Here is a 561,379-nt window from a genome sequence, read left to right on the forward strand (position 1 = left end):
GAGCCGTGCCGAGTGGTGGGAGCTGCTTTTCTTTGTGAAGAAGCTGGAGGCGCAGGGGCAGCGAGAGGTCATGTGCATCATCCAGCAGGAGCAGGGAGAGCAGGTATGGGGAGAGCTGCACTGGGGGCCTGCGGTGCTGCAGCTTTTCTGTCCACTCTGGCTCTGACCAGCACCAGAAGCGCGGGGTCTGTGGCGAGCCTGCGAGGGTTGATGTGACGCCATCTGTGCAGCTGCCAGAGGGGGATGAAGAAGCCCTGGTCCAGCTGTCGGTACCTGTGGAGCTGGCCCAGAAGGTGCTGCAGATCTTGGAGAAGCGTTGCCAGGGCAGGGCTCAGAGTGACCTGCGGGGCTCCCACGTCTACGCCAAGTACTCCCTCAGCAGGAGGGTGCTGGCTGCAGGAGCCCTGAAGCCACCGTGGCCGAGGGAGCGAAGGAAGAGCTGCCCACAGCCGCAGAGCCGCCCCGAGCCCCCGCTGTGGTGGTGAAGTCGGATTCTCAGCTGTTCAGCGAGCTCCTGGAGAAGGAAGGGCTGTTCCTGCCGGAGGTGACAGAGGAGCAGAGCAAAGGTAATGGCCTGCTGAGCGCTGGAGCACATGCAGGGTGCTGGAGGCAGCTCCATTGCCTTTGGGGAGGAAAGCTGCGGGCAGGGCATGGCAGGCCAGGCAGCTGCAGATTGCCTGGGGAGGGGAGGGCCGTGGGTCTGGTCCGTGGCTGCGTGGCACCCTGGGAGTTGCTGGGGGTGTTACTGCTGCCCTGACACCTGCATCCATCCCTTATTCCACCAGCACTGGGCAGCTCCGAGGGGGTGAGCGAGAGGGGCTCCCTGGCCAAGATTGCAGCCGCGGTGGATGTGATCCAGAGCAGCAGCTCAGAGCTGGGGCTGCGCTTAATGGGGCTCAAGCACATCGTGAACATCCTGGAGGAGGAGCCTGAACAGCAAGGCAGCAAAGCCCAGAGTGGCCTGGGGACAAGGAGTGTTGGGTGAGCTGTGGGGTGCTGTGCACCCCTCCTGCCTGGTGGGGAGGGCTGTGTCAGCAGGGTGGGGGGCAGTGCTGGTGGTGGGAGTGGGAAGGCCGCTGAGTCCCTGCTTGCTCAGCAAGAAGAAATCTGGGTCTTGTGTCCCTTGGTCCCAGGCAGGCTCATTCCTGGGGCTGACCCAGCTGTGGTAGAGCCCTGTGGGCAGGGAGAAGGTGATGGGCAGGTCCCGAGGTGTTGGCGTGCCAGCGGCGGTGCCGGGAGGCTCCTCCTGAGGTGTCCTTTCCCATTGCAGGGAGAAGCTGGTGAAGGTGGCAGTGGAGCTGCTGGCTACGGAGGCGGCAGAGAAGGCCGTGGTGGTGGTGACGCTGCGGCTGCTGGCCCTGCTCATGGCCAAGTACGACTGGCGCGTGACGTTCGCCATGGAGGGCGGTGCGCGGGCCGTGCTGTCCTGCATGCAGCAGCACGCCTCCTCCGCCCTGGTGCAGCAGGCTGGCCTGGCAGTGAGTGTGGCAGAGGGGATGCTGCGGGTGGTGGGCAGGCTGCAGGCTCACGCCGGTGTGCCGGAGGTGGCCGCTGCCCTCCTGACTGGCGCTGTCCTTGCAGGCCCTGAAGGTGCTGGTGGGAGCTGTGGCCGCCGAGCCAGGAGGTGCCGGTGGGAAGCTCTCGCCCCTGAAGCAGGCTGACGGGCAGCTGATTCGGGAGATCTTTGCCAGCATCGGCTCTGCCGCCAACAAGGGCTCGGCAAACCTGCTGAGTGCCGTCCCTGCCGCCCTGAGCACCATGCGGAGGGTCCCCGGGTAGGGCAGAGTGAGGAGGGCGGCAGGGGTGGGATGGGCAAGGCGGGCAGGCGGGTTGGTGGGTGCCAGGGGGAGGAAGGCGCCCGCATGGCTGTGTCCCTGCAGGGGCTCGTCGGGCGTGCAGAACGGCTTGCTGGTGGTGAACGTGCTCATGGACGGCCACCGGGGCCTGGCGGAGCAGCTGGCGAGCTGCGACCTCCCTGCGGTGCTGCAGAGCTGCTGGAGGGACGGGCAGAGCCCCGGCTGCCCTCACGCGACGCTGGCCCTCGGCGCCATCAACCGCCTCGTGGAGCACGGGCTGCCCCTGGGCCCGCAGAGCGCAGGTAGCAGCTGCCCGGCCCCGCTGTGCCACGGCCCCGCTGTGCCGCGGGCAGGGCAGAGCACCCGCTGCCGCCTCGTGAGCTGGGGCCTGGGCCGGGCCCACGTGTCCTTGTCGTGGCAGGCAGAGAGGCCCCACTGGACCTGGGGGACGTGCGGAGGCTTCTGAGCGGCCCGGGGGACGGCATCTTGTCCAAGGACGTGCTGGTGGCCCTGGAGCGGCAGCTCTGCGGCCAGGGCCCCGTCCCCTCTGGCGAGGCGGCCCGGCTGCTGCAGGAGCAGAGATGCTTCCGGCCGCTGCTGCGCAGCTTCGAGCTGCTGGGGGCAGAGAAGGCCGTGAGCTTGAGCATCCTCAGGTGGGTGTAGGGGCCTCCACAGCGGGGCTGTGAGTGCTGGTGGTGATGCTGGGGGCACACGGTGCGTGTTTGGGGGTCCTGGTGGGGCTGTTCTTCACCAGGGGTGGGCACATCCCAGCACATACGTGGGTGCTGACTGGGGTGTCCCGGGGTGCAGGGCCGTATGGGGATGGAGCAGCGTGTTCCTGGGTGCTCATGAGGTGTCTGAGGCACCAGGGGAGTCAAGGCTCCCAGTCCCTGTGTGTGGGCTGTTGGCGTTCCAGAGGGGCAGGGAAGCGGGGCTGCCTCTGACACCACCCACAGCCTGTGTGCCATGGCCTGAGTGAGCCCCCTGTGTCACCCAGGATCCTGAACAAGTTGCTGGACGGTTACCAGGAGGATGTGCTGCCCTGGCACGAGTGTGTGGAGCCCTGTGTGTCCTCCCTGAGTGCGCACAGCAGCGACCGGGAGGTGAGGGGCCCACAGGGATGTGCTCGGCGCTCTGTGCTGGCTGAGCCACCGGCAGAGGGGTGGGGAGCGGCAGCTGTGGTGGAGTCCTGGCTGCTGGCATTGCCCTGGCCGTGCCTCGCCAGGCTCCAGTGGTGCTGCTGCGGTGTCAGGGTGGAGGGATGGAGTGCGGCAGCACCGCCGCCACCTGCTGCTGTTGCTGCTGCTGCTGGGCCTGGCCGGTCCTGGCTGCTCACGGCTGCTGCTCCGTAGGTGCTGCAGGAGGTCGTTGGCTTCCTGCACCGCCTGGGCACTGCCAGCAAGGACTGCGCGGTGGTGATGTGCTGTGTGGGCACACACGAGGCTCTGGCCAAAGCCCTGAACAAGCACAGCACGGCCCCGCCGCTGGCGCCAGCCCTGCTCGCCCTGGTGACCGACTGCGAGAAGCCCGCCGGCATCTCCAAGAAGCTGATGACCAGCATCTTGGCTGGCTGCATCCAGGTGGGTCTCGGGGGGCCGTGGTGCTGGGACTCTGGGTCTCGGGGCCATCCAGCGGCCCTGGCACCGAGGGGCAGCCTCCTGCTCTCTGCCTGCCGCAGCCCTGTGGCGGGTGAGGGGAGGAAGACCCAGGGCCCCCGGTCAGAGCCTCGCCCCATCCCATAGCTGGTGCTGGGGCAGATTGAGGAGCACCGCCGGAGCCACCAGCCCATCAGCATCCCCTTGTTTGATGTCTTTCTGCACAACCTGTGCCGAGGTGAGTGTGGTGAGCGGGTGCTGTACCCCTGCCTGGCACCTGCCGGCCTGGCTGCTGGAGGCTCCGTGTGCTTCTCATACAGGCTCCAGCGTGGAAGTAAAGGAGGAGAAGTGCTGGGAGAAGGTGGAGGTCTCTTCCAACCCCCACAGAGCCAGCAAGCTCACAGACAGGAACCCCATGACCTACTGGGAGTCAAACGGCAGCACCGGCTCCCACTTCATCACTGTCCACATGCAGTGTGGTGTGGTGGTCAGGTGGGGCTGGGCTGGGAGAGCTGAGAGGGTCCTTGGGTACCAGAGGGCAGGCGGCTGTGCTGGGAGGAGAGGGCTCTGGGCCCCTGTGTGAGCCCTGCCCCAGTGGTCCCTGTCCTGGGGGTTGCTGGATGTGGGCAGTGGGGTGTGGGGCTGACAGGGGCCAGGGCAGGGGAGGTGGGGGCTGCTGGGCAGCACCACGTCTGCTGTGCTGCAGGGAGATGAGCATGCTGGTGGCCAGCGAGGACTCCAGCTACATGCCGGCCCGTGTCGTGGTGCTGGGGGGAGACAGCCCTGCCGCCATCAGAACTGAGCTCAACGCAGTGAGTCCCTTGAGGGCTGCTGAGGCCATGGGGCTGCATGGGAGCTGTGGGCTGGCTTGCTGTAGTCAGTGGGTGCTGGAGGCTTGGGCATGGGCAATGCTGCAGCCTGGGCTACAGCAGCCTGGTGTGCTGGGGCGTGCGGGGTGCCTTCGGGCTGCGTAGGGGCTCCCAGCAAGGGACAGAGGCCATGGCTCTAACACGATGGTCAGAGGAACATGCAGGGTGGCTGGTGCCTGCCACTTGGCTTGCTGAGGGCTCTCTGTCTGCCTGTAGGTGACCATCCTGCCATCAGACAGCAGAGTGATCCTGCTGGAGAACATGAGCCGCTTCTGGCCCATCATCCAGATCCGGGTGAAGCGGTGCCAGCAGGTAGGGGCCTGGGAGGCTGGGGCAGGGAGCTGGCAGTGTGTGGCACTGGGGCCATGCCCAAGGAGCTGAGGGTTGCTCTGTCCCACAGGGCGGCATCGACACCCGTGTGCGTGGCATCGAGGTGCTGGGTCCCAAGCCCACTTTCTGGCCCGTTTTCAAGGAGAAGCTGTGCCAGCGGGCGTTCCTGTCCTGCACTGCTCGGGCTCATGCCTGGTGCCAGGAGATCTGCTGGGACCGGGGGCGACTGCTGCAGCTCTTTGGCAGGTGAGTTGTGTCCTCGCTGTGCCACCGCATCCCTGGTCTCTGAGGGGCCCTGGCTGTAGGGCGAGTGGGGCTTCCGCGCCGATGTGCCTGGCAAGGGGCTGCGCTGCTGTCCCGGGAGTCCCCGAGGCATCAGCAGCACCGTGTGCTGCCCGGTGGCTGTTGCAGGCTGAACCGGGCGCTGCGGCACGAGCAGGGCTTCGCCGAGCGCTTCCTCCCTGACGAGGAGGCGGCGCGGGCCTTGGGCAGGACGTGCTGGGAGGCCCTGGTGACCCCGTTGGTGCAGAGCATCACCAGCCCAGGTACCCTGTGCTCTCGCGGGCCCGTGCCCCGGGCTGAGGCAGCCGCTCTGAGCCTGGTTTCCTCGCAGACCCCGACGGCGTCAGCCCCCTGGCCTGGCTGCTGAGCGAGTACCTGGAGAGCGGGGAGCCGCTGCGCCACGCCGCGAGCCCCGGTGCTGCCTTTGGTTCCCGTGTGCGGCGCCTGACCCAGCTCCTGGTGCACGTGGACCCCGGCGGCCGGGAGCCGGAGGAGGCGGGAGGTGAGCGTGGGGCTGGGACAGTGCTGGCCTGGAGCACTGGGCTGTGGCTCTGGGGATGTGCTGGGGGGCTTGGGGAGGGCCCAGTGGCACTGGAGTGTCCAGAGCCGGGAAGGGCTTGTGGCTGTGCCCCTGCAGTGGCTGTGGCCACTTGGAATCTGCTCTGCACTGATCCCACAGGGAGAGGGGAGGCTGCTGGCAGTCAGTGTGTGGAGCCTGCCTGTGGAGCCGCGCTGAGGCTGGTGGTGTCCCTTGGCAGGTGAGAAGCAGGGGAAGAACAAGGAGGAGCCGGCCAGGCCTGCGAAGGAGATGGTGAAGAAGTCAAGCAGCCTGTGGGGCATTTCGCAGTGCTGGCGTGGTGTGGTGCAGCAGCAGGTAGCGCTTGGAGGGCTGGCTGTGGGGCCAGAGAGGGCAGGTGGGACCTCACACCGGACACGTGTAGTGCCATGCAGGGCTTGACAGTGGCCTGGGCACTGTGTGGGGAGGGTGCAGGGCAGTACCTGGCCTCTGCAAGGCCTGGAGGGGTGTGGGACAGCCCTTCTGTGTTTGCTACCTTGGCAGGGCTCAGGCCACAGGCTGAGAGACAGGTACAGTGCTGGGCTACTTATTCCAATGCTGGGCAGTGTCCTGCTGCTGCCCAGCCTTCAGGCTGCGCTCCTGTCTCTCCACAAGCTCTTGGTAGCTGACTACTGGTCTGGATCTGGGCAGTTGGTGTCAAAAGACATTGCTGCATGCAAAAGCCACATCCCGCTGTGGGGCTCACCCCTCTCCTTTCGTGTCCCACAGGTGCAGCGGTTCCTGGAGGCAGCTGGGCAGGCACCAGACCTCGTGGAGCGATACTGCGGGCTGTACCAGCGCCTGCGCAGTGCCACGGAGGAGCTCTTTGGGCAGCAGGCTGCCTTTGCGCTGGCCCTGGGCCAGGGCTTCGCGGGGGCTCTGCTGCAGCTCTCCTTCCTTAGTGCCCTGCACGTGAGTCAAGGAGCACGGCACCAGTGCCGGGGCTTTCCCAGCTGCTCCCCCCAGGGCCGCTCCCCCAGCCCAGCCCTGCAGCCACCCCGCAGGGCTGAGCCCCCTCCGCAGCCAGCCCTGTCCCTCTGCAGGTGAGTGAGCAGTTTGCCCGCTACCTGGACAGGCAGATCCAGGAGCTGCGCAGGGCTGCGGGCAGCACGGGGCCGCTGCAGCAGATCCTGGAGCCCTTTGTTGTCTTCAGTGGCCTGGAGCTCGCCCACACCTTCGAGCACTTCTACCGGTGAGGGATGCCGTGTCTGCATGGGACCAGAGGGCCTGGGGTCCGCGCTGTGGCGTGACAGGGGAGGTGCAGGCGATGCTGAGCCCGGCTGTGTGCGGCTGTGGTGCTCCCGCTTTGCTTTTCCCAGCTCTGGTGTCTGGAGGGAAGGGTTGTGAGTGGCCGCAGGTGCTCCCTGTCTGTGGAGGCACATTCCCTGCTGGCAATGGAGAGAGGAGATGGGTGCTGCCGGGCCCACGTGCCCTGGGGTGAGGCAGGAGCCAGGGCTGTCTCCTGGCACGTGGCTGATGGCGATGGGGCTGGGGCCAGCCCCTGACCTGATGCTGGTGCCTGTGGCAGGCACTACCTGGCTGACCGGCTCCTGGTGCAAGGGCCGTCGTGGCTGGAAGGAGCCATCGTGGAGCAGATCGGGCTGTGCTTCCCCAGCCGCTTCCCCCAGGCCATGCTGAGCAACCTGGCCGAGGCGGAGGAGCTCCAGCGGCAGTTTCGCCTCTACCAGCTGCAGGAGCAGGACAAGCAGCTGCTGGAGCTGGACAAGGGCCTGGACGAGGTGAGTGCTGCTGGGGTGAGGAGCCGGGGGCTGCCCGCGTTCCTCACAAGGCTCCTGAGGCCCGTCCTGAGCCGTGCTCCTGTCCCCGTGCCAGGCACCGGGGACGGCCTCAGTGGCGGATGAGCCGGAGGTGACGGTGCTGGCCCTGTCCCCGCGCTGCTGGCCCGTTTCGCCGCTCTGCCACATGGACCAGCCCCAAAGGTTGTTCTCGGCGGCGCTGAGCTCTCCTCTGGACGAGTTCGCCAATTTCTGCAGGCACAGTGAGTGTTGGGCAGCCCCCAGGCCCTGCACAGCAGCTCAGCCAGGAGGAGCCTGGAGGCAGGGGTGTGCTGGGGGACCAGGCAGGGCTGGCTCTTGTGCTGATGCTGTCCCTTGCACTGATGCTGTCCCTTGCGCTGATGCTGTCCCTTGCAGGCCAGAGCCTGCTGGGCTGGGAGTGCACAAAGCCCTGGCAGTTGCAGTGGACGTGGCTGGGCCATGCTGAGCTGCAGTTTGGAGACTGCATCCTCCACGTGTCCACGCTGCAGATGTACATCCTGCTGTGCTTCAACAGCGCTGAGGTAGGAGCTGGGGTCGTGGGGTGATGAGGCAGCAGATGCTGGGCCATGGCAAGGCCATGTCCTCCCTTCTGGTGGGATCTCCAGCACTGTTAGGGGCACAGGCTGCCCTCTCTTCACCGGGCTGTGGCTGGTGAATCTTGGCCTCTGGCAGGAGGTGGCTGTGGAGGCCCTGCTGCAGGTCACAGGGCTCCCTGCTGACCTGGTGCACCACGCACTGGCACCGCTGACCCATGGCGAGGGCGTCCTGGTGTGGAGCTGCCCAGTGGGAGGTGAGTGTGGGGCTAGGACAGCCTTGGGAGGCACTGGTCTGAGCCCTGAGCGGGTGCTGGGGTGGAGGGGAAGGGAGGGGGCTGGAGTGAGCCTGTCTGGGGGGATCAGGGCTGTGTGTGGGGGTCGGGCATAAGGCCACATGTGGGGCTGGGGCCAGGGGTGGTGTGTGGTGCTGTTGCCTGGGGCCATGTGTGGGGGACAGGGATGGGGCCTAGAGCTGTGATGGCAGCAATGGGAGGGTCTGGTCCGACAGCCACGCACGTGTCCTGGGCTCCTCCAGGTCCCAGCTGGGGGCTTGGCTGACCCTGGGCCCGGTGTAGCTTCAGGCACGCTGCGGCTGAACCAGGCAGCCCTGGCCCATGCCTCTGAGCGCCACCTGAGGCTGCTGCCCCAGCAGAGGTACCTGAGGGCGGAGAGGGCTGAGGTCAGTGCCCTGGAAAGGAAAAGGAACATCCTGTGCTGCCTCATCACCCGCATCCTCAAGGTGGAGAAGCAGCTCCACATCGACAACCTCGTGTTTAGGGTATGGAGGGCTCCAGGGGCAGAGCCGGGCTGCCTGGGTGCTGCACCACACTGCAGCCTGGGGCTCTCTTGCTGCTGTAGGTGATTGATGCCTCTCAGAAGGGCGAGCTGGGGCCAGGGCTGCAGTTCCTGAGCTTCTGCTGCCACAGCGTGGATGTGCTGTCCTGTGTCCTGCACTTGCTGAACCAGGGATACCTGCGGCGCCAGGAGGAGAGGCCTCATGTCTTGGAATACATCTCTACTGAACCCACGACACCACCTACCTCCCAGGTCCAGCCTCAGGTCACCTTCCAGACTGTTGAGATCAAGACGGCTGCAAGACCAGCCTCTGCCAAAAAGAGACAGACTTTTTCCACTTTCAGGTAAAGGAGGATTCGACGGACACGGGCTGGATCCGGTCTGTCTCTTCCTGCGCACTTGTGGGGTTTCTTGTCAATAAACAAGCCAAGTTCCACCCGCTCTCAGTTCATTATTGTGTCAGGGAGCTCAGCTTGCCCGTGGCTGGAGCATGGCCAGGTCACTCACTGGCTGCTGTGCCCAACAGCCCTGTCCTCTGTGCTTGCTGCAGTGGTAGCTGTGCCCTGTGCACACACTCTGCCAGCTGTGTCCAGCTCTGTCCTGGGGCACTGATGGACACACACGTACCCTGCCGTAATGGTACCAGCATTAATTTATTAAAATTAATCCCGAAAAGGAACCGTACAATAAATTTAAAAAAAATAGAATCTTGTAAAAAAAAAAACAAAACAAACCAACCAAAACCGGTGTCCACGTGCCCGGTGCATGGGAGCACCGCAGGGCAGCGCTGGGGGGATCGGGGTACCGCAGCCGCAGCAGCACCGTGCCGGCCGCAGCAGTGGGGCTGCAGGGGACTAGAAAAGCTGCCGCGGCTCAGCCCTGTAGGGCAGGGCCAGGCCTGGCAGCGTGGGGCTGGCGAGGGGCAGTGTGGTGCTGGGGGGCACTGCTCAGCACCTCTTCTCCCCATGAGCAATCCTGCTGGCTCCAGCACCAGGAACCTGCCTGGGCCCAGCCCAGCTGGGACCCCGGTGCGCCGGGAGCAGACTTGGGCAGAGCGGGGCCCACAGCCCTTCCTGGGTTCCTTGTCCCAGGCTGCTGTTGGGGGTCACAGGAGGCGGATGGCATGGTGCCCTGGCTGGTGTTGGAAGGTGCATGGCCCCAGTCTCACTGGCCTCACCTTCGTGGGTCTTGGCTCACAGAGAGTGGTGCAGGTTTGGGATCTTCTGCTGCAGAGCAGGCAGGGGATGGGCCGCAGAAGAGAGGGAACAAGAGTGAGTCCATCTCCCTGTCTCCTCCTGCGACACTCCACAGCTCCATCCCAGGGCTGCCCTGCCTCTCACACACTCTTCGAGTAGCCAAAGATGCCCACGGGGAGGTACTTGACGTGTGTTGGCCACTGTGCTGCCAGCTGGAAAAACTTCACATCGTTCCACTCCACCCCATCTATGGAGACTGAGACAAGAGGGTGCGGTGAGGCGCAGCCCCACCACAGCCAGCCTGTGCCACTTGCTCTGCTCCCCTCCAGCCCCCTCACCTCGCAACATGGTGTTCTGGTGCTTGGCTGTGCAGATGAGGCGTGTGATCCCTTCGATGACTTGGCTTTTGGGCTCCAGGTCCTTCTCTTTTGGCTTCTTGCTCAGGAACATCACTGGGGGCCAAGGACAGACAGGACCAATGTCAGGATGTCTCCGCTTGGCCCTGGGTGGGAGCCCTCACCCCAGGGCTGGCCAGGTCCCAGCCCTGCCCTCCTGCGGGCTCCCCCCTGCCCTTTTAGCAAGAGACTGTGGCCCTGCAGCAGGAAAGCACCCCAGGGTGGGCTTGGTTACCTTTCTTGTTCTTCTCCTTGGTGACCACGGTCATGGCCATGGTGCTAGGGGACACCAGCTCCCCCGTGCCGGGGATGCGGCTGACCTGGAGTGAGCGGAAGTTGCTCTTGAGTGTGTTCTTGATACCCGTCTCCCGCTTCTCGCCCTCCTTCTTTCTGTCCAGCCCTTGTGTTGTCCAGTAGTCCACCTGCAGGCCCATCACCTCCACACCAGGGCTCAGAGACCTGGACAAGACAGGCAGCACCATGCAGCACACCGGTGGCTGTCCTTGCTCCTCTCCCTCCCCACAGCTCTGGGAACACCCTGGCCCCGTAACTCCAGGATGTGGCAGCCTTGCCACGAACATCCCAAACCTTCCCACCCCAGCATCTCAAGGCTGCGTGGGGCTTCCTTACCCAGCACCGGAGAGGCCACTGCTGACGGACGGGGAGGGTGGTGGGGTGCTCACAGTCTCTTTGCCGTAGGGGGCTGCTCCACTGGCAGTTGGTGTTGAGCTCAGCAGGGATGGGGTGCAGACTGTGGCGTCATCTGAGTCCACTGGGAGGGAAAAGTGTGGGTTGGGAGGGGGGGAACAGGCTGGGGGACACCAACAAAGGTGAAGCAGAAGGGACCCAGGGTCTGTGGGCTCGCAGGGACTCACCAGAGGCACTGAAAGACTGCTCCACCAGGCCCACCTTTACCACCTGCAAGGGCAGATGATCCCCAGCATCAGCAGGGCAGAGCACTACCCCTCTCCCCCCAGCCCAAACTGCCCACTGGCCCCACAACACACTCACCCCCACAAAGGGTACAAACTTCTGGCAGGAGTCCTCATCGGGGCTGCATAAGGAAGAGAGGCTGGTCAGGGTTTGGGTGTGCTGAGCACCGAGTGCATTGCGGCCCAGGGACCCCCACACTAGCTCACAGCCACCAGGACTGTCTCTTCTGCCTTCCCTCCCATGGAACCCCTGTTCCCAACATGGCAGCACAGGGCACACTACACAAGGAGGCAAGGAGTCGTCCCCTCCAGTGCTGGGGGAGGGCTTGCATGCGGGAGGGCAGCTCTGCCCCATTTTGGGGGTCACAGCTCCTCTGCACAGCAAGAGGGATGGACGCACATGGGGGAGAAGGGGGGGAACCAGGCAGCGGCACAGCAAGCACAAGCCAATACCTGATATAAAAATCAAAATAGAGACTTCTCTTCCTTGGGTGCCAGAAACCAAGAGAAGGGAGAGGTGAGAGTGCAGCCGGAACACGAGCATCAACCCCCGGGCAGCACAGTGCCAGCTCGCGGCCCCCAGCCCAGCCCAGCCCAGCCCTGGCAGCCAGTCCCCACCGCTGGGGCTGTCACAGGGCCGAGCGCACCGGGGGGGTGGCAGGGGGTAGCACCACAGGCCTGTCACTGTGAACCCCACTCCCTTCAGCACAGAGGAGAGCACAGGGCCTCGCTCGCTTGTTCCCTGTCTCCCATAGCCTATCCCCAGACTGGGACCATGAGGCAGGATGGATGTGCCGGGGCAACGCTCACCTCTTCTGCTTGTAGGTCAGCATAGCCTCTGAGATGGGGAGCTGGTGAGAGAGGCTGGCTCCAGCGATGAACTGGGCAACACGGCCCGCGATGTCCACAGTGTCTGTGGGAGCAAAGAGGTATGAGGGCCTCGCTGGCAGCTGGGCTCCCCTTCAGAGCACTGCTGAGCCCAGGTCCTCACCTGCGATGGGTGGCTCAGCCCTGCTGAACAGCTCCCGCCACGCCGTGTCAAGGAAGAGAGTGCTGTACTTGTTATCCACCGAGGCCAGGTACTTGGCCAGAGGGTGAGAGCCTGTGGGTGAGAAGGGCAAGGCTGGCTCCAGGCAGGAAAGCCCAGGGTGGTAGGAGAGGACAAACCGAGGCCCGGCTCACGGGGGCTCTCACCCAGTGGCACAAGCAGGAAGCGAAGGTAGTTGAGCCAGTCGGGCGTCTTGCTGGCCAGCTGCTCCACGAAGAAACGCAGGACAACGCTCAGGTAGCTCTGGTCGCCTGCCACCACCACCTTCACTGGGGGAGGCATGTGGGAGTTACAGTTACAGCTGCCAAAGGGAGAGGAACAGACAGTGAGGGACAAGCAGTGGCTCAGCAGAGGGGTCAGCCCCCCCCAGCACCAGAAACCCCTTCCTAACCATTTCCAGGTTGCTGAGCACTGCTATGGGCAAAACCAGCACTGGGCTGCCCCTCTCTCCCCAGGGCCTACACCTGCTCCTATGTTTTGTCCACAATCCCAACGGATGCTAATGAGCCGTGGGGAAGCCAGAGCCTTTTCCAGCCCTTCTCTGAAGTCATAGGAAACAATCAGGCTGAGCCTGAGCTGTACTCACTATCGCTGGATGCGGGAGACGGTGGTGTTGAAGGCTGCCTGGATGTCTGCCACGGAGCAGGTGGACACGACCAACTGCTTGTGTGCCTGGAGCTGCTCACTCACATACTGCAATGCAGAGAGCTTGGGTTAAGGCACCCGGGGGCTGGTTGGCCAGCACCAGCCCATGCTTGCCTGACCCCTGTGTCCCCTGGGATAGATCAGGGGTCCCGGTCCCCATGCAGGGAGGCTAAAAGCACCCAGCCACCCTTGGCTACATGCCTGAGCATCCCTGCTCCTCCTGGCTCTGCTCCAGAGCAGCTGCCCAAGCCCCTCTTTGAGCACAACAGCCACCACCCTGCGATGGCAAATGCAAAACTGTCCCAAGAACCAGGCTCTGCTCCCTGAGATAAAGGGCTTGGTCCAGGGACCCTCTGATTTAAATCCTTCCATTCCAAAGCAGGGTCCAGCTCTAGGCTCAGACCCCACCTCTGTTCATTCCCTTCTCTTGCTGTTTCCCACTGAGGCACTCCAAAATCCTTCTGTGGCACTTCAGGTGTCTGCATTCAGCTGAGACTCTGGTTACAGCTTCCCCCAGGCACCCAGCTCCCATCACACAACTCACCTGGCCCTGCCACTCAGCGACATTCACCAGCACAATGCTCTCGGGCAGCTGCTCATCAGAGACAAGGATCTGGTTCAGCTGATCATAAACAGACTTTCGGGGCACCTACAACAGCATCACCACAAAGCTTAACCCCGGCTGCTGCCTGGGCTGCTCTGCCTGCGGCTGAAGGACAAGCAGGGCTCTTGAGAAGCCTCCAGGTGAGGTGGCTCCCATGGGCTCACCTGGGTGCTGTGCCACGAGTCTGGAGAGCTCTCGCTGTCCAGGCTGCTGGTGCGGCCGCCCTGTCCCTTTGAGCTCTGCCGGTCCTTCACGGAGGTGCTGCGGGGACGCCACAGCTGCTTGCTCTCGGCCTTGCTGTGAGAGAGGAACAGGAGAGGAACACCACTGAGGAAACGTCACCTCCATCAACCCCCACTTGCTCCAGGGAGCCACTGTGTGCCGTGGCACAGGGCACGGATGTGCCTTACCTGGGGGACACGGCACTGGGGAGCTCGGCTTTGGTGCCGGGGCCCAGCTGGGCCAGCCTGTCCACACTGCTCTCCCTCGTGGCAGCCTCTGGGGGGGCCAGCCGGGAACACGGCTCCTCTGTGGCCAGCTCCTGAGGGTGACACACGGTCACATCACACAAACTGCTTTCCCTGCCCTGCTTCCTGCGCCCATGGATCAAGGATGGGGGCCCTGCTGGAGAGCCAAGGCTGCAGGGCTTGAGGGGGCTGGGCTGCATCTCTTGCAGACCCTTACCCTCCTTCCACTCTTGCTGCTCTCCAGCTCAATCTACCCGTGCCCCCGCAGCCCTGGTCCCAGGCTGGTGGGCACTCCTGCTACCCCAGAAAGCAAGGTAGGGCCTGAGGGAGCTCCAGCCCTGCTCCACATCCCATAGCTTGGACTCACCACTGCAGGGACTTCCACTCCTGGCTCCTCCTGTGGCCGCAGCGTTCCTGGTTTCCGCTTGTCTGGCTCGCCCTGAGGGACAAGGACTGGGGTCAGGGAAGGATGAATCACCCCAAGCAGGGCAGCAGCCAGTGACCCATGCCTGGCTCCCACAGGGGAGCCCCGTGTCCCCCTGGGACCGGCCCCAGAGGATGCCCCCCCATCACTACCTCTCTGCCTGCACTGGGGAAAAGAAGAGGAAAGAAGGGAAGAAGCAGCCCCAGGCCGGTGCTGCCTGGAGCTGTGGTCTCGGAGGGAGCTGCAGGCACTGTGGGGATGTGGGGCTGCCTGGGGAGGGAAGGGGGCAAGAGGTGATGGTGATGGTGGTGATGTAACTCACAGGGCTGCCCGCCTCTTGATCCTGCCCTTTCTGGCTGTGCAGACTGCCGATCTCAGTCTGGGAACCAGAATGAGAGACTCCCTCAAAGAAACGCCTGCAGAGAAACAGACAGACGGACGGACGGACGGACGGACAGACAGACAGATGGGAGAGAAAAAGGCAGGAATAAGAGAGGAACAAAGTCACCATGATCCCAGCACACCCCTGCTGGCCTGTCCCAAGCACAGAGCACTGTGGAGAGGTCCCGGTGGGCCACACACCCACGTGGCCGAGCAACGCACAGCCTAGGAATGGACCTGCCAGCCCCACACAGCCCTGTCTGCTGCAGTGATGCTGGGTGCAGGGACAGGGCAGGACCATCCCAGATCAACAAGCCTAGACCTGGGACCCCAGGGAGCTGAGGTCCCTGCTTCACAGCCAGCAGTGAAACCTCTGCAGTGCAGGGTGAGGAGCCACCACCTTGCCCCGTCTCCCTGGTATATGGCATCTGTCAACACCACAGCTCCATCTTGCTGCTGAACCTCTCTGTCCCCTCTAGAGGCTCCACCACGGCCTCCACAGATGTCTGTTGCTTTTCTTTCTGCTCTCCCTTTTCCAGGCTCCTAGCCTCTTCCTGCTGCTGCTGCAGTTGAGCAGCAGCTTCCACCTTCCCTTTCTGCTTTCCCCCTTCCAGAGGCTCTGAAGGCCACAGAGCTATCCCTGCACACAGAACCACCCCTCAGTAGCACAGCAATGTCCTGTTTTGCTCCCAGCACTTAAATTTGCCTTTTAGGTCTCTGAGCTGATGTTTTGCTGGAGTTACATAGCGCAGCTCCAAGGTCCTGCTCCCAAATCCCAACACAGAAACTCTCCTGGGGGACCAGGACTGTCTTTGCCACCATGGTGTTAGCTTCTACCTTTGTTTCCGTTTTTCCACCCATTATTTCTTTGCCAAGGACTGCCTCCACATCCTATGGGCTGCCCAAAGACCCGTCTTCAGGAAGCAATCAGGCTCCATCACTGGATCTCACCTGCCAGCTTTCCCAGAACCCTTGCAGCAGCTGCAGCCCACCTGCAATGTGTGACCTCCCTGCGGCAGATCTGAGCTATTCGCTCTAAGCTAAGGATGTATTTGCTCACTAGCTCCCGGGAAAAGTTCCTCTTGCAGATGGGGATACAAGACTGCAGGTTTCCAGGGATGGCCACAGAGGTGTAGGACATAGAGCAGTTCTCCTGTTAGGACTCTGCCAGAGTTTCCATTGTTTTCTATTGACCCCATCTGGATCTATCTGCAGCTTTCTGCAGGATACCTACAGACCTTTGAACATCCTGGCTGCTCCTTTTACTTCCCTTTTCACACGTTTCCTGCCCTGTGTACAGCATGCTGTGCTGCCAGGCACAAGAGTTCCTTTGCTTTCACTGCTCCTACAAGGACATTTCACCTCGGTAAATGATGGTCCCCACCCCAGAGCACCACTTCAGCAGCAGTGTTTGGGCACTGGCTAGGAGAAGTAAGACTCAATTTTCCTCTCACTGGCTCCATGAGCAGCTGTTTCATGACACGTTCATTTACCAAAGCTCCAGGTTTACAGTCAGAATCGTGCCCGGTGGGACACTTCCTCCAGGTCACACAGGGATAAATGATGTCTCCTGTTTGTCACTAACAGATTTCAGCTCTCTCCACCCCTCCCAGTTGCTGCTCCAGGATCTCAGGCACTGTCAACCCCCTGTACAGTCTACACTTGCCTTTTCTCAGCCAGCAATTTCAATCCAGACAGACAATACCCCTTTTTGCTAGACATTGGAGTTGTATACACTTGGTCTGGCTTTCAACACCCCATTTAAATGGAGCTGTCTCCCTGTTCCTCATGGAAGCTGTGTCTTTTTCTGGCCTATTTCACTTGCAGCTCAGAAGCTTTCATGGTTCTCAGCTCTCCCTGTCCTGCAGTTTAAAGGCTGTCCTATATGAATGATTGAGTCTGAGTCTCTGCAGGTTGAGATCTAGGTAAATCCCAGTCCTTCTGAACAGCTCCCTTCTGTTTTCAATGAATGAGCCCCTTATCCCCCACCCATTCTCCCAGTCACCTATGGAGACAATTGCTCCTTCCCCTCTGATCTTCAATCAAAGACTCTGACTGACCTAACAGCCTAAGTTCCAGCTCCAGTTTCACACCAGTGCAGAGGCAGCCTCCCTGGCTGACCAAATGGATGGCTATCTGCTCCCAACACCAGTGGGCCAACCCAAGGCATTGGCTACTGCTCACCCTTAAGGACTACCTTGCTCCACAGACATTCAGTGTCTAGCAAGGCTGTCTATGAGAGTAAATAAACCCAGCATGAGGATCACATCTTGAATTTACAGGCTGGGCTGGGAGGTCATCATCAGCTGAGGTGGCTGTGCAGGGCCTTGGAACCATGCAGTCTACACTGGCCACCTTGGCAGTCAGCTCCTGCATCTCCTTTGCAAGTTTACAGAGCCAGTGATCTGAATTCAAGCGGATACACACTCAGCACTCTCAGAAACTGGGGCACTCCAGAGCAAACCAAGCTGGAAAGATGCTTAATGAACAGACTGAGAAACAGCCCAGAGCCCAAGAGGCTGTCCCACCAGAGACAGCAGCAAACACCTGAGGAAGGCTGTAAGGGCAGGTACAAGCACAAACCAGCACTGACTCTGGGATGCCCTCCCAGTGACCAGATGCTTGCAAGCAGGCACTTGCAGAACCAGGACAGGGTCTTATGTTTAAATCCTCTCAATAGACTTTTCTTACGGTTTACATGCACAAACCATTATCTGACCACAAAAAGGCCTTCCTTTTCCTCCCACAGCACCTTTGTTTCCTTTGATGAGAGACCCTGTGGAACTCCTTTTGGAGCTCCAGCAGACCACCTTGCCCACATGCCTGCTGCCTCCTTCACAACCACTTGTGGGTTTGTGGAAAACACGACTTCTGTCACATTCCTGTTTCCTCCCCACTGAAGCCAGCAGATTTAATACCAAACAATTTGCCTGTGGCTAGACCAAGTCTGGTACCCCTACCTACGTACCTTCAGCAGGGATTCCAACTAATCCAGATGATATTTAAATAGAGAACTATAGAAACATCAAGGACAAGTAAGCTTGACTTGGCTAGAAGAGACTCAGTGCACTGTGAGGCAGCTGAATAGGAAGACAGTTAAAGGCAACTTTCTCACAAGAGGACAGCGGGGAAACAGAACAGCTGTGAGCAAAGAGGCCAGGTGAACACAGAGCACATGGGAGAGAAGCCTGCTTTCACTGCACGGTCCACTGGAGGCCTCTGTGCCAAGCCAGCTGCTTCTGGCAGAGCAAGTTAAGCCACTGGGTGCCTGGGGAATGGGGTGAGGAACGCTGCTGACTGCTGATGGTCGCCACAAAGGGTGGGAATGCAGCATGCAGACTTCACAGGGACACAAGGATTGGCCCAACCAATCACAAAGTGCTCAAAAGACAGCCATGGAGGGCCCTGAGAAAGCCAAGACTGTCAGATAAAAGATATGAGAGCTGGGAAGACTGGGAGCCCAGATCAAGCAGGTACTCTTCCAGCAGGTCAGTGTCAGATGCTGGGCTGCTAGGAAATTAGATGAGATTAAATGTGCAGGCAGTCAGTTTTAATGGACAGTTTTGAGTTTGTTAAACAGGATATGCAAGTGAGGAGCTCAGTGGTGCCAACAGAAGATGGTGATGGGAGTAGAGGCAAGGCAATGCTGACATTAGCCCAAGCAACAGAGAAGTGCAGGGCATTCCTCCAGGTCCTGTAGACCTGTCAGCCTGTGACTGCCTGCAACTCTTACCTCAGGGTGGGCTTGGGTGTGCTGTGTACACTCTCATTGTCCTCAATCTCTGGGCCGCTGTCACTGTTGTTGCACTCCTCCAGGCTGTCGTAGAGCAAGCCCAAGTCCTCTTCCACCTCTTGGGTCTGGTCTACAGGGTCAGAGTCCAGGACCTGTGGGACCAAGCCCAGAGAGCAGTGAGAGATACGGAGTCACCTGCATCCCAGGCCAGACCACTCACAAGCTCCCTCCCAGCCATGAGGCACACACCACAGCACCTTTCCCACCTCAGGGAGTCAAACCCAGGCTGTGGAACAATCAGGTGACAGCACCTTTCCTCCCCTGGCCCCTCTCCCCAACAGGAAGGTGAGTTTGATTTGAGCATGAGGCTCAGAGCTGCCGTCTTGAGGCAAGATGGTTTGGAAAACACAAGGCCCAGCCAGGGCCATGTCTCACACCACCTCTGTTAACAGCCCTGGGCACCATGCACCTCATGCCTTGTACTCCCACTGAGTGGGAACCAGCCCTCTGACATCTACACATGTGCAGCAGTCTTTCTGCTTCTTACCTCCTCAGTCACTTTGAATCTCTTCAGCAAAGCCACAAATTTCTGCTTGAAGTTTGGTTGCTAAAACAAAAACAAACCCCTGTCAAACCACTTCCAAGGTGACTAACATGGAGGCCACTGCTGCTCTCTTTAACGTGCCTTCAGCTCCTTTCTGGGCCCATGGGCCCAAGGTCAGCTATGATTTCCCTTGCTCTTTAAATCTGCTGTAGGATTTGGACTAAATCTGGACTCTGCAAGAAGCTGTTGTATCCGGGCATGATGGAGGGCACAAGGACTCAGACTCTATCTGCTCCAGGCTGGAATAGCACTTTCTTGCCATTTAAATCCCCTTTCTCCCCGAACCATCTAGTTGAGGAATGCTGCCTTCAAGCAAGAAAAGATGGGGAACAAACTCAGGAAGAAGGTGCCCAGGCAACTGCAGGGCTGAAGGAGACAGGGATCAGGAAATGCTTGGAGAGCAGGGTTGCTCCCCCCTGCTGCTGACAGGCAGAGGACTTGCTGATGGTTCACCCTTTCTAGAGCCAACCTTCCTCTTCCTCAGGGAGGAAAGAGAGAAGACCATGCCACAGCAGCAAGTCAAGACTGTGCTGCACCCAGACTATCCTTGATATGAAGCCAGACTAAACCCAGTACAGATCATGAGGTGGGACAGCTCTGAGCAGCAAGCTAACTCATTAATGGGAAGAGGTTTGCTAATTCTTCTCAGAGCCAAGGACTCTCGTCCCTGCTCTGCATCAGTGCTAGCACCCCCTCCCCCCCAGAGCCCTCTCACTCCCTGCAAGGAGGGGAGGAAGAGAATCCCTTCCACTTCTTTGATCACTCAGTAAATGCTGATGTTACTCTGGTCATTGATGTGGTTCGGATCATTTTCCTCCTAGCCTTCTTGGTTTTCCTCAAGTCATCCTCTTCATCAAACAGATCCTGCAGGCAAAACATCACAGCACATGAGAGCAACGCAGAGTGCAGGGAGTGGCATCTCCCACATTTCCCATTTTGAAAAGCTTTTGTCCATTCTGCTCCCAGTCTTGTTTCTCAGTTCGGTCACCTCTCCCTATGCAGCTCCTTTTCCCTCCTTAACACTGCCCCCCAACAGACCTCCTTCTTTTGCCCCTCCAGGCCCCTCCAGAGGAACATGTTCCAGCAGTATGCAGAGGAGATACAGCAGCTTTCTGCAGCAGTTCTTGTTACAACCTAAAAATGCACTCACTAGCCTCACTGGGTTGTCCTGTTCTCTCGTCTCTAGGGTTTGCTCAGGGCTCCCAAAAAGCATCCTTCCAGGGATCAGTCTCAACAACACGCACAACTCCCAGGGACACAGCCCTGATGTGTGAACCCAGCATGATGGGACAAGGAATGCCCTGAGCAGGGTTTGTCCCTGCGCTTGACTGGCATGCTACCACAAGTCTTTTTTGGCCTTGAGTGTAGACACCACAACAAGAGGACAGCAAACAGCAGTAGCATAGCTTATCACAGGGCTGGGATAGGTCTGCCACCTCTGACCATTGTCAGACCCAGACTGTACTTCCTAAAATCTCTGCTCTCTCTCAGAGAGAGCCTGTTATCTGGCCTGTTATCACAGGGATCCAGGAGAGAACCATGGTGCGAGATAGAGGGGACTCAGCAAGGGTTTTATGCTGCAGATTAGACAGCTCCAAGAACACATGGGTGAGACCTATGGATCTCCAAAGTCCCTTGCCCCACCATGGACTTGCCAGCAGCCCACAGTCCCACCTGCTGCCAGGTATTGTGGCTCTCTGCCCCCTGAAACCATGACAACTGTTTACAAAGGAGCTGAGAGGGCTCAGGGTGATCAAGACCCTCAGCCCCTGACTCTTGCTGCAGAAACAGGAGCAGGACATGAGCCACCTTGCCAGGTTCTCCCTTACCTGACCCTGCACAGCATCGTCGCTGGCTTCCTGCTCTGAGGAGAAGCTGTCATCCTCTTCTTCAGAGTAGTTATCGATGTCTGGGGAGCGATCTGAAAGCAGACAGTGCAGATGCCACAGCTAAGCATGACACCTGCCACAGCTCCCGTGAAGTGAAGGCAGGCAGTTCCCTTCAGGTCTGTGATGAGCACTAACACACCTGAAGCTTTGATTTTAGGACCTGAAGGAACGTTCCCATCCTCATGGTCAATGGGCTGACTGGACAAAGAGTAGATGCTGATTTCAGCCACTCGGATGTTCACGTCCTTCATGTTGCTGTGGAGGCCCAGCAGCTGCCCGCCATCCGTTGGGTGCTGCATCACCTAGACAGACGGACAAGACCCCTGCCAGGGTGACACAATAGCAGCTGGTAGCCCACCCCTGTCTTACAGCTACCCAACAAGCCAGAGCACTCCCAGCTCTGAGTGCCTGCCCCTGCCCCAGCTCCCTTCCTGGTGCTGGCACAGGGAAGCCACGTTCACTCCTCTCTGCTCCCAGCACCCCATACCTCAGCCATGTTAATGATGCCCACTGCAAGGGTCTTGTAGCCCAGGATTGTGCGGTTCTTGTACCTCTTCCTCCGCTGCAGCATGATCTGTAGCTTGTTGCCATCTCTCTTGAGGAAGTGTGGGTACTGAGGAGGCACAGGGAAGACGGCAGCATGAGGGCAGGGCTCAGTGTGACACCCAGCTAAAAACCTCCTTCCTAGTGCTGATGCACAGCAGGATCTGACCTGCTGAACTTTGAGGTACCCCTCAAAGGCCACCTCCACTCCACATCGTTCTCTAAATCCCCAGCACAACCACCCCTGAAGCAATGGAGCAGCTGGCCAGCAGCAGGAATCTGTGCTGTTGTGACCTGAGCACGGGCAACCACAGGAAGCCCCTCCTTAGAGGCTGCCCCCTTCACACTGAACCCCCAAAGCTGTGCTTGCTGAGGAATGCCAGGTGAGGGGAGCATGAGGGACCCAAGTGACCAGGCAACACAAGGTACCTGCAGTGAGAAGGTCAGCTCTAGCTCGGTCTCCATCAGGCCACCAGGCGGGAGGACGTATTCATTTGATCTCAGGACTCGCTTTGAACCCTACAACAAGATAGGCAGACACACACAGCTAAGCTGGAGCATCCTGGCCAGGCACTCCAGTGCACCACACACACAAGTCACTGGTGTTCACAGTCCACAAGGAAAGAGTCAGTGTCTTGACTCTGTTCTGTTCCACGCCACTTGCCCAGCTGTGTCTAAGAAAACTCCTAGCCTTTTCCTTGGACAACAATCCTTATTGCTCCATGTATATAAATGGTTCTTTGCCCCAAGAGGGCAGTAAGAGAGGCACTCGAACCACATGCCCACTGCAACTCTTTCCTTTACTTCTCTTGAGCAGGTCCAGAGAAAGGCAACAGAGCTGGTGCAGGGCCTGGAGCACAAGTGTGATGGGGAACGGCTGAGGGACAAAGGGGAGTTTAGTGTGGAGAAGGCTCAGGGAGGACCTTATTGCTCTCTGCAACTGTCTGAAAGGAGGATGGAGCCAGGAGGGGACTGGGCTCTGCTCCCAAGGAACAAGGGATGGGACAAGAGGAAACGGCCTCCAGCTGCACCAGGGGAGGTTTAGGCTGGATATTGGGAACAACTCCTTCCCCAAAGGGCAGTCAGGCATTGGAACAGGCTGCCCAGGGCAGTGCTGGAATCACCGTCCCTGGAAGTGTTCACACACCGTGTAGACAAGGCCCTCAGTGCCATGGGTTAGTGGTGGCCTTGGCAGTGCTGGGGAATGGTTGGACTGAGTGAGCTTGAAGGGCTTTTCCAACCTGGTTGATTCTGTGATTCTGTTCTGTCTTTACTATCTGCACAGCTTGGCTGCTGACAGAGACACTGAATGACTTGGGGATGAAAAATGCTGCCTGCATGCACCAGGCTCTGTTGGTTGCAGGGTGGCACAACTCACAGACTCCCCAGAAGGCCTGTGCTTACTAGCTGTGTCACTCCAGGGCTGTGGGACCAGCTCCAAGTATAAAATAGCTCATGGTGGTTCCTCACTCTTTCCTGCCTCCTTGGGAATGGGCCAGCAAGCTGAAACATTGATTTAGGGAGGCAACAGGCTAGGCCAGCACAGCTGCTGTTGAGAATCAGTTACCATGGCTGTTGTGAGCACTCCTTCATTTACACTGTGAGCTTGTGAGCAGATGGGTCAAAGCTAAACAAATAGGCACAGCAGCACAAAGGAATTGGGTCCTTCCCAGAACCTCACTGCATCTCCATCCCTTCCCAGCATTATCTTGGCAGATGCCATGGCCAGCAGGATCCTAAGTTACCCATGGCCAGAGTCCCTTCAGCAACTCAGACAAATCCCAGATTTGGCTAAGCTGAGGTGAGGTCAGAGCCCAGAGCTCTTCATCTCAGCACTAGCCAACAAGAGGGACATGGATGTGCTCGAGTGAGTCCAGAGGAGGCCATGGAGATGCTCTGAGGGCTGGAGTAGCTCTGCTCTGGAGCCAGGCTGAGAGAGCTGGGCTGGTTCAGCCTGGAGAAGAGAAGGCTCCTTAAGGGGAGACCTTAGAGCAGCTTCCAGTGCCTAAAGGGGCTGACAAGAAAGCTGGAGAGGGGCTTTTGACAAGGGCCTGTAGGGACAGGACAAGGGGGAATGGCTTTAACCTGACAGAGGGGAGATTGAGATGGGACATTAGGAAGAAATTCTTCCCTGTGAGGGTGCTGAGACCCTGGCACAGGGTGCCCAGAGAAGCTGTGGCTGCCCCATCCCTGGCAGTGTTCAAGGCCAGGTTGGATGGTGCTTGGAGTAGCCTGGTCTATTGGAAGGTGTCCCTGTCTGTGCCAGGGGTTTGGAACTGGATGAGCTTTAAGGTCCCTTCCAACTCAAACCAGTCTGGGATTCTATGATCTCCAATGCAAATGGGACAGCAGCAGCCCCAGAAGACATGACAAGAGCATGCAGGTGCCACTGTGAAGGAGATCACAGTTACATCCCCTCTGGAATCAAAGAGAATGGCAATAACACAGGCATGTCTGAGCACCAAGGAAGCTTGCTGATAGGAAGCAGGATCCAGCAGGCCTGGCTGGTGCTGATAAAGCCCTTTTTTGCACCTCTATTGCTAGTGTTACCCATGCTAGGAAAAACAAAACGAAAGCACCTAGAGAGGGGCGGTAAGAAAAGCCTGCACATTTTGCAGTGATGCAGCATTACTGATATTCACCGATACTCAAGCAGAAACAAGCTCTTGGGAAACCCTTTTTGGTTTTCAAGAGGCCCGGTCTACACTGTCTGCAGCACTGTTCCCAGCCACCGTGCCAGGAGTGAAAGGTTTTCCTAAAGTGGAGGAGGTGGAGCTCATCCCCTTCACCATCTGTGAGCTTTCCTGGCCAAGAATGCACTTCCTTCTTGAACGTGTCTTTAGCAAGAGGTGATAGGTGGTCACTGTGACCATTTACTTCAGCACATTTACTATTTGCTATCTGTTGCAGACAGACTGTCCACCAAAGATCCGTTCTTTCATCAATACACACATACACACACGGTCATAGAATGGTTAGATCTTCACCACTCAATAGATTGAAAACCTACAGGAGCTTTCTCTCCCACCCATATGTGCATGGTGCCCAGCAATGGTTTGCAACAATCCCCAATTTCAGGGATAAACCTGTCCCGGTGGGTCTTGTTCAAAGCATGAGGCTGAGCTGGAAGAGCACATCAAACTGGAAAAGGAGAATGCAGTATGGGAAACCAGGGCAACGCAGGCAGCAAAACATCACCTGGAATTTGAGCTAAAGGTGCATTTTGGGAGAAAATAGCCTATTAGAGTATCCCCAAGAAATTTAGTTAGGGGGCAGCTGGGGTTGCTCAGGCATGAGTGGAAAATCCTACAAGTGGTTGCAAAAAGATTAGAAACAAAGCGTTGAGTGAAGTGTAGACAGAAAACTGCATGTACCTTCCATGCATAGCAAGTAGGAGCAAAAAAATCCCAGTTCCAGCAAGGAGCAGGGCCAGGGCAGCAGGCAGAGACAACGGGCTCCTGAGCTTGGCTTATTCTGTAGAACGTATTCTGGTCCTCTCTGTAGGACTCAGAGAGATTCTGTCCATCATCCCTCTCCAGCAGCACTAAGGTCTGACACCTGAGTCACCAGCCACATCCTGAGAGCAGCTGCAGGAGGATCTGCATCCCTCCCAGAGCCCCTGCCATAGGAGCTGCATGTGCTGGGAGTGCTGGGGCTTGTTTTCTTCTTTCTTGGATTGTTTCCTCAATTCACAGCTCAGGACAGGGCGTTTCTGGATTGCAGTGTGTGTCTGTGCCAAGAGGGAGCACCACGTTTCCCTTCACACTGTAATCAGTTCCAGTGCCCAGACAGAGATTTGCATTTGCATGGAGCTGAGCCAGGCACACCTGAATCTCTTAATGCCATGCTGAACAAAAAGGACACGCTCTGACATCTCTGGTCTGTTAAACCAAATAATAAGGGTTTAAAAACCACACAAGCAACAGGAGAGTAAGTCCCCTTTTTCACAGTAGTTCAGACTGGAAGCCACTGAACATTAACCATTCCAATAACCTCTGGGAAACAGGTATGTTCTGTAGACATGGATTGCTTCCTTAGTCCTTTGACAGAGGTCTTTTCAGATGAAGAAGCAGAGAACAGCACATGCCACACACAGAAGGGCACGATCACTGCAAGATCAGATATTCTAGGCAGGCTTACCCTGCTCTTTGGGTCACAAACATTCATGGAGCAGACTGTCTCCAGAGCTGGGGCTGTTGTCCTGGTGCCAGCCCCTCTCAGGCAGGGTCAGAGCTTCGTTTGTGTGCAATCTGCCTTTCAGAGCAGCAACTTCCTGATGAGTAACTTCCTTAATGCAACACAGATACTACCAAAATGAGAGAAAATCTAGCTCCCTTTCCACTCGTCCCCAGCTGTCCCCTTGGGAACTTGCAGGTCCTCCACAAATCCCATACCTCAGCTGTTTCCATCTAAAAGATGGAGATGGCAATGCTTGCTGAGCAGCCTTCAAACAGCGTCTTGCTAGCATGACTCATCTGTTACCTAGGAGAGGAGCAGGAGGGATGGATCCATCCAAGGCCACTCCGTAGGCAGGCTGCGCTGGAGCTGCCTACAGCTTCCATCTGTCTCCCAGGAAGGCTCAGCAGACCCTGGTCCTGCCTGGTGGCTGGTCAGGCAGGTGGAAGCAGCCTGGGGAGGGACACGAATCCATTCACTCCACAGGTATGTGGCCACACAGAGGGAAGGTGACCAGGTTTCAATGAAGTCCCTGAATGCAAGAGATGGAGTCCCACTGCACAGCCTCTTCCAGCCTGATGTTTGCATGAAAGAACAGGCAGATGAGGATGTAAGGAGGGCTGCACGGAAGCCAGAGGTTCCCAGCCCAGAGAAGCACAGCCAGCTTGGGCTGACAGTGCAGGAGATGAAAAGGGGAGAGGGCTCAGTCCAGCCCTCCCAGTCATGGCCCCAGCTGGCTCCCAGCCCCTGGATCCTCTGGCCCAGCCGGGACTGCCCCTGCATTTCCAGGTACAGCCAGACAACTTTCTCCTGCCCAGGTTGTTTCCATGCATGAAAGGGACACAGGTCTCAGCTCTCCTGAATGACACCATACAGACAGCGATGGAAAGGCCAGCAAAGTGGGATGCTGACCAATAAATAGCGTGTGGAACACAGCATCCTCCTACTGTCCTCCCTCTTAGCTTTCAGTTCCTCCTGTGTCAGTGAATCAGGTCTGCCATGAAGCAAACCCCGGCTCCCAGCACTCCGCTAATACTGTGGCTTCCAGCACTAATCCAGGATTTAGATCCTAATATGTACGGCACAAAGAGCAATGTGGGAGTGCAAAGCTGCTGAGCTCCCACCCCACGGTGCTGTCCATGGGACCAGCAGCTTCTCTGCCAGCTGACAAGTACGAAGGAAGGACACCAGCATCCGAGCTGCGTTAGGGGAGCTGGGGCCAGGACAGCATGCCCAAGAGGTATCTTGCTTCCACTATGTCCTTTGGCAGGCAGAAAGGATACGCCTGCACTCACAGGGACCCATCGTCCTCAGCACCAGCTGCAGAGAGGGAGGGGGGAGGACTGCTCATACCAGGAGGACGGCAAATCCCCTCTCCCTTTGGTGACAAAACCCCTTTCCCCTCTGCCTGGTTCAGAGTAGAGGCACCAGGCTGAGTGGAGAGAAAGCACAGAGAAACGGAGGGAACAGCAGAGGCAGCAGTGAGATCACAGGGGGCAAATGTCAGCAGGGGTCAAGCAGAGCTGCTGATCCTTTGTGCTCTTTCCTTCCCACCCATCACTCTCCAGGGATGGAGGGGATATGGATGGAGGGCACTGCCAGAAACCACCCAGTGCTGGTTGGGAATGGTGGGGTAGGGGACTCCAAAATCCAAACAGCAGCTGCAGAGGAGGCCCTTGGCTGAGGCAAGCAGGCAAGCAAGATACACTCTGTCCTAGTGCAGGGGTCTAACCAAATTCATCCCTGATACAGACTAGCACCAAGCTGTTTGCTGCTGCCCCTGCGGCATCATTCCCACCTGCCTGAGAGCCAAAACCTCTCCAAGGGTGCTAACCAAGACAAGAAGCAAGGGGTTGGCACAAGGCAAGGCACATGAAGATCAGCACTTCACAGAGGGCACAGGGACAGGCTTGCTGCCATCAGACAGGGTGAGAAGCCTACCTGGATCTTCACAGCGATAAGCACAGAGCTCAGCTCTTTGTCCAGCTCTTTGAGGACTGTGAGTTTCTTGAGGCGCAGACTGCAGAGCCTGTAAGACAGAGAGAATGGGACACATTCAGGCACCACCATCCCTGGGGCCCTGCCACATGGTACCTGGTGCTCGGAAGGTAGCCCCGGTGCTCGGCCCAGCCACAGGCACAAGCTCGGCTGAAGAGCACTGGCACTCATGAGCCACCGAGGCAGCCCATTGGGGGAAAAGGGAAAGAAGGAAAATTAACAGAGCTAAAGCAGGCTTAAGGGATTAGCATGCAACAGGAAGTCCAACAGCAGGCCATGTGGTAAAGAGATCCCTTCCCATGCAGGGCTGTTGCCAGCTCTGCTTAAATCTACCTTGGTGACAGTGCTGTTTATTTATAAACCAAAGCACTTAAATCCACTCTTATCCTGGACTTAGTTAAGGCAAATGTTCCCATGCAGACATCACAGCTCAGCTGCTTCGCACACGGTGCTGCGCAGAGCTAACCTGGGAGGCTTCACACAGGAAGCCTCCTGCAGCAGAGCCACCCTGACAGCCCCAACCCTGCCAGGAAAAGCCCACGGAGGAGCCTGAGGCTGAGTGAGGAGAGCCACTGGTGCTGCTCGAAGGATCAGTCAGTGCCTGTGAGATGGCAGCTACCCACAGCTCCTGCCCAGGAGCCTAAAGCAGGGCTCCACTTGTGAGGACCTATCATAGAATCAACCAGGTTGGAAAAGCCCTTCAAGATCACCCAGTCCAACCGTTCCCCAGCACTGCCAAGGCCACCACTAACCCATGGCACTGAGGGCCTCATCTACACAGTCTGTGAACACTTCCAGGGACGGTGATTCCATCACTGCCCTGGGCAGCCTGTTCCAATGCCTGACTGCCCTTTGGGGAAGGAATTGTTCCCAATATCCAGCCTAAACCTCCCCTGGTGCAGCTGGAGGCTGCAACCCGGGCACGGTGGTGGAATCGCTGTCCCTGGAATCTTTTCCTGCAGCCGAGGCACTCCCTGAGCCATCAGTGGCTGTATGCACAAGACACCACTGCTGTGTGCAGAGGGGAGGAGAGACCTACTCCACTTTCAGAAAGCAAGTCCCTGTTGCCAGCAAACAGGAGCGATGAACTGGGACAGCAGCAGGTTCTTCATCAGGCCCTGCAGCTCTGGCACCAGGATGATCAGGAGAATCACATGCTGCAAGATGAACTGGGGTGAGAAGTGACTGCTTGAGAGCCTCCCAAGGGGAAGTGTGACAGAGCACTTGCTGGCACACGCTGCCTCTCTGCCTCCAGCAACTTCAACTGCTGCAGCCTGGGAAGGGCAGGTAAAGCGAGCTGCAGTGGTGTAACACAGAAGGATGCAGAGCCAAAGGCCACAACAGCACCCTCCTGGAGTCCCTATGGAGAGACCTAGGGCCAGGGCCACCAAAGGATTGCTGTAGGTCGCATCCCCCAGTTGAGCTGTACACAGTTGTGTGCAGCACACCAGCCCTGGTGCTGACCAGGAGTCCTTTCCTAGCCGTGAAAGAGGCATTTTGGCTCTCCAGTACCCTGGCTACCAAAAGCACACATCTGCTCTGCTGCTGGATCCAGAGCACACTTCCATCACTGTAAATTGCAGTAGGTTTGGCTCATCCCAAGTAACCTTTCCAAAGCAAACCTCAAAGCACGAGGGACAAGAAGACAGAACTGGCCAGGTTACTATGCCCCTTTGTTTCCTGTAAAGGATTTCACAGCTTATGGCTCTGCCTTAGGAAATCCAGCCTGTTTTCCCCGTAAGTCTATTCCTGGTCCCTTCCATCATCCTACCTCCTCCCAGGTGCCTCTAGACAGACCAAACCCAAGGCCAAAGCTTGGGGGGAGCAGCAGGCACCCTACTTCCTTTTGTCTCTGAGGGTTATAACAGCACAGGGTGGGAGAAGGACAGAGGGCAAAATCATGCTGGGAGCAGCAAAAGATGCCAGTGCCAGCAGGGTACACATCACCATCAGCAAGGCTGTGCCCTGAGACAGGACAAAGGGAAGAAAACAGCATCCTGGAAGCAGATAAATCCACCCTGCTGCTGCTCACGGCTGCCTAGAGTCCTGCTCCCAGGCTCGTGTCCTGGGGAGCACATGTCCTTGGGCTGGCCATTCAAGCCAGGCTGTACCCTCTTTTCAAAGAGGCCAGTTCAACGCATTAAATAGGACCTCAGCACCTAATTATGCTGAATTAGAGCACCTCATTTGTTCATTTTTCCTATCCTCATAGGAGAGAAGCCCCTTCTAACAACCCCTGCTGCCCTCATCTGCCTGGGCAGTCCGCTCTCACCTGCACCAAACATCACCATCTCACTGTCCACATTTACCAGGTACGTTCTGCTCCGACCAGCGCTGGGAAGAGTGCCTAACAACTCTTTAATCTCTGGGCAGATGATCTCAGAACAGCTCTGGTTTGGGCAGCGGCTTGTCTCTGAGCTTGCAGCACCCAGCTGCTCCATTAAACACACTCAGAAGCAGCTTTCCCACGGCAGGGACCTCACACAGGTCTGTCCAGGAGCTCTGACTGCCACCCAGAGGCCTCCTGCACAGAGCCTGCTCTCCCACTGCGAGCTCTTAGCACTCCTCTGCCTTCAGATATGTATTTCATAGCATTGCAACACCCCCGGGGCAGCACAGCCACTCACTAAAGGTGCACAGGAAAGAGCAGGTGATGCCCCAAAGAGATACAACAGTTAGGACAAGGCGTAGCAGACCCCCGGGGGGGGGGGGGGGGGGGGGGAAGCAAACACACTTACAAGGTGAGGAGGCTCAGAGAAGGAACAAGAACATCAAGAGACCATGTGCATGTCTCAGTGAGCAGCAGTAGCTATGAGTGATCAGAGGTGAAAGCAGCCATGGGTGAGGGAGCATTGAGCACAGGCAGGGAATGGGTTCAGTGTCTTTTGTCTGTAAGATGTAAGACTCACTCAACATGACAGTAGAGATCTGCTGGATTTATTGGGAGGATCTCCTTCTAAATGCCTCACATGATGTGCAAAATCATTCCCTTCCCCAGGGCTTTCAGAACTGACAGCTGAGAGCTGCAGCCAAATTGTAGCCAAAGCTGCTCTTGGACCAGCCACTGTTTCCTTCACAGGGTTTTAACAGGTTATGCTTTCAGAACATCCTGGTGGAAAGAAATCAGCCAAGATGTGCTACTGAGAGCACACCAGACGCAGGGAGCCATGCGAGGAGAGGCAGACAGAGCCGCAGCACTGCTGTGCTCAGGGGGTGGAGGACTTGTCTTTCCAAAAAGCTACATCTGCTCCAGGCTTTCAGCTGCTTCTGTGCTGCCAAAACACCACCGTGCAGGCAGTGCAAACCTGAGCTGCCTGCACGTGAGCTCCTAACATGCAGAACTGCTGTAACACTGCATTCCTTCTGACAGAATGGCTGCTCAGGACAAGAGCCAACACTGAGATCCCTCTGGCTGGCTGCTGTTCATGGCATAGTCAGGAAGGGTGAGCTATTCCAAGCAGGAAGGCTGGGCTATTCCAAGCAGGAAGGCTATGAAGCATTGGCATGAGGGTACACAGCTTCTCCAGTGCCACTGCAGAGGTCATGGGACTCCATATCGGCTCAGAACAGGCCTGGCTTCAAGGGATAAACAGCTGTCACAGGAATGCTTGGCCAAGGCCATACGCCCCATCAGGAGCGTTCCCTGTTCTCCAGCATCCCCAGCTAAACACAGAGAGCAATGACACTGACCCAGCAAAGCTGCCAGGATTCCCACTGCTCCCCAGCACACGTGCTGTCCCCCTCCAGGCTGCTGAGCTGCCCTGTGCAGCCTGGAGGTGGCTGCAATGGCAAGTGCATGGCAGCATCTCTCCAAGCTCTTGCTGCTCTGCTCATTTCCAGGATGGCTCCATGTGGGACACTGTACACAGCTGACAAAAGAGAAAGATAAAGCCAACATGTAACCTGAGTGCCATCTCCTGACCTGAGGACTGCTTCCTTCTGAAAAATGCCACCTCCTGACCCAGCCCTGCTGTGGATTGGGAGCTCCCACGTGCTTTGGAGCCTGGACTGCAAATCACAGAATCAACCAGGCTGGAAAAGACCTTCAGGATCATCCAAGTCCAGCCATTCCCCAGCACTGCCAAGGCCACCACTAAACCATAGCACTGAGGGCCTTGCCTACACGGTGTATGAACACTTCCAGGGATGGTGACTGCACCTTCTGCTAATGTTCAGCTCCATCAAACAGCAGCCCCAGGTCCTTTTCCATGAGCAGCTTTCCAGCCACTCTTCCCAAGCCTGGAGCGTTGCATGGGGTTGTTGTAACCCAGCGACAGGACACGTCACTTTGCCTTGTTGAACCTCACACCACTGGCCACAGCCCATGGATCCAGCTTGTTCAGACCCCCTGCATATAAAGGCCAAAACATAAGCAACTCTTGCTGTCTTGGAACTCCAAGCAGCATTCCAGTAAGCTTATTTTTTTCTCCACAATTGCTGGTAAACTCCACAGAAAGAGGAGACAACTGTATGCTTTTATGAATCAAGTATGAAAGACATTAGTGATGCAGTTGTACAGGAAGAACTTTGCATGAACACTGCATGTGTAGCTTGTTCTGAACATAAAGTACACAGTGGTGTTAGGCACCTGACAAGAAACATGAAAACAAGACTGTTTACAGGATAGGTGATCAGATCCTGAAGAGAAGGCAAGAAAATCTCAGTTCAGATATGCATATAATACCCCATGATGCATAATAATAAGGACGTGCTTAAAATTCAATTTAAAAGAAACAAAAAGATACTCTTATCTCTCTCCAACCCTTAATTTCCCTATATTACAGCTGTGCCTACCATTTAATTAATCTGCTTCTTATCTGTTAGAAAACATCCACACAAAATGGGAAGTTTCATTTTCTCCCTGGTGATTCACATTGTCATGCTCAAAGAGATCTCCACCCCGGACCCTGTGAGCATCCTCCCGAGCAGGCGGCTGAGCTTCAGAAGCTTTAGGGATATGTGGAGCCAACAGTGCTGCATGCTGAACACACAGGAGCGAGGGGATGGTGCTGCACAGGCGGTGTGTTCCAGGGAGGACCTCAGCTAAGAGGCATCAGGTCCTAAATTAGCTTAGGAGCTTTAAAGATTCTGCCCTCAAGGGCTTACCTGTTAGAACTACACTCCACTAAAAACAACTCTAGAGGAACGAGCTCCCTTGAAGCAAGGTTTTCAAGAGCCGTGTTTTTTCCACCTAAAATGAGAACAGCCTAAGTTTTCTGATTCCTTTAAATAAGCTTGATTTAAATTGTGGTTTAGGTTACTCTGACATAAATGAATTATGCCTGGGAGAAAACAACTTGAGCTACAGCAGGAATGAGTAAGCAGAGGCAGGAGGGAGGCTGCGGAGAGGCAGTGGCTCTTGCCGATGTGCCCAGCTGGAGAGAGGGAAGACAGGGTGTACATGCTCTGTGGGAAGGGGGTGCTTCCTGCCCCTACCCCTGCAGAGGCTGCTCTGCTCGGCCAGCACTAAACTACCCCAAAGCCCAGCTCCCACTTCCCTCTCACTATCAGCTGGTTGGGAAGCCAGGAACCCGGCTGGGCCTGGGGGGAATCTATGCAGGTTGCCACAGCGACTCCACAAATCCATGCCACTGGAGACCACCATGCTCAGAAAATCCAGACATCAAAGAGCTTCTAGCAGCCTGGATGACAACCAGTTATTCTGCTTTCTGGCCTGCAAGCCTAAGCGAGATCAACCCAGCTCAGCCTTGTGCACAGACTATCTCCAAGGGACACCAGAGCAGCTGGGATGTGCATCGTGAAGCCAACTGTGGAGGTACCATAAGGCAGATCCTTGGACTGTGATTCCCCAGGTTTGTCCACTTGAGGGAACAACACATTGGAGATCTTTGCGAACTACACACAGGGGTTTCAGAGCAGCACGCGTGTCAACGTGCAACAAAGCTTGATCTCTATTAGAAAGCAGCCTGAGCTGCTTCAGCACAACAGGCAGTAAAACCCTAAAACCAGACCTGCTGTGGTGAGTAGTCCTCAGAACCACCCCATAAAGGCTGACACCAATTCAGAGCACAGCAGTCTTCAGCAGTACCCAAAATCCCAGAAATGAAACTGGGTATTTTCCCTTCCTCCTGGCTTAGCTCATCTCTCAAAGCTTGAGCTTCAGGACCTGATGTTCAACACCTGGCTTAAGCCTCAGCATCGCTCGGGCTCACAGTATTAACATGTGAGTAGGCTTAATGCAATTGCTCCTGTCAGGCCCTCCAACTGATTGGAACTGCCATGTAGAAAGCACAAATGATTCCAGAGATAACCTGGAACATGAGACTCATCTACCATTTGCATTTCTGTCAGCACTACTTCTGCCTCCCTCTGCAATACCCCAATTTGACTGTCACTTTTGGTGATGCTGCGGGATGTGAAAGCTCTGCAACTGAACACTTACAAAGCACAATAAACCCCCCGCGTGCACACGTTCCACTGGCAGAGGAAACACAAGAGATGTGCCTTAGCTCAGCTTGAAAGAAACGAGATTTAAGCCAGCAATGTGAGCAGCTATGAAATATGAAGAAAAATCCAGAAGATACAGGTGACAATGAAGCTGTTAGGAGAGACATCAGCCGGAGTACTATGGAAAGCCCCTGCACCAGTTACAGCCACCTCTCCTCCCAGGTTTGCTAGCTACATAATCATAGACTCACAGACTGGTTTGGGTTGGAAGGGACCTTAAAGCTCATCCAGTTCCAGCCCCTGCCATGGGCAAGGACACCTTCCACTAGACCAGGTTGCTCCAAGCCCCATCCAACCTGGCCTTGAACACTGCCAAGGATGGAGCAGCCACAGCTTCTCTGGGCACCCTGTGCCAGGGCCTCAGCACCCTCACAGGGAAGAATTTCTTCCTAATGTCTCATCTCAATCTCCCCTCTGTCAGGTTAAAGCCATTCCCCCTTGTCCTGTCCCTGCAGGCCCTTGTCCAAAGCCCCTCTCCAGATTTCTTGTAGCCCCTTTAGGCACTGGAAGCTGCTCTAAGGTCTCCCCTTAAGGAGCCTTCTCTTCTCCAGGCTGAACCAGCCCAGCTCTCTCAGCCTGGCTCCAGAGCAGAGCTGCTCCAGCCCTCACAGCATCTCAGTGGCCTCCTCCGGACTCACTCCAACAGCTTCACGTCCCCCTTGTGCTGTTGCCCCCAGAGCTGGACACAGGACTGCAGGGGGGGGGGTCTCACCAGAGCTGAACAGAGGGGGAGAATCCCCTCCCTTGACCTGCTGGTCACCCTCTGGGGATGCAGCCCAGCACATGGCTGGTTTCTGGGCTCAAGCACATTGACAAACTGACTCAATGTGCAAATCCAGCAAAAATGAACCTAAATTATAATGAGTCGCTTCCTTCCAGGCCAGCACTGAGATGGCTTGCCACATAGGCATGTGCTGGAAGCACTGCCAGGGAAGGGGTGCCAGTGCAAAGCTGTCAATCCATACTATCCAAGCTACCATGCTGAGTAGGTACATTGGACTTGGCATGTGGCCTGAGAAAGGAATAAAGCTCTCCCACCTTCTTTTGAAACAACCCAGTGCCTGAGTCACCCACAGGAAGCACTTCCATTGCCAACCCAGCACCCCAGCAGAGGCATGCAACTCAGCAGAGCTTCCAGTTAAGGTGAGACAGCAGCAATTTCAGGTGCCTCTCACCTTTCTCTGCTTCAGCATGCCACAGCGGTAACAGAGCTTCAGCAAGACGCTGTTATTTGCTTTATTCAAGTACTTCTACATCCCCTGTTTGGTCCTGTGCTGAGTCCTGCAGCCTGCCGCATAAGATTCCTATTGACAGCGCTGGCTGTGCTGTGATGGGAGTTCACACAACAGTGCTGGGTTATGCGCTGCTTGCACTGCAGGAGATGAAAGATGCCAAACAAAACATATTCTTTGGGGGGGGAAATTAAAAAGCTGATATTTGAGACAATGTATATTAGAAAACCATTCAGTGCAGGGACCTAATGTCACCTCCCAAGGCTCACCATGTAAGGCTTCCCATTGGGTTTTTTTTCCATGTTTTTTTAAGATTAGAGGGGACATTAGGCTTAAAGGTCTGTCTGGCCTGAGCTCCTGCAGAGCAATACAGAGACACTGTGTTTGCTGAGCAACCAGAAAGTGGCAATCCTCCAAAAACCCTGGGAAAAATGGTCCACCCTTCAACAGTAACAAAATCACCTGGGCTGGTGTCGAGCCACCTCGGAAATGTACTGCCCTTTTTGTGAGGTTTGTCAAGAGAATAAAAGACTGCTTGGCTAAAGAAGTGCCTCCCCATCAGCTATTGCGTGTAACTCCTTCCAACAGACAGACAAAGGAGGAGGCTGATCCCTGGAGTAACTCCTCCAGCAACAGTGTCCAATACTCATTCACAGGAGCTGAATTTAACATTTGCAAAGCTCAAACTCAACAACTTCACTGTTGCGTTAAACAGCACCTGAATCTCTACACTTAGAAGTAAAGCTGCAGCTTTTGAAGAGCTCCAATTCCCATCCTGAACAGGTCACCCTGGATCCAGAGATGGCTCCTCGAGTTGTTCCCTAGAAAACATTCACTTTCTCAAAACAGATTATCAGACAGGAGGAGAAAGCTTCCCTTCCCCACCATGCACTCCTGGCCTGAAAGTCTCCAACACACAGCCAGGGACCTATAGGATGTTTCTGCAGAAGTGGGGACTGTCACCACCACCCACCATCACAACTGTAGAAGGGAACACAAGCCCCCAGAGTGCAGCATGCAATGACCTGTCTGTTCTGCTGCATCTCAAGCAGATAGCAGAGCTTAACTGCACGCAAGCATCTGCACAACGTGCCCACAGGCACTTCCCATGTCAAGTGCTCAGCTGGTTGGTCATCTGGTGAGCTTTACCATTCCCTGTCTTCTCCTCCCTGGCACACACCTCACCACCGCCTTACCTGAACCCACAGACTTAATACTGTGTGACCTGCTGCAAGACATAGATAAGCCCTTAGTGACATGGTGTAGTGGTGACCTTGGCAGCGCTGGGGAACGTCTGGACTTGATGAACTTGAAGGTCTTTTCTGTCCGAGCTCACTGTATGCTTCTATGTGGAAGCACCCACTTGCAGATAAAGTGCGAGACTTTTATGCTGCCCTGTATGGAGCCAGGAGTTAGACTCAATGATCCTCATGGATCCCTTCCAGCTCAGGAGAGTCTATGATATCTGAATTGTAAATACCTCTTTTATCTGAACACATTCCCCTAACCCCTGAAGCATGTGAACCAACGGCCCTGCAATGGAGCAGATGTAGGATCTGCTTCACACCATGGCCCGCCAAGCTTTCAGGCAACTTCCAGAAGGGCTGTGGACAGCTTTGCTTTCCTTCACATGCCCAGGGAGAAGCAACTGAGAGTAAATGGCAGGACTGTGCAGAGCAGCTGGGGGAAGACCAGTATCTCTGGTGGGTACTTCATGGGCAGTTTGCATGCCCCTTCCCATCTCTTCTGGACAAGAGGAGAGAGGGCAGGGTTTCAGGTCCACTGGAAGAGGGAGGAAGAAGGCAAGGCAAGAGGTGTTCACCCCAGTAGCACAACTGCCTGGAAAGCTGGCACTGTTCCCCTCAGCCACTGAGTGGCAAATTTCCTTGGAAAACTGGAAAGTACCATGCTGACCGATCCCACCCAGGTCCACACAAGAGAAGATGGAAGTCAGCTGCTATGGGTGAAGAAATCAAAACCATAGTATCCTTCCAGCAGCCATGGTGTGGATTTCCATCAAACCCTCTTTCTGCCTCCCAGCAGAGCTGCTGCCAGCTCCAGGGAGTCCCACCAAGCAACGCTCTCCTATGAAGGAGCAGCTTCTCAGCATCCTTGCCACATTACTCCATTCTCCTTTGGGCTGGGGAGAAAACTTAAGAAGAAAGAAAACAACTCCTACCAGCTTATCCCCTGCGAGGTATGTCAGCTGGATTTGCATTCCAGTTCATTCTAACCCATCACCACAAACATAACTTTCAGGCAGACTTTTCCATCTCCGCTCCCAGGGCATGAGAGGGTATTTTGCATTACACACTGCAGTCACACCACCTTATGCTTGCTGTAGTTCTCATGCCTTACTGAACGACTCGCACTACAGGTGACTTACTAATGCAGCAAGAGCTTGGAGGTCTGCCAACAGCCATTGAGAAACAGCTTGAAATGCATCCCAAAGGACAGGGGAAGAACTCAACCACACACCTCGCAGCTCAGCTTTCTCAGATCTGCCATGAAGTAGGTGCCTGAAGAACAGCCCAGCACTCGACACGTTGGTCACACTCTGGAGCTGTGGCCCCAGGAGCTGTCTACAGTCAGGAGCAGGACTTTACATCCAGTTTTATAACTGGATGCAGTCCGGTGATTGACAGCGCAAAGACAGATATGATTCTAAAGCAAACCCTTCAGAAGAATCTCACTTATTTCATGTAGAAGCTGCAGCCACCAAGAAACACACAGCTTATCGTGATGGAAAATTCCTCCTTTTATTAGACACCTTCCTGCAGAGCAAAATCTGCATACACCTCCAAAATCAGATCTTCACTCTTAAGAAAAGCTGCTCCCCTTGATATTCCGAGATGATAGTCACCAGAAGCAGAACCTCAGTAGACAAAGTCAAAAGAAACTGAATCTTGCCATAGGAATTACACAGGTTTACATGAATCCTCCTGCTGTCACTGCAACAGAAAGTACATGACAAACCCTGGGAGGGTGGGGAAGAGAGATGAGCATGAAATAAATACCCCTGAGGGTCCTGGGCAACTGAACACACTCAGGTGTGTGTTCAGGTGTGTCCAAATGAAGGAATAATATGTTTTCCTAGTCCCTGATGTCAAGGCCTTCCATTGGCGGGGTGGAAATCAACCATATTTCGGGGGTATTTGCTGCGGACCTGCATATGTACTGTAAGACAGCTTGTGAGGTTCACTCCCCAAAGCACAGCTGGTGCAAGTCACAGGAAAGGCAGCATTCGGTGGGGGTGAATTTGCTCCAACTTTGTCCTCTGGGGGACAATTCAATATTAGTGACAGAGTGTGGTGAAACTTGCCACGAGCAATACACCCTTGTATTTCGGGCTGTAAATCTTAAGACCACAGCTGGAAGATTTGGATTCGGCAGTGGCCACAGCCTGAAAATCCATCCCTCTGCTACCCTGTTTCACTGGCCTGGTCATTTTACTCCCAGGTTCCCAGCAGTTGCACCATCACACCATCTGTCATTAGCAGACCTCCTCACCCACCAGTTTGGACAAGGGCTGCTCCTCCTCCCAAACACTGCAGGCTGGCTGTGCACAGGTTACCAGGCAGAAATCAGCCTCCTTCCCTCAACACCCCTTTTATCTAATCCCAAGCATCAAGGCTTAGCCCTTCAAAATATTTGCACCATAGCTTGAAAACAGAGAGGAAATCAGCAAGGGCAAAACCTGCCTGGCCCTCAGCCAGCCTCACCTGTCCTTTATGTAATCTCCATGTTGTAGGAAACAGGGAAAAGCTTCAGGACTGTGGGAACCAGAGGGATCCTACGCAACCACCACAGCCTTGTGCTCCTGCTGGTTTCACTTCCCCCAGTTAGTCAAGAACCGAGAGCCAGGACACTCAAAAGGTGCTTCTACAAACCCTCACATTGTCACCAACTTCCCTTTTTTTTCTTTATTCTTTTTCTTTTTGAAGAAGATTCCCCTTTTTTAGCAGTTAAGCAGTTGTTGTTCTACCTCCTGCTGCTGCTTCTGAGCAAACCCCTCATCTTGCTCTCTGCCCTGCTGCTTAGACAGGGAAACCATACCAGCTAGCAATTCACCTGCTCTGCTGACAACTCAGGGATTCTTCTAGAGGGTTGTCTGCAGCAAATGTTTGCTCTGGACAACAGGAATGGGATTCTGAAGCCTCACATGCTTTACTTCTACAATCAAACACAAGCAGTGCTGGCAGAACAACACATAACCTCACTCTTCCTTTCCATAACCTCTTCCAGGCTGCTGTGCTGCCAGGCATCACCAGGAAGATGCTCTGCAGTAGACCTGTCTCCATCTGGACAGCTGAGGGTGCAACGACCCTGGAAGACACCCACGCTGAACACCTCTAACCTCAACAGGAGGTTTGTTTGGATTGAAACCACATCTGTTCTGAAGGCAGAGACCGTGGAGCTTTTCTCACACAAAGCTACCCTGGATTTTAAACCTTGATCTACTTTGCTTTGCCTTCTTCCCAAAGAGAGTTCCAACACCCTGTGTGTCTCACAGCCAGCACATCTCCTTGAAAAGTCATTTACTCTCAGAGTATCAGGAAAAAAATAGCTTGTAATTAGGCAGAGTTACGAATCTTTTGTCACTTGGGACCTGAAACCTATTCCTATTCATGTCAACAGGAGCGTTTGTCACTATGGTCAGGAATGGACACAACACCAGTGCCTCATTTTTTGGATAAGAATATAAGACCTCTGGGGGCTAGCAACTGGCTGCTCTGCCTCCTGTGCCCAGCAGGGTTTACCCGGGATGCTGACCACTTCTGCTAGCCCATCACCAACTGTTCTGCTTTGCTGCACCTTGCCCAAAGAACACCATCCCACTGGCATGGGCACAAGCTGCCGCAGTCTATGGATCTGCTAAAAGCTTCAAAATTTCCCCAAAAGACATGTAGATCTATGAAGGCAGCATCCAGGTCACTTAAAAAGAGAGGCCAGGCACTCATTCCTCACCTGGATTTACAGATAGGACTCAAATTTTGAGGCCAATTGCTCCCATGCTCCTTGAACAAACTCCGAGTGGTCAGTGTGAAGCCTCATCACAGTTTCATCAGGGAATGGTCAAGGCACAGAGAGGATGGGTGATTTCCTTCGCAGACACCACATCCCTGCCTGCAAGGGTATGAAACCAGGATTGCTCTGTTCTGACTGGGGTCAGGATTAAAGGATGGCAGTAACTGGATTGCTTACTGCAGTCACAAACCACCATAATAAGGTTAAGAGATTTCCTTTCCCTCCTCTTGGCTAGGTTCTGAGTAGGCAGAAGTCATAAGGCAGGGGGGTGGCTGTTCAACATTTCCTCCTCCCATTGCTGAAGAGGGGTGTTCAGGGTTGTTCATTCTGCCACCTACTCAGGGCTGACACTTCTCACCTCACTGGGTTAAAGGCACACTCACCTACCAAACCCTGAGGGTGGCTGACTTACCCCCACTAATGCACCAACGCGCATCAGCCTGCAAACAGGGAGTTGGAAAGAGAGAGAGCTCTCCATCACAGGGGACAGAACAGGACCTCCAATCTCCCTCTAATCGCTGATTCCTATGAAACATGGTTCTCTGAGGCAGTTGCTCTTGACAAGCAAGGATGAAATTAGGCAAATAGATCAGAATCTGGGAGAGCTGGACAGACATTGTGACACTGTAGATTTTCTTAGTAGTTTCCTGTGTGAGGCTGTGACACAAGATTTGTTATTCACAATACCCAAACACTTGGGGAGGGGGGAAGAATACCCAGAACATTTAACTGAGGACAAACCACAGCAAACAACTGCCCACCATGTGCACAGGAGAGCTGAAGTAATACAGCCACAGCCCCCAGGCGCTGCCGCTGCCAGACTGCACTGCTTGTACAGAAGGAAGCAATTTAGAGCGAAGATCTGGTTCCAGGCAAAGAGGCAAGATTTAATCCATCTCTGCCACTTGGCAACTGCTGGATGAATCACTTCACCTCTGCTTCCCCCTAACTCATGTTTAGCCAAAGCAGAGAGCAGAACCCCCAAAGAAGAGGCAGCATTTCATTACAGCGCATCATGCAGCATCCACCACAACAGGGCACAAGACTTCCTTCGCCTGCTGGCGCCTCCTGTCACACAAGCTGATTTCCAGATAATAAGCACATTGTCAAGAAGCATCTCCTGAGGAAGCATTAGGATCTGCCCAGACAGCCTGGCCCAGCATGCTGCTCCATCACACAGCCATTATACTGCAAGCTGTGCACGCATTAATTGTTCCTAGCAGGAGCAACATTTTTCCTCAGCACAAAGAGCCCTTAAAACCTCAGCAGAAAGTCTGACAAATCCCAATTCATTCCCACATACTGCTCCCCAAACCTTCCTCCAGCCCCACCAGATCCCTCTGAGCCTGCTCAGGGGATTCCCAGCCAGCAGCATCCACATCAGACAGCAAGAAGAATGCTGCTGCTCAGCTGGCGTTCAGATGGTTTCTCTCCAGTTGCCCCTTTCTGAGCAGCCTCAGGCTTCCCAGCCCAGCTCTGCAGTCTGCGGAAGGCAGGGAAGAGCCCCCAGCCGTTTCCTCTAGCTTCAGTTTTGCCCTTCCAGCTCAAAGAGTGTATGGTCAGTCTTGTAATAATCTGTTCTTCCCCAAGGAAGACAAATTTCTTCCTCTTTGAGTGCTGGCACCACGTTGCAGGACATTGGCTTTGGGAGCAACCTTGCCACACCTCAAATCACTTCTGCATTACAATACACCTCCACAGTCACTGCAGCACACAAAGAAATGGCATCACTGCAGCATGGAAACAAACAACTGGGAACAAAATGGGGAGAACTACAACATGTTCTCCAGGACTAAGAAGTGATCATCCCCCTGAACTGGGCACTGGTGAGGCCACACCATGAATCCTGTGTTCAGTTCTGGGCCCCTCACTACAAGAGAGACATTGAGGTGCTGGAGCGGGGCCAGAGAAGGGCAACGGAGCCGGTGCAGAGCCTGGAGCGCAAGTGTGACGGGGAATGGCTGAGGGACCTGGGGGGGGGTCAGTCTGGAGAAGAGAAGGCTCAGGGGGGACCTTACTGATCTCTACAACTGCCTGAAAGGAGGATGGAGCCAGGAGGGGGCTGGGCTCTGCTCCCAAAGAACAAGAGATAGGACAAGAAGGAATGGCCTCAAGCTGCACCAGGGGAGGTTTAGGCTGGATATTGGGAACAATTCCTTCCCCAAAGGGCAGTCAGGCATTGGAACAGGCTACCCAGGGCAGTGATGGAATCACCGTCCCTGGAAGTGTTCACAAACCGTGTAGACGAGGCCTTCAGTGCCGTGGGTTAGTGGTGGCCTTGGCAGTGCTGGGGAGTGGTTGGACTGGATGAGCTTGAGGGTCTTTTCCAACCCAGCTAGTTCTGTGATTCTGAGAGTCAGAGCTGAGGCTTCAGACAGGGAAAGGGTAATTTGAACTAGAAGAAGAAGAGAAGGAGAAAAATGACTGCTACAGCTGAACCCAGGACAGCAAGTAACTTCAGATCCTGGATCTGAATCTAAGCCTGACTTCAGTGTCCAAAGCACAAGGTCATCTTTCTGCTCTATTATCAAACAAGTTACTTGTTTAACAAAAACCTTGTGACCAAATTCACTGCTGCTGCGTAACAGCCTCCCTGGAAACATTAAGAATGAGCTCACTTAACAATCCACAGGTCAATGCTGCTGCTGTTGGCAACAGAAAGGGCACATTACTTGGGAAACACCACATCTTTAACTGGCCATTGCTTTCCTTAAGGTCACTGTGTTTGAACTTCCCAGCTGTTCACTTGGGGTCTGCCCAAAAGCAACCTCAGGGCAGACAGAAAACAAGTGGAAGTCTGCAGCGGCACATCGATCTTCTCTCATTTTAGCCATGCTGAAATTAGGCATCAGATGGCTAATGTCCCAGACCTTTCTTCACAAACATAACACATCCTGAGCTTTACTGTCTACATACACAGCAGAACTGCTGCACCAGCTGTCCCCAAACCCAAGGCATGCCACACTCACTGCCAGCTTAGTGCAGAGCAGCACTCAATGGTGGGGTGAGAACGCACCACACCTCCACGGAGCCACTGCACCAGCAATCTGCCACCATGCCTGGTGCTAAACAGCTCCTTCACTGTATCTCCAGGCTAAAATAAACTATGTTAATGAATTAACCACCACAAAGCAGCAAGTGATTACAAAAACACCACTTGCAGCTTTGTCTACAGGAGGAAAAGAACAAGTGCTTAATACACAGTGAGAAGTACCTTTCAACCAAGTCTGAGAGTGCTAATGGGGATGCAGGACAGGCTACATCCTAACACTCATCACCCCAAAGAGCTCGGCTGGCATACACCTCCAAGTCCACTGGAGATATGCCAGCACAGCCACACTGGGAAAAGCAGTGAAATGAGGTCAAGGTCAGCTCATTCATCCACACCAACTTCCTTCAGCTCTCTGCTGCAGGCGTTTGTTCAAGTGCCAACAGACACTAGCCTGGCAAACCTTGCTGTAGTGGCTAAAAACACAGTGAGGACATCCTTCATCATCCAGACTATCCTGGTAGAGATCTCCATGCATGCTGACAAAAAGGAACCATGTGCCACACGGCAGCAGAGTCTAACAACTTTCCTACTTATGATGAATGCAGAGTTAAGGTTTCATTACAGCTTGCTGCTTCTGAAGTAGCAAACCCACAAAACATCCCATCTGTTTCCTCTGCTGTCATCTGGAGCAGGCAAGCACCTGAGATGTAAATACCTGCAGGCTCAGGAGCATGGTACCACCTGAAAATGCACCTGGGAAGAGAGCACAGGGGTTGTACTGAAGTGATAACAACAGCAGGGGAAGGGACAGCGTCAAACCAGCATGGGCATCCTGTATTGCAGCTTCTTCATAACTGAAAGGGAAAGAATTTACATTAAAAAAAAAGTTTAATTCTGAAGGGCTGCACAGTTGAGATTCTTCACTCAAAAGAAAGATTCTCACTAAAATGGGTAAATGTGTGTGTAGGCTTTTCACCCACGTGCAACACAAGCTGTTCATAAGCAGAGCCTGCACAATGCATTTCTCTGCTCAGCTCCCTGTGAGCGGAGCAGGTCCCTGCAATAAGGGTGACTTGTCCACACTTCACAAATCAGCATTGTGACAGATAAACTTGTCCCCAGAGTAATGGGAATGTTGTCCTTTTGTCTGACTGGAGATTAAGGGGCATAATAGGCAAAGAAAAAGCTTGAAGTCAAGGGACTTGACAACAGTCAGGGAAAAAAGGAGTAAATTATTCATACATACAGTATGCTGTGAAACCCAAATGGACATCCTACTTCTGACAAAGGAGCAGGAAGAAAGGAAGGGAGAGATGGTGCAAGCAGCCTCAAGCATAAGGTATGAGAGGACTGAAACAAATATCTGCTTCTGTGACTGCATTTCAGGGATGCGCACGTAAGAATTCAGGAAGTCTAACAAAAGAAAAAGCTGATATTCATTAACAGTGAGATAATGTGGAAGAGATTAAAAAATAACCCAAACACATGAAGAACATTGTCCAGATGAAAAATACAAGCCACTGCAGAACCAGATGTGTCTACTGCAATTTCACAGGGAATCTTCTCTTAATTCTGATGAAAAAAAGCAAACTACTTTGAAAAGAGAAAAATTCAGATTCAGAACTAAAGATTACTCACTCACAGGCATGCAAGGCAGGACAGCAGCAAGAAGGGAAACGGGAGAACAGTGACAAAATTACCAGCAGGTGTGTGCAAGGCTTGTGAGGGAAATGAGCATTGAGAAGAAAGGGGAAAGAAAGCAGATGTATTGACAGGACAGAAAATAAATGGAGTACCAGAAGATGGCTGAAGGAACGCAGGGAAAATGCAGAACAAATGCAAGGGACTTCTAAAAATACATAAATAATGTAACTCTAAAAAAGAAATCCAAACCCAACCTCATCTAAACAATATGGATTCAGAGACACTACTTGAACTGTTACTGAAAATCAGACGGCAGAAGAATCAATGAGAGCCTTTGGATGAACACAATCTTCTCCTGGAAGAGAAAAGGTATTAAAGAACAGGAACCGAGTAGCAGAACCCTTTGCAAGGGAATTACTCTTACTCCAACCCTGCTCCCATTGTAACAGCACAACAGCTAATTGCTGCTGCTTTATGTTTTGGAAAATGGAACCAAAGACCTGAGTTCTGCCACCATCCCAAATGGCCTAAACTGATGTGAATTTAGTTGTCATACGTACAGAAAAAAGTTGAAAACACACAGCTGGGCATGGAACCTGGAACTTATTTGTCCAGGAGATGGTTCCATGCTACTTAAGATAGGCTTGCACTCAGGAATAAGAAGCATGATGAGAAGGATTTACAGTGGAAATGTAAAAATCGGTACACGTAGGACAATAATAAGAAACTAGAAAAACTGGAATAGCAGCCAAAAGGCAACTGCAGTTTTATTTACCAAACAGAATCCCTCGCTGGGTTAGACCCCATGAGTCAGAAAGAGCACGAGAGACGGCAGTGGGCACTGAATGCTAAAAGAGATGGCATCGCAAAGGGCCTGCAGCAACAGCCAGTGTGTCATTTGGGGCTGCGCACACAGAGGCTGAATCACAACTGCAGGGCATGGAGTAGTCCCTGTAAACAGAGTTGCAATGTGTTCAGGTACCTGAAATACTGCATCTCTCCTTCAGGCCCACTGCAGTGAGTGTACTGAAGTATTCACACAAAGTCTCGTTGGCCTAAGAGACTTCTAACTACAAAGCTGTATCGCTTAAGCTGTCTATATCCCCGGAAGCAGCGACATGTTCCTGCTGCCACATCCCACACAGAGGAGTAAGACACTCTCACTTCTTGTTTCCCAAAACAGTATCCACCGGCTTTGATGCAGTTAAAAAAAAAACAACAAACAAACAAAACAAAACCCAACCCACAACAAGCCAGCCAGAAACACTGCTTCTGGCCCAGCAGCTGGAATGCTGACAGCTTGGACCAGATAAAAACACAAGCTGTTTGGAAAACAGCCCTGCCCAGATGCTCACCTGGCAAGGCTATAAAATGCAGTGAGCTTCTCACCTCCGGCTCTTTCATGGAAGTAACTTCTAAAGAATCATTCTCTGTTGCAAACAGATACCAAAAAGCACAGATTGATTGAGGCACTGCATCTGGTAGGAACCCTGGGAGATAGTGGTGCTCAGCAATCCAGTCTTTTGAGAGGATAAAGGTCAGGGCACCTCCATCCCAGAGGATGCATACTACATATATACGCATACTACATAGCTGTCAGTAACCATGTAAAATAACCATTACTGTTAGTCACAAGTAACTAGATATGCCGGAGGAAGCGAAATGACTGCTCATAGCATGCCAGCACGGTAAGAACAATGCAACACTTGTGATAAGCCATCAGAGAACTGAGCTAACACAGCCGAGCTAGTGAAGGAGGCACTGGAGAGCAGGGCTGGGAGGCAGTGTGGCAGGCACTTCAGACACAATCAACCCTGCGGGAAAGTCACCATGAATATTCCAAAAGGAGCACCCCTCATCAATCATACTGGCAGGGGACACTTGTCTCGAGTTCCACTAATGAGCAGAAGAAGAAATAACGAGACACCAACTCAATTATCATATGTCAGAGGAGAAATCCCCCATGTCTCCTCTGTGACAGACAAGCCACAGTGACAGGTAATGGACAACACATCGGATGTATTCCGGTGCAGGCTTGTAGCCAAGCCCATGATGGCTGTTCAGAACATTTTGTTTTCTATATAGGACTAAAAGGAAATCATAATTCAAACATGGCAAACATCATCAGTTCTAAGAGACCGCTTCCTTACAAGAAACCGTGGCCTCTCCCAAGCACTCCAGGTCTGGAGCTACTCCAGTTTGTCACGGCATCATGGTAGCTTTTGAGGGAGCAATCTGGAATCATTTAACATTCCTAGAGGTGCAACTCTGTAGCTTCCCCAAACAGAGCATGTTTTGCTGAGGCTGGAAGTTTACCGTGAAAATGCCTGATTTACCCAGGAAACCACTCAAGAACATCTCGGGCAGATAAATACGTGTTACTCCAGCTGGAATAAGGGTTTTTTAAAGGAACACTCCGTTCAGAGGCTTTTCATCATCACATCATCTTCGGGATTATAGAAAAGACAGGGAATACTCACAGAGAGGAAAGGGAGCCCTGAGCCCATAGCTGACAGAACAACCCATTCCGCAGGGCTGCAAGGTGCTGCCCACCCAGTTGACAGCAGCTCTGCTGGAGGAGAGCACATTCCTCCATGCTGCACAACATGTTCTGCTCACTGCAAGGCAAAGGAAAGCATGGAACCAGCTGCACAAATTAAGCTTATTCTGCTCTCCAGAAGGTGTCAGGTAATAGGTACTGCCTGCCCAAATAGAACAACAGGGTTACAGAGATGATAACATTGACCCCATAGCACTTTGAAGGATCACTGTAGCTGGCACTTAAGTGATATTTCCAGTTGTACTTGCAATAACTGCTCTCCTTCCAGGAAGGCATTCATTAGATTGTAACTTTCCAAAACATGCATTTGGAAGTTTTAATACTAGGGAATTCAGAGCACCTTCTGAAACATAATGTTCTGAAGGTGCTCGGCCACAGTCTCACAAAGTGAGCCCAAACCTCATGCACTTCCCTAAGTCAATGCTTTTCTAACTCCCACAAGCAGGACACTGTCCCCGAGCACACTGTGGGTGGCAGCAGGACTGGAATGGGTTTTAGCTCTTGCATCGTACCAAGATAGGAGGTACTCTGGGTGAAACGCAGTGTATTTGGATCCAGCAGTGCCATTCACAGCATAATCTTTACGGGTAGAATCTGCCTTTGCAATCGGAATCAACAGTACTGATGCATTTGCCAAAATACAACTTGTATCTCTCACCCCAACTAGAAATGGGATTACTTATCACTGAAACAACATCCACGTAACACCGAACACAACAGTTGTGTCACGGAAAAAGAGTAAGAGTGAACACAATCACACAATCTTATCTTGTTTCCTAATTGAGCTTGCATTTATGTGCTCTTAGCTATTAAAGGAAAAAAGGAAGAGCAGCCCTATTAATTGAGGTTGAAAAATACCATCGCATGCACAGAGCAAGCCCCCGAGCATGTTTGCACAAAGTCCTTTCACACATTTTTTCCAGACGTGCTGCCTGATCAGCATACAAACCACTGAGAACACACTAAGACGTTATGATGCAGACAGACATTTTACTTTGGCAAAGCTCTAGTGCGTTCCTTGCAGTCTCTGTACAGTGAAAACCTGCTACAACCCTGCAGGGTATGTGTTTGCATGGTAGCACAATGAAGACGCTTTCTCCCGCCTCAGAATAGCGCTGTGAAGATTTTCCCTGAGATAACCAGAGTGGAAGTTAAGGCTGATGGATTGACTGCCTTAGCAAAAGCATGTTTCACACCCAGGACTGCTTTCCTTCCAAGGCATTGTGATGGGAAGCCAATAATCTGTATCCCAGTGGGTAGCCTAAATGAAGATGCAGAGCATTTTGCTTGGCTTTCAGGTGTTTACTGCCTTCTGCCTCCCTGCATAATAACTCACTGCCCAGAAAATCCAGCTCTGCCTCCCATGAGAGCCACCAGAGCCAAAGGCAGCTGTGGCTGGGTTATGCTTAACTCAGCTCATAGCAAGGGCACCAAGAGTTCACAGATCAATCTCAGCTGGGCCCTGAAAAGAGAAAGCCTGCAGCAGGAGGGGTGATCCCTTCACCAAGAGTAAGGCAACTTCCAAAACTAAATGTGGACTTGGTTCAATGGCGCATTCCTGAGTCAGCAGCAAAGACTTCTATTGTGGACATCAGCTCACCTCAGAAAGCCAAGATCCTCCTACAAAGCACCAGAAGTCCTACAGCCATACTACTGAACCATTCAGTACATCAGGGCTTACACTTCATGGTGTCTGTATTTAGTGCCTCTCTGAAATCCTGATGGCCTGCATACAACCTCTCAATTGTCCTGCACTAAAAGACAAACACAGAGAACCCCCCAGAAGCTGACCTAGGCCAGCCAAGCTCCTGCAACAGCCAGAGCTGCATCTCAGAAAATGAAGCACTGAGAAGGAGCATAGGAAGAGCAAAGACTTGTGATAGAGCCTAGAAAAAGCAAGCATGTTCCATAGCACTGAAATCAGTGCAAAGTTCTCCTTCCCCTGGATATGCATAGGGCTGGAAGAATTGACACTACACAGATGAAAGAGACAGAGATGCCCGAGGGGACAGATTATTGTCCCTTACTCTGCCACTGCTACCACTGCCAAAGCACAGTCAGACCAGAGACCACCTGTGCTGGGCACTGGGACAGCACAGCAAAGTTCCTGCCCTGAAGAACAAAACATCAAGACGCAAACGTTACACAAGCAGCTCTGTAGATGAAGAACGTGGGCAAGCACTAAGCAAGCAGAGTGTGCAGCTACACCATTAACCCAGTTCAGATCTGGGGCTTGTGCTCCCTTCAGTTTCAGGGAACACAAATTCCTGCATGTGACCCGCTCACTTGGGAATGCTCAGGCTGGCTGGAAACAGGAAACACAGAAGCCCCAGTCCCACACTGGCCACTGCGTCCTGCCAGGACTTCTCAGACACCTGCTGACTCTGCAGGCATCAGCACACGCTGTTGTAGCCTCCAAAGGAAGAACCAGGCTCCGTCAGCTTCTTCCCACCATGACAAACACTGCATGGGTGAAACTTCAGATTAATTTCACACATCTGACACAAGCTGGCGGGTCAGATGGCTGCCCCCATGGCTACCAGCACACAGAACAGCCTGTCCATTAGAACAGGCTCATGGAAACCATACTTGGGAAAAGGCACAGGATTCATTGGACCAAAGAGCCGCCCTTCAAACACCTTTCAAACTGACACACAACCATTTCTGCTCACTCACTGGCATCACACCCGTGTAACCCACTTCTAAGCTCAGTCTCACTATTGCCAGCCATTCTGGCTTTGCTTTGCCCAAAGCAGTTCCTCTTCTCTCTCGCTCTTGCAGCATCTCCGTTTATGCAGACTATGTACACACACAGGTTTCACCATCGCTACGTTCTGCGCTCTGAATCTGTTAAGTTCTATTCTTTCAGCAGGAAGTCAACCTGGTAATTCTGCCTGCTCTCCAAATTCCAACCTGGGAGTATCCTATCCGCAAATAAACAACACCTCAAGTCACTTTAAAGCTATGGAATGATCACTGCTTCCTGCTCCACACAACAGCCTCAGCGTGTGTCACCAAAAGGTGTACTGGCTTTTCACCGACACATTTCAGATTCCTTCGCACTTGCTGCCTGCTCAGCCCAGGACCTCCTTGGCACTGCAATCACACAGGCTTTTTCCTGCTAGCGGGGAGTATTTTGGGACATTTTCACTCTGACACACTCAATTGCTGAGTCTCTCCCTGCAGACGTACCAACCTTCTGAAGCCCTTTCACAAAGACCAGTGTTCTCCTGCCCTACAGGAACAATTGTTTGTTCCCATATTGCATTTTAAGCCTCTAGCATTCATGGAGCACTCGCGCACATCGCGTGCATACAACGTATCACAGCCCAGAGATACGTGGATCCAGAGTGACATCCTGAACCTGCCCCTTAACTCTCAGGAGAACATCTCCTGATCAACATCTGATAAGATGAGCGAAACAAAAGACTCACGGCTCATTAACACATCCAGCACCTCCTGGCTTCAAGACAGGTCTTTGCATTCTTCCCATAAGCACATCTAACCTGGACAGACCTTTAACCATACAGCCAGCAGTAACGTTTACCCCATTCTGCTTGTTTTTCAGCTCTGCCAGAGATACGACTGAGTTCAGCTGCCAGCACAGGGAAACCCTTTTGCTGTTACCTATGGTCTGGAGCACAGGTGACAACCCCACGGGCCCACGGATGCCCGGTGGCCGCTGCCTGGCTTCAGGGGACTGGCCCGTTCATATCAGGGCAAAGAGGCATCTTTAGAAGCCGCGACGATGTCTCCCACTCTGAAATCTCCCATCTCGGCAGAGGCCGCAACATGGAGTCAGCGTAGCAGCGGTCCGGGGCTGGCAACCGGGTGCCGCCGGTCCACAGCGCTACCGCTGCCCGCACTGGAAGCACGCCCCGCGGCACGGCGGGCAAACGGCGGCCGGGACAGCCACTCGGGCGCATCCAGCCTCGGGCTGGGGCAAGGCGCAGCCGGCACCGAGGGGGCGCGGCCCGGCGGGGCAGGGATGCTGCAGGCGCCGTCGGTCCCGGAGGCCGACCGGGGACCGCCTCCTCCCCTACCCGTGCCATCCCCGGACCCGACCGGCCCTGGGCTCACCACGGCGCCCTCCCGCGGAGGGGGGCAGCCCCCGTGCGGCGCGGCTCACCTGGGCACGCAGCTCGGCGCCGAACGGTCGATCTCCCACGTCGCGAAGAGGTTCATGGGCACCGGGACCGGAGCGGGGCCGGCCATCGCTGCTGCCGCCGCCGCGGCCGTCGTCGCTACGGCCGCCGCCGCCCCGCCGGTCACCGCCGGGGGCCCCGCGGCGGGGCCCGAGCCCAACGCACCGGCCGCTGCCGCCGCCGCCATCCCGCCGCCACCCGCCTCGCGCGCGCCCGCTCGCTCGCGCGGCGGGGCGGACCCCAACGCCCAGGGGTGCGGTCGGGCGCGCGCCCGCCCGCCTGTTGCCATGGCAGCGGGGAGCAGAGCGGCGGGAACAGCCGCGATACCGCCCCCTTGCGGACGGGATGTCGGCGGGGGCCGGTACCAGGGCGGCTGCATGGGTGCAGTGGTGTGAGGTTCAGCAAGGAAAAATGCCGGGCCCTGCCCTTGGGCCACACCAACCCCAGGCAGCGCTTCAGGCCTGGGAAGGAGTGACTGGAAAGGTGCTCGGTGGAAAAGGACCTGGGGGTGCTGATTGATGGAGCTGAACAGGAGGAACTTGTGCACAAGTGGCCAAGAAGGCCAACAGCATCCTGGCACCGGTGTGGCAGCAGGGCCAGGGCAGGGATTGTGCCCCCGTGCTGGGCACTGGTGAGGTCACACCTCGAATCCTGTGTTCAGTTCTGGGCCCCTCACTACAAGAGAGACATTGAGGTGCTGGAGCAGGGCCAGAGAAGGGAACGGAGCTGGTGCAGGGCCTGGAGCACAAGTGTGATGGGGAATGGCTGAGGGACCTGGGGGTGGTTAGTCTGGAGAAGAGAAGGCTCAGGGGGGACCTTATTGCTCTCTACAACTGCCTGAAAGGAGGATGGAGCCAGGAGGGGGCTGGGCTCTGCTCCCAAGGCACAAGGGATGGGACAAGAGGAAACGGCCTCAAGCTGCACCAGGGGAGGTTTAGGCTGGATATTGGGAACAATTTCTTTGTTGAAAGAGGACCTTCAAGATCACCCAGTCCAACCGTTCCCCAGCACTGCCAAGGCCACCACTAACCCATGGCACTGAGGGCCTCGTCTACACGGTTTGTGAACACTTCCAGGGACGGTGATTCCAGCACTGCCCTGGGCAGCCTGTTCCAATGCCGGACTGCCCTTTGGGGAAGGAGTTGTTCCCAGTATCCAGTATAAGCTACCCCCTGGCCTAGGGGGCTGCGGGTGAGGCCGGGCCGAGGGGCTGTGCAGGCTGTTGGATGAAGGCGGTGCGTGTTGGGGGGTGCAGGATGTACCCCAGCGCAGAAGCCGACGGGGCCCGGGGCGGCCGAAAGAGGCTGGCAGGAGGGTCCGGAGCGGAGCGGGCGGTGCCGGCGCTCCGGTGAGGCGGAGGCCGCCGCAGTCCCCGCCCGTTCGCCCGCTCGCCGGGAGGGGCCGAGCGCCGCCGCAGCAGAGCCGCCGCCGGGGAGCGCCGGGCCCGGGGCCACGGGGAACCGCCCGAGGTAAGCGCGGCCCGCGCGGGGGCCGGAGGGGGGGCTGCGAGCCGCAGCGGGGCCGCTCCTCGGGCAGGGCCTGCCGCTCCTCCCCTCCCCGGGGGCCCAGCTGGGCCCGGCCGGAGCGGGTGGGCTGGGGGCCGCGGCTGCAGCCCGCAGCGGGCAGCACTTTGCTTGCGGCAGGGGCGGTGCGGCTCCGCACCGGGCTCCGATGGTCGGGTAGGGCCTGGGGAGGCCATGGGTGGAACGCAGGAGAAAGCGCGATGTGCGGCACACTCCAGATGTGCCACATCCGCTGTGCTAGCCTCGGATCTCCTCCCCGTTAGAGGCACCTGCATGTGGCAGGCTTGGGCTCCGCTGCCTGCCTTGGCGTGCCAGGATGCTGCTGGTGGGGATGCACGGCTGTGCAGGGACCCTGCTGCTTTGGCCAGCACGCAGGAGCTCAGGTCGCTGGTGCGCAGCCAGTGCTGTTGGTGTCCGCATCAGGAGCATCGGTTCGCAGGGGTGGCCATCAACCACGCAGTCACCATCCTGCTGCCTAGAGCTCGCTCCATTCACGTGCTGGGTGACAGGATGGTGCCCCAGGACCCCTGCATAGCCCTCGGCAGGCAGGCATCGTTCAGCGCGGTGTCAACACCATCGGAGGCAGCTGATGCCACTGGGGGCAGGCAGGGTGCTTTTGGGGACTGTGCTTTGCTCTGCCCCAGCCTGGGAAAGCGGAGCATCCTGGCTGAAACTGAGGGCCTGTTGCAGAGCTCCTTGGGTCTGGAGCTGCTTTTCCTTGCTTTCAGTTTGTCTGGGCATGGGTAAACAACTGTAAGCAGAGCTCTTGGGGAGCGTGAGGCTGAAGGAAAGCGAAGGTGTTGGACCAATTTCTTCCCTTTCATCCCACAGAACAGCCAGGCTAAAAATAACCCTTCGCCTCATGCTGTGTGGGAAAATAAAGGAGACTAGAGAGGGAGTGCTCCTGGATCAGAGCAGTTAAAGACCTGCTTGGTTTAAAAGCATAGATAAAATCTTGTGTGCCTGAGGGGGGAGAGGGAAAGAATATAACCAGTGCCACTGTCTGGGAAATCCCATGGGAAATAAAGCATGTTCCCTTTGCAGTGGCAGAGACTGAACAGCGTGGTGAGCTACTGAAGAGGCAGTGCCGCCTGCCCCACCATATCTTCATGTGCAGCCTGGGAGCTGCAGTTTAGCCAGCATGTGCCATCAGGATGGCTGGGCTGGGAGTCATGAGAGCATTTCGGCTGGGAGTCTGTGGCTTCGGAACAAGCCAGGCACATAGCATGAGAGAAGAGTCTGTGATGCTTCCCACCTTCTTTCAGCCATCTACAGCTGTTTGGGAGAGGGGCCCCCAGGAGTGGTGATGGGGAATGCCAACAACTCCCTGATGGCCCTGCCTGTTCCTCTGTGCAGGATGGTTCCCCCGCCACCTGTCAGCAAGCCCCACATCTGCCTCTCCACAGTGCTCATCATGACCAGCCTTGTCCTCATGGATGCCTACCTGGTGGAGCAGAGCCAGGGCTCCAGGAAGCTGAGCATCTGTGTCATGGTGGCAGTGGGTGATGTGTGCTTCCTGCTGGTGCTCCGCTACGTGGCCATCTGGGTTGGGGCAGAGGTGAAGACAGCTAAGAGAGGCTATGCCATGATCCTCTGGTTCCTGTATGTCTTCGTTCTGGAGATCAAGGTCTACTTTGTGTACCAGAACTATAAAGCTGACCGGAAAAGCCTGGATCTCATAGCCCGCAAAGCACTGACCTTGCTGCTCTCCATCTGCATCCCAGCCCTCTACATGTTGTTGGTCGCCACAGAGCACATGGAGTACGTCAGGACATTCAAGAAGAAGGAAGATCTCCGCAACCGCCTCTTCTGGGTCATTGTGGACATGCTGGACGTGCTGGACATCCAGGCTAACCTGTGGGAGCCCCAGAAGAAGGGGCTGCCGCTCTGGGCGGAGGGCATCATGTTCTTCTACTGCTACATCTTGCTCCTGGTCCTCCCTTGTGTGTCCCTCTGCGAAATCAGCATGCAAGGGATTGGCATCATGCCTCACCGGATGATGCTGTACCCCATGCTGAGCATGCTCACCGTCAACATCACCACCATCTTCATCCGAGGCAGCAACATGCTTTTCTTCAGGGACGCCCGTGTCTCCAGCATCTTCATGGGCAAGAACCTGCTGGCCATCGCCCTGAAGGTCTGCACGTTCGTGCAGTACCAGCGGCACCAGCACCACGTGCCCCCAGGGCTGGAACAGGCCCCGCAGCACAGCTCCCAGGCCCAGCCCTCCCCGGGGCTGCACAAGGCACGGGACCAGCCTGCCTGCCCCGAAGAGCTGGCCCAGGACAACACGTGACAAGCCAGCAGGGACCACAGCCTGGACACTGCCGTACCTGCAGGCCTGAGGCAGGCCACTGAGCTTCCTGCCTGGACAGAGGGCAGTGGCCCCGCTCCCTCCCTCCCTGGGCAAAGCTGCTCTGGTCCTCAGGGGTCGCATGGCGAGAGGCCCCCACAGCAGCTCTCTACAGCTGCAGAGCAGCTCAGGACCTCAGCACCCCACTGAACAAATGGGGTATCGGAATGGAGGAGGATGAGGCCCAGTTTGCCTGCCCCCTCCAACTGCTCCCCATGCCCTCTGGCCAAGCAGGGCTCAGACTGGGGGCTGCACAGAGGCACTGCTGTTGTGGTCCCTAGCTCAGTGCTTGGTGACAGCCTGCTCCCTGTGCTGGGGGAGCATGGCCTGGGCCTACCCCTGCCCATCACTCCTCTCAGCCAGCTACAGGCCTGGGGGGGGCCTGAGGGAGAACTGTTCTTTTTTTGTATCTCCCTCTTTGCAATAAAAGACTGAGCCCTGCAGCCTTGTCCTGTGTGTGTCCCTGCTGGCAGGCAGGTCCCCTGGCTTCTGAGGGTGCCTGTCCCTCAGGTGATGGCATGACCAGCTGCAGAGCACATCTGGGAAATGGGGCACCATTCAGGGACCTGGGGAGAGCCTCCCAGGCACCTGGGTCTGAAGCCATTCCTCTTGACCAGCAGCTGGGAGAAGAGAGGTCCTTGTGAGTCTGGTGGGCTTTCAAGGTGTCACTGGGGAGTAGGGGTAGAAGCTTTATCAGCTGCCATTATGCCTGTGCAATCATATGCAGTTACAGTAGTGATGCCAACCATGCCCAATGGCTGCTTTCCCCAGGAACCCCCAGAGCAAGTCCCCACACATTCCACCTGGGGGGACACCAGGGTAGGTTGGTAAGAGACACATGGCCAAGACACCATCAGAAATGAGTATAACAACCCAACTGACTCCTTATGCTGGGAGGCCACAGGAAAGAGCAGCTTTCCTCACGGTACAAATCGCTCTGGAGAGGTTAGAAGCATAGAATCAGCTGGGTTGGAGAAGACCTTCAGATCATCAGGTCCAACCATTCCCCAGCACTGCCAAGGCCACCACTAACCCATGGCCTACACAGTTTGTGCACACTTCCAGGGACGGTGACTCCATCACTGCCCTGGGCAGCCTGTTCCAATGCCTGACTGCCCTTTGGAGAAGCAATTGTTCCCAATATCCAGCCTAAACCTCCCCTGGTGCAGCTTGAGGTTGTTTCCTGTTGTCCCATCCCTTGTTCCTTGGGAGCAGAGCCCAGCCCCCTCCTGGTTCCATCCTCCTTTCAGGCAGTTGTAGAGAACGATAAGGTCCCCCCTGAGCCTTCTCTTCTCCAGACTGAACCCTCCCAGGTCCCTCAGCTGTTCCCCATCACACTTGTGCTCCAGGCCCTGCACCGGCTCCGTTCCCTTCTCTGGACCTGCTGCCACCTGCCCCAGTGCCACCACAGCACTGCTTGAGCTGGGCAATGCCCCAGGGCTTCCCCTGCTGCAGGTTATGGGCCCAGGAGCTGGCAGGCAGAAACAGGCCCATGGGCTCACTCCTCACCACTAATGTGCTGAACAGAAGTGGGTGACAGCCCACCTTGCAGGACAGAGGCATTTGGCTCCAGAGGAGCAGGAGGAGAAGGCAGGGCTGCTTTGGGGGTGCACTAGGTCTGTTCCCAGCTGGGCAGGGCCTACCAGCAGGGATGGGTACACATGGACTCAGGAATGCTGCTCCCACATGGTCCCTCAGCAAGGCCCTGGCAGCTGTGACACAGGGGTGAGCCACCTCCAGCCTGTCCAGGCTCCTGTCTTCTTCCCTTCTTGCACTGAAGTACAGGTGGAGGTTTGCTCACCTTTGAATTAAAACATGAGAGCAGAAACCAGAAGACCAATGCCACAAGAGTCAGGACAGCCTTGGGCTTGGTGCTGCCACCAAACTCTCCTCTGAAAGCACAAGGATGCTGCAGGCTCTGCATGCCACATCCTGAGACAAGAAGAGGAAGCAGGAGCCAGCACAGCACAAAGCAGTAAACCACACACAGGTTAAAGGCAGCTGAGGATCCCCATATGGTCTCTAGCCAAGCTGGTATGTCCTATTTCTCCTGCCTTGCCCAAGTCGCACCAAAACCCATCATCAGAGCAGATCTTGCTGCACCCACAGGAAATGCAGATGCTTAGCAGCACCCTTGGGTGGGTGTGATAGAATTGCTCATCATTCCATCTCTTGCTCATCACAAGGCCCTTCTCCAGGCTCCCCACAGCACAGCTGTGCCCAGGGGCACTGTGCCCTGCACAGCTGAGACACCCAGCACATGCACTGACCTGTCAGCTTGTCTGCGTCACATCCACACCTCCTTGTCAGCACAGCTACAGGAGATGGGGAAAATGAGTGAGGAGAAACAAGAGAGCTGGTGCTCAAATATAATGTTGGAGAGAGAGGCATTAACTCCCAGAGGTTCACTTTTGTCTGTACTGGCACTGCTGCCAGGAATAAAGGCAAACGGAGGCGTTTTACTTCGTACACTGCACTTGTGAGACCACATCCAGACACTGCATCCAGGCTGCTCCCCCAGAAGATAGATGCTGGTCCTCTGGGCTGACTCTATCTGAGGATGTGAAAGTTGTCAGAGGCAGGAGCACTGCAAGGAAAGGCTGAGGGAACAACAGGGTTTATGCACACTCAGGAAGAGGAGGCTTTGGGGAGACCTAACAGACCCCTTTTCTTCTCACACCCCAGACCTATGACAAGAGAAGATGGGGATAGGCACTTCCCTGAGAACAAGACAATACGTAGGGGCTAAAACCAGGCAGGCTTCCTAGATCAGGATTAAAAGGAGTTTGCATCTTGAGAAGCCAAAGCAGTGGAGCAGAGGCCAAGAGAGGTGGTTGCATCTGTCCTTGGATTTTCCCAGAGCCAACTGAAAAAGCCCTGGGCAACCTGCTCTGAAGCCAGTGCTAGCCCTGCTCTGAACTAGAGCCTCTCTGCCCAAGAGAGGCTGAGAGGCTTCCTATTCCCACCTCAGGTGGTGAATAGTAACAGCTGGAGTAGAGGCAGCAATGCAGGGGAGGGCTTGTGCTCTCACAGCTACAGGAAGAGATGGGCAGGTGCATGGACAGGGACAGCTCTCAGTGACAAGTGCACCTGCATGACAGACTTGTCACCACCCAGGTGTGGTGTAAACCACAGCAAAGAGGACGTTTCAGCTACAAAAAGCATTATTTTCTTTAGTTCAGACTCTGCTGCCCTACGTCAGCACTGTACAGTGACAGACAGATACCAGGAAAAGGGCCTGGCCCAGACAGAGCGAGTCCCAGTGCCAGACAAGAGCATGTCTGTCCAGCAGTCACAAGCTCTTCTGCGAGGGCAGGCGGCGCTTGTCTTTGATGGCATTCCTCTTCCTCTTCTTGTTCAGGAAGCTTTCCAGCTTCCCACTCCTCTTCAACTCTGCATACTTATCAGCTAGCTCCAGTTTCTTCATCTCAGCTGTAAAGAAGAGGGAGCAAGGTTAAAAACTTCAAAATGAAGCCTGGATCACCTCTACAGACCAGCCCTTCCTCACCTCTCCCTCCCTGGCTCCAGGCCTGACTTGTCACTTGAATACCAGCACTAGAACAATCTCTCCACAGCTCTGTGGAGTATTATAGTCAGCTCAGTTCCAGTGCTGGGATTCCTGTCAGTAGTAATAGGTCTTCCTGGAGCACGTTCATGCTGAGTACTTACATTTCTTCAGGAAGAAGGGCTTCTTTCCCTGCTTGGCCAATTCCCTCTGTTGTCTCTTCCAAGAGAGCTCCCTCTCCCTCAATTTCTGCTGCTTTTTCTGTGCCTGTTCTTGCTGTGTCTGCACAGAAAGGATGACCGATGTCAGCACCCAGGCAGATCTCAGGTCATAGTGCATTGTCTCACAGGAGAGGAGATGCTGCACTGAACTCACCATGCGGTTCAGGAGCTGCTGGAGTTTCTCCTTCTGCTCCACGTTCCGGCATTTTTTCAGCTGTTTCTGAATCATCTGAAGAAGACAGCAGAAAGCTGGATCACTGCCTGCTGCCACCTCCACTGCGAAAGGCAGAAGCTGCCCTTGCCAAAGCAAGGCTCTTCTGGCCAAGGACAGGCACACAGCATCACCTCTTTCTCCTGCTTCTTGATACTGTCCAGGAAGCTGTAAGTCTTCATAAATATTTCAGGCTTATACTCTCCAGAGAGGTCATCAAATCGAGGGTCTCTGTGGACCTGAAGGCAGGGAAGGCAAAGGTAAGACCTGTGGCCAAGATAATCCTATTAACAGCCTGCTTACTGTCCTTCCATGGATCAGACCTTGACTTTTTCGTACTAGCAATATCATGCAGCACCACTGAAAACATCTGCAGATGGCAAAGACAGAGTCCAGTAATGGGACAGCAGTCCCTCACCAAGTCAATCACACCTGCATCCAACCTGCCAAGCAACTGGCATTTCCATATGCAAGTCTACCACCCAGGAGCAGCCAATTCAAAGAACAGCAACTGAAGTGCTGCCTCCAAACACCTACAACTCCCAGACCAAGAGCTGGCTGAACGTGTGTTGTCAAGGTGATGGATTTGGGAATTCAAACCTATCTAGGTTTTCACAGATTACCCTGGTCAGGTCATACAAAAAAAACCACACAAAAAGAGATCTCTAACTGTGGAAATTAATGTATTAATATAATCCAGCAATGATAAATCAATGTTATACTCAGATTAGAGACTAGGTGGACATACGAACTTCCAGGGTGATTAGTACTGAACAATGACCACCGCTTTCAGTGCAACTGTCACTGATGGCAGCCATTACATCTTCTAGATACACTTGGGGCTCAAACATTTAAGTTACTCCTCTAGCTGTACATCCTGCAGGGCAGCAGGTTATACAGAGAGCAGCTGCTCCTGCACTCAGAGAAACACCAGCACTACCTGTGCTCACCAAGCCCTGACCCTCCAGAAACAGCCCGTGTCATCTAACAGCGTCACTGAGGGAAGTCAGCTCCCCAGCTGGGGAGAGAAGCACTCACCTTCTTTCTGACAGAGACGACCTGGCGCAGAAAAGGTACAGGCTTCTTGGCAGACATCTCCAACGGCCTGAAAAAGAGAAAAGTGTACTTAAGAGCAGCAGAGGACAGAATGAGGCGCAGGTAACGTGTCAGGAGGTCAGCCAGACCCTCATGAGAGTATTAGTGCACAGTGCCAGAGCAGCAGACTCTCCACTCAGTGCGCACCGTACCTACAGAGAGGTAGGTGCATTGGTCAAGGCTACTACAACCAAACGATCTAGAACTGATCTATACCACCACTCCATCAGTAAATGGGCCACGTATTCCTCTCCATATTTTCATTCATCATGCACCAACCCTCTTCTATTCCTGGCTTACCAACTCATCCACTCCTGACTAATACACTGTAAAATGAGAACAGAGTTGGGAATTTCTGCACTGATCTGAGAGCTATAGAGAGGCCAAAGCTGAAGCCTGCTCAGTTCCAGGGCATTTCCCTGAAGCTCTTTTTCTAAGCAGCTCACTTCCAGAACAAAACTATGAGAGAAACAGCATGTGAGATTTAGAGCAATGCACCACTTAAAGGATTAGGGGAATTCAATAAAAACAGGATTATACAAACTGTGTGGCAGAAAGAGAGACACTGTGCACTCAAAGTGCCCCCCAGACCTGGGTAAAAGACAGAGCAGAACTATTATTGTAATCAACTGTTTGCAGCAAAAGAAACATTCATCAATAGGTTAGGGAATGCCAGTGTAACAGAGGAAAACTATTCAAATCACTTAGATACAACCCTAAGGACTGAAAACCAGCTAAGTAGAGCATACAAAGGGTAATGGTATTACAGCTGTTACCAGTGAGGGCCTGTGGAGCACCGTGAAAAGATCTAAATCTGATAGTTTTTGTGGTGTTGAACACAGGGAACAGTCTGTGATGATGAATGCTGGGGGAGTGAGGAGGTGTCAACACATATGAGCATCAAGAGGAATGAAATACCAGAACAAGTCACTGTCTCTACAACTCCCCAGCCAGCAGAAGCCAGGCAGAAAATGCCACAGGGTTAGAAAGCAGCAGGTAACAATGTAGGGCCCAAGTAACATAAGTAAAGTACTATTACACAGCTTCAGAGACAAGCATAGCATGCATGGGTTAAAAGAGCCTTAACACAGAGGGTGCAAAGGAATTGAGTGCTGATTTAGCTATCAAGTTACAGGTGGGGGGTTTGAACAGGACAGGATATTAAGAGCTCTGAAACAGCAACAGAGCATTCCCAAATGAAACACTATAGTGAAACACATTATCGTGTAGCACATTCAAGGACAGCTACACCAACTCCAAGGCAATGGAAACACAGCAAAGAGCTCCCAGTATAACTTCTGCAGTGCAGAGAACACACAGGCAGTTTTCTGGTGACAGAGCCACCTCTTTACCCCTTTTTGCCTTGCTGCTGCTTCGCTGGAGCTTTGGTAGGTTTGGCAGTTTTCTTCCCCCTGGGCATTTGCTTGCACACACTTGTTCTTGAGTCATTCTGCATTTGCAGCAGCTCCTCAAAAGACATGTGAGAGAGATCTGGAAGAAAGTGAAGAGATACCTGAACTGAACAGCTTCCCAAGGCACTTCCCACCCCCTCATTCATAGAACCCCAGACTGGTTTGTGTTGGAAGGGACCTTAAAGCTCATCCAGTTCCAACCCCTGCCATGGGCAAGGACACCTTCCACTAGACCAGGTTGCTCCAAGCCCCTGTGTCCAGCCTGGCCTTGAACACTGCCAGGGATGGGGCAGCCACAGCTTCTCTGGGCACCCTGTGCCAGGGCCTCAGCACCCTCACAGGGAAGAATTTCTTCCTAATGTCTCATCTCAATCTCCCCTCTGTCAGGTTAAAGCCATTCCCCCTTGTCCTGTCCCTACAGGCCCTTGTCAGAAGTCCCTCTCCAGATTTCTTGTCAACCCCTTTAGGCACTGGAAGCTGCTTTAAGGTGTCCCTGGAGCCTTCTCTCCTCCAGGCTGAACCAGCCCAGTTCTTTCAGCCTGGCTCAAGAGCAGAGGTGCTCCTGCCCTCTAATGTTATCACAGAGATGCTACTGCCATCGCTAAAGCCCTTGACCAAGGCTGAACTAATGGGACATGAGGGAAGCTTCTGGCATCTTCTCACAGAAGCCACCCTTGCTACAACCCTTGCCATGCAAACCCAGTGTGCTGCCCTGTGACACAGCTTCCTGAGCGCTCTGCCCACATCTGCTGCCAAATTCAGGAATCAACATAAGGTCAGTCACACTGGCTCAGAGCATGGACTCATCCTCCCAGTCACTCTCATCTTGGCAATCACCAAGACTTTCTGCTTCAGAATCTACTCATATCCTCAGTACATTTACTGGATGATATCAACGTGCTGCCTCAAGCAATGTTTTCTTTTTCCTTTCTCTAAGCACCCAGGAACCCTGCTCTGTCAAAGCCCATCAGTCCTCTGGGAAGGGTTAAGGGAACACTGTCTATCCAGAAAACAAATGACTCTAGGATTTAGACAAAAGCATGTGCCACTGTGCTGCTGTTCAAATCCAAACTAATTATACAAGATACTGGGGTAACAGAGCAATTAATCACTATAGAAGGCAATATCTGAGTATCACTGGATACTCAAAGCATTGCCACACATACAAATGAAAGACTATGAGCAAGGACAGTCAAAAAGGACAAAGAAAGCATTAAAGGGAAGGAAGAATGATGTGGAAGTTATTCTGACATCCTACGGAGACAGACAAGACATGGTTACTTTCACTACAATACTCCATTTGGCTGCAATTCCAAAACAATACCCTTAAAATAGCACAGGCTTACAAGATGTCAGAGAAATGCTCCAGGCTTGGGGCAGAGTGGCTGGAAAGCTGCCTGGAGAAAAAGGACCTGTGGGTGCCGACTGATGGAGCTGAACGTGAGCCAAGAAGCAGCCAAGAGCATCCTGACCTGTATCAGCACCAGTGTGGCAGCAGGGCCAGGGCAGTGATCATCCCCCTGTACTGGGCACTGGTGAAGCCACACCTTGAATCCTGTGTTCAGTTTTGGGCCCCTCATTGTGTTGGAGCAGGTCCAGAGGATGGCAATCACAGAATGGTTTGGGTTGGAAAGTACCTTAAGATCATCCAGTTCCAATGGCAGGGGGGCCTCATACTAAACTAAGTCACCCAAGACTCCATTCAACCTGGCCCTGAACACCACCAGGGATGGAGCATTCACAACTTCCTTGAGCAACCCATTCCAGTCCCTCACCACCCTTACAGTAAAGGACTTTTTCCTTATATCTAATCTAGTAAAGGGCCTGGAGCACAAGCATGATGGGGAATGGCTGAGGGAACTGGGGGGGGGGGGGGGGTTAGTCTGGAGAAGAGAAGGCTCAGGGAGGACCTTACTGCTCTCTACAGCTATCTGACAGGAAGATGGAGCCAGGAGGTGGCTGGGCTCTGCTCCCAAGGAACAAGGCAGAGGACAAGGGAAAACAGCCTCAAGCTGCACCCCCACGTCCGTTTCCATGAGCAGCTTTCCAGCCACTCTTCCCAAGCCTGGAGCGCTGCATGGGGTTGGTGTGACCCATCACTGAGCCTGGTTGAATCTCACACTACTGGCCACAGCCAATTGGATCCAGCCTGTCCAGACTCCTCCCGCAGATCAGCGCTCCCAGCCAGCTCAGTGCCATCTATGCTCTCATCCAGATTGGACAAAAATCCACCAAAACACACTAAGCAGCACTGGAGTGAAGGAGCCGGAATGGAGGAAGGGGACCACGCCGTTGCAATTCTCGTTGCACCGCACGGGCGGCCACGCCGCGATATGTGCTGCTTCAGGGCGATGCCAAGACCCAACCCGCCCCATCGTGCTCAGCGCCCTGAGGGGTGACGGCACGTCCGGGGCTGGGACCGCCGCCCTCCCCGGTGGGCCCGCCGGAGCGAGGCGGCCCTCACCTGTCCCGCAGGCCCCCGCCACCTCCTCCTCCTCCTCCCCCAGAGGGCTCTCTCCGCCGTCACTGCTGCTGTCGTCGCTGTCGCTGTCCGCCGCCTCCAGCCCCGCGAGCGGCTCATGCTCATGCTCATGCTCATGCTCATGCTCATGCTGCTGCTGCTGCTGCTGCTGCTGCTGCTGCTCAGCAGCGGCTCCGTACCCGCCGGGCCGCGGCCGCCGCATCCCCGGTGCGGGCGGAAGCTACACGCGGAAGCGGAAGTGACGGTGCGCGAGTAACACGGAGTCACGCGGGTGGGGAAAGGCGTTTATTGGCGCAGGCAGGGTGCGTAGTGTGCGTGCGTAGCTGCGGGCCACGCCCCCTCCAACCCGTTGCCTAGGAGACAGGCCGGCGCGGCGGCGTTCGGGCCCCGGGGCCAGGCCTCGGCCTCCGGCTCGGGTTCGAACCAGGGCCAGTCCGCGGCGGCGGCGGCGGCGGGCGGCGAGAGGCTGTCGGCCAGGGCGCGGAGCTGAGCGGCCAGCAGGCTGAGCTCCCGGCACGGCGGGGCGGCGGCAGGCGGCGGGGCCGTGGAACGGGGCGTGTGGCGGTGCTGCCGGGCCCGCAAGTACGCCGCCTCCTCCTCCCTGCAGCGGACACGGGGTGAGGGGAGGCTCCGGGGGCACGGCCCCTCGCTGCCCTCCTCCCGCCCGAGCCCTCACCTGAGGCAGCGGCCGGTGCAAGTGATGGAGCGGCCCCCGCCGTCCCGCCGCGCTGACACGTGGAGCCAGGCCCAGGTGCGGTCCCTGCGCAGGACGCGCAGCACGGCGGGGTCTGCTGCGGCGCCGGTCCCGAGCGCTGCGGGCGAGGAGCTGCGTTAGCCTGAGCCAGGCACGGGGCACAGGGGCAGTGCTGCCGGGGGACCCCGCGGGTGCGTGGTGGGGACTGCAGTCAGCCGCTGCTGTGGCCCCAGCGCCACAGAAGCCACAGGTGGTGGAGCCAGGTCTGTGCCAGTCCTGCCCTCCCTTTTTAGCTGGGGCTCAAGCAGGCTTGCTCCTCCTCTCTGCACTGTGGCAAAGCAGGGCACCTGTGTTCCCAAGCTTGAAAGCTACGTGTGACCTTATAGGCAGTGTATGGAGCATGTAAGTGATTCTCTAGTTCATCCTTTTTGGAGCACGAAGCGACAGCATGCAGGACTAAGTCCCCTCTGTTTCTGTTGTCCTGGACAGGCACTTTTCCGGGGTAACCACAGGAAAATACACGTGTTCCCAGGTCTGACACTCACCCACGGCCCTGTGCTGGGAGGCTGCCAGGTCAGCATCCTCAGGGTGCAGGAGGCTGTACCACGACTGACCCATCAGTTCCTCCCTGTGGTAGCCCAGGTGGTAGGTGACACTGGGGAAGACAAGGGGAAGGGGGACTGAGGGCAGGGTCTGCACCATGTCAGCAAGGAGCAGCTGTGACAAGATGGGAGGAGAGAACAAAACAGCAGGGCTACAGCGATGCAAACAAGGGAGGCAAGAGGCTTGGGCAGTATCTGAGAGAGCCTCGCACACGCAGGGCTGCTGAAGGGAAACGTGCAGCTATGGCTGCGGTGTGAGCAGCCTCACCTCTCCGTGGCATCGGTAAATGTCATGTCTAGGCTGTGTGTGCTCTGGAACAGGTCCTCCTGGGAGCCAGCGTCCGCAGGCAGCCGCCTCACCGGGCTGCAGAGGGCCAGGAAGGCTGTGGTGGAGCGGGAGGGCGGCCAGCGCAGGGCCGTGAAGCGCCCGCGCACCACCACGGCCCGGTTCCCCTTGTGCTGCAGTTGAAAGGCCTTGGAGGTGCGCATCTCACACACAAACGTGACTTCTGCAGGGAAACAAACCGGGCAGGGCTCCCTCGCTGGCCCTGGCAGTCCTGAAGGGCTGGAGCAGGGCAGCAGCATCTGTGAGATGCCAGCCAAGGCCTCCCTTACCCCTGCCCGGCTCCTCCTGGGCGAGGAGGAGCTTCTTGCGCACGTCCTCGTGGGCTTGCTGGTCTAGGATGTCAAAGACCATGTCCCCATGGGCAAGCAGCTCCACCTGACAACAGAGGGGCTGCCGTTGTGGTCTGTGTGTGCTGCCGTGAGCCGGGCAGCTCGCTGGAGCCACAGGCACACAGGAAAGGTACGTGGGGACAGTGACCGCAGTGAGCAGGCCTTACCATGGAGAGGCCCAGGACCTGGGCCACGTTCTCTGAGATGTAGACCAGCTTGCCATCGGCAGAGAGCACCAGCAGGAACCCCGGGAGCAGGGAGAGCAGCTCCGTGCCGAGGGCTGGTCCTGCAGGAGCAGCGCAGCCTGCAGGGGGGATGGATCACAGGGTGAAGCGCTGCCGTGGTGGGGCAGGAGCAGTGCCCCACGCAGAGCGAAGCTCACGTGGGGTGCAGTGGGTACCTGGGGGGAAAAGCTGAGCCCCCCGCAGCTGGAGGCACACCAGGGCCATGGTGTGGAGGTAGGAGAGCCGCTCCTTCTCCCGTGCCGAGATGGGCAGTAGGGAGCGCAGTGCCTGCAGCTCCATGTTGATCTGGTCCCGGCGAGCCTTGGAGGCACTCTTGGTTGACCTGCAAAGCCAACCGTTGGGCAGGGAGAGGGACAGCATTCCCTAATTGCGGCCATGGGGAGAAATGTGAGCTCAGGAATGTGAATGGAGATGCTTGGTGCCCATGGCAGCTGTTTCTGGGACAGCAAACTCTTGGCAGCTGCTTTGGTGCAATGGGAGCAGGCTGCCCCCCACAGCTGCCCAGGGGGATGCCGTTGCTGGTGCCCCTCTTGCTAGGGGCCAGGTTAGACAACGACATGTGCTTTGGGAATGCTTGGGCCCTCCCCAGAGACCTCCCACCAAGGATGGAAACTGCACCCAGTGCCAGAATGCAAGCCCATCACATCTGTCTTCACATCTGGAATCCCTCTGCCCCTCCAACCTCCCACGCTGCCTCCCCATGCACCAGCAGCAACCCTGCTGTCCTAGTCTGGTGCTAGCCCCTTGCAAGGCCCATGGGACACTGCAGAAGCTGGTCTGTGCTCTCCCCAGCTAGGAGACCTCACCTCAGTGCTGCGGGAGGGAGCTCGCTCGCTCACCTGAATGGCTTGGAGGCCCTGGGCATCTCCTTGCCCCTCCTGGGCAGGCAGCTCATCTCTGCCTGCAGCGGCCTGTGGCAGTGGCTGCAGAAGATGGTCATGCTGCTGGCACTGGGATGCTGCTCCCTCCTTCGCCTCTGGCTGCGTCTGAACCTGCTGACCCTGCTGCTCCCTGCCGGCCTTCTTTTGTACCCTCCTGGGGTGTGCAGGGTTACCTCTCCTGACGCAACCCAAACAGCCCGGGGCTATTTTTAGAAGGCAGCCTGCTAAAAATAGCCCTGGCAGGCGCTGCAATCTGAGAGGGGAAGCAATAAAAGGAAGCCAGGGTCTTTAAAGCAAACCTGGCCTCTCAGGAGGGGGTGCTGATGAAGGTAGCAGGGATCTCCCAGCGGGGCACACATCCGCCCAGCTCCTGCCCCACTGCTGTTGCCGGCCCAGCAGAAGGTCCATGAGAAGCTGAGGGCTTGTGGCTGGTGCAGCAGCAGCCCTCCAGCACCACTGATGACTGAGCTGGTGCTGCGACAGGGAGCCGATACAAGGAAACGCACCAGGGACCAGTGAGCAGCGTCCATGCCCAGGTCTGCAGCAGAGTCCTGGCAGGGGGTGGTCAGGGCCACAGCCCCCCTGAACCTGAGAAAACCCTTGAAGTGGTGCCTGGGACCCTGGTGAGCCCCTTCCTTTCTTCACAGAGAAACCTCCCCACCGAAGGCTGTCTCCCCTAGAGGCGGCTGCCATGGGGCACTGAGCCTGTTGTCTCCATTCAGTGTCCCAGGATTGTGATTTTCCCCAGTGACAGCCATTCACACAGAGCCCAGAACACCCCACAGAGCCCCTGTGCTCAGTGCCACGCTGCCCAGTCCATGGGTGTTTCCAGTGCCTGGCACCCTACAAGGAGAGCAAGCTTGGTGCTTCAGTGCTGGGGAAGGGCAGAAAGCCTCCAGCATTGAGAGAAAGCCTGTGGCTGAGGTAGCTGGTTGAGCTGGTGCATTATGCATGGGAGATGCCCACCCAGCCCTCACAGGTAACCCGTGTGCTCTCAGCACACCCTGGCTCCATTCAGGGCCCCAGCCCTGCCCTTGTTGCTTGTCACCCACCACGGCAAGGTGCTGCCAGTGCATGAAGAACAACCTCTTGTCACACTTGTGGTGCGTCTGTTCTCTTGCCATGGGGCTTTCACTGCTCTCGTGCCACCCCAGGCTGCTCCATTGCACCTGCACTGGCCCCCTGCCACAGCCTGCAGTGCCCTCTGCCACCCTGTGCTGCTGGAGGAGCAGCTCCTGACCCTGGCTCCCTGCCACCCTCAGAGCAGGGGACGTGGCCTGGGCCCTCTGCCACCGGTTCCTGGCGCACAGCCACCACCTCCTCTCAGCTGCACTGTGACTTGACAGGGCAGGGAACACCCTGAGCGCTTCCCTGGCTTTAACCACATCTCCTTGTCCCAGCAGACACTGTCACGGGAAGGGACTCAGCACAGCCCTCTGTGCCCACCGCCCTCCCTGGGGCAGGATGCTGGGGGGGACCCAGCTCCTCTTTTCCCCCCCAAGGCTCACAGCAGCTCATAGCAGCTGTGTGGGAAAGCACCCGGTCCAGTCTGTCCCCTCCCAGACCTCTCCCCCTTTGCCTGCCAGGATACACAGAGCAGCAGGAGCCAAGTCTGCCTCAGCATTTATAAAACCCCCCTGGTTGCTGTTTCACAAGGGAGCTGGGCAGAGAGTCCAGCTGGGCCCAGGCCTCCACATCAGGCTCAGCGTGGGGCTGGGACCTTGCTGTCTGGTGCCAGGAAGCTGGTCAGCACTGGCGTGTGCAGGCATGAAGATCCCTGCTCTCTGGAGGCAGCACAGGAACAGTTCATAGCCCCAAGCCAACCCCAGGGCCATGGCTGGTGCTAGGAGTTGATTCAGGCCCTTGGAAAGTGGCCAGGGACCAGGCCAGTGCAGCTGCAGCTCCATAGGCAAGGTGAAGGAAGGCAGGAGGTGCTGGATCCATCAGCAAAGAGGGGAGTTCACAGTTGTGCTGCTGGGACAAGCCAGTTCCTTCCCCAGTGGCCAGCTCTGCCTGCACACTCATGCTGCCCAAAGGAAGACGAGGGCAGAGGGAGGCCTGGCTGGGGCAAGATGAACTGAGCTCACCGTTTCCTTGATCGAAAGGGCTAAAAACTCATGCAGGCAGTAGAGCAAGAGGTCAGTGTGTGGAGGGGCGAGGGCAGGGCGGTGGAGGGACGAACCGACATCAGCCCTGGGAGGAGACGATGGGGCGGCTGATGGTGCTGTTTGTCGTCATGGCCGAGAGCTCCCATCTGTAACACAGCGATGGGGTACAGTGAGAGAAAGCATCACCACAGTGCCGAGGGCTGGAGCAGGCAGCCCTCAGGCAGGGCTAGAGCACCCCAAGGAGAGGGAGCCCTCCCAGCAGGGCACACAGTACCTGATGTCGTGGGGAAGGCAGGACTGGTCCAGGCTGTACTGAATCACTGCTAACTTACACAGCGTCTTTAGGCTGGGGCCTGCAGGGAGAAGGTGGTTAGGCACAGCAGGCCTTGGCCAGACACTCTGGGGTCAGGAATTGTGCAGTCAGGACCATGGGAAACCAGGCAGAGCACCCTGGCCACCCCTGTGAGGGACAAGGCAGGGTGCACACCAGGGACAGTCTAGAGCAGTCTCCTGTGCTCCCACAACAAGCCTGTGTGTAGGAAAAGCCATGAGGCCAGGCTTAAGCCATGTACACCAGCCCGAGACAGCTGCCTGCCAACAAGAGGTAGGGACTTGGAGCCATTGAGGACATGGGATGGTGCTTCACAGCAGGGCCTGCTTGCAGGGCACCCTGTGGTGAGAGGCACAAGCCAGGCAGGGAGTGCTCACGTACTGAAGTCGAGGATGTAGAGATCCGAGTGATCCATCAGGTCGAATTCATCACCCATTCCCTCCTCTGGAGACGGGCTGCAGAAGCCAAGAAAAGCATCAGTCAGTGCCAAAACACTTGTCCATCAGTTACGGTCCCTTGCTCCCGCCCCAGGTCCTCATGGAGCTGCACAGAGCTGGGTGCAGAGACACACACCATCTCCTCTAAGCCATGGCAGGGAATGGGGGAGCTGCCCCCTTCCCACCAGCAAGCACAATGACTCCAGATGTGGGCCTGCCCCGTCCCTGTTGCTTTGCTGCACCTCCCACCCACAGGAACATGGACCAGGCTCTGGCTGGTTTCAGACTGCTCCTTCCCCTGGTGCCTCCCCCCGGGAATCACTGTGGGCTCCAGGCAGTGCTCCCTGGTTGTACCAAACTGGGGACAGCGTTTCAGACTGTAACCAAGCATGTGAGAGGCTCTGATTAGGGCTGCAGTCATTTACAACAATCCCAGTTTGCCACGTTGGTCCTGGAGTGGCAGCAAGGAGCTATGACTCCAGGCATTCCTCGGGAACAGACAGCCTCACCTATCGCTTCCTGCCTCTGCACCCTTCATGGAACAGCCACAGCACCCAGGAGACTGGGCACCCTCAGCACAGAGACCAGCCTGTGCCGGAGCAGAGGTGCCTGGACCAGCAGAAGCGCTCCCATGGCGGGTGGTGTTTGGAGCATTGGAAACAAAGGAAAGGGGTTTTAAGTCCTGCTTTGGCTTGTGACAAGGCAATTTAGTGTGTCCTCACCGCTTAGCTGGGACCTCAGGCAGTGACTTCTCACCCCAGTGTCACTTGCTTCCCCACCTATGACCCACTGAGCTTCACATCTCATGGGGCACGAGACAGAACCTGCATCCCCCTCTGTTCCTATAACCCCAGCACAGGCTGCAGAGCAGAGCTCACTGCCCACACAGACCTGCTGCTGATGGATCCCATCTGCCCGGATACAGGCAAGAGCCCCTTTAATTCCACCCCTGTGTGCTCACCACGCCACAATCTAATCTCCCATCCACGTCACAGGAAACCCTAGACCATCCCTTATCTTTCAAAGGGAAGCAGCAGGCACCTTGTTTGTGGTTTTAATCACCAAACTGCAAGCAGCTAGGGAAAGCCTGGAGTTCAAGAGCAGGAGACAGCCAGAGCCAAGCACAACTGCTCTGTCCAGCTGCACAGCAGCTCAGCAAGCTAGAGCTCTGCATCACGCCCTTGGATCAGCATCTGTTCAGCTAAACTCTGTTTTACAGCATTCCCTCTCTGTCTTGGTCTTCCCTCTGGATGGTCTCTGCATGCTCAAGGGTCTGGGAGGAAACCAGACCAGGGGCTGTGACACAGCAGGATGGGAACACTGAGCTTAGTGCTACAAGACTTCGTGGTCACCTAAATGGGACACAAGGGACAGGACTGCTGCTGGGCACAGTGGCAGACCCCAGCTGGGGAAAAGAGCAGGGTCCGGGCAGGACTATCAAAGGGGATGAAGCATTGGGAATGCCTCAGGAGGCGGCGTGCTGCAGAAGTGCCTCTTGAATGCTCTAAGGGAAGGCAGGACACAAAGGGGTTGCGTGTCCATCCTCCAGCACTGCTCCTGGAAAGCTGACCCTGGTTCACCCTCCAGGAGTCCTCCCATTCCCAATCCCCCTCCCCCTCCCTGGAGCACAGGTCAGGAGCAGACCACAGGGAGTTCTCCATTACACCCACTTCCTGGAAAACTTATCTCTCCAGGCAGCTCCAGAACACACCTGATAACTGCCACAGGAAGCCAGCGCTGGCCCCACCGCCATCCCCCCTTCCCCACAGCCTTCCTCCAGTCCAAGCAGGCTGCATTCCTGGCTACCAGCAGCTCTTCCTATCCCAGACTGGGGACCAGAGACAGAATCAGCAAGGTTGGAAAAGACCTCCAAGATCACCCAGTCCAACCATTCCCCAGCACTGCCAAGGCCACCACTAACCCATGGCACTGAGGGCCTCATCTACACGGTTTGTGAATGCTTCCAGGGACGGTGATTCCAGCACTGCCCTGGGCAGCCTGTTCCAATGCCTGACTGCCCTTTGGGGAAGGAGTTGTTCCCAGTATCCAGCCTAAACCTCCCCTGGTGCAGCTGGAGGCCATTTCCTCTTGTCCCATCCCTTGCTCCTTGGGAGCAGAGCCCAGGCCCCTCCTGGCTCCATCCTCCTTTCAGGCAGTTGTAGAGAGCAATAAGGTCCCTCCTGAGACTGAACCCCCCCAGGTCCCTCAGTGTTCCCCATCACACTTGTGCTCCAGGCCCTGCATCAGCTCCATTGCCCTTCTCTGGACCTAGGGATGAACCGGCCCACATTTAGGTTAAGGCTGGATTAAAGAACAAGTTGAATCCTGAAGTTGTTCAGTGCAGAAAACAAGGTGCTGCTGCGTTGCCTGGCAGAGGTGGACCAAAGTCCAAAAAGCTGATGTCAAATTTGTTGTGGTTTGCTAATATTTCTTTGGTGTGCCTAGGTTTAACACCAGCGGTTGTAACAAACCCACACTGCAGGACCCGAGAGCATCCAAAACGACCATCAAGCCCTACCAACCCTCCTAGAAGCACCCAGCATCCCCTGAGGAGGCTGGACAAACTCAGCACCTCTGCACACCTCACCTGCACTAGCACTGCCTCACACACATATGGACACCCTACAGCCAAACACACCCCCCAGCTCCCCAGGGGCCTCAAGGTCCTTCACTGTTATACATGGGTCAGCCCATCAGCAGAACCTGCCCTCCCTTGTTCTCTGCCCAAACCTGTCTCCAGAAGTACCCCTCAAAAGCCACTTCCAGGATCCCAAAGAAAGCCCCAAAGCTTTCTAAAGCATGTGGAGAGCTGAAAGCATTTCAGATGTCTCTGCAAGGCAGATGCTAGGAAGCAGGCCTGTGCTCCAGAGCTGCAGTTTGTCGTTACAGATAGCATAGAGCGTGTCCTGGTGATGGGCCACTTCCTTTCTTTTAGCAGCTGTTAAGGCTCTTGGCCAAATTCAGCTGTCCTGCACCCTGACGGTATCGCTTTCAGTGCTTGACAGCTAAATCCCTAACATCAGGTCCCTTTTGTGAATGGAAACTTTGCTAAGGAACCCTGGCCCAGAAGGGAACATTGCCTTGTTGTGTGTTGAGCTCTTCAAACAGCTCCCAGCTGAGCTGACATCCCATTGCATCCTGGCAGACACCACACTCCCCAGTGAAAGAAACACAGCAGTGGGAGAAGCAGGGCAGCATATAGGGGAGGATACATCAGTCTGTGGTCTGCTGTAGCAAGGCAGGTTAAGATACTGGTCCTTCTGATGACAGGATCTTCTCCCTCCTCCCCATCACCTCTTTCACAGGAAGCTTGACCACTGCACAACCCCTCCTGAACAGGATGTTACACGCTTTGGCCTCTACGTGTACAAGAAGGCTTGTCACCAGGAGATTCACATGCTTTCATCTCCCCCTTGGCCTTTTCCAGAGCAGTCCTGACCTACATGGTTTCCTTCACTTACAGGGTAGATGGGACAGTTGCCACGTGCCTCTCGAATGTATCTGCCTACACCATGGGGCAGAGCGCAGAGGCACATTGTGCTGCAGGGGATGGCAAACCCTTCCACAGAGCCACACAACTCACCTGGTGCCTCCAAAGAGAATGATTTTGTCCCCCACTCTGCAGCAGCACTGCCGGCGCCGAGGACAGGGGCCTTTCCCCTTGGGCTCAATCTTCCTCCAAGAAAGAGAAACTAAGGGGCAGAGAAGAATGCACCAGCTTGTCACGAGGGCCTGGCCAAGACTGGGAATAAGCAGGTTATGGATTTAAACAGATCACAGCAAAACTGGAGGCCCACTGCCCCACAGACACCAGCTAGCCAACACCTGCCCAGAACTGAACACAGGATTTGAGATGCAGCCTCACCAGTGCCCAGCACAGGCGGATGATCGCTGCTCTGGCCCTGCTGCCACACTATGGCTGATACAGGCCAGGATGCTGATGGCCTTCTCTCTTGCAAAGCCTGGCTACCAGGAGCAGGCTGGCCATCACAGGGAGCTGGACAAGGCAGAGCTCCAGGGGCAGGCAGGCAGGCAGGCAGGCTCCATCCCCAGCACCCTGCTGCGGTCCAGGTCTGGAGGGAGACCCAGGAACCAGCTCCATCTGGTGGCAGGCAGAGCATCACCGCAGATCGGAGGTTGCTGGGACAGCTTGGTTGTGGGAGGGGAGCAGGGGGAACTGAACCAGGTGGGGAAGAAGACAGCAGCTTTTGTCCTTGCTGCTCTCTGTGCAAGGATGCAGGGGGTGATTAATTGCTAATGCACAGCCCTGAAAGCTCCAGGAGCTCTCACACCCAAGCTCATAGATCAGCAAGTTGGCTGCTCTGAGGTGATTTCACTGTGCAAAGCAATTAGCAAACAAAATCAGTCTATTGGACTGCAGAAAGAGCCATGGGGACCTAAACCAACTCCCAGTGACTCAGGTACCAGCTGAAGAGCTACCCCTTCTGCTGCACAGCTCGATAGGGTACCAGGGGAGTGTGGTATGGTGATCCTGCAGTTCAAGATGAGTGGTTCCCCCAGCTACCATCTCTTGCTCCCCTAACTCCACTGCTTCCCCTTATTTTCTGTCAGCACTTCTGTATATTTAAGAACAGGGTTTTGCCAACCACCCTTTGATCAGCTGTGTCTTTCAGCAATACTTCCTTTTGTACGTTTTAACTAGGATTTGGAGACATCTGAGAAAGAGATCCCAAACATGGCAGCAAGTTCCTGTCAATGCTGCTGAAGAAAAGCCATTTCATAGACCAGAATCAACTGGGTTGGAAAAGACCTCTAAGAGCAACAGGTCCAGTGCAGGATGATCGCTGCCCTGGCCCTGCTGCCACACTGGTGCTGATACAGGCCAGGATGCTGTTGGCCTTCTTGGCTGCCTGGGCACAAGCTGCTCATGTTCACCTCCATCAATCAGCACCCCCAGGTCCTTTTCCATGAGCAGCTTTCCAGCCACTCTTTGCCAAGCCTGAAGTGCTGCCTGGGGTTGGTGTGGCCCAAGGGCAGGACGCAGCACTTTGCCTTGTTGAACCTCACACCACTGGCCACAGCCCTTCAATCCAGCCTATCCAGATCCCTCTGCAGAGCCTTCCTACCCTCCAGCAGATCAATGCTCGCACCCAACTTGGTGTCATCTGCAAATGTACGGAGGGTGCCCTTGATCCCCTCATCCAGATCATCAGTGAAGATATTAAATAACACTGGCCCTAACACCAAGCCCTGCGGGACACCACTAGTGACTGGTCACCAAGTAGATGTAATGCCATTTACCACCACATTTCAGGCTTGGCCATCCAGCCAGTTTCCAGCCCACTGAAGAACACACCTATCCAGGCCATGAGCAGCCAGTTTCTCTAGGAGACCACTGGGGAGACAGTGTCAAATGCTTTACTTAAGTCCAAACAGACAACGTGCACAGCCATTCTCTCATAACCAGGTGGCTCACCTTATCATAGGAGATCAGGTTGGTCAAGCAGGACCTGCCCTTCGTGAACCCATGCTGACTGGGCACGTAAAGGCAGCATTAAGTACCTCAGCCTTTTCCTCATCCTCGCTCACTAGGTTTCCCCTCATATCCAGCAGAGGATGGAGATTCTCCTTGGTCTTCCCTTTATTGCCAATACATTTGTAAAAGTACTTCTACTACCTTTTATGGCCAGATTTAGTTCCAGCTGTGCCTTCACCTTTCTAACCTTCTCTCTCCATAACCTAACAACATCCTTGCACTTCTCAAGGGGTGTCTGTCCCTTCTTCCACAGCTGATACATTCTCTTCTTTGCCCCTGAGTTCAAGCAGTATCCCTGGAGATAACTCCCCCCAGGCATGCTCCCTGCCCTTGGAGAGTACGCTCCTCTGAGCACTCACACGCTGAAGGGCCCTGAGCAACAAGCTGAAAGTATTAAATACCTGGATTGAATTTCCAAAGGTCGTGGAAGTGTCTGTTCAGGCGTGCGTTGTAGCCACCAAATACATATAGCTCCCCATTGTAGCTGACTGTGGGGAGTAAGCATAGATATCAATGTGCCACCCAAGGCAGAGCCCAGCAGATCCCCATCCCAGCATCAAACACAATGCAAAGTGGCCCTGGCTATCCACCCTCATTACATCACTTCATGTGCAGGGCTGTGTGCAAGACTCTTCGGTGAGCAACAGCTTTCCACTGAAGCCAGGCTCTGTGGACCCCTTGCTAACCCCCATCTCCACCCAGCAACCAGACTCCCATTCTGAGGCAGGCAGGAATCTCCTTCCACCGTCCTTGTCTCTCAGCAGACCCCCACTCACATGCTGAATGGCTCCGCCGGCCTTCAGGAAGCACTGGAGTTGAAGGGGAGTCCAGCCAGGAGTTTGTTTCCGTATCAAACACTTGAATGCGGTTACAGTAGATCTCATTGTTGGAGTGAAATGGCCCAAACCGATCAGCTCTGCCCCCAAACACGTACATCTTTGTTCCAATGATGGTAGCTGAATGAAAGTCTCTCCAGCGGGCTGGCGTGCCCTGCAGGGACAGCACAAAGGGACAGCACAACAGGAAGGATGCAGATTACCCATGCTGATGAGGAGCTGGGGTGGCTGCCTTCTCCTGGAGAACTTCCCCTCTTGTACATCCCAGCCACAGGGGACAGAAACTGTGAGGTAACTGTGAGGCAGCTACCCCAGGGAACAACAGGTACAAGACCCCATCTGCAAACCAGCGTGAAAAGCAGGCACTGACCTTGGCAGAGATTAAGGTCCACATCATGTTTGTGGTGTCCAATTTGTGGATATCGTTTGAAAAGCAGTCGGCCTGCAAGACAGCAAGACACAAAGGGGTCACAAAGGGACTGGGAAGCCAGGAAGGAAGCTGTCCTACAGACCTGGAGCATCCCTTCAGAGTCAGTACTTCCTTAAAGACACAGTGCTTGCGCTCCAAGATGTCAGGGTAGGCAGCACATTTACCACTTAGCAAGAGGGAGCAAAGCCTATTTCTCCTCAAAGGTGTCCTGTTTCTCCTTGCAGCTTTCCCATTTATTTGGTGCTCAGTTCCTTCCCCCAAAGGAACTGTATGTACTGTATGTACCACACAGTACACACATTAACAGCAGAAACTGGCCCCCATCCCATGCAGCAGAAAGGGGCGCTAATGGGACAGTCAAACTGGCTTTGTTAAGGCCGCCTGATGAGAGGTAGAAGCTAAGATCACTTCTAGGAAGCGAAACATCCAGCAGCAAATACACTCGTGGTTCTAAGGATCCCACAAAACTTGGGATCCAAACAGCTAGCTGCCTGGAAAAGCCTGCATTTAGACAAAGAGCAGACTCCAGGCAGGAGAGATGGCAGGGAGACAGCGACAGCCTTGTTTGGGACTGGTTAAAAACAAGCCCCATTTGAACTGCTCCTGCTGCTGTAATCACGACCATGGATTCAGCAAGCTGTTGCTCTCAGAAGAAAGGGAATCACGCTGGGACTGCCATAACAGAGCCCCAGCTTTCTTCCATAATAAACAGATGTGACGTTGCCCACCTTTTCTAGAGCCTGGCAATAGACTGAAATGATATTTACCCACTTCTTAAGATCAGAACAAAGGGATTTGCTCAAAGGAGCATCAGGCACACTGACAGACAGTGCAGGATGACCTCCAGCTCAAGGTATTCCTAACGGGAGGGCAAGAGCTTGCTAGAGGGGATGAGCAAGATGGGGTAGCAGGTACAGAACACAAGGAACATGTACCAGATTAGGACAAAACCTCACAGCAACACTGCAGAGATTGGAAAGTGATTTTTCTGGGTCGTTTCTCAGCCAAATTAAAAAGAAATATATTAAAGATGTTATACATTTCGCTACCTAAATTTGGCTGAGAAGCGAGCCAGAAAAAAATGAGATAAAACCCAACTATTTTTACCTATCTGTACGGTTTGGGGAAGGAAAAAACCCACCATTTCTTTTTACACCTACTCTCCCAAGCATCTTCTCCACAGAACAAGCAGCATAACCTGGGTAATTAACACCATAACTTGGCTGAGCTATAAAAGGAAAGCAACTATGGATATAAATGTGCCCCTGTAGCCTGCCCCTACTGATGGCCTGGGTACCCCTCTTTCCCAAGGGATTGCCAAGTAACAGTTTCCAAGAGGACTCACCAGCTGCTCATAACCTCCGAAGATGAACATGCTCTTTGCCAGGACACAAGCTGAGTGCCCATCCCGTGCTCCCGGGACCATTCCAGACACCTTTGGAGTGAACCATTTGTGCGTGTCTGAAACACAGCAGGAAGCAACGCTGAGCAAATACAGTAGGTGTTGGGATGGGACAGCTCTTTACTGCTGCTCTTCATGGTTGGGGCAGAAATCCCTCTCTCACACACAGCATCTGCTTCTCTGGGGAGCCTGCAGGCTCCTTCAGGCAAGGCTGCCTACCTGAGCCTCTGCAGAAGGACACGGTGGCAGAGGTCTCAGCTCCTGGCTCTGCCTGACCTGGCAAACAGCTCGCAGTTGAAGCGTGAGTAGTACAGCACTGCTTGAGCAATTCTGTTCTTATTGTACCTCTTGCAAAGCCTACTTGTGAGTCACTTACCAACTCTGCATTTGCAGTTGCAATTACAACGAAGCAATGATGTGGCAAAGCTGACCTCACGGCACGGAGATGCTGACTGACAGAGGAAAACCAGCCCTCAAAGCCAGGCAGAAGCCACTTAACCACAAGCTCACCATGTCAAGAGAGCTAGTGTGCACCTCTGCAGTGCAGCTCTCCCTATCTTATCTGCTCCTCTTGCTACATTCTCAGCCCCTCTTCAGGGGGAGCCTTTCTCACTCTCCACCCTTCACACTGCTCCACGGGAGCCTGCATCAGCCACATTCAGCTCTAGGGCTTGGCTTGGTTTAGGGGAGGACTTTAACTCTAGCCAGAGCTGTTCTCCATGCCAGGGCAGCAGGGAGCCAAGCCTCACTCCCTGCCAAGCACAGGCACCTGTCCCCAGAGCCCAGAGAGGCACAGATAAGCCCCGAGGCAGCTACCTGCTGTGAGCTGCCAAGAGCAGTGCTTATTTCAAGATGGGGTAACTCTGGAGCCAAAGCAACATTCTTCACAAGGATAACTTCTGTGAACTTGGCCCATGGCCACAGCTATGCATCTAGGCTCCAGCTGGAACCATACAAAGGGTCTTGCAAGGTCAACAGAATCCCTGGACAGCCTCTAGTAAGAAAGCTGCCATGGCTATCAAGTTCCTTACCTTCATGGGCTGCTTCCAAGCCCAGGCACATGGTATCAGCAAGGGTTCACCCAAGCACAACATGTCAAATTAGAGACGGTGAAGACCTTGACTCGTGATCTGCTCAATGCCCCAGGGGATACAACTGTGCTTAACCAGGACTTTAACCAGCCTGATGGCTCTCCTGCAGTGGAACTTGCCCCACAGACATGGGGCTGCAGCTGCCAGCCTCACTTTCCAGGACTGGCAGGGGACAGGCACAGTGTGTGCAGGCAGCTGCAGAGGGCTCGAACAGGACTCAAGTCTGGCCTGTTGTTAATAGTCACTTAATGCTAAAGCACTGGAGCTGGCAGGGGGAGCAGACAGATCCCAGTATAAGGCCTCTGTTTAGACAAAGGCTCACTGGTGGCTTCCCAGCTGCATGTGTCAGGGGAAGGGAGAAACCCCATGCCCAGGGAGCAGCTCCAAGCTGTGAGACATCTCCTGCCAATGAAGGGAACCCCTAACCAAGCACCAGAGCAAGCAGTTCCTTTGCAAGTCCACCAAGGCAGCTGGTGGTCAGTATTTAGATGGACTTGCCTCCAGAATCCAGACGTACTCCCTTCCTTTCCTGACACTCATGTGCACCCAGTTCCTGATGGTGCGTGTTCTCCCCAGGCGCCCCAGCACCACGATGGAGAAGCCAACCAAGAAGCTCACAGAGCTCATTTTCCAGGCTTATCTAACTCGGCTCACACCTTCCCTCATTTTTCCATCCTGGCCCTGAATGCTTCTCCGTTTTATTCCTCACCCTCCTTCATGCTTTCAGAAAGAAGGAGCACCCCGGAGAGGAACCACAATCCTTGAGAGCTCCAGCCCCTTCTCGCTGCAACCTTCAGCCATGGTTAAGGAACAGCACATCACAGAGAGCAAACACTTCAGCTGTAGTTACTATCAGAGCGAGCACACAAAGCTGATAGAAAAGTTAAACCCAGTTTGATTACTGGACAAGCTCAGCAGTCTCTGTTCAAAGGCTTTTACAGAGAGCCAAGTGTGCAGACACACCTGGCACTCTGCTCCCCTTCCAAACCTGCTGAAACAGGGAGCCACAATTCCCCATGTGCCCCATCTCCTCGGACTGTCACTTTGTGGAGATACTGAGGGCCAGAAAAACAAGCCTGGGAGCAGTGTGTGGGGCACAGAGGTCTCGGCAAGAGCAGCTGCAGCACGGAAGAGCGAGAAGCTGGAACTTACTGACATCAAAGGCATAGAGCACGTTGCAGGCTCCCTCAGTGTCGTTGCGACCGCCCCATATGTAGACGGTGTCATCTATGAGCACTGCTGAGTGCCCATACCTCATGTAGGGCACCTCCCTCACTTGATCTCGGCTGTTTGTCCACACTGGAGGCAGCTTGATCCAACGCAGAGACACTGAAAGCACAAGTTTGAGCCCATGTCAAATGCTGAGCCCGCTACAGGTGCTCACAGGTCACGAGCACCCTGTCACACATGAGACTAGAGGAAACATTGGAGGACCCAAGGACTATGGACAGAAACAGGCTCAGGACAGGACAGGACTTCAGGCTCGTGATGTTTGTGAAGAGACTCAAAGCTGGAAGAATGGGCAGCACAGGAATAATTCACTAGGAACAGGAGGGAACGCATCTGAAGGCATCCTTTAGACTCGAAGTGGTGCAGTTTAAGTAAAACAACTCAGCAGCTTTGTAGGAAGAGGGTTTATTTGCTTTTGCTTTGGTTTTTAAGCTCTAAAGGAGGCAGCTGCCTATCTCCTTTACCCCCATCCATTCTGGAGTTCTCCCTGCTAACCTTGTGTTACTAAAAGGAGTTCGTTGTGATTACAGGTTGTGCTTCCTGGTAGCCTGCGTGTCACGTTCAGCATTAGCCAGAGCAATTAACAGGTATTACAGGGTTTAATGACAGGGCAAGAGTCACAGCAAGTGTTACATGGCAAATACACCCTGGCTTTACCACACATACAGCCTCCAGTTTTGTTTTCAACACTGACACAATACAAAACATAGCAGAAAACAGTCTGCAGTTCACTTGAAATGCTCTCACAGGGAGAGAGAACAGGTCAGGTGTCTTAAAAGGAGTCTAAACCCAGAGACTTAACTGAGTGTTCTCGCTCCCACCCCTTCCACACTAGGGTCATGCTGCAAACTGGATGGGGACCTGAGCCAGCTAAACGTCACCTCTTTGCACCTACTTGCGTTAGCGTACACAGAGAACAAGCAACTGCAAAACAAGCCATGGACTACGTGGTTACTCTAGTGAGCCCTTATCCTACCAGGGTGTCCTTGTCCTAGCAGTCTGCTGAACTACAGCCCTCTGTGTCCTGCTCATGAGGCTGCAAACACAGGGCTGCCATCTACGCTAGTAACTTCTGTGGCAATCAAAGTCAGGCAGCCTGTTTCAGAGCGGAACACGTTAAGGAGCCGTGGGTAAGACAACAACCAACCAAGCCCCAGCCAGCCACGTCTCTCCACTGATGTACGCTTACCTGCGTTAAAGACATGGACGTCAATCTGCCGCAGCGTCTCATAGTCTTCTCCAGAACAGTACCCACCGAAGGAGTAGACCTTGTGCCCGACGGCCACGGCAGCGTGGTTCACCCTCCGCGGCCCACCTTCCAAGTGCACTGCCCACCGTAGCATTCCTCCCCGCGAGCCAGGCGGTCTTCAGGGCCCCCAGTGCCGCAGCCGCATGCTTCCTCAGCCAGCGCGCTGCCACCTGGCTCTGTAACACAGGCAGGACGCTAAAATAACACGACCCGTCTTGCAGGTCTCCCTTGAATGACAGCTATAAAGGTCACAGCGCTGTATCCTCACTCATCTGCCTCCTCGCTGGAGATGGTTTTACTGTCCCCTTCACGCGGCAGGTACTGTAACTGAGCAAGCAGAGATGCCCTCACATACACACCCCCCTCAGGGTGCTGTACAGGAGGCCCAAGGCAAGCACCTTTGTGAAGGCAGCAGTGCTGTGTGCCCGGCTGTGCCCTGGTCATGTACACACACCATGGGCACGCCAGAACAATCTGTCCACATGAATGAAAACGCACCGTGAGAGCCAATTCTGAAGGTGAAAAGAACAGAGCCAGAGGGAAGCGAGCACGCTCTTGGGATCAGTGGTGACAAACAGCAGAGGAAAACATTACAAACCAAAAAACACTCAACAAAAGAAACCCAAAGAGCAACCCCCACATAAAGCAACTGCCTCCCTGATACAGGGGTGGGCGACAGCACCCCTCTTCTCAGCATCACAGAATCAGCCAGGTTGGAAAAGACCTTCAAGCTCATCCAGTCCAACCGTGCCCCAGCACTGCCAAGGCCACCACGAACCCATGGCACTGAGGGCCTCATCTACACGGTTTGTGAACACTTGCCAGGATGGTGACTCCAGCACTGCCCTGGGCAGCCTGTTCCAATGCCTGACTGCCCTTTGGGGAAGACATTTTCCATCCTGCAGTCTCACTTGTAACAGAGGAGCGCAGACCAAGGAGTCCCTCCTGCGAAGCGGCTTCTCCCTGCGGCAACCCCTGTAACCTAAAGTGCAATCAGCAACCCAGAACATCTCATCAAGCTCTTCTGCAGCTGAATGGCTCCAGAAGGGCCTAGGAACAATTCCCTCTGCTACAGGCCATGTTTCACTGTGTGTCTGGGACCATCCCAGGTTCAGACCTAGCAGGTTTGGATTCTGTTCCTTAAATCACTCCAGTATTTTTAAAGCCAGGCAGCAGCTCTTGTACAAGTCCTCCGCAAAGCTACAGAAGGGATGAGTTTCCATGGAGACCACCAAAGTCACCCCTCGGACTCTGTTGAAGACTTCACATATCTAAATCTGTTTCCTGCCTAGTCATGGGTTACCACTGCAAATCTAACCAGTGTTTCCCTCTAAATCACTTCTTGGTTAAGTGATTCTATGAAAGCCCCAAGGAGCTCAGCTGGACTTAACCACCAGTGTCAACAGTTTCAACACCCTTCAGGCTGAACCTGATCCTGGAAGATTAAGAGGATTAACCTTGCTTCCAAGTTCTCCACTTGGTTCCTTCTGGGGTAGAGAAGCACAGCAGCCTGGCATGGTAGGCAGGCTTGGTGCCAAGCCTTTTTGGCCACAAAGGCTGGGAAGACTCTTCTTCACGCTTGGGAGTTTACTTGATCCATGTGCCGGGGAGCACGTTGCTGCCGGAGCAGGACACTGGTCCTTCCACCCAACAGGAGCCTGCACAGCTTCCCAATTACAATGAGTCACAGGGACACAGGAAACAAAGGCTATGCATCCTAAGAAATTAACCCAGTCACTGAGAGGCAGCAGCCCAAGGGCCAGCTGGTTACAACACTGTAGAAAAGGATGCTGATGTCGTAGCAACAGTGTCGTGCTGTCCTTTCCTACATCACAGTTACTGGGATAGGTTTTCCCAGAGATAACCATTCCCTGGGCCAGCGGTGGGCGTGATGGGGTTGAAGTTGGCCACGCTTTGCCTTAGCTTGGGACGGAGATACCCCTTCAGAGCAAACACATCAGGAAGCTTTACCAGCACAGCCTCCGGCTGCCACTCCTCAGACCCAGGGCACGCAGGAATGCTGTTTTCTTTCCATGAAAGGAATGAATCAGAAGTGTGAAGTGATCCTTACAGGATCATGTATTAAAAGGTAAAGGAAAACACAGGATTTAGCAAGCTAGCAGGGTTCTTCCAAACTTGACTGCTCTTCTCTACACTGCAGTAAAAACATCAGTCTTCCTCTTCTGCCACTGGCCACAACCCCAAAACCACCCCAAGCCAAGCACTTGCTCTCCCCTTTTCAGCCACACACAGGGTCAGCCCCATCTCCTGAGGACTCCCCACTCCCCCATCCAGCTCCAGCCTCTCTCCTCTCCTGCCTTCTTTGGAAATCCTTTCACAGGGCAAGTCTCCTGTCCCAAAGCCAATTTTCCTGCTGCCATTCCTCCCTCTGCACTATCTGCAAACATGAGTCAAACACATCTTTTAAGAAAAAAAAGAGTTATTTTCTGTCCTACAACTATGCACACTATTACATTTCATTGTAATCCAATGGTAATTCATACGACATAGATGAGGACATAAACACACCACCTTCCAACCTCATTCCAATGAGGCATTAATACATTTGGCGTTAGGCAGGATGCCTTAGGTTTCTTTAAAGATTACACAGGGCACAGCCGGGGGGGGAAAGGGGAGCAGCAAAATCGACATGAAACATTTACTAACGATCTCCCCCAACTGTTATGCAAAATACACTCTGGGATTTCTCATTTAGGACACCAGCAGCAGGGCTGTAGGGTAGAAACCATAGGAATATTGATTAGATGGAGGCAAACTGTGCCAGAGAACTGGAGGGCACTGGCTGCAGGAGGTGCTGCACGTCCCAGTTCAGGCAAACCAGGTGCTTTTTCACGTGCACTGCAAAATGAAGCTTGAATTGTTCAGACCTCAGAGGCTATTGTCACTAGGAGCTATTGCCTTCTGCATCTATGCAGACACGGAGCTCAGCGTGTGTCCCTTTGCTGGGCCCTGCTGAGCCACCCTTCTCCTCCCCAGAGCTGCTCCAGCCCCAGCTCCTCGTTCAGCCCATTGCTGGCACTGTCCATCTAGAGCTACACTCAAGCACGTAGAATGCAGAGGAACTTGGGTTGAAAGCCTGGGTAGGTCCTGTCATTAACTGCCAGGGACAGGAACGTTTCCCAAAGCCAGGTGACACTTCACCTACTGCTGAAGGACCTGATGCTGCTGCTGCTGGCAATTAAGTGACCACAGCAACGAGTTGTTCCTGTGCCACCGAGCACAGGGAAGCTAAAATTAAGAAGTGCTCAAAATAACCTGCTGTGGTCACCACCTGAAGCCCTCAATGGCCGGGCACAGCAACACAGGGGACGCGCTTCCAGAGTACGTGGTGCAACAACTGCCACGGGGTGACTGCAGAGCAGCTCTGTCGCTGTGTCAGGCGTGCTGTCACGAGTGGAAGCTCACAGGGCTGTTTGCAAAGAAGTATCTCTGGACATCCTTCAACACTGCCCTTGCTCTCTGTCAGCAGAAGCACCCAGCAAAGGGACCTGGGGCTTTTCAGTTCCCTGGTCTTCAAATACAGCACCTACAGACAACAGGTCTGGCTGTGCTGCTGTCTGAAACGCACATAATGCCTGAAGCAACTATTATCCATATGCCTCAGTGTACACCTCAGAGCACCAGAAAATCACTCAATTCCTCACTAGCAAACCTTCCAAAGCTGTTACAGTGACACCCTCTCCTCTCCCCCTCCCCTGCAGCACTCAGGATCATAGAATCCCAGACTGGTTTGGGTTGGAAGGGACCTTAAAGCTCATCCAGTTCCAACCCCCTGCCACGGGCAGGGACACCTTCCACTAGACCAGGTTGTTCAAAGCCCTGTCAAACCTGGCCTTGAACGCTGCCAGGGATGGGGCAGCCACAGCTTCTCTGGGCACCCTGTGCCAGGGCATCAGCACCCTCACAGAGAAGAATTTCTTCCTAATATCTCATCTCAATCTCCCCTCTGTCAGGTTAAAGCCATTCCCCCTTGTCCCATCCCTACAGATCCTTGTCAAAAGCCCCTATCCACCTTTCTTGTTGGCCCCTTTAGATACTGGAAGGCTGTTATCAGCTCTCCCCAGAGTCTCCTCTTCTCCAACCACGAAAACATTCCATTCGAGATAGAAAGCCACTGACCAACTCCAAGTGCAGCAGCCAGCTTACAATCTTACAACAAAAACAGACACCCTTAGCTCCACTCCTTCACACAAAGAGTCCGCTTTGCTCCTTTGCACACACACACAGAAACCTAGAGCCATTCCCGAAAGCTGCTCAGATCAACTTTGCTGCAGCCCATTCCCAAAGCAAGGAGAGAAACCCAGCAGAAAGTGGCCTGGATGTCCTGTCACCCCCAAAATTACAGCCCCCTCGCCCCCCCCCAAGTCGAGCAGCCTCCTGCCCCTGCAGAGCTGCTCCAGAGCGCAAATCCTACCGTGCGGCTGCCTCGGTCCCGTCTCCCCGAAGATGCCAGCCACACGGGTTAGTAACACCTAAAATAGCCCAGCCAGCTCGCAGCAGCCCATGCAGACCGTTCTATTTCAAGCACATCCAACTTACTGTCAGAGATAGCACAAGAACCAGCCGCTTTCTTCACTCGTGCTTGACATTTATCTGATGCTTTGCCTATTTATGCTAAGGCCGCGTGAAACTGCAAGCTTGCACATTCAGCGGCTCGGATGCTCGCAATTCCAGCACCAGCGAAGCAGACGGTGCTAGAACAGCCCCTGGGCTTAACTCGGACCGATGTGGAAGCTCACGTCAGACACGGGAACCACGGTCCACGCACCCATCCCCGTGTCCCTCCGTGCCGACCGCAGCTCCACCTCCTCGTTTATTGCCCACATACCTTGCTCACCGCTGACCGCCTTTAGCCCAAAGCCCAGCTCAGAGCCTGCTCCTACTGAGCTGGCTTCTCGCCTTCCTCCCTTTGCCGCCCCAGCCCCACTGCCGCTTCCCTACGGAGCGCCCCTGAGCTTCGGAGACATTCCTCGACCCCTTCCCCTCCGCCTGGAATTGATCTCGGCCTCTGGCCGCTGCCGAGCTGCCTGTGCTGTGCCGAAGGCAGCCCTGGCGAGGGTGAGCCGCTAACGTGGCCGGCTGTGCCTCACACGCTGCCCTGTGTTCCCTTTCTCTGTCACACCGGACCCTCCGTGCGGCGCCCGCCGGGCAGGACCAGGGAACACGGCCCCAAACCAGCCCGACCCGCGCCGAAACTGGCCAAGCCGGCGGGGATGGAGGGCGAAGGCCCGGCGGGGGGTGCAGGAGGGCAGCGCCCGACAGCCGGGGTACGAGGCCGACCCCGAGCCCCTCGGGGCCGCCCAGCGCCTCCAGCCGCCGCCCGAGGGCCTCACAGAGGGGCTCAGCGGTAGCTCCAACCCCACAGCCCCGGCAGCTCCCGCTCCCCTCAGCCCCGTACCTGGCTGCAGGAAGGCGGCCCGGTCCGGCCGGGCAGCCCCGCTCCGACAGCCGCTGCCCTCCGCTCCCTGGGACTCGTAGTCCGGCGCCGCCCCGCCCGGCTCGGCTCGGCCCGGCCCCTCGGAACCTGCGGAGCCCGGCGCGGCAGCGGAGGGCGGCGGCGGGGCCTCCCGGCCCGGGACTACGGCACCCACAGGGCCCCGCGGCGACGCTTCCGGGCGGCGGCGGGAGGGGCCGGGGCTTCCCCCGGTGCATGGCGGGGCCGCGGAGTATGGGACCGGAGCGGGTGTGTCCCGAGGAGCCGGGGCCGCCGGAGGCCCCTGACGGCGCGGCGGGATGGAGCGGAGACGAGGAAGAGGAGGAGGAGGAAGAGGAAGAGGAAGGAGGCGGCGGGTACTTGTACCAGCCGCTGAGCCAGGAGCCGGAGCAGGGCCCTGCCGACGGGCCTCCCCCCGCCGCTGAGGCGGGCCCCGGCCTGCAGGAGCGGCTGCAGGTACCGACCAGCGCCGGGCCGGGGCTGAGGGGAGCCGGCGGAGCGCGCCTGACCCCCGCTGCCCGCCTCCCGCTGCAGATGCTGAGGCTGCACCTGCCCGACCCGCCGGCGGACAGCGAGGACGAGGAGGAAGAGGAGGAGGCGGCGGCGGAAGGCGGCGCGGCTCAGAGCAGCCGCACCTCCATCCCCATGGACGCAGGTAACGGCGGCTCCGGCCGCGCCCTCCCGGTGCCCTGCCGCGGCCTCACGGCCTCTCTGTTCCCAGAGCACGTGGAGCTGGTGAAGAGGACGATGGCCGGCGTGAAGCTCCCGAGCCTGGGCATCCCGGCCTGGGCCAGCCAGATCTCGGAGGACCAGTGGAAGGACGTGGTGCGGCGCACGCTGCAGGCCCGACACGGCCTCGGCGCTCCCAGGCCCGAGTGGAAGTGATGGGCACTCTGCGGCGCAGGGGCTCCCAACCTCGGCCCTCCCTCTGCCATGCAGCACCCGCTGCTTTGGAGCTGGGCATCGACAGGACCGGCCAACATCCACCTCCCAGGTTGTCCCACTTCCCTTCGTGCTTGTCCTTCCTGGTTCTGGCTGGCACGTAAGTTGCTGTGATGTCCTTGTGTTGGTTTCCTCTGCCTCCGAGGAGCCTGGCCATGGGTTTCTGTACCTTTGAGTGTGTGTGAGGAGGGAGGGGGCCTGGCTGACTTTGCCCAGGCTTCCTTGGGACAAACACTGGATTTGGAAGCCCTCTCCACACTTAAAGCCTGACCCCCCAGGCTGGGGGCTGTGTGTTGGAATAGCAGAGGTGGAGTCCAATGTTGTCTTTCCAAGAGATCAGTTTTATTTAGTTCTGTACATACAGGGACATCTGTACAAAATCCAACACTTTCATACTATGTAATGCTCTACTGAAAATAAAGTACACCATATGTACATATGAACTGTAAGCAGCTTAATACTTGTGTCCGGGGGTGGATGCAGTAGTTAGTTTTGCTTGTTCCCTTGGGAGGAGGGCGCCAGGTGAAGTGGAAGAGGCAGCTCCAGTTCTGTCCATTTGACTGACGTGGGGAGAGGCAGAGATGAGCAGCACTAATGCTAGAACCCAAAGGTTGAGTACGGGGCAGCCGCAGCGTGGCAGACACAGGTCTGCGCAGAGCAGTACACGTGGTGGGGAGGGCGAACACGTTCCCCCCTTTCTCACATGGTCCCCTTCTTAGGTGTCCAGGACACTGGAATGAATAGGCAGGAAACTAATGGTGATAAGCAGAAGTTCCCTGACCCAGAACAAGACACACAAAGCTATGAGAACATCGAAGCTGTACAGCATGTAGCCAGGACATGGACCCGTCCTGCCACGGCCCGTTCCTCTGGCCACAGGTCAGGGGCTGTCGGCAGAGACGGACCATCGGTAGGGCAGCGACAGCCTCTGTGCACCGCAACTCTGCTCCTTCTGCAGGCAGGGAAGAGCAGCTGCTGCCTAGCAGTGCGCAGGCTCCACGGAAAAGGAGGTGGTGGCTTGTAACGCAAGGCAAAGCACACAGATCGGGAAAGCCTGTACTGCCCCGGGAGGAAACCTGCCCAGCCCGAGCCCTGTTGCAGGGGACACTGAGCAGTCCCCTGTCCCTGCGGTGCCCGCCGCTCCTGTGTGCCATCCAGCATCACCCAGAGCACGTCTACATGCTGTGCCAGGCATGAGGTAATTGATTGGCAGCTGACCATGAGCTTGAACTAATGTTCAAAATAAGTAATAACCTCCCTGAGGTGTTTGGTAAGTCTCCTGATGAACTGGCCTGTTGTGCGAAGCGGAGGGGAGGTGGTGGGGCCCTGTGTGGCTGAGAGGGTGGTCTCGCGTGTCCTTGTGCTCGCCAGCTGCTCCCAAGAGGTGATGGCATGTTTACTGTGGGGAACTGAGAGGCAAAGGGGGCACGGGGTGCAGGATGCACGGGGGAAAACCAGCTTTGGTTGGGTCGGAGGAAAGATGTGCTGCACACCAGCAGTAAGAGTAGAGGGGACGAACCTCTGACCTGGGAATGGTTTACTGGTGAGGACAGAAGATAACACCAGGACCTTCTGCAACATCCCACAGTGCTGCAGAGCAGCATCAGACCAGCACTGACCCCCTAAGCTATTGCAAGCCCACTTAAGCTGATGTGTCAAGAAAGCAGGCGCAGCAGGTAAGAAGTGAGGAAGACTCCCTTTGCTATCACAAGCTGGCCCCTTTGAGGTGGCACCTTGGCCTGGCACTGAGTCTGCATCAAAAAAAGGTAGGGAGAAAGCTGGATAACAGTAGCACCCAAGTGTGCTCTAAAGGCTAAATTAGCACAAGAAGTCCCTGATGCACCGTACGATAACTAACAAGGGCCTCTTGCCACAGCAGGTGCCAGAGTGACAGGGCAAGGTGGACTCCTCTCAGAGCACCCATGGAAGCAGTTCAGCAGTAGCACCAAGCCATTGATCACAGAGAGGAGACAACTGAATACTCAGAAACTCAGCCTGGCCCCGTGATGTGTATCCATTGCTTCCACTAGTTTGCAGAAATTATTTTAGCAGCACAAGCTTCCTAGAAACCCTGGCCACTGCAGAGCAAAGGATGAGCTATAGCAATAAAGGGAGAGCTACAGGAGTATTTTAATTGAGCAGGTAGAGGAAGAAAGCAAAGTCAGTGGCTGACATCTGCTACAAAGCAGGAAGCTAATTCTGGGCCCACAATTAACCCAAGACACCGTGATGGAGACAAGTCAGTACGGACCAACACAAACAGCTGAAGGAATTCACTTTCCCACAGGAGAGCTTCTAAGGATGCTCTAAAGGGAGGGCTGCAATAGTATGTAGTGCTTGCACCCAGCTTTACTGGGGGTGGCAAAGCACTGAACCCCCACTCCACTGACAGGGGAACAGAACAAGGGGCTTGAAGCAAAAGAAAGGTGGAAGCAGACATCTCTGGTGTATGTAAGACCCTCCAGCTGCAGAGCTGCACCCCAAGGCAGGGCAGAGACGCAGCAGAGCCTCCCCAAAACTCTGCCCCATGCTCAGCTCAACCCCTGAGCACGGCAGGGCTTGGCTGCACAGGCAGCACAGGGCAGGCACGGCAGAGCCTTGGCACTTGGGGATCGCAGCAGCACGCTGAGCCACACGCGGTCACCTCTGGCCAATGCAGAGCCAGGGCAGTGGGGTCTGGCTTCCAGGCAGAGTAAGGATCAGGTGGCAGCTGGGAATGAAGCAGCTCCTACCCGGGCTGACACGATGGCAGGGCAGGCAGGCTCCCTTCACGCACACACACCCAAGGTGGAAAAGCAGAAGAAAGGAGGAAAAGCAGAAGGACATGACAGTGGTAAGATACAAGTTATAACGTAAACCCAGCTCTACCCTGGAGGGATGCAGATGGAGTGGAGGACAGGCACAGCTCACCATGTTCATTCCTTAGTTATACATGAGAACTGAGTGTGTTTCCGTGACCCCTGGGGGAAAGGGATGGGGCAGAGCTTCCCGAGCCAGCTCCTGAGCCTGTCAGATTGCCTCCTGGCTTGAGGTGAGGAACTCTTCTGCTCTCTTGTGGGCCTCCAGGGCTTTTATAGTGTAGACGTCCTGAGGAAGCTCAGATTTCCGGCGCAGCAAAACTTTATCCTTCTTAATGTCTTTCAGCATCTGCAGACAAACCAAAGGAGTCAGGAGTCAGCAGAAAACTCCTCCTCGCCTCCAGCCCCACCATGCTCTGCCTCCAGCTGCTCTGGGATATACTGGGCGACACCACAAGATGCTGTGGAACAGGCTGAGAGCCAAACACAGACCAAAAGGAGGTGGGAAGTCCCACTTGCACTTTTTTTCCAGAGCGGGAAGGTGAGATAAACCCCACTCTTCAGAGTACGAGTTGGTATCTAAAGATCAGGGATGAGAGTTGGGGCATTTCCCCTCAGAACACTTGGAAACTGGACCCTGGACTGACTGTTCTGGTCTGAGAGTAGCTGTGGAAGGCCCCATGTCACCTACACACCTGCACAGCTTCTGTCTCCACTGTTTTCTTCAGTAGCTGTATGTCCTCCGCAGTCGGGGTCTCCGTTTCCATACAGCAGACAGGAGGCAATGGTGGAGGTGCGTAATACATGGGGTACTGCAGACAACACAGACAGCTGGAGAATCAGCATGCCACCCAACACCAAGCCTTCTCCCCCAGCATCTTAACACAGCACAGCATACTTCTCTGGCACCCACAGAGATAGCAGTAGGTACACAGACAGGAAAGGAGCATCTTCTCCTACCCAGTGCAGGAGCCATGGCACCATGTGTGTACAGCCACAGCTGAGAGAGGAGTCCATACACATATAAACATGTACCTGCTCCCTATAAGGCATTACATGACCAGCACCCCCACGACCCTGTGTTTTGGGAGGGAGGGACCACCACTGCAGTTGCGTGCACAGGACTGAGATCAGGTGCTAGAGCCTGCTTTCACAAGCTGAGAAGGTAGGTCAAGACCCCCCACATTCTTGTCTCATTCATCTTAGGCCCTGCTGTTACCCACCTGGGGGTTCAGCCGTGCCAGCTCCTCTATTTTCTGCCACATTTCTTCTCGTTCCTTCATCCTGAACCTTCCCCTGCAGAGAGAGAGATAGCACAAAGTGTGAACTCCTGGGGAAAGTGCATCTTTCACTCACAGGAAAAGCAAGAGACAGCAGGAAAGTGCAGGCGAGGGGGAAGAGCTGCTCCGTCCTTCAGAGACTCTCAGTTTGCTTTTGACATCTTACCAAATCTGGTTATCTAGGAGAGCAAAATGTATAACCCTGATAAAAACCCAACACAAGGTTTTCTGAAGCATAATTGGTCAGAGAAGCACTGGAGAGAGGAAAAAATATCATCTTAACACAAGCAGAAAACATCTTTGTGGCCTTCCTTTGGACTCGCTCAAGCAGGTCCATGTCCCTCTTGTGTTGGGAGCCCCAGAGCTGAATGCAATCACCTTGTAGTGCTCAAGAACAACTGAACGTCTCCCAGAGCTCCCCACTGACCGGAAGGGTTAGTCCTGCTCCCCCCACTGCCACCTCTGTGGCCCCCTTGGCTCATCCAGGAGTGAGCAGCACTACTTTATGTCACTAAGTCAGCAGAAAAGAGACCTAGGGAAAGAAAATAGTTTCCTTCTTGCTTACTGAACTATCTCGGCTCACAAGGCACCAAAACCAGCACAAGGAAGCAGAAAAAGTGGAGCTTTTTCCTCTTTGCAGCATCATGGTACTGGTACTTGCTGAGCTCAGATTTTTATCCCCATCATTTGCTCTTTGAAATTCCAGGTATTTTCTCACCTTTATTACTGGGAAATTGAAAATGCAGTGTGCTCACCACAGCAAAGCTCTTTACAAAAGTGCTTCTGAAGCAGCAGGATTCCTCTGGCAAGAGCACAAACATCTCTGCAAAGCTGAGTATCTTCTACACTGCCATTTATTTCCTCATGACCCAGAAAACTCAGTCACTCTCTTCCAAACTACCTGCTCCAGCAGAACTAAGAGGGTTTTTATGAGGGCACGCATTTTACCTTTTCTCATCCCTCCACAGAGTTATTGGTGAGGGACCCTACTTTTTGACAGCATGATTTGCACCACCTTTCCATCTCCCCTCTGCCTACTGGCATCTACCATCTGTTACTGTACACCAAGGAGACTCCAACATGAGCTCAAGTTACTTGGCAAGAATCTCGTACTCACTTCTGCTTCTCTGCCTTGTATTGCTGCGTGCAATCATCAAAAAGCTTTTGGTTCATCTCCATGAACAGCTTCAGTGCATTGTATATCAGCCCATGGATTGTCCTGCAAAGAAATGGGGAAAGAAGAACAAGTCATGGTGGGGTCCTCCGGGTCGTCAGCCCTGAGTTAGCACCAGTAGTGCAGACAAGAGCTAACAGCAGCAGCAATTCACGTACTACAGCAATGTGACAAAAGGTTTTCACACATTGCCAGCTCTTAGCATGGGAAAACCCCCTCCACAAACACAGAAGAGTATGGCACAGGGGAAAAGAAACACAGAATAAAGAGAATACCACTGGGGCAGGTCTGCTCTACTGTGCTCAGACTAATGAATGCAAAAATACACGTTTATTTCTTGTATTTAAAAACTGAAAAGGATGCCAGAGACCTGCACAGGGCTGTTCTCAAGAGGGCTTTACCTAACCCAGCTCTAGTGCCTCCCACAGGTCACTTTGCACATACACAGTCACTGGTTTGGGCTGCCCTGCATTCGCTCATGAGCTTTGTCACTGAGCTGCTATAAACACAAACACTCAGCAGCCCCTGCAGAGGTGGGAACCAGCACAAAGAATACCAGAGAAGAAAAGCTGACTTTTGTCAGCAGTTTATAGATAGGTCCCACTGTGCATGAGCTCCCTCTGGTACAAGGACTCTCATGGGGAATAAAAAGCTGTCTCTGAAATACCTGACCCAGAGGCAACAGGTGAGAGATTCAGTGCGTGGAGCTCTGTGCCTCACCACCTCTACAGATGGAATAAAGAAAAGAGCTACAGCCCTGCTAGTTTTACACAGGCTGTCTGACCAAGTGTTGGAGTACAGGAGCCATGAGAAGGACGAGGACAATATGAATTATTCAACCTGGCCTAAAACGTGTTACTAGGGCTAAACCAAGGAGAAATAAGAGGAAAACACCTTCAGGACTTCTAGCATATCACTGGGAATGAGATAAGAAGGAAAGACAGAAACAGCAGAATCATGAACTTTGACTGGGGCAAGAAGGAAACAGAACTGGTGAAGGGTTTCAGACAAGAACATGAAAGTCCTTTTCTGAACTCTGATCAGAAGGGCCATCAACATTGACAATGTGTCACTGTGCATCTGTCTGCACACACATATGCATATTGTGCACACACACCACATATGTCTGCATGCATGTGCCTATCTGCAACATGTCTGCAACCCTGTCTTTGGTACCAGACTATCCTCCTAAGCTCTGGAGTTGCCCAGTCTCCCTAGAATTTACTATTGTCCATTTTTTCCCACCCTCTAGAATAGGGGACGATGACTTTATTCTTATTTTTGTAGTTTCTGCTGAAAGATTTTAGGATCTCAGCTGTGGGCTGAGTATTCTCAGCTAATTCATTAAAAGGAAGGGAGTTTTACAACTTGAATTAGCCAGGTAAGCAGTCAACTGAAGCAGCAGCCAGAAGAAAAGAAGTTGATGGGAGAACCATAAAGCAGGCTAGTATTGAGGAATCAGACATAGAGGGCAATGATTTGACATGGGACATGTGCCTGGTTAGTTCTGCTGTCTCCATTCTTCCTGTACTCAGGAAGTTAAGACACTACATTAGCCAAAGTCTCTGGTCATGGAGAACATATGGGTGATCCTTTGTTAACAAGCAGCCAGAAGTCAGCTGGAAAACTTCCTGCACACCTCCAAGAGACTGGCAGCATTAGTGACATGCAGGCATCAGACTCTGGGTAGACTCAATGGCCCCAAGGTAGATCACTGCAGGTCCTGACTCCTTGCAGAAACATGTCGATGAGGTCTGTGGTGGCACTTTTCCATGCTGATACTACTGACCCCTTGGTAGTAGGTCAAGGGATCCTGTATGCATGGCAGCAAGTGCCAGGGGACGCGGAAAGACCTACTTGTTCCAGTGACTCTTGGAGTTCTTGTAGAGTGCTGGAAACATGATCGGGAGGATTTTGGCTGCGTTATCGCTGATTAGGCTCATGATATATTCGTTGTTCCAGTAGTACAGTGCTCGCTCTGCCACCTGCAGTGGGAGAGAAAGCCAAACTTGGAGAGGCTCCTTCCAGTAACACTGGCGGCGCACAGGGAGACTGTGTGGTGCTGAGACCAGAGCTTGCCACCACCCAGGCAAGGAGCACCGATGACTTCAACACCCTTTACACAAGACTTGAGGACAGTAATGTTACCCACTCCATGTCCCAGCTCAGACTAGCTCCAAGTCTCCTTCATTTCCTCAGATTGTCCTCCGTAAAGCTCCATTCCTTCCGTTCCTCTCTGGCCTTCCCCACAGCAGTCTCTCTAGGCTCTCAAGCATGCTTCAGTCACCAGGCCCACAGTTCATCCCCTCATTGTAAGGTTGAAAACATGGAAAATCTTGGGGCAGCCACCCCGCTCTTAAGAGACAAACAAGTCTAACAAGTTTCCACATGGTGATAGATTCAACCACAGCTCTTCATATTTAACCACAAATCTGGGTAATGCAGACCACCAAGCTAATTCCTGCATTTAGCACTAGCTTGAGAATGGCTTAAAAACCAGGAAGAGGTTCCAGCTTTTAGATCTTGTTAAGCCTTTGTCTGCTAGATTAACACACAATCCACTCAGAGAAAACTCTCCCCACCAAGATGTTCAGACTTACCAAGAAGCCAGCTCCTATTTCTGTTCTCAGACAAGCTGCAGACACGGAGCCTCTTCAGCCTGACCATGAGGGGCACCTTTGGGGTTAATTTTCTTAGGCTGCAAAGTCTTTGCACCTTCTCTGGGGTTTTCAATCATGTTTTTTAAAGAGTTGGCAGCAGCTGAGGGCTGCTATCAAGTACAGGATGCCTCTCCTCCAGCCTTTACCCTACTTTATTTAAGCTCCTTAGCTCCCTACTGTAAGCCCTTCCACACCCAAAGGTCACGTTTGTCCTTTGGTTCCCATCACCACACCAGTAATCCACATCCAGCTGGTTTCTGTCAGGCTCCCCAGTCCTTTCCAGGAAACAGTGATCTTTTACATACACTAGACTGACCTCATTTTTGGCTTGTAAGCACAATTCTGTATTTCTCTGTACCAAAAGACAGGCTGAAGCCAGTGTGCCTCGCTGTGCAGTCACACTCACTCCAGGAGGGGGCTATGTCACTATTTCACACCCCAGCCATACCTGGGCCAGCCCTGTGTTTCACCAGCAAGCTATCTTCTTCTTGGACACCCTTCATGGCAACCAAAACCAGTGAGCCAAGAACACCTGCTAGGAGCTACTGCTGTCCTACCACCCTTGACATTTTAAGCCTTGACTACCAGCCACAGAGATTGTTTTAGCCTGGTACTACAGCCAGTCCCCTTCAGTGTGAACAAGGAAGAAGCAGACTCTGGCATTTCTTCAGTACACCTCACCCTTTGCAACCAGCACCAGAATAATACAACATAACTTCTCTACATTGGCTCTTTGGTTGGCCTCCTTCCAAAACTGCAGCCAGCTGGGTCTTACTGCAACATGATGACACTGGGTGGATCTCCTCTATGTCTGCTAGCCAAAACAGGAGGCAGACCACCTCTACTCCAGCTCCAGCTGCTGCAGTAGATGGTGCTGAAAAGCAGAGAGCAGCAGGAAGGGCTCCACCGATCCGCTTTGTTTTCTCTTTGGATGAGCTTGCTCTGTGGTTGTGGTGAGGATTCTCACCGCTTTCCACCACATGTCACCCCAATACTCACCCTGCTTACACCTCCATGATCCACAAAGACAAGCCCAAAAGCTGTGGTGGCACCCTCGCATGCAAAGTGGGTTATAAGCCGGTGCCCTGTCCCCTCCCTGAGCTGCGACTCACCTGGAAGTGTGGGCTGGAGACACACTTGGCCAACTGCCTGAACAAGGGCTCCATGACTTTCACAAACTCAGATGGCTCAATCACATCCAAGATCTCCTCCAGCTCATTCAGGAACATCACCTCCTTGGGGCTGTGAGTTTTTGGCCAGAACTTCAGCAAGCCCACGATCACCTCAATGAAGGATACAGAGACAGTGTTAGAGGCTGACAGTTAACACCAGCTGTGAAATACAGTTTTAAGGGTCTGGTCGCAACATCAGAAGGAAGCAAATTACAGATGAGACTTTCTCAGGAAGTCATGGTGGGGTTACCAGGGAAGAAAGAAGAGAAAAACCCAAACTCTGCCATGTTAACCAGCACTGCACAGGCTGCTATGATTCTGTACTACAATCACAAAGCTTAGAACCACCTTTTTCCCCCAAAGACAGCTTAGCATGGAAGGCTCAAACCAGAGTGGGATGGCTGATGGAAGAGAGCAACTAATAAAATTGGAAACACTATGGAGAAGGTCACTGAAGAATCCTTATTCAACACACTGCAGAGTTGGGTAGGAGCTGCTCTTTCAAACTCTGTGTACTCCGGCAACCTGATCCTGAAGCCAGCACTCAAGAGGAAGTTTAGAGCAGTGGAGGGACAGCAGTGGGCAATGCAACAGCAAGATTAAACACATCTTGAGCATTACTTTGCCACCAACTCCAGGCTTCTCAGCCAACAGTTTGGTACCCTCAGAGTTTGCCATTACTCAGGTCTGCCGTTCAGACAGCTGCAGTGACTCAGACATCATTTCTCCTACAGCTAAGGCGGTGCGAGGTGTGTCGAGTCTTTCTCTGCCACTACTGAGCACATCTGAGGCCTTGCTCACCTGGCAGTCACTCAGATTGCTGTTAACCAAGAGCTACCACGTCAAGCCTTGCTGAGCAAGCTCCTGGGAGGCCCACTCAAAGCAAGCATGGACCTAGTGAGTGATCTGGCCTCTTTCCATTTATTCAAAACCTTCACAAGCAGGATGTTTCAACAGGACACAACCTGTGGCAATACAGCCTTGACACGTCTGGTTGGGACTCAACACAACACCCACTGAAACTGGGTCACCCCACTGCTTTCCACAGCATCAAACCAGGTCTGGGTCTCTAATTCAGGGGCCACTGGCCCATTACCCAGAAAGCAGTGACAACCTATGGGGCTTAATTGTTTCAATAGGCTGAAAAGTGAATCCTAGAAGTATTGACAGATTTCTCTGTCTCTCTTCTCCTTCACCCTACAGAAAGTGCTTTGGCAGGAGGCTTTGGGCTGGATGTCAGCCATAGGAAGTACTCAGCATGATCAGGAAGCTACTCTATGCAGTTTATTTCAGAGCAGGCTTCTGGGAACACAGGAAATGGAGGACTCACATTTAAAGGAAAAGCTGGGAGCTCCGCTTCAGCACTGCGCAGAGCTGAAGAGCCAGAAAGCTGGCAACAGTTGACCAGCTTCCTCCGAGCACCGCCAGGCTCACCACCAGCACGCACATTTCAGCCAGGGAACAGAACGACCTCAGCTAGTGTTACTCATGAGAAGGCTCACACTTTCTGGTGCTCCCTCATACAGTGACACAAGCATGTGTTCTTTGGCCATCTGCTGTTTTGAGGCTGTGAAGCTCAGCACTGTAGAAGACATTTCCTGGCCTGCAGTGGGTGGAGAAACACTCGTCTCCTGCTTGCACCCTCTGCCAAGCTGCCACATAGCCTGGTTAACGCTGCAGGTCTGGGCTAACTGGAATATGTGAGCTCCCCATCGACACTGCTCACACATTTTGGATCCGTCTGTTACCCAGCACTGCATCCTGAAGGCCAATGCATCTATAAGGAGTCTTAACACTGTGGAGGAAACAAACTGATGCAAGAGCAGGGAGGAGAATACTTTCATCAAGGAACGGTGGCTTGTCTGGGACCTTTGTGTCCCAGGTTCCTAACCTCATCCCCACAGTGAACTATCAGAGTGAACTATCACTGTTTCAGGGCCCCCACAAGCTCATGCTGGTTCCATCAGATACCACACGGCCATGTGTTTTGTCTCTGCAGCATCTGTCACGAGCTGAAAGCTCTGCCCTGGAAGGACAGCTTGGTATAGTGTTCCTTCTGCTACACCAAGATCCGAAGCACAAAGGAAGACTATAGCCCACCTTCCTGAAGCTTTCAGACTTGCACATAAGCAGCATGGCCCCTTCTGCTTGTACAGTACAAGGCAAACCCAGTAAACAACCCAGCTGACTCTCAGTTTCTTCAGCCTTTTTTCACCCTTGCTGTAGTCTAAAGAAGCAGAAAAGCTTTTGGGGTTTGACTGACACAGAAAGGTTAAGCGAGGTTACTCACTGGCTCTGTCAGGCTGCTGTCTTTCTCCAAGAACTGTACAACACAGTACGCCAACTGTAGGAAGCAAACATGGCAAGATTAATCTCAGGTACACTTGGGAAACTCTAAAGTGCCACCACCACCCTAGGCTGAAAGTCACATTATGTCCTTCACAGTGTGCGTGACGAGTGCAGTTGCAGCTCTGAATCCAGTTCTGATGGCAAGTGAAGGCTTTAAGCCCAAGCAGGCAGAGCCTGAGCTCAGGACATCCATGCAGCATAAAGAATAAAACTTAAGCCACCTAGAGAAGCCCCCAGCTAATACATTCAAATGTCAGCACAGCTGCAAAAAGGGGAAGGGACAAACCTGACTATCAGAAAGACCTGCTGCATAAAAACAAGGCTGGATGAGCAGACATCACTGCTCAGTACCCACACTTTTCAATTCCTAGCCTGAGTCCTGATCTTCTCTTCTATTATGTACTCCAAATTGCAATCAATTAATCTATCAGTCTTGCAGCCCAGCACATGGATTTCTGTTCATATCTCAGTGGTGACTAACAGCTGACACACCACACACTGATGACTGCAGCTCACAATTTCAACTCACGTTTCAGCGGGGCCCCAGTATTTCACAAAATTCCAGCATGGAAAGGCAAAGCAGGGCACAGCAATAAGTCAGCAGGAAATGGCAGGATACCCTTCTATCAGCCAGTGGCAAAAAGCACACGTGTGGCCAGGGCACCACAAGGCTGGGACAAACCGTCACAGACAGGAACTAATGCAGAGCCCAAAACATCTCACAGCAAGCGCTTTGTACACCAGTCATGCAGCCCAGTAAATCACAGAACCACAGAATCAACGAGGTTGGAAAAGACCTTTAGGATCATGCAGTCCAACCATTCCCCAGCACTGCCAAGGCCACCACTAACCCATGGCACTGGGGACCTCATCTACACAGTCTGTGAACACTTCAAAGGACGGTGATTCCAGCACTGCCCTGGGCAGCCTGTTCCAATGCCTGACTGCCCTTTGGGGAAGAAATTGTTCCCAATATCCAGTCTAAACCTCCCCTGGTGCAGATTGAGGCTGTTTCCTCTTGTCCTATCCTTTGCTCCTTGAGAGAAGAGACTGACCCCCATCTCACTACAACCTCAATTCAGGTAACTGCAGAGAGTGAAAAGGTCCCCCCAGAGCCTTCCCCAGCCCTGACGGACACCACTAGTGACTGGTCACCAAGTAGATGTAATGCCATTTACCACATTTCAGGCTTGGCCATCCAGCCAGTTTCCAGCCCACTGAAGAACACACCTATCCAGGCCATGAGCAGCCAGTTTCTCTAGAAGACCACTGGGAGACAGTGTCAAATACTTTACTTAATTCCAAATAGACAATGTGCACAGCCATTCTCTCATAACCAGGTGCATCACCTTATTGTAGAAGATCCGAAAATAGCTATAAGCAAGCCTGAACAACAGCTTCTGAAGGATATAACTTGAAGCACTTCTCACCTGTGGGTGGTAAACACTGAGAGACTTCACCTTGTGCAGGGGTAACAAGACTCTGATGAGGAACATCTTGTGCTCTTCCTTCAGAGGCAAAGCAAACCCATTGATTATACTGAGAAAAAACAAGAGTCTCATTAACAAACCTTACCCAGCAAAAACACAGTATCTTTAACCTCAAAAGAATCAGTGGCTTGCCCTAGCTTTCACTAGTCACTTGGAGAAACCACCCACCAGAAGCATGGTCACTGGGGCCCAAGCTGCACACCATGCTCAGCCGGAGTTTACTTTATAGAACAGTGACAAAGAATTAAACAAGCTTTTCATCGTGTATTGAGACTTAGACATGGACAAAGGATGCAAGGATTCTCAAGATAAGGAAGTCATGCAACAAGAGGACCAGATTTCTTTCTCAAACCACTGCAGGCCTTCCTCCTGTCAATAAGGTTTATTACCCGAGAAACAGACAAATGGCTGTGAAAGAAAACTGCTAGAGAAGCCTCTCAGGGTCATGAATTAGCCCAAACAAGAACATGTAGGTTACTGGCAAGACTAAACACACACTCAGTGTCCTTACCTAATGGACTTCCATAGAAGTATAAAACCAGTGAGGGTATTTCTGCCCAAATGACCACCATGACTCCCAGAGACCACTCCTCAAACCCACAGTGCCTGCACCATGGCCTTATCTTCCCAGATTACATAGGCAATGAGGAAACTGGGTGAGCATTGCATGGAATTGTGATGAATATGTCTATAATAAAGGTATAGAAGCTGTAAACTGTCTCTTCTCAGTGTGCATGAGAGGTGGAGCAATCCTCCATGCTCACAGTACTGCATCTGAGGAGAAGGCTACCACACTTCCCAACAGGCTGGAGAGTATTTCTGCTCTGTGCTGTGTCGGACTGATATCCCCTGGAAGAGGTGGCTCCTCTTCAGCAAGGGCTGCTGAAAGAAGGCACTGCCAGCTCATGCTGCACACTGGGCTGGGAGATCACTCACTGTGGGGCCTTTGGGACTTCCAGAAGCACTCTTACCTTCCCAGGATCTCCAGCAGTTCTGCAATCCCATTGTGGTGCTCTGTTTCATAGATGAACCTAAAGAACAGAGAATGAGATGTCACCGCCAAATGCTGCATACAGTTTGATGAGCAAAAGGAGAGAAAACCACAGGAGGTGGGGAGGTTCCTAGCAAATTAACAGAACTCCAGGACAACAGGGCAAGGTGTAAGGGAGAGAAGCAAATAAATTCATGGCCCCAGATCAGCTAAAGCTCACACATCCCAACACATGCTCTGTGTGCACTGAAGACAGTGATATCACATCCCTTCTGCTCTTAAAGTAGTGTGACATAACTGAGTCACTTTGCTAATCACAGTATGGATCAGAGACACACAGCCTAGTGCCCCAAATTTTCCTCCCTGATTGTCCCACTCACTCACTAGGCCAGTGACACTACAAGACATCTCACCTGTAAAATATATTGTTGATCTGCCGCCTCACATACGCTCGCAGACCCAGGAACTTCCCATAGATCCTGTGCAGAATAGTCTTTAGGAAGTCGCGTTCTCTGGGGTCTTCACTGTCAAAGAGATCCAGCAGCTGTGGAGAGAGAAATTCAGTCCATGTGTGCCTGCTGCCAGCCTGCACAAAACTAACAGCAACACAAGCTGGAATCACCAGTGGCACCGTGATGGCCTGCACACTCTACAAACCTGTGTCCCCCCAAGGTTTCCCCTGCAAGGCCCCAGCGCCCCCCTCCATCTGGACAATGAGAGATGAGTTCCAGTGACTACAGCTCAACCACACTTGCCCTGCACAGAGAATTCTGGCTGCTCGGTCAAGACTAAACAAAGGGAGAAAGAAAACCCACATCACCAAGCACCTGCTGACGAAGCTGGACTGTCTGAACACCACCTGGACCAAAACCTGCTGCGTGTCCTTCATAAAGGTGGTGCACAGGGGCAGGGGCAAGGACTACTTACAGACAGTACAAACTTCTGGTCGATGTATTTCTTGGCTACGTTTGGTTGAAAATCAGGTGATTCCAGGAACCGGAGGAAGAACTCATACACCAGCTATGGAGAGAAGGAAAGATCACTCAGAAATGCCCCCATCCTCTCACCAATGTTTACTTCAGGTTTTAAAGGTTTTCCTTCTCCTTAAGGATGTGGGAAAAGGACAGGAAGCCTGAATGGGAGCACAGAAAACACAGGAACCCATTTCCTCACTCAGTGGGATCAACTCAGCTGCCCTTGCTCTGATGGTGGCTCATAACTGCTCCAGGGCTTGGAGCAACCTGGTCTAGTGGAAGGTGGTCCTGCCCATGCAGGGTGTTGGAACTGGATGAGCTTTATGGTCCCTTTCAACCCAAACCATTCCAAGATTCTATGATTCCCTGTCTTTTCTGGTCAAATGTTTGCCCCCAGTTAACACAACTGAATTACAGAAGCATATAGGAGATGTTAGGAGGTGCAAGCACAGGCTTTGCTGTGGCACTAAGCAGTCCTCTTCCTCCATGTGCCTCCCATGGAGCTGGGCAAGGAGAGGACCATTGAAGCAGACAGGGATGCTATCTCCACTGCTACTGAAGCCCAGAAGAAGACTCTTGAGCCTTCAGGAGGGACATTGCTGTTGCTGGGAACTGCTTCTCACACAAGCAATACAGCACAGCTCCCTCCCTCTCAGGTCACTCCCAGCCTACCTCAGGGCCACGTGGAACTACAGCCATCTGCAGGTGAACGTGGCACACAGCCATCAGCCTGTTTCCAGGACACCCCTGCTGCCTGCATTGCCTACAAGCCACCTCTGACCCATGGGTGTCAGGCCTGGCCTCTCCTGGTCCCCACAGCAGGACCCCTTGCAGGCACCAGCACTACGTGTACTCTTGACTCCCTGGAGATACCATCCACCAGATGTCTACCCCCACTCCTCTTCCTCCTCACCTGCAGGTGTGGCCAGGCAGCCTCTAGTGTAGGCTCATCTTCCTCAGGGTCAAACTCCGCGCCTGTGGGATTGGATGATGGCGGGAGCGTCCGGAAGAGGTTCACTGAAAACTGAGGTGTGTGAAAAGGTGTGTCAGTAACAGCCCTGCACCCCACAGTGGTGCTTCCCATAGCTAATTCTCCACTGCAGAGCAACAGACTGTGATCTGCCATAGCTGTGCCCAAAGACAGACCCCTCTCTAGAGGCAGCAGGGTTACAGTCTGCATATGAACTCTGCAACGAGAGAGAGCTTCCACCTCCCTTGACACCAGACAGCGTCACCCTCTACCCTCTGCTTCTTCTTCTGTGGCTGGGCAGATGATAAGGAATGCGTAGAACTGGGGTCAGACTTCTCCCTGACAAATCCCTATCTCTTCCTCCCACCCAAGCTTCTGGACAGTCCCCATTTCTTTGACAGACACACACAGCAGCCCCATGTCCTACCATGATAACAGCTTCAGGATAGATGGCCTCAGTGACAACATCACGGTTGTGAGTGATGTATTCTACCATCTCGTTGAGACCTGCTCGCTTCACCTCCTTGAACTTCAGGTCACTGAGGGGGTCAGAAATGAAGTCAAAAAGCACGCAGCACTGCCGCAGCTTCTGAATGAAAAGCTCTTCTCGTTCATGTGGAGGAGCATCTGTCAGAGAGAGCAGGAATGCCTTGGAGATACGGAGAACATCTTCCTGGTTTGCCCAGGTACCAGTGTGGTTTCCTCCCTGCCCTGCATTCCCCCCTTCCCTGTCACAGTCCCCCTTGAGCTGGTGGGAGGAGGCAGAAGCAGTGTTATCCCTGCTACGGAGATGGGACAGTGGAGACAGAGGGATTGCAAGGCCTCTGGAGCAACTATCCCATAAGGCAATATCAAACATGCTAACCGTTTCTGATCTGATAAGCACTGATCCCTTTGCAGTACAAGGTGCACTGGAGAAAGAACTCAACTAGCTCCCGTCGCAGACCAGGGACACCCATGCCCTACACCTCAGGCACAAAGGGAGCAGGACAGAGCACACTGCAGGCTAACCCTCTTCCCAGAGAGCAGCCCAGAAGAGAGGGGCCAAGGTAGCAGAGGCCCTATATTAACAGCATTCTCTTTTTGATATGTTGCCATTGGGAACTACGCACTGCTAAGGCCAGTCAGGTAAACAACCTTTTGCTTGCAGAGTGGCTGCTGAGCTGTGAGGCAGCTGCTCTTCCAAAAAGGCCTGCCTGTTTCTGTGGGCAATGTCAGCAAAGGGTCTGGCTGAGTGACTGCTGAAAATGCTTTCTCCTTGTTCACACTTAAGTCATGTTTAATTGCACCATTATGTAGACTAACTGCTAATGTTGGGTAATTGCCTGAAGGTGGACAAGTTCAACAGCACTACCATAATTTGCAATGGAAACACCAGGAGGAGGAGAAGTCCTGGTCCTCTCCAGGGAACAGGTGGATGTAGAAACAAGAGACTGCACAAGGGTCTCTGCACTTCACCACCTTCCTACACAACCTGCTGAAGAACCTGAGGCAATCCTAAGCACATATTAACACAAGGGTTTAAATCAGTTCAAATGGGAAGGTAAACAGTGAAGTTCACAATGAACATTCTCCTTTCCTTTGAGGCTATCCATCATTGATCCTCAACCCACTGCCAAGCCAAGCAGCTTTCCCAGAGCATCCTGGCTGCACTGCTGGCAGGACACTGGCAAGGTCACATTGGGAAGAGCTGTCACACCACCAAACTCTGCCTGGAGCAGGTGTAGCTTGCCATGCAGGTCAACCCCACCGGGCAGCTTCCTTACCTTTAAGGGCTGGGAGCTTTTGGAGTTCCCGGTTTTTGCTCAGATTGAAGCGGGAAGAGCTGTGCCTGCGCTCCTTCTTCACAATCTGGGGTCCCCCGGAGTACTTGATCTTATTCAGCTGGGTTGGGGGGGGAGCGCTGTTACTGGGCCGCTTATTTGAAGCTGGCGGCTGCTGCTGCTGCTGCTGCTGCTGTTCCTGAGAAGAGAATAAAACAACCCATAAGCTTTCAGCTACAAGCCTCATGAGCCATCAGACACCGTCAGCATCGTGCACTGAAGAAACCAGGCACGTTTTCCGCTGCTGCACTTGCAGTTTGGGGCATCTCATCCGCTCCTGTAGGGCTCCTGACCCGCTGGTTCCATTTGTATCATACCTGCAAAGGGAACATTGGGTTTACTCATGGCTGTGAGGCATCACAAAGACACCAGAGCTTCATGGCACGGCGGCTTCTAGGGATATGGACAGCAAATCCATGCCTTGCAATGCGTGACAGGTGTTTGTTGTCACAAAATAAAAGCAGAAATAAGAACTTTCTGTGGCCCAAACAGAAAAGTCAGGGTATTGCTGACCCCGATCACAGCACTGTCCAGTCCACAGCAAGCAAGCTCTGAAAACTAGCGAGATGCTCCTTATCCTTGTGCAGGAAACCACCTGGGAAAATCAAAGGAGCATGCAGTACAGAGCAGACAGGATGGTCCTGGGAAGGCAACAGTGAATACCGCTAAAATCACTGCTGCACTCATAGATCAGGAGCCTACAAACCACACAGGCCATATCCAAAGCTTAGGCTTTCCCAACCCACCCTAGCTGCTCCCTCCATTTCCACCTTGTCTCAGCCCTGCTGCTGTCTGGACTTAGTTTGCTTTTTCCACATCAGCCCTTCAGAAACACCTTCTTGTTTCCAGCAGAAACTCAAGCTAGCGTTTGCTTAGCTTAGCTCTGTTCTGACCTCGCTGAAGCTCTGCTGGTTCCAGTTCCACCTGGCCCAAAATGGCTCAGTAACCAACACAACTCATGGAAAACTTAATGTGGAAGAGGGCAACAACCCACAAGGATGCCTATAGCAGAGGGCTTAGCTGCAGACAGCACTCAGCCTACGCTGGCTCTGCTGTGTGAGCCCAGCAGCGCTCCCTTCCTCAGCTCTGCCACATCCTTCCCACTGGTGCACAAAGCCAAGGAGCTGCAAGGTGAACCTATTTAGGACACAACAGGGACAGTGCGATGGATGGGGAGCAGAAGTGGTGAAATCCTTGGCCATCACTTTTCCCTTCCCCCATGAACTCCCAGCTGCCACATACAGCACAGCAGTACAAACACACCCCTTGAGAACACCAATTTTGAGGGAGAGCACCAGCAGTGCAGAAGCTCATTAGAGCTCTCCTCCAAATGAGATATAACCAGTCTCCTCCTGTGAGCAGCAGCTGAGCTGCAGCTTGCCCTGCACAGTCCTTACCCTGCGCTGAGGCCTGATGATTTCCAAAGACGTGAAGCACAGCACCACAGTGCAGGAGTTACTGTACCCACAGCATGCAGGGAGACAGCAAGGTAGGAATAGGGAAAGCTGCCTACAAGGAGACACTGTGCAAAGACTCCCTGTGCAAAACAGTGCCCAACACAAAACACCAATTATTTTGTCAAGCCCTTACTTTGAACCAGAAATCAGAAACATTTCTGTTCTGGTCTGGCTTTGCTTGAAGGAAATCTTAAGAAGTTCTGCTTCATACTCAGCTCCAAGCCAAGGCTGGGGGAGATAAGAAGATTTGAACTCTCTTCAGTTTAGATTTGATCTGATTTCTTTCATGGAGCAGCATTGTTCCACAATGAGGAGAGAACAAGATGAGGTTGTGATGTCAGACAAAGGAGGCCCAGGATACAAATTGGAGGCAAGATATCCTGAACAGTGGTCTCAACTCAGTTAAGCCAGGCTGAATCCTTTCTGACAACCTGCCAAGAACGAGTTGTTCATTCCTCACCCCGATGGTTGGGTATCAGGGCAATGTGAGACGCTCAGATGCTGCACACATGCTTTTTGGGAGGTTAGTCCTCTACATAGTCTCCTTCCACAGGGAATAAAAGCAAACTCTGAATGATGAGAAAAGATGGTACAGAGGGAAACAAAAGATGCACAGCAGCCTCATGGGGAACACTGATGGAACCAGGACACATGGGTGATTGAAGCTGTCAGGATATGCCTGTGCACTCCCCACACACCTAGAAAAGCCACAGGCAGAGTTCCGAGTATGGTGTGTGTATTGTGTATCTCAGGCTAACAGGCTGTGGCCACACTGCCTTCACCGGGGCTCTAGAAAAGTCCTTGCCACCAGCTTCTACAGCTTTCAACAGCTGAAGGCATGAAGAGAGACCAAGCACATCTTCAGGTTTAGCTGCTATAGAACTACTCAAGAAACAGAAATACACATGCAAAAATCACACAACTGAGTTTGCTAGAGAAAATCCAGTGATGGGGGAGGGCTGCCGTGCTCAGAGGCATTCAGGTCACTTCTATATGGACTTTCTAACATCAGGCTGAACACGTGCTTTCAAGAGGTGCCTCCTGTGGCAGGCCTGCTCTTCTGCCCTCCTACCTTAGCTTCATGAATCCAGAGAGGTTCATTTTGAGCTTCCTAACACTTTCTCCCCTGAAGTCTCCATCCCTGAGAACACAGGGTTGTTTCTAGAATGGAAAGCTTTTCTCTTAACGCACAGCTATCAACCCCACAGACTGCCTCCCTGACACCAACACCAGGTGACCACTCCATGGCTGCAGCACACCAACCTGATGAGGCTCAGCGCCCTCCCGACAGGCAGGGCTCAGGCCCACCTCCTCACAGCAAGGCTTGGGAGAACACAGTTTGCCCGTGAAGAGCTGCCCAGAGAACAGAGCAGCAGCCCCACCTCACCTGCCGCAGTGGAGCAGCGACTCCTGCCTCCAGCCCCAGTCACAACCACGTTCAAACACCCCCAAGCAGAGGCTCCCTGGCTCCACAGTGCTTCCTCCCCACTGGTCCCCACCACCTCTCCTTCCCTTGCTAGGAACTTGCCGGCACATGTCAATGAGCCCCAGGCCCTGGGCTTGCTCTGTGTCATTTCTCTTCACCCTGGGCTCCCAGGAACAGAGACTCTCTTCCCCCCCCTCAGCCACCCTGAGCTGTGCCAGCCTCTCCTCTGCTCTCCTGCCCGTGTATGACCTCACCTTTGCAGGCTCTCCTCCCACAGCTGGGTGCATCGCCACTGGGAAAGCCCTTCTGCCTCACTGGTCCCTTGAGCATCCCCCGCTTGCTGAGCTCCTCAGCCCAGATCTGCTCTCAGCTCCTCCTCCTCCTCCTCAGATGACTCTTCCCTTCCCATCCCTCAAGTCAGTACCTGCTCTCTTTGTCTGCTGTTACACAGCGCCCTATTAAAAGCCAGCTCTGCCTCACAAGTAACATCAACACACTGTAACGCCTGTCTCTGAATAATGAATTTCAGGTACCGCAGTAACAAGCCCCATGGAGATATCTGCAAAACACGTAATACAGCAGCTCAGTGAAAAGGAGCACCCTCTCCCAGAGCTGCAGATCTCATCAGCAAGGCTCCAAGCTGCCCTCCAGGCTGCAGCGCAACTCCTCTTCACTGCTGCTGCTAATCCCTGCTCCCACTTCCAGGTCATTAACTCTCCTCCCCACCCAGCTGCCTCTCCCAGGCTTTTTGGTCAGGAAGAGTAACTCTTTCTCATCCTCTCATTCAATCTGCCTTGGTCTCTGATATCATTCCTTTTCTTTCTCCTTAAACAGACACTCAGGAAATCTCTCCATTCATATTTTCATCATTTTCCAGAGGGAATGAACTAAACAAACCTTTTTATTTCCCATCCCCTGCTTTCATGATTTCCTCCCCTGCTCCTGTCTCTTCCTGAGTAAACTGCCCCCACCCACCTTCCCCTCCAAAGCCAAGCTCTGCTGGCTTTTCACCTCAGACAGCTTCACCCTAAGATGGGCATCTAAAAGAGCACTACGCTACCCCTGTACTTAGGAGGGAATTCGAACACTTGCCTTCCCTCATGGGGATGCAGCTGCTTTTGAACATATCTGCCCTTCCAGATCAGCTCCACTAAAAGCTCCTTCAGTGCAGAGAACAAAGCACTCTGCTTAAGGGTTTCTGGACTGGCTCCGAGCCTGTTCATCTCCCTCAGCCATAGGGAGATCCCCATAGGAGGTCTCTGTCTGCTCCACTTGCTCAGGTGTGTCAGACCAGAGCTGCTCTTCAACAAACGACTCATTCCACCAGCCAGACAACTTGCCTGCAAAACAAGTCACAGCTTTCTGGACCAAGATAAATTAGGGCTCCAAGGAGCAGAGAGGAAAGTGCATACTGGAAAAGGGCTGCTCAAATGCTGTTCTCCTGCTGCAAGCCCATTAAGCACCTACTGTGATCTGAAGAAAAAAGACAATTCCCTTTGGTGCACACAACTTTCACCCTAAAAGGGGCAACCAACCAACCATAACTCCATGGAGGAATTTACAGGGCACAAAACTCTCACAATGGCATCAGAGGCATCCAGGCTAGGCTCAGCCCATCAACCCCACCAGGCAACACCACTCCTGGTGCTTCATGAGTCAAACCACCTCCTGCTTCTGACACACAGAAGGAGTCTCTCTCTCAGCACACATTACCTAATTCCTCACAGTCCCCCAATGTGAAAGTCAAAATACCTTTCTGTTCTTCCTGAAGAGCAGGAAAATCGCATTCAAACTGGCATACATTTCTTCTTATCAAGCAAAGAGCTCTCTTCCATTCTGCAGCAGAGCAGTCCAGAGACAGGAAAGCACCCAGAGAAAACAAACTTCACTGCAAGCTCAAGAGGGAAAGGGAGAAGAGACCAGTGGCAGTGCACCCTGCAGAGGTGGCTCCTTTCTGCTCTGCTCTCTGTTCCTATGATCAAAGGAGACCCAGCTTTCCATCTTAAAGAAGGGCTGGATTTTCTTTGGAGTATGAGGAAGTGGCTGCATATGTTTTGTGGGAGGGAAGGTTAGACGCATCACTTCTAAGTCTCTCCTGCGCCCAGGCATGACCAGACATTACGTGCCATCTCAGGTCGCAGAAGGAAGCTTGTAGCCTGCACTACTCTTTCTTTCTTACTGCATCACTTGCAATCAGGAGAGCAGCGCCACAGCCCGGTGCTGATTTGGATGGGGTCATCACTGCTCTGCTCTCTCAAAAGCTATCCATCACCCTTGCACTGCAAGCCCTAGGCGTCCCTTCCTCTCCCCAGAGCTGTGAGCTCAGCAGCCAAAGAGTGCCAAATAAATACAAGGTAAGCCTGACCCCAGGATGCCAATGGAGGAGTCCTCTCACTTCCTCAGAGCTGGCAGACAGCTCTCCCAGCAAGCTGTTTTCAGCTGTACACACAAAATAAAATGGGCAGAGGCCAAAATCAGGACGGGATGTAAAAGCAGGATCTGCAAAACTGTTGCCTGCTCCAAGGCAAGCAAACTCAGCTTCTCATTTCTTGCTGGCCATGTGGCAGGTTTGCCAAAAGCATAGCTTAGACCCTGAAACCAAGTAGCTGGTAGCAGGGACATCTTCTGAGGCTCTGAAACACAAGCCTGTGCTTTGAAGGAGACTCTAAAATAACCATTTATTGACAACAACCACCCCACTGATCTACAGATTTAGTCTTACATGTCTCTTATCCTCAGTCCTCCACATTACAAATGCCACGTGTTGCAGACAAGACTGGAGCACAGAGGCTTGAATGGACACAGAAGTGGCATAGCTCATTTGCCAAACTGTAGTATTAATAAATGACACACACACACACGCAAGCTCCCTTGGACACACGTATAACACTCTTCAGAGCCAAGTCTCAAAAATCCACAACCACGCTGGTTTTGAGTGCTGGACATACTCAAATCTACCAGAAAAGTTCTATTTACCCACATTTTGTTAATTCTAATCACAGCATATCATGTTATCACATTCTGCTGATGCTATTCTAACACATCCAGCTTGGCAACATCAAACCGGGAGTGAGACTCTGCACAGCTGGGAATACAGACTGTGCCTTCTTGTGAGTAATGTGCTCAGCAACAAGGCTGTTCTATCAAAGAGCCATTTCATCTCCAGCAGTTTACCTCTATACTTTCACGTGTCCTACCCATTCCTTCCTAATATCACTCCCCCAGAAAACAATTCAGAAGAACATGTTCCTTTTCTATTGCTCCTCATGAACTCCCACTCTGACACAAGGTGTCAACAGTTTACTGTGCTTTGCTCTGACAGGAGCAAGGAAGATGATCCCTGTCTGTCAGGCTTCTTCCTTCTTGATAACCGTGGCTCTTTCCGCTCCGCAGCCACCTCTGTCACCCTCTGCACACCTCTGTGAGCGGTGCTCACCATCAGCTCCATGCCAAACCTCTTTGTGCAGGGCTGCAGGGCATGAGACTCATCTTGTCTTCCATAGCCATCATTTCCTTTGGGACAAGTTCCAAGGGGAACTAACTTCATCTTAACTTTAGTCTTGGCCACCGTTTTCTCTGCGTCCTTACAATCCCAGTGACACACTATGTGCTACAACAGCACGAAGCAGTTAGAACGGAAGATGTTATTCCTCCTCACGCACACTGCTGCACCCGATGAGAAAGCCTTACCTCTTCGGAATTCTCTGCCCCTCCATCCTTCCCGCCACCGCTGCTGCCGGCCTTTGTGCTGCTTTTGGTAGACTTCGGGGACTCCTGAAACGACGAGAAGACGTTCAGAGAACATTTCACCTTGTGCAGAATCACGGCGGCTCTTTGCAGAGTTCAGCGGCGCGCTGCCACAGGCCCACCCCACCCCTGCAGGCAGCCCAGCTCCGGGCCCTCCTCCCCTCAGAAGGGTAATGACTGAACCACTGCCCGCCCCGATGGCCCCCGGGTGACAGGGCCCCCGCGCCCGCCCAGCCCTTCCCCGGGGCTGCCCGCAAGGTGCACGGACACCGCCAGGGCCGCAGCGGGCGAGCGTGGCCCGGCCCGCACCGAGCGGCGGCTGCGGTAGATCCGCGGGGCCGGGGCGCGGGTGTGGCCGTACCTCGCGCACCGGGGGCATCGCCGCGCTGCGCCCGCTGGGATCACGGAAAGGAAAGGGGGGGGGGGACGGGACGGGACGGACGGGGGGACGAGTGTCACCGGTACCGACGCGCGCCCCCGCCGCCCTCCTGCACCACCCGCCCCGCCCGTCCCGCGCGCCCCCGCCCCCTGCCGGCCGCAGCCCCGCGCGCGCGCGCGTCCCCGCCCGAGGGTCCGCGCCGAGGGATATAGGCCGCGGGCAGGGAGGGCAGCGGGAGCGCGCAAGCGGGCACCGGGTCAACGCCCGACGGGAGGGACGGAGGGGGGCACACCCGCCGCCCAGCGCAGCCCTGCCCATCCCGCCCCGCCGCACCTTCTCCTTCTTCAGCTTGCAGGGCATGATGAGCGCTGGGCCCCGGCCGCTCCGCGCCCCGCCGCCGCCGCCGCCTGCGCCCGGGCCCGGCCGCAGCGCCCCGCTCCCATTGGGCCAGCCGCGCCGCTCTGCCTATCAACAGCCGCCGCTGCCGCCGTGCGGCGCTGACGCAGAGCAGCGGGTTTCTCCCATTGGCAGAGCCGCGCGCGGAACGCCCCCCGCGGGGCGGTGCAAGGCGGGGCTGCGGGCGAGCCGCTCTTCCGGGGCAGCTCGGCCTCGGCGGTGCCCCGGGGTCCCCCCATCGGGAAGCGGCTCTAAGGCCTTGCTGAGTGAGCACCGAGCTCCCTGGGGCAGGCGCCGGGAAGCTGCCCGGTGCTCCCGGATCACCGACGGAGGCCTTGCGCGGCCGCCTGGGGCTTGGGAAACAAGCATGGATCCCGAGGTGGCCGCAGGAGCTGTGTCCCACCTTGTGTCGGCACTCTGGAGGGCAGGGATAGGATCCAGAGGGACCTAGAGAGGTGGGACCATGCGAACATGATGGAGTTTACAAGGCCAAATACAAGGTCCTGTCCCCGCGTCGGGGCAGTCCCCAGCACAGACACGGGCTGGGGGAAACTGGATGGAGCAGCCCTGAGAAGGACTTGGGGTGTTGGGTGACAAGCTCCCCATGACCAAGCTTCAGTGTGCGCTTGAGCCCAGAAACCAACCGTGTCCTGGGCTGCATCCCCAGAGCGTGAGCAGCAGATGGAGGGAGGGGATTCTCCCCCTCTGCTCCGGTGAGATTCCCCCCTGCAGTCCTGTGCCCAGCTCTGAGGCAACAACACAAGAGGAACATGGAGCTGTTGGAGCAAAACCAGAGGAGGCCACAGAGATGCTCCAAGGGCTGGAGCAGCTTTGCTCTACAGACAGGCTGAAAGAGCTGGGCTGGTTCAACTTGGAGAAGGCTCCAGGGACACCTTAGAGCAGCTTCCAGTGCCTAAAGGGGTGACAAGAAACCTGGAGAGGGGCTTTTGACAAGGGCCTGTAGGGACAGGACGAGGGGGAATGGCTTTAACCTGACAGAGGGAGGTGCTGAAAATGGACCTTGGGAAGTTCCTGCTCTATCCAATGCAGGCAGGGTTAGCAGGGGCAAGTGGGGTGGTGGGCCCTGAGCACTGTAAAATGCTGAGGCAAGGGTTGGCATCAGAGGGTACCTGGGGCATCAGAGACTGAGAAGGGCAGGGGGAGCACCCTTTGAGGAGCATCATGGGCAGCAGTGCTGCTGGAAGCCTCAGTGGGTGAACAGCACTGGAGGGGTCGAAGGGGCTGGAAATGGCTGAGGTATTCCGTGGGATTAGGGGTACCGGGAAGCAATGGGCAGGGATTCAGAGGGGCAGGAATCTATTGATAGGGGGAGCCCCAGTGGGATGGCAGCCGTGGTGGGCACTTTGTGGGTAGCTGCCAGAGATTAGGGGCACATTGATGGGTAAAAGGGATAGCGGTGCAGTGGGTGCAAGGCAAAGGGGGACCAGTGGAGGGCAGGCCTGTCCCACATCAAGCCCCTGCTGCCCATAGGTCTTAAAAGGGCTTGTGCTACAAGCACCTTATTACCCTGCACCAAGGCACGGAGACCTACCTCCTCACGGAGCTGCCCCCCTCGGGGAGCGTCCTGGACACCTCGGGGTGTCCCCACATGAAGGGCTGCCCAGCATGAGCCTGACCTTCTGTGGGTCCTGTGCTTACGCCTGTCCAGAGATCCTGCTGTTCCCGTGTCAGCACAACCCCTGCCTGCCATCTCCTAGTTCCCCTAGTCGACAACAGACACAGAGCTGACAGTTTCAGTGTGTGCTAGTGCTGCCTTTCTGGGCTGCAAGTACATGCAGCCAGCAACTGCATGTGTTTCTAGGGAGAGAGCATGTACAGGAAGAGCAAGAAAATCCAGTCAGAGTAAAGGTTGGGAAAGAATTTGAGATTGCTTAGCTTAAGGCATGAGCAAAGATTATGACAGAGCAACAGCAGAAACTATCCCTGTGGGCAAGGCCATGATCTATAGCATTTCTGTATGTCTGGAAAGATCTGGAAGAGGTCAGGAGACAGGCCATGGGGCAAGCACACAGCCAGCTTAACTGCATCGATGCAATCTCCTCCCCAGCCTCTATTCTCCAGGGGTATCTCAGAGGATTTATGACATCCGAGTCCATTCTCCTTGTCTCCAAGGCTGTTGGGCAGCTTGCCATTCCCTCTCCACAGGGCTGCACCGTCACTCCCAAGAAGCCCCATCCATACAGCCTTTCAGAGCCTGCTTTTGGACTGACCACCACTCGTGACACATCACCAGGCAAAGCTCCTAACACATGGCTGACAATCTCCAGCTGAAGCTTTCAGTCTTCCCAACAAGATGTAGGAAATGAAACAAGATCAGAGATGAGAACACTTTCTTTTGCTGTTCAAAACATAAAAGAGAACAGTCTTTCCAGAAGCCTGGTTGAAAATTTTAGCAATTATAACCTGGTCAAGAGAAAATCTCTAAAAGGTCTCAAACGTTAGGAGAAGCTTCCAGAGATGTCGTAAATACATATTAGCACATTACACGGTACTTTTTTGCTACTTATCCATATCTTCCAAGATAGTTGAGGCTTGTATTTTTAACAACTTCTTCCTTCTTTTTGGTCCACTGCCTTGTCTTTGTTCCTGGGGTTAATTAATTCATGTAGTTTTCTCTTGAATCTCCATGTTGCGTCAGGTACAGGATCAGCCAGCAGTAAGTCCAACGAAATGGATGTAGGACAGTTGAGATCCCTTGTCCAAAGAGCCATTTGCCAGGAACCGCTTCACTTTTTCACTGTGCAGGAACACAGAACGTGGGTTGATAACCCAGCAGTGGGAGACACAACATATGAGCGCGGCAGCTTTCTGCAGTGCATTGCTGTCCTACTCCCAGTGGTATGGACAGGAGCTATTGCTGATACTGGTGGGGATGGTTTATTTTTCTTTATATGCCACGACTTGTTTCGAGTGCAGAATCCCCACGCTGCTGGTGTGAGTCAGAGTTTTACCTCTCTCCACATCCCTGTATCAGCTGGGCCGTTTCCCCATGCTCACACATGTGCTGTAGCCCCAAGCAGGGTCTCTCAGGCCCATGCAGACCAGGTTCTTTCATTCCAACTGCACTGTTTCTCCATGTCCTAATGGCTGTTCACACTGAAGCAGTTTATGATGCCAGGCTCACCCATCCTCCTGCTGACCCTTGCGAGCCGGGAGTCCACTTCAGGTGCTGGCGTGCCAACATTTCAGTCACCACGGGTTCCTATTCCAGCAGCGGGGACAACTTCCAGGTGCCTGCACTAGGCCACACCACCACAGCACAGGGCCCCGCACACCCTGACGTGCGCCGGCAGCCCCGCTCCCGAAGCCGGCAGGGTCCCGGCACTACCACAGCGCCCAGGCCCAGCAGAGCGCCCTGGAGCCGCGCCGCGCCGCCCCTCACCCGCGCGTCGAGGCCACAACAAGATGGCGGCGGGCGCTGTTGCCCTCAGTAAAGATGGCGCCGCGCTCCCTCCGGAAGTGCTGGCAGGCGGCGCCACCGCCCCGAGCCCGCTCTGGAGGCGGGGATTGGCCGGGGGCACCGGCGTGCCGTGGCGTGGCGCCGTGCGGCGCGAGCGCGGCGCCGCTGCTGCTCTCGCCGTGTCCGCCGCTCCGGGCCCCCGCCGCCGCCACCACCCCGGCTATGAGGAAGCGCAACGAGTCGGTTACGGTGGAGCATGAGCGCGCTGCTGCCGCCGCTGCTGCCGCCGCGCCCGCGCCGCTCGACAAGGGCTGCAGCCTGAGGCACAGCCTGCGCCTGCCCGCCGCTGCCGACGGCACGGGCATGAAGCGACCGCTGGGCAGGTGAGCGCCGGTTCCTCCGCCGGGCTTTGTTATCGCCCGGCCCTGAGGGGCTGGAGAGACCCCGCCCGCCACCGGCCCTGAGGCCGCAGCAGCCGCTCGTCAGCGGGGCAGCTCCCCAGGCTGGCAGCGGGACTGGTTGCGAGGAGAAGGAAGGGGCCTTTCCCCGCTCCCCAGCAGCGCGGCTGCCGAAGAGCCCCGGGGGCAGGCAGATCCTTTGGAACTGAGGCTCATTCCTACCTCGGTTGCACTTCCCTGGCTTCCGTGCGTAGGGTGAGCAGGTGCCGTCCCCTCGGATGCTTTCGAGTTCTCGGTGAAGCAGCGTAACTAGGGGATGGGGTGGTAGCGGGTCCTGCGGCCCCGGCTCTGACCGGGAGAGGCTGGAGGGGTTTGATTCTCATACCTGAGCGTGGCTCCATCCAGCTCCCTTCGCTATCAGGTTCGCTTGCAATAAACGGCTAGCACAAACCCGTCGCCATCAGGGAGTGTATGTGGAGGAGCAGGGGCCTGCAGGTAGGATGTCTTTGTTTATTTATGTTTTTAAGAAGCTGGTGTCTGTCAGTGTCATCTCTGTAAATGAATCCGATTTAGCATCTCCTTCCTATAGAGGAATCAGATTTAGGTGTTGGTAGATCAGATGCGTGGCTCTGCTGAAAACAGTTTATCGATGGCTTTTGCTGGCAGCGTTAACATTTTAAACACGTACTTATGTACATATTTATGGTGGGAAAATGTTCATGTTCCTCTATAAAAACAAATAAATCTGTAGCAATAGGAGATGCTTGTAAGATGGGACCACCTTCATACAGGATTTCAAGGGGATGTAATAGAGTGGAGACGACTCACAATTGCAGAGGGCTAGAGAAGAAAAGATGTGACCTTTTAGTCTCATCTCCACCAGTGTAATGCTTTTCTTTGACTGCGTTTCATAGGTGTGGGGAATACTGAATGATGAAAGAGCTGTGTGGTTTGGGTGGCTGAAGCCAAATTGCCGTGCTTCAGGAAAACGGCAGCCCGTTTAGAAAGAAAAAGTGCCCATCTAGAAAATGAGCCAGTGTGGCTGTTTCTCTGATAAACTTTCTGTGCGGTTTTTCTGTTCTCATAGACAAAATTAACATTTGAAATTAACTTCTTCCTGTTCATTGTGTGAATTTTTGTTGTGTTCAAAGGCAGAGGCTTAAAATGTTCTTTCTTTTTATTGGGTAATAGCTATTCAATTTGATGCCCTGGAGGTAATCCTTTGGGATGTTGTCAGCCCTCTGTTTCAGGTTGCGACAGGCTTTGGTACTTGGAAATGGCGCTGGGCTCATCTCTCCAGTGACTGTGCAATGGATCAGGCTCTGTCAGTGCTCCACTTCTGGAACACTTGACAATTCAGCACATTGGTTCCGTTGTCTGAGTGGATAATCTCTAAGATTGCTGGTAATCAAATGAAGGCTTATTAACTTCTTAAATGGGATGAACGGCATTCAGGTACTTTTCACTGAAGTGGAACTACTCCTTCAGTGCTGGGCATTGAGCAAGCCCTAAGAGCACATAGCACAGGCTGTTGGCTTGCTCTGACAGGCAGGTACTTTGTGGAAATCAGATGGAGCACAGCTATTAGACATGAAGCAAAGGCCTGCTGAAAGCAGGGAAAGCACAGCCCATCTGTGGAAAGGTTTCTTGCAGTTATTTCTCCATGTACGCCTTTAACAATGGTCAGCAGGCAAATTTTCCTCACTTTTCACCTAAGTGCTTTGGGCTTTCTTTGTGCGTATCAGGTGCTGTATTCCATACATCAGTGCTTCCCAAACTCTTGACGTTATAGGAAAGCCTCATTTGTTTGGAACTCACTTTCCCTTTTCCATGTGTCAAGATTATCTATTTTATTTAAAAGAGAGTCCTGTAGATCAGCTTGTGTGGTGTTGCCAGGATGGCGTATTCTTGTAACTGAGTAAAGTGCAAAGTGGAGCAGTCACTCACTTCTGTACTGATGTTGTCCTTTCTTTTCTGCTGTCCTGGGTTGGGTTCTCTGACTTTCTTACTGCCTTCCTCACTTTGTGAGCCTGCAGATGATGGTTTGCAGGCAATACCCTCTGCTTATTTTTTCTCCAAGGTAACAAATACGCTGCTGAAGCGTGAGTCTGAGTGTGCAGGAATGGGAGGTCCAGGCAGAAGAAGATACAATGCCCAGAGATAAGGATGTTGTCCAGAACAACCACCTTCAGTCAGGTCAGACAGCTTTCTAGCTCTGTGTCACTCCCACCTTTGGCAGCAGGCAGCAGTGGATGTTTAAGGAAGAACACGAGGAGGGTACATATACAGTGGGGATCTCCTTTGGTGGGTACAAGCTACTGTACAAGCCTCTAGATCCTCCTGTTTTAATGTGCACAGTCATGCTGTTATTGCAGCATTCCTTATACCACTGGAAATAAAAGTAGGGTGGCGTTTTCAGTGTGTTACATCAGTTTAACTTGTCAGCTTGCTGAAACCGTACTGAGGTAAAAACTATGCTGCAAGGTTGCTGGGATGGTGGAGATGGTGCAATAGCTGGAACTGGGGATTGGTACCACAGCAAACTGTTCTGAGCAGCTTGCTCATTGGTGAAATAGTTAACATCAGCGATTCTAGTGGCAGTGAATTTGGTGTTCAGGGGAAGCTGGGCTGCCTGCATTTCACACTGCTGTTATTTAGTCTCTCTGCAGACTTGGGAAAACAGCACGTATGTTTGACTTCAGTATGTGGCTTTCCGTCTTTTGTTTGTAAATGATACAAACCTCTGGTTAGAAAAGCAAACTGAGCCCACAGTGCCTTGAAGTGACTGCAAGTTCTGCAGCCAAGGGCTGATCGTGTGGCAGCTCCTGCAGGGCTCTGTCTGTTCGGGTCCAGTTCTTCAGCAGAGGCTAGAGAGCACCATGACTGCAGAGTGATGTTTGTAGAGGACAGGATTGGCTTAGCAGCAGGAGCAGCTTTATTCTTGCAGAAGTATTTTTGCATTTTACTAGCACTGTGTTTGTCCCTTTGTTATGGTTCAGTCCTATCATCACACTGTGCTCGTTCATCCAGGAGTTGAAACTCGCTCTGAAGAGGTGGCTATGCGTTTGAACCGCTCTGTTACTGAGCGTGTGTGTCTGTGCATTCATGTAACAGAGCAGGGTGTCCGCTAAACAAGATTCGTGTGGCTTTGGCTGATGTGTGCTGTAGTTCGTGTGGCTTTTCTTATGTGGTTTACAAACGGAAAGGAAAGGCACATATATAGATATAGGTATTGCCATTCTTCTTCCGTAGGTAATAGTAAAACACAATGCGGTGGTTATCTAAGAACTTCACTAGCAGTTCTAAAAGTGTGTGAATGATTTGGTTTTTAAAGGAACTGAGTTGCTTTGCCTGACACTATTAAATGCAGTGATGTGGTGCCACAGCAGCAGCGTGCAGCGCTTGGGTTTCCTGGTATGCATGTTTTGTGTGGATGGTCATTCTTCTAATACTTGTGTCATGATGCATTTTTCAGGTGACAGTGTTTAAGTGCCAGGGGGTTATGAAGATAACTTGTGTTTGGGTACTCACTCTGGCTCATTTTTGTGCCCAGTGGCTCTGATGTTCTGAGAAAATGCGATTACCTAGTTAGTTCCACATGTGTTTGACTTTCTCTTTTTCTGTGAATGGGAACTCAGTGGCTGTGTGGAAGTCCTGGTTTGTCCTGTGCATTGTCAGCTATTTTGGCAGCTTATGGCCAAGTGAGTGTCTCTGAATTGCTCCCAGGTTACCAGTTTGGGGCACTGGGTGTTTGGTCTCTGCATCCTCTTCCCCATTTGTTCAGTCTTTGCAGCAGTTATAATTTTCTCTCCTTGTGCTCATCTTATCCCCCTCTTCCTCAGACTTAAAATTCACTCAGCAAAAATAGCAAGACTCCTGCGATGTGGGGAGTTACAGTTTTGTTCAGTTGTCCGCCTCAATGTGTTACTGTTAAAGTCTATGTTTTTTCACCATGTTCTTCACTGGCTTTGTGTCTTGTGTTGAACAGGTCCGGTTTACTCCCCAGCATACCTTGAGACTCCTGGCATTCTTCTGCAGGCCTGTCTGTATGATCTAGGGGTTTTATTGCTGGGTCCCACGTTCCCATGAGCCTCTCTGGATTTTCTGTAGTAGGTCATAGTATTTTCCTGCTGCATCTGCGCTGTATCATCCTGCATCTCATAGTCTCTGAGCAGTTTTCTCAAGTCTCTCCATTTCTCATGGAGAGCTGTGCTCGCTTCAGGCTGAAGGCAGTTTGCCCTCCAGTTACAGAGTGTGGGTCTCCTTGAACTCCTCATCTCATTGCAGTGCCGTACTTCTGACCTCAGGCATGCCCCTGGCTTTGCGTGCTCTGCTTTGATGGCTTATGCCTGAAGTAATAGTTACTGCAGCGTTATTAATTGCTATTTGTATCAAGTCCTTTTCTACTTAGGAGCTGTGTGAATTGCCGACCTCTGTTGTTTCATACCTAAACTTCCCACTGTATGGGTGGTTTTAGGTAACTCCTGGAACCAAGAGGACTTTCTAGTCACCTCTGTACTGAAGATCTTTGTAGAGACAAAGGTCTACTCAGTGTTGTGATGATCTTTTCTGTCCTTTCTTCTTGACTGGCCTCTACCCATTCCTTTGGGCATACAGTGAGTATGATCATGGGCTGGGTGTGATGCTGCACTATAGGGTGACCAGCTAAACTGAGCTTTTAACATCAGCACAAGTCCCAGGTTCCCATATGCACTTTTCTCTGTAGATATTCTTTTTAGCTCCAGTATCCCCATGTCTATTTCCAACCTGCTTTCACTTACAAAGACCATCACTGGTCTACTTAAAACAAGCTCAATTTTGAGGATGACTTGCTTTTATGCTATAAATGGCATGTCGTTGCTGAGCCAGGAATCTAGTTCTCTGCTAATGCAGTCACAGGTAATCACCATGAGTCTGTAGTTTTCCTCCAGGATTCAATATGCATGTGTTTGTTTTTGGTGAAAACAGCATTGTAGTGTTTTCATTGCCGTCATCAGAATGCACTGCTGTTGGTACATACAGGAGGTATATCCAAGCAGGACTTCTGCTGTAGATGGAGAGTCCTGCCTGCTGAGTCCAGTTTCCTTTAAAAGGCACCACGATGTCCTCTTAGGGGGCTACAGCTAAGATATTTTATCCTTCCAAGCCTGAAGGCAGGTCGATTGTTTTGGTAATCATACCAGGGCATGAAACTAGTCAATAGGCTTCTTCCATAGCCATTCCCTTACAAACCCCTGGGTTTTGGAAACTCAGTGGGTAGCTGCGCTGTAAGTGTCATGCTGTTGGTGTTAGGGTAGTGGACAGCTTCTGACATCTAGAGTGAGTGAGTGTAAGCAAAGGGGGTTCACTGTGCCTATAATGTGGGAGCACTATTTCAATGTAGCTCTGACAGAATCAGTATCACAGGAATATTAAAAAGGAAGTACTCCTGGTATATTGGAAGAGTAACAGGAGACCTAGGAGACTTTAAAATCATAAGCCTGAGGTGGAGTCTGTGCGATTTTAATGGTAAGAGTTAGTTTGCAATTCAGTGAAGGACGATTTAGCAACTAAATATATATATGTACTAATGAAAATAGATCTGTCCTATCTTAAGAGGTCTTAGTATAAAATGTGACAGGTTTGTCAAGGTTACAGCCTGGTTGATGGATGCATCAGTGGTAGAATTGTTTCTCCAAAGCACTTAACTTCGTACTGTAGTTTGCTGAAAGGACTTGCATTGCTAATGGAGAGCATGTTATCTGCATTGAAAACTGTCTCAGTGGAGAGAGAAACAACTGGGGAGTTACCTTGGGATGGATGTTTGGCCTCAAGGGTGCATCGTTTTGTATGTTGTGTATCACCCATCGCAAGGATGAGGCAATTGCTGTTGGTAAAACTGGGAGGAGGAGGAGGGGTTGCTGAGAGCTGATGAATGAGGCAGCTGGTGAAGTAGTGAAAAGCTCACCAGAACACAGGTTAAATGTGGCTGCAGTGGGGCAGGATGGCAGGGAAGAGTTTGGAGTGGGAACTGAGGCAGAGACTGAACTTGTTCTGTTGTAGGTGATTACCTCTGCAAGCAGTTGTGGGTCCTTTCACCCTGGCCTGGCACCAGTACTGCCTGTCCAGGAGTAGGCTGTGGGCTGGGCTTTGCCCTTTTGCCTTGCTGGCAAGCAGCTCTCCAAGCAGTAAGTGCTGATAAAACAGTGCAACACTGAGCTTCAGAGATCTGCCTCTTCGTTATTGAAAGCAGTTTCAATGTGCAGGCAGAATCTCCTAATTTTAGGCTCTATTAAGTGCCTTGATCATTTAAAGTGTGCCTGAGCTAGCAGGAAGGATGTCTGTGTTTACTTTCCAAATCAAAGTGTTTGTTTAACCCAGATTTATTTCAACATTGTAACTGGTACTGAGCAGTAGAGCAGTAAGAAAGGATTGTTAGACTGGGCAATTAACTTTCAAAGTACAAACACTCCAGAGTATTTGGGCTAAGCCCCACAGCCGCCTTCTTGTTTCTGTCAGCCACAGAGAGAGAGCTCTAGAAATCAAACTAAGAGCATGAAGACCCCAGTCATTGAAGTTGTCTTCCGAATCTAGCAAATAGCTGACACAAAACCTGCCAGTGGAGAACATACAGGGTTGAGTAGTGCAAGTAGTTCAATCTTTGTGGATTTTCTTTTTAAAAGAAAGAAGAAAATCCTTCCCCTGATACCTGGTTTTTTTTTTGTACCTGCTATGTCTGAATGGATTTAAGCACAGATAACTGAATATAGAATTCCTCTTTTAATGTCTCTTAAACCCAGAATTTTTCTCTCATATCTCTTGGGAAGAGATAACAGTATTCTTTGGTTACCTCCTGCTTGTGTTTTAGATGGGGTGGTGTGTGAATAGCAAGGACTGATGTTCCTTCTCAGCCTCCAAAAGAACCAGTGGGTAGGCCAAAATGTGGGCCATTCATTTATAGTATCCTGCTTGTACTTCAGGTACAGGATGAAGAAGGGTAGCTTAAGATTTCGAATGTTCTTCCCTGTAGTACCTGTGCCTCTGTTCTGAACATGAATGGTTACATTAAAATCAGATTTGCACCCACTGAAAGTGGGGATTAATTTCTCTTGCAGAAGAGATTGGCATTGACTAGGAAGTGAAATGAGGTTGAGTGGAGCCTCGTGTCTCTCCTTACTGAAGGTGTGCAGAATAAAGGACTGTGTGTGGCAGAACTGAAAAAAGAAACCTCCTGAAGAGTACTTCTCAGTGGGATATATGCAAGCACAGAGCACAGTAAGTGCATTTACCCTGTTTGAAGGCTGATTTGCTTTTCCCTGGCAGTAAAGCTTCCCCTGGGGTGGCTTTTCTGAGACAGAGAAGCCAACACAATTGAGGGTGATGTAACTGGAGCTTTGGAGTCAGGGCTTCCAGGTTGCAGCATCCTTGCTTGTGGAGGAAAGTGTGTGCACCGTGTTCAAGACTAGATTTTAGACTTCTTGGCATTCCCAGGAGGGGAAAAGCCTGGCTGTGTTTTCTCCCCTAAACCAGCCCTATTTCACTTCTTGTAAAGTTCTGATTGGTTGCAGAGCAGCTTTAGGAAGCGGGAGTGAAGCTGACAATGTCAGCTTTATACTGCTGAGTGTGGAAACTGTGGATTGGATACAATCAGGGGAAATATGCCATTCTCTTGTCCTTGCAAATCCAGCAGAAATGCAGTGAATAACCTTTTCTTTTGGTTTCTGCTAGCTTTGTGCTCTCTCTAGTAAAGCCTTCTTTTGACTACCAGAGCAGGGACCCCATTTCACATTAAATTTTGGGACAGGCTGATATACAGGGCTGCAAAATGTTCCATTTCCATGCAGTTGAGTAGAAGCTCCAACACCCGCTTCTCACCTTTTCTGAATGTGTTTTCTAGCTTGGCTCTTCAGGGTTCTGTAGTGTTAACAAAGGCTCTGAATTTAATTGTCATTAGTTTTTCAAGCCTTTGTCCTTTTGGAGCTGTTTCCTCAACAGGATGATAGCTAAAAGCTGGAATCCCTGAATAAAGCACAGATGAAAGCAGGGATGGATTAATCTTCCTGTCTCGATGCAAAATAGCCCCCTGCTCAAGGTATGTCAGAGGCTGACAGGGATTCTGTATCTGTTCATACATCTGTTCTTTAGCCACCGCTGTTGCATTATGGCCATGCACTGCTTGTTAAGCCTCCCTTTTTAAACAGGTCACAATTACAGAGGGCACTGTGACCGCCAGCTCAATGTAGCCATGCTCAGCTGACAGTATATGTAATGTTTTGGCATTGTTGAATGTTCTTGTTTGCTTGCATGCCTCTAACGGGGAACTGTTGGTTCATTGTAATCAATGTGTATTGCTAAGGATGTGTTCTGCATCTAAAAGGTGGCAGTATGGCTGCTAACACAAAAGCAGGGTTTTTTTTTCTTCAGGCTTCCAAGGAGGAATGGCTTCTGATCACTGCTAGCAAAAGCAGAGCTGCTTCAGTTGAGCAAATGTAAAACAACCATCTTGATGCATTGAAAGGAAAAAGGTCTCCAATACACAGATGAGCCTTTCACTCAGGTGGTTTAAAAGACACCAGAGCCACAGAGCCCGAGTGGTAATTCTCAAACCCTGTGGCTTGCGGCTGTCTCCCAAAAACTGTTGTGTAAAAGGATTTCGTGTTCACACAGTTGTGCAGCTTGGAAATGCGAGCCTGTTCACATAGGGATGAAGTCTGAACCTATGGATTCCTGCTGTTGCTGCAAGGGTAACACACACATGCAAGTCTGGTGGATTTGCTGCATGTTAACAGGTTTTAAGTGGTGCTGGGGAGCTGGCTTGCCTGTACTGCGTGCTTTTTCAGTTATGGTATGCATTCAACAGACAAGTGGCTTTATGTTAAATGGCACTTAGGAACTGTGGTGGAGCATTAGATGTCTATATGGGTTGTGCTCTTGAACCTTTGCTTGTGTACCTGAATGTTCCTCCTTGTGAAGAAGAGTGTGGTAGAGAGAAACGAGCTGTGCTGCTTCAGTGGAAACCCCACTCAGCTGGGCCAAGCTCCTGTTTTGCACTTCAGTGCAGTTTCAGCCTTTTTGTGTTTATGGTTTGGGTTTTTCCCCCCCCTCTTTTTGCAGGCAGCTTTCCCTTCCCCAGTCTGTGGACTAGGGAAAGGGCTGTGCCTGTAATAGAAACCAGCTGTCAGCTGTGAAATGAGTGAAAAACTAAAGAATTCAGTCAACACAGTGGGGGGAGTGCACCACAGTAGTATCTCAATGCCAAACTTGACTGAAATGCAGCGTGGGTGACTTCAGCTTTGATCAGTGTCAGCAGCATTGCTCGGGGAGCTCTGCAGAAAGTATATTCGTGGAGTTTAAACAAGTGGTTCTGGTGCAAACTAACCAGCTGATGCAGAGCGGTCATTCAGGGCAAGTCAACAGCCTTAAAACCCTAATCCCCAAGCCTGTTCTCCTGTCCCGAAAGTCAGTGGTTCAGTTGCCTTAGGGTATAATTATTCATTGTTTGCTACATACTTAAAATAAGAGAAGCATCTGCTCCTTTCTTGGTACACCTTTCAGAGGTAGTCAGCTCAGGTGCTGGTTGTGGAGAGGCAAAGGCATGGCACTGGGAAAGGATGGGGTGCTTGAGAGGGAAAGGCTAGATGTAGCTCCCATGTCCTGTGCTGTGGGGTGTGTAAATGCTTGTGTGAGCCTTTCCCTACCTTGCTTCATTTGCTGTGTTTTAGAAACTTGTGGCATTGCCAAAGGCCCTGCATTCCCTGCAGGCTGCTCCATTATTTCTGCTCATTAATGTCCTACAATAACTTGCCTTTCCCTCACTTTATGGACTCCAGTTTTTAAACCTGCTGTGTTCCGAGTCCCTGCATGCTGCTCCCTGGCATTTCATTGCTATTGACTGCCTGCTCAGCAGTGCCTTCCTCTTCCCCTTACCCTGAGTGCTGATGCTGCTTTTCTCCCTCTTGCTGCACCGGGGTCTTGATTCTTGCAGTCCTACCCAAGATCTTTCCTATTCACAACCCCAAACGTGCCTACGAAGGTCTCAGTGGCTGGAGCTTGCTACTTCTGAAACTAACCCAGTTTATTGGGATGCTGTCCTTTGCTTTGCAGAGAGACGGACCTCAGATTTTGTACATGACTGGCTGGATGGCTTCCTTCTCACTGTTTATTGTTTTAAGTTAATGTTTAATCACTTGATATTAATCAGAAGGAGTCACAGAAGCAGTCCGAGGGAGAGTCTGGGCTGCAAGAGGGGAGCTATGTAATGAGGTGCTGGACTGGGCGAATTTGGGAGCTTAAAGTTACAAACTTCATCTCTGTTCAGAGAGTTGGAAAAACATGGCCTAGAGATCTTACTCCAGCCAAAAGGAGATGTCCTATAGGCAACAGCTTGTTTTGGGCTGAAATGGGTAAGGGAGCCTCAGGGGAGACCTTGGGAATAGACAGTTTGGAATGACGGGAGAGAAAGGACATGCTTGTATGCCCCAGCATCCTGCGTTCCTCCTAAATCCCTGGCAGTGTTCAAGGCCAGGTTGGACACAGGGGCTTGGAGCAGCCTGCTCTAGTGGAAGGTGTCCCTGTCCATGGCAGGGGTTGGAACTGGATGAGCTTTGAGGGCCCTTCCAACCCAAACAAGTCTGTGAATGTGTCTAAGGCAGCAGTTGTATGGTGTCTAAGCTGATGCCACTGCCAACAGAGACCTGGAGGCCTGTTCTTTGGACAGGCATTTCTACTACAACTGCTCAACCGTACCTACAGCCTGATCAATTTGAAGAGCTTATTTTCTATGTATTTGCATGTATCTGCTCTGATGCAGATACAGGCGCAGGTTCTTCCTACAATGAATTTTCCTTTGTGGCCACATTAACATTTGCCACCTTCATGCTGCCTAGCTATGGAAGTGAATGGGAAGTGGGATAGACTGCAGGGTATACCCATGGAAGCGCTGGTTAGCAGATAGACAAAATACTGTGGTGCTGTTTGCTGATGCACAGCGCTTCTCTGGAGCTGTGTGTGCAGCTTTCACTGTCCTGTGTTACTGCTGTGAACAGAGCAATGAGCTAGCGCTTATGGCAGCTTTCTGCTGTGCTTTAGAAGTTCAATGTGCTATTGGGAGGAAGGAAGGCAGTATTTTTTGCTATAATTGCAGCAAAGAAAAGACTAAGTTTCAGTAGCTGGCAGTGTTTTTGTGTGGTTAGAACAGCTTGACTGCCCTGCCAAATGCCAGCTCAAAAGGTTTATGGGTGTACTGACATCTCCTTGTCAACATTGGGTTTGAAGATGTGGCTGGGACACCTCTCTCCATCACTGTTGGTGCTGTGTGTGTTCTGAAGATGAGCTGTCACATATTGTGAGGAACCCGAAGGTGGAGCCTGCATGTTTGGAAACTTTCTCCAGCACTCTCAGCTTGCTTTGCTTTTCTCTCTTATTTTCTTATTGAAAACCCGTAGGCCATAAATTAGCTGCCTTTCACTGCTTTATTAAGTCCATTATTCCTGTTAATTTGTCTTTTAATTAAAAGAGACATAGTAGAACATCCTAACTGTTCGCTCCTGGGTACAGCCTTAGTAGGCTGGTGGGAACTATGGAGTGGAGCTTTTCCTGGGCCGGGTCTCTGCCAGTAAAGGCTGGAATGCCTTGCTCCATCCTAGCTTTTTAAGGCCAGTATTTAAAGAGTTTGTGTGTTATTCACTCCCCTCTCCCACTTTCTCATTGGTGATAATAGGAATGTTTAGTAGCTTAGCTGGATTTTGAGATACGGATAGCTTTTTCTCTGTCTACCTACCAGAGAAATCTTTACTTAGCTTTTTCTTGTGGTACCCTTCACTTTTCCTAGGAGAAAACACTGTTTGGGGTGAAATTGTGTGAACCTGATGAATTTTAGTCCATGTAGCTTAGCTCTGTGTTGCCAGAGGGACATTCATGTACCTTGTCAAGAGTTGGTGGGAGGAATTAAGCAGACAACTCTTCTAGGCAGTGTGTCCTTTGTAGGATGAGGGAATGGACTTGAGTGATCTATTGGCATCTCTTACAGCCTCTTTAATGTCCAGGTACCTATGATGTGACTAAAAAAGTCGCTGATTTCTGATGCTCTTCTGAAGTTGAATAATGAATATTTTGGATGTCGCAATGATGAAAGCCATAGGACTGGGTATGAATTTGCCTGTTGCATCTTCTGTACCTTTGATGGCATATAATGGAAATTTACTTTGTACTAATTGACTGACACTTCCTGGTGACAGACCTAACATCACTTACTGTTAATGCTTGGGTTTATGTGCAGATGGATTTGTACTTGAATTATTATAGAGGCTAAAGGACAAACAGAACAAATCTTCCATCGCCGGCAGTGTCCAAGGCCAGGTTGGACGGGGCTTGGAGCAGCCTGGTCTAGTGGAAGGTGTCCCTGCCCATGGCAGGGGGTTGGAACTGGATGAGCTTTAAGGTCCCTTCCAACCCAACCCAAAGCATTCTGGTATTCCACAATTCACTGTGTTGGCTCCTAAAATTGGCGAATGGGAGATGAATAATTTCATGCCTCTTGGAAATACTGATCTGTGCTTTCAGCTGCTGGCACTTCCTGACAGCAAGAGCTGGTCGCTCATTCGCCTGCAGTGTTGTTCCTCCTAGAGGCTGCCTGCTGGAAAGCAAAGGGAGTTGTGTTGCCTGGAAGATTTGCATGCATTTTAGTTCTTGATTGCAGCGATACTTGAGGGCCTCAATGTTTCTGCCCATCAAATGGGCAACTGTAATCAACTGGATTAAAAATAATCAACTAGATCATTAGAATTACACCTTATGTATATTAAATGCATGCATATGCGTATGGATGTGTACGTGGTAAGTATTCTGAGGCAATAAAGTATATATTGAGAAAAACTGAGATAACTAGCTGCTGTGTGATCCTTCACTTTTGTCTGTGGTGTTGGTTTGAGGGTTTTTTTGGTAGTTTATTCTTCCCAATTGGAATACTTTGGAGAAAACAGAAATAACATGTTGGGGCAATTGCTCTGAACTCAGTCTGGGCTCATAGGGAATGATGATGCAGACAGCAAGTTTCATAATGTCTTGTAACTTAGATCTGCTTTTCATGATGTTGAGAGCTGTGAACCGTTTTAGCTGGACCAGGCAGAATATCTGCTCCAGCCTGTACCTGCGATCAAGTGTGATTTTTTTATCAGTCTCATTACACATAGTTCCTTAAAATGTGTTAAAATCCAACTAAACAGAGTCTTGCTGATGGTGGTTTGGATGGGAAGGGCAGCCAGGCTCCTTTGTGGAGTCAGACATGTGATGTGCATTTCTAGAGATCCTGGAATATCTTAAATCAGCAGAACAAAAAGCTCTTGTTACAGAGTGGTTTAAAATGTAATCAGTGGGGAGTTTCTGTTCCCTATTCCTAAACTGTGTATCATCAGCTGACAGTTTGGGTACTTCTGCTTCCCTCAGCTGATGCTACATAAGCAAAACTAACTTTAAACAGTTTAAAGAGTCAATGACCAGGTTTTCACATGTGCCAAGCATAGAGATCCCTGTGAAAATTGCTTCCCAAAATTCCTGCTGTATTCAGCTCTTTCTCTCTTTTCCTTTCTTCTTCTTTTATACAGGCGATATGGATTATGGTTCCGACTGCGGAAGTTAATAATCTGGCTGCTGGGAATGTACATTGCCATTCCATTTCTAGTAAAACTCTGCCCTGCTATTCAGGCAAAGCTGGTCTTCCTAAACTTTGGTAAGTGATTCAGTCTGTCGGGATGGGTGAGGGGTGCAAGGGAGGAGCGTCTTTAAAACTGTGCAGTATGTTGAATACATTTGTCTGAAGGGTTCAAGGAAGTTGCATGAATACATAGCACGTGAAATTACACCCAGTGAATTGTTATCCAGGCAGTGACTCTTCACCCAAAAGCACTTTAGGAAAATATTCTGATTGGAGCAGAAGAGGACATGTTCGTGCAGTCGGACTGAGTGTTTTCCTTGTGCCTGCTTAGCCTTTGCATTTTGTCACACTGTCAGTACAGTGGGTCTGGTGAGCTGGCTCCTCACAAAGGGAGGCCTCAGTATCCACAGGATGGAACGTGTATTCATTTGTTCAGCTGGAAAAGAGAAGGCTCTGGGGAGACCTTATAACAGTCTCCAAGTACCTAAAGGGGCCTACAACAAATTGATAGAGGAACTTTTGACAAGGGCCTGTAGGGACAGGACAAGGGGGAATGGCTTTAACCTGACAGAAGGAGAGTTAAATGAGACATTGGGAAGAAATTCTTCCCCATGAGGGTCCTGAGGCCCTGGCACAGGGTGCCCAGAGAAGCTGTGGCTGCCCCATCCCTGGCAGTGTTCAAGGCCAGGTTGGTCAGGGCTTGGAGCAACCTGCTCTAGTGGAAGGTGTCCCTGGTCATGGCAAGGGGTTGGAATTGTATGAGCTTTAAGGTCCCTTCCCACCCACACCATTCTGTGATTCTTTCTTTGTATTTCAGTGAGGGTCCCATATTTCATTGACTTGAAAAGACCACAGGATCAAGGTTTAAACCACACCTGTAATTATTACCTGCAGCCAGAGGAGGATGTAACCATTGGAGTCTGGTAAGGAAGCCTGTTGTATGCAGTCTGTGCTGTGCATCTTTATCCTTCTTTTTGTTCTCAGTGGTGCTTATGGTTGCTGTGCATGTGGCAGCCCTCGCCTGCTCTGATCTGTGGACATTTGTGTTTTCCTCTGCCAATTGACTGAGTTGATGTTGAAACGTGTGTGGGTCTCTGGAACTCACCTGAGCTCAGATCAGTAATGCATGAAACGAAACTGGATACCCTGTGCGTTCAGAGAGGTATCATCATTTGGAATTGTAAAGGCTACTGGTCTGCATTGCTACAAAGACCATGCCTCCGTATCAGATGAGACCCAAGGAGTTTTGTCATTCAACTGCTGCTCATGTTTTGTTTTGCAAAAATAAATGTGGGGGAAGGTAGGCAAACAGGATCTAAGTGCTCAGAGTAGGAGGAAGACTGTTCTGTGTATAAAACATATGTAGGATTTGGAGAGTGGGTGAGAATGGAACACACGGTTTACTTTCTTAATCAGACAAGTGACAGTGTCAGACATCCCTTGTCATTCTGTCCTCTTGAAGAAGGTTTTCTGTTTCCAGGCAAGGGCAGTTCATTTTACCTCCTTGGTACCCAGGATCGGCTCAGGCGACTGGTTCTCTGTCTGAAAACCTCTGCTTTTGGTACTTCGCGTGTTATTACCTCAGCTTAAACCAGCTTCTGCCTCTGTTTCTCACGAGTGCTGTCTGTTGTGTCTCAACACCAGAAGTTTCAGAGCCACAGAGAAGTTCCTCCTAGCTTTGAAGAAAAAGTGCCTGCAATTTGAATATACATGCAAGAGCAGGAAACACCTGAAAAAGGGCCAGACACCACGTTGGGTGTGGAGGAAGGGGGCTGTTCCTTCATGCAGACAGTGATGCTGGATCTCTAAGCTGTAGAATTTGGTGGTTTCAGTTATGTGTGTTATTTGTATGTTCCCACTAGTGCAGTAGAGATTTCACTTGAGCGTGTATAACCTTTCGAATGGGATGGTGATATCCTGCTGCATAAAGATGGTTCCTTCCCTTTAAGTGGATTTTGGTGAAAGACATGTTCAGAAGCTGGAAGTTCAGGTTTTGCAGGCAGGGTAGGCTGAGAAATAACGATCTGTATCTTCACCTGGACAATTACTTCTGCCTGCTAAGCTGCTGAATAAGTTTAGGTTTCAGTGGGGAGGTTTTTGTTTCCCTTACAAGTGTACTGTGTATCGTTACTAAAAAAGAACTTCCAGCTTGTGGTGGCAATTCAGAGTCTGTGTCATTTGTCTGGATATGTATGAGGGAGGTCTTCAGGAAACTTTGGAGCCTTGCTTTAATGCCAGTGTAAGGTCTTGCATTCAGTATGCTTCTGAAACTAAGTCCTCAGCCTCCTTTGTTCATAAGCTTGCCCAAGTCTTGAGGCAGAACAGATGGAGAAGTTGAGTCCTGCAGTTACTGGGGCTTTTTTCCTACTCAGGAACTCCTTATTTGCTGCCTGCATGCATGAGAGTAGACTTTTTTCCATCGTTTCCCCCTGTGTGTCCTCTGAGCTTTACATCTATGAGGAAAGCGTGGCAGACAGTTTGTCTTCCGAGGAGAAAGGCATGTGAGTACTTCAGTTACTTCTGACAGCTGTAAGCTTGCCCCCTTCTCAACAATTTGAGATGGCTGTGGGCATGTCCACACCTTCTAGAGAAATTACCCACTTCAAATTCTGGTGTCTGAAAGCAACATACATGATCTTCTCATCTGGATCCGAGTGCCTCTTTTTCCTCAGATTGACTATGGAATCAGCTCTGCTTCTTACTGAACGCGCTTTCCAAAGCCAGCTGACTTGGATTATGCTGAACATTTGCTGACCTAGCTGTCAGTCTTGTTTATGGTGTATAAGTATGTTAATTGAAGAAATTAGATGCCTTAAAAGCTGAGGAATTGAGATTCTTTCTCCAGAACAGTGGCAAGTTCAGTAATTGTGCTTTGGGTTTGCCTGTGAAGTTGGATGCCTTGCACAGACCTGAGTTTTGAAGGCAACCGTGATGGGAGGTGAAAATGTAGACATAACCCTGGGCACTGCCTTTTAAATCTGGCCACTTGTCACTCATGACAGCTCTGTGAAGACGTGTGGGGGGTGTGTGAACTGAGGTAATAAGTTGATCAGGAAAACTCAACATTCAAATGGCAGAAATGAGTGTCTGACTGTTTATTTTCCTTCTTTCTACAGGCACACGGTCCCTGCAGCATTGTGGAAGAATGCCCGAGGGAAGGATCAGTTGTGGTTTGAAGATGCTTTAGGATCTAGTCACCCTGTAATCCTCTACTTGCATGGGAATGCGGGAACAAGGTGAGGCATTAAAAAGTGATGTCTTTGTGTCATGCTGTGTTTTCCTGGTTTGCCACAGCTTTGATACATTGATCAGAAGGATGGGGACAGACTTTTTAGAAGGGCCTGTAGTGACAGGACAAGAAGTAATGGTATCAAAGAGGGTAGATTTAGACTAGATATAAGGAAGAAGGCCTCTTATGATGAGGGTGATGAAACACTGGCACAGGTTATCCAGAGAGGTGGTAGATGCCCCATCCCTGGCAGTATGCAAGGCCAGGTTGGACAGGGCTTGGAGCAACGTGGTCTAGTTGAACGTGGTCTGATTATTACAGGGGTTGGACTAGATGACCTTTAAAGGTCCCTTCCAACTCAAACTATTCTATGATTAGAACCAAAATAAAATCTAAAAGCAGTTTGATGCTACTCCTTTCTTAAAAGGAAAGCATGTTTTAAGAGGTTGCGTCTCTCCATTTATTGAATGTGGAATAGATTTCTTGCAGTTATTGGAGACACCTGATACTGTAGTCTGCATTGTATTTTCTGCCAGGAGGCTGTGACACTTACTAGATCAGGTAGGGAGAATTCGTTCTTTGCAGTATAGTGGTCTCTGGATCAAGGGGATAGCATTAGTGCTTCTGTATATGTGATTTACACATAGTAAATAAACTTCCCAGTTCCTTTTGTGAGCTTGTTTTAGTAGTTAACGCATTCTGAGGTAGCAAAATCAGAAGGAAAGAGGAAGGCAATGGGCTGGCCTTGTTTCATTATTGCATGCATGCAGGATGTTTGTCTGGAACAGGAGCATTTCTAAACCTTGCAATTTCATAGCCGACCATGTGTATCAGCTAGAGGAGTAGGTGGGTTCTCTGTACTTTGTCGCTGGATGCTTAAGAAACGTTAGCACAGCCTCAGACTTCCTGGATGTTTCTCAGAATTGTGTCCTTACTGCCCCATCTCTGCATGATACAGTGCTTTACTTCATTGATTAGAGCATGGTCTTTTTCCTTACTAATATCTTGTCAGCCCCTTTCTGAGTTTGGAGTGCCAGTGCATGTTCTTCTGAAGCTGATGTCTGCTCATAGATACTCTGCAAGAGCAGAAGCATTGCAGAAATGCAAGTTCCATGATACAAAGCAAAGAAACTGTTTCACCTGTGCTGGTAGTGAAGGTTCACTGACCTTTACATTGCAGGAACATTGATCTTTTTCACCCAAGTTCTTGTTTTAGCAGTGCTCTTCTTTGGTAAGAGGGTATGGTGTGGAAGATGGATGTTGGGAGCCAGGAAATGCACGAGCAGATGGGCTTTTGAAAACTGACCCTAAAGGTTTAATCAAATTGTTGCATTGTTTTTCTAATACTGCTTTACTTGTTTTCCTGCCTTTATTTGGTGTAGCAAACGATACTAATGGAAGCTATTCTGCAGCTTAATGGTGGTAATCTGGGACCAGTATCTCTGTTATGTGCATATCGATTAGATTTACTTCTTGCTTCTCCAAGTGCTATTGGGATGAAGTCCTGAGCTATGGGTCGATCACGTATTTCACTTTGCACATTAGGGAGGCTGGAGGTGTATCGCCTTTGCCATTTCAGCTTTTGTACATATTGCTGTATGTTTCTTCACTGGATATTCAGTCTCTTGTCAAAGGGCTGCTTTATTGATGCAGGCTGCATTAACCATAAGTAAAGGCACTGCCTTGGCTTTCTGCTTTGCCTGAGTTTATGAACACTTCCAGGGATGGTGACTCCAGCACTGCCCTGGGCAGCCTGTTCCAATGCCTGACTGCCCTTTGGGGAAGGAATTGTTCCCAATATCCAGCCTAAACCTCCCCTGGTGCAGCTTGAGGTCGTTTCCTCTTGTCCCATCCCTTGTTCCTTGGGAGCAGAGCCCAGCCCCCTCCTGGCTCCATCCTCCTGTCAGGCAGTTGTAGAGAGCAATAAGGTCCCCCCTGAGCCTTCTCTTCTCCAGACTAAACCCTCCCAGGTCCCTCAGCCGTTCCCTATCACACTTGTGCTCCAGGCCCTGCATCAGCTCCATTGCCTTTCTCTGGACCCACTCCAGCACTCAGTGTCTCTCTTGTAGTGAGGGGAGATGTCAGGGATGTCAAAGGTGACTTCTCTAAGCAAGTATATCTTCTTCAGCCTTACATGCTTCAGAAGTCCTTACAGGCAACCCCTTGTGTTTCTGGCTGCATTAGGTATTTTGTAGAACAGTTGGAGCTGACAGCTTTTGGCTGGCAAGTTCATGTGTTCTTAGAGGCTGGACTGGGAAGTGGCATTTTGATTTAGAGGCTGTACTGACCAAACCAAAAAACCTCAAACCAAAACCAGATATTAAAGGAAATTCTTCCTCTGGACTTGCAGTGTTCAGCTCTGGTTTTCTCTGCTCAGCCTTCTGCACATGTTCTTTCTGTCCCTGTGCTTGGAGCCTGGGCCAGCAGGTTGGGTTAACATAGTGAGTCCTGCAGAGAGCATCACACCCTGTGGAGCAGCAGTTACTGATGGTATGAGCAAGGGTCTGCAAAGCCAGCAGGAGCGGTCTGCTTTGGATGTACTACAGGAAGAGGCGGGTAAGAGGGTGGGCTGAAAAATACATCTTCACCTACTGAGAGATCTGTAGGGAGAATCTGACTTCAAAACTGTGTCCTGCATAGATCAGCAAAGCCGTGGCATGTCAGTAACATTTGTGACAAAGCCGTTCTGCTATTCCTTACGTTTGGTGTGTTTCTGTTAAACTTGTGGTGATTGGGAAAGTCTGTTTCTGGAGGCTTTAATGTGCATATGTGGGTTTTCTTGTTTGTTTCTTTTGTTTTGTGGTCTTCTCTTCATGAATCCTCTTCATGTCTCCTCTTCCCTTCATGAATTGCTGCCACCAGAGGAGGGGATCACCGTGTGGAGCTTTACAAGGTAAGCGGCTGCACGTGTTGTCCAAGCAGTTGCATTAACACCTCAGATGTGCCTAGGCGTGAGGAGACTGCTCATTACAACTCGCTCCCAACAGGCAGATAGCTTAGGGCTCTGAATCTCCTCCAGGTATGAAGAGTGTAAGGGAAAGAGGGGTCTGTAAGCCAGGAGCATACTTGCCATATTAAAAGATACTTGAAACCTATTACTTGCTGTTGTTAACTGTGAGCTCCAGCTGAGCTGACCAGGTTCTTTGCCAGGAATGCTTCCACAAAAGTACAAGATGAGTTAACTGTCAACAGGTTATTTTTGGTGGCTTGGACAAGGCTGGGTTGTATGTGATGTGTTAGCAGTAAAATCACCTTGGGAAGCTAAAAACCAAACTTTGCAAGGAGCTTTGTGTTCTGCAAGCCCAGTCAGGGGCTTCAGTGTGTAAGTGGACATATAAAAATGGTACACAGTGGTTCTGGTAGAAGCAGCATCTCATTTGTTAATTAATACTTTACCTGATTATTCTGTTGTTGTTCTGTCGTGTGGTGGTGTATACACAGAACTGCCTTTCTCTCTGATGTTGGAATAGTGATTTGCAAGAGGGTGTTGAAACAGTGACTTGGGAGTGTGGATCCTAGAGTGGAAAAACTGCATTTAATACCTCTGCTGTAAATGGCTTTGCCCTTGACACAGTATGGACCTTGTCCCCTCCCAAGGGAACCCCTTTGAAGGATTTAGAGCCAAGGAAAGAGAAGCAAGTGTTGCTTGAAGAGACCTGAATAGCAGAAACCAAAGGGATTTTGAAGCTATTGCAGTTGCGTCTGCTACTATAAATTCCAAATAACTGTTAGTGGGAAAATGGTATTAAAAGAGGGATGATGATGGAGTAGCATAACCCATGGATAGTGCCAGGAAGTGACACAACCAAGTACAGCAAGGGTGAGCATGAGGTGACATGGAAACATAGGCCAGTGAGGAGAAAGAAGCCTTCAGTACGTGTCTTAAGTGTGTGAAAATTAGCCCTGAATGGATCCCAGAGGGAAGAGGGAGAAACCATCACCACCACAGTCCTCCCAACAGAGGAGCTGAATTGCCAGCTTACCTGAACACCCCTCCTTTCTGTTGTCCTCCTTTTCTCTTTTTACTGCATTCATGTGATGTGACCTAGTAACAGTCATTGTTCAGGCTGTGAAGCTTTCAGTTACACTGGAAATAAAGCGATGAGATGATTCCCTTTAGTCCATTAGGAGGTGTGGAGTGTAGCCTGATCGTAAGATCACTTCAATTAGGCCATGAAAGCAACACCACTTTGATGTTTTTGTGATTTTGTGTTGATTTTTCTCTCCTGCAGAGCTGTTGGGTTCATGCTGCACAATGCTAGTTCGGAACAGTAGCACTGTTTGTAACAAGGCACTTTCTCTGAGCAAGTTGAACTAATATTTGACTTGCTTTTAACAGATTTTGTTAGGATTAGTATTGGGTGTAACATAAATCTTAATGATACATCATTTACCTGTTTTGGATGTAAGCCTTCTGAAACCTGAAATGGGCTCCTCTGCGTTATGTTAACATTTATGCCTGTTTGAATAATATAAATGAAGCAATCGTTCCACTGGAAACCCTGGAAGTGTCTGTAGGAGAACCAGTCACGGGATATCTATCTGTGGATCTGAAGGGTAAAGCTGTTAAAGGGAGAATCGACAGCTAAGTCCAGGAAATAGATGGAGTAAACCCAGTGGGCTGAGATGATTCATATTTGAAAAGCTCTGTGCCTGCTCCACTGAAAAGCTTTTAAGTTGTTGCTTTACCACATCAGGCTGATCATGTTATAAACTAGATCCATGTGCTGAGGCAAGAGCTCAGCTGCTGTGCAAGTCTCTGTGATGGGTTTCTGCATGTCTCCCTCCTGCAGGTTCTCAGCTCGCTTGGGTACCACGTGGTGACATTTGATTATCGAGGTATGTGGGTTTCTTTTATTATGGAAAGGTTTTAGAGGTCTCTTTCTATAAAAGCAACAAAAAACTTGCTCTTTTTTCTGGTTCTCAGGGGAGCTGTTGTTTTATAAACACTCCATGCCAGCTAATCACCTGTAGTCATTGCTTCTTGTTTTCCTAAGGGGTATCCAAAAAAATTCCAGAAGTTTCTTTCCAGTGCCTTCCTGTGTAGCACCACTTCCTGATGTCCAGCTTTGTGGACTATGCCTCCTATCTGTCCTCATGCTTAGGGCTCACTGATTTGGGAGCTGAGGAGCAGAGGGTGGCCCAGGCACATCTACTGTCACAGCATCCAGTTAAGGCATCCTCCAGGTGCATATCTGGAAACTAGTGAACTTGCCTAGATGTGTTCTTTAGGTTATGAGCTAATTGACTTTCCTGAGGTCACATAGAGAATTGAACTTGCACTTAAAAGCTAGGAGAGATAAGACACAGAGTAAATGATTCACTAGCAGTTGGTAACTCCCTAGGAGGAGCCAGGACTGTTTTCCAGCCCTGTGCCACCAGCAGTCAAACTTCTGCTGCTCTTTTTTTCCCTTCTTAGTCTTTAAGCACTGGCTGCATTTAATGCCACTGGAGATACAGAAAATAAATTAATCCGTTGCATTTTAATCAAGAAGGCATCTGGGAAAGGTTTATTTGTAGGAGCTTGCCCTGTTTTTCAGTCCTGCTGCCAGCTGCTTCTCTGGCTGCTTATTAGGTATCAGGAGGGATGTGTGCTGCTTGCTGCTTAGCATAAGATTTGTAGACGTGCTGCAGCAGTGATAGAGCCAAACCAGTCAGGAGAATGGAAAATTGCTTGAGGTCATTGATCAAACAGCATGGACAAACTGATGTTGCTGCAGCTCTGTGAAGCGTGCTTGGGTTTTGACCCTTCGTATCCAATTCTTATGCTGTTAGTGACTCCCCTTACATACTGGTTACATGCATGCCGAAGCAGCTGTGGTTTGGGAGCGGGACTGTTGCAGATGAGTAGGTGCAAGAGCACAGTGTGGCAGTGTTTGAGATCCAGCTCTTCGTTTAGTTGTTGTTGGCTGGCTTTGCTGACCCCTTTGTGTGGCTCTCAGAGGGACTGTTTCTATTCCAGGCTGGGGCGATTCAGTAGGCAGCCCATCAGAGAGGGGGATGACCTATGATGCCCTTCACGTCTTCGACTGGATCAAAGCAAGAAGTGGGGACAACCCTGTCTATATATGGGGACACTCCTTGGGCACGGGGTAAGCATCTCGCCATAGGGACTGAGCAGCTTCTGAAGAACATTTAACACTGACCTTGAACAGAGGTGCTGTTTGCTGTAATCCCCAGGCTGGCTTGGCTTGGGGGTCTCTGGCATCACTGCTGCAGAGTAGCCTCTCCTTTGCACTCTACAGAGTGAGAAGGGCTACAGTGAATGACTGTGCAGGGATTGATCTGGAACCTTCATTGCCCAGGAGGTTGCACTGGAACAAAAGACACTTGGAATGATATAACGCAGATTGACTGGGGGAGAGAAAGTGGGACTGCACTGATCTCTTCCTTGGGGAACCTAGGCTGGGTGTCCTTCAGAGCAGAACATCAGGCTTCTCTTGTACTCTGAATATCTCACACCAGCTGCATGTGCATGATACCCTTTCCCCCATTGCTGTCTGGAGGTGGGTTGTGTTCAGCAAGGCAGTGTGTGTTCTTTCCCCTCTGATTTGTGGAGGAGCAGAGGGCTAATGCAAGAATTCCTTCTGAGTTGAGCTTTGTGCCTGTTAAACTTCTGGAGACCACAAAAGCCTGCCCTGCTGTCCTACAGGTGTGTGGCTGGGTCAGGGAGGTGGTTCAGGATTGTACCTCTTCATGGCTGTGATACTGAATGCTGCTTTGTTTGAGAGAAGGCAAAGGTTTTTCCTTTGGCTCTTGCCACGTTCAGGATCCCTTTTGCATCACATTGTGCTGGAGACATTTCCCAATGCACTGAAATCTAAGTGGCCTGGAACTGTGGTCCCCTGCTGAGCTCCCTGGTGACCATAGCCAGTCTGGAGTCTGAGCATGTTGAATGTGTGCCTGGAGGATTCAGCCACTTTGGAAATATCCCTGTCCCAGGAAGGAGATGCATGGGAGAGACTTGTTCCTTTCTTCCTCAGCTATGGAAACCCCTTGCAGTGTCACCCTGGGACTCTGCACTCCTGCATGGAACTCCTGCATGGAACACAGCACCCCTCTGCCCATTCCCCTCTCTCTTGCTTAGTCCTTGTTGTCTGAGGGGGAAGGACTGTGTCACACAGCAGCAGACAGGCTGGGAGCCAAGAGCCACCTCCAGGGAGGTCCTCCTGAGTGCCTACATGGTGAGCTGCTCGCTTGGACTTATTCATGTGCCTCACTGCAGGCACCTGGTGCTAGTGGAGACAGTTGAGTGTGGGAGCCCATGGGAACCCCAGACAACGTGAGTGGGTGATATTAAGGCAGTTCAGTTGTACCTCTGCCACCTGCCACCACTGGAGCCTGGTGCTTTGCAGAGGGACTACACCACATTAACTCTTTGTTGTTGTTCTCTCCAGGGTTGCAACAAACCTAGTGAGGCGCCTCTGCGAGAGAGGTAAGTCTGGGGGGTGGATGCTCTTCCCACCAGCCTACATCCTGCTGGTGGCCCAGGTTTCCACACACATCTGTGCTGTGACCGTGGTGGCAGGGGCTTTCCCAAAGCAGACCCTGACCTCACTGGCTGCCTGCACACCTGCATTGCAGCACGCTGCCTTTGGCTTTTCAGAAACTCCCCCGGATGCCCTGATCCTGGAATCTCCTTTCACCAACATACGGGAGGAGGCACGAAGTCATCCCTTTTCTGTGGCAAGTACACAGCAGCTCTCACACTAGTAACACGTAATTGTGTGCTTAGAAATTAAGCATCAGAAGTGAGGAGTAATGCAGAAGATTGGCAACTTTACAGCTTGTGGGGCAGCAGTGATATTTATAAGCATCAGGGGTAAAGAGCTGCACTTAGGGCAGCTCCTGGGAGCACTAGTGCAAGAAGCAGTACCAAAGCCCACACCAAAGTGGGCATGCTTCAAGAAAACAAACTGAGATCAGAAAGGGCAATAAATGTAGGGATGGGAGGATGGGCTCTGCTCTCAACAGTGGACAACCTGTTCTTGTAGTTTCTCTGTTGCGGGAGGCTGTTTTGTGAGCTATGAGCATAGTGATGGCAAAGCTGGGCTTCTCTTGGTCCCCGTCTTTGTGGCGCCTTTGCACTTGCATGGGTTCCCCAGTGAGTTCACTCTCATATGGCCATCTCTTCCATCTGACATGGTCACGTGTTGGTGAGGTATCCTGGGATAAAGCTGTCTCCCGAGAAGAGAGCTGTTGTCAGCAGCAGCGGGATACCTGGAGACCTTGATCGTACAAGCACCCAGAGAGCTTGCTCCTGAGCAGGCTGCTGAGATGGGCCTGAAACAGGAGTGGAAAAGTAATGCTGGTGGAAACATGGGCCATGTTACTGCTGTTTGTGTAACTGTCCTGCTGGTGCCTGCCGCTAATGCGCTTTTATATCCTCTCAGATATACAGATACTTCCCTGGGTTTGACTGGTTCTTCCTTGACCCCATCACGACAAGTGGAATTAAGTTTGCAAACGATGAGAAGTGAGTTGTGTCTCTGCTGGGGTTTGAGCTGGTGCTGCAGGGAGCTGAGGCGAGCACCAGGGGAGATAGAGATCAGCCTGCACTCTGCTTTTGATTTACTGCTTGTTGTTGCTGAAGCATTATACTTGCTGAAGGGGTTTCCGTTCCTCTCACAGCCCTGAGTGCAGCACAGTTTTGAACTGTGGAGCTCTTTCTAATTGTTCTTAATAAGGACAGATGCAGCAGAGAGTGCTTGGGGATATGCTGATTTGGGCCATGTGATTTATGCTTATCAAGTGTACGTTACACTGGGGCATTGAAGGTTTGGGGAAATTTCTCTGCTGTTCATTTGTAAGTCCCCCTATGTGTAATAACGTTGTCTCTTCGCACTGAGCATTCGACTCAAAAGCCTGTACTGAAGCCAAACCAGAGCTTGGGGGATGCTGCTTTGCAGTGGGGTGAGCCACTTTGCTCTGCTCTGCGCACTAAATAGCTTTTACAAGGATGCCTTCCACCAGTTAGGTTTTTCTGTAGATCAGATGAACGGTGCCCAGATAATAGTGCTTTCAAGATCTGAGCTGCAGGTAATGACCCACAGGACACGTTTGTCATTGCAGTTTCCTTGAATATCCAAGTGTGTTGGTCTTGGGGAATGACGGGATTGCTCTGAGCCTTTGTGACATTGGTGTCTCTCTTACAGTGTGAAATACATTTCCTGCTCCCTGCTCATCCTTCATGCTGAGGATGACCCCGTGGTACCATTTCATCTGGGAAAGAAGGTACGCATGTGCTGACTCTGCAAACTGATCTGGTAGCTGGTATGGATGGAACAGCATCCCAGCCAGGGAAAAAGTAATAGGAATATGTAGAAGTACATAGTCAGAAGGGATTGGTGCTAGAGCATGGATGGCACTAGAGCAGAGCGGTTGCAGCCAGGGCCCGTAACCCGCCCTGAGCAGGGTGCTGGTTTGACGGGGTAGCTGGGTTGGGTGACACGTGTCCCTCACCTGCCTCCCCTTGCTTTCAGCTTTACAACATCGCTGCGACGTCGCGGAGTTTCCGGGACTACAAGGTGCAGTTTGTGCCGTTCCACACAGACCTCGGCTACCGGCACAAGTACATCTACAGGAGTCCAGAGCTACCTCGAATACTGCGGTAACAGCCCAGCTAAAGAGGGGCTCCTCCGGCTGGGGGGCTTGGGGCACATTGAGATACGCATCTAGCAGCAAGAGAGATGGGCAACAAGCAGTTGGAGACCCTATGGTCTCCAGAAGGCTGGCTTAGCACAAACCCCTCCTGCAAAGCAGGGTTTGGGAAGGGGAGGCACGGAAGGCTGGAGCACTGCTCTCTGGCTCATCTCTGCTGTGAGCGGGATGCTCTGGAGGAGTTGTCTGGAGCAGCGACTCCTGCTTGGCTCTTCTACTCAGCTGGTAGCATAGGTGAGCACTGCTCAGGGCTGTTCCCTGTAGCTGCAACTGCTTGAGCCCTGGTGTTTGCCAGGGGAATGGGAAGACCTGCGGGCTGCAGCTTGTACCAGAGTGTAGGAGAGCTGAGTGTCACTGCTGTGTCCTTTCCTTTCCTAGGGAATTCCTGGGAAAATCTGAACAAGAGCATCATCACTGAACACCAGCTGCTTGGCAGCACAGAGATTTTCCTTTCTTCCTTTCCTCTCCCTCCTTTTCCTCCCCCTCCCTGTGGGTCAGTCTGCCATTCTTCCATCCCTGGCACTAGAGGAGCTCAGGGATTCCGACTCCGGTCCTGCTGTGTACCCTTGGCAACTCCAGCCCCTGGCGTCATGGAAGGAGAAAGAAGCTGTTGGTCTGTTTTCTGACGTGGATGTGGAGGGGTGATACCAGCCAGTATCAAACCACGAAGAACAGAAGCACAAGGAAGCCTGGCCAGTGAAGCTTGGTACTGCTGGGGACAGACATTCCTCAGACCTATGTGTCATGACCAAGGGTGTTTCACCTTTAAATACTGCTGCTGGTTTGAATCATGTAGAGACTCATTTGTAGCGAATGGCTTTTGCCGTGTCTCCAGACTGCAGTTGTCTTGCTTGAGTTTGAGGTGTTTTCTTTCTAGGAAATACATGTTTTGCCTTTCCTTTTTTGCTAAGTGGCTGGAATTACAAAGATGGAAGGTCCAGGTGCTGAGAAGGGGTTTATTTAGCTCCTCAGTCACGAAGTGTTGCAAGTGTTGAGCTCATTGCACACGTTTGGAAATAGAAGGGAAGATGAGGTTTTTTCTTCTTCCTTTTTAAGCATCTATTTAATGGAAAAGATTAATGCCCTTTTATCTTCTGTGCCCTCTTCCTTCTGAACACTATTTCTGCTCCCATCCCTGCTGTGGTCTCTGGAGCTCTTCTTCCTCACACGCACTTACTAGGACTGAAGCTACTTACATGGATAAATTGCAAATTTGGGAGTTTAAGCTGGCAAGCCTGAGAGAACATTTTTGCTTGATCTCCCACTTCCATGAACAACAGGAACCCAGGACGTGGGAATGGATGTCTTCTGTTCTCCCTGTTGCCACCCAGGCAGACATGTGCTTCCTCTGGGTGAGAAGGGCAGGCTTTTATTCCTCAGCTACCTTTTAACTAACTGAAGGTCAGGTATTCCTGTTCTGGTGGCTGTGCTGTTCTGCTGTGGTTCTAAGCAGGCAGTGGTACACAGCTCTTGATGCAAAAATAACAGTCTGGGTATCCCTTCCCTTCTCTCCCTTCACCTCTCTCCTGTGCTCTGGGCATCCCAGGCACTTCCTGTAGCACTTCTTAGCCCATCTCATGGCCATGGTCGGAGCATATCATCCAGGAGGCAGAAGTGGAAATGAATTTCTCCCAGAGAGAGAGGATCTGAGGGTGGCCTTGCCCTTCCTGGGGCTAGAACAGGGCCTGGTTGATGCCACTGGTCAGTCCATATAGACAATGCGAGGTTTAGTCACTTGTGCTCAGTGAATTGTGCTGCCTGAAGGGTCTGCTCAGGGGTGTTATCACCGTAGTATAAACTGCCCAGCATGCATTCAGGTTCTACCTGCAGGCTTACACTAGTCACAAGGCAGACAGTAGCTCATTCTTGTACTGAGATTCTTCTGCCATAGTGTGGTTGTCCCTGAGGTTCCTGACCCGTGATACTCAAAAGCTGCCACTTAGCCCATGTGTGATGCCCCTGTATTTATTGCACTGACAGGAGGGAAACACTGACCTGGCTCTGGACAGGGCCGTGCACATTCCAGCTCGTGCTGCTGCTGGCAGCTGGCTTGGGGCAGAGCCTGGCTGCCATCCTCCCATGTGATGGAGCTGAAGGTCCAGCATGCTCAAGTGCTGGTGGTGGCGATGCCAGTGAGATGCTTGGAAATTGACACTGAAATGTTTCTCTACAAGTGGTGTAGTTTTAATAAAGGCATTGACTGCTGATCACTTCAGCTGTGCCCCTTTGCCCTGTGGCAGGTTTGGGGTGTGTGGCAGGGCTGCGGGAGTTATGCAGGGGAGAAGAGCTGGGACTGGCCAGGTCCTTGGGGTTGCTGCCAGTGAGGGGCTCTCCTGGAGCCCAGTGGCCTTGTGCCTGCAGCCCAAGCTCTGCTTTTTCTCTGGGGATGCTGGTGGCATTTCCAGCACAGGAGCCTGGTGTGCCATTTGCAGGGCAAACCTCTGCTTCTGTCCATCTAGTCAATGCACCAGGGTACAGTTAGCTCAGTGCAGCCTCTGCTACTAGCTCCCTCTCCACGTACTGGCAAGACTGACCTTTCTGCTGTGGCCATGATGGTGCCAGCTCTGTGACAGCTGCAGGGGACCCCATCCCATGAAGCCACATCAGGGGAAGGTGACTGCGGCCTGAACCTGGTTGTGGAACAGTCACAAGTCAGCCGGAGTCAGACCAGCGGGTGTTGTGGTCGGTTTAATGAGTTGTGTCACACAGGGAGTACTGGTGCACTACACAGCTCTACCGGTGTTAAACTGGCCCCAGCACTGGGAGGACGTGGAACAGCACGACCCAGCTGTAGAGGGATGAAGAGAAGTGATACACATCCAACTCCTGACAGCACTCAGCAGTGTCTGCAGAGCTTGGAGCCTGCTTGGAGCACCCCCACAGGCATTGGCAGGTACAACCCTCTCTGTGCAGGTGGAAGCTGTAAATGGCCGGAGTGGCTTTGATACTGGGCTTTTTGGCTAACAAAGAGGTGGGGAGGAGGCTATGGCATGCTCTGGGCTGAGGAGGTCGCTGCTCTCCAAGCCATCTCTTGTGGCACTGGCACCAGCCCACCATCTCTAGGTATTAGTGGGGAAGGGGGTGATCAGAAGGGCCCCCCCCTTAGCTTTGGGGCTGTCAGACAGCCCAGCTGGAGGATGCAACAGACACAGTGTGTTGGTTAAACCTGCCTATGGGCAGGGCCAAAGAGGCCAGGTGAGGCTGCATGCAGCAGGAGGGGAGGATTGAGTTGGAAAGCCCTTGTTAAGCATGGAACACGGCTGTGGAAGACTTATCCGTGGTCATCTCGCTAGAAGCATTAGGCAGCACATGCAGGCTGGACACAGGGGTGCAGACACAGGGTCCCTTCTCCTCTCCCCCAGCTCCTGTTCCTCAGTCAGGGCTCCTCCTCAGAGCATCCTTCTACCCCCTGAGGGAAAGGCCTTGTCCCTGCAGAGCTGAGCCCCTCTGATGGGCAGTGACGTGCAGGTGAGGCCGCCTGGGCTGGGAGCTCGTCCCTCCCTCCTGCCCTTGGCATCAATCCCTTGGGAGGTTGGGTGGGGGGATCTTTGTGGCAGACGGCTCCACACCCCAGATCTCCCGGGCATACTCCGTGATGGTCCTGTCACTGGAGAACTTGCCCGAGCATGCAATGTTCCTGATGACTTTCTTAGTCCACTCCCGGGGGTCCTGGGAAGAGGAGAGGCAACGTCAGCACTTGGCCCTGCACCCAGCTATGTTCCAGCTCCTGGCCTTGCAGGGCTTTGGGTACACACACGTGGCTGGTTTAAACACTCTGGTGTGAGGCTGTCAGAGCAGTAGAACCTGCCTCAGCCATGCCCATGATGTGGTGTCTGTCAGAAGGGCTCCACAGGAGCATACTCATCCCAGTTCCCTTGGCAGTGCAGTGGGGGGGAAGCTCTTACCATGAACAGCTTGTCCACTTGACCTTGGCATTTGATGTAGGCCTCATAGTCAGCAAACACCTTGAACCTGAAACCCAAAGCAGAGTAAGGTGAGGCTTTGCCTGCTGGGGGACGCAGGCCAGCGGGGAAGGAGCAGCCCACCCCAGCACTCACCTGTCATGGTACATGAGCATGTTCACAATGTCCTTGAAGCAACCGGGATCTCGAGGTGAGAAAAACCCACTGCTGATCTGGTCCACAGCCTGGCGCAGCTCTGGCAACCGCTCATAGTATTCCCGTGCGTTGTACCTGCACCCGGCAGAGATGGGCTGTAGGGACTGATGCTCAACCCTGGAGCCCCATCCTTCATGGGCCAGGCATTGACCAGCCCAGGACAGAAGCTGCCTCTAGCCCCCCCTGCCATTTTATCCTGCTCCAGAACTGCCCAAAGAGAACAGTGTCCCTCCTGGAGATCATGGCAGGACCTGCATCCCCATCTGACAAGCCCTGGTATGCACTGGACACTCCCCAGCACCAACCCTTTCCGATCCAGAGCCTCCACATCCTCCACCCGCATGCCAAAGATGAAGAGGTTTTCTTCGCCTGCCTCCTCAGCCATCTCCACGTTAGCCCCATCCATGGTACCAATAGTGAGGGCCCCATTCACCATGAACTTCATGTTGCCGGTACCCGAGGCCTCTGTGCCAGCTGTGGAGATCTGCTGGGAGAGATCTGCTGCCGGGATCACTGTTGGGTGCAAGAGAGGTAGGAGTCAGTTGATCCTTGGTGTGCTGCAGCTCCCCATGGGCTGGGACCCTGCCCTGTCTTAAGGCCTCTCCTAAGGGGAGAGCCAGGTGAACTGCCATGACAGCCTCTTTGGGCCAGCGTGTTTCTGGGCTCTGCTGGGACATTCCCAGCTCCTGACATGTGCTTACACAAGCCCACACATACCCTTCTCAGCCAGGGATACCCGGTAGTTCTCCAGGAAGATGACCTTGAGCTTGTCCCCCACATAGGGATCATTGTTGATGACCTCGCCAACGGACGTGATGAGTTTGATGATCATCTTGGCCATGTGGTAGCCAGGGGCTGCCTGAAGAAGAGCAGCCCAGAAATGGTGAAGGCTTTTAAGGAAGGGAGAGCATGAGAGGTGCCAATGCGGGTCCTCGCCTCTGCTGTTCACATGGATCAGCAAAAACACCCTACTGAGAGGAGAAGTCCTGAGCCACAGGGAAAGAGTGATGGGGCCTTGTTCAGTCCCATTAGTCCATAAAGGCCTTCCTTGAAGAGCCCACCAGGAGACATGCTGACTAACCTACAGTGGGCCTGGCCAAGCCACAGAAGGGAACACATCCCACATCCCCACAGCCCAAGCATGCATCGAGTCTGGAATGCAAGTTACCTTTCCTCCGATCATAATAGTCCTTGGCACAAAGGATCTGGATGGATCACTTCTGACACCTGAAAGAACAGGGCGTAACAACCAGAGTGAAGGTAAAGCAGGCAGAGTTTACTGCATGCATCAGAGGTGAGCTGGGATCCCAGCCCATGTCCCATGGACCCAAAACACCTGCAGGACCCTGAATGCCAATGAGACATCTACCAGAGCTGTGCTGGGCACAGATGGGCCACAGAATCAGAATCTGCATTGGAAGGGACCTCATTTAGTTCCAGCCCCCTGTCCCTGTAGGAGTCCTTGGCCACCACCTGGCATACTTTTATATGGGACCCCTGGCACTGAAAGGACACCCCTTGCCTACCAGCCCAGGCAGGACTTACGGTTGTAGAGGGTGATGGCATGCAGGCAGTTCAGCAGCTGCCGCTTGTACTCATGGATTCGCTTGACCTGCACATCGAACATGGACGAAGGGTTGATCTTGACCTTGTACTGCTCCTCCAAGTAGGCTGCAAACTTCAGCTTGTTCTCCTGGCGAGAAAATTCCATGAGGAACAGGCATGGGTTCCGAGGCCTTGAGTCAGAAGTGAGCATTTGCTGCTGGGATGTTCCTGGAAGCATCCAGGTGTCTTTAGCTTTCTTCTCCCCCAGCCACCCCCAGTGCATGTTACCTGCTTGACTTTTGCCACATCCCTGATGAAAGTCTCATTGTTGATGAAATCCAGCAGCTTCTTCAGCTGGCTCAGGTCTGTGATAAAGCCTTCCCCAATTTTCTGGAAGAACAAACCAAGAGAGTGATGTTGTCCCACTCCTGAGACACTTCGCTGCAGCTACAACTCTGCTTCCCCAACCGAGATGCAACAGTCCTATTGGGAACTGGAAGAGGTACTCTGGCCAGGAAAAGGGGCACAGTTTCTTAGGGTGAGGCTACTTCTCTGTGCCATCGGGCAGCCCAAAGGTACAGAGGAAACGGGCCACTTGTAAAACCCAAAACAAGTTCCTCTTTCAAGGAGCTTTAGAGGGAGGATGTGCACCCGGGCCTCCTGGCAGCTGGGGGAACTGACGAGCAGATGAAGATAGATTTAATTGCAGGACATTATTCAGCTATGGCATGTCCCAGGGTGGAGCACAAACCTGTGCTAAAGGGCCTGCTAAACAAAGCAGACAGAACTGGGGCTGGAGCTCCAAGGGAGCTCTTTTGTGCCTGTGAAGCCGCCTGCTTTTGCAGACGCCCCACTTCACACACTGACAGATTGTGCGTAGTCACTGCAGGGACACGGAACCACATCCAAATCTCAGCGACATTTTTGGCCAACTCTTCCTCACCAACTATCAACACCCAGCCAAGATCACACCTACACGTGCAACAGGCGTGCTCCTCCCATCGGACACACGAAGAGGTGCCCAGGAGCGAGCGGCTCACCCTTCAGCTGCCTGCAGCTCACCTCAGCAATAACATCGGCCAGTCCCGGGTTGCACAGCAGGAGCCAGCGCCTCGGTGTGATCCCGTTTGTCTTGTTCTGAAACTTCTCCGGCTCCAGCTCATAGAAATCCTTGAACCTGGAGGAGCAGCGAGCTCTGAGCCACCCACCACCGCCCAGAGCTCCAGCTGGGCCCCTGCCGTACATGCTCCTGAAGCAGGGCAGTCTGTGGACCTCCCTGTAACACACGTGAGCTCTGTGCTGCCCTTTCAGCTCTAACGCTGAGGGTTCCACCAGCTCCAGAGTTAAACACATGAGACAGTCTCCCCAGCCTCTATGCCCATTAGGGCAACCAAAGCTGACCCTGACCCAGGCTTGCAGGCAGAGCCCAGTGAGTGAACAGGGTTGCATCCCTCGGGTGTCCCCCAACTCACACGGAGTTCTTAACAATGTCCGAGTGGATACGGGCCACGCCGTTGACTGCATGGGAGCCGATCACACAGAGATGTGCCATGTTAATGCGCTTGCAGTCTCCTTCCTCAATCACGGACATCCTCCGGAGACGGTCAATGTCCCCTGGGTAGAGAGCTGCCACCCGCTGCATGCGGAAAGAGAGGGACATTAGTGACCCAGCCATAGGACCATTCCCACCCTAAAGGCAGCCGTATCAACCCCCCTGAGCTCCCACAGCTTGTGACCAGCCCGACCCCTTACATCCAGATGCATCTGGTTGAGGGCATAGATGATCTCCAGGTGACGTGGGAGCAGCTTCTCAAACATGGAGACTGGCCAGCGCTCCAGGGCTTCGGGAAGCACCGTGTGGTTGGTGTAGGCACAGGTCCGCTTTGTGATCTCCCAGGCCTGCGGTACAGACAGCAGGTTAATACACACATGCCCAGGCAAGGAGGGGAAAGGAAACCCCACATGAGAACAGGACAGCAGCTCTTTTCCCTGTATGGTTCAGCATGGACCTCCCAGCTCTGCTTACCTTGTCCCAGTCCACTTTCTCCACATCCACCAGGATCCGCATGAGCTCTGGGATGGACAGGGCAGGGTGGGTGTCATTTAGCTGAATAGCCACCTACAACACAAGACTCGCTGGGCTCAGATCTAGCAATGATAGGACTGTGACAGTGTCCTGCACGCATGGGCTTGGGGTGAGGGTCAGCCCCAAGCCTCTTCTCATGGCACACACCCCAGAAACAGGCACCTCTCAGGAACAGAGCTACTCACTCTCTGCTCTAAACCACCTGTTTTCCAACTCACATTGCCAGGGTCATTGTATTGTATTGCTCCAACCTGGTCTTGAGCCTCCCGCTCTCCCTCACTATAGGCAGGTCTGGCTGAAACACCCGTGGGCCCTCTCTGCCACACACTCACCTTGTCTGGGAAGGTTTCAAAGCACGTTCTCACTGGATCTCGACAGCCAAATTTGGAGGACTTAAAGCGCCGTATGATGTCCTGGAGGGTGGCAGCCACCACAAAGTACTCCTGTTTCAGCCGCAGCTCCTTGCCTTCAAAGAACTGCAAGTGGAGGGACCAAAGCCATCAGTGCTGCAGCTGCCACCCCAGCTGGCAGCCAAACCCCTGGAGATGCTCCTGTCCACTCTGATGGGCCTATAGCTCCAGTACCTCATCAGGGCAAATGCGGATGTTTCTCGCCTCTGACGGGTCTAACAAGGGGCTCAGCATCCCAAACAGCTGCCTCCAGAGGGCAACAGAACCTGCCACATCCATGGTACTCCTACAGAGCAAGCACATGTCCCTCCCTCACTGCAAGACCCTTTGCAGGGGTTTTGGACCACAGATCTTGGGCTTGCTGCAATGGCCAGGAGGCAGTGTCTCTGGACACACCAACTGCCTCCCATGCACACTAGGCTTCATGCTGATCTATTAGACAAGACCAGCAGGAATGAGAGGGTTGGGGTAAAGCACAGAAGATCAGCTTTTTCAGCACAGATGCTAACCCACAACTAGATAGTTAAGGCTCTTCCCTTCTGGATACAGTGCCCAGTGGGTGACATGGCCCGGGACAATCCCTGCAGTGAGACATCCTGTCTGAATGGAGTGGAGATGGAAACGAGTCCCCCCTCATGGCAGTCTCTGAAATGACAACTGACCTTTGCAAAGGATCAGCCATGTAAGTTGGCAACTGCCTTGAATTTGAAGGAGTAACACTTCCTCCCCTCCTTGCAGCAGGAAACAGAGCATCTCTACACTACAGGCCAGACTCTCAGCTGCCCGCTGCCAGCAGAGACCCTCTGGAACCCCCAGAGCTGTGCCTGTTCACTGGGAATTACTGGGCCAACCTATTGCATTAAAACCCCCTAAACCAGAGCAATAAACACCAGGTGGCCATGACCTCCAGTGCTTGCACACAAGGCAGTACCACTACCGGGAGGGAATAGAGGCAGGAGAGGCACTCACATTGTCATTTGGGTACAGGACTCTGGATATGTTCTCTGCCAGGTTTCTGTCCAGCACTGCCTCAATGTAGTCACCCACGTTGACTGCAGCAAAAGAGAAACACACACAGCGCTGAGGCAGCTGTAGGGGTTCAGGCAGGTCCCCGACACTGGGCTTCTCCATCTTTGTCCCGTAAAGAGATTTGTAACAGGAACATTCAGGCTGGTGTTACTGAAATCTGAATGGAAATGTATACGTGTGAAGGCACCAGAGAGGCAGGAGAGAGCAGGATAAGAGAAAGGCAAATCTCCAGGCAGCTTCTCAAGACATATCGGGAAGGATAGACAGACACTGAAGACAGACAGCAGCCAGAGGTGAAAAAAGCGAGGACTAAAGAGACATGGGGCCAGGCAAAGAAGCATGAAGACCACAGTCACACTCAACTCCTAAAGGGCACAAAAGAGTCATCTGAAAGCCAGCTCGCAGTTGCCCATCAAGACTTGAGGAGACATTAGGAGGACTCAAGAGCCATCACCCCTTGTCCCACACAAGTCCTCCTGGCAGGGCTGCTTGGCCACACACATCTCTGTGCTTGCCAGCATGGAATCAGAATCATCATCTAAAACCTTGCCCTTCTGCAACAGCCTAGCACTGACATTTGGCGTGTTAGTTGCCCTGTATCTGCTCCTCGGTGCTACAACCAGAGCCTGAAAAATCCTCTAGAGAGGTCACATGTAGACCCAGTGGAAACCAGTGATAAGATGGGCTATGCTCCTTCAGCATTAAAGGAGGATGCTGCAGAGAAATGACCCTCCCTGGCATGTGTGGGTTTGCAGCTCCTTTGGTGATGTGGAGAGTGCAGTGGTGGGTGGTCTATCACTTGGGGAAGGCACAGAGCAGGTTTTGAGAGCATGATAAAGTGTGATGGAGATAGAAGGAGGGCAGATGAGCGTCCTGGTTCACGATGGCTCAGGAAGTAGTGTCACCCATGGATGTGCACATAGCATTGCATTTTGGAATTGGCCAGGAGATAGGATAAAGCAGGCCAGAGGGAGAGTGCAGTGCACACAGGCACAACCACATTCCAGCCTGGTCAGGAAAGAGACATTGGAGGGATAGCACTTACACTCTTGGAGGTTGAAGTCATTGGGGGCTTTTGCAGACCACAGCCTCATGGTGTTCACAGTGTTGTTCTTGTACCCTGGCACCGGCGTGTCGTAGGGCATAGCAAGGACAACCTGCAAAAGAACAGCATTCCCTCTGATGAGCAGCACTCTGGCCTCAGAGGAGGTGGGAAAGTGGCCGAGACCTCTGCAGGAAGAATCCAGAGGACACAGACAACTCACGGCTATGGTAAGAATCTCACCTCACTACAACACACTTGCTGAGCCTCATGAGCACTGCTATCATGAACACTTCCAGCACCCACTGGCAAAGCATTAATAGAAGCAGAGCTGTTTGGAGCTTTACTGACAAACTGGAGTTAAAAGCCCATCAATTATATGTGAAAAGAGTTGCAAGAAACCTGCTGACCTTCCTACACCAACAGGCATTCCTGGGAGTTACTCACCAGAGCACTGCAAGCATCCTGAGCCAGCCACTGCAATTCTGTCTGTGCTGGGGTAGGGCCAGGGCAACTGGGACCTTTGAGTTTCCGTCTGGGATACATTCCACATCCTGAATCTTGCCTGCTAGCCTCCTGCAGCCTGCCAGAACCAAACCCTAGTCCAGCACCATTCCTAGAGCAGTTCATCCAATGCTCAAGGTCTGTTGAGCCTGCCTGGGTAAATTCACTGAGCTCTCCAGCACCCAAAGTGAACATGAGCATGAAGCTCTTAGTGCATCAGGATGATGCTTAAGCATCAGGATGCTGCACACACAGCTACAGGGAGTAACACTGGGGCTCCCAGCTCAGATCACACTAGCCAGGCAGGCCATGGGTGTGCTACCAAGCTTGTGTGCTCCAGCTCACTCCTATGCCAACATCTGCATGTCTCCAGCCCTGCTGAGCAGCGAGGCAAGGCACCCCGATCTCAGCCTGGAACACAGAGGCTGAGGGCTTATGCCAGAAAAGCTGAATGGTGCTTACAGAGCAAGGCCCTGATCCTGCAGCACAGAGGCTGGGACACCATTCTGACACTGGCAAAAGGAACCAGCACCCTCCTTAACAAGTCAGTGTGTATTGGCATGACAGCCACAGCCAGAGGCTGCCTGCAAGGAAAGATGGGAGAGGCAGCAGGGAATGGAAGGGGCTGTGCTCGCAGGGCAGGGAAAACCCAGGCAGACCAGCACGCTGGCCCTCAACAGTCTCCTTGTGCTGGCATCAGCAACAGCTCCTCTCTGGGGAGAAGCAGCAAGAGCTCAGGCTCTCACAGCTGCCATCACCAGCTCCGAACATGGAAGCAGGCAGCAAGCCCACCCTGCCTGAGCCACGGGACTGGGGCACATCACATGAGCTGAGTGATGCTATATTGGGAGACTGCGTCTTTGGCTTTTTTGAGCCTTTCCAACTTGTTCCCTTGATGGCATTATCTGAAAATTCACCTCCCTGCAGGAAGCAGTGTTTCACTGCACCGTTTGGGAACCCTGAAATCCCGGACTACTGCTGGGGTCAGGAGATGAGCACACCGAAAGGCAATGGACTCAGTCCCCAAGTGATGTCTCTGGCAGAGTACCTCTGTGCTGCTCACAAGGCTGTGGTGTTGAACCTCTGCACTCTGTGTGTCCTGGGACTGCACAGCACTTGACAACCAGGGTCCCTGGGAAAGGATCTGGTTTGCTTCCCCTCTGAGCAGGCCTAAGCAACTCTGCAAGTGAGCTTCAGTTCTTAGTGCTGAATAAAATGGCTTGGCTTTATGACTGTGTGCTCCTGGGACAGACAGAGCTAATTCATGAGGCTGAGAGACCCCTGAACATCATGGGACAGGCTAAGTCATGTCCCTGAATCCCAGAGAAATCATTGTCCTTCCTCCCTCCATCCTGAGCAGTGCTTAGACTGGAGAGGCTGAAACATTTTCTATCCTCTTACTAAATCTGTGCCTCTCTAAAGCTTGCTTTCTCAGCTGTAAGACTGGAATGCACTTGGGACACATCAGCCTGTGCTCTGAGCAGGCACATGCTCCTGAAGCACAGCATTAACCTCCCCAGCTGTGGGAGGCTGAAGAAGCATTTGCTTTCCACACCACCACAAATCAAAGCCTCCAAGCAGACTGGAGACTTGAAACCATGCTTCCAGCACACAGTCACCTTCAGCAAGGGCAGTGGAGAGGGTTCTGCTCCGCTGGGTGAAAAGCAAAGTCTGATCCCCCAGCAGGAAGGGACAGACTGTGCCCTGTGCTCCTGGTCCATCCTCCCTAGCCCAGCACTGCAGGAGATGTTGGTACCTGGGTGTCGACCCACTTTACACCCTCGGGGGTGTGATCCACGCGGCCATAGAAGTGGACGGGGAGCATGTACTCTGGGCGCGCTTTCTCCCAGGGGTTGCCGTAGCGCAGCCAGTCATCGGCCTCCTCCACCTGCAAGGGGCAAAGAGAGTCTGAGTGATGGCTCCTGTCTTCAAGTGAAGGCTAAACAAGGCTCTCTGAAGGGAGAGCAAAGCTTTAAAAGCAAAGCTTTAGTAAGCTGACTTTAAAAATGGATGTGCAGAGGCCTCTAGAGGACAGCTGGGTTTTTCAAACCACGGATGACTACATGGCAGCTGGTATAAATACATCAGCCTTTACAGGCTGTACAGGTTTAAACCATCCAAACTGCTGCAAACACAGACTGCTGCACTCAGCCTCTCTTGAGTTCTTTACATCCAGTTTGATAGTGGAAGATGGGGGATGCGGTTCCCTAGAAGGCAATCCGTGCTGTTCCTGACAAGCCACCCCCTGTAACCCAGGTCTTGCTCTGCCCTCTGCCAGAGAGCATTTCTCCTCTCCACTCAAACAGCAGCAATGGGAGTGAGTTCAGCAGAGCCACCAAGGCTTATGTGCACCAGACCCCAAAGGGTGAGGAGAGATGCTTTGTGCCCACAGGCATTGCTGTGCCAGGCAGGGGGGCAGGTCCGAGCCACAGCCCAGCATTACCACCATCCCTGTTCTTTTTTAAGCAACATTAAGCCAATTACAGGGACGTTTTGTTCCCTGTGTTCACCATTTATAGGGCCTTGCATCGCAGCCTCTCTGTGGGGAAGGAGAAAAAAACAACCCTCAAACCTCTCACCCTCCTGACTTATGGAAAGCTATTTTAAAGGGAGAAGAGGTCCTTTATGCTCAGAAGCAAGGCAAGTCTCCTAATGGAAACCACTTCCAGATATACACTAGGGAAAACTGCCAGCGGGGGCAGGATTTTTTAGCCTATATTCACTTGCAAATGTTATGATCATTAAAGCTACAGGACAGTCCCTGTTTATGCTCTCACTGCATCTCCCACGGAACCCACAGAAGCAGCAGCACTCCAAGCACTTGCATGTGTCCCATCACGTTCAAATTCATCCTCCATCAGACACCTTCATGAAGTGTTTAGCCACGTCTCCAACAGCTAAGTCTTAAGTCCAACTTAACATTTGGATTTGATGATCTTAAAGGTCTTTTCCAACCTGGCTGATCGTATGATTTGATGATAAGCATGCGCTGCCAGGTGAGTGCCTGCCACGTGGGCACCCCGCCACCCTCAGCACTCCTCTCTGTTCAGGCAGTCAGAGCCCAAGGGTCAGCACAAGTGGTAGGAAGTGGCAGCACATTTGGCATCAGGTTTTGGGCTCATGCATCCAGCTTATGAACAGGTCAAGGCACTGCAATGTCATTTGTGTGGTGAGGCCTTGTCCACAGGCAGAGGTGACCACCACAGTGTGACACAGAAGGAGAAAGGGTGACCTGCTTGAGTAAGTCCAGAGGAAGTCACGGAGATGCTCCAAGGGCTGGAGCAGCTCTGCTCTGGAGCCAGGCTGAGAGAGCTGGGCTGGTTCAGCCTGGAGAAGAGAAGGCTCCTTAAGGGGAGACCTTAGAGCAGCTCCAGTGCCTAAAGCGGCTGACAAAAAAGCTAGAGAGGGGCTTCTGACAAGGGCCTGTAGGGACAGGACAAGGGGGAATGGCTTTAACCTGACAGAGGGGAGATTGAGATGAGACATTAGGAAGAAATTCTTCCCTGTGAGGGTGCTGAGGCCCTGGCACAGGGTGCCCAGAGAAGCTGTGGCTGCCCCATCCCTGGCAGTGTTCAAGGCCAGGTTGGATGGGGCTTGGAGCAGCCTGGTCTAGTGGAAGGTGTCCCTGCCTGTGGCATGGGGGTGGAACTGGGTGAGCTTTAAGGTCCCTTCCAAACCAGTCAGTGATTCCATGACTTGAGTTTGTTCACGTACCTGCCAGCCATCGACAATCTTCTGGTTGAAGATACCAAACTCATAGCGGATGCCATACCCATACGCCGCCAGCCCCAGCGTGGCCATGGAGTCCAGGAAACAAGCTGGAAGAGCAGAACATGGTCATGCTGCATGGAACCTCATCCCTCACTTGCTGTCCCTGCCACAGCTTGCTGCACATCGGAGTGAGAAGCTGCCACAACCAGTGCCACTGGAAACATCTATTACTCAGAGGAAATGTGCATGCAGAAGGGGCAAACCTGCTGAGCCACCAGGAACACCCCAAAGTTGTTGATGACAAGCACAGGCCACCGAAACCCCAAATCCAGCCTTGACACAGTGAGAGCACTTCTAGACTTGCCTGAGGTGCCCACAGCTTGATCTGGGCCTGCCTGCCCAGTAAAGCAGGGCTTCTGACCCCAAGTTGCTGTTCCACCAGCTACTGCACTATGACTGCTTTCAAAGCAAACCCTTCCAGCCTTCAGTCTGGGGCAGCTCTGGTAAAGATCAGCCCCAGCATTTCTCCTGCACTGGGAAGCTCCTGTCTCCAGCAGTACTGTGGGACAGGCAGACAGAAATAGCTGCCAACAATCTGCCCACATGAGAGCTGCTTGGGTGCCTGTGAGAAGTGAGAGATTTCACGGGGAGGTGAGGAGAAAGGCTCCAGACAGCCTCTTCCAGCCAGAGCCCTGTCTGCTGTGCTGCAGACTACACAACTGCACCTCCAGGGTGTCCTCCCTGGGGAGGGGGCTCATTTCTGGCCAGCCAGAAGCAGGCAGGAGGGCAGCACACTGCTGATGGGGGCTGAGGTGGTCTGCACACCGTGCTGCTGTGGTGCCTCCAGTCACACCACCTCATGCCCCCTGTGTGAGGAGGGGGCTCCCTTCTCCCCAGCTTACCTGCCAGGCGGCCCAGTCCTCCGTTCCCCAGCCCAGCATCTTCTTCTATTTCTTCCAGCTCCTCCAAGTCCAAACCCAGCTACAGGGGAAAGAGCCACAGCAGAACATGTCATCGCCCAAAGGCCATGCCCTGGGGCTGCGGAGGAGGGCACACACAGATCCCAAACCAACCCACACCATGGGAAACGAAGCCCACATGGGTCTCTGCATCTCCCTCTCCCCACAAAGCATCTCACCAGCCCCTGGTCCCTGGGAAGTCCAGTTAACTGGAAAACAATTTAGCTCATTATAAAACGTCGCTTTCCCATGGACGAGGTTTCCTTAGAGACCTCAAACAAACACTCATCTCCTGGCGGCCCAGGAGGCCCTTCCACTGAGCTCGCCCTTGGAGAAAGGACGGCGAACAGCCAAGTCATGTCCGGGTACACACACTGCCCCCCTGCTCCCAACCGCCCCGTCCTTGAGGGAGAGCACAGCCACTGGTTACAGCAGCGTTCATCATGCCCTGGGCCTTCCCACATGCAGCCCCGCCTGCTGCCCAGCTCCGTGACCGCAGGCCATGGCTGGAAGTGGCTGTTCTGCTCCATCTCATTTGTTCTCCAGCCCAGGGACTGCTGCCGGATGCAGGCTAAGTGTGCCGGCAGCAAACAGTCCTCAGGAGCCAAGAGATCTCACCTCAGTGCCAGGGAGGACAGCGGGGAGTCAGGACAACACCATGGCTGCTGCCTGAGCTGCTCCCCAGCACTTCAGTGCTCTGCAGCAACAGCCTGGGACAGCCTCATGCCCAGTGTGATGGGGTCCCAAAAACCAAGGCGGATTCCCTGTGACAGAGCCATGCTGGGTACAAGACCTTCTATCCCAGCTGGAAGCTCATCCCATGATGAGCTCCACATGTCAGAGGCTACAGCGAGTAAAGCCTCTGCTTGCATGTCGGGCCAAACCAGCATGTGGAAAGTGCCTTGTAAAGGGATTTGAAGATCCTCCCTGGAAAAAGCCAGCCTGCCCTCTGAGGCACAGTAGTTCAGAGAGGAAAGGTGTCATGTCCCTCCCTGGAAAGCCCTTCCCATCTCCTGGCAGAGAGAGTGATGGTTCACCAGCAACTGTAGCACTTCATTTGAGAGACAGTGCCAGAGCCCAGCTTCTGCTAGCAAGTGTAACATGGATCAGTGCAGTGGAAGGAGGGGAAGAGGAGATGGGGAAATAAAACTCTTGGGTAAGAAAGCCCAAAATCTCATACTCTTTCAGAAAGGTCACTGTCCTGCTGGAGAGGTGGGTGCAAACCCAACTCACCACTGCTTGTGGTTTGCTTCATGGTACTTAGCTGTGCTTTTCCCAGTTTGAACTCTGATAACATTTTAATTCAAGCAAACAATGCCCTCCCCTCGCCTTCTTCCTTCCCAGTGACTCACTTGCATCTGGCAGCACTGTTGTGTACACAGATGTGTACATGTGTGAACTGTAATTTGGTGTCCTGGGGCTCAGCTTCACCCAAGCCTCGCTCTGTTTAGTCAAAAAACTCAGGAGGAGGGAGACCTGAGAAATACAGGTAACCAGCCCTCCGCGTGGCAAAGTGGGACCAGTTCCTCATGGGAACCCCAGCACCCCCAAGACCTCACCTGGTAAATGGCTTCATCACAAGCATTCTGCAGGCCCAGGTTCACCATGGTGTTCTGCAGAGTGCGGCCCATGTAGAACTCCAGGGACAGGTAGTAAATGCGCTGGGGAGGCAAAGCGAGACACTTACCCACAGCACAGCACTTTGCTTTCACCAAAGTCACTCGAAATTAAGAGCAGAGCCAAGTGCTTGCCAGGGTCGGGACATCTTCCCAAAGCAGCTCTTGGCTCCTGCTCCCGAACACCATGCACCGCAGTTTGTTTGTCAGAAGGATCTCACGTGGGATGCGGGCCAAGCTTGGGCTGCACGTCTCCCTGCCAACAGCCTTCTATAGAGAAAACTTGTTGCCTGTTAAGTGTTTCCCTAATTAACTTAGGGCAAGAGCTCTGGAGGATGCTGAATGGTGTATTTATACACACCGAGCTCGCCCGAGGTGATGTTCAGATTGGGCTTTTGAAGTTTGCCCGTGCTGAGATGAAGCTGATGCAGAGTCTGCCCAGGACCCTGTGCACACCGTTCAGGAACGTCATTTCCCTATCCCATGGGTCCTGTTCCCTCCACTCCGGGTTTTACACACGTTTCACCCTGTGGAATAAATAAACTGTCCTGCTGGTGGCAGGGTTCCTGGCAAGACAGGCAAGGCTGCTCCGTGGGGACCTTCCAGGTTTGACGGGAGCTGTGCCTGTGCTGTGAATGGTAATGCAAACCTGTTTGTGGCATGAGGAGCAGGCTGGGCAAACCTGCCCTCACGCAGGTATTTTTAGAAATCAATGGGAATCTTTAACACAGCTCCAGCCTGACTGTAAATAATGCTTCCTCCTGAATCTCTCCATCGTAGCTGGGCTCTTTTCCTGCTAAGCAGCAGGATTACCCACTCTGCCACCTCTGCTGGGAGTCTGAAAGGGTCCATCTGCTCCCTGGGGCTCGCTGGAGAGACTGAAACCATTGCACAGCTGTGTAAATCACAGAATCACAGACTGGTTTGGGTCAGAAGGGATCTTGAAGATCATCCACTTCCAACCCCTGCCATGGGCAGGAACACCTTCTGCTACCTGTGCCAGGGCCTCAGCACCCTCACAGGGAAGAACTTCTGCCTAATGTCTCATCTCAGCCTCCCCTCTGTCAGGTTAAAGCCATTCCCCCTTGTCCTGTCCCTGCAGGCCCTTGTCAAAAGCCCCTTTGCAGGTTTCTTGTAGCCCCTTTAGGCACTGAAAGCTGCTTTAAGGTCTTCCCAGAGCTTTCTCTTCTCCAGGCTGAACCAGCCCAGCTCTCGCAGCCTGGCTCCAGAGCAGAGCTGCCCCAGCCCTGCTCCTTTCAGCCTTCCACAGAGCTGTGTTTCTTGTGTGAATCCAAGTCAGAGGGATGGCAAGCAAACCTTCTCCAGGCTCCCCTTAGCCTTTACAGGACCTGTACAAGCTCTAGTGTTAGTGCAGAAATACAGATCAGAGCACATCTGTGTGAGTAGCGAGAGCTCCATGCACTGCTGCTACCCCCCAGTATGTGTGCAGCTGTAAACTGGTGTCAGAGTGTGATTTCTTGAGTCAAGGCAATACTCATAACCCCAAGAACATAGCTGACTGGAGGAGGCAGCTGCCTGCAGGCTGGGAGGCGTGTGCCTTTCCTAGAGCACACCTGCCCTCTGGGGCTCCCCAGGTAAGTGCTGGAATGGTCTGAATTGAAAAAGGATTAAGGATGATTAACACCCTGCAGCCCCCAGCACCACCACCCTGCCTGACAAGTGGGGAGGAGAGGAGGGAGCAGGCCAAGTGCCCCAGGAACCACCAACCCACAGGGCTTGGTGACCTAAGAGAGCTTGTCTGGGGTGCATGAGGCAAGGGAGGCTCCAGCCTCAGAGCAGAGCTTCCTGAGGGCTCTGCAGGAGTGAAGCCAGGCCATGGCATGTGCTGAGCCATGGAGGTGATGTGTCCAGTGCCCACAGGGGACACTGCTGTGGTGGTCATGGCCATGGGGAAGCACGCCAAGGAGATGGCAGCAGCAAGGCCCATGAGAGGACATGCTCACAGGGGGTCACAGAGTGCTTGGAGGGGGGGGACAGGATTGCAGGGCAGCTTGGGGGGGACCCAACCACGGCAAACTGCATGAGGAATGTGGCTGTGGTGATGCTCACGGTGACACTGCCGCGGCAAAACGTGTGTGATGGGCATCGCTGGGGCAAGGTCCACAGGCACACAACCAACATGAGGTGAGGGCCATTGGCAGGATGCGTGCAATGCCCGCGGGGGGCACAGCCACCGCAGGGTGCGTGCAAAGGGTACGGCCGCGGTGATGCCCACAGGGAAGAGGCGCACAAGGGCCGCAGCCACGGCTGCGGTGATGCCCAAGCAGACACGGGCCACAGCAAGGGGATGCCCGCAAGGAAGGCACAGACGCCATGCCCCCGTCCCCGGCGCTCACCTTCGGGTCCCGCTCGTAGTAGTGCTGCTGGGTGCGGATCCAGCGCCCCACCAGATGGTCTCGCACCGTGTGGGCCAGCGCGAAGTAATAGTCCCGAGGGGTGGCGACGTTGCGGTCCTTGACGAGGGTGAAGTGGAGGTGCCGGTTGAAGCTCTTGCGCACCTCGGCCACGTCCCCGAGCCCCGCGATCCCCCGCACGCTGATCTGCTTCCGACGCTCCCCGTCGCTCAGCGGCGCCGCCATCCTGCCGCCAACACCGCCCCAGCGGCTCCGCCGCGGGACCGGGCTCTGAAGAGGGATGGGGACCGGGACCGGGATCGGGATCGCGATCGGGCTCTGCCGCAGCCGCCGCGCCTGCGCCTCCGCTGCCTTGGGACGAGGCGGGGCCCGCACGGCCGGCGCCAGGCCCGGCCCCCGGGAGGGGAGCGGCTGCCCGCCCCCGGCGGGGCTGCGGAGGGGACCGTGGTGCCGCCATGATGGCGCCGGCCGCTGGCTGGTATGTGGGGATGGGGATGGCTAAAGGGGCCCACAGGAAAGCCGGAGAGGGGCTTTTGACAAGGGCCTGTAGGGACAGGACAAGGGGGAATGGCTTTAACCTGACAGAGGGGAGATTGAGATGAGACATTAGGGAGAAATTCTTCCCTGTGAGGGTGCTGAGGTCCTGGCACAGGGTGCCCAGAGCAGCTGTGGCTGCCCCATCCCTGGCAGTGTTCAAGGCCAGGTTGGACACAGGGGCTTGGAGCAACCTGCTCTAGTGGAAGATGTCCCTGCCTGTGGCAGGGGGTTGGAACTGGGTGAGCTTTAAGGTCCGAACACAAACCAGCCTGGGGTTCTGTGACAGGGATGGACACTGTGATGCCGTGAGGGGACAGCAATGGCATCAGGGCACTCATTTCTCAACCCACCACCACCACCACCAGGTTTTCAGTTTAAATTGGGGTTTTATTGTCATACAGTGGGGTTCCAGTGTCCCCATGCAGCACCACACACCACCGTGCCACATCCCACTGCCCGACGAGGCTGTGGCCGTGAGCCCTGGAGTCGGGGCACACACTGCTGGGCTTTTCCGCACCCCAAAAGACCTCTGGGGTCTGCTCTAAACATCCACTACAAACAGAACACAACTCCACAGTTAGGTTACAAAGCGCACAGCACGTTCCCTCCTCCAGCTCCTGCGGCCTCCGAGGTGACTTCAGCCCGCGTACAGCCTGCTGCTGGAGTGGTGCATTGCAGCTACCCTGCCACGGCTCAGTGCAACCATATACATTCATTTATCAAAGTGAGATGTGTCTGCAGGAAGCAGAGCCCAAGTAAATGCATTCAGCCCAGGCCCTGCGTCAACCTGGCCAAGGCACAAATGTCTGTGAGTTCTAATAAGCCATGCTCAGGGTTTACATTTATGGTTGCATCTTGTTCATCCATCTTACCCTGACCAACTCCCGAGCTATCAAATGCATCTTGAGCCCTGTACCCAGGCCTTGCTCCTCTAGATCCAGCAAATACAGAAGATGTTCTCTTCCACCATCCATCTTCCAGCAGCCAAGGAACCAACATTAGGCTGGATGTAGGCTTTAGCACTACAGGGCATGCAGGCTCCGATTCATGCCTCCAAGTCCATATCCAGTTTCTGGAGTGCTCTTGAGCTTTTCTAGTCCAGCAAACAGAAAGCAGAATTGAGAGTTCCACAGCGTATTCCAAAGCCTGTCAGCAGCACAGCTGTGTAACTGCACTGTCTTTGCACACACACACACAGGAGTTCACCTTCAAACACGGAAGTAGTGAAATAAAAATCATCACTGAAAACTGCTGACAAACAGGAAAAACCCACCCTGGAATCAGGACGGTAAAGAGTTCCTCCCGGAGCGACCATTTCCTACAGTGACTTCAGCACAGTACAAGCACATAGTACAAGCACATTCCAAAAAGGTGGTTTTCTCATAGAGATCATAGATGTCCTGCAGAGTCCTGGTTTTCCTTCAACAGTGATCAAGTTTTACAGCAAGTTGACTGCAGATGGTGTCAAATCAAGGCTTATTCTTTAGATTGTGCACTCTACACTGTAAAAAAGAGAGCTAGTGATGGAGGGGACTTGACTTCCCATCACGTTGGGCTTCCAAAAACTGATTTTCTTCAAGGAGCTTTAGTACTGCAGTCTATTGAGTGAGTCAATGTAATGAAAAGTGGCTCCCAATGCCCAGCTCGTTTCAACATTGTCAATTTTCCGGGCAAGCTGAAAAAAACCACAGAACAACACCACCAAAGCAAGGAAGTTAAACCACAATTCTTTGGGAGAAAGGAGAAGCATGCAAGGGGAATACAGTACTGAAGGTTATCACGGCTGGTTACCACCGTTGTGAGGCCAGTGTCCCTCCACCCCCGATCACAGAGAATGTGTTGCATTAAGAAAGGAAATTGAGGAGCAAACTATTGGTGTGATGACTACTGCCTCAGCACCCTGCTGCCCACTCTCCCCAGCATCACCTCCATCCTGTGCATCACCTTGAAGACTTGGCTCTTTGGGAAGCCCAGCTCTTGCAGGAGGAAGGTGATGTACGTGAGGTCCATGCATAGAAAAGGGCTGCTTCCAGGACTGATTTCCATGGTCTTACATACTAAGGAGAAAGGAAAGGGTGTCTGAATGCACACTGTGGGCTCAGGCCTAGCATCAACACAGCTTTGAAAAACCTCAAGTGAATCCATAAAACATCTCTTGTCAATTGAGCTGCACAGTGATGGAACCTGTCACTATAGGACTGAAATGACATGCACAAAAGCTGTGGCACACTGGAAGGAAGATCAAGGCTTTCTGTGTCTCCCCTAAGACAGGTGAGTTGCTTCTATCTCTCTGGGAAAGGATGAAAAGGGCCTTCAAGTTTTCTTCTATCTACTTCAAGCCTTTAAATAGCCAAGCAACCACAGGTATGTTATGTTTCCTGTGCATAAGCACTCCATAGATGTAGACAAAACCAAAGGGAAAGAAGACAAAAGAAAAAACCAAGACAAAAGCAAAATAACCCTCACTTCCCTTCTCAGGATGAATTACACAAAAAACTGCAACAATTGTTCAGTCAATCATAAAGTTTCCCAAAAAGCTCCATGTCGGTTTGGTCAAAGCCTGAGTCTGTGGCATTAAGAAAAGGATGTTTCCATTTGTAAGTCCGCATAGGCAGTTCTCTCAGCAGCTGATGAAGCCAAAAACTATGAGCTGGCTTTACCCCTTTTCTGATTAACAATCAAGCTGAGGAACAAATCTTGAGACAAGAAGTAAAATGAAACCAGGTAAGAACAGGTTACACTAACGGGATGAGAACCCCACACCAATTCTGAAAGCATGATGTCAGGTGAGCTGTTAACTGGCAAGTTTAGTAGTAATTCTTGAGCGAGTTTTGATATCTTTATCATGTCACCTGTTTGCCACCGGGGTATGAATTCACACACAATGACTGCTGTGTGTTGGATTGTGTCTCACTCACCGTATTTAGCTGCAATTTCAAAGTCACCAACAGTTAAGCTTCCTCCTTTTTCTTTATCTAAACGAACAAACAAAGGTGGTCTTTTAAGGTATTTGTATAAAGGCAATTGTAGATTCAAGCCATAAAAGTTGGGAAAGGAAACCTTGAAGGTTCATTTCCACTGAGCCACTGAAATCATTGACAAAACTCACACTTGCTTTAAAGGTAAAAGAACCTTTAAAAGAGTTTTAATACAGATTGTAAAGCCTCATTTTATGAAGAATTTTTAGCCTCCTTTCCTACAGAAACACAGTTTACAGACTGTCACCTTGTCCAAACTAGCCTGAGATCTCATCACCTGCTTTCTACCACTGAACAGACTTTTACACACCAACATACCACTGGGAAAGAGATGGGATACGTTTTGAATACATGTGGAGTTATCTAAAAATCCTCATTCCATCTAAAGAGGTCTGCGAAGCCAAACACACAGCCCAAGATCATTTCACTGCTGTCCTGTCCAAGAGATTTGTTTATCATTATGAGGTCCTGTTTCTATTTTGGATTGTGGAGTGAATCACACAGCGATTTCTGAAATGCAGACAGTTTGTTTAAAAGCCATTACCAGAAGTTGCAGGTCGTATTTCACAGCCCCAGTCCTCTCTCTATAGAAATTAAATAGCATCCAAAATCCAGCCAAGACCAATGCTGCGCAGCAGCATAACAAAAGGCTAAGTTCCATGACAGCTTAGCAAAGCATCCTGATGTGAGCTATTTCTTCCACAGCTTGTCATTTAAATGAAACTAAACCAGGAGCAAACCTACCTATGAGACCAACCTCTGCTGCAAGGTCATAGTAGTAGGAAAACGTGTAAAAATCCAAGTCCTTCACTTCCTCAGCTTTATGCACTTTTCTGTAGAGCATCTTTGCCACTTTGTTAGAACAAGCCTCATACAGAGGCTCACCTAAAAGAAGGCAAAGAAACCCAGCATATTATGGGCAGAGAGTTAAATATGCATGCAATTTGCTTAGGATCTGCCAGGAAACAGGCTCCCTTTTGCACAATAACACGTCATAAGCTCTTCACAGAGAACTGAAATCTGCATCTTCCAGTGGGAACACCTACCATCCTCAGATTGGGACTGAGTATGTGATAGATCAGAGATGGACAATGCCATCTGAGGTGGAAGGATTCTGACAGACCTGTTCAGGGATTGCTCAACTCCACCTGTGCTACTACCACCAGCTTTACTGACCAGACAGACACCATGGTACAAGAGGGAAAAGCTGCAGAATCTCTTTAGCAGCACATCTAGAGGAGCCAGACTGAACAGTAAACAGAGAATCTACTGTCTTTGCAAGAAGCTGAGTGTATCATTTACACTGCTAATAGCATGCTGGCCTAGAGAGGAAGAGTGATAAATCACTATACCTGCCTTCTGTCCTTTAATTTTGTATACTATCTCACCATGCTGCCACTCAGATTTGAAGCCAGGAGGTAAACAGGGGCTGATCAGTTCCTCCCCTTCTCCTACTGCAGAAGTAAAACAAAGCCACGTTAGGGAAAACCATAAGGGGTTAATTTCAGACCCCTCAGCCCCACAGCCTCAGCAAGGCACCTCCAAGCCCCAGTCACGGTTCAGATATCCCATGCCTGCCTCCCCTGAGGCTGGCAAGAACCCAGGTCTCCTGGGATCTAGCAGTGTCACCTCCTGCACTTGTCTCAAATGCACCCAGCCATGGTGACAGGAGTCCACATTCCACTCAGGAACCTTCAGCCCAGTGGGAAGGGGACAGACAACTTCTCCCCTCACAACAGGACTATGTACCCTATGCTCAGAGCCATAACTTACAGGGTTTTCCCTCAACTCCTCCTAAAATGGCGAGCCTTGCTGACATCAGCCCGAGTCCCAGGTAACTGCAAAGGAATAAAAGCCTCTGTGAACAAAAAACATCCCTCCTCTGACACTCCACTGGCAACCTGGCTGGGACATGCCAGTCTCCTCTACGTAGTCCCAGCAAAATGGCTCAAGTCAGCAGCTGATGCACGCAAGGGGAACAGTGTGACAACCCACCCTCATACTACCCTCCCCCAGAAGGATAATCTGTTTGAAAAAGCACAGGCAATAGCTGTCAATGGTAATCTGGCTCTTAAAAACTGGGAATGCTGAAAGCACACAGCCTCTAGCATACAGAATTGACTCTTTGAGCCCAAACACACCCCACAGCAAATATGGGTGGGAAAAAGCTGCTTCCTTCTGCCCAGAACACTGAGAGGAGGGGAAGCCAGTGAAGAAGAAGGAATGGCAGAGACAAAGCAGTATGAACTGACTGCAAAGTCCATTGACTGTCCCCCTGTGCCACTTGGCAGTGAAGGGGGAGAAGAGTAGGGAGTGAAGCTGAGCCTGGAAAGGAGGAAGAGGCGGAGGGAGGTGTTTTTGATTTTGTTCTTATTTCTCATTATCCTACTGCTTAGTTGGCAATAAATTCTCTAAGGAAAGTCTTGTTTTGCCCATGATGGCAACTGGTAGGTGACCTCCCATGAGCTTTTTAATGTATTTTCTTCCCCCTGTCCTGTTGATGGAAGGACAGTGACAGAGCAGCTTGGGGGGCACCTGGTGGGCAGCCAAGGTTCATTACCACAGTAATAACAGGGTGGCTCAAGTTTCTCCACTTCTTCCCAATACTCATTTGTAAGGACCTCTTACAGCAAAACACCTAGGTCTCACTGGCTTCATAGAAAGCCTCTGTGTGTACAATGTGCTCTTTCCCACAACTAACCTGTATGAGTACAGCTTGTAGGTGTTGTTAAACATCTGAAATGAAGTTGTATGGCCAGCTGGTGATGTCTGGAGAGTTGCCTGGAGGCAGAAAAAGATGTCACTGCAAGGTTTCTGCCAGCAGCAGCAGCAATCAACAACAAAATCTCCCAAACCAACATGAAACAACCCAGTTCAGAGAGAAATGATGAACCTGCAAGTATATCGATTTGATACCTGGAGCTAGAACAGTGTCTTCACATGACAGGGTCTACACTGGTTACACTTCTATCTGCATCCACACTGAACTGGTGTATAAAAGAATTACTTGAATTAAAAGGGAATCCTTATTCCAGCTCTTAACTACTTTTATCAAGAGGCTACAGCAACTGCCTCTTCACATGATCCCTGCTAGGGAAAAGTGTGCAAACTAATATGAAAGCCAGGCACGCATTAACTTCCTACTCAAATGAATTCAGCTGTGAACTTCCACGAGCCAGAGGAAAAGCACCTCACTGTGCTTGCCAAGGAACAGAGTGAGGACCAGCCTGTGGCCTGGAGAAATGAAAGGGTAATTATCTACAGCACTTTGCAGACTCTTCCCCAAGTGCACCAGCACACTGGCATATTTGTGGGGAGCAAAGCTCAGGCTATGATGCTATTCATATTGCTCAGATCTTAACACCATCTCTACGTCCAGAACTTCCACATTCTGGACACTTCACATCCCCTTCTGTAAAAGCAGTATCTTGATTAGCCCAGACTGGGACACTAGATACAGCAACCCAACACTCTGCTTTTGTGCAGCTTTACTATAAACAGTATCTCTGCTCAGGCCAGAGCCTTACAACGTCACATCCACAGGACATCCAACTTACAGAGCACCTATACAAATGCCAGAACAGGAAACCAAAATGATAACCATCAGCATGTATTTTTTAATGCATAATAACAATTGTTCTTAGAAAGCATTCATTTGCAACTGAGTGAACTCAGGAAAATCAGAAACGAGGACTGAGATGGCATCTTACTGTGTTCCTAAAACCCAATACAGGCCAAATTTTGGACTGAATTCACTAACAGCATTTGAGTTCTTCATGATTATCAGCACAAACTGAAGGTGCTCAGGTGAACACTGTGTTTTCCCCCAAGAGAAAGCAGCCCTGGCAACTTCATGACATGCATCACCAACCCACAGCGCTGGAGTAAGAGGACTGACAGGGAGCTGTGAATGCCTCTGTGACTGACTGTAACAAGGTAGATGTGGCCAGGTGACACAGGTTTTTCTGTCAGAAGCGTGGCTTCATGTCACACTGACAAACTCTTGGTCTGTTTCCAAGGGAAACCAATCTGAGCAGTTACTGCACCAGCATTCCCCAGCAATGTGCATGTTCACATTACCTCGGTGCGTGGAAGGAAGGTGATCTGTGTTGATCCACCACCCAAATCCAGCATCCCTACACTTCTCTTCTGCGGATCATCTAGGCTACCTGAAACGTGTGACAGAACAAAGAAAGCCATGGGGGGCGCTGTGAGAAACTGGCTAGGGGAGCAAACCCAGAAGTACAATGGTAAAGAAACAGGACAATCAACAACATCCCTCAGCTTCCAGCCAGGACTAAATTATACTATCATCTACTGGGTGCTTATTTTGGCTTTATCAAGTGTCCTGAGAATCTCAAGTGACAGAGTTTCTCTCATTTCTCTGGGGCTGTTCATGCTCTAATTACAGCAGCTTTGGTTACTGGGTTTCTAAACATTCTTTCAGTGGATGCAAGGACCCTTTTGCTAACTCTACGCTGGCAACCTCTTCGCAGCACAGAGGAATGTGGTTTCCTTGGCCACCTCTCCCTTATCCCTTAGTGATATTCTGCAGATTCCTACAGCCAAGGGGATGACAGACTGAAAAGAAGTGGCCTCAGACTCAGCAGTCTTGGAATTCTTCCTGCTGCCAGCCCAGACCTCTCTTCTCATTTAAATCCCATCCTTCTCAGATCCTTCACATACACCTTTCCTGACAAGACTAGCTTGTGCCAAGTACCTCGGTATGCATCATGACAGCTGCTGATTGAAGATCTCTGACCTTTCTGATATATCCTGTGAGCACAAAAAGCTTTAGAGCACTTGTTGCATTGCTACACACACCATGTGTGCTGAACAGAGCGCTTGGGGGTCAGACTGCTTTACTTGGAGAGGGCTTCAGCTTAAGCTGCTTTCTTTTCCCCTTTAGCTACCCTTTTCTGACTCAGCAGTGCAAGTATTTGTGGTATCTCTAAGTTATAAATCTCTAAAGATGTAGCATAGCCCTTTCTTTCGTTCTGTGCAGCTGCCAAGAACAATCAGAATACCCACATTAAAAATTTAGCCAAAGCTGGTGGCAGACTCTAAAAAGGAATAAAATGCTCTGGTACCCTACAGGGAATTGAAAGAAAGGCAACATTAAACACCTAGGGAAAGGGATGAAACCCCTCACTGTGTCAAGTAAATGGTCCAAATCCTAATGACTTACATAGGCCAACTGCTGCCTTGTTCCCAGATACTTCTTTCTCCCACTCCACCCCAATAATGAAGCAAATCCCATGCAGGGACAGAAACCAGTACGAATTCCACATCACCGGTCACATCCTTATGCACATGCTCATGTACACATACCTGTTAAAAAATTTATTGTGATCCAGGCTGAAATACCTAACAAAGAAAAGATTTAAAAGACACCCTGTTAGATCATAGCGCTCCATTTTATCTAACAACAGTACCAAAGGTGGTGAGCCCTCTTACAAGGGCTTTCTGGTTTAGGAGCTGTTTAGATGGATTTTAAGTTTAACTGCACCATCTAAACAAAACAATCAGCAAACAAGAGCTTGTGGTCCGACAACAGAGAGAGACACCAGAGACCATCTGCCACAAGCTCCCTTGCCCCCGTTCACAAAAAGAGGACTTCTAATGCAGTCTCCAAAGGACGTCTGGCTGAGAGCTAAGCAAGAAGGGTGAAGAGGACTGGCTGTGCTGAGCTCCCCTGACCCAAGCTGCCCCAAAGCCAGTGCTTCCACAACTGCTAGTGTCTGTCACAACACAAGATTAGATGTCATGAACACAGAGAGTGACTTAAACCAGAGCTTGTGTGATGTTTGGAAGAGAAGGCCCGTATATGAAACACCTGGAGAACTCTATTTCACAGGTCAAAAACTTAGACAGGAAGTCACAAAGGCTTCAAGTGTCCTTAGCTAAAAGACATGGAAATGACTGACACGCTGTTCATTTTCTAGGAAGACATCCACTGGTAGGATTCTGTTCGATGTCAGGCTCTCAGCTTGCTTTTTGAATACTAAGAATTTTCATCTTTTCAGTGTTTTGGGTTTTCCTGCTCTGTTTCTGTCCTCTTCTTGGCTTATAAACCTTTTCTCCATAAATTAGATTAATTAGTGGGCCTCATGGTAACCAATTTAAATATTTATCCATGGGGTTAAAACTCGAGGCATGCAAGAGAACACGGTCCAGTTCAACCCCTGGCTGAACCAAGGCTGTCACTGCTGTTAATGATTTTAAAACAAAACAAGAAGAATTACAATGGCCTTTTTCCATCAAGCAGTAAAAAAGAAGCTCGTAAAGAGCTCCAAACAGCTTCTAAGCAGACTTAAAATGCACTTCAACACTTAGTTACTTAGAATTTAGAAGTTTCTTCAAATTATTAGAAATCAAGGCTGATTCTGGGTTCTGTCCTCATCATTTTTTGATGAGCATCAAGTTACTTCAGAACATATTTCCTTCTATATAACTTTTCTTCAGATTGAATTCACAATCACACTCATTAGATTAGTTATCATTAAATAATACTTCCAGAAAGCATTCCAAATATTTCCAGAAATATCTGATGAGCATTGTCAAGAGCAGGGTGTGCAAAACCAGTTGCTGTCTCAACAAGCAGATATTCAGAAACCTTTCCAGAAGTGCTGACTGCACAGTGGCTTCCTGGTGATCCCACAGGAACTGCTTGGCGCTCAAGAGCTTTGAAAATCAGGACAGAGTTCAGGACTTCGAATTGGAAAACATAGCAGCATCAAAACTGTGTCAAATCTGCTGCTTGTGGGCTCCCACCACAGTGAGCTGGGACTGGTCACAGTGAGGCTGCAATCGCCATGGTTGCAGAAGGGGTTATCCTACCTTCATCGGTTCCATTCATTATCGACACACAGTTGTCCCTCACGAAGAAAGGGGAAGCCTGAAAGATCTCCTTCACCTGCAGTTCAAACAAAAGCTAACTCAGTGAAACCCTTTTTCAACTAGAAAGCAAGTGTTCTATGTAACTACAGTTATACACAGCCACTCCTCTTCTTGGGTTAGCTCCTGACTGCTGCTCACCACTTTGGAGTTCAAGAGCCCAACAAGCATCAGCCCATGGTCTGCTATTTGCCAGAGCCAGCCCTGAAGACTGCTCAGAAATGCCATTAACAAGGGATGAACATGGGCAGGGAAGGGAACCCAGCTGACTTTGCTGCAATTGCCTACCCACAAGGTATTATATACGCATGGGAGCCACAGGAGATGGACACCCTGGCTTTCAGAAATGCTCCAGGAAATGGCATTTTTAACAGGAGCATGTTGGCTGTTAGAGGTTGTTCACACTACATCCTACATGAAGTAGCAAAGCCCCAGGGTTCCAGAGTCCTCTAAAGTAACAACTACAGCAGTTCCAGCTGACATCCAGCGTGGAAAGAACAAACTAGTTTGCAGGCAGCAGAGAACAATACAAACACTGGTTTTCCACCACACCACATTTCTTCCTTCCTATTATTGCTTAGAAAAAGAGTGCATTTAATGCATACTTAAACTTTTCCTGCAGCCATAAAGACTAGAATGTAACATTTTGTTTTTTAGAACATTTTAAAATATTAAACATATTTTACATGCCTATAAATACAATTTAAATTATATCCAATCAATATAAAGGAGCAGCCTTGCAGCAGCAGGCTGATAACAGGACCAAATAGAGTTCTTCTCAAAATAGCACCATCCTGGTCAAAACCACCAACAAATACACCCAGTAAGAACAAGCCTGTGGTGACTGTTAGGAGTATCTCATTACACTTGTTATATGTCATCTCCAGGCTTTTTCAGAGCTGTCATCATTCCTCTGTGCTTGTACTCACACAATTCCTCCCCCCAACCCCACTTGCACTCAGGGTTAAATGTCAGAAATGTCTCATGTACATGAAGATAAAGGAGTATGCACCTTACAAAGAAAGGACTAAAGTTTGCTACAGAATTTCTGGAAAGCAAACTGAAAGAAGCAGTACCTTATCCAGCAACTTCTGAGCTTTCTCTCCTGGCAGCAACCGTAGGCCAGCTGTGGCTTTCAGGACCAGAGGAGTAAACTTCCACAGCTCCATTGGAACTTCCTCCTTTGCCACCTCCAGGAGCTCTTTTATTCCCTGGCCACTCTGTGAGCACAGAAAGAACAAAACAAAAGGCATCTCAGAAACTCTTTACCTTTCTTGGAAAGGCAAAAGGGTGATCAGAGGTATTATTCACTTTAAATGTGGAGCAGAAAAAGCGAGTGTCGTGAGAAGGTGGAGAACTCGGTATTTCCTACAGCATGACACCTGGTGGATATAGTGGGCATCATCCAGCAACAGGTCACATCCAAAAGGTTTTCCAAAGAGTGACAGAGAACTCTCTGCCATTTCATGCTTTGTAGGGCACATAAAACTCAGGAGATCTGGGGGCACGTGCTTTTACAGTAACAGAAACAAGATTACCTTTTCAACATCATCAGCATAGGCAGATAGACCTGGCTTCAGGGCTTTAAACGTCTCATGGGTCAATTTGGGAGTCTCTGCTCAAAAACAGCATTCCAAAATAAGTAATGGTACAAAGAATTTTGCAGACACAAAAGTAAAACCATCTTACAAGTTACATCATGATGGAAGTCGACTAAAGCCTCTGTCTAATGAACTACCCACAGCCACCCAACCTTTAAACACTTTACACTAGCCCATTCCGCAAACCTAAGGTGCTCCCCACAGGCCAATCACACCTCACTGCTCATCCTTAAAAGCATCCTCAGATCACCTACTAAGGTGATACTAAAGCATCCACATGGGTTCTCTCATCTTGAAGAGTTTCACAGAGGAGTGGACAACACCTCAACAAATGAAGCTTGTGACTCCAGGGGAAAACTGGAGATTTTCTGTCCCTTCCCCACCGCCCCACTTCTCATCAATACCTTCACCCAAATGCAATGCACGGCAATTTGAATCAAACACTGAAGTTCTGCAATTTAAATCCAACACTAAACCCAAGGATGCAGAAAACCAGCCAATGCGGAGAGAAGCAACTCCCTGCCAGGAACTGGACACAGCCAACAAGCTCACAGTGAAAATGTGGAGGCAGTTTGAATTTATAACCCCCTCTTCCACCATGCAGTGTGATGAAAAGCTGCTCCTTTTCAGGTAGAAGAAGGTAGAGCTGCTATTTCATCACATTCTGACATTACAGCATTTCCTCCTTGTTGAATGTTTTCATAACTGCATCCAAACCTACATGCTTCAATAACAGCATACTTCCTGACGGCTCTCGAGACAGAACTGTTTGTTCAAGTAATCCCTAGAAAAGAATCATCAGTAATCTGCCCCACAGGTTATAGTTCATGTACGATTCAAAGAGCAAAACTGTACCTTTTGGCTGCTGTGTGAATTTAAATATATGGATGCGAGTTCCTGTGCTTCCTGCATCAAACATAATCCCATAGAAGACCGAGAGCTCTGTGCTCAGTGCTTGATGGTTCAGTTTGTCTCCCCTGCTCTCAGCAACTCTTTCTGTTGCTCCAACAACTTGTTTGGAATCCAAGTGCCATTTTATGTATGCAACATAAATAGCTATGCATGCCAAGATCCCAAAAGCAAAGAACCGCTTTGACATCTTCATGGCTTCCATTTATCGGATGTTTTGTTTCTTCCCTTTATCAAATGTTTTATTTCTTGTCCTTCACACAAAACAGGCGCTTCCCACATCACTCCTATATCCAACAGAGAAGGAAACAGGTGTTTTATTTTCTAAACCTGCTACAAGGAACTAAGAGTATGAACGTTATTTGATAAGGGATTTACAGGAGTAAACTTCAACTTGCACATCAGTGAAACACGTAACTACTGGTTTAGATCAGTGATAAGAAAACGGGTACGGCAGGCAAAGCAAGTAGGAAGTGACTGCAACAAACAGCCTGGTAACAAAAGCCTCACAGGGTGGGCCAGACCACTGCTGGCAAAGAGAAGACTTTATGCCTGCAGCTCCTTCAGCAGCTGGAGTAAAATCGAGATACCAGCTACTGTCTTCAGTGCTCAAATCTGTCTCAACTCACCCAGTGGAACCTGCAGTTGAAGTTGAAATGCCCACATTTATTCCAGCAGGACAATGGAGGATCTGTGAATCACTTGTAAAACTGGACCTAGCAGCAAACCCCCTCTCCCATGTTGCTTGTCCTAACCATCACACACACCCATGCCTGCTGGATACCTACGACACTGCTCACTGCTTTCCCAATGGTTCAGAAGGAAAATATCCATCCTCCTTCAGCATGTCATTGAGATCTACAGCTAATTTAAAGACATGAAGCTGCATAAATCTTTTCTTTCCCCATTGCTACTGAGGCCTAAGATGGAAGAGAGTAAGGAGAATTCAGAGTAGCGAAATACAGTGACTGAGATGGGAAGATGACCTCTTGAGATCCCTCATCCAACCAGTCAAAGAACACACTCAGGACTGTATCCAACTTCATCCTGAAAACCTCCAAGCATGGAGATCCCACAACCTCTCTGGCCAACCCGAATCACTTGCAGTTATGTTTGTTACTTCCTGGACAGTGAAGATGGTCCCAGGAGGCTGGACAAGTACAACTTAAAAACAGTGTTGAAAAGAAAAGATGGAAGAGCCAGGGAATTATACAGTACACATACCCTAAATCCAATACCTGGAAGGAAAGCACAGCAAAGCACAAGGCAAGAACAAGCAGTCACACTACACAGAACCACAGAATCCCAGGCTGGTTTGGGTTGGAAGGGACGTTAAAGCTCATCCAGTTCCAAACGCCAGCCATGGGCAGGGACACCTTCCACTAGAGCAGGTTGCCCAAGGCTCTGTCCATCAAACATCATTCACATAATTAAACAGCAGCCAGTGGTGATTTATGGGGCGCAAATCACATTATTCCTTTCCTTCTTTGAGAGTGTGATGAAGAAGAGAAAGCAAACCAATTGATGAGGTTGATTTCAGGCTTTGGCATGTATGTAAATCTGTTCACGGTATGAATTCAGAAGATGCAGAAGGCGTGAGAGGGGGGAATTTAAATTCAAGGTGATTTCAGCGTAGTGCCAACAAGGGGCACGACAAAATGGGATGAAAATGGAGGAAAGCAAAACGACAGGCACAAATACACATGAAAAACAGGGCAGTGCAGCGGCGCAGGAACACGAATGGGGGGGGGGGGGGTGGCATGGCAAGGAAATGGGGGGCAATCCCTGCGCATCTATGGGGTGACTGTGCCAAAGGCCTCAACTGCGGGTACGAGCGCTCAACGCCACGGGAGGAAAGCGGCAGGATGCGGACGATCCTCTGAGGAGACAGAAGCCTCCAACGAGGGAAAGGGGAGGCCGGCAGCGCGATGGGCGCGGAGGAGCAGCGTCCCGCCAGCATAACCCCGGTCTCGCTGAAGAGAACCGGGGCTAACTCTGCGCGATCGGCTGCACGGGAGAAGCTTCCCGGCGAGGGCGGGCGTCCGCGGGGACCGCCACACGGCAGCGGCCCGGCCCGGCCCTCAACCCCCCCACCGCCTCCCCGCCACCGCGCCGGGCCCGCAGCCGCCTTCCCCCGGTGCCCAGCACAGCTCCCGCCCGACCCCACCACCCGCACTCACACCGCCGCCGGCCCCGCCATGGCGACGCCGCTGCCCCGCCCCGGGGCGGCCGCCGCTCCCTCTGCGCAGGCGCGGTGCGGGCCGGTGCCGCACTGGACGGGGCCCGGGGCCCGGGGCTCGGTCCCGGGGCTGGGGCTGGTGGGGCCGGGAGGGGAGGCTGCGGCTGTGCGCGGGATCGGCTTTGACCTGGGAGAGGGGAGATTGGGATGGGACATGAGGGAGAAGCTGTTCCCTGTGAGGGTGCTGAGGCCCTGGCACAGGGTGCCCAGAGAAGCTGTGGCTGCCCCATCCCTGGCAGTGTTCAAGGCCAGGTTGGACACAGGGGCTTGGAGCAACCTGGTCTAGTGGAAGGTGTCCCTGCCCATGGCAGGGGTTGGAACTGGATGAGCTTTAAGGTCCCTTCCAACCCAAACCAGTCTGGGGTTCTGTGACTCTGATCAATATTGCTTTCCCTGGGAATATAATTCTTTCCAACCCTAAATGAAAGATGCGTCTGTGACCAGTTGCTAGAAGATGCAGTTGAAAAGCCAGCAAAACAAGAGAGGCTTTCTCCTCCTCTCCTTTTTCACTCCCAAAGACTGGGGGAAACGAGGCCCTCATGGAAAAGCAGGGCGTAGTTTTATCCGGCACATCGTTTCCCCAGGGACGGGGCAAAGCAGTAAAGTATTTCTTTCTCATAGGTGAAATACCTTGCATGTATGCTCCTGAACAGCGCTGCCGTGCGGATGAGATATTCCAGAGTGTAATGTGGGTTGGGTTCCTTTTTTTCTCCTGTGAAAAGCACCATTTATGTGCACGGGGAACAGTTCTCAGGCTGTTCTTCAACCCACTTGCCTCATCTGGCACCCTGGAGAGGAGTGTGGATGGTTCTAAAGGTTTTACATTTGTTCCTTTCTCACGTACAGTCACGTCCCTCTCGTGCTGGGGCCCCAGAGCTGGATGCAGAACTCAGATATGCTTGGAAATACAAAGGAAAGGTGACAGCAACGAAACAAGCACCACAAATTCCCATCCAAGATCCATTTTCTCCCTTCATCTCAAAGAACAAATTGCACTAGTGCTGACCTGTAGCAGAAAGTGTGGCCATCACTGAACATTAAGCTTGTTTCCCTACAGGTCTGAGTCCCACAACCCCTTTATCTCCCTGCAAACCCCACACGTGCAGCATTTGCTGTGATTTCAGTCGCCACATCCTCCCCACACCCTGAGCAGAACGAGGAGCTCTGCAGTCCCATCCCGTACCTAACACCCCACATGGCACCTGCTGCTCTTTTGATGCCTCCCCTGTGGCGCCTCATCGTTCCTCCCCAAAATTCCTAGCAAGGCAGGACTTGGCACATCCCGTGGCTTCTGTGGAGCTGCATCTGTCCCTGGGCAGAGGGCCATGGGCAAACCTGCTAGTGCTGAGTTGGCAGTTGCTTTCCCATGGGGAATGCATACATGTGTTCTGTCTCCTCTGGATACCTACCGTTTATTTCACAAGCTCATAAAATGAAACATGGCAGCTTGATCTAAAGCTCGTCATGACAGGACAAAGGGGAACGGCTTTAACCTGGCAAAGGGGAGGTTTAGATTAGACATCAGGAAGGTGATGAGGCCATGGCAGAGGTTGTCCAGAGAAGCTGTGGCTGCCCCATCCCTGGCAGTGTTCAAGGCCAGGTTGGACACAGGGGCTTGGAGCAACCTGCTCTAGTGGAAGGTGTCCCTGCCCATGGCAGGGGATTGGAACTGAATGAGCTTTAACGTCCCTTCCAACCCAAACCAGTCTGGGATCTTGGAGACATTTACGTTTCTGGCAATTGTGGCTGAAACTTGTAACTGGTTCAATAGGTTTGAAGAGGCAGGGGGGCAAACCAGTCCTGTAAGCCTCCTATTCCGAGGAAATCGGGATCGAAACATGCCTTTGCCATGTTCACATATAAGGCACTCCACTGACTGCTTTGCTTTTCCAGCTCTGTCTTGGCTTTTCTAATCATGCTCCACCAATTTCTGTGGTCTGAACTTTTTGCCTGCCAGGATTTATTTGTCGGTTTTGAGCTAAAGGTATTGTGTGACAATAAGTTCCAGATCTGAAGCACTCTAGAACTGGCCTATGAAGTATATTTTGCTCTTTCTCTGCAATTTAGTGGGGTGCAATAGACAATCTTAGGGGCTTTGCATTGGATTTGTCTAGTATAAATGCTGGATGGGCTGCACCATGTTCAGTGGTTGTATCGCAGTGGCTGTCTCCCGGGGGATGCCGCTGAGGGTTTCGTTGCTGTTGTTGGTGGCTGTAGTACCACAAACCAGACAACCCCAGCAGGTCTCTGCTTTCCTCGCTGCTCTTGGCAAGCTGTGTGAGCTGTAGCTTTGCAAATGCTGCCTCGAAGTGGTCTTTTTGGTGCCCTACAGGCTGAAGTTGTGTGCAAATTTATCATGACCTACATAATTGACCTATATTATGTGTCTGTTTGTTAAATGGGTTGCACTAATTAGAAACATGAATGGAGATGGCTTAGCGCTTGTGTATTTGTACTGAGGTGTGTGCCTCTTGTCTGCAGTGACGTACGGGAGGATCATTGCCAGATTTTCCCCCTCTGCTCCCTCCATATTTGACCTGTGCCTTGGGTTATTGCAATGAAGCGTGAATCGATTCTGCTTGCAGAAGAGAAAAAAGAGTAAAATTGGGTTTGTTGCTCTTCTAGGCAAGGGGATATATCCTTGTTCATGTCTGTATGCAGGAGAATTGAGTACGAGGGAGAAAAGGCATCAAAACTTTCAACCCCTTGGTTTGTAGGGCTGCGAGCAGGGACTGGGTACGCTTCTATTGGAACCTTTTACAATGGGTTTATTCCCCCCTGCCCTCGTGCCTCGCTTGCATTCTGTAGGAGCTGCTTGAACTCAAGGGTGACATTGAAACGTGACGACTTCAATGGCATTGCACCTGCTCCCAGCAAGTGTGAGTTCTGCTTTTAGTGGTTTAGACCAAGGTCTGAAGCCTGGGTGATGGGTCTCTAAGGGCAGATTTGGACCCAGCTTGATATGAGGTGTCTGCTACTCCAAACCCCAGCAGTTGTATTAAAAACACTGCCAGGCAGTTTCCACCCTTGTGTCCTTATTCATACAGACAGGGTGTGCAGAGTGGAATGTAATTAAGAAGAAGTCCCCAGATTTTCTTCATGTCTGCTATCAGTGTGGTTTTAACTTCTCCAGATTCACTGGAAACACATCCATCTGTGGGCTGTCACATAGCCCCACGCTGAATGTTACCCCTAATTCCTTCAAGAAGCTCATTTTGATGGAAAAAAAATGGGTGGGGAGGATGGGCAAAGTGCAAACAGACTTCTGCCATTTCTAACTGTTCACGATGTCAGGAATTGTTTCCCATATCTCGTATTAGGGCTGGGTTTCCAGGCAGTCAGAAATGGATGTTCTACCAGTGGGTGTGCGGACAAAGTGTTCAAATATGTGTATTATTCATTAGCTAAGCTGGTTGTCAAGTGGCATGGATTTGTTCAGCTGAATAGACAACCTGTGCCTTGTTAATAAAGATTTTTATGCTCTTGTCATCATCTTGGAGTCAATTGTGAATATTCTGAGGGAGGAGAAGGCCCTTTCTCACCATATAGTTCTGCTTCCTCTGCAGAAAATCGATCCCAGCCTCTTCCGTAGAGCTTTTTAGAGCTTGCTCTTAGAGCCTTTTTTGTCCTGTGGGAAGGGGAAGGAGCAGTGGCTGTGTGGCCAGCTGAGGATGCAGGAGCGAGCCCCCTGAGGATGAGGATGCTCGGCCTGCTCCTGCCTTTCTGTCCAGCCCATCAGAGCTGCCTGGGAAGCAAAGCTTAGGAAAACCAAGGGCTTTCCCACGTACAGTAAAAGTTGCTTGTGTTCAGGACCACAGAACAAGAGACCTGCTCACTAAAGGGACCAGCTGATCTGCAGTCAATGGGGGAAGCCCTTCTTACAGGTGATTCAGCTGTCTGAAGACCACAGCATCGCAGAGGGATGGGGAAATCAGGTGCTAAACCTTCCCTTGTGTTCCCAGTGTAAAGGGAAAGAAACGCACATTGGGTTGACCTGGCACCAGCCCGTCTGCCCACCTCCCCTGGAAACCACTTCACCTCTCGCTTGTCCTCATGAATAAGGGGGGTTTGAATTTACCAAGCTAAATGAGTGGCCCCTCCAGCCTGCTATTCATTACTCCAATTAACAGTCAGTTGTCTGAAAAATGGGCCAATCTGTTTCTTGGGGAGCCGCATGGCAAATCCACAAGGCAAGGCAATTAGCATAGCAGCCTCGCCGCCTAGGGAATTTAATTTAGCTCTCTGGTGGATCTAAGTACCCAAATATTGTTGTTTTGTTATGGAGCATATAATGTTGGTTAAATGGCTGGAAGTCCCCCGAGGCCCATATGCTGCTGATAGTCTCTGCGTCCTTCTGAGCCGGCGGCAGAGGCAATAAGGCAAAAGAACTGTTTTGTCCCGCACATGGCCCCAGTGTTTTCCTGGCAGGACACGGCAGCTGGACGCGGGCAGAACAAACCTTCACCACCCGGGGTGGGCGGGGAGCTTCCCTTCGAAAGAGTTGCACACTTGAGCAAGCCCATTGTCTGCCCAGAAAGCATTTCAACCGCCTCTTGCCAGGCATACAAAACGTAGGCAGAGGCGGTGTTGGGACAACCTGTCTGCGCAGCGCCTTGTGTGCGGGCAATTAGTTTGCAAATTGCCCTTTTGGACATCCGCGTGTGAATCGGTTACATTGCTCCCACAGGATTGAGTGTTCTTTGCTGTCAAAGGAAGGCCCATGAATAAATAAGGTGACTTGGACAAGAGCCTTTATCTCCACATGCAGGCTCTTCCTTGGAAAGCGCGGGCAATGGCTGGTGTCCCTAGGAGGAGAAGAGTGGTTGCCAAGCGGGGATGTTGCTTGTGGGTGTTTCTAAAGCTCTGTGTTGATGCTGGTGTAAGGATGATATACGCTGCATGGCGTTTTTTGCTCAAACCTCAATGTTCCTTTGCAGCGTGGTAGTTGACCAAACTCCTCTGTGCTGAGAAAGGCCGGTGTCGATCTGGGGATTTAGCGGTAAAATAGGTTGAAAACTGGTCAATATGGGCACAGCCAATATTGTATAACACTCATTTTGAACCAGAATGAAATCAGGTTCTTTTGAGAAGCCATAGTATTATTTTATCAACATGCTTACGTTCTTTGAGCTTCTAATCTGATGGAAAAGGATCACGTTTCTTTCCTGAAACCACAAAAAAGCAGACTTTCCCTGGTGCTATGTCAGCTCTCCCAAATCCTTCACAAATTAAGTCATCTGTCAGCGGTAGAGAATTTCCTCTTGGAAAGTGAAGGAGCTGGTAATTTCCTGCTGCTGTCACCAAAAGATGTGCCCACTGCTTCTTTCCTTGTTTAAAACTGGAAGAGTTTATTGACTAAAAGGAAACTATTCTGAGCCATGAATGGCAGCTCAACAAGCAGCATATTGTAGGAAAGCGAGCTCACGAGCAGGGGATATATTTGCTCTTGGTAAATGTAGAGACTTGGCTCTTATTTTCTTTGCAATGCTGTCTTTATATTCTTATATTGGTCCCCTCCATTCCCTGCCTACCAGTCAATAACCATCAGTGCAGCATTTTGACTGGAGCTAGTGCAGTTTAAAGCAGTTAATGGTGTGATCCAGTGTCTCACCCCATTGATGGTCCTAAGATTTGAGGACCTCAGGCTGTGCATGGGGTGATGAAGAAGCAGGACCCAGCTTCCCTGGTACAATTCACTGCTCTTTGGTCATATCTGTGGTCCGCATGCTCTGGGGAAGGGGTAACTGCTGCCTGTTATTGAAGACACGCAGCTGAAATAATAATCGGATAAAAGGATCATTTATTGTCAAACGATTATGGAGCTGCATTATGTGATTTCATATCTTTCCCTTCAAAATCTCTGCCTTTCAAACCAGCTTGTGGTTTTACTCTGGGCCATTAACACTTTGGTATTACACAGGAGTATATTTCATACGGCAAATTCTGTGGAATATGGATTATGTGATCAGGGAATAAATAAAAACTCCTCAAGTTGGCCTCGGCTCTGCTGGTGGTAATCAGGAAATTGTTTGTCCTTAAGCTACAGCAGAGGATTGGATTCTTAAAAACTGAATAGGGCAAAATGCTTTTAGAGTGATTTCTTTACAATAAAAACATGATAGTCTTAAGGCTAACTGTTAATCTTGGTGAGTCTATTCCACGTGAAGCAAGGGAGCAGCCAGACTCCCAGCTGGTGTAACTCCACATAGTCCCATTAGCTGACAAAGCTGGGTCAGCCCACAGCAGCTGAGGATCCAGCCCCGTGACTTTGGAAGAATCATAATCTTGGTGGAAAAAAGACTATAACAGGATTTTGTGAGGGCAAATAATATTAGAGAGCAAATAAGATGGGATGGGGACCAAATAGGACGGCTGTTTCATTTGTTGTTTATTGAGATCTTCTTTTATTGGAATGGGCACCAGTGTGCACAGGTTGTTTCACAGAGCTGCTCAGGGCTGTTAACCTGCTTTAGTACTGTTTAGTGTCTATCACTGCAGTTAGACTCACAAACAGCATAGCTTTAATAAACAAAACTCCTGAGTTAATCTCCTTTAGAGGTCTGCGTGACATTACTAGCTATAATCTAACCTTTCCAGGTTATTGTAGATACACTTATGGGCATAAAACCGTCTTTGGGAGAATTAGGTATTTTCTCATTATGCACACTAATAGCTTTTCACTGAATATCACCAAATTTCCATGAAAATCTAATTGATTTTCACTGGCAAGTTGCAGAGTTTACTCAGTCTGTAAAAAAGGGATCTTCAGAATTGTCTCCAATGAATTGTCCTCCGGATACCGCTGAACGATGCAAGTGAGATACCCTCGAGGACCTGATGGGAAATGAAAGCAGTCTGTCTTTGGAACAGGTAGATGCAGGATGTGTATGGGGAAGGAAATGCTGAAGCAGATGAGTCCGTGCTGCACGTGGAGACATTGCAGGACAACAGCATCTCCATGCCTTGCTCCATCTGCAGGACCCTGCTGCCAATCATGCTGACCACTGACCAGCTGCTCAGAAGGTGTTAGGGTCTGCAGGGTCGCACGTACACATCTAAAGCCTGAGCCCTGGGCAGCTAGAGCCTGTATTGAGTCTGGTTTTTAACCTCTGTATCCCAGCTCCTTCAGGGAAAATAATGCTCCATTTCTATTGCATGGCCAGGTTTAGCAAACTCTCTGGGAATGGGACAGTCTCTTGCTTTGCTTGTCATGCTAGTAATAAATAACTGCAGCAAGGAGACTGAAGGGGCTGTGGCAAGAGGAGCTGAGATGGCAGCTGCAGGCATCTTCTGTTGAGGAGGTGACCACTCGTTGTGCCACAGATCCCTTAATGATCCGGTCCCCATCTGGGACACCCAGAAGTGCACGAGCAGCAGAGCTGCCTGGGTGGTAGGTGTGCAGGAGCCTCTCCTCCCCCTTGGGATGCGGGCAGTGACCAGTGCCAGCATCCTTGCGCTCATCACAAGGTGGATCAGGGAAATCAGGTCACAGCAGAGATGGGTTGCAGCTTTACCATCTGTAGAAGAAGAGTTTGAGAGAGTCTGACATGGCAGGTGTCCAAGGCACTGCCTTGGAGTGTTGGAGACATGTGCCTCCTGGGTTATGAAAGACAAGAAAGACTCTGCTGGCAGGTGATGTCTCCAGGCCAGTCTGCAGGGCATCCAGCTACAGCTGCAAACCAGAATTGGTTCTGTGCTCCCCAGAAATCGTATTGCTCGGGCATTTGTATCTGTAGGAGACTTTGTTGAGACTATAGGTGAGATGTGATTATGTGCCAGACTCAGAAACACAGTAAATGGAACAAGCTGGCGCATCCCTATTACCATGGCTTGAGCATGGTCATGGAGGAGAAACAAGGCGGAAGATGATATGCTGCTTAGTACTGGGAGCTCTTTGATGGCTGCCTTATGAAAATGGTCTCTGGTCTAAGGTACAGGTACAGAGGACAGACCTGGGAGGGGGATGCCCTCCATGTCCTAGAGAGCTGAGTCTTCAGAGAGCTTGCTGAGAGCTCGTGGCCAAGCTGGAGATTGAATCGAAGCCTCTCAAGTGCTTGAGACAACTCACCTCCACCTTCCCTTTCTAACTAGCTCATCTCAGCTCCTCATGCCATTTGGCTCGAGCGACACCAGAGAAATCCCATAGTGACCTGCCATACTTCTGCCAGCTAGTTTTGCTTTGGGTTTAATTCATTGCTTTGGCTCTTCAGAGGGCCATTCGATGGGGCTTGGCTTGAAGAGGGGCTGAAATGCCATCACACACTCTGTGCCTCTTGGGAGGAAGCATAATTAATCCATCTACCTCTTAAGTGCACGGCCTGCCTTTGAATAAGCAGGGAAAGCCACCAAAAGGTTAACCACTTTATTTAGATGGCTTTGTTTGTTACGTGTGTGCTTTGCTTGTTCTGAGAATTAACGGAAGATAAGCTAAAAGTTCATTTATAAGAGTATTAAAGGATAATTATGATGGAGTAAATGCAGCGGGTCAAAAGGCATTATGAGGAACAGAATCATAATATAGGGCTTGGGGAAATAAGCTGAAGTGTACAATGCCTAACATCACTCACCGAACACCCTGGTATGTGTGCTGCTTCCGTTTTCTCTCTGCTTCTTCATCCCCAGTGTAAATGAAAGTTGTGTCCATCAGCACTCTGCTGCCCACGCACAAGCACCGAGTGATAATCAATTGCAGTAACTGAAATTAAACTTTGGAGCAGGCATAAATATGTGACCTTTTAATATCAACAAAATGATAAAAAAGATTTGGTAGGAAATCTGTTTCAATCAGATTAGAGGAGAAGTGGGTAAAGCTGATTACAAGCCCGCTAAACACAGTGTTTGGGCAGTATTTGTTCAGAAACAATAGCGTTAATTCTACTTTAACAAGTATTATCTGGAAAATCAATAATTAATGGGAACCCATTATCAACTTGTAATTTAGCACAGAGATTAAGTTGGGGGAGAAGTGAAAGCGAGTGGGCAACCTGCTTTTACTTGACCTGTCAGGCTGATGGATTAGCAAGTGACAGCAGGTTTAATATTTTTGTGAAGGGGAGGTGCTAGAAATAAGTCGGTTTGGGCCTCTTGCTGTTTGGCACCTCCTTGCCCTACCTCTTCGGGAGCAGAGCCTCCTCGCACCGCCCAGGGGACAAACTCTTTTGTGGTGCTCAGTCCTGGGATGAGGGGGACATTGCCCCCGAAGCCATGGGGTGCAGGGAGAGAATAGAGGTAGGCAGAAGAGGTGGCGTGGATGGGTGCAGGGTTCCCGTGGGGGCATCCCCCTCTTTAACATCTCCCAGCTTGCTGCAGTGCCCCACCATGTTTTCTCCTTGACTTACAGCAATGGACGTGTGTGAATGCATGTGAACATCCAGGTTTTTCCCATCCGGCTCCCCCCTTCCTTCCTGTTTTCTCAGCTCCACTTGGAGAAACAACCTGACTTGTCCTCTGTGCTGTGCCGGGGCTCGGATGTCGCAGATGTGTGGGTCAGGAGCGGTGCACACGCAGCTCGTCGCTGGAGTAAGTCACTGCGACAGATGCCAAGCAGATAACGGTTCTGCAACGCAAACATACTTGCAGAGGATACAGATGTGCTGACCAAGGATCCCTGTGTGTGTTTGCCAAGGCCAGAGCAGGCTGTTTGAAGAGGAGCATCACTGTTTGCTAAATTTCATGTGGACAGCAGTGAGCCGTTTCCACCTCTTCTCCTGGGCAGAGGCTCTTGTTTTCCTCAGATTTGAGCTACCTACCTGGTTTTTGGGCAGAGCAGCACGGGGACTGTGGGCTCTACTGGTTTAGCAGAATAAAGGAATAAAAGGAGGTGGGTTGGGAACATTGGGAAGCAAGTAAGCCAGTGCCAGAGGGCTTGTGGAGCCCCCAGTGCAGCTGGGCATGGGTAGGTAGATATCCATGCTCTTTGGCTTGCTCAAAGACAGTGCTCAAAAATGAGATCAAGGAAGCCACTGCTGACACAAGGAGTGGCCTGTGGATAGAAGAGAGGCAACTGTCCAGGAACGTGTCACCTTTTGTAGCAGAGCAGTGACAGGAATAGTGACATCTCGGTCTGGCCTCATGCTTCCCACCAAACGTGTCCTCACTAATGGTGCAGGTGAAGAACACGGCAACAGGATGAGAAGCCCAAGGGAGGTACTTGTCTCTCTGCTTCCACTGGCCACATCCCCCATCTCTGAGGTGCAGCCATGGTTGGTGTGGTCCTTACAGGGTGGCTGAAAGGCTAATGCCCAGACACTGGCCATCCCAACGCAGCCGGGGTGGTGATGGGGCTTCTTGACAGTGAGCGAGGCGGGATGCTCGCAGCGCAGGGAACAGATTGAAGGCAGATTGTGTGGGTGAAGCAGCACGGTGCTGCACAGCTAGGGAGTGGCTTCAGAAATGGCATTTAATCATTCAACATTAACACAAGACATCTGTCACCATCCTCAGCAGTGACGGGGCTGCACAGCAAAACAATATGTTCCAGTGCTCCTAATCACTGGAAAAACACTACTTTTTGCAGAGAGTTCTTTTAGTGCCCGGCACAAATCCTTCTATTTTATTATAGCAATCCCAGCCAAATCCTCCAATAAATGGAGTTTTTATTAATGTGCAGCTGTTAAATGAGAAAAAAAAATAAAACTCAGAAATAAAAATGAATCCCTGAATAATCGGGCTGATCCCAGGCAGTAAGAACAAGCAGGACAACCACATACTTACAGCTTTTTGGTATTATTTACAAATATGGCCTGGGCTTTTCTTTTCCCCCTCTGTTTTCTCACACAGGTCTGATCAGGTTTTGCTCAGGAAGATCCCAGTTACTTTTGGGGCTGGAAACACAGCAAGGAGGAGTGAGGTGCTGGGATGTTCTATCCCTGGCACTGTTCAAGGCCAGGTTGGACAGAGCCTTGGGTCTACTGTGGAGCATCCCTGCCCATGGCAAGGGGTTGGAACTGGATGATCCTAAGGTCCTTTCCAACCCTAACTATTCAAGGGGGGGTCACATCCAACACCTATGCCTGGGATTCGTATGCTGCCACAGCTGAGAATTTGCTCTGACCAGGGAGGAGAGTGGCAGGGACCAGGGCGATGAGGGATGCACTTGTTTCTGTGCAAAAGCAAATAGAAGAGAGTGTCAGAAAGAAGAGGATGGAGAGAAGTGAATGGCAGAAGTCCTTCAACCATTGCAGCTCACCTCAGAAGGACAGGGTGGTTTGCTTCAACCAGGCATGATTTGGGGATCTCTGCCTTCAACTGGCACTTGCCAGATGAAATGTGGCATTTTGTAGTTAAAAAGGAAGGAAAAGCGACCCTATGGCGATGTGGTGGGGAGGTAGATGCTGAGCTGAGAGGGAAAAGTGATGCCTGCCCTGGATTTAGCCCCATGTCCTTTCCCCATGCACAAGTCCTGGCCTGCCAAGGCATCTGCAGTCCTGTGTTGTGAGTGCAGAGACCAGCCATGCAGGCAACAAATCTCATCACTGTTGCTGCCAGGAGACCTGATCTGACTCCTCTACACCCAGGGCACAGCCATGCAACCACAGGGGTACTGGAAGCTGGGCTAAACCAGGTCCTAGGCTACAGTCCAGCTGGCAATAAAACCACCATCAGGAGCCATTTCCTGATGGCTCCAGCCCAAAGGAGAGTGCTGAGTGAGCAGAGATGTAGGAGACCTGCTGGAGCTGCCATCAGATGCACGTGTTTCCAGTACCTGTGGGGTCCCACCTAGAGCTAAGCCTACAATGGGAGGGCAAGGCCAGTCCAGGCAGCTCCCCCAGAGCCCACAGGATGAACTTGGCCATCGGGACAGTGCCCATCACCAGCAGTCAGCCCCTGGTTACCATCCTGGTGAATGCCGGGCGGGAGGGAATGCCCTGAGCTGATAGCACCCTGCCCACGAAATGGCACGGCCACTGTTCATTCTGATTAAATTAGAGCCAAAGCCCTAATTCTTCTGATTAAAGCTTAGAAGTTAAGCTCTTTGGGCAGGATGCGTGCCTTGCCCTGTGCTCTCCTAAACCACTTTGTCCACTCAACGACAAGACACTAATGATACACTCCTGTGTATTTCTTCTCAGACAAACATGATGCCTAGTCCATAGGATGTGTGGTGTTCCTGGGACGTCCCACTACTTCTGTCTGAACAGCGGCATTTATGTGGTCACCTGGCTGGTTTCGGAACTGCTCCAAGCAAAGCAGAGGTCCAGGTCTGCCAAGGTTCAGCCTTTAGATGGCTTGGGCTTTTCCCGGAGGAATTGCCCTGGAATAGACACCCCAGGCTGGAGCGTTATGCGAGTTCTCTCTTCCATTAGGTGCTCTACAAGCATGGGACCAGCCTGCAGTTACAGGCCTGCAGTGGATGGGTATAAGGTATCTAAGGCTACAGGGATGAGTTAGGGTATCAGGGACAGAAGCAGATTTCATTGTCACTGTTTTAACCTCAGTGAAAGGGTGTTTGACTCCAGGGCAGCTCTGTTATCAAGCTTTGACTGAGCGCTCTGCATACTGTTTTCCTGCTCTGCAGAACTTCCCGACGGCTGAGATTGCGCATGAGGTTTCCCTGCACTGACTTGGAGCTCCAGGCACCTACTGGGAAGAGCCTGCCCTTGGGCAAGATGTGGGCAATGGTTTCAGCAGGGACCGGAGGCACATCCTTGGTGCCCCATCCTCCACGTACACCCAGCTTCTCGCAAGGAAGCTGAGTGACTTCTGCCTCCAGCACCTTGCATGGGGAAGCTGTCCCATCCCTCCTCCTCTGCACCGTGGGCAGAGGAACAGCCTGGTGTTGTTTGTCACAGATCAATGCATTTACCCATGTGGAAAAATGTCATTACCACCAGGGCTCGGCTTTTCTTTCCCCTTGAGCCGCTCCTGCTGTGCTGGTGAGGGGCTGGCTAATCGCCTCTTTTCTCATTGCCCATGGGGATGGCTGCCCGGCAGCCTGCCCTGGACACTGCTCACCCTGGTGCTCACAGGGCTTTCCCCAGCCCCAGCATCTCCTCTGCCAAAGAAATGAGCACTCAAGGCCACGGGACTCTTCCTTACAGCTCCCCTTGATAGCTAAAGAAACGAAGCAGGGGTCATCTAGAAAGAGAGGGATAGGAGGGGAGATACAGGAATAACTTGCTCGCAAGTTCTTGGCCCCTCACTACAAGAGAGACATTGAGGTGCTGGAGCAGGTCCAGAAGAGGGCAACGGAGCTGGTGCAGGGTGTGGAGCACAAGTGTGATGGGGAATGGCTGAGGGACCTGGGGGGGTTTAGTCTGGAGAAGAGAAGGCTCAGGGGGAACCTTATCGCTCTCTACAACTGCCTGAAAGGAGGATGGAGCCAGGAGGGGGCTGGGCTCTGCTCCCAAGGAACAAGGGATGGGACAAGAGGAAACAACCTCAAGCTGCACCAGGGGAGGTTTAGGCTGGATATTGGGAACAATTCCTTCCCCAAAGGGCAGTCAGGCATTGGAACAGGCTGCCCAGGGCAGTGCTGGAGTCACTGTCCCTGAAAGTGTTCACAGACCACATAGACAAGGCCCTCAGTGCCATGGGTTAATGGTGGCAACAGCAGAGGGAAAGGTACTGCCCAGGTTTTCTGATGCTGCCTCCATGTGTTCTCCTTCCAGGAGGCTGAAGAGTGCTTTGGCTGGCTGAGCACTGCAGGAGCTGCAGAAGGGGATGCTGAAGGACTCTGATAACAAGGCAGCTCTTCCCCAGTGAAACTGGGACCTCTCTAGGTACTGAGCAAGAGGAAACAAGGACCTTTACTGCCATTTCCAAGTAGGAGGAAAATACCTTTATTCCACCTTCAAAAGCCAGCAAAACCTCAGCCCAACAGGAAGACTGCAGACAATGATCCCACAAAGGAGAAGTTTACTTCTTCCTAACCCCTTTCCTCCTTTTTTCCCTACAGTGTGACAGTTCCAATATTGAAAGTCCTTATTTGAGGCGCTTAAGTAACTGTTCCTTGTCAGCAGCATTCAATCTGTTTGGTTTGGGCACTGTGTTCCCTTTTGGCATCAAGGTCCACCTTAAGTGTGTTTGAGGAATCCTGTCAAAGCCAAGACCAGGAGCTGGTAGGAAAGCTGTGCTCAATTGTAGCTCTGTGTCCTCTGTGCTCAAATCTGTCCTTTACTATAGGAAAAACTTTAACTGTACACATTTTACCTGTATTCCTGCCTCCAGATAATGTGATGGTCTTCAAGGGTGAGGTGGCCGAGCACATAGGCTTCTACTCATGTAAGAAGGAGGATCCATGCACAGGGCTGTATTTGATGTTAGTGTTCTGTGATGTCTATTGGTCCTTTAGAATGTCTCTTTGGGACAAGATTGCTTCGGTAAAGAGGCATTTGCTTGTATAATGCCAAGTGGGCTCTGCGAGACAGCCACACATCAGTGTCCTTAACTAAAAGATCCTGATTTATATCTCTGGGAGTCTAGCCCTTGATGGGGGGACCTGCTGGGACCTGTTTGCACTCAGGAGATTCACTCTAGGAAGCACTGTTGAAGGGAAGAGTGAGAGTAGCCTCCTGCATGCGTGTTGTCCTCTGTTTTAATTAGGTTAGCTTCTTGCATGGCAAGGGCTGCCATACCGAGCTGAAAAATCAATGCCATATGGTACAGCACTCAGATAGCAAACTTGGAGATTAATTAAAGGAGAAGTAGTTCTGTCAGGTCTCATAGCACAGCGCCTGCAATTAGGCATGGCTGAACTGGTTTGGAAACGCAAAGGCTACACAACACCTTCACCCAGAGCTAAGACCCTCTGCCACTTTGGGGTCGGAATAAGTGAAATCCCCCTTTCTCTACCCCCAACAGAGATACATTAGGAATGCCAAAATCACCCCTTCACATGGTTTCCTGGGTTTCTTTTTGTTTGCAGCGCCAGCCACTTGCTTCCAGCTTGCTGCAGGGAGCAGGGGATGCCTTTGTTCTGGGACGCTTCTCCTCGGCAAGGTGCTGGGGATAAACATGGAGAAGGTGCTGGGCTGGGAGCTGGGAAAGCCAATGGGAGGCAGCATTAAAAGGAAAATGCAGAGATTCAGGCGTTGTGGCAAGCAGGCGCTTGGAGAAAGAGAGGAGTGGCTCGGAGGCTGGGTGGGTAGAGGTGTCAGGAGGGGAAAGAAGGCTGCGAGGTGGAGAAGAGTTAAAATCAACCTTCAGGTCACCAGAGGAGGAGCCAGCTCTGGCTGTTTGCAGCCTGAGTACTTCTCCATCGCTCCTTTACTTCCTGGGAGCAGTGGCTTCCATTCTGACCCAGTTGTCCCTGGGCTTTTCTAACACCCCTCGCAGGCGCAAGGTGTAGCTGTGGCTCTCAGGGGTGAGGTATGCCCCATTCTCCAGCATGCTGCCCGGGATCTGAGGTCCAGCCAAGCCTCGGTTTCCCATGGAAGCAACTGGTGTGTGTGACACAGACTGGGCTGTTCGATGATGGGACGCCAGAGTGGGCGCAGAGCAGCAGCAATGGCCATGGACCTGCGTAAGAAGCCTGCACTAGGATCCAGGAAGGTTTGGCCCTCAGCTCTGCCGCTGTCCTGCTGCCCGGCCATGGTCCCTTCCCATCACCGCTGCATCCAGGCTAAAAGCACAGCAAGCTCCCCCAAGCCTCTGCATCTCGATGGCAAATCTGACACTGTGGATGGCAGTGGAGACAGCGTGAAAGACTTGGCTGGGCTTTAACTTATCTTCACGTTGTGCCGTGATGGAAGGCCAAACATCTGAATGAAGGAACTGGCAGACAGTCTTCCCATCTGGAAGTCAGGAATCTAGGTTCAGGTCCAAATCCACTCTTCCAGGGAGGGTTCATTGTGCTTGGGTTGAGACCTTCATGGGATCAGAAATCCTCGCTCTCCCACATGTAAAAAAAACCCCAAAGGGGTGGTGAAATGCTGGTTTTCCATTGTAAAAAAAGAGAAAGAAATCTGACTGCATCACTTGGGAAGTTTCATTTCCAGGGTGCTCACCAGAGTGGGACAATGTCCACCCCTCTTTGGGGAGATGCTGATTGAATGAATGTGGCAGCTATTGTGTCTGCTTGGGAGCCTCACAGCCGTTTTTCTTCTGCTGATAGTTTCTTTTCTTTTCCGCTTTAATGAGTGTTTCTCTAATTGACTTGATGATTTCTGTTTAATTAGCACATTTTGGAGGAATGATCAAAAAATAATAAGATAAAGTAATCAGACAAGCATAGTGCGGAGGAATAATAGCTCCTTTGTGGGGCTAATTGGAGTGGACAGTCCATCGGCTAGTTTGGGGCTCCTCACAGTTGGATATTCCCAGCCGAGCCGTGCCGTGCGCCCGGGACTTCCAAGCACCCACATAGAGAGACTCAGCTCTGGTCATCGTTTCAATCAGCTTTAATGAGCTGTGAATGAGCACCAAGGAGAGCAGGGTCCCATCCCTGTTTTGTGGAAGGCTGGGGTTTGCCCAGGACCTACCAGCATCCCCAGGGAGGGCTGTGTCCTTGCTCACACACCCTGCATAGGACAGGAGGGGTGTGTGATGGGCAGGTAAACAGGGCTAGAGACCAACAACAAAGTGGAGCAGAAGGAGAAAACACCAGTGGAAGGAGCAGCTGGAAATCAGAGTTAGGGCTCTTGGGCCTGATCTGCTCGGATTTCTTTCTGAATACCCTGTCCCTCACGTTCCCATATATCACCTAAAGGCTTAAGCCTCTGGGCAAACCCCAGTCTCCTCCCTAGGAGGGTTTTCCATGGGCTACATCCCCTATAGCTCCTGGAGGTACACGGGATGAGCTCCGCTTGCTCACTGATTGCCAGCCGAGGCTGGAGGTGCAGCACCTTGCTGGTCACTTGTTTTGCCCTGTGTGTGGCTGGGCGTTACTGAGGGGCTGTGCCAGCTGGCTGCGTGCGGCACTTCCCAGCGCTTTGATTAAATCTGCAACGCTCCAGATGTGAGCGGCCAGCGCATCGATCGGCACAGGGGCTGCTCTTAAACTCCACTTAAAACGGTGACTGCTCTTCTGGGTTTAATCAAAGGCAAATGCCTTAAGACAGAAATCTGTGCGGGGGAATTAGGAGGGATGTCGCTGGGCCATGTGGATTGGGACATGGATAAGGCACACACCCCCCCCCAAGTGCCAAATTAGGGTAGCCCGTGCACTTGCAGTCAGCTCGCTGGCGATGCTACAGCACTAAGCAGTGTGTGGCCAACTGTGGCTGTGCTCACCCTGAACACCCCTTCCTTCACCCTTGTAAACTCCAGCTCGACACAAAGCCTTTCCCCATAGGCTGGCAGTACTGGGAGCACAGGTTTCCTCATTCCTTTAACCTGGCCATGCTGCTTGGCCCTGCAGATCCATCCCCCCCAAAATGGGGGGCATTTGGCCGTTGTATCTACCTCCTCCTAACTGGCCAGGAGCACACACACATAATCCAGCACTCAGCCCTGAGAAGAATCCCATTGCCTGCACTGAAAGGAAGAAATCCACCTGGAACTCAGAGGTGGGGATTTAGCCTTGCGAGACAGGGATATGCCTCACTGCATACACACACACAGAGCCCTTTGCTGCCTTCTCTAGTGATGGGCTGTTTCTCAGTTCCCTATCACCCGTGTGTCACAGGCAGCCTTTTCACGAGCCCCATCCCTCCTTGTGCTCCCAGGAGGACATGGAGGAGGCAAGAGAAAAGCCCTTTGCCTTCTGTCCATGAGGGCAGGGACCTTCCCCCTCAGGCTCCCACCCCTGGTGTGTCACTGCACCCCACTCCTGAGCCACCCTACACCCAGTGCAGGGTCCACCATGGCCACAGGCAGCTTCCCTGCAGAGCAGGCACTCAAGGGATGTGGTTTCAACATCATTCCTGGGGACCAGGCTCCAGCTTGCTCCCGTGCCAGGAGCTGATGTGGCACAAAGAAGCAGGGAGCCCTGGGCTGTGACTGCTGGTGCAGGTCCAACGGGTGGGAGCCTTTTCCACCCAGAGCTGTCTGAAACTGTCAGATGGTCCTTTATTATTGACCTGATTCATATCTAAACCAGGGAGGTGAAAGCTGTCTTATCCCATTACTAATCCCCTAAACCAGGCCCTTCTCCTTGCTACCCCCTGGTTCTTGCTACAGCAGGTGGTTGCGAGGCAAGTGTACATCCTTCTGGGGTTTTCCCAAGCTTCATATCCCTGCAAAGATGGGGTCCCAAAACCCCACCAGCCACTGATGGGCTCACAACCCCTCACTGGCTGAAGAGGATCTGCCAAAATACAGCACCTATTTGTAGACCCCCAAGGATGCACCAGGCTTGTCCCCAGTGCCTGAAGGGGACAGCCCCAGGTACCCACCCCAGCCTGTGTGCCCTCATGATGCACCCCATAGGGTGCTGCAGGGCATGGAGGTGTTTGAGGTGGCACTGGAGCAGCCATGGGGACACCTCAGGGACGGTCCCACCTCCCTGTGCCCCCAGTCCTGGCCCAGTGCAGGGGCCAGGGGTGCTCCAGCATCAACCGTGGGTTGTACCCATGCCTGGGACACCAGTGCCAGGGTGCTGTATCCTCTGATCACCATGGCTGGAGCCCTCGTGGAAGACTTGGGTGCTGTGGGGGGGGGTGAACCCCAGGGAAATTAGAGCAAGGGGCGATGTTTGATGTTCTGCTCTTTAAGCGATTAATAATCTTCCAGCGTTGGAGAATCAGCTGAAAATCTTCCCTGGAAAATAATGAGCAGAGAAACATTTACTGATTAGTCTAATCCCAGCTAATCCTATTGGATGAGCATATATCAAGATATCCTTTAACTGATTTATTGTCCAAAGGGCTGCTGGAGATGCCCCTCTCCTCCGTGGCCAGGGGAGCTGGTGGTGGCAGCAGGTATTGTCCCCTCGCCGTGTCCCACATCCCCGGTCCCCTCCAGCCCCGACCGCAGCACCGTATCCAGGCCACCTCCAGATTTAATCGCTCCTTCCATGTCTGCATCTATCGGCTTTCTCTTGGGTTTGAGTTTTTATGTTTCATAAACTGATTAGGAGCAATTATAGGCGCTTTATCCCCAAACTTTCCAAATGCCTAGGCCATATGCATATTTAAGGCTTCATCATCTCTCCCAACAGCTCAGCCCGAACGTAAACTGCTGAAATCAAGCTGATTCTGGGACAAACATCAAAAATTAGGGGTTTATCCACTAATATCTGCACGGAACAGGAAATTTGTTGTGGGTGGTGGCCGGATTATGGCTTCTAATTACTGCAGCAGCGCAGATCCTCCCTGCCCGGCAGTGAAAGTCTCCGATTCCAGCCGAACTGTGGCAAAACCACTCTGGAGGAGTGAAGGTGCCCAAGAGGATGCCGGGTGCCCTGTCCTGGGACTAAGGAACAGCCTTGGGTTGGGGCGCCCTCAGCATCCCTGCATCCCAAAGCACATGGGCGGTAGCTTTGGGAATGGTCCCCCCCCCATCCTGGTGAGTGGTGGCCCAGAGGGTCTGTGTCGTGTGTCCCCCCCCCCAGCATCCCCCAGCGCCGGCCACGGCAATTATCCTAAATGAAAGTTATTGTTCTGCTAATCCCGGGAACAGCTTGCGAGGGGAGATTTGGGTCTTCCTTTAATAACGCAAAGTTAATGCGGAGTCCCCTTGTAATTATCTTTATCAGAAGGACCCTCGCTTAATCTGACCGTCCAGTGAAGGCCCGGATCAGGCAGCCCGTGTAAGCCGGTTGTAAATCGTTTTCCATCACCAAATGAAGAGAAGGGTGGAATAAATTGCAGCCCAGGTGCAAGAATCTGGGAGCTAAAGGGAGGACAGGGGCCAAGCCACCTGGAGGTGGCCCCATCCCCATTAGCAGGACACTTGGGGTCAGGGAGGGTCCTGTCCCACAGCCCTTGGCCATCCCTGTCCCCGTCCCCATCCCCGGGGTGCTGAGTGGAGGGACAGTGGCCAGGTAGGATGCCTCTTCTGGGAGGTGGGGCTGAGAGACCATGGGGTGGGCTGGGAACCCTGGAAGAGGGGACAAGGGGACATAACGGGGGGTCCTGGGAGCAGAAATGGGACCAAGGGGTTGTGAGGGGGGGATCTGGGTGACCGGGAGCGGGGAAAGGGGGGGCTGAGGGGGACCGAAGGAAGGGACCCGGGGAGGGGATGGGCAGGACCGAGGGGCGGGGGCTGCGGGGAGCGGAGGGAGGGACGCCGCGGGGGATGTGACCGGGAGCCGTTAATCTGGGGATTGGGAGCGCTACCCCCGCTCCTCCCGCCGCCCCGGGGCGTGATTGGAGACGGGGCCGGCGGCGGGACCATAAAAAGGGCTGCGGGCGGCGGTGCCCGCTCCGGGCCGGGCCAGGAGGCGGCGGCGGCGGCGGCGGCGATGCCAGGGCGGGCGGAGCCGTCGGGGGGACGCGCGGCGGCGGCGGGGACCGTACCGGTGGCCGCACCGGCGGCTCCGGCAGCGCGACCGGGCGGCGCGGGGCTGCGGGCCAAGGGCTTCGCCATCACCGACCTGCTGGGGCTGGAGGCCGAGCTGCAGCCGCCCCCCGGGCCGCTCCCCGCCGCTGGCTACGAGGGTGGCGGGGCGCTGGGGCTGGGGCTGGGGCTGCTCTGCGGGCTGGGGGCTCCCGGAGCCCCGCGCCTGCTGCCGGCTCCGCTGCCGCTGCTGCCCGCCCGCGGCCCCCGCCCGGCCCCGGGGCCGCCGCCCGCCGCCCGTCGGCACAAGGAGAACATCTCCGGTGAGCGGGGCCGGGGGTGGCCGCGCACAGGGACCTCCCGCCCCGCCGGACGGAGCCGCTGGCCCGGGCATCCCGGGATCGGGCCCGCCGGGCTGCGCGCCCCCTCCCCGACCCCCTGCCTGGGATGCCGACATCAGTGCCGCGGTCGGGTGCTGGGGTGGGGGGGACGGGGAGCCCCGGCCCCGCTCTCTCTTCGTGTTTTGGGAGCTGGGTTCTGTCCCCCTGCTCCCGACGGGAATGTGACTCTTCCCCTCCTGCATGCTGCTGCCAGATGAGGACAGCCTGTGCGGGGACGGCAGCGAGCTGAAGATGTCCACCTCCCAGATCAAGAGGAAGAAACGCCGGCACAGGTAGGGCTGTCCCTGTTTGCACCTCTCCGCTGCTGCTGCCACCAGCCTGCTTCTGGTCCCCTGGCTGCGGCAGTGGGTGGCATAGAACCACAGAATGGATTGGGTTGGAAGGGACATGAAAGATCATCCATGTCCCCAGAGGAGGAAATATAAGGGCTGCAGCTGGGGATGGGAGGGGGGGGGATTTCAGGATGAAAATCATCTTTGTGGTGCTCCTGTGGATCTGCTTGAGCGAGTCCAGAGGAGGCCATGGAGATGCTCCAAGGGCTGGAGCAGCTCTGCTCTGGAGCCAGGCTGAGAGAGCTGGGCTGGTTCAGCCCGGAGAAGGCTCCAGGGACACCTTAGGGCAGCTTCCAGTGCCTAAAGGGGTGACAAGAAACCTGGAGAGGAGCTTCTGACAAGGGCCTGTAGGGACAGGACAAGGGGGAATGGCTTTAACCTGACAGAGGGGAGATTGAGATGAGACATTAGGAAGAAATTCTTCCCTGTGAGGGTGCTGAGGCCCTGGCACAGGGTGCCCAGAGAAGCTGTGGCTGCCCCATCCCTGGCAGTGTTCAAGGCCAGGTTGGACACAGGGGCTTGGAGCAACCTGGTCTAGTGCAAGGTGTCCCTGCCCGTGGCAGAGGGTTGGAACTGGATGAGCTTTAAGGTCCCTTCCAACCCAAAGCAGTCTGTGACTCTATAAAGCTCCAGTGGGAAGGGGGCTGCAGTCAGGGTCTGGACTGCGTCACAAGGGTCTCTCTCCTCTCGGCAGGACGGTGTTCACAGCTCACCAGCTGGAGGAGCTGGAGAAGGCTTTCAACGAAGCTCACTACCCTGACGTCTATGCCCGGGAGATGCTGGCTGTGAAGACAGAGCTACCGGAGGACAGGATACAGGTAGATGGCTGCAATGATTTTCTCTCCCACTGGGGTCCATGGGGTGTCTCTCCCCTTTGGCCAGAGAGTGCAGGTGGTGGGAACGTGGTGGCACTGAAATGCTGCAGGGCACTGGAGGGAACTCAGCTTCCACCCCCAGCACCGTGCAGGCTTCAAATGGAAATGCAGAACGAGGGGACTCGTTGGACTCAATGACCTTAAAGGTCTCTTCCGACTTGGTTGATTCAATGGTTCTATGACTGAGCTGTCCCCAGCAGCTGATCAGTGCAGCAGCTCGGCTCTGTCCTCCAGAGACCCAACTCAAGCAGGAACTGGGAGCAATTCAGGAGCCAAGCTGTGTCCCATTGGCTTCCTCATTAGCTTGTCCCTCTGGGGCACACACGGCATTTTAGGGCTTGATCCCTGGCAGTGTTTAAGGCCAGTTTGGACAGGGCTTGGAGCAACCTGGTCTAGTGGAAGGCATCCCTGCCCGTGCAGGGGATTGGAAGTAGATGAGCTTTAAGGTCTCTTCCAACCCAAACCAGTCTGGGATTCTAAGACCCTGTCCCACTGCCGAGCAGCTCGTTGGCTTAAGAATTGGGTGGATGTCTGGGCAGCAGCTAGGTTGTACCTGCATCCCTTGAGCCTTCAAATGCAGGAAGGGGGTGAGGAGAGGGACCTGAGCACCCTCTGTCATTGTCACTCGCTGCATTAGGGTCCCATTTTCTGTAGAGGATGGAAGCAGCAGAGGGGCTCTGTGGGCAGGCGGAGCGTAGGGTGGCTTTGGCTGGGATCACCCTCCTGTGCCACAATCAGCCTCGTGTAACGTGTGCTCCCTCTCCCCCCCTTCTCCCCTCTGTCACTGACACCCACGTGTGTGCCCTCCCTCAACCCCCCCCCACACACCGCTGCCACCTGCACATCCACGCTCTGCACACCCAAACCCCTCCATGCACCCCCGCGGCTGCCCCTTTGCCCTGGACACACGTCCCCCCCTCCCCTGCCCGATGGACTCTGGATGCCACGGGGCTGTGTCCTCCCAATCCCACCCCTCCGTGCTCTCCTGGCTGTTACCCCTGAAGGTTTGGTTTCAGAACCGAAGAGCCAAGTGGCGGAAGAGGGAGAAGTGCTGGGGACGGAGCAGCGTGATGGCCGAGTACGGCCTCTACGGGGCCATGGTGAGGCACTCCATCCCTCTGCCCGAGTCCATCATCAACTCTGCCAAGAGCGGGCTGGTGGGGTCCTGCGCCCCATGGCTGCTGGGTAAGTGGGAGCTTGGGGCTGGAAGGGTCATGGGGGAGCTGCAGAGTGAGCGGCCCTTCCTATTCCATATGGCCATCCTAGTCTGTTCCCAGAAACGAATGGGGTCTCAGCCATGATCTGTACACAGGGGGGATGAGAACACTGGCTTTTCTACTCCTTCCTTGCAAAGAACAGCTGGGAAAGGGAGAACCTTTTCCTGCAGGGTCAGAGAGGTGCCCGCATGTGGTGGGTATCGCTGTCTGGTGCTAACAGCCAGTGTGGGAACCATAAAACCATAGAACCATAGAGTTGGCTAGGTTAGAAAAGAACTTCAAGATCACCCAGTCCAACCATTCCCCAGCACTGCCAAGGCCACCACTAACCCATGGCACTGAGGGCATTGTCTCCACGGTTTGTGAACACTTCCAGGGACGGTGATTCCAGCACTGCCCTGGGCAGCCTGTTCCAATGCCTGACTGCCCTTTGGGGAAGGAATTGTTCCTAATATCCAACCTAAACCTCCCCTGGTGCAGCTTGAGGCCGTTTCCTCTTGTCCCATCCCTCGTTCCTTGGGAGCAGAGCCCAGCCCCCTCCTGGCTCCATCCTCCTTTCAGGCAGTTGTAGAGAGCGATAAGGTCCCCCCTGAGCCTTCTCTTCTCCACACTAACCCCCCTCCACCTCCCTCAGCCATTCCCCATCACACTTGTGGTCCAGGCCCTTCACCAGCACCGTTGCCCTTCTCTGGCCCCACTCCATCACCTCAATGTCTCTCTTGTACTGAGAGTCCCAGAAGTGGACAGATTTGAGGTGTGAATGGGAGTTGCAGGGTGCCTAGGAAGTCATCAGCCTCCCCACCAAACTGAGGAGAGTGATACCTGAGCGCTCCCCTCTGCTCATACACAGTCCTGTACTGAGGAGGCACCCGAAATCCTCTCCCTGGAAGTCTTCCCCACTGCAGGGGAGGTACGGACCAACTCTGTCACAAGCCATGCTCTTGGCCTGCAAGAGAGCAGGCTCCAGGGCTCCGGGTCAGGAAAGGCTGGTAGCTAGCATGAGTTTTCCTTTGGGATGCAAACGGGAGCTGAAGGAAGCAGCAGGAGGTGATGCTGAGCAGTCGTGGGCAGAAAGAAGCAACCAGCCCCCGTGGCTTTGCTCTCTCCTCTGCAAGGCATGCACAAGAAGTCCATGGAGGTGAGCAGGAAGGCGGAGAGCCAGGAGAAGCTGGCAGATGGCTGGCGAGCGGAGCAGCAGGAGGAGGAGGAACTCAAAGGGAAGCAGGCCAGTTCCCAGAGGGGCTCTGACAAGCTTGGCCCAGCAAAGGATTCGGAGGACACAGCCATCGACCTCTCCAGGACAGCCAAGCACGAGAAGAGGGGTGTGCTGAGGCAGTGCATCAATGGGGACCCCCCCACGGAGCTGAGCAGCAGGGACCACTGACCAGCTCCCTGCTGAGATAAGAATACTTATTGCTTTATTGCTATATATATATATTTTCCTTAAATAATTGAACTTTTCTCTGAATTCAGGGCATTTCAAAACTGGGCACACACATCCTTGTCCCCTCACATTGTTCTGGAGCCAGGGTGGAGGGTGGGAGGGGTGTCCCAGCGGGACCAGGAGCAGTGTGGAAATGAGAGCACGTTGTGGTCAGCATGGACCACTGCCAGGGACGAGCTGCCCTTCCCCTCTGGGCTCCGACCACTTCCTGGCTAGCCAGGAGCACAAGGAGCAGCAATGCAATAGGAGCGGCTTCCCTGCTCCGACACACGGGTGCAAAGTGCAGGAGGTGACAGACACCTTTTCCACGCGCTTCCACCGTGTGGAAGTTGCTCTGAACACCAGCTCTTCCCTCTCCAGGAGCAGCAGGTTTGAAACACGGCTGGGTTCATCCTCAAGCTGGTGTAACCTGGCAGGCGCTCCGGCCTGCCGATGCAGCCTTACCACTGGATTTACACTGTGTGACCTCCTTAACTCGTACCTGGGAGAAGGGGGTGAAGACATTCTTGTTTATGCAATGATTTTTGTACACTCTTGAATGTTTCCTGCCACACTATGCAGCACAGAACCGACCTTTGGAAAACCAAGCCATAGAACCCGGAGCAATTAAACAGTTTTGTGAATTGACATAAGAAGATATTTTGTAATTGTCTGTACAAGGTGTTAATGTCAGAGCTGTTTCTTGGTCGTCCTCTGTTTATGCCTAAAAGCACTTTAGTGATCTGGATTTTTGAATGTGGCTCTTCCTGTTTTGTCCACCGCTTATTTATTACACATCCATAAATAAAATCGTGGTGTCTCTTTGGTTTTCATGCTCTGCCTTGTAGTTTGTACCTTCCTTTGGCACATCTCATGCTGGCTGCCAGATCCTCCATAGGCTTGTGCATTGGGCGGGAGGGCTCTGCCGAGGCAGTGTCATTACTCCAAGGGGGCAGAGGTCTAGTCCTGTGGCCTGCACATGCCAGAAGGTGATTGATTTGTGCCAGTCGAAGAGCCAGCCCACAGCTGATGGCTCATGAGAAGGTCTGAAATGGAGCACTCAGCCAGCTTCTCAGGGAAGCCACAGGGAGAAAGTTGTTCCCTTGTCCCAGCGGTTGTGGAAGTTTGACAGGCTGAGAGAGCTGGGCTGGTTCAGCCTGGAGAAGAGAAGGCTCCAGGGAGACCTTAGAGCAGCTTCCAGTGCCTAAAGGGGCTGACAAGAAAGCCAGAGAGAGGGGCTTTTGACAAGGGCCTGTAGGGACAGGACAAGGGGGAATGGCTTTAACCTGACAGAGGGACATTGAGATGAGACATTAGGAAGAAATTCTTCCCTGTGAAGGTGCTGAGGCCCTGGCACAGGGTGCCCAGAGAAGCTGTGGCTGCCCCATCCCTGGCAGTGCTCAAGGCCAGGTTGGATACAGGGGCTTGGAGCAACCTGCTCTAGTGGAAGGTGTCCCTGCCTGTGGCAGGGGGTTGGAACTGGATGAGCTTTAAGGTCCCTTCCAACACAAACCAGTCTGGGATTCTATGAAAATCCTCCTCAATATAGCTTAAATGTGAGTTTCTTCACTGTTGTGTTGTGCCCCACCAGCAGGAAAGGTGCTCTGCCTCTTGAGTGTCTGTGCAGTGCTCTCCTACTCCTCTTCCTGCTGTTCCTGATGCTTTGAGAGGTGCAGGGTTGGGCCCTTGTGCCCTCACATCTCTTGTGGTTAATACAGCAGCTGCTCGCTCACTCAGGCTAGGTGACGGCATGGTGGGACATACTGTTGGAGGCACACCACAGCAGCTGTGTGGTCCCAACCACACAAGCACCCCCAGGGAGGCACAAGGGTGTCGTGGCCATCCAGCTTCCTGATTCCTGGCTGTGCTGAGTCCTCATCTCATGGCTGGGCTGAACTGGCCCACGCCAACACCACGACAGCTCTCCTGGAACAGCTCCAGTCTCATCTGCTGGCCAAAGCATCACGGAAAATTATCCAGAGGTTTTATTAAAATCTCAGTAATTCCCCATTTGGAAAGTTTCCTAATCCATCTCAGGGGTGTGTGGCCATGTAGGGATGCTGTCACCTGTCCCCACCTTTGCTGCTGTGCCCAGCTCCTTGCACACAGCCTGTGCTGGGCAGGGGGACAGCGGTGGGACGCTGCCTGGGGAGAGCATCTGCACATATCCTGCCTTTTCCTGCCTCTTCCCTCCTCTGTTGGGCCCTTGCTGGGCGGGAGGGAACATCTGCATGGCAAATATGAGCTTTGCAGCAAAACCATGTCTGATGGGGGGGGCACGGGGAGCGTGGTTCAGGAAAGGACCAGCCAGGGCTTATTGCAGCAGCAATTAGGCTCACCGAGAGCCGAGACTTAGCACATTGAAGGCCTAATCCTGCCTGAGCAGCATCTGCAAACCTTCTATTTGGGCTGTGCCCCGCTGGCACTGGGTGCCTGTAATCATTCATTCTTGCTGTGCCCGTGTGCAGATGGCCTGGCTCTTTGCCTTGATGCTGGGTGCAGTGCTGTGGGAGGGAGCGTGTCCCCACAACTGCTGCAAGGGGAGAAACCCCAGCCCCTGCCCCGTGCAGGGTGAGGACAACTCTCCTGGCGGGCTCCAGCTCTCACTTCATGCTGTAGAGGGAGAGCTGCTGGCCCGTGGCACTTTGTGGGTGCCAGGAGGTAACCGTGGGGTGCAGCCGGGTGCGCTGGGGCTCAGATGTGCCCCTGCCGCTCACTCACAGCGTGCACCCCGAAGGAGGTGCTGCTGGGTACCAGCGACTGCCCAAAGCTCCACAGCGCTGGTGGCAGGGTCCGGAGGGGCAATCCTCGGAGCAGGGACAGTCACTCACCTCTTGGCTGCCTGTGCTAAGCCAGGCACGGAAGTGCTCGCTGTCCTCCGCATGTCGCTGCGGTTGTGTCAGCAACAGGTGTAAGGCAGCACCTTCTTCCTGTCGTTGTTTCAGGTTTGATCCATGCTGGGGTGAGTGGTAGTCAAATCAGTGCCAGCTCAGGCCATGGACAGCCTCAATGTGACAGAAGAGACCGTGAGTTAGGGCAACGGCTGCTGCTTGTGCACATCTTCCTTGCTGCACTGGGGCTGCCCATGGGAGGCTTGAGAGTCCCTCAGGCACAAAGGCTGGGTTTGCTGAGGCAGGAAATCCCTTCAGCAGGGCTTGGGCAAGAGGAGCTGGTAACCTGAAAGCCGTTGTTCAGCAGCCTCACTTCATCTGGGCTGCCACTCACCCCAGCACATCCAGATCTTTCCATAGCGCTAGCCAGGGACTCCAAACAACCACAGAGGAAGAGGAAAGGGAAAAGGGAGTAAAATGATATTATTTTGGCATCCCTCGGCTTCTTACGGGATTGAAGGCTGACTGTCAAGCATGCACGTCTGGGGGCTGCAGGGAGGCAGTGGCATCTGCATGGTGCCATTTCTGTACTTGGCAATATCAAATGCTAACCATCATCCTGCAAATCCTCCCAAGCCAGCAGCTGGATTTTCAGACTGGGAGGTTAGGAAGTACAGTATGAGCTATATAGAAGTTATAGTGGCTGCCCCATCCCTGGCAGTGTTCAAGGCCAGGTTGGACACAGGGGCTTGGAGCCACCTGCTCTAGTGGAAGGTGTCCCTGCCCGTGGCAGGGGGTTGGAACTGGGTGAGCTTTAAGGTCCCTTCCAACCGAAACCAGTCTGGGATTCCGTGATTCTATAGTATTATCTACATAGGAGTACAAACGTTTTGGAAGTGCTCCCTCGTGTGGAGCCCTGGGTGATGGGACACCATCGGAAGCTGGAAGGTTAACTGGAACCCCAGAAGTAACCAGGAGCCTCGCTCCTTCCCCTGAGCCCAACAGACTCCTGTCTACTGCCGAATGAACCTAGACCCCCGAATGAAAGAGTCCCATGGGGGTCTGTTTTCCATTAATTGCTTCTTGGATCACCAGCAGGCACTTGGTAAAGGAGCAGCCCCTTCCCCAGAGCAAGCTGGGTTGCAGCACAGGGCACAGGCATTGATCAGAGGCTCCAGCTTGCTCCAGCCTGCTCATTTCCAAGGTTATTGTTAAAGAAGATTCTTTGCCCTGGGTTTCACACAAGAGGTTGCTAGAACAGTAATTTAATAACTGACTGGCTCAGGAATACAGGTGGGTGCGGGTGCCTATGGGATGGGACCCAGAACGCAGACATCCCTGGGGCATTATACCCTTACTCATAGGTCTTTATACCTTACTTACGCACTGGCCATCAGGCACTGCTCACACACCTTGCACATATCTCATGGTTCCATGGGGAATTTTGGTCTGGGGTCTGCTGGTCCATCACCGAGTTCTTTCAAGGGCTTGAGGTGGGCTGTAAATACCTTCTTCTCTCTCTGGTTGTTGCTCCTTGCTAAGAATGCATCTCCTCTACCTTCCAGTACGCATTAGCCTTGTGCCTTTTGTTTACAGAACCAAGTACAGGGTGTTGCAGCCTAAGGCTCCAGCAGCATCAGTTTCCCTTCAGTTTCTTATGCTCAGGGACTACAAGAGCTAGGCAGTTAAAGGAGTTCAGCTGCTGTTAGTGAGCAGTTAACAGCTCAGCACAGCACCGGCACAACCACACTCTTACAAACCAAGTACACGTGTCCAGCCCGCAAAACCTCACCGCGTTGGCACTGGCTCTGCTCTGGGTACCTGCCATTCCCCCCTTACTCCCTGTGCTGCCGGCGCGGGGCAGCAAAGGCCTCGCTCGCCTTTCTGGCTCCATCCCGACCCTCCACAGCCGTGGCACTCTCCGTGAGCCAAGAGGCACCCGTGGGGTACAGCCGGGAGTGCTGGCGCCCAGCTGCGTCGCTGCTGCTGCACTCACAGCCGCGCACCGCTCCAGAGGGCTCCCTGAAGGAGGTGCTGGTGGACGGCAGCGACTGCCCAAGGCTCCGCAGCGCCGGACGGGCAATCCCCGGAGCAGGGGCACTCGGAGCGGGCATTGCCCAGACCTGGCCCCGCGGTGCCGCTGCGGCGGGGCAGGCGCTGCCTGGCGCGGGGCGGAGCCGTGCGGCTGCCGCTCGGCGCCTGCTCCGTGTCCGTGAGGCCTCGGAGCCGCTCCGCCCCCGCGGCTCGATGGCGGTGGCGGTGCTGCGGCCGCTGGACGCGCCGCCGGCGGAGCTGGCTCCGGTGACTGCGCTGCTGCTGGCTCCGCCGGCGCTGTGCGCGGCGCTGCGCGGTCGGGGCGGCGGGCTGGTGCTGGCGGTGCGGCCGGCGGGGCGCGGCGGGGCGCAGCCCGTGCTGCTGAGCGCCGTGGCGGTGGAGGCGGGCGGGCGGCGCGGCGCCGAGCTGTGGCTGCGCGGGGCCGTGCTGCGGCGGCTGGGGCTGGCGGCCGGGCGCCCGGTGGCGGTGTGGCCGGTGCGGCACCCGCCGGCGCTGGCCTGGGTGCTGCTGGGGGGCGCGGCGGCGGCGGCGGGGCGGGCGGCGGGGCGGGGAGCGGTGCTGGCGCGGCGGGGCGAGGCGCTGCCGGGGCCGGGCCCGGGGTCGGGGCCGGGCCCGCTGGTGCTGGAGGCCCGGCCGGCGCTGCAGGGGTTGCTGGGCAACGCCACGCGCACCGCGCTCGCCCCGGCGCTGCGGGAGCCCCCCGGCGCCCCCTGCCGGTGCCCCGCCGCGCCGCCCCTCGTGTCCCGGTTCGCCGCCGCCGGGCCCGGTGGGGCTGCGGCGGTTGCGCGGCTGCGGGCGGCCCCGGGAGGCTGCGGCAACGGCGGCGGCGGCGGCGCGGAGGTGTGGGTGAGCCGGCGCGGGCTGCTGGCGCTCGGCCTCTTCCAGGGCGAGTGGGTGCGGGTGGGAGCCGAGGGCGCGGCCCGCGAGCACTTGGCGGCGCTGCTGGCCCGCCCGCCGCCATGGGAGTACCCGCGGGCCGCCCGCCGCCGGCCGGGTGACGGCGCCGCGCTGATGGCCCCCGCGCTGGCCTTCAACATGGGCTGCGACCCCAGTGCCGCCGCGCAGCTCCGCCTAAGGGTGAGCCTCTGCCGGGACACACACACGCAGGACGTGCGGGGCCGGGGCACGGCAGCGGGCTCTCACCGTGCGGCCTTTCCCCTCCGCAGAGGTACGAAAGGTGCAGCGCCCCCGACGGGGCGGGCAGCCGGTCCGTGCTGGCCGTGCCGCCCTTCGCCAAGGAGCTGCACCTGCAGATCGTCTGCTCGCCCGCGTACAGCGCCCGAGGAGGGTACGACCGCGTCCTCTACAAGCACTTCAGAACACCCCGGTGAGCTGCGGCGGGGCACGCGTGTCCTCTAGTGCCTGAAGGGGTGCGAGAAGGATGGAGAGGGGCTTTGGACAAGGGCCTGTAGGGACAGGGCAAGGGGGAATGGCTTTAACCTGACAGAGGGGAGATTGAGAGGAGACATTAGGAAGAAATTCTTCCCTGTGAGGGTGCCCAGAGAAGCTGTGGCTGCCCCATCCCTGGCAGTGTTCAAGGTCAGGTTGGACACAGGGGCTTGGAGCCACCTGCTCTAAGTGGAAGGTGTCCCTGCCCATGGCAGGGGATTGGAACTGGATGAGCTTTAAGGTCCCTTCCAACCCAAACCAGTCTGAGTCTATGAAAACTTGCTAATGCTTTAAGATTTAAAGTCTTCGCTTGCAGATAATGTAGTGGTTTTTAGCTCTGGTTACTCTACAAGCCCAGCTGCATAGTCGAGAACAGGTTAGAAAGTAAGAGACTCTGCTCAGAGAAGTTTATGGTATATGGGGTAGGAGCCTCTTTCACTGCTGAATATCCCTGTTTTTTTTGTAGGCTTGTCCAGGAGGGGGACATCCTGTGTGTTCCAACGTTTGGCTGTGCTGAGTTTCTAGAAGTAAATGCAGACAAATTCCTAAGGTAGGTGGCAACAAACTGTGGCTCTATTACATGGGTACTGCAGAAGAAAAGGCATTGTTCTGTCGTTGAGGCTCTTGAAACAAGACATTCATTCCATTCTGATCTGTCCCTGGAGTTCAGAGTTTATCTGCCCTTCACTTTAGGGGGAAGAGGGGAAGGTTTTTATTGGATTGTGGGGAGCTGCAGCCAAGAGGGAAGCCTCTGTTAGCTCACTCAGATAGTCATGGAGGGAGGAAAGGGAAAAACAGAGAAACTGATGGGGGAAAAGGAATGAAGAGGGAGGGGTGGCCTTGGGACAGCCAGTGCCACTTCAAGAAAGCCAAGAGGAAGTTGGGCTTGTCAGCGTGTGACAAACATGAAGTGTGAATATCGGCCCTCCCATTTCATGTTAGGTTAACTTGCCGTCTGGCCATCAATTCTGCCTGCCTGGGTTGGCTCAGGTGGCTTTGCAGCAGCCCTGGGCCAAACAAATGTCAGAGGAGGGCTGCTTGCAGAAGGATTTGGGTGGTGGCAATGGGAATGCTATAGCTGAGGGAACTGCCACAGGCAGCTGAGGGGTGCGATGCAAAGAACTGCCTTGAGTTGTTCCTGCAGGATACACCAGCAGCTGCTCAGCTCCACTGCGTGCTTTGAAATATAATAGTTCATAGCACTACTCCAATGAGTGTTTCCTAGGCTCTTTCTCGAAGGGAGGCAGGACCATAGGAGGCACAAGTCTTCTGTTTGTGGAAGTTTCCATTCTATGTTAGCCATGTAGCAAGCCAGAGAAACCAGCAGAGCTTATGGGACCTAAAGAGCTTGGAACTGTATGGGTGTGCAAGTGGTGCTCCATTCAGAGGATGGAGAAAACCCTGGAGGAAACCTCTGCAGATCCCTTGATCTCTCCAATGGGATAGCAGTGTGTCCAGGGCAGAATTCTTGTAAGGCTCTCGTGGTATTTGGGTGAGTCCCAGTCTGGACCCTCAAGGACTCTGCCGTTAGATTTTATACACTGCAGGTGAATGTGGAGTTGTAGTGAAGGAGAGAAAAGAGAATGTCCTGAGCTCTTAGATGCAATACAGACGTACTTGTAGGCTGAAGCCACCAGCAGGAGCTGTTGGCAGTCCTGTTGCTGTCTGGCCAGACAGCACAGCCGGGTCTGTAAAGGATCCATGTGGGTCCTGGGAGGGGGCAGAGGGGGCAAGGGTATCTTTTGTTACCTGGTCTTTTCAGCTGTCTTGCTGACAAGTGTATTGTTCCTGCCTTCGGGATGTAGAGCCAGCAATTTAGATGGCTTCATTTTTCTCTCAGGTGGCCAGAGCTTTACTTCAAAGTGAGGAAGATTTTAGGCATGGTGGAAGGCGAGCAGTCTGAGGGTTACCTGGTGGACACTCAGAACACTTCTCTCTATCTGGTAAGACGTCAGTGGAGAGCGGGGAGATCTGAGGCTGAAGTTGCACTATGGATGATAAAGGTGCCTTTGGAGGCTTGTGTCTCCTGCCATTGGAAAATGGCATTTCCAGGGCAGACTCTGTCGCTTGATACCTGTCTTTGTGCTGTCTTCCCTTCTCACAGGTGGGCTCAACAACCAGCGCTGTCCCATCTGCCCCAGCCTATAACAACCATGAGTTCTGGAGCAGTTTGTCTCCCGCCGGACTTTCCGATGTTGTGAAGCAGCTCTGTGATGCTCTTCGGCCTCACCTGGGCAATCGGTGAGTCAGAATTCCTTCTGGCAAAGCCTCAGGAGAGCTGGGACCCTGCTGGTCACTGAGAGAACTCCCTCCGTGTTACAGGGCAAGCGCACTGAGCGGGGCCAGCAGCGTTCTCCTCTCGGGGCCGAGCGGCAGTGGGAAGCTGATGGCTGTTAGAGCTGTGTGTAGCTGCCTCAACCTCCACCTCTTCAAGGTAATTTCTCCTCTGGTCAGTTAGTGAGTGGATTCACAACATACAAGGAATTGGGGAAATGTTCTGTAAGTTAGCCATGCCAACACTCCTGCTGCAGCCCTGACATGAGCCTCCCCAGAACCTGCTCCCATGTGCACATAATGCAGAAGGAGATTGAGCGTGCTGAGCTTAGCAGCTTGCTCTGGAATGGATTACGATTGATGCTGACATTGTTCTCTTTAACTGCTTTTTTCTTTCCAAGTAAAGCCAGAACAGTGGCTCAAGGGGGAAGCTTGACCAGCTGCCATGCAGCTCCTTTTCTGGGCACAATCCTTAGAAGTGCTGAGCTCTTCAGCAGATGTGCTGTAGCTCTTGGGATCTAGTACAAGCTCACAGAGCCTTCACCGTGCCTTCAGATACATGCATGGAATGTGATTGGGAGCCCTGTGGCACATGGCCTCATGTTTTAGTGTGATAAGCAAGGCTGTAGCTCTGGTTTTGGCCTTGCGTGCTGCTTCTAAAGACTAACACTCTTAGTACTGAAGCCAGAGGTATTTGCTGTCAGTCTTATTGTCCTAGCCCAGCTTTTGCACTCTCCCCTTCTTTTCTCACTTACTGCAATGCTTACATTGCCATTCCACCTTCTCTTCCCTTTGTCTGATTGCTCTGCCTGTTCTAGCACCACATTGTAATGATGATCAGCACTTTTTTGTCCTTTCACCGCCCTTCTGTACTGGCATACAGATACTGCTGCCATTTGGATCTGCTTGCTACAATCCTAACTCCTGTTTTTAGTAGGAATAGGAGTTCCTGTGCTCTGTGCCCCCATCCTTACCCTTTAGGCCAGCTCTTGAGGCGTTCTCCCTGCTCCAAGCTACCCTTTCTGAGGATAAGGCCAAGGAATCCCAGAGATGGTTTGCCTCTCCCTGCCTTGGCCTTGCAGCACCAGGAGGCAGCACTGCCTGTTTCCAGCAGGGTTCAGGCTGCTGTTCAAGGCTCACCACTCTTCTCCCTTTGGGGTGATTTCATCAACCGTTTGCTTTGCAAACAGCCTCTGGGCCTCCAGCCACCTCTAGCTTCCCCTCCCCTCCCTTCTACCTTCCTCTTGCACTTTGTGCTTGTGCAGCACTGGGTTGAACAGTGTCTCCCTCTCTGCTTTTTGCACTGTTTCTCCAAGGCACCTTGTTCTCCCTGTCTTGGCCTCTTCCATGGCTCTCCCATCCCTTCCAGCTTGGGTTGCTGATCAATGACAGCCACTGTATCACCTTCTTAGGTCCCTTGGCCTCACCTTTTTCAGACAAGACCGTCCTGCCCCCCTCAGGGACAACAAACAGCCATTTTTCAATGCTAAAAAGTCCTCAGTGTGTCTACTTTGAATACATCCTGTGTCTCTGGGAAAAATCCCCTCCGATCTCCTTTCAGCTGTGAATTGCCCATGGAAAGCTTCGTGGAAGCAAACGTCGTCCTGCATCCCCCGCTGCCTGTGTTGCAGCCGCTGCAGCCTGTGTGTTGTGTGTTGTGTCTCGCAGGTCGATTGTGTTAGTTTGTGCAGTGACACCAGTGGAGCCACAGAGGAGAAAGTTCAGCTGGCCTTCACCCAGGCCCAGCAGTATCAGCCGTGTGTGCTCCTGCTCAAAGACATCGAGGTGCTTGGCAGAGACCGGGACAGGCTAGGAGAGGATGCCAGGGTCATTGCCACGCTGAGGCAGCTGCTCCTGGACAGAGACCCAGCACTGAGGTATGCACCCTGCATGTTTGCTGTGGGTATCTGAGGTGATTGTTTGCTCCTGCCATTCCTAGGGCAGCAATCACCGCTGCAGCAAGGTAACTGATTGCTAGTGTGCCCTGTTTTGTTTTTAATCTGGTGGAGTCTTTCCCAGGTTTGCTTTGTTTGCTTCAGAGGGCCCTTGTTGCAGCTCAGTGACAGAGAGAATCGGGAAGCTCTGTTGGCTGAAGCTGGTTTCTGAGTTGTTGAATGAGGCATGGCAAGGGTCACGGGGACCTCAGAAGGGAGCTGGACCCTGGGGGAGTCTTGAGGCTGATGACAAGTACCAGGGTTCAGGGAGGGAAACATCAAGTGAAGAAATAAGATGTCACTTGAAGGGCCTTTACTTGGAGCTAGAGCTCACAAAGCAGTTCAAAGGCAAGCTAGAGGAGACTGGCTGCAAGCCAGCTTGGCCAGTATGTATGCATTTCTTGGAGGAAAGGGTAGCCAGTGGGGAGGGACTCATGTGATGGCAATGTAAGAGGGAAGCTTCCATAGAGCTGAGGCTGTCCCCCTTCTCTGAACAGCCACCCTGTCCTGGTGATTGGCACAACCTGCAAGCCCCAGGATGTTCCTGCAGATGTGCAGACTGCTTTCCTTCATGAGGTGAAAATCGAAGCCCCTTCAGAAGAGCAGAGGAGGTCGATGCTGAGCATGCTGACTGCCAGTCTGCCTCTGGGCAAGGAAGTGAGCCTGTCCAAGCTGGCCCGCAGGACTGCCGTGAGTGAAACCACAGCAGCATGTGGAGGTGGGCAGGCCAGGGGTGCTGGGCCGACCTCCCCCACCTGGCCATGGAGAAGGGGAGCAATTCCCACAGCCCTATCTGTTATCCACAGTGGATAACACTGGTCTGCAGACATCTGCAAAAAGCTGGAGCCTCTAACCAGGGCACAGAAGCTCCTGCAAGGAATCTTTCCCCCTACACCTTTTATGGCGTAGGTGGAGCTGTGGTCAGGGACTGAACTGATGCTGTTTGTTTCTGCATTCGCAGGGCTTTGTGCTGGGAGATTTCTGTGCCTTGTTGTCCCACAGCAGCCGGGCTGCTTGTACCCGCATCCAGGCCTTGAGGTAGAGCAGGCAACAGGGCAGGACGCAGGGGAGGGCAAGGCCTGCAGCCAGTCTGATAATGACAGGGGCAGAGCCTGATAACTTCGCTTCTCTTTGCTGACAGCTTTCCAGGTGGACTGAGTGAGGAAGTGGAGAGGGATTTCTGCACTGCTGGGTTCCCGGTGCTCGAGGAGGATTTCAGTGTTGCGCTGGACCAGCTGCATGATGCCCATTCCCAGGCAGTGGGAGCCCCAAAGGTAGGATGTTGAGCAGAGGAATGAGGGTTGGTTCTCCAGAGCTGTATTGTCACTGAATCCCAGACTGGTTTGGGTTGGAAGAGACCTTAAAGCTCATCCAGTTCCAGCCTCCTGCCACAGGCAGGGACACCTTCCACTAGAGGAGGGTGCTCCAGCCCCGTCCAACCTGGCCTTGAACACTGCCAGGGATGGGGCAGCCACAGCTTCTCTGGGCACCCTGTACCAGGGCCTCAGCACCCTCACAGGGAAGAATTTCTCCCTAATGTCTCATCTCAATCTCCCCTCTGTCAGGTTAAAGCCATTGCTCGAGGTACCTTTCACAGACCTCAGCAGATGATGGGGCTGTGTTCTGGCACGTTACTTCCTGCAGTGTCCTTCCATGTATTCCCCCAGCCTTGAGTGAGGAACAGTTCCACCCTGGCCTTTCCCCCAGTAGCGCTGTTCACCTTCTTGGCTTTGAATTTGGGCAGTGGTCTCTAGTTGGAGACTGCTGGATTGGCTAGTGCCATAGGGGTGCAGCTGAGTAGCTGTGGGCTGGCTGCCTCACTCAGGTCTCTCCAGCCACCTGGCACAATGGATCAGAGAGGCTGGGACACAAGCAGGTGAGGGAGCTCCCCACATGTGTGAGAAGCTTTATCCTTAATCCCTTGGCCTTGGCCACTGCTTGAGCTGGGGTGAGCTTTTCTGACAGCCAGGCAATTTGAAGAACTTCAGGGTTCTTAGGGAAAGGGACATGGAGTGTCAGAGAAAAGCAGCTTCTGGGGAGGAGCATGATCTGCCTCTGGCAGCTCAGCACGCAGGGGAAGAGCACTTGGGAAGGCTGTTTTTGCTGGGTAACGTGGTGTTGGGATCAAGCAAAATGATCACAGCTTTCCCATGCCCTTGAGTGCGAATGGCAGCACAGGGCAGGAAATGCTGGCCTTGGAGGAGTTGTTCTGGTGCCTTCCCTGACTGCCCGCTTGCAGTCCTGCCCTAGCAAGGTGTCATCATCCAGGTGCTACTCTGGGACTTCATTCATTCATCCCATTACTGAGAGACTGAAACGAGCTCTGCTTTGAGGCGTGTTTGCAAAGTTTGCTGTAAGGCCAACAGTAACCCCAGAGCACGCTGGGCAGCGAGCTCTGTGTGTAAGCGTGAGCTCATTCTGTTTGCATTTTACAGTCCTTTATCTATTCCTTAGTAACTGGCTGTGGTTCAGGAAGGCTCTTAGCAGACCTGGATGCTCTCAACGTATGTAACTCTTGATTCCCTGCTTGCATTTTCTGGTTAGTCACACATCTGTTTGCAGGCACAGCTTGAGCCTCCTGGAGAGAACCAGTTTGAGTCCTCCAGTTGCTGGCAGTGGCTGCAGCATGGCCTAGGCTTATGATGTTCCCTGAAAATGACTCTGTTGCAGTTTTCCAGCTCTTACAGGCTTTTTCTAGCAGGGCAGTATAGTCAGGAGCGCAGGGGTGAAGGCAGCTCTCCCATTCACCAGCACTGAGGAATGAGGGCCTGTGACCTTTTGCTTTCAACCCTTTTTTTCCGCTGGGAATCCTTATCTTGCCTGACCTGATTTTCCTGGTGGACTTGCTGGACAGCTGGAGGAACAGCACGAGATGGCATCACCTCAAGCAGGGAAGGAACGAGAGCCGAATTGGCTGAGGAGGGGGGAAGGAATTTTCCTCCAGCCTATTTTTAAGCTCCCCATTTGTGCTGGCGCCTGTTCCCCACCCAGCCAGCAGCTGGGGGAACAGTGCCGGGGCTTTGCTTTCTCTGCACGTTCCCGGGAGAGCTGCTGTGACTCTCATGGGATCTGTCGTGTCAGACTGTGGCATTCCTGCTATTTCTAAAGCCGGGAGCAGAGCAGCAGCATCCTCAGTTGTGCTCAGCGCAAGTGGTGGGACTCCCCCCTCTCAAGCTGGCTGTCTTTCCTCTCTTCTCAGTGATCTCCTGCATGTTTGCAGTTGACCCCATCCTATCTATTTCTTGCAAGCATTCGTGGACTTCGTTCTTGCATCCCTCCCTTTCAAAAGCAGATGGTTTTCTGTACAGCATCCTCCAGGGTGTCTGTCTCTCACATCCTCCTTCACATGACAGAGGTCCTGCTAGCCCAGGCTTTGTCACTCTGGTGTGAAGCCCTTGCAGTCTCACTGCCCTCGGGGACAAAGCGCCCTGAACACAAGTAGCTCATAATCAATAGGTCTGGGTTTCATTCCCCCCCCCCTTCTTATTTTTGCCTTCCCCCATGTGTCCCAAGGCCTGCCTGCAGCAGGGCTCTCCCCACAAGGCTGCAGGCAGCCCTGGCAGATACTTTCCCCAGGGTATTTTTGCTGACAGGCACTAAGAGGTACAACAGAGGCTTGGGGATGAGGCAGCACGCAGTGAGCACAGCTTACCTGGGACACGGGCAGTTTGTTTTCCCCATTGCCTAGCTCAGGAGAGGGGAAATGTGGGTGCTGATAGCACGAGAGGGAGTGCAGGGGGATTCCACAGCTGATGGCACAAGAAGCTGATGGCTGGTACCCTGCTGGAGCAGGGGCTCCCCAGGCACACTGACAAGAGGGCCACCCACCCCTCTCTTGGCAGATCCCCTCCGTGTCCTGGCAGGATGTTGGCGGGCTCCAGGAGGTGAAGAAGGAGATCCTGGACACTATCCAGTTGCCCCTGGAGCACCCGGAGCTGCTGTCACTGGGTCTGTGCCGCTCTGGGCTGCTGCTCTACGGGCCTCCAGGGACAGGGAAAACCTTGTTGGCAAAAGCTGTGGCAACCACGTGCACCATGACGTTCCTTAGGTGAAGAGTGGGGCGTCGCACAGCGGGACTGGCTTTCTCCTGGCAGAGGATAGGCTTCCTCTAACTGGCTCCCTCTTCTCCCTGCCCCACAGTGTGAAAGGGCCAGAGCTCATCAACATGTACGTCGGGCAGAGCGAGGAGAACGTGCGTAACGGTGAGGAGATGCATCCTGCTCCTGCGTGCGGGAGGATGGGGCTTTCCTGGGGTGCTGGAGGGGAGGAGGTAGTGCTTAAACCCCTCAGCAAGGGTGCGAACCCAGCAGTCTTCTACAGTCTGTTCCCTGCCTTGCTGCAGCTTTCCTGCTCTCTCTGCTCCTGTTGCTCTTGTCCCTGGTGTTCCTGATGGGATGGCAGCCCCGCAGAGACAGCCGAGCCTCAGGGCCCATGGTGCTGGGTGCTGCCAGTCACTGCTCCCACTGAACCCTCCAGTCAGTAGCAGTTGGGGATGGGGAGGCAGTGGGCAGCTGGTTTCCATCCACAGCTCTTCCCTGCTGGGGGCGTAGCAGGTTCTGTTGCCATTGACTGCTCCTCCAGGACTTTCTCACCTTCCCTGCTGTCTTCTCCCAGTGTTTGCCAGAGCCAGGGCAGCTGCCCCCTGCATCATCTTCTTTGATGAGCTGGATTCCCTGGCCCCCAGTCGTGGGAGGAGTGGAGATTCGGGGGGTGTCATGGACAGGTGAGTGAGCGCCGTGCATCCTTGGCAGAGTGTGTACCTGCCTCAGTTGGAGGGATACATGGGGCTGCCCTGTAAGGCAGAGTCCATCCCGAGTGTCTTTCTCCACTTTTCCCCCCTCCCTGCTCCCTTCCAACCCCTCTGCATGGCCTGTCTGCTCTCTGGACGTTAGTACTGCTGTTTGCATTGCTGGACATTCCCAATTGCCCAAGCTTGTTGTGCAAATATATGGTCAGACAAAGTCTCTTCCAGCTGCTTCTGTGGCTGCCAACTGCTCCCTTTGGCCTCTCCAAGGACATGTTCTGCACCCTGTTGTGCTCTCCTGTTTGCTGCTGTTTCCCTGCAGTGGGAAACCTTTCAGCTGCCCCTCTAGAAGCAAAGCATGTACAGTGTGCACATATCCAGAAATGGGGTTGTTTCTCCCAGGCCTCTTCTGCTGAGCCATTAGTCCCCATGCAGTCCTCCTCTCCATCCTTGAGGGGTTCTGCAGGGTTTTCCAGTGACACCATGTATCCCCAGTGTCCTGTCTTCTCACACACAAACCAGCAGCTCTGCAAGGGGCTGGGAATAGTGCTGTTGGTCACTTCAGGTGATCCCAGGACCTGGTAGAGATATCCCTGTTCCAGGAGGTGTGTGCAGCACTCAAGTACTGTCCTGCCAGACCAGCTTAAGCCCTGTGCCTGCAGAGCTGGGTCTGCTGTTCACTGCCCTGAGGACTGTTCAGCAGCATCACTGCCCTGCCAGGGTGTCCCCAGGGTGACAGTGGGTGACTTACCGAAGTTGTGTTCATCCCGTCTTGCTCCCTGCAGAGTTGTCTCGCAGCTCCTGGCTGAGCTTGATGGCCTTCATTCCACCAGAGAGGTGTTTGTCATTGGAGCTACCAACAGGCCTGACCTCCTGGACGCAGCTCTGCTCCGGCCGGGCAGGTACGGTGCATCCCATCCTGCCTCCAGGTAGCTCCCTGGAGCTTCTCAGGCAGCAATGAGCTGGACTGTGTCCCCACCATGTCCCCTCCAGAGAGACTGTTCCTAAAGCTCCCTGAGCCTGGCTTGGTGGGGGATACGAAGCCACCAAGAGGAGGCCAAGTGCCCATGGCTGTAGCAGCAGCACAAGATACCTCTGCTTGTCATCCCCCACCGCTCTGCTTACTGCCTCAGCAGCACAGCAGGGCAAGAAGGGACCTGCTGTAGCATCAAACTGGTGGGAGCAATTGGTCCCCCCCAGCCTGGTCCTCGTGCCTGTGGCTTGCCACGGCGGGACAGGACTTTGTATGTGCTGTTGCTGGACCTCATGTGGTTCCTGTCAGCCCATTTCTCCAGCTGCCTCGGTCCCTCTGAAGAGCAGCGTTGCCTTCCAGCACACCAGCTGCTGCCCCCCTCCCAGGCTTTGTATCATCCATGAACTTGAGAGCAAAAGGAGCTGCTTCAGGGCCACCTTCAGTTCCTGGTGCCCCAGGGGCAGGTTGGTCTTGGCCTCTTCTCAGCTGTCTCTCCTCTCTGCTGGCAGGTTTGACAAACTGGTCTACGTGGGCATCAGTGAAGACCGGGAGTCGCAGCTGCAGGTGCTGAGCGCCGTCACCAGGAAGTGAGTAACCCCGGGCTCTTGCAGCAGCCTCCTGCCACCCACAGTGGGTCACAGCCTGCTTTTGGGGTTCATGTGTGGTGTGCTCCAGCTTGGCTTCGTGTCTGAGCCCCGGAGAGCACCTGAGGCACTGGCCGGCAGGGAGGGGAAGAAAATGGGACAGATTCCTAAGCACAACTGGGGCTGGGTTTCCTATCAGATGTCTGAGGTGGCTGTCAGTGGAGGCGTTGGCAGGGTTCTCCAGCCACCGTGCACATGCAGAATCACAGAACCAGCTGGGTTGGAAAAGCCCTTCAAGGTCACCCAGTCCAACCGTGCCCCAGCACTGCCAAGGCCACCACTGACCCATGGCACTGAGGGCCTCGTCTACACGGTTTGTGAACACTTCCAGGGACGGTGATTCCAGCACTGCCCTGGGCAGCCTGTTCCAATGCCTGACTGCCCTTTGGGGAAGGAATTGTTCCCAATATCCAGTCTAAACCTCCCTTGGTGCAGCTTGAGGCCATTTCCTCTTGTCCCATCCCTTGTTCCTTGGGAGCAGAGCCCAGCCTCCTCCTGGCTCCATCCTCCTGTCAGGTAGTTCTTGTTGAGGACCTCAGCCAGATCCCAACAGCGTGATGATACTGCAGTGCAGCAGCATGGCAGGAAGCTCCCATTTGCTTCCTGCAAGAGCCACCCTATCACGTCTCCTACTGTTTGCAGGTGTAGGGGTGAAGGCCGCTCCGTTTATCTCATTGCCTTTCCTCCTGTGATACCCGGGGGTCTCCAGCTTGTGCTCTGTGTGCCTTTCCCAACACCGGTGGTGTGGGATCCCCCACAGCTATAGCATAGCTGTGATCACTGCTGCTTTTGAGGGTGAGCTCACAGGAGACAAGAGCTTGGGCTGGCTGTAAGCATCCCTTCACCCCAGTGCTGGCTTTCGTGCCCTGCAGCACCGTGCTGGTGCTGTAGGAGGCTGACTGTCTGCAGCGTGGCCCTGATAGGATGCTGTGGTGTTACAGTGGCTCGTACAGTCTCTCATTAACCACGTTCGTGTCCAGCCCTGGCTGTAGGCTGTTCCCAGGCATGTGGAGCACTCGGTGTCTCCTGAGTGAAAACCCAAAGTCGCCTTTGATCCTGCTTAGCAGGACACGGGACCTTGCTGCAGGGGTGTTCCATCGGGAAGTGACTGCATTTAGAAAGCAAACACAACCCCCTTTGATTTCTTTGGAGCACGCAGAGGCTGCGGGACAAGGGGCCCAGTCATGCTGGCTGCTGTATCATAGAATGGTTTGGGTTGGAAAGGACCTCAGGATCATCCAGTTCCAACCGCCCCGTGTGTCTTTCCTGGTCGGGTGTTTGTTCTGTGGCTCTTACACCTGCAGTTCTCTCTCGTGGCAGGTTTCAACTGGATCCCTCTGTGAATCTCACCACGGTCCTAGAAAGATGCCCAGCTCAGCTGACAGGAGCAGACATCTATGCCCTGTGCTCAGATGCCATGATGTGCGCTGTCAAACGCAAGGTGGAATGGATCGAGGAAGGTGGGAGCCCGGCCCCTGCCTGTCCCACATGGGGTGAAGGGACCAGTTACCACTGCTGGCAACTGGGCTGTGCCTCGATGTCTTTGGGACCGTGTCTGAATGCTTGGCTCTGGGTTACTGCAGCAGTTTAGTCACAGAATTACAGCCTCGTTTGGAAGGGACCTTAAAGCTCATCCAGTTCCAACCCCTGCCACAGGCAAGGACACCTTCCACTAGACCAGGTTGCTCCAAGCCCCATCCAACCTGGCCTTGAACACTGCCAGGGATGGGGCAGCCACAGCTTCTCTGGGCACCCTGTACCAGGGCCTCAGCACCCTCACAGGGAAGAATTTCTTCCTAATGTCTCATCTCAATCTCCCCTCTGTCAGGTTAAAGCCATTCCCCCTTGTCCTGTCCCTACAGGCCCTCGTCAGAAGCCCCTCTCCAGCTTTCTTGTTGGTCCCTTTAGGCACTGGAAGCTGCTCTAAGGTCTCCCCTTCAGGAGCCTTCTCTTCTCCAGGCTGAACCAGCCCAGCTCTCTCAGCCTGGCTCCAGAGCAGAGCTGCTCCAGCCCTCGCAGCATCTCCATGGCCTCCTCTTGTTTTGCTCCAACAGCTCCAAGTCCCTCTTGTGTTGTTGCCCCAGAGATGGACACAGGACTGCAGAGGGGGGGGGGGTCTCACCAGAGCGGAGCAGAGGGGCAGATGGATCATCATTACCTCCAGTCCTTGGCCTCAGGGGGAGGTTTTCCTTCCAGTCTGCTGGCTGGAGAGGGGGCTGTTGGATCTTGCTGTCTTACCCCCATGCCTGTCTCAGCCTCTTCCTGTCCTCTCTCCCGCAGGGCTGGATACTGAGAGTTCTGCTCTGATCCTGACCATGGATGACTTCCTGCAGGCTGCTGCAAGGTTGCAGCCGTCTGTCTCTGAGCAGGAGCTGCTCAGGTACAGACTCATCCAGCAGAAGTTTGCTGCCTGCTGATGCTCAGCAGAGCTGGGACTGGAGTGATGGGCACAGCGTGTGAAGGGGTGCTAGGGAGCGGGCACAGGCACCTGCCTGCCTTTCTCTGGTGGATCCTGGGCCCCTTCTTTGGAGCTTGATTGGAAATAGGGGCTCTGCAGCAGTCCCTTGCCTCTCAGAGCACTGTGTGGCTGCTGGGAGCACTCTAGGGCCATTCCCCCCCAGGGTGGAAGCTCAGTCTCATGGTTGTGGGCACTACAGGAGTGTCTCACGGGTGACAGCATTGGTGAGGGAGCAAAGCCCAAACTGCGCCTGGTTTGGCAGCAGGAGCGGGACTGGAGGGAGTTGCTTGTTGGGGTGTCAGCCCCCAGTGAGGGGTGCTGGCTGGAGGGCAGCAGGGCACAGGACACTGCTGCGGCAGCTGGCCTGGCCTCAGCACGGGCTCTCAATAAATACAGCGGTTTGGCACTGGGTGTTCATCGCCTGGCCTCAGGCCTTAGGTCTTTGCTTGCTGGTGGGGTCTGTGGGTCTGGGAAGGTCCCTTGAGCCCCTGGGCTTATTGGGTGTTGTAGAGGAGCCACTGTCCTGCAGGTCGAGGGGAGCACGGCTGCAAACCAGGCTGGGGCCAGCCCCCGGAATGCCTGGAGCCCACGGGAGGTGGGGAGAGGCTGAGGAAGTGGGTTTTCTAATCCAGGAGCTGAGCATCCTCTCGGGTAGCCCAGCTCTTCTCGGAGGTGCTGGGTGAGAGCAGACATGGGGGCAAACGGCAGCAAGCAAAATTCCCGCTGGGTACTAGGAAGAAACATCACTGGAGAGGGAGGGTTCTGGCCTTGGAAATACCCCTTGGCTGGAGCTGCACTGGCTTGTGCTGGGAGCCAGACCCCTTTAGCAGCCCTGTCCCACCTCCTCCCGCAGCCCGCATGTGCCACATCACTGTTCCTGTGCCGTGTGTGCAGCCACGCTGGCCAGCAGCTGCCCCTGCAGCATCCCTGCAGCTGCTGGTGGGGCTTGGGGGCAGCTCTACCTTAAACCCCGGCCCCGGGGTTGTTACAGCGAGGTTTTACCACTGCTGCATACACCAAGGCTGCAGCAGCCGCATCCCTGCGCCGAGCATGGCTGTCCAGGACCACCTCCCCACCCCGCAGGACTGGTTCTCCAGGTGTTCCGTGCATGAGGACCCAGCGCCCTGCTGCTCCGGCACCTGAGCGTGTTGAGGCAGAGCTGTCCCTGACCACAACGCGCTGCTAGACCTGGCCACCACCTCTTCCCCAGGGCGGGCAGGAGGGAGCTGCAGCCGCAGCAAAAGCAGGCTGGGGTGTGCAGAGCCTCCTCTCCCTTGGGGGGGGGGGGTGTGTGTGTGTAGTGAGAGTGTCAAGGGAATGGGTCAGAGCCTGGTTTTGGGAGTGCAAAGGGAGAAAACCAGTTGCACCCATTAGCTGTGCTCAGTGGAGATGAGCAACCACACACACCCGGGAGCCCCAAACCCCACACCACAGGCATCACTGGCCCCTGCAGCTGGGGCTTGGGCTGAAGCTGTGCCTGCACCCACCTCATGCTGCCCCAGGCTGGCTGCTTCTTCCCCTGGGGGTCCTGACGAGGCTGTGGCCGTCCCCTCACCCCGTCCCCTGACCACACAGACCACAGGCTCCAGTCGCTGTCACGAGTGTTCTTAATGAAGGGGAGGGGGCTCCCCGGTGGCTCTCGGCAGTGTCCCCGGCCCCGTGCTTGTCCCCAGAGCTGCTGGCAGCTCTCAGCCCACCACGGTCCCATCTCGGTGGCCCACTCAGGCCGTCTTCTTCACGACGTGGATGAAGTAGCAGGGGACGTGGGCCTGCCCCGGCGTGTAGGGCTGGAAGTCGCCCAGGACGCTGTGCTGGCACTTGCCCTGGAAGGCACCTTTCAGCAGGGCTGTGAAGGCCTCCAGCCGGTGCGGGTAGTACGAGAGCCGGAACTTGCTGCGGGGAGGCAGTGCCAGTGAGGTGTGGGGCCAGCAGGACACGGTGCCAGCCAGCCCACGCCACGAGCAACCCCTCTCACCTCAGCTCTGGGGATGCCCCCACCTCAGTGGGGGGGACCTGCACTGTGTAGTCCAGGGTCACCATGTGAGCCTTGTTGTTCACCAGCAGCACCGAGGTGGTGATGTCCTTAGTTAAGTCGCTCTGGGGACCGCAGGAGGATGGCTGTGTGGTGGCTCCCTGGGCACAGCCCTTCTCCTTGGCCTTGCCTCAGCGCTGGGGTTGGGTGGAGGGGAGAGGGACGGGCCAGGGTCCATCAGGCACTCACCTTGTAGTAGATGTTCTTGCCCGGTGGCGCGCAGCCTGTGGCCAGGATGTGGTCGTAGTTGCGGTGGTCAATGACCAGGACACCCCCGGGCCGCACCATGCTGGCGATGTTCCGCAGGGCCAGCTTGTGGTCGCTCTGGTCCCCTGGAGAGGAAACCGTGGCATCCTCAGGCACTGGTTGCACCCCATGGCACAGTCCATGGGGGTTCATCTTGCCCCCCTCTTCCCCTTTCCAGTCTCAGCTTGGGGCAGGCACAGCCCCACCCCATGCTATGAGCTCAGGCACGTTCTCAGCCTCACTGGGACAGAGCGTATGGGGAACCCACCACCCTGCTCGTGGCACGAGTCTGGGTGTGCCTCCAGCCTTGCCAGAGATGTGACAAGAGATGCACACAGATAGGACCCAATGGCCCCACTTGTGCCATGAACTGAGGCATGTTCTCAGCCATGACACAGCAGCTCCACTGTGCGTAACCCCCTGCCCCACTCATGGCATGAGTTAGGGCACGCTCTCAGATGTGCACAGGTCCATCCCCCCCCCCCCAAAAAAAACTCACCTTTGAAATCAGGCAGGTGAGCAAAGGAATTCCCCAGGCAGATGACTGCATCAAACCCATCCCCGGGCTTCTCTAGGTCTTTCTCCAGTGTCAGCCAGTTGGCCTCCTCAATGACTGCAGCACAGGGGAGCAGCTGAGGGGGACAGGGACACCCCCCACCTAACCGACAGCCTCCCCTGCACCCCAAACCCTACCCCAGCATCACCCACCCCTTCCTTGGGCCCTGTGGGTACTGGACCTGGCCTGGGGCCAGCGGGCAGGTGAGGGCCATGGCCTGTGCTTGCTGAGCAGGCAGCACCGGCAGGGCCCTGCCCGTCCCTGCAGGGAGGCCACCCGGGCAGCGGCACCCGGGGCAGCCGCGGGAAGGGCTCCGGGCGCCCAGCGCCGGGGTGGGTGTTGGTGTCCGCACGCCCCTCCCGGCCACCCCCCCCCGGCCCCCGCACCCCATCGGTCGAAGGGCTCCTCCTTGCGCCGCTCCCAGCGCTCCTTCAGCGCGTACTTGAGCATCTTGTCGCTGGCGTCGACGCTGGTCACCTGGAAGCCCTCCTCCAGCAGCATGATGGAGTCCACCCTGGGAACACGGCTGTCAGCGGGGGCACCGGAGGGGCCCGCGGGAGCGGGGACTTGTGCGGCGAGCGGGCGGGCGCGGAGCCTCACCCGGTGCCGCAGGCCACGTCGAGGACGGAGCGGCAGCGGTGCTGCCGGAGCAGCGCCAGGAGCCAGCTGCGGTACTCGGCCGTGCGGCCCCGCGTGTCCCCGATGTACAGCTGCCACACGCGGGCCGCCCGCCCATCCGCGTACTGGTCCGGCAGCCCCTCCGCCGCAACCCCCAGCGACCGCGTCCGGTACACGCTGTCCACCATCCCGCAACACCGAACCGGTGCCCTGCCTCTCCCCCACGCTTGCCAAGTCGCCCTTCTTGCCAGTCCACTTCTCTGCCAGGCAGCCTGGGAAGAAGAGGAGGGGGGGGCGCTGAGGGAGTAGCGGGGATCCCCGTGCCCTAGCGGGGTTCCCCTGCCCTCCCCCTAGCAGCCCTGTGCTGCCCAGGGCACCAGGCAGGACTTACTTGTGTCCTTCCCTTTCAACACGTGGTTGGCACAAAGGAACTGGGAAAGGTCCTCTGCCTGGTGGTGCCTGTACCAGTCCTCGATCACGTCTTCGTACTCCTCCACCAGCACATCGCACTAGCGCAGAGAAGAACCTGGCTCCAGCCACGTGCCACCACGGCAGGACCAAGGAAGCAGGGCCTGGTGACACCCCCATTCCCAGACCCTCAAGGCCAACGGTGGCTGCCGAGGGTCAATCCCACTGAGCCAGGTACCTGCTTTTTGAGGTCAGCCACCTCGGCGGAGGTCTCGTTCCACAGCTCATAGGGGATGTCCATCACCACCTTGACGCCCTTGTGCACCAGGTTGTGCAGGGTCTCGAAGGTCTCTGACATGCCCTGGAGGAGCAGCGGTGCTTGGTCAAACCTCGCTCCTCCCATCACTCCCTCCCGAGTAAAAGTGATGGAAACCACAGTGCTCCTTAACATCTCTGCACTCCTTACACTAACAATTATTCTCACACCAAGACTCCTCCCCCTGCTACCAAGACACTTCCAAACCTCTCCAGCTACCACCACTCTCGCTGTTAGAGCAGCCTTTCTAACCAGCCTAGTACCAATAGCACTACTTATGCACTTGGAGTCAGAAAGCATCGCCTCCCACCGAGGATGACAATTCATCATACATTTCAAAATCCCACTTAGCTTCAAAATAGACCAGTAATACTCATTATTCCTCCTCATTGCACTGTTTGCAACATGAGACACAGCATCAGAACCATACACGACAATGTCTTTTTCCTTGTAGCTGTAACTAAAATCAACCACTGTAAACAACCTATTTCTACTAACCATAGGCTGAGTCAGAATCACATCATTCCTCTCATGGGCAGATGGCAGGGCTGCGCAGAAGCTAACACAACAGCCCTTCAAGCCGTGCTTTACAACCCAATTGAAGATACTGTCCTTATCATGGCACTACTTGCCTCGACCAGAAACACCTGAGCAATACAGCAAACCTGCTCATCCACAGAAACCCCAACAATTCCCTGCAGACCTGCCAAAATCAGGGTCCTGGGGCATCAGCGTTGCCAGGAGGGAGTCCCCATCTGCAAACCCAGTCCCCAAACCAACAGGAAGACACAGGCAGGGCATGACAGCCCCTGGCTCCCCCTGTGCAGCACCCACACCTCACCTGGGGGGAGCACAGCACTGCATGCCAGGCACTGCCAGGGGATGGGAAGGAGCCCCAGTGCAGCACCCGGCAGGCAAGGGGACTACTGGGGACTGGAGCACAGCCCTCACCTTTGCAAACCTGTTGCTGCCGCTCCGCTCCTTGTGCAGGTTGTAATCCAAGAGCCGCTTGCAGATGTTCTCTGTCACCTCGATTAACCGGATGTCCCTGCATGGAGAGGAGGGAGGGCTCGGGCTCAGCACAGCCCCCCAGAACCAAGCACGGCACAGGTGATGGGGAGCTCCCCATAGCCTGGCACAGTTTAGCTTCCTCAGCCCCTCCACAGGCTGCCCAAGCCCCTGCTCTGCCTTCTGCAGCAGTGACTGCAGGAGAACCCCCATCCTGCTCTCACTTACGACTGTGTGTACTTGACGGCAGCGCCCTTCCCGTCCAGGAAGCCGTACTTGGTGTCAATCACTTCCTTGGTCTTGCCGGTCTCCTCGAAAGCAGATTTCAGCTCCACTGCCACGTACTTGCACACTGTGGGAAGGAAAGCAGGGGTTAGGAGGGGTTTGGAGTGTGACACAGCAGCAGAAACAAGCACGGGAGTCAGGCACACTGAAGCCACTATGAGCAGAAAGAAGCCTCAGCCACTGGAATAAATAACTGGGAATGGCCCAACCAATTCCACTGGAGCTCCACTGAAGCAGGAGCACCTGAATGGTGTAAGCTATGGCACAACTGGAAGGCAGAGCCCATTCTGCCTGCTGGTTGCCAAACAGCTCCACTGCTCAGCCATCAAAGCCTTTGCACTAAAAGCTGCTCCCTTCCTCCTGGAAGAGGACGGGGTCTTTTGGCAACATAAGCCTCAGCTCCTCCTCATGACACCAGGGTATCCCATCCTGTAACAGTTCTCCTAGCGCCTTGGGGTCATAAGGGCAGTGTTGGGGACCAAGCAGCAGGACAAGATGGTGGCTATGGACTGTGTCACCAAACAAAGGGCTGTCTCAGAATCCCAGACTGGTTTGGGTTGGAAGGGACCTTAAAGCTCATCCGGTTCCAAGGCCCCTGCTGTGGGAAAGGGACACCTTCCACTAGACCAGGTTGCTCCAAGCCCCATCCAACCTGACCTTGAACACTGCCAGGAATGGGACAGCCACAGCTTCTCTGGGCACCCTGTGCCAGGGCATCAGCACCCTCACAGGGAAGAGCTTCTGCCTAAGAGCTCATCTCAGTCTCCCCTCTGGCAGGTTAAAGCCATTCCCCCTTGTCCTGTCCCTACAGGCCCTTGTCAAAAGCTCCTCTCCAGATTTCTTGTCACCCCTTTAGGCACTGGAGCTGCTCTGAGGTCTCCCCTTCAGGAGCCTTCTCTTCTCCAGGCTGAACCAGCCCAGCTCTCCCAGCCTGGCTCCATAGCAGAGCTGCTCCAGCAGTTGCAGCATCTCCATGGCCTCCTCTGGACATGCTCCAACAGCTCCACATCCCTCTTGTGTTGTTGCCCCCAGAGATGGACACAGGACTGCAGGGGGGGTCAGGTCCATCCACACTGCCTGTGGCACTGCCTGCAGCTGAGACCACAGCACCAACAGCTTTGAAACATAGAGCAGATTTTCTTTTACACAACATTAAAAAGAACAAAAGTTTTATTTCTTCTGTACCAGAGTCAAACAGAGCCATAGAAACAGAAATCAGAAGAGAAATATCCTGGTGATTTACAAGTGGAAATGTGGAGGGATGGAAGCCAGGCATGTTGTGGTTCTTCGTTCCCCAAAGCTGGGCTCCCAGGAGGCTGGAGAAACCTTTGTCCTATGCTGCGGACTCCTGTTTGCCAGGAGCTGCCTCTTCTTCCAGTCCTGCTTTGGGAGAAGGCCCGAATCCCAGCAGGAACAGTCACCAGCAGCCAGCTGCCAGATCTTCTCCCAGGCCGTGATGTGAATAGAGAAGGAAGGAAGACTGCGAGGTAGCTTCTGCAGGCTGCCACCACATAATGGATGCCCTGTGTGCACCTCTTGCACTTCCCTTTCTCTGCAGGCGCTAGGGGCTGGAGGTGACTGCAGCCATTTCTGAGGTGGGACAAGTGCTCCTTCATGCAGCTCCTCTGGCCTCGAGGTCACCCCTCTTCCCATCACACCATGTGTGCCAGGAGCACTTGCTGCTGGGTCCGTCGGACCGGCCAATCCCGTCCCGCCATTCCGGGCGCCAAGCCGAGCGCGCACAGAGCGGGGCCCTCCCGGCCGCCGTAGACGCGCCGCCGGGCTCCACGTGGCTGGCGGCGGTGTCGCTACGGTCCCCGCCACCCGCAGCACCACGGCAGCCCCTTTCTCTTCCCCAGCCCCATGGTTCCCCCCCAGAACACGGGGGCCCTTCCTCCCCCGACTGGGGGTGCTCCAAAGGCCAACCCAGCACTCACCTCTCAGCTCTGGGCAAGGAGAACGGAGGTGAAGAGGGCACTGGAGAGCGCGACCTTAAGCAGCACCACCCGCACGGCCACGAGCAGGGCTGTTGAGGCGTGGAGCAGCGGCACTGCAATGGAAGGGGCAGGGTGATGCCTCCCACAGGCACACTGCTGCCCCTCAACATCCCCTCCAGGGCTGCAGTGGGGCCAGTGTCCCCAAGACTTCAGGCCCAGCAGCCTCCCCAGGGCTTGTCATGGGCTTTTGCCCACCCTCACAACTCCCTAAGACACCTTGTGACACCCTCACGCTGTCCCTCTGAGCCACTTTCTCCTTCCTCCTCACTAAGAGCTTCACCCCCTCTTCCCTAGCCCCACCACACTATGGGGACCCACCCTGACCACCCCATGATCCCAGCTGGGTCCCTGCCAATAGCCCAATGGGTTTCCTCTGTGACAACAGACATCCACACCATTACATGGACTGGAGACTCACCAGCCATGTTGCTGGGACACAGCTCTGCCACCTCTTCATTGCCTGGGGGATGAGAGAGCAGCTGGGGAGGCACCAGGTGTGAGGCAGGGCCCACCACAAACCCCTTCCTGTGCCTCTTCGCTGAAGCAGCAACGTTGGCTTGTGGGGCCTCACACCTGCTCCTGGATCCCGCATCCTTGGAGGGCACCATGGTGCTGGGCAGCAGCACCAAGGCAAGCAGATGGGGTATCGGGGGGGGGGGGGCATACCCGTGATGGGGATGGGGCTGGAGCTCTGGGCCGGGGAGGTCGTGGTGGGCCCCACATGGCAGGCGAGATCCCCCTCAGCTGGGAGGTCATCAGGGAGGAGGGAGACAGTGCAGATGGTTCCACCGTCCTCCTGGGAGGCCCCGTAGGAAAATGACTGCAGGATGCTGCCATTCCCACCGGAGATCCAGACGGCATGGCCGGAGCCAGGGGTCAGCTCGCTCACCACGCAGACCACCAGCCGCCGGTGCTGCCCGGCCACCTCCATGCTCAGCGGTGGGGCCAGGGTGGGCAGCGGCCCAGCAGCCCTGCCAGCTGTAGGGACAGGCGTCAGGGGGGCACCGTGTTCCCTGCACATCCCACCCACCACACTCGCCCTTCACTCCCTGCCTGGCTGTCCCTCCCGGGGGTACTCACAGGGCAACAGCAGGAGCAGAGCGGCAGCCACCAGCACCCAGGGCACCTCCATGGCAGCCGCAGCGGGCTGCCGAGGGCTCAGCCCCCAACCACGGCCCATCACCTGGCATCGCGGCGGGGCGGCCGCCCGGGCTGCGGGGACTGGCTGCTGTTCCCCGCCTCCCCTGCAATGGCACCGCCTGCGTCCCCTCCAGCAGCAGTGGTACCGCCGCTCCCGCCTCTCCTGCAATGGTAGCGCCCGCTTCCCCCTCCCCGGTGGTACGGTCCATCCGCACCGTCTCCACGCCATGCAGCAGGCCCCGGGTCCGGTCCCCGCCGCGCCGCCGCCCTCCCCGTCCTTCGCCGAGGTGCTGCGGCTGGTGCAGAGCGGGCAGGAGCCGCCGGGGGTGCGGCGGCCCCGGGCCTCGCCCACCGGGGACACCCCCACCGCCTCCCGCCTGCCGCCGCCCGCCAAGCCCTGGGAAGGGAGCCCCGCGGAGCCCGCCCTCACCCGCGGCCCCCAGCACGGCTCGGCACACAGGTGATTAGAAACGTACAAAAGAACTCTTTAACGGGCACACAGCTCCGGGGCCGGCGGCCGCCGGGAAAGCAGCTGCAGCAGGGGACGCGGCGAGCTCCTGTCCCACCGTGTCCATGCGTTCCAGCCAGGCTGGAAAGCCCTCTGCTTGCTGCTGCTTCAGCCAACGCACCAAAAAGCCGCCTGCGGTGCTGCACCAAGCCAGGCGCTGGGCTCAGCGACACCAAACGCTCCTCGGGTCAGGCCTGGCTTGGCCATGCTGGTCTCTTGGGGTCAAGGCTGCAGCTTCATGCGGTTAAAGTCGGTGCCTCCTTCTTCATGAGTTTCAAGGCACATGGTGTTGAAATAAAGCAAAGTAAAACATGTCTGATCACTTTAACACATACCCATCATTCAGGCATACGTTTTGCAAGGATTTTTCTCCGAAAACCAAAAGTTTATCTCTTTTTTTCCCATAATTTCCAGCATTCACTTCATGCCGTTTTATGACTTCTTCATTTTTGCAGCTGCAGCCAGCGCTCAGAGAACGAAGAACCCGCACTGCTCTCAACGCAGCAGCCTGGTGGGAGCAGTGATATTGCTTGATTTCCTTATGCCTGGTGCCCGTGATCCTTTAGGAAGTGCAAATGAACTTCAGCAGAGCTGTGTTTCCTCACCACACAGCTCAGCGACCACCCCGTCACAATACCAACACCAAATTAATCTTGCAAACATTGAAGAACCTGAGAACTGACTTAACACTTGAAACCCGCACTGGGGCAGAGGCAGGACCGACCTGTGCTTCCTCCCTGCCAGCAGCAGCATCGCCGTGCCTGGGGACAGCACTACTCCACGTTGAGCTTTGTTTTTATGTTCATGGCTGCCAGCTCTGCCACGAAGTACCGGAAGACGTGGGGCACAGGGACCACCTCGATGGAGTCCACCCCGCTGCAGACAGAGCAGGAGTACCTCCTGCTGCTTGGCATGGAGGACTGGGGCTGTTTCTCCAGCACAGGAGATGTCATGCTGCTGCAGCTCGTGCAGATGTAGGCGATGGAGCCATCGGAGCAGTTGAACAGCCGGTCTTGCAGCAAGAAGGAGGTGCCGTGAGCCAGCAAAGCGTCTCGTTCCATCTCACCGAAGCGAATCCCACCTTCCACGTTCCTCCCCTTGACAGGCTGGTTGGTGACAGCGTCTCGGGGCCCCGTTGTCCTCACCTGGAACTTGTCTGAGACCATGTGGCGCAGGCGCTGGTAGTACACCACTCCCACAAAGATCTCTGCCTCCAGCTCCAGGCCGCTGATGCCACTGTACATCTTTTCCGTCCCAAAGAAGTTATAACCAGCACTCACTAAAGTCTCACCGAAGTACTTCAGAGCAGAGTTCTTCTCCGTGAAGGTGAAGGGAGTGGCATCATAGGAGACGCCGTGCAGCGCTGCTGACTTCCCCGCCATGCTCTCGATTAGCATCCCAATGGTCATGCGGGAGGGAAAGCCGTGAGGGTTGAAGAGGATGTCTGGAACCATCCCGTTCTCCGTGAAGGGCATGTCCTCCACTGGCCAGAGCTGGCTCAGGATACCTTTCTGTCCGTGACGGCTGGCGAATTTGTCTCCAATGGTTGGATTCCGGGGAACCCTCACGGTGATGCAAGCCTTCTTGAACTTCCCAGTGCCACGGTCGTTGCTGCATAACCTGACGTTGTCCACAATGCCGACTTCCTTACTCCTGTGTAGGTGGGAAAAACAACCACAGCAAAGGGGTCAGGGAGCTGATTTACCGTTCTGGGAAAGTATGACTCAGTAGCCAGGGAAATCAGACTGCATGAGCATGAGGGCAAGGAAGCAGTTCAGTGGCATCTACACAAGTGCCATTAAATTGCTTTTTCTCATACTATAAGCACAGCTACAACTTCCAGGTGATTTAAAATAAAGCTCATTTGAACCTGGTTTATCTGTATCCTACTTTATCTGACAAACTGCATCCCAGTGCCATGTGCTTTGTGTTAAGGCAGCAGCCCTTCTCCCTGAAGGAGCTGGGGGATTTTTTTGGCAAATGGGGGACAGGAGCCAGCACTGAGAGCTGGGAACCTCATGCTTTTATAGGAATTCTAAATAATAATCAGATTTGGACCACGAATGAACAAAAGCTGCATAGCAGAAGTAAAATGTCTCTCTGGATAAGGAACCTGAACTAAGGCTGGGCTGCCACAAGACAGCTGGGAGCAGAAGCGTAGGGTGAGAAAGCTAAAGGGCTCCACAAGGGCAAGGACAAAGCTGAGCTTCCACATCCCCACTACCATGTGCTGAATTTCCTTGCTCTGCTCTACAACCAGGATGACTGAGCAGTCATCCACAGCAGTCTCCTGGGCACTTAAGGCACTGTTAGAGCAACAAACAGCTTTTCCAGTAAGACCACTCCGTGTGTTACTCAAGTTCTTCTCAAACTGATTCGCCTCCCTAACGCTACACAGCATTATCCTCACTCTATCAATGCTACAGAGACACATATAAGGCCTGAAGTTGTACAGAGCGCAGGATGCACTTAAATATATGGGTTTGTCAATGTTTTTGTTTCCCTTTCCTGAAAGAATTAAGAGAGTTTAAATGAAAGCCTCAGCAGCCTTCCCTCAGTCAGTGGAAGTTCAAGAACAATCTGACAGAGCTTATCCCTGAAATATTCCAGGGCAGAGGAAGGGATGTAGCTGATGCATTTTAATACACTAGCAGTTTGGAAGCTGCCGTGTTAATAGAAATGCTCTTTAAGCTCCTAATGCTGTAACAACTTAGAATCCTAGAATGGTTTGGGCTGGAAGGAACCTTAAAGCTCATCTGGTTCCAACCCCCTGCCACAGGCAGGGACACCTCACACTAGACCAGGCTGCTCCAAGCCCTGTCCAATCTGGCCTTGAACACTGCCAGGGATGGGGCAGCCACAGCTTCTCTGAGCACCCTGTGCCAGAGCCTCACCACCCTCAGAAGAATTTCTTCCTAATATCTAATCTAACTTTGCTTCCAAGTTTTTTCTGGCGAGTCTCTGGGATCAGGCACTTTGTTTTGGTTTTCTGTTTGGTGGTTTTTTGGCTGTTTCTTGTTAAACAGAAGCCCTCATGTGAATCAATTCATAAGAAGCTACAGAAAATGACTACAGGGGTTGGGCAGGGGAACAGTCCTTGGAGACTGTGAAACATTTCTGCAAGCTCTTTACTGGCCTCAGATTCTCCTCCTGGGATAAGAAGCTCTGCAGCATACATTGGCTTAGAGAAAAGCTGTGACACATGCATGGGAGTCACCTACAACATGAACTCCACACTCTCTCTGTCAGGACATGGACACTATCACGTGAGGAGGGAAGGGAACATCTGGAGGAGAAGATCCTGCAGCTCATCAGGACCAACTGCTCTCAGACTGGTGTGTAGAGCCAAGAGGGACAAGCTGTACTTACGAATAGTACACAGTGAAGGTCTCCCCTGTGGTGAGGTTCATGAAGCTGTAGAAGGGGTCCCCAGGCTGTAGGATGGAGCCAACAAAAGGCAGTCCATCAGCGTCCAACTTCTCTGTAACGTTCAGGTCACCAGGCTTGATGCCAAAGACTAAATTATCGCCTGCCCTGCTGGCTTTAAGGGAAAGGTCAATGCTCTCCATCTTGATAACGCTTCCATAGGCAAACCCTCTCTGCCAGGAAGACTTGTTCACGATCTACAAAGAAACCACAAAGGCTTGTTAAAGACTCGATGGTAACTGCAACACAAAAAGCATTTCCATTCTGACCTGATGCTCACCTTTTTAACATTGTTTTCCTAAACAAAGCCTCCCAGCAAGTCACTGTTCCAAAAGGCCCAAACCTCCTGGAACCCCAGGATTTCTCAATGCCTTGCCCAAGGGAGCTCCACTCTATTCTCAGTACTTCCAGCATAACCTGCTGTAACACTTAACCACTGTGCTCCTACATCTGTATTTACAGAGCCTGTGGACTAGCAGAAGCAGAAAACAGGCTCTCCTCAGTGAGGTACCACCCTTCCTCCCAAGTCCCCAGCATCCTCTACAAGACAGCAGGAGTTCTCCTTCAGTGCCTTACCATTGCATCTTCCATGTCATAGCCACTGTAGGAGATGACAGCCACAATCGAATTGGTGCCAACTGGATAGCTGTCCATCCCATAATAGTCATACATGCTGGGCCGCACCAGGGGGCTCTGGGGAGTGTGAAGGTGGTACAGCTTGTTATCTGAGCGATCCTTGTAGTTATAAACTGGAAACCCCATGGTTTGCTTTCCTATAAAGAAAGTTAGATTTATCCAGGATCAACTCAAAGTTAATCTGTTTCATCCCCCATGTACCTGGTTAAGAAGAAAGCTAGAAATACTTACAATGTAAAGGGGTAACCAATCTTAAAACTCTTGGAATTTAATAACTGCCCAAAATCCAGCTATAAAAGGTTCTGTGAACCACAACACTCAATTCCTTTCATAGAATTTCCTAAGGACTAGTTGTAATTTTGTGTCTTTCCTGCAATTCCAAAATCTCCAGTGAGGTTGGTATGGTGTGGTTTGGGTTTTTGCTTCCCAGAGTTTCCCATAGTGAGGCACGCCTTACATATGTCCAGGCTAGAAAAGTGTTTCCTTGTGCAGTATAAATGTACTGGCAAGGAAAGCAAGTTTTGAGCAACAGTCACATTGCTACTTCAGAAAACTACAAAAAAGTAGTAGCAGTTTAAGGACATCTTTCTGCTAATATTGTCAGGGATGTAATACCCAAAGTAATGAGATCTGTTCTCCTGAATTCCCTACCCACACACTTTCTCTCAGCCTGACTTTTTTTGACTTTAATAAGCTTCTTGCACATCACTTGCACCTCACCTGATTGAAACCCTACTACATAGAATCAGTTGGGTTGGAAAAGACCTGCAAGACCATAGAGTCCAACCCTTACCCCAGGACTGCCAAGCCCACCACTAAACCGTGTCTCTAAGGGCCTCAGATCCTATCCCAACTTCTTTCAGACAACCAAATCAGTCAGTTTAAATCTCTGTCAAATATTTGTCAGGAGAAAAACCCCGCCTGTGTTGCCACAGTGCTCTATTCTCTTGCAACAGATGCCTGGCAACTGTCCTCTCAACAGCTGCAGTACCAAGACAGCAGTTGCTCAGTGAAGACAGGTGGCAAGGAAACCTCACCCTGAGCACTGCAGAGCATCTACTGTACCCACCAGTCAGAAGTCAGTTAACCTCTGTTGGCTGTGGGGAAGAGAGGACTGCTGGCAGCACAGCTGTCAGACACTAACGCACGACACAGCTGGTGCAGTGCCCTTTGCTTGTCTGTGTGATCAACAATATCAAAGTAAGGAAAAACAAACAAAACTTACTGAAGGGCAACGGAGCTGGTGAAGGGCCTGGAGAACAAGTGTGATGGGGAATGGCTGAGGGACCTAGGGGGTTTAGCCTGGAGAGGGCTCAGGTGGGACCTTATCGCTCTCTACAACTGACAGGAGGATGGAGCCAGGAGGTGGCTGGGCTCTTCTCCCAAGGAACAAGGGATAGTACAAGAGGAAATGACCTCAAGCTGCACCAGGCAGCCTCAAGCAACTGCCTCAAGCAGTTTAGACTGGATATTGGGAACTATTTCTTCCCCAGAGAACAGTCAGGCATTGGAACAGGCTGCCCAGGGCAGTGCTGGAATCACCGTCCCTGGAAGAGCTCACAAACCGTGCAGACGAGGCCCCTAATGACATGGGTTAGTGGTGGCCTTGGCAGTGCTGGGGAATGGTTGGACCTGAAGATCTTGAAGGTCTTTTCCAGCCTAGCTAATGTTATTATTCTATGGCTGCAACAACCTAGAATGCCCACCAGAAGGCAGCGAGAATGATAAACTTGACTTCATTAACTTTGCCATGAAAAAAAAAAACAAAGGCTGTTCATCAACATTAATGTTGAAACAGCAGCTGGAAAGAGCTTTTATTTGGGAATGCAGGAAGACACACTGAAATAGACACATAAGACTTTTTTTTTTTGCCCTCTTTCTTGCCCAGGGACCTGCAGCATTAGGAGCTATAGCACTTACCCATCTGGCACTGGTACATGTTTCGAGGACTTTGGTTGTGGTCAGAAAAGGGAATGAGGTTGGCCACCACACTCAGAATGCTGTGAGGGAAGAGCTCCAGGTGAGTGGTTATTTCAGGTATCACCTCTGACTCTACTGTGGCCACATTCATGAAGATCTGCAAGCATCAAATTGGACAATGCTCATTCACTTCCTTCTTTTAAAGGAAAGGAAGCAACACAATGCTGCCTCTGATGTCTTTTTATGCACTTCAGTTTTAGCTGTGGTCACTGCCTGCATCTCAGAGTATTAGCAGGCAAGACAAATATGACAGCTGTTAAACTCCCCACCACAATCACAGACCAGCCGCAAGGAAAGCAAGTCTGGAAATACAAAACTGCAGTAATGTGTCCTCCTTCTTGTCTCCCATTTTAATTGTTCCAAATGGGCCAGTTCCCCACCATCCACGGCTTGCCCACCTAGGGGCAATTTGAAGAACATGATGTAAAATGAGATGAGACAGTACACGCAAGACAGCAATCCTTCATCTCCAAAGCTTCACTAAGAGGAGATTTCAGTCTCTCAAGAAGATTCCTACAGCCCAGCTACAACAGCTACAAGAAGCCAATTAGCAGGAAGTGTGAAAACCCTTTTGGCACCTATGCCAGCTCTTCAACACAAGCTCCTCATGTCCCATCTTCAGTTCCCTTCACAAGTATTTTCCAAAACTCTGTTTTTGATGCCAGGTACCTCTGTAACAACCAGTGCATTATAAAGGAAATATTCAATCCCCACCTGTTCCAGAGTACCAATCCATTCATTCCTTCCATAGAACAGGTTCCTGACAGGCCGCACCAGCCGGCAAGGGGTAGTAAAAATGAACAACCCAGGATACAGACTGGGTTTTCCTGTCATTGGGATAAGGACCACTTCTGCCCGCGCAGGAAATCTCTTCTCTTGTGTCATCTGTTTGTGCAAAGAAACATCAATTTAGAAACACAAACCAACACTGGTTTAAGTTAAGCTGCATCCCACAGGAAACACAATGCAAATGCCAACCACAGGTGTAGCTGCTGATATAAAATGGTGGAGAGAAGATTTTACAAATACTTCAAGAAAAGGACAAAGTTTGTCCATCTTTGAAAAGAATTCTTTCTCCAAAATCATGACTTCACAAAGCAACAGACCAAACATATGGATATAAACAAGAAAAACACAAAAGCCCACTCTAGTACCAACATAATGCCAAAGATAACGCGGTGGGTCACATTCAAACAGGAAAGAAGAGTCCCAAACATGCCTATTTTTGACTGCTGCATACTGAGCACGCTTAGCTAAAAAGCATTCTAAACAAGACAACCTTGAACCGGCGGAGGGTTTCTGCGATCTCAGGAGCCAGGTCCCACTCTACCCAGCCCACCACAGAGCCATCCAACACAACTCTGTAGCACTCAGCGTAAGGCTTGCTTGGAGTCGCATCCAGTGGGGTGACACCTGTGGGAAGAGGGTTTGGTAGAAGGAACAGCCCAGAAAAGCAGGCAGAACACAGGAATTGTGTCTGCAGGAAGCCCCAGGTTGCACCAAAGAGCTTTCAGAGACATCCAAAAATTCAGCCCTACAGGGCAAAGTTGCAGATGGAAAATACAAGACGTGCACAACTAAGAATGCAATTGCCCTGCCTGTTTTCCTGACTGGAATAGGGATTCCCGTTATTGGTCAACACAAGTGAGCTACAGTTTAATTCAAGTCACCAGCAGCATTAGAAATTGCCTGCTTGGTCCAGTTCCCCAGAGCTTGTATTGTGCAATTCTTTGTGCTTCATGAACATCTTCGCTCCACGAGAGGCAGTGAAGAGATATTTACATTGAACTTTACACTCTCCAAGAGGTCAACATGCCTCTAAAATCAAATCAATGTGCTACTTATCACTAAGAAGCAGCACAGTAAGTACAGGTTTAAGTTGATTTCACCTTCTCTGGTGAAAGCTGGAGAAGCTTTCCCACATACAGGTGTGCAGGGCAGAAAGGTATAAAGGAAGCTAGCTGCACCAAATGATCAAGCCAGTAAAACATACCCAGGGAACATAACAAAGGTGGGATGTCCCTCACGGGCACCATCTCGGTCACTATTTCACACAGAGCTGTCATGTGGTTCATGAGCCCGCAGGGTTCCCCATCTGGAGTGTCCACAGGGCACAGGAAGCCCCAGGACTCGGGCAGCAGCTTGCGGACGGTTGTAGTTCTCATCTGGGAAAAGGCAGCTCCTCTGTGTACGCAGCGGAAGTGGGAGAGGTACCGGACGAAATTCAGCTTGTCTCCCACCACACACAGACCGCTGTCCTGTAACATGCCCAGGCCTTGGGAACAGAAGGGAGATTTATGACAGGTGTCAGCCAGCTTTATCACAGAGTGTGATGTTACAAAGCAGTGTCTTGGTTTTCAGTGACAAGCCCTACAAGTCCTCACACAAGATCCCAGCAGCAGAAGGCACACATGCTGCTACTTGCGCAGAGGCGATTCAGTGCAACTCAGCACAGGCTGAGAGAGTTTAAATTCCAAGCTATTGCTCAAAACCTAACTCCTTTCAGGAACATGGGAAAGTCATCACAAGGGAAGCAACCTGAGGATCTGCAGCTGGTATATGTTTTACTGGAATTCCATGGTCTTCTCATCTCATTTTCTAGTGGGCATTCCAGCCCAACAGCATCACACCGGACACTTCAGGGAAGCACCAGGTAAATTTGAAATACACATTAGCAAAGCAGTTTCTCTCACATGATCAGTGGGGCAGTCCTGATAAAACAAATGCCCCTTCTCTGTCTTACACCTCACCTTCTAAGAGGAGATAATGCTTGGGGAAACAAATCTTAATATGGTTGCTCTTTTAAATGGTGCTAAATTTAATTTCAACTATTTATTTGCATAGAGGCTTTTTATACCATCCATGAGGTCTACGCTTGAGGAGAAATCTTGCCTTTTTCCTCAACTATCATTTTCCTTAACCACTTCCCGTAATTCAGTCTGCAAACATAACACAATAACTGCATACAAGCAGTTGTTTTGAGTTAAGAGCTCAGTTTTATGTTGTTTCTGTTTAGAAGGGCAAAAGGCTTCTTAAGCCTGAAGATTTACCTGTTTTAGATCGCAGGTTACCAGTTGCAAGAAGGTACTCAAATGGCTTGGTAAAGTCTGTGGCCAGGCTGAAAGCCTTCACCAAGTTGTCTGCGTTTAAGCTGACATCAGCCTTTTCTGCTTTTTTCTCCAAAACGAACTTAACAGATTGCAGCCAGCTTTCAAGCCTCTCCTATGGTTGAAAAGTGAGAGATTCGCATTTAAAACAGGAAAATAAAGGCTCAATTTAGAACTCCACATCGGTTACATGTACTACTATTCCACAATGATTTTCATGGGAGAGTCTAGCTTCTGAACAAGCACATTTTCCTCCCAGCATCCTAAAATGAGGAATCCCTAGAAATAAACTGAATTAATATCGAATTAAAATAGACCAGGAAACCACGTTTACATGACCAGTAAGAAATTCACTGTGTAAGTCAGAAGCCTGCTGTCAACTTCCTGATCTGTAAAGGAATTTCAAGATGGGACAGTGATGACAATCTTATGAATCATCACTTCTGGAAGATGGGAAAAGTTATTCTCTTGCACATTTGCCACATGAAACAGCAGCGACACCAGAACCAGACAGAGCTTTACCACTCCTGTATGAAATGATGCAACAGGAGCATGCTGTTTCAAAAGCCTCTTAAAGCGCTGGAGGGATCAGTATTCCTCTTTCCTCAGACCCCTACTCTGAATGGGGCACTTTGATTTGCTTTGGAATGCTACAAAGCTCTTCAATGGGGATTTTGTACAGGCTTTTCTTCAGCATATTGAGTACCTTATACTGAGACACACAAGCCTTCCTCAACTCACTGCCTGCCTACACTACGTCCAGCACTCTCCCGAGCCTACATAGCATACCCAGGCTCCCTGCTCTTCAGTCTGGCTCCTGCACTTCTCCTGTCCCCGTGGTCACGGTCATGCCTGGACCAGATGACCATGACATACACAGGCTTAAACCCTGTAAGACCTTACCTTCAAGAACATAAGGAAAAGCTGTCCTGGGGTAAGCACTTCTTGATTCATCAGACTGTCTGGATTATCCTCCATGCACTCCCCTTTGGCAAAGGCATACAGCTTCTGGGTCATCATGCAGAGCAGGTAGAACTTTTCTGTTCTGTTTGTCAGATGGATGCAGATACACTTGCTGGAGGGAAAGAGGAAGATAACTAACACCATCTCTTCATGCTAGCTGGTTTTCAAGTTTCTCCTCAACTATCATAAACCAAGTTGGCTTTTTTTTTTGCTAAAATGCCCAACAAAGCCCAGGCTTTTCCAGCTGCCCTTAGTATTGTATGAAAATACCAAGAAATAATACAAAACCCCCAGAGACTGAGCCAAAAAATGATCCTCTTATCTTAAGGTGCTAGTTTTGTTAAGGATATAGGTAAACTTTGTGAAAAGTTGGTTTTACGTACTTCCATGTTAGATGCCCTTGTAAGTATACAGTTTATGTAGCAGGTATTGCAGTCAGGACCAGTCAAAGGATGAGGTTTGAATGTTATTTTACAGTAGCTATGACATTAATCATATACATGCACATATTCACACACATGCACCAAAATCTGAGCTGGCAACTAGCAGCAAATCACAAAACATTACTGTTTACTCTATCAGTGCCCTGCCACAGAAAGTCTACATCTCCACTGCTGGTCTTCATCAACTGGTCCCTGGATATTTAAGCAACCTCTGAGGCACCTGAAGGCTGCCTTTGGGTTTCCAGCCACATGACCACCCCCTATTTACAAGTACATCCTCCCAGATGATCCTTTTCATGTGCTAAAAGAACCTGTCAAAAAGCTTACACCTACTTTTACCAGAAAAAGAAACTAGCTGAATGCCTGCCACACTGACAGGTTCAAAGCCAGCTCTTCCATTCCCTTCTAACTTATTCCACGGAAGAAACAAGACTTTAAAGCGTCTAATTTCTACCATTTTAAAAGATCAATGTAACTGTCATCAGAGTTGTCAGCAACTGTGTGAAACTGATGAAGTGCATTTCTGTTCAACAAATAGGGCCTCAGTCTCCTACCTTCTCTTCCTTAACATTTTTCATCAAATACATCAGAAAATCACCTCTAAATAACAACTGACACCCTCTCCCAAAACTATTTTGGGGATACACGTGTCAATCCATTAAAATACATATTTCTGAACACCACAAGTACAGATTATCAGCACCCTGAAGTGCCATCAGAAACTGGCCACTGGTTTTACAAACGCACATGAAAACTGTACCGAAGTAATATGGCAGAGAACTTTAAAATCTGCTTGTAATTTCAATACAATTACACCAAATCACACACTCCTACATGCATACAAACATACTTCAAAATGAAATCTGCAGCCTGTTCATTGCTGTACCACTCAGGGAGGTTGAGTTTTATTCTGAAGCTCCTTCCCAGGTATTCGAGGACATTTTGCTGTGTGTAACAGCCTGCATCCACCACGGCTCTCATCATCTCAGTAACGCAGTTCACATAAAAGGTGTCATCTTCCTTTCCCTTGACCAACTCTTCAAAAATCTGGTAGTCTGGGAAATTAACTAATGCCTGAAAGACAGAAGTGTATTGGATCAGAAAAAAAAAAGGCATAGCAATACCTGTCCATAAAAGACAGTAAAACAACAAGGGCACCCCACTGATTTAGGTTTTCAGTCCTCTGGAAACAACCTTCCACATGCAGAGTGAAAAATGCTGTGGGGGTGAGGTGCTTAGACTGTGAGTAATGCAGGGGATATTCACACCCTGATGACGATTACAAGTACTCCCAATCCAATGAGACCTTTGGGAAAAAAAAACCCAAACTTGCAGCCTCCAACATCCTCTTGCTGTTACAATGGCTTCCTAATATCTTGACACCAGGGTTAAGCAAGTATCTCGTCCATCACTTAATTCTGTATTTACTGACAAATGTGCCTCGTCTTCAAATAGATTTTTAAGGCAGAAAGGGAGCAATGTAAACCCAGTTCTGCTGCTTGATCATGACATATATAACCAGGAAACTGCTAGAGCACATATTGCCTCTTGTCCAGCGCATGCTGCTTCTTGTCCAACAGGAACAAGAGGAAAGAACTGGGATGATTACACAAGAAGAAACCAGAATTCTAGCCACAACAGAGGAGCAGTGGGGCTGCAGTAGCAGCAGTCTGCCTCAGTGGGACCTGGACTTGCCACAAGAAACCAGAACAGAACTGAGCCTGATTGATGCTGGGATGCACACCCACAGAGTGACTACTTACAGAAGATTTTGAACTTCAGACAACAGGGCCTGCTTAGCCAGAGATCTTGCGAACTACTAGAAAATCAGTACAAATCTTCTGGCATGTTAACACGACAGGTAATCAGCTACTTTTGGTAACTACCTTTGTTGAAACAGAAGTTGAAGAAAAGCAGTGAAGAAAAAGTGCAATGCATTATGCAACAGTGAAATGAATACAGCAGGTTTAAAGAATCCCAGATGGGTTTGGGTTGGAAGGGACCTTAAAGCTCATCCAGTTCCAACCCCCTGCCACAGGCAGGGACATGTTCCAGTAGACCAGAATGCTCCAACCTGGCCTTGAACACTGCCAGGGATGGGGCAGCCACAGCTTCTCTGGGCAACCTGTGCCAGGGCCTCAGTACCCTCACAGGGAAGAATTTCTTCCCAATGTCTCACCTCAATCTCCCCTCTGTCAGGTTAAAGCCATTCCCCCTTGTCCTGTCCCCACAGGCCCTTGTCCAAAGCCCCTCTCCAGATTTCTTGTCAGCCCCTTTAGGCACTGGAGCTGCTCTAAGGTCTCCCTTTAAGGAGCCTTCTCTTCTGCAGGCTGAACCAGCCCAGCTCTCTCAGCCTGTCTCCAGAGCAGAGCTGCTCCAGCCCTTGGAGCATCTGGGTGGCCTCCTGTGCTCTCGCTCTAACAGCTCCACATCCTCTTATATTGGGAGATCTCTCATATTAGGTGGCAAACTCTTTCACCCTCCAAGAGCTATTCATCCAGAGTTAATCAGCAAAATCTATGCACTCTCTCTTCTCCTGACACTGCGCACACTTCCTCTGCTGCAGCCAAGTGTTACATTGCAGGCATAGGCTTAGCTTGAACTACAGTTCTTCAGCCAGTAGAGCAAAGATGAGTAAACATACTTATTATGGAATTAGCTTCTTCCCATTACTTAAATAAAAATGCTTAGCAAAACTTCCATATTTACACAACACAGAAAATACGAGCATTAATTGTTTACCTTCAGAGCAAATCCCAAGGGAAGGAAGAACAACTCTTTCTGAAAAATGAAGTTTACCATGACACAGCCGTTTTCTAAGTAGTGAAGGTTCATATTTATTGCAGTGTGCTCATCCTTAACACAGTGCATCACCACTCCTGCAAAAATGAACACAAGCAAAGACCAATGTGAGCTGTACAAACCTCACTGGCTGCATTGCTGTGGTATGTCTGAGCAGGTATGAGACAATCCATCAGAGAAGCTTTGGTACTTGGTGGCTGAGAATACAAGGCAGATCACTAGTTTCAGCATCAGTCTAGCATTTCAAAGAAACACACCAGCTCAATTCAGCTCTTAGTGGACAAATGCCTCAGTATGGCCAGCACACTCACTGAAAAGCTTGGAAGATGCATAAAGAGAAAATCCAATACCCAAGCCTCAATTAATCCGTCTGTAACCTCTGCTGTAAGATTCAGCAATGCATAAGTAATCTTCCTAATTGCCCTGTGGGTGAAGTTTTCACATCTCTGAGCCTGGGTGGTACCACTGAGGCAGCATTTCCTGGTCTTGTCCCATGCTTGGCCCTGTACCACTGCAGGACAAAATAAAACCAAATGAGACCATTTGAATTGGCAGTGCCTCAGAATTCATTACTCTGGAATTACAGCGTGTGCTTCAGCAGCACAGTCCAGTCAAATCAGCAGCTGGTAACACCCAAGTTTAAACTGTGAATTTCTGGCTTAATTCAACTTTAAACTCCTTTTACTGAGTATACATGACACAGGAATGGGACAGCCAAGAATGTGGTTCATCTCCTTTGCATCACTTAAATCTGCCATCTCAAAGTATGGATAAGCAAATTCAGTGAGACAAACACAGTAGTTTACACTAACTTCTACTGAAGTCACCTTCCACATAAACAAAAGGCTACATGCACTGCAATACAGTTGCCTTGCTCAGCATGGGGAGATCAGACAGCTCCCACAAGGCAAGCACCAGCCTCATGCTTGCAGTATTATGTCGTAAAAAAGATTAACATCATACAAGAGCTACAATAAGCCAAACTAACACAAGTCAGCTTTAGACGGTCACTCCTCTTTGTCCTCGAGTAGTTACAAGCAGGATGCTGCAGGACACTGCTCAGCTTACCGTACTCTGTGAAACCAGGGCCTCTGTTTTTCCATTTGTGTCTTGTCATTGCAAGAGGGAAGTTTCGCCTGGGCATAATCAGCATCCTAATAACCTTTTCTAAGCCATTAATTATAAAGTAGCCTCCCATTTCCTGGCAGGGGAAGAAGAATTATTTTAATATGCTTAGAAATTCATAACCCAGCCTTTTAATTAAAAGGCAAAAATGCCTGAATCATACAGCAAAAACAAACTAATGTTTTAACTATGAAACACATAACAAGACATGGGTTTCAGCATTGCATTTGGAAAGGCTGCACTCCTTGCCAGTGACTATTAAGTCTAAACATAGTAGACAGTGAAAGGAAAGGGATGTTCTGTATTTTATGTTCCATAATTTAAAGGAAGTAAGAAAAATGCATCAAACCTGTGTGGTCAACTGAACAGCTTTGTAGAGCTGACATGAACTACTGTTTAAATAAATACTCTGAAGTTCTCAAATGAGAGGAATCTTTAGTGCAGGAAACCTCTTTCTGGGCACGTAAAGACTTAACACTGATAAACTTATAGCTCCCCAAAGAGTATGTCATTAGACACAAAGTGTTTCGGTAGCAAGTAATACTCTGAGTAAAGTTACAAGCGGAACACCAAGGGGGCAGCAACAGTGTGCCATTGTAGATTGTGTTTCATAGTTTGCTCACTCTTTCGTGAGTGATACAGCACTAAATAATTGAGTATTCAATCACTAGCAGCTGATGTGCTACTGGGAGGGGGTGAGGAAAAAAAGCTGTAGAAGACAACTGAAAATGCAGATTTTCCTGACCCACAAATCCCTGTTACCTCTTCCTCCTCATGGTGCTGCATGAGCTCTTGTGGAGACAGATCATAGAGGTTGCATAGCTTGGACTTGACCATGATTGGAATATACCCCAGGAGATATTTAATCGTCCCTTGAGGCATGTCATTCACTGACCAGCTGATGTCAGCCTGAAACGACATAACGCAAACCATGAGCAAATCGAGTTTAATCTTTCCTGCTGTATTAACTGTATGTTTAGTGTAACCACAATCTATTAACTTCCATCACTGTAAAAATGGTAATAACGATATACAATAAAAAGCAGAATTACTAGATACAGGCAGAAAGACTGCACTCCACAAAACAGCCAACATGGGTTTACAGAAGATCTACGAGTCTAGAACTGGGTAAAGAAGCTGCTAGTAAAGTGTTGGTACAATCCATTCAGCCTTTCAGACCCCCCCAGGAGAGCAGCCTAAATGAAAAAGGCAGCCACGGGATAGGAAAGGAAACCTCTGAAATTAACACACAGTTAAAAGCAGAAAAAAACGTGCTCAATGGGAGGCCATCCACACTGCAGCCTGCAGACCCTTGCTAAGACTCGTTCACTTCACATGTTCGCAAATGATCTTTCACATGTCTGAAAGGAAATGATGTATTGACAGTAACAAGATCTGGCAGTGGCTCTGCAGGACTCCTGGACTGCACATAACAAGGTGATAAAACACAAAGTGGGAGCAAAAAGTTTTGTTCCAACTGTTGCACACAGGTTCATTAAAAAACAACAAACCCAAACGAATTAAACAGACATTGGGGAAAAAAATAAAAGATAGGAAATAATTCAGGTATGGAAAATAACACATCTCTAGCTCAGAAAAATCTAAGAGCCATGGGAAAGACTCTGAACAACCTGCAACTGCTCCATTCTCATGTTCAGATAAGATCCTACACTTGCAGCTGCTTTTATCACTGTAATGCTTTGACAGAGAAAAATTCAAACAACTGGGTGCAAAGGAAAATATTTGCTGGGGATGCTGCTTCTCCTCTGCACAAACTTCAGAGCAATTCAGAAAAATGGTGAAGATACAATTTGAGTTTATAGCTCTGAACTACAATATGGGAACACCACTGCTTCTGAAACACCGATTCCTGCAGAAACAAGACTGGGATGACACAGGTCTTTCTTCCAAGGTCTTCCAAACAGACTGGCTGATTGCAAAGCAAATCTGACAGAAAAGAACACAGGTAAGGTCCTGTGGAAAGCCACTGACAACACCAAGCTGCCTGGGAGTATTGATCTGCTGGAGGGTAGGAAGGATCTACAGAGGGATCTGCACAGGCTGGATCCATGGGCTGTGGCCAGTGGTGTGAGGTTCAACAAAGCTCAGCGCCGGTTTCTGCCCCTGGGCCACACTAACCACATGGAATGCTCCAGGCTTGGGGCAGAGTGGCTGGAAAGCTGCTCAGCAGAAAAGGACCTGGGGGTGCTGACTGATGGAACTGAACATGAGCAGCTTGTGCCAAGGCAGCCAAGAAGTCCAACAGCATCCTGGCCTGTATCAGCACCAGTGTGGCAGCAGGGCCAGGGCAGTGACCATTCCTCTGTACTGAGCACTGGTGAGGTCGCACCTTGAATCCTGCGTTCAGTTCTGGGCCCCTCACTAAAATACAGACACTGAGGTGCTGGAGCAGGGCCAGAGAAAGGCAATGGAGCTGGTGCAGGGCCTGGAGCACAAGTGTGATGGGGAATGACTGAGGGACCTGGGGGTGGTTTAGTCTGGAGAAGAGAAGGCTCAGGGGGGACCTTATCACTCTCTACAACTGCCTGAAAGGAGGATGGAGCCAGGAGGGGGCTGAGCTCAGCTGCATCAGGGGAGGTTTAGGCTGGATATTGGGAACAATTCCTTCCCCAAAGGGCAGTCAGGCATTGGAACAGGCTGCCCAGGGCAGTGCTGGAATCACCGTCCCTGGAAGTGTTCACAAACAGCACAGACGAGGCCCTCAGTGCCATGGGTTAGTGATGGCCTTGGCAGTGCTGGGGCACGGTTGGACTGGGTGATCTTGAGGGTCTTTTCCAACCTGACTGATTCTCTAATCCTATGACTCCATGAACACATGGACAGTGGAGATGGGGCCCATGAGGAGCTCGGTTTGAAGGGAGGTTTGCGCAGTGAGCTCACACTTCACCAACACTCAGACTAAGAGGGAGCTCTTCAGAATCCCCCGGGGCAGGTGAGCCCGGGAAGGGGACTTTACCTAGAGGGGTCTTTAACTTCACACTCAGCCGGCTTTGACCGGGACCGGCGGCGTGGGGCTACCCCGAGCGGCAGGAATACGCGGACCGGGAGGGCGGGCGGGCCCCGTCAGCCGGACACTTACAGTGATCCTACCGCGGTAGGTGCTGCGCAGGCCGCGGCACTCGGCGGGGAACACCTTCCTCTCCTGGCACACGGTCCCCGGGGGCACGGCGGGGGGGGCGATGGACACCCCATCCACGGCCAGCGACACCCGCCTGTCCTTCAGCGCGAACTCCAGCGGCAGCAGATCCTGCAACGGCACCGGGTGAGGCGCGGCGGGCGACCCCCGGGGACCCCTCCCGCCGCCGCCGCCGCCCCCACCCCCCCCCGCAGACCTGCACGGCGCGGTACACCCCCTCGCTGACGGCGTAGTTGAAGGACTCGATGTGGGCGCCGGTGAGGTCCCTCCGGGGCGCGCTGCGCACCGCCGGCCTCGGCCGCAGCCTGTGCGGGTCCTGCCCGCCGCACTCCGCCATGCCGCCCGGCCGCGCGCCGCCTCACGGGAAGCGGCGGGGCGGGACCGCGAGGACCGGACCGCACCGCACCGCGTACAGCGGGTGGGATTCCGCCAGGCCGCCGGGGGGCGCTGCTGCGCTCACACCGCAGCTCGGTGGTGGGGAAGCGCGTCCGCGCAAGGCAGCGCCCCTGCGGTGCTCTAGCGCCACCCGTCGCTGTGTCCTCCCATCGCCGTCCCCCTCAGCCGTCCCCCCATTGCAGCCCCCCTCAGTCAGCCCCAGCCACGTCCCCCCGAGCTCTGCTCCCCCCAGCACCATGTTCCTGCTAGTCTGACACACTCCCCCCCCGTTGCCTCTGCACCCCTGACCCTCAAACCGCCTCCCCTCCATCTCCTATGGGTGCTGGGACAGCCTTGGCGTGTGAGGCCAGCCCCTCAGTGCCGTGCTGCCGCCTCACGCTTGTCACCCTGAGGTGAGGAAACCTCCATGCAAGGGGGCAATACCCCCCAAAGGAACACTGCAGGCCATGGGGTTCACATGTTTTAATGATGGTTTAGGAGAGACGTGGGAAAGAGTCACCGGAGACCCACCGGCTCAGGCACCCGCCGGCCCCACACGCACATGCTGACATGGGGACACGAACCGGAGCTGGGTAGCAGTGCCAGACGTACCCCACCATCCTCTCAGCACCACGGTCTTCCGAGGGCTGCCATAGCGGACACTGGCAATGAGACATGGGTATGAACCTACGGATGGCACAGCACTGCTCTCCTGGGGAAGAGCTCCACGCAGAGGACAAGAAATGCCGGGAGCAGGGACATGCACGGGCACAGCAGCGCTGGGGATGAAGCAGCTTTTTGAGCCCTTCTTCGACTTCTCCGGCATCCTCTGCGGGCAGCCACTGGATTTCAGCAGGAGCACAATAGCTGCTGCGCGGTAACCACGACTAATCTGGTATGAAACAAGCCACATGGGAGTCACCTGAAACCCAGAGTTCAGCGGGACCAGACCCTGATGGAAAACACAGCCAGAGCACCTGGGCCTGAAGTCCTTCAAGCCTGACATGAAGGGATACAACTAAGACTAGAGACATTCTGCAATACAGGAGGTGTCTTCTGGAAACCCAGCACCACTCTCTCTGAAAGCTCAGGAAAGGGAGCAATACATTTCCCTATTGACCTTTTAGCTGAAATAAGCTAGGAAACATTTATTGTTGTGTATTCCTAAAAAAAAAAAACAAGTTTCACAAGGGCTTGTGAGCATCCCTTGCTGCTTAAGCATCCCAAGGTGCACCCATGGCTGCAATATGTGCCTCAGCCACACACACATCCTCTACTCCACCTCGCAGCTAGTATTTTGTGCAAGACATTAGGCACTGTGCTCTCTGTCCTTCATCATCCACCTCCTGTGCCCTACCCTGGGGAGGACTTTGGGAGCAGGGGGTAAACACACATAGACCTGCTGTTCTCCTCCAGAGGCTGTTGCCTATTCCTAAAAATCTCAGTGGACAAGGTAACGATCAAAGCAACACCGACCTGCCATCTCCCCCAAGCCCAGCTTGGTTACGGGCAGGGTATGAATTGCTGCATTGCCTGTGCTCATGGCTCTACCATTCATTTGAAGTCCCACTTTCAACTGAGCAGCAAAAAATGCCTGGCTGCAGATACGCCACAATGCAATCCGGGGTGGAACAGGCCTTGGGTTAGACAGAGGCTCTTGTCTCCTCTTGGCAGCACTAGATGCTTTTGCTTGCATCCAGGCAGCTTCCTTGCCTTTATCCTCACGCAAGGGGCAGGAATCTCACATTACTGTGCACTAAGGGAGGGATTTCCCTTTTGGGAAGAAAAGAAGGATGGGTTGAGCACTCCAGAAAATGAGCATTTCTCATTTCACGATGGGGAACATTTTTGCCTTCTCAATTTGCGCTCTGCTCTTGTCTGCCCTAGAACATGGGAGAACCCAGCCTCTCCTCTGTCACCCCAGGAACATTCTGGACCAGAGCAATGCTATTAGATCTTCCCTTTGCTGGGCACAAAGGTGTGATATTTAGGCTCACATAAACTAATCTGAAAATGCCAATAGAGATGTGGTGAACTTCACAAGTTGAGCGACAACCATTACAGCCTACATTCTACCTTGGGAGTGTTACAACTATGCTTTTACCTGGCCTCCAGTGACATTTTGACAGCGATGTGCTACCATAAGGTTAAAAAGCCCAACAAATTCTTCCTCCCCAGTCCTCTCCCAGCTTCTCACCCAGTGCTCCCCACTTCATGAAGTGATGCATTCACGGTCCCTCTTCATCTTGTGTGAAATGATGCCACTCGCACATTCACAGTATGTCCACAATGAATGTCCATCCCATGACAGCACCATCAAAATGCATCATTCCAAGGAGGCCTGAGCACTTCAGTCCTGCCTTCAGAAAGGTGGCAGGATTATCTTGCTGGCACAAAGATCTCTGAAGTCTCCATCAGGAGCCAAGACAAGTACACCAAAGCACTAGGATCTTCTGAGGGAGGCAGAAATCCCATTGCTCAATTCATTTCACATTACACACAGGCAGCTTGTAACCTCCACAACCTCTTCTTGTTTGGTTGGTTTGGGTAACAGGAATTGGCTTATTTGGGTGCCAAGCATCTTTCCTGCCAGAGGCAGCAGAACACAGCCCTGACCACCACCCACTGAGCTCTGCCCTTAGGAGGGATGTGCTGGGCTTAGTGAAAATTCAGATGCACTTCACAGGGTAGACAATAAGCCAAGGATTTAGTAGATGTTAGCTTTGAAATTCAGGGACCTCAAGGATTTTCACCTCCCCTTCCCCACCAAAACACATGGCTTCCCAGGTGTGTAGCAAACCTGTACACAGGGAACGCCCTTCCTGGTCTGCAAAACCTCACCCACCTTCCCCAGAGCTGGGACTGAGTTGTGGACTGCGTTCAAGGCAGAAAATGACAGCATTTTTGGGTTGAAAGATTTCAGATTTGAGGCTCAAATGCATGAAGGTGAAAGCTGAGAGAAGAGGCTGAGTCCACTGCAGTGTCTCAGAAGAAACTGAGGAGGTTGGGTTTCTGCTGTTTGAAACACTCTCAGCACAAAAGTGATGCTAGAAATCCTACAGCCTGTCAGTGAGCCCCGAGGGGGTGTCTCTACCTCTTTTAAACTGAATCCAACTGCACCAGACTGGGACGGACACTGATTCAAATCTCATTAGGAAATGGGATAGCTATAAATAAACAAAACTGCCTTCCTTGCTTGGGTTAATTCACCACCTGCAGTTCAGCACCCTTTTGCCAGCCGTTGCCTGGGTGTTCAGCCAACCAGCTTGAAACATGACTTAAGGAAACTGACTTCTTGGTGTTCCTGGTTTTAGGCATCCTGCGATGCAAAAGAGCTTGCTCCTTTCTACAAAATATATCAGGAACAAAGTAAAGGAGTCACCTATTTGGAGCTGAGCTAAGGCACTAATGATGCAGTAGGTGAGGAAAGAGGAAACACAGCGGGAGGAGGACAACTTCCCAGCCACGACGTCCTGGGAGATCATCGTTCTCTTCACTCAATTCCTTTAAAAAACCCAATGTTATCTCTATAGAAAAGAAGGAGCTAATACAGTATGATAGTATCCCTGTTGGGGTTTCATTTTAAGGTTATTTTGTTCTCCCAGAGATTTGTTTCAGGTATCAAAGTCACACAAGCTGTTTCTAAAGTAGATTTTGGTGAATGCAGGCAGAGTTATTTGGCCAGAGCTCTGGCTCATTGCAGCTCTTGTGTGGATGCCTGGATTTGTTGTTTTCCTCCATGATTTCCCAGAATATAGGTGGCCTGTCTTTATCACTTTTTGGCATGATACTGAGATAAGCCACTGCACTGTGCTGACCCGACGGGTGCAGTCTATCCCTGTGCACAGCAGAGGCAATTCCTGTTGTTATCACAGCTTGATAAAGATCGATGATGACTGGCTTGTCTTCTGCCCAGTGTCACTGAGGGGAAACACACTAGAGATGGCTACATCCACAATTCCTTGGCAGAGCTCTGCATACAGCTTCCTAAGAGATGAGAGAGAGACAGGATGAGATACGAAGGGGGGACAAACCAGCAACCCCCTGACTAATTTTTATGTAGACATGCAGTTTGCCATAGGGGCACAAAGCAAACAGGGCATTGCTGCAACCCAAATCCACCCAACAACAGCCAAATTCTGCCCGTACAGCAACACAAGGGTGTGCAAGGCAGTACTGCATCACAGTGCACATGGTGAAGGGGGCATCCTGAACTCAGAAAGCTCCCTAAGCCTTAGCTCTGAAAAAGCTGCTGAACAGGCAGGTCTGACCTGTATTTTTTGACTACTGTTGGTGATGTTCTAATCTAATCTACATCTAATCTAATCTGTATCTAATCTAATCAACTTCTAATGTAGTGATGTACAGTCTGTTCTGTTTTGCCAGGCTTGTGCATGATACAGTGCCCATTTAGCAAAGATTTTCAGTCTTCTGCAGTCATCTCCATCACATAATACACCACCTCCTGCTGTGCCTATGCAGAGATGTTCATGGGCACAGCTGTTTGGCTGCCCCAGCCTCCCTGCAGCTGCTGGAGGCTTTCATCCAATGTCTGCAGCATTCATAGTGTGCTCTGGGGTCCTGCTGCCTGCAAATCCATTCACTCACTCCCAGCTGCTGCCCTTAATGCTACTCATTTATCATCTGTTCACGTAAAGACCAGCCACCAGTGGCTCCACAAGGGAGACTGAAAAACTACTTGACCCCTGAAGCATTAATTCTGCAACAGAACCCAATAGCATCAATAAAGATGACCCAAGTTATATTCAAACCCTTATGTCCAAAACGTAAGGCTAGTTCTCCATCTCACATAGGAAAGAAGCTGCAAGATCCCAAACACAGGAGTAATGAACTTAAATCAAATGGCACTAACTAGTGTCTGGTGCCTAGGAAACTTCCCTGCCATTCACTTTCTTCCACCTTTGTCACTTGGAGCTGGGACACAGCCACGTTTTGGGTAAGGCACATGAACAGTGGCATCACAAGGGTATTACAGAAACTGAGTACTCACTGGGCACAGGCTGGGGCCCCATTGACTTCTATCAGCCAGACCTTCAGCTCCTCATCCACCATGAAGTCAAAACCAAAGAGCTGGAAGCTCTGGTAGTGAAGATGCTTTGTGCTGATTGCAGGCTCTATACACGTAAGGCAGCTTCTGTGAAGGGAAAAACAGAAAGTCAAGATTAATAGCCCTGCAGACGTGTCACACTGCAGTTTCTGAGGGCACACTTATAGCACAGTTAACTGGTCCCCTGTTGCTCTGGGCCTGCCCCAGATTACAAGCCATATCCAACACACATCATGGTAACCAGGTCCCTGACAAGTGACAACCTGCAACCATCAAAAAACATGTGGGACACCCCTGAGTTAACTCCCAAAGAGCTGGAGAGAAGCAGCCACACTCACTACTGAATCAGGGAAGCTGAAGAACATAATGTGCAATTAGAGCCTGGAGCAGAAGTCAGAGGTAGAAAGGGCTACACCAGGTCCCCAAGGAATTGCCACTGAGAGCTTGTTTGCCTCAGAGTTCCTCAAACATCATGTAAGTAACAGCAGTAGGGAACTCGAAAGTAAATTCCATCATGAAGGAGCACTGCGAAGACCTGGATTCTCTGCGGTGCCGTGATCTCTAAGATCTCCTTCCAGGCAGTTTCTGTGCCCAGGAGGTAGGTGGCTCTGTGTGGACTAAGGCAACCTACACCAATGCGATTTGCTGCTGCTTCCTAATAGTGGGGGAAGTAGTGAGATCCCCCAGACTTGAGTCTCGCTTCATTTCTCCTCTCACACCTTATTTTAACCTCAGCCTCTCCCAGACCTGTCTTTTGACCTACCCTCTTCCCTTACCAAGTGATCTCACTGCATCCTTCTCCAGCCACAACTAGCAAACTGCAGACACATTGACACATACCCTTGAGAGAGCAGCACCTATGGAAGTCCGTCTTCACTGAGCAGTGACACTGGGGTGTTTATGGCTTTATCTTACATTTACACAACTGAAACCCTTCCCTTGTCAGTCAGTCTGTCTGCTTCCCCAGCTGTGTCCATACACATTCCCTGTCACTGAAGGGTTATGCTCCCCTGTGCAACAGGCAGCTGGCTACCTTATTATGTTTTTGATTTGCAGTAAGATGCTATTCTCAAGCGTTGTGTTCAGGGCATCCATCAGATACTGGTTGAACTCTTCAAAGAACATTTCATTCCCTTCCTCATACCGCCCGTAGTTTTTGGAATACTCCTTCTGAATGCAGTGATTGGTCAAATGGCAGGTTTTGTCCTGGAAATTAGCACTGTTATATGGTTCGGAAGAGGTCCGCAGGACACCCTCTCTGTAGAGGTAGATATTATATTGATGATCCACAAGAACCCAGCTCCTGAGGGGCAAGAGAACAAGTCACAGTGGCTTAAAAAGAAAAAGAGCACGAAAATGGAAACCGGTGTTACAAGAGCAGAAAAGGTTACCTGATGTCAAACTTGCGATGCCCTGGCTCTAAAAGCAGAGGCTTTTCCAGGTATTTCTGAATCACATGCACTTGTCCCTGCTCATCGATGAAGTCCAGGAGCTCTGCAGCCTCTGAAGAAATCAGGATCCCTTCCCCTGGCACAGAAAGACAAAGGCAAAATCAGGCTGAGGATCCTTCTGCCTTTGCTGGAGCTTTTTCAGGGCTCATGTGGACCATGGCTCATTTGCCCACAAAGCCACGTGGCTGTTACCACAGTACAGGGATCTCTCTCCCCAGTAACCAGAGCTAAAGCAAATGGGAAACAAAGGTACCTGTGATGGCAAACTGACTTTATACCCCTGCCTGGCTTCTCTGGCTGCCAGAGAAGAGGCATGCACGCTTGCACAGCATCGCCCTGCTCACCAAATTCATTTCAGCTACTATTAAAATCATTGCTGAATTAGGAAAAGCACCATTTCAAAACGCTCATCCATACAGACAGTGTTTTCCCTGCTGTGGAGGATCTTCATTAACAAAGTTAGACGTGCTGTTCAAATACTGCCACGTTATGGCTGAAGCTGTCACTGTGTATTTCTTGCAGGAGCCCAGATCTGAAGCCACTGTTGCAGAGGAATGAAGAGAAAACGTATCCCTTCTGGGATCTGATAAAAAGATGGCACGGTGCCATATGAGGGCTAAACCAGCTCAGGTAAAATTATCTAACACTTGTCTGGCATTGGTACAACCACAGGCTGTGCACTGGGGGAAAGAGGGAAACACCACCTCTGTAAGTCTCTGCACTGGACAGACGGTGAATCAAGGGTGAGGTTAGCTTAACTGAGTACCCAGCGAGGCAGCAAAGCAGCTTACATGGGCCAGCTGACCCTTCTCCCAAAGAAAGGATCAAAACCTCTAGCCACAGTTGAAAAATTCCTCAATTTTTAAGTGACATCCTAAACCTCTAATTTTCCTTTCACTGATAGACAACCAAGCTTCCACTAGACCTGTCCCAGGTCAACAGCTGTGCCTGAGCTGGACCTGCCTTGGCAATTAATATTGACAAGCTTTCCTCTTCATTAGAAGTAATCCCCAGACATTTAAAACTTCCTCTAGAAGATTAACATGACTCATCTCTCCTCCTCCCTAACAAACATAAGCATATTCTGCTGTTGCTTCTCAGAAACACAGCCAAGAGAGCAGAGCAGTGAAGGATGCTAGCATGAGGCACAGTTTTATCATGCAGACTCCTTGCAGCAGGCTTAGCTACAGCACGGACATCTGGGATCCTTGCCCTTGAAGGCTGCTGTCCTGCCTGCTGCCTTCCTCCCCGTATCCCATTTTGCTCTCTGTTATCTCCTGCTCTATGTACTTCCCTTGCCTCCTGGTGCCTGCTGCCTTCTCCCTGCAGCAAACTTTCCTGTATTTTGAGACACAAACACAGAAAACGGGTGCTCCTTTCACTGCCATCCTAAGCATTGTGTGCATGTTACAACGCTTGTCAGGAGCCATGCCGCCAAGCAAAGAAGAGCACTGTGCCGGCTTGACTGGCATAAAGTTGGAAGGTGAAGCCTTTCATAAACATGCTAAATATCAGCTGGGCTTAGCCAAACCCTGGGACTCTACTGGTCAAGAGTAAGGAATAATGAGAAGGGGGCTCATTTTGTTGTGGAATGAACCTTTGGCACCAGCTGAGGACTTGGCGATCCAGACGTTGCCTTCATTGCCTTCCCGCCGCCTGTTGTAGGCTGCCAAGAAGACTTCCCGCTCATCCGTCCTTGTGTTGTTGATGAGGTGGCGAATTCCATTCTGGGCTGGAGCCACAGGGGTCTTCAAGTTTGTTGGGTAAATCACGTACGACTCGGGGAACCACGTGCAGGACTCCGATAGTTCAGGGCTTGTCTTGATTAGCCTGGGTGAACAGAGACAGGTTGTTAATCTCCAGAGAGTCCCCACCTGCATGGGCAACATTTAAGTAAAAACCATCATTAACTGGGCTCTTTTGCTTGGTGGTGAATAGCAGTGGCCAACGAAGGCCACTGGGAACCCACTGAAAGCAAGGTCCCAAGGTGTCTTGGATGTCTCTGGCACATCTCTCCTTCCAGTAAATTCCTGGTAGCAGAGCCCAGGCCCATTTTCTTTCAGAGTCAAGGCTGCTGCCCGCCTCTCTTAATGCTCACTCTGAGCTTGCTGAAGGCCAAAAGCAGAGCTCATGACTTGCTGATTCTCTCTGTGAGAGACTGACTGGCGGTCAGTGACATCCTGGTTGCCTTGAGGAATGCCATCTGTGGTCCCCTGGGTTCCTAAGTAGCTGTATGCATGGTTCACCCACAGTTAGAAAGGTCAGCTGAGCTCCAGGAGAGAAAAAGAGGTGTGCAAGAACTTTCAGCACTGCCTCTAGACCATGGGCCGGAGAAATCTAGCTGGGGAGCACTGCAAGTGCTTGTGTAAAGAACACTCTGCTAGCTCCTGACAAACACCATCACAATTGTTAAGTGATTGGGACCAGGTTCTTAACAGGGGAAAGAGAGACCTTGGATCAGCACACCCAGTCTGCAGGACTGCATCAGCAAGAGGCAGCACAAACACTAATGTGGAATCAAACGCTTGAAGGAGATCAAGAGCTCTGACATGAAGATGCCCTAATGGCTGCAGAGTTTGCAGACGGAAGAGCTTATCTACAATGAAAGCTCATCCACATTTCCCCAGGAGACCCTGGCATGGCTGGCCATGCAGAAATAACCCCCAGAGCTCTGCCTGGAGATGTTTTCAAGCATTTGTTTGACCAACAAATCTCATTAGCTGAAGGCATATTAGTGTCTCATCTCTGTATGAAACAGAATAAAAGGGGTAACTTTGAATTAAATGTCACAAGGAAAAACAGCAGATATGGGTTGTTTGGTTTTTTTTTTTAATCTCTCTTTTGATTTGGCTCTAATCTGATTCACTGCACTCTCTGGTTTCAAGCAGATGTAATTCAGTGGAAACAGCATTTCCCCTGAAGTTACAGAGAAGTCTTTATGCACTCAGATAGCTCCAGAGACCAGCACAGGAGCCTGAAGACAGCACGTGCTGGGACACTCCCAGGGCAGCTGTTCTGTGAAATACCTTCTCAAGAGCTTCAACGCTCAACCATGCTCAGAAGAATTTCTGCCCAACCCATGTAACGTTTCGGTGCATGTCTTACTTCACTAGAGACGCTTTGCGGCACAGCTTGTCTGCTCCCCTGTAGTAATTCACCAGCTGCACGAGACCGGGTTCGTGGCCTAAAAAGGGGAAACAAAGACATCAGACAAACTTCTCTATTAATAAAGGAAACACATGTGCTTGGTGGAAAGGACCTGCACAGGAGGGCAGAGAATGGAGGCTGTTTCCTTGCTCTGTGTCACAGAAACAGACTCTAAGCTGGTATTAGCTCCTGTGTTTCCTCTCTTTTAATTACATAAACCTGACACTTCAATATTCCAATGGAAAAGAATGATTTCCTAATTCATGCTAGGAACTGACAACATCACCCAAAGAATGTTCTCCTTTTCCTGGTGGCAGTTTTTATAAGCAAAGATTTCAGCTACTTTTAAATGCAGCAGGAGGATGCAGGGAAGCACACCACAATACAAAGAACACAGCTTAGGACAGGGCCTCATTTCTTTCTTTGTGGACAGCAGGATTCTCTGTAGCACACTGGGAAATGTTAAAGGATGTGTGTCTTACTTCACTCTGGCAGTCTGCAGAGGTAGACCCAGGTACTGCCCCAGGTATCACTCGCCTCCTGCACATCTATGTTCAGCTGCAGTGGCTGTGTGGGAGAGACTGCATGGTGATGCCCAGATTTATGTTACACTACAGACAGCTGCTGCCATCCTGTCCAGCTTCCAGCTGAGAGCAAGACATAGAATAAAGCTATAGAATGGTTTGGGTCAGAAAGGACCGTAAAGCTCATCCAGTTCCAATCCCTGCCACGGGCAGGGACACCTTCCACTAGACCATGTTGCTCCAAGCCCCTGTGTCCAATCTGGCCTCGAACACTGCCAGGGATGGGGCAGCCACAGCTTCTCTGGGCACCCTGTGCCAGGGCCTCAGCACCCTCACAGGGAAGAGCTTCTTCCTCATGTCTCACCTAATTTTACTCGCATGGTGCCCACTAGTACAACCCCAAGTAATGCGAATACCTACAGTCCTGTGAATTAATGTCTCCTTCCACTGAGCAAAGACTTTAGGAAAACCAAACCAACCCAGCTTTGATGCAACAGTTGCTCAGGGCGACAGCTTTAGGAAAACGTTACAGAGAAGATACAGCTTTTTGGAAGATGCACCAAAATAACCACATTATTTTTGGTTTGAATCTACTGATTTCAGGCAACCAGCTTCGGCTACAGAAGGATGGGTTAAAGAAGCCAGTGCCAAGGCACGACCCGCTGGCCACATTAGAGCCTGGTGACACTGCGTGTGAGCATCCTTACTGCTTTAAGCCTCCCCTGGTGCTTCCCTGCCTGCTGCAGACACCATGATGCTGGGAGGTGACCAGATGGCATTGCCATGTGATGTGGACTTGTCACTCACAAACACATGAGGAGACAAGGGAAAAGGTGCTGGAGCTGGTGACTTGCAGTCTGAAAGAACAGTCGGTGCTGGGTCTGAACTGCAAGAAAAGGGCTGCAAAAGCCATCCTGTCCTGGAGCTGCTGGGGCAAGGGAGCTCCTCCTGCTCTGATGTTTCTGCAGCCAGAAGCAGTGCTGCAAACTCACCCCAGAAAGGAAGAAACCAGGTCCAAGAGCAGGGAGGGAGACCAGGAGGGTCCTGCCAGCCAATGGATGCAGACATGGGGGACTGTGGGAGGGAAACAGCTGGGGTCTGCAGTGTTCTCATCTCAAACCTGCTCCAACAGGCCTGGTGACAGGAGCCAGAACAGCAATTGGCACCACGCACGGAGACCTGCCAGCCGTGGGCAATGACAGTGCATCTCTGGTCCTTACAGTGCTGCCAGCGCCTGGCTCAGCTCTCCTCACTTGCAGGCAGTGCATGGCACACTCCCTGCCTACTCCTGGGCTCTTCCTCATCCGTGGGGCAGAGGACCAGGTGGCTGTGCCCTGGACAGGCAGTGTGTATGGCAGGCAGGGGACAACCTTGCAGAGGGAAGCTCCCAGGACCTTGCATGTTGACAGTGTGACCCAGGGACTCAGGAAGGAGGGGGAAAGGTGGGGAGGGAGGCTGGCCTGGGCCTACACCCACAGAGAACCTCTGGAATAACCCTCATCCTGCTTCAAGCCGGCACTATACATGCTGTCATCCCCTGCAGAGGCACACCCCCACCAGCTTCAGCTCCAGTGCAAAGGTTTGATCGTGCTTGGCTCAGACCCGTTCCCTCACCAGTCCCAAACAATAGCAACACCCCCAGAACATGTAAGCTCAGCACTGCAACGCCCCTGCCCTGCACCAGGCACCACCGCCTTCCCCACAGCCCCGTGCTGGGTGACCAGAGCCCCTGCGACTGGGGGGAAAGCCCCTGCAGGGGTGTCCCCAAGCGTGTTGCTGCAGTACAAAGCAGGCAGGGCAGGAGGTGGGGGCTGCACCCATGGGTGCTGGGGCCCCGAGGGTCTGTGGCATACAAGAGGGGGGTCTCCAGGGGCCCTCTGCCCCCCGCACCCCCAAGATGGGCTGTGTGTTCTGGCGGGGGAGGCACTGGTGAAACCACCCTCCGAGAGCTTGCGAGGGGGGGATCCTCTAAGCCCCGATGCAGCCGATGCCCGGGACCCGGCCCTGCGGAGAGCCCTGCCCGGGAAGCGGCTGCACCGAGACCCTCCCGGCTCCTGCTCTTTGTTCTGAGCGACGCACCCGGGGGCTTGCACCGGGTGCCCGTGACAGGGAGCCCGGCACACGGTGCCAGCGGGGAGACAGACCGGGGACACCCCCTCCCAACCCTGGCACGCCCTGCCCGGGGCGGACGGCGGACCCCACCGAGCGGGACGGGCACGGCCGGGCTGCAGCGGGGGTGCGCGGGGCACGGCCTTACCCAGCCTGCCGAAGGGGAGCCGGTTCCTCTCGCCCAGCATCAGGTTGAAGCGCGGGTTGTCCCTCCGCAGGCGCCGCCACTGCCCGCTGGCCAGCAGCAGCCGGCTCACCTCGGCGTACACGCTGCTGCCCTCGTCCCGCACCACGAACGTGTACATGGCGCCGGGACTCCCCTCCCTACCCGCGGCGGCCCCGGGCGCGCCCCAGCCCCATGGGGCCCCGCCGCTGCCCAGGCAGGGCCCGGCGCCGCCCGGCCCCCCTCAGCATGGCCCGGCCCGCCGCGGCGGGAGGGGAGGGGGGGGTGACCCGGAAGTGGAGCGAAACGCCCCCTGACGTTACCGGGCACCGCCCGTCCGCAGGCCGAGGCTCCCCGGTGTGCTCCGGTACCGCCCGTCCGCGTCCGGCACCGTGCGGGGAGATCACCCCCGGGCCTGCCGGCGCCCAGGCTCCGGTGCAGCGCGCACCGCCCGTGCTGCTGCGGAACCTGCGGCACAGGCACCGGCCGTGTCCTGCGCTGCGTCACCGGCAGCGTGAGCAGGGCTCCCGATAAGGGACAGGGCAAGGGGGAATGGCTTTAACCTGACAGAGGGGAGACTGAGATGAGACATTAGGAAGAAATTCTTCCCTGTGAGGGTGCTGAGGTCCTGGCACAGGGTGCCCAGAGAAGCTGTGGCTGCCCCATCCCTGGCAGTGTTCAAGGCCAGGTTGGACACAGGGGCTTGGAGCAACCTGGTCTAGTGGAAGGTGTCCCTGCCCGTGGCAGGGGTTGGAACTGGATGAGCTTTAAGGTCCTTTCCAACCCAAACCAGTCTGGGAGTCTATTGAAGCCAGCAGCTTGTCTGTATTAGGAGGTGCTTGTTGACCTGGGATGGGTCTGCACCCGCTTCCAGATTCATCCTTGGTTTGTGTTACCCCTGTGCTTTAAACCCCTCACAGCCCAGAGAATCACAGTGCCCCTGGGACTTAAATGCTGAGGCCATTCCCTCTTCCCAATTTAGGGAAAGTGCTGTTTGTCAGGCTTCCAGATCTGTAGATAAGTTGATGGCTCATGTCATTGTTTGGAGAAGGAAGGGCAAAATGCAAAGGCATTACATAAATTTAAGATCAATGTTTAGACCAGTAAGCAGAATGAAGTTCAATAATGGATTAGTAAATATGCCATGCGAAGGTTCTTTTAGCAGTGTGGTATGTTTTGTTTTGTTGGGTTTGGTTTTTTTTAGCTAAAGGGTGCTTACACACACTACATTTAAGCAGTCTGCAAAATCTTGTTTTCATCTTTGTGTATTTGGGACAAATACTTGAAGTTTTCCCGTTCTCAGTGAGATTCCTGCGTGTGTTTTTTGCAGGTGTTGAGCCTCAGAGTGAGAAATGCCCAGTTTCCAAACTCAAGAGACACTTGTCTCTACAGCTGATGGTTTATCCACCACCCAGTCAGATGTATAGGAGATGACTTGGGTTTGTACAATTCACACTATTGTTTCTTGCTGCACTGTGTTCCTTGTGGTGTGTAAATCAGTGGATGGTAGTTTCTAGAATGGATCTGAAAGGTGCTGCTTGTCCAACAAGGGCAAAGACTGGAAGAGCTTAGCACTTTATTTCCGCACCGTTTTAGACCTCTGCCTTCTTGCTCCTGGTCACGCTGCAGAGTGGGTTAGCTCCCTCTAGCTGCTTTCCTGATCCACCTCCTTCCTCCAGTGTTCTCAGCCCCTTTTCCCTGCAGGGAGAGACTAGGTGCACAGTAAAGGTTCTTTCATTGACAGGTCAGAGCACAGCTTGGCTTTGCAGTCCTATACAGTGGCTGGCCCATGGGGTCACTTCAGCAGAGGCGGCATGCTCTCGGGAGCACTGATCTGCGGTGGCCCTTTCACTCTGGAAGAAAAGAAGGCAGGTTTGGGCAGATGGAGAGACGAACAGGAAGGCTGACAGCCCCCATCTCCACTGCGCTGCCACCTGCACATGCGGAGTTACGGGTGGCAGAGAGAGGGTCCCCTGCCTGTCTCAGCAGGCTCCGTGTGCAGGGCAGGATGGAGCTGACTCACTGTGTCTTCTCGACGTCCTCAATGCCCTCAGGCAGGCACACGTTGAGGGTCTCCGGGAGCAGGAAGGCCACCGAGCCGCAGCACACGGCGACACCGCAGTAGGTCACCTCGGGCAGAGACCTCCACACCTCATCCAGCAGAAACACAAGTGGGGCCAAAGCCCCACCGAGGCGTGCCACGAAGGAGGTGTACCCCATCCCGTTCTGCCTGGAAAGGGAGGGCACCGAGGAGGTGCAGAATGCCACAAGGAACAGATGGTGACTTCTTTCATAGCAAGACTTGGGAGAAAGTGCAGACCCTCTGCTCCTTCCCAATATTTTTCTATAAGTGCTGAGGCTTTTTCCCCTTCCCTGGTTTTCCCTCTGCCAGTTTTTTTTTCTGGGTTGTTTTGTTGTTTTGTTTTCTATATTTGTATCCTCATACAACGATAATTGCCCCCAGCACTGAGGGACATGGAGCTGGTGGAGTGAGTCCAGAGGATGCCACTGGGTTGGAACTGGATCCAGCCCAAGCCATTCTATGATTCTCCTCCTAGGATGAGTGAGTATGTGTAATCCCTAGAACCTGCTACTTCTAGAGGCAAGGCATCATACTTGCATTCTTGCCAACAGCACATCCTGGTGCTGATGGCGAAGATCTGAAGGTGGCATCCCATCTATGTGCTTGTGCACTCAGGCAGGTAGCATCTCTTACCTCAGTATGGTGGGGTAGAGCTCAGAGGTGTACAAGAAGACGGTAGTGAATGCAGACTCTGAGAAACCTTTGCCCATAATGGCTACTACAGAGCGCAAGGCAGTGAAGGCTAGAAGGAAAGAGAAGACATTTAAGACAATGGTGCAATAACAGCCTCTAGGAAGAAGTTTCCTTTGGCCTCAGATACAAGAAGGAAGAAGGTTCAGTGCTCCTACGGAAAAAAACAGGGAGCTTCATAGGTCTGGAGCTGCTGTCTCCAAAGTCTGGATCAGTAAGTTTGGTAAGTATTAGCCCAAGTGGGAGCTTGAACCGACGAAAGGATAGATTCTGACATTTCCCATTTTACAATGTCTATAATAAAGACAGGCGCTTCACCTTGCTATCACTGTGCCCTTCACTAGCCACTTCACAGGGACTCGAGACCATCTTGCCACTAGATGTTAGGGCTAGCCCGCAGTAGCAACCTTGTCCCACAGGTGGCCTTGAGGTGGAGGCCAAGTCTATACAGAGTTGCCTGTGACCCGAGTTCTATGGTTCTCTAGGGCAGCACAGGACGGATCCCTCCCCTTTAGCAAGAACTGGACGGAGGTCTCACGCTTGGGAATGATGATGTTGGCTCCTATGCACAGTCCGGTCAGGATGAGCGACCACGCCTGGCTCTGCCGCCGTCCGATGCGATTCACCAGCACATACATGATCATCTTGGCTGGAATCTCGATGACGCCAAAGACAAACTGGGAGAGGTACATGTTGAGCCCAAAGCCTGTAAGGTTCATGCTCATGCCATAATAAGAGAAGGCAACACCAAACCTGTAGGGAGAGAGTGTAGAGATGGGGGTTAGGGAAATCCAGCTGGAGAACTGCAGAACGTCCCTCCACCATGTGAAGTGATGCTGCTTACCACACAGCCCCTGAACACAGGGAGATCTTCCGCAGGACTGGTGTCCTGAACAAGCTGATGTAGGAGTAACTCCCTCCTGGCTTCTTGTCTGTTGCCATCTTTCTGAGGGCCTGGGGCAGGTGGGAAGAAGAAGATAGCTCAGCTGCTGTACTTTTAGGAAACCCTACACAGGCTGGGGCCTTTGCCTTTCCCATCCCCACCTTGGATTTCCCATAGGTTTCCACTGCAGAACAGTTCTCTGGGCATATATTGTCCGGTGTGGCATGTTAGCCAGATTTCTTGACATGTGGAAGGACAACTGAGAGAGCCAGAACGGTGAGAACCACAAGAAGCTTAAAATGCACATAATTCAGTGATGGCTGGGGAGGGAGAAGGGTGAGGGAATCTGCAGGCCTAGAGCATCACCTACAGTTAAGATGATGCTGAAGAGGTCCAGGGGCTGGAGACTTGTGGAAATGTCTAATAAAAGAGAAATCCCAGCCCAAAGAGCTCTCTGGTTAAAAGAATTGTGCTAAATGAAAGCAAGTGTTAGGAAGAGGATAGCTGTAAGACACAGCCTGTTTCTCTAGGAAAGAGCTAGGATTTTATTTCTGATTGCATACTATTCCTTGCAGTTCCTGGATGAGTGATAAAGCTTTTCCTATTGAAAAAACCATCACGCTGGGAAATTCCTTAATCAGTTCTATAAGACAACGCCATTAAACCTAAGAGTATGTCAGTAACGTGCTGTGCAACTACCCCGAGATCATACATCTTTCACAATCAAAGTGAGCTAAGGAGAATCAGTTATTCCCCTTATAAGTAATCAAAACACACTGGTGCCTGGTCAAATCAATAAAGCAAACTTGAGTCAGACAAGTCATGTTTGGATATGAACAAGAAAAACCAAGTGTGTTCTTATAAACCTCAAGGTGTCCTAACTGCAAGCCTTTCCTGATTGTGGTCCAGTGGCCACAGTGTGGTGGGGAAGTCCCAGCTATATTTCCTAACCCTGCAATAGGATGAGGGTGCGCCAATGTGCTCTGAAATACAGAGTCTTCAGCCAAGGCTGAATGGAAAAGGATATAACATTTTATTGTTACATATTTAGTCAGAGTTACTGGCTTGATTAAAGGCAAGGCAGAGCCACACTCGGCTCCTGTCTGCCACACTCATCATTCCCCACATGATTAAACACCAGTTTTGTGTTGTAAATCAAAAGGGCAAATTGCTTCTTCAATAGATATTAAGAAACTGCTTTTAATAAATGACATGCTGGCCAGGGTAAGGAAGTGGTGTGGATGCAGGAGCAGTGGGTGAACACAGAGATGCAGCAGGACCATGCACAGGGCTCACATGCTGGTGCCTAGGGTTTCCTAGCTTCGTCTTTTAGTGAGAGGAAAACCAGTGGACATGAAAGAAGAGATCAATGTTTAATGAGCCACAAACTTGTGTGCCCACTGGATTTCACAGCTGAGCTTTGTTGCTCTTGGGAAGGTCAAGATAAATCATGTGGACCAAATTAGTCCACGTGATTAGAGGTGTTGGACACACAGCCATCCACGCCTGGCTGTGGAGGTTTGGTGTGATCACAGACTGTGCTCTGGTCTTTCTCCAAAGGGAGAGACCAGCTTCTGCCTGGCATTTGAGTCCTGCCTAGAACTGGGCCATCACATCCAACTGGAGCCAACAGTGTCCTTAGAAAAGCACCATGGACCAAGGTGTCACCATTTGTGAGTCTAACTGCAAAACACATGTTTTTAAGACAGAACTCAGCACAAGATGAAGATTTCCAGATCAGTCTTGTACCTTGACCCTGGTAAAAGGTATGAGGAGTTGAAGGTAGGTGGCCAGTTTTTAGGGTTCTTGCCCTTTATTTAGCACCTAGCTGAGCAGCTTTGCTACATCCTTTGCATCCCTGCACTATGGCTGACAGGTTCACACGTACACTGAAGGCAGCCTAAAGTGGACTAGCTTTTGCATTTCTGGGTAACACCACATGCATCTGAAGTGCAATGTGAAACTATGCCAACTACATGCTATCAATGTGTGTTTGCTTTCTGCTAGCATTGTACTTGGCAAACACTAAAGCAACCAAGAAGGCAAACACCGAGCTGCACAAACTGCTCATGCATCTGCATACTCTGTTCTGGGAGAGATGCCTCTGCCTTATTTTATCAGGCTATGCTCCTGTCTTGCTGTGTATTTAGTCCATCATCCAGTGCATTGAGGCTTCTTGTCATGGCAATAATGACTGAAAAGACACCTCACTGAATGAAGGGGATTGCTGGCCTTATGGGAGCAGAACTGCTGCTTTATTTTAGGAGTGGATGTAGCTGCTTTCTAGAGTGAAACAGCACACTGGGGACCACAGTGCCCACAGATGACACTGCAGGCTGAGCATTGCTCCAGGTATCAAATGGATGTAAAACAGAGAGAAGATGGGGGAGGAAGAACGTGTGTCTGGATCTCCAGTTTCTCACCTGTGGTGAGACAGTGAAGTCCTTCCTCCCGTTCATTCTTGCACATCTGAGCAGATTCCTGTGAGCTTGTTTCACTTGGCCATTGGCTATGAGCCACCGGGCAGACTCCGGGACCCACCTGGTGCGAGAGGACAGGGCTCCTGTTGGTGCTCCGTGTTTTCCACCCCTGGCCAAAGACAGGGGGTCTTCTCTATGAGCCTTCCACCTCAGCTACAAATAGCAGCTGCGATGCAGTAACGGGACACCCCTGTCACACGTGCATGCTGTTCTACCCTTAAATGAGTACAGGCTGCTGTAAATGCTGAAATTGTAGGATATAAAAATACTACTCTGTAGAAAAGGCTTTAGTGAGCTCTACATTTACTTTGTTCATTGCTAAAATCATTTGGGTCTCGCCATTATCAAAGCCTTCTGCACAAGGCTGTCAACTGGGGTCTAAATCCTTGAAGCTGTGGCCCCCCGTGAAGCATCCATGTTAGTCACTGAGCAACAGGGGATGCTGTTCTGCTGCAGAGCTGTTCTTGTGGGAATACCTGCTTATTATTTTGACAGGGGACTTTTGTCCAGCCAGGAAATGGAACCGCTTTGGATCATTGAATAAACCAATGCAATAAACCTTATGTTAGTCACAGTGTCAGTGGATCGACCCTCTATTCTGTCTGTATTACTACATGAAAAAATAAAAAGAGGAGGAAAATCAGTTTCTTTGATTAAATGAACCATGTCCCATTTTAAGGCATAAGAGATGTAAAGTATTGCTTAAATAATGCTACAAGAGGGAAGTAGCTCACAGAAAGCAGATGTAGTATTTGACCCATTGGGATGGCTCCACAGCTGAGAAAAGCCATGGGAAGTGCATGTGGCCCAGCCTGCAGATGTCATAGGCTGATATGGAAGAACTGGTACCAAAGGTATCCTCCCGGATGAGGTGGGGACAGAGGGTGGATAAATGATCTGTCTTGAGTCTACCAGGGATTAAACCCAGGGATCTGACCTGGTCCTGACTGCATTTATTGGGCTCTCTTTTCTTGCTCTAAGCCATGACTGACAGTGCTTACAGCACCAAATCCTGCTCCTTTGCGCCGCAACCTGTCCCCAAATGCCTTCGTCCTGCCTCCTCCTTGTCCCCAAAGCCCGCTCCCATCCCCACCAGCCATCTGGCTGCACTCACCACAGGCAGACAATGCTCAGAAGACAAGGTCCTGTGACAGCTACTAGTAGCCAGTGCCATTCCCGCACCAAGTACGCTACCATGGCCAGCAGCATGTTCCCAATGCTCCAGAAGATGCTAGTCAGGATCCCGGAGAAAGTGCGGTGCTGAATGTCCACCCACTCCATCCCTGCAAGAGGGAGGCAGCGTTCAGCTGGGACACACAGGGCTCCTCCAGGAAGGGGTCTGCAGGGCTTTAAACAAGGGCAAAGCGAGGTGACATCCCTGGTGTTCTCCTCCAGGAAAGCTCCACTGGTTGGCTGACATTTGGCACATTAAAAACGTTCATCCACAACGCTTAACCTCTGGCAAAGCTGTGAGCAGCTGAAAGAAAGCCTTCGAAGAACAAATACTGGACACACAGTAAGAAACAGTGTGAAAAACACATTCGGTGATTTTAAATCCCATTCAATAGCATTTAAATGGTTGTCTTTATCAAATACCCCTTTCCCCTACCCACAGTGCACGCTTTCCCATTTCTCTGCCCACTCGTTAATCCAGATTAAAGAAATGTATGAAGATGGATTCATGTGGAATCCATCCAGAGTAGATACCAATGCACATGTGAAGCCATAACAGATAGTGGTCTTCTTCTTGTGTGTGTGAAATAAAAGCCACTTTCCCCCCAAAGATCTTGACATCGTGCTGCAGCCTCTAACAACCAGAAATGTCCCTCCCAAGCTCCGCTTTGTCTTGCAGGCATCAACCTTTATAACAATAATAACCACAGCAACCTTTGGGGTCAGGTCTCCTGTGAGCTGGTCCAGTACTGGAGCCATTTTGGCTTGATTTTTGGCTATAGCTGCAAAAAGGCTGGGTATTTTTTTGCTGTACCTGTAACTTGCTCTTGGATACAATGAGTCTTGCCTAGGGCATCCCAACTCTGTCTACAGAATCACCCAGTGCTATGTCGGGTACCCCGGAGTTTGGAACTTGGTTTTATGGCATAAATACCTCAATTCCTCAGCCTCAGGTTTGCCGAGCTCCGCATGGTTTTGGTTTTTTGGGTGGTTCTTTCCCCATATTCTTACTAAAAATCCGGATTGGGAACTCGGGAAAGCTGTGAGCAAACTCAGGACTGGGGAGGTGGGAATACCCTGCGGATGACACACCATCCTCCTTCCTGCTGCTGCAGACATCATCGTGCTGATGGATTGTCTTAACAACGTGTTTGAGGGGTGAGAACTCGGTGTCAGAGGAAAGGGGCAGATACTTTGATTTATGTCTGTTATTGTGCTACTCATGATCCTGAACAGGAATGATGCTGCGTGGATTGCAAGTGTTAACGTTGCAACGGAAGTACTCATAAGTGGGTGTTATATTTAGAGAAGACTGTTCAACCATTAATTAGAGGAACAGGGCATTGTAATTCCTGGATCCTCCCAGGAGGGATGTCCTTTTGGCTGTCTGTGGTGCTATTGCATACACACAATGAGTTTCAGGCTCCTGTACTAGCTCTACTCTGCCTATTAGACAAGTACCCCTGTGCATCGGTGTCCACAGACCCCACTGTACTTACCCAGAGGCAACACAATAAGGGAGACGCCGCTCAGGGCCACGCCGGTGAGGGTCCGTGTGATGGCCAGCATGCTGTAGGACACGGAGGCCGCGCTCAGCATCCCAAACATGACCGAGCACACGAGTGACAGCTGGAGCATGGCTTTGCGGCCGAACCTGCCACGAGCACAAGGTGGGTTACAGCAGTGAAAACCTGCCCCAGGAGCAGGGGTTGGCATGGGGCAAGCAGGGACTTGGGAAGGGAATGGAAAACATTGCCTGCTCTGCAAAGGGGCTCTGGATGTAGCCAGTGCCACTGCGGTGTGACACCATCCAGAGGGCCAGCCTGCCCCCAGAGCTCTCCAATGGGAAGAGAAGCACTGATCAAAACAGTATATCACCCTCCTCTCTTCATCACCATCATCAAAACCAGGGATGTCAGCTTGAAACCACACAGAACCATCAACAGGGTCGGAAAAGACCTTTAAGATCATTTTGTCTTACCTACCCCAGCACTGCCAAGGCCACCACTAACCCATGTCACTGAGGGCCTCGTCTACACGGTTTGTGAACACTTCCAGGGACGGTGATTCCAGCACTGCCCTGGGCAGCCTGTTCCAATGCCTGACTGCCCTTTGGGGAAGGAATTGTTCCCAATATCCAGCCTAAACCTCCCCTGGTGCAGCTTGAGGCCGTTTCCTCTTGTCCCATCCCTTGTTCCTTGGGAGCAGAGCCCACCCCCCTCCTGGCTCCATCCTCCTTTCAGGCAGTTGTAGAGAGCGATAAGGTCCCCCCGAGCCTTCTCTTCTCCACACTAACCACCCCCAGCTCCCTCAGCCATTCCCCATCACATCTACTGCGGGTGCACTCGATTCGTGTCATCAATGAAGGTATTCAGCATGACTGGCCATCATGCTGGTGACACACTCTGATATCTCCAATGGCTGTCCCTGTGCCTGGCTCAGCAATTCCTTCTCCTGTGGCTCACTCAGGACCAGCCACTGCCACTGCTCTCAAGGAGGAGAGAGAGAACCATGACACTTCCCCCTCAGCTTTGGAAGGGAAATCAAAGATCCCAAAGGAAGATTGAAGGGATCCAGATGTCAGCCCACATGCGCAAATAGCCCTGATGTCCTGAGGGGTCTGTGAGGAAGTCATTCCCCACGGGGTTTGGAAGCTGTAGCATCTCTTACTCCTGGTGCAAAGCCTTGTGTAGAGAGTGTGGAGGAACACAGAAAATCAAATACACACAGATCCATATGTACACACACAGATAAATGTGTGTGTATGTAATGGAGCACCAGGCATCAACCTTCTGACGAGCATCAGCCCTGCATGTGAACAAAGCTGAGGTTCAAACTGGAGTAGCACGTCAACCCTGTCAGCAGGTAGTGTTCAGTCTATAGGGTCTGAAATCCCAGTCCAGTTCTGGCATTAGGGCTCTCTCCGTGGCCACCTGAGAAGGATGATGGCAAGAACAGTTGCTCCAGGGGAAAAGGTGATGTGCTGGGATATAGTGCCACGGTAACATTCCTAAAGGTGACCACAAATGACTCCCTGCAGCAGGTAGCTAATGAATCTACCCGGATACACCCCAGAGCTGGCTCCTGTTTCCAGTAGGGACCTGCCTAAGAAAGAAGATGCTTGTATTCAATGGAGACTTTTCTGGACAATACAGTAAGAAGGATATAAACCCACGAGGTTCCCTGCAGGGTGCTATTTATGGACCCATTACTGGGCTCCCTCAGCTAAAGCACACCACCAGCCGGGCAGAGCAGAGGCAGGATTGAACCTCAGGCTCCCTGTTGCGCTAGGAATAACGCTGTTAAAATTGTCTTCAAAGGGAGAGGTGGGAAAGCACAACCTCTGAAAGATTAAATGCAGAAAATACAACAGGAGCAAACTGCAAACACAGAAAAGGAATGAAAAAGCTGTTTTCAGTAATATCCCAGTCTGGAAGGCAGCCAAAGCATCATACAGCTGGTTCTGTGCAAGGACAAGGTACAAACAGAGCAGGCAATAACAGAAACAACATATATATATATATATTTGCATATATACGTTCACAGTTTAGGTCGTTGGAGGATTTACCAGGGTGAAATTTGCCAAGAGACGTTCTCATATCCAAACGTCTGCGTTGGCTTCGAAGGAACCAAACCTGAACTGGAGCAAAATCCCAGGAGCAGATGGTTTTCAGTGTGGAGCACTGGAGATGACATCCCTGCATTACTGTCAGAACAAGTAAGTGTGTCCTCATCTCTATTAGAGAAAAGGGAGGTTGCTAAGGGGGGGGTCCCCTTATGGGGCCTTAGGGGAGCTGTGTGCCCAGTGCCAGGGAGCTGGCGTGGGCAGTGCAGTCAGCTCTGCTCCAGGCTTGTTATAGGCCATGTGAGCAGACCAAAGGGTCCTTTTAGGGTCCTGCTCAAGCCATAACTTGGTCTTTGTTAGTTTCTCCAAGCTTTCTCCATTTGGAACTGGATGATCTCAATGTCCATTCCAACCCTGACTGACCATTCTATGATTTCTTTCGTATCTTTTTGAGGTGAGGAAGGAGAGTGAAGGGACATACACACTGTATTCAAGATGGGTCACTGTGCATTTACATGTTACTGCATAGTGATATTCTCTTTCATTTTATATTCCTTTCCTAATAATTCTTACTTTTCCATTTACTTCCCCAGCAGCTACTCATTGCTGGGTAACGGGTTAAAACTTAAACAGGGGAAGTTTAGATTGGATATAAGGAGGAAGTTCTTTACTGTAAGGGTGGTGAGGCACTGGAATGGGTTGCCCAGGGAGGTTGTGAATGCTCCATCCCTGGTGGTGTTCAAGGCCAGGTTGGACAGAGCCTTGGGTGCCATGGTTTAGTGGGAGGTGTCCCTGCCCATGGCAGGGGGGTTGGAGCTGGATGATCTTAAGGTCCTTTCCAACCCTAACTATTCTATGGTTCTATGCTTGCCTCAAGCTGTCTGTCATAACCCAAAGTCTTGCTCCTGAGCAGCCGTTGCCAGCTCAGAGGACTCCATTTTAAGTGAGAAGTTAGAACTGTTTCTCTGTTTTAGATTAATCCATGTGAAGCTTTGTCTTCTGCTGCTCCCACCCAGTCACAGCGCTCTTTGAGCTCCTCCTGCAGCTCTCTCAACAGACTCAGATCTCATCTCTACCAGCTGGTCACTCAGCATCACCTCCTCCCTCGCTTGCTCCTTTTCCAGGTAATGAGGCCCTTAGGGACACGGGTTAGTGGTGGACTTGGGGTAAAGGTTGGATCTCGAAGCTCTTTTCCAACCTATTTGGTTGTATGATTCTATGCTAACTTATGAATGTGCTGAAGAGCACCCAAGCCTGAGCACAGGTCTCCCTCCATTGTCACACGTGAACACTTCCATCTCCGCTCTCCTTCCTGGCTTTTAATCACTTATTTAATCACACAGAGACCTTTGTTCTTACCCTAGGACAGCTCAGCTTCTTTAGGAGCCTTTGGGACGGAAACTCCCTGCAGCCCATGTAGATGGGATCTTCTCTGTTCACATGCTCTGTTTACAGCACGTTCAGATCAATCCAATTTGTTTGCAAGGCAGGAGTCTTCTGCAACCCCCCTACTGATTCCTCTTTTCTGCCTTACTTTGTCCCTTTCCTTTTCCTGGTCCTGAATTAATTCCCCACAGCTGTGCTATCGACCTGCTGTAGACACAAAGCCAGGACACGCAGCCTGAAGATCAGCCAGGTCCTTGTAGAAGTATATCAGCGTACCCACATGCAAAGATACGGATGTAAACCCCCCATGTTTAGCACCGAGTCTCCAGGTGCTTCATACTATGGGGCTGCTTCCCCTTTGCTGGGCAGTGATTCTGTAGCCTGATGCACACTAACGCTTGCTTGCTCCCAGAGGAAGGAAATTGGGAAGCAGTTTCCTGCAGAGGAAACTCAGGCATTGAATAATGAATAGCCTGTAGTACAGAGCACATCCTGACTGTGTGCCTGCACTACGCACTCTCCGGTAGGTTTCCTGCTCCTGCTGTATTTGATTTCTTAACTGGTGCCCTTCCTAGGTTACTGGTTTTAAGGTTCGTATTATCACATGCTCACATGTAGCCAGAGAGAGCTCTGGTTTTCCTCATTGCCTCCATTGGGGAATGCCTCCCTGCTTACCAGAGCCTCCTTCACCCCGCTTCTCTAGTTCCAGCCCCCTGCCACGGGCAGGGACACCTTCCACCAGACCAGGTTGCTCCGAGCCCCGTCCAACCTGGCCTTTGTGAAACTGAAGCTCTGGAGGAACAGCCTGGAAGGTATCAAACCTGTCTGAAAGGTATCCGAATATCACGGCGCCTATCGTCACGCCGATGAAGAAGAAGGTTGCGGTCGCCTGGTTCAGTCCACGCTGCTCACACACGAGGTCCCACTGAAACACAAGGCCAGAGCGACACTTAGTTCAGTCTCTGTTGCCTGTTCACATCCCTTCCCTCTGGTGGTCAGCCGTCGTGCCTTGCGATTTATGTCACCCAAATCTGATTGAGGGGTAGAGCCCCGCACTAAACTGCACAAAGGACGGTGCCAGAGTCCTGATGCACGTAAAGCTGCATCTGACAGGACTCAGACACGGTGTCAGCCTCTCCATCAACACTTGTTGGGCAGCAGGAAGCTCTCCTGGGTACCACTCGTCGTGGAGCTCCTGCAATAGCTGCTCTCCTCCTCCCCTGGTGCATGTCTCACCCAGCTCCCTCCATCATGCTTTGGGGGCTGCCCTGGTGAGATGGGTGTTTGCAGTGAGCTGCAAGATGAGCTTCAGCCTGCGGTTAGAGAATGTCCTGTTGATACCCAGTTACTGTTGCCCTGACCGGTTTCATTTGCAGTTGTGCATGCAGGGAGGAGGGGGGGGCAGAGAGGGACTCAGACCAGATACTTGCTGTTGATGCCAGCTTACTGATTGCTCACTAAGAGGCTGCTCTACACGTTCTTCCTCATTAACTTAATGAGCATCACTCTGCTTTCTTGGGGGTGTGAATGTCGCTAATCATTACTGAACGCTGCGGCCAAGCTGCAGAATGAGACTTCTCTGTGTGCAGACTTGGCAAAACTGGATTTAATCATCAACCCAGCCCCAGGGTTGGGTCTGCCGAGGCCAGACCTTGAGCAACCTTTCTTGCTGGGGACCCCAGAGGAAGCCCTGTCCCCTTGCTCGTGCACTGTGGGTGCAGCATCACGAGGCTCCGTGCTCAGGATCTGTGTTGCAGGGAACCTCCTCTTCCTTTCCCACCGAGGGTGCTCTGCTCCTTTCTCCCTGAAGCAGTGCAGAAGTGAGGTATGGACCCGGTGCATCCTCACCCCTACGCTGCCAAAAGCAGGGGTAGTGGTGGTGGGGAGGTTAAGACTCGGCCCTGCTCTCACTGGGACACCCGGCACTGCTGTTTCTATGTCCCTTCTGTCTGACCAATTCATCCCCTTCCCCAAGACCTGCTGTGATTTGGGCCACTTCTCAAGGAATGTAAAGCATTAACACCCAGAGGTATCACTGTCAGCCCTAGCACAGGGCTTCAGAAGGGGGGTGGTTAATGTTTGATGGGCAGGGACCTTGGGCAGGCTCAAGGTTATGGCCAGTCAGCATAGAATCATGGCATCATATAGGTTGGAAAAGACCTTTAAGATCATTGAATCCAGCGGTATTTATGTACCCATGTAACATTTAACTCCATGTGCTCCATCTCAGTGGGAGCCCCTTGGGGAGCATCTAAGCAAGATGATAATAACAATGATAATAATGATAATGTTGGATTCTAAGCGCTTCAGAGCTTCCCCATCCAAGTAATTTCCACTGGTTAAAACGCAAAGCTTCCCCTTCGATTCTGTGCACCCAGCGATCACCTCTCCATCTGCTCCTGCAAGCACTGAGCTAACATCATTATCAGCTAGACCCCAGGCCTGGAGTTACCTGTGTGGCGATGGTAGAGGTGAACTGCGAGTGGTCATAGACCCATCCGTGCTGGCAGTGCTGGATGATGGAGCTGTTCTCGGGCTGCAGAGAGGAGTTGAGCAGCAGCTGAAACTGGGGCTGTGAGAACATCTCGCAGGAGCTGAAGGTGCCGTCGGGATCCCGGGGGATGCTGATGAGCAGAACTTCCTCCGTGGTGAGGTTCTCGAACGCCTCTTGGGCTGGAATTGCACAGTGGTGAGGGGGGGTGGCAGCGAGAAAGTTGTGCAGCAGGAAGTGCATGGGAAGGTTGATTCTTGGGAGGCAGAGGATAAACAGAACCCAAATCTGGAATCTGCCGAAGCCGCCGATTTCCAGGAAGAGATCCTCAAATTTCATCTCTTCCATGGAGGTTTCTCATTCAGCTACGTGCCAAGGAGCAGCAACATGAGCTTGGAAAGCGGTCTCTGTCCTTGGAGCTCAACTTCCCATGGTTTTCATACAGTCTCTTCACTGGACTTTGAGACCTTGCTGAAAGGTTGTCAAAAGTCACAGTGAAACTCTCCATTTGGGGTAGAGCCAAAGGAATGATCCTGTGTGCACACAACATCCGCTTCAAGTGTACCCAGCACCAAGTGCCTGCTCTTTATAGAGTCATCTCCTTCTGTTGGGGTATCTGAGAGTGAGATCCACGTTAAGAAAGGAAGATGAAAGCAGGGAAGATGCATCTGAGAGGACGAAAGAGAGGTCATCAATGGTGTGTAACACACAGCTGTACATCACAGCTGTACATCACAGCTGTACATCACAGAGCTGTACATCACAGAGCTGTACATCACACAGCTGTGCATCACTGCTGTACATCACACAGCTGTGCATCACACAGCTGTACATCACTGCTGTACATCACACTGCTGTACATCACACTGCTGTACATCACTGCTGTGCATCACACAGCTGTACATCACTGGTGTACATCACACAGCTGTACATCACTGCTGTACATCACACTGCTGTACATCACACTGCTGTACATCACTGCTGTGCATCACACAGCTGTACATCACTGGTGTACATCACACAGCTGTACATCACACTGCTGTACATCACTACTGTGCATGACACAGCTGTACGTCACTGGTGTACATCACACAGCTGTACATCACTGGTGTACATCACACAGCTGTACGTCACTGGTGTACATCACACAGCTGTACATCACTGGTGTACATCACACAGCTGTGCAGCACAGAGCTGTACATCACAGCTGTACATCACTGCTGTACATCACACAGCTGTACTTCACACAGCACAGGCTGTCAAGGGCACAAAGCACGCTGAGCAAGGCAACACCATGGGCTCACACTTGGCAGGAAGAGGACACCCTGCTGTGACCTGAGTTGATCTTTGCTCTTTTGAGCAGCATTCCTGGTCACCCATGAATAACCAACGCTGCAAACCATTTTGGTGTTACCCTGGGACAAGCAAGGAGGAAGCCTGCAGGAGTGAAGCAGGGACATCTGACAGCGCTGTGCCTCCGGGGTTACAGTTTAAGCTGAAGTCCAACTAAAGGACAAGTTACTTTTCTTCCCCACTGGTCTTCTAAGAGCAAGGAACAGGAGCTGCCATTGACATCCGGCTGCAGATTCGAACTGCAGAGCAGCTCCAGCCTCCCTGTCAGAGATGGGGATAGGGGCCAGCGCTCTGCAGCTCCTGGGGCTCCTGTTTCACGTGTGCAGCAGCAGGTGACTGCATTTCTCTCACCCAAACGTGTTCATTTTAGCAGTCACCAGATGTAGTTAATGAGCAGCATGTGTGCAGGTGCTGTGACTGGCTGCTCCCTGCCATGTGGTTAATTAGACCCAGGACCTGCCTCTGCTGCTGCTGTAGAGCTGGAAAGAAGACTTTGCTTCTTCCTTCACGTGTGTCCGCTTTTCTTCTGCAATCTTTCTTTCTTCTCTTTGTGAGGATGCCAAATACTTGTGGAGAGCCTACAGGAAACCTGGAGAGAGGCTTTAGACAAGGGCCTGTAGGGACAGGACAAAGGGAATGGCTTTAACCTAACAGAAGGGAGACTGAGATGGGACATTAGGCAGTTCTTCCCTGTGAGGGTGCTGAGGCCCTGGCACAGGGTGCCCAGAGAAGCTGTGGCTGCCCCATCCCTGGCAGTGTTTAAGAACTTCCGGAATGTTCCTCCTGCCCTCACCAGCTCAGTGCCCTCCTGCTCACAAGACACCCCCTTAAGCAGTCGCTGCGGTTCCAGAGGGGGTGGCTGAGGAGGGGGGACCATGAGCTGCCTGCACCATGCCCAGCCCATCCAGCTCTTGCTGGGCTGCTCCTATCATCAGCCTTACCTGGGTGGAGGGCTGCTCCTCTGGTGCAGGAAGGAGGACGGGGCTATGAGATAGATAGTGAAGGGATTAATGAGTTATAACCCCCCCTGGTAGGGGCGATGGGCTCCTGGTGGAGTGACCTTCATGCTGCCTCAGCTGGTGGAGAGGAGTGATGGGAACATTTCACTCCTCTGTTCCTTGTGCAAGACCCGCAGCCCCTGAGCTGCTTGCCCCACAGCTGTTATCCCTCATTTACAAAGCATAAACACACCAGTGAGAAAGTGGCTGCCCCCCCTCCCCATCTATGGTGGCACCAACAGGTAGCGTATTCAAAGTAAAACTGTCCCCGGGGGTTTGCTTCTGCTCCACTTCCAGCATGTCAATGTGCCGGTCCAGCTGCAGCCACAGCTGGAATGAAACCCAAGCACATGTCAATGTGCCGGTCCAGCTGCAGCCACAGCTGGAATGAAACCCAAGCACATGTCAATGTGCCGGTCCAGCTGCAGCCACAGCTGGAATGAAACCCAAGCACATGTCAATGTGCCGGTCCAGCTGCAGCCACAGCTGGAATGAAACCCAAGCACATGTCAATGTGCCGGTCCAGCTGCAGCCACAGCTGGCACACAGCTGGAATGAAACCAAGCACATGTTAATGTGCCGGTCCAGCTGCAGCCACAGCTGGCACAAAACTGGAATGAAACCCAAGCACAACTGTAGCCGAGGTCCCTTGCCAGCGATTCAGGGAGCATTTCTGCTTCTCGCGTGGCAACGCTAAGAAATGGGAGAAAACACCAATGAAAAGGTAGACAGGCTTTTAATGGCATGATCGAGAATCCCCTGGAAATAACAAACCTAATGACAGCTGTGTCTGATATGAACAAGAAATGGCGTCATCGTTTATTTGTTTCCAAGACGTGATCCGAAGTGACGACGGATGCCAGTGGGGCTGTCCGCAGACGGGGCCTCTGCGATGCATGCCGGATTTGATGGCCAAGAACTTGCCATGCAGTCGAACCAGATTGTGGTTCCTCGGTCGGAGCCGTACATTCTGTCTGCAGTGTGTAAACATTCTCCAGCTGCTTTCCTAAAGAATGCAAAGAGGATATGTGGAGAGGTTCAGCCTTGGGACCTGGTCGCGCTTCCAGGCAGGCGGTTCCAAGGAGCAGAAGTCCTGTCTCCAGGCCAAAAGACTTTGTCAGACCGTGCCAGAGGCAAAGAAGAACAACGTTGGTGCGCCAGGTACAATGTCTGAGTGTAGAGTCACATGCTAAAAGGAGATATACAAAATCATCTGCGTTTCCAGCTCCAATTCCCATCCGGAGCAGCAGCAGCAGCAGCAGCCCAGGTCCCTTGGCACAGCAGTGTTGCTGACACTGGTTTCACACTCTGTTGGACCTGGACTTCACCTAAAGCCCCGCGTCCCGCAGAGCCCATCGCACCCATCACCTGCAGGCGATGGGCTGAGACTGCCTGGTGTCTCAGCAGCAAACATCAGCCTTTGCTTCCTCCAGACACCCTGTGCCAGACCCCCCTGTGCTCGGGGCAGGGCAGAGCGGCTCCTGGCCAGCCCCATGCTGATGCCAGCCCAGCAGTACCCTTGCCAGAGAGACATCTCACCCCTGCAGCCCTCTGCTCTGGGAGCGGAGGAGGAGTTCTCACCTTGGTCCCTACCAGGAACCCACCTCTGGATCTGCTGTGGTAGCTCCCTTTTGGCACAAAGGGCACCAATGCATGCTTCAAACCTTGCTGTTCAGACATTTGCAGCTTCGAAATAAAAGGGAACGTTCCAGTTAAGCCAGAAAAAAACCTCATCTGATACCAAACTCATTGTGTCCGCATGGGACTTTTAGTGTGTTCTCAAGATTAAACTACAGTTGACTGATGTGCTGGAAAAGGCCTTTGGTGAGCATCGGTGCACATGGAATACTGGTGGGATCGTGCCATGGGTCAGTACAGAGAAGAAAGAAGAGTGCTAAGGGACCACTGAGCTGCTACTGGAGCTGGTCAGGGTGTCAACAGATCCTCAGGCATCTTCTTAGAGAGGATCTATCCTGAGCAAATACCTCTTGCTGGGAAGGAGAACCTTCAAAGCTTTTCTTGCCCCAACACAACTTACTTTGGATTGCAGTTTCACTAGCGAGCAAACCATGCTTGTGTTAACCAAGGGCAGCCACCAGACCCTGGTCCATGGCACACGGAGATGTGTGGCAGCCCAGCACCTACTGCAGCTCTGACGGCCACCTTCCAAGCTGGGTTGTTCTGCCCCCAGGCAAGGGGAGCCTCAAGGCTCACATGGACTTTGGCTGAGTGTTACCCTGTTCATCCACATGCACTGCCCACAGCAGGCAGTCCTGCACACATCACAGGTCATGTAGCAACCGGGCACTTCTTTGAAGGTAGCAGGATCCTTTACAACCCTTAGCCACTATCTAGTAAGGGCACTACTTATATTATATTGTTATAATAATATATATATTATAATACTCTTTACTTTGAAGGGCAGTCTCCTGCCCCTCACAGATTCCAAGCACAACTGACTCAGAGCTGTCTGCTGCTCAAACCCCTTTTGCACCAAGACAACCACAACTGTTTGTGCTGCCAACCAGACCGATGGGTTAAGCATCTCCACCCGTGTGTTCAAGCCCCTACATGGCACTAGTCTGACCGGTGCCATCGGTCCTTCTGCTCTCTCTGCTCAGATCATCGGTTGTCATCCTGGCTCAGCACTGGGACCTGTCAGATTCACCACTTGGCATGCCTCCTTCCCTCTATCCTTGTTTCTATGCGAGCACCTCCTGGCCATACAGCATCCTTTGACTCGTTTTTACCAGCCACCTTCTCAGCTGGCAGGCAACAAAGAGCTGGGACTTCACAGACCCCAGCAAAGCAAAGGCTCTCAGCAGAGCATTTGCTTTATCTCACGGTACCAAGCAGTCCCAAAGACACTTATGGTCCCAACACACATACGCTCTCCTGAATAAGTCCTGTCCCCACCACACAAATGCAGGCTCGGTGGCAGCCTGCTCCAGGAGTCCCCTCAAAACACACACATGGGCACAACCACCGTCTGCAGCTTGCTAGGACAGACCTTGCAGCAGACACTGATGGGGAACCAGGCAGTGTCAGGCTGTTCCCAGAAGTTCCTGCGAACATGGGGAAGTGCTGGGAATCCTGCTTCTCCTCGTGACTCCAACCTTCTTTATCCTTCCTAGCCATTTCCTCTGATCGCTCAGCTACATCTTCTCTTTGATCTCTTTGCAGCGAAGCAAGGAAGCAGCCACACACCAACAACAGATGCTGGGCCATGGAAAACTCTAAACTTCCTCTTGAACAGATACACTGATTGTGCTTTATCGGCCTCCCGTGCTAAGGCAGCTTTGCTAACCCTGTGAATAGTCCTGTACCCTCTCCCCAAGCTCTTTCAAGGTTCGGCATGTGCATCCTCAACATAAAAAGGACATGGAACTGTTGGAACAAGTCCAGAGAAGGGCCATGAGGATGATCAGGGGACTGGAGCACCTCCTGTATGAAGACAGGCTGAGAAAGTTGGGGCTGTTCAGCCTGGAGAAGAGAAGGCTGCGTGGAGACCTCATAGCAGCCTTCCAGTATCTGAAGTGGGCCTGTAGGGATGCTGGGGAGGGACTCTTCATTGGGGACTGCAATGATAGGACAAGGGGTAACGGGTTAAAACTTAAACAGGGGAAGTTTAGATTGGATATAAGGAGGAAGTTCTTTACTGTAAGGGTGGTGAGGCACCGGAATGGGCTGCCCAGGGAGGTTGTGAATGCTCCATCCCTGGTGGTGCTCAAGGCCAGGTTGGATGAAGCCTTGGGTGAGATGGTTTAGTGTGAGGTGTCCCTGCCCATGGCAGGGGTTTTGGAACTTGATGATCTTAAGGTCCTTTCCAACCCTAACTATTCTATGGTTCTATCTAAACCTGGGTGGAGCTCCTGGTAAAGGCTTCACCTCCAAGTCTTACCCTCTGAGCACTCCAAACTGAACAGTCCCCCAACAAACTAATGCAAGTGCCAGTACAGTTTATATCTCTGGGAAGAATCTGTCTTTGCATTCATTCTGTTTCTAGTTTCTAAACACACAGGGCACATTCAGGTGGCAGTTCAACACCCCCTCCCAAGTCAAATCCATATGAAGTGCCACCAGAAGAAGTGGTCACCCTCTGTCCTCTCCTTGCCCTGCTTCTGCTGTGTGACTAAATGCTCCCCATGCTTCTCTGCAAAAGTGAGGGCATGTTTGTAGAGCAGAAGCTGTGCTTCTTACCTGAACAACATCAGTAGAAACAGTCAGCACTGAGCCAGATGAAATACATTCTTGGCATTGGCAACACTGAGATGGTCATGTAGAGGTAATTCCTGTCACCCATTCCTAGACATTTCCCTATTCAGCTGTCCAAGGAGTACCTTGTTCTCCCAGCCACCCTGTCACAGCTCTCTTGCTCCTTTCCTTTCCTGTAGATGTGAATGACTTCAGGATTTGACTGATGGTCAATGGCCATCAGTGTGACTGTTGCATTCGTGTTCAAATGAACCAAGACTATAACTGTCCAGGTTCCTCTATCAAGCTTTTTGCCTGCAAACAGTGAATGCTTGCAGCTAGTTGCAGATGTGGGAATGGGTGCATGGAGCAGCTGTGTTTTCGTTCTGCCTCATGCAGAGCCTATTTAGGCATGACAACGGTGTGAAGCCCCAAGTATTTGGGTCTGGAGCATTTCCCCCTGTGAGGTGTGTGAAATTCTGTGATTGCTTTAAGATCTCATCATGCATCAGTCCTCCTGGCTTCACTTTCAAGCCTTCCTGATTAGTCTGGGGCTAAAAAGTTGGTTGATTTAGTTCTAGCTGAGGGCTAAGCTTCTGCTCTGATACTGCTACTTGAGGAGCACAGCCCCTGCTTTTACCTTCACGTTGTCAGTTCTCACACGTGTGGAAGAGCTGAGCACGAGAAAGACACGAACCTCTGCAACTGAACCCTCTGTACTCTCAGGCAGAAAGGTGCAAGGTACCCATGTGCTGACAAACCTCTCCTCACAAAGCAGCAGCTCTTGAGTATAGGACAAGACAATCATTTCCCACCCTGCCACGTAAGGGAACTCTCAACCATGGTGCCAAAATTACAAACACCGAGAGCGTGACAAGAAAGCACAAGGAATTCAGGTGCAAGGGGCACCCAAGCTAAAGGCATCCAGTGACTCTTTACATCTTCAGGCTGGAGCTGTGTTTGGTAGGCTGTGGGTCTGCGGCACCAACCACATCCAGGTTGACAAGAACCACCCATGTTGGGAGATGTGGTCTCCACAGATCACAGTCTGGTACTTGAGACAGAAGTGGCTGCAGGGTGCTCCCTTTACATCAATTAGCAAGGGCTCTTGATTTCCCAGCAAGCTGCCAATACATCCCTACTTCCATTTAAACACCCAGCACACTGGCATCTGCTGGAACAGCAGCAGTGCCACTGAGCAGCAGTGCCACACAGCTTCCTCTGCGGGACACACAGGAGCAGGTAGGAGCATCCAGCAAGACCTGCCTATATTCCATTCCCCCCTGCAGAGGCATCTCTGGCAAAGGAGAGAAGAGCCCCCTCTGGAAGATCTCTGCACACGAGGATGCATCCATCCCTCCTGGCTAAGCTGGTGACCATCCCTTGCTAACACAGGTGGCAGGAGGTGAGCCAACGCTCAAGGTAGATAGTGGTGGCCAAGGCTGGTGTTTTCCCAGCAAGGAGAGAGGAGGGAGCTGCCTGCAGGATGGGAGCTTCCTCTCCAACAGGCCTTGCTCTCCACACCTCTGCTCCTCTTTCTACAGCCACTGGCATTGGCAACTGGTATTGCTAACAGGGAGAGGGGCTGCCGGGGGGGCGGAGGGACAGGCACTGGGCAGGCTGCCTGGGTCACTGCTTGGTGCTGTGCGTTAGCAAGCGTGAGCTGCGGGCTGGGGTCTCCCTTGGAGAAGGCTCCGTGGCTCGGAGGCTCTCAGGCCTGTGGGAGCTGATCGCGACGGTGTGGGGTGAGAGTGAGTGAAGCTTTGAAGAACAGCTACTGCTATACACTCGTGGGTCCAGCGTGGAAGGCTGTGCTGCAGCATCTCAAGTGTAGACTATATGCAGAAGTTACCCAGTCTGTTGGGCTGGCAGAAGATCATTATCTGGCAGCTGCCTTGCTTTCCAGGGACACCTGCTTTCCTTTGGTTGCTGGACTCTGAGTCTGGGTTTTTCCTCTCTGTCGTTTTTTGGCCACGCCAGGAGAGGGCAGGGAATCTCCTGTCGGCCCCAGGGCCTGAGCTGGGGGCTGGGGTCGGGGGGAAGGAGGAACTCGCTGAGGAGCTGCAGTCCCTGGCTTATGCTGCCGGCAGGGAGAAGGGCTTTCCCTCCGAGGGGGCAGCTGGCTTCTGGGGGAAGCGCTGGGGTTCCTGGAAGGAAGGACGGGGCTCCGAGGGGATGCACAGCTGGACCTCCGCGAGCTGCTCCGCGCGGGAAGGGACGTGGAGCTCGGCGAAGGAGGGAGCCGGCTTTGTATCTGCGCTGCTCGGCACTCGGTGGGGATGCTCCCAGTGGGTCTCTGTGCCTGAAGCCTGCAGGGGAAGAGAAGAGGCAGGATGAAGGGGTGGTTCTGCAAGGGGCTCTGAGGCTCCTGGCACATCTGACGTGAACCTTGCTGGGCCATTACAAGGAGTCTCTGGCACCAGGATGACAGGAGCTGTGCTGTGAGGAAGATAGGCGCTGGTTTGAACACCCCCCTCTAACTCCTGATGTTGTTAAGTAGTGTTTGCCCTGATCCTGCGGCACCCTCTGGGGTGATGCACGGGCATGGTCTGGCTGATAGCGTGTATGTGGGACTCTTCTTAACATGCAGCATGCGTGCAGCAGCCTCTTCTGAGGCTGGAGATACAATCTGGGAATGAGCTGGCTCAAACCAGCCCACAGGGATTCCTTCCTTTCACCTCATGTATCTGAAAGAGCGGAGGCAGAGCCATGGCAGCAGCTGTGCTCCTGGGCTGGACCACCAGCCCCAAGGCCAGGCAGGAAAGCCAAACACGGGTGAATTCAGGTCTGCCTCCAGTTACAGCTCTGTGTTTGTCTGATAGAGAGGCAGGTACCTCCAAAGAAACTCAAGGCATAGGGATGTAGAGAATTCAGAGCATGTGGTGGTGGCCCGTGCTGTGCAGAGCCCACTCTTGTGCACCTCCTACCCAGCTCTTCACATGTTGGCCATCATCTGAGGCAATCACAAGTGCCCACCCCACAGCCCTTGTAGCTCTAATCACAGCAGCCAGGCCAGGTCTCCCTGCAGAGGCACGGCCATACCCAACATGCTGCAAACCTGCTCAGTGCTGGAGGGGCCTGCTGTCAGCAGGATCAGACCACATGGAAGAGCCTGAGGAAGAGGAGGTGGCCTCAAGCCAGGGCAAGTGAAAAGGAGCTCAGCCCTTCAGCCAAACTGAGCTGGAGAAGACAGAGGGGTGGGAATTTCACACACCATGAGCTGAAATGACTGCAGGAAACAGGGATGGACCATGTGCTCAAGCCAAGGGAAGGCTAAAGCAGCAAGAGATGAGCAGAGCCCTGGCTGCACCTCCTTAACCAGTCCAACATTTCACATTGCTCACTGTTTTGGTCTTACCTGTGGGCAACAGCCGCATCCTGCGTGGAGCTGCACAGTGCCGCTGTTGCGGCAGCCATGGAGCTCTCAGCCTTGGCTGCCTCCAGCAGCGCTTTCACCGGGGTGATGGGCCGAGGAATCCTGCTCTTTGTGCTTGTGGGTCTCTCTTCTTTCCCCAGGAGGGCTGCCCTCTCCTTCCCTGCCTTCCTTGGGATGGAGTCATCCGAGTCATGGGTGTCCTCCTCGGAGCCAGTGGCCGAGAGCGTTTCTGAGGCTCGGCGCTGCTCCTCGCTGGAGGATGCTGAGGAGGAGGCCCCCGAGGCCAGGCGGAGGAGGCGGCTCTGCCTCTTCTCCATCACCAGGCGAGCCAGGTCCGGTTGCTTTGCTCTCTTATAAAGCCTCTCTTTGGCTGAGAGTGAAGTTGAGAGGTCTGAGCCAGTGTCCTCCTCCGAGAACAAGATGGGTATCCGGCTCCTGTACCGGGAGCCCAGAGGTCTCCGGGGGCCCTGCTGCGGGGTGTCAAGGATGCTCTCAGCTCGCTTAAGGGGCTCTGCCACCGGTGCCGACTTCTCCAGGTCAGGCTCCCTTGTACCCGCCTTGCCAGGCTCTTCCACATCCACCGGGAGCACCGCTTTGTCAGAGAGCTCCGGCTTGTCCTCGGGAGGCTTTGCTACACAGGGAAGGGCCAACTGCTCCCCCACTGTCTCCGAGGTGGTTTCAATGGGGTTAGCGGAGAGCGCGCAGCTCTCCGTCTCTGCCCCTTCCAGCCCCGAATGTATGCTCCCGTTCTCTACCAGCACCAGGTTGTCCTCCAGCTCTTCCTCGATGATGACCCCCTCAAACTGGCCCGGAGGGCAGTACTCCTCATGCCTCATGAGCTGGCCGCCGGAGGACATGACGTTTAGGTGGGTCTTCTCGGCGATGTGAACAAACGTGCGCTCTACTTTGGTAAAGGGGGAGGAAGCTGTAGCCACTGCCACGGGAGGCTTTGGTTCCGATTTAAGGACTGAGGACAGGGTCCCTGGCTCAGATACATCCAGCTGGCTCCCCATAGGCTGTGGCCGCTCGCTCTGAGGTGTCAGTGCAGCAAGAGTGCCCAGATCAACTTCTGGAGGCAAGTCTGTGGTCACCGGCGATTTCTTCAGATCACCTGGTGAAAACAGCACAAGGGTCTTTGAGCCTTCCTCCAGCTCCAGGTCCCCATCAGCAGTGGATGCTCGACCCCTGGATCCCTTCTGGTCATCAGCCAGGAGCGTGGACGGGGCACACTCCTGGCTGCGCTCCGTGCTTTTCTGACTCAGGTCACTGCTGGAACCGCTGTGCATGTCAATCTCATCCCCTTCCTCTTCCACCTCCTCCTCTTCATCTTCCTCCTCCTCGTCCTCTTCCTCCTCATCTTCCTCTTCCTCCTCTTTTCCATTAATTTCCAGGTAAGGTTCCAGAGGCTTGCAAGGAGCAGTCAGGACAATATTTGAGAAATCAACTCTCTTTATCCGCTGGGACACCTTAGGCTTTTCCCAGTAGTTGCACACATCCCTTCTGAAGTCTTGGTAAGGCAAACTTAAAGGCACCGCCTTGGGCAGACCATTCATTTCAAAGGACTTCAGCATAAGGGCCTGCAAGAAGAGAGACGTGACAAAAGGGTCAGTATTCAGACATGACATCGACACAGACGACATCAGGATCAACAGCAGTGGGAAGCATCAGTGGAAAGCACCAAGTCCATCGAGCTTCCAGAATACAAGCCTGAGCAGTGATCGCTTGATCATTCCATTTGTACAAACCTCAGAGAGACTCACAGGCAGTTACCACCGAAGGCAAAAACAGGTGCCTTCTTTGCTAAGCTGCAGCCTTTAACCTGGACCTAAAAGAGCCGTGTGCAAGCAGTTCCTCAGGATTTCTTCACACTTCCCAATCTTCTTCAGTAATTATATATTGATTTCAGTATTCAGCATATTTGGGTTGGAAAGGACCTTAAAAGTCATCTAGTTCCATGTATATATTCACATCTTCACTCGTTCCTTACTGCAACCATTCAGCAACCATCTTTTATGCCCAGGCCACAGTTTGCTCAAGGGGCCTCTCTGATTTCCTGATCACTTTCCAGTTACCATCCACCGCTGTGGAATCTTTGCAGAGCTCCCATGTTCCCTGCTGTGCTCCTTCGCTCCGGCAACTCCTAATCCTGCTTCCTACAGGCTCCTGCTTTCACTCAGCTGCTCAGCAAGCCATGGAGGCTGACACACAAAGTACCATTATGAGACCCTGGGGTGTCCAAGCATGCAGAGCAACGGGAGGAGAGGACAGCTGGTGGAGGCAGTGCTCCTCGAGCAACAGGCTGGTGTGGAGAGGCTGCCTGTAAGGCACCAGGAACGGGCTGTGAACTGATGACAGATAACAGGAGCAGAAAAGCAGCAGCTCACACACACGTGCGCACACTTCGCCAACCAAGCAAACCAGGCAGAACAAGTAGGAAATGGCCATTGAAGTTTGGCCTAATAAACAAGTGGTTGTAAATGAAAAACCACAGCAGCACCGCTCTGCAAAATGGGTTTAAAAAAAGCCATTTGGGGCACCAAACATCTGCATTTTCAAGCAGCATTTGACAGTGTCAGGGGGCATTTAGGCTACATGGCTAAACAAGCACTTATTTAACTGCATGGGGTACAGAGCAGCCAACAGCTAGCACGTCCCTCTGGTGATGGGAACGTGTCTGTTTATCTCTGGGGGGTGTAAAAAAAGCCCTCAACAGCTTTTCAGTCCAATGACAGGACTTCAAATTGTGCTGAGGATCTCCACGTTATCCTGTGCAGAGCAACTGCCCTATTAGTATGCCTAAGAAAGTGTAAGCACTGTATGCTCATGTATAAAGAGAGACATTTCAAACAGATGGGTGGGCACCATCAGGTTGTTAGGTATGGGGATAAGGTGTCATCTATTTAGTATTTCTTTTTGTATCTTATAGATTTAAACACAGGCTGACTTTGGCAATGCCTCTGGAGTCCAAAGCTGCTTCTCTTCAATTAAAGCTGAAGCCCAGCCCTGAAATTGGCCCTGTATTAGCCGGATCTGGGCTCTCACTGACCCACTCCACCTTTTGTATCAGGATGCCAGATGTGGAACTCAGACTGCTAAGATACTTACCACCCTTTGGAAAGGAAATTGCACATCTGGCTTCCTCCCTCAGGCATTTCTTGGAAATAAGCCCATGCAGCAGCCCACGATTGGATTCTGCCTGCTGGCTGGATTTGGTTTTCCCAAAAAATACACACACAGTGTTATCCCTTGAGTCCTGATCACACAGGTGTGCTCCCCCAGTGGGACCAGGACCTGATAAAGAAGCCCTCACCAACACCTGAGCCTCCCCCTGGAAAGAATACCCCGTCCCTAACTACTTCACCCTGTCTTCTAGATGCTGTGGTTGATGGTACGGTTGGAGGATCACTGGTTCCTCTTTGCCTGTGTAAACCTTCAAATCTCCTCTCAGATCTTAGGAGCCTGTGCCATCTCATCTGCTTTCTGGTCAAGGAGAATTGAATCCAGTCCTGCAATGTACATCCTAGATAGGCCAGAGATATGGTTTCCATGCCCTGCAGTCTGTCCCACCAGCAGCCCTGTCTCCAGCAACCACTCTTTCCCTTGCAGGACATCACAAGTTTTTCTGGGATAAGACTGCACTAAGCTGGATGACAGCGAGCAGGACAGCATGACATTGTGTAATAGAAATAATGGTTCTCCTGCTGCTCTGGTCCCCCTTTGCTGTCATTGAGTCATAGGATCATAGAATAGTTAGGGTTGGAAAGGACCTTAAAATCATCCAGTTCCAATCCCCCTGCCATGGGCAGGGACACCTCACACTAAACCAGGTCACCCAAGGCTCTGTCCAACCTGGCCTTGAACACTGCCAGGGATGGAGCATTCACAACTTCCCTGGGCAACCCATTCCAGTGCCTCACCACCCTTACAGTTAGCCTGCAATATCTTCCTAACCTCATGTACTTCCACCTCTGGCTGTACAAATTCATTGTGTTCTTTAGCAAATGGACTGCCTTTCTGCCTGTCATTTCATTTCTCACATGTCTTTTCCATTTCCCTTCGTGGACACTGCACCCTAAGCACAACAGTGATTGCTTGGCTTCCACCTACCTTTGTGAGACTTGGACTGCTTAACCTGTTGCGTGCAGTACCCCAGAGCTGCCAGACACCATTCCTTAAAGCCGTTGTTTTGCCACTGTAAATGCACCGTGGAGAAAATCCAAAGAGCATAAATATGCCAAAAATGTGGAGCACAGAAGTTACCTCCAAACCCAATGAAAAAAAAAAAAAGGACACAGTTGAAATGTCTCCTGGGTCAAATATTATTTTAACACATAAATTCTTACCTTTCATTCCTATCATCACCTGAAGTTGTTCACAAGCAACACTGTCCTAGGGCATCAAAGTGGCCACTGTTACTGTGATCAGCAGCTAGCTGCAGGCAGGCATCCTGTTGGAAGCCCTCACTAGAGATGTTTGTGTCCTGTCTTGACTGCCATCATGTACCTTTTGTACCACAGCACACCCAGCTGCTTTAGGACTATTCCCCAAAGGCTGGAGAACTTTGGTGCTCTGCTGTACCAATGGAAGGAACAGGAGTTCAGGAGTGGAAAGGCTTAGGCTGTAGCTTAAGACTGTAGAATATCAAAAGTGCAAGGAATTTCTGGAGGTCTCTGCTCCAACCACCCCTCAAAGCAAGACCAACTTAAAGCTGGCTGCTCTGGGCCCTGTCCGGCTGAGTTTTGAGTATCTTCAGGGCTAGAGAAGAATCCTGAGCCTCCATACAGTTTCCAGGAGAAAAAAAGGGGCTCGTACACTGTACAACCTGGAAAGTCAGAGACCACAGCCAAATCCTTGCTCACCTGCCTGCACAAACTGCTCTCTGCCTTTGAGGAGCTGGGGTCTTGTGCATCTTCTGCAAGGGGGAAAGTTTGCACCAGCCTCTCCACAAGTACCAGAGCCTTTGCATGCACCTACTGTCTGCAGTTTCCCTCTCAGCCACTTGCAGGAAAGCACTGGATTACTAATTGTGCACCTCGCACCAAACCAGACAGGGTCCATCACCATATTTCATAGAATCCCAGACTGGTTTGGGTTGGAAGGGACCTTAAAGCTCACCCAGTTCCAACCCCCTTCCACTAGAGCAGGTTGCTCCAAGCCCCTGTGTCCAACCTGGCCTTGAACACTGCCAGGGATGGGGCATTTCCTCTTCCAACCTGATCCCAGGCAGACCAACAGCAATTGGGGTTGAGCCGCGTGCTGCTCTGCAGCAGGGACTGCTCTCAAAGCAGAGTGCTGATGACAGGTGAGCACGGTCGCATCCCTGAGCGGCTCAGGCAGGACATGACTTTCAGGACAGCCACAATTTTGCATTCCCTCCCTGGGGTTTTGGGGGTGGAAGGGCTGGACGTTTACCAGATGTTCCTGGACACCTTGCTGAATGTCCGATGGGAGGCAGCCATCCATCCACCCTGTGCTGCCTGCCAGGGGAAGATGTGCAGTGCAGGAAAGCAAGAGACACATGGTGAGCTGTTTGTGCTGGGTCTGGAGGTGTTGGATTGGACCAGCTCACACTCAGCCAGTTTGGATGCTGGCAACCACCAAGGCAGAGCTGTAAAAACTCACGTAACTTGGATTTAATCGTAACATGCTGCTGCACTGTGACTGGGTTCCGGTCAGTCAAACTGGTACTAGCCTAAACTGGTGTATATTGCACTCCCAGCGTGGCCTTCCCAAAGTACATGGAACACATCTCCAGGAGTCCAGACCTTTGCTTCTATTCCCAGATCAGTCTTAACAGCAAGTTTTCAGCCATCACATCAGTAAATGATAATGAAACCCTCACTGTACTACCAGAGCTCCTTCATCTCCCTGCCCGGTGCTCCCACATTCCTAAGGACGAGCAGGGAATGCCTCCCAGAGCTGGAAAACAACGGGAAGAGAAAAACGAAGCCAGCAAGCAAACAAACAACCCAGCCATCACCAGGGTGCTGCCTTTGATTCTTTAATAAGGTTTTGGTAGTATACAAGCTTTTTGTTTGCTTTCCTTTCTTTTCCGATTGTCTGGATTAACATACATGGATTTAAAAAAGGCACAAAATCCATTGCACAGCTTCTGTTTTGTTTGTTTTTGATGACATTGCCTGTTCCTTGTGGTTTCAAGTGTAGGATTTTACAGTACTCTGCAGCATTTACAGCATGGTCTACATACAGGTAATCAATGCATGCTTTTATACAGGAGACAGAATTCCGATTCTCTCTCAGTATTTCTATATACACAATAATACAGTGGTTTTCTTCTGAAAAAAAGCTTTAAATTGGTCTTGCATGCTCGGTGTGCCAGAAGAATTAGTGCAAGCATATCTTACAGTGTTATTGCAGTACAAAAAGGGGTCGACCTTAGGCTCTAAAGGGGTTAGATACAGGAAGAATAAAAAGACCCAAGGAAAACAAGCTTTGGATCCCTTTAGTCAACTACGTCCTCCCAAGTGGATCCCTGCTCAGTACGGCCTTTAAAGCTCCGGCATTTCCCTCGTCTCCCTGCTGCCCTCCCCCTGAGACGAACTTCCCCAGCTTCTCCAAACCTCCCGTCCCTGGCCACTGATGAGGACTTCTGGCAACTTGAGGAAGCCCTTCTGCTGCGCTCCGAATGCCGGAGATCTGCCCGAAGGGGACTTCCCTGAGATCCACTGCTTCCAGCAAACTCAAGTCCCAGCAGATGAAGGTTCTCAAGCAAACCAGGAAGCACGGCAGGTTACCTACAGCTTTTGTCTCCTCCCAGCAGAAGGTACTACAGAAACCCACAGTCATCTCCTACTTCGAATAGCAGTTGGTTTAATATGTTTTGGACTCTCTCCTGCTTAGCAGCAACAGAAGTCTAGCAAGGTGACACAAGGTAATGCAAAGGAAGGATATGCTGGTCCCTGAGATTCTTGATGGGAGCTGGAAAAGTCAGAGAAGCAGAAATCAAGTTCCCAACATGACGGTAATTGTTCCATTGGGAATGGGAAGAGGCCTTAGTCCTGAGAGATGCAGGTGGCACACAGGCAGCAAGAGCCGTAGTCCGGTCTTCCCTGTAACGGCTTTGATTTGGATATTATCAGGACCTTAGCATATCCTGGAAGTGACATTATCCTCTGCCAACATAGACTAAGCTTGTTTGGGACTGGGAGATCGGGCAGGACTGACAACAGTGAGTGGGAAAAACCCTAGCATCTGAGTTTCTGAAGCAGCTCTTTCTTCAACCCAGCATCAGATGAGGTAAAAGGAGCAGGGGTCTTAGAGCTGCCATGCTTGCTTGCAGGACCTCCGCATTCCAAGAATCAGCACCATAAATGTCAAGAGAGATGTTGTTCTTTCCAGCATCAAATGCTCCACAGCCTTTCTCTTCCTTTATACCAAGGACAGCCCAGTCCCATGCTGCAGAAATGCTCTGCTCCTCCCTATTTGTGCTTTCAGATGTTTAGGTTTGTGCCAGTTTTCCTAGTGTCTTGGATGGAAGCAACAGCTCCGTGAAGGTGGAATACCTGCCCTTTTGCTTCCCACCTCTGCCCCCACCAGTGTCTCCAGCAAGAGTCAAAGCAGAGCTCCTGGTCTGAGCAGACATGGGGCCCACCTCTTTCTTATCACTTGTAAGAGGCTCAGGAAATGGTGAGCAAAGTGGAAGGAAATGATAACCCAAAAGTTGTCCTAGCCCCTAATTGTAAAGGCAACTTAATAGCAGCAAGAAAGAAGAAGAAGGGAATTCTGAAAGCTAATCATCTTCCTTAGCCATAAAAATAACCAGAAGTTAGCAATGCTGAGGAAGAACCTGATCTGGCTTTTTTTTATCTTAGGAAGGACCAAGCTGGAGGGGAAGGAGTCCCGTGGAAATCCTCCTTATCAGACTTGTTCGGAGGAAGTTTCACGTTGCCAGATGAATTAATTGCACTCAGAATGAAGCAGAGCAACGTGTCGGAGGAAGCCCTGGGGATCCTTATGGCGCAAGTGCACGAGGTGAGGTAACCAACTTGAAACCCTTTGCATACGGAAAAAGAAAACCTCCAACCACAAAGCAATTCCCTGTTCAAACACCGAGAGACATGCAGGTGAACGTAAAGTGGGGATCGCTCCCGACCCCCGGCTTACACGGTTAGCAGCTTGTTTAAAACGTACATTCATTGTGACACCGTTCTCCCAACAGCAGGTTTAAGACAAAGGAGTTGCAATACATCAAATAATCCTTAGAGACATTTCCCAGAAGTTAATCTTGTTGCTGGCCCATGGAACTGCAAGAGCAGGTCTGCGTGTTCCAGCCGCCCAAACACAAACCTCACGGTATAACAACGCAATCAAAAGGAAGTTAGTACCGCAGGGATCAGCCTTTATGCATTTAAAGGTTTAACGTTACCCAAAATAGGTGTTTGCATACCAGTACATTACATCCTGAGTGGCAGCACCTGCCACCAGCTGATGGCGAATGGAGGGGTATGTGTGCTACAGGACACTGCATTAAGAAACCGCGCTGGGCCAGGTTGCCAAAATCAGCTCTGCCACAAGCAAAGGAGGCCAGTGTGCCACCTGAACCAGACACCACGGGGATACTGACCGAGATCCATCCTCTGCAACAGCCTTTTGAGCACTTGGATGTGTGCAAAGTGGCCCATGACCGGCATGGGAACGCTTTTGTAAGGCATGACCACATATGGCTATTCACACGCCACGTGTGGGTCATGAACACATAGAAACATACATACAATCAGAAATGGAAGCTCCAGCAAAAAGCATCCCAACACCACCCTGGGGACAAAAGTGAACTCAGGAAGCACATCTGGCTTACTTTGGTCAACCTCTCCAGAACCTCTCACTCTGTCAACTAGAGGGGAAGCAGGTCAAGAAGAAAGCACCCAAAGTGCTCCAGCCGACAAACACCTGGGGCAGTTTATTCACTACAGTCACTAACAGGAGTTTAGGGATTTGCAAATCATCCATGATTTTCAAGGCTTCAGACCTTGTTTGCTAGGTAATGTAGTTTTTTATATCTTGCCCCTTGAAGCCCATCTGTTACTGCCAACAGAGCTCCATAAATACACTGCAGCTATCTCCAAACAGTTCTTTCCCATTTGGGAAAAACAGAAAAGGAAAAACAAAAATGAAAGCTTCCCTTTTGAACAGACTGGGATAAAAGAGCCCTTTCTTCTTCAATGTGAAACCGATCTCAGCTCCTGGTTGAGTTCTGAGAGCGGCGCGAATAAATCTCCACTGACAACCAACCATTAATAAAACGCATCATTCATGTAACCCAACCCTTTACAATTACAGTAAGAATAACGAAGGTCATTGATGCAGTATTATGCGACTGGATAGCACAGAGATTCTGTGTAGCTCAAGGAAAAGATTCTAGATCCCCTGAACAAACGCAGTGGGCATCAGCAATCCCTCCAGATGAGCAGCAGAAAAATCTCTCTCTGTTTTCAAGAACAATCTTGTGCCACTGCCCAACACTTTGAGGTTCCACATATACACATCACGGCAGATGGAGGTGTGAGAGGGAAGGGCATTAGAAAACAGGGAAAGGACTGAACACATTTTTCCATGCTTTCCGATCTTCAGTCTCACAGCGCATCCTATCGTTGAGCTATTTTACAATACAGGACTAAAGCAGCAGGGGTTATATTTCCTTGCCTTAATTTTATTTACATAGGATCACAGCACCAGTGTCAAACAGTGCACTTCCACAGGAGAGAGCGAGTGAAGCTCCTGGTGATTCGCAGTCAAGGAAATACCTCAATGCTATTAGGTTATATTTGGTATATAGGTCCCGCCCGCTCTCCAGATCATGAAATGGCATTCTGCCTCCTGAATTCGCTTTGTGCAATCAAACTCTCACATCTGGCTTCAGCCTGACATGTTCTGAAATGGCTTTATTTGCTGCTGGCTTCCTCAAACAGCAGGGAAGTGACTCACAGGAAAAATAAAGCACTTGGGAATCTTTTGGATTAAGAGGCCATAGGAAGATATGAGGGCTGTGACTATCAGTACTGTTTCTGAATAAACTCTGGAAAGGCTAAATTGAGATGAGGATTCCCATCCGACTGCAGAAGGCTTCTACTATAAAACAACTTCTAAGTCTCTCAGAAGAGGCCATAAAACTTGGGGCAGTGTCGCGAGTGATAAAGATGGTATCAAAGCCTGGGGATGCTACTGAAGTAAAAGACAAATGAGGTAGTTCAACACTCCAAAGCCTTTTGGAGCTGCTCTGAAAGGAAACCCTTTGGAAGAAATGTTTGATGCAGGGAGCAGAGAAATGTCCCAGACAACACCTGTGTTGTTTCTCATCTTGAAAGGCTCACAGCCTAGAGGAGACAGAAAAGAAGGTGGATGCTAACTGGCTATGGAGTCACCTTTGGAGAAGAAAACCCAATGACTGAAGAGTCACTCAGTCCTCTCTGCCTCATGAGTGGGCAGGAGAAGCTGCTGAGGACACGTTTCCTTATTAACTGATCAGTTTGAAACAACAGGCCTTTTGGCAGAGGTCCTATATGCAAAAAATAGATCAAAAGTTGATGGGTTTTTTTCACCTCAAAAAGGCAAAAAAAGAAGATTTGTGACTGATTCTCAAAGACGCGCTGCCTTCTCATGTAACACCACAGAAACGGCTTGGGAGATACGGTGAAAACCAGGATGGCATAAGAAACACAGAGATGCTTTAAAGCAACGAGATCCTTTGACAGCCTAATAGCAGTGGCACAGGTTAGGTAAGGGAAGAACCGGCATGGTATGTGCCCAAGTGAAGAATACCCATCCTCAAGGAAAAACATCCACCACTCTGTGATACCTCCAGATAGGACAGGCAATGAGAGGGAACATCAGCAAGTTAAAGTTTAGAATACGTAACCAAAGTGTCAGCTCTGTTGCACTTAAAATTGCCCTGTCCTGGCTGATTGAAATACTCTGCTTATTTCTGGTTTTATCTGGAACTCCTCTCCAATTCCCAGGCTGCAGAACGGGCACAGACACTTTGGCCAGCCCAGAAGACATCCAGAAGCTGAAGAACTTGTACAATTTGCAGCTGGAGTTGAGGCATTTTCTCACTTGCAGAGACCAGGCACCAATTTAAATGGAACTGAAGAGACAAGCTCCCAACAACAGAAATGGTGTTTAACCGGGCATTTACATGGGTTGCAATCAGATGGCAGCTGTGCCTTCAGGGAAAAAGCATTGCCAGCTCTCTAAATTTAGCTCCTCATGTACACAGTCATTCTGGGGAGTTTCTAAGCCCTGAGGATTCCAGGATTTGAAACTTGTGAACCTCTCCTGAAAATGGAAGGTATCTTCCATTATCATCTTTGAAATCAAACAGCCTTTAAACAACATGATCACTATTCCTCACACAGACTCCATGAAGAGCCGAGATTGCTCCAAGTGCCAAATGTGTCATTTTTCTCTGTTTCCTCCAAGGAAAGGAAGGGAGGGAAGGCAAGAGGTTGATCAAAGTGCTACTGGGACTATACGGTACAACATGGGATATGCAATATGTAGGAAACTGGTGCAGGAGGCAAGGTTCCCATATTCTTGGGAACAGCAAAGGCAGCAGGTAGTGCAGGTATCCAGGGACACAATAAGGATGCAAGGGATGAGATACCATAAATGCCAACGTAAGTCAACAATGGAGCAGGTGGATGTGGAGTGGAACACGCACTGGCAACCAGGCTGGAGTAAGAGTTTTGTCATACAGGGAAAATACACAATAGGCAAAGGGGAACAAAGAGGCAGCTAGATCTAAGAGAGCTTCTCAAGCAGTGAGGTGAAGGTACGCGAAGCCTACTAACAGCCCAGGGCTGCAGCTCCCTGCTGTTCTTGCATTGAAATTCAGATTTAAACATAAACTAATTGGGTGACAGCTAAGAAGCAGTATCTCTGCTTATAGAGCAATCCAGGAGACTCCAGAGGAGAATGTTAGCAGGTGAGTCAGCTGCCTTCTCTCAATCCAGTCTGGAGGCCAGCTGTCCAAGTACAGTTTATTCATCCTGGGCTTGAGAGGTGTCAGCTGCCACCATCCTGCACATCTCAGGTGGTGCCAGCTGCCTCCCAGCACTGAAATGAAGAAGGTACGCTCAAACTCTGAGTACCTCATAACAGAAAGGCAGCTAGAGCACCTTCCTTCCTACAAACTCCTCAGAAGTCACTTGGACACAGGATTGCAGAGGTGGGCTGATCTGTGTCTGTCCTTGAGGACCCTTAAAGTGTTCCTACCTGAACTAAAGAAAAGGGCTGAAGGAAAGGTCTTCAAGTCAATATCTGTCACACGGAAAGGAAAGCATTAGTGCAGGTTGGAAGTCTCTAGGAACCACAAAGACACTTGGCCCAACAAATACAACTTTTGAACCAGTCTGTCCCTTTCAGAGCAACAGGCTTGACCACCACAATGTCCAGGCTCAGACCCACAACATAGAGAAAGAGTGGAAGAGCAAGAGATGCTTTTCATCATGAAGAGGTAGCATAGGGATGGGATTATATCACCATATGGCTGTTTTACAGGGCATTTCTATCTTACATTCTGTATTCACTGCAACAAGAGAGACTTTAAACAGTGAAAGAGGTGATGCAACATAACTCTGCCACTTACCTGCCCTTCACTTACTTGGAGCCAACCCCCTCCCACTACAGCCTTCTCCACTGAAAGTAATGTGTGCTGCATAACTGCATTTACCCAACTCATGCCAGCTTAACCCAAGCATTTACAGTAACATCTTCACAGGAATCCTGTCTCCTGTGGGAAGGAGGGTGGGAAGAGAGTTATCAGTTAGAAACATTTCCCATTCTGCATAGAAAGAAAGTGCAAGGAACCAAGATATAAAAAGATGGCTTTTGTATGTATATACAATTGATGTGCATTTGCTCACTGAAGTAGAGCATGAGATCCTAGCAGCAGCTACCTGTCCTTCCGACGCTAATGGACTCTATCATAAAGGAGTAGCAAATGCTCATTTCAATCCTCATTTTGGATCTGAGGAGAACAAGTGCTATGTACAATGGGAAGCAAGAACATCTCTTTCAAGATGCAAAGCCTGCTCTTGGACCCTTCTGATGGACACAATTTGCCTAAGAGTCTGATGCTGAAAGGGATTTTTATTGCACTGAGATTGATTTGCACTGAGTGACCCCAGCTGAAGAATTTAAGTAGCTTTATCAAACATAAAAGGACACATAACTAGGGCACCTAACTTTTCAGCCCATTAACTCCATCATCACCCCATGAGGACTGACAGCCCTCCATCAGTTGTTCTTTTCCCCACTGACCCTGGCTTGCCAGTGCTGTCAGCTGTGCAAATGGACAGTGAAGCAAAGCAGGAAATGAACCAATGAACAACTTTCCTTCTGCAGGTCCGTGAGCCCCATGAACACGGGCACTGGCACAGGGGGAAGGCTCAAATGGATGGCTGGGATGGGGTGGGAGTAGAGGGTACCTCTTAGAGAACTGCTTCCGCACCTTGACTATGGAACTGCAGCTTTCAATGGGAAATGGCTGCCTGCCACCTCCCTTGAGTTTTCTAGTTGAAGGTTTTGGGGTTTTTTGTTTTGATTTTGGACATATTTACATTTATAATTGCAGTCATTATGAATGAAAAAGAAATAAATGCAATATAAATGTAATCTACCGAGGTTTTTCTTTAAAATGGCACTGTAACTAGTTTTAATATTAATTTATTACATTTCCAGAGATATAAAAAGAGCTATTTTCACATTTCTTCCATTTGCCAACTGGTCCTCAACAATGTGTGGATTCCACAGTAATTACAGCATTAGATGAAGATGTTAGAAAAAAAAAAATCTGCAAATTGACTATTTTTAATACTCTTTGCATACTACTGTAACATCAGGATTCCAGCCATTAGCACCAATTAATTTGTTCAGAATTAAACTGTAAAAGACATATTGAGCATGAAAAACTTCCCATAAAACCCAGGCGACAGCAGCATGTCCAGTTATTCTGGTATAGAGCCCAAATTTGATGGTTTAACATTGACTGGTTTAAAGATCAATATCCCACCTTACAGAATCAGAACAGCAAAGAATTCAGTGTCTCGTAACAACATGTTTCAGAGGTTTACCACCCACCTATGACTTCAGAATGAGCATCTTACTTCTAGTTTGACCTCTGTTACTTTATCTTCCAGCACCCAGAGCCTTATCTTTGCCTGGCAGACAAAAAACCCATCCTGCTCTCTTGAGACAGGTGCTCCTAGCAGCAATCACATCACTTATCTTATTAAGCCACCCATCTTCCTGTCACTGCAAGCTTTCTTCCTCAGTGATTTCTCTTCTGGACAGCCACTAAAGGCATGGCATAGTGCTGAGCTAAGGGCAGGAGATCAGGAGTCCTAAGGAGAACCATCTCCTCGCGTAAGAGACACCAGCATATAAACATACTTTCTTTGGTTAGTTGGTTTTCAATTGAGTAATAATTTTATCTAGAAGAAAATCTCATAAAAAGTCTGTATAAATCAACCATCTTTATCAATCACACTCTTGAACTTTAAAGCTTACTTGGCAAGAACAGATCTATATATAACCATGATGAGTGGTGGTACGTTACTGCCCTTTAAAATCTCTGTATGGAGCTACTGATCAGCTAGTCATTGGTTTTGTCTGAAAGGGGCAGGTTAGAGTTTGCCAAGACCCTGTTGTTCCCTCTTCTCACTGAGAAGATGATGCTATTACTTAATAGAACAATAGAAATTTTCATTCCTAAAGCTGACCTTGAAAAGTGACCATCAGCTACAAATTATCAGGAGCTACTGATTTTTAAATCTACTTCTTTCACAAATTCCATTTTCTCTGCAATGGTAAAGTCTCTACTGAACATGTTAAAAATAACACCAGAGCACAGTCTACCAAAGGGAGTCATTCCCTTCTTATGTCACTCTGGCAAAAGCAAAGCATTGCTCTCTGAGGTTTCTGGGCCTGACAACAAAAGAACTGGAAACAGGATTAGGCAACCGGCCAATTCAGTCCATGTATTTCTGGCAAAAATAAAACTGATCAAAAACTTGCAGATACACATTTTGGCTGGGCAGAGAAGTGTCCTGTTTGCTGATGTTCTTGGGGCAAATCAATAGAAATTGATGTCACCGATTCAAGAAGGACTGTGGGAAGAGACTGGTCATGCCCATGCTGCGTTTTCGCAAGGAGAGTGTGCTGCCCCCTCCACCTCCATCCCACCAGGATGCTCTGTGGGCAGGCAGCACACACCCAGCCTGCCTGAGCATGTCCTGCAGCATGCAGACCCACTGGGCAGGTCCTATAAGCTTCAGGAAGGACCATAGGTGGCTTATAGAAGAGTGAATGACATTAAGAGAGCCTCAGGCAGGGCAGATACACCTACAAAAATACGTATTTGGAAGGAAGCATTCATTGTAACTCCACTGGGAACACCCTACCTATGCAGTAATACCTCAGTGTCACAGCTTTCTTCCAACACCCATTTTCACATAAAAATCCCAGACTGGTTTGGGTTGGAAGGGACCTTAACGCTCATCGAGTTCCAACCCCTGCCACAGACACGGACACCTTCAACTAGGGCCTGTTGCTCCAAGCCCCATCCAACCTGGCCTTGAACACTGCCAGGGATGGGGCAGCCACAGCTTCTCTGGGCATCCTGTGCCAGGGCCTCAGCACCCTCACAGGGAAGAATTTCTTCCTAATGTCTCACCTAAATCTCTCCTGTCAGGTTAAACCCACATCTGTCTGAGCTCTCCATATGCTTTCCTTGTCAGTATCCTGTGTTTATATACATTCTGCAGAGTATATTACTTCAGACCTCCACTTTCCTAAAGCACTGAGCACCAGCAATGACCCTTTCATCATTAACCTTAACATCCATGCTGTCTCTTCTCCCAGAGGACCAGACCCAAGGCTCATTTCAATAGAAGACAGTTACCACACTCACTTCACAGAACGGCTTTGTGCAGTCTGGTGTTCCGCACTGCAGCTATACTGAAAGGGCAATATATCCCTGCAAACTCCGGAAATAAGGATACTTACGACAATGTAACTTTGACCCCCCCCATTCTTTCGAGGTTCAAGTCAGGTTTGGACAAAGGCTTTCAGGGACTCTGCATAACAAGTGCTGAGGCCGGTTTGTTTCTCAAGTGAGATCTGTTCCACAGACTTTTCAAAGCAAGGCCAAGAGGCAGGGCTGCTCTGCCACTGAAAAGCTGCAGGTGCCTGAAAGTTTCGGGATTTAGAAAAAGTGGAATATGCAGCTGGATCAGCAGGAAAATCCTTGCTGTCCGCCTCTTGACAGTCAGCGCCTCTGGGGGAAGGCAGGTAGATTTGGAGCAGCTTAGGAGTGGAGAGCAGACAAACAGGTCCACTGTCATGGAACAGAAGCAAAGTCAAAGGGGTGGAAATAGATGGTCGCTGTGTGGAAACCAAACTGCAACAAAAGCAAAGAAACAAAGAGCTACGTAACCCTAACTCCACAAGAGGGGCAGATCCTGAGGTCCTGCCTCAGATGAGCTTCCAGTGGGAGTCTGCCTGTATCTAAATGGAGTAAAACCACCTATAGGTTTGTCCTAGTGTAAGACACCAACAAAGATGCTTGAACCAACTCGCCCCGGGGAAGACAACGCTTGCCGATACCTCCACAGTCTCTCCCCTCCAGTCACAATTAGGCATTGATTGCCCGTGTTCAGTGAGGCAGCCCTGCACTTCCTACCCCAAGGCTGCAGGACGCGCGAGGGAGTCTCTGAGATGAGCCCTGGCATCCGCCTCTTTCACACATCACACGTTCCCCTTCTGCGTTCTCCTCTTCGGCCATGCTGCCGCCCCTCGCCCAGGGTGCTGGGAGGTTTAGAAAGGCAGATGTTTTCAGTCTCGGTGGGGTCTGGTTGCAGGGGCTTTGGAAGTTACAGGTACCTCAGTCCAGTGTTGTCTGGGATTCAATATTGCATTAAGTGGTGACACATTGTGGGCAGGTGGGATCTATTATTGCATTATGGAGGCTGCTGCTTCCCTGACCAGGCTATGTTTTGTGTGTGAAGCGGGCCCACACCTGCTGGAGCTGGGACCTGGAAATGCGGAGGACGGAAGGCATGAGTCTGTGGTTTCCTGCCGTGAGGGGCATGTGCCTGCGGTGGGGCATGCGCACGGGGCTGCTCTCCGCCGAACGGCTGCGCTGTATGAAAGTGCCACCAACGTGAGGGTAGTGTTCTGTCTCCAGGGTTGAGGAGGAGAAAACGGAGGACGCCAGTCTTCTCAGGGGGCTGTACCTCGGGAGGGAGTGCTGAGAAGGCCTGTCCTCCTCCAACTGAAAAAGACCAAGAAGAGTGGAGGAAAAGGTGTCAGGCAAAGACTTGACTCGCCCCTGGTTTGTGATGCGCATGCTGCGGACATCTTCGCCGGCGGATGAAAAATGCCTTTCTGCCCTACGTGGGGCTCTACTTACTGCTCTGTGCCTACACCTTCCCAGGGATCTGCCCCTACGAGGGGCCTGCCTTGGTCTCCCCAGCCATGCGCAGACGCAAGTGACACCAGCAGCGTCAGCCTCTGCTAAGTCAGTCCCCTCCTCTGGCCTCACCTCTCTGTTCCTCTGGCATCACTCAGCTCCTCATTAGGCTACTCATACCCCTTGCATACAGGCAGCAAACCCACTTGGAAACCACGTGTACGAGAAAAGGTGAAACACCCGGGCTAATATGATTCTATCTATTTAAAAGTGAGGGATTCTCAGGGGCTCTTTCAATGGCTCTTACTAAAACTCACTCCAGGGATTCGTAAAGGCAACTCTGGGGGCTGTTTGCTAGTGGACTTTCCTTTTCTCACGCTGCTGGCCTCCCGATACACTTTTCTATCGAGTCCCTGCAGGGGGAGTGTTAATGCTTCCAGTCTGGAGGACAGGCAGCGGCTGGAAAGGCAGGCACAATTCTCCTTGCAGTGAGAAATTCAAACCACAGGAGGAAATGAGGAGAAGATGCGCTCTTAGGCCCCTTCTCAGCTTCTGTGATCCTGGGATGGCCAGGAGAGGGAGGAAAGTATACTTACAGAGGACACCTTGTGCCAGGATGAGATCGTAGTCCCTACCTTCCCTTTACACACTGAATGGAAGAGAGAGGCATTACAGGAATGACTTCAGATTCTTCACCCTGAAAACACTAAGCCCTTCCTCGGCTTTCTACCTCTGCTGTGAAACGAGGGCTTTCGCAGCTGCCAGCAACCTCAGCTTCCAAAACCAGGTCATTTTTCCTGGAATTATATTTTCCCTTTCAAATCCACTCCCTTCCTTGTACTGCATTCCTTCTCAGGAAGTCTCTGCAGGTTTCACAATGTAATTGGCAGATGTGAAAAGGCAGTATTGTATTTTCTTATGCCAGCACTGCTCTCCTTACCTTACTAGAGATGCTGCCCTTGCAAATGATACAAGAAAAAGAGCTAAACTTCTTCCAGTCTCATCTCCTTCCTGTCACCTTCAATATCTCTGCAGTGCTTTGAGGAAGGCACCTTATCTTCATAAGCATCTGAGAACTACTTAGCTTGTGGTGGGCATTAAATGTGAAAAGGAATTATTCACAGTCCTAAATGTGCTGCGTGTCACTGCATGGATCAGACTTTCAGATAATAATAATATAATGCTGTCACACAGAGTATTTGAGAGAGAAAAAGAGATTCTAGTCAGCAGCTCTGATTTCTCATAAAGACAACCATCTCTTCTTTGTGTAGATGGTGCAGACTTTCAGTCCTGGGTGTACTGGTTGGAGGCTGCTCAGCTAAGTGTACTGGAATTCATATTATTACTTTTTCCTCCATGTTTGGGCTCAGCATGTTGTATGGTTTCCGATGAATACATCATTCCTACATGGTAGAGATTTCTCAGATCAAAAAAGATCACTCCAGCTACCCAGATGAACCTCCTTTACAGCACACGACCAAGCACATTGCACCCCAGCAGCAAGCAGACTCTGGTATTGCTGCCTCCTGGCTAAAGCTGAGGTTACAGACGTATCATTTATCTTCACTGATGCCCTAATGCTTAAATGACAGAGTCAGTGCTGGAGATTCTGCCCCTTTATTCCCATGCCATTGGCAGCAATCAGGCTGGACCACCTTCCATTAGGCCTATTCTGTTCTGTTTGGACAGGACACCTCTCACGTGAAGTCCCAGAAAAATGTGATGTTGATAAAGCTCAATACATTTGAAAGTTATAAAATGTAATTAGGGATTTCTACTGAGCTTAAGGTTTTGATAGTTATGACCTATGTGTTATTCATAAACATATAAAATGAGCAGACCTGATGATACTTTTAAAATAGCACCTTTTTGCTGATCCTTTTTTCCCAACACATGGATGGATAGGGACTTTGAATCTGAAGACCATAAGGCAGAGAGGCCACTCTACATACACCTTTCTCCATCATCTGGTAAGCTCTTCTCACATGGAGGGAAGCCAGAGGAGCTGTATGTCAAAGAAACACATAATCTACAACAGGCACCATGTGGAGCTCAATGGGAATTACACCCAGTGAGGGGCAATGAGCCTGCCCCTCTTCTGCAAATGGAAATGCCCACGGAAAAATGGTCCCTCAGAGCAGCTCACAGACGATGCTGTAGGAGGGAAAGGAAACCAAGACACACAGCACCTTTTCATACCTCATCTTTCCTGCTGCCTTCCTTTCCCAGCCCACCTCTTCTCTCAGGTTTATAATCCTGTGGTTATAAATCTGAGAGCCTTCTGTGCTTTGCTTCTACCCACTGCTTGATGATTTCAGCATAGCCTTCCTTCCTTCTGCCTCAGAGCCAGAGAAAATGCAGTTTCTGTCCTACCCACTTGCTGTCTATAGGCACTCCGGCACTGACAAGGATTCCCTCATCACTACTCCAGGGTCCAAACTATAACCTAGACCAAGCCCTGCTCAGCCTTCAGTCCTCGGTCCAAATCACACTTAGTTCTTGAAGGTAACAGACCCAGGGCAACCCAGGTGTCTGCTCCACATGAATCAGAGAGGCAGTACAGATCACGCACAGAGCGCTACAGCCCTTTCCTTGTCGTGGGGCAGTCCTCTCTTGTGTCCCTTCCAAAGGGATAAACATCACCAACTCAAATCACAGGAGGAAGAGAACAGCATAGGGGGGTCTCTGAAGTTGTCATTCCCTGACCTGAATATAAATTTGAGCTTTAGAAATGACTGAATTTAGTTGAGCTGTACTGCTCCCAAGGGTAGCCAGCCATCATCATGACTGTAGCATCCCTCAGATGAGACAATAATGAGGTTCAGAGCACAGGGGCACCCATGGGCTCAGCACCAGAACAGGGAATGTTTTCTTGGCTCAGTGAGGGTCTAAGCACAGTTTTCCACAGAAACCAGTGATTCTGGGCAAAGCTGGCTCCCAGGTGAAGCTCACCCAGGCAGCCTGTGCAATGTGCTGCTGCCTGCCTCTTGTCTTACCCACAGGGGGTATTTACCAGCACAGGTCTTCCCACTGAGCATCCTTGTGTGATCTCTCAGCAAAAACACCCATGGTGGGGTGGGTTCCACCTGCCTCCATCTCAGGGTCAAGACATGGAAAATTAGAACAGCGAGTCAGTTTGTGGCATTCCCTGGCTGTGAGGGAAAACAGGCTAATGTAGCACCAAGGGAGATTTTATAGAGTGATTCTAACTACCCAGCTAAGTTGGTAAGGAAATACACCGGTGCCTCTTCACGCTGGGACCTCTTCTAAAAGATGAATTCTTGGTAGACAGGACTAAGACAGAGCGTCCAGTAAAATGCTCTGAACTGTGCAGAATATATCCAAGAATAGGTAAGGAAGAGTTAATATCATCTTCCACTATCACTTGTGTTTTTTATTGTGGTCAGGCATGCTTTAGGCAGGCAAGCCTCAAACCCTTTTGTACAGTGCCAACTACGGTAGCAGCAAGGGAGATCCCGAGTCAAGAAATACCTATGAGCACAGACCTACCGTCAGGAGTAATTGCTAAAATTCATCAATGTATGATGATTTATATTTCTTTCCAACAGAGAACACAGCAGCAAGTTGCCATTCCTGCCAAGTGTCAGTGAATTTACTCAATGTCTTTAAGAACATGACTTAAATGATATTGCTATAAATTACTTCCATCAATAACAGCAATCCTATGTCATGATGAATATGTAAACAGAGGTGCAGGCTCAATTGCTTTTTCCCCTCAGTTTTAGCTATTTCTATAGCTCTATCTGCATATCAGTGCATAAAAGCAAGCAGAGATTTATTAGTACATTCCTGACACACACACATCAAAGCAAACTCCAAGAGCTTTCTGAACAGCTTGCTGGGTGCTCAGTGCTGCACAGACAGAAGGGCTTGAACAGGATATAGTTTCATGACAGATCTATTCTCCTATATCACGGCTTCCCCTGGAGTCTGCGCTCCAGTGGAGCTGCCTTCTTGTCAGCTGAAACTGGGAGACAACTAAGATGTAAGAATCTTTGGGTCAGAAATGTCCCCAGGCTATTCAAAGCCTCCTCTGCGCTTCACTTGCCCACAGCAGCATTTGATCCTACTGTGCTCCCTCTTACACCCACAGTTTCAAGAGGACACGACCATCCCTCACACACGCACTACAATATCTTTCTTCCAACAGGTTCATTCAGTTGAACAAACATGTGAGCTCTACATGAGGGTAACCTGGGCAACTACAGGTTGTGCAGGCTGGAAAGGCCACAGAGCATATCCTCTTGGAAGCTGTTTCCAAACACATGAAGGAGAAGGTGACTGAAAGCAGTTAGCATGGAAATATGAAGACATGTCTACAGAGTCAGGCTGAGAGAGCTGGGCTTGTTCAGCCTGGAGAAGAGAAAGCTCTGGGGACACCTTAGAGCAGCTTCCAGTGCCTGAAGGAGCCAACAGAAAATCTGGAGAGGGGCTTTTGACAAGGGCCTGTAGGGACAGGAAGGGTTTAAGGGGGAACGGTTTAAACTGAAGAGGGGAGATTTAGATGAGATCTTAGGAAGGAATTCTTTACTACGAGGGAGGTGAGGCCCTGGCACAGGTTGCCCAGAGAAGCAGAAGGGCTGGAACTGGATGATCTTAAGGTCCTTTCCAACCCTAACCACTCTATGATTCTATGAGCTTATTCATGTCCCAGTCAACTGTCCCTCCACCTCTGCTGTACCCAAGACTTCTGCTTTTCCTGTAGGCACCAAGTCACTTTTTCTTTGAGAGTCAGAGACCAGTTATGTGGCAGCAAATGGAAAACCACGAATGTCACTGCAAAGCTGTGTACACAGAGGCACCTGAAGGATCCCGACAGGCAACAGAAGCACAACTAAATCCCGGCCAGCCAAAAAAAGGCCACTGCTGGTCCATACGTACAGAGCTACAAAGGAGAAACTAGAGGGTATTTCAGAACACAGCAGTTACAAAATGCACATCTACAGGAGAACCAAGGCTGTCTAATGTATTAGCAGTGAACCCCACGATCCCACTCATTCCCCTTTTTCTGCTTGATTTGCAAACATCCCTGTGCAGTGATAAGCAGCCTCCCTACTGCATCATACCCAACTCCCCCAGTCAGTTCACACAGCAGTGTTAGGTGCCATAGCCAAGAAGGTAGCTCCAGCCTACTTCAGCTACACTAAATATGTCAGTGAAGTGTCTCTGCTGATTCTTACAGCTGGTTCTTGCCACGTTCACTGCATCTTGCAGCTCATCTTGCACTGACCAGCATTGTAAGTGTCCAGAGCAAATTCATACACAGACCCTCCCAAATCTCTGATCTTGCCTATGCAACCCCTAGATAACTGGGTTATCCAACATATTGACTTTATACAGCAAACGCCTCCACCTAGGAACCTTGCCACTGGATGCAGTCCCCATGAGAAGAATGTACTGCTAGGATTTCATGCTTAGCAGGCCAGTCCCACTAGTGCTGCTGTCAGTATTTCTATCCTTCCTGTAAATGCTGCAGCCTCATACACATTAGCAAGCACAACAGGGAATGGGAGATGGAGTTACCTATCTTCCAGACTGCACAAAGGCCTACTGCAGATGGGTATCACCCTGTACATGATCTGAGACTCGCCCGCTCCTTGCTGCACTTGTGGATCCCATGTGGATGAGAGATCTTCGTTAACATACAAATACAATAAGCCCTCAGGAGAGCAATTTTATTGTCTCTTGCAGTGGACACTCTGTGACAGCCTTCTTTTGAATGTCTGAGAAGTGACGATTAGATATGATAGAGGAACTTTGAACCTAAAAGTATACCATGTTTTTTCAGGTAATCTCATAAACTACCTCCCACTAAAAACTGAACTTCTTTATATCACAGATGACCACAAGAGAAAAATAAAAGGCAAAGCAGGAAGAAAAAAAACCCTCTACAACTATCTGGAAAAAAGACAGTAGGTCAAGTGAGTAAATACCTGGTAACGGCAATGCCAGTCACTGAAGCAAGGTTGATGGGATGTGTGTGCCGGTTACTCGGAGCTTTATTATGTATTTAGAAGAAAGTTTCATTTCAGGGAGTTCTTTTGTTATCTGCACTGCTGCAGGCCTGCCCAGTGCTGATGGACAATTAGATTAGAGGGCATTCTCTTGCCACACACTGCTGTTGCTGATGAGAAACTATGTGGAGAAGATTTACTAGCAACACCTTCATAGAACTAAGCAGTTATTAACACTGTGGGAGAGCAATAAGAGAACTGATTGAGGATATCCACAACTACAACAGTGCTCTCCTCTTGTGCCTGTGCCAAAATGGCTTAAAGATCTTGATAACAGCATGTCCTCAGTAGGGGACAATGGTACTAGCTATAGGGAGCACTTCTAAGGTGCTCACAACATTTGCAAGCACTGCCAGAAAGAGTTTCACAAGAGCATCCATGCTTGGAATCACAGACTTCTCCAGCACAGCTGAGGTCTCCTAAGATGATGATATGCTAGGCAACAAGACACAGACCCAGGGATCTTACCTGTCTCTGAGGACCAGTAGGTTCAGATTCTCGTCTCCTTTGTCGGATAGCTGGTGCTGAATGTAGGGGGGAGTGGGCTGGACTTCCTGTCTGCTGTTCATGTTTACTGTCAGATACTGTTTGAGAAGGTCCTTCATGTCTGTGGGAACTGTCCTCCTCAGTCACAGGCTGCATGCCCCGACTTCGCCCATCGTGCGTCTTCGGCCTGACAGCAGCATCTGCCCCCAGGCGCCTTCTCTCCTCACCATCTTCAATCGGTCTTAGCTCCTCAGGCTCCTCATCTGTGGTCCCAGAGGTGCTTGGCTCAGCACCTGGGTGGAAGTCCTTCAGCTCTGTCTCCTTATCTATGATAACCCACTCCTTGCTGTCAAAGTCCTCCTCCTCTGCAAGTGGCACTGAGCGGAAAGCATTGCTGAGGGCTTCATGTTCCACCGAAGCAGACACATCCATCCGACCACTTGCCTGCCGGTCAGCCTGGCCAGTATCAATGGACAGCATCTGGGCTGGCTGGGAGGAGCACACGAGCCGTGATGGAGAACCAGGTAAATCCATTCGAGATCTAAAGACAGAACACGAAGCCATTAAAAATACATCGGGTTTGTGTTAAAGTTAGGGATCGTAAGAGCTGTATAGTCCTTCCCACACGTTTCTTGGTATGCTTCAGAATTACAAGCTTAAGCAAAAGTATTTCTTTAGAACCTATGAGGCATAAGGGTATTTGCCCTAAAGTGCTTCAGTGGGGCAGCCAGTTTGGCATCTCCCTTCCTTGTAGATAACAGAAGCTGTGGCTGCCCCATCCCTGGCAGTGTTTAAGGCCAGGCTGCACAGGGCTTGGAGCAACCTGGTCTAGTGGAAGGTGTCCCTGTGTGTGGCAGGGGGTTGGAACTGGATGATCTTTAAGGTCCCTTCCAACCCAAACCAGTCTGGGATTCTAAATACTAAATCCACTGTCTGGCTTAACAGTGTCTCTGCTGACCTCCTATGACCTCTTCAACTGCACTGTGTTGTCTCTGTAGTGGCCACTGAGGCACTTGTCTTTCTGCTCTGTGTCACGATCCATGCTTCTCATTTGGCCTGCACTCGCTTTACTTCCCTATCCCAGAGGCTAGCAGCTTACCGCACAAACCAGCGTCTGCTGCCCAGCAAAAGACAGCTGCAGTGTGCTTTATGAAAGGATTTCAACAAGGACCATGCAAGAGCCTTGCACACTCTTCTGTGTGCGAGAAAGCATGAGGGGCAACAGGGAAGTGAGGGACCACTGAGTGAGGGTTGCTAAGCAAAACTGGCATCTTTAACAATGCAGAAGGCCAGAGCCAAGATGGAAAGAATTACAAGCAAATGAAATATTTGTTATAAAGAAAGAGGAATTAGACAAGGAGGTGAACCAAAGGGTGATACAGAGGAAGCTGTAAGTAAAAACAAAGCCATCTGATGGATCTGAAAGAAGCAGGGCTGCATTTGTTAAAGTCTTACAAATATATCATTGTAAGTAGGGAACACTAAATATGCAAAGAATGAAAAATGACCTATACTGTGTGTGTGAGGAACTGGATTTTAAAGAGCTGTTGCTAAAAGAAATGAATAAACTCTGGATTCAGCCAATGTCTTCATCTGTTCTGCAGCAGAGGAGAGGCTCCTGGAGTGGAAGCATTTCCCTGTGCTGGGATTCAGGTCTGTGTTGTGAAAAGACAAAACCAGGATAAAGGGAAGACTGTGTGGCAGAGTGAGGCTGTATTTGCACCATGCTTGGTGCAGGCTACTTGGAAGATGAAAAAGTATTTTGATTTGAAAAACAGGAGCTAAAGGAAGAACACAGGAGAAAGGGACGTGTTTTGGAGAACACACATTTTCTATATTGAACTAGCATGATGCTGAGTAGACAAGGAAGAGTGGGAGAAATAAAGGAAGGACTTAAGAGCTATTCATATATATATATTCAGTGAATATACAGGACTAGCGTCACTGACTGTTATAAATGGCTCTTTTCCCTTCCTATTTTAAATGGCCTTTCTTCTGAGCAAGAAAAGGAAGAGGTAGCAAGACCCAAGATTTATTATTTAAACCCTAAATTATTAATAGCAACACAATCAATCTTTCCTGAATTACAGAGAAGCATTGCAGCTTCCCACAGCCACCCAGGATAAACCACTACCTAACAGACAGGGGTAATGCTAAGAGGCACATCTTCTCTCTAGTTCTTTTTGATCCTCCTTCACTTCCAGCTACTGTCTCCTTGGGACTTTTCCTCTTGGCTGAAGTGTGACAGTTTGTCTCCAAGAAGAAGACCTGTCTCTCCTCTATCTCTTCTACAGGGGCCAATTTACCAGTACACCCTGCAACCACAGCCCATGCCCTGACTTCCAATGGGAGGAGGAAGACAGAGTAACAAAGGGTGTGAAGGGAGTTACCAGCACCAAGTGCTTTCATCTTGTAACACATCTTCTCCAACACACAATACTTTAAAAGCTGCTTTGCCTAAGCTTGCTTTTTTGTTTCTTTGCTGTGGATCTGAGACAAGGTACTCCCATGACCCTGAAAACCTGGGTGTGATGTGTACTTCTCACATGCAAATAAGTACAATGCTATATGCTGAAGAATGAATACTATTAGCACTATTACTGGAAAATAATGAAATAATGAAACCCACCAGATCAGGATCTGCCAGCTAGCTCCCAGAATACATGCGTCCCTGTACGTACCCTAAGATCCGGTTTTTGCTCCCATCTCAGGCCACCCAAAAGCTCTGTGACTATTCCCATTATCTCTGATCTGATGCTTTGCCTTCCCTTTGACAAATGTCGCCCCCTCCATCTCTGGAGTTCTTCCCATCCAGGGACAGATTAAGAATCATTCCCACTACCTCTCCTTATTAAGAGACACGAGTGTTTCATCAGAAAGATCATGAAAGCTCATGAACACCTCCCACAAGAAAAGAACTTCCAGTGCCTGGATCTAGTAGTTGCGTCGGTCTCAACAGTCATTCCTCACAACACTGCTAAAAGCCATGAGGCTACAGAGGGTGAGCAAACCTTCTTTCATGTGGATCTGCTTTGCCATCAGCAGTGGAGAGGCGTTCCGACTCCGGGCTGTTCACACGGCGGTACCGCAGGGAGCGTGCTTGGGCGGTGGGGGACTCTGGAGGCACTCGGACAGGGGAGCTGGGGCAGACACCGTTTCTCTGCTCCTCTTCCACCATGCACTGAGTCTGTAGGGGGTAAACACAGGACAACCTCAAACTCTGACCAAGGACATTTACCTCCCATCCTTCACTGTTGCTCTGTGCTTTCTTCTAGGACACAGTTCCAGCTGCATTTTCATGATCTACACTGAAGGAATGCAAGGGCCCATAGGCCCTGGCAATTATCCAGTATTAAACAAGGTATGGATTTTAAATCCATTCAAATATTTAAACATCTTTATAGAGTAGCCTTTGCATTGCAGTTACGCTGAATAGTCAATCCAAAGCGTTCTCGTGGGCTTACCTACTTCACACGCAAACCCTGGTTATCCCAGATGCCTAAGAGCCCAGGTTCATCAATATTTCTCTATGCATTATAATGCAATGCACATAGTTTCACTTTTGATGAACTTGATATGACTTGGGCATCTCTTAATTCCCAGGGTGGTTTGGGATTTTTGTGGTTTTGTTTCTTGTTTTAATCTTGGTCCTCTAAACAAAGTCCTCCAGGACATACACTCATCCATACGGTGTGTAAGAGCTTTCCACAGACCCAAGGTCATGCAGAAACCTGAACATGCTAGAGGTCACTTGTGAGCATTGTGTGTTCATACTCTACTAGTACATATTTTCTGTTTTCATATGGCCTTAGGGAACTTGACAGGTTAAGGAGCAAAAGTAGATGACTTAACACAGCTGCCTTCTGCCTTCCACTGTGCTGCTTCCCCTTAGAAGAGAAGGCCTGCTTAAGCAAAAGCATAGAGGCAGAATGGTCCATGGGCTGCAGCAGCAGTCTAGGATTTACATTCAACCCTGCTGTGCTGCTTGAACACGACAGCCACATGCTGCCTCTGCGTGGGGATGTGTATTGAGGTGCCAGTGCAAGTTCCTAGTGTGGAGAGTGTTTACCCTTCTCTGCAGCATGCCCTACATTCACTTGTCCTCTATTAATGCCAGAAGCTCTGAATGTAAGCAGGCTTCCCAGCAAAATGCTGCTGATAAGACAAGTTGCCTTTGTACATGTACTGTGTATATGGCAAGTCAGTCACTGTCCATGAACAAGCAGATCAAAACCATCCAGGCTGGGTTTAGAATGTATAACTAAAAATCCTTTGCAGGTAAGGAAGGTGAAGGACTTTCAGGCATTGTAGGAAAAGCAGAATAGATGCCAATCTGTAACCCATCCAGGCCAGGAGAAGGTTAATGACGGTCAAATGTATTAGTGAGAGGAGCAAAGTGCTGATGTAACTGTAGGGTAACAAGCAACTTGGTAATACCCAAGAGCAGAGAACTGGGGGAGGGTGTGGGAGGGAAAGAAGAGGCTTCTGAGAAACACAGAATGAGAACTTTGATCCACTGGAGGAAGGAGAACCAGAAGGAAGACTTAAGTCAGTGACAGTAAGCAAGGAAAAACTGTCCTTAGCACAGAAATGGGAGAAGCGGGATAGGAGGACATTTGAACTGTGTGAACAGAGAAATAAGGAAGACCTTGGAGAGGTAGTGGGGAGAAAAATCATAGCAAGATCCACTCCTCACCTAAATACAAAGAGCAAGACAGGGAGAGCCAGAGTTACTTCTAGTGCTACAAGACTGGAAGATGAAGGATGATTAAGCTGTAAATAGCAGAAGGGTGCTTTACACACCAGCTGCCTTTGCAGTCCTGAAAGACACAAGGGATGCCTGAGATCACAAGCAGAGGTGGGGCTCTGCCCTTACAGATCAAATCTGCAGCCTCCTTCTTCTTCTCTATGTGGTGACTGTGAATAAAAAGTAAAACCTGATTCTCTCTCAGAGAACAGTCACACTAAAGATAACCCTCACAGAGAGAAAGGACAGACTTCTTCAGCTTTGGAGAGCATGATGCCCTGGGCTCTATTTCACAGACTGCTGCGTGGCTACAGAAGTTGTCAGAATTGAAGTGCTCATTGCCACACTGACTAACTCCCTAAGCTTCTTTGCCAGTACACTGACAAGAAATAGCATATCTCTCGGCAGAAGAATCACCTGGTCATGCTGTGGATGTTGTAGAAACCTCTCTTGTCTCTAGCTGTTGTTATGACAGGGCTTGTGAATGACAGCACCTGGTACCTAAGCCATAATGTACAACTAGCACGCAGAAAGGACATTTGGGACTCCCTTGTCAACACCTCACTTGGACTGAAGAGCATCAAGGCAGCTGGCGGTTCAAAAGAACAGGAAAACACATAGGGGTTACTAGGACTTCTCTGTAATACTAATTTTTAGGGGGGTATGTTGGGGAAACAGAACTGTTCCATTCTGCCAGCCTGTTCTTATTATATGTGCCTTCGAATGAGAACTTCTGGGAATGCACACAGTTCCCCTGATAGAGATGAAGAACTGGGGGGATGTCACTGGTAATGTTCCATACAGATAACATCTTGATCCAAGTAATTTGCATTGGAGAATTTTAAGCAAGTTAGATGAGATTATTTCTTGTCCAAGAATAATGTTTCCTAATAAGACTAAGGATAGCGAGATACCTAAAGGGCTGAAAGGAATAACTTTGTGCCAGTGGAGACCGAAGTAAATTCTTGTCAGATACAGAAGTCTGGTAGATTTAACATGCTAGCCCATTAAAGACAGGTTTGTGAAGTGCATCTGATACACCCTGATAATATGTTAAGTCTGTTTGGTGAGGTTTCTCTGTTTCTACCTCGCATCATGCCATGTGACATGCTGATTTTTAAATCAGAATTAGGATTAACACAACAAATACTAATTTGCTTGCAATATGTAGAATGATCTCATAAATAAACTAACTGGCAGATTCATGTACATAACATTTAGTAAGAAATCATAATTCAGTGGGGATGCCTCCAGGAAATTGGGTAACGCTTACAAGAAACGACTGAGAAACAGCGTAGGGATTGTGAGGAAACCCAACTGAAGTATATATACTTCCTGCAAGCTAAAAAGTCTAATATGATCCTGGAATGAGGAAAATATTAAGCGATAGTTTCTCTGGCTCTTCACAGGGGTGAAAACACCATCAGATGCCCTTTATAAATTGGGCTAACCTTAGAATAGAAAGTTAAAAATCGGAAGAGAAAAACTAGTAATGATTCATGATGGAGAAAAACATGGCTTATGAAGACATCTCTGATGAAAGGTATTTAACCAAGAGCTCAGGACACAATAAAATCTTGGTTTATAATTTCCAAACCTGGGACGTTTCTGATATTGTATCAGCTATGCAAGGACTAGAATTCCGCCGCTTGAGTTAGCAAGATCCTAGCTATTGACATAATGATTGTACAAACGATTGGCTCCATTATTACTGGCTCCCCAAATGTAATTTGCATGACGATCCAAATTAATCCCAATGGCTTCGTGGAAAAATTGTTTGTAATTTCCAGTTTCCTCAAGGAAATTCTACAGTGCTTTTTGGGCTGCACCACACTGGATGCAGTGGATCCAAGCAGCTTCTAGCAGTCTATCCCTAAATCCAACAGCCACCGGAGGTAAAGAGATGTTCTTTACTTTGCTGATGCTGATCCTGAGTTTGTTGCGATTCACATCTGTCTCTTCCCAAACTTCCCCCTCATTGAACGCAGTGTTTGGAGCCTGACCAAGACCTTCTGCTGGCCGGCCTGACAGGATGGGAGGAGCATTCTCTTGATCACTCAGATGTTCACCCTGCAGGACATCCTCAGTGTTCTCACGTAGCAAGTCCCCAGGCACCGGAGTGACATTAACCACCCTGTGGTAGAGACAAGAAGTAAGATTATTTGTACTTAATGAAGGAGGCCCACCACTCTGCCCAAAGAAATTCCTCAGCAGCTTTTAGGGTTGAAATAACACGCAGGCTAGCATCATCACAGAAAAGACAACCTGAAACAGAACAGGAGGATTCCACCTAACATACAGCCACAAAGACAGTGGGATGGATCAGTGAAAGCATCTTGAGACCCTTTATATGCAGGCTAAAAACTTCATATATGCCAATTACACAGGATTTAGCTTAGAAGAAACTTCCCCTCTTTGCATGAGTAAATGAGGCTTAAAAGGCCTTATAGCTTTTATTTTCTAAAATATTAAGCTTTTATCTTCTATAATACTACTAAGGATTATCATTATTCCTTAATGTCAGCCCCCTCAAAAGCACCAAGACAGATCAGTGAACTAAGCCTTATCAACTTTTGTTTGGACTCATCTCCATCTCTGAGCACCAAGCTCTGTGTACCTTTGCAGCAGCACATGAAACACTCTGTAGAGGTCGATGAGCTGTGTCAAGGTGTGATGAGTGCATGCATTCTGCTGGATTCAGCTCACTATCAACCATAAACCCACCCCACAGCAAGGCAACAATTGCCTCACAGGGAGCACTCTCCCAGAAGTTCCAGCCATGTATGCCATATAACATGCAAAATATACAAGCATATGTCTGGCCAAAGACCTTCAGACATCCCTTAATGTGACTCCAACCAATACCCTCAACCCCAGTAGGAAACCTGTTTTCAGGACAGCAAGGGTCTGAAACTGGGTTCTACCACATACATGTCAGTATACATGAAGTCAAAACAACTAGTGGCTGCCACGCAGCTCAAACTTCCCAGGATCATAGAGGCCTTGAAACATTTCAAAAACCAAGCTGATACTGAGCTTATCATTGAGGATGTCAATAGTCTGACTTGTGCAACTGCAACACTCACCCAAACATGGCTGCTGTTTGCCTGGTGTTTTGCTGCGGTGGAGTAGAGGTGCTAGTGGACAACAAGACATCTGTACCAGCCTTCTCCCAGTCAAAGGCTTCATTTTCAGTGATACCTCTTTCTTTCATGCTGTTCTCGAAAACGGACATGATTAGCTGGAATAAATTTACAAAACAGACAATTTATGTGAAGCAGTTGAGGGTGGCTCTCAAAAAATCTGAAGTATGAGCATAAGGACCAGGTACAGCTTATAATCTCCATCTTGCCTATGGAAGGTACCAAGAAATGAAAGCAAATGTCATAAAGATGAGTGGAGGGCCATGAAGATGCTCTGAGGGCTGGAGCACTTCTGCTCTGGAGACAGGCTGAGAGAGCTGGGCTGGTTCAGCCTGCAGAAGAGAAGGCTCCAGGAACACCTTAGAGCAGCTTCCAGTGCCTAAAGGGGCCAACAAGAAATCTGGAGAGGGGTTTCTGACAAGGGCCTGTAGGGACAGGACAAGGGGGAATGACTTTAACCTGACAGAGGGGAGATTGAGATGAGACATTAGGAAGAAATTCTTCCCTGTGAGGGTGGTGAGGCCCTGGCACAGGGTGCCCAGAGAAGCTGTGGCTGCGCCATCCCCGGCAGTGTTCAAGGCCAGGTTGGACTGGGCATGGAGCAACCTGCTCTAGTGGAAGGCGTCCCTGCCTGTGGCAGGGGGTTGAAACTGGGTGAGTTTTAAGGTCCCTTCCAACACAAACCAGTCTGGGATTTATTGATTCTATGACCGTTGAGCTGGTCGCATAGGCTCTTTGCATTTGGCAAGCTGTGCTAAAATTCTGTTACATTTAGAGTATCTCAAGACTTTTGTGTTTTAATGAAAGTCAAAAGTACTCTGGTGCTTTCTGGTCTGGAGTATGGGATTATTCTGGACAGGCTGGTGGAAAGAGAAGAAAAAAACTTTTGAGCTGTTGAGGAACTATACTGTCCAATCTTTTGCTCCTGGTCCTAGGAAAGATATTCCTCAGACAGATATAAACACGTGCATGGAAACGTTAGAAAATCCAAATGCCAATCCACAGTGCCACATATCACAGTGGTAACAAACGAAAGTTCCTACCTGATAGTCTGGCTTGGTGAAGTAGTCTAGGCTTGCAATATGATCCAGAAAAAGGTGGAACTCTGAAGGCATGTGTTTTAGCAGCATTCGGTGTTCATACTTTTCTTTTATCATGCCAACCTGCTCCTGGAAAAAAGAAGATATCTCAGAGTCAAAATCTCTTCTATTGCTTCATATTCATACAGTCTTATCATTCCTGGAACACTGCCTGTTCTTAGGCTGAGCACTGTGTCTACACACCTCTCCTGTTTATTTGTCAGCCTTTCCACTTTTATCGTTTGCTTTTTGAGAACAGAGTCAAAGTTACCTGACCAAATGGGATTAACAACATGTGTAAGAAAGTACTTAGCTACTCCAAGTAAGACAAGCTCTACACTGTGCATCAGAACACACAAAAGCAGGTTAGCATCCTGCAGTGGTATCTGATGAAAAGCAGGCTCTGGCTTTCCTTTAGCAAAAAGCTGCACTTAGCTGCAAGAGGAATGATAAAGAGTCATGATAATAAACATGTAGCAGCCTATCATAAGCACAGAGGTGAGGTTTCCTACCTTATCTTTGATCTTCCTCCATGGAAGCTGACCAACTGCGAACTCCACCAACATGTAAAAGAGGGACCACAGATCATCATGTCTACCCATCTCCTGGAGAAGAGAGAGATGAAGACTGAGGAGCAAAGTTCCCTGCTGCTCAGGAGTCCGGTTGTGCTCGCCAGATGAGCTACCTCATTTTAAAAAGCAGGAAGAGAAGTCATACTTCCCATTCAGTGATTAAAAAAGCCAGATTAAAGACTAAAGATGCAAACCCAAGCATTTATTAAACTTGGCAATGTCAATAAAATCACCTGAATAACCTCATTTGTTTGTTGTGAAAAGTTTTTTATCTATGCAGCAAAGCCCAAGTTTTCCACAGGACTCTCCCTCACTGAGTGTACAACAGGGAATATTTATTAATGGGATGTGAAATAACCCAGATTAAGGAAAACAAACCCCAAACCAACAAAACCCCAAACTGTGTAGAAAGTCTTCAGCAAATGGGAAATTGAAACACAGGGATTAAGGCTGAAATCGTCAAAGTACATGAAGTGATTTTTGGTGCGCAACATCCTATGTCTAGAATGTGATTTCTCAGAATAGCATGCATTATACAGCCATTTTTGTGTCTAAATATACCTTCAGCTGATGCCAGCTACAGCTGCCACTATTCAGCTCTTCCAAAAATGGTACCTCAAGTTTCTCACTGTCTCTCAGGAAACAAAATGAATTCATGATGGCGTTCAACTGCCCTCCACACATCACACTTTCTATGTTCTGCAGCCAAGAACTTCTTTCCCTAAAAAAACTTGAAACCTTCTCCTGTATCACAGGTCATCCTATAGAGTCATCCCAAATGAGGCTGGAAACCTGAGGTAAGTCAGGAAGGCCGAGTTTCCATCTTGCAAGCACTTAGCTACAGAACCAGAGAACTTCCTGTTTATTGTCTACACAGAAATATAAACTGAACAAACAGGATGAGTAAGTGTTTTGAGAAGAATGTTGAATGAGACTTCTGGAAGTGTTTAGAATTAAACAGGCCAGACACTGGGTAAATAGTGGATATTTTCAGGGAAATATAAATCTAGCTTTCACTATGTGGCCCTTCACCTGATGGCATGATGTTAATGTTACGTATTCCAGGTGGAGAACGGATCTGGGGACCTGGCACCTGGTAATTCACAGCCAAGTTCTGCTAGAAACTAGCAGAAAGCAGCCGGGCACTTAACCTGGCTTCTGCTTTAGTGTGGTTTGTTTTTTTTTCCCCTTGAAGTGTCTGATAATGCAATTATTCAGGCTGCTATCTAGAGAGGATCCAATAACTGAATCGTAACGTTGATTTTACAGCCAACAGCCTTGACCACCTCATGGAAATCATCCGATATACTAAATTCTGTAAAAGGAACAAACCAGAACTCGCACCTCTTACTCCTCTGCTCCTGAAAACAGGTTTCTGAGGAGAAACAGCTTTGCTGTTAGCTCCTTATAACCCCAAATACTCACTCGGTTTTTGTGTGCGTTCACCGAGGCGTAGCGGACCGTTCCTCGAAAACCAGCGACGTTGCGGGGCTGAAGGAGACGAGAAACATCTCAGGGACAGAGCAGATTACTAACCCCCCTGTGCAGCTAATTCCTGAGAACTCCTCCTCTATACTGCTATTTCATATGCACCCAAGGAATAAAAAGCTCCTACTTGCCTCCATCTGCTCTAGCAGCCAGCATTCTCCAATTGTGCGTTTCTAGAAAGGCTGATTTTACAGAGAGGGCAAGGTGGTGACAGTGATAGATTAGAACAGTAAGAGCCTAGGCACAGAGCTAAGAACATGATCTGAGATTGTATTTTCCTTTTTAAATTCCAGATTAAGGGAAAAGCGGATAAAAGAAGTGCAAGTGCAAAACGGAGTTGGGAATAACATGAGCTGAGCAAAGTCTGAGGGCAGCCTGGTTGGGACAGGAACAAGGATCCCTACTCTGACACAGAGCCATAGGCATTTGATGGCACTGCTGTCAAGATCCTCTGTGAGACTCAAATCAAGAACCTCCAACTTTCAGAGTTCTTCCCTGTATATTCTAAACCAGGTATCTATTTTTGCTTTGTCTGACTCTCCTGTTCCTTCCATTCTCAGCTTGATATAGCAGCCTTGGGAAGAAGGCAGTGCTTCTGCGACTGTTCCTCTGTGCTGGAGGCTTTCTCTGTTCTGGGGGCTGAGTAACACTTCCAACTCTTTCCATTGCTGCTTCCACAAGAACATCATACCATATGAGTTCCTTTACTGAAGATGTCATTGTTCTGAAAAAAAATATGCTTTTTAAATAAAGACATCCACAAAATCCTTCCATCTTAGCTAAGAAGCACCAGCGTTAACAGCAGTGCTTTCAAAATTCATGTGGCAAAACTGGGGTCAGGCCCAGCCACCACTGGGCTAAGCATGGGCAAAGAACTAAAGGGACTCATAATAAAGATCCTACTCTAGCAAGAATCTGAGCACATTAGTAACTACCCTAACTAGGTAACTTGTCCCACTTGGGTCAGTTGGTCCATGTCTGTTCTTTTATCTGTGCCTATGCTTCCAGAACTAAGCCTAAAGCTCTGCAGTTTTATTCTAAGGCACCCTTCTATCAGTTTAAATACATACAATTCAGTCACTTCAGCTGCATACAGGCAAGTTGCTCTTTCAGTACTCTCAGAAAAAAGAAAATGGTTTTTAAGCAAGTTCACCATACCATGCTACTAGCACACTCCTGAATGGCGCATAATGCAGCTCTCTGTAGTGACTCCAAGCAAAAAAGAATTACATCTGTTTTACAGCTCCTTTATGCTAACCAAACACTCCATGAGGAGAACCCATATGCATACCCCATGCACTTAATGCAGCCTTTAATCTTGCAGTACTCCAGCTTGAACTATAAGCTACTTATTCAGCAGCAGGTAATAGTCAAGATATTCTATTCATGATCCATGAACCTCATCCCTCCTGGAGCACATATTTAGGATTCCTACTGACAAATGACTGTGATTTCACTGATGTGAGCTCCTGAAAAGCAGAATGCTGGCCAGTGGAGTACATCTGTTAGAGTCGGCATCACTGTAAATGTCCTCTACATATTCAAAAGCAAGAGGACATTCCTCTTTCCCATTACAAGCAGAAGACAGTGTGTTTGGATACTTTCCATGGGCCACGAGTGTATTATGAGCAATTCTAATATGTAACCCCTGACGCTTTCAGAACAAACATTGTTCAGTGTTTGCAGTCCATGGGAGTTTGCCTTTCATGTTCTTTCCCTATTTCAGGGTCTTCGGTTATCAGCTGTGTATATCCTGAGGCCAGTACCACATGTGCTGGTTTCAGCACGGTTGGCAATGTCTCTGAAAACCTTTTTAGATCAATACTCACTATTTCTGGCAGACAGGCTATCTCTACAGTCTTTAATTAGATCTATTCTGAAACCAACTCTAAGCAGCTTGCAAATGTATTCCCCTCCTCTTTTAGAAGCAAGCCAGAAGCCCAGCCATCTTTTAACTGAGCATGTCCCACAGCCAACACAGGACACTTCACCAAGCCAGTCCTGCAGCTGAGGATAAGGGGCTCTCCCCAGTCTTCTCTCGTAGGGTACCTCACTGCAGCTGAGCAAGACTATGCAATTTATCTGACAGGACGTTTAGAGCTTTCAATAAACCAGGCAGATGCTGTGTGAACAGCATCTTCTCATAAAGGTTTCACCTCTTTTAACCATATCTGACTGCCCAGGCAGTCACAAGGCAGTCAGTCATGCTTGCTGACTGTGTCACTGATCATGGCAATCAAATATTTCCATGGCTATGGAGATACTTTGTTTTCCATCCAAACAAACAGCTCCTGTCTGAGCTTCTATTGTAGGACATGATGCCTACCCAACTGTTATTGACTTCTTTTCTGAACTCATCAACATTAATTTTCCAGATGATTTCTTTACATGCTTCATTTCTTCCAGTTAATAAATTTCATGCCACCACTGCATTGTCCAGCAATGGAAAAAGAGCCTAGATAAAGCATCCTTGCTGTCCAGATCAGTCCACATTTGACACAGAACTGAAAGTGCAGAAGTTAGGAACTTCAGAGTATGGAATAATATTTAACCCAACCTATTTGAATCCCTCAGATTGTAAGAAAGTAATAAACTGAAATACAACTTAAAACCATACAGGATTTTTCTTTCATTTTTCCACATCAGTACTGCCATCAAAACCGGTACTTGGGGTAAAGTGCATCTAATCCTGCATTCAGATTGTGTGCAGCACAAAGCTAAAGTAATTTATTATACAGTGCTGTTAGGAAGATGATCAAGATATGAAGTATATTGCACTGTTAGAAGCTTGGTTTAAAATGAGTTTTAGCTTGGGAGAATGTGTTAGATCACTACCACAGAGCAAGAATTACACTCTGCGTTTCTTTTAGTACATTAGCAATAAACGCTACCTCACAGACAAAGGCAGAATTAGGTAATAAAATCCTATAGGAAGTAGATGCATTGTTCCAAACTGTGCCCTTTGGCACTCATCAGCTTTTCATCATTCTCCACTCATGATCATCTGTATTTTAAGTGTCAACCCTTACGATTCATGGGAAATGTCTTTCCAAGATATGCTCCCTTTATGCCAGGAGTGCTCATATTTCCTCATTAATCTGAATCTTTCCTCATCTCTCAGTGTTTCCTAGATTGGTATTTTGGATGTCCCAGTTTCCAGCTTAAAAACTTATGCTTGGATGTCAGTATTTTCCTCCTGCTGTTTCTTATGCCTGTGGTATTTATCCTCATGGAATGTATCTGCTGGTTCTCCCCCAACGTCTGGAAGCCTGAGGTACAAACACCCCATGAGATCCACCACCTTTGCCACTGGCAGGCCTGCTGTCATCTAAGGTTACTGACCCACCTCTCCAGGAAACAGGGAAAGGATTTCCAGCAGTAAGAAAATGAGAAGAGAGCGCAGATCGAAGAGAAGGTGGTAACGGGAGAGAGGAAATGCCACAGATCATGGTGAGCGTTTGGAGATACATCTTGGATTGAAATGACCCATTGGAAAAATTGTGATAAGAAGGAAAAGTGAAAGGAAGCTTTAACTGCACTAAGAGAAAGTCATCTCTGTGACTTCTAGCAATCTTCTGCTTCCACCAGGCTCATGGAGGAGACGCAGGGATATGCATTTCCACCTCTTCTGTGAAGGCAAATTCTGCACCTCTTAAATGCGTTTTACACTAATTTAAACAGCAGCACTTTTAGTATTTTATCCCAACGGGGAGTCAGAAAGGACTTAGAGGAAGCTGGAGCCAAAACTGTAAGAGGACAGAACTCCCCTCCCCTGGCCTCTGCAACAACAGAAGTGACAAAACCACAGTCCCTGGGCACCACCCAAATGCCTGCCAGCCCCTCAGGCAGCATCCCAAGTGTTCTATGCCTCTGCAGCACATTTAGGTGGCTGTCACGATCCTGCTGAAAGACAAACATATCATGAGGGGAAAAAAGAAAACCAGGTGTCATTCGGACTTTGGTATATAACAAAAGCACAAAACAAAATGAAAACCCAGAAGCATGGTGATGGCTCACTCACAACTCATAGCAGAGATGGTTACGAGCAGCGGATGGGAAGCCAACGCATCAAACACAGCCTCAAAAGAAGAGCCCAAAAGAACTGTAAAACAGAGAGAAACCCAAAGAAAAACATGATAAAAAACAACAAAATGAGAAAAAAATTAAACAGAAATGAATTAAAAAACGATTCAATATTGTATCCCTCCAGAAACCTGGGTCTCCTGTGTAGCTGTTGCCATCTCCCAGCATCCTCCCCAGGGCTGTTGGTCCATGCTGAATTTAGCTTCATCTAGATCCCAGGCTTTGGGTGAGCCTGTGGTGTGTGAGTGTTGTCAAGTGGTGAAAGGGGTCCCTCTAGAGACGATTTCCCCCTGCTCACAGATCACACCTAACAGTATAAAAACCCCAAGCTGAGAGGAGATGCATACATCCTAACCACACACCAGTTGTATGATCCTACTGTGATTTCCCTTCCTAAAGTTATCTGGGGGCAACAAGAAATCTGGAGACGGGCTTCTGACAAGGGCCTGTAGGGACAGGACAAGGGGGAATGGCTTTAACCTGACAGAGGGGAGATTGAGATGAGACATTAGGGAGAAATTCTTCCCTGTGAGGGTGCTGAGGCCCTGGCACAGGGTGCCCAGAGAAGCTGTGGCTGCCCCATCCCTGGCAGCGTTCAAGGCCACATTGGACAGGGCTTGGAGCAACCCGCTCTAGTGGAAGGTGTCCCTGCTGGTGGCAGGGGGTTGGAACTGGATGAACTTTAAGGTCCCTTCCAACCCAAACCAATCTGATTCTATGATTATATGGCAGTTTGAAAGAGAGCAGAATGAAAGTCAGTGCCGCTTTTAGGCCACATGAGCAGTCACTGTATCTTAAGATGTAAACTGCACAGTGTGAAAACATGAGGGCCACACTGATCAGAGGCAAGAGCTAGTATTATGTATTATACAGCCTTAAAACTCAATTCAGTAAACTGAGGAAAGATCTCAGCTGGGAGACACAGATACCAACAGAAACCAACCAATCTGGAGCAATCAGCTCAGTGGTGTTTCTTCTGAGTCTTACTATTCCTCTTCCCTAAAAATGAGCAAGTTCCAGGAACTCTGTAGATTTTGCACTGACTTCAGTTCTGAGACAGTCTCCTACTATTCTTTTCAAAGCAAAAGACCTGAAGGAGATGAGTTAAAATGACACCTTCCCTTCTTTACTTCAGGAGAATCAAAATTACCAATGGATTTTATCATCAGAAGAGACCAGGGTAATAATTTTGTGTTTCCAGACAGCAAACACGAACCACCTCATCATGCAATGCCTGCTCCAGAACCTGCACTGGAGATGAGGATGCCTTTCTCACATTAGAAACATGGCTAATAATGAGCATTTTTCCTTACTAAAAGGCTTATTCCAGCTGTAACCCTATTATTCAATTATTATCCAATTTTTAACAAGAGCATTTTGGCCGCAGAGCTGCACTTGTTTCTTACAGGCATGGTCCCACTGGGGAACATACAGTACTGAATGTCTCTACGGAAAGCATGGCGAATGCTGAATAAGGAAGAGAAGTTCCTCATGAGCTGTATCACAGAGCTGAGGGACCACTGAAATTGAAGTATTTTGGACTGTTGTAAAGTGTTAATCACATTTCTTTGGGGATTTACAGCTCATAATGCTTTCCCGGAGTCAGGTGAAGAAGATGACCCTTTTCTAGTAACAGCAAGACAAGAGAGAGTTGTGGCAATCACCAGGATGCAGCAGAGCTAAGTTCAAATCTCTCCACCCCTTGCACAGAAATGAAAACCACACCACCCTCCTTCTAGAGCACAACCTCACCCCTACACCACAAGGTGCTTTGAGATGCAAGTCTAAGAGCATCCCTGCTGGCACAGACCCCTTTTGCACAGAATAATTGAGTATTTATTCAAAAGAGAGAGAAACATAGGCACTCTGCAACCTGGCAGCAAATACACTTACCTGACTGAGGGGAGACCTAACCTGCAATCCAATTCAACATTCACTTGCCCAGCGGGTGAAGTCCCTGTTCCCTTACCACCAGACATAATAATAGTTTCCTGTTCCTTTGTCTGCAGTCCCATGGGAAAAATAATCAACGCTTCAAGTGCAACAGCACTGACCAGAAGGAATGATACATCCAGATAGATCCCCCCTGCAGCTTGGCAGCAAAAGCACTTGGAAATGGAAAATGCGTTCACAGTTCCCTGCAGGTATATATGGGATTTGAGCCTGAGATTTCCTTCTGTTTCCCTCACCCCTACAGCACAAGAGCTCTAATCAGAGACCTGCTACATAAAATCAAACCACCAACAACCTGATGTGGATGATCGGAGGTCACCCTCACTGAACCAGGGGAGGAAAAGTAGAGAAACAACTAGTTGTAACAAGATACAAGAGTCCCTGCTTGCTAAGAGATTTCAAAACCCATCAGCTAGCCTGCTTTACATACATTTAATGTCAACTGCACTGCCTTTCTGTAGTTGCAGTGTTTTAAACTGGAACATGAACTCCCTTCTCAAGTCCAAATTTGCTGCACCAACAATAAAAGTAACAGCAAGAACCTTTATGTAATTTCCACAATCTGTTTTATAACTGACCCATTCCCACAGAAATGGCATTTCTGTAAATATATTAAATGTGAGATATTTTTAAAGACAAAGGTCCATTTTGTTCCCTTTCCCCATCTCTGCTAAACCTATGTGACTGCTGTGTTTTCAGCCTTTTCTTCAATTACCTTTTAACTATATGAAGCCCAGGACAAAAATGATCTCTTCTTATGCAGAGTACTATAGCTCCACAGATCCATTTATATGACTGCAAAATGATCATCTCCAACATAACTTTACAGCTTTACATATATTTCAAGTACTAAGCAAGTGTAAAAGCTTCTGGGCTTCTATGTTTGAACATTTGGGTTCTTACGATACAGGAGTTCATATCCTTTATGTTATTTTACAGCTCGTTTTCCACTGGGGGGAAAACTACTTCGTAGAGAAACGTATCACATATCACACTCTCCTCTTCTAATACCTTGTTCACTGCAGCAAGGTTTATTTTTAACACAAGGCATATATTGTGGAAAAGAAATACCTTTTTCTCAGTTAGCTGACACATTTCTGCAGCCTTCATCACGCTCGTCTGAACAGGCTATGCCCTGTCCTGCCTACAGCATCTTCCTTCTGCTCCCTGACTCACAGAGCCGCCCTCACAGCTGAGCGGTGCCTTCAGCACAGCGCTGCAAAGTGCTGCACTGCAGTTGGAGCCACGAGGAGATCAAGAGCTGATCAATGGGCTGCAGCTGACTAAGCGAAAAAGATGCTGGCTGAGCAGAACAGCCCAGTGTCAGCTCCTGCAACAGGAGAGAGGCTCCAGGAAAAACATGGCTTCGCCTCTGTTTCCAAATAAATAATCAAGACCAAGCTGCTAAATGCTGGACCATTTTCAATTGCTATTTGTGGAGCCACAGGGAACATGTCTCTGAAAGCAGGGTGTCGCAGGCAGAGGGAAAGAATAAAGCTGTCTGTACTGCATGTTCAGGACACAACTGGCAGGCCTGAATAAAGACCGGTAATGATCAAGGAGTTATGGTCCCAAACCTGCCCTACATTACCATGGTCCAGGTGTTCCTGCCCATAGCAGGGGATTGGAACTGGATGAGCTTTAAAGTCCCTTCCAACCCAAACCAGTCTGGGATTCTATGGCTCTTCATGGATAAAGAAACTGAAAGAGAATGGAGACATAAGACTGCCTACTGGCTTGAAATACTCTTTGGTGAAATAAATGATAAAGTTCCTTAAATAATAATAATTAAAAAAATGAAACAAAGGAACTGAATTCAGTATTTTTTGTTATTTTTTTATTATTGCTCCCACCCCTCTGGGGATCCTTTTGTCTTTTTTCAAGACAAGATTATGTGTTACTAGTTCTTCCACAAGACTCATCTGTGGCAAGCAAGCAACCAGCATTAAGACCAACCTTCTCAGAGCCCTGCATCCTAACCAAACCCCACCTCACCCACACCAACCCAGGCAGGACACAGCCTGCAAGATACACAGAAGTCTTTTGCCCTGAAATACATCAAGGCTGGATGGAGTGCTTTTCCAAAACCAGGGCCTGGGAGTATTGTCTAAGGATGTAGCAAAATAAAAGCAAAGTAATTTTACTGGGAGAAAAGAAGAAAAAAAAGAGGATCCAAAAGAAGAGACATCTATAACAACTGGCTTCTTTCATTGTCAAGACAAAACACTGATCAAACAACAGGACTTGAAATACACATGTACTCATTGCTTCACTGAAGCAATGTAGAAACTTTGCAGAAACCCTGTTTCAACCCATAGTGGGCTAGAATTCTAACTGCAGAAAGAGGAAAGGAGTGGGGCTGCATTTTGCAAAGGGCAGTGTGGAGGAGGGTTATCCTTAAACTCAACAGCATGAACAAGGAAGACCGGTAGTACATGGTGTGTTTCTCCTTAAGATGTAAACACAAGCTTTGGAGCTGCTCCCATCTACAGCTAAAAGGAAAAGGCTTTTAATGTCCAACTGAAAAGATGGGGGGGGGGGAGATAAAAAGAAAAAAAGACACAGAACCTGTTCACTGATCTTTGCTTTCTTCCCCCTCCCCAGTCATATCCTGTGCTACAGAATCTCTGAATTTAGCTCTCACATTGTCCATGTTTTCCAGAACAACAGTTATCTTGCAGATGGAAAAGATGCGCAGACCCCAAAAGGTACAGGCTTAGGATGATAAACACAGAGATTGCCTTTAGCCCTCCCTGCTTGAGCTGCGTTCCAAAATCAATCTAGGAATGCTCTAAATGATACCTAGAGCACCTGAAGCTTAATGTATCCTTACGGGTGACCCCACATAACACAGTGCTGATAAAGATAACACCACATGTCATGTGCTGCAATTATGCCCTCTGCCCTTACCTCCCCTCCAAGCAGGCACACTGAAATCCGCCTGCTAAGAAATCTTGTCAGGGAGCAATGTACACAAAACCAAAGCCAGGGAAGGCTGGAAAAGCATTACAGGTTGCAGTTCACAGTGAGCTCAGCCTCAGAGACCAAGTCAGCCTCTAACTTCCAGCATTTTTATTTTGTCATAAAAAGCTTTAAGAACACACCAACCTTGTTCCCCAGATCACAAAGGACTCAACTAGAGCAGTCCTCTGGCAATACAAAAGTTACACGGCCAGCACTGGGCTCACCCTCTTTGCTTGGCCATTATGTACTCAAGAAGTATTGCAAGCCTGTGGAAAACATTATTATCTTATTTGAAAAGAAAAAAACAAAGCCAAATGCCTTGTAAGACAACACCAAGCATCCCCTTCTTAGATTCTCAACTCAGCTGAAGGTATGTGCTGCATCTCACCTTGCAGAAAATGCAGTCAAATAGAATGACTGAGCAGAACCACCACAAACCAAACACAATCCCAAAGCTTTCCACGCCTAAGCAGCTGCAGAAGTGGAAAAAAATTACTTCAAATGTACTTACTGGCCGGACTTCACCAGTGGTGTTGGTATACTGACGGGCCAGACCAAAGTCTAACATGTAGCACTTCCTGTACGTTGAAGGCAAGCGGCCCATGGCAAAATTGGACTAGATAAAGAAAGAAAACCAAATCAGTTTAATACCAGAAATCCGAGTAAGAGTGACCATTTAATAACAAAACTTTGTCACATAGCCCCACATGCCTCTGGTGGAAACACAAGTCAAAGAGAAGAATTTCAAGATGCATCTTAAACTCCTGATTAGCCAATCGCTGCCATGTTAAGAGGTTAACTTTGCAAACAAATGACTGTGGAGTTTCAAAGTAACTAAATTTCACATTAGCTTAACTAAATTTCAGCTGCTACAAGAAAAAGTGAGAGCTCCATCGCATGCATACCAGGCTGGAGTTACTGCAGACAAATACTTCTGATCATTCAGCTGCCAGCATGCTTTATGCTGCCATAACCCCCAGAATCTCCATCCACTATACTGCATTACCTCAACTGATCTAAATGTTCAGACAACTAAAAATCACTTGGTTTGGTTCTTAGTAAATAAACTAAGAAGCAAATAGAGCAGCTCTTTTTTAACTCCCCATCTTAAACATATCTTTTACCATAAAGGATTTGTGGGCAGTTACATTAATGACTGACTTTCACCTGAATCTGACCAGCCAAACCCATCTGATTTTAAAAGCAGCAAATGATTTTGCTGGAAGGAGGGTGGTCTTAGGGAACAACAAGTGTTGAAGTCAAATAGTGAAGAGCTGGAAGAAGACTGGCTCCTACAATGTGAGTTGGAATTACTGTGCCTCACCAAGGCAGATGCCCACCATCGTGGCTGTGTTTCTGACACTGGAACCTCTGCTCCAGTTTTTTTGGCAATTGCTCAGAAAAGATTAAGAGGATTATTTAGCTCAGTCAAATACATGAAACAGCATTTATTCAAGTGATGGGTCACAGAGCAAGACATCGTTTCTGAACCCCTTTTATAGGAATAAATGGTTGGACTCCAAATGATTGTTTGGAATTAGATTGCTTCGTTATGTGATCTTAACTGGTACAAGTATGACTGACAGCTACTAAGCCACCACGGAGCAGCCTCTGCCCATACTAACTAGTTTTCTATGCACTTAAAGGAATGACAATACTATATTACTAGTCTGTACTTGCAGAAAACAGCCAATGTGTCAGACAGTGTGAGTGTGTAAGAACTAAGTGCCTCCACTGAGATCTGCCCATACTCAGACTGCCTTTGGCTCAAGCAGAACAGACAGACACAAGCAAACCCCAAATTTCCAAACCAACATACAGGCTTGATGTCTCGATGCAGGAATCCCACAGAGTGAATGGCTTCTATTGATTCCAGAATCTGTTTGCCTAATCGCAGCGTGGTGCTCAGTGTGAAAGTCCCTCGAGGCTGACTCCTCCTGAGATCTGCCAGATTCCGGCCCTGAAACAATCAATAAAACACTTAAACCATCACACACAGCATTTCACAGCTCCAAGTTCTAACGTGCATCCCCCCCAAAAAGCAGAAACGCTCCTCAGACACTTTATGTCTGCTTTATTTCTTGTACAAGATCTTCCAATGCTTCATTTTAACTTTCAACTGCTGTGTTGACTCATAAAAAGATACCAGACCATTACACTGGGAAATCAGCTGACGTACTGTTTGGGAAACAGGCATGGCATGGACAGCACTGCCTCAAACTGTGTATTGTGAAATATCTTAGCACATCCTGACAAGTGGAGCTATCCCAAGGGAGGGTATCACAGCAACACCACCCCCCCCCCCCGCCCCAGTCTCACTGTCTCCCATTCCACCCACTTTCTCTGTACAACGAAGTCTCTACACCAGTGCTTGGCTGTCTGCTGTCACTGTGAATCCTTCACTGTGATGCCATCTCCATAGGATGGGGGCTGAGGGGAAGCCCAGAACTCACCTGAAGCTGCATGACCACGTAATTAAATTTTTCATTCCTTCCACAGCCAATAAATCTGCAAACATGATCTTTCCCTGAAAGGAAACAGAAACACACAAAATGGAAGATGTGGTCATGATTGTTAGAAAGGTGGTTTCTGATCAAGGGCTTGTAACTGCAAGAGGCATCAGGCAGGGAGTTCTGCAGAACAGACTGATTTTATTTCTACTTCCCAGTCTCGTAGCTCAGGAAAGTAACGCCACTGATCAAGAAAACCGTCTGTGAAATAGCCATGAGCGGAAATCTGTGTCAGGGATTCTCAAATCCTCAAACTGACAGAGGGCACAAGTGAGAGTGTGACGAAGTGCAGTTTATACCACCACTGCATGCAGGCAACACCGCCACAGCCACCACCATCCCTGTGTGGTAGCACTACTACATTTGCCTGCCAGTACTGCATACCCTGCAACAACTAAACTAAGCCTACATCAGCATGGACAAACCCCGATTTTAATAGTCAGAAGCATATGGAAAAGAAATATGCTTATGGAAAAAACCTCCATGGACCCATTAAAGCAATTTCATAATAAAAGGAGGAAATAAACCTGGGCAGTTGCATGTTGAGTTCTGGCATGGTGCTAGAGCTATGAATTACATCTAGTCGGGCAAAATCAAAACCAATCAGCCACCCCACAACACTCAGGTAGTGCTCCATGGTCATTCTCTGTGTTACAAAATGCAGGGGGAGCAGAGGCTGGGGTTTCAGATCCTGACCTGTAATGGAGTTGTGATGGTGTGGTTTCTGTATGCTGCACAAGTTCCTCTAACAGCAGACTGTTGATAACAGAGTAAAGGTTCATACACACCACAGTGGTGAACACTGCGGTTCCTGGTGGGGTTTCTAAGCAGGAAAGGGGGCGAGTATCATTGCAGAACTTTGCCCTGTATGTCTTTGCAGCACTTGAGCAATGGTGATTTTAATTAGTTTTCCAACCAAAGCTTATTGTTTGATACTTCCCAGTTTTACAATTAAAAAAGGAGGAACACAAAGATATACAGTAACGGCACTGCCTATAAGAGTCTGATCTATTCCTTGGAGCAGGAGGTTGTACTAGAGACATCCAGAGCTGCCACTCCCAGCCCAAATCATCCCCTCGATCTATCCATGTCAGGCACTCATTTTCTTCAAGGCCTGCCTCTCACGTCAGCAGTAGCCTCTGACCCCTCTAATCACAAACTCAGCTTATTTCTAGAATCAGTCAAAGTTCTTTTTTTCAGTTAATACAGGAAGTACCAAACCCAACAGAATACTGGTGGTCAAAAATAACCACCATGGCACAGCCGCCCAGCAGCTCAACCCTGAAGAAAGCTGCAGAGGAAAAGCCCAAGTCCATAGTGAGCACTTGGCACTGCCAGGGTCTCTGTAATATGCACAGTTGTGGACAACCAGCTACACTACTGCTTTCACCAGCATTTGGGAAGCTGTGTCTATTTTTCATACTCCTACATTAGAGATGCAATGTACATTATACAGCTATCCTCTTGCCTGTCCACATCAGAATCAGGTTTATCAGCTTATCACAGATACTGGACTCACTTCTTTACAAAGAGTCTAAAGAAATAGATGATCCATCAGGACTAGAAAATGAGATGAGAGTTATCATTATCCAACTTGCTTGGAAACAGTGTCTGTAGCTTGGCAAAGCTGACCTGCATACAGTTTTCTTTCCTTTGCAGTTAGTTTTACCTCTGGCCAGACAAACTAGCTGACTTCAGGGACTTGTCAACCCAGCTGGAGACAAGGAGTTTTGAACATGAAAGAAAACAAATTCTGTGCTGGAAGTAAAGGCTTAAATAACGACATTATCTGACAGTAGTTAACTAGTATTTAATCAACTGTGCTAGTGCTTCTGTAGTAAATGAATGGACTAAATAAATTAATGATCTAATGGGCATAACAACAAAAGACTGGTTGTCACCTTCTAATCAAACAGTAAAAGGTAAAGCTGCCTGGCCTTGCATGGCATGGTTCCTCATCTCCTTTCCCAAGCCCACTAAAATATTTAAGATGAGCAGCTGATAATAGATCCCACACAGGGCAAGGCAGAATACTGAAGGAGCAAAAATTCAACCCAACCTCGAAGAAAAGTGTGTTTTAAATCCTCACCTTTCCCTTGACATCACAGCTGACGCAGAAAACATGTGGCCCAAAATGACAGTTCATTTGATTCTTCCACATGGAAAAATGCAGAGCTAGGCAGAGCTGCATCAAGTGTCTGAATCTGCCATTCTGTGACAGCCTAAAAACCTGCCAAGGGTAAATGACCCTGCTTTCCAGATAGTTACATCAAGCAGCAAAATACAAGAGACACATAAAACACGTCTACAAAAGTAACAAATTGAACCATAGAGAGTTAAGGCACCACTTGAACGTGAAAAACTCACATAAGCAAAAAGAAGAGACTAGGACTGGCAAATGAGAAAAAAAAAACCAAGCAAGATCCCTTTTCTTCCCTTATTTTGACAGGAAATCCTTCCCTTTCCAACCCCCGGCAGTAAAGGAGACCAAGCAACACAGCCCTACCTCCCTATCTGCTGTAATAAAGTCAGGTACTCAAACCCCAACAGTGCCTGTGACCAGGCTGCATCTTGCACAGCTACTCAATATGCAGAAGATCTCTGCACTGCAGAATAAAATTAATCAGAGTCCTACGCAATGAGATTGGTTCCGCTGAAAAGCCGCCTTGACAGAGCGAGTGACACGCTACGGAGAGCCAAGGAGCGTCCGGCTGTGAGTGAGGTCAAAGGCAGGCACACGGGGCCTCACACCAGGGCAAAACTGCCACCACAGTGACACAGAGCAGTGCCCAGCACCAAACTAACCTGCCCTTTTCATCTGACTGTTCCAAGGAGAATCCCAGCCAAGGAAACTGAATGCTGCGGCCACATCTGTATTCTGGGGAGCCTGCGGACCAGAAGGCATCTGGACTGTACGACTCATATGAGAGCTTTTTGCACTATCCAGGTCTCATAAGCCTTCAGAGTGCTCTGAGAGAGAACCCTCAAGGACAGGGAAAATATTTCTGAATTCAAGCATTTGCTGCTGGGCATCACACAGCCCCAGGTGAGCACCTAGAGCAGACACAGTACCTGGTTTCACATGTGCAGATGGTTTCCACATCCCTCTCTGCAGCAGCCCATAAAGGTGGAGCAAAGGTGGAGCAAATAACCCACCGGATTTAATCAGGGATACTGGATTACTATTTGTACAACTAAGGCTGCCACTGGAAAGGCAAACTGATGCTGAGACAGCCCATGCCAAAGACCTCAAAAGCTGTGGCAGAGCTGTTCTAACAGAGCCATTGTGTTTTGGTTAAACTCAAAGACCTCGGAAGTGGGAAACAGAGTCTGGACAGTATTTCACTGATGCTCCTTTGCCTCCTGAATGTTTCTCCACAGCAAATCCAAGGTGGGGGACAAAAAGTCACATAGAAAGCAGGCAGGTTTCCATCTGTCTGTATTCCAAAGGGTTAGACAAGTATTGAAGATAAAGAAAACATCTGTGCTTCTAGAGGTGACAGGACTCTTCCATGTGTTCAGTGACAGCAAACCATCCCATTCTTTTCTCCCCATGATTCCAAAGAATGGGAGACCCAGACTCCTGGTTTATAATGGCAGTAAGTTTTTAAAGCAAGCCTCCATACTGCTGTACATCACTGCAATTACCATGTGCTGTTCACCGAGTGCCTTTGGGTCATGTTAACTTTCCTCAGCAAACAGACCCAGGAGCTCAGCTCCACATACACACCAAAGAGTCCCCAAACCCTAAAGGAGACAGTCCAAATTAACAACTGGCCCCTTAGACAAGAGAAACCAGATTAAAGCTAACCCAAAGCAAAATCCCCCCAAACACATGTTGTTTATAGAGTAAAATCCCCAAGCTATATATGCTAGAGATGCAGTGGTCTGAGCAAGTGCTTCTATCCACTTATCTGCTGGTACTACACTGCTCACTAATGTAGACAGAGCTTAAAAGGGTCAAGCAGATAAAACCTTGCAAAGGCCCTTCTTGCTCTCTGGATAAACTGCTAATTCACTCAGCCATGCAGATCTTATTTCCACTTGCTCTTTAACACGTGGCCAAAAGGCTTGTCTACACAGCAAAACACTTGCAGATACAACTAAAGCAGCCACCTTCTCTGCTGGATCCCTGCTGTATCTGCAAGTATTTTGCCAATGCAGCTTAGCTTGGTTTCAAAATGCCTGACTGCAAAGTAGAAAAGCCCAGTAGGTTAAGATGATGTGCAAATGGTACAATCATACACAATTATCTCACTTCAAGATAATTTTACAGTAGTGATTAAGGTAATAAAGTGAGGGCTTGGCACTAAAATAGTATTCTTCTGACAGAGGAGCTGTATTCATGCAGAATTTCCCTGGGCAGATGTGCCAAACTATCCCTGAAATGCTTTCTGAATTTGTTATTTGTCCCTAGTAGGGTAATTCTCTATTAGCTGTCTACATGGTAATGTTTCTTACCATCTTTTTTTATAGTGTTACTTAGATTTATTACCCTTATACTTGCCAACCACATACACACATTTCTTCTCCCTGTATGCTATGAATTTTTCATTCATCATTTCCATATTACTTGTTACTTATGGAAAATTTTAGAGATAAATATATATTACTATATATTACTGCAGCAGAGTCTACTCTCTGATGTGGTTCCTTGGACTCTCCATGACACCCAGCAGCTCAGACTGCACAGCAGCCTTCTTCAAGGAAGGGAAAGTTCCTGACCCTACAGGTAAGGTTAGTCCTGCTTACTCCTTCATCCATGGAAGGGACAGATAAGCCAGAGATAAGCAAGCCTGAAAGAAGTGGTGAGCAACTCCAGTAGTCAGGACAAAAGAGCTGCTCAGGCTGGTATTGATAAACAGCAGAGAATTTCACCTACAGCAGACAGTAGGTAAACCCATGGTGGATCTGAAGTAAAAAGAGTTCTAAGGTCATAATCTATAGTGGCCACTGGTTCTACAAGGTGGGGTTGCCTGCGTGCACCAAAGGGTGAGGATCTGGAAATACAGACTTGCTTTCAGATGGTGACTCCTCATGCAAGAGACCTTATGCATCACGAAGGACCCAATGAAGGATGCCATCTACAATGATGACATGGGTAAAACCAGGCACTGTTGAGGCTGCAGGCCTCCTGACCATCAAAGACAATAACACACAATGTGATACTAAGGTCAACATTCCTAATGGTACCAAAAAGAGAATGCGATTTCACTGTTCCCCAAGCAAGATAACCAACGCACACTGAGAAAATGGCTTTGGTTCAACAGTGCCAAGGACTAAAATAGTCCACAGAAGGCAAAAAAAGGACAGAAATCTGGTAGAAACTTTTTGGGTAAATGTGTAACAACAGGCAGACCGAGAGCTTCAGCTTGTCACCTTCTTGAACAAGAAACTCTAAGCTGACTTCTCCATCACGTTTCACCCAAAGCCTAAAAGGGCACCATTGCTGGTGTTTCCCAGCCCCAAGACAGTATAAAGGTTTGGAAGGTTGGTCAGAAGATGATCTACGATCCTTTGAAGTAACTATACAAGTCAGAAAGAACTCTGCCTTTGGCAAAGGCATTAATATCCAAACAAAGAAAAAGCACTATGCAGCTAAAACAATCAAACCAAGTAAGAGCAGAACAGAACAGCTCTGCAGGGCAGCTGAGGGACACTGAAGTGGCAGTGATCTTGCACACACCAAGCACAAATATCACAGAACCATTGATGTTGGAAGGGACCTCTTTAGATCATCTAGTCCACACACCCCCACTTCAAGCACAGACAGCACAGAGGGTTTTCCAGGTCAGCATCCAGTTGGGTTTTGAAGATCTCCAAGGATGGAGACTACCCAACCTCTCTCAGCAACTTGTGCCAGCGCTGGACCACCCTCACAGTGGAAAACTCCACACAGTGGTTATTAGAAGGTACAGAGAATCTCTAGAAGAATCATTAACTGATTAGTTCCCCAGTTGTTCTGCATGGACTATGATTCAATCTGGTACTCTATGATTCTGTGACGGCCAGCTCAGAAAGGACACTGTGAGAGACCTGCGGCTGTGTTCATTATGTGACTATTCCAGGAAGTGTCCTAGAAAGTCTCACTGTTGGCAACAGCCTGCAGTCCAAACCAATAAAGAACTACTGCACTGAGAGATCAGGCTGCACCCAAATCAGGTCCTGATGCAGGTCTGCAATATGGGCTAATGGTCAGCCTGCTTTATCTCAAACTCTGTGAAGCTCTAGCAACTTGCAAGATCCTGATCACAAGCTCTGAGAAGCAGTAGCTCGTGAGTCCTTTAATGTTGGTGTGGCATCTAAATAGAAAACAATGCAGCTGTACTATTTAAGAGGACTGCAATGTTCAATTCAAACATAAAAGTAGAGAGGAATTTTAGACAACACTGTTCCATTGTTTTTCACCCGGAAAACATGAACCAAACACATAACCTATGGTAACACCAACCTCCTCCATCCAGCTGTTTGTAAAGTCAGTCTCTCCCTTTCTGGAATGTTTTTTACCTCTTTGCATCAGCTCACTGTGAAAACATACACAATACATGATTCCCAACTCTCTTAACCCAATTTCTTATTTTAACTCCAGCGTTTATTTCAGGAAGGCATTTGGGGATTAACCTTGAACCAAAAAAGCTGAATTCTTCGCAGAACAGCTTGATTTGTAAAAACATGGCTGAAGTAATCTGTTGTTCTCAGATGCAGTATAGTTGATGCAGAGCCAATTCTGCTGCTTCTGTCTTTCCTGTCCCTTAATATTTGCTAACTGCTTTGCCAAGGGACTTCACTATTGCCACACGCCACTGCTCCCTCTCCCCAGTGCCCAGGATCACACAGTGTACACTGGTGGGTGTTTTCTGAAGCATTTGATATTCTCAGTTTTTCAGACATAAACACTGATGGCAAAACATGCGTATTAGTCAACTCATCATGCATTTTCTGATGCTAGTTCATAGAATCCCAGACTGGTTTAGGTTAGAAGGGACTCTGAAGCTCATCCAGTTCCAACCCCCTGCCACAGGCAGGGACACCTTCCACTAGACCAGCTTGCTCCAAGCCCCATCCAGCCTGGCCTTGAACACTGCCAAGGATGGGGCATCACAGCTCTGATTTGGTGACATGCTGTTCAAGCATTGCCTGCTGCAGGTGTACCACACAGTGACACCAGCCAGCATGGCAGCATTGACTCTTGGTGTTCTAATGATCTGCTGTTTTACCCAGTCACACCCTCACTCAATTCAGAGCATTTCCAAGTGCACAACCAAACTCAAAAGTCAAAATCTCTGCCTTGCCACCTTCTCTGCTGTTCTGAGAGCTCTGTGTCTCCAGGCCTGTCACAGATCAAGCTGCCTCCTAATGATATGGGTTGATTTCTCCTTTGTTTCAATTCTCTTTACCAGCTCAGCTGCATTTATTACAATCCAGTGTATTCAGAAAGGCCTTACCAGTCCTCCTCTTAGCAGGGCTGAACTGTGGGAAGTCATCTGACCTTCAAGAATAATTCACTGACTCTTAGCTAGAGGCAATCTGCCACAACCATTGAGTAACCCGTTTCACAAGACCTGAAACAATCTCACCCTCTAATTCAACCAGATCCCTGGGGGTTTCATACAAGGGCAGAAGTATAGAAACGGACACAGGTCCACAGCACTATCTCTAAAGGATAAGCCCTGGTGATAAGGATAATAATGCATGGGAAGGTGTTTCCTCATCCAAAACAGGAAGCCTGCAAAAAAGGAACATCCCTTCAAAGGCATATACTAGAATATGTAACTATACCTGTCAAGAGCTGCCCTTGCCATCACAAGGAAATCCATGCAAAATGCGCTTTAGCAAAGATCAGTTCTCTGTTCCTCAAAGATGGATTTGGGAATTCCTGGTTTACATCCTCCTCTAGTGATCAGTTTTTAGTAAAAGCCCCCTCAACGTTCCTTCAGCCAGGAACAACTGCAGCAAGACCTGCTGTACCCTTTGGCGTTAAACTGTAGCTCATGAGCATTGCAAATGCCTTAAGGATAGTGGCTGGCTTCCTTCACACTGTTCTACCAGCTCGCTGAGAGTAACTGTGTGAAGACTTTAAAGGTCTGCATAGGAAGTTTCAACTTTTAGCCTTATTTATGGTTTCATCCAAGCAAACAGCATCTGGCATAAAGCAAGTCTCCCTTCAGTGTGATTGCTAAGTGGAAGCAGGGTTGGACACAAGTCAAGGCAGACTCTCATTTTGCTGCTTCCCAGTCAGTTTGAAACCTGCTTATAAGCTTTGCCAGGTTCAGCTACAGAAACTGATGCTCCCAGGGCTGACTTCCACATCCAAACTGATAGAAGGCTGTGTTAGGGAAACTTAAGAACAGTCATATAATTTAAATTCACATAATTCAACCCCCCCCACAAAAACTAAAAGACCTAAAATTACTTCACATCCTCCTTCAGAAGTCAGGTAGACAAAAAAAATCAACTAAATGCCAGCTTCCCTGTACTTCATGTTATCCACTTGCACCCCTCTACTAGGCAGTCAACCATTCCACTTGGATACTCTGTCATTCTCCCAGTGCTACAGCCACAAACACTGTCCTGGTGCCCTGGGAGGTAATCAGTTACTCTCATTTTTCCATCACACGTTGCTTGCTCTAGTCCTTACCACCTCATCAGCATCACTAGACTGCACACACCAGCGTTCCACAAGTGCAGTTTGAGTCTCCCCATTGTTCCTATAGCCTGGCAGACAAAAATACTCCCTGTAGTTGGATCTCACTACAGAGAGCAGCTGGATGTTCTGCAGAATGTAATAACTTTCTGAGCTGAAGGACTTAATGTAGCACAACATATAGGTGGAAGCCGAAGAGAAAAATCATTAACATCTGCGACTTCTGATTCTAATTGTCAACATGCACAGTGACCTTTAGCACTTCTGAGGAGTTTTCTGCTTTACCTTGCAGCTTTTTCAGGACGGCCACTTCCATCTTGAGAACTTGCTTGGGCTGCTGGGCTGATTCCACCTTCAAGGCCACATTCTCACGGGTCAGCAGATCCATCGCCTCGTAGATCTCCCCAAAGCCACCGCCACCAATCTTCTTCAACTAGAAAAGGACAAAGAGGTTCGCTATGATGCACATGAGAGACATCAAACTGGCTCTCACAGAGCCAGTCACTAGCTCCGTTACTGCACGGGGAGAACAAACTCAGATCCCAGTCTGTGCTGTGCCTGAATCCCTTCACCGCAAACCTAGGCAAAATTCCAGCTACCCACTTGACTGTGCTATGTATAAATTCTTTGCTGTAACAACAAAGAATAAGCCTAGCAAGTGATGACATGTGATACATTTACAAGCAAATGATAACACCCCAATAATGCTCTTGCCAAAATTCAAGGCAAGACCCTTAAAGGAGATGGTAGCACCCCTATTCAGACCTTGGCAGATAAAAAACTGTCATTCCCTCTCAGCAAACACATCTCTGCAGTAGAACACAACCATGGTGTTGGAACTAATGCTTTCAAGAAGTAAGTTAAATGCAGTTTACATCTCATTCACAGGATTTTAAATATAGAACCAAACATCCACTGGAATATCTGACAAGATGCTTGACCTGCTCTGTTATTGAGAGTATTGCATTGCCACATTCCAGAGAACTACAAACCACCCAATGCACTACCTCAAGTCATGTATAAGCCACAAATACATCTCCATTGTTTCTCATTCTCTTTTTAAAAACCTTAAACTGCAGCAAATAATGCCCTTTATGTCTCTGAGCTGATTTAAAGACTGTTTCACAATGGAAGGGTCTCACTACACAGAAATCAAAACCATTTCAATTGACAAACTAACTCAAAGCTAAAGATGTCTAAGTCCCAGCATATTTGATAGGCACCTACTAGAGGTAGGTCCTCTGCCTGTTCTAGAGCAGCCACCCCTCCAGAGAGCAAGCTGGGATTCTCTGCCTTTCCTGGAAGGTGATTCCTTGATTCTCTTTTTGCAGAGACTTGACAGCACATGCACATATAGTTCCACATATGCATGTATACGGCAGACTCCCAACACGCTGCAAGTGTCAACGTCTACACCAGGAAAAGCATTTTATATTTGTTTCTCTTAGATATATTTAAAGCATACTATGCTGCTCGGGAACAAATTCAGGTTTACAGCAGAGCTAGATCAGGGCTCCTTTGATCTGATTAGCACTTTGTCACTGAACATAGCTGCACCCCTTCCTTTCAGCATGTCGTGTTCCCTCTGTTAACAACTGCTCAGCACTGCCCCTTTGCAAAACAGCACTAACACCTGAAGAAGAAAAGAAGTTTAAATCAGGCAGATAGTCAAACATGTATCTTTGACAACATTTAATGAGGTTTAAATGACATTTTAGTGTTTTCGGTACCACAGAAGGCTTGCCGTGTGCATCTCCCCTGTTTGCTGAACAAAAGGCCCTGCCTTTCAAGGGCAGGGTTTTCTTCTTCTTAAGGTGACCAAAGCCATTTGCTTTTCAGGCTCCCAGGTCAAGAAGATCAGCTCTGCACGACGCAGGCATGAACAACCTATCATCTCTAAAGCTATTTCTCAATAACCCTTTAAAAGGCGCTGTGCAGGGTCATCCTTCTCCTTTAGCTCGGTATGTTTCCTCACAACCTTGCAGTAGGCTAAACAGGAATATTCATGCAGTAAACAGTCCAATAACTGGGTCACCACATATTATTCGTAAGTCATTACAGTGCAGCCCTACTTCTACTTGGAAATTTACACTGAAATGGCTATCACAAATCTCCCTAGCAAAACAATGCTGCATTCAGCATAGCAACAACATGCCAGCTAATACCTCAGCACTCAGCACACAAGATCTTCTGTTGCCAGAGGTATGAGTGACACAGAAGGGAAAAGGAAAAGGACACAAAAAGCTGCAGAAGGCAGAATAGTTGGGATCTAGAAGAACTTTGAGGAAGACTTAAAAAAAGTCTCAGTGGGAAAATGGTAACAGATCAAGGAGAAGTCAATAGTAATAAATGTAACACAGCAGAGCAGGGATGGAAAAGAAAGAGGCGACCAAAACATCTTGCTGGGTTGCTAATGAGAGCAAGATCAGAGCTTCTGCTGAATACACACATTCCAGCCAACGGATGCACCTCACTGCCCAAGAGCCCTCCAGCTGCCTCTCCTTCCTCACATCCTTTCACACCCTCTTATGGAAATTACTCTCTGGCATACTTTTCCCAGCACACCAGATGGTCCTATTCATCATTACCACCAGCATTGCCGTTCTCCTTGAATTTTCAGCAACATCAAAAGCCCTTTCTTTGTTGCACAGCAAGATACCTTGCAAGTCCAGGTCTTGGCTGAGGTCAGGGGCTTACCACTCATTGCTCATGTACTCTGGGAGTTCACTGTCTAAGGTGAACTCAGCACAGCCTTCTGCTGGACACAAAGGAGAGATGGGCATATACCACCCAAGAAAGTAAATGAGTAATGAAACCCTTAAACACAAAGTCAAGAAAGAGAAGGAAACATCTAACAAGAATCATCTAACTCATAATAATGAGCCAGTAGCCTCACTCCTCTAGGAAAATTCTCTTCTCACACGGCTTCCTACCTTCCACCAGTTAATTTACTGTTAAGACTGGGATACAGGCTGACAACACCAGCAGGATTCATTCTACTTAACTGCATAAGCCTGCACATCAGCTGAGTGTCCAGGTTTCCATCACAGCCTGTGGAGTCAAGTGAAACATTCATCTGATAAAACACAGGGCCTGCACATAGACAACTAAAAGTAAGTAACTTGCATCTCAGACATGAGAGTTCTTTCAGCATCCCACTAACAGCCACACGACCACACAGCTCCTTGCAGTGCTTCTCCCATATGTTAAGAGGTTTCATGCCATGTTGGAGTAAACTGTTACAGAAAAGCCATTCTACTCGACCCCTCAGTGTGGCAGTCTCCAACAAGGGGCTTCCAGGAACCCAACACACTGGACTGTCTCTTGGGACTACTGATACAAACCCAGCCATGTCCTGATGAGGGAAGCCATTCCCCAAAGCCCCCCTGGATGCATCAGTAGCTACAGAGGACACAGATGGCTCCTTTCTAATTCTCCTGTAAGTATCCTGAAATATTTTGGATTTATCCTCAAAAGACTTTGCAGCCTGATCCTCCAGAGTGTATTAAAACCCAAACCAACAAAACCCTAACACGCAGCCTTCCCACTGAACAGAAATCAGTTATCTCAGAGGGACAGTTCAGAAAACCAAGGCAACACCCCCCACTTCAAGCAACCAAAAATAGAACTAAATTCCAAATTTAATCTTTTACTCAACAAGCATGTAAGACACCACTGCTCTAGCCAAAGTCTGCCTTCCAGGAATATTAATGCTAAACCTTTCCAGGAAAACACTCCAGGACACAGAGCCAGTGGCCTGTGGTGAACTGAGCCAGGGTCAGGGCTAGCACCACAAACTTCAAACACTGATCAGGTCAAACAGTGGCCTTTTGGGAGCACTTGTATAGTCACTGCAATTCCCACAGCCCACCTCAATGAGTTACTTGATCCAGAAATCATAGGAAACTTGATCAAGGCCTCACCTCACTTAACAAGAGGTGAAGAAGAATGGACCTACATTCACCACCAAACTCTCCACAGTCCACCCAGCTTGCTTAGGAGGACTGGAGTCACACTGATCTCAAGGGAAAGCTAACTTGCATACAACAGGCATGAACTGAGAAGTCAATCAGCCACATTCTAAATCATCTGAAGACCTGCCAAAGACCACTTAAAGCAGTTCTTCACAGAGTGAGACCAAACCAGGCCCCAAGACTGACCAAGCACCTTTCTTGTCACAAGTTCCCTCTTGGAACCATAAGTGGTCTTTGTGACCAAGGTAAGGTGAAGAGTCCAAAAAAGTTTGTGGGGCTTCTAGAAAGGTTTTTAAAGCAAACAGAAGGAGAAGGGTAGCTAAACATTTAGCTGAAGAACCTCAGCAACCTGGAAGAAACCAAAGCATGGTTTGGCACCTGACAACAGAGCATACATGTGTACAAGGGTCACCAGCTGGATTTCAAAGCTCAGAGCAGGAGCTGCCGACTCTCTTACTAATAAATCTTAGTTATGAGTCCCCAGTGCAAAGCATTTAGGTGAAAAATGGAGATACATGCATTCAGCCTTGGCATCTATACCTAGTTCAAAGCAAGCACAAGAGAAGTTTGACTTTGTTCCCTCTCCTGAACAAAGCAGTTTACATCATTCAGAGCATGGGTGGATCAATTCACCTTCTAAAGTCTCAACAAAAGCCACATGGTTCCAGGACTCCCCAGATTTCATCCAATCAAAGCACCAAACATATTTGCAAGTAAAGAATGATGATGCAAAAGAATACGTCAGGTCCAATAAAAGAATAAGCATTTCCTGTTCATGTTTTTTTCCAAAAGCAAGGACAAAAACATCATTGCTGTCAGACAGCCAAACTTTACTGACTTGGAGTGGCAGGAAAATGAACTACAAACAGGCTAACTGCAGAGAACTACCATCTTCATTTGTCAAAGCTTTGTCAGGCAGCATCTAGGAGAAGAGGAGGAAAGGAATTCAAGGAATACATTACATCAATCTGACATTAGAAATTGGCTCAATACTGGAAGCATGCCAGCACTAAGAACTACAAGGTCCAAGCAGATGCCCAGCCAGAGACAGTCACAATGGGAAGACAAATTACACAAGAAACCTGCTGGCAGCTGAACCCCAGCATCACGTAACTGCCACACACCTGCTTGATCATCAGGAGCCATCACTCACAGCAAAGCTTGTACTGTCCAGCTTGCATGCTATGGATTAGATTCAGAAAGGTCAATGATAAAGTGCAAGTGCCCTTTGACAAATTCTGTGTGCTTACAGCAGAAATCAACCATGTGCTGGGCTGCATCCCCAGAGTGTGACCAGCAGGTCAAGGGAGGGGATTCTCCCCCTCTGCTCTGGTGACACCCCCCCACCCTGCAGTTCTGTGTCCAGCTGTGGGGCAACAACATAAGAGGGACATGGAGCTGTTGGAGTGAGTTCAGAGGAGGCCACAGAGATCCTCTGAGGGCTGCAGCACCTCTGCTCTGGAGTCAGGCTGAGAGAGCTGGGCTGGTTCAGCCTGGAGAAGAGAAGGCTTCGGGGACACTTCAGAGCAGTTTCCAGTGCCTAAAGGGGTGACAAGAAATCTAGAGAGGGGCTTTTGACAAGGGCCTGTAGGGAAAGGACAAGGAGGGATAGCTTTAACCTGACAGAGGGGAGATTGAGATTAGACATTAGGAGGAAATTCTTCCCTTTGAGGGGATTTCTCCAGTTAGAGGTAGCTGGTTTTGACAATACATCTGCACACTTCTGTATTTTCTAAGGCAGAATCAGTGCATACAGCTTCTACCATTCCCCAGTCACAGATTCATGCAGCAGAGAAGTCACCAAATCCCCCAGTTAGTGCCTCTACCAAACAAAAGTAGTTTGAAATGTTCCCCTATGACCATAACTGAGCCTATTTTTGGCTTTATTTTGAGGTTTTGGTGCTTCCAAGAGTTCGGCGGTTTCTAAGAAACAAAGAAGAGAGGGAGGCAATGGGGGAGTAACAAGAACAGAGCTGGGTGGAACTGTCCAGGGCACCAAAGAGATACAGACTCAAGGCGAGTCTAACAAAAAGATAATAAGTTGTCTGAAGTGGGCTGTTGAAAATAACACCCGCAGCCTGGAAGTGAAGCGAGTTCAAAGGCCTGAGTCTCTCTAGTCCTCTGCTCTTCACAGCTCACTGCAGAGCTGCACCACAGCTAGTTAGCACAAAGAAATGTCTTAGTGCTACTACTACAAATCACTTAGTCCAAACTAGCAAGATGTCTGCTGGGAGTTTAATGATTCAGACACTGCTGGTAACCCAAGCTAAATATGGACACGATGGCACACACGGGATTTACAGTGTTTTCAGCTTTTTAAAAGCAAAGCTTTTAAAGCCAGAAGACAAAAAAATTCACAAAACACATGCAGAATGTAAAGAAGTATAAAGGTAAATGATCCTTTCACGTGTGATATTCCAGTTTCTTTAACTGAGGTGATAATGTAATGCTACTTTCCTTCCATCCCACAAGACCTCACTTTAGGACTAAAGAGAAAGCCTTATGCATAAGAGGCACTTCATCCTCTAAACAAATTTGGTGGCAATGAAACATGCCCAGAGGATGAGATTTTCCCCATGTCTCTTCCACAGCATTCTTGCATGACTCTGGTCAAGCTGCTCAAGCCTCTGCTCACAAGCCATCATTAATCACATACTCATCTGCTTGGTGCCTAAGGCAAGACAGGCAGGTCCAATCTATAGGAGTAATGAGCATGACGCTTAGATGCTTATGATGTCTAGTGTGGTTGTGCTCTGGTCATAAATATTAAGCAGTCTGTAAGAAATAACAAAAATCAAGACCTAACTCAATTTAAAATCCTAGCTGTAAAAGCAAGCTAATAGTTCTCTCTTGTGTCACCTGGTAAAAGCATGAATAAACCCCCCTAATATACATATATCCGACACATACTACAGCAGTAAGAAACAGAATTGAGTTTAAATGGCAAACTCACATAATGAATTTAAGTGGATTGTGAGATCTGGAGCCATACAATGAATACATAAAAGATGAAATGGCTGCCAATTCAGTGTACCCCATCCAGCTTGCACAACAGATGAAACAACTCTCCCATTGAAGAACTAAGACTCTCAACATGTGGTGATGATCTTCCAAAAAGTGGCCTAATAAACTGACGCAGAAATTGTCCCTGACTTCTGAAGTAGGTGACATTCCAACCTTAAACATTTGCTTTTCGATTATTTTATTGTAATGCAACTTACTTATAGGCATGCCTGTAGTCGTCTTTGCCACAGTAACTCAAAATCCAAGTTTCTTAATCAAAGATGACTCAGCCTGCTGCAAGAGCTCAATCCCACCTAAAAACCCTCAGCAGGTTTAGACTTCTCAGACAGCCTAAAAAACCACTAGAGCACTATTAACCATCTTCTTGACCACCATACCCCTCCTCCGTCACTTCCCGAAGACCAGCATTAACTAGACGAGCTTCTACCCTACTACAGTCAGAGAAGATCTGTTTGGGCCACCAAAGGAAGCATGAAGCTGGAGCTACTCACCACTTTCCAGCGATCTTTGACCACGTAATTGGCCGGAAGAATGTCGACCTGTTCCCCTCCTCCACTCATGTTTGGTTCGTCCTTGATGACTGCTGCTAGGCACTGCATTTGCCAGCCAGAGAGTATTTTAGTAGCTCCCAATTTAAATGAGCCATTTATCTGGGGGAAGAAAGGGGCAGAGGGAATGAATGATAACATTAGTACAGGTCACTGCAGAAGCACATACTACACTTCCACATGTTTTGCACATGATCAGATCCAGCCTCTTAGGGAAAGAAGGCAAACTCACCTTGCAAACACCTGAGCTCACTCCATGCATAAACTGGGCAGACACAACCATGCTTCAAGTCAGCAGCACAAACTAAAAGGGTGACAATTACCGACCATACCATGCAGGACTCCAGTGCTCTTGGGCCTCACAGCCAACAAGTCAGAGAGAATCTAATGCCAAATGCTGCAAGAGCTGTTATTGTTACCAGGCAAAAAGGTCTTGCTTCACAGAGCAGCTGCTGCATAGGCACTTTTTATGGTTTCCACTGGACGACATCCAACACAAATCAGAAAGGTTTGCCAGGTATTACATTCAATAAGCCTAAAAGCATCTGAACAGGATAGAAGGGCCTTTACAGAGCAAGGATTACAGACAGTCTCACTGTGATGAAGAGCCAAGCAAAGAAGACAGGGATGGTTAGAAAGGGCTTCAGCCATTATGAATTAGTCTTCCTCAGAGCATACACACAATGCTAAAATGGATCAAGTTAAAATACAGAGCTATATCTTGTTCCTATGGGTTTGTGTTCTACCTCTCACCCCTTTTCCCTGCTTTGAGAGGGAGCTCCAGGCAGCTTATGCTGCAAATTAATTTTGTTTTGAGGGTTTTTTGGTTATAATTCTTCTACAAAAATGACTTTCAGCTACACACTAGCTCCACTTTCCTGGAGGAGACCGAATTGAAACAGGACTAATAAGATCTTCCCAATGCATTTCATCTCTTCCTGTAAGGTATTCTTCTGACTTTAGAAGTAGGCCAGATCTTTTAAGAACGGACCCTTTATTAAGCTTTCCTGGCAGCTCTGTTGTCCTGTCCTCCCCCCCCCCCCAGTATGAAATATTTTCCTTCATAAAAATGCATATTACTGTAGCACTGACTGCAGACTTAAATCAGATTCACAGCATAAATGCCAACTTAGACAAAAAAGAAGATTAGAGCTGGTCATTCAACTACTACACTTCTTCAGGCCCCGAAAAAAGGAACAATTCACCAGTGAATTAGGAGCTCAAAGCAAGTGCTCATTCCCTAGCAATAAAAGGGCTGAGAAAGAAGGATAGAAAGTGACCAGCACGTAGCGTGCACAAGGAAGCAGCAGACAGAAGTACGTCAGAAGTGCAAGACGGAGGATGATCAAACGCTGTCTCGGAGAGATCTTCTCAAAAGATGTTCACAAAAGATGATTTCATTCTAGATATAGAAGGTAACTACATGGAATAAAGGAGTAGCAGACTAATGCAGTAAGAGGGCTGCTGAGAAATGCTCAAATAATCTGACATCTGCTAAAGGACAATCAAAATGATAGAAGAGAAAGAAGAAGAAAATAAATAGTACAGAAATCCAGAAGAAAAGTGCTGCAAAGCACTCTCAATTCTCATAGAAAGAGTTCTGCACCTGTAGCAACCCTTTCAGTCTCCAGGTACTGAAGGAAGAAACTGCAAAGCTCTCCAATGAGAAAGTACCTGCTGTGTCTGGCAACAATGTTGGTGCTTCTTCCTCCTAAGGAGCAAGCCTAATGCCATGCCCAGGCTACTTTATGCTCACCAGAATGCCTGAACTGAGCATCCCTAAGCTACCAGCGAGTTTTGCATATGCTGTGCAGCTCCCTGCAGACTGCACAGGAGAGAGAACCCCTGTCAAAATGTCTTTTAAGGATAGCTTTTTTTCCCATTACTTAAAGAAAAGTCATTTACAGCCTGTCCCAAGCCCTCAGTGTTAACACACTGATACAGAGGCATGTATCGCATCCCTATTCTTCCAAGTCTTTTGGCATCACTTCATGAAGACAAGTACAGCTCAACGCAGGCTCTGGACTGCAAGGGATACAAAGGCAGCTCGAGATCCAGGATGTGGAGTGGTAGTAGCAGCAAACAGATATAAAGAAGTCTAGGAGTTTTCCAGAAGAAATCTGCCATGATTTTTCCATTTTGAAGCAGAACACCCAGAAGTATGTATGATGCACAAGGTACACATTAGTGATTCTCTTCATCAGGGACACTAGCAATAGGACAAGGGGCAATGCGTTTAAACTTAAACAGGGGAAGTTCAGGTTAGATATAAGGAAGAAGTTCTCAAGTGTGAGTGTGGTGAGGCACTGGCACAGGTTGCCCAGAGAAGTGGTAAATGCTCCACCCCTGGCAGTGTTCAAGGCCAGGTTGAACAGAGCCTTCGGTGACATGGTTTAGTGGGAGGCGACCCTGCCCATGGATGCAGGTTGGAACTGGATGATCTTAGGTCCTTTCCAACTCTAACTATTTTGATTCTATGACTTCAGTCTAGTGACTGCTGGTGCACAGTAATCCTAAGGAGTCACTTCAGAGGAGAAACACACCATGAAAGTCTGTGAGCACTATCCAAGCTAGAGCTGCTTTCCCTGATGCACTATTCCATGTTCCTTTATCAGTGTTACAATACATGTGTACAAAGTACAGAATGGGTTTGTTATTTAAAGGAGTCACATTTTCACTGCCTTTGGAACAGATCAAAATCCTCCTTGGCACTCCCATTAACTGCAGCCATTTGGCAATAGGGAATTACACGCATAAGCTTATGGATATGCGCTGGTATAGCCAGAGTGAAAACAAACCAGCCAATTGCCAATAGGCAATTGAATTACAGCTTGAGACATATTTCAAGCTGCTTTAGATCACAGTAGCAGCACAAAGCAGTGTTAACATATCAAAAGTTTTTTCCTGAGGGCAAAAGGGATGAAATTACTTTGTGCAGAATAAACAGCACATTTAAATTATGCTTTTAACTTATGCATTACTGTAATACTTTCTAAATCAATAAAATACAGTGTCAATATCATCTGACTAACATCAAAGCCTGCAGCTAGTCCCCTGCTAGAGCTGGATTGGCTAATGTAGCTACAGAAGGAAGGTGGGGAAGAATGGTCAGTGCGGGAAAGGTGAAGCACTATCACCTCCTCTCCAACACACAGCAAAGACCATAATTTATGCATGTTAAATATTAACTGATGTTAAAGTTAACTGGAGAAGAGATGGAAGGAGTCAGTAAAGCTGCTCCCAATTCAAAGGCTGACCAAGCTTATGAGCTTCGACGTATCTGCATCACTCTTGGCTTTAAAATGTACAGACCATAAACATGTAAAGATGCATCATTTTGAAGATAGTGACCAAGAAGAGAAGAACTTTCAGGCTGTCCTCTCCTGTAGGATATGTACAGGATGTCAAGAAATGACTGTACCATGAAAACAGGCAAGAGCTGAGCAATCCTAAGAGACTAAAACTGACTTCCTAGGAATAGGAATTGAAGCAGAAATGAAAGCAGCTGTGAGAAAGAAACAGTGACAACAGGATCAAATCCCATCTCTTGGCCAACCTCAGCATGAAGAAGTGTGAAATGAGCTCCTGCATACTGCCATCTCTTCCAGCCCATACTGGAGAATCTTTAGAGTTTTATATATTTAGTTTTGACCTTGAAAAAGAAAAGAAATCTAAACCCCCCCATGCTTAAACAGGTTAATAATCTCCACTATGAACTCTGACACGTTGGCCTACTAGCTCCTCCTTCTGTGTCGCATCAAGGTAGTTTCAGTCAATAGCACCCACAGGTAAATGGTCTCCTTATTTTTAAGGCACCTTACAAAAACCTGACGCACTATAGCCTGGAGAAGGCTCTGGGGAGACCATATAACAGTCTTCTAATACCTACAGGAGCCTAGAAGAAACCTCAAAAAGGGCTTTTGACAAGGGCCTGTAGGGACAGGACAAGGGGGAATGGCTTTAACCTGACAGAGGGGAGATTGAGATGAGACATTAGGAAGAAATTCTTCCCTGTGAGGATGCGGAGGCGCCGGCACAGGGTGCCCAGAGAAGCTGTGGCTGCCCCATCCCTGGCAGTGTTCAAGGCCAGGTTGGACACAGGAGCTTGGAGCAACCTCGTCTAGTGGAAGACGTCCCTGCCTGTGGCAGGGGTTGGAACTGGATGAGCTTTAAGGTCCCTTCCAACCCAAACCAGTCTGGGATTCTATGATTTAGCCAATATGAAAATCAAGGCCGGGCAGAGAAGCATGACCTGGATAGGCAACCGTAACAAACTTAAGAGGAAAGCCTGCAGGAATTTCAGTGCAAGGCCTGAGGTTGCAGTTAGTGTGGCAGATTCTTACATCAAATGGCTTGTTCACACGTGTGTTCATCAGGAGACAAACCAGACCAAGCAAAAGTAACTTCATACAAGTTGTTAAGCTGAAGAATTCTTCACTGCAGATGCTAAAAGCTTACATAGATTCAAAAAGTGACTTCACAAATTCACTAAAAATAATAATAGAAAAATCCATTAACATACATACAAATATTCCATGTTTAGCTTAGGAAGCTTCAATTCACAAATAACTGAAGGTGGCAAAAGCATTCTGCAGAGTCATTTTATGTGCTTTCCCTACTCTTATTCTCTACCCTAGATACCCACTCTTGGCCAGCTTAGGACAGGATACTGGCCTAGATGGACCTGTGATATGATTCAATATTGCCAGACTTGCGTTTTTATCAGTTACTTTCAGAGGACTGTGTGTATATAATAGATATGTCTCTTTTACCCCTTCAAGGAGGTCAGAGATCAAAAAACAATCAATCAAGAAGTCTCACATACACAACCCAGTTCCCTACGTTATGATGTTCTCCTTCATGCAAGCAACATTTTAAACAGCTTTATTGGAAAAAAAATTATTTCCTAATTTAACAGGATCATAGCACTCTTCAAATGAAACTTGGAAAAAAATGGAGCATTCCCTGTGGAAATTCCTAACATCTATATGAGATCTTTCCTATGTTAGCTTACTTCAGCCCCAACAGACGGCAGTGGCAGTGCTCAAAAGACAGCCAAACAAACATCAAGTTGAAAACTCAAGAGGCAGGATGGTTATTAAACAACAGAACAAGGCTATGAAGGTCTGTCTCACCATCTTACTAAAGGTCCTGGATTATCTTAAGTGTCTTAATCTCACTGTGGAGGAACTGCAATATCCCACTTTATTTCAGGACACATCCTCACCTCTGGAAGCCTACAAATTAGAACAATTAGAACAAGTGAAGTTTATTTAGACTGCTGTAGCCCATGATTCTCTTTACCTGATCAAATTCCCCTCCATGAACACAGGATCCACCTTAACAGCAGATCCCAGTGGTGTTTTAGAAAGCTGATGCAAACTACAAAGCTGGACATCTGCAAATACAAAAGAAGTAGCCCCAGTAAAGTGCAGTCTAAAAATGAGATCAATCCCCCTGCCCAATACATGCATGGGAGGAACAAACAAAAAACCACTTGTAAATAGAATTTAAGCGTAACTTAGCTGTTCCCAACATGAACTTTTCTGGCATTTAGGCAAAATGAAATAGATGGGGTGGGGTATAAGAGGAGACTATAGCAAGTAGGATTGAGAGTGCTTCAAAGGAAGAAAGAAAACCAGTGGAGTTTTCAAGTGCAACCGAACATCAGCAGAACTGGGGCTCAGCTAATGGCAGCATTAACTGCACACACTCGGCATCCCTCGCTGTTTTACAAATGTCATTTGCTTCCAACACACAACACCAATTATGAAAATGAAATCTCTCCCATTAAAAGAATCAAAAAACACCCCTTAAATCTTTGTATAAAGAAGTTGTACCATGCATTAGCATTCTGTTATTAGGGTAAAAATGCATATGACAGTACAGAAAACAAGTTGGTTAGAAAAAAATACAGTGCAATGGACTAAACCAGCCCCTCAGCCCTGGAATACACCATACCTCCTGCTGAACTTGAAACAGCAATGAAAAACAAGTCATAGAGTGTTAGGGCAGGTCTGACAGCAGGAGCTTGCAAGGTTCTGAATCGTTCCTTGAAGACACATCTCCTCCTTCATTGCCTGCCTCTGCTGTAGCCAGCCCTGCTTAGGGAGCAGGCTCAGCTCCTAGCAGCTGCAGCTTAAAGTCTCCTCTAGGAGATATTCTTCTCATAGGCATGCAAGGGAATCATCAGCCTTAGAAATTCTGGATTTGCTATTCACAGCCTTTCATTTCTGTAAAAAACAAAACATCTAAAGGTGAGGTTGCAAGGTACAGGGACTGGTTTTCACCTTTGAAAGGTTTGTGACCATTAAAGAGTGACGTAGCCATGACTGGGAAGAACAACCAAACCAAACCAACCAAACACCCTCAATAAAAGCTGCAAGCCAGACAGACAGGTCCAGATTCTCTGCTAACACAGAACATCCACAAAATATATTAAATACGGTAACAGATGCACTCTGAAAGAGCTATTACGGCTATCTGGTTGCACAGCCAACTGAATGCCTGCACAGTGACATACAAGTAACAGCACAGGACTTAAACAAAACAAGCCAACCCCCCCAAACACAATTTCATCACTCCTGACAGTTCGTGTGATCCTAATCCTCTCCAACTACATCTCAGCAATAAAGCTAAGGAAACAGGGAGGAGAGACTGACAGCAAAGTCTATTACCTTCCATCAGTCTCCCTGATTGAATTGCTCCAAGTTTTGATCCAAGCACAAAATTCAGCACCAGGATATCCCCCTAATGTCATGTCCAGCTTGACCTCTACTAAGTTAACAGGCAAACATTATGGCAAACAATGACAAAAAACCCAAACCCAAAAGTCACATTTTTGGGTGACTGGATGCTAATGAACTGAAGCCGAGAATCAGTGGAAGCATTACATCACATTACCTACATCCCCTCCTCTATAAAGCCTACATAAAGTTGACCCTCAATCCACAGCTTCAGGTGCCTGGTTAGCCAACATAAAACACTACCTTCAATGAAGAGCAACAGTTCCCCTCTCTCCTGCAAACCCTGAGCTTCTGCAGGCAGGATTCCACCACAAGGCAGTTCAGTGACTTTACCAGTGGAAAAACCATTCCTCTTCCTAATAAATAAGGTTATTTCCTTGGCTTAGAGCCCCTTCAATTGGTTCATCATAGGGTCAGTCAAACACAAGTGCCAGGACAGTGAAGGAGCAGTACTTCAGATCCATTTCAGCTGTTGGCTCACGTGCAGGCCAACTGAACATAAGCCATATTGTGCCCTGGTAGCCAAGAACGCCAAGAGCATCCTGGCCTGTTTCAGCACCAGCGTGGCCAGTAGGGCTACGGCCGTGATCATCCCCCTGTACTAGACACTGGTGAGGCTGCACTTCAAATCCTGTGGTCAGTTCTGGGCCTCTCACTACAAGAGAAGCAATGGAGCTGGTGAAGGGTCTGGGCACAAGTGTGATGAGGAACAGCTGAGGGACCTGGGGTGGGAGAAGAGAAGGCTCCCGGGGGACCTTATCACTCTCTGCTACTGCCTGAAAGGAGGATGGAGCCAGGAGGGGGCTGGTCTCTGCTGCCAAGGAACAAGGGATGGGACAAGAGGAAACGGCCTCAAGCTGCACCAGGGGAGGTTCAGGCTGGATATTGGGAACAATTCCTTCCCCAAAGGGCAGTCAGGCATTGGAGCAGGCCACCTGGGGCAGTGCTGGAATCACTGTCCCTGGAAGTGTTCACAAACTGTGTAGATGAGGCCTTCAGTGCCATGGGTTAGTGGTGGCCTTGGCAGTGCTGGGGAACAGTTGGACTGGATGAGCTTGAAAGTCCTTTCCAACATAGATGATTCTGTGATTCCCTAAAACTAATAACTGGCTACAAGAGAGGAAAACACACACAAATGCACAGCTACGTTTCACAACAGAGCGCTATTACCAGTGGGGTAACACACCTTATGTACATACAAGATTACTCAGGATAACAAATAAAGAGACTGACAAACCGCAGACTGCAACACCACGAAAGGTATAACTAGAGCAAGCATGTTGTACGTGTCCTCTGAGCCTTTCCTTAAGCATCATCTCTTGGTCACTGGGAGAAAAGGACCAGAGCAATACAGGGCTTAGGCCTGAGCAGTTTGGTTTATAATCCTATCATCAAACCTTTTTCACTAGACATCAATGTCTCCTTATCCCTTTTGCAATCTTTTCATAACCAACTGGTAACCCACCACATTTTCTACAATACAGCCTCCAGGATGACCATGAGCCTCCCAACATTTACTGTCACACAGGCAGCAAGGAATCTGCTTCCATCTGCCACAGCTGACACTGGATCTCTTTCTTGAGGCTGGACTGCCCCATTTCTTCACAGAAGAGGCAATCAGCACCCACTGGCATTATCTTTGCTTCCCATTGTGCCTCTACAGCTGGAGCCAGCCCAAAAGCTGCAGTCTGTCCCTTTCATATTGTTCACCAAATTAAAGATGACATGGTTTGACACCCAAAGGAAAGGTTTTCCAAGTACATCGTATCTCATTACCTCTACAGTCCATCACGCTGTCAACATCTTCCTTCTCAATTACTAAAAAAGACCATTTCCCATGTGAACAGCTCTTGAGTAGTAAAGAAGACTTAATGGAAAAGAGTGTGGAGGTGGGTATGACCAAAAGGGATTTTGAGTGATGAATAAAGCTACTGTGGCATTTTTTTCTCCCCCCCCCCATCAGGTCTAATACACTAATGTATCTGCCGGTCTCCAAGAAACAGAAAAGTCAATGTGAGTAAAAGCCACTTGAAACACTGAGCTCCAAGTCATACTGCTATTGCTGAATTGTTTCCTGTATTTTGGGGGATAACTGTCATGGGTCTCAACAGTGTTAGACACAGGCTGCGTGTGGGCACTGTGGTGGTGGTCCTGCATGTCACTCAGGACTTCCTGACTCACTTCTGCTTTGGAAAAAGAGCATCAACTTCACCAGAGCAGAGACCCATGCTGCGTGTTGCACTGTAGAGATACACTTGCATTTGCCACCAAATGCTGGGGTTGAGATGGAGAGGTAAGGAGAAGGATATCCACATGTGAATGTCACTTCATTAGCATCAACCCTGGGGAGAAGGTGAAACAGATTTCCTAACGCCAGAGGCCTACAAGGGAATGGTAATTACAGTGTTTTTCTTTGCCAGCTGGAGAAGAATAATTCTGCTCGTTCCTGGAAGAAGGAGGTTAGGCTAGAGCATGCCAAATCACACAGAACACAAAAGTCACAGCAGCAGACACCACATACATCACTCCTGAGCATCATAGCTCAAGCTTCTGATCACACATAGATTGCCATAAGAATGTCGTGAGCTGGATGATCACTGGCACACAAAGGGAAAAAAGCCCCCAAAGTAACACCAAATTCCTCACCTACCCCTCTTACACTGAGAGATACACTGAAATGTGGTGAGCAGCTACAGGTGAGGCAGTACTGACACACACTGCATCAATCAGAGCCCCTGAATACAGCACCTGTACGCATTAGTGTGGGGAAGCATTTGCACACCCTGCCTCACATACAATTTCACATGGGGTGAAATTTCCCTCCTACAAAGAAGTTCTGAGGTTGAACACATCTATTGTGACTCACTGAGAAGTTTGCTGCTAACAGGCAGCATTTTCAGTGGCAGTACAGGAATATAAAGAAATCCATGTGCACTGGTAAGTTAGGAAGCCTGTCCTTCTATCAAACTGTCTACATTTCCTCCTTGCAAGCCTAAGGAAATTCAACAACATAAAAGACAGATTTTACTATACAGCTGGGCTGGACCGCTCAGAAACATGATACAAACAGCCACTGAAATCTCCACACCTCAAAACACACACAGGGAGTCTTGAACTTGGCATGCAAGGAGTTCAGCAACACTGACAGAGTGGCAATGTCACTCCACCGCTTCACACAGCGCACTGGTTCCTCGGTAAATACAAGATGCACTTCAAGGTCACCGTGTTCATCTTGAAAGCTCTCAGTGGGTCAGACCCAGGTTACTGGATACCTCCTCTCCTGGTGTGCAGGGAAAGCAGAACGACTACAGTCACATTCCCCAGCGCAAACTTAGGACACCGTGAGCAGTAAAGACACAATGGCAGGAGACCTCCTCAACACACGCCAGAGTAAAACCACCCACCCGCGAAAGCTCAACAAGGAGAAACTCCCAGCCCCTTAAATCACGAGCACTGAGGAGTGGTCCCAAAATAACACAATGGAAACGTTCCCACCCCAAAAGCCCCGTGAAGTTTTGCAGTATTCAGTTAACTCGGTGACACCCGGAGGGATGCTCGACCCATCACCCCGACCCTCACCCTCCAGGCGTTCACCTCACCTGTACCCGCAGGCCCCTGCCGGCAGCAGGGCCGCCGGCCGCCTTCGCACCTCAGCCCGCACCCTGGCACCGGGGAACCACCCGGCGGGGCCATTCCCACCTCGGTGGGGCCTCTCAAGGTGTGAAGGACCTGGACGCCACCGCTCAGGCAGCCCGCGGCAACACACGGCAATGCCGCCGCCTGCACCCCTGCGAGGACACCGCCCGCCCCGCCCCGCCCCCGGCGGGCACCCCCCGCGCCTCGCCCTGAGCCGCGGCAGCCGCTGGCCCGCAGCAACCCCGGGCAGGAGGCGGAGGTCAGCGCGCCGCACCGACAGCATCAGCCTGACATCACCCGCGGGCCGCCCCCGCCCAACGGGACCGCCCCGGGACCGCCCCGCAGCCACCGGCAGCCGCCACCGGGCACCGCACACGGGGCTGGGCGCTGCAGCTGCCGGGACACGGGATGCTGAGCACCTCCCTGGCACCGGGACTGGAACCGGCACTGGCAGCATGACCACTGGCACTGCCAGTACGGGGACTGGTGCAAGGCTCATCTCTGAGTGGTCGGGACCTGCACTGGCATCACCAGTTTGCAGCTGGGCACAGCACGGTCTGAGGATTGGGACCAGTGCTTTTGACTGGGAGCAGCACTCCTTGTCCTGGGACTGCCTCACCAGGACTGTTCCACAGAGCCTGGGACTGTCACAGTGTGGAGCTGGGCACTGCACTGATGGGACCAGCGCCAGAGTCAGCACATGAGCCTGGGGCTGGGCATTGCATGGCACTGGGACTGGCAGCAGAGACCAGCAGAACTACTGGTCTGCGGTTTTGTGTTCTAGTGCTCTGGGACCAGGACCAGCTCCGGCACTGCCAGCAAGGGTCTAGTGCCCTACACTGCACTGTAAGTGCCAGCACCAGCATAGTCTGACCTGGATGTTGCACTGGGACCAGCAGCACTGGGCCGGACACTGCACTGACAAGACCAGCACAGTCTCCATCCTACCCTGCCAGGGTTGGGAACAGGCACAGCAGCCACAACTGGGCACTGCACCGGCACTACCAAAACTGCACCACATGCAGAAATGTCTCATGCAAGTGAGTTGTAGAATCATAAGAGTCACAGACTGGTTTGGGCTGGAAGGGACCTTAAACCTCATCCAGTTCCAGCCCCTGCCACAGGCAGGGACACCTTCCACTAAACCAGGTTGCTTGAAGCCCCTGTGTCCAACCTGGCCTTGAGCACTGCCAGGGATGGGGCAGCCACAGCTTCTCTGGGCACCCTGTGCCAGGGCCTCAGCACCCTCACAGGGAAGAATTTCTTCCTAATGTCTCATCTCAATCTCCCCTCTGTCAGGTTAAACCCATTCCTCCTTGTCCTGTCCCCACAGACCCTTGTCAAAAGCCCCTCTCCAGATTTCTTGTCACCCCCTTAGGCACTGGAAGCTCTCTCAGCCTGTCTCCAGAGCAGAGCTGCTCCAGCCCTCGGAGCATCTCAGTGGACTCTGGACTCACTCCAACAGCTCCACATCCCTGTGATTCTGTGATACCAAAGCCAGGAGCTCCACGTTGTGGTAATGAGGATGCTCGCAGGGCTGCCAAGCAAAACGTGCATGTGTGTCCACTTAGAGAGACTTGCCCCGTTTGGAGCAGAGCGGGTACAGGGGTATGATGTGGCAGTGCATGGGGGCACAATATGCTTGGCATATACCCAGGTGCACAACCACTATCTGTGCACGAGGGTTGGGCATGTTTGAGGCCCGTGCTACTGCTGTGCTGACTGTGTTGTTAGTATCCTAGCGCATGTCCAGGGCTGTGTGTACACAGGGCTGGCTGCCTTTGGGTAGGTGTCTCTGGGGTTGGAGTGTACCCGTGTGAGTGCTGCAGCAGCGCATGGCCTGTGAAGGCGCAGGCATCTCTCTTGGGATGCAGGGTGCTCCTGGGACTCTGTCAATGCAGGGGTGTCCCTGCGTATGGAATGTTCCACATATGTTCAGGGTTGTCTCTGAGTACAGGGTCTTCCCAGGGCTGTCTCTTGGTGCGGGATGCGCCCAGGGGTGCGGGATGCTCCCGGGGCTGTCTCTTGGTGCGGGATGCGCCCAGGGGTGCGGGATGCTCCCGGGGCTGCCTCTTGGTGCGGGATGCTCCCGGGGCTGCCTCTTGGTGCGGAATGCGCCCAGGGGTGTGGGATGCTCCCGGGGCTGTCTCTTGGTGCGGGATGCGCCCAGGGGTGCGGGATGCGCCCGGGGCTGTCTCTTCTGCTCCCGTGCTGGTTCGGTGCTGTCTCGGGTCCGTGGATGGGTGGGAGCTCCCGGAGCCGCCCCGCCGGTGCAGCCCCTCCCTGCAGGCGGTCCGTGCCGGGGCGGTGCCGGGGCCGCGGTCAGGGCCGTGCCCATGGCGCTGGCGGCGGCCGGAGTGCGGGTGCTGCGCGCTCTTCGCCGCCCGGTCCTACCGGGACGGGTCTCCGTTCATGTCCCTGCCGCGGTCGCCGCCCGGCGCTGCTGTAGCGGTGACAGCGGCGGTGCCGGGGCGCTGGCGCCAGGCGGGTACCGGGTCTGGCAGGAGCGGGCGGCCCGGGACCCCACCGCGTTCTGGGCAGAGGTGGCGCGGGACGCGCTGCGCTGGGACCGCCCGTTCCACACAGCCCGCGGTGCCGGACCGCCCGCTGCCGTGCGCTGGTTCCTCGGCGGCCGCCTCAACGTCTCCGGTAAGGCCCCGGCGGGGGGCTCCGGGGGGTCCGCGGAGCCGGGGACGGGGCAGTCCCAGCACGAACGCGGGCTGGGTGGGGAATGGATGGAGCAGCCCTGAGAAGCGCTTGGGGTGTTGGTCAGTGAGAAGCTCCTCATGACCCGGCAGCGTGCGAGGCGCTGGCTCAGGGTGCCCCGAGAAGCTGTGGCTGCCCCATCCCTGGCAGTGCTCAAGGCCAGGTTGGACGCAGGGGCTTGGAGCAACCTGGTCTGATTGTTAATGTCCCGTAAGTGTCCTAGCCCGTAGCAGGGGGTTGGAACTGGATGAGCTTTGTATTAACATGGCCTCAGAAATGTCTTTATCTCCTTTATTTTTATAGTATTGCTGCTGAAAAAATGAAGACTTTCATCAGCTGAAGGGAGCTTTTCACATTGTTGAGTTTGACAGTTGTTCTTGTAATGAAATATGTTGAATTCTGAGGGACTGCTCATTCACACTCTTTGTGTGGTTACATAAATCAGCTGTGACCACAGACCAGCCTCAGCTGACTCCCAAGCTGCAGGTTACTTAAACTCACGCAGGGTTTTATTGCACTTTATTTATCTGGGTAAAAACAACAAAATCCTTCCCCTGCAGTATTACATTTCCAGGAAACACAATCTGAAACTCAGCACTTGTTGTTAGGGGCTTTTTCTTTGAGTTATGCAGCCACATGCATGACTGGTTTTCAATAGTTGCCTATTGAAACAGGGTAACTTGGAAGAACATAAGGAGTGAGCATGGTTTGGGCTTGGAGTTAAGACTTTAACCTCTAACCTTCAGGCAAGCTGCTACTGGACATGCAGGCAGGTTTTTGCTCTCTCTCCCTAAGTCCATTCGGGCTTCTCTTACCCTCGGAATGTAATTTTATACCTTGAAGTTTTAGGGGGTGTAGGACACAGCTGAGCCATGTTCACTTTTCCCAAGTGCCTGGTAACGTGTAGACGTCTGTGAGCTTACCCTAGATCCTAAAGGTTTCGGTATTTTCAGCTCTTCTGTTATACCCTGGAATTAGAATGTTTCACCTGAGCTTTAATAAGAAAATTCCAATGAGATGAGCTGAAGAGGAGAGCCTGTCGGATTGATGGAGTGCAGAGCTGCTCTGGGGAGCACAAACCATCAAGAGTGTCTTGTCTTTGTGCTGCTGAGAGCAGTGGAGAGGTTTGGGCTGGTTTCAGCTTAAGTGGTGGAACTAAGCTGAGCTGAATCAGCTGAGGCCCCTCATCAGGAGGCCATCCCTAAGGCAGCTGAACACCAGTTTAGTATTTGTAGTATTGGCATACTACAGGTATGGCAAAGGAGAGTTTTACCAGTGCTCCAAATGTTATCACTTCCATAACTTGAGTGTGTAGTTAGCTAGCTAACAGGTTATGTTTCATCTTAGGGTAGCTTGCTGTTAGGCTTGACCAAGCTAAGTTTACAGAGCACATTGCATATGACCAGGCTTTGTTTAAACCTCTGTTTTCTTACAGTAAATTGCTTGGATCAGCATGTCGAAAAGTCCCCCAACAGAGTAGCTTTGATCTGGGAGAGAGATGAGCCTGGCACTGCAGTGTATGTCACCTACAGGTATGGCACCTTCTTATGGGGCTTCATGATGCTTGGTGGTGGGGTGGGGAGAAGAGACCTGTGTCAAACTCCGCTTTCTTGCAGGATACAGCATTGGACATGCAGCCCCAGTGCTGTGGCTCTGATTGAGATCTGGCATCATCTTGTTTCTCTTTCCCATCCTCAGTGCAGTTTAGAGTAACCTTGAGGCTGCTCTGCATGATGCTGACTTGTAATTGCTGCTATAGGTTGTAGGATTTGTTAGAATATGGCAGCTTTCAAGGATATTTATCTTCTTCCTGCTATGTGCCCTCCCTCAGGAGACAGCCATGCCTGCCAAAATGCGATTTACATCATCTGTTTCTCTAGTCAAAGGTTTCCCAGACTTGTACGTTCCTCAGTGTGTGTTTTAGGGAGCCAAATGTTTGATCTGCTGGATTAGAAAGCAGAGGAGACACAGGAAGTCTTGGTATCTAGCTCTGTAGAGGACCCAGACTCTGGTATCTGCCACAGATGTGCTCCTTCCTTAGGATCTGTATGTGCTGTTAATGGGACAACAGCTTTAAAGTCAAGTGCTAAGAAGGTAAAGACTTTCTTTTGGCCACTGCCTTATGGACCTGGGCTGGGAGGTGTCCAGGGCTTATGTTCAGAGAGGTACAAGGGACTGTTGGTTTGCATTATCTCCTTTGCAAAGCTTGCTGCTGTGAGCTGTTTGTCCCTATAGATAAGGCCCGGGTGGCACGAGGAAGGACCTGGCTGCTGGCATGGGCACTCCCCCTTCTCCTCTGGGGAGAAAACAGCTGAGTGCTGGCCCCATTCCCATCACCACAGAGGAAGCGGGTGGCTGTGCAGGAAAAGGGCTGGAACAGGCATCCTCCTCCCTGAGGAAGGAGAAAGCTTCAGTCAGTGGGACCTCATCTATGCACTGGCAAGACAGTGCCATTGGAAAGTGCTGTCCCAGCTTGCTCATCCATGGGGGAAATAAGAACCCCCATTTGCCTCTGCTGCTCCACACTAACTGCCTGCTCACAGTGGGTGAAGGGCTGGTGGGGCTGTGCTACTGGTCAGCCTACATCCCTATACCTGCTTGTCTGCAAGGTGGGTTGTGTTAATGCAGCTGGGTTCAAGTGCTCTGTTCTAGGAGAGAATTCTGAACATCTTCTTATTGGCAAGGGTACACGAAGCCAGGAGTGAAACATTTCAGTTTTGCTTGAGTGGCAATTGCTGCATCACAAGCTCAGTCGTGATCATCTTTTTCACTGCTGAGTTTCCTCCTGTCTCTCCAGCTGATGCAGCTCAGCCTTCGGGGGAAAAAAGCTCCGTTTGTGTTTACTCTGCCTCTGGGTTTTGTTTGTATCAAGTAGAAATGCAGCTAAGCTTCCAATTACATCCACTTTTGAATGGGAACGCAGGAGACGAGTTTTTTACTGCTTCTGTGAAAACAGGGCTTGCAGCTCTCCTGGGACTTAGTGGCTGCAGTCAGCAAGTGGGGACAGATCATGCCAATCTGTTATCAAGAGGTCTGGCTCTCCAGAGGCCAAACCACCATGAAGTCATTGGTAGGCAGTGGTGAAGCAGCAGTTAAGCCCCAGGAGTGTGGTGCAGTGAACAGCCAGCTGGATTTACTGGCAGAAGGATCCAACTCAGCTGGGAGTGCTTTGTCTTGCTTTGTGCGTGTTGTCAGGGCTCAGGAGCTTTGAAATCTTCCAGAGGAATCCCCCGAAGCCTTGCTGAGCCTGGGTTTAAAGGGAACTCTATTACCGAGTGCCTTGTGTAAGCAGGAGGGGTTGGTGGCTGGATGTGCTGGGTTGCAGCCTCTGTAAACTCAGCAACAAGGAATGTTAGACAGCAGCTCAAGCTATGCCAGACCTCCCCCTGTCTGACATGGGGCTGTTTATTCTCTCTGGTGTTCCCTTGTTTAGCATGGTCTCTACAAGTTAGCTACCTGTGAGGCAGTGTTTCCGAGCACTGCAAGATCCTATGGATACTGCCAAAGGGAGCTGTGTGAAGTGGGCAGCAGAACACGTTAGCTAACCCCTTTTGGAAAGGGTTGCAGGCTGGGTCTCAGTGGAAGGGCTTTAATTTATGAAGGATCTCCCTCCGGTGCCAGAAATGTTGCAGGCAGAGGGAATGTTCAAAATGCAAAACACAAGGAGGAAAACAGAAGCTGAAGGGCCAGAAATTAGGCTCCTCAGTAGCTTTCCACAGGGCTCCTAGGTGGGTGGGAGAGAAGCAGTTGGACATCTTCGTTAACCACATCGCAGCTATGCCTTTGACAAGCCAAGGGGTGGTAGTTCCTCAGCCTGAGAGGAAGTCATTGAAACTGTGTTAGAGATCACAGTGAAGACCTCAGCCAGGAGCCATGCGGGTTCTTACCAGGCTGTGCAATGCGGAAGGTGTTTCTCATTGGCAGCAAACTCTTTTTCCTCTTCCCAGTGTTTGCTTCCTAAGCTGAAGTTGCACCTAAATCTTGCCCAGGCTTTCAGCTTTCCCCTATCCAAGGCAGCTCAAGGACTCTTCACCTTCTCCCCTGAAAAAGAGCACAGAGGGTTTTCCTTGTATCGGGATTAGGATGTCAGCAGGAAGGCTGGATGATCTTCAACCAAAAACCCTCATGGTGAGCTTTATATTTTTCAGCTATTCTCAATCAGACGTTTCAAAGGCAGCGCCCATAACTCTGTGACCACAAGGTGCAGAGGCAGCCTTTGAACTCTGCTACTCACAGTGATTCATGTAGAGCAACAGCTAGGAGGTGAGATGGGAGGGTGTTGGCCTGAGAGAGGCCCAAATCTGTTTGGTTTGTTTTTTTTTTTTCTGTTGTGTTGTTTTTTCCTCCACTAACCTGTTTGGGACATTTGACCTGAATTTTCAAATCATTTCAGCCTCATCCAAATGATGGTTCCAGGAAATAAACTGGTCGCTGCCAGAAATACTCAATCCAGCAGAGACATCAGAGACCTTGGCTTGTGCTGAGCCTCCTAAGCAGGCGCTGCCAGAGCTCATATATAGCATTGAAGGTATTAGGAAAAAGTCTAGAAACACTTTGCAATAGGCTGCTTTCTGATGTTTTTTGATGTACAAGGAGCTGGCTTCCTGTGTTTAGAAAGCTGCAGGCTGTCTTGCTGCGGGAAAAGATTAGCATCAGGCTTCTAGGGACAATGTTCCTGCCAGGCATCCCTGACGCACATCAGAGAAACGCTGTGTGTTGATGATGGGGTTTACAGTTGCTGTTCCAATCCATGTCCTGGGCTGCATCCCCAGAGCGTGACCAGCAGGTCAAGGGAGGGGATTCTCCCCCTCTACTTTGTGCTGGTGAGACCCCCCCCTTCAGTTCTGTGTCCAGCTCTGGGTCAACAACACAAGAGGGATGTGCTGATGCCCTGGCACAGGGTGCCCAGAGAACCTGTGGCTGCCTCATCCCTGGCAGTGTTCAAGGCCAGGTTGGATGGAGCTTGGAGCAACCTGGTCTAGTGGAAGGTGTCCCTGCCCATGGCAGGGGGCTGGAACTGGGTGAGCTTTAAGGTCCCTTCCAACCCAAACCAGTCTGTGAAATGTGTTTGTTACCCTTGTGCTTTAAAAAGAAGCTACTGGTTGTAAAACACTTCCAACAGTTCCCCAACATAAAAAGTGCTGCGAGCTGTGGGACAGTGCTTCCATTTCATCTCATGTTTATCCCACAGGAGTTTCCAGTAGCTTTTGACTGATCCTTGTAGGTGAAAAAGTCAGCAAGGATGGCTAAATGGACTAAATTGACTCCTGGAGGCAGCAGGACAGCCACTGACTTGCTGGCTGCTTTACCTACACCAGAGCCTGACTTACCCTTCTGCAGCCAGCGTGGCTCTCTGCACCACTTTTCTTCTCTCCCTGATGGCAGAAGCAGCTTCTTTAAGATGCCAAAGCTGAGATGACAGGATCCAGAGGGCCTCGTGACCCGCACTCAGTTCAAGTTCATCCTTTTTTTGCTCCCTGGCGTGAATCAGGTTGTGCATTAACATGACAGCATTGCTTCCATGCCACAGGGAACTCCTGGACCTGACCTGCCGTCTTGCGAACACCCTGAAGAAATATGGGATACAGAAAGGGGACAGAGTGGCCATCTATATGTCTGTGTCCCCCTTGGCAGTGGCAGCCATGCTGGCTTGTGCCAGGATTGGTGCCGTCCACACCGTGGTCTTCGCTGGATTCAGCGCGGATTCCCTGGCCGGGAGGATCATGGACTGTAAGTAGATGCAGACCTGGGAGCAAACCCCACTGGACAGTGCTCCAGAACATACCCCAGTTCCATGTTTTCTTAGCAGAAAGAGAAGAGGTTCATTCTCAGCTGGTGGGACAGTATGTCCTCCCTTGCAAAGCCTTTTCCTTAGTGGCAGTGGCAGCATCTTCTGGCCTTAAAATACTTTATAAGTTGCTTAACATTCAGTCTGTGCTGGGTTACTGCCAGACAGGAGCGAAGTTGGAGGGAAAAACAGATCTTAGGAATGGGGCCTAATTTGTTCTTTCACAGTGAAATTGCAGTATTCCTTTGATATTCCTGCACAGTGCAAATTGCGCAGCCTCGACTGGCACTGCGATTTATGTGTAGCACTGGGAGTGTTGGCAGCCTGCCCCCTGCTCTGTTAGCTTTTGTATCTACAGGCAGAGCTGTTCTTAGCCCAAAGCACTTGCAGGGTGATTAGCTAAAAAGCAATACTAAATATACCAGCAGAAGAACAAAATAGCAAGTAGCTCATGTTCTAGCAGTCGCATCAGTTTCTTTATGGGTAGTGCGACTTAATGAGTCTTACAGCAATTTTCATGCTTTCTTTCCCTGTTTTGGTAGAAGTAAGGTATAGAAAGCAAGTACATGTTTTAGTTCTCCCTCACTTTAGGCCTCTTGTTTGGAGGCAATGGGCTAAAGAGCTCTTTCTCTGCAGCCACAGTTCTTGCAGTAATGTAGTGTGACTCAATAGGAAGCGCTCTGCAAGAGCGCTGCTGTGTGCTCTGACTTCCAGAAGGTTTCCCCTCAAGATCTGTATGACTTTTAGAAGGCTACAGGTGCCTCTGAGCAGGGAAATGCCTCTGAGAGGCCGCTGAGTTTGGTGCTCTTCAGTTTGCAATGGACATTTATCATAGAATCCCAGACTGGTTTGGGTTGGAAGGGCCCTTAAAGCTCATCCAGTTCCAACCCCTGCCACAGGCAGGGACACCTTCCACTAGAGCAAGTTACTCCAAGCCAGATCCAACCTGGCCTTGAACACTGCCAGGGATGGGGCAGCCACAGCTTCTCTGGGCACCCTGTGCCAGCGCCTCAGCACCCTCACAGGGAAGAATTTCTTCCTAATGTCTCATCTCAATCTCCCCTCTGTCAGGTTAAAGCCATTCCCCCTTGTCCTGTCCCTACAGGCCCTTGTCAAAAGCTCCTCTCCAGCTTTCTTGTAGCCCCTTTAGGCACTGTAAGCTGCTCTAACATCTCCCATTAAGGAGCCTTCTCTTTTCACAGCTGAACCAGCCCAGCTCTCTCAGCCTGTCTGCAGAGCAGAACTGCTCCAGCCCTTGGAGCATCTCCGTGGCCTCCTCTGGACTCACTCCAGCAGGTCTCTGGAGCCCCAGAGAGAGGATGAACAAGGGGCAAAGGTGCTTGTTCACTAAGGTCATAGGAAGTCTTGCCCTGGTTTCAGTGTGTGAGCTGTGAGGCTAAAGCAACAGTCAGTATTCACTATAAGAAGTAATTGGGAAGAAACTGCTCTGCATGTCTGCGCTGGAGTGGACTGGTGAGGACGGCGTATAACAGTTACCATTGAAGTGTTTAGGAAGATTGGACTAGCAGCTGTCAAAAGTGTTACAGCTGGAGCAGACCCAGGTCTCAAGTTTTAAAGTGTTTTTTGTCAGTGACTGACTGGTTTTAGCAGGTAGAATTTCCAGGTGCTTGTCGCACATGTTGTCCTATACATCATCCCCAAAAATAATGAGAGCTGGGTGCACATATGAGCCTGGTAGGCAGGCTGGTGTGTCTGCTAATTCTTTCTCTCTCTTTAGCTGGATGCAAAGCAGTTATCACCTACAACCAGGGCATCAGGGGAGGACGGATCATAGAGCTGAAGATGACTGTGGATGAAGCTGTGAAGAGCTGTCCAAACATCAAACATGTCTTTGTGGCTCAGAGGACAGATAACAAAGTCCAGATGGGTGACCATGATATTCCACTTGATGAGGTATGTTGGTGTTGGTAAACCTTGCCTGTTTCTCCTGGTGTTTCTTGAAGTGTGTGTTGTTTACTGTGTTGGGGGAGAGAAATATGATGCACTAATAATAGTAGGGACCAGCTGGTGTATCCACACCAGACCTGCCAGTGATGACTGGCCCTTATGCTGCCTCTGGAGCAGGTTTTCAGTTTGTGGTGCTCTTCCCACGCTGCCACAGTACCCTGATGGGCTAATGGATACAGGTGTGTTGCAGTGACGGCATCTGCACATCCCTGCAGTCACCTTGCTCTGCAGACACCCACTGGCACTCTGGATAACTCCTTTTAGGTCTGAGTGTTGGCTAGGTCATTTTTCTCTCCGTCTGTGCCTTTTGGACCAGTGTTGTGCAGATGAAAAGGAGATGCCCCTTTATGGCATCTGGATCTCCATCCTCTAACAGATTGCCTGTACCTACTGCCTTCTAGGATTGTGATTTGAAGCAGCTCAGTCTATGCCTGATTCATCTTACCATGGGGATGGGGTGTGCTGCTCCATTTGGGTAATCTTGCAAAGAGTGCTGAGATTTAAGGAAGGAGTGTTTCCTGAGACCCACAGTGCACTGATACAATTGCTGCTGCTGTTATATTGTGTTTGGACGCTCTGTAAGGGTTTGTCATATGCACTGTTGAAGGCAGTGCAGAAATAATCAGGCTCCTGGAGAGGCTTAAGATAGCCTGTGGACGTGTGGTGGTTACCCCGTGATGGAAGGACAGTCATGGCTTGGGAATATTTAGAACCTGTGCTTCCTGGGGGAGAAAGCAGCAATCATTGTAATGTGTTTAGCTGGTACACGCGGGACTGCAGCCTAAGGCAGAAGTAGTTTTATCAGTTTGCTGGCAGCAGTAAACAGAAACCACTGTAATGATGCCTGGAAATCACTCATCTGCAGGCATGATACGTACTCAGGAGTCCATGTGCTGGTCACATGAGACAGGAGCAGCTACTAGGGTAAGTTAAACACTAGAGAAGGCAGGTTTTATTCAGAATTTGTGTTACTTCTTACTCCACAAAGCATATTCCAATGATTTTCCTTGGGCTGCAAGCAGTCTGAGGTGCTTTGGTGATCCAGGAGCTGAGCTGAGCCCACTGTTAGTTGTAGGGCCTGAAACATCACAAGAATGAAACCATTAATGCTGTTATTTCTGATGTTCCTGATCTTTAGAGCAGTGGTGCTTTCAGTTCTTGTGCAATGGCTTATTGCAAAATTGAAGCTTATGTTGTAATTGAGCAATAAGAGAACTCCATCTTAGTTTCAAAAACTGGCAAGTCAGCCCAAACTAGCCCTGTTGAAATGTCACAATGTAATACCTGAAATGGGCAGGAGTGCTATAATTCAGAGACTAAGAATTGCATCTGACCCTGTCAGCTCTTCATTTTTCATTAAGCTTTATTTGTCAGGCACTTTTAAACAACTGGACCTGCTATTGGTAGTCTTCACTTGTAAGTGAGGCATGTTTACAGTGTATACTTGTAATAAGGCACTACCTAGAAATTCCTTCAAAGAGCCACCTTGTAACCCTTGCAGGAATTCATCTAGGACAGGACAGAGCTGAGAGAAGAAAGCCAGCTGGGTTTGTATTGCAGTCATGTGTTGAGCATCTGGAACACAAAGTGATAATTCCAAGTTTGTATGTGGATAAGAATATTGTTCAATCTCACTGAGGTTGGAGAATTGAAGCTGGGTTGTTCTTAGAGAAGGCTCCGGGGAGACCTTAGGGCAGCTTACAGTGCCTAAATGGGCCAACAAGAAATCTGGAGAGGGGCTTCTGACAAGGGCCTATAGGGACAGGACAAGGGGGAATGGCTTTAACCTGACAGAGGGGAGATTGAGATGAGACATTAGGAAGAAATTATTCCCTGTGAGGGTGGTGAGGCCCTGGCACAGGGTGCCCAGAGAAGCTGTGGCTGCCCCATCCCTGGCAGTGTTCAAGGCCAGGTTGAATAGGGCTTGGAGAAACCTTGTCCAGTGGAAGGTGTCCCTGCCTGTGGCAGGGGGTTGGAACTGGGTGAGCTTTAAGGTCCCTTCCAACCCAAACCAGTCTGGGATTCTATGAGTCTGTATGGTGCTAATCAATACTTCAGCTGTAAGCATGGGACATCTTCTGTTAGACCAGGTTGCTCAAAGCCAAAGCCCCTCTCCAGCTTTCATGTCAGCTTCTTTAGGCACTGAGAGCTGCTCTAAGGTTTCCCCAGAGCCTTCTCTTCTCTAGGCTGAATAAGCCCAGCTCTCTCAGCCTTTCCACATAGCAAAGGTGCTCCTGCCCTGTGGCCTCCTCTGGACACATTTAAGCAAAGTCTTTCTGTTATTGCCACCTTTTTTTTACCTTAGGAGTTGGCCAAGGCATCTTCTGTATGTGCTCCAGAGAGCATGGACAGTGAAGACATGCTTTTCATGCTGTATACCTCAGGCAGCACTGGGAAACCCAAAGGAATTGTTCACTCCCAGGCTGGATACCTGCTCTATGCTGCTCTCACGCACAAGGTAAGTCAGCTGCACCCTCTGGGAAAGGTGGATTTGCTTACTTCCATTTGTCTTCTGACAGTACTAACGAGAGGGCATTGGACTGCTGAGGTTGGCTGTATTTTGTATTCGCTGCCCAGCTGGCTTATTGGGTCTCAACAAACTGAAAAATGGCTGAAAAGGTGTAATTAATCTTCAGGATTTGTTCCTGGGGAATGTCATGCTCTGCAAATAAGAGCTTGAGTTATGAAAGGAAGGAAACCACAGTGCTGCTACTTTTGCATTTAAAGTGTGCTAGTGTCGCCAGCCAGCAGACATTAAAGTGATGCAGGTGAGGAGATGCAGATACGTATCTTACTGGCATTGGTACTGTGGATAGTACTGTAGTATTTTGCAGTGGGGTGCTGGCTTTTTTTAGTTCAGAAAGGATCTGGACTCAAACCAACCTCTTTGTTTAGCACTTGTTGTCTGAAGATCAACAGTTACATTCATGCTCTGTGGCTGTGCCTTTGCACTGCTTTTCTGTGTGATGCAGGCTAAATGTTTTAACCCCCTTTCTCATAGAAAAGAAAAAGTCAAGGCACTGCTTCTTGAAGCTCCTGTTCCGAGCTCTGTGTATGAAAAGGTAACAGTGAAAGGTGGAGAGAACAGAAAGATTTCCATCTGGCTGTGGTGGTATCACCCTGTTTGTCATCACCCACGCCTCAGGCAGAGGTTTGCTTTCTTTAGACTGACAGAATGGAGTTTTTAGATCTGAATGTGCAAGTGTCAGCCTTCTCTGCCTGAGGGCTATTTGTTATGTCAGCTTTGCTAAGTGACAGACTAATCTCCAAGGCATCTTTCTTTCTTAGTCCTGAAGGTAGATGTGAACCCAGTGCAGAGGTGCAGGGAGGCACTGTGTGCAGCTCAGTCCCTTTACAGGGGCTTCAGAGCCTGAGAGGGAAAGGCACTTGCCAAAGTAAAGTGAGAACTGTCTCTCCTAGGTAGAGGGATCAGGCGATTTGCATGGCCTATGGGTCTTTACACACTCATTGGGTTTTCTTTTGGTTCTGATCCACTTTCTTTCATTTAAAACCTAAAGCTGACTCTGCCTTATGAGTCAGGGCCTCTTTGCCATAAGGGAGAGGAGTTAGATTTATGGGAAGCATTTTCCATAACAAAGACAAGATAATGTGTTCTCCAAGATAGTTATCCTGATTTTGATGAGCAGGGTAGCAGGCAGCATGTGGAAAGCAAAACACTGATAGAGAAGTTGAGCAGCTAAGAACATTTCTCAGAAAACATTTCACAGGCTCCTCTCAGTTCCTCCAGCTTTCTCATGCAAGTTTCTCCACCTCTCAACCAAGCTCTTGATATTGGTGAGGGGTTTGAGCCTCCAAGGCCTGCAGCTTCCCTGCAGTTCAGGGGCAGCTCTCCCATGTGTACCGCTTGGAGTAGGCAACCTTTGGTATCCAGGGCTCTAGGCTTTGGTTGCCATTTTGTTGCTCCAATCTGAGGAGCTGCTGGTACAGCTGTGCTCCCTTTATGTTTGCAAAAGCAATCAGGAGCCTGGAAGCCCTGGTACTTGTCCCTCTGACTTGCTTCCTCACCTCGGGCTAGCCCTTGTGCTGCTGTGTCCTATGTGCCTGGCTCCACTTGCCCTGTGTGCTCGCTTGCTCCCACTTGGATGTCCAGTCCAGCACCTTTAAACTCTTTGTGCCTGCCAACAGGAAGTCAGCTGGCCTTACATTTATCTTTGCAGTATGTATTTGACTACCAGCAAGGCGATGTTTTTGGCTGTGTGGCTGACATTGGCTGGATCACAGGACATAGCTATGTTGTATATGGACCACTCTGCAATGGAGCCACCTCTGTCCTGTTTGAAAGCACTCCAGTGTACCCTGACCCAGGTGAGGAAGTGGGGGGGTAAAGGCTTGGCTAGACATGGCGGTGTGACAGAGATCTAGAAACCTGCCCAGTGTGACCTGCCTGTGTAGGGGAGGTAAGCTCCATTTCCTTGGAACACGTGTCTAAGACATTGAGGAACATCTTTGCATCCAGGTGAAAAGAAAAAAGACAAGTTGCCATTGGTTTTGCTCTGGACTCACAGTAGTCACAGCTTTAGCTTTGGCTGTTAACCTTCCTGCTGGGCAGTTGCAGTGCTAGACACATAAAAAGCCTGTTTGTGTTTTTTGCAGGTCGTTACTGGGAAATGGTGGAAAGACTGAAAATTAATCAGTTTTATGGGGCACCCACGGCTATTCGCTTGCTGCTGAATTATGGAGAAGAGTGGGTGAAGAAATATGACAGATCGTCCTTGAAGACCTTGGGATCAGGTAGGGGGCATGCTTCATCTACAAAAGACAAGTGGTTCTAGCTGCTTAAATGAAGGTACCAGAGATGCTCAGCTGACCACATGGGATGTGATTTGAAACAGAAGATAAAGAAGGCTCACTGTCTGACTTTTCAGGTATCTTCTCAGCAGAAGGAGGACAAGCTGAAGTTGGAGCTGTTCAACCTTACTGTGATTGCCTGTTTCCTAGCTTAGTTTGCAGGATCACACTCTTTGCTAAAATGATTTATCCAGGGGGAAATAATGTCACTGCATTTAACTGGCATAGGTGACCCAAGCAGAATTTTCCTGCATTATCAAGGATTCTAGAGGTTCTTATACATGACCTGCATTGATCAGTTACTTTCAGAGGTATTTGTTGGTTCCATTTTGGAAAAAATCAGACCTCAATTACATGAGCCCACTGCAATCCTGTGCCATCCCAGACAAAAGCTGTAAAACTGGTTTGTGTTGGAAGGGACCTTAAAGCTCATCCAGTTCTAACCCCCTGCCATGGGCAGGGACACCTTCCACTGCAGGAGGTTACTCCAACAGGATGCCCATCCACAGTGATGGGGCAGCCACAGCTTCTCTGGGCACCCTGTGCCAGGGCCTCACCACCCTCACAGGGAAGAATTTCTTCCTAATGTCTCATTTCAGTCTCCCCTCTGTCAGGTTAAAGCCATTCCCCCTTGTCCTGTCCCTACAGGCCCTTGTCAAAAGCCCCTCTCCAGCTTTCTTATCGGCCCCTTTAGGCACTGGGAGCTGCTCCATGGTGTCCCTGGAGCCTTCTCCAGACTGAACAAGCCCAGCTCTCCAGCCTGCCTCCATAACAGAGGTGCTTTGGCTCTCAGAGCATCTTCTTTAAGCTTCTTTAAGCATTGTTCTTAAAGATCATGATCAGCTTGCACACCACAGGGGAGAATGTGGTGTGCAAGCTGAAGCCTCAGGCTGCTTCCTTACTCATTTTGATCTAGTGGGAGAGCCCATCAACAACGAAGCTTGGCACTGGTTCTACCATGTGGTGGGAGAAGGACGCTGCACCCTCGTGGACACATGGTGGCAGACAGGTAAATGGCATCCTTGGGACATGGAAGGTCCCGACCTCTTGCAGTTTGCTGGTGGGTGCAGAAGGATTAATACATTTCAGTTTGATCCAACAAGTCTGTCAAAACTCTACCAGCTTTTTGATCAGCTTTTGAAGGTCTCTGGGAAGTTTCAGCACATAATAGCAATGTAGAAACATACGAAAGCAATAGTAATGATTTTTTTCTTCTCCCCTGTAAATGCTCTTTGATATGTTGAATGCTGGGAGATCTCAATGGGTTCTAGAAACAGGAGGCAGAGACTGAATTTCTGAGCAAAGCTGCGAGTGGGCAGCTTGAATTGGAAACCTTGTTTTCAATTATTTCTCCAGACGTACTGACATTGATGTGGTCTTATCACGCAAATGCACTTGCAGCACCATGAAGCCCCAATCCCCACTTAGGTGTGCTTTGTTTCCCAGCTTGGGAATGGTCAGGAGAGGGTGGAAAACTAAGCTGTGTAGTCAAAGGGACCTGATGCAATGGCTCTGATGGGTTGGGAAGGAGTGAGGGGAGGCTTTGCTGGCTCTGCATCAGGGGGTAGGGGACAGGGGTTGTCAACCAGCAGGGCTGCCTGGGAGCAGCTTTTCCCAGGAGTGAAGTACTGTGCTGTAGCTGCTTGGGCCTTGGAGCTTTGATGCCCCCCAAAAAGAGTGTGTTTCTGTTTTGGTAATATGCTTCTCCCAGCTGGCCCAGTTTACAATTGGTCTTTACCTTGCAAATAATCTTTAAATCCCTCTTGCCACCCTGCAGCTCCCTCTGGATTGTGACTTCACCTCCTTACGTGCTTCCAAGCCAAACCAGTCTGTGATTCTATGACTGTGATTTATGGAGCCATATTTTTAAAAGCCTAATGCACCTATGTTTTTGTTTCTGTCTTGTGTTTGTGAATTAGTTTAGAATAGAAAAGATCTTATTAAGGTTGGAATCTGATTTAATGTTCATCCCAGCAGGAATGGAAAAAGGATAATTAAATGGTTCAGTTTTAAATAGAAGATAAGCTCTCCCTGCCTGTTAGCGGTTGGTTAATCTCATCTTCTGTAATAAAAGTAATTTAGACTCCTGAATGCGTTGTAACCTGAGATAGCTGTAAAAACAGCACTGGGAGATAAATCCCTTGACATGAACCATAGAATCCCAGACCGGTTTGGGTTGGAAGGGACATTAAAGCTCATCCAATTCCAACCCCCTGCCACAGGCAGGGACACCTTCCACTAGAGCAGGTTGCTCCAAGCCACATCCAACCTGGCCCTGAACACTGCCAGGGATGGGGCAGCCACAGCTTCTCTGGGCACCCTGTGCCAGGGCCTCAGCACTCTCACAGGGAAGAATTTCTTCCTAATGTTTCATCTCAATCTCCCCTCTGTCGGGTTAAAGCCATTCCCCCTTGTCCTGTCCCTACAGGCCCATGTCAAAAGCACCTCTCCAGCTTTCTTGTTGGCCCCTTTAGGCACTGGGAGCTGCTCTAAGGTCTCCCTGGAGCTTCTCTTCTGAGGCTGAATAAGCCCAGCTCTCTCAGCCTGTCATGCTTATAGTTTCCCTGTAAAATCACATCTGGGATAGGAAAGCAGTCTGGTGAGTGCTGTCCCAGCTCATGAAGAGCTCTTAGTTTAGCAGGTCCATGGTGCTTTTAGATGGCTGTGCTACTTGGTGTTGTGTAATTCCTTCCCAGTGGCTTCTTCTGGTGAGGTGGCTTTACTAATCTATTCTTTAACTAAGAAGAGTTGTCATTTGCTTTCATCCAGCACTAGATGGGCCCCACATACTTTGTTTTTCATTATTCTTCCAGAAACTGGTGGCATCTGCATTGCCCCACGGCCTTCAGAAGAGCAAGCTGAGATCGTTCCAGCTATGGCCATGAGACCTTTCTTTGGGATTGTACCCGTGCTGATGGATGAGAATGTGAGTTGAGGTTGTGCTGGGTGCCCAAAAGAAGCTGCTGTGGGCTTCTGCCTCAATCACCTTTCTGATGGCAGAGGAACAGCATCCAGGAGGATGTTTGCTCCTCCATTAAAATGGTAGAATGGATGAACAATTTATGTATTGAGCATATCTCAGATGTCCATGTGGATTGCCAACAGGGCTCTGCAAACTGTCTGCAAATCTCTGGAGGAGTATTTGCATTTTCAGTACCACTTTTTGGTCTTATACTGCTCCTGATTGCTGCTGCTTTCATGTATGAGAAAGGTCAGAAGACACACAGCTCCTGGGAACTAGGGAGCTGAACAGTTGCACCAGTGTGTGCAATACCCAGTGGCATGGCAAGACTGGAGCAGCCAGCAGGACTGGTGGAGTTTTCCAAGGAAACTGCAAGGCATGAGGCCCTGCAGTCTGTGACAAACCTGGTGCTGGTCTGTAAAGCTCCATCTGCATTCCAGTGCTCTCTTAAACATCAAGACATATAATCTCCCTCATATACATTTTGGTAAGGGAATGTCGCAGTTAACAGAAGTGGAAAGCAGGGGTCCAGGCATCTTCTGGCTGCTTGGCACATCTTTGCTGGTATTGCCCTCCAGAGAATCACAGGACTCGCTTCTCTTTTAGTCTGATCTGCTGCACTGCTGGCCTCAAGGGGTGAGGAAGGCACGATACAGACAGTGCCATAGTAGCTCCATGGGTGGATTAATATTCTCGACTGTGGCTCTGTGAGCAGCAGGGTGTCTTGCAAGATTGATGACACAGAAGCCCTCGCTATTCCTGTTTGCTTCACCTGATCATCTTTCCTGTGCTTGAACCTGCAGGGAAAGGTTATTGAGGGCAATGATGTGTCCGGTGCGCTCTGCATTGCCCATCCATGGCCTGGCATGGCAAGAACAATCTATGGAGATCATCAGCGGTTTGTTGATGCCTATTTCAAAGCCTACCCAGGTAAGGGGAGTGCCAGGGGAAGGCAGTTTGCACTCCAGTTATAAGCACACTGAATGTTTGCAGCAGCACTTGATGTTTGTGCACCAGTCAGATCTGGGCTCCTTGGGGCTGTGTGTCCCATGCTCCAAGCCTGCACTGATGGTCTGAGCTAGTGTTGACCTTTCCAGCTGTCTAAAGGGATTTTTTTTTTTCTTTCTTAGAAAATGTAAATTTAATTTTTAATCCAAATACCTTTTCTTTGAGGCCACTTCTGTCCCCAGATATGCCAATATTAGGCCCTTGTCAAAAGCCCCTCTCCAGCTTTCTTGTTGGCCCCTTCAGGCACTGAAAGCTGCTCTAAGTTCTTCACAGAGACTTCTCCAGGCTGAACAAGCCCAGCTCTCTCAGCCTGTCTCCAGAGCAGAGCTGCCCCATTTGATTTCGTCCATCTTGGCAGAGATCTGAGCTCATGCTGCTCATGTGCTTATTAGGAACCAGCGCAGGCCAGGCAGAGCAGATAAAGGTTGGGGAGGTGGGAAATGGTGTGTGTAGCTTAGGAGGCCCCACAAGCTGCCTGGTCCACCTAAGCCACTCGCCATCCTAGAGCACAGCCTGCTCTGTGTCCTGGAGCCCAAAGTACCAGGCTGGCACACTTCCTGCTGCTGAGCAGTACTGTGTCTTTGCTGTAGGTTACTACTTCACAGGGGATGGTGCTTATAGGACCGAGAAAGGCTATTACCAGATAACAGGGCGCATGGATGATGTCATCAACATCAGTGGACACAGGCTCGGGACGGCTGAGATAGAAGATGCAATGGTAAGTTCCAAGCAGGTAGAGGTATCTTCACAGGACATATCTGTGGGGCAAGCTGGTCCTTTCAAAGAAGCTGATGAATTGAAACAAGCACAGGGTCTCTTGCCTTCTGACCTTTACCCCTGCATACACATAGCTTGATGCATCATGAATAGCAAAAGGCAACAGCGACTGGGGAAGTTAGAGTGGAGTTACGCCATTGGCAGTCATTGCAGTCAGACTGTCAGGGTTGTGCTTCCTCTCAGTGATCTCCTGTTGCAGCTGTCATTTTGGATGCTGGTGGAGTCTCTGTAAGGGCTTGTCTCTCCTGTTTGTTCCTTCCCCTCTGCTAACAACCAGCCTCTCGTTCCCATATCTGTGATTCTTGCTTGTTTGAACTAGCTGAGTAATGGCTGAGAACTCAGCAGTGTATGAAGTAACCTCAGTTCATGTCAGCTGCAAAGCCAGCCTGTCATTTCGAGAGAAAATAATATTAGCTCAGGGGATTGAAAACAAAAAGTCCTCAGAGCATTTATCTTCAAAGCTTGACCTGAATATTTATTCCTGTATTATGTGCCTTGCCTGCAAATGGCACTTAAATGTAACACCCGATAAAGCCCAAGCTCTGTTTGCATGTTACACAGTATCCTTTCTCTGTCATTTTGTGTCTCTGTGGGTTTCTGACTGGAGATGTAGGATCCATCTCCCACTCTATTTATGTTTGTGTATGTGTATGTACAAATACATTTATATGCTTAGATTGCTCTATGATGTTTTCTTTCATATTTAATTTAGGATAGCATAATCCAGTCTTTGGTGTGGGATTCAGATTTGTGATTTCTTCCAGTCTGTACACCCAAACTGCCTCCTTGCTGCAGAGAATATGAAATTAAACTCTGAAGTGTGACAGAATAAATCACTCTTGTGTAGCATAATAATAAAAATGTGCATTTGGCAAAACAACCCTTCTCCCTTGTGGGGAGGTGAGGAAGCCTGTTTCTGCCTCCTGGTGTGCATTGGGCACTTACAAACATTGGCCAAATGTGGACTGTGATGTTGGCAGCTTTGCTTCTGCTCTGTTGGCAACAGCTCCCTGTGGCACAGAGCAATGCAGAACTGGTTTTGCTTGTGATTTAGCCTTAGTCAGTCACCACCTGGGACCAAGGCCATGCACACACAAGAGCATAGGCAGAGGAAGAGAAAGCCGGTTTTCAGCTGGTGCAGGTTCAGGTTGGTGTGCAGTGGGCTTAGCAGTGTGTGTAGAAGTGCATATTTGTACGTTTAAAAGCAGGGACATCCTGGAGATGTGGCCACGGCTGTGGCCACCAGCTGACCACAGAGCAGGAAGGTAGCGTGCAGGTTTCCTGTTGTGCTTCCAGCAGGATCTGCTGAGGGGAGGGTGAGACAGGGCAAGGTGCTCTGCTCCTAGAGCAAACTCTGCAAGGCTTGAAGCAGTTGTTATGCTCTGTGTATTTTTGTTTCCCTTCTTGTGAAGGCTGATCACCCTGAGGTCCCTGAGACAGCTGTGATTGGGTATCCACACAAGATCAAGGGTGAAGGTATGTGAAAAGCAGTGTCCTGATGTGACACCTATGGATACTACTTTCCTTAGTTTCTAACCTGAGCTGTGTGTTAAAGAGGTGCCTAGGGAATGGGAGGGCAGTTATCCTTAGGTTGCCTAGCATTGCAGCCACAAGAGGCAAAGCCAGCAGTGAAACTAACTGCATGTTCCTAAGGTGGACTTATGTCTCTCTCGTGAGACCTCAACTGTATTGTGTACAGTTGTAGTGTCCTTAATATAAAAAGGACATGGAACTCTTGGAACAAGCCCAAAGGAGCACCTCCTGTATGAAGACAGGCTGAGAAAGTTGGGGCTGTTCAGCCTGGAGAAGAGAAGGCTGTGTGGAGACCTCATAGCAGCCTTCCAGTATCTGAATTGGGCCTGTAGGGATGCTGGGGAGGGACTCTTCATTAGGTACTGTTGTGGTAGGACAAGGGGTAATGGGTTCAAACTTAAACAGGGGAAGTTTAGATTGGATATAAGGAGGAAGTTCTTTACTGTAAGGGTGGTGAGGCACTGGAATGGGTTGCCCAAGGAAGTTGTGAATGCTCCATCCCTGGTGGTGTTCAAGGCCAGGTTGGACAGAGCCTTGGGTGAAATGGTTTAGTGTGAGGTGTCCCTGCCCATGGCAGGGGGGTTGGAACGAGATGATCTTAAGGTCCTTTCCAACCCTAACTATTCTACGATTACTCCCTAAACTGTTTTCACACATGCTGCTTATGTATGTCATAGAGCTTCCTTTAAAAGGATCGTGCTCAGAGATGTCCCTTAGTGATTGGTGTTGGCCAGCTTTTGATCACAATGACACTTCAGTCATTTATGTTGAGTTGTCTCTGTCACAGATGCCAAGACAAGGCTGGGAAATCATTTGAAGACTGGAGACTGACTCCCTTTTCTAAACAGGATCTGTGGTTTTCTTGGCAGTCCCTAGATTGTGCATAGAGGTGATTTGAAACCTGCCTTGGCATTCAAATGAGCATCCCTGGTCTTACCAGCCAGGATCTAATATGAGCTATGTGGCTTCTGCTTGTTTGTCTTCCAGGTGCCTTTGCTTTCATAGTGCTAAAGGAACAGACAGACAATACAGACCGCATCAAAGAAGAGCTCAAAACCATAGTGGCTTCTAAGATAGCAAAATATGCTGTGCCTGACCACATTCTGGTAAGTGGGAGACTGTAACTCTGGTACCAGGAGCAGGAACGGTTGTACTGAGCAAGCCTCACCTTCCTGCCTGCAATGCTGCTGTGGTCTCTCTCTGGTGAGAAGAAGAAGCAGAAAACCAGAAGTAGCTGGAGGGATCCCTAGGCAGGGTAGGGCAGATGCAGTGGTCTGCATGTGCTCTTCCTCCATGCCTGAGCATCAGCAGTGACCCAGAGGGTGGCTGGAATATTACAGCTGCTTTTTGGTGGGGCTGTTACAAGAGCCTGCTTTAGGGCTACCATGAGACTGTTCCATTTGTGCTAAACAACTCTTTAAATAGCATGTACGGAGAGTGTTGAAAGCACCGTGCTTGGCAAGAACTCTGGCACAGGCTTAGGACAGTTCAGGCAATCTTTCTTGTGATTTCCAGCAGGACCCAGGTTCTTTCCCTTCTCTGCAGGTGGTGAAACGTCTTCCTAAAACCCGATCAGGGAAGATCATGAGAAGGCTGCTGAGGAAAGTAGTCACTGAGCAGTCAAGCAACATAGGAGATGTCACCACACTTGATGATCCAACTGTTATAAAGGAGATACTGGATGCTTACCAGAAATACAAAGAGAAGAACTCCTTGTAACAGGCAGCTCTGGAATCTCTCCTCTGGAAACGTGGAAGGTTTCAGATGACAAGGTGTCCTGGGTTACCTGACTGGGTTTAAACCACGACACAAGGCAAATGACATAGTTCTCTCTTGTTTTCTATTTTTATTTTTTTATAAACCCCGTTCCTTCCAGGGGAACAGGATTTTCCACTCCCCCCAAAATGGATGCTGAGATGCACAGAGCTAGGAGCACTCTGTGGTTGACCTCCCTTTCATTGCTTTTAGGGCTGCCACAGAGCAGCCACTGGTGGTTTCCATTAGCTATGAACTGATTTAATACTAGCTGAAGCAAGATGCAGACGTTCATGTTTCTCATTTTAAAGTTACTTTACAGTGAAATGTTTTTATACAATACTTTTGCTGGTTTAAAAGAAGCCCTGAAATGCACTACTTCAGCTTTTCTTTCAGCTGTGACACCTGAGTCCAAGTAGCTGTATCTCACTGCAGCTGTGGTGCCTTTTCAGCAATGCTGGGTATTCCAGTAGATGTTTCACCTGTGCTGTTAGGGAAATGAGAAGGACCTGGCTAGTCTGATCATTCTTTCTTGTATTTACCCAGTTGTTCGAATACCTCATCCTGCTTTGCTCGTAAGAATTCGTTCCTACCACTCTATGTCTTGGGACAGGCCAGAGATGGTGAGCCTGTGTCCTTTTATGTCCCACCTAGCCAACCCAGCACTAGCACTTCCTGCTGCAAAACTGAGCCACTAAGTCTGCTGCTGGACTCCCTAAATGTCCTCAGTGCATTACCAGTTGCACAGGAAGGTTCTAGTTCCACATGGTTTTATTCTGCTTTGAGAAACTGAGATCACTAACTTGGCTTTTAAAGTGACTCTTCCTCATTGGTGATGACAACTGGATTGATGTTGTCCACTGTGGTTCACTTCTGCATATAAGGATTGGTGGTCTGCAACTGGGAGATCTTTGTTGCCAGTTGGTGTAGGTGCCTTTGTTTCTTTAAGTCACTGTGAAAAGGGACAATGTTTGCTTTGAAGCATTGGGAAACAAGTACTGAAGTGCTTGAGGGAGATTTGACGCCGCAAGGTGTGCTGGAGAGTTCACTGTGACTTGTCAGGCTGTGTGATTTCTGCTTCAACAAAGACAAGAACCCAGTTTGGAGGTAGGCTGGTTCTCCTCTCAGAAGTTATGAGTTAATGCTTATTGTTTCAGTAATCAGCATGCTGCCATGCTGATCTTCCAAAGAATCAAGTGCCTTGTGGGAAGCCACAAACTGCACAATCCACAAGAAAGAAGTGCCTCTTAGATGCCTTAGAAAGCGATAGCATTCCAGACCAGCAACCTCAGAATAGCAGGGAACAATAACCTTTGCCTTTCATATACTTTCAAAATTGCAGCTAATATATTAAGTGGTTTATTTCTGGATTCATTTTATGATGGACACATTTTGATTGAAGTACTCCTTATATTTGAGCTGTTCAGAAGAATTTGCTAGTAGGTCTCCTGTCCTCTAGTAAGCTACTGGAGGTCATGGAGAAGCCTGTAGATGATGGATATCTTTGAGACTTCTGCCACTGCTTAATATGATTTAAGCTGGCTGAGGGGTTTGGAGTGGCTGGAGGGGGCCATGGAGCATGCCACACTGTGGCTGGGGTCACTCCAAACTTTGCAGTCCTGCCTCTGTCTTTCTCAGGTGACAGTCTGCTTAGCTTCATGGAGCTGTGTTTTGACCTCATAGTAATAGTTAGAATTGCCAGGTTTTGCCCTATTTTTCCAGGGTCAACTTATTGCTGGGTTTAAGTGGAGCAGCACTGCCTTTTCCAGGGGGACTGTGTACTGGAAAGACAATCTGTGCACCTAACTGGAGGCAGGAAGGAAATAGCTAGGTGATCTGGTAGGATGGGGAGAGGGGTGGTGAGGTTTTAGAAGGGGGAAGTCCATCTTTCTAGAGATGATGGGTGTGTTGCACGATCTAAAGTTAAGCCTTTAATTTGATTAATTTGTAATCATGCTTTAAACACATTTATTGTCCTTGACCAAAACCAGTTTCTTCAATGAGCTCTGTATTTGTATTTTCATTAAAGGAAACACCTTTCTTTGTGTGATGGGTTGGCTTTGTCTTGTAGGTGTCTGGCCTTCCATGCCTCAAAGGGTCTGGGACTTTCTCAGTTCTTTGGTCTTGCTTTTGCCTGATTATTTTAGTCTGCCAAAGGAGACTGAGGTCAGGATGAGTCATCTTGTGGACCAGACTGTTGTTTTGCTTTGCTCTGAACAGTAGCTCACAGGAAGTGAGCTACTACCAGAAAACTTCCGCTGCGTAGCAACTCAAAGTTGAAGTAGTGTTTGCATATCAATAAGCTGCATGTCTCTGAGGTCCCACTGCTCTTCACTAATTTTCCTCTGATGCAAAGGGGGAACAATTAGTGGGAACAATTAATTACTGTTAGCTGATAAGTCTGATCAGGAATGGCTGAGGGAACTGGGGGGGGGGGGGGGTTAGTCTGGAGAAGAGAAGGCTCAAGGGGGACCTTACTGCTCTCGACAACTGCCTGAAAGGAGGATGGAGCCAGGAGGGGGCTGGCCTCTGCTCCCAAGGCACAAGGGATAGGACAAGAGGAAACAGCCTCAAGCTGCACCAGGGGAGGTTTAGGCTGGATATCGGGAACAGTTCCTTCCCCAAAGGGCAGTCAGGCATTGGAACAGGCTGCCCAGGGCAGTGCTGGAATCACTGTCCCTGGAAGTGTTCACACACCATGTAGATGAGGCCCTCAGTGCCATGGGTTAGTGGTGGCCTTGGCAGTGCTGGGAATGGTTGGACTTGATGAGCTTCACAGTCTTTTCCAACCTATAATATGGGTGGTTCAGCTATATATCTCCTTGTCTTATACAGAGCAGGTACTGGTAGAAAAGGAGTGAAAATGGGATGTGTGTGGGGAACACCAGAGACAGCATGGTGTAGAAAGTGAGCATCTAGCTGTTCTGTAGCTGAGCGGATGAGAGGAAATTTGTTTCCAGGTGCCATGGATCACTTGAAGTGCCAGGAACACATCCTCTGCAGTGTGCCTTGTCAATGAAGCAGTGAGGAAGATTGTGTGCCAAGTGAGCAGCACCCTGCTTGTAACGCAGGGATGGACACTGAACACCCTCATTAGCCATTTCTCCTGTTACCTCTGGCTAAAGCTTCTGGAAAGCTTCCAATGCCGCTCCTGGAGAGTGTCTGACAAGTCATGGAAAAGCCTGGAGAGAAAGGCAGGTGCCCATATCCTCACTTTGTGTTTGTTACTGCAGCTGCCCTCATTAATTGAGAATTTACTTGTAAAATGGAAGCTGTTTTGCAGCCTAACACAATTATATTTAGCAGCTGTCTCTGTGTCCAGTTAAAGCTACAGACACTGATTCCAGCAATGGGTTTCTGGTTTTAAACTAAGCAGGAAAAGATTTATTTAATTTTTTGAGCTTGGAACAGACAATTCTGGACAGGGACCTGCCTTCTGGCTGCATGAAATTTCATGGCAGACAGCCTAGCCTTGCTTTGTTGTGGATGGAAGGATTTGGGGATGTAACCATCATCTGGGGTAGAAATGGTGACAGTTGTGCCAAATTACCAGCCTACAACCATTGGGGGTGAGTGATGTACCACAGCAGCTTTCATGCCCTTGCTTCTGTTCCTCTGGTGTGTATCCCTGTGGCTGTTAAATGGAAACGCGGTGCTTGTCAGTGCTCATCCTGCACCGGGCATGCAGGAAGACTCAACTGCATTTCTTTTTCTACCTATTAGACCTTTGGGATGCCAATTTACTCCCGTGTGCCTCAGCCTCTGCACCCCTAGTAACGACAGCAGCCTCATGTGGAATACTACTGCCAGGGCCTGGGGCGGGATGGGTGTGCAGGAACAGCGCTGCTAAGCTCTCCTGCAGCTGCTGTTGCCTGAATTCAACCCAGCAGAGAGCAAAGCCGTTCCCACCCGTCCCAGCCACAGCTCTTCTCTGGAAAACCCACGTGTTGTTTTTTTTCCTAGGCATGATGCCAAATAACCTTTCCCAGTCCTTGGCAGCTGGGCCAGTCCCTGTTCCAGCCCTTGTCTCTTGAGCTGCACTCGAGTTTCACGTGCTGGAAGCGTTCTGCAGTGTTCCCAAAGCCCCGGGGCTGATCTTGGCACGGGCACTCAGGGATCTTTGTGGAACACTGCTGCTGCTGAGCAAGTTAAGGGTAAAACCCGAGCACACGGTGTTACCCAAGAGGGGAGCACAAGTGATATGCTGGGAGCCCACGGCTGGGTGTCAGCCTTCATGCCTGGGTTATCACCGCTTGGGTGCAAGGGGCAGGGGGACATAAAGGCGGGTCCGGCAGCTCACGCTCCTAGGAACCAAAGAGGGATTTGCCTTCCCGAAGCCCCTCCGCGGCCCCTCCGCCTTCTCCCTCCTACCGGGCGCCATTTCCCCGCCCGCCCTCCATCCCTCGCGGTTGCCTGGCGCCATCTTGCGGGCCACGGCTGCTCTGGCTGGTCGCGACCGGGAGAGGGGACGGTCGCGCCCCGGGAGCCCCAGGCCGCCCAGGGGGCAGCGGCGGAGCCCGCCCGGGGTGGCCGGGTACAGCCATTATCAGGTACAGCCATTATCAGGTACAGCCCCGCTGGAGGGGAAGGGACGAGGAGCCAGGGTGCCCGCCACCCCGCGGGGCGGCTGCGGCCTGAGGGGAGCGCGGAGGCGGGGCCTGCGGGGGTGTGTGAGGAGGCGGGGCAGGGCGGCAGCGCCGGTGCGCGGCGGCGGAGGCGGCGGCATGAATGAGGCGGAGGGGCTGCGGCAGCGTCGGCCGCTGCGGCCGCAGGTCATCACCGAGGACAGCCCCGCGCAGCAGGACAAGGAGGGCAGGTGGGGCTATCGCCGTCCCACCGCCATGGGCAGGGAAGAGGCGCCTGCCGTGAGCGCGGAGTTGGGCCTGGGCCTAAGCCTGAGGGGAGAGGAGGGCCGGTGTGGGGGGTGCTGAGGAGCTGGGCGAGGGGGTGTTCGGCTTGACCCGAGGGGAGGGTCCGGGGAGCTGAGGAGGAGCGTTCATAGCAGGTGAGTTGTAGGGTGGTGGTTGGGCCCGGCTTGAGGGAGATATTTGGGTTCAGAGAATGGCAACGGAGCTGGTGCAGGGCCTGGGCACAAGTGTGGTGAGAAACACACTGTGAGACCGGGGGTGGGTTCAGTCTGGAGAAGAGAAGGCTCAGGGGGACCTTATTGCTCTCGATAACTGCCTGAAAGGAGGATGGAGCCAGGAGGAGGCTGGGCTCTGCTCCCAAGGAACAAGGGATGGGACAAGAGGAAACGACCTCAAGCTGCACCAGGGGAGGTTTAGGCTGGATATTGGGAACAATTCCTTCCCCAAAGGGCAGTCAGGCATTGGAACAGGCTGCCCAGGGCAGTGCTGGAATCGCCGTCCCTGGAAGCGTTCACAAACCGTGTAGACGAGGCCCTCAGTGCCATGGGTTATTGGTGGCCTTGGCAGTGCTGGGGAGTGGTTGGACTGGGTGATTCTAAAAGTCTTTTCCAACCCAGCTGATTCTGCCTGTGCTGGAAATGCAGAGGCTCCACCAGCCTAGCCTGGCCCTTGTGAGGGAGGCTGCGGTCTGGATGAGAGTGCCCTGGGGAGGCAGTGAAAGGGGCTGGAGGGATTCCATGGTTCCTCTCCTGAGTGGCAGCACAGGTTGGTGCTGGGGCTTCCGTGGGTGTCAGCCTGGGAGTACACCTAACCTTGCAGCACAGGCTCCTCTCCCCAGTGCTCAGCTTCTGCTGGGGATGGCTGACAGAGGGAGGAGTGTTTGGGGCAGGGCCTGCGCACCTGCCACACTGCAGGGAGAGCTTTTAGCAAAAATAAAACAGTGTAATTTATGGCGTGGTTTGTTTGTTTGTTTTGTTTTTTCAATGGGTCTGTTTGAGCGTGGTTTATCTCTCAAAAAGCAGTTATCCCGTTGTGGCTTGCACAGGTTTATTGTGTGTGTGATTAAATCCTGTATAACCCTGGTTAGCCTGTTTATATTTGGCAGTAGTTTAAAGAATAATCTGTGGTTTAAAGACTACATTGTATGCCTGAGGTAGAATAATCTTATAAATCTTATTTGTTTGTGGTTAAGTTAAAGAAGATTTCATTTACAATTTTCTGTTTAGGAATTTTATAAAAAACGAATTTCACTGTAACCACATGCAGTAGCTGCAGTGAGGAAGTGATGGTGTTTGCTTTGCCTTCCACTGAATAAAGTAGTTACTGATTTTTTAATTCTTTAGTTCACCATCTATTATGTTTGTTCAGCTTGGGTACCTTGCAGATTCTTATCTCTGCCTGACTTCAGGGTTATCAGAATGAAACACTGCCAGGGATGGGGCAGCCACAGCTTCTCTGGGCACCCTGTGCCAGGGCCTCAGCACTCTCACAGGGAAGAATTTCTTCCTAATGTCTCATCTCAATCTCCCCTCTGTCAGGTTAAAACCATCCTCCCTTGTCCTGCCTCTGCAGGCCCTTGTCGAAAGCCCCTCTCCAGCTTTCTTGTTGGCCCCTTGAGGCACTGGAAGCTGCTCTAAGATCTCCCCTTAAGGAGTGTTCTCTTCCCCAGGCTGAACCAGCCCAGCTCTCTCAGCCTGGCTCCAGAGCAGAGCTGCTCCAGCCTCTGGGGCGTCTCCGTGACCTCTTCTGGACTTGCTCCAACAGCTCCATGTCCCTCTTATGTTGGGGAAAGGTCCATGTTATTCTTGTGTTGCTCTAGGTTTTTACTGTTTTTTTGGGTGTTTTTTTTTTTTTTTTTTTTAGTCAGATGTAAATATCCCTTTCTCTTATCTCAGTGGGTTCAAAATGGACCTTAAAGGTCATTCAGGGTGGTGATTAGGCAAAAGCCTTCTTGTTTCCTTTTGTGGGGAAATCGGCCATCGAAGGAAAGACTGTTGTATCTTAAAACAGCTTAGCATGCTAATCCTATTTCTTGTCTGGTTTGGCAGTGCTTACAGCAGCAAGGTGTTCCGGGTTACTTTCTTGACTTTGGCTGCATCTCTAACTGTACCTCTGCTTGGAGTAACTGTTCTCCTGGATTGTCCTATAGACCCTCAGCCTATAAGGTAAATTGTTCCTTTGGTTTGAAATAAATGTTCAAGGGTGACTTGTATGTGTTCTGCTGCTGGTTTTGATGGTTTGGTGTGTTTGTGGGGTTTTTTTTTTTTCCTCACCAAACAGGAGTCAACTGTGTAAAGGGGTTCTAACTGGGTTAAGAAATTGGGGAGTATTATTATCCACTGCCATGGCTTGCTTTGCGTACCCACCCTGTTTCTGAGCTATCTTGTGCATTTGATCACTGAAGGAGCTGAATGACTTGATGCTGTCCAAGCTGTCAGTGGAGCTTGTGATTCCTTATGTGCACTCTTGCCTTCTGTGTGTGTGCACTCTCGCCTTCTGTGAGACAAGAACTGCATTTTCACTATGGACCAAGCTGCACTCCTGTTACTGTAGTTCTGCAAAAAGAGAGACTGTTTGTCTGAGTATGTAAGTTCAAAATCGATAACCTGACTGGTTTGATGTAGTGCTTTGTACCAGCACAACCACACGGTAATGTTATATTTAAAGGCAAATCTCATCAAGTAATGCAGCTAGGTGATTTCTGCTCTGTCTGAATTGAGGTCTGTATCAAATGTGTAGTGTAACAGTGAATCCTCTATGTGAGATAATGTGACCTGTTTTGGGAGTTGTGCTTTGACTGCTAGCATAGGGTGAAGTCAGGCTGTTTAATGTTCCTGGCATTTTGAAGTAAGTAAAAATGCTCAATCTGATATTTACTATCATCTCTATAAATCCTTACTGAAAAGGAACAACAGCACTGTAAATACCTCTAGAGCTGAAAGAAAGTGTTAATGTGGGAGGGTAGTACTTGCCACTAGGCTATTAGACATAATCTGCCTTATTTCAAATTATAATGAAATGCTTTCTGCTGTGGTTTGGTTTAACAAAACCCAATTCCCTGAACTACATTGCAACTGAACAGTAATTCTGAAAGCCAGTAGTATAAGGCTATGATGCTTTTCCTGTTATATAGGCCGGGTCTGATTCTGGTGCAGAGTAAAAGTATTCTGCATGCTTACGTTTCTTACTTTAAGTCGCTTTTATAAGACAGAATTATTCTTCCTGCCCAAATCGCTGTCTTACATTGTTGTACATTCTCAATTAGCTTGTTAGCTTAATTGCTAGGGGTGGTTCCAGTCTGTACAGTAGAAAGGATGATTCTGTGTGATGTTTGAGATGTTTGGAAAAAGCTCAAGGAGGTGGATGCAGCCTGAATCAATCCCTTCAGTGAAAGGACATGTTTGAGAAATCTCATTTGCCAATAGTGATGTTATTCCTGTAAGCCACTAGAAATAATGAGGAATAAGAGGGAAGACAGAGACCAGATGTGAAATTCCATGAGAAATTCCTGCAACTGTGGTTTATTTCCTTTCTCTATGAGCCTGTCTTGGGTAATATTGATCTCAGGGAGGATTTTCTGCTTGCAAACACAGCTGTCCAAAGTTCCCAGCAAATGAGTTCCTTATCAGAAAGCTGCTTTTCTCATCTTAACCTCTCTAATGCTTGGAAAAAGGGATGAAAACTGAATTTGTGTTAGCATTTTGAAGACAACTCTGCTGTAAATCACCTGTGACAAAAGCTAGTAATTCATCTGGCTTTGCCACTGTAGTAATAGATACTTAAAGGAATGTTTGCTGCCTGTAGCCAGACAGATAAAAGTATGTATCTTTTCTCTCCTTCTGAATTCTTCATGTTGTGAACCTGTTTTCCTTAGTTGTCATGGCTTTTATAGTTTGCAGCTTCAGTTGGCTTCCTCCAGTCACTGCAGCTTTAGAAACTGTAATGGTTTTTACCGCATGAGTTGCAGCGTGGTTGATTACAAATAGGTCCTGGATCCTGTGAACCTGGGCAAAGCTGGGAGTCAAAACTCATCTTTTTAAGGTTCTACAGGTGGAAGGCATTTGCATATGGGGTCATGTGAGGAGTCTTTAGCATACTCTTGTGAATGAACCCCTAATGAGCTTACCACTTTGGACCTGTGTGCAGTTTTTAGTAGTAACTTGAAATCCTTAACTCATGGGGACTGAAGTGGCTTATGTGTGAGTTTTTAAGAACCTAGGAGATTCAAATGTCTTGAAGTTTGCCAGCACAGTTAAGGCTGTTTTTGAAGCACAGTGCTTTTGAGCCTGGTATTTAAGCCGAAGCTGTGTAAGCATCTCACTACTTCTCCATATCTCTGTATGGAGCTGGAGCTCCAGTTGGCTTGAGCATGGCTGTTTTTGTGAATAAAGGTTTGCAAGATTTGACCTTATTTTGAGAGTTGAGTCCATACCCTTTAAGTTTGTGTAACTTACTGCTTTGGGTTGCCCTTTCTCTATGGGAATAAATTCAAGTCACAAACAGGAATATTATGGTACAGAAGCAGGTGCGTGCAGGTGCTCAAAGTACTGGAGCACTTTTTTCCCTAGCTGTATGACAGCTAGCAGTTTTTCTTATTTGTTTCATACAGTGTCGGCTCTCAGTGTACTGTAAAATGCCATGGTTTTAAATTTTTTTAAAGCCCTTTTTCTTAGGAATTTTCTTATCTCTACGTAGGAAAACTATTTTGGTGCAAACAGCTTGTTCAGCTAAATAAGAAAGCAGCTATTCTTTGTGTGGTGGCAGTGCAGAAATCACAGAATCACCAAATAAGCTAGGTTGGAAAAGACTCTCAAGATCGTCCAGTCCATCTGTGCCCCAGCACTGCCAAGGCCACCACTAACCCATGGCACTGAGGGCCTTGTCTACACGGTTTGTGAATACTTCCAGGGATGGTGATTCCACCGCTGCTCTGGGCAGCCTGTTCCAATGCCTGACTGCCCTTTGGGGAAGGAATTATTCCCAATATCCAGCCTAAACCTCCCCTGGTGCAGCTTGAGGCTGTTTCCTCTTTGTCCTGTCTCTTGTTCCTTGGGAGCAGAGCCCAGCCACCTCCTGGCTCCATCCTCCCTTCAGGTAGTTGTAGGGAGCGATAAGGTGTTGTTGGACTTTAAGCTGTATGAATTTCCAGATATGTCTTAGGAAAACATAACTGCAACTTTTCTGATCAGAACCAGAAAATTATGATCTTTGATGAACAGGAGCCAATTTCTCAGCTTGTCAGCTGTGTTTTCTTTTTGGAAATATACTGTAAGTAAGGCATAGGTCAGGTTTGCAGGAGTTGGCAAACCAGGAAAAGAAAATGGTGCAATGCGTTGCTCAAGCATGTTTGCAGATCTAAGTGAGGGATCATGAGGTCTGTGTTCTGTTTTGCAGTTTGAAGGAACCTCCGCTCCTGACGGGTGTGCTTGAGCCCAATGTCAAGTTGCGCAAAGCTGAGCGGTTATGGGAAAATCAGCTGCTTGGACCCGAGTCCATTGCCAACATCGGGGGTAAGCACTGACAAAATAATCCTTTAAAGAAGGGTCTCAAAACGTTGCTCCATTGGTCAAGGTTTGTTCAGCAGTGCACCTCTTAGATAACAAACTCTGCAAGTTATTTTGAATGTGCAGGGTTTTTCTAGAAATACACGTGTTATGCAACAAAACCTGGCTGCTGTATACTGCTCCATCCCTGGCAGTATTCAAGGCCAGGTTGGATGGGGTTTAGAGCAATCTGGTCTAGTGGAAGGTGCTCCTGCCTGTGGCAGGGGGTTGGAATTATATGAGCTTAAATGTCCCTAACAACCCAAACCAGTCTGTGATTCTACGATACTGCTTTTTTCCTCTTTACCCAGTATAAAATAAATCTTGTTTACAGATTAAAAATCCCTGTATTCCAGGACTGAAAGCAGCAACAAGGTAGTCAGGGGCCACTTACATTTGGAGGCAGTGGTCCCAATTTTAATTTATTTAACTCTTAACTGGGACTTAATTTTTAGAGGGTAATGCTTACTCTTTAATGCTCACTGCTGCTGAGGGAGCTGAGTTTTGTGGCGTTAATTTTTGCTTATGTGTGAGGAAAAAAATAGTGTGTTTACATATTTGTGGTACATGCATTACAGGTGCCACGCCACCTCTGAGCAGTTTCTTAACAAGGTGGCTGGACTGGTAATGTTTCAATGTTTTGTCAGTCTCATTGGAAATTGGAAGGAAATCTTCCTGTAAGGGACAACTGACTTATAGGCAGAATAATCAGTCTGACTGGAAATAAGCTTGGTATGAATAAATGTTGAAGTCTTCTTATTCCCTTTTGAAGGTGTAACTAGCAAACTGAAAACTAAATCAGTTAAATTGGAGATGGAAAAGTCGAAGCAGTGGGCTCTTCTAATCCAGTGGTCTCTTGTTTAATTTGGTTCTAAGGAAAAGTTTGTGCGTTGTTTGTATTCAGTGAATCTGTCTGATGCTATCACTTGGCATGAATTTAGTAATTTGGCAATGATTTGGATTTGGATGGTTGTTCAGTTGCTGTGGGTTTTGCAATTCTTCTCCAGACCTGATACGATATGAGCATTGGCAGATGTCCAGCAGCCTGTGGACTGTATCAGAATGAGAAGTCTTATCTAGTCAGGCTCTTGCTGAAGAGTGGTAGGATGGATGCAGTGCCTGATCCAGTTTGATGCTTATGTAGAAATTTGCCCAAAGGGATCAACATAGTGACTAGCCATTAAGTTGTTACATGCATCTTTAACCAAAGATTTGGATTACTTATGGGTGAAAAGCTTCATATCCCATACTCATAATTCCTAGGGCTTCAATCCTTCCTCTTCTTTCTCAGTTGGAAAAAATCTAACTAAATACTCTTACTTGCCTTCATCTTTTCCCTTCCCTATTTATTCTGTTGCTATGACTGAAGAAGACTGTTCCTTTACCTTAAACATGCTAATAGAAGGATTGTATAGAAGGATGTGTGCCACTAAAGTTTTGTGATTAAGCTAATCACACCAGTTGCTTTTTGCAGATGTGCTGTTTACTGGGACAGCTGATGGGAAGATTATCAAAATTGAAGATGGAGAAATACAAACAATAGCCAGAATTGGCCATGGTCCTTGTGGTGAGTGACATCTCCTGAACATCATGTGCCTCAAAGTGTCTAGGTCAAGGCTTGTGTTGATTAAACTGGTGTTCTGTCTGGATTCCTCATGCAAGTGCATATCTTCCTCGATAGAGATTTATAATGGCAGGGGGATTGGAACAAGATGATTTTAAGGTCCTTTCCAACCCTGATCATTCTATGATTCTGTGATAACAGAAATATGAATAGATTTGTATGAATGGAAATATGTATATGAGCACTGGAAGGAACAGTAGAACAAAGGGCCCAAGGAATGAGAGTGGGTGCACTTGGTTTATGTCATGACTACAAGACCTGCGCTCTTGCAAGGCTGCAGCATAGATGACTCAGAATCAGCTAGGCTAGGAAAGACCTTTAAGATCTTTAAGTCCAGCTGCTGACCCAGGACTGCCACGGCCACCACTAAAGCACGTCACTAAGGGCCTTGTCTACCTGGTTTGTGAACACTTCTAGGGACAGTGACTCCACTGCCCTGGGCAGCCTGTTCCAGTGCCTCATTAAAATGCCTGATGTGTTGGTAGAAGATCCTGTATAACACCGGGAGGAAGACGAGGTTGAAGTACATCACAAATAACATTCCTTTTCCTGTTAGCTGATCTAGAAAAAGTACGTGTCATAAATAAGCAAACAAAAAAAAAAGAAATTGGGCAGCAACCTGGCCTAATATTTATGAAAGCTGAAGTCAGCAGAATTCTGAGGTGAAGGGCCACCCCTGAGCCTTCTCATCTTGAAGGTCTTTTCCAACCTGGTTGATTCTACGATTAGACTCTGGACTGATTTGGAAGCACTCTCTTGGCTGCCTAACAGTCTGCTGCCAGCTGCACTTCCAGCTGCTGCTTAGGCATGAATGTGGATTGGAACAAATATAAAGAATTACCTCTTCACTGTTCCTTTCTTCTAAACTCATACAGCTTGGGAGAGGTGGGAAGATTATGTTGTCCTATTTCTTTGGGGCCAAAGAGGTATTGGGGAGTGTAGACTTCATCTTGCCCTGCTTTGAGTTCAGAAGGGATGTGGAAAGGCTGACTACCTTCTCCAGAAGTTCACTTGCTGATCTTTGAAAATACAGATGTTCCTCGGGACTCGCTCAAGTAGACAAAATGTATAGATTTGCTGTGTTCCCCTTCCTCCTCGCATAGAAGTCTTCAGGGTCTATGTGTACAATTTGACCTGTGTAGGTAGCCTTGTGTTTATTTCTATTTGGAAAACCATTTTAAAATTCTTTCCTAAGGAACCCGTGATGATGAGCCAACGTGTGGAAGACCACTTGGCATCAGAGTGGGACCAAATAACACCCTTTTTGTGGCAGATGCTTATTATGGACTCTATGAAGTTAATCCTGGTACAGGTATGACTTTTCTGCTCAGAAGGTCTCTTCCACTGACAAACCTGGGCTTCATTTGCAGTTTTGTCAGGCATTGCAGGCAAAGAAATGCCTGCTGCTTTTGTAGAGTGCCTTGGAGCTGTCTGGATGAAATTTGCCATGCAGGACTTGATATTTATTGTCTTGTAGCAATCACTTCCTCTCTCCATCCATATGTCTGGATCAGAGTTACCAGTGGCTTATCTTCTTGTGACATATGCTTTCTGGTTGTCAAAATTGGTACCTCAGGATCCATGAATAAAGCTTTATGTAGCTGTTTCAGTTTTCATCAAGGGAATTAAAAATACTGCTGTTACACAAGCTTTTTGCCATGTTTGCTGTACTTTTGTTTCTGTCTTGACCTTGCAGTATGTTAGTGAGGAGCTTTTAACTCCCTGTAACTCCGGTTGATAGAAAGTGAAGAAAGATGTATTTTTGGTGCAGCTGAAGATCAAGTGACTTGTTCCTGCTGAGAAAGGCACTATTGCTTCATGCCCTTCTTTGTATGTCCCTGAGCCAGAACTCAGTTTCAGGAGCTGTGCTGTAAGAAAGCAAGATTTGCTTTCGTGTAGGGTTGATTTTCTGACAGTTTACATCTCCAAATTGGCTTCAGGAAGGGAGAGGAAGGCTAGCCAAATGCTGGGTGAGATGCAACAGAAGGGCTCAGACTGTATGGCTCTGGGAGTGTATGATCAAGGTCTCCCTTTTGATGGGACAACTGCCATATTGCCTCAGTCATGACAAAACAAACCAACCCGAAACTCATACCCAAAGATGATTTTAATAGCTTTTTGGTTAATTTTTAGAGATTTGCTGGGTAATGTGTCACAGCTGACTGTGGCAGAGCAGTTTAGTGAACCTTCTGATGTTTAATGTTGAGAAAGTACTATTTGTTCCTACACTTTCACAGGGAAAGAGGCAATAGTGTTTGGCTTGCCTGCATCCTTTTACAGGGTTAGGGCCTGGTTAGTACTTGGTTTCATATGAGCTTCAGAAACCCAAAAAGTCCTGCACTTACCACTAGGGAACATCATCTACTGTTCCAGTTTTTCCAAAGAATGATTTCTTCTGGTCATTCACGTTTGTTGTTGTTGTAACCCAGAATCTTGTTAGTTAACAGAGGCATGAATGATAAAAATACAAAGTACCTGCTAATTTCCTGTTAGTATTTCACTCCTTTCCAAGGCAGGACATAAAAAAAAGCTTGTTCTCTGTCTTCTGTTTTTAATTATTCTTTTTGTAACCAGGTGAAACAAAAATGCTTGTGTCAACCAAAACACTAATTGAAGGTCAGAGGCTGTCATTTGTGAATGACCTTACAGTGACCAGGGATGGGAGGAAAATCTACTTCACTGACTCCAGTAGCAAATGGCAAAGGCGAGACTACTTATACTTGATCATGGAAGGCTCAGATGATGGGCGGCAAGTATCTTTTCCTAAGGCATTTACCTTATTGTAAGCTCAGCTGTAGGAAGGTACTCCACCACTTCCTCAGTCGTCTTTTTTCTCTTTATGCACCCCCTGTGTAAACCCTGCACTGCCCAGGAGAGGGTGAGAGAAGGTGTGGATGTGGCTAAAGAAAACTGCAGTAAAATAGTTGAGATTCCTCTTTTTCCATCAAGAGAAATTGCATGGAACATTTGTTTTAAAAGGGGAGATGTTGGCATTACATCCAGCGCACATCCTTCATGAATGTTGCCAATCTCAAGTGCGTTAGTGTTTCTGCTGTGTTCATAAACAAATGCTTCCTGGCTATTCTGCTCTTTTAACTTGGGTGAAGTGCATGTGAGAGAAGATCTGATGCCTGGAGAAGGAAGCCAGGATGAGTAAACATATATCTTCACTCTAAACCACATTCTTTCTTTTTAGTCTGCTGGAATATGACACAGTGACAAAAGAAGTGAAAGTCTTAATGGTGGGGCTAAGGTTTCCCAATGGTGTCCAGCTCTCTCCTGCGGAAGACTTTGTCCTGGTACAGGAGACAACCATGGCTAGAATCAGGAGGTGAGTATGTTTTTGCTGAAATTATTACTACTTTCTGTTCAGATACTGTTTATATAAATGAATTGAATCACAAAAGAAACCCTGCACTCTATTAATTCCAAGTTACTAAGGTGAAGAAGTTGGCCTTCTTCCATACTTAAGGTTTTGCTTTCACTGTAAACATCCGGACTGCATAATCTTTTTACCATAGGTTCCTTTCGTGGGGAGCAGGATGGGGCTGTGCTGTATTTCCCTGCACCAAAATAAGGAAAAAATAATTTCTTTTTATTTTTTTGAAGTCAATTCCTTTTGGGACTTTTATTTATTACTGTAATGGTTTAAGCCCATGCTTGAGTTAAGATGTCCTAATCCTACTATCTATACCTTTCAGGTATTATGTGTCTGGGCTGATGAAAGGTGGAGCAGATATGTTTGTTGAGAATATGCCTGGTCTTCCAGATAATATCAGGTTAAGCAGCTCTGGAGGATATTGGGTAGCTATGGCAGCTGTCCGGCCCAATCCTGGATTTTCTTTGTTGGATTTCTTGTCTGAGAAACCATGGATTAAAAGGATGATATTTAAGGTAACCCCCCCCCCAAATCACCTTTAGTCATAGGAGTAGAAGTGGCAAATACTTAGTTTGTCCTGGTTCTTCCTCTTGACAAGAAGGTTTTACAGTTTTTTTTAGTGCCATGGTTAAAGGTGTTGTGGTTGCCCCCAGGTAGAACAGCCTTTTGTGTTCGTAGGAAGTAAAACTAACATTTGCTTCTGAGTAGCAGCTACACACCTCTTAAGTTGCTTTCCATCTTGATGGAAAAAGAGACTGTCTCTGGCGTAGTCATGTACCAAGACAGGATCTACAGTTGGATATGTGAAGACCTCACCTTTGTGCCCAAAGTGCCTAAACTGCCAGATATCTGGAGTGCATTTAGAAAGTCTGACCTGTTCTAGGTCTGATCCTAGGCATCTGAAGAAAGTGTGCATGTTAGGTATGCTGCTAGGTGCTGACTCAATATGCCTGTTGTTATGTCACATCCCCCCTTTAGGATGAGGGTGAGCAAGAATAATGTATTTTATAAGGAATATCTGATGCTAAAGAAATGGCATGGTGCTTTTTAAACAGTACAAGGACTTGAAAACACTTCTCAAAACCACCCAAATAAATAAACAAGCAATATTTAGGGTGGAAGTTAACATGTTAAGCCTGTGTATAGAATCATAGAATCACTTGTGTTGGAGAAGACTTTTAAGATCATTAGGTCCAACCATTAACCTATTCTCAATGAAAATAAATATCAGACTTTTTAATTCCTACCAAGAGGAGAGGCTGCAGAACTGGTCTGGTGAGATTTCCTCCATCCATGTTCTCACACCTTTTTGCCAGTGGAAGTGATCAACTGCACAATCATTTAGCTGTGAGGAAAGTGTGAGGGACAGTATGAGGCTGGTTTTGAGCTATAGGCAGACAAATCCAAGGGGGAAAAAGGCCTGTTCCTCAAAAAGAATGAGTTTCTGAATTCTTCCTTGATATTTTAAGATGTCTTCTCTTCATTCTCAGAGTAAATGCAGCATTTTTCAAGCCAAAAAATATATTTCAAGCGAATGTAACAAATGCAAGAACAGGGTTTTTTAATAGGTTGAAGCCTTCACTACAGAGAGAAAAAATATATCTCCATAAGAAAGCAGCTTGAGTGAGTAGAGTTAACACAGGCACATGAATTTATACGTGTCTTCAGTTATAGCTTGAAAATATCAGTCCTTGGTAGCAGTATCTGACAACATCTGAAAACTGTTCAGTGTGTTCCCTGGACTGGTGTAACTGAACTTTTTTTCCCCCCTCTAAGATTTGAAAAACTGAAAATGTGAAATCACGTTTTTCAGTGAGGTACCATTGCAGTGAAAGAAAGTGAAGGAATAGACACTTTAGGAAGACCTGTTACAGGGTCATTTCCTTGGCCAGGTCTTCTCTTGGCATCCTTTTCTTCCAAGTTTGTATGCTTACATTTGCCTCTGCTGAGGAAGAAGATGGCATTAATGTAGCCTAGGTAGTACATGGGAAGACAATGACTTTGGTTAATCCTTACTTTTGCCCACCAGGCTCTAGATGAACAATTACAGTTTGACCTGTTAGAGCCTCAGTTACAGCTTTAGAAACCGTCCTGGTCCTACAGAAGGAAGACCACCATATGTTAAAGCATTAGTTGAAATTCAGAAGGTGAACATAGAACAGAGTAATACTGTTTACACAGAATGTCTGCTTATGTTCTTGCCTGCTTCTTCCAAGGAGAGTGGTCTTTGTCTGAGTGTCTGAGATCTAATTGTGGAGAACAAAATCTTCTGTTGTTAATTCTCTTTTTTTCTCTTTTTCTTTTAGTTGCTGAGTCAGGAAACTGTGACAAAGTTTATGCCTAAATACAGCCTTGTTGTTGAACTAAGCGAGACAGGAGCCTACAAAAGAAGCTTTCATGATCCCAATGGGGTAACAGTAGCTTACGTTAGTGAGGCACATGAGCACAATGGATATCTTTACCTGGGCTCCTTCCGGTCTCCGTTTATTTGCAGACTGAATCTTCAGCATGTTTAACTGCCCATCCATGATAAAGTGCCACTGTCCTAGAATACTCCAGAGGTACGAGGGAAGCGTGTGCTTCAGCCAGCATGTGACCAAGGACAAAACATGAAAGACAGTCTGTTCATGTGCAGTAGCACTGTTCTGGTGCCATAGGAAAACGTACAGCTCGCTGTGCTTGTCCTCTTCCTTGTTTTGTCTGCTCTTGTTTTGGAGTTGGCATGCCTCACTGTTGGTATCTGAGGAGTATGGTGGGGCATCTTCATACTGTTATGTGCTCCTTAAAAGAAAATCTGTTGTTTTTCCATGCCCAGCTCTGTTTGGAGTTGTCCTAAACATCATCTGTCACCTTTAATGTAACTGTATGTTTTCTTATACTGGGAGGATTTGTGATGTATGGAATGTAACTGTGTATGATTCAGGTTGAAGAGGATGTCCTGCATGTGTTTATTTCTGGTTTAGAACCTCCTGTTCAGGAGAGATTACAGTGCATGTTCTAATGTCATACCATGGTGCTGTGGTAGAGGCAGCAACATCCAGAACATGCCTAGAAATCTAGTTACATAATTTGGATTTCTTCAGTTCCAGCCTGTGTAATCAACATCAGACACTACAATTAGCTGTTAATCAAGATGCAGAATCAACTTGCCTGTGGTCTGTGGACTCCTGTGTTTCGTTATAGCAGTGTAGTCAGATGATGAATGAAAGTTTCATTTTCTATGTTATTAAAGACTAGTTTCAGCTGGTTTAAAAGGGGTCAGTGGTGGTATTTCCTCCATGTTTACCAGGTCCTGTATGTCTCCTGTACATGATGTAGGTGGGCATTCCTGAGGGATGTGGGAGGGAAGAGGGCCAGCTGCAGGAATCCTCTTCAGTATGTGTTTTATGGAGAACTGGTAAAGATTTTGGGGAAACTAGTGTCTGAAGATGAGCATGGAATAAAAGGCCCCTGTAAAATACAGTAATAACAGGTGAGGAAGGCTTTGGTAGAATATCTTGGAATGCGGTAGCAACTCATGGATGCTTTCTGACATCTCCAGAGGAAATTGTTTACTTCCTCTATTAACAGGTACCCTGCTTGGTAAATGCAGAGAATTCTTTTCTGACAGCTGCTACAAAGGAAAGGCTGTGCTGTTACATTTTAAATAAGAGGGTTTGCATCTCGAAGAACTAAAGGGGTTGTTTATCTGTGTCATTTAGTGGATTGAGTCGTGCTTTGTGACTGAAGACTTTGCTGCGCTCTCTTTTTCTGCCACTGGGTGATAGTCAAACATAAAGCTACACTATTGCTTGTTTTACTCACCTTTGAAAAGGAAATAAGATTTGCTTGAGATATAATGCAAAGCACCAGGGAAGGGAAAGGTGACGTTAAAAATGTCATCTGCTATCCCTGGCCTTCTGCACTCATCTTCATTAATGGAGGGATGTGCAAATGAAAGCATTTCTTCTCTGTCAGTGCTTCTGTCACCTTGCTCTGTGTGGCTGCCAGGCTGCAGCAGTCATGTGGCTGCAAGCCCTCTTGCTATGAAATTTGAGCTGGATGAGATCTTAAATTGGGGTTGCAAAACCAAGCCCGTTGTGGGGCTTGTGTCATGCTGGTGCTTCAGTAGCCTTGGGGCAAGCCCAGCTTTGCCTGTTGGTGCATAGTTACCTCTAATGATTCATTTGCCAGAGTATCTTAACTGAACAACTTGTACTGTCTTTTGCAGTGAAAGAGACCTTGGCATGCCAAATGGGATAGCTTTTGTGTGACTAATTCCCTTCTAAGACACTGTTCATGAAGGTATGAAATGGGAAAGAAAGTAGGCTGTAATGCTACTGATATCAGGAAGGATAAGATGTATGAAGAGTTGTCTCTGGTTTTTATCCTTTCTCTATTCTTCTACCCACTGCTGAAGACTATCTCAGTACACTGATGAACCTGTGGTCACACCAAAAAGTTCTTGAGTCTTCTTTAGTTCACTATGAGCTCAGCAGCAAGTACAGCAGACCCAAAGGTCATGGGAATAACTTGCTTTACTTGGGGAAGGGGAAGGAGAATGTCAAATATGAGAGATATTTAATAGAGTGGCCTTTCTTGACTGGATGATTGTTATAAAGGCTGATAATTGGTGGTGTCACTGCTAATAGGAGTGTCAATATTGCTGCAGAAAGGCAATAACTGTCAGAAGAAAAGGGGTGTTTTTGGAAAAAAAGCCCAACAGGGCCCTGACTTTATGCCTGTTTTAAGGAAGCAGTTACCAAAAGCCTGACAAAGAAGTGCTTTCGTCCACCGTAAGTCAGAATCTGTGCACATGTGAAGAGTGAAGGCTGAAGGAAGGGTGGGCACCCACCTGGAAAAGACCATTAGTCTACTAAACTTGACTCTAAGCTGTGATCAGCCAGAGACCGAATGTCACATATTAACCTGAATGAAACATCATTGTTTAACCTCGGTGAAAATACGCTTTGGGAATACGGTTGGGTTTATTTGTCTTGACATTTGCAATGATGCCCTTTTATAGCCTAGATTAGCTATGATTTAAATAGAAGCAGTAGTTACTGTGTCATTTGTGGGCTGTGGGTGTTTTGCAAGCACTTGATTCAAGCAAGCCTTATCCATCTCTTGTCTGGAAGAAAGAACAATTCTACCTCACACATTCCTGACAAGTAAGTTTAACTTTTTTCTCTAGCAATGGAGGCTCTTAAGACTTTTCTTCTGGTATGTATATGTATCCTCAGGCAAGCTATTCCACTGCTATAAAGCTTTCATCAATATTGTAGTCACATATGCTGTGGTTTAGACTTCACATCATAGCTGTGTGAAGATTTGGCACAGGATAAAGCAAGTCCAACAGAGCTTCCATGGCTTGGAAGTTCAGCCAGAGCATGGGTGGCTCTATTGAATGAATGACATGTTCTCATCTACAGTTTAGTTTTGGAAAAACAGATCCGCAACTGGATAGCAATGAATTCTGTCAGGGCAGGTCTTGTCTTTGTAGCTTCTGAGCATCTTTCTCAGGGAGAAACCATGTGCTTTTAGAGAAAACAGAAAACTCATGGTGGTAGATCCCTTGTAAGTCAGGCTCTTGTGAGGAAAGGTGAGTCAGTGACAGAGAGCAACGGGAACGTGTGCTGTATGTAACCAGGGCATTATCCAGACCTCAAAATAGCATTTCAGCATCTGCAAATAAAAGAATTGGTGAGGAAATTCAGGGGGCTGCTGGTTGGTCTCAGCATGGTGGTGGGCTGTGATGAGGTAGGACAGCACAGCCTCTTTCTGTCTGCTCTCTTTATCCTAGGGAAAGTAGTTTGCTAGATAATGGTATCTTTGTTGGAAAGCCCAGGTAAGGATTTCCTCCTCCCAGGAAATCTCTATTCAGAACCTGTTGTATTTCGGCACACGTTGGTACCCAGGAACAGGGACTAGATGGCTGTGCCTGGGTTGACTCCTCACAGAGAAGAGTGGGCCCTGAATGCATGAGAGGTACTACACTGTACCTGTCACATATATTCACAGAATGGTTTGGGTTGGAAGGGACGTGCCACAGGGACAGATAAATGATAGCCCTGGTATACTGATAACCCTTGCCTCACTCCAGCTGGTCCTGCACAGAGGACGCTTGTATCTGTCCTGGGACATGGCAGAGCTGCTCTGATGGTGACTATACAGCTAGAGATGGCCAAGAATCCCCTGCAGCTACTGGGTACTCCAAAGGAATTAGACATGTACCTGTTGCAGGTTTTTTTCCTTCTGGAAGTGACAGCTATCCAGGCTGGAATGCTCCCTCTTCTCACACACGGTGCGTTCAATCTCCACAGACAGCATATATTTCAGCCCTCTGACGATCTAGAGAAAGCAGTTTCCTCCTTTAAAGTAAGGGCAGGGGAAAGGGATGCCAAAGTTTTGGCTGAGAATCAAGTGGTACCTCTGTAAATTGTGTGTGGAGTGAAGTGTTTTGTGTTTTGTTACTAGGGTAGGGATGGGGTAGCCAAGCTCTGTGGAGCAGTTGAAGGGGACAGAGGAACACGAGCTGTTTATCTTTAGGCATCCATAGCAGTCCTGAGGAGGATCAGGGCTCCTATATCTTGGGTGCTCTGTAGGAGAGTCAATTGGTAAATGATTTGGAGGACCACCAGAAGTCTGAGCTCTTCTTACCTGAACCATGGCTTTGTTTATTTGTGATTCCTTAAACAGAAAGAGGTCATTGGAACTGTTGTTGTATCTGTAGACTCCAAAGCGAGCCGCCTTGCGGACACCAGGGTTGTCAGTGTTCATGGGGACAGGGAAACCAGGTTTTGTGGTTGAATGAGGTGGTAGGACATAGGTAGCTGAAACAACACAAAGCACAAGTGCAAAACACATCAGGAGCCTGAAGCGGTGGAAGCTCAGCCCTCTGAACTAGTGCTAAACCTCACTTGTCCAAAGCACTCATACTTCAGGACTCTGCTCACCTCCGTTACAGAGTCATTTTCCTTTATATGTTTGAGATGGTGAAACAACCCTGTGGAATGAAGTGACATCAAAAGATGATAGCAGAGCTCAGAGTGACTCAGAGGAACCCATACTATCATGATTATTTAGAACATCACTGGCATGATGACTCCTGGCTCATAGAAAGTCCAGCTTTGAATCTAAAGATAGATCATGTTGCTCAGAATAGAGTATGATTTTTGATAACTTAAGAGACCCTGGATTGCAGAGCCCTGCTGCTTTTAGCTGGCATGCCAAGTTCAACTTGCAGAGATCAGTCTCTCGCACCCCCCCCCCCCCCTTAATGCTTTGATGGCATCTTGAAGTTTTTATTTTAGGGGGATTTAGGTGGTGATAAAGGTGAGGGAAAGACCTTCCTTCTACCTGCTGAGAGTTGTTATCCCTCCCCTTGGAGAGGGACAGGATGTTCTACAGCTGGGCACAGGGAAGGACCTGGGGCAGAACTTGGACTCACTGTCCTGCAGAACAGGCTGCTCTGGGTGCTGAAGTGCTGCTGCCCTTACCAAAATGCAAAGGACCATCTTCTTACCACAGCCATGAAGTGGAGGAGCAGGGTGTGTAGGAGATGGAAACTAGAGGGGGGAAACCCATAAGCTTTTGAGTTTGAGCGCTCCTTTCCACACACTGTATGTTCTTACTTGGTTGTGTAGGTCATTTCCCTATGCCCTGCTTGTTTTTTCAATAACTTTAAAGAAGCTTGAAGCTAACAGTATGTCCTCTTCTTTCTCCCCTCTTACACTTCCCTTCCCTTCTATTTTCCTGCTTGTGATATACACAGGTTGAGGATTTTTCCCTCTTGCTTGTAAGTTGCTGTGCAACCACTGCTGTTGCCAAGACCTGCCAGTGCAGGCCATGGCCCTTGGAGCTGATGCTCTGTGTGTGTAGGCAGTGAGCCTGTCTATGCATGCAAACGTGCACACGGAACTTGGGCTAAATGTGCTGTGAAAGTTAAGGTTCTTATCACCTCCAGCTCTTTCACAACTAGATTTCTCGCTCACAGCCAAATGTGGACTGTGAATTTAAGCCAGTTTCTACTGAGAAACCAGAGCAGAGCAGCAACCTGAGCTTCCCTAGCACTGGGAGAGCCTGCCAGGCTGAGAGCAACTCAGTGGCTTGGGCTCTTCTGGCTGCTCTGCAGGACCTTGCTTGTATCTATGCTCTTAGGCCTGTTGGAGAATCAGATGTGGCAGTGGTTGGGGTGCCAACAGCAGAAGCTGTCCCTTGCAGGAGGAGGGGATAACCATGCGCTTTTTCAAACTCAGCACGAGGTCCTTTGCTGCTTTATATCCCTCAACACTTCTAGAGTCATGGTGGCACCTATTTTAGGCATGTGGGGCAGGGTGAGTGAGGCTGAGCTCATGCTGTAGACATGCAGGCATGTAGCAGGCTGGTAATAAACCATATGTTGTAGGAAGGTGGTAGGCTTGTGTGGATGCCATGGTTTTCACCCAGGGGTCCTGGCACTGCACCTCCTTCACCCATTGCAACTTGGTACTGAGAAGGACTCGGACCAGAGTAAAGTGAGTACTGAATCCACTGAGCCATGGGAGAACATTACTGAGCCACTCTCTTCTCCCCTGCCCCCCTTGCTTCTAGTGATTCATATTCCTCAAGATTAGGACTTTGTTTTTCTTTATATGCTTTGAGTCTTATTCAAGGCAGTTGCTCCATGGTACCTGCATTGCTCTGAAATAACTTTTGATGTTTGGAATAGTTTGCACCACTCCTTGCAAAGCCCAGCAACTCTCTGGTGTGGGGCACCTGTAGTTCTGATTCTCTTCGCCACAACCTTTCATGAGAGCTTCTTATAGGATCACAGATGGGTTTAGGTTGGAAGGGATCTTAAAACTCACCCAGTTCCAACCCCCTGCCATAGGCAGGGACACCTTTCACTAGACCAGGTTGCTCCAAGCCCAGTTCAATTTGGCCTTCCTCCCTAGCTTAGCCTTTGGGGGCCATTACCTTTAAAAGTTGAATGTGTTCATGGTGATGGCCCTGCTTCAGGAGCAAAGCAGAACAGCCCAGAGGATGTGCTCTCATGGCTTGGGAAAACAGCCCTTAGAGCCAGAGCATTTGTGTTTTCAGACCCCATCCTTTGCTTCTGGGTTTGGAAATGGGAAGAGACGGGAGAAAATCTGCCCCCCTCCCCTTCTGTTGGGTGGTAGCAGGGTAGACTCCTCTTGCTCTGAGTTAACAGGCAACTGCCTGCTATTAAGCAAGAGAAGGCTGTTCTTGCAGGCATGAGTTGAATGTTGTATTTGGAGGCTCTCTCTTGTGCTTTCCTCATTGAGGAATACTCTGGGGGCTCTTTCTGCAGTAGGAGACAGCAATCCTGTGGATGCTCCCTCCCAGCCTGCAGTGAAGCAAACAGGCAGATAGCAACAGGTTGCTCTTTTTTCATTTCCCCATGAGGTGCTTTCAAAACCTCCTCCCCATTACTAGGAGCAAGCCTTTATCTACATTGAAGATGCAGCAGAGTTCCTGCAGGCCTCCGCAACCCCCAAAGGAAACCACAGCTGAAGAAAAGCTGCCAGCCAAGCAAGCACCATGCCCCTGGGTGCCTTAGTACTGTGTGTATGGGAGCCAGAGTTAAACTGAACTAGAGCTAAAACCTGCAGAGGAAACACTCCTGTCTGCAGCTCCCATTCTAAAGATTTAAGGCCAGCTGCAATCAAGAGAGTTTCCTTGCTCAGCAAAGAAAGGAATGTCACACAGTAATGCTTCATTAAAGGCAGCTAATCGGCGCTCAAGTGCCCATCTGCACTTAGCAGTCAAATTGTTACCCACAGTCTTTAGATTTAATAATCAAGGTCGTGCAGAGTTTAAACACGGACAAATAACTTAAAACCATCTCTAAAATCCTTCAGTGCTGTCCCCGGATAACGTGGTTTGCTACAAGGGGGGAAAGTCTTCCAAGCAGTTGGGTTTTCAGCTGCAGCCTGAGCCCTGCAGTGCTGAGCCACCAGCATGGGCAGTAGCCGAAGGGTGGTTAGTTACCAGTGCATTAGAAAGCAGCACTCAAGGACCTAAAGCACAAGGAAAACAGACACTGCTTCCCACTCTTACCTCCTGAAGCTGTGCTGAAGCTCCAGAGCGCTATACAGCAAAGTGCGGTGAAGCTGCGGGTGAAGTTCACTGCCATCTCCACCACTTCAGATGAGGACCCTGCCTGCAAGAGGAGTGACAGCCCTGCTTCCTGCAGGGGAAGATGTGCCTCTGTGTGCTCTTATTGGCTGGGAGGAAAGAGGAAAACCCCCATAATCATCACAGCTCTGATGCAGACTTTGTCTCCTGCCGATGACCACATACCTCAAAGCTCTGGCTTGGCGATAGCAGCACCAGCCCTGCATCAGACAGGGACTTTGCACAACCTCTGAGGATCACGAAGCAAAAGCATGGGCAGATAGGTGTGATGTGGCACTGGGAAGTATGTGTGTAAGGGGAGTACCAGTCATATGCTTTAAGATTCATGGGGAAATGTAATCCCTATGGAATGGGCAATGAACCATGGGGATGTTGTTCTTGACTTCTATAGAATCATAGAGTAGCTTGGGTTGGAAGGGACCTTCACAGGTGATCTAGTCCAGCGCCCCTGCAATGAGCAGGGACATCTTCAAGTAGGTCAGGTATATGGGTGTCTGTGTGAGGAGAAGCCTGATGGAGAAGATGGGCCCACTCTCTTGTTTCCCCTGACATGGAGATGTGGGGCTTGGTTGAGGAAGACAAGGAATGTTTAGGGGTACCTGCCCGAGGGGGCTGTGTGGAGCAGAGCCAGTTGCCAAGGGTTTTTGGTTTTGCTGGCAGAGATGAACGCTCTGCCCCACATTTACAGAAGGCGTTTTGACAGCAGGAAAGGGCTGTGTTAGGCTCAGAGGAGGTGAGGTTTTCTCTAGGTGCTCCCCAGAGAGCAAGAGAAACACGGGCAGAGGGGTAGTTTGACCCTCTGTGGCTTCTAGGGTTTTCCAGCTCTGGGGTTGGATTCCCCAGGGTCAATACTTGGTTTCCATGGAGGTCCTCTCTAGGAAGGGTTGTCCCATAGCAAGGAGCTTGCAAGTCTAGGGAAAGGGCTTTGTTGTCAGACCTTGTGATGGACCTGAAATAACCAGCGTCCAGATGCAGGAGACTGGGAGATGACCTGATAAATCACTGCAGGGCTGAGAGTGGTGGACCTCAGCCTGTGTATGTGTCTGTTTCAGGCGAGGAGGAAGGTTGCCTTTTGTTGCTCCAACAACAAACTATGCTCCTTTCCTTCCCTCCTCGCTGAAGGAAAGTCCCGATGCAGGGTAGCGTGGGTGATACATAAGAGGCTGGCTGAAAACCCCTTCCTTGTATGAAGGGGTTAGGTAAACCCTGTGTTGAAATGTCCCATCAAGAAGGAATGGGGCAAGCCCAGTGAGTCACGTTGATCGTTAGTCCTACGTGCAAAGAGCTTCTGAATCAGACTCCAGAGCCTCTGGAGTGCATTGGTCGCTTGTCTCTCAGCTGTGGCACAGGTAGGGACTGAATCAAGGATCTTCAGCCTTCCCTTTCTCCTCAAGAGCTGTGCTCTACAGTTCCTATCTCACTGAGAGTCTCAAGGGGGATATCTTTGTAAGCCTGTAGTAGAGTTCTCTAGCATACAAGCAAAGTGGGTGGTTGGGACCCTTGTCACCAGATCTGAACACACTCCTGTGTGTTGCAAGTGCCTGTTTGTCACCCTGTCCCATGCTGTACCAGAAAGCGTTCAGGCTTCCTGCAGAAGCCTCCATTTTTATGCTGGATAATAAATTCAGTCATTTTTCAGTGTAAACATAATTCCTTAGTAATTGCCATCTATTTCTTTTTATCAGTAGCAATAGCTTAGCTTTGCAAATGCAAGATCTGGACTGTTCTGGCAGTGCCGTAGGAGAGGCTTGCTTAATAGAAGTACAAATGCATTTGGGAAGGTTTAAGCTGGACAGCTGCAGAGAACTCTCTTTTTGGTGAACCTGGCAGAATTCATTCCCCAATAAGGCTGTGAGGGGCTGGAGAGCAGGATGAAACCCTTCTGTCTGTGAAGGTTTAGGACATGTGGCTGATCCTTGTAAGGCACAGCTGGAATGAGATTTGAACAGCCAAGCATAGTGGCTCTTTCAGCCTGATTTGTGACCTTCCCCTTCTCTTCCAATGCTGCAGGAGCCTTTGCGTAGTTGCTGATAGCTTTTGGAGCAGGCTCTTACTGATGCAGTTTCCTCAGTGGAATTGTTTATGCACTGGGAACGCCATTTGTTATTGCAGTTCTTCCAACCCTTCCATGGTTTCCTTTCTCATCTTTTGATCTATCCACACTGAGAAAAATAACCCTCACTCTGACCCACATGCCCATGCAGCCCAGAGCATCCTTTCGATAGTCCCATTGAGCAAGCTCCAGGAGAAACCCTGGGTAATTTTCATCTCCATTTCACCATCAGCTCATTAAGATGAGACAGGTACAACATCCCGGAATGAAAACGACAGATGCAAACCCAGGTCTTTAAATACGAGTGTTTGCTAAGATTCTGTGCTGACTTTTGATTACTGGTGCCTTTCACTGACTTCAGCTACAGGATCTGAATCTTCTTTATTGTGCATTCCCAGGATGATAAAACATGGTTATTGCTAATGCAGTTTGGCTTCTATACCCTTAACACAAAGGCCTGTTCCTTGGTTCTTGTATGCTACCAAAAGTAGTGAGATTCTAATTACCAGTCAATAAAGTCCTTCCCATTTTTCATGGTGATAGACCTGAAAGAAGTTATTTTTACTCACTAGTTACATACTGCCTCTTAAGATGTCAGTGGCTGGGTACATATTGGGCTCACTGCAACTCAGGGAGGTATTTATTTGCCAGTCACATCCCTTCACCCCCCATCTCTCTGATCAGTGCTTTCTGCTGAGGGGCATTGAGGATCCTTTGAGATCCATGGGTTCTCTGGGGCTGTGCCAAAGCATGGGGACACCAGCAGCAATTTAGCAGTGGGACTCTGTGCAAGTGCTGTGTCTGTCCATGCACGATATTCCACGTGTGGTCTGTGCTGCTGGCAGGAATGCTTTTATTGCTGTGCCTGGCTGTGTTCAGGAAGCCGTGGAGTGTGGTACAATGTGAGAAATAGTTTAAGTCCTGTGCTGCTCGTAAACACTTAACCCTGCTTTTCAAGCGTAGTGCTTAATCAAGGGGTGGAGAATACGAAGCCTCTTCCACTCACTTGGGCCATAAATGAGCCCCTTAGCAATGGGGCACACAGAATTGCTGCTGTTTCCAATGGCTAAGAAAGTGTGTATAGCGATTGTTCTTAACAACTCCATCTCTTTAGGATGGTGGGTCTAAAGACATTGGAACAGAAGGAGACCACGACCCTCATGATGTGACTGATGCTACAATGCTAAACGCAGACCTATTGCAGTGCTTATTTGTAAAGCCTTGTCGTGAGCACCCTGCTATCACCAGTGGAGGGGATTTGGGGTGCCTCCAGACTCAGGCCTTTCCTGGGGCTTGTTCTTGCAAGGTGCCTGCCTTTCTCTCCTGGGAGAGGGCATGGAAAAGGAAAGCAGTCACCTGACCTGCACCTTGAGCATCTCCAGCTTTTACATGTGGACGTCATGCTGGTAAGGTGAGGGTGACAAAGATCTATTCACTATAGGAACACGGAACGGTTTGGGATGGAAGGGGCCTTAAAGCTCATCCAGTTCCAACCCCCTGCCATGGGCAGGGACATCTTCCACTAGACCGGGTTGCTCCAAGCCCTTGTGTCCAACCTGGCCCTTCTAATGAATGTAGGCATTCCTGGGATAAACCAAGAGCTAGGATGCATGCAGACAGCACCCCAGAGGGGTGTGAAAGAGGATGGACAGGAGATGTGCAGAGTGGAGCTGAGTATGGAGCCACGGCTGCAAACAGACCCGTGTGGACACGGTGGGTCTCTGTCCCTGCAGACCCTCAGCTCAGCAAGCATTGCTGGAGCATTGCTCTGCACTAATTGAACTTAGCTGGGGACCTGCTGGGGGTGTTTGGGTTCACAGGGGCGCTGCTCTGCTGGGGCAGTCAGGATGGAGCATTGCCCTGTCAGAGCCTCAGGCTGTGCCTGGCTGCGTGAACACCAGCATCAGGGGAGCAGAAACTGCTTCCATTAGCAACTAAATGGTTCTGTGTCTGCAGATGACAAATGCGCTGCTCGTGAGATGTGAGGGCATGCTGGCACAGCGCTAGGAAGTTAAACACAGGCACATGCAGCACGGGGGGGCACATGCTGTTTTATTCACCTTCCAAAGAAGGGCTTTGGACAAGGCCCTGTAGGGACAGGACAAGGGGGAATGGCTTTAACCTGACAGAGGGGAGATTGAGATGAGACATTAGGAAGAAATTCTTCCCTGTGAGGGTGCTGAGGCCCTGGCACAGGGTGCCCAGAGAAGCTGTGGCTGCCCCATCCCTGGCAGTGTTCAAGGCCAGGTTGGACACAGGGGCTTGGAGCAACCTGGTCTAGTGGAAGGTGTCCTTGCCCATGGCAGGGGCTGGAACTGGATGAGCTTTAAGGTCCCTTCCAACCCAAACCAGTCTGGGATTCTGTGAAAGAGCAAACCTGTGATGGGATGTTTCAGGAGGTTTCTGGGGTTGTGTAGAGCTTGCTGTTGGATGTTTGAAGGGGATTACAGGAATGCACAAAGCATTACGGGGTGTTTAAGGGAAGGAACAGAGGCAGGGAAAGGAGGGATCAGAGCCAACTGAGGAGAAACAAGCATGGGAGAATGGGTAGGTGAGAGGATGAAAAGGTGCAACTGTGTGTAAGCAGGCTGGGTGCTTTCCTGGGTGAGCTCTGTCTGTGCTTCAGCCTGGCCTGGCCTTGCCTCATACTAACCCTGATTTCTCAGTGCATGTGAGTATGTGAATGTTTCACTGGGAGACTCCAGGCTCTACCAGTTGGTGAGTAGAAGAGCAGAATGTGAAAGCCCAGGGCTGGACACAGGGTAAGTGAGGCTCATGGGCTTGGTATGGAGTATGGATGGAAGCAGTGTCTGGGGTTGGAGGTTTGTGCTGATGAAGTGCGAAACCATTTGTGTCCACTGGACCTGCTGCAAGAAGTGCAGATTGCTGCAGAACAGGGTGTCCAAGGGAGAGTCAGCAACTTGCTGTGGTTATGGGGCAAGGCAGCCAGCCCCGCTGATCAGAGGAACCAGATTAAACATGGATCATTTCCAGTTAAAGCTTTGACTGACTGGTAACCTACAGTGAATGGGAAGCCTTCATCCAAAAACCTTGGGAAGCGCAGTCCAGCAGCGTACCTTCCAAACCTGTGTGATCGTATTCATCTTCCACACATGGTGCAGAGCTGGTGTTTGATGGTACATGTCTCAGAAAGGCAATGTTTTGCATTGCCAACACTGAAATAAGTGGCCCGGATTTGCTCTTTCTTGGAATGCAATTGTAAATGGATCTTGCTTCTAAAACACCGTGACATTGATTTCCTACAAAGTGACAGCCTTGTCTCATTACCTAGATTCATTTGTCATGTGATGGGTTTTAATAGCAAAGATATGAAATCTGATGATTAACCCCCACCCCCGAAAGACAAAGAAGTTCAGAGCTGTGTCACATCCTTAACGTGCTTCAAAAGGAAGCATGACAAGCAGTGCTTGGGAAGAAACTCATGCTGTAAGAAGTCTGGTGGCAGGGAGTCTCGAGCAAAAGGAAAACACTGAAGAGAAGAGGAGGCAGAGCCATTGGCTTCACACAGGCACAGTGTCCCAACCAAAGAAGAAAAGATCTGTCTATATGTCCAATATCCTTTGCTCTGACTCCATCCCCTGCCTGTGCTGTGGCAGTACTTCCCTGAAAGTAGTGTGTCTCCTATTTGGGTCTTCACCCTCCTGGCTCCAAAGGATCAGCATCACTTCCCTAAATTCAGCATGGTATAGGATAACGGGGGTAATGTAATCCACAGGGTTTTCCAGCGTGTCTTATGTGCCACAAAGGGCTTGATTTCCACCAGGATGGGTTTGACTTCTGAGCTTAACAGATCCTGTGTCTGAAATTCTGGGATGGAAAGGTTAACAGTTGGACTTGATAATGTTAAAGGTCTTTTCCAACCTAAATTCTATGGTTCTGTGGAGTAAAAGCTCGTTATACTAAACACAGCAGAAGGAAGGAGGGGGTATAGTGTGTGTACAGAAATGGACAGGGAAATATAAGGTGGAGGGAGAAAAGCCTTGGGAGTGGGCAGGGATACTGGGGTAAGGCTTGCCTGCTGCTTTGTGTGATTCCTGTAATAGCCTCATTACCTGGGACCTCTGGGCTCATCTCCCTAAATGTGGCAGCCAGGAAACTACATTCTCACTGCGAGTCATGCAGGATGCAAGCTGTGCTGCTTCATCAAAGTGATGGCTGCTGCTGTAACGAGCTGCGTTAGCCCAAGATTGATTGTCCCTTTCACAGCGTGAAAGATTGGTGCCATTTGCAGCAGGGGGGTCTGCCCACTCTGAGGGTAATGCTGATGTGGGGCATCACTCCCTCAGCTGCCTGCGTGGCAGTGCTAGTAGGCAGCCTGCTCTCCCATAGCTGGGCATGGTGCTGGGGGCACGGGCAGCCTCCTGTGGTGCCTGCTGGGACACTGTCAGCCCTCTGCTCCACTGGCTTGGGGTTTAGAACTGGGAGATTTAGGCTGGATGTTGGGAACAATTCCTTCCCCAAAGGGCAGTTGGGCATTGGAACAGGCTGCCCAGGGCAGTGCTGGAATCGCCTTCCCTGGAGGTGTTCATAAACTGTGTAGATGAGGCCCTCAGTGCCATGGGTTAGTGGTGGCCTTGGCAGTGCTGGGGAATGGTTGGACTGGGTGATCCTGAAGGTCTTTTGATACACGGATAAACTCCACAACTCATTAAAGTTGTAAGGTAGGTATGCTTTTATTCAGCGCTGAGGCGCATGGGGGATCGCTCCTCCAAAGGCATGCGCACCTCAGCCTCGTTTCCCCTTTGCATTTATCCTCTAAAGTTACACATATGCATGAGGTTGCACAACACGCCTATACATATTCATGTCCTATCCCTGCTTCGTATTATAATGAGCTAAAACGTCCTTTGCGCTTGCGCAGTGCCTCCTGGTGGTCGTGGGCGAGGGTCTCAAGACGAAGTAAATGAGTCATCCTCAAGCCTGAACTTCTCACCCTTAGTCGTTACCCATGCTCCCTGGAGGCTTGGTCATTGTCCAAAGCGCAGAGCCAATTTCAGCCGGCCTGGGCGTCCAAAGGATGGGAACCAAGTCACCGTCCTTACCTCCTAACAATAGCCACGTCCTTACATCTTGTTCTCGCGTACATGGTGAGTACAATAAGCATCAACGAGTAGTGACGTTGTTAAGCAAGCGGCTTGATCTACCCCCTTGTACACTGCAAGTACGATAAGCATGAGCAAGCGGTAACACTTAAGCAAGCAGCTTGACCTACTCCCCTGTACATCGCTCAACCCTTCGCATCACTTTTCCAACCCACTTGATTCTATGACTCTGTGATCATCTGTTCCATACCACACGGTGGCCTCAATACAGCACTAACCTCCTGCTGCTGGCTGGGACCAGAAGGGTGACTGGGACAGGGAGGAGGAAACAGAGAGAGAGAAAACTGTGCCCTGCTGCAGGGCTGCCCCTCTGGGAAAGCACAGAAGGAGCATGCGGGATTGGAAGGCTCAGCAGCACGATCCCAGTGGCTGAATCCTTCACACGGGTGTCTCACAGGAGGATCCTGGGGTTACCCCAAGTGCTCTCGAAGTGTTTCTCCTAACTGGATCCTAGAACAAGAAAAGAGAAGAGAACTGCATGGAGAATGTACAGCTGAGTGACAAGCCGGCGTGCAGAGTTGTGTCCAACTGGTTTCTGAGTCCTGGAAAGCCACAGCGTCCTTAGGCTGTGCCTGCCTTTATTTAAGTGGGAAGATGTTGCTGGATTTCTGGGAGAGAGCAAGTTCAGGTGACAGCAGATGAGAAATGCGAGGCCTGAGGCAGTGCCCTTACATTAACTCCAGGTTGGAGGAGACCCAAATCCGGTGCAAAGGCTCTTGTGAGCCGTGCTGGAGGCAGCCTTGCTGCCCTGCATCTGGTGCTGACTTCATGGCTGGCTGCTTTTCCAGGTGACTCCTCTGTCCCCTGCTCTCCTCACCCTGTGGCTTGGCTCAGAGGAGGTGAGAGGCAGGGGCTTTTGTTCATCTTAAAGTCATTTTTAACAGATCAGGACAAAAAAAGCTTCACTCTGACAGAAAAGGGAAGGAAGCCTTAGGCAGGTATTAAGCAAGGAATAACAAGAGCCTTTCACCAGTTTCTTCTGTACTGGTAGATCAACATAAACTCTGTGGTCCTATGCTGGTTATGACCAGATTCCTATTTACTGGGCTGCATTGGGTTTTACAGCTGGAGCCTGCAGCCGGATTCAAGGCACTGATGGTGAGAGATGCGATTTCCCTCTTCTAGCATTTCAAGCTATTTTCAGATAAATGACTGATGTTCTTAGCTGATCTGCATGCTTTTAAGAGCCGATGTCTGACCATCTGTATCCAATTAGTCCCTTCAGCCCTGCGGTGTTCGCTCTTTTAAGTTCTCACACGTCTTTTTGGATACATTAATAATGAAGGAACCTCAGAGCACGCTGATGCTGCCAACCCATCACACCACAGCCTTACTTACTTACAATCCTTCCTAGTTCAAAGCTCTTCTCACCATCTTACAAGCTTATTGGCACAGGTGCTTTTGTTCCACTTAGGTGGATTCAGTCCCTCTCTAGCAGCCCTTGATCTTCAGAGGGGATCCATGATTGTAAAAGCCCTTTGCAACAAGCTGTTGATTTGCAGGATCAATCCACTCTTCCTCAAGGTTTTTACCCGTTACCACTCCCTTTTAGAGGCAAGACTGAGGAGAATGCTGCTTCAGCACCCATGTCCTTGGCCATCATCCCCAAATACATGTCGTATTGCTTGATACTGTTCAGGTCTCCAAAGGCAATGGCGTTGGTGCCCACATGGATGAGCAGTGGGGGATAACAGACTTCTGAGGCTTTTCTGGCCTTCAGACTATCCTCACTGCCCTGGATCCTATCAAATGTCCCCAGGCAGCAGCCTCTGTCCTCCACAGCACGGAGTCTCCTATTGCTATCCCCGCTTTCTCCTAGTGCTGCCATGTGATTTAGGCTCAGTTGCCTCCAATGCTGCTCTGAGCAGAGCTCCCAGCCCCTCATCTAATACCATGGCACCAAATCTATTCTGCAGCTGCCAGTCTGCAGGTGGAGCAACAGCCTTCCTCCTGGTGCTACAAGTCGCCAGCTTCCAGCCTTTTTCCATCACGCAGGTCTCCTTTTCCCAGCCTAGTGAGCATAGACTGAATGCTCCTCCATCAGTGCAGTTGGGTGTTCAGGCTCTCATAGGGTTCTGGAGAAGATACTGTCCTCTTTTACGTGCTGTGCAGACTTCCCACTTCTTTCTGCAGCTCTTCAACAAGTGTTGTTGTGCAGGTAAGAAGACCATTTCCCGTTTCCCAGGCACATCTTGCACTGCTGCATCCTCCCTTGGGAGCTCTGCCTGTGCCGAGGCCCCTGACGTGCCAGGAGGAGCTGCTGCTGTTGGCGTTGGCTTGTGTTCTGTGGGGCATCGCCAACGTTGCTGAGCACACATGTGCTGTCCTTGGCTCCATTCTGTGTGCTCTTCTGTGCAAACTGGAGCATCTGTTTGCACCTTCTGTTACTGAAGCACAGACCAGTTTTTGGTGCTGTGTGACACCGCGCAGACTCCAAGTGGAATTGATGAGCAGCCTTTCTTATTCCCAAGCTGAGGTGTGAAAATCAGAGCAGGAGTCAGACTCAAAGCACAGGTTTGTTCTCCTCCAACCTCGTCCTGGCTATGTAGACCTCTCTTTATGGAGCTTCACCACCTTTTAATCACTTCTGTTTCAGTGCAATTGGTGCGAGCCCAGGACTGGATGTTTATCTGGTATATAAAACCTTGGCCAGGGCTCATTCGATCAATCACGGCATGGTTGTAGCTGCCTCACTGGCAAGGCACTAACCGCTGTAGGGCAGAGGAGTTTTCTTCTTCCAGCATGCCCGGCTTCTAAGAGCACTGCATTCGATGACTCCTGTGCAAACAGTGCAGGCAAGTGCAAAATCTGAGCTGGTGTTTGATGGGGGAAGAAGCAGCTCCATGCAGAGCTGCGGGGAAGGAGGGGTTCATTCCTGCCTGGGGTGCGCTGAATTAACTCAACTACTTGTTGAGCCTGGTTTAGAAGTGTCTGTGTTGTGATGGATCCTGACCAGAACAGCTTTATTCCGTGTGCAAACCTGGGCCTTGCTGACATCGATGTGAGTGCCTTTTACAGACAGCAACTGAGGGAGCAGTGGCATTCTTCTCTGCACACTGACAGCTGGATAAGTGAAGGCTACTACCCAAAGCCTGGGCTGGGTGAAGGTGTAGGGCTGGGACCTGAGGAGTAAGCAGGCTCACAATGATCTGTGTATCTATTGGGGTGAGGAGGGACACAAGAGAGAACTTGGTTGAGGAGGGAGGTGGAGGACAGGGAAGGAAGAGTCCTTCTGGAAACAACGAGAGGGGAAAGCCAACCGTACCCTTTGGGCTGAGGACTGAATGGAAAAGTCGACGTGGAATTGTAAACTGGTTTCTCTCTGAACCACACTAGGAAAAACTAAAATGTTGAGATATGTTCCTTGTAAGCAGACCAGCATCCAAGGGAGCCTGGCTTATGAGTTTGCTTGCTCTTGCCAATACAACCTGCAAAGCTCCCAGGATGGGTTTACCGCTCACTCGGAGAAAGTCAATAATATCTCTCAGGGAACTGCTTTGAGTCAGCCAGGGCTTAATGGGACATGGTGTGGGTAAGGTCTCCAGGCTTGGTGCCATCTGCTTGCAGAGCATTGGGTTGCTGTAAGGATATCAACAAAGAAGCTTGTGGAAACGAGGAGGGAAATAGCAAGCTCCAGGGCGTAGGAAAATGATGATTTTTCTGACTGTTGCCTTCATGAGATTGGTTAAGTCTGGGGTTTGGGTCTGCTCCCTTCCCGCTGTCTCTGGGGAAACGCCTGCAAGAGGAGAGAGACGAGCCCTTGAGTTAAACTGAAACATGACAATGAGGCCAGCAGGCTGATGAGACAGAGAAAGAACTTCCCCATTGTCTTTGGAGATGTCACGTGGGAACCCCCTGAGAATTAGGGTTGGTGGGTTAGTGAGGGAAAAGCAGCTAGTGGGCATCACAGTTAGGAGCTATAGAATCCCAGACTGGTTTGGGTCGGAAGGGAACCTGAAGCTCATCCAGTTCCAACCCCCTGCAATGGGCAGGGACACCTCCCACAAGACCATGTTGCTCCAAGCCCTGTCCTGTAAGATCTCTTTAATGCAGCTTCTGATATAATCCGTGAGTTACCTGGTTAAAGAGAAGATACTAAAGAAAACAGGTGAATTTAAACCCTAGGTGGTAAATCTAATAACAATGTTCTTTGCTCCGAGTCAAGATAATTGCACTTTGAGAAATTCTTTTGGTAGAACATTAATTCTGACCTTTCTCTGAAGTGTGACATAAACATGTTCTAAAATGGAGATTCACACCCAGGCCATTTCCATTATCAGCTAAAAAGATTTGGGAGCTATATTACAGTTAATCTGTTTTAAATAAACAATCTCCCTCTCTGTGCTGTTTTCGTGCTATAACAGACTGCTCAGGTTTATCTTTTCTCCCTCCTGTGTAGAAGATACGATTTCACTAGTATCCAACAGTGGATGCTTGAATACATGCAAACCTGTGTGTGTGTGTGTGTGCAGATTGCCTGTCACAGTGTTCAGCTACTTCAAATTGCTGCTCACTCACCAAAGGCTAATTCTATTTCCTGAACCCCTGCCCTGCTTTCACCTGTGACAAGTGAAGAATAGTTCAGTCATTGTAATGATTATTAATATACACCAGTTTCTAACTGCGGTCTGATTTCCCCCACCAGCTACCTGAAGGGCAATGTAAATGTATGATCACACTCCTACTCTTCTCTCCTCCAGAGATGGGGACCCGTTTCCTTATCTCTACCTGGTGACACCTGACAGTGAGAGTGAAGGTGCAAATATAGATGAAAACCTGGACTCATCCTTCTCCATCAGCATCTGCTCCTTGGTCCTTCTTGCAGGACCAACTCATGCCCACTGCTCTCTAGAAGTCAAGGGTAAAAGACTTCTGCAGGAGTCTCAAAGCTGGGGTTCAGGGTAGAGGTGTGTTTGAAGCCATGCTCCTCCATAGAGCCCTGGGGGTGGCTGCCTTGCTGTGCTGTAAGTAGGAAGGGGCCCATTGCCTAGCACACAGTTGAGCTAAGGAGAGACTGGGAGCCCATGTAGCACAACGGGCAGGTTTGGAAGTGTGGTAATGAATAAGTAAGGCTGTGAAACTCATCTCCATAGCATATGGACTCTATGTCATGGGCTTACTGGGGTCAGATCCCAAGCCCGTTGAGCTGACCAGCCTTAGGTCCTTGGAAAGCATCCCAGGAAAACATGATTGTCTTCAATACAGCTCAGTATTTCTTCTCCCATCACCATTTACGTGAGTTACTTTGAAATGTGTCTCTCCTTGAGAGCCAAGCGGTGGAACCAAACAGATGAAGATGAGGTGAGAGTCATGATAGTGCTGGAAACTAATGTTCTCTAGACTAGTGTAATGCTAATGTCACCTGGCAGTCTACCAAAGTTGGGTTTTGCTTATTTTAGTTGCTCTCTATTTCACTCCAAAGTCATTTTTTCAGTACTTCTGGTGATGTGTCCTAAGAGAAATGTATAAGGTTGCTTTAAGGATTAGCCATTAATCCAGCTGGTTCAAGAGGGTAAGCCCTGGAAGTGGAGACATCTTGATTTATGCTCTTGGTACATGAGGCTAGCCTGGGTGATTTCTGAACTGTGAAGAGAGCTTTTCCTTGGGAGCCCAAGGTGTGTGTTTTAGTGAAAGGAATAAATCCATAGTTTTTTTTTTCCTGCTGACTCTTGTTTCATTTATTTTCAGGACGTGCTCTTGTCATGTGCATGGACCACCAAGCCACTGAGTTTGACCTGAGGTTCAATGAACACATTCATTTTTAGTCTGTTACTCTCTTCTGCAGCTCAGTATTTGGTTATGTTGTGCGTTATCAAAGCTGTAATAACCCAGAAACCCCCTTACGCTGCCCTCTCTTCCATTTACCACAGCCTGCAGAGGAGACTAGAGAAGAAAAAGTGAATTAGGAGGTTCCTGGAATGCAGCATGGGGTGGGGAAAGAGGAACAATCACAGATCTCTTTTGACGCATGGATTTTGAAGGCAAGTGTTTAGCAGACCTGCTTTTGTACTCGTGTCCATGCTACAGCCTATGCTGGACAAACTGCTTTGGTGAAAAGGCTTAAAACCTAACCCAGTGCTGTTGTCCTACTCAGGCAGAGCGGCATGAGCTGTGCTTGGTGTTTCACCAGGAAAGCTCGCACGATGAGAAAGGCTGACTTGGTCTGCAGCAGAAGGGGAAGAGATGCGGGAGAGGACAGAGGCTGTAAGGCATGAGAGAGCCCAAGCAAAGCCGAGCAGCCCATCTGCTAGGGTCTGGGTGTGGGGTACATGTGAGTGTAGAAGGGCAGCAGTGTAGCCCTTACAGCAAAGACATGAGCGTGAGGAGGACTGGTTCTGGAAAATCCGTGGACACTACCTCCCAAAATGAGTCTCCACCAGCCACGTGTGGTGTTAAACTGCTCTCCCTTTCAAACCTCCTGCTTTGAGAGCTGTTTCTTCAGTGCTTTGGGGATTCTGCTCCTCCAGCAGTCATGCAGCATCACTCTCTTTTCTCTCCTAGGATTTGCTGCTTCAGTCACCTCTCCTGCTTTCAGGCCTGAACATTATCTCATTTCCCTTATATTCAGGGAATACTGGACCTTTGTAGTGTAAAGCAACCATTTTGCAAAAGAAATTGTAAAAGTGTTGGTGATAATTCCCCTTTGGCAAGCCTGCCTGTCCTTAGGAGCTACGGTGTCTCCATGGAGCGTAGAACAGCTCCAAGCAAAACCAGCAGCTGGAGTGTCCTTTGGCTGCCCTTTGTCACACTGGGGTGAAGAAGGGCATTAAGACAGATCTTTGCAGGGCAGAATGAGGAGAATCTGTAGAGGAATGAAGAGAATATGTAGAGCGGTCTCTTGCTGTTTGGATGCCTGGATCTGAGCTTCAGCAATCCCACATTAGGGCAGTTCCAGCAGAGTTCCAGTCACTCTACACAGTGTTCGTTCTGCTTTCTCTTTCTACAGATTATCCCAGCTACCTCCCCACTCCTGATATATAAAGGGAAAAAGGGCTCTGGTCAAACACGGGAGTGGTGCCTGCTCTGAAACTTGAGATAAAGCATCTCTTTAACATCTGCATCCCCAGTCTTCCCTTTTATTTGAAAGGCCACCCTGCTCTTCCATGTGGTGAGCTGTGAAGGGACAGATCCCTCTTTCAGGTTTCTCAGATAGGAAATGATGTTCCAGCAGTGCAGGAATTGGGAGCGTAGAGGAGGGAGAAGCTGATGGCCCACAAATCCACTGAGCTCTTGACCTGCTGTTAGCCGCAGCGAGGAAGAGATGTCTTCAGAGTACAACCAGTGTGAATCCTGTTGCTTTGCTGATTTGCTCCTGTAAGGTTCAGAGAAGTCAGTCCCTAATTCAACAGAGCTGTGCTCGTGCAAACTGCTTTAATTGCAGTATCCAGCTCTCCTGTACTTGAGCGTTCTGTCAGGATGGCTGCCGAGGGTGTACTTCACGTGACCTTGGCTTTAATTGCTTGCAGCTCATTTGAATGACTCCAGAGTGCTTTCTACCCCTGATTAAAGCTGGTTTCTTTCCAAAAGTGTTATCTTTCTTCCTCTTACTTCTTTCTTTAAGTACTTGGATGCATGCTAACGTACCCTGAAACACTGCTGTGGGATGGATAGACTGAAGAGCCGAGGTACCTCACTTCTTACTGCTGTGGAGGACTTGGGGTCAGTTGTTGCTATCTGCTGGTCCCTGGTGTATGAAACTGGGCTCCAGCACTTCCCATCATGAGTAACGTGCTGTGTAGTTATCTAGGAGAAGGGGCTCTACTCGTGTCGCACGAGTGGCTGAAGCAACGGGAGCAAGAAGAGGGGATGGCACTTCAGCAACGTGGTGGTTGAGGGTCACTTTAGGTATGGTGCAGGCGTTCAGCTTTGAAGAGAGCTGTAGGAGGAGGTGGGCTCTTTTCCTCTTGTTGATTGCATTTGGCTTTTAGATAAGGCTCTCACTGGGTCTGTCCTACCTGCTGTACTAGGATGTGTGGGACTGCATCCTTGCTGGTGAGGCCATCGCCTTTGTTCGGAGATAACTCACTAGTTCTGTGCTCCTGACCTGACCCCATGTCCCCAGCTGGGCCCCACGTAGGCTGCTCTGCAGGTGTTCCTGGAAATCAGATGTCTGCTTTGTCTGTTCAGAAAGCACAGCAGCGCTTCACAAAGTCTTGTTGGCTTCCAAGAAGTCTCACTGAATTTCAGAGTGGTTGAGATTGGAAGGGGCCTCTGGAGCCACCCGATTCCTTGCCCAAGTAGGGTCACCTAGAGCTCCTTACATATCCCTGTGAGTTCTGAATATCCCAAGGATGGAGCTTCTCCACAGCCTCACAGTGAAAAAGCATTTCCTGGTGTTCAAATGTACCCTCCTGTGTCTCAGTTTGTGCCCTTTGCCTCTTGTCCTGACACTGGGCACACTGAGAAGTGCTTCTTTACACCCTCTGTGTCCTCAGAGCCCTCCAACGTCTGTCTGGACAAGACCATGATCCTGGCTGGACCCACTTTGAGCTGGCGGTTGGACTAGAGCCCTCCAGAGACCCTTCCAACCCTTCATTTTCCTCTGATGCTATAGGAGAGCATAAGGACTGTACCTTAAGGTACAGAGACCAATTGGGAGACCAAGGTACGGCTCACCCCACAGCTGCAGTGCCGAGTGAAAGAACACAATTGTGGGCAATTTTTGCCCAGGTTCCTCTCTAGTCAGAGCGTGCTTCTTTTGATAAGGAGTCTTTAACTTTGATTACTGCAAACACTCCAGTCAAAGGCACTCAGCAGGTAGCTATGGCAACCCCTGAGATAAGTGGTCTAAAATACACCAGGTAAAATAATGAGGGGATAATAATACGGGTTTAGTTCAAATAAACTATTAAGTGTGACTAATGGTTTTACATTAAAAAAATATTCATACACCGTATTTCTGGGCTATAAATTAGTCATGGTTCGAGGCCCATTGTTCATCCCACTGCTGCAGGTGGTCTCTAAAGAATACTGTTACTATTAATGCCTCCTGCATTTTGTTAACCCAGCACTCGGCAGGAGAAAAGAAGAAGTCTTGTAGCTCCACAAAATGAAACTGTTAAAGGGAGAAGAGAGGGAAAATTACCCAAGCAGAGAGAGCTGTAGCCCCTCACAGAGGCCGACCTAACTAAATGAATGTGACTCAGTACTTCCCTCCCCAGACTGTCTGTTTTTGGACCCAAATCAAACCTAGTCATTAGCAGGCAGGTGATAAGTGCTGTGCATACTCAGCAAGAGACAGTCGTTACCTAAGGAAAGCTTATGAGGACGTAAATAGTCTAATGTATTTTCTTAAGTTGTGGCAAGGAGTAGGACAGATGGAATTCTCTTTTGGGGTTCTGAGGAGCTGGTCTTCTGCTATTGCTTCTCCAGCAGGATGCTATCCCACTAGCAAGAACTGAAGCTTGCTGGAGCTACTCTTCTGTTCCATAGGAGATCATAGAATCAACCGGGTTGGAAAAGACCTTCAAGATCATCAGGTCCAGCCATTCCCAGCACTACCAAGGCCACCACTAACTCGTGTCACTGAGGGCCTCATCTACACGGTTTGTGAACGCTTCCAGGGACGGTGATTCCAGCATTGCCCTGGGCAGCCTGTTCTAATGCCTGACTGCCCTTTGGGGAAGGAATTGTTCCCAGTATCCAGCCTAAACCTCCCCTGGTGCAGCTTGAGGCCGTTTTCTCTTTGTCCCATCCCTTGTTCCTTGGGAGCAGAGCCCAGCCACCTCCTGGCTCCATCCTCCTTTGAGCAGCTGTAGAGAACAACATCTTGATTTTCAGAATATAAAACAGGAGACCATATTCCCTCTTAACCTCCTTGTCTCCATATTGGTTTCCAGTCTTCATCCAGTCCTGAGCACAGCCAGTCCCTTCTCATCTTTCCTTTTGGTTGTGGTCACACAGAAGCAAATAGAGCTATCCTAACATCAGGAAAGAATTCATCCTTCAGACCTGGCAACCACCCCAAGGATTCTGGATCATATATCCTGCAGCAGTACTTACAGCTTATTTAGTTGGTTCACCTTGAAGCATCTAATACATAAAAGATTATTAAGTCATTTTTGTCCAAAGTACTGCCATTATGAAGTGGGCATAGTAAACAAAAATGGTCCATATCCCTTCTTTTGTTATCCACTGTCATTTCTAGGTAGTTACAGTAAACCCTGAAGATCACAAGCAAAGCAGCTTTATTAAGTTATCTTTTCTTACCACCAACGAAAAATGACATTTGGTTGTATTTTTGATCAATGGAGAGGATCATGTGAGGAAAAACACAGTCCATAGGGTTGCTTTTCAAAATGGACTTTGTAATTGACTTTTATATTTTAGACTCTTTCTGACCAATACAAGTTCTTCCTCCAGGAGCTTTAGGTATCTCTGCTTGGTTTTGTCAGGTGTTGCCTCTGGAAGAAGTAAGCTTTGTATCACAGCAACAGCATCTGAAATAGTGCAGTGTGCAGGGTTTAATCAGCCCTTACCCAGGGTAAGATAGTTCAGGTAGGGAAGGCAGGAGAAGGAGCAGAAGGTGGAAGCTCTTTGTCCTCCTCAAGCAGTGGGTCAGGGCAGATAGGGGCAGGTACGCTTCCAGCCCTCTGCATGACCCAGCAGTGTTTCTCCCCCCTGTTCATATTGTTCCCTACTGTCATTTTGAGATGAGCAAAGTAGGGTGCTTTCTTAGGCCTGGGGTGAACTGGGAGTCGGTGTTCTGCATCTTTCTGTTAATGTGGCCTTCAGCCTACCTTTGCTCACCGAGTGTCACCCCTCTGGGCTTGGCACACACGGCCTGGATGTCAGGATGATCCAGCCCCTGGGGTCCTTGGTGGTTACTGCCTTCTTTTCCCCTTTTTTTTCTTGTGATTTCCCTTTGCTGCCTCCATGCTGCCCCTTGGACTGCAGTGAGGCTTTCTCCGTCTCTCCTTTCACAAGCTGGGACTCTACAGCTCAGCGAGTGGGCAGCGTGCCCTACGTCATCTGTTGTACTTAAAACCTATCCTAATTCAAGCGAAAGCTCCCTATGTCCCAGCTCGCTTTAAGAAAGGGCGAGGGAATGCTTTGTTCAAGTGAAAGACCCAGAAGAGGCCACTTCTCAATCCTTCTGCAAGACGCCAATGAATAGGCTGCCTCAGAAAATGCATTCGGGGCTCCAGGAGTAAGTGCTTGAATTCTGGGCTGGAGACACACATAAGAATGAGACTGATTCTCTGCTTCCAGTGCAAATTCCTTCGTAATTGAGCTGCTATTAGCAACTCCGGGGCGGTGCACTGTGTGCTGTTATGGACCAATAATAGACGTCGAGGATGATTGGAGGCAATCAGCCTTCAGCCTAGAGTTTTACAACGCCCCAGATGTGTGAAATGTTAGGCCACTGAAGTCTTCCCTTCTCAGACTTATAAATACTCCATGCTCCAGAAAGCAAGCCAGCTGCTCGCTGATGGGGAACAGGCAAAAGACCTGTGGTCATGGTGTTGTGTATGGCCTGGACCACTGAACCAGAAGGGTCGTCCTGATTGCTCAGGTCCATAGAGTCCTGCTGGGGTTAGTTGTACCAATTTGTGTGGTAGTGAATGGTACCAGTTAAATGGGGCATGGTAGATGTGGCAATGGTCTGGCAGCAGCAAGGAGGTTTTGTGTGTCCAAGCTGTGTCATTTCTGCTCAAGCAGGGCATGGGCTGTTACAGAGGTGATGCTTGTGGCCAGTCTGGGCCCCCATGTAAAGGCATTTTCCAAACTAAGTTTGAGGGCTGGGTACCACTGAGCCTTGTTGTGCAGGAGTTCGCTTGATTTCAAGGCAGGGGCTTGTAACTAGATGAACTCTAAGATCCCTTAAAACCTGAACCCTTATGTGATTTTATGATCCTCCAAAAGCCCAAATGTGTTCCATTGTCTAGCAGGCATTGTGCCTTTTGACTTTGAACCCATCTAGCAAACGGGAGACATGATGGATGCTAATATAAAAACGATTCAGCTGATGGAGGGAGCAGAATGGGGATGCATTTGATGTTTCTCAAGTAAGAAATCACTAGGGGAAGAGGGAGCAAACTGTGCTTGAAAATAGATGCTAAGGTGTTTAAAGCCAGAGGAGAAACTCAAATCAAGGCATTCTCCATTTTGGAAGTGAAATGAAGACAAATATCTAGTACTTTAATAAAGAGGAGTCTATTAGCCATAGCCTCTGCTTACCAAGGACAGTCAGTTGTGCTGTAGCAGTGCGAGATGGATAACTTTGCAGTCTCTACCTGAATTGGTGTTGCAGTGTTGTTAGCCCTAAGAAACTCCTTCCCTGGCAGTGCTCTGCTTCATCCAGGAAGGGGCTGGCATCTCTGTTGCTTTACGCTTTCTTTTGTACTCCTATCTGAAACCAGGTTTCAAGTGAGACTGTGGGGATATTGAAACGTGCAGGGGTTCAATTCATGCCTAGGAGCTACGTGAGACCATGAAGGAAGATGTGCTGTGAAACCCCTTCTCGGCTCAGTGCTGGGGTTTTCTTGTCACATTTAGAAGTGTAGGGATTTCTGTGTGGAAAAATAGCTGCTAATATAGAGCCATTAATGCTATTAAGAGTCTGGTTAATTAAGAAGGCTCCCAAATCCGATCTTAGGCACTGTAGGATGGCTGTGACTGAGAGTTGTAAAGTAAAAGCTTTGAGAGTGTTGCTGTTTTTCTCCCCCTGTAGGAAGGGAGATTCTGATTTGTTTGGAAGAGGGATCTGGTTGGAAGGCACCAAAGAGTGTCTTCAACTGAAGAACAGGAAAGGAGGAAAATGAAATGTGCTCGTGTCTTTAAGACATAAATCAAAGCACAAATCTGAGCCCGTTATGGATCTGCAATAAATGTGGTGATAAATCAGAGGCAGCTGATAATGTAAGAGTAATGCATGTTTGCAGTACAATCACCACATTATATTAAAAGGTAAGTGTCCATTTACAAAGCAATGACGAAGCAGTTCTGGATGCCTTGAAGTTCACCTTGTAAAACTGCTGGGTGAAAGGAAAAGATCCCTGTGTTGGATCCAAAGGGAATGCCAGAGACACTGGAATACGTGGAAGAAGGCAAACTGCCTTTGCTTGCCCAGCAAGGCTGGCCAGAGGAATGGGCAATTGGAGCTGATCTCCCAGACTTGCAGTTCCAAATCTGTCTTCAAAATGAGGGATCCTACCAAGCAAGAAGGACAATGGTTTGCTTGCAGTGCTGCCAGACTGAAACTGGGCTTAAAAGTGCTGCAAACCCCTCATAAAACACTTGGTAAATATAAACATCAGTTGTGACTGGGATGAGATGAAATGAAAGCAGTAACTAACAGCCAGGATTAACAACCACAGATCTTGTGTGGCTCTATAAACCCTGGCTAGGCAGTGAAGCAAGGAACGGGGCTGTGTAATTACAGCCATCAAAGTGCAAGTGTTCTCGCCACATCAGAGCAGAAGAGCCAAATGAATACTGCAGAGCTTGGGAAGCTGTGAATTCATCTCAGTTCTGTAAATTTCCATCCTATGAACTGTATCCTCAGCTGGTATCCTTGCTTCCATAGCTTAGATCCAGGGTGCGCAGTGGAGTTCGGGGCACTTGCATCCAAGACAATGATTGCTGCCAAGATGAAAGCAGGAGTAACGGCATTATTCATGGATGTTAAGGCTGGTTGGGGTCATTATGAACCAGTATGCTGTCCTTCTATAATAATTCAAGCCTTGAAGCCTCACCCAGCAATTTCTTTAGCTAGTCCATGGCTGCTGATGCAGTTAGGATGTGCATCCTATAGCCAGCTGGCTGTAGACCTCTGGTGATGGGGATTCTACCACATCCTGAGTGACTGATTTCCCTCCCTGTTAGGTATGTTCAGCTTTCAGTGTTGAACTGTATTTTGCTTCTTTTAGAAACGGAAGGATTCATACTTCTCCATAGCTTCTATAACCCACACTGAATTAATTTAATACCGGCAGGAGCTTTGGAATACATTTTTCTTTATAAGGCATCTTCCAGAGCTCCAATAGGCACTTTTTTTCCACTCTTTTGGAGCATTCTTTCCTCTTTAACCTTCATCTGGAAAAATAGATACCGGATCTGTTACAGTCCAAAAGCACGGCTTTGTTCTTATCCGGTATTCCCTGTGGCTGGACAAGAAACGTGATGTTTCTGTAGTAGGAATGATTGTTATTTTTCGTTCTTAAATTTGAATATATTTCTTCTTTAGTAAAAAATTCATCGAGGGCAGCCAGAGATTTTGCTCAAGACTGTAATTCTGTGGAGACAGAAGCATTTTTGATGAGCTCTTTGCTCTCCTCTGTCTCCCTTCTGTTTCTGTCATGGTTTGCATGAGAAAAATGAAGTATCTGGGTTTTGCCTGTCTTGATCCATTCGTTTTGCTGTCTGTGTTTTAGGTGTGCTGGTGTATTACCAATCAGAGTACATAGCCCATTAGCAACCTTGACAACACTAAGTAATGACCTTGGGTTCTTCTGGAGCAGATGGAGATTGAATTGCTGCATGTGATCAGAGCACTAGTTATTCCTGCCTCATTCCTTTATGTTCTGGGACCTCACTTGGTGGTTAACAGCACCTAAGAGAGATGTTCTGATCAAATAGAAGTCTCACATCTGGATTTTATTCTCCCTTGTCTTCTCTGGTCACCAGGAGTGTTTGGCCTTGTATTGGGTGTCATATTATGGCCTGATGATGGGCACAGAGTTGGTGTAGGACCAGAGAGCATCTCCAGTGTCATTGTATCCACTTCATGTTGAGCTCCATGTTATGTTCATCAGTCACCTTGGAAGGCTATTCCAGAACACCTTGCTCTTAAGGTTATTCAGAAGCAAGTGGTTCAATAATTGAAACGTGGATGAAGCCATCTCTTTGTGGCAAGCCTGATCTCCTTTGCCTTCTTTTCTTAGGTGTTCAAGATCTACTACAAATCAGTTTCTCCAGGGAAGCTTTGCCTTAGCTTCACTCGGAAAAATTTCCTTGTTGAAGGAAAAAAACTGTATAAATAACCCTCCAGCTCGGGCACCCTGGACAAGTGCCTTATGGCATTTTTCCCTTAGAATTTCATTTGCTCTGCTGGTTTAAAGTGCAGCATTCACACAGAGCTCGGGAGCCTCTGTGCTGTCCTTCATCCCTGCCTTTGCCATGATCAAACGAGCCCTTACGGTGCACAACGAGACTCCTCTGCATTGTTAATAACAGTTCAGACCTACAGAGCTCCTGCTTGTTTCTGGCAGGGGACATCGCTCTGCAATGGCTCAGGAGCAATTGTAACCCTGTGTGCTTGTAGGCGAGCATCAGATTTATACGTACTGCAGGTCTGCACACCTCAAAACCACCACCAAAGGCAGAAATGCGTTTTTCAGGTGGTGTTAATGTGGCTGTTGCAGGGGAAAAAGTCTGCAGTGCAGTCGCTTGGAGCTGTACCTGATGTTCAGACTGTTAGAGACACTTCATTAGCGCTCTGCTGCCTTCAGCTTCTATGAGCAGCCCATGAATCACTTTCAAACTGTAAATTTGGGCTGACTCTCAGGCTGGGTGACTGACAAATGTCCGAGGAACGTTTGTGGGGTGTCTTCACAAGCGCTCGTGCTCAATCTCAGTACGTGAAGGATGCAGGCTTTTTGATGTGTGCATTTATTCATGTTTGTAAATGCGATCTGCTTGCAAGAGAAGTGTACGTTAAAAGGCTATAGGAATCCAGAGGTATTTATCATGCTTTCAGGCTGTTTCTCTTTGAGATGTTGGAAAAGCCATCCCAGCCTGCAGGAGAGTCTGCTGTCACTGCCTATTAAGTATACTAAAGCATGCAGTGGTTGAAGATTTCCATGCGTGATAGATTTCACAGGCATTGTTAGGGATGAATTAAGTACAGAAGAATAATTTTCCTCTTGTTTTTCACCTTTTAAAATGCAATGTTTCCTTCCAACATGGCCCTACAGATTTTTTTCTAATGTGAATATTGTTGGCTAGATTTAAAACTAAGCAGGAAATGAGTGAAACAGAATCATAGAATCATAGAATAGTTAGGGTTGGAAAAGACCTTAAGATCATCTAGTTCCAACCCCCCTGCCGTGGGCAGGGACAGAATTTCCACTGTAAGCACTGTGATGAGTTTTTAATCAGAATTCTGGAAGTAGGGGACAACATGGAGTTCCAGTGTTGTGAGCAGTACCTTTTGGGTTTCTGAGGGAAGAGCTGTGCCATGGGTTTTGGCAATGCAAGGGCTCGGTGTCTGCTGGAAAACATGGCCTGCATAAGTAATGCTGGCTGCAGTGTAGGGGCTGGAGGAGGAGATGAGGCAAAGCTATGGATGGGCAAACAGGCATCTGATGAGGAAGGGACAGGGAAGGAAGCTTCCTGAAGAGCCTTAGCCCTGGTTGTGCTGTTAAAAAACCTGCCTTAACGTGGGCATGTTGGTCTTGGTAGTGAGGTTCCTCTTCTCTTTCACCTCTTCCATTGTCCAGCCCTATGACAGGGAGGTTTATTCTCAAATACCTGAAGAAGCAACCCCTTGTCTATGTAATGCTCCTTTTTCCTTTCACTTGTGCTGGTGTTATTTCAGCCTCCTTTGGGCTGCTCCAAGTCATTTTGGTTGCTGGGGCCGGTTTGCAGCAGCAGTTGCTTGCGCTGCCCGAGAGCTCGTTCAGCTTTACTGCATGTGTATTGCATCTGTTGAATTCAAAAGGAAAACTGTAATGTTACTGCCGTAGGGAGAGCAGCTGGAATGACACAGAGCCCATGACTTTGGTGAGAGGAGCTCCAGCCATGCATGGGTGATGCTCTTAAAAATCACCCTGTTCTTTCAAATGTGCTGACAACCAGCTTCCCTACCCATAAAGTGCCCCACTTCTGTAAAGAGGAGCACAGAGGTGATAATTTCCCTTATGTCATCTTCACTGGCATAGCAAAGGTCCAGGAGCAGAGTGTTGTGTCCATGAAGTCTACCCAGTGGAGTAGAAGATCCACCTCACATGGGGACCCCAAAGGCTTATTCTCTGCAGCAGCTGGGAATGGAGAAGGCTGTTCCCTAGGTAGAGCCATGCATGTAGGAAGAGGGATGTCTCCTCACAGCTGAGGTTTCATCTAGCAGAAAGGGGCCACGACATCCTGAACAAGCAAAGCAGGCAGGCTCTGTGTTGGCAGATGACCCAAGCAGGCGCCATCCTGCCTGCCTTGCAGTTTGTTCTGCTACGTTCAGCAAGAGGGTCCTGTTTCACTCTCCTCAAGGCCTTGAGTCAGGGAAAACCCTTCCAGAAGGGCGCAGAGGCATGAAGAGTGTGTCAGAGAAGTGAGGCTGAAAAGCTGGGCAGCAGAATGGAGTGCCATAAGGGGCACTTAACAACTGGCAGAGTCTACGCTTCTGATGCTGTTGTGTGCTCTGCAGTTTCCTACCTGTGTTTTTAGCCAGGAACTGCATCTCTCTCCTAGTGAAGTTGCTGTTTTCCTTCTCTTTCCTTACCGTATTTCTTCTTTTATCCTAGTCCATTTTCTTTTCCTTCGAAAAGCAACAAAAGCAAAGAAACAACCAAATCTTCAAGGCAATTCAGCGTGGCAGGCTCAAGGTAGCGCGGCTAAACTCACCTTGGCAAGCTCCACTCGGTTAAAGAACACATTTGGCAGCTTCTTGCTGCTTTTCTTAAGGAAAGTCTGCCCTTTTTGGTTTGTTAAGCACCTAAAATGCTGGCTGAGATTACAGCGCTGTCTTTTAATGATCCCAATAGAGGCTGATGCTACTTTTTTGAGGCTTTTACTGCCTGTCCTGTAATTGGTAGCAGACGATTGACGTGCAAGTGTCTCATTTGGGGAAAATTGCAAATTTGCATGGTTACGATGCTGCACATTACAGAGAGGTTATTCCCAGCCCTGCTGAGGCTTGAATACCACCGAGACACTGCAAGGGTGCAGACCAGCCCTACCTGCAGTGAGGGCTCATACAGGAGAGGCTGGGTCTGGTCTGCAGACTCCATACGGTCACAGGGCTGTGGGTGGACAGGGCCTTTGCTCACCATCTTGGCTGCACGTCAGGAGGAAAGAGGAGTCCTTGAAGCTGAAGGGCAGTGCTCCGAAGAAATAAGGATGCATAGGGTGAGGGCCCGCCACGAAGCTCTCAGCAGCTCAAGCTGGTTGAGCCACTTTGCTAATGCACTCCTCTCCCTTTTCCCCAGCCCCAAGGTAGTTTAGGTAACGTTTTTCCTCACTGTCTTTGACTTTTCCGTGCTTTCTTGATCTCCTGGTACACCAGGACTGGTCTCCTCATCACAGCATGAAGTCACATGTGGTCTGTTGGCGGGCAAGGATTGTGTCTCTTTGCCAAATCCTCATGCTGGGAGGTCACATTCAGTCCTGTGGCCATTGAAACCCCTGTTTTGGGGTACAATTCCTGTTTCATGTGTTTCTTCTTGCTAGGCACATGACTTTGCTTATGCAAGCTGACTCTGGGTAAGTGATTCCTGCTCCCTCAGGGACCAAGATGTCTTGGTACGGCTGCCTCATCCTTACCACTCTCTATTGAGCTGCTGGCATTCGCATCACTTTCCAACTTCATCTGCATCAACCTCAAAGCCATGCAGAAAGCAGCAAACCATTCTGGGCACAGACCTGCTCCTCATGCCACCACACTAGAGCTATTCCTGTTTCATGCTGGTTTCTGCTGGTTGCTGCTGGATGTCTGTCAGGTAGGCAGTTCTTAACCTGTTTAGTTCTTGCTTTATTGATGCTACATGGTGCACATCCTTTAAAACCTAATGCTATTTGATACTAAGTCAAAAGCCCTCTGAAGATTTAAGCCTATTACCTCTGGACAGTTCCCTTTATCAACCAGATTTGTAATCTCATCACAGAGGGAAATCAGGTTTGTTTGACAAGCCCTATTTTCCATAAACTCTGGTTGATTTGCCTTGTTGCATTCCCTTCTTTACTTCTTCAGAGAATGGGTCCTATATGGAGATTTCCACAACACTGTCTTGAACTGATGCTATGTATCCCTTTCACTCTGCTTGTGTTTTTGCAGCGTAGGCAAGACATTACTGCCCATGGAGGCTGTGGTGCTGGGAAGATGGGAGAAGTAGTTTCTCAGAAACCAGGCTGTAGCTGTGCCTTAGATCAGGGGAACAAGGGATCCCATGGGAAGCAGTTTGAAGGGCAAAGTAGCTTAGGTAGGAGAAGTGATAGTTCCTGAGGGACAGCACCGTCTAGGTGCAAGAATAGCCATCCTGATATTAAGGACCCACAGGACACCTCCCAGGGGAAGCACGAGCTGACTTGTTTCATGCTCACTAAAAAGTGGACAGGAACCAAACTGAAAACAGTTGCTTTGTGAGAAGTGCAAATGCAGAGATGTGTTTTTAAAGCACTGAGCACCCAGGGGCTTTGGGCTTGGCTGGGGATGAAGGGTGGTTACTGCAGTTTAGGCAATGATGTGACTACTGATGATAGTATGTATATACTGCAGTATAGACTATAATGTGACTACTCTTCAGTTTATCACTGTCCTTAGTCTCCTGGGGCTGGTGAACCAGAAAGGCCTGGACTTTCATAGGAACCACAGTGTTAAATACAGCTTCTTGAGACCTTCACCTTTTTCACCTGCCAAGCCCAACACATTAGCAGTGACACTGTGAAGCCAGCCTTAAGGAGTCCTCCTTCTAAGAGCTGTCAATAAAGATTACCTTCTGTAATCTGCTCCCTGCCTGCCTGCTGGGTGATAGAGACAGCGCAGGGACAGTCACAGAGTGTTCAAAAGTAATACCCCATCAGTGCAGACTGGCCGCCTGCCTGACACCAGGCAGCTTTGATAAGCATTACAGGGAGGCTTGGTGAGCTTACATACCCCTCTGTTACTGGGCAGATGTCTTTAAACTTACTTGTGACCATGTCTCTCTTTCCCAGCTTCCCTTGGAAATCCCTTGTTAACCTGACCTATTCCAATGTCCTATTTTGTCCACTTTGTGATGTTCTCCTTTGGATTACTCCCCAAGCTACGTAAAACAGGGCTGAGCAGGGAGGTTGCCTTCCTGCTGTACTGGCAGTGCTTAAAGAGATGAAGTGGGCTGATGAGCCTGAATGAGGCAGCTCAGATGCTGATGCTAGGCACTGGGGCTTCAGTGGAGCAGCCTCTCATCCCCCTTATTGTCCCTGACTGCAGCTTCCTGCGAGCAGATGTAGTGCCTGCAGGGCAGGTAGGTATGGTCATCTTTCAAACAGGGGAGGGGAAAAGATGCTACGGGGGAAATACACTCAGGAGGCTGACCAGGGATGGCCATCTCCCATGGAAGAATGTTATACTCTGAGGGTTTTGTGTTGGTTTTGCTTTTCCTTTTTTTTTTATTTTTTTATAAAAGTAGGTAATTTCCCCCCCATTTTATTTAACAGAATGGTCTTGTGTGCTATAACGCTTTCTCATGGCCGGTGGCCTGCCCGAATTTCCAGATACACAGTTTAGGGAAGGAGAAACGCTCACGGTAGAGGAGACACCAGAGGGCAACATCGTGCAGCAGTGCTGTGCAGGAGATGGGCTGGTTTCACGCTGGAGTCAAACGCTTCTGCTCTTCAGCTTCGCACCCAGCTTGATCCGGTGGGCTGGCTCATTCCTGAGCACTGAGGTCCTTTCTAAACCCTTTTGAGAGGCCCAGTGACCCTACAGAGGTGGAGACACATTAAACAGAGAGGGTCTGTCTTGTACAAGCGCTCTCAGCCGTGCCACGTTGGGGGGATGAGAGGAGTTTTTCTCCTGAATCCCGTGTGCTTTTCCTGGGCTCCAGCATACCCCAGGGTTTAGCAAGTTTCTTCCTTGTTTGCTATGAGCCAACTCCTGAGAAGTCTTGTCAAGAACCAGATGTTGAGCTTGAGCATCTTCATTTGTCATGGCTCAAGCTGCTGCGAGAGCGTTGCAGCACCGGAGATGAGCTGAGGCTGGCAGTCCACCCGCCCCACTCATGCAGGGTCACCTAGAGCAGGTAGCTCAGGGCTATGTTGAGCTGGGTTTTGAATATCTCCAAGGATGGAGGCATGGGATGGATGGATGACAGCCTAGCTGGGCAAACTCTTCTAGTGTTTGATCACGCTCACAGTAAAAAAAGCCTTATGTTTAGACATAGGCCTTGGTGAGGAGTGATGGGCGGCTTATCCTGCATCAGTCAGAGGCAACCGGATGGGGTGCGATGGAGGTCAGTACAGCATCCTCCCTCCCCACTGTGACTTATTCAGCGAAGAGGAAAGGAAGGACCATAATGGTCCTTCCTTGCATTTCTACCTATGTCGAGCAACAGCCCCAGCTGTTGTCTAGGTCGCAGTGAACACAAAGAGGTGGTTCTTCATGAACCATGTAGTTAAACTCCTTGCTGCTAGACGATGTAGAACTTACATGGTGTACAATGACAGCTTTTCCGGTTAAAAAAATCCTTCCAGGAAGAATTCTTCCACACCTGGGAATTGTGAACCCCATTCTCCCACCTGATTTGGGAGAGCTGCCCACCTCTCACTGCTCAACAGCCTGGAGCAACAGCTCTTTTTTCTCCTCCAAGCTCGGCAGCTCATACAACTGAAAACAGAAAGCGGGCTCATATTAAAACGTGAACATTTTAATTCATGCATCTAATTGATATTATGCTGTAATTAAATTATATTCCCATGGTGCGTATAGCATCAGGTTTGTAGTAATACAAATAATTAGTAATTAACTCTAATCAGATCAGTTAGCAAATGGCAGATTCCAGATGAATAAGCTGGCCAACAGCGTGTGTGGTGAGGAAAGCCAAGGAAAGAAGAATCAAAACTCGTTTGTGGTGATGGATAAGGGGAAATAACTGGCAACCGATTTGCAAGAGAACGCAATCTTAAAAGATCCTCAAGGCAATGATTGTCACCCTGGGGCTCAGCTCTTGGAAGATGCTCCATTTAGACCTGTTGCACTCTGCCCTGAGTCCCTCCCATGCCTCCTACCATGCTTTGGTGCTGAAGTAAATCAAGGGCCTGTGCAGCATCATGGACAGACTGCCTTCAGCCATAGGAACCTTCCTAAGCTGGCTCCCAGCTAACAATGCCTTGACGATGACCACTGATGGTGGCACCTCAGGGCCTTCCTCAGCCTGCCAGGAGCAATTTGAGAATGGGCTCCTAACCAGTTGCTCCCACTAATCTCCAGGTAACTGCAGCGCTGCAGAGCTGCACAAATAGGTGGAATAGGGAAGCCCAAGCATATCTGGTGGGAAGAACAGTCTGAAAATGCACCTGGGCATGGGACTCAGTGAGGACTGAGCGCTAGCACAGGTCTTGGGAGACCACAGTAAGCATCTTGATGGTGCTGCAGATGCACAGAGCCTAACTTGAGCACACTGCAGTATGCCTCCAGCCAGGAAAGAATCACAGCCTTCCAACACATAGCTCACAGCTTTAATCTCTTGCTCTGAACTGTCCTCTGGAGGCGCTGGTTTCTGCTAGCTACTGCAGGTGAAAGCAGAGGCTAACCCTCCTGGGCTGAACCTTGTTGTCAGAAATCCCTTTCCCTGAACCAGTCTATCAGGAAGGAGTTTGATGTTCTGCTGCAGAACGTCCAAGAGTTACAGGCATGATCTTCGTCTCAGCTCTAAGGGTGCTGAACTAGCTCCTGAGCAACACGGAGTCTTAGCAAATAGTTGTAAGTGATGGAGTTTAGAGTCTGGTGGGATCGCAAAAGCAGGAAGAATGCTGCTGCCTGTTGACCTTGCAGAGCAGATCAGTTGAAGGTGTCATGTCTAACCTTCAGAAGGAGATTGATGTCAGGACTGGATGGAAGCCAGGGCTGCACAGAGGGAGCGTGTGTCTTGGTGTCTGTAGCGTCTCTTCTGAGAGCACCAGTGTGGAGCTGCTTTGCTGTGTTTTGCCATGAGGCTCCAGCTCTACCCGGTACCAGCCCCACCAGCCAGCACTGAGGTCTTGTTTCTGAGCTTCTGTTTTCGCTCCAGATGTGTGGGAGCATCCTCTGGGCGGGGAGACCATGGGATGAGGAGAGTACATGAGGAGACCTGTGTAACAGTCTGCTGGAGCATCTTACCCTTCAGCTCCAGGGTCATGATCTTCGCTGCAGAAGAGGAGGAGTATGTACTTCCAAGGATTCATTACTCAGTGCAGAGGGCTTAGGAGAGCTGTTCTTCATAGGACCAGGGGGAATTTCTCTATAGACCAATGACGTATAAAAATCTGGGCATAGACTTCCTATGTGAAAGGCAATATTGCAATCTAAACGTCTCTTCCTGCATTGAAATACAGCAAAATATCGCAGTCTGGCAGTCCCCTCAAATAACAGTTCGAAGAAAGGATTTGTAACAATTTCAGTCTGGATCTGTCAAACCGAGTTCCAGTTACAAGAGAATTCAAGTTGTGCTCTTGCCAGCTCGGCTGCAGTTTGATCAGCATCAAATATTTAAGAGACATATAATTTCAAAAGAGAGCAGTCTCCCTCGGAAAGGTCAGTGGGAAATATTCTGCCGTTGGGAAAGGGTTTTGCTTTTTTACTTTCTCAATTGCAGCACGCCCTTGAAGCCAACATCTTCCTGCAGCCAAGCTCTCCTTTTGATTAAATGGCATTTTTCTGATGGAAAACGTTCTAAGCACACATAAAATGATTAGAAAATGTAACCGGCTCTAATTGCTGCTGTGTGCCAAGAGTGAGCCAAAAGGTCCCTTTCTTGGATGGAGGCAGGAAAAGGGAGGGTTTTTTCTTTGATGAGTCAAGAAGTCACTGGCTGCTTGACAGTTATTGGTGAATGTTCAAAGCAAGGCTCCAGAAATGGGCAGATGAACTAATTAATCACATGAAATAATAGAGGAAGGTGAGGACAGGTCATGGCGGGTGGAGTCATCTCAGCTCCTTTCCAAAATCCTATGAAAAGATGATGAAGAAATGGGAGGAAGAGGTATATTTGTGTGCAGCATTTAAGGTCGGAGCAATGGTCTACGGGCCCATATAACATGGCAGGTAGGCAGTGGTTTACCGAGGTGTTTGCCAACCCTCCAGTATGGGAAGTAGCCTGGCAATGATGTATATATGTGCATTGTTCTACCTGAACATGTAAACGTGCATTAAGCAGTTTGCTGAACCATGTTCATGTCTGTCTCCTTTCCTGGTTAGAGAGGATCTCCACAGCTTTGATGTGATGAGGGCAGCTGGCATAATGAGAGTTTGCAGTGCCTCAGTCTGCTGCCAGGCTCAATGCAATCATTGTTCCCAAAGCTCATAACTTTCAGATAGGACTTTTCCCTGCAGCTTCTACTTGTGGACTCTTCCCAGAAGTGCCACTGTTTGGTGTTCATCTTAAAGGTTCTTTTCCTCTTGCATGCAAGCAAGCATCTGGCCTTCATGAGATGTTTTGGGCTACTCATTTAATGGCTCAGTTTTGTGGGTTGCTCTTGGCAGTGCAGCAGTTGTACCCATGCTCTTCCTGGTCTCCAAGATGGTTTGCTTCCTTGATGAGGCTGTTATTCTGTTACAGCTCTTAAGTTGTTCTTAAGTAACTGAAGCAATTTAGTGATAATACAAGCTGTTGATTCATGAACCTGGTTTTGAAAGAAAAATCTATATTATTTCCCCTATATCTTGGCTCATTTGAGCATTCATTTATTCTTGTGATCAGTCTTGCCTCTTGAGTATGGCTCAGATGAGTAGAAAACAACAAATACGCCAGGACTAGGTAGGTGTTCTTAAAATATAATGGATTAACTAATTCTACATCAGAATTAAGACACTGGGCCCCAGTACTAAATGTGAGTCAATCACAGTCCCTTGGGTGCTCAAATTGGCCTTCAGACTGGGGGGAATTCAAAGAGAAGAGCTGCAAATTCTTATAGGTGGTCAGACCACATGCTGTTTTTGCTTGGCTTTACACAAAGAAAATGTTATTTCTGAGGATCATGCAGCAGGTCTGTGAGAGATAAGAAGTTGGGGGAGCAGGCAATACATTGGAGGGCAGAGATGCCTCTCGAAGGGCCCTGGACAGGCTGCAGAAATGGATTGCTATGGACATTGCAAAGGTCATTCACTGAAAACAAATGTGGTATCCTGCCTCTGGGACATAATGACCCAGTCTTGGGAAGTGTGTGAGGGAATTAACTAGGAGTCAGTAGGTGCCCCTGCAGCACAGTAGGCTAATGGGCTGTATCAGCAGAGTGCAGAGTGAGTAGAGTGATTAGGGTGATTATAGCGCTTATAGTCCTTTCTTCTTGGGACTGATGAGATCTCACCCAGTTTGGGACTCCCCAGCATAAGAGACAGAGGAAGGAACTAGAGTTAAGTCCAGTGGAAGATACTGAGCTGGCTGGGGGCTGAAGCAGAGGGCACCGAGCAAGAGGCCAGAGTGAAGACCTTCAGAAGTCCCTGCAAACCTTATGTATTCTATGGTCCTACATGCAGACCACCGTCCCTAATTCCTAGCGATTGCAGATCTCTAAAGAGGATGGTTTCAAAGGTTGGTAGATGACTGAGATGAACTGCCAGTCCCTGGAGGGCAGTATAGAATCTATTAAGGCTTATTGTAGAAGAAATCCATGGCCAATTCGGGTGAAGACCTGCTGTCCTAGGGGCTGGGTCCCTTCTTCTGCAAAACAGTGGGCAGCGTGCTGCTAAGGATGTGGCAGTACCGCTTCCATACACAACCATCAGCTTGCCTCCACCCAATGCTAACAAAAGACGCATTGACAAAGGTGACAGGGATTAAAACCCTGGCAAACAGCTGACTCCAAAGCAGAGAGCAGGGAAGCAGCAAAGCGTGGCTCTCGTGATCTGTTACCCATTTCATACATCATTATTGATCACTATTGTTCTGTTTGTTTTGTGTTGAAATCCACAGCAGCATTCTCCTTAATGGAGAACAAGTCAGTTGATTCCTCTTAGTCTTTCTGTACTGTATTTCACATATTCATGTATGTGTATATACGCACACAGACACCTGTATATGTATGCATATGTATTTATGCACGTTTCTGTACGTATATGGCACTAAAAAATGACATGATTCTGAAAGAGAGGGAACACCTCTGAGTTTTCTGGAAGGACAAATTGAATCCGAGAGGTATGGGAATACTTAACCTTGTGTTGGGAAGGGAAAGCTGCTGTAACCCACCTGGTGCATCACTTCTGATGCTTCACCTTTGCACAAGCACAGCCTGCTACTGGTCAGGCAAGCCAGTAGAGAGGGGGAGTTTTGACCCCAGCAAGATAGTATGATGGTAGATTGGATGGGGTAAATTACAGATTCTCTCCTGTTTCCCACCTCATAAAGTCAGTCTCCCACAACTCTTTGCCACCCCTCTGCTTCCTTCCCCAGACAGCCACTGCCCTGAAATGGCTACAGCAGTCTGCATAAGTACACTTGGACATGTCCAAGGAAGGAAATGTGATGGCATGAAGTGGAGTAGCTCCTACCTTCTGACCATTGTAGGCAAGCAGGGTCACCAGAGCTGCCTTATGATCAGCAAACCGAAGACATATGATGTCCTCACCGTATCACCATAGACTGCAACACTGTTGGCACCTCCTGCTTTCATTCCTTTGACACAGCAGTGATCCTTGTGTCTGTAACACTGACTCCTGCCCATGATGTCTGAAGTAAAACCCAATGTTCTGTGCTGCACAAGGGAAGTGGAACCATGGGCTGCAGTGACCAGGCTGCCTGAGGAACCACCCCACAGCATCTTTTGTGCTGGCCTGATACAGAAAGCAGAGGATGCTTTTAGGCTGCTTAGGATGCTTTTCAAGGCCTGGATTAGTTTTGCTGGGAAAAGTGGCACTGTTCTTGTTGTCCATCATCTCTGCCCCTTGTTTTGGATTTGAAGTTGTCTGAGCCCAGGACTAGGCTACTTGGACCGCATCTGGCCCTGAGGAAACCTGGAATGTAACAAGGTCTCCTAGGTGCAGCCCTTCTGCTAATGTTCATCTTCTGTTGCTAACAGCCAAGTGTAGTGAGCTCTGAGACTGATGAAACCTGTTCTCCTGCGGACCCTGTGCGTATTATGGGCTGTCGTGCACACTGACCGAAGCTCCACTGCTGGCTGGGGCTTTCAGCAGCCTAAGTGTGTGTTTTCTGATGTCTACTGCCCAGTGTCCTCGCTCTTTGTGCCCTTCCTCTGGGCACAGCGATTGGGTACAACTCTGCTGTTGCACTGCTCCTTACTGTGAGGTTTACAGGCACTTAGTTGTATTAAATATGTCCACTCCCTCTGCCAAGTTCCATCAAAAGTGGTTACTGAATGAACAAGTCCCTCGGGTTAGAAACACCCTCCAGCCATCACTGTACGCAGTGATGCAGGAGGAAATGAAGAGGAGATTATAAAGGAGTTGATGGTTGTTGGCTGCCTGTGGAGCTCCCCACATGGCATTCCCCAAGTCTTGGAGGGAGGGTGCATGGCAGCCAGCCCAGAGAAAGGGGTTGCACTGCCACGGGCAGGCAGGCTGGTGTCTGCCCGCATCTCTTCCAGCCTTGGGTTACAGTGATGCTCCCAAGCAGCCTCGCTATGCCCTCTCCCTGCCTCAGCAGGGAGCTCATGCAAGCTAGCCAGATGGTGGGTGTTGTGTGGAGCATGGGAGACATTCATTTCAGGCTGAGAGAGATAAAAAATGCTCAAGGCTAGGAAGATTCCCAAATGAAGGCACTGAGAATCAGTGGAGGTATCAGAGGGTTATGAAATCCCGTCAGATAGCAGATGTAATGTGTAATTAGTCTCTAACCCAGCACATTATTTGCTGAGCATCTCTCTGTTCTCCCGAGCTCTGAGGCGTTCACAAAGAGGGTTTTTTCTTTCCCCATCAGTGAGTCTCCAGAACTCCTCATGTATCTTTTGAGGTTAATCCACAATGGCATACTACATCCCATGATTAAGCTGGAGCCTTCCGACCCTGGACTTCACAGTTCGGTATTTCTCCTCATAGTAGATCTTAGCTCTCACTACAGTTTGTCATTGGTAAAGATACCAGTGCCGCTTCTTTGACATTTCCTGATTGAGGAGTCTCAGGTCTCCTGGGTGAGACCTGTTTAGAAAGTCTCACTTCAGGAAGGGAGGGAAGTAATGAGGCAGCTGTAGCCTTTGAGAAACTGACTGACTTTTGGACTTGATGATCTTAAAGGTCTTTTCCAACCTAGTTTATTCTCTCTATTCTCTCTGTGAAGCCGGTAAACTAAACAGGATCGCCCTGTGTGCAAACACAGGAGGGCAGAGCACTCTGCTACCCCAAAAGTGATGCTCGTTAAAAATAAAGTATCCTTTAGGCATGGAGAGAGCATACAAGCAGCAATGGCTTCTGAATAACAGGTAGGTTTAAGGGGTAAGTTCAAGCTGGAATGACAGGTACACCAACTCAGTTTCAAAAAGCTGCTTGAAAAAGGAAAGCACCCAAAGGCATTTTCTTGGTGTCCATCTGTAGAGAAGGAAGCTTTCAAGGGTCTATCTTTAACTGTCAGTACTTCCTCCTGACTTCTTCTAATTCACTGTTCACAGTAGATGTAGTATCCCTGTCTCTCCTCCCTGGTTACACATCCCTTTCTTTCCCAAAGGAGGAGTTACAGAGAAGAACCATCAGCAACAAGCAGCCAACAATGAATAATGGGTGTTTTAGCTCAATAATTTCTTACAGCATTTCATAACCACTCTTGAACGGTATGGCTTTAAACAGCAGGACTAATTGCTATAGCAATTTATGGAGATCTCTCTATCTGACTGTGATTTCCTAGTTCATACAGGTACGTACACCATGGCATTACTCAGAAATGTCAATGTCATCCGGGTAAGGCAGATGTCAGATTTGCCTGAACACATGGCACATTTATTCTAGGAATCATAGAATCCCAGACTGGTTTGGGTTGGAAGGGACCTTAAAGCTCATCCAGTTCCAACCCCTGCCACGGGCAGGGACACCTTCCACTAGAGCAGGTTGCTCCAAGCCCCTGTGTCCAACCTGGCCTTGAACACTGCCAGGGATGGGGCAGCCACAGCTTCTCTGGGCACCCTGTGCCAGGACCTCAGCACCCTCACAGGGAAGAACTCCTGCCTGATGTCACATCTCGGTCTCCCTAGATGACTAGCAGTAAGTACATTGCTAGTCTCCAGGCTTAGTTTGAAGCCAAACATATCAATGCAAAAGTACTGCCAGTGACTGCAACAGGTCTTTGGGTCCAGGTACAGTATGGGATGCTCCATACGGATACTTCTCCATGTAGCTGAACTTGGGGTACTGAGGTAAGTTTCATTCAAGCCTAATGCTTCACATCCATCCAAAGAAAAGTGTCACACGGAGCATCAGCAGCTGTGTACCATGTATTTTAATAAATTGTATAACTAGCAGAAAAATAGTTTTGGATGTGTGTGTCCTCCTCCCCCCTTAAAATTAAAAGAAAAAAGTCAAATCAAACCCAAAATGATGCCAACCCCAAAACAGGAGAAAAATCCTGCCCCAGAGTAAAGCTGACACACAATACAGAGTTGGAAAATAAAGGTCTTTGAGACATTCTTGGGTAAAGAAATGTTTGTAAAACACAAGGCAGTGAACCATAAAATGCTTATTGTTTTGATCAGCTTCTGTCTCTGTATATATGTATATGGAGATACACATATATTTATGCTGATACACCCTTGGTGGGATGAAATAGTACATCTGTAAGGCAAAAAAGAAATAAATAAAAGGTTGATTGTGGGGAAGAACATAATGGTGTCATTTCAGTCAGTGGAGTAAGGACAGTGCTCGGTTTCCTTACAGCGTACCACTGCGCCGCTTATCGAGGGACAACCTTGTCTCTCCATGGCTATGCTGTGTCCCTGGTCCACGGACGAGCTGTGAGCTTGTGATCTGAGTGGTCTCCTTCCCTGCTCCGCGTGCGAGCAGGACCCCAGAAATGTATGAAGCGTTCCTTCCCCTGGTTAATTCCCATGCTTTACCGTAATTTATTAGTATTTCAGTTTGCATTTCCCCCCTGCCCACCCACCCCCCCTCCCAGGTTTCTTGCACTGCTACGCAGGTCTCCATGGTAAGACAGAGCAACCCAGGTGAGCAATATGCCACAGGAATGTGCCGTTATCACGATAGGACCGGATGGAGGAATTCGTTTTACAATGGATCTCATGCTACTTCGACTTCACCCTCAGTCTGCGGAGCCAAGTCATGCAGCAACCTCAGCTGCTCTGCACTGGGTGGGCCTGTGGGTCACATCTTAATCCAAAAACAAGGAAAGGAAAGAAAAGAATACTTCTTTTTTTTTATTTCCTTTTCTCCTTCCATGGAAACCTACCCACACAGGAAGAGTAGGCAATGCCATTCTACGCTGAGGTCTCTGCTTCACTCTTAGGCAAGTAAGTCCTGCGTTCAAAACAAAAGAGAACATATTCTTCTTCCTGTTGTTACACTGCCGGCCACCGTCCAGGCTTTCCCAGCTCTCAGTGCAGTGCTTAACAAGCAAACTAAGCACAAGCTCATGCTGGCTGCAAAGTTCAGGTCCCCAAAAAGGTATTGAGAGAACAGCTCAGTTTGCCAGCTGCTTGTAAACACCGTATTGCAAAGAAGGAAAAGGCAAACACCCCTCTCCACACCTCCCCCAACTTCCTTTTCCTTTTTCCTTTTTTTTCTTTCTTTTCCTTTTCTTTCTCTCTTTCCTTCTGTTTTCTCTTGTATGGGGGGGGGGGTCATGAAGAGAAGCAAGACTTGTGCATCACAGACTGCGGAACTATCCCCCCAGCCAGCTTCCCACCCTACAATAATGCACAAGCCCACGTTATCCTGTACCTGCCCCCAGAAGGTGTTTGTCTCTTCATCTTTGTGGAAAGTCATGCAGTCTGATCTGCTGGGGGGGTTCTGCAGTGCAGGTGCCGGGTGGCTGGTTCTCCCCCTTTCCTGAGGCTCATAAATGATTGTTTTTGGACAAATAGGCAATAAGAGCCACGGCCACCCCAACGTAGATGCCAGTTCCGATTGTGATGGACAGGACAGCCAGGAAGAGCGCTCGCCGGGAGCTGGAGCTTGCATGGTGGAAGTCCCCCTTGGCTACTGCTTTGTTTGTCTGCAAGATACACAACAACAACAAGGCAACGTATTTACTTGTTTCCCCTGGAAATGAAGATGTGATGCTCATTTCTTGGCTGAAACGTGGTCCTGGGATATGACAGTGAACTCGTTGGAGATCAGGGACTTGTTTAGTTGAATGAGCTAGGAAACCAGAGCTAGTAGACACTCTTTTAGCCTTAATTCAGATGAACACTTACGCATACAAGCAGGGCAATTCCCTTGATTATCAGAGGGTTGACACACAAGCTTAGAAAAGAGGAGTTTCCATTTTGATGGTGTTTTTTGAAGTAGCTTTTGCACCTCTTGCCATGGTTGCCAGTAGCTCAGAAGACTAATCCAAAGCTCTGGCAATCGTATCACAACTTCTATGTAGCTTTGAGTACCCAAGCAGGTGCCTTGAATTCAATCTGATCAGCTGGAGTTCCCAATGTAGTTTGTCAGGCTTTTTGGCTTGAGCACAACAAACCTCATAGAGTTACTGTATCTGTTAGTACAGCTGTCAATGAACACAGAAAGAGTCACTTCCTCACTGATGGATGTCTCCTGTGATGATCCCACAGTCACACAGACATCAACAGGATGGCCCCTGCATAAAACTACATCTGGAGTTTGAGAAGTATTCAAATACTGGTTCTTCTAACACATCCCGCCTTATGCCTCCAAGACAAAAGCAACCCCCCTGATCAAAACAGGAAAAGGCAAGCTAAAATTGGACAAGACTGATCCACCCATTGCCAAGACCACTTAATGCCATTTCAGGGGGTCTCAGCCTCGCGATATGATGAAAGGAGGATGTCCTTTTTATAGACAAGGGTATGATATCAGCGGGATCACTCAGCAGGCAGTAACAGATCTGTCACTTACCAGAAATGTCTTGTAGAAGCATATGAGCCCTGTAAGTTCTGAGACAGTCCTTGTTCCCTTGCAACAATGAGTGAGGAATTCATAATGCTTTAATTGTATTTCCCAACAAATGCTCGATGTCCTGGGACGTTTTCTGCTTCACTGTCACCTATTGCTCTATTTATGTCTTTTATTTTGCTATCTTGCTACTTAGAGCAATTTACAGCAGCCAAATGACAAGCTTTCCCGCTGAAAAAAAGGCTTCTGGCCTTTCTATCAATGACTTTATTAGGAGAACTGTCTCTTCTCATTCATCAACCTCATTTTTTAAGCATAATGCCTTATAAATGTTTCTGGCAGAAACCATGTCAAGCAATATGTATTGAGAGAGAGACTAGGCTGCAGGCAGGGGGAAAATGATCATGTCAAAACAGCAACATCTAAACACCTCCCAGGTGTTTATACACCTACTGCCGTGTCCTCTAGTTTAGCTGGGTACTCACTTTGCAAAGGATGACCGGTTAGTGACCATGGATTTCATGAGCTTCTTGTCTGGGACCTCCAAATACTCAAAAAAGAGCCCTTCCCACAAAAACCCCAGGAGCTTTAGGCATCATGGATGTACTTGTTAGGGTGGCTTAAGAGTTATGCCAAGGAAAACAAAGAAAGCTTTATAATGACTTGGTCATTCAGCTCTCCAAGCATCTGCTAGCCATTGCAGCATCAAGAACAGGCTTGAGCAGAGAGGCTGCTATACACTGAAGTTAGGCTGGATTTGTCAGATGAAGGTAAATGCACATGAAGCTATTTGGGCTTTTGGATAGAGTGTGGTAAACAGTTTCACACCTCAAAATGGAGGGAAAGTTTGAAAATGTTGGAGCATTTCAATTTGACATTTCTGAAATGTCACGTTACGCTATGAAAAATTGGGCAACATTTTGGGTTGACCTCTTGGAAATGAAACTTTGTGCCGTTTCAAAACAGCATTTTTTCACTGAAAAACAGATGGAAACTCAAAGGGAAAAGGAACCATTAACCAAAATGTCAAATAATCTGAAAAGTTGGCAGTATGCCTTGATTGGATTCAATAAAAGAGGTCAGATCTTCCCAAAATGACGAGTGACCCAAAGGGATTCAGAAGGCTGATTTGTCAAGCACTAATAGACCATTTTTTTCTATAGTATCTTCAACCTAGTGACGTACCTGCTCACAGAGAACAGCTTTTATTCTTGATGAGCTCTCTGATGACATTTGTGAAAGGATTAGACCTATAGTGAGTATCTTCTGCTGGCGGAACAGGCCCAGGCTTTCACTGAAGTCCTAGTTTCCAGCAAAGTACCTAATCTGAATGTGGGGCTTTTCCCTTTAACCCGATGCATGTTTTGTCACATTTGGCAAAATCAAATCTCTCCTACATCCAATTCTGGATGTAGAGTGCATTGGTACGGGCACATGAGAAGGACAATCTTATATTCCTCCTTTATTCCTTTCAGAAAGGTTTCCATTGTGATGGAGAAATCATCCACGCAGAAGCCCCCTCCATCAGTGTCAGACTCGTCTGGAAGGACTTGCTTATCACTAAGAAAATGCTTTGTTGCTATCCTCTAATTAGCAAAACCTTCCCCTTCCTGCCCAGAGTCGCTGTATGCACATTGCAGCATTTCTGCAGGTTTAAGCTAAACAGATCTGGAAAACAGTTGCTACACAAAATGCAACCGAGGCCAGTTTTAATAGGTTAACATCTGGCAACGAATAAGCGCTTTTTTTCTTGCCTTGTTTGGGCTTTTTTAAACAGGGATCAGGTCTTTGGTACCCCTGTGCACGTTGAAGAAATCCCTCGGTTTTGGCAACCCCCATGACAAGGGGTTGGAACTGGATGATCTTTAAGGTCCCTTCCAACCCAAACCAAATCATTCTGTGATTCTATTATCCAGCCCATTCGATGCCTGACACAGAGAAGTGACATTCTGGGGCTTCCATGCCAGGAATACCTGTGCTGTAGCAAAACCCCATGTGGGATATGAGAACAAGAAATGTCTTGTGTGCTCATCTGGCATCCGTATCGAGCCTGGAAATGGATTTCTGGGAGTTCCTCTTCACAGGCTCAGCTCTGGGATCACTAAAGCAGTACTGGCTTTTTATTACTTCTTTGCCCTGACGAGCAAAGCTGAATCCTATGTGGTATTAACTAGTCCATCATGATTGATGCAGCTGGGACTGGTGGAAGAATGAAGGTCCAAATGCCTTCCTAACAAAGGACTTGATTCACTACAGCCTCTTCAAGCTAAGCGCCTTAAATTAACTATTAAGGAATACAAACAGCTATTCTAACAGCCTTAAAAGTGGCTGCAGAAGTAAGCACTTTTCCTAATCAAAATGATGTTATCTCTGGAGTTTTACAGTACTTCCATTCATTCGCTGCTTCCTTTCTCTGGCAAGACTGTGGCTGGCAGCCAGATGATTGATGAACCAATTTAATACAGTCTTTGGGCAGCAGCAGGACCAACAGGTTTGATAAACAGATCAGGGGACAACTGCAAGACATGGGATGAATTATGAGTGGGGGTTAATTCATCGGATAGCACCAGACAAGTTCCCCCCCTGCACAGCCAGAAGATGAGACACTTCTTGCAGAGTGCTTGGCTCCCAAACCCCCTGCCCCTTGGTTTTCCCTTGATCTGTGTCCTCTGGATGCCCAGATATGACTTTCTGATCAATTTGCTAGATACTGGCACAGGTTGTGATTAACCTGGGTACTCCAAAGGTAAAAACAGGGGCTTGAGAAAATACCAGCCCTCAATCAATCCTCTCTTTAGAGACTTTGGAAGTCAGCCAGGAAAGTGAGGAGGGGCAGGGGAAGGAGGAGTAAGGAGGTCTGGAAGGTTTGTCTTGCTTTGTATAACTAACAAAATGAATGTCTTCTTGTTTAGAAACACTTTCAAGGTACTTCCCTGGAGTTTCCACTTGAGCTTCTGCAAAACATATTCATCATGTCCCTGGGCTGCATGTTTTATGGGCTGAGAGAAGATGAATACTGCACCTCCATAACTGCAAGGCCAAAAAATGCTGCTGCATCCCACAGTGACTCATATATCACACTCACAAAATACCTTCTGGTACACTGTATCTGGAAACAAGAAACACATTGATCACAATTATTAATCCTGCCTCATCGCCCTGAAGTGGGAGAGCAGAGTGGCTCCACGTAGGAGGAGAATGGGGTATCCTGACCCCTTTGGTGAGGTGATGGGAGGACTTCTTTTCATTTCATGGTGAAGGAATGGCCGGCAAGGAGCAGGGATGCACAGGCTCCACAAAGACACTGGCTGGACCGTGGGTCTTAATTCTACAAGTGGCATGCAGAAATTGCCACAGAATGAGGAGTAACTCGTACAGAAAACACTTCTGGTCCCGTATCCTCTCCTGTCTTCTACTCAAAAGCGCTGGCAACTGCTTTTAATTTGCCTGGCTTGTGCTGATCTCAAATTTCTGGGCAGTATCTTCCACTTTCAGGTTCACATCACTTCATTTTCACTGACGGTGAGAAAAAGACTCCAGAGACTTTGCTAAAGATACAGATGGGAAAGGGTGAAGTCAGGATCTGCCTCTGGACCATGAATGAGAGCAAAGAGTCCGCAGTGGAAAACATGGGGCTGGCAGACACCCAGCACAGGGGTTGGGATATAGCAGGAGAGCTTCAGGAAAGAACCAGGGGACTAGGAAGCCTCATCAAACATGTCGACAGACTGAACTGGTGAATTAAATAGACAACAAATGGTTCTTTGCTGTGTCAGGCATTTGCAAATCACATTATGCCCATAGTATAACAGAAGCTTCAGCCTGTGGCAACTGGCCTTTCAGATACCAAAGAGCTCCTCTAGAGGTTTCCATCATTTCTGCTGGGAAGTTGGGTCTGGAAATGGACATGAGTCTCAAGCAGACATTCTCTGCCTGGAACTTGCTGTGCAAACAGTGGGGAGCAGGCATCACAGTGAAGTGCAGGCACTTCAAAACAAACACAAACCTCTTAGGCTCAATGCTGGACCTAATCTCTACTGCTTACGCTTCTTTTCCTCTTCAAAGGAAGGCATCCAACCCAGCCTAACCTAGCCTTCAGACTGCAGTGTCCAAAATCAATTGCTGGATCACCTTCAGGAAATTCCCATCCACACTCCAGCGGTGATAGGTAGATGCTAGATAACTTGCTCAGGATTGATGTCTTTCAGTAAGGTGTCAGTCCCATCCTGAGCATTTAGAAGATAGAAAGCACAAGAGCTTAACCATACCCTGCTCTCTGATTATATGGTAACACTGAGATCTAGTTGGGATGGCTGATGAGGACAGTGAGGCAGTAAATGCTTAGCCCATGTGGAACTTCCTCTGGGGCAATGCTGAGATCTGTGAGTACTTGGGAAGGAGTGAGAAAAGGATGATCCAGGGATGTCACCAGGGTTTCATTAACACATGGAGAGGGGATAAACTGGCATACGCAGCTGCTGCTGCTTTGCTTGAGGCTTCTGCCAGATGTCCTAAGTGCTCTGCTGCATCTCAGAGTGACAAAACAAAATCCAGTGTGAAAACCTCCCCCTCAAGGCTTCCTTTCAACAATGGATCCTCATTCTAGTAAACAGGCTTGTGGCCAGAGCATAGCACTGTGCAATGTGAGTGCATCGCAGCGGATGCTGCTTCCATCATCAGCCCCTCTGACCTGCCTCAGCCCCTTCTTTACCATGACTGGTAAGTAAAGGCAGAGAAACAACAACAGGCTCATCACAGTGGAGGTAGGAACAGCTACCAGTGTGAAGGCAATGAGAAGGGACAGGCTGGTGACCACCCTGTGTCTGGAGTAGCCTCTTGCTTTGCACTGGAAGTCCATGTATAGTCTAACCAGACCTTTCTCCACCCAGCCCTCCACGTGGTATTTCCTTCTCTGTGAGCATCACCACTTCGCCCTGCAGCAGCACATGAACTTCCAGCCTTGACAAAACCCTGCCAAGCTCCTGGGTAGGAGGCAGGTGAAGACAAGTGGCCTGACTAACAGAATCCCTACTGCCACCAAATCAAATGATGCTGCATTGGTGGGAGGGGATATAGCGGGGACAACATTTATCCCTGGAAACCTATGAAAGGCTCAGGGGAAGAAAGTGTGAGTGGGGAGAAGAGGAAGTAAACAGAGACCAGCATGAGTTTGCCTCTTCTGCATTATCAACTCTCATAACATCTGGGCTTCAGCCGCTGCATCATTTTGGTGTCAATGTTTTCTGCTGGAATTTGAAATCCAATGGAGGCGAAGACGTGACTCAGCCCCAGGCTGGTGCTGCCTGCGGCGTCTGATTGTGCATTCAAGCGCAGATAAAACTATAAATGTCCGAGTGAGATTTCGACACTTGGAAAAACAAGAGCATAATAATGAGAACAGCAGGCATAAAAGGCCTGAATGAGCAAAATGTTTTTAGACAAGCTCCACAGCAACAGCAGTTTGTTTGATTGCACTTGAGAGGATGAGACCTCAGCCCGCGGTACGACGGCAGCTCTGTTTTCCGGGCATATACAAGAATTTAGGATGTTTATGGTAGAGAAGATAATTTCCTCCCCCCTTCCTCTTTGCTTCTAGTCCTTCAGCAGATGTTGCCACTTTGTGATGGAAGAGGAGAAAACTTGAGACAGGTGGCATGTGATGAAGCCCGTTCTACACACACTGACTTACATATGCCCCGACACACTTGTGCATGGGTTCATGTCCTCACACATACGTATGACCCAAAGGAGAAATTCTATTAGAGTCTGTATTTCTGAGTTCACCACTGACATTTTACCCATGAACATGTCATGGATATTATTTGGGAACAACATCATGGAAGTATTACAGAAGTCTATGCTTACTCTGCTCTTCAAATCCTCTTCCTATCTGCTTATGCCACCACTGGACACAGGTTATTGGGTTGGAATATTCATCTAGTCCTAGGATGACTCAGCATTGCTGGTTCATAATGCAGGGTGATGTGCTCAGTTAATCCATTATGCTAATACGCCATTCCTGTATTTATTTAACAAAGGACTGTGGATTTTGCTAACATTATTTAGTGTAAGAACTAAAGTCACCACATTCTGGGCAACCCCCCCTGGTTATTCCCAATTGAAGTACACAAAAAGCACTCTGAAATCCTTCAGCTTTCTGCTGATGTTTCTGTTCCCATTCTTATCAGAAAATTCTGAGCTGGTAACAAGTACGGGAATAAGACAGAGGGCTTTTGCCTTTCTGATAGACCACTTCTTTCAAACCAGAATCTACTCATTTGCTTTCCATGTATCTTCTTTCCTCCGTTTTTTAAGATGTCACCACTGTTTTTACAATAGGTCCTATATTTACATGGCAAAAAGATATGGACCAAAGTCCCATGAAAAAACACGACTGAGACATTCCAGAAGATAGAAACTCAGCAGGAAGGTTTTAAAAGCTCTAGAGGACAACAAGAAGGAGATCTTATACTTTTTAAACAACTCAAACTGAATCCAAGATGGACTGAGCATGGGAAGTGACGTTTCTTTCAGACCAAGGGCAAAATAGAGTGTAAAAAACTATGCTGAACGCAAATCTGTGCTACCAGATTATTTTTAAATAATGGAGGTTAATTTAAGGAGTTTATAGAGACAGTTTTGAAATATTTCATGTTGCTTTCGAGCTTCTCTTTGTGTTTCGGTTTGGTTTTTATCTCTATATAGGCAATAACTCCACCTTTCAGATTAAAAACTTTGCTCCAAATGAAGAAGGGATTAGTTTTGTTCTGCTTGGAAAGGTATTGATTTGGGGTTTCAGAAGGTTTTCGAAAGCCTCCTGAGAGAAGAAATGTCTCAAAACAACCTTTTTTTCTGAAACCATGCTATATATGTATTTATATATGTATCTATGTATCTGCACACACAGCCTTGACAAACCAGCTAAAGGCTGGTGCATAAATCCTCATCTGGCTCCAGTATTGCTCATTATGCATTCAATTTTTAATCGCTTTTCAATAATTGACATGGTGCCTCCTCAGAAATACGACCCCTTCTGAGGAAGGCTCCTCTTGTTGGGGTTGGGATGGCCCCAAGCCAACAAACTCCTGTGGAGCAGTCACCTTCCTGAGAAGGGATGGTCTATGGGGCATTTTGTGCCTGCTGCTGGATGGTACCTTAGAAAGCACCTAGACTAAAAGGGAGAGATCGAGGAAATTATTCCTGGCTAGGCTGCTTGTACTGTTGGGGAGAGCTGGAAGCTGCATTAAACGGTGCGATCACCGCAGTACGAAGATGATGTTCCCCATCCTCCTTGCTTAGCCCCAGAACCGTGCTTGGATGGGGAAAGAATGAAAAAAGAGAACAAAAAACTGTGCTGTGAGACAGGCATCCTACCCAGACACCCACCAGCATCTACTAATGCCAGGATACACCTCTGCACAGGCTGAAGAAACCAGAGGCATGCTCATCTCTTGATTCAGCTCCATTCTCCGTAGAGGAGGACTCAACAAGATCTCATTTTTCACTATGGGGAAAGTTCATCAGCTGACCTGGAACAATTGATATGTATTTGTCACCGTTGCTGTTGGCATGGAGATGGAAGGTCTAACCTTGTATTAAGCTGTCAACACCCTGAAATGACTGCTCTGTCTTTCCTATGACTCAGCGTCTGCAAGACAAGAACTCCATGTTCTCCAGCAATAACACATCACATCACCGTGCTGTCATGCCAGCAGATGCTAGCCCCTAATCTCTCATGTACAAAAGTCCTCCCTCCTACCACTGCAGTACTCCCAGGCTCCTGTGATTCAGTGGTGCGGGGCTTGATGTGTGGGGATTCCATCCCAGGGCTTTATCTCAGCCTTGCTCTTGCCCTGTAGACTTCTTACCCTTGGATCTCATGTTACTCGTTTCTGCTCCCCTTGTTGCCCCTCTGCTCCTGGTTCACCCTCTCTTTCTTCTACCCAAAACCAGCAACCCTGCTTTTGTGTTATGCGGATGTTATCTCCACACCAGCAGGAACAGAGCTCTCTGCAGAGCTGGGCTGTGGGTGTATAGAAGACATCCAGGCAGCAGCACTACCTTGCCAGGGGTGGGCAGCTGGAAGGAGCCCAGCAGCAGCCAGAGTGAGCTGGAAAGGCTTTGCTCATCCTCCTGCTGCCCAGTGAACAGGGTACAGAGTTGGTGATGGATCAGGGTAGCTCTCCAGGAAAGCTGTTGCTGAGGAGTAAGTCACCTGCCTGAGCACTAAACAAAGCCTCTCCCAGTCCAGTCTGTCTGCTGGCATCATAGAAAGACCAGAGAGACCTTGTACCTGCAGTGCCTTAAGCAGCACAGTGAGGGACCCCGCCAGTTCTTGCAGCACAGAGCTGTTGGTTTCACCTTCACAATAGCAAGAACATCCTTCTAATGTGCCTTCACGGTGCCCGAGTCAGCTCTTACTCTTGCCCTCAGGAAGAAACTAAATTGGCTTGAGATGTGTATCCTCGAGGATTGCCTAGCTTTGCTACTCTTTCTTCCTCCAGCATCTTACTAATGCTTGCAGTAACTACCTTATAATATTGTCTTGCTGCAGGTTTGCTCCCCAAATCGCCTATTGCCATACTAAGAGAAAGGAGCAGGATGGAGTAGAGCTGCAGCAGTTCTTACACTGGCATCTTGGGACCATTTTATTTTTGATTCATGGGAGCCCCAGTCAGAATATTTGCTGCTTTGATGATAACTGGTGGAAGGAAGAGGCCATCCCAAAGGACTCTTCTCCCTTTAACAAACTGCTCCACAGGGGTAGGGCTCTTCCTCACTGGAAACCCATTAGCAAACAAACATAAGTCCTCATTGTCCAACAGGGAGGGCAGAGATTGCTAATAAGAATCCTTCTTAGTGGCTCTGAGGGGTCATTAACAACCTGGCCAAGTTTTTTTACTCTCAAATTATTCCAAAGCGTACAAATGAGAGCATGACGGTTGCTTCTTTTCTTTTCCTCTCCTTTATTCTGTTGCATATATATAACAAACATCTTGCTCCCCGTGATTTAATTGGCCTTGCTGTGTCTGCTGAAAGCAGTGAGAGACGGAAATCAAAGCTCCTCTCTCCAGCCAGTTGGCTTGTCTAGCAGCAGGAGGGTCAAACCTGAACAGTGGCTGCTGCAGAGGCCAGGTCCCTGTCAGCAGGAGGGAGGAGTGTCCCCCCCTGTCTGCACATCCTGCGGGAGGTGGGGAAGGCACAAACACATTCACAGTAGGAAGATGCAACCTGTATGGCACACTCTTTTCTATGAAGAGGGATAAAAGCCTCTGTAGGATGCGCTGGTTGAGCAGAGGACTCCCTCTGTGAAATGCAAACCTCAGGAGTCAGAGCAGGGTCCCTTTGATCTCAAAGGACTTTTTCTTCTTGCTCTCCAGTCCCTTCCCTTTAAATACTGTGAGCAGAGTGTGCTATCCTGGACATAGGATCACAGACTCATAGAATGGTTTGGGTTGGAAGGGACCTCAAAGCTCATCCAGCTCCAATCCCCTGCCACGGGCAGGGACACCTTCCACTAGACCAGGTTGCTCCAAGCCCCTGTGTCCAACCTGGCCTTGAACACTGCCAGGGATGGGGCAGCCACAGCTTCTCTGGGCACCCTGTGCCAGGGCCTCAGCACCCTCACAGGGAAGAATCCTGCATCTGGCAGGATGGCAGCTGCTATGGAGAAAATCACTTTCACATATAAGTCCCTTTAATTTGGCCATCTTGCGTCCAGGACTAGTCCATCACAGTGAGAATGCTATAAACCTGTCCTGCATCACGGGCTGAGCTAATGGGCTCACCTCAGCCTAAGGCAGCCTAGGAGGAACCAGCATGCCCTGGGACCTGACACCTCATGGACCTCTTTATCTTGAATTGGTTGTGCCAGGGTTTTCCCAAGAGCTCAGCCAGCTGGGGTCAGAGAGAAGGGGCAGGCGATGCCAAACTGTTGTTAAAACCTGCCCTGAGTAAGAGCAGAGGAGTGACAGAGATCTGGTCTGTGCCTGGGGACCAAGTCCTCGGACTTGGCAAGGGCAGAGGAGGAGTAGCAGTTCCACCTGAGTTATGCAACAACGGTTTTACACCAAATGATGTAGGAGAAAACGGACCACGTCCAGAGGTGGTAGCAAGTGAGCAGGGTGGAAGTCCAGATGTGGAGATACAAACCCTGTGGATGCTTAAACATCTTCCACCATGTGACGGTGGAGCTATAAAAGGAGGGTCATGCCAGTGAAGCACGAAGCCTGCCCTGGTCTGGTATCTCTGTTGCATTTGTCCATCAGAAGTTTTCAGCAGGAAGTAATTTGTGTGGGGAGGGATTTGATAATGAATTATTCCAGAGCTTGCCTGCTCTCTTCCCCCTTTTCTCTCTTTCAACCTTCTACCCCACTGGGCTAATACGTGCCTCATGACTGAAATGTACCATGAAAATATCCCACTAAAATATTCATGAACAACTGTTTTCATTATTTGCTCAGGGCTAAATGAGTCTATGGTAGCTATGCAGCCAGAGGTCTAAGGCAGCCGTCTGCTTTGGTGACCAGCACTCCCCCCTCCCGCCTCCTTCTGTTCCCCGTGTGTCTCTCTCTTGCTTTGTCTAAGCTGTAAGCCCTTGAGGACAGGCTTATGCCTCTCTCTTATCGTTTCCAAGGTGTTAGCTTTGATCTGTAGAGCACCTAGCACAATAGGGATCCTTGTCCTGGACAAGCGCTGGTGGCAGTAAAGCATACACAGACATTAGCACACATACACATCCTCGTGACACTATGTCAATTGTCCACACTTTTCTCCTCCACTAGAAAACAGCACGAGGCCAAGCAAATGTGGTTTCCCTGCACAGTGGAGCTGGATACAGGAGCACAGCGTCGTGCTTTGAGGCACATCTTTGCTGAGGAAGGGAACCTGGTCTCTCTCCCAGCAGACCTCCCCACTCGAGTTCTGCGGTACCTTTAACTCAACGTAGCTATTGGAGCTGCCGAGCTATCCATGGGAGGCCATGAACAACATTTATGTCGTTTCTTCTCCTGGGAGGGCAATATGCTCTCCTGGTGGGAAAGGCAGACCTGGAGGTTCACTTCAGTGGAGTGCAAAGGACTGGAGGAAGCGCTTTCCATGCTCCTGGAAGTGCAGACAGGAAGCTTAGCTCCAGCCAGGGCCATGGGTGTAGTGATGGGCATGACCGATCAAGGTTCCTACAGTAATGTCTTCTGCTGGCAGCAAAGGTACATCACAAAGCTGTTCACTGGGTGATGAGTGCAGCTTTCACTCCACATGTGTACCAAAGCAGGGCAGCTGCTTTCTGGCCCATCTAGGTGGGCACTTCTCTGACTGTCACCACTGTGTGAACTGAGAACCAACTGAGAAACAGGCAGTGACACGGCTCCACAGAAAGAAAAACACCAGTACTACAAACAAAAGAAGCGGTGTCACAGCCTAGAATGAGTCCCCTTTCAAATGAGCCCTTCACTAGGGAGAAGGAATAGATGTATTATTTGCAAGGATGTGGCTTGGGGCAAGGCACCAGGTCACGACAGCAATCTCAAGCATGTTTCAGTTGCCATTGCTGCTGTTGCAGCAATTGGGCTGAGTCACTTCAGTGCTCTTTAAAAACCATCTTGTCTTTAACTTCACGTGATAGAGAACTAAGGTTCAGGCCCTGGTCCATTGTAGGGAAAGTAATGAAAGGATGTCTATAGCAATTTGAGGTTACCTTACCCTCTCCTTTCAGATTCCCAGTGCTTTTGAAGATCCTTAAATTATTTCCATGGCCTTTCCAAAACATTGGAGTGCTAGTGCCAGGGCACATCTTCCAGCTTCACACTGGAGAATCATGGTTTAATCTGGCTGGAGTGGCAGAGGAGAGCTGGCTGAGCTCACATAGGAAATGGTAAGCTTCTTGAAGCTGTTTGTGTGTGAATTCCTACAGTCCAGGATTATATGTGGATGAGAATGCCTTTGGTCTTCAGCAGTAATGCTAATTTCTTCCTTCTTCAGTTCAGCTGCTCCTTTCTAACACTGGATTTCCTATTTCAGCAACTGCAAAGGCAGACTGATTCAATTACAAGAGTAATTCAAGAGTAGTGCTCAATTTTCCCCTTTTACTGAAGAAGTGCTTTCCTTTTATAGTAGCAAGGGCAATGCAAAGCTTATCCATAATTGAGCCTTGGTGAAAAGGCTATTCCAACAGGGTATCAACCTCTTCATGTCAAAAGGACATTCACCTAAAGAACAGCATCTCTCACGCCCAACTTCTTTCTTCACTTCCATTAACATTGTACTGTGATTTACTGTTGTGTTTGCCATTGCCAATGAAAACACTGAAGTTTTCAATGTTTCCAAAGAACAGAGATGACTGGGGGAATATGGGGAGCTGGCTGGGATGCGAGGTACCTAACGTGTTTGCATGAACACCTCCTACTGAGTCCCAGGGAGCCCTTTTCCTGTGCTGTACGGGCAGATGAGATGCAATGTGCTTGTGGCATTGCCAAGGATGAGAAGCAACGTGGAGTGATGCCTATTGCAAAGTGTAGAAGCCGAAATACATCTCAGGAGCCTATGTGCCATGAGGTCCTGTTAGCACTTACTTAGAAAACAAATACATATTTAAAAGGGAATGTAACAGCTACAGAAAATTGCCAAACCATTCTATGATTGCTGAAACAATTGAAATCGAAGCAAACAAAGGTGTGAGGGCATGTGCAAACCCAAAAGAGGTAGGTGACAGTAGGGACCTTTGTGGCTCAGGGTCCCCTCCAGTGGCTTCCCCGTCCCTCTTGCACTAGGTACTCTGCAAGCCAGAATGATTCTCCCTCCTTGGAGCACTTCCTATCAATAGCCATCAGCTTAATTATGCTACAAGGAAGCCAGAAAGGAGTTCAAGCCTGAACTTCCAAGGGCAGGAGCTATTTGGAAGAAAGCCCTGGGGTTATCCAGATCTGATGCAAAGCTTGGTTTCTTTGGGATGCAAATGCAGGAGACCAGTAGCACACCCAGTGGCAGGTGGAAGGTGAACCAGGCTTAGTGAGACAATTACAGCTAATTTTTAAGCGATGTGCACTGAAATGTGCCATGAATAAAACATCCATGCTCACATCCCTCATCAGTGCAAGTCTGTGTGCTTACAATGTCATTTCAGTTAAACAGGGAAAACTTCTATAAGAAAAGCAGCTCCCCTCTCAGTGCTGCCATCCTAAAGCTGAGTGGCAAAACCCCATTTTCCCCATGTTGATGGATGGGGATAGACTCAGAAAAAGCATTTTCACTATAGTTTATTGAAACATATTGAACTGCCAGTATATGGCCTCTAATACCAGGTATTTAAATACACGTGGTGGTTTAATCCCAGTCAACAGCTCAGCTGAATATTTGCAAAATGACTGTTAACTGCCCACTGGGCAGCAGAAGGATGCTACAAGAGCACAGGTGAGCAAGCAGGAAAGCTCTTGGAAGGGTTCCCGGGGTCTAAGGACACATATTCAATGCTCCTGCTATTAAAAATAATGCTAAATTACCTCAGTAATGCCATCGTTTTTGGTGCCATGGGATTGCTGAGGAATATAAAGTGGCATTTTTGGAAGATGCATGCCTCCTCCTCTCTCAGCAAGTCAGGCTTTCCATCAGCTTCTGAGAGCAAGGCTCAAAAGTCATGCTTCACCAGCACAGCCTGCCCATGGGGAGCAAGCCTGAGGATCCAGGACATTTGTCTGTAAACCAGAATCATGCGGAAGTCCTCCAAGAAAATTCAGGGATGCATAGGCTAGGAATCAAGGCTGACATCCTGACGTAGGAAATCAGAGTATCTTCTTTATTGCCAGGAGTTCTACTTCTGAAATCAGATGGATGAGTTAACGTGGCGGGTGGGTGGTGGTTACTGCATTGGATGATGGGCTTGAACCTGCGTCTGTGTATATTTTATAGTGCCCACAGAAGCTGTGGCTGCCCCATCCCCAGCAGTGTTCAAGGCCAGGTTGGACAGGGCTTGGAGCAACCTGCTCCAGTGGAAGGTGTCCCTGCCCTTGGCAGGGGGTTGGAATTGAATGAGCTTTAAGGTCCAGTCTGGGATTCTATGATAATACATGATGTAAATAAAGTCACTGCAAATCAGATGCCATCCTCAAAAGAGTTCAAAATCCCTTGGATCAAGTTACGAGTGAGGACCATCCTTGTTTTTAGGGAAGAAATTACAGCTTTCCTGCCCCTGTCAGCTGATCTCTATGGAGCGGAGGAGGCATTCGTGTTTTGCAAATGGGCCCGGGCTATTTGCATGGAGCTGCTGCAGCTCCTCTCGCTGTTGTTAAGCTTCCTTTGAAACTTTCCGAATCGGTTTTTTTACACCCGCCCACCAGGAGAATGACACACTCCCAACAGCAACACGCTCCTGCTGGGAACACACACAGGGAGCAGCCGCATCTGAGACACCAGCTCTTCCCCACACCTTCCCCTTCCTGCAAGGACACCAGCGAGCATCGTCAGGGCTCTTGCCTCAAAGGGCAGCATCTATCCTCTGCATCGGTCACAGCAGAGTGCAGTGAACACAGGGAGGGGAAGGCAAGATCTCAGGTCACACAGCATAAGCAAGAATAGCCTTGGGTCCTTTAGTCCCAGCCTTAAATTGTGCCTGATGTCTGAGCATAAATGAGTGGAAATTGCCCGAGGAAGCTGTGGCTGCCCCATCCCTGGCAGTGTTCAAGGCCAGGCTGGATGGGGCTTGAAGCAAGCTGGTCTAGTGGAAGGTGTCCCTGCCTGTGGCAGGGAGTTGGAAATTGATGAGCTTTATGGTCCCTTCCAACCCAGACCAGTCTGTGAGTCTATGATCTGAATCCTTGGAAATCTCATCTCTAATGCTGCCAGGTTTGGAGGAGAGACTGCTCTTCGAGACACAAAAATGCTGGAGATCAGAGCTTACTCCATCAGCAGCACTGCTCTGCCTCAGCAAGCCTGAGCCAGGAAAAAATAAGAGCTTGTTTAACAGGAAAGAAGAGACACAACAAGTGAGGCAAGGCTCCCCTACACCTGGTCTCCAGCAGAGGGAAACAACTGGTGCCCTGGGAAGCACAAAAAGGCAAGACAAGGACATCATGCTATTTTGCCTAACCCCCCCCCCCTCTAGTCTTCAAGGCAGGTTGCCATGGAACAGGAGTGATGCAAAGATCTCAGATCCCTTTGTTGCTTTGTTCAGTTCTTTTTGCTGTGAAGATCTCAGCAGAGCCATCATCCTGGCTCATGTAGTCACTATAAATAAACATAGCTGCCTACTGTAATATCAAGCAATGTTCCAGATAGGGGTGCTGCCAGAGCAGCTGCTTGCTGCCTGATCTGGGTGAAGAGGACGTGAACGTCGAGAGGGGGATGTGCAGAATGCAGGATTCGCAGAAGAGGGGGATGAAAATCGCTGTGGCTGCTTGTGGAGCACTCACTGAAAGTGCTCCTCTTGGAAGCAGGGAAGTTGCAATGGAGGAAATAGCTGTCAGCCCCAAGAGCCCAGAAATACCGACCCCTGAGGGGGAATTTGTCATAGCCCTTTCTTCAACAGTAAACTTGCAAGGCAGAAGCGTAGATTTACAGAAGCAAACAGCAGGGCCTGGCTGGGAGTTTTCTCTCTCTCCATGTGTTTTAAGTCTGTTTGCCTGTAGATGGAATTTGACAGCACGTTGACTGCTCTCCGTGAAGGTTTTCCTGGGGATGTGTAAAATAGCACTGAGGAAAGGAAGACACTTCAGTTCCAATGCTCTGCTGCAGTGCTGCTCCAAGGCAACTGCACTTTGCCTGCCCATTGTCTCTCCTTTACCTGAGGACCAGCGTCCTCACTGGGACTGCATCTCTACCATGATGCACCATGGACAGGAAGCACCAGGGTGCTCCTGCAGGGAGTCCTACCAACACTCAATAGCACGAATATAAAGGAGAACAAGTCTGTGTGGAAACACAGACTTTTAACTGCAAACGTGGGTTTTCTTTTGTTTTGCTGTGCCTAGCGCATTCTCACCGAAGCAGGGTGTTTTTTTTTTGTCATTAAACTCTTATTTTGTAGGGAGCTAAAAAAAGAAAGCAAACACTTCTTTTGGACTAGCTAGCAAAACCGCTTTAGATGGCCATAAATATATCGGCACAGCTTGCTGGTGTGAATCGATAACTGTTCTTAGTCATTCACTATGGGTTTACTGAATATTAAGAAACCCACATAACAGTTTTCCTCCTGCTAGAGGAAACTACCTTTTATTTTCAGGATCTAGGGGGTTAATACAATAAAGCACCAAATGAGTAAATGTTACTCCAAAAATACACAGTCTTGAACTCAGCAATCCTGCAAAAGCAGCTAGCTCACCATCCAGGAAAGCCACTGAAATAGTACAGTATGTACTGTTTCTAGATGATGCCAGAAAAAGCAAATGTAAGCAAGTTACAATCGTAACAGAGCTCTCCTGTCAGTTTGGTGAGATTACCTTCACCAAGCAAGGGACACAAAACCTGGAGGAGGAAGTGAGTATCATGCAAAGATGAACACCAAACCCAAAAGCGAGGTCTGACAGTGTAATGGCACAAAAGCAACTCACAGATACCAAGAAGAATTCAGAAGGAGCCAGCCTGGAGTCTTGCTCTGTTTCGTGACTCAGAAACAGAGCATAGAAGTTGAAAACTAAACCTTAAGAGTCTTCAATACACTTTGTAATGGGAAATGGAGAACTGTTGCCTCTTAAGGCAGGGTGTCCAGATTGAGTTTTAAGCATCAGACCCATGAAACTTCATGAGACTTCATGAAAAGCATCCAAAGTTCAAAACTGGAATTTTATCCAAAGGCAGATTTTTGAAGTCTGGAAAATGCTCTCAGGATGAGAAATGACTTTTTTTTTGCTCCAGGGGATGGAAAAACTAATGGTGGAAGGAAACTGATACCAGGTCTTCCCTGCAACCTCTACCCTGCTCCTTGAAGAAATGAGCTGCTTTTCAGTCCCATCTACCTTGAAAGCGTGCTGGCATTATGCTTTCAAACAAAGGTGAGTGACAATCTTGACAGGAGAGCAAGTAGTCACCTGCTCCAAGACTGGGAAATAGGCTAATACGGGAAAGGCACCAGCTATCAAGTAGCCAGTAAACTAGTTCCAGACTGAGATTGCTGCTGTGTAACATTAAACACTACTGTGACTGACACTGATTACAGAGCGGAGAGCAGAGGCATGTTAATAAGTCAGTTCCAGTGTATATCCAGCTGGCATAAGAGAGGATTTTAGCAAAACCAATTATAAGCTTGTAGAAATCTTAAGCTCTGCTTATAAAAGCCATCCCTGACCATTCATCTGCACTGGTCTCTGCTGAGGTCAAGTGGTAGTGCATTTCCCTTCTTTAATCTCTAGAAAGCTTTTCCTAAACCTGAACCCAGACCATCTTCACTGCAACGTAGGACTGAGGGCTTTAGCCATCCTGGAGTGGATGTGGAGAAGAGTTAATTCCCTCCTTGTTTGCACTTGCCTTTCACATACTTGAAGTGCTCCTGCATTTCTCCCTGTTCAACTCTTCTACAGGCTTTTCCTCTGCTCTGCTCTACAGCAGCAAGGAGTCCTAGCTGGTATTCAGGCACTGATAGCACTGGCACACACTGAAAACATAGGCAAGAGCAAGAAGGAAGGGCTGGCACAGGCAGGGATAATAATATGTATTATGCTGAATTTTATGTCAGGACCAGAAGGCTCTTTATTACATGATTTTATTCTTTACAGCTCCCAACACAGCAGCAAATGCATATAGTAGACTGTAAACCTCTGCAATGTAATCTATGTAAATCACAAATATAAAGCTATGTAATGTTCCCTTGTGGTGATCCAACATCAGCATCATCAGCACCAACAAAGCCAAGGGGGACCCATTAATGCTTTCACTGGCGTGCCTTTGTTATCAGAGATAAAAGAAAGGATTCCTCCCTTGCTTGGGTTGCACCCCCAACACAAGTGGCCGCTGCTGGCTAGGGCACCAGTAGATCATTTTGTCACAGAGATGCTGGCGTGAAAGCTGACCCACAGGACTGTATGAATACAGCCCTGAAAGTCATCCCAGATAATTCCTCTTTCTCCTGCTGGAGGTATCTGGGAGCTGGAGGCTGAACTAAACCCTGGAGAGTGGGAATCCCAAATGCGTGAGTGGGAGCCCCAGATGCTTGCATAATGGCCAGCCAGCTGTGGCTGCCCCATCCCTGGCAGTGTTCAAGGCCAGGTTGGATGGGGCTTGGAGCAACCTGGTCTAGTGAAAGGTGTCCCTGCCTGTGGCAGGGGGATGGAACTGGATGAGCTTTAAGGCCCCTTCCAACCCAAACCAGTCTGGGATTCTATGACAGGGATCTTCTGAGGATGTGGCATAGTTAGTGGAAGGGACCTGGGGTATCCCTGGTGTCATGGTTTAAGCCCAGCTGGTAACTCAGTACCACGCAGCCGTTCACTCACTCTCCTTTTCTCTCCTGGTTCCCAGAGGCATGGGGAGGAGAATCGAAAGAATGCAACTCCCACGGGTTGAGATAAGAACAGCCCGGTAACTAAGGTATAACACAAACCACTGCTGCTACCACCAATAATAATAATGATAAGGGAAATAACAAGGGAAGACAATATAACCGCTCTCCACCCGCCAACCGATACCCAGCCCGACCGTGATCTCACCCTTCCAGGTAACTGCCCCCAGTTTATATAGTGGGCATGAGGTGCTGTGGTATGGAATACCTCTTTGGTCAGCTTGGGTCAGGTGTCCTGTCTCTGCTTCCTCCCAGCTTCCCCTCCTCCCTGGCAGAGCACAAGGCTCAGAAAGTCCTTGGTCAGAGTAAACATTACTGAGCAGCAACTAAAAACATCGGTGTTATCAGCGCTGTTCCTAGGCTGAAAGTCAAAAACACAGCAAGGCACCAGCTACTGAGAAGGAGAAAAATGACTGCCACTGCTGAACCCAGGGCATCTGGACACATCCATTCTCTGTATAAGGAGACTTACTCAAGAAATTTTAGAATGTGAACAAAGGAAGTGCCAAGACAAGTGTTACCTTTGTCTTGAGGGAAAAAGAACCCATGACAAAATGGGTTTAATGATCCCAGAGGACTTGCCTTTATTCCTAGGTGGGGTTTTGCACAAGAAGTGAGTTCCCTGCTCCTAATCTGTACACAAACAGCCCAGTGCTGCTGTGTCAAAGCCACCATAGAGCAGCAGCTGGTGGAGTTCAACACTGCACAACTGGCTTCCCCTCTGAGGTTTTGAAGGGACCCTAAACTGGCATTCAGCCCATTTCTTGCCCATTTTCTCACCTGCGGCTTGAAAGGAGGTGAGGAGGAGGCAAAACAGAGGTACATTCACCACTGCATGGGAATGCTTGCAATCCAGGACACGGGTGGCATGCTTCTGATGTTTGTGCCGCTTGCAGCTCCTGCAGGGAAGCTGCCCACATAGAGCTCTTTGCCTCTGAGGAACCAGATTCACTTGCTGTGAAAGATGCTGCTTGGAGATGTTTCACTAGAGGAAAACTGGCTTCTGAACCAATCAGGAGCCCTGGCTGCTGAAATGATCAGTGGCACATAATTTCATGTTAAGAGGCATTTGCCTCCTGAGGGCCATGTTAATGGAGTCTGACTGGGTGTTGATTTGGTTATCCTTTGCTGCTAGGTATACAGATAGCATCTTGCTCAGGCAGGCAGGCTGCATGCTAATGATCCTTCCTCAACAGGGGCTCAGAGGCACCGAGCTCTCAGAGATCCTTGCCACAGAATGTGAATCAGAGCAGTCAGGGCATCCCTGCAGGGGTGGCTCAGCGGGAGGGTGGCTTCCAAAGTCACTCCTGCTACAGGGGGAAGGCTTAGCCCATGTCCACATGCTGCTGAGGCCACTGCAAAAGGAATTCTGGAAGCTTCTGGAAGCTGAGGAGTGAACTCATCAAGTGTCCCAAGAGCAGGATAGATGCACATTATAGAATCATAGAACCATAGAACCAACAAGGTTGGAAAAGCTCTTCAAGATCATTCAGTCCAACCGTTCCCCAGCACTGCCAAGGCCACCACTAAACTATGTCACTGGGAGCCTTGTCTACATGGTTTGTGAACACTTCCACCACTGCCCTGGGCAGCCTGTTCCAATGCCTGACTGCCCTTTGGGGAAGAAATTGTTCCTAATACCCAGTCTAAACCTCCCCTGGTGCAGTTTGAGGCTGTTTCCCCTTGTCCTATCACTTGTTCCTTGCGAGCAGAGACCAGCCACCTCCTGGCTCCATCCATCTTTCGGACGGTTGTAGAGATGTTACAGATCTTCACATGTTATCCTGTGGATGACCATTTCCAGTGAATCCTCATGATGTTAGAGAACACATTTGGCCAGAAAACAAGCAAGTTGAAAAGGCAACTGCCCAAATGGATGTGCTGGCATTTGCTGATGCAAAGCTGTATTGACAGCTCCTGTAAAAATGCTCTCAGGACAGCAGCCAGAGGATCTAGGCTTGCACTCAGTAGTGACAGCAGGTATGTCAGAGCAGCAGTAATGAGTGAATAAGGAGGAGACGGAGTATGGCTGGTTTGTGTGTGATTTCAGCTCTTAACTGCTGAATAAACATCCCACCTACCTGTACTGCTCTTGGGAGCCCCAGATGTGAGCTGGTACCCTGTAGCCCTGAAGGATGGGCTCTACCCCAGGGAAAGGCACTGATTTGACATGCCTTTGTCAGGGGATGTCAGGGTCCAGGTATGCCAGGTCCTGTACAAAGGTGTGGTTACAGACCCTTTCTCCTCTGATTTCAAGGCCTGCCTCTCATACTCTGGATTCCCAGCAGACTGCTTTTCTTTCTAGCAGCCATATTTTTGGCTGTTCAGCCCAAGGTGTTTCCAGTCACAGATGCTCCCCATCAGGCGTTCTCTAGGGCAATACTGCTCCCAGTGACTTCAACCACTGGTGCATGAAAACCAGCAGCTCTGCAAAGTAATCCACTAAATCTAAAAGGAAGTCACCCAAAGTGACACATGTCAAAGCAGCTGTGGGAAGTGATGTGAGCAAGAGGAAAGCGGGGTTATTGGTAGGGGTGGAAACATGCTCCTTCCCTATGGAAAACTTTCAGCCCTACTTGACAGTGCATGGTGCTGCTTTCATTCACGTTGACTTCATGATCCCTGCTCTCAGACCCAGCTGATAAACACAGATGTCTAAAGAATATCTCAGTACTCTCCATTCTCTAAGAGAACATTGTGTCTGCCTCTAACATGGTTTTCTTGTTTACCGTTCTAAATAACAACCCAGTGGTTGCAGACTGATGGGCAAGATGAGCTTAAAGGTCTTTGCCGTGCCTAGCGTCTATGATCTTGTGAGTCATTTCAGTCAGAAAAAGAGGAGGCAAAACATTTGAATGGAGCTAAAAAGACATGACATCATGACTCTGATTCCCTTCTTTGGAATTAGCAATAAACTGAATTATTCTCAGCCACTTACCATTAACAAAAAATCTTTAACTTGCTTCCTCCAAAATACGTTTCCCTTCCCTCCTAAATTAATTCAAGAGAGAAAAGCAAGAGGCTTTCTCTTGTATATACTCAAAGCACAGCAGTTTGCTCTTTGAGCAAGTGATAGAATTTGAGGCATCACAAACGAATCAGCAACGTCTCAGCTGTATGTACAGGCAAACACCAACAAAAATACTTAACAGCAGCTTCTAGCAGCACTTTTTGTTCTGGCTGCTTAGTTGAACATCCTGTCCTGCTGGTCTGGCTAAAAGGCCCTGGTGAGATCCTCTTGGCATGGCTGTTGATGCCTTTGAAAGTACTGCACTTGCTGGTTCATTTCATTTTAAGGTGAGAAGTCAGGATTTTTCTCAGTGGACTGCATGGCGCAGTGAAAATCACAGCAACACATAACATCACATGAAGTGGTATTCACCTGCAAAGGGGCCTGAGCTGGTTCAAGGACTCCCTATCATTCCCAAGCAGTACACAGGGTTTGAGACAAGACACAGCAGCAGATGATGGCAGCCAGCTCTGAGCTTCAGTTTCATCTATAAAGGCTTGCTTAATAGTACAGGGATACTGAAGTATAATTCATGCTCTCTTGAAAGACCACCCCTTCCCTTCAAACCCCTTCAAATCCCATCTCTGTTCAGCAGAAGAAACACCAGGCAAGGTATCTAGCTGCCACCACTTACAGTACCACCATTGCCTTCAATCTCCCTGTTCTCTCCTTGTTAATGACACAGTCACACAGTGAAAAAGCAGTCGTTCCCATCAACGCATGCAGTGGTACAGAGCTGCATCCCTGCAGGAGCAGGGAAAGCATGCATCCTCCTGACTGCTACAGTAAGTAGGTATCCAGACTGGACACCTAAGAGGGCATGCAGCTCACATGTTGGCCAGAGATTACAAACAGTGGCATTTCTATCTTTTACCCTTGATCCTCAGCATAGCAATTGCTAGGAAAAATGATCTTTGCTTTGCCAACAGATGCAAGCACATATGGTGAAGACTCCAGGTTGGTGAGGTACAGGCTGGTAGATTAAAAGAGGAGCTGAACATACTGAAGGGTGATTTAATGCCGACAGTAGTGTCACTGCTCTGTGCTCATACTGGAGATAGCAGATGATGCACATTCTGCCAAAGAGATTTCACAGAGGTTCTGATTTTCCTTTGCACAGAGCTATGACAGCAATCTCTCAGCTTAATTAGCTATTGCCGAAATATGTCACACTTGGTAGGAGGTAAATGATTTTGGCCTTATCAAATAATTTGCGAACATGCTGTTTCCTTTGTGGTCACAAAAACATCACTGCCGCAAATCCACGAGGGAGCTGTTCTGGATTGGGGTGACGGGGGAATTTTGTGATAAGAGCAGGGCTCTGTAACAAAGCAGCAAATGCAAGGAAACGGGAATCTCTGCTCTAGGTTTCACTGTGGCATTGCTTACCGTGAGATTGTTCAGGTTTGGCTGGCTTCCCAAAATGAGCGGAAGCAGCTATTTCCCCCGAATCACTTGAGGCAAATAGCAAGTCAATGTAATCTTCACACATAGCCTGTTTCAGAGGTGAAACAGAAGCTCCAACTGGAGCTGCAAGTCTGAGCTGCAGTAGTTCAGATTCCAACTGCTTTGACCCTTTTCCTCCTAGAGACACCTTGAATTTATAGGTATGATGGCAAACCATGGCATCTTTTACATCTGATATGACTGATGGATACGCCTACGTAAGGGCTGCAGGGTAAGGCCACCAAATTAGGAGGCAGAAATGCAGCAGTGTGAGCTCCTTCATAGATGAAGTAAGGAGGCAGGCAGCAAGGTCCGAAATGGGAGCATAAAGAAACAGTTGGGAGGCCAACCTAAGGACAGCCTTCAGTGTGAACAAGAAGTACTCCATAGCTCCCTGTAAGCCTGTCAGCATCAGCAAGCTTGGCCTGTGTAGAGGACATGGCTGTTCTCTTCCTCCCCACTGTTTGCCCCCTTGGCTCTTTGAGGAGCTAGTTTGGACTTTTGGTCGTTGCACTCCCACAAAGGGCCCTTTTGAAGGCATGGATTGCCTTTGCTGTGCGGAAACCTTCCTGAATCCATACCAAACACCACATCAGCGACCACATCTTTCCTCCCTGTTTTCTAGGGTGCCCTCTCTGACGTGCCAAGTGATCAGAGAACACAAATCTCATCTTCCGTGTGTTTGCTTTTGACTCTTTTTGCCTATGAAGTAGCTAATGAATACAAGGGTGCTTCTTCAATACTGGTGAACAACCCAGCAGCTTAGATCCCACTGGGTTTCAATGCAACCTGCATCGTTCTGCTTCTCTGGGGTTTAAAGATAAGCAGCAAGGTCTGTGGCATCAATGGATGTGCTGGTCTCAGCACTGCAAAAGGCACAGTTCCATCAACGTGCCCTGCAATGTGTGCTCCTCACAGGGCTGCTCCCCTGAGAAAAACGTCTTCCTGTGTGCAACAATCCCAAAAGTCAGATTTATTTCCCCTCTGGCAAAGCTGCGCTCTGCTGTCCCCATTTCAGCTCTCACAGCACTGTAATTCATATGGCTCCCACCCACCGCCCCAGCAGCATTCCCGATGGCACAGGAGGAAAGTGAGCTCAACCTGCAGACTGGCAGTGGTGTAACTGCACCCAGCAGGACACTGTTTTCTCTTTCAAGGCAATTGAAGCAGAGCATGCCAATATTTTTGTGCTTCCTGCAGGACAGATTACTCCCTTCTACACATTCTCTGGTATCAGGGAAGATCTTTTCTAGTGTAAGAACATTGATACTAAGTTTGCATTACAGGGATGGGCTGCCTGAAGTACGCTGCTTTAATTAAAACAGTATAACTTCTGCTTGCAATTAATCCCTAATGGGTTTTGAAGATTGGATCGTTCATTTATCCTGGGCCCCAGTAAATGGGAAATTTCCAATTCGAGGAGTGTGGACCCAAGGGGCAGAGAGAGCAATGCTAAACCCTTCAGATCCTGATTGCAGGGATAACAAAGCAGGGAACAGTGATGCTGTGCAGTGCCCGGAGGGTCTTTACCATGGTCCCCTTCCAAACCCACCCTTAAAACCTTCCCAATGCTCATAACCTTTCCAAGATGCCTTTCTGCTCCTGAGACCCCAGCTTGCCCAGTGAAGGGAAGCCACTGTTATGCCCCATATAAACCCAGTTTGTATGGGTGAGTTGGTCTCATGTTGACACAGGCATACAGGAGCCGTGAATCAAGACATTCATCCCATGTCACAGCGAAAAGCTGCTCCTTGAGCTTACCTTGAATTCTGCTTAAATGACACTTCATTCTTCCCTGTTCTCAGTATTTCTTCTAAGTAACAAATGCACAGAGAACACAAACCTCCATTTGCAGCTCATGAGCAAAAAACTGGGTAAAGAATGTTTCCAGTTCCCCAGGTTGAACCCAACACCCTGAAATACTTAAAGATTTCTTGCTGTTAATAAAGAAATGAAGGGGAACTAATGCTGTTCATTCCTTTTCCAGGCAGAGTGCATATATGGGCTAGAAACCTCTATGATGATCTGGTTTCTAATCAGCAGATATATAAAGTGAATATTATGGTGTTGTTTTTATTATACAACACAGAAGTTATTAGAAATGAGGGAGGGGCTCATGAGGCATCGCTTCTATGACACAGAATCAGAATACTTGATGGTTTGAAAGAAGGTAGATGGGGGAGAAATGCTAAAGTGTTGGCAGAGCAAAGTGAGATACAGTAAGAATAAAAGCCTCTGTCCATGGGATTTAAATACTCATTTTCATTGTGGGGATACCAAAAATCCTGGGAAACAAGCAATTTGTGCTCACAGCTACTTAGGAATAGCCACTGAAAGTCACAGGACAAGGTGGTCTTCACCTATTTAGCAAAGGAAAGCTCTCAAAAGTGAGACATCCTGAAGACACATCAGGAAAGGCTCAGGTGAGTGCAGCTTAAGCTGAGCCAACCTCTCACAGGTACGGTTCAAACTGAGACTGGGTGGATGCACCGAAGCTTCAGCAAAGACAATCCGGACGGTCCTTGGACTAATGCTGTGGCAAGGTCCCATGAGGTCACTGAAGTTCTTGTTTTACAATAGCTTCTGTGTAAGTGAGGGCTCCTAATTAATTGTTTAATTAGTTGTAGTCAGTAGAAACCTGCTTAGAACCACACCATCTGTGTGACAAGGTCAAGGAATGAGGACACATTCAGCACAATTACTGAGCGTCCTGTCTTGAATGGAATCCAGAAATCCCAGGCTGGGATAATTACTATTTAAATTAGTTCAAAGGCCCACATGTCTCTGGATACCAAATCCCATTTCCTGCATTATCACACCTGGGAGGATTTGGAACTTACTCTGCCTGCCATTATCAGCCCAAGAACCACCTTCACCTTTTGTAGCATGTCCTTGCTATAGCGAAGGGAAGTGCTGGGAGCAGCTACTAGGCTCTGAACCATGGACAGGGAGTTCTCTATCAACTTTTGGTCCCTGTTGTGAAGGGAGCACCTTTCACATCAAAAAAATCCCAGTACAAATCCCTGCCAGAGGAAGCTTCCTGATCAGACCTGGGAAGAAAGGATTTGGTCTTTCCTGCTCTGACCATCCCATTTCTACACCTCTTTCTAGAGACAATAGCCATAAAAGAGAGGTCCTTCCTGGTGATACACCTCATCATGGTGGGGCAGACACTAACATCTTTGGGACTGCTGTCTGGGAGTTCTAGGTAATAGCTGGTTTGAACAGCATCCTTTCTCCTGGACTTCATGATCGAGAAGCACTCACGCCAAGGAAGGCAGGATGAGGAATGGGGTCAAGCAGGGCTTGCCAATTCCATCTCTTCTGCCTGATGCTGTGACCCCTCTTCTTTCATCTCTGGCTTTGCCCATACCCGTGGAGGAAGCTGAGTCCCTGTGCGGATGTGCATGGACTTGCATTCACCCAAGCAACCCTGATTCCTTCGCACTTCTTGGAAATAAGACAAGAAACGACAAAATGTGGGTATGTCATTGACGACTTCTTGCTCATCATGCCCCATAATGAGTGTATCTTAATACTAAACTGGCACTGGGGATAGTCGCAATGTGAAAAAACTGGTGTTTCCCCCCCCAAGCACATGAAATACTACATTGGTTTTATTACCAACAATACATCATGTCTCTTGATGGGTGCATTTTAATGTCCTGCCTACCTCTGTGGATACAGCTGGAGGCAAAGCATCAGCAAATGCTGCTGTTTAGATTAGGAAACAGTGTTTTGGAACAATGCAGTAATATTAGATAATTAATTAACCTTTCACTTCTTAAAGAAAGATTTCAGCATTTAAGGCTGGAAACAGGGTTCTGCAGAGACTGGTGAGAGGTAGAGTCAAGACTGTTACAGATCTTGGCCAGAGCTATCAAAAGAGAGCACTGATGTATCTGTGTGCCCCTACAGCCCCAAACAGTGGCTGCCTCAGGGAAGCTGCTCCTCCTGGGCTCAATATTTTGCCCATGGTCATGGGAAGAAAGTGCAATCTCTCCATCTACTTTAATGGGACAGAATTATTTCTCATTGGCCTTGCTGGCTCCAAAGCTTTTTGGCTGGCACAGAGCTTAACTTAACAGAGGCCCCGTGGACACTGCCACTAGCAACAGAAGCTTGTCTTTCATGATGCTACCTTCCAGGGTCCCGTGGTAAGACTGCTTTGTCTGTTTTAGTGCTCACTTGAAGAAATGGTTACAGTCAGTGGGGAAGTCTGTAGGCTCACTGCTGGGACAGCCATTTGCCCTGGAGGAAAACCTCAGTGCATGACCACTGGAGAGGTGCATGCTCCTCAGGCACAAGAGCTGAAAGCAGGGAGTGTCCTCCCTTCCTATCTCAGATATTTTATGAGCTTATACAACAGCTGGGTCCCCTTACAAGGTTCCAGTACCTTCCGCTACCTAAAGGGGACAACAAGAAAGATGGAAAGGGCTTTTGACAAGGGTCTGAAAGGACAGGACAAGGGGAATGGCTTTAACCTGACAGAGGGGAGACTGAGATGAGACATTAGGAAGAAATTCTTCCCTGTGAGGGTGCTGAGGCCCTGGCACAGGGTGCCCAGAGAAGCTGTGGCTGCCCCATCCCTGGCAGTGCTCAAGGCCAGGTTGGACACAGGGGCTTGGAGCAACCTGGTCCAGTGGAAGGTGTCCCTGTCTGTGCCAGGGGTTGGGACTGGGTGAGCTTTAAGGTTCCTCCCAACTCAAAACACTTTGTGATTTTATGATTGTATTGTTCTGCCTTGCAGTGGGTCCTTGCTGAGGATCTTTGGATACAATGGATAATCCCATGTTTATTCTAGGCTGAAAAGCAGTCATTACCCGTGAACATACAGTGCCCAGTTTTAGACACAAACCACACAGATGCAGGTAGGTCTCAGTCCCTTCCTTTTCAGCTGATTCTTGTCATTCATCCCAAAATGAATATATGAAACCTTTTACTCTTTCCTCCTGCTGGGAAGTCAGACAATTCAATGAGGAGTTACAGTTGTCCCGCAGGCACTTTTGCATGCCTACATCACTATACTCAAGTCTTCACTTCAAAGCGTTTTCTGCAGCCCATTTGAAAGAGATATGTAGATTATAATCAGAAATGATCAGTTCAGTTTGCTGTGCATCCAAACCAAGTAGTAATTCAGCATCCCTCGCCAGAACAGCTGCTGAGAGATAGCAAGCTGTATATTCAAGATTACAATATAGCCCTGGGCCTCTGGTACATGATGTTAATCTCTTGGAGGAAGAAAAAAATACCCTAGTCTTCTGCAGACTGATGAAAGGTTAACCTTCAGCCTTTGCTGTTGAAAACATCCATTCACTTACTACTGCATACATTAAACTTCACATGTGGTTGCCTCCTTTTGCTTGCTTTAGTTTTGTAAGGGTGCGTGCTACCGTGCCAGATGAAAGGAAGCTCTATTTATGAACAGCACCCAAAGAACACTCCAGATGTACACTCTGTTCTCCTTGCCACAGGAGAATTCAAGGGAGATCATTTACCACCTTGGATGTGAAGAGCGTCGTAATGCCACCAGGCTCCTGAGGCAGCATCTAAAGCTTTTTGGCTTTTCTCACAACTGAAGCAGACCCTGGGATGGCCAGAATGGGGGAACCATGTTCCATTCCCTTACCTGCAATGGGTCGCTGACTTTCTCATGCCTCTTTCAGCAGGGTGACCTACTAGGGAGGTTCAAAATCGTGTCCCCTGCTTCTGCCTCTGGGCTGGGATCATCATCACTGGGTGATTTTGTGAGTACTACGGACACACCAAGCTTATGGCAAGCGTGCGTGCAACCTGTTGAAGTGGTATTATTCTGCACTGAAACAATCCTTGCTGTCTCATGAGCCTGTGAAATAGTGAGCCAATAGATGAGCAACAAAAAGTAACAGCAGGGCGAAAAGAGGATGCCAGGAAGGAATAATGTTTTGTACACTTGGAGAATGACTGTATCGATACGTGTCTGGGCTCTGGCTGGCTCAGCCTGAATGTCAGGCACAGAACAGTTCATGCGCAAAGCTATCGTGCAGGATGTTCTTGCTAATAAAAGCGACCCCTCACCTCCTCAAACATTTTGAGTTGGTCTCTTTTCTGTCCCAAAATTTCCTGATAATTAAACACCTGCATAATGAATTTAACTCTCCAGGGAATGTTATTTGCCAGCTACCTTTCCAATTATTTAAAATTAGCTTAAGGGCTAAAGCAATCAGGCCATTCATTAATCTAATCCCTTTTTGTAGCTGTAGTTCGTGATTTGGAAATGTGACCATGAGATCAAAAGGACAAAGAGGAATGAAGAGAAATCTGTGCAAGACACTTATAATGATCCCTGGCTCAAGACCTCACCTACACAATACTGAAATTAGCAGCTGCTGAAACCCAGCTCACTGCACATGGACATTGTCTTGTGTGCACAAAGACCTCTCTTCTCAGGAGACATCTGCCCTGAAGGGAAAATTGGTGTTAGCAAAGTTCACTCACACTCAAACCAGTGGCTGGGAGCCAGCTCCCACCTGGAAAGCAGAGAATTAGAGGTGCTGGCAGTTATTAAACCCCACTTCATAGAGTCAGTCACAGACTGGTTTGGGTTGGAACGGCCCTTAAAGCTCATCCAGTTCCAACCCCCTGCCACGGGCAGGGACACCTTCCACTAGAGCAGGTTGCACCAAGCCCCTGTGTCCTTGAACACTGCCAGGGATGGGGCAGCCACAGCTTCTCTGGGCACCCTGTGCCAGGGCCTCAGCACCCTCACAGGGAAGAATTTCTTCCTAATATCTCATCTCAGTCTCCCCTCTGTCAGGTCAAAGCCATTCCCCTTTGTCCTGTCACTACCACTTCAGATTTAGCGTCACCATCAGCATCTGAAGCAGACCCTGGGGAATTAAAGGGCCACAAGACATCCTCTGCCACTTCATCCAGGACTCGGATTTCCCTCCCCTCTGAAAGGAGCATAAGTTGCAAACCCTGAATGTACTTAACCATGTGATGAGCTTTTTGCAAAGCCAAGAGATGTCACCCAAAGGTCCCTAACCAGAGGCCACAGACATCCATTTCAGAGCTGCTCTTCCAAGAACAAGAAACCCAGCACTCTCACACAGCAACATATGTTCCCGGCTATCTCAGCAGGTAGTTTCTCTCCTTGCCACGGTTGAGAACAGCAGCCACGTTATTTTATGCTGGCACAGGCTGTAATGTTCAGTATTCACTCTCATCCTCTTCCTGGCCAATTTGCTATCTCTGCAATGCCCTATGGGCTCTCTGGCCTGGGGCATTATCCTCTGAGCATTTGCCTTTCACTCTGAACCTTCACAGAGACACTTGGTGTCACTTGGTGCCAGCCCCCCACAAAGTTGTCCTGCTTAGGACAGGGGCTATCATACCAATTCATTTACTCCCCATAGCTGTAACCACCGCCCTCATGAACATGCCCACGTGTGAGCCACAGTGGCAGAGAAAGCCCCTTGCAGCGTTCATGCAATACTACATTTAATCCTTCTTAACAGGGGAGCCTCAAACCTGCCTTTCTTTGCACAAGACCTACCTGGAGGAGTAAGCTGGTCCTACCCTTCCCACGCTGTGCTCATACCACGCTGTGCTCCTAAATTAACTGTGGCCATCACAGCCTCTCTCCCACTCTCAGTCTCTCCATCCAGCACTGCATATTTCCTTCTCTTGATGCCCTCCTTGGGAAGTGTGAGTGATCCTCAGTCTCACTGCTGAGCTTAGCTACTGGAGCGATCCACGATGCACTGATGTGTGTGGGCATATATATATGTGTCTAGATAGTTAGATAGATAGATAGATAGACATTCTCACTAGTGGACCTCCATCCTGCTTAGACAGAGAGGAGCATGATGGGGCTGCTGGTACCATCTGCATTTGTTGAGTGCTCCGAGTGTCTTTCTGTGGTTTGCATGGCCAGCCATGTAGCCATGTAAATACATGGTGCATATGTGTGCTTTGTGTGTGTGCCTGCAGGGAATGTAGCTGCAGCCTTGCTGCTGGTTGGACCTGCAGGCGTGGAGCAGCAGCAGCTTCATCCCGCCTTGGGCTGCTGTATTTTCCTATAACAGCCTCTACTTCTATGTCTAATGAACATGCATGGTCAGGGTAGCACCAGTTGTGTCTAGGATGCCTGGGCCACATGTAGGTGGCCCCTGCCACAGTCTTTGAGTGGACAAAGCAGACAAGGGATAAAAGCCATCAGCTGGAAGTGAACAGCACAGGCAAAACCCATCCAACTGAGGCTCGAGTATAGATGCAAGTCGAAGTACAAGAAATGTCTGTCTGAAGTGCCATATGTAAGTATAAGACAGCTGTCTTGTGGCAGCTAAAATTATGGTGTCATTCGATGATCCTGAAGTGCTTCTCCTTGCAAGCACTGTGTTTCAGCAGGAGCGCACACATATGCACTCATACAGAGACAGTTTGCAAGCAGAACTGTATGAGCAGTTTGCAAGCAATGTTCACCCCACGTTTCCTCATTGAAAACCTTGTTCTCAATGGTTTCAATCTCTTGCTAAACTTCAGGCCTGCAATCTAACATGCTAGACACAGCTATTCCTGTGTTTGCAAACGTGGCTGGAAGAACTCAGCTCTTTCTTAAGGTGATCACTCAGGAAAAGTACCAGAGCATACAGCTCGTCCCCGTGAAAAGCTAAGTCCTGTGACACGAGGGTCTGAGAGCCATATAGGCACCTAGGGGCAAAGTCATGTCAGTGTGGACTGGCTCAGTATTGCTTATGGGACCTGGCCTTTTGTGTGAGCCCCTGGCTTAGCTCCCTCCTCAGTAAGACAGATTGGCAAAGCCAGATCTTCCAACACAAATGAGTGGAGGGAGAGCGATTCCCATCAGCTGAAGAGCTGGCATGTTGAGAAATCACATAATTCTATGAGTCGGAAGAGTCTTTAAAGATCATCTAGTTCCAACCCCCTTGCTATAATAAACACTAACTACAGAATCTACGTTCACCAGCTATTAGGACTGAAGCAGGTTCAGAACAGCCCGAAAGTCATGGTGTCTGCCATCTACCTTACAACTACATGAGGGACGCAGCCTGGTGAGTGGTGGCCCTTGCAGGGCTGGGGTTCTCATGCAAGGGCAGTGGCCATACTGTCACCCCTTGGCCACCACAGCAAGACACTAGCACAGAGCTCTGCTGGGAGGATTTCTGCCACAAAAGTCCTTAGCAGCTCCATATGAGCAGGAGCTCATTCTGACTTATTTTGACTCATTCCTGACCCAAAAGGATTTAATTGTCTGGAGGTTTTATTCATCACTTTTACAGCTCAAGGGCTGCAAAGCTTCGTCAGAAGGGTGCCTGCATGTGCCTGCACTCACAAGCACACACAAAGCTGAAGAACTCAGAGATCTGCTTTTCAAGGGATCAGTATAGCCAGCTCAAAGCTCCGCATGACTGGCAGCAGAGACAGGGCTGGGTAGCCCCTGAACATCTCCAGTACCCTACATCCAAGCTGTGTGACCCAAAGTGACAGCCCAGCTTCAACTCAGGGATTATGTGATTGGCATCCTGGTCCAAGACATCAAAAAAAGAAAAGGACTTTTTCATGTTATACTTAAGGAGGTTAAAGCTCATCTTCTTTTGACAGCAGGCTCTTTTGTACAAGCGCTACTTAATCCAACAAAGGATGCGGTGCTGAAAAATCAACAACCTCTCTGGAAAATGCAAAAGCCCACTGTCTGTTTTGCTAGCATCACTTCAGCAATGCAAGTGTACGCTCCCTGCAAGTGTACAGTTCAGCCTTTTACTGCACTTAAAACAAGTAAAGAAAAATACTCCAGGCTTTTGGGTTTGCCTGTGCCTTTTCATCTTGGGTACAAAGGGATGCAGCGTCACCGGTACAAGCAAAGGCTCATGGCTGTGGGTGTCAACTTCTTTATAAGCTATGATACTCTGTTTCCTGATGGAGAAAAGTGGGGCAGAGAGGAAAAACAAAACAAGGTGGGCTGGTAAAGCATGGAAAGGTCTTAGCAGTGCCAGCAGGCAGTCTGGTTGAGTGTGGCACATCACACTGCCATCCATGGTTTTCCCTATTGAGATGGGGACTATGAGACACATTCCTAATGAATAATAGAAAGCACTTGGCTGTTATTTCCCTGTCCTTTTCAGTAGTGGCTAGATGTCAAAATCTGATGAAGAAATGCAAAGAAAGAGAAACACACTCATGTATGCGGAGCACATAATCTCTGGTCTCTGATAAAGGTTAAGCTCATCCTGTCTCCTCCCTCACAGCGAGGGGACAAACATTATTTCTCTCTTCTCCCCAGTGACCACTGACACATGTCAAAATACAGCTTTTTCAAAGCTCTCTCTGAAAACTGTAGAGAAAGGCTCCAAATGTTCCATAAGTTATCATGAAGAAACACAGGCTCCTCCTCTGCCTGGTCATCTATGCCTCACATCAGGATGGAAACCAAAGAAAATCCTCATACCACTTTCTTTAAAACCAATCCAAGCAATGGCATTTGGAGTTGTGCCTACTCCAGCAACCCAGGGGATGTGGCAATAATTACAGAGCTATGCATCCTTCAATCACGGTATGAGGGAGGTAATTGTGGTATGGAGTAAGTGCAGCAGACTGGGAAGTGCTTGCTCTCGTGTTCTTGGACTCTGATTTGCCCCTGGCAAATCTCACATGCAGCTGGGGAGGAAAGTGGGTTTGGAGGCTATCTGAGCACCTACCTATGCTGAGAAGTGTCCACTGGGATTTTTCAGGTGTATTCCTATGCCAGCCAGACACAACTCCATGGAGATTGCACGGAATGATAGAATCCCAGGCTGGTTTGGGTTGGAAGGGACCTTAAAGCTCACCCAGTTCCAATCCCCTGCAACGGGCAGGGACACCTTCCACTAGACCAGGTTGCTCCAAGCCCTGTGTCCAACCTGGCCTTGAGCACTGCCAGGGATGGGGCAGCCACAGCTTCTCTGGGCACCCTGTGCCAGCGCCTCAGCACCCTCACAGGGAAGAATTTCTTCCTAATGCTTCACGTAAATCTCCCCTCTGTCAGGTTAACAAAGTTAAAGAAATGAAACTTGGGATCAGAAACTCAAGAGACGATGCCCTGCTTGTGAAAATTGGATATCCCAATGGAGAGGAACTGGTTTTGCTTTCACAGAGTGCATTTCTGAACCCACTGCTCCTCCCTGCTTGCTCAGCTGATGCACATCTTCATTTCCACCATGCACGCAGACCCTGCCCAGCTTCATCTTAGCATCCTAGAATCAGCTGGGTTGGAAAAGACCTTTACAATCACCAAGTCCAGCCCTTCCCCCAGCATTGCCAAGTCCACCACTAACCCATGTCACTGAGGGCTGCAGAATTTGGTGTCATTTTTTTCCCACTGGGAAATGTCAATTTGTTGGGGTTTTGCAGAATAGCCAGTTTCAGTGAAGGCTTGTGGATTCTCAGGGTTGTGATGGAAATGCTGGAGGGGAGGCAGGCAGGGAAGGACAGACCGATGTGCCCATGGTGGACTGGGATGAGCAGGGACTTGACCACCTTTCTGCAAAAGATTTGGGAAATGAGTTCTCAGCTCATTCAGCTGCTGTGGACAGAGCTAAGAGGAAAGACCGGAGCAAAGGAGAACTCAGGGGTGGTAGCACTATCATCATCATCAGTTTTTAGAGGGGAGAGGTGAAAAGATTTCTACAGCCAACCCAAAGCAGTAATCAGAAATCAAAATTCCTCAGAAACAATCCTTCCTCCTGGCTGGATTTAGCCACAGCCTGTCCTGATGCATCCAAGGGGTTAACTAACAAAGGTTAATTTATTATCTCTCAACCTAGTAAGAGCCAAGCACTTTGCTGACAGCTCCTAGCTTTAGGCAGCCACATTCAGTTCTCCACCAGGCCCTTGTAACCCTGATGATTCTGTGATCATGCTAAAACAAACACAACCCAAGTTTCCATTTTCCAGTGCCTATATCCTCCAGCACAATACCATTATCTTTCCCTGCCTACACATGGCCTTTTCCACCTTCCCTATGCTTCTGTTTCGTGGATTCACGCTGGCCCCTGGAATCAGTTCACAGTTAATGTGGATGCCCTGTCCTCCATACACAGGTTCTCAGCACGATTACTTTCTCAGCCACACTGCTGTGAGGTACTTAATTACGTTGTTCATTTTGCATTTATTGGACTGTGCCGTGCTTCCCCTGCATTTCTTAAAGAGACCCCCAGGCTTCCCGAAGGAAAGCTACCACAGGACACGAAGGAGCACGCTGTTCTCTCCAGCACAGGGCAAACACACTGCTAAAAGTGTATTCTAATAGTGTATTCTAACAGTGACAGCTCTCAGCCCTTCCTTGGCTACAGCACTGCTGAAAACCCCTGCCTAGTCCACGTGTGTGAGGAGACACGGCCATGATGGTTTACTTTCCACTGTCATCGTCATCAGACAAATCCCTTGACCAAAGCTTGAGGAATCAACAGCACTCAAACAAGGAAACCTGTTATATTCCACTGGACAAACTTTAGTTGTCTCAGAAGTGTCCACGTTCAATGCAGACACTTCATTGAAAACAAGAAAGAGTGGTGCTGTGCCTTTGATACTGGAGACTAGTATTCTTCATATCTGAAGTGCTGGCTCTTGTCTGACAAAGAGCCAACGCTAGTAGATGTTTGGAGGAGACAGGTTAGAAAGACAGGAGAAAGGGTGAACGATTTCAGTGCTGTGGAGTACAGACTGTAGTTGGCAATAGACATTTCAATCACCAGGAGATAGAAATATAAGTGAATGCTCCCTTGCAGTCACTGATGGGACTTCCAGTGTGACTCCTTTTCTGTCACATTACATTAACTGCCATGCTGGGAAACTCAATAATTACTCTGCAGGCACTTCTGAAGACACACTTGTCAGAACAAATGATGGGGCAAGACTTGATGGCTAGTTAGGCACTGGCTGGAAACCTGCAAGCCCATCTCATGAAGGAACCAAACCAAACCACTGTCACTTCTCTGGGAAAAATATTCCCATATTAAACTTGGACAAGAAGAACAGGCTGAGCCATTTTACAGGGGGAAAGGAAATGGTTCCTGGAAAGTAAATTAGCTTCTGCAGAACAGAAATTACATTTCTGCTCCTGGAAGGATATTACCTGGTTTGCTTTTCCAGATGAGAAGTTCGGGAGCCGATAGATCAGTTTCCCCAATAGGAAATCCGAGTGTTTGAGACAGCAAAGGTGTTTTCCACTCAAAAGTCATGTCCACAGAAAATCCATAGCTAGAGACCATACAACCCGACATGGAACCTGCCCATCATCAGCTAAACCCTAAAATATTTTGTAGATTCCTCCCTCAGCAAAGTATCTCACAAGACAACCACCATTATCAGAGAGACATACCAATGTGAGGAACACACTACCCTCTTTAAATACCTCCCACTGCCCCAGAGAAAGGATGCCTTGGCCCACATTTGGGGTCTGGTGAGTTTCCCTTGCGGGTGCTCAGTGACGGCTACTCTGTGGATACGAAACTCTGAGTTACCAGGAGATGTTTGAACATTACCTCATGAGACAGATAAAAAGCAGCAATCCCCAATGGCCAGAAGCAGCAGAGCATGGAGAACACAGTGAGGCCGAGATGGTCTCTTGGTGGCATCATCAGGAAATTGTCTTCACTTTCGGTGTCACTTGAGTAATCGCTCTGGAATAGCAAGGGGAAGAGAAATAGAAAGGTGCTGGTTAATGGCATCATGATCACTCCTCTGCCATGGACCAAGGCTGTGAACATCTCCCTGGTCATACCAGGCAATTCCTCAACATCAACAGGCCTCACCAACTGTGTCACAGCCTCCATCACTACTAAATGAACTTGACGTGTTCTCTCTCTTAAAACACAATGCCGAATCCTGAGCTTACTGGATAGATCTTCCCTATCCAGAAACCTTTCTGACTTTGGGAACCTTTTGACCATTTGGCTGCATCATTGGCTGTCTTCACTTTGTTCCTGATTCTGGAAGAGCTGCACCTTAACACAAGGAAGCTCTGGATGCCCCATCCCTGGCAGTGTTCAAGGCCAGGTTGGATGGGGCTTGGAGCAACCTGCTCTAGTGGAAGGTGTCCCTGCCTGGGGCAGGGAGTTGGAACTGGATGAGCTTCAAGGTCCCTTCCAACCCAAACCAGTCTGGGATTCTATGACACCAGAGGAGCTGGACGTTAGAGGGTCCTCTGAGAAATCAGAATTACTTCCACCACTTACAGTCAGTTTGGGTTAGATGACCAATCACCAGTATGGTCCTTTCGTGTTTAACAGTCTCTGTATGGATTTACATGGAACTTTTCACAATTACATCCCGATATCACTAACCTGTCTGAAAGCTTTTCACTCTAGCAGAAGTTAGGGAATAGCATAGCTAATGGACTTGTAAGGTTTTAGTGGCGAGCAAGACGAAACAGGCAAACCTTTTCTTTATTTAATGTCACGTCACATGAGTTTAAGCAATCTGAAATACCGAACTATTAGGTTTTACTTTTTAGTGGTGTACCTCCAATGCACCCCCCAATCAAACAACAAGCAATCAAAAGAGAACCTGTGTAACCATTCAAAAGAATACCCAGCAAAGAGCATCCCTTTCCTGGCCAAGATACTCTGTTCATTGCTAGAGCAAAGATCCCTCAGTTACTCTGCTAATGTTACTCCAGGCTTTTTACTGAGCTGTTAAAAACCCAGGCTAGTTCTCCTCTTTGAACAGAGCTCCTCTAACCTGTCAATCAGACAATGCCACTATCTCCATGATGCTAGAAACCTCTGAAGAAGAAACAAGGCAAAATGCATCCGGATGCAGCTGCAGTCAGGTGAGTGACAAGAGACAGGAGCAGTGTCATGGGGTGGTAAGAAACTGCAGCAGCAGCTGAGGGTCCCTTCAGGATGTGGAGGGATTCACCCCTTTTCAGACATGACGTCTGGCTCCAGCAGCTTCCACTGCAATTGCACAACACACAATATCTATAGAAGGCAGCTCTTTTCCACTGCAAGTCAGGCTCTGACTTGGAGACACATCTTTGTGCTGCAACGGGAAGGATGTAACCTCAGGTGGGTGCACAGTCCTCCCCCTGGCCAGGTGAGCTGTGCTCTCTGTGGCCCATGCAATGTGCTGCTGTGAGAACACCTTCCTGTGCCCACGGCCCTGCAGCAGGCATGACATCTCTCTAAATTACTGAGCACGCAGCAGGGATTTCCTGTTTCCAATGGATCCTTTGTAGCAAAGCTGTTATTGCAACCACAACCCTCCTCATCCTCCCTTGATTACTGCTACGCATCCCTCAGCAACACAACTGGAGCTCAGCTGAGAAGACAGCACAGGATAAAGCAATCTCTGCCTCAGTTTACCCACAAGCCTTTTCATGTCTGTGACAAGGAAGAGGTGACCTCAGGAGTGCAGGCATGACTGGAGTTGAGGGTCCCCTCTGCAGAGCATAAACTCTTGCAGAAAGCACACAGCACCCTGCCCAGACAGATGCTGATTACAGTGAATGACAAAGAAAGCAAGCAGCCCTTTCCTTTCCCTCCCTCTTTCCCTTTCATTTTCCCTTTCCCATCAGGTCCCATCCCTCCTATTCTCCCAGGTAATGTGGGAAAAGGACCTGCAGACAATGGCCTGTCTCTGCAGAGGACTGGGTGGTGCCACCAGAAGTTTCAGGCTTTCACTGCATGACCCAGGTGGAACAGCCCCACACAAGACCTTTGACTGTGTTGTTTTTTACATGGTGCACATCTCTGCACACCTAAAATGCATTAGACACAGGTGGTGTGGGCAGGACATGAACTGCATTTCTGCAGGAACTGTCGATGTGACAAAGGATGAAGAGGAGAAGTGATCTTCCCTGCTCCCAGAGGGCATGGGATTTTGCAGCAGCTGGAATTTGGGTGCTAGACAAATCAACAGGAAATCTTGACCTCTGTATTCAAGGGGGCTGCTTCTGATGCTTCCCAAATGACCTGAGCAAGAAGTCAGCCTTGAACATGACCAGAAACGTGGCCACCCTGGAGAGTGGTAGAACGAAGCTCAAACATCGACGGATTTTAGTCCACTGGCTCCTCCAGCTGATAGCAACGTTTCCTCAGCGAGTGCAGAATAGGGGAGAGAGAGAAGAGGGTATTTAATATGGGATATTGAATCACGTAGACACCCCATTCCAGAAAGACCCGTGGCTTGGGAGCAAGAATGACCTGTCAGAGAGCAAGGCCTTCTGTACACAGTGCTGAATGTGGGGTGTGCGCTTTGGGCTGTATTTCACAAGAAGGACCACTGGAGCAGAGTTGAAAACAAGCCCCCTCTGCGATGCACCACAGGAGGAACAAATGTGATCCATGGAGAGGAAAGGTACATCCTGAGTCCAGGTCTGGTACCACCATTTCCCATGTTGGAGAAATCGGGAATCAGAAGGCAAGTACATGCATCATGCCACAGAGAAGTCTTCTACCCAGAAGAAAGAAGAGAAGCCGACCTCACTTGTAAGATAAATTTAAGATGCAATTTCACTACAGTCTGTAAGTGCCTGCATGAGTAGATAATTTCTGATCAGAGACAGCTCTTTCATTTGGCAGAAAAGCAGCAGAAACCCCAGCGGCTGAAAGCAGAAGAGATGAAGAGCAGGCACAAGGTGCAGATTTCTAATAGAGATGGTGATGAACACTTTTCTGCAGTTGTAATGGATTTTCTATTACATGAAGCCCTTTCTTAAATCGAGGCTAGCAATCCCTAAAAGCTACGTGCTTTACCTCAACCCAGACATGATGAGTGCACAGAGGCTCTGCAAACAGCCTCCTGTGGGCTGCCTGTGACATACCAGAGGCTGGATTTGGTGGTCACATTGTCCCTTACAGTATTAAAACGCCAAGCACGCTGGAGAAGTCAGACAACACGGTCTGCTATGAACCACCGCTGCCAGTAACCTTTGATAGATATTCAGGAAACCGCCCTCTTGGTATTACTCCCTTTTTCCTCCAAAGCAACCAATTCAGCAACATGCACACACTGCACACAAAACTAATTTCTGGTCAGGCCCTGTGGGATCTGCTTCAAATCCAGATGGTCCAGCAGTCTGATTGGGACAGACCAGCGCATGATACGACTGTAAGATAATATGTGCTCTGTTTCCCTCCACTGAACGCCTGCTGCAGTAATGCAGTTAAACATGATAACCCTGTTGTGACCAGCACTCTGCATCCCTTTACTCTTACTGCAAGCAGTGTGAGTTCACTGAAATGCAGCAGACATTGAAGGCAGCAAGCTGGGTCGGAGGTCTCCCACCAAGGGCTGCTCTTTATCACCGCTCTGCCTCAGCACGCTTACTGAGTACGTGTGCAGCATCTGGCTGATGCTTATTGAAGAGGTGATGTCTCTAAAACCTGTTGCTATACAGAATCCCAGACTGGTTTGGGTTGGAAGGGACCTTAAAGCTCATCCAGTTCCAGCCCTCGCCAAAGGCAGGGACACCTTCCACTAGAGCAGCTTGCTCCAAGCCCTTTCCAACCTGGCCTTGAACACTGTCAGGGATGGGGCAGCCACAGCTTCTCTGGGCACCCTGTGCCAGCGCCTCAGCACCCTCACAGGGAAGAATTTCTTCCTAATGTCTCATCTCAATCTCCCCTCTGTCAGGTTAAAGCCATTCCTCCTTGTCCTGTCCCTAAATGCCCTTGCAAAAAGTCCCTCTCCATTCTTTGTCCTGGTGACGTATTATTTATTTATTCTATTTTCCCTATTTGTTTATTTCTTTTTACTATTTTGAGTTTTGCAGTTGCTCCCTTTCAGTTGCAAAGGTCTTTAAATGATGCATTATCCACTAACCCTGACCTGGTCCAGCACCTCCTGTTTCCCCAACTCCCAGCCTGAATTGTCCTGTCAGTTGAGCAGCCAGCCTTGCAGAATGGGCTCACAGAGGTCTCTTCTTGCTTGGAAAGCTTTCCATATATAACCTTGCAAAACCAAAATGTACCAGGGGCAAAAAAAACCCTGGATACAGCTATCCAAGCACGTTCTTCCTCCTGTTTCCATATGAACATCTGCCTTGGGATGTTTTCCTGACACCCACAGCCGGTCTCCCTATAGCTCATGGACTGCACTGCATAGCATCAGTCTGAAAGCTCAGGGAAGTGCTGATGGGAAAGGGAATCACTCTGGGCACCGGCTGCTATTAACAGGATTCATAGGAGGGAACTTGGAGACTGCTGAAGGTGACTTCCCAGCCATTGCTCCCTTCACCTAGGGCTGGTTAATAAAGGTTAATATCCCTTGGCAGGACTAAGTATCTCCAGACTCCAGTGGCTTCTCCTTTAAGGGAGAAAAATAAATCAAGCACAAATGAAGTGTAATCACTCTCATAACCTCTTAATAATGTATCTGTGCAGAAATCCAGGGACATAAAGTGTGTGTGTCCTATGGGGTCAGACCAATGGCCCATTGAGCCCCATGCTCTGCCTCTGACAGCAGCAGCAAGACATGACATAAACCTGGCCATTTTGCAGTCCATACCTTGCACTTCCTCAGCACCCACCACTGCTGTCTAAGAGGTATCCTGTGTTCTGCTGAGCATGTCCCATGGGAGAAAAGAAACTAAACCTATATTCCCAGATCCACAACACATCCCTAGGTGTGCCCTGGCACAGGGTGCCCAGAGAAGCTGTGGCTGCCCCATCCCTGGCAGTGTTCAAGGCCAGGTTGGACGGGGCTCAGAGCAAGCTGCTCTAGTGGAAGGTGTCCCTGCCCATAGCAGGGGGCTGGAACTGGATGAGCTTAAAGGTCCCTTCCAACCCAAGCCATCCTATGATGATTCCATGATTTACTGCACCGTTTTCTTCAGTTCCTAATGTGCAGAATGAAGAAGATACTGTTTTCTCATCTGCGGTGACCAGCGAATTCACTAGTGTAAGGTGTAAGATCCTGAAGGGAAATGGCTATACAAGAAAGTACCTAAAGCACTCAAGACCCACACTAGCCTGCCTCTTTGCCCGTGCTGCAGAGCTCTCTGGAAAGGGAACCCCACCATGCTCAGGTCCCCAAGGGAATGTCTAAACATGTTTTCTGGATACCTACTCCCAGGGGTTGCTGAAGCTACAGGAGCTTGGGTCTTATCAGCACGATGCAGGACAATCCAAGCCTGTGCAAACTGGAAACATCAGGAGAAAGCAGGTACGTCGTGGGGCTCAACATGCATAAACACCTCCAGGGCTGCCTCTTCATGTTGCGGAAGACATATGACCAGGAGGTGCTTGGGAACACTGAGAAGAGGGGTTAGATGGAAGAGGACATGGCTTAGGAGCCACCTTCTCTCTTTGCATTTTCACGCTCATGTCCCAGGGATGAGTTTCACAGCAGCATCCAGCAGTTTGTATGGGAATAAAGGAAGGCAGGTTTAATTTGAAAGCACTACGTTTCCTTTCTTCTTTCCCTCCCCAGAACATTCTATTTATTTCATTTTCAGAAACTGTTTCAGACATACATCGCCGGGAAAAAAAAACAAAAAAGGTTTTAAGAGAGTGCTCAGATGTATTCTTTTATGCTCACATATGAATAATTCAATTTGCTGCCATCAATAGCTTGGGTTTCTCTAAATAAGCCATCTATCTAGGGGCTAGGAGGGAAACTAGCAGGAGCGTAATATGACAAATGATGTTTCTGGATAAAAGATGGCACTGCATTTACACATGAACTCTAACAGGAAGGTATTGCAGCTGGTAACTCATGTACTATTTCATTGTTACCACATTTGACAAGTTGTCTGCCCATTAGTTTTGGTGTAAAGAACTCATAAGATATTTATAAACGTTCCAGAGATACCTACATAGGAAATCATTTGATTTCAGGGCTGGGCACCAAAGAGAGAAGTTTAAAGCTTTGACAGAAAGCACAGCCTTCTGTGCCCAGGCTCATAATTGCTGGAGCAAAGTGGGGCTGTTAATGCTAATGAGAGATGTGTCTGAAACCTTTCTCCCTCCAGACAATTACGATTTGCTCAGGCAGAATAACATCGCACCAGGACCTGAGGAGCACTGCTATTAAAAACCAAATTAAACATGAACAAGTTGCAGCGATGTGCAGGGCCCCTGCTTCGGATCACAGAATCCCAGACTGGTTTTGGGTTGGAAGGGAACTGAAAGCTCATCCAGTTCCAAACCCCGCCACACACAGGGACACCTTCCACTAGACCAGGGTGCTCCAAGCCCCGTCCAACTTGGCCTTGAACGCTGCCAGTGATGGGGCAGCCACAGCTTCTCTGGGCACCCTGTGCCAGGGCCTCAGCACCCTCACAGGGAAGAATTTCTTCTTAATGTCTCATCTCAATCTCCCCTCTGTCAGGTTAAAGCCATTCCCCCTTGTCCTGTCCCTACAGGCCCTTGTCAAAAGCCTCTCTCCAGCTTTCTTGTTGTCCCCTACAGTACCACTTTGAAGAGACACCCAGAGCAAGCACCCTACATTGCAAAGGCGCCTAAAAATCCCACCAAGAAAAGCAAAAAGGTTTTTAATACAAACTAGATTTTTCCTTTGTCCTGCTTACTTTTCCAGTCCTTTTTAGCCTGTTCTCCAACACCTGGCTAAAGAAGGTCTTGCTGGGTTTGGATTGACAAGAGGGAGACGTATTTTTTTGCTGCCTAAATGTGGGGCTGGATGTGTCAATAACTCCATTAGGCAATTCCTGCTGCAGTCACTTGCATCACTACCGCATGAGAGGAACTAGGGCAAAAAGGCAGCAGCTAGGGATTTTGTTTTGATTAAAGAAACGAGGCTTCCCACAGCCAATTTTGAAGTGCTGTAGAAGGGTGTGATTTGAGCAAACACCCTTCACATGCCTCCGAGAGGAACTTTTTGTCTCCCTGCAGAGGCACTGAATGCTGTATTACTGGCGCACGCTGGGAAAAACACCTCTCTTTTCCTGCCTTATGAATACAGGGGGGAAAAGAGAATAAAGGAGAAGTGAGGCTCTTGTTGGGTTGCCCCTGTGCTGATCACAGGCGAGACACTGGTATTACGGGAGGTGAAAATGGAAGTTTTAGGACTTGTTATATCTCAATGGAGAAAACCCCAGCAGAAGAGAAACACCAGCAAATAGTTGAAGCTATGGCTCTGCTCCATGCAGTCAAATGGTCTCTGCTAGGTCCTAGCCTCTGTAACCAACACTGGGTGAAGCAGCATGATGCACACCTTCCATTCCCACATACACGAATCTGTGCCGTACTTGAGCAGCCGGTTTCTACCAAACCCAAACAGATTTCTTTGGAAGTAAAAACAATGCATCATTTAAGAAAGCATAAAGTTGGTTTCCATAGTCTGCCCCATTTGGAGAACAAAATGCGTCTGGCTTTACTGTAAGCAATCAATGATGCATAGGAGCCTAAAAGAAAACATTGCATTTGGGATCTAATGAAGTGTTTCACTCCATCAGCAAATAAAATCTTTTATTTCAGAGATATGGGATTCATTGCGGTTTGAAACCCAAAGACTTCTGATTTTGTGTTCATTCCCAGACAGAAATGTTTCATATTTGATCCATTATGCAAAACAATCTGCTTATGCCTAGCTCAAGGCAGGAGAAAGTAAGAGACTATTAAGTTGGAATGCTAAGACAAGCTCTATGTATGCGGATGGATGCTGCCAGGCCCAACCTTACACAGCATTTAAGCACACGGGTCACCTTCAGTTTCTGATCAGCCCATTCAGAGACAGGAGGGAAATGCTGGTCTCCCAGTGGGACACTAGTGGGAATTTTGCCATTAGTATCCACGAAGTTGGGATGTACCCAACAAGCAAAGACGAGTGACAGCTTACTGTCCTGTCTGGAGAAGACGGTGATACAGCCGATCCCATGCAGACCAGCTCTTAGAAGCTGCACACCTAACCCCAAACATGTCCTCCTCCCTCCCCAGCCTTCCCCACGTATCCCAAAGGACATCTGACCTCTAGCTCCTGGAAGTCCTCCTCTTCCTCCACATCATAGGAGAGCGTGTGAATCTTGATGTCATCTGCTGAGAGGTCGATGAACTTGCTGTCCGTGTACTCCAGGCTGTCTTTGGTGGGAGAGCGGTCCTCGATGAAGGTAGTCTCACAGCACTCTGAGCTGATGCTCTCGCCCCACGAGCGCAGCACGTTCTCTGAGTAGAGGATGATGTTGGGCCGGTAGTGAGACTCCACTGTCTGCTGCAGCATGTTGGGGTCCAGGAGCTGCTGCACAGGGTCATTCCTGCCGTTCTCCAGGCAGCCCGAAGAGGAAAGACTGCCCGCTCGGTGGGTCTGGTACTGCGGGGTCGGGTACACAGAGACCAGCCCGTCTCGGCTCTCTGCCACCAAGTTCCTTGTATTAATTAATCCATTCCTTTTCCCGGCTTCGGTGATCTTATTGTGCATTAGCACACTGTTCTGCTCCACCACGCCGTCCATACTGGGAGGTGTCCGAGGGAGTAGGACGAGTGGCCTTTGGTTTTCTTGTACCTTAGAGACAGGTCACACTGGGGCAGTGGCTCCCATTTTCCTGGGGAAGAAAGGAAACGGATATCAAGGTGAGGACAAAAGCAATGAATCAAGGCACCCAAATCAGTTTGTCTTCTGTACCACTTCAAGAGGTAATGAGTGGAGACTCAATATCAGCCTTCCAGCATCTGAAGGGGGCCTACAAGGATGTCAGAGGGGGAATCCTCAGGGACTGTCGTGATAGGACAAAGGGGAATGGCTTTAACCTGACAGAGGGAGATGGAGATGAGACATTAGGCAGAAATTCTTCCCTGTGAGGGTGCTGAGGCTCTGGCACAGGGTGCCCAGAGAAGCTGTGGCTGCCCCATCCCTGGCAGTGTTCAAGGCTGGGTTGGATGGGGCTCAGTTCCTCCTGAGCTGGCTTGAAAAATGTTCAAGGCTCCCATGGGACACCAAGCATCCACCCCACTTGAAGCCAGAGAGATTTGGCATGGTCCTGGAATGCCTCAGGAGATAGAAGGGAGCCTGTGCTGTTGCTCAGTCCTGCCACAGATCTAAGCATCCATTTGGCTGGTGGTTACCTGCCATGCATTTAAAGCAGCCTTGTAAACCAATCTTGCAGGTTCTGAGTGACACTTTTCCCTTGGGATGGAGGAAAAAAAAACCATCCAAACTGAGGCAAGGAAAAGACAGGGACCATCCTTGCCGCACAGAGCTCCTCCAGCAATAGGGCAATGCATTGCTGAAGACATCCTCTCCGGAGTCCCGCATAGCAGTGCAGCTTGCATGCCTTGGGGAAGGTCAGCACAGAGAGATGCGGATGGCAGCAAGCAATCAAGGAAAACTGTTTAACCCTACAGTTGTTCCTGGCTGTAGTTACCAGAATCTGACCCGATGTTCTTGGCTCTGCAAGTGTATTGCTTAATGATAAAGAGCGGGTGAGACTTTCATGCCGCTTCATTGTAACATCTTAACAGGAGAAAAGAAAAGGAAATAAAATAAGGTGGCATTGATTTTTCCTTTCCAGGTGAAATTCCCAAGTGCCTGCCCATTAAGTTTAAATCAATAGCACCTTGATTGCCAGTGCATTCTGATGCATAGCTCTAACAAGGTCAATTGCTGTCTAGGGAAACAGAGAAACTGTTGAGGTACCCAGAGATCCTTCATCAATATAAAGGCAGGATTAAGAGCATTGTCAGCCACAAATGAAATTTCACGTCCTCAGGGATAAAAGAGAACCTCCCCTGGGATTTTCTCTTCTCAGTCACTGGCTGAAGGGATTTAAATCAGATTTCCAAGGCCTTTGTAACCAGCTGCTACCTTGGTGCTGGTGGGAGAACCAGACTCAAAGGCTGGAGTTCATTTCACCCACTGCAGACACCCAAAGTGCTTCTTGGGGGAAAGTAATTGCAAGGTGAACAGGACTGGTGGGCTCAGTTTCTCTCTGGAGCAACCATACCCATGTGATATACAGGGTGGGGGCTCTCAGCTTAGTACCAACCTTCAGATGAGTGAAGCCAGGTGAAATGAGTCCCCTGTGTTCAGATGGAGGACAACGGAACGTGGCCATGAGTGATGCTCAGGGGCCAAAGGCAGCACGTGCTTATGCAGTGGCTCAGAGCCTGTATCCTGCCTTCAGGGACTCCCTGGAGGTGGATTCAGCCACCATCCTTTCAGCAAGGGCTCTCACTGACCTGACCCAGGCCAGGTTCACAGGCCTGCATTAAGATTGCCCAAGTTTCCAGGTCAAACTGCAGCCCAAAGGATGGAGCAGGTAACCTCCCATAGACCACCTGGGGGAACTGGAGGATGCCTTCCCTGCAGGGAGCCAACACTCAAAGCCAAAAGAGACACTCTCATTACCTAGGACAGCAGTGAGGTTTCAGAATGATGCTGACAGGAAAACGAAACTCATCAGAGACCTTTAAATAAGAGATCTGTTCAGTCTGCTCCGAGATGCAGGGTTAATTTAACGGGTTTGAGCCAGGTTTCATTTGTCCTTGCACAGTTTGGGTTTTTCCCCATAAACCACTCACTAGTACCCAGGCTGACCAGAAATAATTCTGCATTTCAGACTCGAGGCTGGAACCAGAAAGGAAAACCAAATTCAAGCTACTGACAAATATATCAAAGTTCACTCTAATTTCTGCCTTGGGATTAGACATTTATACCCAGGTCTCTGGCATTAAAAGTGAAGCCATTAGTTACTATAACCTTCATTCTTTCTGATTTCTTGCATTTCTTTTCCCCCTCTCTTTCTTATTTCAATAAGAAGTTGCAACCAGTGCCAAGATACTCAGTCTGCAATGCTGCGCTTTATTAAGCTATCACTTGTGCTACAGCAGAGCCCAGCCACAGTAGCTGCAGTGAGAGCTACGCTCTGCTGGGTGCTCTGCAGCCTCCTGCTATGATGACAGGGGCTGACAAACTAATTAAGCAAAGGGTGTGAGGCAGGTAAATGCAAGCTGGAGAGAGGGCAAGGAGTGAAGAGCTGAACACTGTGCCCCAGCCCGACAAGGAGCAGAAGCCAGCTTTGCTACTGCCTTCCACCCCCAAACACCTTTGCTCTCCTGTGACGTGGCAGGATGCTGTGGTCCTCCTGCCTCCATGGGGCTCTCCCCTTTACACAGCTGTAGCACAGCCTCAGAGTGCTTCAGCCTCTTGCAAACCCCTGCCAGGTACCAGAAGTCCTGTACGAACAAGCAATTCAGTTACCTCTGAAATACCAGGCTACAGCTGAAACACCCCAGCCCTTCCCTCATGACAGACCAGGACATTCATCCAGACAGACCAAACACCATCAGGTTTATTGGATACGATGGCAAGCTATGGTGAGGCTGAAGGCAGGGTCCCCATCCACTACCAAGGCTTACGGCCATACCCACTGCCTTGCCCTGCAGTTCTTGCAGAGCATCAGCCAGGAGAAAGGGCTCAAAGAGCTCATGTATCTCTGCATGGGATCCTGGATATCAGCAGAAATCCTCTCCCCATGAAGACAGTCAAGCATTGGAAAAGGTTGCCCAGGAAGGCTGTGCAGTCTCCATCCCTGGAGGTTTTTAAGACCCAACTGGATAAAGCTCTGAGCAACCTGGTATGACCTCATAGTTAACCCTGTTTTAACCATGAGACTGGACTAGAAACTGTGTGAGGTTCCTTCAGCTTGAGTTACGATCCTATGATCCAACTCCCTCTGCTTCAAAGTGATCCCCACTGTCTTCTGTGCTCCCAACAAGACGTTTGCTGCTCCCACATCCTTCTGCCAACCCCTCAGCGACTCAAAACCTAACAACACCAGCATGGCCAGAAGGAACAACAACCACTTTTTGCAGGGCTGTGCCATGAGCAGGAACTGGAGCAGCCTCACAAATCCCAGATCCACTAGGGTTGGTGCTGGTTCCCTCACAGAAAGCAGAAAGGAGAAAGCCTCTTGAAGAGCAGACAAGCCAAATGGTGAGAGCTGCAGCCTGATGAAGGGTTGGAGGATGCAGGTTTCCTGGTGCAAGCTTTCAGTTATAAGGGATAATACAATTAACTTCATCATGGTTTAAGGTATTCCAAATACCTGGAAATTGCAACAACACATATGGACCTTTTAATTGAGAGAAGCCTTCACGCAATGCATAGGTTTGGAGAGCTGATTACAAAGTGAAATATTTAAGGAAAGGAGGGGGGAGGAATCCCTTTCCCACTTGTATTTTTCTTCTTTGTTTTAGCTGGGCTTATTAAAGTGGTTTTGGTTTAAGAGAACGTTGCTATTTCAGCAGCTGAAATTCCTTTTGACCTATTAAGTAAACTACAGGGAGTTTTGTAAGGCAATGCAACTAGCTCACACTGGGAGAATTAGGAATGCATGCATTAGTGATAGCTAAATGTTTACTTGCTAAGAGTGGAAGCAAGAAGACCTCCATGCTATTTTAGCATTACCAACATGCAGCAAATCCACTGTGAGATACGGACCTGTCCTGCCCTGAAAGGAGGCACTCAAGAGTGCAGTGAAGTGGCCAAGGTCACATCAGACACAGTAGCGGAGATGGAAATAAAATCCAGGTCCCCTGATTGCCTGTCCAGAGGTGTATTTAAATGTGGAAACAATTACCATATGCATGTTAGTTCTGTCTGAATAATTGATTGCTTGATTCAGTAGCTGAACCAAAGAAGGGGGGAGGAGAAAGGAGGAATTACCTTGTGTTGACTTAAAACATTATCCCTGCAACAAAATATTTCCTTTTGAGCAGATGGAAGCGTCTCGCCTGAGCCAAAATTAAATGTGAGTTTCATATATTTATTTTTAATTGAACAAACTGGGGTTTAGTTCAATTTTCCTCCAGTTGCCTCCAAGGAAAACCTGGCGCGTTCTGGCTTTTCTAGCAGTCCTCCTTCCCGACTCTTCCGAGAGCCTCAACTCTTGGTTGAGTTCAGTCCAAATTCACCACTTGTATCGTCCGATGATAAAACTGTGCTTTCCAGGTCACAAATAACTGCCCTGACTAACAACACATGACTGTCATGTAAATAGCCCTAACTGCATCTCCACATCAGCAGTGCCTTTTGAGCCTAACACACTCTCTCCTGCCTTCTCCTTCTCTCCTGGCTGCAGATATAGACCTTCCACTCTGAGCCTGGCTATCCAGTAGCACACGCAGCACAGGATGCCATCACACCAGCTTGTATCTGTGGTTCAGCACTGTGGTTCAGAGGGTCCCCAATACCACTGAACAGGACCATTTGAGAACCCCAAATGTATTCAGCCTCATCATACCCCTCTGAGCCCCACCTCCATTGCAGACTGGGGAGATGGAGTTACGAGCAGTGATTCTTGCTTCATAAAGACCTATCTTTCCTAACAGAAGGCTAAGCTGACCTTCATTCTCCCTTCATCCATCCCAGAAAGCTGTTCCGTAAAACTCTCTTGATTATGTCCAGCACATTAAAACTAACCTTCGGGAGATAATAAAGAGAGAGACACATAATGAAGTAGCTCAGGTCACTACCTTCTGCAGCATGGTCAGGCTGAAGGCTCTTTTGTCAGCTTGAGGAGCAGTAAATTGTGCTGCCTTTCACTTTTGAAGCAAGCAAATACAGCTGTGCTCTGGGGTGTATAATTGCATCCTTAATTGCTGAGTGTCTTCATGAGAAAAACTTCTTCCTAAGTGAGCTCCTCAGTCTTCTTGGTCCCTATGCCGCAGAGTCTGGATTAGTTGCTGAGGGTCAATCTAGATTTAAGGATCTGGGAAAGACTAAGCTACCACCAAACCCCTCTGCCTAGTTTTAGTATTGCAACAGAATTAATATTTCCAGCTCAGAAGAAGCTACCTGATGCTCTGCCCTGTAGGAGTCTGCAGCAAGCCAAAGTCCCTCCTGTACACAGCAGAGCAACTAAATGAACCCCGAGATGCTCACCCACGAATATCAACATTACAGCATCACCCGGGCCTCTTGGTCTGCCTGCACCAACTCCAGCACTTCCCTTTGACACAAAATCCCTGTTTAACTGTGTCTTTAGCCAGGCTGGCCCACAGACAGCGGCACCCAGATGTGGCTCAAGGGCTAAACTCACTCAGGTCTCATTCCTGATGGGCAGCCAAGCACCCGCACAGCCCAGTTCTTGCATACACCCAGCTCATCTGGCTCTACTCGCACTCCCACGTTGCATGCGAAAAGCAAAGCAGGACAACGCGCCAGCCTCACACTTGTGCTGCCTGTAACACACCAATACTACGCTCTAGGCTGGGATTTGAGGTGTTCCCGAAGCAGGAGTGGTAAATAAAGAGAGGACAGAACAGGAGCACAGCCTGGTGGTGAAGGCTCGGTGCAGAATGAAGGTTCCCATTACCTCCTGCCCTGAGCAAAGCACCCCAGGGCTGTCAGTCACTTTGCTAAAAGAAGGCTTCTGTAATAGTGTGAAATTGCCAGTGCCAGTTTATCAGGGCGAGGATGATTTGATTAAGCAGCCACTGCTGGGGCAATAAAATCGGCCTTGCTTCATCAGGCTCCAGAAGAATTGCAGAGCCAGGAATACGCTGTGGGACACAAGCTTTACGGGGTGATTCAGATGTAGCCAGACTGGTAGCTGGAGGCATCCAGGGTAGGCAGGGAAACACTGAAAAGTAGCGTCAGTGAGTGTAGATTGACCTTTACGGACCTTTTTTAATCCCATACTCATCCCTCCCTGCAGAAGTCAGAGCTGAAATGAATAATGGGGCTCATTAGACTTGGGGCATTACCAGAGCCTGAAGAAAAATCCCATAACCTCCTCCCTCTGAGAGGAGAACAACCATGGGACCAAGAAGATTTCTATATGGGAGGCATGGGCATCTGGCTGGCTGCAGATCAGCTCCCCATTGCCTCCACGCTCTTGCAAGCCATGTGCAGTGGGGAGAAGGGATATGGTTTTGTTGCAGTGAGCACACGAATAGGAGCTGGAAGGCTTTAATTATGCCATGATTGTCTTCCAAGCAAATTATCCATTCACAAGCTCTGTTTCAGAGCTCTTCGTTCTCCCTGGGGATTTTTAAGGGGTCCAAGCTCTCAACTCAAGCACATAAACCCCATTAAAGCGCTGCTTGAATGATGCCAACTTGATGTGAACCGTCAGTTCATTCATCCCGTGCCTCATTGAACTAAAGCCTTAAAGCTTAAGAACAGAAATGCTTCACAGCATGGATTTGGATGGATGGTTAAGAGAGAACTTCACACATTCAGGTTGTATATAGACGCATACACACGAATACACATCTAGAAGAATGCTAGGTATAAACTGTGCTAACAGCGTGCTAATGACTCACACCTGGCATGTTCTGCACCTCTGTTTTGAAATTCAGTTTTTGCTGGTGCAAGGAAAATAACCAGAGTTTGCCACTCTCTCCATGTGATGACACCAAACTCGAAGCACAACATCTTTCGATTCTTAGGTGCGGTAAGTTGCACCACTCTACCCAAATCCTCAGAGTCACACCTGATGAGGAGCATTTTGCTGTCATCTCTTTGCTCAAAGTAGTTTCCAACTTTTACTAGGGAAAGAGCATTGAGAAACCTTTGATTTGATAATCAGGGGATGTGCCTTCAGACACCAGCAGATGCTCACACACACACAGGCACTATTCACATTTGTCAAAGCAAAGCCACTGAACATGCAGAGTAATTTCCTCCTGTTTAAACCTCTGCAGTTCTTTCCCACTTTTTCCCAATGGCCCTGTACAAACAATAACCTGCAAGGAGTCGAATCCCCAAAGCGAAGAAAACATTCGGAAGTCCCAGTGTGTTGTCTGCAATCTTAATAACCACATAGGCAGTATTAAAAACTCTCCTGAGCAGAAGGATTTGTAGCTGTCTGCGGATAGGAATTCACAGTAAAGACCAAAACCTCTTATCCAACTATGTTGCACCATCGCTCCAACACTATCCTCAGAATCCAAAGTACTTTGAATTCACAAAGCAGCCTTCCTCAAGCTAAATGCATAGTGGTGGTGGCCATCTACACCAGTACTGCATTGCATCTGCATTTGTACAACGAAGAGCGTCCCTGTGCCTGTGAGACTGATTCCAGCACCAGTGGTGGGAGACATCTGCTCTGCCACTTAATAAAACGGGACTTCATTTAATTCCTACAAATGCATTTCTCCTATGTACAGCCTGGCGTGACCTGTAGTTACCAGGATGCCAACAAAGTGTCACCTTGGCCAGTAAAATCAAAAGCGGCTTATTCTTTGGGGTAAGATAATTGGAAACTAATCTGGAGAGCATCTAAATGCAGCTACTTTGAAGATGATAGCTCATTAACTATAATTAAGAGCGAGTCATTTAAATACATGAATGTAGAAAAGTGCATTCTCTGCTCTGACTGCAATAATCCCCCTGAAAGTACCAGCTAACTGGGTTTAAGAATATCAAAGCATCTTTTAATTGTTGTTAATGCCCTGTTTAGGAGGGATTAATGCCTAATTATTTGTGATTTGAATATTTAAGCTCCCTGGAAAGTTTAGGGTGTTTTTTTTCTTTGGCTTCATTCTCTCTCATTACACACTGAGGCTGCAGCCTCTTGGCTCCAGCTGTTTTGAAGACACAGCTCAACAGATTGCTCTCCAGAGGAACTCCTGCCACTGCTGCTCTTATGGGGGGACAAAACCTACCACGACCACCACCACTCCAGCACAGACCATTGCACCTCTCCTCAGCACACTCTGGACCAGCAAGAGCTGCCAGTCCTCCTCCAGGAAGCTTTGCACTCCTGCAGTGCCGGTTCCAGAAAGGTCTCAATGCACTTGCCAGCCTCTTCCGACTGAATCATAGAATCAACCAGGTTGGAAAAGACCCTCAAGCTCATCCAGTCCAACCAATGCACTTGCCAGCCTCTTCCGACTGAATCATAGAATCAACCAGGTTGGAAAAGACCCTCAAGCTCATCCAGTCCAACCATGACCCAGCACTGCCAACGCCACCACTAACCCACGGCACTGAGGACCTCTTCTACACCGTCTGTGAACACTTCCAGGGATGGTGACTCCACCACTGCCCTGGGCAGCCTGTTCCAATGCCTGACTGCCCTTTGGGGAAGAAATTGTTCCTCATCTCCTGTCTAAACTTCCCCTGGTGCAGCTTGAGGCTGTTTCCCCTTGTCTTATCCCTTGTTCCCTGGGAGCAGAGCCCAGCCACCTCCTGGCTCCATCCTCCTTTCAGGTAGTTGTAGAGAGAGATTAGGTCCCCCCTGAGCCTTCTCTTCTCCAGACTAAAGGTTATTCTTGATCTTCTGAAGGGTTCTCCTTGATCCCTTATGGGATGCTTTAGGAGGATGGGGCAGCCATGGGGGACCTATCCAAGGTCACCCCTCTCAGCACCTGAGTAGCAGAGACCACTCCTGCCTCTTCACCTGAACCATCGCTCTCTCTAACTTGGCTGTCACTGCCAGCAAACTAAAGGATGGGAAGAAAAAGAAATTCAACGCGGCGCCTCTTGAGCAGGGACAGGGCAGCGCAGCCCCTCTTCCCCTTCCCAGCCCAGGGTCTACCCTGCACAGGCAGGGTACAGGGTACTGGCAGGGAAAGATGCTCTGCCCCCATGATCTGGAGGGGTTCCTCCTGGCCAAGGGAAGGGAAAAGGAGCACCCCACGCGCACCTTCCCTTCCAGCGCTCCCAATACAAACCTTGCCACTGGAAAAGCCGGATCCCTCCTTCACTGACACCCCCCTCCCCAACCCCGGGCAAGACCGGGCGTGTACGGCACCGAAACAGCACCGCGGCGGGTGTCCCCCCGGCTGGGGCAGGATCCCTGCGGCCCCGGGGTGGCTCCAAACCCCCGCGGCTGCCCACCGGGAACCCCGGTCCGGAGGATGGGGATGGAGAGGGTTGGTGCATCGCTCCCCAGAGGGAATGGGGTGGAATGAGAGGGAATGGAATGGGATGGGAAAAGGGGGTGTCGCTCACCTGCAAGGTGACCCGCAGCGCGGTGCTCCCTCGCTCCCTCCCTCCCATCCGCCGGGGGCTGCAGGAGGGGCTGCCGGGGGGGACCGGCTCAGCGCCCGGCCGGGGACAGCGGCACCATCCCGACAGGCGGGAACCGGGACCGGAGGCTGGAGACCGGGGACCGGGCAGGGCTAGCGGGCGGCGGGGCTGCACCGCCGGGCTGCACTGTGCGCTTAACTCCCGGGGAGGAGGAGGAAGGGGAGGAGGAAAGGAGGAGAACCAGCCCTGCGTGGCAGCGCGGCCAACTTTCCTCCTGCAGCAGGAGCAGCATCACATCCCTCGCTGCTTATCCCCCCCCTCCCCCGGCAAAATCTCCTCCTCCTCCTCCCCGGCCCTTCCTCCCAGCCGGGGTGTCTCCGCTCAGCGCCCACTCCGGGGGTATCGGCTGCCCCCCACTCCTTGCTCTGCCAACGAGGCTCCCGCAGTCACGCAGGCACCTATGTGCTGGCAGCTGCCTGTGCTGCTGGGGGATGCACCAGCTCCCCGAGGCGATGGGGAGCTCCAGCAGGTCTGAGGAACTTTGCGTGTTTAATTTCTCAAGTGAGAGCGTGCCAGGCTGTGTGCTGCAGCACTGGGGAGGGGAGGAAGGGGGGTGTTCCCTTGTCTTCCTAACCTGTGCGTAATGCGGGTGAGCTTGGCTCGCTCATCCCCCTTCCCATCCCCAACAGTCCTGCTAGCCAAGTCATTGCCTAAAAGCTTCTCTGACACTTCTTTCTAGATGCTTCAACATCTACGGCTCAAAATGCTGCTGGAATATTACATGCCTGGTTTAGAGCACTGCTTGCCTTGGCCACTGCAGGTAGAGAGACACGAGGCCTTTTTATAGAATCCCAGACTGGTTTGGGTTGGAAGGAATCTTAAAGCTCATCCAGTTCCAACCCCCTGCCATGGCCAGGGACACCTTCCACTAGACCAGGTTGCTCCAAGCCCCTGTGTCCAACCTGGCCTTGAACACTGCCAGGGATGGGGCAGCCCCAGCCTCTCTGGGCACCCTGTGCCAGCGCCTCAGCACCCTCACAGGGAAGAATTTCTGCCCCATGTCTCATCTCAATCTGCCCCTCTTGTTGCCTTTGCCTCTCTCCCCGAGTTAAGACTGATTTCTCTCCCTGCATATTGCTGGTTGTTATCCATAATCCCAAAATAACCCCTGCCAAACCTGTGCTGAAGGAGAATGTTCAAGATTTAAACCACACATGAACTAACTTGAACCTGTCTTGGGGATTTTCTGCTCTTTCCCCTGTTTCCCAACATTTTAGTTCTCTCCCGAACTCCAACTTCCAGCCTATCCGAGTGGTGCTCAGAAAAGATTTTTCTCTCCATCTAAATATCTGGTTCATTTTTGCTCCAGTCTTCAGGCAGGGTTTGTGTCTTAGAGAAAACAGTCTCTTTCTTAGTGTAATAGGCACTGGGAGAGAATAAATACATAATCAGCTGAAAAAATAACCCCGAATTATGATCACCCTGATTCTCCAAAGTGCTTTTCACCTCTCCTTCCTTGGGAATAGAAGCCTGTAAACCACAGTCATTATGCTTTTACCGAGTAACACTTTGAGGAAAAAGGCTGGCTTTCTGTTCTGCTTGTAAAGGAACACAACTGTATGTAGGGGGGGCAGCTTCAACCAGATGACTTTGAGCTGCCACAGTGCAGCTACTTATGGCCAAGCACCGGAGATACCAGCTGGCTTGGATGGATGGTAGATTCCTGGCAAAATAGCTTTAGTGACCACAAGTATTTGTGGGACAGGAGGAAATGGGGCAACATTTCCAAAAGGATCTGTTAGATTATTTGTTGTTTTTGTTTTCTTGCAATTAGAAGCAAACAACAGCAAAAACACAGCAGGGAGGAGATTTCTGGGGCATCAATCAAATTTTCTGGCTTCCAGGCAGCCACATCCTGTGATCCTGTTTGTTTTCTTCTGACTCTTCCCAAACAAAGTGTTTTCTGTGCTGTTACCAAGGGGAGGCTCAGTGACATCAGGAAAATACTGATTTTCTCTAATGCCATTTCTCCACCTTTTCCATTCTTGCACCAAACTAGATCATGTTCTTCATTCAGACCATGAAGACCACTGGCCTTTGTGTCCATGAGGAAACCAGGCCTCATTTGGTTGAGTTCTGCAGCAGAACCAAGACCATCCCAGTGGAACAATCCCAACCCAACACCTGCAGCGGCTGTCACTGTTGCTCCAGACCTTCACCCTGCTGCAGTCCTACAGTCTTCACCCTTTTTAGCTGCCAACCTCTTCTCTTGCTGAAAACATCCCAAAAAGGACCTTACCGGTGCACTTCCCTAAGCCTGGCATAAATTGGCTTATTCCTGATGCTGGGAGCTAACGACTACCCCTGATTTGATTGTCCACCTTGTACCCTGCTGATTTTTGGAGAGAGATTTCTAAAAGACCAATAGAATGGGACTTGTGGCAAGGTGAATTGCAGCAGATTAGTTTGTGATTTGGGGTTTCTCCAGCAGCGTCACCGAGAGTTCTATTCAACACCATGTAAACATGCACAGTGTATCCTCAATGCGTTGTGCCAACACATTTCACAGCTTCCTGGGTGGGAAGGAACTGGGGAGATTCATGCTATGTGTCTAGCAATGGTCGCTAGCCATTGCTAGACACAATCTTTAGAATCTTAGGTGGCATGGTTTAGTGTGAGGTCCCCCTGACCATGGCAGGAGGGTTGGAACTGGATGATCTCAAGGTCCTTTCCAACCCTGACTATTCTATGATTCTAATCTTTCCAATTCTAAAGGCGATTTTCATACCTCTGGGGTGATGCAGATGTACCTCACTAGGAAAGGTTCTGTGACAGAGAGAAACATGAAGAAGTGTTGGGAAGGGGCAAGGCAGGGGAGGAGGAGAAGTCTACCTCCCTTGGGCCTGATGGCTGCTGGAGGCTCACTTGAGCTGCTTGCTATTCTAAGTTTATGCCAGCAACCTGCTAGGACAAAGTACATAGCAATCAGGGACCTCTTCTTGCTTTATGAACTGGGATACGAGCAGTTGCTCCCCAGGGCTTCCAAACAGGGCTTGGTTGTGGCCTGAGCTCCAGAGAAGCTGCTGTTCAAAGATCTGGTGAATAACGAGAACAAGATTAATCCTTGCAAAGAGGAAGAGTGGAAGGGAAGGCTGCTTAGAGCATAGGAAGAGATAGGAGGGATGAAGGGCAGCCTAAGGTTGGCTTGGGAGTCTCCATGGGTCCTGCTATCTGTGAGGGGCTAGAGATCTGGGAGTCATCAAGGCAGGATGTAAAGAGGAAATGCCGGCTGGAAACAGAAATTACCAGAGATGTACAAACAACTGTTCCTGTAACTCTGGGTTTGGCAGAAGTTAAGGAAAGGGTGAGCCTTTGCAGGTATATAATGTTATATCTCCAGGGAAAAGCATTTCACAGCTGGCTGTTCTGACTGGGGCTGTTACAATGACTTGCACTGACCAAGCATTTGACCACTGGCCTCAGTGTAACTTCCCTAAGTCACAGCACCTGGCTGGAGAGTCACACAGACCCCATTGACTGCCTGCTTTTTGCTCCTCTGGATGCTCTGCAGGACCATTAGCTGTGAGAGCTCTTGGAGACAGAGCTGCTCTGAAAGCCTCCTGGCCAAAACCTCCTGGGAGGCACCACAATGCGGAAGCAGGAAAAAGTCCCTGTCTGAAAACCACATGTGAAACGCTGCAGGAAGAGAGGATGAGCTTTGCGGTAGCTATGAGGATTTGGGGAGCATCCTTTGCTGGTACATCTGCTGATGGACTAAAACACTCACGGGAGCTGGTGGGAGCAAATCTAGGCTGTGGTCCTCAGCTGTGCAAACAAAGTCTGAGGGTCTCAGTGGAGTATATGCTCTTCCAGTTTCCAGGGCACCCTGAACAGGAAAACGGAAAGACAGCGACCTGCAAGTGCATCCCTGGGCTCTAGGAAGAGCAGCAGCACCACCTATCACCAGAGAAGGAAGAAGGAGAGAGGATGGACCAAGTGCTGCTCCTTCTCACTGCTCCCAGCACAAGATCAAAGCCCAGACCTTTTAGATTACCAAAGAAGTTTCCTTCTTCCAGCAGAAGAACCTGGGTTACACCTTTCCCTGCAAGCTTTCTGCTAAAGGCTCCTGCCGGCTCTGGGAATGGCTCCTTGTTTATGCAGCATCCTTCACTGCAGAGGAAACAAAACGCCACTTAATACCTCTAAAGCAACAGCTGGGTGGTTGACTGTCCCCTGCGGTCCTCTTTAGTCAGCCAAAAATCCTGGCACCATAGGTACCCGTGTGGCCTGAGCCACGTTTCGCTTGATGATAATTCAGAGCGATGGTACAGAGCAAGCGGGAAGTAGCCCAAAATCTGTAACCTCTTCCTGCCAAAGGCAAGAAGAATCTTTCCATTTAATTGGATTAGACCCCGAAGGCATAGCCAGGAGTGCTTTTAGCTTTCTGGGAAAGAAAAAAGGATTAGCTGAGATGGCTGAGCTGAACTTTGTGTTGATTTGCTTGCTGGTAGCTCTTTATATTCTATATATTTCATAATAATGAAAATGCTTAACCATTTTTATGTCTTATTCTGTATTCATGGCAGATTGAAAATATATATATATTCCTTTTTTTTTTTTTGGCTGGGTGAACCATGTAGCTTAGCTCAAAATAAAGTGTTTAATTGCTTTGAACTCTTCTTTACTCTTATAAACTGGATATGGATGCTTACATGCAAAAGCAAGAATCTATATGCAGTCACTGCCCCTCTGCCTAACCTGCACCAAGAAAGCATGGCTGTGAGATATCCTCTGCTAGGAGGATGAAGTAAACAGGGTGTAGGACTTTACAGCTGGTACTAGATTAATTAGGAAAGACCTGCTAGCAAAAGTGAGACAGGACCATCTTTTTCCATACACAGGTCCTCATCCCAGTCTCTGGAAGGGGTTGTCTGTACCTCCTTTGCTCTAGATGAGTTACATGAACTGAGATCAAGTGACCCAGTTTTTCATGTGTCCAGGAGCTGAGAGACTCAGAAGTTCAGGAGAAAAAAAATCACATTGCTCTTATTTTGCCATCTGTGCCTCGTCTCCCTGCATGCAGCTCTCAGGTTTGAACTTCCTGGGATGCTTCCAGAAAGCCTTACAGCAAGGGCTGGCACCGATGCTTCCCTATTCATAAGGCAGCTCCTTGACCAGTATGGACAGCTCCAAGGGAGAGGGAGCTGTATCATTTCTGTGCTGCCTTGCATTGCTGGCCTTCTGAGGTAGCCAGGAAAGGCATAGGTTAGTGCTAATTGAGATGTGGCCATCTGTCAGACAGGAAACATGCCAAGGCTACCTTGTGATTATTTTATAAGGGAAGGAACCAGTCATTGGTGGCAATATTTAGGTGCTACAGACCTTGAACAGACTCAGACAATCTGAGATGATAAAGGTTCCCTTTGGATACGTTAGGGATCTCCTGAGCTGTTTCACTTTAAGTGCCTTTCATCCATTGTGAAACTGCAGCAGAACTGCTTTAAGTCAAATGCTTCTTTGCAGCCGAGTGCCATGAAAATTGAACTGTTATCTGTGTTAGAGTATTTCTCAGGCTCCCAGTATGTAGGGACATGTATATAAACATGGTAAGAGAAAGTCCTTTCCCCAAAGATCTGATACTTAACTAGCCAGGACAGGAAAAGTGGGGAGTAGAGGAAAGCATCTAGTCCCACTGAAGGCCTCGGACATAGATTTGGGCATGTTGATGCCTGACTAGGCAGACATTAAGTTAAATTAAACAAATTGCAGGTTGTCACATTGGGCTGATTCAGCCCCTTAAAAAGAGATGAATCCCTCTGTCATATGATGTCAACGGACTTGGCACGAGGCATCTGGAAGAGCTGTACCTCTTTGGAGCAGTGGCTGGAGGATGCCCCAGTGTTTAGGGAGCTGGTTAAGCCCTATGAGTTTGATTTCCACTTTGGCAACTATGATTTAAGGAGAGTGCCAGGCTCTTTTCTTGCTGCCTGCAGCCTACATAGCCTGGGTGAAGCCTCAAAGCTTAGAAGCCTCAAGAGCATCTGTGCATGAAGGACACGATGGTTTCCAAATCCTCCATCATTGTAAAGATTTAAACTAGTTGGTGCCTGTACTGGAACATCAGGAGAGTGCTCTGCGGCTGGCAAGAAACTAATGAAAAAGCCTTTTCCTTTCTGCACTAACAGACCATGAAAATAAAGAGAAGTTCAGATTCCCAACTCCAGTCTCCTGCTGCAGCTCCCGTGGCAAGGATGCAGTCCCACTGCTCCTCAGGACATCTGCCAAGAGCTTGAAGAGGATGTGTCCTGTAAAGACGTGTAGGCAGATGACAGGACCTGGTCTCAGGCTTGGCTACCTGGACAGACCACAGGCAAGGAGAGAATATGCTGTACATAAGGAATAATGGAATGAGAAGCTGATGGAAGTTATGGATAGCTCCATGAGAAACAATTGCCTTTCACAGGCAGGGAAAAAGAAGCTGATATGAAAAGTTGTGGAAGGGCAAACTGGAGGGGACAGACCAAAATGATAGGACATTATGGTTAGTAAGTAATGTAGGTGAGGACTGATAGCTTGAATACTGCTTAATGAATGGTCCCACAAGCATTTCACTAGATTCACTAAAAGATTTAATCTGTCTGGCTGATAAATACCTAGTTGCCAGGAATGCTCATTGGATTAACTGATGCCACCTTAGAATGCAGAGGGGAACATAAATTTATCTTTCTTATTAATTTCTATGTGCTTACCTGCCTTTTATATATGATACAGGGCTCTTCTCCCCTGGAGTAGCTGTCAAAGGGAGAGGAAGGGTTTTTCACAAAGAAAATGTTCTAACAAATATCCGAGGGATGCTCTGGCAATTCCCTGCTTGTCCTGGGCAGTGCAGGAAGCCTTGGAGGTACTAGTTCATATGCTGTGTTCAGAGTGCTGTAGCCGTGTCCGTGTGGGTAGCGATGTGTACAGGGAAGCTCTTCAGGAAGTCAAAGACCCCCAGCATTCCAGAGGAAAAAAAGGCAACTTTTTATCTCTTATCCTTTCTGTCCATGGGAAGAGGTCTGGATCCCAAACTGCTTGCCCTTTTTGTCTTGCTTATCCAGTGCCTCCAGAATCAGATCTCCTTTTTCCCCCACAACAGGGAGGGGATCCCCTATAGCTTATAGTTCTCTGCTGTCTTTTTGTATATTCTTACAGCAAGAAGAGTTTTGAGATCTCTTCTCACAAAAGAGATCTGCAGTGGAAAAGGAAGACATTTTCCATGTAAAGACAATATTAAAGGAAGTCAGGCCCTTGGTGTTCAAGGAAGATCTGCCTGCCAGAATCGGTGGAGGGTTGTGCTTCCAAATTAATTATATGCTTCTGTCCTTAGCATCTGGGCATAGAATCAAAAGTGATGAGCCAACAAAGCAGCACTGAGATGCTCCAGTGAACAGTCACCATCAATAATGAGAAATACTAGGAGAAGTACTCTTTGAAATTCAAATCACAAGGAGCATCATTTAAAAGGGAACTCAGGAGAAGCAGAAATACCATGCACCACACATTAATTGTCATGCATGTGACAAAATCCTCTGTACTGCTGTTACTTAGCAGCATTAAATGTATTCCCATATTATTAATGCCATACCTGTGATAAAGTAATTAAACTGGCAGCCCATTTCTTCTGAACTAGAGGCCAAGCCTTCAGCTGGAGTAAATCAGAACAGCTCCACTGCGGAGACTTGGATTTGCAACAGGTTGGGGAGCTGAGCCACTGCTTCTAAATAGAAGAGCTGAAAACCAAGTCAAAACCATCACCACTATATGTTGTTTCTTCTGCCCAGAGTAAGGGTAAATGAAGATTAGGTCCCTACTGAGCTGGAACCACTCCCAAAGCACACTGCAAGCAATCTGGAACCTCCTCCCAGCAGATTCAACAAATTAAATTGGGAAGATTAACTGTTTAATAACATGCTAGTGATTTCTTCCAAATGGGCACACTTAGTCGTGGCTGTATCCTATTTCTTTCATAACCAGACTCATCAGGAATACTCACACATCCGTTTTGCCAGAAACGTTGTATTATGTCTGCAGGAGAAGAGCTGATGGAGAGTTCATCACCCTGCCCTCCCCTTTCAAGTTCTTTAGCCACAGCTGACTTCTGTCCACCTTTCATGCCCCATCCCTGGCAGTGTTCAAGGCCAGGCTGGGCAGAGATTGAAGCAACCTGCTCTAGTGGAAGGTGCCCCTGCCCATGGCAGGGGGTTGGAACTGGATGAGCTTTAGGGCCCCTTCCAACCCAGACCAGTCTGGGATTCTATGATTCAAGCCTGGCTCCTGATGTGCTCACACTTCTGCAAAAGCAGGAGGACTCCACAGCACCTTTCACATCATTTTTCCAAATGGCAAGTCTGGCCCCTGGACAGGAGAAGCCTTCAGGTGCATGGCTGCAATGATAGCATGGCCCTTTCAGACTGTGGGTGTCCTGATGCCAGACCTGTCATTATTCTCTTAATCTTTTGCTCCTTCATGTAATTCTAAATTCTAATTCTAAAATTTTGCCCTGGATTTGCCTTACATGCATCCACTTCAAAATAGCAGCTTCTTCTCACATTCATGGGGTTAATCGATTGAACATACTAAGCATACATAACACAGTACTTTTGACCTCCAAATGTCTGCCTTTTTGGTGCTAGATCACTGACAATCCTTTTCTTTTCCTTTCTTCTCCCATTGACAGGATACCAATACATTATACCAGTTTTTCTGGGTGCTCTGTAAATTTTTCTTTGCTCAGTTAGTGTAGATTCTTTCCTACAAAAGAACTTGTCTCTATTAAACACCTCTTGCCTGCAAGCAGTTAGTCTACCAGCTTTGTCCACCTCTTCTAATCTACCTGTTCTATAAATTACTGGAATCACTGAGACAATACAACTCTTCTTTCTTGCATTTCTCTAAGAAAGTATAGCAGGGAGGCAGAGAGAGTTTAAACTTTGGGATTTATGGCAGTCATTGCTTCATAAATAATGGATCATAATCATATAGAAACACTTACTTTTTTTTGGGGGGGGTTAGTCCAAAAAGTCTCCTTCACTCCAGGGATGTGCAGAGCTGGGTCCCATAGGGAAAATTTCTACAGCAGATTATACTGGGCATACAGCATGCAGAAACCAGCACAGTCTCCTCAAGATGATTGACAGAGCAGAGTTACTGAAGCTAAATAGTCTGTACAACCCAGCTCTAACATCAGTGCTGGTCAGTGGAAACTCCCTGGGATGTGGTAGTGCCGTCACTTCCAGCTCTTGTAATTTCCAGCTACAACACACCTGCAGTAAATCAAGTCATTTGCACCTCATGTCAAACAGCTTCACCTGGGGTGGGTTAGCATGGCTGATGAGATTAGGCTGGTTTTCTTCAGGCAACACCCTATGGCCCACAGCCCTGTCTAACACTACTTTTGAAAAGCATAAAACATAAGGCTTTACATTTATGCAGAAACCCAATGTATTCTCGTTGTTCCCTATGCCAGAAGACTTGGATGCACACTGCAGAGGCTGTGGTTTCAGGTGGTTTATTTAGGGTTTATGTCTTGTCCACTTTTGTTTTCTGTCTGAACACCTCCTCTCCCATGATTATCATGACTTGATGTCTTTTTGGAGGCACCTAGGAGTTTCGGTGGGGTCATTCTCTGGGACACGCTGAAAACCAAACTGGCTCCTTTTCAGGCCCAGTGAGAAAGGTGGGATGAGAAGGCATTCAAACATCTTGCAAAACATCCTGAGGAAATCCTTGTCTTTCATCCCTGTGAACATCTGAAGCTTCAAGGAAAATGCTCACTGAAAAGGCAAATGTAGAGTGCCGAGGCGTTCACACTTCGATGAGCGTGTGCCTTTGGTGTGTTAGAGAGGGTCTTTCTCCTCCCACTGCTGCTTTGCTGCTGGAGAATGTCACGCATTGGCTTCTTCAAACACAGGCTTTTTCAAGTGTCTCAAGTACCAGCTGGAGTGTGCTCTGAGACTCACTTGCAGCGCTCCTTGCTGGCAAGGACACAATCCTTCCCTCATTGAGGGCAGTGGTAGAGCAGGGTCATGGATTTCTTTCATTCCCTTGGCCGTGGGGGATCTGCAGTTTGCTCTGCAATGATCCTTGAGGGTACTTTTGTTCCAGATGTGCTCATCAAAGAAGACAAATTGTTGGCTGCCCGATACAGACAAGTCAGAGGGAGGTACCCACAAGGCCTCTGCCACTGGTTAGAACATCTCTTTGGGGTGGTGCTTTTGGTGTGCCTCAGAGATCTGAAAGCAGGGATGGATGCATATAAGTGTGCATCACCCAGAAACAGAGGCTGCTTTCTGATCAATACTTTGTACTGCTCAAGTCTCACTGTCTGGTTTGGTATCTGGGTTAAGTACAGCTGTGCTGGTTTATACCTGGCAAATACTATTAGGAACTTCTGTGTTGTGTCTCCAGCCTAACCCAGTTGGTCCTCTGTCTTGGATTGACATCGGGAGGATAACATCTGATGGATCTTCATGTGTGATGCCCAGCTGCAATGCGTGTTCTAGATACCTTTCACAGGGAGCTTAGCCATGGCAATCATTCAGAGCCTCTCTGGCAGATATTTGCCCAGGAAACATTGCTTGAGGCTAATATAAGCATTTTGCCAAATGGAACCTCAGTACGTTCTGCCTGATTTTTTCTTGTACACCAACTTTTGAACCTTGGTCTGAGCTCAAGAAAGAGACCAAGGGAGATGCAGCTGTGATCACAAAGCATGTGTGTGTGTATTCCAGGTGCTGTGCCAGCTTGACAGAGAAATCAATTCATTGGCATCTTTTATGAGATCGTACTGACACTGATGATTCTTGGGCTGCTTGATACCTGTTCAAAAACCCAGGCCACAACCATAGGGTCTGCCTAAGTGGAAGATGCACTCTGCCCATGTTCCTGTTGCGATAATGAACCCAAAGCGAATTGCTCTTCCCATCTTGCTCTTGTATTCATGTGAAGGTCCTGCAGCACATGCAGGAGGTTATTTATGCTGCTGCCTTGTGCATTGCCTCTTTGACCATGGAATAGAAAGCAAGTTTCCTGTCTGTGAAGGCAGCATGTAAAGGGCAACTGAGTCCCTGGTGTCTCTCTGCCAATAGCTGTAGGACATACAGCACATGTGGCTGATCAACAGGAGTGAAACTGGATTGTTCTGGGTGGTGTTCACGAGTCAGCAGCAGCTGAATTCTGGCCAGGAGAAGCTGGACACTGCCGTCCTGGGAGCAGACATGGCTGCGGCTGGAGGACAGCCACTGCAGCCCGAGAGCAGGGATCTCACAGCATCCCCCTTCCACCCTGCTGGTGTCTCGCCAGATCCCTTGCCTCTCCAAAGCAGCACACAGGCTGTGACTGCGGCTGATTCAACAGCGTAGGCTTGTAGCTCCGCTGAAGCAGTCACCCTCCGTTGTTCAACAAAACTGCAGACTTCTCAGTTCCCCCACTCATGTTCTTTCTCATGTCCCTTATGAATATGATGGGTAACACAGGTCAGTGAGAAGAAGGGGAGACATCTTCAGTAACCTTGCACTGTGGAAACAGACCCTTACTCCCTGCCTTGAGCTGGTTGTGAACCTGTAACATGCTTGATCCATTCTTTCTTGCTGGGTTACATCTTTGTAGTGGGACCTTGCCTACTACATTCTTTAAGAAGCATAGACAGGGTAAGACTGACAGATAGCCAGAGTCCTCCCAAGAACATGAATAGATCTGATGACATTGCTTGGAATAGTGACTGTGATTAAGGGAAGAGTGGCAGAAGCATCTCTCGAGTAAGTAGTTTGCGAAACAGCAAAGAAATTCAATGTCAACTGTAAAGAAATGGTAACATGGGAAAGTAATCCATGCAGTATGTGCTACTAGCACTCGTGGTGTCCATCATTTCTTACAATCCCAAGTGCCCCATGGAACAGGTTCTCCAAAAGGCAAAGAGAAGCCCAGGGTCAGGCAGCATTATGTCTTCTATCAACCCCCTTTTTTTTATATGGGGTCTTCTTACACACTTCATGAACAGTGGTAAATGAAATATCCCATCTTAGCATGGCTTGTATTTTCATTAAGTTACTTGTGATCTGACAGCTCCTCCTTTGTTTCTGGTCCTTATTTCTTTCAGAGCATCCAGAGTGCATCAGCTTTGTCAGTATGGCCTGCTCCCGTATCTCACACTCTGCCAATCATATAAAGAATCTCACATTCACAGCCTGTTTCTTGTGGTACCAATAAAAACCCTCTCCATCCTTCCTTTGATAAATTATTCATGGTTTTCCACCTTCTTCTCAATTAAAGAGAAAGGAACGGACAAATTCTCCTTATGACATTCTCTTTTTACCAACAGCTCTTCACTGTGTACCTCATTTGTTGTCTTTCTAATGTATCCCTGCAGCGGGATTATGCTCCTTCACCAAAGTTTTGGCCTGTCAGTTTTCTACTGTTTATACAGTTCTTAAATGTTCCTGTCATATCTTAACCCTGCTGGCTTTTCTCTTCATCTTTCCCAGCAATATGTAACCTGCTCTCACTTGAGGACGTGGTCATTAGCATACACAGCACGGCTGCTGCTGCTGTTATTCTCATTATTACCATAATGGCTGGGGCTAGAAGAGAGAAGCGGCTTTAGGCACCGTACAAACGCAGACCATCCCTGGCACAAAGAAAAAGCTGCAGCATTGTTCAAAACAAGTCTGAAACCATTCCTGTGTGTGAGTATCCTACCTTCCCTTTAAAAATACTCATTTTTACCCATCAGAAAGCTGCTACCAAATGCCATGTGTTCAGCCCTCAAGTTTTTTTACCAGGGTTGACTGCATTAGCTCTTCATCACCACCTCACTCTGCAGCCAGTTTTAGCGACCACATTCCAGCTACAGCAGGTGAATCCCCACGAGACTTCGCTTGCCAGAGGTTTCCTATGTGCTTTGGGGAATCCAGCCATGTATTAAGTACTGCAATAACAACATACAGGTTCCCAGCTTTTGGAGAAAGCCAGCCTTCATTGCATAATTGTACAGTCCCCCTTGTCCACCCCTTGTGCAAACAGCTAGCTCTGCTAGGCTGGCTTTTGTTTTAACACCATTTTGGTCTTGAGATCAGATCTTCGCCTTGGAAAGGCATTTATTCCCAGCCAGCCACAATAAATCAGGAAGCTGAAGTCATGCACTTGCTCTGCTTGATCCACTGTCAGCAGAGGGACATCGCACCAAACCCCAGTGAGACGGATATAGTTTGCGTTTTGACATCTTGCCAGCACTCATCTGCACAGGAGATCAAAGGCAGTGCCTGAGACACAGAAGCAGCTTGTTAACAATTGGGCTGTGCTCATTAATACTGATTGATTACACTGTTTTCTTCTTAATTCATCCGGAGATTGTCTCTATTGAGCCATCCTATAGAAGCCTGGATGGGCCTCTGTGGCATAGAGGAGCGTGCTTTTGAGCCTTAAATGATCATATAACTTTGGGCTGGCACCTAGGGCAGATGTGAAAGCAGCATCAACAGGGCTACAGTGTAAGCAATAAAACATGAAATATGAATGGAGTATGATTTCTAAGCTCAAGGGTTAGAGGGTAGAAGTGCAGGAGAGGGCTCCCTTGCTCTTAGGGAGACAGGCACCAGACCAGGATCTTCTGGTCCTTCTGTCAGCAGGAGATTGATAACTCCATGCCTCCCACATCTTGGCCTCATCCCCGCCTCTGCAACACATCACCCACCTACAGAGCAGGCCAAGGAAGTCTTCAGAGTGTAGAAGCAGGAGAAGAAAAGACAGCTGCAGCCAGCCCAGGAGGGATGCGGGATACCATCGCATCCTAACAGGAGGGCTGAAGAGCTGTATGGGCAGCACACAGCAGTCTCATGCTGAGTTTAGATTGGATATTAGGAAAAATGTCTTCACCAGAAGGGTTGTCAGGCACTGGAACAGGCTGCCCAGGGAAGTGGGGGAGTCATCATCCTTGGAGGTATTTAAAAGATGTGTAGATGTGGCACTTAGGGACATGGCTTACTGGTGGAGTTGGTAGTGTTAGGTTTACAGTTGGACTTGATGATCTTACAGGTTTTTTCCACCCTAAATGATTCTATGACAGTGGATATTCAGGAAGGTCCCCAGCCTATTCTGTCAACTGCTAAGTCTTCTGGGAGGTTACTGCAGTAGTGCTCTTTGGGTTTGTTGTCTTGCATTACAATATTTGACTGATGGAAGAAAGGGAAGGACACCATGGTGAGGAACTTTAGGATGCGGAGTTTTCAAAACCTGGGCTCTGTCCCCGGCTGGGGAGGTGTTATCTGGTCAAGACACTGTTTTTCACATCTTTAAAATGTGATAATTCTCCTGGCTGGTAGTCGAAGTCTTAATTGATTAATAGATGGAAGACGCTGTTTTAACACAATGTTATCATCCGTGGAAAAGAAAGAGCTGCTAAAAATAGTGTAGTACATTTTGACAGAGCTTTTGTTATTTTCTTTTAATGTTCAATTTCTTTGAGTCTTGTCTTCTTCCTTCTTAGGAAATCCTAATTAACATTTTCATTTTCATTTCATTACCGGGTCTAGGTTTTGGTACTCTGTAGGCAGCCACTTATCATTCAGTCCCCAGATGAGATGAAGGCTTCTTGGTGTGAGGAGCAGTACAGATGCAGAGGGAACCCTGCTCGCAATACCCTGGATGAAAGCAGTATAGGGGAACTGACCCACCTCTACAGTCAGACCAAGTACAGGTAAATAGGAGTCCAGTTTCCTATCCCCTATCACAATGCATATGGTGGAGAAGAGACACAAATGTAGATGCAGACACACTCTCACTTGGGACCTGGCATAGAAACAGCTAAAAGATGCCAGCTGAAACGTATCTATCTGTACTGTAGCTAGAACAAGGGCTGTCTAGGAAATGAACAACCAGCTGTAGGGGGTCAACAGAAAACATCATGCTCTGTATCTTGCCTCCAACAGTGCCAGCATTTGGTATTCATGGGAGAGTATGAAGGGGGCAAATATAGAGCTGCACTTCCCCGGTACATTAATTTCATATAAAACTTTTCTAAAGATCTATGTATAAATGTTGCAGTGGGAGAGGAGGTGTTTGGGCTGGAGGAGGAGATGGAGGGGGAACAGGAAAATAAGGGAGGTGAGGAAGATGAATAACAGAAGCAAGAACAGGAGGAGCAGGAGGAACACCGCCACCTTCTGCCATCCTGATTTCCATGTACTTTCTCCCCAGACAGGCTGCTGGTAGGGGCCCTATCTAGCACCTTGCTAACCCTGCTTATGTCACTAACAGGCTTGATTGAAGATAATGGGCTTGAGATTTAGGAGGCTGAACATGTGGCCTGGCTCCCCTCCTCTAAGGCGGGGAGGCAAGTCCAGATATCATTTAAGTCTAAATGAATAAGGCTTGAACAGAGACTCAAGCGCTGTACATCAGCATCAGCGCTTTCCCTGTCATGGGTTTGACGTATTCCCAAGCAGCAGCGTGAAGGAGGAAAAGAGAATTTAGCAGGACAGACAGGGACTACATGGTGCCACTTACCCTTTGGGCATGGCCTCCACTTAATTACAGTGAGGACACAGCCCTAGGGACAACCAGGAGCATAAAGATGGTCAGACTCAGCAGGCAGTCAGAGACCACCTCTCCCAGATTTGTTATAGCAAGTGCCTCCTACTTCGAATGTTGGTAATGAGAGCTATTTCACTTGTATGAATGACCTGAATGTCTTTATCAGCCAGACAACACCACGAAAGCCTTAACAATACCACTAATAATTATACGTGGGCTGAGTTATATGGGAGCCTCCCACCTCGCGTGCTCTCTGCCGAAGGAACTGTGTGAAGCGGCTTTGTCTGCATATGAATTAAGCATGGTGTGAATCTCTGTGGCTGAGCTTTATTCTGCACCTGGTAGCACACACTAGCTGCATATGGAAAGGCTAAAAACTTCCCTCCCTCCCCTTCAAACTCCTGCAAACCCTCATGGTGATGGTAGGAGAGAATATTAATGCGGATGTTACCTGGTATTTCTGACACATCTGAGGACTTGTATTGCAGTACAGAACTTGATGGATGGATGGATGGACGGACAAGTGAAAACAAGCAGAAAATCTTTAATTCACATGTTTTCTCATGATTTGAAGCAGGGTTCTCGTTTTTCTTGCTTTGCTCTCTGCTAGACATTAGTAATAATAGTGAATTCCTTCTGAAAATGAAACCTGCTTTGGTATTTCCGAAAGCTCCCTCTGTTCTTGGTTTCTGGAGGCAACAACAACTATGACAGAAGCAAATGAAACTCCACAGACCTATAGATGTCTCTTGTGACCTGAGCTTTAAGCCTAAAAGCCCTTTGGATTGGATATATATGGTTTTGTCTTACCCTCAAACTGGCTTCTGCAGGAACAACAGAAGATGAAATGGTTGTCCAAGCCCGGGTGCATCTTATAGTGATGATATAGATTAGTTTCTAGCACTCAGATGACTCTAATAACCTCTAAAGTTCAGTGCAGTTTATATGAACCAGATAGTGTGTTTCCTCGACCCTAACTTTGCTAAAGCCCTCAGCTCTTCCAGAGCACGCATCCAGTGACAGGGTGGAGAGCAAGCTCTGCAATAGCAGTGTCAGTTTTTGAAGAGCAGCACTCGTTCTGCTGCTTTTCCCTTTTTCTGCTCATGTGCTCTATTTGTTGCTTATCTGGGTTTTGCTTTCTTTCCTAAGTGCTTTCTATTACCGTAGCTGAGGATTTCCTTTGGGGAGTATGCTGCATCTGATGATCACTGTATGTGCTATGAATGCTGACAGCCAGCTTTCTGGGGTTGTTGGTTTATACTATTTCATGTATAATCAGTTTCCCAGGTTTGATAGAGAAATGGTAGCTCTGGTTGCAAAGCTTGTGAGGTGTCTGAGTTCATGGATAAATGGGTGCATTAAGCATGCTCATTGTAGGGGATTGAAGTAGATGACCTTTGAAGGTCCCTTCCAACCCAAACTATTCTGTGGCCTTTTGCATTTGCAGCAATAACTATGTGTACTGAAGACCACATTACTTTCCCTCTAGGCTTGCCCTACATGTGGATTCCCAGGTCCATAGCCAGATACTCTTCGAGCTGCTACCCTCAAAAGAGAGCCTAGCTTTCCAAACCTGGAGCATGGACTAATGTCTGGAGTATGGTTTTTCCTCTTGATCCTCAGGGCTGGTCTTAACCCCCGTGGCAATTTTGCTTTGACTTTGATATGTGCAGGATCAAACCCAGAAGCAAGATGAAGCAGAAAACCTCCGTTGTTTAGACTGTCTTTTGCGCACTAGAACCTTCTAGCCTACCTGCCTCTCAATAGCCTGGGTGTTTTAAAAGAAGGATGAACTGAAGCAGAACTGAGTGAACTGAAGGGAAGTGAAAGTGGGTTTTACCAGCCTCTGGCAGGGGAAACAACAGGCTCTGCATATTTATTGATTACAGTGTGCTCTACATCCTAGGAGGGGGTATTCAGAGCTAATGGTGGGTGTATTTGTTATGTCTGGTTCAGAAATCAGAACGAATAAATGATAAGCAGTGGAATGCAATTGGACTGCTAACAAGTTGTTTTGTCTTGCTTTCATCTGAGCGAAGGAGGGAGGGAGGGAGCCGAGCTGAGCTGTGAGCTCTGCACAGGTACAGAGGGACTGAGGAGCACACTAGACCTTCCCACCAGACCTGTTAGCAGGTCACCCAGCAGCTGGATGAATAGATGTCCTTGAAAATCATGCATATAGCCTTGATCCATCAGAGAGCCTTGATACCCTCAGTGGGCTGGCCTGAGGAGGATGCAGAGCTGATGGCCCCCAAGCATGTCAAACTGTGGTGGCCTTACATCATGCTCAGTTACCTTTGCTCAATGCAAGTTGTATATCGAAGTGAATAGGAGTGCAACAAAAGGGAAGGGAGACCCTTGCCTATTAGGATTTACCTAAGCTATCCCAACTTGGCTCTCCTGAGTCCACCGTTTCCTTTTAGACATATTTGTCTGTTCATACTCAGGGTGCTTCTGAAGCCATCCTCAAGGCAGTGCTTGTCTCCTTGGTAGGCAGTCTGCTCCTATGGGTTTGGGTGGAACCTGAAGGCAAGTATTCAGTGCCTAGATGATATCCCACATGGCACACAACCATGTCCTGCTGGTGACTCCTCTTGCCAAGGTCCACTGCAGCCTTTCCAGTACTTCTTGGGAGGCACCCACCTTGCTAGGAGGAAAGCACAGTGGCTTGGCCACTGCTCAAGCCTGGGTGAGTGAACACCTGCAAAGTCCTTCGTCATAGAATCATAGAATAGTTAGGGTTGGAAAGGACCTTAAGATCATCCAGCTCCAATCCCCCTGCCATGGGCAGGGACACCTCACACCAAACCATGTCACCCAAGGCTCTGTCCAACCTGGCCTTGAACACCACCAGGGATGGAGCATTCACAGCTTTCCTGGGCAACCCATTCCAGTGCCTCACCACCCTAACAGGAAAGAACTTCTTCCTTATTTCCAATGAAGAGTTTGTCATGGTGTCAGTGATGACTTCGCACTGATCTTTGGCCTCAGGAAGCTGCGTATGTTTACCCTTACCTTCTTTCTTTCCTCCAGAGGGGGTGCCTCTGGCATGTCTCATCCTGCCCCAACACAGGACCAAGACTGGTTATACATTTTCCTGACTTCATGTTGCATCTGGACTTCCTTCAGCATTGTTATTTGTCAGTGTAATAAATAAGTGAAGCTCTGGACCCATGGAAAGCATTGGTAATTATTTTGACTAGGTTCTGTTTGTTTTATTTTGGCACATTTTCCCCAGGAAAAGACATTGTAAATCATCTGTCAATACAGGAAAGCTGGAAAGGAGTCCAGACTTTATAATTTGTGCTAGTTTGCCTAACATGAAGGAAAACAAACCTTCCATTTGGATCAGGCACAACGTCTGCTCTTTCATTCTGCTGTGGAAGGATTTGCTTGGGGAATACAAAATATTCACACCTACTGCTTGTGATAAATTTAATCCTCTCCCCAGCAGCAACATTAGGAACCTAATTTGGATTTACAACAAAGCCAATTCTTTTGCTGCAGCAGCGTACACAGCTCCTCATACGAATAAGAACCAGGCCCCAGCGTGTCCCCATAGATAGCAGAGGACTCTTGTGAGAACTGAAAATCTCATTCACTTCCATCTTCATGTTCTCATCAAGTCTGAAGTTGGAAGGAAGACCCCCAAAACACTTCAAGCTCAAAGCAGTGACTGGGAAGGTGAGGTTTCTAGAGGTTTCTAGAGTCCTAAGACTCTTTCAGGGCATAGTAGGCAGTTACTATTCTCCACCTCTGGTAGACTGCAAGAAAGTGGTCCTGTTGTATCAGGGGTTATTTAAGCCAGGCATAGGGCATATTTGATACATTAGGTATAGAGTATATTCATCAAAAGAGGGGGTCCCAGGGCACTTCAGTGGAGCCAGCAGGGCAAACTTCTTTAAGGATGATAGGGGTAGATTAGATTCCCTCAGAGCAGGGGGAAGGATTAGGCCATTTTTGGGGGTCTCCCAGAGCCTGACATTTCCATTTTCCTGAGATTGTTTCTTAGATAGCTACTGTAGCATCCTTCCTCATCTCAACAAACCTTTCTTCCCCCAAACCTGAGCTGATATCCTTCACCTCTGCAGGTCCCAGAGGTCTCCAGGCACAACCTGGACTCTACAAGGGCTGGGCTTCTGTCCCTCCACTCATCTTGCAGGGCCTTTGGGACCTTCAGTCCAGTCACCGTGGATCCTATCTCTTTTCCTCTCCTTAATACAAGAAAGGCTCTCACCTCCAGGGAATGGGCACCATCACTCAGGAGACAGGCCCAGGACTGCCTGATGCAGATGCCTGAGTTGGGAACAGTCTTGCTTTAGGCTAGGACCCAGGCCAGAATATCCCATCCCATAAAGATATCCTGTGTGATGGTTTTGGTATGCAACAGTAGGATGATATGTAATTGTGAGACTGCAAATATCTTAAGAACACCAGGTTTTGTTCCCAGTTACAAAAACCTAATTCGGAGGTGCTCCAAACACATTGGACATATTCTGTCTTCAGCCAGGATCCGGCCCCACACCCAGCTGCCTTGGATCCCTGAGATTTTGCAGCTTCCAGGAGAAAATAACTTTGTGCAATGTGCAGTAACATCTCCACGTGATGTACCACCTGCTTTCCAAACATCTGGAACCCACACGCTTGAAAACCCACCTGTGACCAAAAGCAGCATGGAAAACCTTGGCCATGTGTATGGACTGACCACAGAGTACAACCAGGACACCATCTGAGCCGATGGTTTCAATCACTGCAGATCGACCTTCGCAGCTCTCAAACCAGACACAAGCACATCCACAAGCCTCCTGGGTAGGAGAAATACAGCGCGTGTTGACCTCCAGGCTGGAGCTTACAACTGGTTGTTGCTGCTGCGTGCAACAAGCCCCTCAGCTAGAGAGGGATTAACTACCTGTTAGTCTGAGCTCAAGGAGTCATACGACGACCACGGATTTAATGTCTTTTTGGCATTGCGTTTCTAGCTTGTTTGGCTGCAGGCAACTGTTTGACACCAAAGCCCTAAGGAAAATGAGAATAAACCAGAATCTGTTGTCTTTCAAGCTCCCGCTTTTAAGCTAATTCAGTTTTGGAGAGCTGACTTCTAGGTTTTCTTCTGAGGGTAGGAACTTCATTAAGGTGTCTTTGGCTTGTTTGTCAGCCAGGGTCCATCAGTAGAGCTCCCTCCAAGGTAGAGCAATGAAAGGCAACACTAAAGGAAAGCCTGACTCCAAGCCTCAAAGCATCCCGGAATCCACCTTTCTCACTGAGGAGAAAGGGATTTCATGCAGTGAGCCAGAGAGACCCAGATAAGGCACTACAAGGTCAGCATGGGCTTTGGGCTAAATCGTAGACCCACAGATGAAGGCAGACCAATGTGCTTGTGAGCCGTTATGGATTTACCTGCCATCAGCACCAGGGTTTTTCACCCAGAGACTTTCTCTCTCATTCTCTTTTGCTCCATACAGGATATTTTCTGCTTTGTCTTTGTACTGTTTTTGCCAGTAACTCTCAAAGTGAGTCACTGAGCAAGCTGGAGACAGGCCAAGGCCAGGGATGGGAATGCTGTTTTCCCTGCTGTGGCAGATCCCTTAGGCTGTGCCGCTGGTGGGCAAGCACTGCTCTTGGCTCTTGCACAAGGCCATATGGTGGGAAGTAGGTGGGAACAACCTTCCCCATCCAAAGAGAAGTCCTCTTCTGTTGTGAGCACTCAGGGGATGCTTCTCGTACACGCTGCAGTTTTCCTCCTCTCCGAGATGAGCCAGTGGAACAGGTTTTGGCTGCAGGAATGGGATGGGATGGGATGGGATGGGATGGGATGGGATGGGATGGGATGCTCTAGATGGGAGAAAACCAGTTCTCCCATTAGAAGTTCAGTTTGAAAAGTCCCTGGGACAAAAGAGGCAGGCAGATGCCTGGAGGCTCAGGACTACATGGCCACCAGTTTCTACTGGTTTAGCCACATCAGTCTTGCAGAAAAGCAAATATAATAAACTCCCTGACCTCCAGAGCAAAAGGGAGCTGCTGCACTTTGCAGCAGAGACTGGGTTTAGTCCTGCCAGGAGACAGCAGCGACCTGCATCTCCATCACCCTACTTACAGCCGGTCATCTGCAGCAGGGCGTAAGGGATAAGGCAAGGCAAGCGCAATCCACCTGTCTGCATTGGAAGCATTTTATGCTCATTGTGCTCCAAGTCGCTGTGTGAGGCAGGGCAGGATTGAGCCCTGAGCCCTGCGATGCTGTGCTGGGAGTAGCTGGGCTCTGAGGAGGTGCTGGAGGCAAGATTTGTCAGGAGGGGTAATGTTTTTTTATGGGAGCAATTCACAGAGGTGGATAGAAGGGACAAGCTTTAGTGCTCCTGGGTCCTTCTTCATGCCTGAAATAGGAGAGGCAAGAGACAAGGCAGGGAACTGAAATTCATAACTCTGGACACTAAACATCACGGGCTCGATAGAGATATTGGTTTTATGGCACTTTATAATTCTTATCCCCTCCTCTCACTAACAGCTTCTTGTTCCACCAGCAATAAATTACCTGCTGCTCTCATCTTCTCTCTCCCTCCCTCTTTCCCAGAGGACTGAATGGCTTTTTTACCTCTCCTCATACTAAAAAGTCCCCACACACACATTCCAGGTACCAAATACCTTTTGTCACCTAAGGTGTCACCAAGTTAATGAATCAAATTAAACCCTGGGCAGTTGTTCTCAGTTTGGAGTTAGCGCTGCAGCTCACACATCTATCCCAGACCTGAAGACACGTTTGTGTGCCTGAAAAGCAGCTTGTTTCACACTGAATACACTGACTGCTTTAATAAAAGGCATTATGCTTAAACTGATTTGGCGCAGCCAAATGAAGCCTGTGTGGTTCCTGCAGCTCAGGTGAATTGGCAGGTGTATTGGGAACGTTTTCTGGTGTACAGAGCTGTTGTACGATGTTTAGGCTGTGGACTTCCAGTAAAGGAGATTTCTCCAACCCTTGGATGGCCGTGGGTTAGTCCTGCACTGCCAATGGCACACGCACAGGGGCTTGTTTCCAAACTTGGGAGCTTTGCACCACCAATTCTAACACCCACCCGCTTATCGCTTATGGGGCTTAGTCACTGGGCACAGGCAAATGAACTGCAGAGCATCCCTTGGCTCTTCCCACTGATGAGCCTGGGAATGGCAGAGGGAGGCTCAGGGCTGAGCCAGCCCCCAGCCTGTCTGGAAGGATCTCTCTTTGTTAAGCATCTAGAGTTTAAACAGTGGGAATCTGGGTCTCACAGTTACTGAAAATAGAGCTGGCTACATAGGCAAGTGAATGCGAGGGGATTGTTGGAGCCTTTTGCATCGATGAAACAGCAACAGTGATGTTTTCCAGTCTCCAGCCCCAGCCAGTAACAGCCCCTAGCAGCCATCCCAGGATGCTGCTCCTTGTGAGGATACACCATTCAAAAGATACGGCAGCAAAGCACGACCTGGCACTTGAGAATGTGATCCAATGCAGCATACACACACACACACACACACACACATATATATATATATATATATATATATATATATATATATATATAACACATCTCCGGAGCTTCACAAGAGCTTGATGGGCTGTGGGGGCTCAGTGACCACTGCGGTGGGTGCCTGGCTCCCTGGGTGGCTCTGGCAATCAGTCAACTCTGAACCAAGACTAGATGAGGCAAGGACCCTGAGTCCCTCAGCCTTTGACTCCATGCAGTCCCTCAGGGGGGAGAAGAGCAGATAGAAATCAATCATGTTAAACAGTGAAAAAGAATACTCTGGGGGCCAAGAGAGGCTGGGCAGCCGTACAACCAGTGCTACATCTCATGGTGGGCAGCAAGCAGCATGTTTCCAGGTTACATCCATGCCTGTGCTTTCCACGAGAGCCACAGCCGTGTGATAGCTTCAGCCAAAAGAGCCCTTGTAACACCTGCACTGCCAAATGTGGTAAACGTAAGCTGAGGGGGAAGTTTAAGACAGCATTTTTGTGGCATGATTTCTGCATCACATTGAAACAGCGGAGGTGAATGCTCTGTAAGACCTCTGGAGGAGTAACACGTCATGGTTTCAAGCAGTGCCACCAAGTCAATCCATCTCCCTTCCTCAGGTCAAGGGAAGGGAATTCTACCCCTCTACTCCATTCTGGTGAGACCTCCCCCCCTGCAGTCCTGTGTCCAGCAGTGGGACAACAACACAAGAGGGACAGGGAGCTACGGAGATTTGCTCTCCCAGCATGGTCCCAGGGGCACTGAAGTGTGTAAGGACCTGGCAATGCTCTTTCATGCCAGCCAGTGCCAAAAGCAAAAGCCACGACGATGTGTTGCTCTCCATGACAACTCCCTGCTCTCTCTCTGCTCTCCGTGACAACAGGCTGCTCTTCTGGAGCCAGTCCCTAAAAGCATGGAATTATGCACACGCAGGGATATAACCGAGCTCCAATCCAGAAAGGAGTGCAGGGCTTTAAGTCACTTTTCTTTCTTCTTGGAGAAAATTCTGATTGTGAGAAATAACTGAGCCCTGGGCAGCATCAAGCAGCTGCTTCAAGGCAAATTCAAACGCAGTTTCAGGAGAATAGAAACGACTCCAGAACAGTTCAGCTTGTGTAAGATTCACAGTGAATCAAAGCTCTGGCAGCAGACAGCTGCGGCAGCTATTGATCACTGTTTTGAGAGAAAAAATTGGAAGTCAAGGTTTTATTGACTGGCCGTTTGTCATGTGAAATGTGTTTTAGAGAAAGCAGAGGAGACGCACGTAGCCTTAATGCTTATGTGTGGGAAACAGATGCCTGGTGCTCTGATGAACCCCAGACCTGCAGGCAGGATGACTGGCAGCACGGCCACTTGTGCCAGCAGCTGGGCCGAGCACTTCCATCCACACCCCTGGAATTCAGCATCTGGATTCCTCTGCACTATCTCCCCACTCTGATCATTTCCTGAAGCAGTTGCTGGTTTTTCCCCGTTACACTGCATTAGTGCTTCTGAAGAGCGCTGATTTGGTTTCCTCACAAGCTCCCCCTTGTCCAGGCTCCCCAGCCCATGCATGCTGCGCTCCTCTGAGACGTTCCCTGCTGCTCCCTTTGCAGAGGGGAAAAGAAGGTGCAGCAGAGGACCTGCAACCATGGCAGAGAGAACAGAGGCACAGGACGTGTTTCCAAGTAGCAGTGTGTCGGTTATTAACCAAACATCACCAATTTTAGCTGAAACGTTATCAGTATTCAAACTTAAACCCATCTTTTACTCCCCCCTGCCTTCTTCCAGACCCCCAGTTAGTACATCCCCACTAAAACATGAACAAACGAGCATGAGCAGCATGAAAAACAATGAGGTGAATATGGAAAAGCAACGCTTCTACTTTCATTTACTATGAATATGCCACTGAGACCTGGGAACAAACCACTTCAGCCCCTGCAACAATAGGCATGCCATGGATACAGACAAAAAGTGAATGACTCCCATGTCATGAAGGGGCACCTGGCAGTATACAGAAGCCCTACCCCAACAGAAGGGAATACATGGATATTCAAAGCCATTTGCCAAAGTAGTGAAGAAAAGAGAAGCAATACATCCCTTTGACTTGGAATTCCCACTTCTGCTCAGCTGGGAATAGAGGCATAATTAATCAAAGTGTTTAAATAAGTTTCTCTTTGCCTTCATCAGAGCTGTGCAAATAAATCTGTTTTTCAGTTCAGTAGCTGAACCAAAATAATAGTATTTGTAGATATATTTTTAAGTTGTGTGAAATGAAAGTTCAGGCTTCCTCAGACATTTTCAGTGAGCAGAAATATTTGATTTAACTGAAATGAGATGGTGACTCTTCACTTTAATTGCTCTTTATTTATTTTAAACCCATGGAGCTAAATTTGGCCTTAAAAGGTTGTTTTGAAGGGAAATGTCAAAACAGATCTCTTAAAAGACGTGTTCAAATTAACAGTTCTGCCTGTCCTATTTCTTTCCCCATTTTTTGGCTTAATCTTTTCACCAAATTCATATTTAATGTCACCCTGGCAGCCAAATGTGCTTGTCTAAAACAACTGCCACCCAGCTGTGCCATCCCTGAAACACTTCTACAAAGGCATTCCAGAGCTGTTTACAAGAAGCTGGGCAGAGCAAAGGGTAAGAGGGATGGCAAGAAAAATGATCAAGGAATCATAGAATCCCAGACTGGTCTGGGTTGGAAAGGAACCTTAAAGCTCACCCAGTTCCAACCCCTGCCACACGCAGGGACACCTTGCACTAGACCAGGTTGCTCCAAGCCCCTGTGTCCAACCTGGCCTTGAACACTGCCAGGGATGGGGCAGCCACAGCTTCTCTGGGCACCCTGTGCCAGGGCTTCAGCACCCTCACAGGGAAGAATTTCTTCCTAATGTCTCATCTCAGTCCCTGTTGTGTTGTTGCCCCCAGAGCTGGGCACAGGACTGCAGGAGGGGTCTCACCAGAGCACAGTAGAGGGGGAGAATCCCCTCCCTCCAGCTGCTGGTCATACCCTGGGGATGCAGCCCAGGACACAGCTGGTTTCTGTTCTGCCAAGTGCACACTGCCGGGTCATGCTGGCATGAACCTCTCTCCTTGTCCCCAGAGCTCAGCTGCAGTCCAGGAGGTGCATGCATCTCTCTAGGGACTTCAATACTCTGGCTTGGAGTGGAGCCTGCACGACAGTGCAGCTACAGTTTGGGACTGATGAGTCCCAGCAGACTCATAGCTTTCAGGTGCCACAATGGCCATCCTGTGCTGAGGATCTGTGACTCAAAGTCACAGCCACCTCAGAGCCTCGTGTTCATCCTACATGATCAGCATCATCCTCAGCCCTCTCCATCTCTTCAGTCTGGACCGCTGGCACAGTGGAGAGCAGGCTCCAGTGTTCACAGCATACTTCTTTCACAATGATTTTTAGCATCTGCTGGAAGTGGTTTGTAAGCACAGACATGTTTCTTGCTCATCTCACTGCTTCCTTGCCAGGGCCTGGCAGAGAACTGAGGCATCCTGACCCTCTGTCCTTCCCCGTCTTTTCCTATTATGCATCAGCATGCTGAACTGAGGTCTCACGGTCTTCACAAGCCAGCTTTTCCGTAACACAAGAGATTGTGTCCTGGCTCCCAGGTCATGCTGCCCATGGGGACCTCTGTTACTTTTGGATTGCTGCTTAGCTGGAGAAATGCTGCGTGGTAAAGAGTGGATTCAGGGATGGAAGGAGAGGGGTTTAATGCTTTCTGTCAGACACAGAAATCTCTACAGGCCAGGAGGGTTTTTCATTCCTTTAAAGCTGTTTCCTTGATGTCTGTTTAAGATGTTTTATTGAGACAGCATAGGTACTTCTTTTCTAAGGGCAAAAATCTGTATGGCATTTTGGGCTTAGACCACTGACAAAAGCAATGCCCCCCAGGAGCTGTGATTTCCTCCTCTTCTGTGTGTCCCATCCTCTTCTCTCTTATGTATCTGCTCCCTCTTAAATTAACTGTAATGAAAAACATTTGATGAGACAAAATCCACATTATTTTGGTCTAAGCCTGTGGGGTCTGTGGTGACCACTGGAAACTTCCATTTGATTTCATGCCTCTTCCTTTATTCCTGCTGGGGAATATCCTGCTCCGCTACAAGTGCCCATACGTATAACAGCTTCTCCTTCGGGAGGGAGAATGAGGAGCCATGCACAGTGGAAGCACACGGTGCTTTCTGGGGTATGTCTGAGACAGTGACTCAGAAGGTCTTGATCCAAGAGCCATCGCAGCTTCCTTTTTTAGACCCTGCAGTTTGTTGCAGAGCTTTGGACAGGTTTTAGTGCCAGCATATACTCTGCTTATGGCTTCAGTTCGTTCATGGGTGCCTCCAAATAAGCACAGAGCTCTCCTAAGCTTCCCTGCGTACTCGTGACCCCAAGAATAAGAAGTCAGCCTCCAACTACTGAGATTCATTTAACCAGTTATGAATTTCAGAATAAATACCCAGAAAAGCTGAGGTCTTCCATGCATCTTCTGCACTTGTGGCATCCAAGGAACCTCCTTTTCATGCTCGATCGCCCGCCCAAAGGCTGGAAACGCATTATTTGCTTAACAAAAGTTGAATTATTTCTGTCATATCTTGACTCTAGGGAGTGGGTCTTTATGAGAGAGCCTTACAATCAGATGAGTTTATTACATGCCAGTGATGCAGTGAAATCCAATTAATTTGTTTGCTGTGCTTCCCAGAATGAGCAATAGACATGCCATGAATGTGAACGATGCCATCACTCCGGTACTGTGTCAGTAATGTAATCTGGTGGATGTTTTGGAGTCTCACTGTCCCTCCTGGCACCCTCCTGGATCCCCTGAGGCTCCAGGCAAGACAGGAGTACGCTACAGGAACACACTTTCCCTGGTACGGTGTTACAGACCCCTGTTTTAGCTTTGCAACCACCCCAGACCCTGCTGGGAACAATGGGATAGGAAGTCCCTGTGGAAGGAGTCCTCGGCTGGCCTGTTACCTTCCCAATTCCCATGGACACAGGAGCCAAATGGGACAACTGCAAGGTGTCAGTTGTTTCCCCACACAAAATATGTTCTCCAAAGATGCTGCACAAATGCACTGGACTAAAACCCACCAGTTTGAGGGGGAGAGCAACAGCGGGGGTGGTTTTGTTTGGTTTTTTTATAGGCAACCTGTGGAGTCTGTCTTCTTGTCTTGTAGGAGCTGAGCCTTCACAAGTCCCGTTTTCGAGCTTTCCTCTTCAGCCACAGAAGGGTGGAAGTTTATTTCTGGTGTAAGAAAGCTGCACTGCCATGGCAGGTCTTAGGAGATTGACAACAAAGCAGCATCTCTTTGAAATTCAGATAATGTACCTGCTGTGCTTTCCAGATTCAGCTCTGCAGGCTCCATAGCAGCACAAAGTCTTTGAGAGTGTATAAGAACTCTCTGAGATCTCTTGTCCCAAAAGATGCAGAGGGTGAGAGTTCGGGAGCTAGGGACAGTGCAGGGCTCAGAGGTCCTGGAGTTTTGTACCTCAGCTATAAAGTTCTTTGCAAAAGAACTCAAATCTCAAAACTGAAACTGGGGGAAAACTACGTTTGCTCTAAGACAAACCCTGAAATATGGAAAGAGAGATGGGATAGAAAAGATTGCATCCACAGCCACCTCCCACTCGGCCTCAAGCTCCCTGGCAGTGGGAGACAGCCCACCCCAGCTTGTACCTCAGCAGTGTCAGCTCAGTGTCAGACCTTTTCAGCCTGACATAGTTGCACTCATTATTGGTAGGTAACATCATAGGATTTTTCAGGCTGGCAGAAATGTCATGGGAATGAGAGCAGAGAGCCTTACAGGTGGATACCTGTCAGGTCATGCACGAGTGGGCACGGATAGCCCGATTCTGCCTTAATTTTCTAATTGGAAAAGAAGCGACAAGGGAAGCTCCAAGGAGTCAGATTCAACGGCTAGTAGGATGTGAGCCTCTTCCAACATGTGCTTGATTGGTGAAGCTCAGGGAGCAGGGGGTTGCAAAACCATGTGCTTGCGTGGTTTCAAGGGAGACTGGGCAGGTGGATGGAAGATTGATCCTTTCAGGGCAAGTAAACATGCAGAAACCAGTCTGGGCCAGGAGCCTTTCATAAGGGAACCTCAATAAAACTATAACAGTTTGGAATATAATGAAAGGAAATCTTTGAGTGCTGTTTAACGATATAGGGCTCACCAGCCGGGAGATGGGAAAAGCAGCAGTAAAATGTGTGGTTCCTTGAAGAGATCCCAAAGCTGGCTGCAGACAAGCCTTTTGTGGCTGCTAGACCATAGCAAACATTTAACTGTAAAATGTACTGGGAATGTAACAGAGTGGTGGGAGAAAGGACTGAACTGCGGTGATTTGATGTGTCCAAGAAATTAACTTGCTGTAGACACTGCAGCTGACTGCTCCAGGAAAGCTGCCAGAAAGTAATGAAAGCAAATAGGGATTCTGTAAAAAAACGGCAAATTCTCTGTTATCTGAGAGAGGAAATGCAGTCAGTTTAGAAGAGAATGACAGATCTTTTTCTATCTAACTTCTAAGAGCCCTGAAGCGTTTATAGAAGGAGGATTCTGTTGTGTGCAAGCAGCGCTGCTGGTAGATATATAAGAACTTTCACATGGAGTAGAGAGAACTTTTAGAGTAGATTAAAGACAAAAGGTAAGAAAAAAAAAGAAGTACCTTTCTGACACTGTTTCTGGAACAGATTTTAACACCATCATCACAGAAAAAGCACCCCAACAAACATCCTGTGCTTTAATCACGTTACAAGAAACGGTATTAGCTGTGTAGAGTAAATAGACAACAACGGGGATTGCCTGGGCTGCTGGAGTTAGAAGTTTAGGCAATGTTTCATTGCTTGCCAACAGAGAGTAAACTATCAGTAGCGACAATCTAAAGAGCAGCATGGATGATTACATTTGCTTTAATTAGTTTCAAGGAATCTTGATTGAAATTAAAACCCCAAGTGCTGAGAACAAGCTGTTGTGCTAGCTTGGGGAGCAGGATGGGTTTGATAGTGCTTTAAAACTGACGGGGCAAGGAGCCCCTGCCAGCTGAGCGGGTTTGACAGCCCAGTTCAAACCCAAGGCAGGATTCCTGTAAGCTGTCATCCAAGCAGCATCTGTCAGCCTGAACCTTGGGTGTTACTTAAAGAGGGAAAACTGCTATAAACTTGTTGATGCCAAGATACATCTGAAGGTCTTTGTTTCACTAAACACAGCCAAGCACTGGCATCGGTTCTCCAGAAGAGCACAAGCATCAGCTTCCTGCCTAAAGTTCTTGATTTGGAAGTAATACTTGCTTCAAAAGAAGCTAAATCAGTTATTGATGAGGTGGAGGAATTATCACTGTATAGGGAGGAAACACTTGCTTGGGAAATAAAATTAACACAGAACAAGTCCAGAATGATGCTGGACATTCTCACAAAGCAAACAGCATCCTTAAAGGAAATCAATTGAAGCAGATGACATGGGAACTGAAGGCAAACTGACTCAATTAGAGATGTGAAATCAGGGCTTGACATGCTAAAAGCACTGACCACACAGGCATGGAGAGCAGCAGTAATGAGATGAGGCACCTCGAATGGGGCAGCCACAGAGAACAGGGTGGGAAATGTGCATGAGGTCTGGTGGTGGTGGCATTTGGGAATATACGCTCGTGTATGAGCACTGCTGGTGATGGTACACGAGGAAGAGACCAGAAGAGACAAGAAGAGACCAGAAGTTCCTCCGGCATGGAGAGAGCAAAGGCAAAGCTGAGAGCGCTGCAAAGCTGAGCTGGTTTTTGTCATTGAAACTGGATAACTTGGTTGGAAAAAGGAACTTGGCACACCGTTTTCTCAGTGAAATAAAAGCTAAAGATTTTCACAAAGCACTGGAAAAAGGTATTCATGGTCTTTAATCACGGTATTCACTAGCCAACAGGAGCAGTTATAGGAAATAAAAGATATTCTTGATCTTAAAGATGCTACTGGAATGCAAATCCCTTGGCAAAGAACGGAGATAAGTCCAGTGTCAAGTAAATAAAATGGTGATGTCTTGAATGTGCTCCTATCAATCCAGCCACATAAAGAGCTGCACCATTAGCTCTGATATTACTGAGGAGTGCTGAACACCACTGTAGCAGTCCCTTATCAGGATGGTGATATCTCAGTTCATTTAACAATGGGATGTGTACTTTTCATTATGCTGCTGTGGCAAAAGTGGAAGTGCTCATTTAACTTCCCCGCAAATCAGATACTCCTTCTGAATAAATATGCCCTTCACAACTTTACCAGATCATTATATTATAAGGGGATGAGCTGTCCTGGCAAATTTGCAACAGGTTAAATTTGAAATGAGAGTGGATATTCAAGAGATAAAACCTTTACAAGAGAAATCATTGTGGAAGGCAAGGCACAGTGGTTGGAGGGTCACAGGCTACACCAGCAGGCAGGAGGGCGATCTGTGAGCAGCAGGGGGGATCTGCACGTCTTAGAACCATGAGCATTGTCAGACAGACAAAGGAGGTGGCCTGGCAGGCACTCAGCAAGGCCCAGAGATGATGGAAATGCAGAACAGATCTCCCATCTGCAGCTGCTTTTTAGCTAAATAAACAGCAGTCAATCCTGAGCTAAACGCTGACACCTTGATATTACAGCCTTCCTGTACAGAGGAATTACCTGCACTTGATAAACTCCATAGAGCGAATTGTCTAAGGAAGAAGCAGTAGTCTCTATCTAGGCACAGCACTGGGGGAGAATGGAGAGGCAGGCATGCCCATGGGTTTGGGGCAATGCAGATGGTAACAGTTGAGGTTTCTACCCTTAAAGGAGATGGAGCTGCTGCCAGCATGGAGCCATGGCTCAAGCAGTACTGCTTCAATATATCCCGAGATGTTTATAGCTGGATTACTTTATTAGGTCTGAGAAGGTGCCCTGCAGAAACCTGGAAGTACCAGTGAAGAGTGGGGAAAGCAGCTCTGTGGGAGAACCCTTCGTCCTTTTGCAAAGAAACCATCAAGATCCAGTGGATAATTCGGCTGTCTCCAAGAACTCCTCAGGCTGGCGCTTCCCCGGGACAACAGGGCCATGCCATGGGATGACTGTCAATTGGGAATGGCTATACTGGATTTCAGAAAACCGGGTCAGAACTCAGGAGAGACTGCATCTCAAAAGCTGGTTATATTTTTGCAATGCGATCAGACGGCTTTTGGCAAGCTCGTGACCTCCAGGTAGAGTCACAAATCAGAATGAACTGGGTTTTTCCTCCCCTTTTCATTTATCATTAACGCACATCTTATGCTGAGAGTCCAAGCCTGCATCTGCACCAAGCAAAAAGTACAAGCAGCATAGTAACTGATAACTGATGGAGAATCTAACCCTTGCGAGTGTTCTCGACATCAAAGTGCTCTTTCTCAGGTAGCTGGGGTTTCTCGCTTTGAATAGCCTATAATTGGCAGAATGACATGATTAATTTTGTTTAGTGGAATCCGTTGTGCTTTGTAGGCATTGCAGTGTGGGAGCAGGTGCCTTCGAGTCTGCAGAGGTTGATGCCACAGTGCACTGCAATTAACTGATGGCTTTAAAAGCTAATTACCTAAGAAAATGGCAATGGAGGTGGAAGAGATGGAAGTGTGAGTTACTTTGAATACCTCTTATCATAAAACAGAGCTAATTGCACTTGATCAAGGCTGCTTTTAAAATCACTGTGTAATTGCTCTTGGGTTTGAAAACAGGCAGCAAAGAGTTTGGGAGAGTAGCTATGGGCCTTGGTTCTTCGGACAGGTGGACATCGAACATCATTTCTTAACAGGGGTCATCCATGTATGAAAAATACCCTATTATTAAATTATTTAAGAAGAAAATTTGTTCCACAGAGGCTTAAACCATTTCGTGTCTTTTTGCTTGGTTGAGATGCCCACTCAAATGCAATTTAATTTAATAAAAGAAATCTAAATAAATAAAAAGAAAATTAATTTAATAATTATTTAATAAAATGAAAAAATGGTGCCTTGTCTCAGGCTACTTAGAAATGCATCAGGTAAGAGCTACATGAAGAGATGGGAGGTGAAATCCTGCAACACCAGATGAGTCCCTGCATGGATTTCTAGGGAAATGGGACTCTCGAGCTCTGCTTTTTTGCAGCACTGCCTTGTCAGTGTGTTGTCCAAGCTGGCTCCTGGGTGTCTGTGTTCAGCCCCAGGCAAGGCAAGCACAGCTGTGCCACCCTGGTCTGTGCATCCCAACACAGCATTATGAGAAGGTTCCAGGGAAACCTTAGAGCAGCTTCCAGTGCCTAAAGGAGCCAACAAGAAAGCTGGAGAGGGGCTTTTGACAAGGGCCTGTAGGGACAGGACAAGGGGGAATGGCTTTAACCTGACAGAGGGGAGAGTGAGATGAGACATTAGGAAGAAATTCTTCCCTGTGAGGGTGCTGAGGCCCTGGCACAGGGTGCCCAGAGAAGCTGTGGCTGCCCCATCCCTGGCAGTGTTCAAGGTCAGGTTGGACACAGGGGCTTGGAGCAACCTGGTCCAGTGGAAGTTGTCCCTGCCCGTGGCAGGGGGTTGGAACTGGATGAGCTTTAAGGTCCCTTCCAACCCAAACCAGTCTGGGATTCTATGATCAAAGAAGAGAATATCTTCTGCTGGCTGAATCCCACTCAAGGATACAGGGGAACCCCTCCTGCACATCTTGTTTCTATGGAAACTAATGTACTTCTTGGAGGGTGGAGGGGAGGGAAGGAACACGGGGAAGCAAAATAATAACTAGAATAAGCAGCTGACAAAGTAGTATAACTGCACACCTTCTGTTTTCATTTGGCTTTGAAGATTTTCTCACTGAGGGCTGCCTCACCAGTGACTGTATGGCAGTGTCCCTAAATCTCTTTGCCTAGTATGATGGCGGACTCGGGAGGTACCTGATAGAGACCATGTAGTGCTAAGCATCCTCGCTCCAGTGACTTCAGGAGCACCAACTTGGAGCCTGTCATTTCTGACATGCCCGTAAGAATGAATGTAATTAACCTGTTACGGAGTCTGCTACCAGGTGCAGCATCACATTTCCAGAGCTACCTGCACCTTTAGGCATTGAGAAAACCTCTGCAAGCTTGTTCATTGATAAGTTCTGAATAATGGGGCTTGCACATCTAATGCCCCATTTCAGAAATGCTGCAGCCTCTCCCAGATAAATCAAGCAGGGGATGAACAAAAAAACCCTCACAGCCTTCCCATCTCCTAGTTAAATGCACACTGCAGCACATCGTGCTTTGCCTACGGCTCCTTGTGATGAAATAAAGCAATCAAATGCTATGTGTAGTAATGATAGCTGTTTCCAGAACTGTCAGGGCTCTGCAGTGTCCAGGCCAAACACCCCCAAAACCCTCTATTCAGCTACTTTTTTTCCCATATGCTGCACAGATTTATTACCTTTATTGACTTTCCAAATGTTTACTCTTGGAACATTCATCTGTCAACGCTGCTCGCTGCATCTGCAATCAATCCCCGTGGTTTCTGTGCCGTGGACAGCAATACGAAAGCCTTATTTTAAAGATCACTTAAACCCTGCATTAGTCACTGTTGCCAAGTAAGGGAAGGTGGAATAATCTACCCAGAGTGCATGCTCAAAATCGTGTCAGAGAACCTGATTAGTGTAAGTTGTTGTCGCAGCCCTTCGGGTTTCCTGGGTAGACAAGCTCCTAGACACCTTGGTATGGACATGGTAAATTGCTGACACAAAGGACAGATGAAACTTGACTTTCCACAGAGTCTCCAACGAGGCTTGAAACTCTTCTGAAGAGGGAAACTGAGGCTCAATTTGCTGAGCACTTCCCAACTCATCTGATCCCATCAGCAGTTTATCCTATGGGAAGTTTTCCAGCCTCTTGGCAAATTTCCTCCAGCCTTAAGACCAAAGAAAAGCAGGCTTTTAGCTGGGGGAAGGCAGACTGCCTTGTCTCTGTGAATGCCTTTGGAAACAAAGCGGTGTAAGCGTGCATCCAGCTGTACGGCAGACTGACCTGGATGTAAGGGCCAGCAGCCACCGTCTTTCCAACGAGTTCACACACTGTAAAACCACCCGTTGACAAATGTGTTCTGGTTTCCCTGTGACTGCATTTGAGCGAAGGCTGCTTGTTTTGTAAAGACTCTGGGCTATTTTTGTTTTTCACTTGACTTCAGCCAGCAATCTCATGCATTTATACATCTCATTTCCCAAACGCCTCAGCAGCTCACAACCTCCCACAAATCTCCTCCCAGACATCCTTTCAAGGGGTGGCTCTGTAAGCGACCTCAACTTACAGATGGCCCAGATTCAGGCCATGAAACTCCCATCAGTGTGACAGGTATCGTGCTTCCTCCTGGCTCTTTCCAGGCCACAACAAGTGCTCAGTCCCAGGTAATAAGAAGCAAGGGCTTGGGTGGATTTTAGGTCTTGTAGTCCCCTCACGTCCAGCTGCTGCAGGCTGCCAGGTGACCTTCCAGCGTGCTGGACCATGCACAAGGGCTTTGTGGCAGAGCAAGGAGCTGGGCTGATACCCAGTGATGGATGGAAGATGGATGGAAGATGGCCATCTGCTTTCTGTTTCAACAGCAAGATGAAACCCAGGCACTGATAGACCAACCCTCTGCATCATGAGCATCACCTTCCCTGCTAACATGGGAAAAGCTGACTTCCTGCTCTGCCCAGACAGAGGCATATCATACTTTGATTCTGCTGCTCTTTAGGGTTGTAGATTAAAGTTACTTCTTGGGGACTAAACCCACTCAGGTGAAGGAATATCTCCAGTCTGTCCATGCCCTACCTCATGGTCCACATTCATCCATTTTCCATCAGTACCCCCACCCTCTGCTTTTGTGACACACTGATGATAGCAGATTCCATTGACCAAGCGCTAGCTTTGAGGTTAGAATGTCTTAGCCTATCCACCTACCCATCCTCCTGCTCACTTATCCCCTTGTGCTGTTGAGCAGGAACTGTTATAATGCATATGTCGCACATATAAGGGTCCTCAACCACAGCCATCCCAGCAGGTGACTGGAAAATAGCATCATTTAAAAAGCAGTGACATTACCAAGCAACACTTCCCTCCCCATTGCCTCGCTTGCCAAAGGATTTGACACTCTGGCTCTTCAGCTGGACCCTGCTTGGTTATTTCTGGAGCGAGATGCTGTTCAAGCCCCTTGTGAACACCCAGCATCCTTGGGCTGCTTCCTTCTCTAAGGAAGATTAGCAGAGAACCGCACTCACAGCAATGGCATTCCAAGAAGAGGTGGGTGCCAAAGCAGTAAAAATAGCTTTGGAAGAGCTCTTTCTGCCCACTCCACTCCACCCAAGCTCTAGCTCGTTTTCCACCTTCAGCTTTGCTTCCTTCTTTACGTAGGCCAAGAAAAAGTGACTTTATCTGACGCCAAGCTTCTTTTGGGAGAGGAAAGTTCTGTCTTTTTTTTGGAAAAAGAAAGTTCCTGTGTTGGCACTGTTTCCTATGGAGCCGTGGACTTCTCAGACCAACCACCTCACCTGAGCACCATAGAAGAAGGGCCCAGAACTGGCTGCTCAAGCCCCAGGCTGAGCCTTGTCCCTGATGCCATCAGACATCAAACAGAGACTGACACTGCTGCTTCCTTCTGCCTTGCCTGCTGAGCCAGGCCCTTGCACACAGCCAGGCAGATCTACACATAACTCTAGGAGACCTTCTTACAGAAGACTAGTCTAAACTATCACCTATTCAGTCACTGGAGAATAAAAGCTGAAGCAGAATAGCCCCAAATTTACAAAAACTAGAAAGTTAATCCTCTCCCCTCTACTTTCCCCATCAAAAGACATGAAATGAGATGTCAGGAGACACTACTAATGCCAAGGATGCAATAGGAGACAAGCCCACATTAGCTGCTTTTCATGGCTAAGGAGAAGGCGCTGAGCTGCAGCAGTGTAAATTTAGAGAGCATCTTTTTGGGAAGGCTGGAAATCCACAACTCCCAGCCTTAGAGCTGTCACTACCTTGTAGAAGTCAGGAAATAATTCCGGTTTGGACAGATTGCCATTTCCTAGGGGGTCTTACACCTTCCCAGTAGCAAAAACGTTACAAGCAGTTATTCAATCCTGTCCAGCAATTCTGCTTTCATTAGCATTTCATTCTCTACCCTGGTTTCCAACTGCAGTCCCAGATGTCCTGGGGACTCATACTGCCTAATCGTCTGGCATTATGTTAAAGTTCCTATTTGGTCAAACAGGTACATTATGCAAAAATCAAAGATCATTTATGCTTCCAATGCTAATACTCTTGCTGGTACTAATGCTTTGAGCAGTACCAGTCTCTTTGTCCCTCCTCAGTGGGTTATTCTGAGAGGTATAATAGGCCCTCCTGGCCAGGACAAATACATTTTTCTTCAGCTGCCATTCACAGAATGCTTTCTCAAGAACAGTTATTTGGCCTGAACAAATGAATCTTTGCTTTAAATCTCACGGGATATGTTTTCATGCATACTTTATATTGCAGTGTAATTAATGCTATTAGTGTTAATGAGACTCATACCTTACAATCCCTGTGTACCCTGCTGCTGCTGTCCCACTGTGTGCCTCACTGAAATAGGTATTAGAGTGAAGCAAAGATCAGAAAAAGAAAAACGGATCCCAGAAGATGAGAGATCAAAGGCATTAAATGTGAGGGATACACCTGCACAGGGAAACTCCACTCAGACAGAGGCCTCCCTTGGGGTGACCTTGCTGCAGCCCCAAGGATCTATTCCCAAATGTGGCTGTGCCTGTCAGAGAAAGCATGCTTCTGGAAGATGTGAGCATGGAGATGGTGAGATGGACAGCCCTTAACACAGCTCTGTACCCCGAGTCCATCTCCTTAATTTTCACTGTGCAATATCCCTCACCTTGATGCCCTGGCATCATGGCATGAACCTACCATCTCTTGTTGGACTGACCCTCAGCCATGCAATATAACAGCAGCACATCATGACAGCAGGACTAGTGCTAGTAGCTAATGCCTTTGCCACAGCCCTGAAAAGGAAAACTGTTCATGCTGCGAGCTATAGAATCATAGAGCCACAGACCGGTTTGGGTTGGAAAGGACCTTAAAGCTCATCCAGTTCCAACCCCCTGACATGGGCAGGGACACCTTCCCCTAGACCAGGTTGCAGAAAGAGTGCAGGGCAGCATCAGGAGGTGGCCTGATGTCCCTGTGCATCCAGCAGGACACGAGGCAGAACTCATCCTGCCTGGGAGCAACCGGAGACACGAGTTCCTCTGTCCAGACACAATTCATATGATGTCTGCATCTCTGCATCTCACTCTTGTCACCCAACTCTAAAACATCCTAATAGGAGCCAGCTGCAGAGAACGTGAGACTGAAGGTAAGAAAAAATTCACTAACTTATGTACAGACTTATGCTTAACTGAACACAGAAGTTGTCCCTGATGAATTAACAGCCATTCAGCTTAGTGGCTGAATGACACACAAAATAATTAAGCTCACCTTGGATTTATTTTGCTCCATCTCCAGTGGACAGTTTCACTTGGTTTTGGGCTTACTTAACAGCTTCTCAACCAGCTTATTTATGCTCTGTTCTTTCCTCCCACACAGACAATTCCAAGCTACAAATTCAAGGTGGAAACAATCAGCATTTGATACGGTTTAAGTGATACCGGTAAATGTAAATGTTTTCACAACTTAAAATGTTTCCTCACATCTTTCTGCGAAAGTCAATTTAGAAATAGATTTTTTTTCTCCCAATATCCTTGTTTTTTTTTGTGGTTTGTTTTGTGCAAACATGGTTTAATAAGAAAGAAAGAGCCCCTCCGCCAGCTCACTTGCTTCTAACTCAGTGGGTGTGCTTTGCATTGTGAGCGTCGGGAATGTCACAACAAGTTTGTTCATTTGAGACTTCTTAAAATAAACAGACAGAGAAGGCTGAGAACCGTAAGTAGGCATTTGCATGAAAAAAAAAACCACCCTGTTAAATACTGAGAAAAATTAGCTTGCTTAGCAAAAGGACATGCCTCATAAAGCCAGTACTGGATTTTTCCAGGAGGAAATATATTGGTATGTGAATAGGAACCCATGTGGGAAAAACTTGTTTATTTATATGAACGCAGGAGAAAATGGTTTCTTGATTAAAATCTCCCCATTTACATATTCAAATATTCACTAATCTAACATTTTACCTTCAGAAAAGCCTTACCAAAGCAGCGGAGCAAAAGCAGCATTACCAAGTCAGACGCACCCTGCGTTAACCTCTGCAGAGAATGTTTATGTAAGACAAACATTGGCTTGTTCCAGAGAGAAACCCAGCAGCACTCACCACCAAAGAACACGCAATAGCTTGAAGCCCTGGAGCTTACATGACAATTTCCACCATAGCCTGGAGCAAACCAGGAACTGATTCACCTTCAAAGCTGTCCCCACTAGCCTGCAAGTCCCAGAGATGACTTCTGATGCAAACTAATTTCCCTGCTTCCCTCCTTATTAAGGGGACAGAAGGAAATCTGCAGCTCCGGGGGGGGGGGGGGGGGGGATGTGATTCCTTAATTTCCCCTCCTCACATCTTGTACCCAAGTACCTTATTTCCAGCTGCATCTCTTTCTGTCCCATGTGGTTTAGATACAAGGTGGTCCACCCTTAGGTCATCGATAGGACATCGAGTCAGGCTGTCCAAGTATACAGACAGCTCAGTACCTTTCAGCGCCTCTGAGTTTTGGTTTGGCAAAAGACACTTTTGCCTTCTGAGAACCTCTTCCTTTCAAGCTACTTTCTTTTTTGTTGTGCTCAGAAAGTGAAAAGAAAAAACCCCAACCCTTGTTTATTTGGACCAAACCCATCCCTTAGCAGGAGCAGAGGAGATGCTTTCATGAGGAAGAAGCGGCTTGCTGCCATCAGCACAGGCATTTCACAAGACATAAAGAAGTTAATTTGCTACAGTCTTTAAAAAGCAGGCAACTTATCAGAGCCAGCCGTGCAGTAAGCGCTGGGCAGGGAAGATAAATTTCCCCATTTTTTTACAGAGTTAAATCTTGCTAATTAAGAACACATTGCTGCTTGCTAGAGAGAATTTGCATTGATATCTAATATTTCCCACATGCACTTACCAGAAGTGAGCGTCTCAGCCTGGCTGCAACACAAGCATTAACTTCCCCTGCTTCCCAAGAGCATCAGCTTGGGGAAACAGACCTCTTATTAGTGCTGCAAGGGCTGTGCCTCTGTAGACCTCCTTTTTGGAGGAATATTTCTCCAGTATTTACAGGCAAAACCAGTCAGAGCCATGCCCCCTCCCCATCTGAGAGCAGGGATTTCATGAGGGTGCAGGAAAGGTAAAGAGAGATGCATAGGAAAGGTAAGTAGAAACAAGCGCCTTGTTTCAAGACAACTAATAGGTACATGGGACTGCAGGTCCCCTGGGAGAGTGTTAATGGCTGCAAATTGAGAACAGCTGAAATCCTGTCTTCCAACTAGTCCGTGAGGACCGGAGATGTTTTTCAATGCAGAGACTTAAAAAGGCTAAGCGCGAGATTGCAGATTTCCTTCTTTATTTGCTGGCTGACATCTCCTTAGCTGATCATTCAGAACAGCGTTGCATCTGAACCTTTCTTATACTTACACCTAGCAGGTGACCCAGGAAAGGACTTGGGAAAGGGAAGAAAAGAGAGGAAAAATGCTCATACCTAAATGACTTACCAAGGCATATACCCTCATCCTGTCTACTACCAGGACATGGAGCAAGATGAGGCAGACATCTCCCATGTGCCACTTCCAAGCTAGGCAGAGGGCATAAATAAGGAGGGGCTGGGTCCAGAGAGGTGGGAGGGTACCTCACCAGATTGAAGCAATTGAGAAAATCATGCCTCTGGGACTAGCAGTGAGCTGGGAGATGACTTCTTGCATGGTCCCATATTCTGGAGATTCCCCATGGACACATGTCCCGCTCGTGCTGGACCTTACTTTGCCTTAAAAGCACCCTAAAAGCAACTCCTCGTTCCTGGGTTTCTCACTGTGACAGCATCATCGCCACTCTGCTCTGACAGCAGAAAGTAACTCACCCAGCAAGGACAAGCAGTGAGCTAAGGAGGGGCTCAGGCTGAAGAGAAGCCCTTGTTAAATGAGTATCAATATGCTAACTGATTGAAGACTGCTGAACGCAAGACCGTTAGCATGTGGCCATGTTTGTAACTGAAGGGAAGTAAAAATAAATCTTCCAGTACAGTGCAGATTCTGGTGTTTCCAAACTCTGACTTAACTCATTAATAGAAAAAACAGTCCAAAAAGCTGAGATTTTACTGCAGAAATCCTCTGCACAAACCCTTTTTCCCAAAGTCTCAGCCCAGCCCAATGCTGGATCAACTCATAATCCCAACTTTGTGATAATATTGATTGAAGTTTACATCCAGCAGCGCCAAAGCAGCCCACAGCAAAGCAGGCAGCACACATTTGGCTTTAAAAATGTGGAAGACAAAACACTAATGCTGCAAATGGCTAGGTCCATTAGAACGAAAATGAATGTTAATATGTTTGTGTAGAGCCAAAATGGAATTTAACAGGGAAAGCTGTGAAACAGCATCTTCTGTCAGTGGAGCAAGTCATCAGGGGGATTGAAACACACTGGCTTGACATTATCAGAACACGCTGGGCAAGGTGAGGAGATTTGTCTTGACACTTACTCGTGGGTGGATAATTTTGCTGAATGGATTTTCTGACAGGAAACCAGTTTTGACTCTTCTGTGAAGGCTTAATGAGGCAGCAAGGAAGACCAGTGAAGGGAAGCAGAAGAGGTCCTGAGCTTCTGAACCTCCACTGCTGTGCTGCCTCTGGCAGCAACAGTGCTGTTGCTGCTAGCTCTTTCCATTTGATTATGAGCCTTAGGAGGCTTTAGGTTTTTGTGGAGTTTTTCCTTAGGTCTTCTGTCTTGGAGCTTTCACAGGCCAGGAGAGATCCAAGGCGCCTCTGCAGACCAAGAAATCCATAACTCAACACTGGTAAGTGATTCCTTTGTCAAAACATTGCCCAAATGACAGCTTTTTCCACAGGAGGTGAATTTGCCAGCAATGATAGGTGTGATTTCCCATCCCCTGGCTGATGTTAAGTTCCCTAATTATTAATAACTTTGTTTAATTATTAATAACTTCTAAGTAGTAATAACTAGTTGCAGGACCATGGCAGGTGCCACCAGGTCACTGCCCTCATTGATGGCTGGCAAATGGAATAGAAGGCAGCCAGAGAGCAGGGACAGATCAACATCTGTCTTCCAGGGGAAATGAAGAGGAGTAAAGGATACTCAAGAAGAGAAGGGCAGAGAACAAGTCCTAGAGGTAAGCATGGGCTAATGACAAAATAAATACATATTCTTCAAGCAGGCAAGGGAAGCTCTGCACTTAGCAAGTAGTCTTTGGGTTCATACATCAGCTTGGTAATGAGCAGCCACAGTAAGGAGTGAATCAGGCTGTTGTAATTCGTCTGGCATGTGCAAGTGATGAACTGACTCTCTTCTACACAAAGGTGGGCCATAACTCCTGGGTCTCAGAACCTTGAACCTACTTGGAGCTGTTGGTAGACCTGATCCTTGAAGAAAACTCCTAAAATCCAGTGTACTCCTCCATGGAAAACTCCTAAAACTCCTCCATGGGAGAAACCAGTCCATCTGTGGCTTTAAGCCTAAATAATGCATCAGGGACTTTTAGGCTTGGTCCATGCATGCATACACTGAGTTTACCCTTCCAGCCTAGCTCCTGCAGTGCAGTGCTCACCCTGGGGAAGGTCAGGACCACTGTTCCCACTGTGCTGATGGAGAAGAGAAAAGCAGTTTTGTGTGAATCCCCCTCAGACTCGAACTCTGCTGAGTCTGGGAAAAACATGAGGAGCCCTGTGGACACCAGAGCTGCCTGATGGGCTTCAGTATTGCCCTGGGCTTTGTCTGCACATGTGCAATAAATAGAGCCAGAAGGTAAATCAAGACCTTGTGTGGGTTAGAGCTAGGGTAATTGATGAAGTAAGAATGCAGCTGGAGCGTTTCAGAGCTGAGAGTAGACAAGTCTCTGCAGGACCCATCCTCCAAAGCAAGCCTGCAGAGCATCCCTCAGGGGCTATTACAGCTTGGCAGCCTGCTGGGTAGGAAAGCAGGTGGGAACTGATCCCTGGAAGCATGCCTCAGGAAATCTCCTCTCAGCTCCTCCAGAGACGTCCACTCCCTGCTGCTTCTGCTTGGCATTTACCAACAGATTATCCCAGGCAGCCTCCCACCTGCTCAGCTCCTTTCCAAATCTGGCCCCTAAAGGGGAATTCAGCTCACTCAGAAAAGCTGTGATGAAAGGAATGGAACAAAAGCGTGCTGACACCCATGGGAAGGTCCTTGCTGGTTCTAGCAAGTGGTGGCTCACTCTGATGCACTTCTCTTCTCTGCTCTCAGCAAACCAGCATGGTCCTAGGGATCAAGGTGGAACAGGGTCACGCACTTCATCCTGATGTAGCATAAAGAAAATACATGCAGTCCAAAGAATAATTGAAGCCACACTTTCAGTTCTTAACTTACTCTAATTGAGGATATCAAAGAAGAATAAGTTCCATTCTCAGACTCAGCAGGAATAGCTAAGTTGGAGGGAGGTGGTTCTTTATTGATTCACATGGCTGTATATCACACAATGTCTAGCAGAAAATAAAGTGTTTTAACTTGAAGGGAAATACTAATTATAGCTGAAAAGAAACAGTGCTCACCCCAACCTTTTTTCAGTAATACGGCTTAGAATCGTAGGGTAAATATTCCAGTTGTTATCTTTAAAGTAACAGAATGGTTACAATTTCTGAGGAGAGGCGTGTTTTCAATCATACACAAAAATGAAAATCACCACATCGCAGAGAGAAACCCAACAGTCTGGATCCCATTGCATCTGGTGTAATGGATGAGATTGCCCTGGACCAATTCAAAGAATTGAATTCCTGAGAGCACAGGGCTGAAAGAACAGTCCTACCCTGGATGTGACCAGCATAAGGATGGCCTGGCCCCAGAGAGCTACAGGCTCCAACTCGTTTCTCTGAACTGGTCATGAGGTCCCTTTGGTATCTATTGCTGCCTTTTGAGCTGAGAAACCAGAAGAAGAAATGACTTTGAGAGAAGGGCTGGGAAAAACCATGAAGCCAGCTGTCCCAGCACAGGCTGGGTTCTCCTGCACTGGTCTCCCCTGGGGTGGTGGCTGAACACAGATGCCCTAAAAGCCGTGTATTGGGTGACTGGTTCTGCTTCAGCTCTCCTCTGGCAGCAAGGTGTCTGGGTGCTGCCTGCCTCAGTGTCACTCACAGACCATCACAACAGAAAGCACCAGGAGGTCCTGGCCTCACCTTTCTTTCCCTAATGCTCTGATGTTTTCACTCTTCACAACCATCGGTGGCCAGGAGCTCCATGCTGTGTGAGAAGCAGAAATTGGGCTTCTTGGTGACCCTCCCTCTTTTGACCCCCCATGCAAAGAGTATCTTTCAAAGCTGAAAGAGCTGTCATGCTGAACTCTCATTAAAAGCCAGACACTCTCCTTTCCTCCTGCTGTCCTGCTGCATCAGTGATGCTGCTGCATCAGTGATGCTGCTGCAGTTCCAGGTAAGCTTGCAACACTTGCGAGAAGTGAATGGTGGTCTTCTCCCTACTTTGATTTCTTTCTCATCTTGTTATCTATTTACTTCTCATTGCAGAGGAAGGACATGCGGGCTCTACCTAGACTGCCACCAGATACCACGTGTTATTTAGGTGACCGGTTAGAGGTCTCAGAGCTGCAGTGTAAGATTAATTTGTATTCATTAGACCTGTCCAAAAGAGAAGGTAATCTAGGAGAAGACTGAAGCTGTGGATAATTCATTAGATGAACATCTTAAAGGAAACTGTGCCAGACACGAGAATCTGATATGCTCCTGAATACCTGGAATTGATGTAATGTTACCATGGAAAATAGATCTTTCACAGTTACGTATTTTGGAAAATTTGCCTTTGACTGTAGGAAATTGCCAGCTGGTCTGGGTCATGGTGGGTCTGTGGCTCACATAGATGTGTTGGCATGGATGGATTAGGAACTGAAAATCAAAGCCCTGTTTCCACTAAAGCATGTCATGAAATTTGGAATAAATCTTCTAATTGGAAGTTAATTGGTGTTATACTGAGAAATGCAGAGCAAGATGGTGTTAATTAAGATAGTTTCCTTCCTCAAATATCAAGGACAAATTAAGGTTCCCACCAGTGTTATGCAGCGAGATGCATTTGCATCTGACACTGAGAAAAGACTGCCCACTCTGGGAGCTGTGTATGCAGCTTTCTGTTCAAGGGCGTCCTACCACTTCTTGCAACAAGAAACAGAGAGTTCCACAAAACCTGAGACCAGCAGAAGAAGCCTTGACACCATTTTTCAGTGCACTTGAGTGTGTCTGTCTCCCTCTCTGTTCTCCTGCCACCCATCCTTTTGACCCATTGCACAAAGACCATCTTCATTAGAGAGGTCCAGCTCCTAGCCGGAGGCCCACACTGCTGGATGTCTGCTGTGGTGTGGAGGGGATGCTGTACCACACTGTGCTCCTTCTCTCCACAGATTCCCAGGTCAACCTCCCCAGTAAGGTCTTTTCAGACACGGTTTTCAGGAGAAGGGACAATGGTATCCATGTTGGGTGAACTGCTGCTTGGGTACATCCATCTCTCCCCATACAGCAGGTTCTTCCCTCTGTAGATTCCCCCTGTGTGGATGGTTTTTGCAAGGACTTTTGCCTCAATGTCTGTCTACCCAGCAGATTGGGCTGCTAAAAAAAAAAGATAGGCTTTTCTTCAGCAGATTAGGCTGAACAGGCCCCCAAGACAGAATCACTTGGTGGCATTGTTGCTTATGGGGAAAACACATGGTGGCAGGATATATCAGATTAGCACACTACAGCTCTCTGCACTCCTGCCGCACAGAGTTCTAAAATTAGGAAGTATTTCACATTTTGAAATAAAATATTTAAATTTTCCTTCCTTATTGAAGCTCATTTGCTGGTTCATCCTGTTGTCACACTTTTTCTTTACCTGCTTCACTTCACCGGACTGCTAACCGTGACTCAAGTACAATTTATGAGTCAAGTCAAAAGCTTGATTGCATTTAGTTTGCTGGTGACAGAATCAATTCATTCCGGGCAGGTAGAGTGATGTATGGCTTGTCAGCCCCTTCCTGGTCCACGGATTATTGAGAAGCCTAGTGCATGGCTTTGTATGGTTCGGAGTCCTTGGTTTTCTGCTTAAATAGCTTCATAATTACTGGAAGTCAATAATTCTCTCCTCATTGGAGGTAATGGGAATTCTCACATGGAGAACAGAGTGAATATATCCTGGCTTGCAAAGTTCTGGTACAGGGACCACAAGAGTACATACATATGACTTGAGGGCTGCCCAGAGAAGCTGTGGCTGCCCCATCCCTGGCAGTGTTCAAGGCCAGGCTGGATGGGACTTGGAGCAACCTGGTCTAGTGGAAGGTGTCCCTGTCTGTGGCAGGGGGTTGGAACTGGGTGAGCTTTAAGGTCCCTTCCAACACAAACCTGTCTGTGATTCTATGACTGCTGATATTGCTGCAGAAGGAATAACACGTCAGCACAGCAAAGGAGGAGAGTGTGTGGTGACCTGGCACTAAAAAATGATCTGGACCATCACTGCTCTTTGAACTGCCTGTGATCACCAACTTCTCGTGACTGTCAGATGTAGGTGTCCTGAACAGCACCACATCCTAACACCACGTGTCAGGAAGAGTCTTGGCTGGGTAAAAGGTTGGTGATGGTGGAAACCATCATCCCCCATGGCTTCTACTTCCATCCTGGCCCCTCTCCCACAGGAAGTGGCTGTCCTACAGCGAGGGTGACTGGTGTCTCAAACCCATCATCCCTCCAAGGTAACTGGGGTGAAAATGGACTTGGGCAAAGGCCATGTTGGTCACACAGCAGAATGGCTCTTCATCAGACACTGGGCTTTTAATGTGATGCAAACACCAGGTACAGCAGAGACTGGGGAGGAGTCGGGGCAGGGGAAGAGGTGGTTTTGAGGAAGAACGAGAAACAGCATCATTTGGAGCTTTTCCAGCACAACATTTTTCCTCCAGAACAGAGCATTTTCCTTTCATTTTCTCAAAAGTATGTAAGTCTTGATAAAATTACAGCCTACAACAAGGAAAGTACTGGAAAAAAAATCTTTCCAAGAGTCTTGATAATACCAAATCATCTCATCCTGCTGAGGTAAAGTAAATAAAGTCCTCTTTCAATTCACTCATTTCCATTAATTTCACTTGAACTTTTAGGATAATATCAAATATTAATTTTAATATTATATTTCAGTGCTGGGTTTAATATTTGCTGGTATAATGCTTTGTTATTATAGAAGAAATATATGTGTACCTTATGGAAATGGAGCATTCATGTATTGTTGGAACAACATTATTTGATGTCGTCAAGACCATCCAATTTGATTATTCTCATTATACATTTCTGGAGGAGGGAGAAGGAAGAGAATTTTATGTTGGAATTCGATTTAAACCAAAAAATGACTTCTGACATGTTGGGATTTTATCAGCAGATAAAACTGCTGGTATCTGGCAGCAGCTTTAGCTGGTGATGGTATCTCTGGGGTGAAGGGTGGCCTTGTCCGGCTCATCCTTACATCCCCACAAGCAGCCAAATCAAGTGGGTGTATAGGATTGAGACAATGGGCTGGAACTGAGGAGACCTGAGGCTGTGTTCTTGGAGATCTGTAAATATCTAACCACAGGATGTGGACCTAAGGGTACGCTTGACTTGTTGCATCCCAGGGAAAGTTAATTCCTGCATTGTCTGTCTTTCTGGCACAACTCACCCACACCCCCAGTGAAGACACAAGGTTGGAAGAAAGGTAACTTGAAAGTGCCCTAAACGGCAGAGTTGGATGCAGTTGACATATGGATGAGGGGTGCTGGATGACCTTCACTCCCTAATGGATTCACTCCTGAGCGAAACACATCTACGGCTTTGGCTGTATCTATTCATCAAACTAATGGTGTGATGGCACTTGCTCTTATTGGATTAAAGCAGCGCTGAGGCATGGGCTTATACTAAAAAGCAGCGAGTGTCCCAAAGTCCCTCAAGTATGTGACATCTGTTGGCTGCTCCTCTGATGGGCAGGCACTGTGTTAGAAGATGCTTTGTAAAGTGTCATAAAGAATTATGGAATGGTTTGGGTTGGAAGGGACCTTAAAGCTCATCCAGTTCCATCTCCTGAGATGTTTTCATGTATCATAAAGAAGTCAGATCAAAGGGTTTACTCAACACTGGTCTGTGCCTAAGTTAAATGCATGCACAAGTCTCAGACATGTGATGAGTCCCTGCTGCTCAGGAGACCCTGTAAGACACAGCACTGTCCTGGTCCACTTGGGAACACAAGGCAGTGTGCTGTCTGTCCCTGTGACACATGACTTGGTAGCATTTTACATTGGACTGCTCAGGTCTGCTCTTTCCCCTCCGGTGATGGGAAGCAGGGAAGGAAGGTTTCTAGGCGCTGATAGAAAATAGGCAAGTGATATGTGGCACCCTGCCACCTTGGGAATCCTGCGATGACTGTTGCTCACACTGTCCTGGAGGGAGCTAATTTGATGGCCTGGGAGACAGCAGAGCATGGTCACACATCTTGTTCCCAGCACTGCAAACAGCTCCTTGCTCCAGACCCGTTTTATGTAAAGTTTGTCTAGGGCAGGCAACAAAGACCAGAACATCAGAGCTAGGAGCTTGCCTGCTCTTTCCTCTTGATGTTAACACCCCTGCTTACAGAAGCGGAGGAGCAGTGGTACCTGCCTTTCAGCAGTGCATCCCAGCCAGGACTCCCAGTGCATTGAAACAAGAGTGCGTTGGATGCCATTACATACAGGACACCTTCTTAACTCCAATTAAAGCTTTGCTTTATGCTATGCATGCTCTTGAGCGCCGCTCTTTTGCTACCAGAGGTCTGGATGGAGGCACTCCCAGGCACTATTTCCTGTAATAATTCGCCTCCCCAAGAATTCCCCCGCTTTTCCTCGTTCTCATTCGTTATTAGTGACATCTAGTGACCAGCAAGAGTCATGCAGCAAATTAATGGAACCATAATTAATAAGGTAGACTGAACTTACACGACATGAAAGAACCTGGTCAATTAATTTAGCAAGTGTTTCTCACTGCCGCCAATAGAGAATTCAGACAGGCAGGATCGCTGCTATTTGACATTATCCTCCCGTTCTTCAGCCTTCTGCAGGATGCCAAGGGCTGCCCCAGCTCCTGCAGGAGGTCCTGCAAAGAAGGCCCTCAGCTAAGGCTTTCCAGGTTTTATAATCCAGATCACAGCCTTGGGGTTTGCACTTGGATGTGCTTTAAAGGGTCTGATATTCAGGTAGGGAATCTTCAGCTTTTTATAAACCAGGTTTCTTCAGGATATCTCAGTTCCCATCTGAAAAGTCAAGCAATTCTAAAGCCTTTTTTGAACCTGATTTCCTGATAAAGTAAGAATACTTATCACCATTTCATTGGCTCTCTGCTCCCTACCAGCTTGCACCCCAAGTGATGAAGGACTCTTTGACTCCAAGGCTGTTTTGGGGTTTAATATACCTTCACAAATGTACACAAAAGAGGCTAAGCCCATGGTCTGTGGCTTAGAAGCAGTTCATCCTTCCAAAGCACCCTGTCACTCTTCTCCCTTAAGGCTACAACGTTTTTCCCTTATTAGCTTCTGAGTCTGGGAGCAGTTTGGAGGGCTATTAGCAAAACTCACGTTTCTCTTTGTGCCCATGCTGTACTGGTCTGTCTGCTCCTGGGTCCACACTGGTCCCCAGGCTGCTGGAAGGGCGTGTAAGGAATATGGACCCTGCAAGGCGAGGGAGGATTACTCATGCTCCAGCCCACAGGCCAACGAGGTGGATCTTAGAATCACAGAATCCCAGACTGGTTTAGGTTGGATGGGACCTTAAAGCCCATCCAGTTCCAACACCTGTCACACACACGGACACCTTCCACTAGACCAGGTTTCTCCAAGCCCTGTCCAACCTGGCCTTGAACACTGCCAGGGATGGGGCAGCCACAGCTTCTCTGGGCACCCTGTGCCAGGGCCTCAGCACCCTCACAGGGAAGACTTTTTCTTAGCATCTGCCCTTTTTAAAAGCCATTCCCCCTTGTCCTGTCCCTACAGGCCCTTGTCAAAAGCCTTCCTCCAGGTTTCTTGTCAGTCCCTGCAGCCACTGGAAGGTGGCTCTAAGGTTTCCCCAGGTCCAAACATCTCAGCATCATTTCCTCTGACAGATGCTGCAGATGGTATGACCAATAATAGACTGAACACACAAAGTGCTGCAGCCCCGAGCAAACCCAGAGCTAAAAGGACCACACCATTATGCTGTTAGTCAGCACAGATGCTTGTGATGGTGGCAGTGACCTGAAACTGTTCATCTTGTTACTCAGGGAGGACCTTCAGCCATAGGGCTGGCAATTGTGGAATAAATAAACCTGGCTTTTCTTTCATCCTCTGAGCTGCCTGCCACATTCGGCCCTCACTTAAGGCAAAGAGTGAAGCGGTGGTGACAGCTGACAAGTGATGCCCTTCACAGCTAACCCGCTGGTGGAAACAGCTGCTGAGATGAATTCCAGACAAAGCTGGCTTAGTCCTGGGTTTGTAGCTGGGAGGCTGCAACCTCCAACCTCCCACCAGCTCTGGTTTAACCTCCTTTACTCAGGCTCTTTACGAGGTTTCATTCTGCCTGTACATCACCAGCCCCTCAGGGAAGTGACTCCAGGCTGCATCTTGCATGTTCACCCTCACATGTAACAGTACAACCAGAAAGAGCCATCGGCTGTTTCATGGAGCATGGGGAGCTCCACAGCTTCTGCACAGCCATCTAGTTCAGGGAATTTGTGCCCAGGCAGCAGGTTTTGGTGCTGAAGAGAGTGAGCTTTCTGTTGGGATCAGTTCAATATGCATCACTGGTGCTTGTGTCGAGATAGAGCACCTGGGGAGCTCTGAAAAGGCTTTTAGAAACATCAGGTAAGATGAGGCCAATTCACAGCCTGTTAGGCATTTTGTCTCCATTGGCATCAACAGGCTATGTCTACTGTGGCATCAGGTCTTGCACTAGAAACCTTCTTAGCTGTACCAATGCTGCCTTGCAAAAACCTGACGCGTTAGTTCAGCATCACTGGTCAATCTTTAGCTCTGCTGCAGCAGCTCATTGTGGTTATTTAATACAACTTTCCTAAAGTAATAGCTGAAGTGCTGGGACTTGAGAGAGCTGAGTGTAATTCTTCGCTATTCCAGACTCAGATCTTTGGCAGATCAAAGCACAATGCTCTGATGGAACAGAGGTACCCAAATACACCTCAGAGCCCTGGCAGAGCGAATGCAGTGCAACGGCATAATAGGTACACAGTTACTTTGTGTAAAGGTGTAGAAAGAAGTAGAAAGACATCATATGTGAACACCATGATAAAACTTACATGAAACAGTTCCAGGAGAGCCTAGCCAGCTCCAAAACTCAAAAAAGAGTCTTAAGTTGCTTTGCCTCAAAATTTGAGCAGAAGAATATTGTTCCAATAGGTAAACCCAGCATCCCAGCACTCCAGCGAGAGCTGAGGGGCTGTAACAAAGAGGTCAGGATTTGGGTGCTAGGAGAAACATCTTTAGGTCATATTTTGCTGATTTTAAACATCTGCAAGCAAATAGCCTGTGATTCTCACATGCAGGGAGTTACCTGGCTTATAAATGTGCCTACCTTATAAAATCTGGCATTTGTTTGATCTCTTCTGCTATCAAAACGCCCCTGGGGGTTATTTAGGATGTTTTCGCATAGAGAGAGGGAGTGAAACAGATTTTTAGCTCTAGAATATCACCAGCTGCATGGGATGGACCTCAAGCACACAAAGATGTCAGGTCTGGACACAAAATCTGGTATCCAGGCACGGTACTGGAACCTACAAGCTTCAAGGCTGTCTGTGGAGATGTGACCAAGAAAAGTCCCGTTTTCTCTATGAGTCATTTGATCCCAGTGAGCTGACACAGACCTCGTGTGTGGAGCCTTTCGGATGTCCATGGCTCTCTATGACGGTGCCTTTACTCATCGACTGCTCCTGTCCCTCAGCGGTCCATGTGGAGCCTCTCTTCTTGGCGGGACGAGGGAAGCGCTTGCAAATGAGAACATGATGAGCTAATTAGTTAACATGAAACAACCTGAAGGTGGGAAAAGGCTACAAGACCTTAAAGGTCATTGTTAGTACACTGTCAAAACCACAAGATAGCTTTGCATACCTGTATTTTTGTGTATTTGTCATGTAAGGGATGCTGTCGATCCCGAGAGAATTTTTCACCTCACAAATTACTATCAAACAGCTTGGCACCATGCTGTAATTTGAAACATATCTTATTTAGCAGACAATGTGAAAGAATGCCTAACTTATTTTCCACCAATATTTAAAGCACACAAAGGTATGATACTAAAAATCCATCTGAATTGAACAGATGGATGCAGAGCTTGCAAATCAAATCAGATCAATCAATCTCAAATCAGATTTTATAAATACCTTTGTATCGCAGTCTTTCTTTGCCCTTTCTATGAAATGCTTTTATGATGACAACTTTATTGGTGCTGAAGTTATTTCTCTCCTGACTTCCAGATCACAATAACCTTGTTTGCCTTTTGAGTATTACCTATTCTTATTTTTCTCCCAATCATAATGACACGCATTATTTCCCTTTCTTTTGTTATAAGTTATTTGGGTTTCTTTCCATAGCGATGTCTCCTTGAGAGAAAGAGACACAATAATTAAAAGGATGGGATATCTCTTGATGTTTCAAGTCTGTGATGTGTGAAATATTAAGAATTATTAACGAGAAGTTGAGCAAATTTGTCATGTCTTTGAAAACACAGACAAGAATCTTCATTTAGGTCTTTCATGTTTTTTACTTCCAGGCAACACGTATGCAGGCTTTCTAAAATTGCCTTATTTCACCCAGGATACTTTAACTCCTCAGTCTGCCCCATGCATTGCTGCCATGCATTATTTGGCATGGTCCATCAAGCATCTCAGGCATGTCTTGAACGCAGCCAGGAAAGGTTACACCTGGGAGAGATCCATCTGTAAGGGAATTCAAGGCAAGTACATATATTAGCAAGTTATGAACATGGTTGTGTTTGTGGCACGTGAATTTAAAAGGCCTGATGAAATTAGATGGACCAGAGATGCTCTTGAATCAAAATGAATAAATGAGAATCATTTTCTCCTTTATCCCAATGAGGATGGAAAGACAACCCTTTCCTGTAAGGTGATGAGCTGCAGAGACCGTCACTTTGGGGGCCTTTGGCTCATGCTAGTTGATACAAAAGGTCTGTTTGTGCTGGGGTAACTTTATGGGTACCACCAGCAATACATCATTGAAGCTGCTCATTCTTCCAACATCTTTGTTTTTCCCTTTCTAACCTTTGCTTTGGAGCCATTATATTGGAAAGCAATAGCAACTTTTATGCTCATGGAGTTTTTTGTTTTCTGGCCTTATGGCCACAGCTGAAAATTGACTGGATAAGCTCTAAAGATTTCAAAGGTTTTTGGCAGCAAAAATTAACCCACATAGTGTTTTAAACAAATCTCACCAGCCATTTTGTGGCAGAACTCTGGGCTCGCAATAGCTCTGGGAGCTCCTTAAATTGCTTTTCTGATCAGTGTGCATTTCTGTATTTAATGTGACATGGTTGGAATCACAAATGGAAACAGAGTAGAGATGATGCTGCAGACCTTTGTAAAGAGATAAGTATGTCTTGCTAGGATAGCTCAAGGCACTTCTAAAACATTAGGCATTGCTTATGTTTGGCAAGCAAGCAGGAAAGCACCTCCTGGGCCATTATCTGCTAAGCTTCTGGGCTCACATAAACCAATTTTCTGTATCTTCATCTGTTAGCAGCTCTGGCATCTCTTCCCTGCCTCTACTGTATCTCCTTCAATCACATCTTTAAGGGACCCATGGAATGCTTAAAAAGGAAATGTGACAATTTCATCTCAGATTTTGGGCCTCTCTCTGCTCAATTCATTAGCAATAAAGAAGCTGTTTGCAGCGTGCTGGTCCCTCCCTTTGCAGGGGGGGATCAGTCTTCTTCCGTATGTCTGTTCCTAACGAAGAAGTTGAAAAGGTACAAAAGAAGGATTCAGATCCCCAAAGACAGGTACCTAGTGCCATTTGAGATGTCGTGGGATAAACAACGCGTCCGCATGTGTTTGATGAATAGGACATGAGATTTATCGACCCCTATTCTCCTGGAGAAGCAGCTGAACATGTACCACAGAACATCCCTAGAAATCCATATTTAGGAAACTGAGTCCTACCCACAGGGACATATCAGATCTCATGATGTGGAACACCGCGCTCATCCCTATGAATCCAGTAAGCTCCTTGAAACCAAAGCCTTGGACTAGCTTAAGACCCAGAGCCTTAGTTTGATTTGAACACCCATCACCAGCTGGGTCCAAACACAGAGCCTTTCACTTTAGATTGTCTTACAGAAAATCCAGTCCCATAGGCAGGCAGGCAGAGGAGTCATTTTGAGGAAGTTAATAGACTTGTCCTGGCCAAGGTTAATGTGCAGCTTTCACTGTCAGTCCCCGGGGTGCATGATGAGGAGGATGGGTGACAGAAGATCTCTCCATGGCAAGCTTCCTGCCAATACACTGCTGGCGGCCCCAGCCTCAACCACTGCTCTTGCTCTGATATAGGGAGCCAAACTCCAGCCAGACATGTACTGCAGTTTCCAGATGGTGTGGGAATTGCACTGCTGCAGCACAGTGACAGCTACATAGAGAGTCCTTTCGTGGCTGGAAAATCAGAGAGGGAGCCTCCCAAAAGCTATAAAAGAAGAAAAGAGACACAATGAAGGAAGAGCACATGCATGCAAAAGGACACTGAGAGACAGGCTATAGATGACAAGGAATACTAATGGGAACTTGAGCAGCATGAGAAGGAAGACGAAGGAGCATGTAGGTTTTGTAGTTACTGAAAAATAAGAGCTCAGAATATCTGCTGTGGCAAGAAAAGCTTCCTTTCCTTCAGCCTTCTCACTGAAAGGTAAACCGTAACCTCCACTTTACTGCCTTTAAAGAAAGAAGTAGCACTGCAGACCAGAACAGGAAAAGACCTGGTTAAAGAATACTTAGAGAAGTGATAACATCCTGAGGAACAGGCAGAATCTTCCACCCCGCTCTTAGCAGTGAGGTGAGGGGATTCCTGGACCCTTAAGGGTTATGTTTGCTAACTCCCCGTACCTAGGGAATTGAGGAGGGCAAACAGAGTAGTAGTTTGTCTTTTAGGAGTGAAAGAAAAGCCCAGGAAACTGGAATAATCTCATACCCAGAAAGACAGGAGAGAAAATCATTGAACAATCTCCTCGCAGTCATCTAGGGAATAATAAGCTGATAAATCCAGCCAGCAGAGATTATTCAAGCACCGACTTTCTCAAACCATCTCTGATTTCATTCCTTGTCAGAGTAACCAGCCAAGTGGATAAAGAGAAAGCAGCAGATGTGATCTGTCTTGCATTTATTGAGAGTATGACATTGTCCTGCATGACATTCTCTTAAGCAAAGAGGGAAATAGGGCCTGGCGGGTGCACCCATCAAACTTGTGGATGACTCTCTTGAGAATGATACCAAGAGCTTTGGAGGACAGGATTAACAGAGGCTGGATTAGTTGGAGAAATAGTAGGAAATCAGTGTAGATAACTTCCTTAAAAATAAGTGCAAAGGAATAAGGAATTCAGGCAGAAATGGGTGATTTCTTCCTGTGTATCTGCCACTGCTGTAGCAGTTCTTTAGAAACTATTTGCCTTTCATCAAAGTGAATTGTGCGCTTTCTTTCCATAAAGGGTCACTGGAAAAACACAGAACTACCAGGCTTCATGTCTCCAGAAAGAGCTGGAATGCTCCATGCAGGTCTGCTCCCCTCCTCAGTTATTCCAGCCCTTCGCTAACCACCAAACCTTATTTTAGATAGTGTTTTCAAACATTTGGTCTGTCGGTTCCCAGCAAAATAGTCTTCATGGAAAAGAGCATCGCTAGCAACATTAAGATTTCCCTTGGCAGAGGAAAGGATGATGGCTTGGGATGAATCTTGCAGAGTAATCAGTTAATTATCCATGGCTCTCTTCAGTGCTGAGTCCCCACTTCTGGTTGAAAATTGGAGGAAAGGGCATTGCTGGGGAGTTAAATGCTTCATTGCTATATTGCTGTAGACGTTACCTTTCCCCTGTTGCTTTTGGAAAGATGCACCTGGACTATATTGCTGAAAGAAAGGATGTTTGGGAAAACAAACATCTCGGTCAATAACAAATTGCTTGGATTGAGTAGCATATGCCAAAGACTTTCAATACCAGAAAGATGAAGCTGCTAACAAAGCTATAGAAACTCTTAGTGAAATATGCTCCAAAAAAAGCCCCCTGTAAAAACTAAATCCTGCAGCAGATAATTTGCCTGGAAGATTAATTAAGAATGAAGAGGTTTCTGCAGCATTTGGCTTAGCACGATATAAATAGGACAAACCAGCAGCTGAAAAGCAAAGCATATGCGTCTCTAGTTTACTAAATGCTGGAAGAATACAAAGCTAAGGAGAGCGTGGATGTACCCGTGTGCAGAGCTGTAGGTATGGGGTATATAGACACAGCAGTACTTTCAAAGCTGTTCCCAACCTATTACTTTTCATGTATGTGACATAACTCACGCAGAAAGACATGAGTTCTGCTTACAAACATAGAGGACAATAAAGAGACTTGATTGGAGAGTTACACTTTTTGAGGCGATATTTAGATGGAAAACTCCACATTCTTTCACTACATGTGGAGAAGAGCAGGAAGGAGGGAGGAGAAGGAGTACTGGCAAAACAGTTGTGTTTCAAGACAGCATGCCTAGATACAAAACCCAGGAGCACATGTATGTGTTTCCAAGAAACATACATCCTATAGCCCAGGTTAAAGGCACAGACTCTGCCTGTGATTTCCAGTGTAAATTGAAAACTTGCTGTTGTCTTCTTCCCTTGAGGGACTTTGCAAAGTTCATCAGGTCCAAGCTCATTGTCCCTGTCTTCTTGCTAGTATTGCCTTAGTAAATACAACATATGAGCATTGGCGAACGCCTTGCGCTGCAAACATGTCAATTTTAATATATCAATACATTATTTGCTTGTAATCACCAATCCAAGATACGTTCGATGGAAGATGAGACACTGATTCTACAGTTGCCCTCTTGCTAGCTTAGAACCACTTCAGAAAGCAGGGTACCTCCACTAAGATTCTGGATGTATGGGAGATTTGTCTAATTTTAGGTGACACCAAAAGCAGGCGTGCGTTCTGTGACAGGCGTTTGTGAACAAAACTGTGTGTTGCTTCCCTACCCGCTTGGCTCCTAGAATGGACCCCATTTACTCTGGACATGAGTGTTCACTCTTTCCCACTGGTGTAGGTCAAGGGGGCTGTTCGTACTCCATTACCCAAGGAAGCTTTATCATCCAGGAAGAAAACTGTCCTGTGTAACAAGTCCCCTGACTTTCCCAGGCAGAAGGTCCATGTGCAGCTCAAGCTATCTACACTTACTCCTGTGCTTCCAGCTTGCTGCCCATATTGTCACGCTCCACAACCTGGCAAGGGTGTCCCTGGGTCCCCTGCTGCTGTCCCAGAGCAGTAACATCCTTTAGCTTTTTAATCTCAATGCATGCACCATCACAGACCTGTCCTTGGATGCTTGTTCCAACATAAGTTAGACGACAACTTGATCCCTTGCAAAATTACGGCTGAGTTAGCTGCTCATTTCCTCCCTTCGCTTGGCTGCATACATTGCTGCTGGGTGCCTGTGTAGGTTGCCTCCTCATTTGTCAGGTTTGCAATTCCTTTGTCAAAATCAGCCTCCACAGTTTCAAGGTCAAAAGTTTCCTAGTATCACGGCAGCTTTTTGGGTGCAATGAGAGATGAATTGCTCATCAGAAAGATGTCAGAATTACTGAAGCATAATTAACCCTTATTGTTTCCAGTGGCAGGCCAAGTCTAACCAGCCCCAGATGAAATTAATTTGCTCTATAAATCCTAGTTATGCTAACATTTGATATTATAGATGTGTGCAGCCTGACAGATGTATTTTTATTAGGCTGTGTGCAATCTCCATTTGCATGGTAATGAAGCCTCCCAACAGCGTTCAGCAGGTGAGATGGGAGATGAACTCCTTCCATCAGCACCACTGCTTGCATCTCACCATCAGTGGTATTTGTCAGATACACAAAACCCTGATTAAACTGACAACCGCTGCAGCATCACTTACATCCTTACCATTAAAGTGCAGGACCCATGCAATGCCTCAGCACAGAGCTAGGACCTGCCACCACCACTGATGGGATGAGCTGCTGCTGAGTCACAGTTTAACCAGCCCAAGATTGGTTTTAAGATAAACTAATTTATACTCACTGTTACCATAATATTGGAGACCTTTTGCCATCCTCAGTGCTTTTATGGCCCAGCATCCTGAGCTTGCTGTAGGTGGCTCTAGACTTTAATTCCTGTAAAGGAAGAATTATCCCAGTGCCACATCTCAAGGTTAAACTCTTTATAGCAGGTCCTCTAACTTCATGGACAATGCCCAGCATCATTGTGAAGGGGACTGATGTAAGACATCGGACGGAAACGATAATAAACTCCTCCTGCATTCACCTTCCAGGTGTGGTACCCTTTTAAAATGAAAGCAAAGCAATGCAGACATCTCATTAAGTCTCTATTTCAAACCTAAATTGGCTCCTCAGTTGATTTGTGGTTAATTGATGCAATCAGGGACACAGCCGAGGCTCACCGAATGCTTAGCAATTGTAGCGCAGTGATTCCTGACAGCACCTCACTAAGTGGAGCACGAGGAAATCCTGCTTCCTGGGAAAGGTCCTGCACTCCAGGGGAGCCTGTCACTGCTGTTGTGAGAGCTCCTGTCAGCCTGCATTAAAAATGAATCCAGGTTCA

At 49.7% G+C, this 561,379-nt stretch overlaps 23 protein-coding genes across 45 annotated transcripts; 9 read left to right on the plus strand and 14 right to left on the minus strand.

Annotated features, from left to right (window-relative positions):
- The first annotated feature begins 8 nt into the window (after nt 1–8).
- On the plus strand, nt 9–8,973 carry LOC130595658 (cullin-9-like). The gene is given in 26 exon segments (XM_057402593.1): nt 9–103; nt 231–375; nt 378–566; nt 786–981; nt 1,271–1,478; nt 1,582–1,775; nt 1,881–2,098; nt 2,218–2,449; nt 2,794–2,899; nt 3,149–3,376; nt 3,539–3,629; nt 3,712–3,883; nt 4,098–4,203; nt 4,477–4,572; nt 4,661–4,836; nt 5,002–5,135; nt 5,204–5,374; nt 5,631–5,746; nt 6,158–6,340; nt 6,472–6,620; nt 6,957–7,167; nt 7,262–7,427; nt 7,582–7,727; nt 7,879–7,996; nt 8,318–8,520; nt 8,601–8,973. Coding segments are annotated over 26 exon segments (4,272 nt in total). The 5' UTR covers nt 9–70; the 3' UTR covers nt 8,886–8,973.
- Nucleotides 8,974–9,282: 309 nt separating this feature from the next.
- On the minus strand, nt 9,283–51,828 carry LOC130595669 (phosphofurin acidic cluster sorting protein 1-like). Of its 2 annotated transcripts, XM_057402603.1 has the most exons (25): nt 51,626–51,828; nt 27,516–27,603; nt 21,828–21,917; nt 21,343–21,468; nt 20,995–21,157; nt 20,796–20,887; nt 19,750–19,830; nt 18,910–18,969; nt 18,363–18,514; nt 14,571–14,664; nt 14,192–14,263; nt 13,768–13,898; nt 13,522–13,654; nt 13,298–13,402; nt 12,695–12,801; nt 12,255–12,409; nt 12,052–12,162; nt 11,871–11,973; nt 11,514–11,546; nt 11,140–11,182; nt 11,004–11,046; nt 10,759–10,900; nt 10,364–10,587; nt 10,072–10,185; nt 9,283–9,989 (listed from the first exon to the last, which is right to left on the minus strand). In XM_057402603.1, the coding sequence occupies exons 1-25, from the start codon at nt 51,826–51,828 to the stop codon at nt 9,874–9,876; spliced, it is 2,781 nt and encodes a 926-aa protein (XP_057258586.1). In that variant the 3' UTR covers nt 9,283–9,873. The 2 variants fall into 2 exon arrangements, with proteins under 2 accessions (XP_057258586.1, XP_057258595.1); XM_057402612.1 differs by lacking the exon at nt 11,514–11,546 and having other exon boundaries at nt 51,626–51,779.
- A 1,140-nt stretch (nt 51,829–52,968) lies between these two features.
- On the plus strand, nt 52,969–55,966 carry LOC130595675 (transmembrane protein 121-like). The gene is made up of 2 exons (XM_057402627.1): nt 52,969–53,110; nt 53,996–55,966. The coding sequence occupies exon 2, from the start codon at nt 54,471–54,473 to the stop codon at nt 55,458–55,460; it is 990 nt and encodes a 329-aa protein (XP_057258610.1). The 5' UTR covers nt 52,969–53,110; nt 53,996–54,470; the 3' UTR covers nt 55,461–55,966.
- Nucleotides 55,967–57,921: 1,955 nt separating this feature from the next.
- Nucleotides 57,922–67,905, minus strand: RRP36 (ribosomal RNA processing 36). The gene is made up of 12 exons (XM_057402847.1): nt 67,499–67,905; nt 66,815–66,981; nt 66,582–66,718; nt 66,355–66,460; nt 66,008–66,248; nt 65,683–65,792; nt 61,902–62,040; nt 60,493–60,559; nt 59,589–59,693; nt 59,398–59,472; nt 59,187–59,304; nt 57,922–58,949 (listed from the first exon to the last, which is right to left on the minus strand). The coding sequence occupies exons 1-12, from the start codon at nt 67,597–67,599 to the stop codon at nt 58,810–58,812; spliced, it is 1,506 nt and encodes a 501-aa protein (XP_057258830.1). The 5' UTR covers nt 67,600–67,905; the 3' UTR covers nt 57,922–58,809.
- Nucleotides 67,906–69,146: 1,241 nt separating this feature from the next.
- On the minus strand, nt 69,147–87,754 carry KLHDC3 (kelch domain containing 3). 2 transcript variants are annotated; one of them, XM_057402897.1, is made up of 11 exons: nt 87,571–87,754; nt 82,092–82,327; nt 80,825–81,001; nt 78,525–78,640; nt 77,120–77,191; nt 76,690–76,903; nt 76,315–76,401; nt 74,000–74,108; nt 70,361–70,434; nt 69,923–70,001; nt 69,147–69,794 (listed from the first exon to the last, which is right to left on the minus strand). In XM_057402897.1, exons 2-11 carry the CDS (start codon nt 82,243–82,245, stop codon nt 69,728–69,730), a joined length of 1,149 nt encoding a protein of 382 aa, XP_057258880.1. In that variant the 5' UTR covers nt 82,246–82,327; nt 87,571–87,754; the 3' UTR covers nt 69,147–69,727. The 2 variants fall into 2 exon arrangements, with proteins under 2 accessions (XP_057258880.1, XP_057258887.1); XM_057402904.1 differs by lacking the exon at nt 87,571–87,754 and adding an exon at nt 86,712–86,887.
- An 11-nt stretch (nt 87,755–87,765) lies between these two features.
- MEA1 (male-enhanced antigen 1) lies at nt 87,766–303,710 on the plus strand. 2 transcript variants are annotated; one of them, XR_008971424.1, is made up of 4 exons: nt 87,766–88,062; nt 88,141–88,261; nt 88,328–88,555; nt 303,698–303,710. XR_008971424.1 is itself a non-coding variant. In XM_057402989.1 (3 exons), the coding sequence occupies exons 1-3, from the start codon at nt 87,823–87,825 to the stop codon at nt 88,489–88,491; spliced, it is 525 nt and encodes a 174-aa protein (XP_057258972.1). In that variant the 5' UTR covers nt 87,766–87,822; the 3' UTR covers nt 88,492–88,991. The 2 variants fall into 2 exon arrangements, 1 of the variants encoding a protein (XP_057258972.1); XM_057402989.1 differs by lacking the exon at nt 303,698–303,710 and having other exon boundaries at nt 88,328–88,991.
- PPP2R5D (protein phosphatase 2 regulatory subunit B'delta) lies at nt 88,869–113,711 on the minus strand. 2 transcript variants are annotated; one of them, XM_057402822.1, is made up of 16 exons: nt 113,572–113,711; nt 112,803–112,886; nt 106,173–106,362; nt 104,834–105,033; nt 104,350–104,460; nt 103,390–103,482; nt 102,876–103,006; nt 102,443–102,502; nt 101,412–101,520; nt 99,923–99,976; nt 97,573–97,743; nt 95,658–95,785; nt 93,744–93,845; nt 92,570–92,642; nt 92,042–92,158; nt 88,869–91,695 (listed from the first exon to the last, which is right to left on the minus strand). In XM_057402822.1, the coding sequence occupies exons 1-16, from the start codon at nt 113,596–113,598 to the stop codon at nt 91,558–91,560; spliced, it is 1,788 nt and encodes a 595-aa protein (XP_057258805.1). In that variant the 5' UTR covers nt 113,599–113,711; the 3' UTR covers nt 88,869–91,557. The 2 variants fall into 2 exon arrangements, with proteins under 2 accessions (XP_057258805.1, XP_057258796.1); XM_057402813.1 differs by having other exon boundaries at nt 106,173–106,368.
- On the plus strand, nt 117,176–144,870 carry ABHD12 (abhydrolase domain containing 12, lysophospholipase). Its single transcript, XM_057402859.1, has 13 exons — nt 117,176–117,438; nt 131,034–131,158; nt 131,901–132,006; nt 134,200–134,319; nt 137,175–137,205; nt 139,106–139,151; nt 140,275–140,404; nt 141,710–141,747; nt 141,919–141,998; nt 142,706–142,788; nt 143,468–143,546; nt 143,795–143,922; nt 144,351–144,870. The coding sequence occupies exons 1-13, from the start codon at nt 117,278–117,280 to the stop codon at nt 144,388–144,390; spliced, it is 1,167 nt and encodes a 388-aa protein (XP_057258842.1). The 5' UTR covers nt 117,176–117,277; the 3' UTR covers nt 144,391–144,870.
- On the minus strand, nt 147,099–163,616 carry LOC130595776 (glycogen phosphorylase, brain form). Its single transcript, XM_057402790.1, has 20 exons — nt 163,350–163,616; nt 160,936–161,037; nt 159,320–159,398; nt 158,421–158,524; nt 156,463–156,594; nt 154,206–154,317; nt 153,101–153,183; nt 152,054–152,197; nt 151,662–151,754; nt 151,388–151,534; nt 151,108–151,271; nt 150,698–150,812; nt 149,924–150,025; nt 149,636–149,783; nt 149,259–149,317; nt 148,808–148,949; nt 148,396–148,603; nt 148,031–148,165; nt 147,878–147,944; nt 147,099–147,641 (listed from the first exon to the last, which is right to left on the minus strand). The coding sequence occupies exons 1-20, from the start codon at nt 163,590–163,592 to the stop codon at nt 147,489–147,491; spliced, it is 2,532 nt and encodes an 843-aa protein (XP_057258773.1). The 5' UTR covers nt 163,593–163,616; the 3' UTR covers nt 147,099–147,488.
- ENTPD6 (ectonucleoside triphosphate diphosphohydrolase 6) lies at nt 164,271–178,578 on the minus strand. The gene is made up of 14 exons (XM_057402869.1): nt 178,470–178,578; nt 176,236–176,576; nt 175,318–175,394; nt 174,856–174,999; nt 173,723–173,798; nt 172,214–172,249; nt 170,963–171,051; nt 169,584–169,663; nt 168,656–168,720; nt 168,235–168,336; nt 167,627–167,767; nt 166,823–166,879; nt 165,849–165,961; nt 164,271–165,579 (listed from the first exon to the last, which is right to left on the minus strand). The coding sequence occupies exons 2-14, from the start codon at nt 176,492–176,494 to the stop codon at nt 165,490–165,492; spliced, it is 1,329 nt and encodes a 442-aa protein (XP_057258852.1). The 5' UTR covers nt 176,495–176,576; nt 178,470–178,578; the 3' UTR covers nt 164,271–165,489.
- VSX1 (visual system homeobox 1) lies at nt 198,646–203,421 on the plus strand. The gene is made up of 5 exons (XM_057402975.1): nt 198,646–199,170; nt 199,442–199,520; nt 200,275–200,398; nt 201,460–201,640; nt 202,788–203,421. Exons 1-5 carry the CDS (start codon nt 198,813–198,815, stop codon nt 203,054–203,056), a joined length of 1,011 nt encoding a protein of 336 aa, XP_057258958.1. The 5' UTR covers nt 198,646–198,812; the 3' UTR covers nt 203,057–203,421.
- On the plus strand, nt 208,174–222,447 carry PEX6 (peroxisomal biogenesis factor 6). The gene is made up of 17 exons (XM_057402784.1): nt 208,174–209,058; nt 209,148–209,308; nt 209,837–209,920; nt 211,211–211,313; nt 211,475–211,611; nt 211,693–211,804; nt 213,313–213,521; nt 214,076–214,268; nt 214,540–214,616; nt 214,720–214,852; nt 217,421–217,626; nt 217,719–217,780; nt 218,193–218,301; nt 219,108–219,224; nt 219,805–219,882; nt 221,260–221,399; nt 222,220–222,447. The coding sequence occupies exons 1-17, from the start codon at nt 208,174–208,176 to the stop codon at nt 222,354–222,356; spliced, it is 2,943 nt and encodes a 980-aa protein (XP_057258767.1). The 3' UTR covers nt 222,357–222,447.
- GNMT (glycine N-methyltransferase) lies at nt 223,993–226,037 on the minus strand. Its single transcript, XM_057402946.1, has 6 exons — nt 225,832–226,037; nt 225,618–225,745; nt 225,175–225,288; nt 224,619–224,761; nt 224,373–224,494; nt 223,993–224,290 (listed from the first exon to the last, which is right to left on the minus strand). The coding sequence occupies exons 1-6, from the start codon at nt 226,035–226,037 to the stop codon at nt 224,119–224,121; spliced, it is 885 nt and encodes a 294-aa protein (XP_057258929.1). The 3' UTR covers nt 223,993–224,118.
- On the minus strand, nt 226,039–231,143 carry CNPY3 (canopy FGF signaling regulator 3; the record flags this gene model as incomplete). The annotated part of the gene is made up of 8 exons (XM_057402568.1): nt 230,944–231,143; nt 230,530–230,841; nt 230,282–230,323; nt 227,810–227,933; nt 227,525–227,621; nt 226,496–226,618; nt 226,241–226,358; nt 226,039–226,121 (listed from the first exon to the last, which is right to left on the minus strand). Coding segments are annotated over exons 1-8 (999 nt in total), but the record flags the coding sequence as incomplete, so codon positions are not given.
- Nucleotides 231,193–232,093, plus strand: CUNH6orf226 (chromosome unknown C6orf226 homolog). The gene is made up of 2 exons (XM_057403017.1): nt 231,193–231,463; nt 231,967–232,093. Exons 1-2 carry the CDS (start codon nt 231,231–231,233, stop codon nt 232,043–232,045), a joined length of 312 nt encoding a protein of 103 aa, XP_057259000.1. The 5' UTR covers nt 231,193–231,230; the 3' UTR covers nt 232,046–232,093.
- POLR1B (RNA polymerase I subunit B) lies at nt 231,468–249,520 on the minus strand. Its single transcript, XM_057402770.1, has 15 exons — nt 249,347–249,520; nt 249,094–249,261; nt 246,756–246,902; nt 245,937–246,069; nt 244,809–244,945; nt 242,917–243,140; nt 241,564–241,735; nt 240,604–240,775; nt 239,547–239,828; nt 238,833–238,966; nt 238,268–238,438; nt 237,494–237,650; nt 235,514–235,710; nt 234,881–235,134; nt 231,468–233,164 (listed from the first exon to the last, which is right to left on the minus strand). The coding sequence occupies exons 1-15, from the start codon at nt 249,485–249,487 to the stop codon at nt 232,285–232,287; spliced, it is 3,369 nt and encodes a 1,122-aa protein (XP_057258753.1). The 5' UTR covers nt 249,488–249,520; the 3' UTR covers nt 231,468–232,284.
- TTL (tubulin tyrosine ligase) lies at nt 253,083–262,253 on the minus strand. Of its 2 annotated transcripts, none has more exons than XM_057402930.1 (7): nt 261,973–262,253; nt 259,150–259,228; nt 257,642–257,874; nt 255,985–256,120; nt 255,627–255,851; nt 254,537–254,680; nt 253,083–253,512 (listed from the first exon to the last, which is right to left on the minus strand). In XM_057402930.1, exons 1-7 carry the CDS (start codon nt 262,127–262,129, stop codon nt 253,395–253,397), a joined length of 1,092 nt encoding a protein of 363 aa, XP_057258913.1. In that variant the 5' UTR covers nt 262,130–262,253; the 3' UTR covers nt 253,083–253,394. The 2 variants fall into 2 exon arrangements, with proteins under 2 accessions (XP_057258913.1, XP_057258902.1); XM_057402919.1 differs by having other exon boundaries at nt 255,627–255,896.
- On the minus strand, nt 263,547–277,204 carry SLC22A7 (solute carrier family 22 member 7). Its single transcript, XM_057402834.1, has 10 exons — nt 276,700–277,204; nt 275,069–275,172; nt 270,796–270,950; nt 269,238–269,406; nt 268,067–268,184; nt 265,605–265,714; nt 265,299–265,513; nt 264,704–264,812; nt 264,011–264,217; nt 263,547–263,840 (listed from the first exon to the last, which is right to left on the minus strand). The coding sequence occupies exons 1-10, from the start codon at nt 277,084–277,086 to the stop codon at nt 263,783–263,785; spliced, it is 1,632 nt and encodes a 543-aa protein (XP_057258817.1). The 5' UTR covers nt 277,087–277,204; the 3' UTR covers nt 263,547–263,782.
- Nucleotides 283,166–359,902, minus strand: TTBK1 (tau tubulin kinase 1). 16 transcript variants are annotated; one of them, XM_057402637.1, is made up of 18 exons: nt 359,683–359,902; nt 359,172–359,363; nt 355,299–355,570; nt 353,681–354,735; nt 349,281–349,439; nt 342,077–342,224; nt 333,091–333,164; nt 332,457–332,597; nt 331,149–331,253; nt 321,575–321,640; nt 320,090–320,182; nt 319,542–319,667; nt 318,442–318,596; nt 317,270–317,489; nt 313,620–313,795; nt 310,591–311,149; nt 286,642–288,236; nt 283,166–285,592 (listed from the first exon to the last, which is right to left on the minus strand). In XM_057402637.1, the coding sequence occupies exons 4-18, from the start codon at nt 353,744–353,746 to the stop codon at nt 285,163–285,165; spliced, it is 4,113 nt and encodes a 1,370-aa protein (XP_057258620.1). In that variant the 5' UTR covers nt 353,747–354,735; nt 355,299–355,570; nt 359,172–359,363; nt 359,683–359,902; the 3' UTR covers nt 283,166–285,162. The 16 variants fall into 16 exon arrangements, with proteins under 16 accessions (XP_057258620.1, XP_057258658.1, XP_057258667.1 ...); XM_057402675.1 differs by lacking the exon at nt 359,683–359,902 and having other exon boundaries at nt 353,681–353,825; nt 354,473–354,574; nt 359,172–359,463; XM_057402684.1 differs by lacking the exon at nt 359,683–359,902 and having other exon boundaries at nt 353,681–353,825; nt 354,642–354,735; nt 359,172–359,463.
- A 2,153-nt stretch (nt 359,903–362,055) lies between these two features.
- Nucleotides 362,056–385,072, plus strand: ACSS1 (acyl-CoA synthetase short chain family member 1). The gene is made up of 15 exons (XM_057402802.1): nt 362,056–362,368; nt 363,861–363,957; nt 367,956–368,155; nt 369,952–370,127; nt 372,487–372,639; nt 374,360–374,507; nt 374,796–374,933; nt 375,907–375,999; nt 377,804–377,916; nt 378,756–378,882; nt 379,551–379,678; nt 381,150–381,213; nt 382,258–382,376; nt 382,816–383,042; nt 383,084–385,072. Exons 1-14 carry the CDS (start codon nt 362,056–362,058, stop codon nt 382,987–382,989), a joined length of 2,043 nt encoding a protein of 680 aa, XP_057258785.1. The 3' UTR covers nt 382,990–383,042; nt 383,084–385,072.
- Nucleotides 385,073–387,682: 2,610 nt separating this feature from the next.
- APMAP (adipocyte plasma membrane associated protein) lies at nt 387,683–401,696 on the plus strand. 2 transcript variants are annotated; one of them, XM_057402881.1, is made up of 9 exons: nt 387,683–387,841; nt 389,942–390,058; nt 393,288–393,403; nt 394,911–395,003; nt 396,256–396,372; nt 397,635–397,809; nt 398,257–398,391; nt 398,762–398,954; nt 400,746–401,696. In XM_057402881.1, exons 1-9 carry the CDS (start codon nt 387,750–387,752, stop codon nt 400,953–400,955), a joined length of 1,248 nt encoding a protein of 415 aa, XP_057258864.1. In that variant the 5' UTR covers nt 387,683–387,749; the 3' UTR covers nt 400,956–401,696. The 2 variants fall into 2 exon arrangements, with proteins under 2 accessions (XP_057258864.1, XP_057258871.1); XM_057402888.1 differs by lacking the exon at nt 389,942–390,058 and having other exon boundaries at nt 387,709–387,841.
- A 2,141-nt stretch (nt 401,697–403,837) lies between these two features.
- Nucleotides 403,838–409,049, minus strand: CST7 (cystatin F). Its single transcript, XM_057403004.1, has 4 exons — nt 408,481–409,049; nt 405,079–405,251; nt 404,653–404,769; nt 403,838–404,103 (listed from the first exon to the last, which is right to left on the minus strand). The coding sequence occupies exons 1-4, from the start codon at nt 408,554–408,556 to the stop codon at nt 404,026–404,028; spliced, it is 444 nt and encodes a 147-aa protein (XP_057258987.1). The 5' UTR covers nt 408,557–409,049; the 3' UTR covers nt 403,838–404,025.
- A 36,611-nt stretch (nt 409,050–445,660) lies between these two features.
- SYNDIG1 (synapse differentiation inducing 1) lies at nt 445,661–502,708 on the minus strand. Of its 2 annotated transcripts, XR_008971417.1 has the most exons (5): nt 502,372–502,708; nt 492,442–493,012; nt 484,053–484,190; nt 446,453–446,726; nt 445,661–445,882 (listed from the first exon to the last, which is right to left on the minus strand). XR_008971417.1 is itself a non-coding variant. In XM_057402959.1 (4 exons), the coding sequence occupies exons 2-4, from the start codon at nt 492,919–492,921 to the stop codon at nt 446,568–446,570; spliced, it is 777 nt and encodes a 258-aa protein (XP_057258942.1). In that variant the 5' UTR covers nt 492,922–493,012; nt 502,372–502,708; the 3' UTR covers nt 445,661–446,567. The 2 variants fall into 2 exon arrangements, 1 of the variants encoding a protein (XP_057258942.1); XM_057402959.1 differs by having other exon boundaries at nt 445,661–446,726.
- Between the last annotated feature and the right edge of the window lie 58,671 nt (nt 502,709–561,379).

This window comes from Pezoporus wallicus, unplaced genomic scaffold, assembly GCF_028554395.1.
Source record: "Pezoporus wallicus isolate ANWC-B61680 ecotype Strahan unplaced genomic scaffold, APGP_CSIRO_Pwel_v1 contig_7553, whole genome shotgun sequence".
In the NCBI taxonomy this organism is placed as follows: Eukaryota; Metazoa; Chordata; class Aves; order Psittaciformes; family Psittacidae; genus Pezoporus; species Pezoporus wallicus.

Excerpts from the sequence above, each read along its gene's own strand:
- PEX6 (XM_057402784.1), top strand. The coding sequence starts at position 208,174 with ATGGCGGTGGCGGTGCTGCGGCCGCTGGACGCGCCGCCGGCGGAGCTG. Across the intron at positions 211,314-211,474 it reads AGAACACTTCTCTCTATCTG|GTGGGCTCAACAACCAGCGC; the intron begins GTAAGACGTCAG and ends CCCTTCTCACAG. Across the intron at positions 211,805-213,312 it reads TCAACCTCCACCTCTTCAAG|GTCGATTGTGTTAGTTTGTG; the intron begins GTAATTTCTCCT and ends TGTGTCTCGCAG.
- SYNDIG1 (XM_057402959.1), bottom strand. The coding sequence starts at position 492,921 with ATGGACGGCGTGGTGGAGCAGAACAGTGTGCTAATGCACAATAAGATC. Across the intron at positions 484,191-492,441 it reads AGGACTTCCAGGAGCTAGAG|AGCGATTACTCAAGTGACAC; the intron begins GTCAGATGTCCT and ends TTGCTATTCCAG. Across the intron at positions 446,727-484,052 it reads CTTTTTATCTGTCTCATGAG|ACAAACAAAGCAGTAGCCAA; the intron begins GTAATGTTCAAA and ends TGTATCTTGCAG.
- RRP36 (XM_057402847.1), bottom strand. The coding sequence starts at position 67,599 with ATGACCATCTTCTGCAGCCACTGCCACAGGCCGCTGCAGGCAGAGATG. Across the intron at positions 66,461-66,581 it reads AGGTCCTGGGCCTCTCCATG|GTGGAGCTGCTTGCCCATGG; the intron begins GTAAGGCCTGCT and ends CTCTGTTGTCAG. Across the intron at positions 59,694-60,492 it reads TCGTCTCTGTCAGAAAGAAG|GTCCACAGAGACCCTCGATT; the intron begins GTGAGTGCTTCT and ends CCCTGCCTTCAG.
- TTL (XM_057402919.1), bottom strand. The coding sequence starts at position 262,129 with ATGTACACGTTCGTGGTGCGGGACGAGGGCAGCAGCGTGTACGCCGAG. Across the intron at positions 256,121-257,641 it reads GTCCTCAGCTGGTGCCAAAG|GGGAAGGGATCCTGATTTCT; the intron begins GTTCATTCCACA and ends TTTCTGTGCCAG. Across the intron at positions 255,897-255,984 it reads CATCGCAAGTTTGACATCAG|GAGCTGGGTTCTTGTGGATC; the intron begins GTAACCTTTTCT and ends CTTGCCCCTCAG.
- LOC130595669 (XM_057402603.1), bottom strand. The coding sequence starts at position 51,828 with ATGGCGGCGGCGGCAGCGGCCGGTGCGTTGGGCTCGGGCCCCGCCGCG. Across the intron at positions 13,655-13,767 it reads CCCAGTGCCGTGTCCCCCAG|CAAGGCCGAGAGCAAGCAGC; the intron begins GTAAGGCACATC and ends CCTCTCTCACAG. Across the intron at positions 10,588-10,758 it reads AGTGGCCTCTCCGGTGCTGG|GTCTCTGAGCCCTGGTGTGG; the intron begins GTAAGGAAGCCC and ends TGTCTTGTCCAG.
- ABHD12 (XM_057402859.1), top strand. The coding sequence starts at position 117,278 with ATGAGGAAGCGCAACGAGTCGGTTACGGTGGAGCATGAGCGCGCTGCT. Across the intron at positions 132,007-134,199 it reads GATGTAACCATTGGAGTCTG|GCACACGGTCCCTGCAGCAT; the intron begins GTAAGGAAGCCT and ends TTCTTTCTACAG. Across the intron at positions 142,789-143,467 it reads AAGTTTGCAAACGATGAGAA|TGTGAAATACATTTCCTGCT; the intron begins GTGAGTTGTGTC and ends TCTCTCTTACAG.
- LOC130595675 (XM_057402627.1), top strand. The coding sequence starts at position 54,471 with ATGGGGAATGCCAACAACTCCCTGATGGCCCTGCCTGTTCCTCTGTGC.
- VSX1 (XM_057402975.1), top strand. The coding sequence starts at position 198,813 with ATGCCAGGGCGGGCGGAGCCGTCGGGGGGACGCGCGGCGGCGGCGGGG. Across the intron at positions 199,521-200,274 it reads AGGAAGAAACGCCGGCACAG|GACGGTGTTCACAGCTCACC; the intron begins GTAGGGCTGTCC and ends TCCTCTCGGCAG. Across the intron at positions 201,641-202,787 it reads CTGCGCCCCATGGCTGCTGG|GCATGCACAAGAAGTCCATG; the intron begins GTAAGTGGGAGC and ends CTCCTCTGCAAG.
- ACSS1 (XM_057402802.1), top strand. The coding sequence starts at position 362,056 with ATGGCGCTGGCGGCGGCCGGAGTGCGGGTGCTGCGCGCTCTTCGCCGC. Across the intron at positions 370,128-372,486 it reads ATGATATTCCACTTGATGAG|GAGTTGGCCAAGGCATCTTC; the intron begins GTATGTTGGTGT and ends TTTTTACCTTAG. Across the intron at positions 382,377-382,815 it reads CTGTGCCTGACCACATTCTG|GTGGTGAAACGTCTTCCTAA; the intron begins GTAAGTGGGAGA and ends CCTTCTCTGCAG.
- LOC130595776 (XM_057402790.1), bottom strand. The coding sequence starts at position 163,592 with ATGGCGGCGCCGCTGAGCGACGGGGAGCGTCGGAAGCAGATCAGCGTG. Across the intron at positions 150,026-150,697 it reads TGGCCGATGTTATTGCTGAG|AAAATTGGGGAAGGCTTTAT; the intron begins GTGAGCTGCAGG and ends TTGTTCTTCCAG. Across the intron at positions 147,945-148,030 it reads ATGCTCATGTACCATGACAG|GTTCAAGGTGTTTGCTGACT; the intron begins GTGAGTGCTGGG and ends TTTGGGTTTCAG.
- TTBK1 (XM_057402664.1), bottom strand. The coding sequence starts at position 353,746 with ATGAAGTTACTTTTGCTTGGTCTGGTTTGTCTCCTGATGAACACACGT. Across the intron at positions 333,165-342,076 it reads CGTCCTGAAAAAGCTGCAAG|GGAAAGATCATGTTTGCAGA; the intron begins GTAAAGCAGAAA and ends GTTTCCTTTCAG. Across the intron at positions 317,490-318,441 it reads CAAACAGCAGCCATGTTTGG|GGTGGTTAATGTCACTCCGG; the intron begins GTGAGTGTTGCA and ends TCTCTACCACAG.
- GNMT (XM_057402946.1), bottom strand. The coding sequence starts at position 226,037 with ATGGTGGACAGCGTGTACCGGACGCGGTCGCTGGGGGTTGCGGCGGAG. Across the intron at positions 225,746-225,831 it reads GACGTGGCCTGCGGCACCGG|GGTGGACTCCATCATGCTGC; the intron begins GTGAGGCTCCGC and ends CCGTGTTCCCAG. Across the intron at positions 224,762-225,174 it reads TCACCTGCCTGATTTCAAAG|GGGACCAGAGCGACCACAAG; the intron begins GTGAGTTTTTTT and ends TTTCCTCTCCAG.
- ENTPD6 (XM_057402869.1), bottom strand. The coding sequence starts at position 176,494 with ATGGAAGCCATGAAGATGTCAAAGCGGTTCTTTGCTTTTGGGATCTTG. Across the intron at positions 175,395-176,235 it reads ATTCACACAGCAGCCAAAAG|AGACTCCCAAATTGACCCAT; the intron begins GTACAGTTTTGC and ends GTTTTTGAGCAG. Across the intron at positions 169,664-170,962 it reads CCTTCCTTCCACGCACCGAG|GCAACTCTCCAGACATCACC; the intron begins GTAATGTGAACA and ends TTCTGCCTCCAG.
- KLHDC3 (XM_057402897.1), bottom strand. The coding sequence starts at position 82,245 with ATGCTACGGTGGGCAGTGCACTTGGAAGGTGGGCCGCGGAGGGTGAAC. Across the intron at positions 81,002-82,091 it reads CGTCCATGTCTTTAACGCAG|TGTCTCTGCGTTGGATCAAG; the intron begins GTAAGCGTACAT and ends TTGTGCTTTCAG. Across the intron at positions 76,402-76,689 it reads CCGGCGGAGCCATTCAGCAT|TCAGCTACAATGGGGAGCTA; the intron begins GTGAGTGGGGGT and ends TACTCCCCACAG.
- MEA1 (XM_057402989.1), top strand. The coding sequence starts at position 87,823 with ATGGCGGGGCCGCGGAGTATGGGACCGGAGCGGGTGTGTCCCGAGGAG. Across the intron at positions 88,063-88,140 it reads GCCTGCAGGAGCGGCTGCAG|ATGCTGAGGCTGCACCTGCC; the intron begins GTACCGACCAGC and ends CTCCCGCTGCAG. Across the intron at positions 88,262-88,327 it reads CTCCATCCCCATGGACGCAG|AGCACGTGGAGCTGGTGAAG; the intron begins GTAACGGCGGCT and ends CTCTGTTCCCAG.
- CST7 (XM_057403004.1), bottom strand. The coding sequence starts at position 408,556 with ATGGCAGTGAACTTCACCCGCAGCTTCACCGCACTTTGCTGTATAGCG. Across the intron at positions 405,252-408,480 it reads CTTCAGCACAGCTTCAGGAG|CTACCTATGTCCTACCACCT; the intron begins GTAAGAGTGGGA and ends GTGTTGTTTCAG. Across the intron at positions 404,770-405,078 it reads TAAACAAAGCCATGGTTCAG|ATCGTCAGAGGGCTGAAATA; the intron begins GTAAGAAGAGCT and ends TGCTTTCTCTAG.
- POLR1B (XM_057402770.1), bottom strand. The coding sequence starts at position 249,487 with ATGGCGGAGTGCGGCGGGCAGGACCCGCACAGGCTGCGGCCGAGGCCG. Across the intron at positions 238,967-239,546 it reads ACCTTTGTTATGTTCCCTGG|GTGTCACCCCACTGGATGCG; the intron begins GTATGTTTTACT and ends CTCTTCCCACAG. Across the intron at positions 233,165-234,880 it reads ACCTTCACTGTGTACTATTC|GAGTAAGGAAGTCGGCATTG; the intron begins GTAAGTACAGCT and ends CCACCTACACAG.
- APMAP (XM_057402881.1), top strand. The coding sequence starts at position 387,750 with ATGAATGAGGCGGAGGGGCTGCGGCAGCGTCGGCCGCTGCGGCCGCAG. Across the intron at positions 390,059-393,287 it reads ATAGACCCTCAGCCTATAAG|TTTGAAGGAACCTCCGCTCC; the intron begins GTAAATTGTTCC and ends TCTGTTTTGCAG. Across the intron at positions 397,810-398,256 it reads GAAGGCTCAGATGATGGGCG|TCTGCTGGAATATGACACAG; the intron begins GCAAGTATCTTT and ends CTTTCTTTTTAG.
- CUNH6orf226 (XM_057403017.1), top strand. The coding sequence starts at position 231,231 with ATGCAGCAGGCCCCGGGTCCGGTCCCCGCCGCGCCGCCGCCCTCCCCG. Across the intron at positions 231,464-231,966 it reads CAGCACGGCTCGGCACACAG|CTGCAGCCAGCGCTCAGAGA; the intron begins GTGATTAGAAAC and ends TCATTTTTGCAG.
- SLC22A7 (XM_057402834.1), bottom strand. The coding sequence starts at position 277,086 with ATGGAAGAGATGAAATTTGAGGATCTCTTCCTGGAAATCGGCGGCTTC. Across the intron at positions 270,951-275,068 it reads TTCGGATACCTTTCAGACAG|GTTCGGCCGCAAAGCCATGC; the intron begins GTTTGATACCTT and ends TGCTCGTGGCAG. Across the intron at positions 264,218-264,703 it reads CTCTACCCCACCATACTGAG|GCAGAACGGGATGGGGTACA; the intron begins GTAAGAGATGCT and ends CTCCCTTTCCAG.
- PPP2R5D (XM_057402813.1), bottom strand. The coding sequence starts at position 113,598 with ATGCCCTGCAAGCTGAAGAAGGAGAAG. Across the intron at positions 103,007-103,389 it reads ACCAGAAGTTTGTACTGTCT|CTGCTGGATCTCTTTGACAG; the intron begins GTAAGTAGTCCT and ends CTCTCTCCACAG. Across the intron at positions 92,159-92,569 it reads TGGCACGGCTGAACCCCCAG|TACCCCATGTATTACGCACC; the intron begins GTGGGTAACAGC and ends TGTTGTCTGCAG.